Below are 519,698 nucleotides of genomic sequence, written 5' to 3' on the forward strand. Positions count from 1 at the left end.
GGGGTTAGACCTGAGAGAACGGAGTGCCTCAAGTTCAGAGGGGGACAGGTTAGAGTGAGTGAGGGGGGCAGAGAAATTGAGACGACCAATGTCTCGCCGACAGTTTTCAATGAAGTTGAGGGAGTGTTGATGAGTCTGAGTAGGAGGTCAACTGGGTGCCTTGATGGCCACATGGGTGCAATCAATGATCCCCAGAATCTGTGAGAATCCGGCAATGGCGGTGAAACCCACTGCCCTCTATGTCTGCGAGTCTGTGTCTGTTGTGAACTGAATGTACTGTCCAGCTCTGGCATATAAGGCATCAGTAACTCTGCGAGCTGCAGTGATTAGCTGCCACTTGTGAGATGCTGTTTGCAAGGAGCAAGAAGTGAAGAAGTTCAATGCCACAGTGATTTTGACAGCTACTGGCAGGGCAAGGCGACCAGTGCTGTGAGGTGGGAGGTCTTCAGTGCCGAGGGCACAGATGTCTGTGACCATCTGCCTGGAGTCTCCTGTGACACTGGTTCTTGGTTATTTCCAAGTAATGCCGTCTTCGCTAAGATCCTGTGCTGAGGGTATGGCTTCCATGTCTCTCGTGCCCCTCGCCCCTCTCCCCAGGTCTCCTGATATCTGGGGCTCTGTCCTTCCTGTGGAGAGTGTTGCTCCTCATCGCCACTGTGCCCAAAATCTGAGAATTGTGCCCTCATTGCCAGCTTCTGCCTTCCTTGTGCTCACGGTGGTCTCCCAATTGTCCTTGGCAGCCTTTCCCCCTGTTCTTATGCCCTCGTGATGCCAGGATGGTGACGTACCCTACACTGCCTGAGCGCTTACTGCCTACTCTCCCTGGCACCTGCGTGTGTCAAGGGCACCTGTTTGTCAATGTCCGAGTTCCCCTCTGCACTGTTCACCCTTTTATGGGGCCCAGGTCATTCCCTGGGGCAACCATGACTTGCTCCCCACTCTTTACCTGCCTCCCTTCACCTGGTCTGTTCCAGACAGCACATGCAGCCCATGCGGCCCCCACCCCCCCACCTCAAAAATCTCAACATCCCCCATTAGCGAGCTCAGAATGAGCTCCTTAACCAGCTTAATTAGCCTTAATCAGGGATCGGGTGGGATTGTGGAGCTGCTTTCCTCCCACGCTAGTGAACATGGCCGGCGCCGGGAACAATGTCAGAAAATGCTGGCCGCCAATGGTATTTTCAGACCCCTAGCCACCTCCGTTCCCATCCCCGGAGACACCCAAAAATCCAATCCCAAACTGCTCACAGTACTCCAGGTGTGGTCTCACCAAAGTCCTATACATTATAGCAAGACTTCCTTATTCTCGTTCTCCAGCCCCCTTACAATAAAGGCCAACATGCCATTCGCCTTCCTAATTGTTTGCTGCACCTGCATCCTAGCTTTCTGTGTTCCTTGTACAAGTACACTCTGAGCATCAACATTTAAAAGTTTCACACCTTTTAAAAAAATTCCGCTTTCTTCTTACTACCAAGTGAATAACCCCACATTATACTTCATCTGCCACCGTTGCCCACTCGCTTAACCTGTCTATACTTCTTTGCAGCCTCTTTGTCTTTTCACAGCTCACATTTCTGCCTAGCTTTGTATCGTCAGAAAACTTGGATATATTACTGTCATTTTCTTCGTCTGTCATTAACATAGATTTTAAATAGCTGAGGTCTCAGCACTGATTTTTGTGGTACTCCACTAGTTACAGCCCACCAACTTGAAAATGTCCTGTTTATCTCTACTGTCTGCATCCTGTCCATTAAGCAATCCTCCATCCATGCTAATATATTACCCCCAATCCATGAGCCCTGATCTTTCATATTTATTTTTTATGTGGCACCTTATCGAATGCCTTTTGGAAATCCAGGTATACTACATCTACTGGTTCCCCTTTATCTACCCTACTAGTTACGTCCTCTAAAAACTCTAATAAATTTGTCAAACACGATTTTCCTTTAGTAAAACTATGTTGACTTTTGTCTGAACATACTATGATTTTCTAAGTGCATTGTTTATACTTCCTCAATAACATATTTTTTGAGGAGAGGATGCTGATGGCAGATTTGAAATGGAGAGGGACAGTACCTGAGGAGAGGGAACGATTTACAACATCAGCTAGCTATGGGAAAAGAAGTTGGGCAGTCAACAGTTTATTAGGAATCGGGCTGAGAGCCGCAAGTGAGTTTCACTGAGAAAATGAGCTCAAAGCGGGCATGAGGGGAAATAGGAGAGAAAGTAGAGAAAGATGCAAGTTCAGGGCTAAGGAAGGGGAATTTTAACTTCGTGTGTAAGTGAAAGGGAGGGATGCAGCAGTGGCAACTGAATGGATGGTCTCAATCAATGAGCTCCTCACACTTGTTGTTGGAGGTGAGGATGGAGGGGCCGATGGAGAGAGATTTAAATACCCTCCCTGAAGAAATGATATAACTGCTTAAGGGGAGGGGAGTGTAGTGGGGTGGGGGGGGGGGGGGGTTAGAAAGGGGATGATGGTATGCAGAGGTCACACATGCCAAGATGGGATAGGCGTGACAGACCAATAGCTTTTAGCCTGTCCTCTTTTGTATTTTCCATATATTGCTTTTTACTGCTTGTCCTTGGATGAGTGGACAAGCAGTTATGGACCCCTGGTGACCTTGGTTGTAATGGATAGCCATGGCATCCAGCACTCTTGGTCCTTAGTTTAAATATTGTGGGTTCAAGTCTCACTTCAGAGACTTGAGTCTCAACACTCCCTCTGCCACTGAACTCCTTACTAAAGGCCTGAAGCTCCAGAATTGGTTCCAGCCATTTTACTCGAAACCTACCTGGAACAGGATCAAAGGTCACTAATCATGAAGGGGTTTCTTCCCCTTCTATAAGGCTCCATATTCAAGACAATCTCTGTGAGCCACACCCCTCCAGGTCAGTGATTGGTCCACATGTCGACCATTTTAGAACACCTTTCAGTTTGAGTGACCCACAGGTGCGGACAGAGGAAAGTGACTTGGAAAGTCTGGGATCACCCCTCATTTACATATGAGTGCTGGGCTTATGTTGCAGATGCTGACACAGTTTTACCCATCTTGAGGCCTACCCCTGAGATCCCTGCGTACTCTTTTTGGTGCAGAGACCTGAATTTTTTTTGTTCATGAGATGTAAGCGTCGCTGACAAAGCCAGCATGTATTGCCCATCCATAATTGCCCTTGAAAAGGTGGTGGTGGTGAGCCACCTTCTTGAACAACTGCAGTCCATATGGTGTAGGTACACCCATAGTACCATTAGGAAGGGAGTTCCATGATTTTGACCCAGTGACAATTAAGGAACAGGGATATAGTTCCAAGTCAGGATGTTGTGTGACTTGGCGGGGAACTTGCAGGTGGTGGTGTTGCCATGCATCTGCTGTCCTTGTTCTTCCAGGCAGTAGAGGTTGCAGGTTAGGAAGTTTTTTTTTTATTCATTCAGGGATGTGGGCGTCACTGGCTATGCCAGCATTTATTGCCCATCCCTAATTGCCCTTGAGAAGGTGGTGGTGAGCTGCCTTCTTGAACCGCTGCAGTCCATTTGGGGTAGGTAGACCCACAATGCTGTTAGGAAGGGAGTTCGAGGATTTTGACCCAGCGCCAGTGAAGGAGTGGCGATATAGTTCCAAGTCAGGATGGTGTGTGACTTGGAGGGGAACCTGCAGGTGGTGGTGTTCCCATGTATTTGCTGCCCTTGTCCTTATAGTTGGTAGAGGTCGTGGGTTTGGAAGGTGCTGTCTAAGGAGCCTTGGTGCATTGCTGCAGTGCATCTTGTAGATGGTATACACTGCTGCTACTGTGCGTCGGTGGTGGAGGGAGTGAATGTTTGTAGATGGGGTGCCAATCAAGCGGGCTGCTTTGTCCTGGATGGTGTCGAGCTTCTTGAGTGTTGTTGGAGCTGCACCCATCCAGGCAAGTGGAGAGTATTCCATCACACTCCTGACTTGTGCCTTGTAGATGGTGGACAGGCTTTGGGGAGTCAGGAGGTGAGTTACTTGCCTCAGGATTCCTAGCCTCTGACCTGCTCTTGTAGCCACGGTATTTATATGGCTACTCCAGTTCAGTTTCTGGTCAATGGTAGCCCCTAGGATGTTGATAGTGGGGGATTCAGCGATGGTAATGCCGTTGAATGTCAAGGGGAGAAGGTTAGATTCTCTCTTGTTGGAGTTGATCATTGCCTGGCACTTGTGTGGCGTGAATGTTACTTGCCACATCAGCCCAAGCCTGGATATTGTCCAGGTCTTGCTGTATTTCTACACGGACTGCTTCAGTGTCTGAGGAGTCACGAATGGAGCTGAACATTGTGCAATCATCCGCGAACATCCCCACTTCTGACCTTATGATTGAAGGAAGGTCATTGATGAAGCAGCTGAAGATGGTTGGGCCTAGGACACTACCCTGAGGAACTCCTGCAGTGATGTCCTGGAGCTCAGATGATTGACCTCCAACAACCACAACCATCTTCCTTTGTGCTAGGTATGACTCCAGCCAGTGGAGGGTTTTCCCCCTGATTCCCATTGACTTCAGTTTTGCTAGGGCTTCTTGATGCCATACTCGGTCAAATGCTGCCTTGATGTCAAGGGCAGTCACTCTCACCTCACCTCTTGAGTTCAGCTCTTTTGTCCATGTTTGAACCAAGGATGTAATGAGGTCAGGAGCTGAGTGGCCCTGGCAGAACCCAAACTGAGTATCACTGAGCAGGTTATTGCTAAGCAAGTGCCGCTTGATGGCACTGTTGATGACACCTTCCATCACTTTACTGATGATTGAGAGTAGGCTGATGGGGCGGTAATTGGCCGGGTTGGACTTGTCCTGCTTTTTGTGTACAGGACATACCTGGCCAATTTTCCACATTGCAGGGTAGATGCCAGTGTTGTAGCTGTACTGGAACAGCTTGGCTAGGGGCGCGGCAAATTCTGGAGCACAGGTCTTCAGTACTATTGCCGGAATATTGTCAGGGCCCATAGGTTTTGCAGTATCCAGTGCCTTCAGTCGTTTCTTGATATCATGCGGAGTGAACCGAATTGGCTGAAGTCTGGCATCTGTGATGCTGGGGACTTCAGGAGGAGGCCGAGATGGATCATCAACTTGGCACTTCTGGCTGAAGATTGTTGCAAATGCTTCAGCCTTATCTTTCACATTGATGTGCTGGGCTTCCCCATCATTGAGGATGGGGATATTTGTGGAGCCACCTCCTCCAGTTAGTTGTTTAATTGTCCACCACCATTCATGGCTGGATGTGGCAGGACTGCAGAGCTTATATCTGATCCATTGGTTATGGGATCGCTTAGCTCTGTCTATCACATGCTGCTTATGCAGTTTGGAATGCAAGTACTCCTGGGTTGTAGCTTCACCAGGTTGACACCTCATTTTGAGGTATGCCTGGTGCTGCTCCTGGCATGCCCTCCTGCACTCTTCATTGAACCAGGGTTGGTCTCCTGGCTTGATGGTAATGGTAGAGTGGGGGATATGCCGGGCCATGAGGTTACAGGTTGAGTACAATTCTGCTGCTGCTGATGGCCCACAGCGACTCATGGATGCCCAGTTTTGCATTGCTAGATCTGTTCAAAATCTATCCCATTTAGCACTGTGATAGTGCCACACAACACGATGAACGGTATCCTCAATGTGAAGGCGGCACTTCGTCTCCACAAGGACTGTGTGGTGGTCACTCCTACCAATACAGTCATGGACAGAAGCATCTGCGGCAGGCAGATTGGTGAGGACGAGGTCAAGTATATTTTTCCCTCGTGTTGGTTCCCCCACCACCTGCCGCAGACCCAGTCTAGCAGCTATGTCCTTTAGGACTCAGCCAGCTCGGTCAGTAGTGGTGCTACTGAGCCACTCTTGGTGATGGACATTGAAGTCCCCCACCCAGAGTACATTTTGTGCCCTTGTCACCCTCAGTGCTTCCTCCAAGTGGTGTTCAACATGGAGGAGTACTGACTCATCAGCTGAGGGAGGGCGGTAGGTGGTAATCAGTAGGAGGTTACCTTGCCCATGTTTGACCTGATGCCATGAGACTTCTTGGGGTTCAGAGTCGATGTTGATGACTCCCAGGGCAACTCCTTCCCTACTGTATACCACTGTGCCACCACCTCTGGTGGGTCTGTCTTGCCGGTGGAACAGGACATACCCGGGGATGGTGATGGCAGTGTCTGGGACATTGTCTGTAAGGTATGATTCCGTGAGTATGACTATGTCAGGCTGTTGCTTGACTAGTCTGTGGGACAGCTCTCCCAACTTTGGCACAAGCTCCCAGCTGTTTGTAAGGAGGACTTTGCAGGGTCGACAGGGCTGAGTTTTCCGTTGTCGTTTTCGGTGCCTAGGTCGATGCCGGGTGGTCCGTCCAGTTTCATTCCTTTTTATAGACTTTGTGGCGGTTAGATACAACTGAGTGGCTTGCTCGGCCATTTCAGAGGGCATGCAAGAGTTAACCACATTGCTGTGGGTCTGGAGTCACATGTAGGCCAGACCAGGTAAGGACAGCAGATTTCCTTCCCTAAAGGACATGAGTGAACCAGATAGGTTTTTACAACAATCGACAATGGTTTCATGGCCATCATTAGACTAGCTTTTAATTCCAGATTTATTAATTAAATTCAAATTCCACCTTCTGCTGTGGTGGGATTCAAACCCATGTCCCCAGAGAAATACCCTGGGTCTCTGGGTTACTAGTCCAGTGATAATACCACTACGCCACCGCCTACCCTTGTGCTGTCAAAGAAGCCTTGGTGAGTTACTGCATTGCAGCTGGTGGTGGAGGGAGTGAATGTTTGTGGATGGGGTGCCAATCAATTGGGCTGCTTTGTCCTGGATGATGTTGAGCTTCCTGAGTGTTGTTGGAGCGGCACTCATCCAGGCAAGTGGAGAGTATTCCATCACACTCCTGACTTGTGCCTTGTAGATGATGGACAGGCTTGGGGAGTCAGGAGGTAAGTTACTCGCTGCAGAGTTCACAGCCTCTAACCTGCTCTTGTCGTCACAATATTTATGTGGCTGGTCCAGTTAAGTCTCTGGTCAGTCAATGGTGACCCCTAGGATGTTGATATTGGGGGATTCAGTGATGGTAATGCCATTAAATGTCAAAGGGATGTGGTTAGATTCTCTCTTGTTGGAGATGGTCATTGCTTAGCACTTGTGTGTCGCGAATGTTATTGCCATGTATTAGCCCAAGCCTGAATGTTGTTCAGGTCTTGTTGCATGAGGGCACAGACTGCTTCAGTATCTGAGGAGCTGTGAAAGGAACCAAAGACGGTGCAATCATCATTAAACATACCCACTTCTGACATGATGGTGGGTCATTGATGAAGCAGTTGAAGATGGTTCTGCCTAGGCCACTACCCTGAGGAACTCCTGCAGTAAAGCTTTGGGTTGAGATGATTGGCCTCAAACAACCACAACTATTTTCCTTTGTGCTAAGTATGCCAGTGGAGACATTTCCTCCTGATTCCCATTGACATCATTTTTACCGGGGTTTCTTGATGCTACACTCAGTCAAATGCTGCCTTGATGTCACGGTTGTGGGATTATTTATTTATTTATTTATTTTTTATTACCAAAATATACTTTATTCATAAAAATCTGTAAAAATTACATTGCCAAACAGTTTCCAAACAGCACCAAAAAATACAAACATTGCAAGGGAGATCAGTTTCCTTCAATACTGTCATGTGTTTCTTCCCAACCCTTCCGTTTCACAATGGTCATGTCAATTACAGTTTTACATTTACAGCAATTGAGAATATTAACGATACAGTTCGAGGGGTTTCCCATGGATCCAGCCCCTCAGTCCAGCTTGGTGGGGGAACCTTACACTGTGGTCTTTCCCCACTGAGCCTTTGCTGCGGCTGCCCCAAGCTTTAGTGCGTCCCTCAACACGTAGTCCTGGACCTTGGAATGTGCCAGTCTGCAACATTCGGTGGTGGACAACTCTTTGCGCTGGAAGACCAGCAAGTTTCGGGCAGACCAAAGGGCGTCTTTCACCGAATTGATAGCCCTCCAGCAGCAGTTGATGTTTGTCTCGGTGTGCGTCCCTGGGAACAGCCGTAGAGCACAGACTCCTGTGTTACAGAGCTGCTTGGGATGAACCTTGACAAAAACCACTGCATCTCTTTCCACACCTGCTTTGCAAAGGCACATTCCAGGAGGAGGTGGGCGACCGTCTCTTCCCCACCACAGCCAACGCGGGGGCACTGTGCGGAGGGGGCGAGACTTCGGGTGTGCATGAAGGATCTGACGGGGAGGGCCCTTCTCACCACCAGCCAAGCTACATCTTGGTGCTTGTTTGAAAGTTCTGGTGATGAGGCATTCCGCCAAATGACTTTGACGGTCTGCTCGGGGAACCATCCGACAGGATCCACCGTTTCCTTTTCCCGTAGGGCCTTGAGGACATTCCGTGCAGACCACTGCCTGATGGACCGGTGGTCAAAGGTGTTTTTCCGCAGAAACTGCTCCACGAAGGATAGGTGGTACGGCGCCGCCCAACTGCATGGTGCGTTCCGCGGCAATGTGACCAGGCCCATCCTTCGCAACACCGGGGACAGATAGAACCTCAGCACGTAGTGACACTTGGAGTTTGTGTACTGGGGATCTACACATAGCTTGATGCAGCCGCACACGAAGGTGGTCATCAGGATGAGGGCCACGTTGGGTACATTTTTCCCGCCCATGTCCAGAGATTTGAACATCGTGTTCCTCCGGACCCGGTCCATTTTAGATCCCCAGACGAAGCGGAAAATGGCTCGGGTGACTGCCACGGCGCAGGAGTGGGGTATGGGCCAGACCTGCGCTACGTAGAGCAACAACGTGAGCGCCTCGCACCTGATGACCAGGTTCTTACCCACAATGGAGAGAGATCGCTGCCCCCACATGCCCAACTTTTGTCGTACCTTGGCTACTCGCTCCTCCCATGTTTTGGTGCACGCCCCGGCCCTTCCGAACCATATCCCCAGCACCTTCAGGTAATCTGACCTGACGGTGAAGGGGACAAAGGATCGGTCAGCCCAGTTCCCAAAGAACATGGCCTCGCTCTTGCCGTGGTTAACTTTGGCTCCCGAGGCCAGTTCGAACTGGTCGCAGATGCTCATCAGTCTGCGCACGGACAGCGGATCCGAGCAGAAGACGGCGACGTCATCCATGTACAGGGAGGTTTTGACCTGAGTGCCTCCGCTGCCTGGGATTGTCACCCCTCTTATGCTCGCATCCTTCCTAATAGACTCAGCAAAGGGTTCAATACAGCAAACAAACAAGACCGGGGACAGAGGACAGCCCTGTCTGACTCCAGATTATATCGGGAAACTTTCCGATTCCCACCCGTTGATTGACACTGCGCTACTGATGTTTGTGTAGAGCAGTTGGATCCAATTGCAGATTCCCTCCCCAAACCCCATTTTGGAAAGCACGTCCATCATGTAGGTGTGCGATATCCTGTCAAAAGCCTTCTCCTGGTCCAGGCTGATGAGGCAGGTGTCCACCCTCCTGTCCCGTACGTAGGCGATCGTATCCCTGAGTAGCGCGAGACTATCAGAGATCTTCCTGCCGGGTGCAGTACAGGTCTGATCAGGGTGAATCACCAACTCCAGAGCAGACTTGACTCGACTGGCTATGACTTTGGACAGAATCTTGTAATCAACATTAAGCAGTGAGATGGGCCGCCAATTTCTGATTTCTGCCCTCTCCCCCTTCTGCTTGTAAATGAGGGTGATGATGCCTTTTCTCATGGATTCTGACATGCTGCCGGCCAGGAGCATACTCTCGTATACTTCCAGCAGGTCCAGGCCGACCCAGTCCCACAGGGCCGAGTACAACTCGACCGGTAAGCCGTCGCTCCCGGGAGTTTTACTCGTCTCGAAAGACTCGACGGCCTTTGTCAGCTCGTCCAGAGTTAGCAGCTTGTCCAGTCTCTCCCTCCTGCTGTCATCTAAGACCTCTGTGATAGATGACAGGAAGGACTGGGAGGCTCTGCTGTCTGTGGGCTTCGCGTCATACAGCCCAGCATAAAAGGATTTGCTGATCCTTAGTATGTCGGACTGCGAAGACGTTACCGAGCCATCTTCTTCCTTCAGGCTGCTGATAACAGAGCTCTCTCTGTGTACCTTTTGGAAGAAGTAACGCGAGCACGTCTCATCCTGCTCGATGGAGCGGACTCTGGACCGGAAGATGATCTTGGAGGCCTCATTGGCAAAGAGCGAGGCCTGCTGGCTCTTCACCTCTTGGAGGTCCTCCTTGACCTCGACCCCCATTGACTGCAACCGGAGTAGATTTTGCATAATTTTCTGGAGTCGGGACACTTCCCTCTGTCTCTCTCTCGCCTTCTGAACACCTTTGTGGATGAAGAACCTCTTGATTTTCTCTTAATCGCTTCCCACCAGTGAACTGGAGACTCAAAGAGGGGTTTCACGGTCCTCCAACCATTGTAATCCCTTTTGAGTTCCTCAACGTTCTCTGGGGTCAGCAGTGTCGCATTGAGCTTCCACGTCCCTCTGCCAACCCGCTGGTCGTCCTGTAAGTGACAGTCGGCCAGTAAGAGGCAGTGGTCGGAGAAGAACACCGGCTTGACGTCGGTGGATCCGACCGTGACCGCACGGGACACAAACAGGAAGTCAATCTTGGAACGGGCTGACCCGTCCGATCTTGACCATGTGTATCTGCGCTGCGCTCCGTCTGCAGGTTTGCTGAAGACGTCGTGCAGTTTGGCATCCTTAACTGTTTCTATTAGGAATCTGGACGTAGCGTCCAGTTTGCTGTCGTCACTGCCGGATCGTCCAGCCGCATCGATGATGCAGTTGAAGTCACCGCCTAGGATGACCGGCCTGGACGTCGCCACAGCAGTGGGAGCTGCTGGAAGACGGTCAGCCGCTTGCTGCGTTGTACCGGGGCGTACACGTTGATCAACCGGAGCGGAGCGTTGTTGTACATCACGTCTGCTACGAGGAGGCGGCCGCCCACCACCTCCTTAACTTCGGAGATGGTGAAGTTACCTCCCCGCAGCAGAATACCCAGGCCGGAGGAACGGCAGTCATTACCCCCCGACCAGATCGATGGCCCGTGGGACCACCATCGCGACCACTGCCTGTAGGTGCTGAGGTGTGGTATTCCACACTCCTGCAGAAACAGTAGGTCAGCTTTGACCTTGGCAAGGTAATCCAAGGTTGAAACACATCGCGTAGTCGATTTAATGCTACGCACATTAATGGAAGCAATTCTTATACCCATTTTTAACTAAAAATTAGTTGTTGCTTCCCATACCATTTGTCCTCGCTAGTCCCAGTCCTTCCCCTTCGGGATGTTCCTGCATACCCATCGTATGCGCAAGCAGTTTCACGTTGGTTGGGCTCAGAAACCCCTCCTGATTTTTCATGCAGGGTTTGTGCCGCTCGGGTGACATCGGGGGGGTCTTGTAGGCAGAGAGCATTGGGTTGTCCTCAGCTGCTTCCATCTGTTCCTCCTCGAAAACATCACAGCTCCCGGTCTCCCGGAGCTCAGGTGCGCCAGACGTGTCTTTGCTCCCGGTGTCCCGGAGCTGAGATGCGTTGGCCACGTCGTTACGTGTGGGGAATTGGGGTTGGGGCCCGCCGGGCCCATCACAGCTTCCAGTGCCCGGGGGCTGGGATGCTTTATCATCCATCTCGGAGTTCTGCCGCCTCTTTTGAAGGGGCTGTCGTTCCAGCATTTCCCCGTCCAGTGAAGAGGAGTTGTTGCAGTCTGATTCAGAAGAGAGCCTCCTCTTGCCACTGGTTTGGGTGGTGGCTTTGGGATGTTTTTTCTTTGTGGTTTTCCTCTGGACCACTTGCCACTGACCTGTTTGTCCATCTGCTGCCTCCTCCTCCATTGATTCTGTCTGTGGAGGAGGGGTTTCCGGGCGCTGGGTAGGTGCTGGGTCGTTGGTTTCAGCCGCCTCCCCTTCCTTCTCAGGTTGAAGTTCCTCACTGCGGAGAAGGTTGCTGGTCTCCTTTCGAACAGCGGACGCCTTCGTCGAACCTTCGCCCGGCCATTCCTTGGACCTTGCCGCCTGAGCATAGCTGAGACAACGTTTGGGGCAGGTCTTGTAGAGATGGCCTGCCGCACCGCACAAGTTGCAACACTTAGTCTGCTTACAGTCCTTGGTCTGATGGCCTTCCTCCTTGCAGTTCTTGCAAACAACCGTGCTGCAGTTGGCTGCCATGTGACCAGATTTGCCACAGGTGCGGCAAACTCTGGGCTGCCCAGCGTAGACCAAGAAGCCTCGACTTCCCCCGATAGCGAAGCTGGAGGGAGGGTGGATGATGGCTCCACTGGGATCTACCTTCAAGGTCACCTTGACCTGCCGCTTGCTGGTCCAGATCCCAAAGGGGTCCTTGACATCAGTGCTGCTGCCGGCCACCTCGACGTACCTGGCGAGAAAGGTGAGTACATCCATCACCGGAACATGGGGGTTGTAGAGGTGAATCGTCACCACCCGGTCCCGTTGTGACGGAAGCATGAAGAGCGGCTCCGCTGAGAGGATCGACAGTGGCGCCCGGTCCCCTTTCACCTTGAACGCCTTCAGGAACTTGATGCATCCCGCCACGTTCCGGAACGTCACGTCGAAGTATCCACTGCTGGGGAAATCCTGCAGGCAGAAGAGGTCCGTCGCTTGAAATCCGCAGCAATCGAAGAGAATTTTCTTGATGAAGAAGGTGCGATCGACCGGTGCATCTCCTTCCTTGTCCTTCACGACCACCCGAACGGTGTTGCGCACTCCCTGGCCCGAAGCTCGAAAATTGGTTATAGCCATTTTACTCAAAGCTTCCCCAGGATCAAAAGGCAATGATCATGGTCTCTTCTCAATCAAATAAGCACTGATAAGAACAGATACTACACTTGATCTTAGCCAAAAGGCCGAGAAGCCTTTATCTCGGTCTATAGTATGCTGCTTCTGGTTTTTAGCATGCATGCAATCCTGTGTTGTAGCATCACCAAGTTGGCACCACATTTTTGTATACCTGCTTTTACTCCTGGAATGCTCTTCCACACTCCTCATTGGACGGGGCTTGGTCCCCGGCTTGATAGTATAGTAGAGTGATAGATATGTCAGGCCATGAGAGTACAGATTGTGTGGAATACCATTTTCTGCTGCTGATAACCTGCAGTGTCTCATAGATGCCCAGTTTTGAGCTGCTGGATCTGTTCTGAATCTATCCTATTTTGCACAGTGGTAATGCAACACAGCATGATGGAGGATGTCCTCAGTGTGAAGATGGGACTTGGTCTCCACAAGAACTACGCGGTGGTCACTCCTAACAATACTGTCATGGACAGAGGCACCTGCAACTGAGATTGGTGAGGACATGGTGGAGTAGGTTTTTTCCTTATGTTGGTTCTTTGTTCTTCAGGCCAGCTCGGTCAGTAGTGATGCTACCGAGACACTATTGGTAAAGGACATTGAAGATCCCATCCAGAGTGCATTCTGTGTCCTTGCTACCCTCAGTGCTTCTTCCAAGTGGTGTTCAATATGGAGGAGCACTGATTTATCAGCTGATGGAGGGCGGAAGGTGATAATTAGCAGGAGGTTTCCTTGCACGTGTTTGGCCTAATGCCATGAGACTTCATGGGGTCCGGAGTCAATGTGGGTAAGGCCATTCTCTCCCGACTGTTGTTCTAGTGTGCCGTTACCTCTAGTGGCTCTGAACTTCCAGTGGGAGAGGTTATACCAGGGACGGTGATGGAAACACTGGATAAAAGGTATGATTCTGTGAATATGACAATGCCAGGCTGTTGCTTTACTAGTCTGTGGTACCGCTCTTTCAGTTTTGGCACAGGTCCCCAGATGTTAGTGAGGTGGATGTTGCAGGGTTGACTGGGCTGGGTGTGCCTTTGTTTGTGTTCACTGTCTAGGTTGATACTGGGTGGCTGTCCAGTTTTATTCTTATTGTTTATTTTTGTTGTAGTTTGATACAATTGAGTAGTTTTCTGGGCCACTTCAGAGGGCAGTTAAAAGTCAACCGTATCACTGTGACTCTGGAATCCATATACAGGTGAGACCAGGTAAGAAAATAAAATAGAATTTCCCTTCCCTAAAGGGCAATAATGAACCAGGTGGGTTTTTACAATAATCCTGTACTTTACTGCTACTAGCTTTGAAATTCCAGATTTATTTAATTAACCAAATTTAAATTCCCCAGCTTCCATGGTGGGATTCAATCTTGCACCTCCTGGATCTATTAGTCCAGGCCTCTTGTTTACTTGTGATGTAATGGACCTGACCTGATGTAATAGATTTCTCCCTTTATTTGTTGGGATCTGCCTGCTTTTCTCAATTGAACATGAAATATCCAATATCACTATTTCAAAAAAAGCATAGGGGAATTCTCCTCAGTGTCCTGAACAATATTTATTCCTCAATAAATGCCTAAATCAGATTAGGTGGTCATTATCACATTGTTATCTATGGGAACTTGCTGTGTGCAAATTGGCTGCTGTTTTTCCCACATTACAACAGTGACTACAGTTTAAAAGGATTTCACTGATTGTAAAGTACTTTGGGACATCCCAAAGTCGTGAGTGATGTTGTATAATGCTAGTGCTTTTTCCCCAAAGCGCAACAAGAAGTCAAATCTATGCTATTATTTTCATTTGAAAATATAGGGGGAAAGGGTAACAGCTCCTCTGGTTGCATAAAGTCCTTAAAGATCTTTTTGATGTAAAATTGAACATCAGGAGATTTTCTTTGTTTGCAACTTGCTGTTACTACCACTAGGTGTCAGGCTGGAGCTGTGTGGGGCAACATTTACTTCAGCATTCTGCATGTTGTCCCTTTAAAGGCTTACAAAACTTTGCATCAGGGCACAACATTTGTTCTCTACGAATATTTTCAAAATGGGGCCATGCTTTGAATTATAGTCCCTGAAAAGATTTTAAATTCGTTCTTCGCATATGGGTCCTGCTGGCAAGGTCAATATTTATTGCCCATCACTAGTTGTCCTGAGAAGCTGGTAATACAACTGCCAGAAATCACATTGGTGTGGGACTGGATTCACACATAGGCCGGACTAGATAAAGACAGCAGGTTTTCTTCTCTAAAGGACGTGAGTGAACCAGTTGGATTTTTATGACAATCCACTAATTTCATGGTCACTTTTACTGATACGAGCTTTCTCATTTCCAAATTGCTTTTTAAATTGTATACAAATTCATAAATTTCCACAGTGGAATTTGAACACAGGTTCTCCAGGTTATTAGTCCAGGCCTCTGGATTACTAGTCCAGTGACATACGTCACTACACTACTGTACCAAGGGGTTCTCCTGACCCACCCAACACTGGCGAAAGATGGGAGAAAACACTGGAGGAACAGACATATTTAGCTGTTTCTTGTGGGAAGGGAGGTGGTTTTCGAGGATCTTCCGCCATAGGACTCCTGCAGTAATTCCAGGCCATGATATTTTTTTCAGCCAAGCTTACAACAGGCATTGTTGGAACAGTGACACTTATACACTACTCAAGCAAATATTGAGCTGCTCAAACAGTAAGACAGTTGGAGAACTCAACCATTCAGCTGCAGAACGCATAGGTACTGAATGACAGCTTGATTTCAGCTGCAGCTGGCTCCCGAGGAACTGGTCACCACTTAATGGGTTGACGTGAACAGATTTTTAATGGGGGAAGATGTGATGGGAAATGATGGGTAAAAGCCAACATGGTCTTCTCTGGGGTAATTAGAACCTAACTCGCCCAGTGGGAAATTGATGGGATCAGTGGATGCCTATTTTAAACCCCTGCCCAACTTTACTTCCTGTTGAAATCCATAGATGGCAGGTGTGTAAGAAGATACATGATTGAAAAAGAGCACATGACATAGCTGGAAGTGAAAGGAAGTAAGAGTCATATTACTCCAGTATCACTGTACTCAAGTGTAGCCTTCAGGTCAAGCAGGGTTAGAGGGCAGGGGATAATTGGAACGAGCTGCAGAGCTGCCAGCTCCATTCCTATCTAAAAATACATTTCTGCCTTTATATTGACATGCATGTGATAAATTCCTACGGCCGCATGTCACATTTCCAGATTTTTGATGATTCTTTTTCTTCACAGTAAGGATTATAGGATTGTTTAAGAGTTGTGTGTTAAAACAAAATTCATTCACATGGGTTTTAAAAAGGTGAGAGGTTGTAGCAATTGAAAAAAAGTATATTTAAGCTGGACAAGCCAATTTTTTTATTGTTCTTGGGATGTGGGCATCGCTGGCCAGGCCAGCATTTATTGCCCATCCCTAATTGCCTTTCAGAAGGTGGTGGTGAGCTGCCTTCGTGAACCGCTGCAGTCCATGTGGGGTAGGTATACCCACAGTGCTGTTGGGAAGGGAGTTCCAGGATTTTGACCCAGCGACAGTGAAGGAACGGTGATATAGTTCCAAGTCAGGATGGTGTGTGACTTGGAGAGGAACTTGAAGGTGGTGGTGTTCCCATGTATGTGCTGCCCTTGTCCCTCTAGCTGGTAGAGGTCATGAGTTTGGGAGGTGCTGTCAAAGGAGCCTTGGTGCATTGCTGCAGTGCATATTGTAGATCGAACACACTGCTGTCACTGTGCGTTGGTGGTGGAGGGAGTTAATGTTTAAGGTGGTAGATGGCTTGCCAATCAAGCGGGCTGCTTTATCCTGGATGGCGTCGAGCTTTTTGAGTGTTGTTGGGTCTGTACTCATCTAGGCAAATGGAGAGTATTCCATCACACTCCTGACTTGTGCCTTGTAGATGGCTTTGGGGAGTCAGTAAATGAGTTACTCGCCACAGAATTCCTAGCCTCAGTCCTGTTCTTGTAGCCACAGCATTGAAATGACTGATCAAGTTAAGCATCTTGTCAATCGTAATGTCCAGGATGTTGATGGTGGGGGATTCAGTGATCGTAATGTCATTGAACATCAAGGGGAGGTGGTTAGATTCTCTCTTGTTGGAGATGGTCATTGCCTGGTACGTGTGTGACATGAATGTTACTTGCCACTTATTAGCCCAAGCCTGACTGTTGTCCAGATCTTGCTGCATGCAGTCACAGACTGTTTCAGTATTTGAGGAGTCGTGAATGCTGCTGAACATTGTGCAATCATCACCAAATATCCTCACTTCCGACCTTATGATGGAGGGAAGGTCTTTGATGAAGCAGCTGAAGATGGTTGGGCCTAGGACACTACCCTGAGGAACTCCTGCAACGATGTCCTGGGGCTGAGATGTTTGGCCTCCAAGAACCACAACCATTTTCCTTTGTGCTGGATATGACTCCAACCATGGAGAGTTTCCTCCTGATTCCCAATGACTTCAATTTTGCTAGGGCTGTTTGATGCTACACTCGGTCAAATGCTGCCTTGATGCTAAAGGCCTCACCTCTCCTCTGAAATTCAGCTCTTTTGTCCATGTTTGGACCAAGGCTGTAATGAGGTCTGGAGCTGAGTGTCCTGGCAAAGCCAAAACTGAGCATCAATCAGGAAGCACTGTTGAGGACGCTTTCCATTACTTTGCTGGTGATTGAGAGTAAAAGCCTGCTCCCTGACCCGAACCTGACGGGACCCGGCGACATGTGTCGGCTTCGGGTCAGGTCGGGCCCCTCTTCCGGGTCCGGCTTTTAGGCTCGGGTCGGGTCGGGCTGGACACACACGGTAAGTGCTCTGCCAGTAAGCCTGAGCTGGGAGCCTGGGACGAAACTGAGTCTGCGCACTATGACGTCATCACCAACAACACTCAAGAATCTCGACACCATCCAGGACAAAGCAGCCCGCTTGATTGGCACCTCATCTACAAACATTCACTCCCTCCACCACCGACGCACAGTGGCAGCAATGTGTAGCATCTATAAGATGCACTGCAGCAATGCACCAAGGCTCCTTAGACAGCACTTTCCAAACCCGCAACCTCTACCACCTTGACGGACAAGAGCAGCAGATGCATGGGGACATCACCACCTGCAAGTTCCCCTCCACGTCACACACCATCCTGACTTGGAACTATATCGCCGTTCCTTCACTGTCGCTCCCTGGAACTCCCTTCTTAACAGCACTGTGGGTATACCTACCCCACATGGACTGCAGCCGTTCACGAAGGCAGCTCACCACCACCTTCTCAAGGGCAATTAGGGATGGGCAATAAATGCTGGCCTGGCCAGCGACGCCCACATCCCATGAATGAATTAAAAAAAAATGCACTGCAGCTTCCTGCAGGTTGTGTCAGGAAGGTAAGGAAAGGGATGGTCGGGTCGGGCTTGGGTCGGGTTGAGTCGGGATCGGGCTTGGGTCAGGTCGGGTTCAGGGCAAAATCGGAGGGAATCGGGCCAGGTCGGGCTTGGGTCCACTGTGGTTCGGTCGGCCTCGGGTCAGATTCTTTTTCCCCGCCCTGAGCAGGCCTTTAATTGAGAGTAGACTGATGGTATTTGGCTGGATTGGATTTGTCCTGCTTTTTGTGGACAGGACATACCTGGGCAATTTTCCACATTGTCAGATAGGTGCATGTGTTGTAGCTGTGCTGGAACAGCTTGACTTGAGGAACAGCTAGTTTTGGGGCGTAAGTCTTCAGTACTATAGCTGGGATGTTGTCAGGGTCCATAGCCTTTGCTGTTTCCAGTGTGTTCAGCCATTTCTTGATATGATTAGATTAGATTAGATTAGAGATACAGCACTGAAACAGGCCCTTCGGCCCACCGAGTCTGTGCCGAACATCAACCACCCATTTATACTAATCCTACACTAATCCCATATTTCTACCAAACATCCCCACCTGTCCCTATATTTCCCTACCACCTACCTATACTAGTGACAATTTATAATGGCCAATTTACCTGTCAACCTGCAAGTCTTTTGGCTTGTGGGAGGAAACCGGAGCACCCGGAGAAAACCCACGCAGACACAGGGAGAACTTGCAAACTCCACACAGGCAGTACCCGGTATCATGGAGAGTGAATTGAATTGGCTGAAGACTGGCATCTGTGATGCTGGGGACCTCTAGTTGAGGCTGAGATGAATCATGTACTCGGCACTTCTGGCTGAAGATGGATGCAAATGCTTCGGCCTTGTCTTTTGCACTCATGGTCTCAGTCATCATTGAGGATGGAGTGTTTGTGGAGCCTCCTCCTCCTGTTATTTGTTTAATTGTGGTACAGGAAGACCATGAGATTACAGATTGTGGTTGCATACAATTCCGCTGCTGCAGATGGGCCACAGCGCAGTTTTGAGCTGCTAGATCTGTTCTGAATCTATCCCAGGTAGGTCAACACAAAACGATGGAGGGTATCCTCAGTGTGAAGACGGGACTATGGGGTGGTCACTCCTACCAGTGCTATCATGGACCGATACATCTGTGACAGATAAATTGATGAGGATGAGATTCTCTCAGCATCTGCTGCAAGCCTAGCCTGGGCTTCAGGATGGGGCCACCTAGGTCAGTAGTGTTGCTAGCGAGCCAATCTTGGTAATGGACATTGAAATCCCCCCACCCAGAGTATATTCTGTGCCCTTGCCACCCTCAGTGCTTCTTCCAAGTGGTGTTCAACATGGAGGAGCAGTGATTCACCAGCTGAGGGAGAGTGGTGGGTGGAATCAGCAGGAGATTTCCTTGTCCATGTTTGGCCTGATGACATGAGACTTCTTGGGGTTCAGAGTCAATGTTGAGGACTCCCAGGGCAACTCTCTCCTGACTGTATACCACTGGGCTGCCACCTCTGGTGGGCCTGTCCTGCTGGTGGGACAGGACATACCCAGAGATGGTGATGAAGGAGTCCTCTGACTACTCCTCCTCCTTCTCAGAGTTTGACGGCAGACCTCCTGTCGCAGTGGCTGCGCTTGCCTCTGTTGTTCGACCTGCATGACAGAACAATAACATTTGTGAGTTAGGTTGTGCAGATCTCCTCATGCACACCATGTTTGATGGTGGATCTCCAGAAGTGTGATGGAGGTCACATGAACAGAATTCTCACTCTCTTGTGCAGACACTCCAGTCTCACTGACCGCCAACGAATGGCCGCCCCGAGCACCTGCTAGCGCCAGAGCCTCCTTCTCAGCTGACATTAGAGGATGTAGATCAGGGATCCCATCGCCAGTTCTTGAGGTGTCACTGTTGTTATGGGCACATTTGTCCTGCAATTGGAAAGATGGACATAGTAAGACTTTGCAGGAAGAGCAACAGAGCAGTTATGCTAGTGGCAGCCCCTCATCCCCTAATGGGATTTCTCCCCACGTCTGTCCTCAGGGGATGTTTTGGGGGTGAGCTATGAAAGTAGGTGGCCTGTTCATGAGATGCAGCCATGCATCTGCCATGATGTGGTGATTCCTAACCCCCTTGCCACCTCCTTTGTGGTTACTCCCTTCCTATGTCGTGTGCCCTCCTACATAGCCACATGCAAGCCCCAAAAAGGAGAGAGGTATGGAGGATTCACCTTGGCGGAGCGAAAAAGGCCATTGACCCTCTTGCAGCACTGGACCCAGTTCCGGGGGGTGACCCCCTTGGCTGCTGACCTCCTCTGCGATCTCCATCCAGGGTTGCTTGGTCAGGCCGGAGGATCTCTTCGTGTCATCCCTTGGAAAAAGGACCGCTCGCCTTTCCCTTGCGGCCTGGAGGAGAATCTCCAGGAAGGCATTGCTAAACCGTGGGGCCATCCCAGTTTGATCAAGGTCTGATCAGGGTGCAGGGTGGCCAGGCCCATGCTGAGCCCCACGTTGTGGATGAGCCTCTGGTGTCGACGGCACAGGGCATGCTGGAGTTGCAGAGAGAGGTGAGGCAACATCTAGCAGAGCTGCCAGAGGCAATGCTTGGTCATAAGTGGACGGTGGAGGAGTCCATCAATGCCATGAGCGCTGCCATGCTTCAGGCATGTGAGTGAATGGCTTCCTCTATCGAGAGATTGGTGGCACGCAGACCTGCACACCATTGCCTTGGCCAGGAGTTCAGTGGCATGGTGAGAGGAGGACAAGGCAGCAGGGAGGTTCAGGTGAGCCTTGAAAGGGAAGAGGAGAGGCTGACGTCCACATCTGGGCGCTCTCCTCAGAGTTCTCTGAGTGTGGACAGCAGCTCCTCAGCCCTCCGTCAGTGAGTGCAGCTCCAGTAGCCGCGACAACTGAGGAGGGTCCTGCACCTGTGCAGGAACCCCTCAGGCAGCTGGGGCCCTCCAGACCTTAGGCAACCAGAGGATGGCTGCCGAAGTCATCACAGGCCTAGGGGCAGCCTGATCAGCAGCCTGCCTCCAGCCCAGCTGACAGCGAAAGGGTCACACTGCGTAGAAGCCCACGAAAACATATAAAGAAGAACACCTAGATGCACTTGGGGATTCATAGGTGTATTACTTTTGGCCTTCATATTCTTTTCTGCATTTGGTGTCATAAATAGAGTTCACATTCATCGTTGGGAAATGCTCATTTTTTCAAGCCTGAATTGGGAGGTGCTGCCTTCACCCTTGCTCCCTCAATGGGCTGCCAGTGTAGGCACAGACCGTGTTTGGTCAGTGTCTCAGATCTGCCAGAGCATGTGGTGAAGCTGGGCACTCGGCAGGGAGGCGAGATGGAGAGCAGGCGACAGACAGAATACAGTGAGATGAGGCTTTATTGAGTCCACACTGAGAGGCTGTTATGGTGGCAGAAAGCGGGTATCGAATTATAGAAATCATAGAAAGTTTAAGGCACAGAAAGAGACCACTTGGCCCATCGTGTCTGTGCCGGCCAAAAAAACGATCCACCTATTCTAATCCCACATTCCAGCATTTGCTCCGTAGCCCTGCAGATTACGGCACTTGAGGTGCATATTCAGACTCCTTTTGAAGGAGTTGAGGGTCTCTGTCCCAACTACCCTTTCAGGCAGTGAGTTCCAGACCATCACCACCCTCTGGGTGAAAAAGTTTTTCCTCATCTCCCCTCTAATTTTTCTACCAATCACTTTAAATCTCTGCCCCCTCGTCACTGACCTCTCTGCTAAGGTGAATAGACCCTTTGCCTCCACTCTATCCAGGCCCCACAAAATTTTGTACATTTCAATCAGATCTCCCCTCAGCCTTTTCTGTACCAAGAAGAACAACCCCAGCCTATCCAATCTTTCCTCATTGCTGCATTTTTCCAGTCCTGGCAACATCCCCGTAAATCTCCTGTGTAATCTCTCTAGTGCAATTACATCCGTTCTGTAACGAGGTGACCAGAACTGCACACAGTACTCAAGTTGTGGCCTAACCAATGAGCTATACAGTTCCAGCATAACCTCCCTGCTCTTGTATTCTATACCTTGGCTAATAAAGGAAAGGATTCCATATGCCTTCTTAGCCACCTTATTGACCTGTCCTGCTACCTTCAGGGATCTGTGGACATTCAATCCAAGGTCCCTCACTTCCTCTACACTTCTCAGTATTTTCTCATTAATCATGTATTCCTTTGCCTTGTTTGACCTCCCCAAATGCATCACCTCACACTTCTCCAAGTTTGAATTCCATTTGCCACTTTTCTGCCCAACTGACCACAACATCAATATCTTCCTGCAGCCTACAGCTATCCTCCTCACTATCTACCACACGGCTAATTTTTGTGTCGTCTGCAAACTTCTTGATCATGCCCCCTACATTTATGTCCAAATCGTATGTATGAGATTGTCTCTTGCCTCCCTTGTGCGCCTCTCAATGGCCCTGGTCTCTGCTGCAAGGGAATCAATATTGAGTGCTGCCTGCTCATTAGCCTCCTCATCACTGGCAATCAATGGTGTCCTCTTCATGAAAGACCTCCCCTCTCTGCAGTGCTAGATTATGCAGAGCACAATAGACCATCACAATACGCGAAACCCTCTCTGGGGTATACTGCAGGGCTCCACCGGATTGATCGAGGCACCGGAATCTCATCTTCAGCAGCCCAATGGCTTGCTCAATGGTTGCTCGGGTGGAGCAGGGGAAAGTGTTATACCTCTCCTTCACTGCAGTGCCATGTCTTCAATGGGCAGCCCTTGCCCCTGAGAATCCATCCCTAAAGGCAAGCGGGGGACCTGAAAAGCTGTAGCACCTGGGACTGTTGGAAGTATGTAGGCGTCATGGCTGCTTCCCGGGAAGCGGGCACACACCTGCAGGAAACGCTTTCAGTTGTCGCAGACCAGTTGAACATTGATGGAATGGAAACACTTCCTGTTGATGAAGGCGGCTGGCTGGTCCATGGGAGCCTTGAAGGTCACATGTCTGCAATCGATGACACCTTGCACCTGCGGGAATCCAGCTACGGCCCCAAACCTGATGGCCCTCTCTGACTGACTGTTGTGGTCGGTCTGGTAATGCACATAGTCACCAGCCCTCTTGAACAGGGCATTGGTCACCTCCTTAATGCAGTGGTAAGCAGCTGCCTGGTAGACCTCACACATGTCCCCGGTGGATCCTTGGAAAGAGACAGAGGTGCAGAAGTTGAGTACCATGGTGATCTTCAGGGCCACGGGCATTGGGTGTTCACCGAAGCCCATGCGTCCCAGCTCGTCCTGCAGCATTGCAGCCTTCTTGCAGAGCCTCAGTTTCCGCTGACACTGATGCTCAGACATTTTGAGGTAGCTGAGGTGGGTCTGGTACACTCTTTGGAACGGGTACGCCCTTCCTGGCATGGCTGGCTGCTGCTACTCTCCTATTGGAGCTTCATAGGCAGGCACAGCTACATGCTAGCCCTCCCTCCGCGCTGCTGCTGCCTGGCACAGGGGTCCACAAAGATGGGATGTATGAGACCCATGCCAGCTGATCAGTACCTCTCCGGAGTGCTGTCCTTGCAGAGACAAAGTTGCTTGGCATCTTCCCATTGCTACTCCCCTCAGAATATGCGCTAATGCCCCTCAATGCCCACCCTTGCAGATAGCCCAGCACCCGAGATATTTCCACCGGACACTCACACCCAAGATATAGCCCACCAGACCCTTGCACCTGAGAGATTGTCCACTTGTGTGGAGTGCCCAGCACTGCAGGCTGACAATGGCCCCTGCTCCCTCCCTTCCCTTGTCAAATGCTTCCCATTGCTGCCTTCCCTCATCGTCACTGAGGCCTTGCCTTGGTGCCACCACCTTTCAAAGGCCGGGGGTCAGAGGGCACATGATCGCCACATACTGTTGACTAAATTTAAACCCCGCACATAAAATTGTTCTCAATTCCATGCAAATGTATTTAAACAAATTGTTTACCAATTTAAATTGCAGTCCTTGGAGCTTTCCCATCGCTGACAAAATCTGGAACCGACGTTACTATGTTGGGTTTCAGGGCGAGCATGTCTGTTCTAATTTTTCAGCACCCTCCCCAAACCTCCACTCCTGCTCCTTCTGGCCGTGCGAAATTCAGCCCACTGTGTGCAGTTTTGCTCTCCATACTTAAGGAAGGATATACTTCCCTTGGAGGCAGTACAGCAAAGGTTCCCTGGGATGAGAGGTTGTCCTGTGATTAGAATTAGAATTAGAACATTACAGCGCAGTACAGGCCCTTCGGCCCTCGATGTTGCGCCGACCTGTGAAACCATCTGACCTACACTATTCCATTTTCATCCATATGTCTATCCAATGACCACTTAAATGCCCTTAAAGTTGGCGAATCTACTACTGCTGCAGGCAGGGCGTTCCAAGCCCCTACTACTCTCTGCGTAAAGAAACTACCTCTCACATCTGTCCTATATCTATCACCCCTCAACTTGAAGCTATGTCCCCTCGTGTTTGCCATCACCATCCGAGGAAAAAGACGCTCACTATCCACCCTATCTAACCCTCTGATTATCTTATATGTCTCTATTAAGTCACCTCTCCTCCTCCTTCTCTCCAACGAAAACAACCTCAAGTCCCTCAGCCTTTCCTCGTAAGACCTTCCCTCCATACCAGGCAACATCCTAGTAAATCTCCTCTGCACCCTTTCCATAGCTTCCACATCCTTCCTATAATGCGGTGACCAGAACTGCACGCAATACTCCAGGTGCGGTCTCACCAGAGTTTTGTACAGCTGCAGCATGACATCGTGGCTCCGAAACTCGACCCCCCTACTAATAAAATCTAACACACCATATGCCTTCTTAACAGCCCTATTAACCTGGTTAGCAACCTTCAGGGATTTATGCACCTGGACACCAAGATCTCTCTGTTCATCTACACTACCAAGAATCTTCCCATTAGCCCAGTACTCTGCATTCCTGTTACTCCTTCCAAAGTGAATCACCTCACACTTTTCCGCATTAAACTCCATTTGCCATCTCTCAGCCCAGCTCTGCAGCCTATCTATGTCCCTCTGTACCCTACAACATCCTTCGGCACTATCCACAACTCCACCGACCTTAGTGTCATCTGCAAATTTACTAACCCACCCTTCTACACCCTCTTCCAGGTCATTTATAAAAATGACAAACAGCAGTGGCCCCAAAACAGATCCTTGCGGTACACCACTAGTAACTAAACTCCAGGATGAACATTTGCCATCAACCACCACCCTCTGTCTTCTTTCAGCTAGCCAATTTCTGATCCAAAGCTCCAAATCACCTTCAACCCCATACTTCCGTATTTTCTGCAATAGCCTACCGTGGGGAACCTTATCAAATGCCTTACTGAAATCCATATACACCACATCCACTGCTTTACCCTCATCCACCTGTTTGGTCACCTTCTCGAAAAACTCAATAAGGTTTGTGAGGCACGACCTACCCGTCACAAAACCGTGCTGACTATCTCTAATGAACTTATTCTTTTCAAGATGATTATAAATCCTGTCTCTTATAACCTTTTCCAACATTTTACCCACAACCGAAGTAAGGCTCACAGGTCTATAATTACCAGGGCTGTCTCTACTCCCCTTCTTGAACAAGGGGACAACATTTGCTATCCTCCAGTCTTCCGGCACTATTCCTGTCGACAATGACGACATAAAGATCAAGGACAAAGGCTCTGCAATCTCCTCCCTAGCTTCCCAGAGAATCCTAGGATAAATCCCATCTGGCCTAGGGGACTTATCTATTTTCACACTTTCCAAAATTGCTAACACCTCCTCCTTGTGAACCTCAATCCCATCTAGCCTCGTAGCCTGAATCTCAGTATTCTCAACAACATTTTCTTTCTCTACTGTAAATACTGACGCAAAATATTCATTTAACACTTCCCCTACCTCCTCTGATTCCACACACAACTTCCCACTACTATCCTTGATTGGCCCTAATCTAACTCTAGTCATTCTTTTATTCCTGATATACCTATAGAAAGCCTTAGGGTTTTCCCTGATCCGATCCACCAATGACTTCTCGTGTCCTCTCCTTGCTCTTCTTAGCTCTCCCTTTAGATCCTTCCTGGCTAGCTTGTAGCTCTCAAGCGCCCTAACTGAGCCTTCACGTCTCATCCTAACATAAGCCGCCTTCTTCCTCTTGACAAGCGCTTCAACTTCTTTCGTAAACCACGGCTCCCTCGCACGACAACTTCCTCCCTGCCTCACAGGTACATACTTATCAAGGACACACAGTAGCTGCTCCTTGAATAAGCTCCACATTTCGATTGTTCCCATCCCCTGCAGTTTCCTTCCCCATCCTACGCATCCTAAATCTTGCCTAATCGCATCATAATTTCCTTTCCCCCAGCTATAATTCTTGCCCTGCGGTATATACCTGTCCCTGCCCATCGCTAAGGTAAACCTAACCGAATTGTGATGAGAGGCTGAGTAAATTAGGTCTATACTGTCTGGAGTTTAGAAGAATGAGAGATGATCTCATTCAAACTTACAAGGTTCCGAAGGAGTTTGACAGGGTAAACACAGGTTCTTTCCCCGGTCAGGGAATCTAGAACGAGGGGCACAGTCTCAGGATAAGGAGACGATCATTTATGACTGTGATAAGGGGAAATTTCTTCATTCAAAGTGTTGTGAATCTTTGTAATTCTCTACCCCAGAGGGTTATGGATGCACCAACACTGAATATAGTTAAGGGTGAGATAGAGTTTTGGTCTCTTAGGGAATCAAGGGATATGGGGAGCATGCAGGAAAGTGAAGTTGAAGCTGAAGATCAGCCATGATCATATTGAATGGCGGAGCAAGCTCGACGGGCCAAATGGTCTATTTCTGCACCTATTTCAAATTAAAACTAACTAACAAAGTGTTTTGTCAACCTTTGAAAAGTTTGGAGAGGTGTACTTGAGGCTAATTGCCAAAGGGTTCAGATCCCAAGGGGTATTAATGTTGCACTCCTGGTCTTGCATATTAACGCACTGGAGAGGATTAGCATACTCCTAGATGTAAGATGCTCAGACTGCTTGTAGAAGTGACTAGCACCAGTATACTCAAGAGAATAGATAAGACAGATATGAAAGCTCCACATTTATAATGGAAACTACCTATATAAACTTGTCACGTAATTACACCCTTTGGTGGCACTTTCCAGCAATGAGATAATGGGCCAGCAGCAAATGTGGAATAAATTCTTTGGCAGAGCTTGGTGGTTGCATATTTAGGCTGTCTAATTGTGAAATGCTGCTGTTGGATAGTCTTACCTTGACAGCTTTGTTGATGAGCACCATTTTCTTCTGACTCCACTGCTACATCTTGCAGATATTGTATTGCTCCTTCATTTACTCACCAACTTCATTGCCTGCTCCATGTATATTTTGGATGACACTATTATCTAGGTGAACGCCCGCTTATCAAAATAGATCACATGCCACCAGCAGTTATCGGCTCCACAAGAAGCCCCTTACCATTAAGTGCTAGCTATAGCCCTTTAAGAACTGAAAACTCATGGGATAGTTTACTCTCCTGTCCCCTACACTTTGTTGAGCACCCAGTGGGAAATCCAATTCAAGCTGGGAGCTTGCCTTAAACATGGAACAATCTCAGAGATAAATTCAATGTGAAAAAGAAAAATGTAGATTTGCAAAGTCTATTGGTGGGTGCTTTTTGTTCCTATAGTTCTTTAATGAACCAAGAGTACATAATAACGATTAGATCAGTTTAACAGATCCTGTCTTCTGAAGAGACAAGATTGCTCCCGTCACTATGGCTGAGAAATTCGACTTGCGTCCAGATTCAGCTTTGGGCCTCATTTAAATAAAACAGCATGCTGAAAATGCCAAATAATTACCCTGTTTCAGGTCACTGGTTGGGGATGGCAAGAAATTGACTGGCAGGTCATGTCTGGGGGAAACAGAAGGCCATTTGGGTGGGGGCCCTTGAAGGCAGCAGCAGAGAGTATTTTTGTGAACCATGAGGAGCCTTTCAGCTTTTCCTGGCACCACATCACTGAAAGTTTCCTTGGCCTTTTTGTGAGCTGGTTAGGCCACTCAACTAGTACAACTAGGTGGACCATGCACAGTGCAAATAAATGCAAAATCCTTTGTACCAGAGTCTGCATTCGGGATCCTAAATCTGACGTCGGACCTTCATTTGAGTGTTTGAGGAGTTCAATGCCTGTTTCAGGCAGGTGCCTTGACGACTAAAAGTTGGCTGAGTCAAAATGGTGTCCGTTGCAGTTTTGCTACAGTAGATTACAGTGTGAAAGTCAGAGGTCTAACAGTAATTTTAAGCTGGATAAAAGGGCGGGTAAGAGTTGATTTTCTCCTATGTGTGTTGGTGAGATAGCAGACTGAACAGGAGGAGCTGAAAGGACAGGTTTATTAATTTACTAGAAACAGCAATCAGAGGAAATGTTCTTGCTCTGCTTACGCTGGAGCCAGAACAATGCTGCATGCCTGCAATACTGGTGTGCTTCAGGCAGAGTGGTATTATCTGGCACTGAGGCCTGTCCTGCGCTTGTTACCCACAACATCGTGCAATACAGCAAAGTTGTTCCGCTTGGCAGCAGCCTCGGTTCTAACTCCTCTGAGTTGGATGATCGTGAGTTCAAGCCCCATTCCGGAGTCTTGAGCACAAAATCTAGGCTGACTCTTCAGTGCAGTACTGAAGGGGTGCTGCTTCATCTATCTTGCATTGAGGACCAGACTGTCAGGCATGCACTAGGTTCAGTTATGATTAAAAAGCTATATTAAGAGGCTCTTGCTTCATTATGTAGTTCCATGCCTGGACAGTACTGCTGGAGCTCAGCACCCTCATGCAAAAGGAGCTGCATGGTTCGCTCGTTCTGAAATGCACAGTTTGGAAATGAGGGCTTCGAGCATACTGAGCTGCTAATTTCACACAGTAAAGTGGAGGTGCTGCTGCAGGAGAATAGACTGTGGACGTATGGTCTTCTTGGTGTCTGTGGCAGGAGATCAGTGCTTCCAGCTAAGTGGAGGGCGTTGGCTGTGGCCCAATGAAAGAAGCACATGCATCAAGTTGCTTTGAAAACAAATCCAATATCTCCAATTGGTTGTGTCCAAGCATCTTCAGTTGATTCACCAATGATCTTCCCTCCATTTGTAAGGTCAGGAGTAGGGCTCTTCACTGATGATACCACAGTGATCAGCTCTATTTACAACTCCTCCTGCTGCCAGCAGGACATGAATAACATCCAGGCTTGGTCTGACAGTGGCAGGTAAAAATCATGCCACATTAAGTGCCAAGCAATAAACAAAAGATCATCTACCCTTGACCTTCAACAGCTGTCACTGAGTTCGACACAAATATCTTGTGGGAGGTGGGGCAATCACAATTGACCAGAGGCTTAACTTGACCAGCCACAGCAACATCATTATTGTAAAGTAGGGCAAAGGCTGTACACTCTGATAAATGGCTCACCTCATGACTCTTCAAAGCCCTCCAACATTATAAGGCTCATGTCAGAAGGGTGATGGAATACTTATCACTCACTTGGTTGAGCACAGCCACAATGCTCAAGAAGCTCAACAGGATAGGGCAGTTCGTCTGATTGATGACCCTGCCACTGAACTCAATATCCACCTCTGTCCCCACTGACACACAGTAGCTGTGGTGTGTACAATCTGCAAGATACACTTCAACAACTCACCAAGATTATTTCAACAACACCTCCCTTATCTCCACCACAGAGAAGAACAAGAGCAGAGATGTCGTGGGAATACTGTTACCTCTGAGTCACACAACATCCTGATTTGGACATCATCAGTGGGTCAATATCATAAAATTCCCTACCTAACACCATTTGAGCACTATCACCGCAAGGACTGCAGCAGCTCACCCACCACCACTATCTCAGGCCAACCAGAGATGGGCTGTCCTAGCCTGTGCTGTCCACATCTTCAGAATGAATGACAAAAGAGATAGGTTGAGAGTGACGTGGAATTTTAGTACCACACTCTTCATTGCGTCACAGCCGGACAGCAAACCATTGCTGCAGGCAGAAGAGGGGGATGAAGAATGCCAAACTAATGCTCAGGCTTCCAGTTTAAGTTGTTGGTCCATTGTTAGAGGGGTTTCTCACGAGGACCAGCAACTTTCGATGTGGAGGTGCGGCCGGCTCTCCTTAGAGCCATCGAACCAATGTTTCTTCTTCTCCCCTGCCATCATAGACTGGGATGCAATGAGGGCACCATGGCTGCTTCCAGTGCACGAAGATGTCTCTGAGGCCAGGTATCATCTCAATCTTTGAAAGTGTACATAGAATTTACAGCACAGAAACAGGCCATTCAGCCCACAGGGCTATCCTGGTGTTTATGCTCTACACAAGCCTCTTCCCACCTTACTTAATTTCACTTCATCAGCATATCCTTCTACTCCTTTCTCCCTCATATATTTATCTAGCTTCCCCTTAAACGCATCTATGTTTCATGAATGCAAAGAATAAACATGAAGAATAAATTTACTAAATAAAGTTTAATAACACTGTGATTTAGAATTGAAAAAACTCAAGGAATTACCAAGAGAAAGGATATACATGAAAAAAAACCTGCAAATCCAAAACAAAAAAACAAGGATGCAACACACAGCAGGTCAGCCAGCACCTGCAAATGAAAAAGTAAGTAAGAAACTGCACTCGTACAACACCCTTCATGTCCTCAGGATGTCACAAAGCACTTTACAGCCAATGAAGTACTTCTGAAGTGTAGTCACTTCTGTAAGGCAGGAAAAGATAGGTTAATGCTTGGGGTTCTGGTGTGAAGGACAAGCCAGATTATCACCTCTCTTAAGATGCTGACAGACCTGCTGTGCGTTTATGGTATATTTTAGCTTTCAGTTCAAGGAGCAACATATTCTGAACATTAGCAAAGAAATTAGTTAAGAGTTTAGCTGAAAACCAACATGGGATGTTGGAAATAATATTCAGAAATCTGTTAACAACAAAACAAGGACATACAATGAAATGTGTTTAAAAATACAATTTAAAACTTTGGAAATGGTGTGTCGTTTTGCAGTTTTACTTTTTCCTTCCTGCGCTCTTAGACACTTTAGATATAGAGCTCATGCTCTTTCTCTCTTGCTCTGCTCGGAGAGCTGCTTCCATTACTGCAATTTCTTTTTGCTTCACTTCTTCCGCAATAAGTTTATTTCTGTACGACTCTCTAAGTTGGGAGATGTTGTTCCGGGCTTCATCTAAGGCTGCCTGCAGTGTATAAAAACAAGGGTTACACACAAATTGGGGAGTTAATACAGAGGAGAACCGTGACAAAATACAAGAGGATAGTAATAAACTTGCAGAATGAGTATGTAATTGGCAAATAGATTTCAATATATTTAAATGTGAGGTGGTACGTATCGGTAGAAAGAATAAGGAGGCCACATATTCTATGGAAAGTAAGTGTCTGATTTGGTTAGAGGAGCAGAGGGATCTAAGGGTTCAGATGCACAAATCACTAAAAGAAGCAACGTGGATTAGTAAGGTTAATATGGGGAATGATAGCACAGTGGTTATATTACTGGACTAGGAATCCAGAGCTCTGGATAACTAATCTAAAGACATAAGTTCAAATCTCACTAAAGCAGTTTGAGAATTTAAATTCAGTTAAACAAACCAATCTGGAATAAAAAGCTAGTATCAGTAATGGTGATCATGAAACTACCGGATTTTTGTTGTAAAAACCCAAATCGTTCATTACTACCCTTTCAGGAAGGAAATCTGCTCTCCATACCTGGTCCAACCTATAGCAGACTGCAGACCCCCAGCAATGTAATTGATTCTTAACTGCCCTCCAAAATGACCTAGCAAGACACTCAGTTGTATCAAACTCTTAAGACAAGTGTTAAGATTGAGGTGGAAGGAGTGCACTGTCTTTTCTAGTTCCACTTCTCCACAGGTCACAACATCTATGTAAATCTTTTGGGCCTCCTTATCTCGAGAGACAATGGATACGCGCCTGGAGGTGGTCAGTGGTTTGTGAAGCAGCGCCTGGAGTGGCTATAAAGGCCAATTCTGGAGTGACAGGCTCTTCCACAGGTGCTGCAGAGAAATTTGTTTGTTGGGGCTGTTGCACAGTTGGCTCTCCCCTTGCGCCTCTGTCTTTTTTCCTGCCAACTACTAAGTCTCTTCGACTCGCCACAATTTAGCCCTGTCTTTATGGCTGCCCGCCAGCTCTGATCTATGTAAATGTTTACTCGGTAACCGATATAGCCAATCATATACTCTGCATTTTTTTTCTCAGAACAAAATACACCAACCAGGCTTCTTTAATAAACAACAAAATTATCAGTTTATTAGAAAACGTGACTTAACCAGTAATGAAGCAAAGCATTAACATACCAATTAAAATATGAAAGTTTCCTTTTTAAAAATTCCCCAACTACACTCACACACACACTGGAAAAAATACAGAAATTCACTGCAGAGGTCTGTTACCAAAAAAAGATAAAAAAACAAACTACTTTGGTCAAATACTTGCTAATTCTTGATGAAAAAAGAAAGAAGATATGGGGTGGCACAGTGGCGCAGTGGTTAGCACCGCAGCCTCACAGCTCCAGCGACCCGGGTTCAATTCTGGGTACTGCCTGTGCGGAGCTTGCAGCAAGGGAACAGAGTGTATGCTGGGTAGGGAACTTCAACGTCCATCATCAACAGTTGGCTGATTCCTGAAGGAAAAAGCCAGTAGACTGGGCTATTGGCAGGTGGTGAGAGAACCAAAACAAGGAAAATTCCTACTTGGCCTCGTCCTCATCAATCTACCAGTCGCAAATGCATCTGTCCATGACAATATTGATAGGAGTGACCACAGCATAGCCTTTGCGGAGACAAAGTCCTATCTTTGCACTGAGGACAGTCTCCATCATGTTGGGTGGAATTATCAGCCTGCTAAATGGGATAGATTCAAAAGGATCTAGCAACTCAAAACTAGGCTTCCATGAGGCAGCATAAGAACTCAATTCCATTACAATCTGTAACCTCATGGCCTGCCATATCCCTCGCTCTACCATTACTAGCAAGCCAGGTAGCCAAACCTGGTTCAATGAGGAGTGTATGCCAGGATCAGCACCAAGTGCACCTGAAAACGTGGTGCCAACCTGGTGAAACTACAACACAGGATTACATGCATGCTAAACAGCAGAAGCTGCATGCAAAAAACAGAGCGAAGTGATTTCCCAATCAACAGATCAGATCAAAGCTCTGCAGTCCTGCCACATCCTGTCATGTATGATGGTGGACAATTAAACAACTAACAACAGCAGGTGGATCTATGAACATCCCCATCCTCAATGATGGGGGAGCCCAGCATGAGTACAAAAGCCAAGGCTGAAGTATTTGCAACCATCGTCAGCCAGAATTACTGAGTAGATGATCCATCTTGGCCTCCTCCTGAGGTCCCTATCATCTCAGGTCTTCAGCCAATTCAATTCAATACACATGATATCAAGAAAGGGCTGAGTGCATTGGATACAGCAAAGGCTATGGGCTCAGCAACATCCTGGCTGCAGTGCTTCAGAACTACCCGCTCCTCTAGTCACGCTCTTTGAGTACAGCTACCATACTAGCATCTACCCAACAATGTGGAAAATTGCCCAATTATGCACTGTCAATAAAAAGTAGGACAAATACAATTGGACAATTACCGCCTATCAGTCTTTTAAAAAAATTCATTCACGGGATGTGTGCGTTGCTGGTAAGGCTAGCACTTATTGCCTGTCCCTAATTGCCCTTAACTAAATAGCTTGCTAGACTATTTCAGAGGGCAGTTAAGAGTCAACCACATTGCCGTGTGTCTGGAGTCAAAAAAGGCAAGAACAGGAAAGAATGGCAGATTTCCTTCCCTACAGAACATTAGTGAATTAGATGGGTTTTTACAACAATTGAGTAGTTACATGTTCACCATACTGATACTGGCTTTTTAATTCCATATTTTAATTTATTAACTGAATTTAAATTCCCTAGCTGCCATGGTGGGATTTGTACTCATGTCACCAGCTCATTAGTCCAGGTCTTTGGATTACTAGTTCAGTAACATGACCACAGTGCTACTGTTCTTAATCATCAGCAAAGTGATGGAAGGTGGTCGTTGACAGTGCTATCAAGCGGCATTTACTCACCAATAACCTGTTAAATTATGCCTAGTTTGGGCTCCCTCAGGATTATTTGGCTACAGGCCTCATTGCAGCCTTGATCCAAACATGGATAAAAGAGCTGAATTCCAGAGATGAGGTGAGAGTGACTGCCCTTGACATCAAAGCAGCATTTGACCCAAGTGTGGCATCAGGGAGACATAGTAAAATTGAAGCCAATGGGAATCAGAGGTCATATCTAACACAAAGGAAGATAGTTGTGGTAGTTGGAGGCCAATCATTTCAGCCCCAGGATGGCATTGCAGGAATTCCTCAGGACACTATCCATCAATGACCTTCCCGCCATTACAAGGTCAGAATTGGGGATATTTGCTGATGCTTGCACAATGTTCAGTTCCATTCACAATTCCTCAGATGAAGCAGTCAGTGCCCATGTGGAGCAAGACCTGAACAACATCCAGGCTTGGTCTGATAAGTGGTATGTAACATTAGTGCCACATATTTGCTAGGCAATTGCCATATCCAACAAGAAAGAGTCTAATCATCTCCCTTTGATATTCAATGGCATTACCTCCATAGAATCCTCCATCAACATCCTGGGGGTCACCATTGACCAGAAATTTAATTGTATCAGCCACATAAATACTGTGGCTACAAGAGCAGACCAGTGGCTGGATATTCTGCAGTGAGTGACTCACCTCTTCATTCCTCATAGCCTCTCCACCATCTACAAAGCACAAGCCAGTAGTGCAATGGAGTACTCTCCACTTGCTTAGATGAGTGCAGCTCCAACAACAAAATAAAGCTCCACGCCATCCAGGACAAGGTAGCCTGAGTGATCGACACTCACCCACCACCTTAAACATTAACTCCCTCCACCACTGGCATAATGCGACTGCAGTGCAAACCATCTACAAAATGCAGTGCAGCAACTTGCCAAGGCTTCTTTGACAGCATATCCTAAACTGACAACCTCTACCACGTAGGGCAAGGACAGCAGGGGTGTGGGAACACCTCTAAGTTCCCCTCCAAGTCACACACCATCCTGACTTGGAAATATATTACCATTCCTTCGTCGTTGCTGGGTCAAAAGCCTGGAACCCTATGCCCAACAGCACTTTGGTGGCTCACCACCACCTTCTCAAGGGCAGTTAGGGATGGGCAATAAATGCTGGCTTTGCCAGCAATGCCCACATCCCATGAACATATTTTAAAAAAAGGTCCATAAAAAAGCAAACAAAATGTTGAGGTTCATTTCTAGGGGGATAAAATGTGTTACGACCAGTTGAGAGAGAGGTCTAGGGTTCCCTTTCAGCCTTCACCTGGTCTTGCCGTAACAGGGTTTAATTTTAAACATACCTTGTTTTTAGCTCCCCCTTGGTGAATCTTTGTTCACCGCTTTCGAATTATAAGGCAAAGAAACCAGCACAAACAGGCTTTCTTAGGTTTAAAGAAGAAAAGTTGAAATTTATTAAACTTAAACTCTAATTCGGTTAACGTCTACGGATACAAGACGTGCCCATGCGAGCATGCATATGTGATACACACATGTAAATAGAGAGAGAAAAGAGAAGAAAAATTCAGTGGAAAAGTTTGAGGCAATATTTGAAGAGTTTTTGTTATGGTTCTTTGAGCTCACTGTAGAGTCCTTGATAGTAGGTAGTTCTTGCTTTTTGTTGGGGCCCAGTATTCTTCTTAAATCTTATTCGCTGTAAGAGACTTTTCTCTCTTGGGGTTCATGTGTCTTCAGTGGATTCAGAGGCTTGTGAGTGAGAGCAGACAGGAGAGATCTTCTCAATCAAGAAGCAAACAGTCTTTCTCTCTGAGTTCAAACTTTTTGTACAATTTAGAAAAACCCAGGTTGCCAAGCAGGTTATTCGTGTGACTAACTGGTTTGACCACATCTTGGATTACATCACCTTAGCAGTCTCTGGAATGCTCCTCTTACACACAATACCTGGTGATCAAGGTCCATTGTGGGTTGAATGTGTCAGGGAATGCTCCATTGTCCTTCCAATCACTGTTTGTTAATATGCAAATGTCTTTTTCAGCTACGGCTGATCTGTTTAACCTGTCTTTTCTTCACTCCAGTAAAAGTTTAAAATCAATGTTCATGACAAAATTAATGTGCCTCATTCTTGGCAGGTGGGGCCCTAACATGACATGTTAAAAAGCAGAGAAGTTATGTTAAATTGGTATAAAACCATTGTCGGACTATACTTGAAGTACTGTGAACAGTTCTGGTCTCCATATTGTTTCTGTGCTGTAAATTCTATGCAGAATGTTGCACTAGTTGTTCAGTTTTTATACTTCTACCTTTCTTTAAAAAAAAATCATTAAGATGGGCCCCATTTCCAAATTGGATCGCAAATGAGGAGAAACAAAGTAAACATTTGCACTGGCAATCTCCTCAGTGCTTCACCTGCTCCATTGATGTTACATCAGCAGAAGTTTGACAGAAAACCCATTTACACTGAAGTTATGAAGTGGCAGGGTAAAAGCCCTGAAGAAATTTTTGCTGTTGAAGTTATTGTCAAAGCAAAACTTTGAGATGCCATTTAGCAAATAAAAGTGACGCAAAGGTTTAGATACAAATGGAGTTGGAAAATGGGAAAAAAATGAGGACCAGAAGAAAGAAAGATAAAGAAAGAACTTGCATTTTTATAGCATCTTTCATGACCTCAGGACATTCCAAAGCACTTTATCGCCAATGAAGAACTTCTGGGGTGTCGTCACTGTTGTAATGTAGGAAAAGCGGCAGCTAATTTGTGCAAAGTATGGTCCCACAAACTGCAATGAGGTAAATGACCAACTAACTTGTTTTATTGCTGTTGGTCAAGGGATACATATTGGCCAAGGCACCGGGAAGAACTCACTATACTTTCCTCAAACTAGTGATGTGGGATCTTGTGCAACCACCTGAGGGGGCAGACGGAGCCTAATCAAAAACATGGCACCTCCAACAGTGCAGCACTCCCTCTGTATTACATTGTGAATGTCAGCCTAGATGTTGTGCTTAAACTAAGTCTGAAAAGGACTGAAATTCCTTTGGAGTATGTGCTGCAACAAGCCAAGCACTTTCCAGTTTATCAAAGAAGCTCTGCAAGGAAAGTTTCTGGGAACAAATGACCTCACCTGCAAATCCTCGTACATTTGCAGCTGCTCTGCCTTCAGCTGACGGCGAGCCTGCCTTTCTGTCTCTCGCTGTTCAAGGACTACCTCTCGCCTTTGGCGGAACTTGCGAATTTCTTCCACCTTGCTCTTCCCCTGTTCTTCAATAGTTCTTTCATCCCTGAGAAGTGGTTGAGGTCGAGTAGTCCTGTTGATACATAATCAGTTCATTCTATCACCATTCTGAGCATTAACTACTTGAATTATCATTTATTGACAGGAAAAAGTCCTGGTCGGACACACCGGGGAAAAAATTTGATTGCGTTGCGTCACCTCAAGCAGCACTACGCATACTACGTTGATTCCTGGGGTGGGGGATTGTGCAGACAGCACTGCCAGCTGCTACCTGCATGGGTTTCTTCAATGATATCAATGAAGAAACCCGTGTGGACCATACAGGTAATGGCTGGCAGCATTGTCTGCCCACAACCAAGGGACAATAGTCTGCGGCATTACCTGACCAAGTTTTCCCCCACTGGTATGTTTTTAAAAAATCTGCCACAAGTACAACCATAGAAGAAGGCTATTTGACCCATCTTGCCTGTGCCAGTTCTTTGAACAATTAGTTCTGCTTCCCTACTCAACAAGTACTACCACAACAACAAATTGCATTGACATAGTGCCTTTAATGTAGTAAACCAACCCAAGGCACTTCATAGGAGTGTAATCCGACAAAATAGGTATTCACAGAATCACAGAATTATTACAGCACAGAAGGAGGCCATTCAGTCCATCGTGTCTGCAACAGCTCTCCTAATGAGCAATTCACTTAGTGCTATTCTTCCGCCTTCTCTCTGTAACTCTGTGCATTCTTCCTTTTCATATAACAGTCTAATTCCCTTTTGAATGCTTCAATTGCACCTGCCTCCACCACACTCTCAGGCAGCGCATTCCAGACCTTAACCACTGGCAGCATGAAAAAAATTTTCCTCATGTCACTTTTGCTTCTTTTACCACTTACTTTAAATTTGTGCCCTCTCATTCTAGATCCCTACACAAGTGGTAAGTTTCTCTCTACCTACTCTGTCCAGATTTTGAATACCTCCATCAAATCACCTCCCAGCCTTCTCTTCTCCAAGGAAAACAGTCCTAACTTCTCCAATATATCTTCATAACTGAAGTTCCTTGTCCTTGGAACCATTTTTGTGAATCTTTTCGCATTCTCCCCAATACCTTCACATCTTTCCTAAAGTGCGGCGCCCAGAACGGGATGCAATACTTCAGCTGAGACCGAACTAGTGTCTTATACAAGCTCAACATCGATCCACATAGGGCAAGTGACCAAAAGTTTGGTGAAACAGGTATGTATTAACGAGGAGAGAGGAGAAGAGGCAGCGAGGTTTAGGAAGAGAATTTCAGAGTTTAGGGCCTAGAAAACTAAAGGCACAGTGTCAATGATGCAGTGATAAAAATCTGGATGTGCATGTGGCCAGGATTACAGAATACACAGGGTTCTCCTTCCCCATAGCCCTGCAAATTTTTCCCTTTCAAGTATTTATCCAATTCCCTTTTAATGTTCCCAATGAAGCAGCTTTCACCACCCTTTCAGGGAGTGCATTCCAGATCATCAGAACTCGCTACGTAAAAGAATTCTCATCTCCCCTCTGGTCCTTTTGCCAATTACCTTAAATCGGTGCCCTCAGGTTATTGACCCTTCTTCCGGTGGAAACGGTTTTTACCGTGTATGCTAAAATCAGCCGCTGCAGTGCCAACACATGATAAAAACATGGGGGTGAATTGTCGGGTCCTGCCAGGATCTGGTGGGACCTGAAAATACTGGCACCATTCCCGGTGCTGGCCAGTATCACCAGGGTGGTGGTAGGGGGAAGGACAGCCCCAAGATCCCGCCCAATCCATTACAAAAGCCAATTAAGATGGTTAAGGAGCTCATTGAGAGCTTGTTAAGGGGCATGTTGTGATTTTCACAGGGGAGCATGGGTTGCACGCACTGTCTGGGACAGACCAGCTAAATGAAGGTTGAATTAGCTGGCCCCCATACCAGGGTGAATGACTCCCCCATTGGGAGACATGTGCCATCGTCTCAGCGTAGCTGGTGGAGAGAGTGGGCACTCAGCACTCGGGCAGTGCAGAGGGTCATCACCTTCCTGGCATTGTGGGGGCATAAGAGGAGGCGGCAAGGCTGCCAAGCACAATTGTGGGGGGGGGGGGGGGGGATTACCACCTGAGCACAAGGAAGATTGTAGCTGGCAATGGAAGAATGACTCTCAGATTTTCGGCGCACTGGCGATGAGGAGCAACACCCTCCGCAGGATGGGCAAAGCATCAGGGATCTGGAGGGCAGGGGAGAGGGACGAAGGACAGGAAGAACATGGAGGCCATACCCTCAGCATTGGATCTACTGGCAAAGAAGGATCTATGTGGAGATGACTGAGAATCAGTGCCGCAGTATTCTGCAACTCGCCAGGCAGATGGTCACAGGAAACCTCACACCTGACAGCACTGGTTGTCATGCCCTGCCAGTAGCCATCAAAGTCACTGCGGCCTTGAACTTTTATCGCTTCTGGCTCCTTCCAAGGATCAGCTATGGACCTTGGTGGCCACTAGAAAACGGCTGCACACCACTGCATCACACAGGTCACTGATGCCCTATTTGCCAGAGCTGGACAGTACATTCAATTCCAGACAGATGGGGCCTCACTGCCAGAGCTGGACTCCCCCAGGTTCAAGGCATCATTGATTGTACCCTTGTGGCATCAAGACACCCAGTGACTGCCCACTCAAATTCATCAACAGGAGGGGCTTCCACTCCTTCAATGTGAAGCTAATCTGCAATCACAACAAGAGCTTCATGCATGTGTGTGCTCGCTTTCCTGGCAGCTGCAATTACTCCTTCAGCCTCTGGTAGTCTAGCGTGCCGCAGCTCTTCACTCCAACCCCCAACTCCGTGGATGGATTCTAGGTGACAAAATGATATCCCTTGATGGGACGGCTACTCACCCTCTCCGAGAGCCAGTGACAGAGGCAGAGGTGATACAACCAAAGCCATCTGCTCACCAGGACCACCATTGCACAGGCTATCAGGCTTCTCAAGATGCAGTTCTGGCGGCTGGACTGGTTCGGCTGCACCCTGCAATCCACACCTTCAAGGGTTTTGCTCATTGTGATGGTCTGCTGCGCTCTCCGTAATATGGCCCTCCAGAAAGGTGTGAATCTTGAGGACGGTGAGGCCCTGGAAGGACAGAGTTCATCGGAGGAAGAGGAGGAGCATGACATGGTAGAGGAGGAGAAAGAGGAGGCAGAGGGGGAAGATGCAGAATACCAAGATGCCCTGCCTGCACAGGGAGATGACTGGGGCCGGTGTGGGGCTTGAGGGGCTCGTCAGGATAACATGAAAGTCAGGGATTCAGGCATGTTTCAACTGAGCCCCTCTGACCCAGCATACTACGGAACTAACTCTTAGCTGCCTGTGCTAACACTTCCATTGAAGACGCAGCCTGGAACATGTAGACTGTTATGCCAATGAAGGATGCACATCTACCCAGAGGTTTCACCATCATTGTTGATGAAAACTTCTGGTTGGAATTTCCCTCCAGGGGCGGGAAAGAGAAGTCGGGACTGTTTCCGGGTCCTGAACATGCCCCTGGGGAGTAACAGTCACTCATCTGTGATTTTCCCTGAGCTAGCCAATTATGACCAGAGGGCAGGTTCACTGTCCAATTAAGGATGGTGGGCCGGCTCTAGAAGCTGGAGGGCCAGAGATGTAGGTGGGGGGAAATAGGGGACACTGATTGTATGTTTTGGGCAAGAGATCCGGGGGAATATGAGACAGAACTTTTTTATGCAACTGGTGGTAATGACCTGCAACTCGCTGCCCACAAAGGTGGTGGAAGTGGAGACAATTAATGACTTCAAAAAGAAATTGGATGGCTACTTGAAGGAAATAGACTTCCAGGGCTACAGGGATTGAGCATTGGAGTGGGACTGACTGAATTGGAGAGCCGGCATGGATTCAATGGGCTGAATGGCCTCCTTCTGTGCCGTAAATTACTCTATGACACTTTATGACTCTACATCTCTCTACAGGGTGGCCTGTGGCTGCTCCTGCACCCAGGCAGGCAGGGAGGGCTTCTAGACTGGAAAATTCAAGTCAGCCTCTTTTAATTTTTCTCAATTAGGCTCTTAATGAACCTGATTGGCTATCTGACACGTACAGGAGGGCAGCCCTGCTGGCCCCCAATCCTGCCACCGCAAATATGGCCCGGAGGTGCGATGGAGTCGATGGGACTATTTTTAGCTCTCACCCACCTCCGCTCCTGGCCCTGGTGGGTCCGAAAATCTATCCCTTGCTTGCTTCACCACTTCATACCTCTTTTCTTGTCCCACCACTAATAAAAAGAGGCTCACATGTCTGGTGCTGATAAAGAAAAACAGTACACAGTTATAGAAAGAAGACACCTGAGTGACCCACTCAGTGTTCTACGCAACGCAGTGGCCTCCGTGCTCGGCCACTTCTGTGTGGTGCTCCCCATGTGGTCTTGGAGAAGATGGAGGCAGCCTGCCCACTTGTCTTGGCTTGTGGCTGAGATGCACGTGGCGGTTGTCCTCGGGGTGGAGGTGCTAGTGGGGTTATCTCCAGAAGCTGCTGCACTTGCATTAATGCAGGGACAGCCTCCGTCACTGGGCCCTGCTGCATAGATGCTCCCTCTGTCAGAGGGGCCAAGGAGGCTGAAGATGCTGATGGTGCCCTGTGAGGGTTGGCACTCTCATTCTCTTTGTTGACATCCTCAGCCTGTTGTTGGTGCTCCGGATGGCTGGAGGGGAGCACCAGCAGGGACGCAACTGGCATTCCCTCCAGACATCCCTGCTCCATCAGCACCACGGACCAGTCCATGCTAGATAGTGTGGCATGCATCCTGTGAACATCAGTGCACAGTACCTGCAAGCACTCCAAGGTGCCACATATGGCTGTCCGTGAGGTTGACCAAGCTCTCAATGGAGGAGCTCATGCTTTCAAAGTTCTGAGCCCATGGTGGCGCACATGAGGTGGATGGACTTCTCCACTCACTGCTCATGACCCCGCACTGCCTCAGGGAATTCCGACATGTCGGAGCACATCTTCTGCGATTGGTCTAGGTATAACCTCCTTTCCAGTGACTCCTGAGACCCTGCATCTGTTGCCAGCTGAGCAGGATTGTGTCTGTCCTCCCACCTTTGAGGGGAACAGCCCACAGCTGCATCAGCCTCTGGCACCTCCTCCTGCACACTAGTGCTGTACTCCTTCCCCAGTGCCACCCTATCTAACTGCACGCGAGGACCCATCGAGGTTACTGCGTGTTGGTGGATGGTGCGCTTGTAAGGTGTGACAGTGCTTCTTCAGAGCTCTGCTGTTGCGCCTGGCCCTGTGATGGTGACGGAAATGGTCTCCTTGGCTTTGTGTCTGTACCTGTGGGAAACACTAGAGATCACGAGAGGTTGCCTTGGAGAGCATAGGCTTCTGCAGAGCTGAGGCTTCCTGATGCAACTCAGTGTTCGGTGTACTGTCGGACGGTGTGGAATGCAAGGCTCCCTCCTGGTGAGCACATTGCACTCTCTAATCACCATATCCTCCATGAGTGCCCATCTCACCATTGCCAACTTCCTCAAGGTCGGCGATCCTGGCTATTTCCATCTCTGCTTCATCTTTGGCTGAGATCACATGAAGGTAGGAGATCCCTCCACCATTCTGAGCCCCCTCCCTGGTGTGATGAGCCTATTTCTCCTGCATGGACAAAAGAGAGCATGATAAAGGCATTGCTAGCTTATAGGGCCAATGCCAGCAGCTCCAATTCATTAAAAGCTGCATGTATCAGTGGTGACAGGTCCTCAGGAGCACTTTGGCTCTGCGCCTTTCTGAGCAGTCAGTAGGTGACCTGGGCGTACACTCCTCCCATGTTCAGGAGCAGCATTCGGCCTCAGGCAACATCCATCCATTCCTACTTAGTCTGGGAGGGTGGCCACCTCCCACCAACCTCTGGGAAGAGGACCACCCTCTTCTCCCTTATGGCCTCCAGGAGGAGCTCCAGGTCTACATCAGAGAATCGAGGGGTGACCCTGCCCCTGGTTCAAGGCCTCTGGCTCTCCTGAGGTATTCTTGAATTCCAATCTTCTCTGCTCTTCTAGTCTGAAGTAACAGCAGCCATAGCCTCCTTAAATTGGGCCTGCACTTGAGTAGTCCCACCTCTGTTCCCACCCCCCCCCCAGCTCCCCTGCGGCTGCTAATTGGCCATCAAACCCATCTGCCAATTAAGGAGCCGCTCCCATGAAACTTGGGGACGATAACCGTTTCCTCCCTCCCGGGGGCGGGTTCGTGACTTGGAAACGGTCCCAACTTCTATTTCTTGCCACCAGTAGTGAAAATCCAGCCATAAATTCGACAGTGAGGATCTGCAAATTCTATTTAGATGTTCAACACTGGATACACCTGCTATACCTGCTACAATTAGGCATGGTATCACCAGATTCCTCTCCTGTGTTGTTGCCTGTAGCCTATGGCTTATATTATTTCCATTCCCACCCCACCCCCACCCCCACCATCCTCTCATCATCTTACATTTATGTTGCGAACGGTTAAATTGGAGAAAACAAACACTTTTAGCATTTCGATCCCCATTCCAAACTCTGTTCCCTAGCTTCTAACTCCATCCCTCTCCCTGGCAACAGTCTGAGATAAAGCCAGACTGTTCGCAAACTTGGCATCACATTTGACCCTGAGATGAGGTTCCAATCTCATATTCACGCCATCACTAAGTCCGCCTATTTCCACCTCCATAACATTGCCCAACTTCCCCCCTGTCTCAGCACATCTGCTGCTAAAGCCCTCATTCATACCCTCGTTACATCTAGACTTGACTATTCCAAGGCACACCTGGCAGGTCTCCCACATTCTACTCTCTGTAAATTTGAAGTCATACAAAACTTTGCTGCCTGTGTCTTAACTTGCACCAAGTCCTGTTCCCCTATCACCCCTATGCTCGCTGACCTACATTGGCTCCCATTCAAGCAAAGTCTTGATTTTAAAATTCTCATCCTTGCTTTCAAATCCCTCCACGGTCTCGCCCCTCCTGATCTCTGTAATCTCCTCCAGTCCCACAACCCTCCAAGATATCTGCACTCCTCCAGTGCTGGTCTCCTGAGCATCCCTGATTTTAATTGCTCCACCATCGGTGGTTGTGCTCTCAGTTGCCTAGGTCCTCAGCTCTGGAATATCCTCTCCACACCTCTTCACCTCACTTTCCTCCTTTAAGACACTCCTTAAAACCTACCTTTTTGACCAAGCTTTTGGTGATATGACTTAACATCTCTTTATGTGGTTCGGTGTCATACTTGGTTTTATAATGATCCTGAGAAGCCTTGGGATGTTTTATTACGTTAAAGACGCTATATAAATATAAGTTGTTGTTGCTGTTTCCAAGCAAATCCAAATAAATTGTGCTACAAAACCCTAAACTCTATAACTTGAGGCAAAGGCTTGTGCTCACAAGAGTGAAGGCGAGAACAACATTTGGATTGGCAATGTACAGAGGGTGGAGAACCATGTTCCCTCTAAGCTGTGTGATGGCGCAGCAGTCCAGAACTTACTGCACAGGGGATAAACAGGCTGTGCACATCAAAGGAAAATGGGTGGTGAATGTGTGGAACTGACAGTAGTGGTAGATGATGCTGATAAGTTCAAGAGGGAGTTCAAAAAATGATAGATGGGTGTTATAGATAACTGGTAATTACAGGAGTATCCAGGGGCACAGGAAAACCTTGCCCATCACCAACGCACTTTCCAAAATTTCAACAAGCACTTAGGAAAATGCCACTAGTATACAGTATGGGATTTATTGACTCTGGGATTGGCCATGTGGATGGGAATGCTCCCTGCCAGTTCTGTACATTTTCATTTCTACTAGGAATAATTTTGGGATTGAGAAGCACTAATTAATGTGACATCTAGCATCAATAGAAATTTGGTTTCAGCAGGAGGTAAGACTGGAAACTAAACTCTTTGTTCTTCATTAGGTAGGGCTATCTAATTCATGGTCAAACTTTACAAATTGTACAGTCACGGCATTTTAAGAACTGTGAATTTCATGATTTCACATATTTAAATCATAAATTTCATGTTGTTGCAACAAACCATAAAAATGTTCCATTTATAACAAAAAAAAGGCAAGGGGGCTTCTGGTTTCAAATGGCCTTTATTGTATACTCAAAACTGTTGTTAAAAAGCTGACTATAAACAAGTCACATTCTTTACTCACTGAAGTCAGTGGTTGAAATTGAGCATGGAGCAACCTGCAACTGTCTCTTTCTTTCATTCCCTGTCTCTGTGCTGTGAACACCTGCCCGGGTTTAGACACAGCTCTCTCTGCATGCACAGAGTTACTTGGAATTGTCAGACAGCACCGTGTTAGGCTTGCAAGGTGGGGAATCCACAGAATTCCAAAACTGCAGCACAGGCAAAGTACAATCTGCTTCTTTTACTATGCTTTTTATAAGCAGGAATCTCCAGTCTACAGTTCTTGTCAAAGCCAGGAATTGCATCAAATGAGTTCAAATCCACCATCAAAAGGTGCATTTGTGCAGGGTCAAAGATATGGACAGCTTTCAGGAATGCTGCAGAAGGTTGTTGAAACCTCTGAGCCGCTTTCTCTTCACCGCTTGACTCTTCCGTGTAGCAATAATATTGTTTGAGCTTCTTTGCTATGCAAGAAACACCTGTTGAGCACAGGTATTTAATTCAGTGTCATCGGAGTGTTGTTCATTTGACTGTACTTCAGCCCAGAACAGTCCATTACTTTATTGTAAATTTTGTGGATTGCAACTTATCGAGATTCAAACTAAGTAATCTAATCCACCAGTCGTGTAGCATTCTTGGCAACCATCTGAACCTCCTCATTAAGCTGAGCATTGTTTAGAAGGGTTACAATGTCTGTTAAAAACTGTGTTTTCAGTGTTGGTGTGAGCTCTTCTGAGGCGAAGTCTGAGTAGCATCCCAGGTGAGCTGCATAATACTGTACTGCCTGAAACCAAGAATTCCAATGTGTAAATTACTGGCTCTGGAGAAAGGGCAAGTTTTGTTCCTCAATTCTGGCCACATTTGCAATGTGTTGCCTGTATTAAAGCTTGTGGCTAGGGCAGTGTTTGAAGATCTTTTTAATATAGCTGACCTTTTTATGGACTTTACCAAACTTGCTTTTCCACAGCTCACTGACAAGAAATTTAATGCGCATTACATGTATTATGGACAGCATTAGGCATTACACCTTATGGAGCACAGATCGGAAAGATTTTGTCATGTAAGTTGCATTGTCACTAGTGAAAGCAGACACTTTGTTGAAACCTGCATCGTATTTTGAATCTGTTTTGTTTATCGCTTAGGAAACTGTGGTGTAATCAACAGCTTCTATGTGGACACAGTCTGCGAGCATTGTTGTTAGCTTTCCCAACTGTACATCTTCAGCCTTACCAGACATAAAATCAAACAAAACGTGTGGCACATAGTTGTCTTGTTTATCAGTGGACTCATCACAAATAATTACAAAAGACTTATGCGCGTTAATCTGAGACTTCATCTCCTCACAATGTGTAGCAAAAATCTTTGGTAGGTAGTCCTGTCGTAGTTTATTTGCACTTGGCAAGCAACCACCATTATGCACATTACGTTGAATGACCTGCAGCTCTAGGTGGTCAAGTTTTTCCAATGATATGTTGGCGCTTGCATTCACAAGTTACACTGTAACCAACTGACGATTTTCTGAGCTCTCTGTCTACTTCTTAAAAAGAGATTAAATCATTGCTTGTCTTTTTGTGTGTTTGTTTTCCAGCACTGCGGTGTCTGATGCTCTCTTTCTGCTATGATGGCTTTCAGACTCTAAGTGGCGCTGAACCGTTGCCCGCTGTGTGTGGTCCAATGAAACACTGCAGCTTGTACAAAACAGTATTCCAACATTGGCATGCAGAATTTGGCTTCCAAATTCTTTCACTCGATGTGCTGCAGTAATGGCTGTGGCTGTTTTGGATCTGCTCACTCTGGCATTCTCATTCGTCTGCTAATACTTGAGACTGATTCTCTCAAAACTGCACCAGAAGGCCTCCCTCATCTACCAGTCAGCACGTTCAGCCTTGTGTCAATCAGTAAAATGTGTGATGTTCGCAACATGCCCAGCAATCAGCGAGCTGAGCCTTGTGTCAATGAATAAAATGTGCGAAATGGTTGATTTCATGAAGGACCTGAGATTTCACAGTCCGTGATACATTTTTCACGGCCGTGAATTTGGTAGGGCCCTAATCATAGGAGGTGGAGAAGAATAAAAGAGGATTGACATTACTAAGGAAATGATCACCACATCAGAAAGGAAGTACATCACTGAAGATAGTGTTCAGTCTGAGACTGTCCGGACTGAACGGAGAAGTAATGAGTGCTCTGTAATAGTATTGAGCATCCATTATAGCAAGAAAGTAAGAAGTTACATTTACACTGCATCTTTCACACCTCCGAAGAGAATTAGTTACCTTTAAAATGCGTGCATGTTGCTCCCAGAGCAGAAAAGAGAAAGGTACATCCTGCTTTTCTTCAGCCTAGGAGGGTTCTCAGGAACACCCCCCACCCCAAACCCCCTAGTCAGGTTAGCTGGATGTGGTTCAAGTATTGGCCACTGGACTTGTGTGCCCTTGGTGAAATGATGTGCCATCCCAGTCATTTGAAAGACTACCTCCCTAGGATTTGGGATGAGGGTGTGTATCCCCAGCTCCAGGTGGAGGGTCATTCTTCTCACCACACTTAGACTGGCGAAGAAAACCCCTGGAATTTTCATTGCCCTGATATTTAGCAGTACTTGGGAACGGAAATGGAGTTTAGTTGCACTGAACAGGATGTAAAACTGTGTTGAAAATTCATTATAGCCTGCTTTGCGTTACCATCCAAGATCAATTTCACCCCCCCCCCCCAACCTCCCCACCCCACAACTATGTAGTTAAGCATATTTCAGTGCGACATAACTACAGAATATTGGATGCTACAGCTGAGACCCAGAGTCAGCTTGAGATGACTGGCTACACAACTGTACGTAAATACCTTACATAGCGGGTCCATTTCATTTTTTCAACTTGTGAACTTCTGTCAACAGCTGTGGATTGATTTTCTTCAACATCCTGAGAATTATCTACACACAGAGAACAAACACAGACAAGTTGACAATTTACTGATTTCAAAAATATCGGCTCCTTCTGAGGTACTAACACACAAACTGTTTGTCTGAATTTCTCTCTACTTTATTTTAGTTGATAAATACTCTGCAATTGTGATCAGAAAAGATAGGCTTATGTTTTGAGTTGCTCTCCGTCATCAAAAAACTTATTTTAATAGGCAAACAGATATGCTGAATATTTGCAAATTAACATTCCCCCAATAGTATCTCTGGTCTATAACAAGTATGGTTATCAATCATATAAAACTTCTGCATTTGTTATAGCTCAATGAGCCACATTAAAAAAAATAATGTACACATCACACAGAATACTGTGAGACTCAACCTGCAGACAGGAGTAATAAATACCATAACAGTGTGAGAAAATAAAGCTTACGGAAAAGTTTGCCATATTAATGTTAAAATGGAAGACAGAACAAAAATTCCCTCGAATGTTACAACATTCCTATAACCAGCAAATGAGCGCTCACTGATCTATGGAAAACATTGCCACCAAAAGTTAATAAAAAGACAAACAGAAACAAAAACTAGTGGGTAAATATTTTAGAATATATCAATGCACGTTCTGTGACATTAATCACAGAAAGTTGGATGAAAGCATAATTTACAGTGATAGGATTGTTATACCTTGTAAGTTGTTATGTGTTACCTTTCTGCAAAAGAGCAGCCAGTTTCAAACTGGCCTATTCCTTTAATTGCTGTGATTAGCAAGAGCCTGAGGCCAATTAGAGGTTAACTGTTGTTGGAAGTTTGTATATTGATGGGGTCTTATAAATTCCTGGCTCCAGGTCAAAAGAAACCAGAGTGTCATGCATGCTTTTCTCTTTTGTACTTTTGACACTTTGATGTTTGAAGTATGAAGTATAACAGACTCAAAATAATATATTTAATTAACAACTCCTTCCAAGTTTTGGTTAAGCTGGGAACAAAGTGAATTTCCATCACCCCGTGGATATATTTCCGAGCCCCAGGTAGTTTCCATGATGCAGATGAGTGACACTTTCGGCAATACTGAGGCAGTTCCCTCATTGGGATTGGATGGAATTTGCTGTGTCCTTGCCACAGCATAACAGTGACAAAATCTTTTAAAAGTAACTACAATACCAGTCATTCAAAACTGTCACTTTCCCATAAGGCCATTGTCTCTGTGACAGCCAACAGCTGTAGGGAAAGTGGCCTTTTGAATAACACTGGACTCCACTTCATCCAAGATACATTCATGACACTCCAGGACGCAAGTTTCATGTAGGCATACATTATACCGGGGGCAACTGTAATGGAACTGACAGAATTTTGGAAAGGCAATGTCATCCCAATATTTTTGGGTCATCTACTGATGACTGCAGAGAAAGGCACAGACACAAAAACTGCCCACCTCCCATTTCTAGTGGAATTTTCTTAAAAATTGCTTTATTTTTGTAAACCCAGGTTCGGATTTGCTCAGTTTCTATGCTCTTGCTTGGCCCAAATCTCCCCTCACCACCCTGCCCCCCCGCCCAATCTTTGATACCAATATGTTACAATGAGTGATGGAAGTGGAAATGTGTTTCAGGAAAAAGCGCTATATCCCTGGTTTCTGATGATGTCGACATACTGTACGTGTTTTCTTGTTTTGCGTCATGAGGTTACTGAACCCTGTGATGGGTGCTGGAATGGACTTCTGCCTAGGTTGCTCTTTTTTAAGTTCTGTTTTAGTGTGGAACTTTTTGAGTGTTAACATGTGACTGAGTAGTTTCTAGTTTTAGGATGGTACAAAAAAAAGATTTAAAACGTTAATGAAATGTTGGCATTTATATAAAGAGGTCTGGAATACAAAGGAGAAGATAAGTTACAATTATCTTAAGTACTTGGTTTGACCCCATTTAGAGTACTGCTATCAGTTCTGGACACCGCACCTCAGGAAGGATATACTGGCCTTGGTGTGGGTGCAATGCAGATTCATGCGAACATACGAGTTCGGAGCAGGAGTAGGCCACGCGGCCCTTTGAGCCTGCTCCGCCATTCAATAAGTTCATAGCTGAACTGATTACTCCACACTTCCATCTACCCCCCATAACCTTCCACCCATTGCTCATCAAGAATCTATCTACCTCTGTCTTAAAAATATTCAAAGACTCTGCTTCCACCGCCTTTTGAGGAAGAGAATTCCAAAGACACATGACCCTCTGAGAGGAAAAATTTTCCTCATCTCTGTCTTAAATGGGCAACCCCTTATTTTTAAACAGTGACCCCTAGTTCTAGATTATCCCACAAGGGGAAACATTCTTTCCACATCCACCCTGTCTTATACGTTTCAATCAACTCACCTCTTATTCTTCTAAATTCCAGCATATACAACCCTAGCCTGTCTAATGTTACCTCATAAGACAGATTGCCCATTCCAGGTATTAGTCTAGTAAACCTTCTCTGTACTCCCTCCAACGCATTTACATCCTTCCTTAAATAAGGAGACCAGTACTGTACACAGTACTCAGATGTGTTCTCACCAATGCCCTGTACAGCTGAAGCATAACCTCCCTACTTTTGTATTCAGTGAGCGGGAAACAGCGAGAGCGGAGCCGGAGCACAAAGAGACCGGGAGACAGAGCGAGAGTTCATTCAGCGAGCGGGAAACAGCGAGACCGGGAGACAGAGTGAGAGTTCATTCAGAGAGGGAGCAACAGCGAGAGTAGAGCTGGCGCATAAAGAGACCGGGAGACAGAGTGAGAGTTCATTCAGAGAGCGAGAAACAGCAAGAGCGGAGCTGGGGCATAAAGAGACTGGGAGACAGAACGAGAGTTCATTCAGAGAGCGAGAAACAGCAAGAGCGGAGCTGGGGCATAAAGAGACTGGGAGACAGAACGAGAGTTCATTCAGCGAGCGGGAAACAGCGAGACCGGGAGACAGAGTGAGAGTTCATTCAGAGAGCGAGAAACAGTGAGAGTAGAGCTGGAGCATAAAGAGACCGGGAGACAGAGAGAGAGTTCATTCAGCAAGCCGGCTTACCTTCCGGGAGCAGTCCAGGCGCGCTGGAGTTTTGAACAAAAAAGTCAACAGTGACATCACAGGAAAGCTGCAAGGTGATTGGTTGGTGAGTAACTGCTCCTAGGGAATAACTCTAAATAGCTGGTTTTGTAACTAAAGTAAAGAGAAAGGTCTACAATTCTTTTTTAATATAGTAGTAGTGTTTTGGGGGGAATCAAGGTTCCTAGTGTAAATCTAATTTTTGGGTAATTTAAGGGAGGAAAAAAAAAATTGAAAAAAAAACCAAAGAGTGATATCACAGGAAAACCGTAAGTTCATTGGTTGGTAAGTAACTGCTAATTTGAATTACCTATTCTAAGTTGATTTCAGATTAAAGGTGAATAAGAGAAATATTTTACAGATTAAAAACTAAAGACCAGTCAGAAATTTAAAAAACAAATTAAAATCTAATTAAATAAAATAGAGATGCAGGGCCAGGCGATGCGTTGTACCTGCATGATGTGGGAGCTGGTGGACCCCATTGTGGTTCCTAGTGACCACATCTGTAGCAAGTGTTGGCTGCTCGAGGTACTCCGGCTCAGAGTTGATGAGCTGGAGTCTGAGCTTCGGACACTGCGATACATCTGGGAGGGGGAGAGTTACCTAGACGCTGTGTTTCAGGAGGCAGTCGCACCCCTTAGATTAACTACCGTGAATTCGGCCAGTGGTCAGGGACAGGAGGGTGTGACTATGAGTGAGGCAGGTAGAGGGATCCAGGCGGTAATGCTGCAGGAGCCTCAGCCATTGTCCTTGTCCAACAGGTTTGAGATTCTTGCTCCCTGTGTGGACGAGAGCAGGGACTGTAGGGAGGATGAGCAAACTGACCGCAGCACCGTGGTACAGGGAGCCATTCAAGTGGGGGGAGAAAAGAGAAATGTAGTCGTAATCAGGGATAGTATAGTTAGGGGCGTAGACACTGTTCTCTGTGGCCAGGATCGAGTGTCCCGAAGGCTCTGTTGCCTACCTGGTGCCAGGGTTCGGGATATCTCATCTGGGATGCAGAAGAACTTGGAATGGGAGGGGAAAGATCCAGTTGTTGTGGTCCACGTAGGTACCAACGATGTAGGTGGAATGAGGTTAGAGGTTCTGCTGAGGGAATATGAGCAGCTAGGGGTTAAATTAAAAAGCAGAACCAAAAAGGTAATAATCTCCGGATTACTACCTGAGCCAAGAGCAAATTGGCAAAGGGTCAGTCAATAAGATTAAAGAGGTAAATGCGTGGCTCAAAGATTGGTGTGGGAGAAATGGGTTCAAATTCGTGGGACATTGGCACCAGTACTGGGGAATGAGGGAACTGTTCCGATGGGACGGGCTCCACCTGAATCATGCTGGGACCAGAGTCCTGGCGAATCGTATAACTAGGGCTGTAGATAGGGCTTTAAACTAAATATGGGGGGGAGAGGGTTCAGTTGCATGGAAAAACAGGAAGTTATTTATTTTATTTTACTTAGAGATACAGCACTGAAACAGGCCCTTCGGCCCACCAAGTCTGTGCCGACCATCAACCACCCATTTATACTAATCCTACATTAATCCCATCTTCCTACCCCATCCCCACCTTCCCTCAATTCAGGTTAGTGGTGAGGCTGATTGCTACCAAACTGCAAGAAGTATACTGGTTAAACCAGAAGAGAGAAATAATAAACAGGCGAATAAAGCATCATTGCTGAGGGACAGGTTAGGGGGTATAGCCCAAATAAGTGTTCTATATACAAATGCACGGAGTGTAAGGAATAAACTAGATGAACTGCAGGCGCAAATTCAAATGGAAGATTATGATGTGGTGGCCATTGCGGAGATGTGGCTGCAGGATGGTCGGGACTGGGAACTAAATATACCTGGTTATAAAGTTTACAGGAGGGTCAGGGAAAATGGCAGAGGGGGTGGAGTAGCCTTACTGATTAGAAATAATATCACCTCATTGGTGAGGGAGGATATAGTGAGGGGAAAGCATCCAGTGGAGATCTTATGGGTGGAATTGAGGAACAGAAAAGGATTTAAAACTGTAATAGCTGTTGTGTATGGACCCCCTGGTAGCAGTTCTGAGGTGTTAGATTGTATAAATGCACAAATTAGGCAAGTGTGTAACAAAGGCTGAGTAGTATTAATGGGGGATTTTAACTTACACATAGATTAGGAGAGGCAGACTAGCACCTGTCAGAAAGGTAGTGAATTTCTGGAATGTGTCTGGGATAGTTTCCTACAGCAATATGTCCTAGATGTAACAAGGGGACAGGCAATATTAGATTTAGTTATGAGTAATGAGCCAAATTTAATTAGTAGCCTAACTGTGCATGAACATTTATCAAATAGTGATCACAACATGATCGAATTCAAGGTAGCGTTTGAAAGTTAAAAGCACTAATCAGCTACTAGAATTTTAGACTTGGGTAAGGCTGACTTTACCGGGATGAGACAGAGATTGTCCACGGTAAACTGGGTAGATCTCTTAATGGGTCAAACGACTGAAGAACAGTGGAGAATATTTAAAGAAACATTTAACGAAATACAGAGCGAGTATATACCCCTGACAGGAAAAAGCTCCACTTCACAGAAAAAACAGCCATGGACAACTAAAGAGATTAGGGATAGCATAAAACAAAAAGAAATGGCTTACAAAAATGCAAAACGCAGCACAGATCCGGCCGAATGGGATTGATACAAAGACCAGCAAAGGGTCACAAAGCAGCTTATAAGAGCTACTAAAAGAGATTATGAAAGGAAACTTGCAAGGGACATCAAAATCAATAAGAAGAAATTTTATAGTTACATAAAGGGAAAACGGGTGGTCAAGAGCAATGTAGGCCCACTAAAAGCTGAAACTGGAGATATTGTCATTGATAATGGGGAAATGGCAGACATGTTGAACAATTACTTTGCCTCAGTATTTATAGTTGAAAAGGAGGATAACTTGCCGGAAGCCCCGAAAAAATTAATAGCCGTTAGGGGACAGGGACTTAATACAATTAATGTAAGTAAAACATCAGGAACAAGGAAATTAATGGAACTAAAGAGTGAGAAATCCCCAGGACCTGACTGTTTCCGTCCGAGGGTGTTAAAGGAAGTAGGGGAGCACATTGTAGATGCCCTAACTATAATTTTTCCAGAGTTCCTTAGATTCAGGAGTGGTCCCTCTGGATTGGAAAGTTGCACGTGTCACTCCACTTTTTAAGAAGGGTGAAAGGGGGAACTAAGGAAATTACAGACCAGTTAGCCTGACATCTGTGGTGGGCAAGTTGCTGGAGTCCATAATCAAGGATAGGGTGACTGGACACCTGGAAAAATTTCAGTTAATCAGGGACAGCCAGCATGGATTCATAACGGGAAGATCATGCCTGACAAATCTCATTGAATTTTTTGAAGAGGTGACTAAGGCAGTGGACAGAGGAATGTCTATGGATATTATTTATAAGGACTTCCAGAAGGCATTTGATAAAGACCCACATAAAAGACTGTTAACTAAGGTAGAAGCCCATGGAGTTGAGGGCAAATTATTGACATGGTTAGAAAGTTGGTTGAGTGGTAGGCGACAGAGAGTGGGGATAATGGGTAAGTCCGATTGGCAGGATGTAACTAGTGGTGCCCTGCAGGGATCTGTGTTGGGGCCTCAATTATTCACATTATTCATTAACGACTTGGATGATGGCATAGTAAGTCATATATCTAAATTTGCTGACGATACAAAGTTAGGCGGCATTGTAGACAGTCTAGATGATAGCATAAAATTTCAAAGCGATATTGACAGACTAGGTGAGTGGGAAAAACTGTGGCAGATGGATTTCAATGCGGGCAAGTGTGAGGTTATCCATATTGGACCAAAAAAGGATAGAGCAGGGTACTGTCTAAATAGGAAGAGGTTAAGTACAGTGGATGTCCAAAGAGTTCAGGTGCACAGATCTTTAAAATGCCACGAGTAAGTGCAGAAAATAATCAAAAAGGCTAATGGAATGCTAGCCTTTATATCTAGAGGATTGGGGTATAAAGACACAGAGGTTATGCTGCAGCTGTACAAAACCCTGGTTAGACCCCACTTGGAGTACTGTGAGCAGGTCCGGGCACCACACCTTAGGAAGGATATATTGGCCTTGGAGGGAGTGCGACGTAGGTTTACAAGAATGATACCTGGACTACAGGGGTTAAGTTATGAGGAGTGATTACACAAACTAGGCCTGTTTTCGCTAGAATTTAGAAGGTTAAGGGGTGATCTGATTGAAGTCTTCAAGATATTAACAGGAAAAGACAGGCTAGATAAAGATAAACTATTTCCACTGGTTGGAGATTCTAAAACTGGGGGGCATAGTCTAAAAATTAGGACCAGACCATTCAGGAGAGATGTTAGGAAGCACTACTTCACGTAAAGGGTGGTAGAGGTTTGGAACTCTCTCCCACAAACAGCAGTTGAAGCTAGAACAGTTGTTAATTTTACATCTGAGATAGATAGATTTTTGTTAAGCAAAGATACTAAGGGATATGGGCCAAAGGCAGGTATATGGAGTTAGGCCGCAGATCAGCCATGATCTCATTGAATGGTGGGACAGGCTCGAGGGGCTGAATGGCCTACTCCTGTTCCTATCTTCCTATGTTCCTATTCAATTCCCCTCGCGATAAACGATAACATTCTATTAGCTTTCCTAATTAAGTCCTGTACCTGCCTATGAACCTTTTGCGATTGATGTACTAGGACACCCAGATATCTCTGCATCTTAGAGCTCTGCAATCTCTCACCATTTAGATAATATGCTTATTTTTTATTCTTCCTGCCAAAGTGGACAATTTCCCACTTTCCCACATTATACTCCATTTGTCAGGTCTTTGCCCACTCACTTAACCTACCTATATCCCTTTGTAGCCCCCTAATGTCCTCTTCACAAGTTACTTTCCTACCTGTCTGTGTGTCATCAGCAAATTTAGCAACCATATCTTTGGTCCCTTCATCTAAGTCATTTATATTAATGTAAAAAATTGAGGCCCCAGCACAGATCCCTGTGGCACACCACTTGTTACATTTTGACAACCAGAAAATGACCCATTTATGCCTACTCTCTGTTTCTGTTAGCTAGCCAATCTTCTATCCATGCCAAAATGTTACCCCCTACACCATGGGCATTTATTTTTTGCAATAACCTTTGACGTGGCATCTTATCAAATGCCTTCTGGAAATTTAAGTACAATACATCCACCGGTTCCCCTTTATCCACAGCACAAGTAACTCCCTCAAAGAACTCCAATAAATTGGTTAAACATTATTTCCCTTTCACAAAACCATGCTGACTCTGCCTGATTACCTTGACTTTTTCTAAATGCCCTGCTATTGTGGAAGTGAGCAGAAAGGCATGGCACTATGCTTAATGGGAAATATAGCCAAGTTAGGAATAGTAGCTTTGCTGAGCTTTGATTTTAAGTGGCAGAAACCACAATGAAATAGTTAAAAGTAAAGGCAGAGCGTGTGAGACAGTAAAGACTAGCCGACACTGGTAATTGCAAGGACATCTGTTCTTTATGGCCTGATTGTGTGACTCCCTGTGGTTTGGAACAAATGGACTCCTGTGAATCAAATGATGTCCATCCCTGTGTGAGTGATAAGGAGTGCTAGGCCCCTCTTATCTTCGTGAGCTGCCACTACTTGTAGCTGCAGACTGCACGAAACATGCAGGAATGTAAACCTAATAGAGATAGCAGGATGCTCCGCAATTACTTGTCACAAGGTAGAGACAGAACTCATGATCCATGTAAGGAGTGAGACCAGAATGGTTATTGATGATTTCTATGCTCTTGCTAATTAGCTTGCTTGTCCGCTTTGTTTTATCTTGCTGGTACAAAACAATATTTTATTAGTAACAAGTATGTATTGAGAATGGAGTGTATTGTAACCTCAGTAACAGATGTACTGCATGTCACCACATGGGTGAAGTCGAATTGTACCACACTGATTGGTTAAACAAGGGGGTGTAGCATGAATCTTAATGTATAAACAGTAGTACCTGTATCAAAAACTTCACTTACTCTAGTGGACCAGACAGACTCTGGGTGGAGTCAGTGTCAGTGTATTAGAGTAAATCAGCCGGCTAAATGCGCAAATAAAGTAATTGATTTTACCTACACATCCGACTCGGTATATTTACTGAACCAGACTGAAGGCAAAAAGAACTCAGATTTACATTTTGGTGTCAGAAGTGGGGTCTCAACAGACGACCGCCGACCATCAGCGAAATCAGAATCAGACTAGTCTTGGACGGAGAGAGAGGAAATGGGCCCCCGACGTGAGTAGTTGATATATGACCATGTCGGTTTTCCTCTGTCCCGTAGTCCGATAAAAGTTTGATCACTCGCTGATGGTCAGGTAAGATCGTCTGGACGAGATCAATGATCAGTCTGGTGGATTAGAAAAGATAAGGGTCAGTCGAAGTAGGTACGACTGAGGTTAAGGTTAAAGTAGGTCGTATTGACTACGACTGAAGGTTGATTAAAGTCAGTGTCGTTTTAGAACGGCTGACACTCAGGTTCAGTCTGTTTCTTTAGAGGATGGCTGGTGGGACTGAGGTATAATTAAAGGAGGTCGTATTGACTACGACTGAAGGTTAAAGTAGGTCGCGACTGAAGGTAATGCGAGGTTGTTTTAGAACGACTGAGATTAAGGTTTTATTTTTTTTTGTGAGTAACTGTTTAGATAATTTGTAAGTAATAATAGTTTGTAATAATAGTTGTAATTATAGTTTGTGATAATAGCTGTGAATATGGGAAACTGTTTAGATAATACAAGTGATCCATCCTGCCCATTACAAGTACTGTGTGATAAATATCCGGATAAAGGGAAAGACTTCAGACAATTATCGGCAGCCTTAAATAAGAAATTAGGAGGCCAATGGCCCTTAAGGGGGACAAAAGACTTGTAAGTAATTTAAAAAAAACCCCAAGAAAAAAATATGGAAACAAAATAAAGGCAATAGGGCCAAAGAATTAATTGGATTATGGAGACAATATTGTCAGGAGAAATAAAAAATAGAATCCTCCTATCAAGTTGGCAAGAAAACGCCCTTAAATTAGGAATACCGATTAGTGAAGGGGGAAACCAAAAGACTCTAAAAATTCTGTTGATCCCAACATTGACTGCGCCTGTTCGTCTCCTTGTGTGTGGTTCGTCTTTTGTTCGTGTTACTGTGTCTATTCGTTTTCTTGTGTCTTGTTTGTTTTCTTTCGTTTTAATGCTGCTTGATTCATAGAAAAGAACTAGGGTTTGAGAAGGTAGAAGGAAGAATGGGCTCAACGGCTTGTAAGGAAGAAGGGTTGCCCCCGGGGACAAGTAAATCATGTCCTCTGGAGAAAGGCGACCCACGTCCGTTTGCCCACTCGAGAAAGACGCAGAAGCGCCACGGTAAAAATGTGTTTTAAAGATAGGTATGTTTTAGAGTAAAAACAAGTTACTGTGTCTTTGATTTGAATGTGAGAATGTTGGAAGCTTCCGCGAATGAATTGAATGTCTGCAATGTACGGCTTGTGTTCTGTACAACTTGTGTTCTGTAAAACTGACTGTCGTTAACTCTTTGTTGTCTGGCCTTAATGATGAGAGAATGAGTCTGTTACTTTTTCTATTTTTACAAGTGTATATTTTGTGGGAACCTTGAGTCATGTTTTGGTTGTGAATTAGTTGAACCTGTGTGTGTTCCTTGACATCAGGACAGGGAATTTTGAAAGAGATTTGGTATTTTGATTTCGTAACCCATTACAGAAATCAATTTTCGAAGTTGTTTGGAATTGAATGAGTGTGAAAAGTGATTGTTGAGTGTGTTCATTTCGATTTAGTGTTGTACACCCGGGAATGGGATATAAAATTGAATTATATTTTAAGTTAAAATTCTATTTTTATTTTTAATTGGTTTTGCAACTGTGAAAAGGCAATGAACAATTTTCTAAGAGATAAGCTTCAGCCTTGAAGGTCTGAAGATGTTTGGCAGAAATCCAATTTGAAGTTTACCACTCCTGCTTTAATCGGAGTTCCAGTTTAAAATCTGTTCTAATTTTTTTTGGAGTTTAAATTAAAGACATGTTTTACTGACTGTTTTAAGTAGCAAATGTCAGGAATTGGATATTGGTTTAAGGGAGAGAAGGATAAACAAAGGAGATATAGGAAAGATTCTGTCTGTTTAAAGTTTGTTTAAGAAGCTGGTGTTAAATATTTTGTGTTAAGAATGTTAAATAGCTTTTTCTTTAGTTTTTGGTTTTATTACAGTCATTTGAAAAGGCGCCTGAAGAAAGAACAAGAAAATGACGTAATTTACCTATCTTTTAAAATAAGCACGTGCTATTCTGTTCTGTGTGTAGTTAATAAGTAGTATAAGTTAATAAGTCTGAATTGAATTAATACTATTAAGGTTAATTGACCTGTTTAAGTTGAAGAACTGGAAATTTCATTTGTTGCCACAATGAACTTTCAAGTTTATTATGTCATGCTTTGGAGGAGTCTTCGGTTCCGGACAGAGGACTCACTCATATAACATTGGCAGTTTTGATTTTAAATATTATTGCAGTGAATTGGAATTTGGAATCATCTTTGTTAAAAAAAAATAATAATCCTTGGATTAGAAACCTCTTATAAAAGATGAAAAAATTAGTTTGGAAACAATTGGAGTTTAATCTAAAATGCTGTCTTTCCTGATGGAGATGGTTTCCTTTGAAGTTGATAATGTTACTAAAGATTTTGTTGTTTGAAAATCCTAAGGATAAAAAAAACATTTAAAAAGGAGTTTAGTTCTTTTCCATTAAAAAAAAGGGTTACGTAAAGCGGCGCAGTGGAGAATGCTTTGCTCCGCCCCCTTGGAGACAAGCAAGAAATTAACCCTGCTGCAACCATCCTCATCAATGAGACAAAGTGCTTGAGAAGGAGAGATAGTTGCAAGCACTTCTGTCTTTAACGTACAAAAAGTACAACCAAATCTGGGCATGAGAAATTGGAATCAATAAACAAAATTTAATTGATATGAGTGGTTATTTAAAGCATTCAAAGGGAAATTTACTGTTATTTGAATTTGGAATAACCTGAGATGTCAAAAATCCAGTTTAATTTGGCAAGTTATTTAAGGAATTAAAATGTCATCTAAGGTAAAAAAAAACAAATATACACTAATGTCTGGAATCAAATGGAAATGTTTGATTTCTGTTTTAAGGAATTATGAATATTAATTGTAAAGGTTCTCCAGGGCTCAAAATGAAATAGAATTATAATAAATGGGAATTGGCAATCAGATCTGGCTGATGCAAGCGCTAATAAAGGAATTCTGGGGATAAACAAATAGTGAAATAAACAGCTAATTTCCAAGAAGCCTCGAATTTTCCAGTGAATGTCAGGAAAGTGTAGATAAGACTAGCAATTGATAGTTTTCTCTTGGAGATATGAGTTTTTAAGAGAGCTACAGTTGAAAGTCTGGCCATAACCTGAGACATCAGGACCCTGCAGGGGGAGGTAAGCAAAGATCTCAGACAGACACCACCAGCGCCCCCCCCTCCCCCCTTTTCCTCACCGCTGATATTTGATCTTTTGATAAGATCACCTGAGAGTTCAGAATATGTGGCATGACAGTGGAATACCAGTGTAAGTGTGCAGATGTGATTTGTTATTTGGAAAGTAATGGAAGCATTCGTGGCATTTTCAACTTCAAAGGCGAGCAAACCTAAGGATACCAAAAGGATTTAAAAAAAATAGATTAAAATGGAGTGTGGTTTTTTTCCGATCAGAGAAGGAAAAGGTTTTGTAAAGTGACGCAGCTGAGACGATTTTGCTCCGCCCCTTGAAAAAAAAACCCCCGCTGCAGCTGCTGTTTTTTCATTTAATCCACCACACAATTTTGCATTGCTGAGAGTAAAATTTATACATATTGGACATTGTTAAATTTTAAATTTCTAAATTGACAGATAGAATTGGACAAATTAACCCATTGGGCTCAGGGGCAGAGCCACAATGGATTCTTTGTGGGTTGTTTTTAAGCAGGTGACGACAGGCCATGTGAGAATTGATCCAACAGCAAGAGATCCAGCAGCTTTGCGAATTTAAGACCTTAATTGCAGACATCAAATATCACAGCATCTTTATCAATGAGACAATTTTCAGCATCTGCAGCATTTTGCTTTTATTTTAGTGGACAATTTAATCTTCCAGGTGTGTCAGATTTTGACAGCAAAGGCCCTCAAGGGACCTTTTGTGTCAAAATCATTGGGGGGGTGTACAAGGGAAGGAGCCAACAATCAAACCAGCATTCAAAATTTATTAAACGGACAACAAGCTCCAATCACCACGATTACCCCCACATTTTAATTACTAACGAGTAAGGTTACGACCCAACAGCCACAAGTGACTGGTCTCCCTTGCCCGGCCTTGACTGCGGGACCAGAAAATGGACTTGCGATAATAAAAACTAATAAAATTGTATATGATAACATAAAGCTTGAGTTAGTACCGGTAATATTGAATATCTCAGATATCCAGCTACCTGGCTGGTGCCCTAAGAACTGAGAGTTGTACAAGGTATTACTGTAACAATTGCTGAGACAGGAATTTGGTAATGAGGGAATAATAAAGGGAAAGAGACATAAACATAGTTTAGTGAATGACGCAGCCACAGTCCTTAATACGGGAACTTCAATTGTCAATACTATAGATTTGGAAAATGTGGACCAGAATGTGAGAACTCTTAGTCAGCTAGTAAAGGATATTTTGAAAAAGGAACAAAAAGGACAGAGTGGTATAGCTAAAGTAGGAAAGGACTTGATGAATACGGTGACAGGAAGGGTGATGAGACTGCCAAGGTATGTCGTAGCAGGTAGTGAGGAAATAGGACCCGCAAGAGAAAGGGTTAAAGATTTGTGAAGGAGCTGTGCAGATAACTGCACAAGGTGAGGCAGGAGGTTCTATAGAAACATGATAGAGGAACAGACAAAGGTGCCTGTTGTGGGAGACAAAGTAATGGTAAGGGGAAGAGCCGGTGGAAACACTGGTCCCAACTGAAAGAAATACAATCAAGGGAATAATGATAGTATTGATAGGTATTTGGATTATTATTAGATGGGTTACTAACTGGGCAAGGATTGTGGGGAACGAAACCCGAGCACAACGGGACCATATAGATAATTTCAAAAGAGTAGAGATGATAAGAATATAAATTAACTCCTAGATTCCCCAGGACATGTTTGGTCCTCACAGGTAGACATGTATCCCTCATCGGAGGATACTCACAACATGGACAAGTACTAACACCTGGTGACCACCAGGGCAGTGTGTTTAAATTACAGATATAACCACTAGTGGCGAATGGGAAAGAACCGGACTGCAGTGGCTGTGGGGCCTGAAGAACAAAGACCCGGTAATGGATGCACAACGGATTAATGAAAGGAATATTAATATGGGCTATATGAACTACGGGGCATTGCACAACATGTTGGATGGGAAGTGTGTACGGTGTTCCACAGATGACCGTGCTAACTGCGTGACCAGACAGAAAGGGGAAGGGGTGACTGAGAGCTGTGTCTTTGGAATTGTTTGTGCCCCTCCCATTGGGCAACAGATGATAAGGAAAGTTGAAAGGAACATGGATGTGTGTGGGTACATCGAGCCCAGGGGAAGCATTGTATGATAATGTTAAACATGAGATTGTGCCTGTCCTGGTCAATATCTCAGGGATGCAAATGCCGGGATATTGTACGGAACAGGCAAGAAATATGTATAGTGTATTAAGTAAGATTGTAATGCAGCAGGCTGCCAATGCCATGGGTGCCATCAGATTTCGAGGTCAGAATCAACTTTATAGGACAAGGAGAGGGATAGTTAATGACGTTGCTACCGGATTCAATACCGGTGCCTCCATAGTAAAATACAGTTAATACTGGCCATAATATGGGGCATACTAGCTTGCCGTTCATACAGGCGCTATGTGCAGCAAAGGAGGATGAAAACCAGAGCAAAGGCAAGGGAGACAATTTGTCTATCTAGAAATATTATTTTAGTAACCAGTAACATATAATATTAGTGAACAGTGACATTTCAAATAATGAGAGTGTTTGTAGTACATACAGTTCGTGAATGTTAGAACAAATTCGAGGCAAATTGATGCAAGACAGGTGCCAGTTTGGATCAATGACACCCAGTTGGAATACTTAACTAGTCACACAAATGATAAAATTACCAGGTGCCAAATCAGAAAACTTAAAGTATGGAAAGATCAGGAATGTGTAAATACAGGATCTATGAGTATTGGAGTAGTGTTGGGAATACCTGTAATTCTGAGAGATAAGTTAGGGATGCAATTATACAAAGTAGAAAATACAGGAGTGATAAGGGGAAAAGATTACATAAAATACAATGATATTTTACCCTATGTTATGGAAATTGGAAAAGAGGTAATTGGAACAATATTGTCCATTGTCTGAGTGTAGTCTGGAAAACCAGGTGGTCATACGTCCTCATCCTAAATATAAAACGGCAGAATCAAAATGTGGGTTTAATGCCACTGTAAATTACACCATGGAGACTAGGAAAGCATTGTCAGAGCTAACCCATGTGGCCTATATGGGAAAGGGGAGATATTGCTTAACCACCACAGCGAAGGAGTACCAGTATGGACATAAACGGACTTGGCCGGTGAGCAACAGTACATTTTGGTTCAACCCACAAATACCAACCCGAGTAGGGAAGATGGAGTTGGTACAGATACATAAGCAAAAGACAGAAACAATAACTGTGACAGAAAGTATTAAGGAGGATTTGACTATTCAGCCATTGCCCACACGCTTGGGTAAAGAGAGACAGCAGCTAGAAGTCATTGCTGTAGTGTACTACAATTTGGAACAACAGTCGAAGATGCAACAAGATGAGATTGACGAGATAAATGATTCTACCTGGCAGGAGGACTTATGGAACTGGGGGTCAGACGTGCAGATACACCCCTGGTTTAGAATTATCTGCCATGTCCTGATAGTGGTTTTGGGTATCATGGTGTTAGATGTGACATACTTAATTTGGCAACTTTAGAAATTAATTCGGCAATATAAGAGGATGTATGAACACAGGTTGGACAGCTACCCAAAAAGGCAATCAGTATTCGAACTTACTCTATAAATGGATAGGCAATTAGTTATGCCACACAAGGGTAAATGTATAACCTATTCACATATTGCTAAAATGAATTAGTGAATGATCAGTATACTCTAAGAATGAAATTGCGACTGTATTATGTTCGCACAATTGATTGATTATGTAATAGTGATGTTTAAATTGTGCTTTCTTCAATATTACACTGCTTATGCTTTTGCTTTGCAAATGAAATTGTAATTGTACAAGTGTACCACCTTTTATTTTGTAAGCAGATAGTTGAAGCCCCTGCAAAACTTATGCCTTTACAGAGTTCCCGCAGGCCCCTCTTATGGCACAAGCAGGCGACGTATTGAGTGCGACCCCTCTGGGTGTTGAAGGCTGTTTCGAGGCAAATAGAGACCATTAAAGGCACCGAGGTGGGATCAAGGGAATGATTTTTAAAAATGTTTTGAAGAATCAAAGGGGGGACTGTGAGAACATAATTTAGATTTTAGAATTTTTAAGAACAGAATTACATGGGAACATTTAAGATGAAACAATTAATCAATCATGTATTGCTAACAAGCTAGCTTCAGTGCTGCAGGGAGGGACAGCTTATCAGAAATGACTTCATAACTTCAGGGCTGCAGAGGCAACTTGGCCTTGCAGCTGGTACAGAGAGAGAGAGAGAGAGAGAGACATTGTACTTCAACAGCACTCTTCTTATCACCCAGACATGACAATCCTAGGGAACAGTTAGAATGAAAAACATACTGACCAGGCTAATACACGCCCCCTTGTTAGAGGGTGGTTCAGCCTACCCTTCTGATTCAGCAGTTGCTGAGTTTTTTTCTTTTATATTTGATTTTATATTATACTGTTTAAATGTTATTTGAGTAAATAGAGCCATATAATCCTAGTGAATATATATAATCATATATAAGTTGATCAGTAGAGAGAAGGTTATCATAGAATGATAAAAGGGGGGAATGTGGAAGTGAGCAGAAAGGCATGGCACTATGCTTAAATGGAAATATAGCCAAGTTAGGAATAGTAGCTTTGCTGAGCTTTGATTTTAAGTGGCAGAAACCACAATGAAATAGTTAAAAGTAAAGGCAGAGCGTGTGAGACTGTAAAGACTAGCCGACACTGGTAATTGCAAGGACATCTGTTCTTTATGGCCTGATTGTGCGACTCCCTGTGGTTTGGAACAAATGGACTCCTGTGATCAAATGATGTCCATCCCTGTGTGAGTGATAAGGAGTGCTAGGCCCCTCTTATCTTCGTGAGCTGCCACTACTTGTAGCTGCAGACTGCACGAAACACTCAGGAATGTAAACCTAATAGAGATAGTAGGATGCTCCGCAATTACTTGTCACAAGGTAGAGACAGAACTCATGATCCATGTAAGGAGTGAGACCAGAATGGTTATTGATGATTCCTATGCTCTTGCTAATTAGCTTGCTTGTCCGCTTTGTTTTATCTTGCTGGTACAAAACAATATTTTATTAGTAACAAGTATGTATTGAGAATGGAGTGTATTGTAACCTCAGTAACAGATGTACTGCATGTCACCACGTGGGTGAAGTCGAATTGTACCGCACTGATTGGTTAAACAAGGGGGTGTAGCATGAATCTTAATGTATAAACAGTAGTACCTGTATCAAAAACTTCACTTACTCTAGTGGACCAGACAGACTCTGGGTGGAGTCAGTGTCAGTGTATTAGAGTAAGTCAGCCGGCTAAATGCGCAAATAAAGTAATTGATTTTACCTACACATCCGACTCGGTATATTTACTGAACCAGACTGAAGGCAAAAAGAACTCAGATTTACACTATAACATCTTTAATAGCTTCTAACATTTTCCCTAATACAGATGTTAAGCTGACTGGCCTGTAGTTTCCTGCTTTCTGTCTCGTTCCCTTTTTGAATAAAGGAGTTACATTTGCTATTTTCCAATCTAACGGAACCTTCCCAGAATCTAGGGAATTTTGGAAAATTAAAACTAATGCATCAACTATCTCACTAGCCACTTCTCTTAACACCCTAGGATGAAGTCCATCAGGACCCAGGGACTTGTCAGTCCGCAGCTTCAACCATTTGTTCAGTACCTCTTCCCTGGCGATTGCAATTTTCTAGAGTTCCTCCCTCCCATTTTCTTGACTTACAGCTAATACTGGGATGTTACTTGTATCCTCAATAGTGAAGAACGATGCAAAATATCTATTCAATTCATCTGCCATCTCCTTATTATCCATTATTAATTCCCCAGACTCACTTTCTGTCGGACCAACACTCTGTTTGTTAACTCTTTTCTTTTTTAAATAAATATCGAAACTCTTACTATTTGTCTTTATATTTCTAGCTAGCTTTCTCTTGTACTCTAATTTTACCTACCTTATCAATCTTTTAGTCATTCTTTGCTGTTTTTTTATATTCTGTCCAATCTTCTTACCTGCCTCCAATCTTGGCACAAATATAGGCTTTTTCTTTAAGTTTGATACTATCTTTAACTGCTTTAGTTACCAACGGATGGCAGGTCCCACCCTTGGAATTTTTCTTGCTTGTTGAAATGTATCTGTTCTGTGTATTCTGAAATATCCCCTTAAATGTCTGCCACTGCATTTCTATTGACCTATCCCTTAACCTAATTTGCCAGTTCACTTTAGCTAGCTCTGCTTTCATGCCCTCATAATTGCCCTTATTTAAGTTTAAAATACTAGTCTTGGACCCACTCTTCTCTCCCTCAAACTGAATGTAAAATGCAATCATATTATGATCGCTGCTACCTAGGGGCGCCTTAACTATGAGGTCATTAAATAATCCTATCTTGTTGCACGATCGCAGATTTACCAAAATGATACCTGGCTTAAAGGGTTAAATTGAGGACAGATTACATAGATTAGACTTGTATTCCCTTGTCAGTAGATAATTAAGGGGTGATCTAATTGAGGTGTTTAAGATGATTAAAGGAGTTGATAGGGTAGATAGTGGGAAACTGTTTCTTATGGTGGAGCAATCCAAAACAACTGATCTTAAAATTAGAACTAGGCTGTTCAGAGGTGATGTCAGGAAGCACTTCTTCACATACAGGGTAGTGGAAATCTGGAACACTCTCCTCCAAAAGCTGTTGAAACTTAGTCAATTGAAAATTTCAAAACAGAGATTGATAGAATTTTGTTAGGTAAGGGTATAAAGGGTTATAGAACAAAGGCAGATAAATGGAGTTAAGATACAGATCAGCCATGATTTAGCAGAATGGCGGAAGAAGGTTGAGGGGCCCAATGGCCTACTTCTGTTCCCAAACTAAGCAGTACCTGTGGGTGGCACCTCCAATGGTACTGCAACACCATTATCGCCTTCAGCAGCAACGTCATTGACACTTTGGCCTTCCTTCTCACCAGCAGTCAGGAGCGAATCATTTGTTGCTTTGTAATTCAGGATATGTAGACGAAGCTGTGCAGCCTGGGAGACAGTGGGCACAAAAACATTTTGATAGGGATTGTTCCAAATTACATTTTTTTCAGCTCATTTTTGAGGAGCACTAACAAAATGAAAACACATTTGGAAAGTTTTTCACTTGCAATACATGTGGAAAAATGAAGAATACATCAATTAAATAAGGAGAAACCGTTTCCAGTGTCAGGAGGGTCAGTATCCAGAGGACATTGATTTACGATAATTGGCAAAGAAGCAGAGGGAAGATGCGGAAGTTTTTTTTATATACACAGCAGTTTGTTCAGATTTGGAATGCACTGCCTGAAAGGGTGGAGGAAGCAGATTCAGTAGTAACTTTCAAGAGGGAATTGGATGTACACTTGAAAGGAAAAAGCAGGGGAGTGGGACTAATTGGATAACTCTTTCAAAGAGAATGGCCTCCTTCTGTGCTCTAACACTCCAGGCTGGAGATCGGTGGTAAGTCAATCAGTCGATTTTAACTGTATACCCACACCCCCACTCCTATCGTCCCAGTTTTCACTGGGCTGGTTGGGTTAAAACTTATTTTAGCATCTCCAGCAGTGTAGCATTCCTTTAGTATAGCATTGAATTATCAGCTTATGTTACATGAGCAAGTCGATAAAGTGGGACTCACAACTGCTGAACCAACGTCAAGAAAGCCATCACCAAACCAAGCTGGTGCTCAAAGTGGATAAATCCGAAGCTTACTTGTTATAGTAAAAGCTTCACAAATACACTGCCTTTCACCTGAACTTGACCTACTATGATAAAAAACAGAAAGTGCTGGAAATATACAGCAGGTCTGGCAGCACAGACCTGAAATGTTAACTCTGTTTCTCTCTCCACAGATGCTGCCATACCTGCTGCACATTTTCAGCACTTTGTTTTTATTTCAGATTTCTAGCATCCTCAGTATTTTGTTTTTATAACCTACTGTGAATTTGGTAAATAAACCTGGGCAGACAAAAACCTCTGTAAGCACAGTATCAAAGATATTAGCTGAGACAAGAGGCAGAATTTTCCAGACGTACTCCCGACTGAAATGATGGGACCAAATGGGTCAGGAACCTATTTGAATAATTAGCAGCTTTGCCGAGGCTCTTTCACTGAGAACGGCATTATCATCCTGCCTCCAGGTTGTCCGAATGATCAGGGTGGGTGGGTGGGATGATGCACCTAAATCAAGCATGAAGGATTCCTATTTAAAGACAGGGCTTACGACGGCACTGTGAAGCATTGAAGATACTAGTGGAAAGGAAGACACAGCTGCAGTTCTCAGACTAGTCTTTGAAAAGCACTTTGATGCAGTGGTTTTTGTCGAGGTTCATCCCAAGCAGCTCTAACACAGGAGTCTGTGCTCTACGGGCTGTTCCCAGGGACGCACACTGAGATAAACATCAACTGCTGCTGGAGGACCATTAATTCGATGAAAGACACTCTTTGGTCTGCCCTAAACATGCTGGTCTTCCAATGCAAAGAGTTGTCCAGGACCGAGTGTTGCAGACTGGCACATTCCAAAGTCCAGGACTACATGCTGAGGGACACACCAAAGCTTGGGACAGCCGCTGCAAAAGATCAATCGGGAAAGACCACTGTGTAAGGTCCTCCCGCCATAGTGAACTGAGGGGCTGGACCTATGGGAAACCCCCAGCTGTATACACCAAATATGGGTTTGCTGTAAAATGTACATGGCATGTAAAATGGAAAGGAAGGGTTGTGAGGCAACTCACTCCTGTACTGAAGAAAACTGATTTCCTTTGCACTTTTTGGAATGTCAACTAGGGGCTGTTTGGAACTGTGTTGTAATGTATTATTTTTACAGATTTTTATGAATAAAGTATATTTTTGGGGAAAAAAAGTCCTAATGAGCCAGCAAGTTGAGTGTCCTACAACTGTCACCTGGTAGACATCACTTTCTCACCTCCCTAGCATTCTCCTGCACAGCACTCATCTGACTGACACATTTTGCTGCTCCACACATTCCTTTCTCTCCACTATCCTCCTCAAATCTCTGCCTCAGCAGACAACACTCAAACCCACCCTCATCCTATTACCCTCTCGTACCCATTCCTCACAGTTACCCTCCTCAAGAATTCACCTCAGCCCTCATTTCACTTCTTATTCATAATTCTCTGCCTTTTCTCAATGAAGGAAAAGACAGCCCACAACTCCAGGAATAGGCAGAGGACCTGCAGTCACTGAACTCCTGATCGCGATGGAGGAGGAACCCCTTGAGATTGGAAGGATGGCACAAGTTGACGATGGAGAGATGGGGGTGGCCCAAAGACCTGGTGACAGCATTAAATGAAGCACAGCCATATGGTACTTAACTGTCACTCATGTTGAGTTGATATCACTGATACATTAAATGTCATGTCGCACTATACTACCTTTGAACCCTATTTCACCTACTTTCAGTGCTAACTTCATCTCCCATAGGTGCATTGCAGGTCCCAATGGAGGAGATGAGGGAGGATCCTGAGGAGTCTTCAGAGAAGGAACAGCACTCTGAAGACTGACCGTTGTAGGACTCCTGAGCACCCTCCACCAGTGCAGATACACATGCCTTGGTGGGTCCAGCATCACAGATGGATAGTTTAGTTTTAGTTTAGAGATACAGCACTGAAACAGGCCCTTCAGCCTACCGAGTCTGTGCCGACCATCAACCACCCATTTATACTAATCCTACACTAATCCCATATTCCTACCACATCCCCACCTGTCCCTATATTTCCCTGCCACCTACCTATACTCGTGGCAATTTATAATGGCCAATTAACCTATCAACCTGCAAGTCTTTGGCATGTGGGAGGAAACCGGAGCACCCGGAGGAAACCCACACAGACACAGGGAGAACTTGCAAACTCCACACAGGCAGTACCTAGAATTGAACCCGGGTCGCTGGAGCTGTGAGGCTGTGGTGCTAACCACTGTGCCATTGTGCCCCCCTGAGGCACATGGTGAGGTGCACATCATGTGTGAGCAGGAGCAACTGCTGGAGGCAGGGACAGCAGTGCAGAGTCCCCATCGGAGGGTGCAGGACACTCCAAACTCTGCTCAGCTGCACACAGATGCTGAGCCTTGGGGGGTCATGAACAAAAAGGCATTTATGCTGATGACCATCTCTATTGAAAGAGTGGCCAACCTCATGGAGAATCAGAGTGCATGCTGGCTCACACCAATGCCCTGTGCAATCTGGCTGCCAGTTTACAGAGCATTGAACAAAGTACCAAACAAAGCTGAACGCCACACTGACATGCAGCCAAGTCCTCTCCTGCTCTTGGCTAGCAGGGAGGTGGAGGTGAGCTTTGAGAGGGAAGATGGAGAAAGGGCACATGGCATTGGGGGATCTTCTCAAGGTGCCCCACTTCTCCGCTTTTGCCTTCCTTTTCTCAGGCAGAGTCACACAAGCTGCCTCGATGACCCTGCACAGGTGCAGATGGGGAAGTCTTTGGTGGGGCCCTCACAGACTCTAAAATCCAGAGTATAACTGCCATATGTCAGCAGGGAAATGAGCTGCCTGCCTCCAGCTCTGCTGAAGCTACAGATGTCGCACCACGTAGAAGTGATAAAAGCACAAGAGGAAAATGTCGTAATTGTACGAAGGGATTTACCTGGGTACTTATTACAGTGTTACTGTTTCATTAATGCTCCTAATTTCAATGAAAGCATGAGTTTGTGAACTCTTCATTGTCATGGTCTCTACTTTGTTGCATCTGCGATTCACCCTTGTCAGTTTTGATCCATTGAATGGAATGATCAGCCTTGATGAGGTGAAAAGAGTGTGACAGTCAGGGGTTTTGATGGAAAGCATAGAATACTGCAAGCACACATTTCAAGTAAAGTGTGCCTGAATGTGTCTGTTGCAGGCTTCTCTGGCAGTCAGGTGCACGGTTGCAGGCACCAATGGCACATCAAGCTTCTCCTTCTCCTCCAAGGATGTTGCATGCTCTCCACCTTCCTCTTGCACCAGCTGCAGTCCTCTCTACAGTGCCATGTTGAGAAGGGCACAGCAGACCACAATAATCCTGTGGCCAGTGGTTTGCTCTATTGTTGCCCTGGTGGTGACATGGCTCTTGTTATACCTCCCCTGTGACTCTGTGGGACTAGCAGCCAGGTCTTGAGTGAGTAATCCTTATCTCCATGAGCCAGCCGCTGAGGCTGTTTGGTAGACAGAACACCTGTGGTACATTAAAATGCTGAAGGCTGCCTGGATACCTGGTGCAGAATTGCAATCATGTTCTTGTGGTGGTCACAGACCAGCTGCACATTAAGGGAGTGGAAACCCTTCCAATTATAAAAGACACCTGGTGGATTTGATGGCGCCGATTGCCACATGAATGCAATCAATCACCCTCTGGACCTGTGGAAATCCTACGAGTGAAGCAAAGCTGACAGCCCTCTTGGGTTTATAGTCATTAAGGCACAAGAGGAGGCCATTCGGCCCGTTGAGTCCATGGCAGCTGTCTATAGAGCAATCCAATCAGTTCCATTCCCACGCTGTATTCCTGCAGCTCTACAAGTTTATTTCTCTCAAGTGCCGGTCCAATTTCCTTTTAAAATCATTCATCGTCTTTGCTTCCATCAATGTCGTAGACAGCGAGTTCCAAGTGATTAAAACGTGCTGCATAAAAAAGTTCTTCCTCACATCCCCCCAGTATCTCTTGCCTTAAACCTTTAATTTGTGCCCCCTAGTCCTTGTATTATCAACTAATGGGAACAGCTTTACTTTGTCTATCTTATCTAAGCCTGCCATAATCTTGTACACCTCTATCAGATCTCTCCTCAATTTCCTTTGCTCCAGGGATAACATCCCCAGCTTCTCCAACCTAACCTTGTAGCTAAAATCCTTCATCCCTGGAACCATTCTGGTAAATTTAACTTGTCTTATCCGTGTCAAAGTGGATAAAGTTGGAGGCCTTGGCAAACAAGGCATCAGTGACCTGGGTGATGCAGTTGTGGGCTGCAGAATATGAAATCATGCAGATATCAACTGCAGGTCCCTGAAAGGAGCCAGACATGAAGTATTGAGGAATGTCACCTTAACAGCCACAGGCAATGCGTGGCCATATGCTCCTCTTGAGCAGAGGTCTTTTTCCAGGAGGCTGTGGATATCTGCGACTGCTTGTCGTGAGACCCTGATCCTTCTGAAGTTCTATTGTTCAGACATGTCGAGGAAGCTGACGCTTGGCCTACAGACCCTGTGCTGTGGGGGGCATCGCCTCCTTCAAGTGGCAGTTTTCCATCCCTTCTGTCCCCTGAAGCTCCATGTGGCTGTGGAGTAGGCAGCTGCCACTGGAGTCGTTCCTGTTGCTGTGGCTGTTGGGCTGCATCAAACTGCTGCCCCTCGTCAGAGGTCTAAGCAAGAGCAGCATAGGTAGCTCCCGTATAGCAGGGAAGGCTCACAGGTAAGAAGTTGAGATTCAGCTCAGTGGACTCCAAGGCACTTGAAAGTTACTGGACAAAGTTGTATTCCCAAAGAAAGCAGTGAACTCAGGCTGAAACAACTACTGTCAACACAATCCTTTCACTGTGGCTAACCATAAGTTTACTGATTTCAGCCATTATAGTGTTGCTGGCAGGTCAGTTTCAGCCAACAATGATTTCCAGCTGTGCAATTGCCTTCTCCAACTTGACGAGATGGTGTGGAACCTGTGCACTAGCAGGGAAATCCAGAATGCAGGGTTGAATAAGTACTTAATTATCTTAATTGGTTTTCTGACAGATCCGAGGGTGTTCCCAGCTGGCATAGGAACACACTTGGGAAAAGTTGGAAGAGGATGGGATGACATCGGATTCCCAACCCGATGTTCCTTGAGGGGATTTAACTCTCTGCACGCACACAGACCCGCCTCCCTTTTCCTGAGAAAATTCCACATGAGGAATCAGATAGAGAGGTAGATATTATTCCAGGCACTTGTGGATTCAGTGGGTGTTGCATAGCATGACCACAGTGCTCCAATTGGTGCTGAATCTACAGCAACGATCAAAAGCATGATCCAGGTTCTATTCCAACATTCATTTTATTTATGCAATTTATTCATGACCAGCACAATGTCAGCTTCTACAGGCAGATCTCTGCTTTCTATCAATTGAGGCTTAATTTATTTCATGATGTGATAAAGATAACAAGAGTAGAAGTTAACAAATCGACTTTTGTTACACTGGGGCTAACCCCCACAGTAACATGGGATGCCCTCTGTACACTTCTGGCTTCTTTCCTTGGCAAAAAAAACCTGATGGACCATATATTTCAGGCTAAATTATATAGCCTTATTGATGTAAGTCAATATAGCAGGGAAAAAGATAACAGCAGATAAAAAGCAATAGCCTACAATTTAAATTAATTTCTGAAACCAAAATAGCTAAACCATTTGAATCCTTAGTCTTTAACTGTGTCTATTTGATCTATGTGGTGCAAACCTTTCCTCCACTGAATTCTAGCTCATTGTTGTGAAGTAAAAGAAAGATATGTATTTACATAGTGCCTTTCATGATTTCATGGCATCCCAAAGTGTTTTACAGCCAATTGAGTACTTTTGAAGTGTAATGCAGGAAGTGTAGCAGCCAATTTGTACACAGGAAGGTCTCACTGACTTCTTTAAAGTTGCAAAACATCTCAAGGAACTTCGCAGGAGTGTTATCAAACAAAAGTTGACACCGAGTCACTTAAGAAGATATTAGGACAGGTGACCAAAAGCTTGGTCAAAGAGGTAGGTTTTAAGCAGTGTCTTAAAGGACGACAGAGAGGAATGGGGGGTGGGGGGGGCGGGGTGGGGGTGGTGGTGAGCGGGTGTGCTTTAGGAAATGAATTCCAAAGTTTAGAGCCTAGGCAGATGAAGGCATTGCCACCAACGGTGCAGTGATGAAAATCAGGGATGCACAGAGGACAGAATTGGAGGAGTGCAGTGATCTCAGAGAGTTGTAAAGCTTGAGGAGGTTACAGAGATAGGGAGGTGCGAGACCACGAAGGGATCTAAAAACACGGATAAGCATTTTAAAATTGAAGAGTTGCTGGACTGGGAGCCAATGCAGATCAGTGGGCACAGGGGTGATGGCTGAACGGGACTTGGTGCGATTTAGAATATGGGCAGCAGAGTTTCAGATGAGTTCAAATTTACATGGGGTGCAGGGTAGGAGGCCAGCCAGGAAATACCATTTAAAAAGTGGAACATCTTTTAATTTAGTGTCCATCCCAGACAGCAGCTTCAAGACTAAGGAAAATGTTTCACTGAAAACAGTACTTAAATCCAATTATAAGTTCCAGTGCATTCAGTTAGCTACAGTTTTACATTTTTATTTATTTATAGATACAGCACTGAAACAGGCCCTTCGGCCCACCGAGTCTGTGCCGACCAACTACTATCCATTTATACTAATCCTACATTAACCCCATATTCTCTACCACATCCCCACCATTCACTTACCACCTACCTATACTGGGGGCAATTTACAATGGCCAATTTACCTATCAACCCGCAAGTCTTTGGCATGTGGGAGGAAACTGGAGCACCTGGAGGAAACCCACGCAGACACAGGGAGAACTTGCAAACTCCGCACAGGCAGTACCCAGAACTGAACCCGGGTCGCTGGAGCTGTGAGGCTGTGGTGCTAACCACTGCGCCGCCCCAAGAAATTCTGGTTGCTGTTGTAGCTATAGCCCCAGAGGGCCGTAGACTTAGGGTAAAGTGAGGAGGCAGTTCTCTATGAATTATCACAGCCCATATGGGGATCGAACCCACACTGTTGGCATTTATTTTGCATCATACTGTAGCCATCTAACCAACTAAGCTAACCGACCCCCCTTTTTAATGAACAGATATAATGTAGAAATGTAATTGCTTTGCCAGTTGTGTATTATCCAAGGATTTTTTTCCCATAATGGATTCTTTTTGGGCACCTATGCATGAAATGTTTAAAGTAGGGATAACACTGCACAGGTCAATTGACCCTCAACATTTGACTCTCTTGCCTTGGCTCGGAAGAAGACAATTATCAGAGGCAGGTTAGGGTGCAGTGCTTTGCTAGAGCACTATGCACTGTAGTATATAGTTCATAATGCCTCTTGAGATTGTCTTTAAAACCTTGGACAAATCCAGTTGTCTCGTATGTAACTTCTGCTGATGCATTCCTTATACATTCCTTGCACAGGGACTGTCTTCTTGCAACTAAATTTCATCTAACATGGTAAACAAAAGCTTACACTCTAACTCCAAAGCTCTGATAATTCCATCTACAAGATAGCCGATCCATGGAAAGGTCTGTAATTATAAATAGCAAATGGCCAATCATAACTCATCTGTACTGGAATGGATTTTTGTCTTCACTGCTGTGTGGTAATCTGGGAGAGCAGATCATTTGCCCATTGAAAAACCCACCTCATTTTCTCTCCAATGATTTCAAGGCTAAAAGACTCAAGTTAAGAGATAATGATGTAATGCTCATCAATCACCTGGATGGGTGTAGCCCCAACAAGAAAGAAGCTCAACACAGAGCACTTCACTTGATTGGTGTCCCAATATTAGACTCAATATCTACCCCATTCACCAATGGACCACTCTGACTGCAACATGTGCCCTCCACAGGATGCAATGCAGCAACTTGTCAAGCCTACTTCAACAGCAGTTTATTCCCCATGACCTCCACCATCAACAAATACAAGGGCAGTAATTTTGTGGGAACATCAATACCTCCAAGTTCTTCTCCAAGTTACACATACTGCCGATTGCATGTATATTATTGTTCCTTCAGCTTCGCTGGATCAAGATCCTGAAATTCCCTACCTAACCTGCGTGTGGGTGCACCATCACCACAGGAACGGCAGCAGTTCAAAGGAAAGCGCACCACCATCTTCTCAGAGCAAGTAGGGGTGGGCATTAAATGCCGTCTTGCTTGTGTCACCAACATCCTGAGAACAAGAAGCCATAAGTACAGTGGGAGCATTCGCTCATGAATGCTTGTATTCCCTAGATTGTTGTGTCTGCTATTTTCTATTTCCCAATTGCTCTCCTAGTTTCATAACAGTTATTTGCCCCACTTCATATCCCACAATTAAATCAAACAATGTTTCTTTCCTTTTTGGAATATACTTATCTAGGAAGTAGTCCAAACAGCATTCTTCACACTTGTTATGCAAATGCTTCTGTATCTTTTGTTAAGTATATGTTTTTGAGGACTTATATTTAAATTGTAGAGATGGATTCATTGGAAGGCTGAAGATTTCATAGAAGCTGGACTTTGCTTTATTGTTGACAGCTCATTGAAAGGACACTGAGATGTTGTTTAAAAATGCCTTGCTGGAAATCATGTACTTTAAGCAATAAACAGAAAACTTGGTGACCTGGGGAAGGTGTTTACAGAGAAGTGACAGGTCAAGATTTATAGGGGTCAGGAGGCTTGACTCTCAAGATATTGTTTTTTGTTTCGCTTTGGACAGTGTGTTTGGGTGCGAGTTGTTTTGAAGAGTTGGAGAAAACCAGCCAAGACAGCAGCCATCAGGTCACCCTCTTCCATCTCTTTGAAAACTTTGTGAGAGTCATGTGTAAGAAATATAGAGAAACTGATGCTGCCGTTCTCCTGAAAAGCCTGCCAGAAACCCCTGATGCCGCATTTCTCCTAGAAAGCGTGCCAAACTCAACGTCGTCGGAAAAGAACTGTTCTAGAAAGATCCCAGTGACAATTGTCTATGCATATTTGGGACGCTAGACCAAAAAGGAACAACTGACATCTTTCCATATCTTCTCTTTTTTCTTCAAGAATTAGTAAGTGTTTGGCCAAAGTATTTTTTTTAATCTTTTTTTGTAACAGACCTTTGCAGAGAGAATTTCTGTATTTTTCAGTGTGTGTGTGAATTTGTGCGTGGAATTTAAAACGGGGAACTTTCATATTTCAATCTGTGTGTTAATGCTTTGCTTTGTTACTGTTTAAGTCCTGTTTAAGAATAAACTAATAAATTTTGTTGTTTATTAAAGAAACCTGGTTGGTGTATTTTATTCTGGGATAAATAGTAGAGTATATGATTAACTACATTGGTAACTGGGTAAGCATTTAAAAAAATGTATGTTGTGACATGTGGAGAACTAGAAAAGATAGTGCACTGCTCCTGCCTTGGTCATAACATACCACATTCTTTGTCGTTATCCCAGTGTATCTTGAGTTTGGTAAAATTGCCCAATATTATTACCCTGTTCTAACATGTCTCCCTGAACTGTCTGCAGATTCTCCTCTCTATCTCATCTTCACTGTTTGGTCGACACCCTAGAATTTGACCATTTCCCTTTGGGATCTGTTGTCATTGAGTTTAGAGTCAGAATACGTGAACAGTTTACATCAGCTTTAGGTCTTTTGAACCTTAGCATTTGTCTGAAAATAGATCCACAAGCAACAATTATGGGATCTAAATCCTAAACATAAATAATCTGTCAAAGTTTATGGGCTAGACCCAGCACCTCCACTGAAGGAATAAAAATCCTGGGGAGCTCCCAATCTCCTAATATGTGGCTACAGTGGGTGAAACCTCCTGTTCGGGGTGCAACTTGGTACAGTGGTAGCACATGCCTGAGTCAGAGGGTCGTACCAAGCCTCACTCCAGAGGCGTGAACACAAAATCTAGGCTGACAGTCCAATGCAATACTAAGGGAGTATTGGAGGTGTCATATTTTGTCTTTCGGTTAAGACGTTAACCGAGGCCTCGTCTGCCTTCTCAGAATGATGTAAAAGATCCCCAGGCACTATTTCAAAAAAGAGCAGGGTAGTTCTCTTGGTGTTTTGGCCAATATTTATCTCTCAATCAACATCATTAAAATAGATTATCTGATCATTATCTCATTGCTATTTGTGAGACCTTGTAGTAAGAAAATTGGTTGCCTCATTTGCCTATATTAGAATAGTGATTACACTTCAAAATTAAGCATGCCTTTGATTGTAATGCACTTTGATCTCCAAGGCACTATATAAATGAAAATTCTTTCTTTCTTCAAGAGTTTAATATTTTTATATATAGACTGTGGTGTATGCATCATTAACACCACTATAGAGATAAAAATGTTAGTGAATTGCCTTGAAAGCCCTTCCCGGTTCTGCAGCCTCCCAAGCTCGTTTCATAGCATTGATTTCATCCTGTCGTTCGGTGTCTTTCTTGATCTCAACGGAGTCACCTTCACCATAGTCAGTGACGTAGTGAAGTGTAAAGTGAGGTTTTGTTAAATCAATTTGTTGTACCTGAAAAACAACACAAAACAGTATGAATTTCAGTTAATCACTACATCAAATATTTATTGTACTTCATCTTTGTTAAATCTTAGGGAGTAGTCTAAAGGGTGAAACAAGAATAATAAATAGAAGGATGACTACCTCCACAGCCAAAAAAGAATTTTGTACTGTAGTCAATGCAGAGAAACATGGCAGCCAGTTTGAGCACAGCAATGAGATGAGTGACCAGAAAATCTATTTTGCTGGTATTGGGGGGATAAAGAGTGGGGATGAGACAGATAATAGGTGGGAATGATGTGGGAAAGGAATGGGGATGGGATAGATAATACGTAGAGATGGGCTGGGTGTGAGGTAAGGGCGGGTGTCATATTTCAAGATTTTTACCTATTGGCCAAGAAGTGATCTCAGGCTTATTTATATTATGATTATGGTATCATGTTAAATTCAGACCACAAAGTGTTAACTCCGAGACCCATACAATCCTATCTGGAATGTTGATTAGGCCTATTAACTGGGGATCTGACCAAGTAGTTAACACATTTGTGCATACTCCAAAACCAAGAAAAAGGAGGCAACATAGGAACAGGAGTAGGCTAATCAGTCTCTTGAGCCTGTTCTGTCATTCAACTAGGTCATGGCTGATCTGTATCTCAATTCCATTTACCCACTTTATCCCTTGATACCCTTACCCAAAACAAATCTATCAATCTCAGACTTGAAAACTACTATTGTCCTCAGCAGCCACAATCTTTTATGGCAAAAAATTCCAGACTTTTACTACTCTATGAAAAAATATTTCCTAATTTCCCTCCTAAATGGCCTAGTTCTAACTTTAAGATTGTGCCCCCTTGTTCATGATTGCCCCATCAGAAGAAATAGTTTCTCTATTGAATCCTTTTTAAACACCTTTATCAGATCATCCCTCAATCTTCTATACCTAAAAGGATGTCAGGTACACTGGGAAGTGTGATGATACAATAATCACAGATTAACTCTGAAGAGTTTTGAAAAAACAGTCTTTGTCTTTAAAAAATGAACCATTAATTTAAAAACTGAACAATGGTCCAAAATGGCCACTGAAGAAAAAAGGGGATTGGCCTTTTGTGTACTCAAGCAGTCTGGCAAAGGCAGAGGACAAATCTTGAAAGCCAAAAGGTGTTAATGAAATCCATCTTACACCTATCCTAAAAGCATTCCAGAATTAAATGTATTCTTCTGAAACAAAGGTGATGTGAAGTAGCCACGTCTTGGGCCATTGTGCAATCGTCATGGGGAAAATAGAATAGAATGTCTCCTAGCAGGTGAGAGGTGACACATTTTACCTTTAAAAAAGACAGAGAGAGACACAGAGAGAGAGAGAGCGAGTGAGAGACAGAGACACACACACACACACACAGAATGAGTGTGTGTGGATGCAGTTGCGACAATTTCGGGATAAGACATATTGATCAATAAACAATTGATTTTCTGTTTTTTGAACCTACAAGAAAACCTGTTGCTGTCTGTGTATTTGAGAAATAAAACACCAAAGGGCTAAATTCTAATACAAATAAACATTCTGCGGTCAGGTGGGGAGTTGAACAGTGAGAATCACCCACCTCGCACCATGTTGCCATAACAAGGAATACAAGCAAAGTTTATGCAACCTTATAATTTCATCCTGTAAGTCCCGGTATCATTCTGGTAAATCTGTGCTGCATCCCTCCAAGGTCAATATATCTTTCCTGAGGTGTAGTGTCCAGAATTGAATGCAGCAATCTAGCTGGAGCCTAATCAAAGCTTTATACAACTGAGGCATAATGTCCTCCCCTTTGTAATCCAGGCCTCTGAGATAAAGGCCAATATTACATTAGCCTTTTTGATTGTTTTTATACCTGTCTAATAGCTTTAAAAGAGGCAATTATTAGCACATTACAAAGAAGAAAGATAATCCCCACCCCTTTTTCTTTTGTCTACCAGCTCTTCAAACCTCTCTCCCCTCTGCTCCCTCAACTCTGACCTCTAATAAGTACAAAGATCCTATGCCAGGGGAGCTGCATGCAGCTCATTAAGGACTCACGTGCAGCTCCCAACCTTGATCGATCAAACCCATTTTGATGGTAATTAAGTGGCTTGTTTTGTTTCTTTCAAACTTTTATTAACAGTGTACTTGTGAGAAAGTATCATTCAATTAACAATTTTTTTGTAAAAATCATTAAAATGTTGAAATGTGTCTTTGTCTGGCTTTTCATTATTATTGGCTGGTAAGATATTGCGTTTTTGGCTAAATTTTACAAAATGTCTCTTGTTATTAAGGTTGCCGACCCCTGTCCTGGGCTAAGTGTATGGACCTCCATTGCACTGTGACTGCTGAGTTGTAATTACATTCAAATATCCAATTGTCAGCCATAAACTACCAGCAATGAAAAAGAAAATGCGAGAAATACTCAGCAGGTCTGGAGGTCTGTGGAGAAAGAAACAAAGTTAACCATTCAAACCAATGACCCTTCATCAGAACTGATGATGGGTCATTGACCTGTAATATTAACTGTTTCTCTCACCACAGATGCTGCCAGACCTGTTGAATATTTCCAGCATTTTCTGTCTTTATTTCAGATTTCCAGCATCCACAGTATTTTGCTTTTGTCAAAATTATCAGCAGCCACTCAGTATCTGCCATTACATGGCAACCTATAAAGAGATGGCCAAGAAAAGCCCACTAAGACCATTCATGCTGCTGTATCCATTAGACCACAGTTGTCCAACATACGGCTCGCGGGCCAGGATCCGGCTGGCCGATATATTTCAGAGATGAGAAATTTTCCATTGTCTTCTTGCAGACCAGCTTTTTAAAACATGGCACTGTCAGTTTCACAGCTGACATGTGCTGACATCAGGAACAGCAGTTTCTAAACTTTGGACAGAATCAGGGTTTTCCGGTGGGTACTGACTTTTTGTTTTAAAAGCCCGGTGGAAGACCCCAAATCTGTTCGAAGTTCAGAAATTGCTGTTCCCGATGTCAGTAGCTGTCAGGACAGCTGCGAAACTGACAGCGCGATTTTAAAAAAAACTGATCAACCACAAAGTTGCTTTGCTGAGCGCTCCTGCTCCCGGCCGGGTGGGGGTGGGGGTGAGGGGGCAGGGGTGAAATAGAGAGACAGAGAGATAGAGAGAGAGTGATCAAGATCACTCCTGACAGATGGACATCTATCCGTAATACTCCGCATTGGTACAACACTTTTGCAAGCAAAAAAAAAGTCAGGTATCTCACAAAATCAGTGTCCAACATAATGATGAGAAAGCAAATCAATAAATTAGTCTTTTCATTTAAAGCTTCTTCACAAAAATGCACATTTGTTGTTGTTTTGATAAATAGCAAGATAACTTTTTAATGCCCCCTTTGTAAGACAAAAATTATCATATGCCCCCCACCCCACCATGCAAAAAGGTTGGACAACCCTGCATTAGACCGTGCAGTCTTGTGCGTCACCCTCCCTGAACCCTGGTGATGCTAATTCCTAAGAAGGCAAAAAAAAAGGTTTTAAAAAAAGTGGCCATTTCTAGGAAAATTGTGATCGTCTCCTTTGACTTTCTGAATGCACCAGGAGACCATGGTTACCCTTGATACATCACTACACATGATTAACCAGCCAACCTCCTTTTATACTAACGCCGTGAGGAATAGCATCTGAGAAAACCACTATGAGTCCGAAAGTCCACTGACTTTCTACTTCACTTTATCTATCATATCCTTTCATTGCCATGCCTGCCAAAAATGTATCCATCACCCTCTACTCCAGCATAAATCCTAGCCCGTGCCCTTTGGTCTCCCATTGTGGCTTCCTGTGCATACCTTCCATTCCCCATCAATGGAAAAGTCTTGAGGCAGGATTGGCTTTACACTCTGGGACACACCCCAATATTCTACATGGCAACTCTTACCTTACCTTTAAAAGCTTCCTCAAAACCTCTCCCATCAACCTTGCATTTGGGTAATTTTCCTCTTACTACTTATTTTATTAATCCAAAGATATTAAGGGATATGGAGCAAAGGAAGGTATATGGAGTTAGGTCGAGATCAGCCATGAGCTCATTGAATGACGGAAAAGGCTTGAGAGGTTAAATGGCCTAGTTCTGTTCCTATGTTACTGAAATTTCTAATAAGTTTTGTAACCATTGCTTCCCCAGGTAGCCAATCAAAATATTCACTACTTCACTGCTGAAACTTGAGTACCAAAATCTGGGCTGACACTCCAGTGCAGTATTGAGGGGGTTCGAGTACCATATTTCAAATGAGGCCCCACCTGTCCTATCAGGAGGACGTAAAAGATCCTACAGTACTATTTTAAACAACACAGGAGTTCTCCTCAATCTCCTGGCCAATATTTATCCCTCAGCCAACATCTCTAACAAACAGATTAACTGGTCATTATCATATTGCTCTTTGTGGGACATTGCTGTGCACAAATTGGCTGCTGTGTGTCCTACATTACAATAGGGACTACACTTCAAAAATACCTCATTGGCTGTAAATCGCTTTGGGACATCTTGAACTCATGAAAGGCCCTATATAAATACAAATTCTTCATTCTTTACTCTGTAGCAACAGGCTTTTGTTATATAACATATTGATTAGTGCACAAAGAGCCCATATTGTCCATTCCATAAACTAACAGGATGATAAGTAGAAAAAAAATGTACCGGTATCTCTAGCTTGGGTGGTGCATTTTTCTCTTTTCCTCCTTTATCACTCTTATCAGCTCCCTTGTCCCTTCCTTTCCTGCTATGTTTGGATGTTGGTGGGGGTTTTGACTCTCCAGTCTCAACAGCGTCAATACTCCTCTCTAAACAAACAAGATATACATATAAGAACAAGATGATGTTGTTGACGTTTATATTTTCAGCTTATTGCATGGTCAGGCATTATGCATTGGTGGTAGGATTGTCAAACACATATTGGAACAATAAGCTACTGTAATTCATTATTCAGAACAAACATTTTCTATATTTATACACATGCAGTCATCACTTGGAGACTTAAACCACATAAACTGACAGGGTTGCGACCTTGGCAATTATGCTGGATTGAGTCTGCAGTAGAACTTAGTCACTCATCCAGCTGAATTTCATGCTCCCACCTCAAAAAGGATCCTTGAATCCTGGCAGGAGCTGGAGGCAGGGAGGGATACCTGATCTCCCAACCTAAAGAATAATCTGCCCCTAAAAGTTATGACCAAGGCAGGAAGAATGCACTGTCAATTCAGTCCCACTACTGCACAGGTCACAGCATATTAGTAAAGTTTCCCACCTACTGGAAATTAGCCAAATTAAACACCTTATTTATCTCCCATAATAAATCACACCAAACCAGGTTTCTTTAAACAACAAAATTAACTATTTATTAATAAACCAATTTTTAACGATAATGAGATAGATCTATATGTATGAAAAGATTCTATAACTCCTTAATCTTCCTAATCCTCATGCACACACATATACTCAAAAACCAATGGTTAACCGGGGAAAACGGATATATTGATTTTACAATGGTTACAATGGGAAAACGCAAGGCAAGCTGGTCAATTTTGACAGTGCCTTGTCAGAATTAGCAGGGTTTGCAAAACTAATTAAACTGCAAAAGTGCAGGAAAGTGGGAAGAGATCCAAGCCTCGTTAAGAGCTTAAACAAAATGTTGTCTGAAGATTGATAATGGTGCGAGAGTTAATGAAGCAGAAAAACTGTCTTAGTTATCTGAAGCGCTGGGCCTTGAAACTCTTCCATGAGGCCCAAGTCTGTAGCCATATACCTTGTTTTACCAAAAGAACAGTGAAGTAATTGCAGACCAACTGAAGGAGTTAAAAATTGGTTTTACCTTATGAACATAACATAAGAACATAAGAACTAGTAGCAGGAGTAGGCAATTCAGCCCCTCGAGCCTGCTCCACCATTCAATACGATCATGGCTGATCGCATCTCAGCCTCAACTCCACTTTCCTGTCCGTTCTCCATAACCCTTCAACCCATTACTAATTAAAAATCTGTCTATCTCCTCCTTAGATTTACTCAATGTCCTGGCATCCGTCGCACTCTGGGATACTGAATTCCATAGACTCACGAACCTTTGAGAGAAGTAACTTCTCCTCATCTCTGTTTTAAATCTGCTACCCCTTATCCTAAAACTACGACCTCTTGTTCTAGATTACCCCACCAGAGGAAACATCCTCTCTACATCTACTTTGTCAATCCCCTTAATCATCTTATTTACCTCAATTAGATCTCCTCTCATTCTTCTAAACTCTAGAAAGTAAAGGCCTAAACTGCTCAATCTCTCTTCATAAGACAAACCCCTCATCTCTGGACTCAATCTAGTGAACCTCCTCTGAACTGCCTCCAATGCAACTACATCCCTCCTCAAGTAAGGGGACCAAAACTGTACGCAACACTCCAGGTGCAGTCTCACTAATGCCTTGTACAGTTGCAGCAACACTTCCCTACTTTTATACTCTATTCCTTCAGCAATAAATGCCAAAATTCCATTTGTCTTCCTTATTACCTGCTGCACCTGCATACTCGTTTTCTGGGATTCAAGCACGAGGACATCCAGATCCCTCTACACCGAAATACTCTGAAGTTTCTCTCCATTTAGATAATAATTTGCCTTTCTATTCTTCCGACCAAAATGGATAACCTCACACTTATCCACGTTAAATTCCATCTGCCAAATTTTGGCCCACTCACCTAACCTATTCATATCCATTTGTAAATTTCTTATTTCTTTATTGTAACTTACTATCCCACTTATTTTAGTATCATCTGCAAATTTGGCTATAGTACCTTCTATCCTTGCATCCAAGTCATTAATATAGATTGTAAATAGTTGGGGCCCGAGGACCGAACCTTGTGGCACCCCATTAGTTACATCTTGTCAACCAGACAAGGACCCATTTATCCCGATTCTCTGTTTTCTGTTGGTTAGCCAATCCTCTATCCAAGAGAATAAATTGCCCCTAACCCGATGTGATCTTATCTTGTGTATTAACCCTTTGTGTGGCACCTTATCAAATGCCTTCTGGAAGTCCAGGTATACTACATCTACAGGATCCCCATTATCCACTTTACTTGTTCCATCTTCGAAGAACTCTAGCAAATTAGTCAACCATCATTTACCCTTCATAAAACCATGCTGCCTCTGATGGATTGTGTTTGGACTTTCTAAATATCCTGTTATTACTTCCTTAATAATGGATTCTAACAATTTTACAATGACAGATGTTAAACTAACTGGTCTATAGTTTCCTACTTTCTGCCACCCTCCCTTTTTGAATAAGGGTATTATATTAGCATTTTTCCAGTCTACTGGAACCTTTCCCGCATCCAGGGAATTTTGGAATATTATAACCAATGGATCCACTATCTCCACTGCCACTTCCTTTAAGACCCTAGGATGTAGGCCATCAGGCCCTGGGGACTTGTCTGCCTTCAATCCCAATAGTTTGTTCAGTACTTTTTCCCTAGTGATGATGATTGTTCTAAGTTCCTCCCTTTCTATAACCTCTGCATTACGTGTTACTATTGGGATGGTACTAGTGTCCTCCACCGTGAAAACTGAGGCAAAATACTGATTTAGTGTCTCCGCCATTTCTGTGTTCCCCACTATGAACTCCCCAGTCACATCCTCCAAGGGGCCAACATTCACGTTAGCTACTCTCTTTCCTTTTATATACTTATAGAAGCTTTTGCTGTCCGTTTTTTTATTTTGCGCTAGTTTTCTTAATTTACCATTGCTCTTTTTATTACTTTTTTAGTTAACCTTTGTTGATCTTTAAAAGTTTCCCAATCTTCCAGCCTGCCACTGGCCTTTGCAATATGGTATGCCTTAGTTTTTGTCTTTACATTATCCTTAACTTCCTTGCTTAGCCATGGATATTTTCTCCCCCTCTTACAATCTTTCTTCCTCTCAGGAATATATTTTAGTTGGGAGGAATTGAATATCTCCTTAAACATCTGTCACTGCTCATCAACTGTCCTACTTTTTAGTCTTCCTTCCCAGTCCACTAGGGCCAAATCTGTCCTCATGACTATGTAATTACCTTTGTTTAACTCCAGAATGCTAGTGTGGGACTCCAGTTTCTTGCCCTCAAACTGAATTTGAAATTCTAGCATGCTATTATCACTCTTCCCTAGAGGATCCTTAACTATGAGATCATTAATTAATCCCACCTCATTACATAATACCAAATCTAGAATAGCCTGCTCCCTGGTTGGTTCCACAACATATTGCTCCAAAAAAAACAATCGCTAATGCATTCAATGAACTCTCCCTCGAGGCTACCCTTGCCGATTTGATTAATCCAGTCTATATTCATATTAAAATCACCCATGATTATTGCTGTACCTTTCTTACAAGCCCCCAGTATTTTCTGGTTTATACTGTGCCCCACTGCGGAACTACTGTTTGGGGACCTATAGATTACTCCCACCAGGGACTTCTTTCCCTTGCTATTTCTTATTTCTACCCAGACTGATTCTACATCTTGATCTCCAGTGTTTATATCATTTCTCACGACAGCACTGATATCTTCCTTTACTAACAAAGCTACACCACCTCCTTTTCCTTCCTGCCTATCCTTCCGAAATACTGAGTACCCTTGGATATTCAATTCCTAAACTTATGGAGCAGGACCATAGTGCAAAAAAGGTATAAAGAAAGAACCCACAGGAACATCTTTGCTGCAGTGGTTAGGGTGGCGTGGTCGGCTATTCGGAAGTCGTGCATGGAAGATTCGTCAGCGGACTGACCACCGAGACAGACTCCGGCTCGCAGGACTGGTAAGCAATCGGTATGATGATGAGTATCTACTATTACTTAGTGGTTTAATAAAGGTGTACCACATCTAGTGGAACAGTATCCAAGTTATTGTGTGCCATTGTTATCCAGAGTAAAGGCTAGAACCAATTAGACCAGGTCTTACAGAATTTGGCGAGCCAGCCAGGAGCCTTGAAGGTAAAGAAATGGCAGAACATACTAAGGATGGGTTAGTCACGAAGTACGTGGCAGGGAGACTACCTCTCGGGTTGTCCTGGAGGGGGATGATCTGGTGGATGGGGCAAAACAGTGGACAGGGATCCACTTGTAAGAAGGCCTTGATGAAGCAGTATGGCTGATGGCATATCAGTGACAGTGCAGGAGAGATGAGGCTGAGATAATAAAACACAAGCAGGAGCTGGAGGACAGAGATAAGAAGCTTAGTGAACAGGATGCGGTTATTAATGGGTTAATGAAACAGCTAGAGGAAGAGAGAGAGATCAGGAAAAAGGACAGCGAACGATTTGAGCTGGAAAGGGAACGATGGTTAAGCATGACTCAGTATTGGAAAGTCAGTGTGTTAACAATCAGCATCGGTGTGATGAATGGGCTGCACAAATGGCAGAACAGAGTCATAGGGCAGATGGAGCAGAATGGGAGGCAGAGGATTTGAAAGTCGCCAGCGTGTTATGCACCAACGGAGTCAAGTGGAGAAAAGCAGTAAAACAGATCACACTGAGTTTCTGCGCAAGATACAGAGATTGAGAGAGAGGTTGCAAGTGCAGAGAGGGGTGTTGTACGTGCGATGGATGTAGGGAAGGTAATAGTTGTGGAAGTAGAAGAGACGGATCCTAGTACCGATGAGGATGACTCACCGGTACTAGACGGGCAGGACGACGGTTGGCCAGAGGGTCGTCCGCTGCCCCTGGCCCCTCTAAGACAACAGAGGGTATCAACCTCCACCAGGGGGTCAGCAGGGTTTGGGGAGCTGGACCGCGAGTTTCTGGTCCCGTATACAGCTGATGCACTGCGAAAAATGGCAGTGGACCTGCCAAAGTTAGAGTCGGGTAAAGATCCTTATGGACATTTCCTAGAGATAGATCAGATAGCAGGGTTGCACGGCCTAGGGAACAGTGTCCAGTGCATGTGTAGCAAGATGGGCATTGTTGCTAGGGGGCATGGATTTGAAGGTTAAGGCATTGCCTGAGCCTCGGTTAGCTGCTAACCTCCAGTATAAGGGAGAACCTCATACTTGTACAGTAGAAGGGGTGTGGGACACTAGTGGCAGATTTAAAGCAGGGATACACCCAGAGGGAAGAGACATATACATGGATGGGTCCAGTTTTATGAAGAAAGGAGAACAGAAAACAGAATGTGGCATCTATGATCCTGAAAAAGATATAGAAATGGCCATTAGATTGCTAGCCACATTCAGTGCACAGCAGGCTGAACGAGCAGCTGTTAGCTGTGTAGTGACTCATCTTCAGGAATTTCCCACTCTTTACACAATCTGCTCAGATTCCATGTTCACATGTAACTCCTGTATGGAATATTTAGCCACTTGGGCATGGCGAGGCTTCCTCGCAGCAGATCGGTGACTGCTCATTCTAGACCCCATGTTGAGGACTATAGTGCAGACTATAGGGGAAGCACAGGGTAATTATATTCACATGGTGAAGGCCCATTCTAAGATGGGACCTAGGTGGGAGGGTAACAAGAAAGCAGATGAGTTAGCTCAGAAGGGGGCAGAACAGGGCACGCCATGGGACCCCTACCAGTCCCCTGGGAACAACAACATACCCCTCCCTCCGGACCTGAAGGAGGCACAACAGAAGGATGTGGTGTTAAAGGTAGTCTTGCAGGCAAAACAAGTAGGAGCCTCGAAAGAAGGTCTGTTTGGAACACCAGATGTAGAAGTTAAGGAAGGGATGCTTTTTAAAAGGGACAGTGCCTGAAGGATACAGACAGGAAGCGATGCAGTTAGCACATGGAGGTCCAGGGGCAGGAGACCCAGGCCCTGAAACCACAGTGGAACGGATTAATAGGGTAGTATGGTGGCCCCACATGTGGGTAGATTTGGAGGATTACTGTAGAAGCTGTTTAGTCTGCACTGCAGACAATCCAGACCCCCACAGAAGAAAGGTGCCTATTGGACACATTCGGCATGTCGTCGGGCCTTGACAGTGCATTCAGATAGATTTTATAGAGCCACTCCTGACCTCTAAGAAGGACAATAAATTTTGCCTGGTGCTGGCGGATAATTTTACCAAGTGGGTAGAGGCATTCCCATGCAAGTCAGCTGCTGCACTATGGACAACAAAAACTTTAGTGAGAGAAGTGTTCTCCAGATGAGGACTCCCTGAGGTTGTAGAACCAGATTAAGGCAGTCACTTTACAGGACAGGTGATGCAGGCTACTCTGAAGTTGTTGGGAATAGAAGGGAAATGGCAGGTGGCACACTATCCACAACCTTCAGGGATAGTTGAATCAGACTTTAAAGGTAGCCCTTCGAAAAAAGTTAACTGAACAGGAAAGGAAGTGGGATGACATGCTTCCTTTGGGCTGATGGGAATAAGGAGCACCAAATCAAAGGGGATGGGGTATTCACCCCATGGGTCGGTAACTGGGTGACCCATGCGCGCACCTTCACATCTGTTGATCTTCACGCATTCTGAAAGACAAATCCAAGAGATTACCAAACATAAGTTTGTGAAAGGTCTCTGGGAAACTTTGAAAGAACTGAATTTGCAGGCGGCCTGCAATATTGGCCAGTACCATCAGAGAAACTGGCTGCAAGCGGCACCAGACAAGCCACTGGAATGGTACATAGGTGATCAGGTGATGGTGCGGAATTATGCAAGGGTGGGTGTGTTTGAACAAAGGATCCTGCAGCATAGTGGACAAGGCTAGCCCTATGGTATATGCAGTGCAATTACCTAAACGGATGAAGTGGTTCCACATTAACCAGATGAAGCTAGCAATGTCCCAAATCAAAGTACCTCGTCAGCAGGAAACTGTCATGTGCATGGTGGGTCAAATCATGCCAATAGTGTGGGATTGTGTGGAGCCCCTACAAATCCCACAATGGGTTGGGAAGGGGGTGATAGTGATAACGATAATAATGATGATGATGGTGACAGTGATGGGGCAAATGCAAATGCAGTCAGACCCCAACAGATGAGGAGAAGCAGGAGAAGGTAGTGACTCTTCGTTACTTTTGGCGCGGGAGGAACCGGAAGCTGGACGGCAGCAAGGACTCCTGGGTAGGTATTTTCTTTAAAGGTGCGGAGCTCCGTGGACTCGGCCTCATTTCCCGGCGGAGAAGCAGGAGAAGGTAGCGACTCTTCGGTGGGTAAGTGAAGGCAACAGGAGCTGTGTTTTAAAAGTTGTTTTAAAAGTTGTACTTACTGTTTTCCTTGTGTTCAAGTTACTTTTGGCGCGGGAGGAACCGGAAGCTGGACGGCAGCAAGGACTCCTGGGTAGGTATTTTCTTTAAAGGTGCGGAGCAGAGTTAACCCGAGACCCTTTTTACCCTCCTCCTCTAACCAAAAAGGACTGAACAGGTAAGCTATTTCACTGTTTTTGTTAATATCTATATTTGTACTTAATTAAGGGGTAATTGAGTAAAAGAAATGGCAGCCAGGGGAGTGCAGTGCTCCTCCTGCAGTATGTTCGAGGTGAGGGGAACCTCCGGTGACCCTGCCGACTTCACCTGCTGGAAGTGCATCCGTCTCCAGCTCCTATCAGACCGTGTTAGGGAACTGGAGCTGGAGCTGGATGAACTGAGGATCATTCGGGAAGCTGAGGGGGTGATAGATAGAAGCTACAGGGATGTCGTTACTCCACAAAACAAAGGCAGCTGGGTAACAGTTAGAGGTGGGAAGAGGTCAGTGCAGGGATCTCCTGTGGTCGTTCCCCTCAGCAACAAGTATACAGTTTTAGATACTGTTGGGGGGGACGGCCTATCGGGGGCAGGCTGCAGTGAACGGGCCTCTGGCACGGGGTCCTGCACTGTGGCTCAGAAGGGAAGGAGGGAGAATGGGAGAGCACTAGTCATCGGGGACTCGATGGTGAGGAGTACCGACAGGCGGTTCTGTGGGCGCAAGCGAGACGCACGGATGGTTTGTTGCCTACCTGGTGCCAGGGTCCGTGATGTTTGTGATCGCGTCTTCAGGATCCTTAAAGGGGAGGGGGAGCAGCCAGAGGTCGTGGTGCACATTGGCACCAACGACGTAGGAAGGAAGGGTGGCACAGATGTTAGAAGTGAGTTTAGGGAGTTAGGCTGGAAGCTGAAAGCTCGGACGGACAGAGTTGTTATCTCTGGTTTGTTGCCGGCGCCACGTGATAGTGAGGCTAGGAATAGGGAGAGAGCACAGCTGAACACGTGGCTGCAGGAATGGTGTAGAAGAGAGGGCTTCCAGTTCTTGGATAATTGGACTGCATTCTGGGGAAGATGGGACCTGTTCAAACAGGACGGGCTGCATCTGAACCAGAGGGGCACCAATATCCTGGGAGGGAGGTTTGCTAGTACTGTTCGGGAGGGTTTAAACTAGTTTGGGAGGGGGATGGGAACCGGACTTGTAGTCCAGGGACCAGTGGGTCCACTCAGAAAGACAAAGAGTGTAGTGAGGTATTGGGGAAGGTAGCACTGTCGCAGAGGACAGATGGGCACGGAGAAGGGTTAAAGTGCGTATACTTCAACGCAAGAAGCATCAGGAATAAGGTGAGTGAATTGAAGGCGTGGATGGGCACTTGGGACTACGATGTTGTGGCCATCACTGAAACGTGGATAGGTGAGGGGGAGGAATGGTTCTTGGAGGTACCTGGTTATAGATGTTTTCATAAGATTAGGAATGGTGGTAAAAGAGGTGGGGGGGTGGCATTGTTAGTTAGAAATAGTGTAACAACTGCTGAAAGAATTTTCGAGGAGGATCTGCCGACTGAGGCACTGTGGGTTGAGGTCAGGAACAGGAAAGGAGCAGTCACCTTGATGGGAGTTTTCTATCGGCCCCCCAATAGCAGCAGGGAGGTGGAAGAGCAGATTGGGAAACAGATTTTGGAAAGGAGCAGAAGTCACAGGGTAGTAATTATGGGGGATTTCAACTTCCCAAATATTGATTGGCAACTCTTTAGATCGAATAGTTTGGATGGGGTAGTGTTTGTGCAGTATGTCCAGGAAGCTTTTCTGACTCAGTATGTAGACTGCCCGACCAGAGGGGAGGCAATATTGGATTTGGTACTAGGTAATGAACCAGGGCAAGTGATAGAGCTGTTGGTGGGCGAGCACTTTGGAGATAGTGATCACAATTCTGTAGCATTCACTGTGGTAATGGAGAGGGATAGGTATGTGCAACAGGGCAAGGTTTACAATTGGGGGAAGGGTAGATATGATGCTGTCAGGCAGGAACTGAGGAGCATAAGTTGGGAGCATATGCTGGCAGGGAAGGGCACGGTCGAAATGTGGAACTTTTTCAAGGAGCAGATAGTAGGGGCCATTGATAAGCATGTCCCTGTCAGACAGGGAAGGGATGGTCATGTGAGGGAACCGTGGTTGACAAGAGAGGTTGAGAGTCTTGTTAGGAAGAAGAAGGATGCGTATATAAGGTTGAGGAAAAAGGGCACAGGCATAGCTCTGGAGGGATACAAGATGGCCAGGAAGGATCTGAAGAAAGGGATTAGGAGAGCTAAGAGAGGGCATGAAAAATGCTTGGCGGGTAGGATAAAAGAAAACCCCAAGGCCTTTTACGCGTATGTCAGAAATATGAGGATGACTAGGGGGACCGTAGGTCCGGTCAAGGACAATAGCGGGAGACTGTGTGTTGAGCCGGAAGAGATAAGTGAGGTTTTGAATGAGTACTTCTCTTCGGTATTTACGAATGAGAAGGGGTGTATTACTGAAGAGGACGGTGTGAAACAGACTGGTAAGCTCGAGGAAGTGCTCGTTAGGAGGGAAGATGTGTTGGGGTTTTTGAATAACTTGAAGATAGACAAGTCTCCCGGGCCTGACGGGGTATATCCAAGGATGTTATGGGAAGCAAGGGATGAAATTGCAGAGCCGCTGGCAATGATCTTTTCATCTTCTCTGTTGACGGGGGTGGTACCAGGTGATTGGAGGGTGGCAAATGTTGTGCCCCTGTTCAAGAAAGGGAATAGGAACAACCCTGGGAATTACAGGCCAGTTAGTCTTACTTCGGTGGTAGGCAAGTTGATGGAAAAGGTGCTGAGGGATAGGATTTCTGAGCATCTGGAAAGACACTGCTTGATTCGGGACAGTCAGCACGGTTTTGTGAGGGGTAGGTCTTGCCTCACAAGCCTGATTGAATTCTTTGAGCAGGTGACCAAGCAAGTGGATGAGGGTAAACCAGTGGATGTGGTGTACATGGATTTTAGTAAGGCATTTGATAAGGTCCCCCATGGTAGACTTATGGAGAAAGTCAGGAGGCATGGGATAGTGGGGAATGTGGCCAGTTGGATTAAGAATTGGCTAACTGATAGAAGGCAGAGAGTGGTCTTAGATGGTAAATACTCAGCCTGGAGCCCAGTTACCAGTGGCGTGCCACAGGGATCAGTTCTGGGTCCTCTCCTGTTTGTGATTTTTATTAACGACTTGGATGAGGAAGTCGAAGGGTGGGTCAGTAAATTTGCAGATGATACAAAGGTTGGTGGAGTTGTGGATACCGAGGAGGGCTATTGTCGTCTGCAAAGGGACTTGGATAGGTTGCAGTGCTGGGCTGAAAAGTGGCAGATGGAGTTTAACCCTGAAAAGTGTGAGGTCGTCCATTTTGGAAGGACAAACACGAATGCAAAATACTGGGTTAACGGTAGGGTTCTTGGGCATGTGGAGGAGCAGAGAGACCTTGGGGTCTATGTGCATAGATCGTTGAAAGTTGCAACTCAAGTGGATAGGGCTGTGAAGAAGGCATATGGGGTGTTAGCGTTCATTAGCAGAGGGATTGAATTTAAGAGCCGTGAGGTGATGATGCAGCTGTACAGGACCTTGGTAAGGCCTCATTTGGAGTACTGTGTGCAGTTCTGGTCGCCTCATTTTAGGAAGGATGTGGAAGCCTTAGAGAGGGTGCAGAGGAGATTTACCAGGATGTTGCCTGGAATGGAGAATAAGTCTTACGAGGAAAGGCTGAACATTCTAGGCCTCTTCTCATTAGAACGGAGAAGGATGAGGGGTGACATGATAGAGGTTTATAAGATGATCAGGGGAATAGATAGGGTAGACAGTCAGAAACTTTTTCCCCGGGTGGAGCAAAGCGTTACAAGGGGTCATAAATTTAAAGTGAAGGGTGGGAGATATAAGGGGGATGTCAGGGGAAGGTTCTTTACCCAGAGAGTGGTCGGGGCATGGAATGCCTTGCCTGGGGAAGTTGTTGAGTCAGAAACTTTAGGGACTTTCAAACGGCTTTTAGATAGGTATATGGATAAAGGAGAATGATGGGGTATAGATTAAATTGTCCTTGACAGAGGACAAAGGATCGGCACAACATCGTGGGCCGAAGGGCCTGTTCTGTGCTGTATTTTTCTATGTTCTATGTTCTAAAGGAAGAAGAGGAACATTTGGGGGAGTCACAACCTCTGCAACGGAGACAGTCATGGCAACGGCAATCTGAGCCATCCCCTTCCTCTCGTAGGAGGAAAGGGAGCAGGAAAAGACAATTGAGGAGACAGTCAGATTTTGTATATACATAATAACCCTGTGCCTGTGACCAGGTCTGTTCACAGAGCAAGTTTTTTTTTGTGTTTTGTGCTTTACTTTTAAGGTCATGTGGAGGATATCACTAGTGTTTACAACTGTGACCTGGGACGGAGAAGGGGAACCAAGCCTCAGGATCAAGTATCTCGCCTGTTGTAATCCAGAACTGGATCCACCTCTGCCTGGGACCTCGGGACCATGGATTATGGTTGGATGGCTCAAGGAATTACAGTGTTGTAATGACACCAGTCCTAAAAGGCATTGTGTTTTTATGCTCTAAGTGGGTAAACGGACACGATGTTTTGACACCAGGCCACATTGGAAAACAGGCCCGTTATGGTTAAAGATTACCAAAGGAAAGTGGGGAAGTCCATTAGATGAAGAATGCTAGAATACCCAAAGTAAGGGGAAAACAGGAATTAGGGAAACCTCAGCAGCAGGAGGAATCTGGAATGACATGGACAGCAGGCCACACCAAGAGTACAAATCAGGAAGAAGTTGAAATTCATCACTCTGCTAGGTCAGACTTGAACTGTCTGAGTCCAGGACAGAGTAAATTAAGAGCACGCATACACTTAACGGTGGTGGAGTCGAGGCTTTGCGCACGGTTCTGTATCATGTGCCCTCGGCTCAAGCCAATTGTGACTCTGACGTGGGAATACGAGAAGGGAGAACTGAAAGAAACATCTGATTCAGTGCAGTGCAGTGATACTAAGGCCATTACCGTTTTCTGGACCCAAACAAAGGGAGAACAGGGTGTGTACACATGTGCTCCTATCCTGCACTTGGGTGTTATTACTGGGAATAAGGGTGGTATTGCCCGAGGAACTGACCTTGTCACCGCCTCCCAGACGGAAGCAGAAACCTCCTAGCCGCAATGAGAGACAGGCAGTGGAGTGTCCAAAACACATGCCTGGCCCAAAGAATGGTCTAGTGTGAATAACTACTGGGAAAATATTGTGTCAGGATGTATGCCATGAGGCGGTACCAGTGATGTTGAATTTAATGGGGATAGGATTACCAGGCTGATGTGGTAAAAAGACAAGGAGTCTGTATGAGCGACTGTTGGAACAAGTGCTGGACCAAGCCATTGACCGGGAGACGGGTTAGTGAGTTGGAGACAATACTACAAGTCTGCAGGGAATGGGATTAAATCAAGGAAAAAGAGGGAGTTAGTCAATGATGCTGCCACAGTATTTAACACGGGTACATCACCAATGAATAGTTTGGATTTGGCATCTCTGGAGGTAGAGATGCAAAAAGTAAAGGGGAAAATGAAGGACATTTTATCATAGAGTCATACAGCACAGAAACAGGCCCTTCGGCCCACCGCGTCCATGCCAACCATAATGCCTATCTATACTAATCCCATCTGCCTGCATTAATTCCATATCCCTGTATGCCTTGCTCATTCAAGTACCTGTCCAGATGCCTCTTAAATGTCACTACTGTTCCTGCCTCCACCACCTCTTCAGGCAGCTCATTCCAGATACCCACTATTCTTTGTGTGAAAAATTTACCCCTTTGATCCCCTTTAAACCTCCTCCTTCTCACCTTAAATCTATGCCCTCTAGTTTTAGTCACCCCTACGATGGGAAGCTATCTACCCTATCTATGCCTCTCATAATTTTATATACCTTTATCATGTCCCCTCTCAGCCTCCTTCGCTCCAGGGAAAACAGACCCAGCCTATCCAATCTCTCTTTATAACTCAAGCCCTCCAAACCAGGCAAATATCCTTGTGAATCTTTTCTGCACCCTCTCTAGCTTAATCACATCTTTCCTGTAGTGCAGCGACCAGAACTGCACACAGTACTCCAAATGCGGCCTAACCAACGTCATGTGCAACTGCAACATGACGTCCCAACTCTTGTACACAATGCCTCGGCCGATGAAGGCAAGCATGCCATACGCCTTCTTCACCACCCTGTCTACCTGTGTTGCCACTTTCAGGGAACTATGTACTTGCACCCCAAGGTCTCTCTGCTCAACAACACTCTCCAGGGCCCTGCCATTCACTTTATATGTCCTGCCCTGGTTTAACTTCCCAAAATGCATCACTTCACACTTGTCTGCGTTAAATTCCATTTGCCAATCCCTTGCCCACTTTCCCAGTTGATCTATATCCTGCTGTAACCTTAGACAACCTTCTTCACTGTCCACTATACCACCAATTTTGGTGTCATCTGCAAACTTACTAATCATGTCCCTTACATTCACATCCAAGTCATTAATATAAAATAAAAACAAGAAATGCTGGAACCACTCAGCAGGTCTGGCAACATCTGTGGAAAGAGAAGCAGAGTTAACGTTTCGGGTCAGTGACCCTTCTTCGGAACTCAAGTCATTAATATGTATGACAAACATCAGAGGGCTCAGCACTGATCCCTGCGGCACACCACTGGTCACCGGCCTCCAATCTGAAAAACAACCCTCCACTACCACCCTCTGCCTCCTATCACCAAGCCAATTTTGTATCCAATTTGCTAGCTCACCCTGGATCCCATGTGTTTGAACCTTCTGGACCAGCCTACCATGCGGGACCTTGTCAAAGGCCTTGCTAAAGTCCATGTAGACAACGTCCATCGCCCTGCCCTTGTCAATCTCTTTGTCACCTCCTCGAAAAACTCAATCAAATTCGTGAGACATGATTTCCCACGCACAAAGCCATGCTGACTATCCCTAATCAGACCATGCCTTTCCAAATGCATATAAAACCTGTCTCTCAGAATCCCTTCCAATAACTTTCCCGGCCTGTAGTTCCCTGGCTTATCCCTGCTGCCCTTCTTAAATAAAGGCACAACATTAGCTATCCTCCAGTCTTCCGGTACCTCACCCGTGGCTAACAATGATGCAAAAATCTCTGCCAGGGCCCCAGCAATCTCCTCCCTTGCTTCCCATAGCATTCTAGGATACACCTGGTCAGGTCCTGGGGATTTATTTAGATTTTTTTAGATTTAGAGATACAGCACTGAAACAGGCCCTTCGGCCCACCGACTCTGTGCCGACCATCAACCACCCATTTATACTAATCCTGCACTAATCCCATATTCCTACCACATCCTCACCTGTCCCTATATTCCCCTACCACCATACTAGTGGCAATTTATAATGGCCAATTCACCTATCAACCTGCAAGTCTTTTGGCTGTGGGAGGAAACCGGAGCACCCGGAGGAAACCCACGCAGACACAGGGAGAACTTGCAAACTCCACACAGGCAGTACCCAGATTTGAACCCGGGTCGCTGGAGCTGTGAGGCTGCGGTGCTAACCACTGCGCCACTTAATCACCTTAATGCGCTTCAAAACCTCCAACACCTCCTCCTTTGTAATGTTGATATGCTCCAGGATATCGGTGTTCCCTCCCTTGAACTCACTAGCTTCCATGACCTTCTCCACGGCAAATACGGACGAGAAATATTCATTTAAGACCTCGCTCATTTCCTGTGGCTCCACGCATAGATTGCCACACTGATCCTTAAGGGGACCTACTCTCTCCCGAGCTACCTTTTTACTCTTAATATACTTATAGAATCTTTTAGGATTCTCCTTTATCTTATCTGCCAGGGAAATCACATGGCCCCTTTTTGCCCTCCTAATTTCCTTCTTAAGTGTACTCCTACATCCCCTATACTCCTCGAGGGACTCGCTCGATCCCAGCTGCCTATACCTGACATATGCCTCCTTCTTTGTCCTGACCAGACCCTGAATATCCCTTGTCAACCAAGGTTCCCTCAACTTGCCAGCCTTGCCCTTCCATCTAACAGGAACATTTCGGCCCTGAACTCTTCCTTTCTCACTTTTAAAAGCCTCCCACTTGCCAGACGTCCCTTTACCTGTAAACAGCCTCTCCCATTCAACTTTTGAGAGTTCCTGTCTGATGCCATCGAAATTAGCCTTCCCCCAATTTAGGACTTCAACCTGAGGACCAGTCCTATCCTTTTCCATAACTATCTTGAAGCTAATAGAGTTATGTTCACTGGTCCCAAAGTGCTCCCCCACTGACAAATCAACCACCTGCCCATCCTCATTTCCTAAGAGGAGGTCGAGTGTAGCCCTTTCTCTAGTAGGGCTATCCACATACTGCTTCAGGAAACTATCCTGGACACACTTAACAAATTCTTCCCCATCTGATCCCTTAGCACTAAGGCAGTCCCAGTCAATATTAGGGAAGTTAAAATCACCTACTATTACAACCCTATAATTCCTACACCTATTTGTGATTTCCCTACATATATGCGCCTCCACTTCTCTCTGACTATTGGGGGGCCTACAGTATAATCCCATCAAAGTGATCATCCCTTTCTCATTTCTAAGTTCTACCCATATGGCCTCACTGGACACTCCCCCCGGGATATCCTCTCTAAGTACTGCTGTGATGTCCTCCCTAATCAATAGTGCAACTCCCCCTCCTCTCTTACCTCCACCTCTGTCACGCAGGAAAGATCGGTACCCCGGAACATTGAGCTGCCAGTCCTGCCCATCCCTCAACCACGTTTCCGTAATAGCAATAATATCACAATCCCATGTACTGATCCATGCTCTGAGTTCATCTCCCTTACCTGTAAAGCTTCTTGCATTAAAGTAAATGCAGTTTAGCCTACCAGACCCTCCACGCTCCCTGTCCTGGCCCTGCCTGGCCTGCCTACAGGACTTGCTTGCTTTAACCTCTACATTTGCCTCAACTATCTCATCTGAGAGACTACTACTTTGGGTCCCACCCCCCTGCAAGTTTAAACCCTCCCGAGTAGTGCTAGCAAACTTCCCCGCAAGGATATTGGTCCCCCTCCAGTTTAGATGCAACCCGTCCTTCTTGTACAGGTCACCTCTGCACCAGAAGAGATCCCAATGATCCAAGTAGCTGAAGCCCTCCCGCCTACACCAGCTCTTCAGCCACGCATTCATTTGCCTAACTCTCCTATTCCTACCCTCACTAGCACGTGGCACAGGGAGTAATCCTGAGATTACAACCATAGAGGTCCTGCTTTTTAACCTTCTGCCTAACTCCCTATATTCACTTTGCAGGACCTCATCTCTTTTCCTGCCTATGTCGTTAGTACCAATATGGACCATGACCTCTGGCTGCTCACCCTCCCCTTTCAGAATGTCCTGCAGCCGCTCTGAGACATCCTTGACCCTAGCACCAGGGAGGCAACATACCATCCTGGAGTCTCGTTTGCGGTCACAGAAACGCCTATCTGCACCCCTTACAATCGAATCCCCTATCACTATAGCTCTTCAAACCCTTTTCCTCCCCTGCTGTGCAGCAGAGCCCTCCGTGGTGCCATGAACTTGGCTGTTGCTGCTTTCTCCTGGGAGGTCATCCCCTCCAACAGTATCCAAAGTGGCATATCTGTTTGAGAGGGGGATAACCACAGGGGACTCCTGCATTACCTGCCTGCGCCTACTACTCCGTCTGGTGGTCACCCATCTCTTTTCTGCCTGTGCAGCCATTACCTGCGGTGTGACCACCTTACTAAACGTGCTAGCCACGATGTCCTCAGCATCGCGGATGCTCCACAGTGAATCCACCCGCAGCTCCAGCTCCGTAATGCGGGTAGTCAGTAGCTGCAGATGGATACACTTCCTGTACACATGGTCGTTAGGGACACTGGAAGCGTCCCTGATTTCCCACATAGCGCAGGAGGAGCATATCATGGGGCTGAGCTCTCCTGCCATGACTTACCCTTAGATTAATTAGTTACTCCCTGAATTAAAAAATACTAATTATACTAGGGGCCTTGTTCTACCCACTTCAATCTAAAATTCTTTAAAAAAAAACACTTTAGTAGTACTCACATTATCTCACATTATCCGCTGCACTTTTTAAACACCGCTGTTCTCACTCAGTCTCGTTCTTTCCCGCTGCCGCTGCACTTTTTAAACACCGCTGTTCTCACTCAGTCTCTTTTGACTAAAGGGAATACCAACCAGGATTCTGAACTAAAAGAGGCCCAAATTATGACTGTTCACCTGAAAAGGGTGGTGGAACAGTTGGAGAATCATATCAGGACTATCAATAAATTCATCCGGGAGGATAGGAAGGCCTCTGATGAAGCTGCCAGAAATGATGTGTGTGTTATGTATGGCTGCTGGTTGGTAGAGCAAGCCCGTGAAAATATGAGACAAATTTACGAAGGGGAAGTGCCCTCATGGATTACTAATGACCGTTTGGAAATATTAAATAAATATGAAAACAACATCACTGTGTGTCAGCTCAGAGGTCTGATACAGGTATATCCTGTACAGATAGATTGTAAAAGGAGAAATCTTAAGGTGATGGATTGGTACTTTACTTTCCAGTAATACCACATGGAGTGACACCACTGCCAATATATCGGGTTGAGAACATTGGAGATTTACAAGGGGATAACCGTGCACTATCATGATATCCTACCGTATGCAGTGAATTTGGGAGATTATGTGATGGGAACCCGTTTGGAGGGTTGTAACATTCAAAGGGGTAAAGTCGTGTGTCCCTATAGGATGGAAAAGCATGGTCAGTTGACCTGTGGGTTTAACATTACGGAAGTAAATTGTACCATGGCGATAGTGAAGGAGATCTTTAAGCTCACTCAGGTAGCCTATGTAGGGGAGGGAGAGTATTGTGTTACCACAAAGAGGAAACAGTATCGGTATGGGTCGAATTTGAAATGCCCAAAAACCCTACCTACTTCTTGTTTTACTCCTGAAAGGCTTGCGAGTATTGGGGAAAGAGAACTGGTGAATATTTACAGTCATAACTGCACTGAAATTAAAGCCTGGGATACTAATAAAGGGGAATTGCAAGCGTATATGGAAAGATTTGAAACGGAGAGTAGGAATAAACGGGTCTTTTTCCAGGTGGCAGGCAGTGACTAGTGGTGTACTGCAGGGATTAGTGCTTGGGCCCCAGCTAATCACAATGTATATTCATGACTTGGGTGAGGGATCTAAATGTAACATTTCCAAGTTTTCAGACGACATAAAGCTCGGGAGGAATGTGAGCTGTGAGGAGGATGCAAAGAGACTCCAATGTGATTTGGACAAGTTGGGTGAGTGGGAAAATGCATGGGAGATGGAGTATAATGTGGATAAATGTGAGGTCATTCACTTTGGTTGTAAAAACAGAAAAGCAGATTATCTGAATGGTGATAGATTGGGAAAGGGGGAAGTGCAACGAGACCTGGGTGTCTTTGTACATCAGTTGCTGAAAGCAAGCATTCAGGTGCAGCAAGCAGTTAGGAAGGCGAATGGCATGTTGGCCTTCATTGCAAGATGATTTGAGTACAGCAGCAAGGATGTCTTACTGCAGTTATACAGGGCCTTGGTGAGACCACATCTGAAGCATTGTGTGCAGTTTTGGTCTCCTTATCTGAGGAAGGATGTTCTTATTATGGAGGCAGTGCAAAGAAGATTTACTAGGCTGATTCCTGGGATGGCAGGATTGACGTATGAGGAGAGATTGGGTCGACTAGGCCTATATTCACTAGAGTTTAGAAGGAGAGGGGATCTCATAGAAACCTATAAAATTCTAACAGGACTAGACAGGCTAGATGCAGGGAGGATGTTCTTGATGGCTGGGAAGTCCAGAATCAGGGGTCACAGTCTCAGGATACGGGGTATGCCATTTAGAACCGAGATGAGGAGAAATTTCTCACTCAGAGAGTGGTGAACCTGTGGAATTCTCTACCGCAGAAGGCAGTAGAGGCCCAGTCATTAAATATATTCAAGAAGGAGATAGATATATTTCTTAATGCCAAAGGGATCAAGGGATATGAGGAGAAAGCAGGAACAGGGTACTGAATTAGATGATCAGCCATGATCTTTTTTGAATGGCGGAGCAGGCCCAAAGGGCCAAATGGCCTACTCCTGCTCCTATTTGCTATATTTCTATCTATGTTTCTATGATTTGATTATGATATTCCCCCACTATCAAAACATCTAGTTAAGCTGCGGGAAGAGACCGATAAATCCCAGAAAGTATATTATCGGTTGCAGCAAGCGAACCACGAGATCCTGCAGGAAATCCAGACCATTGAACATCAGTCTTGGTGGGATATGTTATGGGACTGGGGAAGTAATATTGAAGTCCACCCTTGGATACGAATTATTTCTCATGTATTGGTTATTATACAGTTGTTTATTGTCTTATATCTATTATATGATTTATGTCACCGATGTAGACGTAGAAAGTTGAAACAATGGTCTGAAAGCCTACGGGCTGAGCAAGAAAAGCTTGTGTAAGTGTAGTAAAATTCTTAAGACGAAATTATACACTTAAATGGTGGCTGCTGTAAGCCAATGTATTACTCTACCTTTTAATGTACACTTTTTAACCATGTAACTGTTCTTTTATTTCTTTTGTGTTCATAAATGTAGACCAGTTGTGGTGGAGTCCTCAGTGTATGGAGTCCGTCTCATGGTGGCAACACATGGAGCATCAGAGTACCCAGACCGAACACATCTAATGAACTGTATTGTGGGCTTGAAAATGCAAGGCAAGCTGGTCAATTCTAACAGTGCCTTATCAGAATTAGCAGGGTCTGCAAAACTAATTAATCTGCAAAAGTGTGGGCATGTGGGAAGAGATCCAGGCCTTGCTCGTTAAGAGCTTAAAAAAAATGTTGGCTGTACCAGTCTGAAGATTGATAATGGTGCTAGAGATAATGAAGCAGAGAAACTGTCTTTGTTATCTTAAGAGCTGGGCCTTGAAACTCCTACATGAGGCCCAAGTCTGTAGACATATTCCTTGTTTTACCAAAAGAACAGTGAGGTAATTGCAGACCAATTGAAGGAGTTAAAAACAGGTTTTACCTTATATGGAACAGGGCAATAGCAAAAAAAGGTATAAAGAGCCCACAGGAGCATCTTTGCTGCAATGGTTAGGGTGTTGTGGTCGGCCATCTGGAAGTTGCGCAAGGAGGATTTATTGGGGGATTGTCCACCGAGACGGACTCTAGCTTGCAGAACTGGTAGTATCGTGTGTCATGCAGACCCCCCACCTGCCAAGAATGAGGCACATTAATTTTGTCATATGAACATTAATTTGAAAACTGTTGCTGAAGTGAAGAAAGGATTTGTTCAAAAAAGAAATCACCAGGCCCTTGGCTGGAAAGATATTTGCATATTGACAGACAGTGCTTGTGGAGACAAAGGGGTTACTTCCCTTATCCAAGTTAACCCACAATGGACTTTAAGCACCAGACATTGAAGGTGAGGGAGATCAAATTTGAGGATGACTGCTGGGATGGCCGAATCCACAAACAGACGTGGTCAGACCAGCTGGCAACCTGATTTTTCTAAATTAAATAACGTGTTTTTAACAGAGAGACTGCTGTATGCTCCTGGACTCAAGAAATCCTCTCCTGTCTGGCTCTCCCGCTGTTTCTCACAAAACTCACAAATCCACTGAAGACACACAAACCCCAAGGGAGAAACGTCTCCTACAGCAAACAAGATTTAAGAAGAATACTGGGCCCCAAAGAGCAAGAACTACCTACAATCAAGGACTCTACAGTGAGCTAGAAGAACCGTAACAAAAACCCTCTTCAGAGATGGCCTCAACTTTTCCACTTTATTTTCTTCTGCTCTTTTCTGTCCCTACCTGCATATGAGTATCACATATGCATGCTAACATGGGCGTGTCGTGTATCCGTAGGCGTTAACCGAATTAGAGTTTAAGTTTCATAAATTTCAACCTTTCTTCTTTAAACCTAAGAAAACCTGTTTGTGCTAGTTTCTTTGCCTTATAATTGGAAAGCAGTGAACAAGGATTCACCAAGCGAGAGCTAAACACATGGTGTGTTTAAAATTAAACCCTGTTACAGTAAGACCAGGTGAAGGCTGAGAGGGAACCTTAGACCCATTTCTCACCTGGTTGTAACATGTGAGTATGTACTATTGCTTAGTGGTTTAATAAAGGTGTACCACATCTAGTGGAACAGTATCCAAGTTGTTGTGTGCCATTGATATTCACAGTAAAGGCTAGAACCTTTAGACCAGGTAGAGGGTCTTACAAGACTAACTGGTTCGACTGGCTCATCCCATCCATACATGCACCATCAACCAATCCCCATCCCTCCCTCAAATCACACAATCTCCTGGGAGAAGTGGCAAAAAAGGAGAAAAACCCTTAGGCCAACCGGGGGGAAAGTTCTGGGAAATTCCCTTCCAATCACTACAGGCAATCAAGTAAGTTCCAGGAGAATATGGCAACCGATAACGCCAGATTCAGTTTACCCGTATGAAATGCTATGTAAGGTCTACCAGTCTTAATTAAAAATAAATACTTCAACAGTGAGCTGTAGTAAGAATGCAGCCAGAATGTTCATTTAGAAACTTGATGGAAATGACAAAATCATACTCTAGATGGCACTAAAGCTTAAATAAAATAAAATAAAACCCACGAGTGAAGTCAAGTTGGAAAAATAAATATTTCCAGCTACACACAGATTCAATATAAAGTGGACTTAATCATAAATCAAAGTATTTTTAAAATCACTGTGTCACTATGAGCAGGAACGATAGATTGCCAACTTTGAAGGGTCTTCATTTCTTTGAAGCATGCGAGTCATTCAAGCAGTAAAGTTTGGGGAAAAAAATGCTGCAAAAACCCTTGAGGCTGCTCCAGTTCCACCAGCGTTACTTCTCCACTAGTAAGGCATGAACCTCTTGGAAAACAAAGGATTGAAGGGTCCTGGATTGAGGAGAACTGGGGAGCATGATCTGGGTGGGAATATCAGTGTAGTCCTGGATCAGGTAACAGGGATTTATTTATTTAGAGATACAGCACTGAAACAGGCCCTTCGGCCCACCGAGTCTGTGCCGACCAAGAACCACCCATTTATACTAATCCTACAGTAATCCCATATTCCCTACTACCTACCTACACTAGGGGCAATTTACAATGGCCAATTTACCTATCACCTGCAAGTCTTTGGCGGTGGGAGGAAACCGGAGCACCCGGCGAAAACCCACACGGTCACAGGGAGAACTTGCAAACTCCGCACAGGCAGTACCCAGAATTGAACCCGGGTCCCTGGAGCTGTGAGGCTGTGGTGCTAACCACTGCGCCACTGTGCCGCCCAATAATGTGGGATTGAGGGGCAGTAGTCAGGTTCTGAAAGTGGAACAGTGGTCTGAAAGCGATAAAATGACAATGTAGGGGGTTGTGAGCACTTAGAGAAGATTGTGGGGGAGAAGAACTGGAGGGTGGTTGTGTTCTAGGAGTATTGGGAGTTATAGGGTTATTGCAGTATTGTGGGAGTGTCGTGGCAATTCTCCGGAGAAGTGGGCTCAAAAAGAACTGCCCTCGGCCTCTTTTGCATCATTATATATGCCACACCTCTAATATGTTCGTGAGCAGATGAAAAAAGACCCCTTACTGCCATAATCTACAGAAATTAAGTTAAATATTTCAATTTTTCAGAACACAGACAAGTAAATTACTCCTGTCTGTCTGTCTCTAGGATGAATTGCTTCAATGTTCCAAGGCTTTTCAGTCAAATTGTTTCAATTGAAAATCACCATAATTAACGGTGGATGGATTTGTGCAGACATGTTCCATTTATATTATTTATTGCGGGTGGTACACTTGTAGACGGGCAGCAAAAATGCAAAGTAGTTGCTTTTCACTCCCAACTCTGCCTCAGTGTAAACATCAGAATATTCAGGAAATATACGGAAACATCCCAAGAAAGTGACTGTCATAGGGGTTTATAACAAAGGCTTGTATTTATATAGCACCTATAATGCAGTAAAGCATCTCAAGGTGCTTCACAGGAGCTTTATCAGAGAAGATTATGTTACCGAGCCACATAAAGAGATATTAGGAAAGGTGACCAAAAGCTTGGTCAAAAAGCTTGGTTTTAAGGAGCGTACTAAATAAGGAGAGAGAGGTCGAGAGGTTTACGAAGGGAATTCCATAGTCTAGGGTGTAGACAGCTAAAGGCATAGCTGCCAATGGTGGGGCGAGGGAAATTGGCGATGCACAAGAGGCCAGAATTGGACAAACGCAGAGTTCTTGGAGGGTTTCAGTGCTGAAGGAGGTTACAGAGATAGGGAGGAGCAAAAGCATGGCAGAATTTAAACACAAGGATGAAAGTTTTAAAATCGAGGCGTTGCTGGGCCGGGATCCAGTGTAGATCAGCAATTACAGTCATGATGGGTGAACGGGACTTGGTGCGAGTTAAAATCCAGGTAGCAGAGTTTTGAATGAACTGATGTTTATTGAGGGTGGAAGATGGAAGGCTGGCCAGGAAAATGCTCCATCACCCCTAATCTTCTTTATCATTCCGTCCTAATCGCTATTTGTCTTCATTAGTCCTAATCTCTCTCACCTCATTGCAAAACCTCTCCCCTCCTAATCCCCCTTTCTCCCATCATCTACCCCACTTCCACTGGTGATAATATGATGTTAAACCAATTATTGAGCTGTAATATATTTTTAGAGTAGTAAGCATTTTAACCAACAAAGTGTCAGCTGCCTGAGACAGGTAAAGAATCAGGAGCAAACTGGGTTTTAGTGTAGGACAAAGGGCTGAGGCACATACACAGCCAAAGACAGAGATGGCGGGGCAAGCACCGAGTGTCAGGCCTAACGTGATAAGCTCAAACCAGCATATGGGAGATAGCAGGGATGCAAGGAGATACCAATAAGTGAACAGTAGGTCATGAATAAGGAAGCCACAGCAGACCCAAGGTGCCCGAACATTGCAGATGGCAGAGGGAACCAGCAGGCTATGAAAAATAAGATGAGACAAGTGTGAAAGATGAGCTCGAGGTTGAGTGGAATATGAAAGGTGAGTAGCTGAAGTGGGCCCAGGAGTGGGGGAAGTATGCCAGGAGTGGATGTCACGTGACCAAGAGGAGTGCCTGGGAGCAGCTGAGAGCTGAAGTGACAGAGAAAAACTGATGGTGGTAGTGAGGGTAGGGCCTTTCAGTGGAAGAGGTGGCTTGGCCATGTGAGCCGCATGGAAGATGGCAGGATCCCCAAAGACACACTGTACAGCGAGCTCGCCACTGGTATCAGACCCACCGGCCGTCCATGTCTCCGCTTTAAAGACGTCTGCAAACGCGACATGAAATCCTGTGACATTGATCACAAGTCGTGGGAGTCAGTTGCCAGCATCTGCCAGAGCTGGCGGGCAGCCATAAAGGCGGGGCTAAAGTGTGGCGAGTCGAAGAGACTTAGTAGTTGGCAGGAAAAAAGACAGAGGCGCAAGGGGAGAGCCAACTGTGTAACAGCCCCCACAAACAAATTTCTCTGCAGAACCTGTGGAAGAGCCTGTCACTCTAGAATTGGCCTTTATAGCCACTCCAGGCGCTGCTTCACAAACCACTGACCACCTCTAGGCGCTTATCCATTGTCTCTCGAGATAAGGAGGCCAAAGAAGGTGGGTGACAAAGTGGAAAGGTGCCATACTACCACCTAGTGGCAGGAAATCTGTAGCTGCAACATGACAGGCAAATAGGAATTTGCCATTTGAAAATATTGACAGAGGATTTTGCTATTATAAAACATTAACATAGAAAGGCATGACTCAAAAAGGATGACACAAGAAGTACAGTTAACGTGGAAAGGGAGTGTGTCCCTTACGTTGAACTTTTCACAAATGAGAGACAGATGGCAGATGGATTTTCTGTTGATTGAAATTTTACCTGTTATTGTGCTGTGAGGATTGCAGTATTTCCTTGTATGGCACACAGTCAAGAGAAATTACACAGAAATCAGGCTTGCTACTGTATGGCACTTTGCAGTACACATCCATTTCTTCAAACGAATAAACAGAATGACAGTATGTTATTTTACCTGCGATTTCATTGCTGTCCATATCCTTCTGTGATTCAGCAAAAATTAATTCGCTTTCAGTTAGTGGCCAGCTTCTGTGAAGAACTAATGCTTGAATGATGTATTTGTGAGGCTGTGGGATACCGGATTATAAACATAACATTAACAATGAGGTAATTGACTGGGGCTTGTGATTCCACATTCTTGCACGTATCCTGTCACTTTTACAAATTAACACATTTTACGAACTGCACTGAAACTGCAATTACTCAATGGGTTAGATGAGATTCAATCACGAGACAAAGCAAAAACTACATTGTTAGACCATTATTTCTTCTTCCACATTAAAAGGTTAAAATTGCAATATGTGGAACATGCAAGGTAATAGATGGGGTGAATTTCCACAGTGAGTTCACCAGCTGTAATTTTGGCTCTGCCAGGCTTTACGTGGCAATTTTGGCAAAGTTACGGAGAATGTTGGAAAGAACCCCTACAGAAATTCATTCCTACATTATTTATACAACATATTTTATCCCTCCAACTGGACTGACACTTCAGTGCAGTACTGAGGAGGTGCCGTTTTTTGCAAGAGATATTAAACCGAGGTCACATCTGTCCTCTCAGGTGGATGTAAAAGATCCGACGACACTTTTTCAAAGAATAGCAGGGGAGCTCTCCCTGGTGTCCTGGAAAACAATAATCACTCAACCAACATCACTAAGAAAACAAATCATCTTGTCATTATCTTATTGCTCTTTGTGGGACCTGGTTGTCTGTAAATTGGCTGCTGCGTTTCCCAATGTTACAAGAATGACATACCCTTTGAAATAACTTAATTAGCTGTAAAGTGCTTTGGGATGTCAAGAGGTTGTGAAAGGTACTAAATAAACACAAATTCTTTTAACTGAAAACCAGCTATTTAAATAGAGGATACCACTTGCGAGGAGGCACTACAAAGACTTCTCTCTCAAGTGGAGTGATAAAATTCATAAACTGCATGATGAATTTAGAGTAAGACCACTAAAATATTTAATACCTCATCTTCATTATGTAGCACTTTGTTTATCATAAGTTACTGATTTATTTTTGTCTAAATGTTTTGTAGTTTTAGGGCGCATCTATGCTACAGTGATAAGATTGGCATGAAGCAGTTTCACTTTGCTCCGCTAGAAGCATGGGGACAATAGTAGGCTATTGAACCCCTCGGGCCTGTTCCGCCATTCAATTAAATCCTGGCTCATCTATAACTTAATTCCATGCGCCCATCTGGGTTCCGTAACCCTTAATACCCTTGCCTAACAAAAATGTATCAAACTCAGATTTGATCGTTGCAACTGACCTAGCCCCAATAGCTTTTTGGGGAGAAAGTTCCAGATTTCTGCTAACCATTGTGTGAAGAAGTCTTTCCTAACATCATCCCCGATGGCCTAGTTCTAATTTTAAGATTATGGCTCTTTGTTCTGGGTTCCCCCACCAGAGGAAATAGTTTCTCTCTATCTGCCCTATCAACTCCTTTGACTATCTGTAACACCTCAATGATATCAGCCCTTAATCTTCTAGATTCAAGAGAATACAAGACCTATGCAACCTGTCTTCATAATTTAACCCCTCTTAGCCCTGGTATCATTCACAAAGCAGTTGTCATGCACCTTCAGAATTGGGGTCCAACGTGACTCTGAAGTGAAGTGGAAGATGACAGTTCCTGCATTTGTGAAACCTTTCTTAACCCTGTGGGCAAGGGACAAGTGGGTGCCAATGATAAGCCCCAAGTGGCATTTGTGCCCATTGGCCTCATGCAAATGACACGCATTCCCAATGACAGCACACTCTGGCGGGTGTCATGATGGGAGGCATCAGCAGATGCAATTATTGTTCATGGAATTTGAGGCACAAAGAGTCCAGCTGGCTTCAGTGCCGGGGGAGGGGAGGGTGTGGTGAGCAGAGGTGGAAATAAGCAATCTTAGTGACAAATAGGATGTGGGGCTTGAAGCTCAGCTCAGGGTTGAACTGGACACCAAGACTTCATGCAGTCTGGCTTTGTCTGAGTGAGTGGCCGACGTAGGGGTTGATGCCAGTGGCAACTGAGGAGATTCTAAGGCAGGGACTGATGGTGATGGCTTTGGTCTTCCCAATTTTCAATAGGAGGAAGTGTTGAACTCATCCATGACTCCTGCTATAGTGCACTTGTGTCCGTAAACATTAAGAGAAGATGAGCTACAAATGTTTATTAATTTAAGGCAATGCTTACCACTTTAGGAAGTGATGCCTGCATTTCGGTAAATGGACTGAGGTTGGAACTACCTTCATCTATGAAAAATGATGATTTTTGTTCACTTGTTTTAGGGGAACTCCTTGCAGTTTTGTTACTCGAAGTACTTCCCATTTTTTTGCCTCCTCCCCCACCAGGAGTATCAGAAGGTTTACGTGAAGGTGCTAGGAGTAAATATAAAGTAATTATCAACATTCCACTGTTTGAAAGAATATGGAAGCATATTCAATAGTAAATTTCAAAAGGTAATTGGACTTATACTTGAAAAGGAAAAAAATTGCAAGGCTATGAGGCAAGAGCAGGGTTAGTTTTCACAGGCATGATGGCCTGAATGCCCTCTTTGTATATATGATTCTGTGACTGCACAATAATAACATGCAAGTCTAAAAATGTGGAGTGGTGATATTGGTGTTTATATTCTTTTGTCTTTTTTCAACAGAGAGTGAAATGGTGAAGTCTGCAGTGTAGGTTTGAAATGATGGTGTTCTGGAAGTCCAGGCGTATATCATAAAAGGCTTTAAAATACCCATTTCTGAAGTAATTTTCTCAAAATAGTTAAAGAGGTTGGAGCAGAGTTGAACTTGTGCTGGCCACCACTTATTGAGCTACTTTCTGATGAGAACATCTCAGCTTTGTTCCCAATGATCAGGCAGAATTTTGTTCTGCCTTGGAGGCGGGCACTGAGTTAGGGGGGAGGGTCAAACAAAATGGCAGGGGGCATCGTTCCCAATGTTTCCTGGTCCCCCTGCCATTTTGTCCTGGGCGGATGGGCCAAGGACAGGCTTACCGCCCCAGGCCAATTGAGGCCCTTAAATGGCCTATTGTATAGAAGGTGGAGGGGTCCAACACCAAGGGGAAACTCCACCAGGTAAAGCCTGGCAGCTGCCTAGAAGGCTCTAAGGGGGTCTCTCCTTTGCGGGGCAATTCAGGGCCCCACCCAACCCGGTGGTTATCGCCACCCCTGCGGAAGTCACCCCTCCACCCTCACCAACTCAGCACCTACCCATCCTGTCGCCGGGGCCTGCCTGACTGGCCCCGGCAACCCCGACCCCAATCATCTATTCTAGGGTCTCATCAATCTTCTCTCTTCGTCTGCAGGGCCTCCTGCAGTACTGGCAGTGGCCACTGCTCCCAGTGGAGCTGCTGGTATGCAGAGCTGCTGGCCTTCAGATTGACTGATGGCTGTGGAGGCGGGAGCTCATTTCTTACAGGAACGGCGTCCCTAATGGCAGGCAGTTAATTGTCTGATCACTGTGAAATTCCACAGGGGGTCCAACAGAGGGCCAAGGCTTGTTCTCCCTCTACAGGAATAAAATCCGGCCCATCGTTTCCATTATTTGGTTGGTTACTGATGTGAGACTGGTGAGTCTGCTGTTACCCAGAATTGTTTTATCATCTTTTTTTAAATATAGGTACCACATTGGCTTATTTCCAATCCAGTGGGGCGTCCCCTGTATTCACTGAAGCCTTGTGATGATCATCAGCACTTTTTATATTTCATCCCTCATCTCATGGTTGATAGCTACCATTTATTATGATCTGGAAGGCTAAAGGGAAAGAGCAGGAGAGTGGTACTAATTGGATAGCTCTTTCAAAGAGCCGACATAGGCATGAAGAGTTGAATGGCCTCCTTCTGGTGTCATAAGATTCTATGACCTTAGGGATTTATTGAATTTGAGCCCTTTCAGCCTTTTTAGGGTTTCCAATCAAGTCCTGCCAGTTGTAGGACCACCTAGAATGAGTGGCATATTACCAGAGTCTAACAGCATTAACAATGCAAATAAAAGTTTATCTGGATTTGGCATATATATATATATATAAAGGCTTGTAATTTAAAAATCAGAAGTAAGAAGTGGCTGATATTAACATTGTTTCAGTAACTCAGGATACTTTAATCTCTCAAAGAATAAATCTTGAAGAGTCACTGAAGATTAGTGAGATGAGGAGAAATCTTTTTATGCAGTGATTTATTATGATTTGGAGTGCACTGCCTGAAACGGTGGTGGAAGCAGATTCAGTAGTAACTTCTAAAAGAGAATTGGATAAATATTTGAAGAGGAGAACATTGCAGGGCTATGGGACAAGAATAGGGGAGTGGGACTAATTGAATAGCTCTTTTAAAGAGCTGGTAGAGGCATGATGTCTTGAATGGCCTCCTTTTGTGCTGCAAGATTCTGTATTTCTAATAGATGAGTCTCGAGAAATTTTGGAGCAGAGAGGTGGGGAGGGAAGAGATTTTTCCTGAGTATAAACTCACCGCCAATCATTTTTCTACACATAACACATAGAGGATAGTTTGCTCCTCTGTTCCTTTAAAACTGTCTCTTGCTATTTGAAAGAAATAGAAAAGATGAGGGAGAAGGAAAGTGGGAGAGAGAGAGAGCGAAAGGCAGTGCAAGTAAACAAAGCGTTCTGGTGTCACACTTACTGTAAGCAAAGGAACGTCCTAAACTTGAGTAAAACAAGAATGAAGGAATTACAGCATGGCCTTTTCCAGTTGCTTTGGCTACTTCTTTCTCTTGATCTAGAATTTGTAACTCGATGTATACATCTGGCTTGGAGGTTTGTATGTGGAGCGTACTAATGTGAGTTGCATTCACATTGATCTGGAACCTGTAACAGGTGTTGTTGAAAATATAATATTAGTAATTTAAAAATAGATATTGAGGCAGATATTGGAGTGTGCAGAGGTGTTATCCTGAACGGTAAGACACAAGCTGCCTCGATATTGGGCCTCAGCCTCACTTCCGTCAAGCTGGCAAGCCAGCCAGCAAGAAGTCAAAAATGATCAGGCTGCTGCAACGTCAGGTAAGTGAAGGTTGGGTTGTGAGTGGGAGATCATACGCCAGGTAGGGTGGAGATTGGAGGTTGAGTCACAGGAAATTGGAGGCCAGGTTGGGAGGATGGAGAGGTGCAAGGAGATCTCAGGAGACAATTTTAGTTTGACATTTAACAATGTATAATTCACTGTCACATACATAAGAGGATAAATTTCATAAGATTCTGCTCCCCACGTGGAGCCTCACCGGACAGGAAGGGAGGACTGTAGAATCCAGCACACCAGATTCTCTGATCCACACTGCCATTGGGTAGGTTCCGTGCCAGGAATCTTGGCTTAAAAATCCAAAATATCAGCAACAAATCACCCAGCAAACATGGCTGAAGGAATCAATGATTTATTTGTTATTGCAACACCCGCCATGTTCAGTCCCTTCCTGCGAGGGACTCTCCAAAAGGATTTCCCAGGCCCCACTGCAGCTCAGTAAAGCTCTGTGAAATTGCAGGAATTCAATAAATACTAGCTGTCATTATCATTTATTTCTCTATAATTATTCTGAATTTATAACCCATCTCCCGACTTGCACCAAAAAGTAATGTCCGTCATATTTGATTTACACCACCTTTTATTTCAGAAAGGATGCAGTACTGTTATAAAGTAGTTGGAGCTACCCTTCAATCATCCCAATGACTGCAAGATCAGCAAGAAGCACAGGAAAATCTGGGACAAGTGTTTAATCTGAACCGGGGAGTCAAAGTATCAGATGTGGCTTAGTGGTAGTACTCTCTGACGCATGCGACAGAATGTCGTGGGTTCAAGTCCTACACCAGCGATCTGAGCACAAAATCTAGGCTGACACTCCCAGTGCAGTACTGAGGGTGTGATACATTGTCAGAGGCGCTGTCTTTCAGGTAAGATATCAAACTGTGGTCCCATCTGCCATCGCAGGTAAACATAAAAGATTCCACGGGACCTTTCAAAGAAGAGCAGGGGAGTTCTCCCCAGTGTCCTGGACAATATTTGTCCCTTAATTAAATCATCTAGTCATTATCACATTGTTGATTGTGGGAGCTTGCTGTGCGTAAATTGGCTGCCACATTTCCCATATTACAACCAGCATTCCCTCTGAGTTGTGTGGGTGCACAGCAATCCAGAACATAACTCGTAGTGCAAACAGACTGAGCTCAACATTTCCTGTAAGATGCACGAGTGTGTGGCTGTACAACAATCTTACAGGAACCCTGCAGTGTGACAAACAGGCTGCACTCAACAAAGAAAAGTTAGAGGGAAAATTGATTACAACAGTATCTACATTTCAAAAGTGCTTCAATGACTGTAAAGTGCTTTGGTATGTTCTGAGGTCATGCGAGGTGCTATATACAACAACTATTTATATTTATATAGATCCTTTAATGTAATGAAACGTCCCAAAGCACTTCACAGGAGTATTATAAAATAAAATGTGACACTGAGCCACCGTAGGAGATATTAGGTTAGATGACCAAAAGCTTGGTCAAAGAGGTAGGCAGGTTTAAGGAGTATCTTAAAAAAGGAAAGCGAGGTTCAGGAAGGAGAGATTTAAGGAAGGAATTCCAGACCTTAGAGCCTAGGCAACTGAAGGCACAGCCGCCAATGGTGGAATGATTAAAATTGTGGATGTTCAAGAGGCCAGGATTAGATGAGCACAAATATCTCAGAGGGTTGTGGGGCTGGAGGAGAGAACAGAAATAGGGAGGGGCCGGCCATCAAGGGATTTGAAAACACGGCTGAGAATTTTAAAATTAAGATGTTGTTTGACTGGTTTTTAACTTTATCTTTGTCTCTTTCTCTCTTAATCCCATCTTTCTTTCCCTCTCTTGATTTCACTTTCTGTGCATGAATTAAAGCGAATTTATAATTCCTTGTTTAGACTCTGCATGCCTCAGTGAGGATTTTTAAATCTGATTGGTTTAAGAGCCATGTTGGTTCTTGTCCTGTTCACACACGCCACAGATCCGACAAGCGCGTTCTTTCACCGCTGACGGCAAAGTCTGCGCCTTTGTCTTTTTTCCTGTTGACTCTAACTGTTGGATGGTGCGATGGAAGTAAACCCATTCAGATCAATGGGAGTGTGAAGAAGATAGATTTTTTTCGGGTCTGTGCTGCACTGTTTTTCAGTGAAAGTTATCTTTATGAGGGCAGTAGCCTCTATATCCCAAGACAGTCAAGTGACAAGTTCTCTGAAAGGTCAGGGCCAGTTCATATACTGTTTTCATTTCAACCATCCATAGGGAATTGCAGTTTCAACTACCATCAGCTATTAAAAAACACCCTATTTGAAATGTCAACATATGTAGTTAGATAGACCATAAAATAAGCAAATTAAGTTTCTATAATTGTTAACTCATTAGAGAGAAAAAGTTGCAAGAAGACAGTAACATTTAGACACTAACACCATTTTGTAACAGGGACTGGAACAGTTCGAGCATACTACATCAGAAGCAGACTATGCCGGGAGCATGAGCGCAGTGCCCACCCATTGGGACTAATCGAAATATATCTGGGACTTACTGGGCACATGTGGAGGAACTCTGTTGGGCATAGGGCCAGAGAGAAGAGGAAATCTGAGCGCTTTTGCCAGTGCCGGGCATGGTTCTGCTGGTAGCACTCTTGCCTCTGAGTCAGAAGATTGTATGAAGTTTCACTCCAGAGATTTGAGCATAAATTCTAGGCAAACGTTCCAGCGCTGTACCCAGTACTCAGGACAGTACTGCACTATTGGAGGTGCTGTCTATTGGATGGGATGTTAAACTGAGACCCCATCTGCCCTCTCAGGTGAATGAAAAAGAAACTATGGTACCATTTCGAAGAAGAGCAGGGGAGCTCTTGCCAATATCTTGGCCAATATTTATCCCTCCTCCAACATCGCTGAAACAGATGATTTGGCCACTATTACATTGCTGTTTGCGAGAACTTGCTGTGTTCAAGTTGCCTGTTGCATTTCCTACATTACATCAGTGACTACATTTCAGAAGTATTTCATTGGCTCTAAAGCGTTTTGGGATGTCCTGAGATTGTGAAACACAGTATTACAACATGAGTCTTTATTTCTTTCTGTAAAAAGCTCGGTGCCAGAAATACATTTAACTGTTCTTTCCTGTTTATTGAAAGTTGATTTTATTACTGACAGCTGCTTTTAAATAATTTAAATGTTTTAATTCAATATTCCATCCAGGAACAAAAATTTAAGATCTCTTCTGTTCCTGATTAATTTAACATGCCAACCCCTGAGAATAATTTTGTGATGTTGTTCCATGCCCTAGATGGCAATAGCTTCCCAAGCAATAATCTGGGCACCCCGGCAGTTTGCCTTGGAGGGAGCTGATAAGAGGGCAGCAATGTGGTGCCAAGCAGTAGGTGAAGGAACAGGGAAAAAAATATGTGGGTTTGAAGAATGATTGTGTGGAAATAAGATGAAAATGCTGGCCTGATTGTGATATTCCCTTTTATTCCTAGTAGGGTAGAGCAGTTCTATGATTATGGGAAGGGAGGATTTTTACTCTGTGATAGGGATTCTCTCTGCTGTGCTCCAAGTGAGAACGGTTTGAAATGAAACAGGACTTAAAAAGTGTTAAATGAACTGAGCTGAATGCTAGTGTCTGAGAGGGGGTTCTTGGCATTATTGTAGCTGATTGTAGTGCTAATTATAATTTCACCGAGTTCTTCAAAATTGTTGGGAAAATGTTTTTACAGTGGTGGTGGAGCAGGAGAAATCCCGAGGATATTCCCGGCTAAAGTTCACATCTGTGGTATAAACACAATGGGGAACAGCAAGAAAGATTGAAGCTGCTTCTAACATCTGATGCTCCTAACAGTGTAGGCTGGATGGCACAAGAGCCCCTCAGAAACAGAAGGATCAGACATGGGGGAAGCATGAGGCAGACTAAGATGGGTTTGGACTGTACATGCATAAATGAACTGAGCACGGTAAATAAGGTTGATATGCTGCAGCCCCATGGGATTATGATATAGTGGCAATAATGGAGACTTAGCTTGAACAAAGAGACGGTTGGGAACTTAATTATTACTGGCTACAAGGTATTTAGAAAGATAGGGAAGGAAGAAAAGGAAGCGTTTGATAGTATTGATCAAAGATACCGTTACAGCACTGGAAAGGAATGATGATCTTGAGGATTGTAAGGTAGAATTTATTTGGTTACAATTAAGAAACAATAGAGGAGCTATTGCACTGCTGGGTGTATACTATAGGCCACTAAAAAGTGGAAAGGTGATATGGAGGAGCAAATTTTCAGGCAACTTGTAGTAAGATGCAAGAACTTTATAGTAGTGATATTGGGGGACTTCAATTATCCGAACATAAGATAGGAAAAATCACAGATTAAAGGGCAAAAATGGGAAGAATTACTGAATTGCGTACAGAGAACTTTCAGCATCAGTATGTTTCCAGCTCAACGAGGAAGAAAGCAGTGCTGGATCTAGTTCTGGGGGACGTAGTAGGTTAAGTGGAGCATGTTTCAGTGGGGGTGTAGTTGGGGAATAATGAACATAAAATCATTAGGTTTAGAGTAGTTGTGCAAAAGGATAAGGAAAAATCAAATGTGAAAATGCTCAACTGGAGAAGAGCTAATTTCAATGAACTGAAAGGATTGTAGTCTAGGTAGATTAGAATCAAAGATTTGTTGTTAAAACAGTAAAGGAGCAATGGGAGGCCTTCAAAGAGTAGATAGTTTGGGTACAGACTGGACACAATCCCACGAGGAGAAAAAGAAGGGCATCCAAAGCTAGAGTTCCTTGGATGACTAAAGATATAGAGGTTAAAATTAAACTGACTAAGGAGGCTTATGATAAATGTCAGGTTCTTAATACAGTGGAGAACCAAGCCCAATACAGAAAATACAGAGGAGAACTGAAAAGGAAGTCAGAGGGGCAAACAGTATGTATGAGAATAGCTTATTGGGTAACATAAAGGGAACACAAGAGCTAGATAAACAAATAAATAGAAAAAGAGTTGTCAAAGGAAGGGTGAGGCAGATTAAGAACCAAAAAAATCTTCTTGTGCAGGCAAAGGCTGAGGTACCAGTTGAGTACAGATTGCAAGCTGAGTATGGAGATTCGAGTTTGGTGAGTGGGGATTTTAAGTGTTCTGATCTTTACAAAAGTCTGGTCTGCAGTTAGCATTTAACTGGGATTTATCTTCTAGATAAAATAGGGTTAAGAAAGTAAAGTAGGGTTAAGAAAGTAAAGTAAGTTTCTTACAGTCTTAGGCAGGGATTAACAGGCTCTACAGCAGAGTAGCTGATTATTTAAGTAGCTGACCAGTCAAATCTGGTTGCTGCAGTTTCAGCTTCAAAAGGTATAGATACAGAGGTCTGGGTGCAGCCTGCAAACAGCGTGCTGATTGCAAGCTGAGTGTGAAGAGTCATAGAGTTATACAGCACAGAAACAGGCCCTTCGGCCCATCATAAAGAGTGGCGCATGCGGTGAAGGGGGGAAGAAGGTGCTCCATTTTTCTACTTTTTTCTCTACTTTTTTAACCCTCCAGTATTTGGTTCTTGCTTCAGTGCAGTGGAAAGAGCTGGTTGGTGAGTAAATGGTAAGCTATTCTACTTATAATAAATAGTCTGTAAAGTTAAGGTATGGCAGGGCAGCTTTGCCGAGTGGAATGGACAGCCTGTGGTATATGGGAAGTCATGGACGCACCATGTGTCCTGGACAAACACATCTGCAGGAAGTGTCATCGGCTGCAGAAGCTTGAGCTCCGGGTTTTGGAACTTTAGCGACGGCTGGAGTCACTGTTGAGCATCTGTGAGGTGGAGGGCTACGTGGATAGCACATTTAGGGAGGTGGGCACACCGCAGGTTAGGAGCATGCAGGCAGCTAGGGAATGGGTGACCACCAGGCAATCTAAGAGAACCAGGCAGGTAGTGCAGGAGTTCCCTGATATAATCTTACTGGCTAATCGGTTTTCCATTTTGGATATTGGTGAGGATGATGGTTCCTCAGAGGAGTGCAGTCAGAGCCAAGTTTGTGGCACCACAGGTGGCTCAGCTACACAGGAGGGGAGGAAGAAGAGTGGAAGAGCAGTACTGATAGGGGATTCGTTAGTTCGGGAAACAGACAGATGTTTCTGCAGCAGTAAACGTGACTCCAGGATGGTGTATTGCCTCCCTGGTGCCAAGGTCAAGGATGTCATGGAGCGGCTGCAGGACATTCTCTTGGGGGAGGGTGAACATTGGTACCAATGACATAGGTAGGAAGGAGGATGAGGTCCTGAACGCAGACTTTAGGCAACTAGGAAGGAGATTAAAAAGCAAGACCTCAAAAGCAGTAATCTCAGGAGTACTCCCAGTCCCACATGCAAGTGAGCATAGGAATAGGAGAATTGAGCGATTGAACATGTGGCTAGAGAACTGGTGTAGGAGGGAGGGCATCAGATTTCTGAGACATTGGGACCGGTTCTGGGGCAGGTGGGACCTGTACAAGATTGACAGATTGCATCTTAGTAGGACTGGGATGAATAGCCTTGCAGGGAGATTTGCTAGTGTTGTTGGGGAGGGTTTAAACCAAATTGTCAGGGGGATGGGAACCTGAGAGGGAGATCAGATTGGAGGGAGGCAAAACTGGTAACTTGTCAGGGGTGTGGGAACCAGGAGCAAATATCAGAGAGGAATACCAAGGTGCATGGAATACTGTGGGAGATAGACAGCACTAGAGTAGGGAATAGTAAGTTATTAGGTAGAGTCAGAGTAAGGGAGAAAGTAATTAAGTCTGAATCAGGGTTAATGTGCATGTATGTGAATGCACGGAGTGTGGTTAATAAGACTGGTGAGGTACAGGTGCAGATTGCCAGGTGGAAATATGATGTTGTGGTTATAACAGAGACCTGGGTCAAAGAAGGGCAGGACTGGGTGTTAAATATTCCTTGATACAAGGTGTTCAGGAAAGGTAGGAAAGGGAAAATAAGGGGGAGAGGTGGCAGTATTGATTAAGGAGAGCGCTGCAGTGCCGGAGAAAAAGGATGTCCCAGAGGGGTCAAGGACAGAATCAATTTGGCTAGAGCTAAGGAACAAAAAAGGTGCAGTTACATTGCTTGTTGTTGTCTATAGGTTACCAGCTAGTGGAAAGGATGTGGAGGAACAAATTTGCAAAGAAATTACAGAGGTGCAAAAATTATAGCGTAGTTATAATGGGGGATTTTAATTATCCAAAAATGGTCTGGGATAACAGTGGTGTAAAGGGCAGTGAGGTGCAAGAGTTCCTAGTGTGTTCAGGAAAATTTTCTACAACAGTATGTTGCTAGTCCAATGAGAAAGGAGGCACTGCTAGACCTGGTTCTTGGGAATGAGGTGGGCCAAGTGGATCAAGTATCAGTAGGAGAGCATTTAGGGGATCATTGTATTATAAGGTTTAGGCTGATTATGAAAAAGGACAAAGAGCAATCCAGGGTAAGAATAATTAACTGGGGGAAGGTCAACCTCAATGGGGTAAGAACGGAGTTGGGGCAAATAAACTGGAGTCAAAAGCTGGCAGGAAAACCAGTAGATGACCAATGGGTTACCTTCAAAGAAGAGATAGTTCGGGCACAGTCAAGGTATGTTCCCTCGAAGAGATAACGTAGGGCAAACAAATCCACAGTTCCTTGGATCAAAAAAGAGCTGGAGATTAAGATAAAGAAGAAAAAAGTGTGCTTATGACAGATGCCAGGTAGAAAATACAATTGAGAACCAGGCTGAATATAGAAGGTCCAGAGGGGAAGTGAAAAAGCAAGTAAGAGAAGCAAAGGAAATCCAAAAGGTTTCTATATGCATAGAAATATTAAAAGTGTGGTAAAAGGAGGAGTTGGGCCGATATGGGACCAGAAATGGGATTTACGCATGGAGGCAGAGGGCATAGCTGAGGTATTAAATGAATATTTTGTATCTGTCTTTACTAAGGGAAGAAGATGCAACCCAGGCAATGTTGAAAGAGGAGGTAAGTCAGACACCAGAGGGGTTTAAAATTGATGAAGAGGAAGTATTTGATAGTCTTTCTGTAGTTAAAGAGGATAAAACACCAGGACCAGATGGGATGCATCCAAGGATACTGAGGGAAGTGAGGATGGAAATCGCAGAAGCACTGGCCATAATTTTTCAGTCTTCCTTAGACTCAGGGGTGATGCCAGAGGACTGGAGATTTGCAAATGTTACACCCTTGTTCAAATAAGTGTGTAAACATAGCCCAACAACTACAGGCCAGTCAATTTAACTTTGGTGGTGGGGAAACTTCTGGAATAAATAATTCGGGACAAAATCAGTAGTCACATGGACAAATGCGAGTTAATTAAGGAAGGCCAGCTTGGATTTCTTAAGGGAAAATCATGTTTAACTAACTTGTTGGGAGTTTATTGAGGAGGTAACAGAGAGGGTTGATGAGGGCAATGCCGTTGATGTGGTGTACATGAACTTTCAAAAGGCGTTTGATACAATGTCACAGAACAGACTTGTGAGCAAACTTGTAGCTTATGGAATAAAAGGGATGGTAGCAACATGGATACGAAATTGGCTGAGTGACAGGAAACAAAGAGTAGTAGTTAATGGATGCTGTTCGGGCTGGAGGAAGGTTTGTAGTGGAGTTCCCTAGGGATCAGTGTTGCTTTTCCTGATATATATTAATGGCCTAGACCTTGGTGTACAAGGCACAATTGCAAAGTTTGCAGATGATACGAAACTTGGAAGCATTGTGAACTGTGAGGAGGATAGTGTAGAACTTCAAAAGGACATAGACAAGTTGGTGGAATGGGCAGACAGGTGGCAGATGAAGTTCAATGCGGAAAAATGTGAAGTGATTAATTTTGGTAGGAAGAACATGGAGAGACAATATAAAATAAAGGGTACAATTCTAAAGGGGGTGCAGGAGTAGAGGGTCCTTCGTGTATATGTGCATAAGGCATTGAAGGTGGCAGGACAAGTTGAGAGAGGGGTTAATAAAGCATACAGTATCCTGGGCTTTATTAATAGGGGCATAGAGTACAGGAGCAAGGAAGTTATGTTGAACTTGTATAAGAGATTAGTTCGGCCTCAGCTGGAGTATTGCTTCCAGTTCTGGGCGCCGCACTTTAGGAAAGACATGAGGACATAGAGAGAGTACAGAAAAGATTCACGGGAATGGTTCCACGGATGAGGAAAGTCAGTTATGAAAATAGATTGGAGAAGTTAGGACTGTTTTCCTTGGAGAAGAGATGGCTGAGAGGTGATTTGATAGAGGTATTCAAAATCATGAGGGGTAAGGACAGAGTAGTGTTACGACCAGGTGAGAAAGGTGTCTAGGGGTCTTTTGCTGTCTTCACCTGGTCTTATTGTAACAGGGTTTTATTTTTAAACACACTGTGTTTTGAATCCTTGTTCACAGCTTTCCAATCATAAGCCAAAGAAATTAGCATAAATGGGCTTTCTTCAGTTTAAAGGAGAAAAGTGAAATTTATTAAACCTTCAACTTGAACTCTAATATGGTTAATGCCTACGGATATACGACACGCCCATGCTTAGCATGCACACGCGATACACACATGCAGAAGGGACAGAAAAGAGGAGAGGAAAATATAAGGTGAAAGGTTTGAGGCAGTCTCTGAAGGGAGTTTCTGTTTAATTTTTCTGTGGTTCCAGCTCATTGTAGAGTATTTGATTGTAGGCAACTCTTACTTTTCGTTGGGACCCAGTATTCTTCTTAAACCTTGTTCAACTTAGCAGACTTTTCTCTCTTTGAGTTTCTCGTGTCTTCAGTGGTTTCTGAAGCTGGTGTGAGCAAGATGAAAACAGATAGGAGAGAGATGTTCTCCAACCAGGAGCTTGCTGATTTCAAATTCCCTGTTGGAATTTCAAATTCAAAAAACTCCAACAGTCAGTCAGTCATGTGACTAAAACTGGTCTGACCACTTCTTCTGTGTTTGTGGATTCTGCTATCTTAGCAGTCAACCTGTAATGCTAGCTCCCCCACCTTCAATGTCTGGTAATTAAATGTCCATTGTTGGTTGAATATGTCAGGGCATGGTCCTTTGTCCCTTGATCCAACACTGTCTGTTACTATGCAAATGCCTTTCCAGTCAGGGGCTTGCAATTTTAAATTTTAATGTTTATGTGGCGAAATAATATGTGCGCCTCAGTCTTGGCAGGTGGCGGTTTGCCTGAAAATAGGGAAAAACTGTTCCCACTCGTGAAAGGGTTGAGAACAAGAGGGCACAGATTTAAAGTATTTGGTAAGAGAAGCAAAAGAAACACAAGGAAAAACTTTTCATGCAGCAAGTGGTTAAGGTCCGGAAAGCGCTGCCTGAGAACGTGGTGGAGGCAGGTTCAACTGAAACATTCAAAAGGGAATTAGACAGTTATATTAAAAGGAAGAATGTGCAGGGTTATGGGGAGAAGACGGGGGAATGGAACTGAGGGAATTGCTCTTTCAGAGAGCAGGTGCAGACACTGAGGGCCAAATGGCCTCCTTCTGCACTATAATGATTCTGTGATCTGTCTTTACTCAAGAAGAGGATGCTGCCAATGTAAAGGAGGAGGCATTAAATATTGGATTGGATAAAAATAGATATGTTGAAGGTACTTAAAAGGTTGGATGTGCTCAAAGTAGAAAAGTCACCTGGTCCAGATGGAATGCACCCTAGGCTGCCAAAGGAAATTAAGGTGGAAATTGCTGAGGCTGTGGCCACAATCTTCCAATCCTTCATAGATGGGAGTGGTGCTAAAGGACTGGAGATTTGTAAATGTTACACCCCTGTTCCAAACTCAGCAATGACAGGCCAGTCAGCCTGACAGAGGTGGTGGGGAAACATTTAGAGACAATAATCTGGGTCAAAATTAATTAGCGCTTGGAAAAATATAAATTAATAAATAAAAGCCAGAACGGATTTATTAAAGGCTAATAGCGTTTGATTAACTTCATTGAGTTCTTTGATGAAATAATAGAGGATTGATGTGTTTAGTGTGGTTGATGATGTGTTTATGGACTTTCAAAAGGTATTTGATAAAGTACCACATAATAAACTAGTTAGCAAAATTAAAACACATGGGATTAAAGGGGCAGTAGTTGCATGGATACAAAATTAGCTAAGGGACAGAAAGCAGCGAGCAGAGGTGAATGGTTATTTTTCAGACTGTTTGGTTGACATCCTTCCATCTGTGAAAGATGATGGACATGCAGCAAACAATCCATTTAAGTGGGGTGGCTTCTCTTGGTGCACCTTTGTTGATGGCTGTGAAGGTCAATCCTTGAGGCAGGTTCTACCACAAGTGCTGCACATGAAGCTGCCAAGTGATGCTGTGAGTTGTTGTTTTTGACATTGGCTGCTGTAGCAACTGGCCATCGTGGTAGTGCACCATTTCCCTCTTTCGCCAGCTAGTGACTCCCAAGTGCGATAGTCGATATTTAGGTCCTTCATGTCACGCTTGTAAGCATCCTTGAAGCGGATCTTTGGGCAACCCACTGGTCATCTAGCCCCAACTACCTCACCATACAGAAGGTCCTTGGGTATGCCACCGTCTTCCATCCTGCGGACATGTCCGATCCACCGAAGCTGCCTCTGTTTGATTAGTGCCAACACTCTTGGGAGCTCTGCCTTTGAGAGGACTGCCACATTTGTGATTTTGTCCTGCCATGTGGATGGAAGTATACAGTGATGTTCCCCAGGGGCTAGTATTAGGATCACTGTTCTTTTTAACATATATTAATGACCTAGACTTGGGTACACAGGGCATAATTTCAAAGTTTGCAGAGGATACGAAATTCAAAAATGAGAAGGGTAGTAACAGACTACAGCAGGACATAGACAAACTGGTGAATTGGGCAGATACGTGGCAAATGAAATCTTAGGCAGAGAAATGTGAAGTGATATTTTTTTAGGATACAAAGAGGAGAGGCAATATCAAGTATATGGTGCAATTTTAAAGGGGGTGCAGGAACAGACAGACCAGTGGGTCTATATGCACAAATGTTTGAAGGTAGCAGAACAAGTTGAGAAGGCTGTTAAAAAAGCACATGGGATCCTTGGTTTTATTAACAGAGACACAGACTTATGCTAAATGTTTATAAAACACGGGTTAGGCTTCAGCTGGAGTAATGTGGTCAATTCTACACTTTAGGAAGATTGCCAAGATCTTGGAGAGGGTGCAGAAAAGATTTAATACAATGGTAGAAAGGATGAGGGACTTCAGTTACGTGGAAAAACTAGAGAAACTGGGATTGGTCTCCTTAGAGCAGAGAAGGTTAAGGGGAAATTTGGTAGAAGTGTTCAAAACCATGAAGGGTTTTGATAGATTAAATAAGGAGAATCTGTTTTCAGTGGCAGAAGGGTTGGTGACCAGAGGACACAGATTTAAGGTAATTGTCAGAAGAATCAGAGGCAACATGAGGAAAATGTTTTTTGCGCAGTGAGTTGTTAGGATGTGGAATGCATGTCCTGAAAGGGTGGGGAAAGCAAATTCAATAGTAAACTTTCAAAAGAGGACTGAATAAATACTTGAAGGTGAAAATTTGCAGGGCTATGGGGAAAGAGCAGGGGAGTGGGACTAATTGGATAGCTGTTCCAAAGAGCCAGCACGAGGACAATAGGCCAAATGGCTTCCTTTTGCACTGTATTATATTCCATGATTGTAATATTATTTTACCTGTCAGGAAAATCTTCATAAATTGTCCATTATTATTTATTATCTATTATTTTTGAAAAATCAATAATCATTCAGCCAGCACAACCTGATTCTGATTCTATTTTTACTTCAAGTTGAGCTGGTAAATTGCATTCCTTAGGGTCTGAATTCATAAACACTATTAAAATGCCTCAGCTGAGTTTCACTCTGATCTTGCACTGAAGTCACATTTCACAAGACTTTCATCTTAGGAAACAGAATCTGCAGCCAGCTTAAGAATTCCTCTTTCATAATTATTTTCAAGGAGCTGTCAGCTCCTACAACGTTGAGCTGTAAAGCAATTTATTTTTATCACTACCTGAAGATAATGTTTTTGTCATTTGGAATGTAGTAGGACTTAATCTCCTTCATTGAAAAATTGCTGTTGACAGTATCGCTTGCCAGAACAGGGAGAGGATGCCTGGAACCGATTAAACGTAATCTCCATTTACCAGGGGGAACTGGGAGACTCCCTGTTTGGGCTTCAGCCATGAATGTATAGCCACTCTATATATAAAAAAAAAGATAATTTACAGTCTTAGGCAGCCATTTATGATTTAGATTTTTGTTAATTCGAATAAAGTATCTGCATAAAGAGCAGGTTTAGAGAAGCGAGAGACAAATTCCACACAAAACAATACATTGGTGACCAAATCTCTGGTAGCTGGCTATACCTACCGAATTTTTAGTGTAGACGTGAGGAGCTACCTTTTGAAAAACCCGAGGACTTTCCTTTCCTGTCTCATTGTTGACCACATGAAGAACACAGGCTGGCAATGCAGAGTAAACCTTTGGCACCATCAGCATGTCCTCAGGCACATGAAACACCTCTCTGCGGATAAAACAAAGTTCAGTCAGGCAGCTAATGCACCCCTAAATGAAAGCAAAGGGAACATAAAGAGTTTGACTGTGGCACTGGGCTCATATATTGGATGCTGAAGTTAAAGCTAAGGATTAAAACAGAATTCAGGGAGCTCTTTTCAACATAAAGAATATGTGGGGCAAGTTAACAGGAAGGCAGACTGAGTTCACGAGACAATTAACTGTGTTTTGGGAGGGAGAAGGGATTGAGAATAAACTACATTGCATCTGCTGATCTTTTATAACATAAATAAACGTCACTCACAGGGGCTCATTGAAATAACAGATCAAAAGAGAATAATATGTCCCATGTAAAATTACATTTAAATATTATATACATCAGAGCTAAATTTAAGATTTGAACTGCATCTTTGATATCAACCAATGATTATAAAAGCAGGCAAACTTTGATCTTTTCTATTATGAAGTTATCTACAGACCACTGTCAGACATGTATAGTTTCACTTTACTCATTAAAACAGAATGGATAAGTTATTTGCCTTTGAATGTAGCAGCCACTATTCCTAGTCTTACGCACTTACCATGCAGTGGAATATTAATAGTGACACTTCCTGACGCCAGGCTGCTGTTTGAGCTACAGACTTTTACCCTGCTAAGCTGTAAGTGATGGCAAAGGAACAATGCAGTGAACAAGCCAAAGTATTATTAATGGTTTGGAAAGTTGCACTCCAGGGATTTGAAACCCCAGAGATATACAACATAGTGGAAACCTGTGAGAGGCAAGGTAGAATACGATTACCTGAGTTAAGTGGAACCCATAGCACTTTTACATTGCCAGGTTGTTGCCAAGGACAGTTTGGCTGTAAATTTGGCTGTAACCTAGCAAATTATTGAGGTACCCTACCTATCAAAAGGCTTATCTTCTAGACACTGCACTGTCCTGCTGTATTCCAGGGGCTCCATCCCAGCCCTTTCTGATTCATAATCTTCATTTCTTCCTGACATTAACTGCAAATTCAGGGTCAAATTTTACATGTAGCCTGATGATACCCATTTTTACACTTTAACCATAGGACTGGATTTTGTGCTGGAGGCGAGGCTTCGGGCCGAAAAGGCGTGGGGAACCCCGCCTCTGCCTTTCCCCCCTTCCCGGAGCAATCATCTGGTCTTTTTAAATCAAAGAATCAGGAGGCGGGTCCCTGCCTCCAAGAGCTGCCAGCCAATCAGAGGGCCGGCAGCTCAGCAATATTGGCTGCGCCACTGGGAGCGGTGGCCACTGCTGATACTGCAGAGGCCTTAGGCCCAGGCCCAGGGCTGGAACCCTGGAACCGAGGTAGGTGAGGCGGGGTTGCCGGGGCCAGTCTTGAAGGCTCTGGCGAGGGGGAGGTGGAGGGTGGCCATTCAGACCAACGGGAGGAGGGTCCCGAGGGGTAAAGTTGTTCCTGGTGGGGGTGCTCTATGGGCCACAAATTGTCCACTAGGAGGCTGTCTCCTGCCTCTCATGCCCGCAGGGAGAGCACTTCGTTTTACAAGGTCCCCTCCCTGCGCAACGGAGGCCCTTCCCACCGCTGGTAAGATCCCAGCAGTGGCAGGAAGCGGTCTTTTATTGGCCCTTAATAGGCCACTTAAGGGTCTCAATTGGCCTCTGGGCAGGTAGGCCATCGTTGGCCTTTCTCCTCCTCCCCACCCAGGAAGATTGCTGGGCGACAGGGAGGCCCCCCTGCCACTTGCTGCAATACTCTGTGCCACTCCTGCCTCAGGGAGGCCCATAAAATCCCGGCCATAGAGTTCAAACTGTCAACATAATAATATGGCTGTGTTTGCTGACAATGCAACCACTAGGTGGTGCAGTACTAGCACATGGACAAATGCAGCCTCTTCTACTGTAACGCCACCGTCTGCGATGTCACAGGCAGCTGCCAGGATTAAAGATGGCGCTACGTGATGACATCAGCCTTACGCAATGACATTTTCCCGCGCATGCGCCAATTAGTCCTGGCAAGATAATACTGCACATGCGCAGCATCTCACTGAGAGCAAGAGACTGTTTGCTCATGTTCGCAGCTTGGAGCGTTCTGATGACGTTGGCGCTCCTCTGTGTTGCCAGGAATCACTTTGTAATAATATAGAAATGTTAGTTGTGGCTCAGTTGATAGTGCTGTCGCCTCTGAATCGTAATGTTGTGGTTTCAAGTCTCACTCCAGAGTCTTGAGCACAAAATCTCAGCTGACACTCCAGGTGCTTTTGGTGATTTCGCCATTTGGATGAAATGTTAAACCAAGGCCCCATATTCCCTTTCACGTGGATGTAAAAGATCCCATGTTGCTATTTGAGGAGCAGAGAAATTCTCCCTGGTGTGCTGTCCAATATTTATCCCTCAACCAACATCACTAAAACAGGTTACCTGATCATTATCATGGTGCTGTTTGTGTGACTTTGCTGTGTGCAAATTGGCTGCCACATTTCCTCTATTACAGAAGTAAGTACATTTCAAAGCCAAGTCCTTAATGGGCTGTAAACTGCTTTGGAAGCTCCTGACATCATGAAAGGTGCTGTATAAATGCAAGTCTTTCTTTTTTGTTTCCTATAATTGACTCTAACATCAAGTTATAATTTCTTCAAATTTAACTATGATGAGACTGAAGTCAACAACAAGTATAATTCTCTGGCATAAAAACAAGAAATGCTGGAACTACTCAGCAGGTCTGGCAGCATCTGTGAAAAGAGAAGCAGAGTTAACGTTTCGGGTCAGTGGCCCTTCTTCGGAACTGACCCGAAACGTTAACTCTGCTTCTCTTTTCACAGATGCTGCCAGACCTGCTGAATGGTTCCAGCATTTCTTGTTTTTATTTCAGATTTCCAGCATCCGCAATATTTTGCTTTTATAATTCTCTGGCACTGCTTCCCAGCTGCCCACTCAGACTCTTATCAGGCAACCTATAATATGGGTGTTTGGTTTGACTAGGAACTGAGATTTACATCTCATGTCCAGTCAGTTTTTTTTACATCAGTGGAATGATGCCGTGGCAATGTTGTAAATATGGAATGAAAAGACATGAAGCAGAGGTGCGTATGTCAGAAGATATATACTGAGAAATTATTGTGCTCTTTTTAAACTGATTTCAGAGTTCATTTCTGTGGATGTTTGCAACATAATGGACTTGGATCATGATGAATATGCTGAGTGATTTTTCATGCTCAAAGGAAACAAGTTTAGCTATAATGGACAGGATCAGTGATCAAATAGCCGTCACTATGGGAATTGCTTTCCCATTGTTATTCTGCTATGTGGAATATGGGGGCAATTTTTAACAGACAGTCGCCCCATCGATGAGCTGTCCAGCAGTTGCAACTTATAAACAGCATAAACTTGATTGCCTAAGGCTGATCTGAAGCCTGTAAATGAATGCCCAGCACTCTTACCTGAAAGACAGGGCAGGATGCTTGTATATGCAAAGTGGGTCTCTGTCGGGGCATCTCATTTGTAGTTTCCAAAGACTAATAGTCAGAGTTCAACTCAGTGTTTGAACAGGACTTTGTGTTTACACAGTCTAAGTCAGTTGGAATGAAAAGGTGGGAAGATAGAACATTTTCTCTCTCCCATCCCAGTCAATCACCCTGGTACACCTCCCATCTTCATTCCATGGAGTACAAGGGACACAGACTTTAACATACAACTGGTTCAGTCATTCATCATTAGATTTGGCTGGACCATAGCAACCACTGTGAGATTCTGGTCTCCTCTTCCAAAACAGTTCATTCCTCCAGGAACTGCACGGCTTTTTTTCTTCACTCCAACTGTCGGCATAAATCCTCTTTCCTTCCCCTTCCACCCTCACCCTCAATCAGTATCCCAGCCCATGGAATAAAAGGGACATTGGCAACATAGGCAGGCTGGAAGAATGGATGGACATGTGGCAGATAAAATTTAATGTAGAAAATTGTGAAGTGTTACATTTTGGGAGGAAGAACATGGGGAGGCAATATAAAATAAAGGAAACAATTCTAAAGGGGGTGCAGGAGAAGAGGGACCTGGGGTATATGTGCACAAATCATTGAAGGTAGCAGGACAGATTGAGAAAGTGGTTAATATTGCATACGGGGTCCTGGGCTTTATAAATAAAGGCATAAAGTACAAAAACAAGGAGGTTATGGTGAACTTTTATAAAACACTTATTTGGCCTCAACTGGAATAGTGAGTCCAATTCTGGGCACCACACTTTAGGAAGAATGTGAAAGCATTTGAGAGGGTGCAGAAAAGATTTACAAGGCTGGTTCCAGGGATGAGAGGCTTCAGTAACAAGGATAGGTTGGAGAAGCTTGGGCTGTTCTCCTTAGAGAAGAGAAGATTGAGAGGAGATTTGATAAAGGTGTTCAAAATCATGAGGGGTCTGGAAAGAGTAGATAGGGCAAAACTGTTCCCTTTGGTGGAAGGGTTGAGAATCAAGGGACACCAATTTAAGGTGAATGGCAAAAGGACAAAAGGTAACATGAGGGAAAACTTTTTTATGCAGCGATTAGTTAGGCTATTGGATAATTATCTGAAGAGAAAATATTTGCCGGGCCACTTGGAAAAGGCAGGGGTGCGGGACTAGTTGAGTTGCTCTTGCATGACGGACATTATGGCCTCCTTCTATGCTGTAACCATTCTATAATTCTATGTGTAAGAAGATCATGGACTTTCTTGTCAATAAGATTGAGACCATCCATTTAGCAGCCTCTACTGCATCCCCCTTCCTCATATCCTCTAAGTCAAACCTCCCCAAAGGGTTCCCCTGCCCTAGCCCTTAGCCTACATTTTTCTGTATTTTGTCTCTTATTTCCCCTCATGACTTCTCTGAGCTCACCTTACCCATGAGACCTGCCTCCAGCTCCATTGATCCCATTCCTTCTCCTTAGATACTGTCCCCTCTCTTTCAAAACCACCAACATCATCTGTTCCTCAAAAAACCCACTCATTTTCTTCAGGTACTCACATTGACGGCTGTGCCTTCAGCTGTCTAGGCCCCAAGTTCTGGAATTCCATCCCTAAACCTCTCTGGCTCTCCACATGTCTTTTCTCCTTAAAATCTACCTTTATAACCAAACATTTGGCCATTCCATCTAATATCTCTTTATTATGCTTGGCATCCATTTTTGTCTTATCATGCTTTCGTGAAGCATGGGAATTTCTTTTACTTTGTAGGTGCTATATAAATACAAGTTGCTATTGTTGAGGGTGATGGAATCAGCGGTAAGGGAATGGAGTTTGTATTGTGCGCCTAAAGTAATTGCTTTTGCATTGATGATGTACAGTTGAAGAAGGTTGTGACTCATTCTTGAATTGATATCGGACAATCAACTTGACAATGTCAAGGTTGTCATGGGATTGAAAGAAATGGTGGAGAGGTGCAGGTAGATTTCATCAGCGTACATATGGAATTTGACCCTTGCAATATTAGTAATCATTCTGAGTCACTCAAGTAACCAGTGTGGCTGAGGATTTCCTCTGAGCTGCAGCTCCTGCTTTGTTGCCGTAAGTGGTGAAAACTCCAATTACTGGCAGAATTTAATGGAGGTGATAGGGTCGCGCCCGTCGGCTCAAGGGCCGGTGAGTGCCCTGTGTCACCTCTTTTCGGGAAGGCTTGCCGCATCACTTGCCAATCAGGGACCTAACTGGGCAGCAGTGCGGCTTCCCCAGGATTAAAGACCCCGGGGTCGGAGGTCCCAACTACTAAGAGCTGCCAGCCAATCAGAGGCTGGCAGCGTTTACTCAGCAGCATCACCATGGAGGTGGTGGCTGCTACCAGTAATGCATGTATCTGAGGCTCAGGATTGGTGATGGACCCAGGCCACAGGTGAGTCATGGCGGGTGGCGTTTCACAGGATGAGGGTTGAGGGGGGACAGCAGCAAGGGCAGGGGGTGGCTGTCAGCGGGCCCCCCCCCCAGCTTCCCGATGCTGGGTCCCTTAATCAGGCACTAAGTGCCTTTGAACAAGGGACACCCCCACCCCCAGGAGCCGCATGCTACCCACACAGATTTACTTGTCGTGCTCCCCCTCATGGGTGACAGGCCTGCCTGCTGCTGAGCTAATACCGGAGACGGCGGCAAGAGGCCCTTAACTGGGCATTAACTGCCCATTTAAGGGCCTCAATTGGTGGTGGTGTGGGAAGGCCATCCATAGGCCTTCCCGCCACAGACTTATTTGGGGTGTAGCTGGGAAGGTGGTGGGGTCCCCACCCGCCACCATCCCACTTGATTAAACGCTTACTCCGCCTTCAAGCTCGCTACAGGGGAGAGCATAAAACCCAGCCCTACATGTGTAAACAACGATGCAGTGGGCGCAGCTCCAAGGATACACCCTCCTATGTTGCTCTTACTGTATACCTTTCATATCTACATTGTTTTTGCTGTTAAAACAAATAGTAAAATCTTCAAATAGATATAAACCCCTTCCCTTGGCAATCTTTGTCTTTGTGGACATTTGAACAAAGTCACATTGAGGAAACTCTAAAAAGAACCATGATATAGGTTGGATTTTATCATTACTGTAGGGAAAAAATTTCCAGATAGAGTAGTGGAGGGATCAAACCCTGGAATCAACAGAGAAACAATTGGGTGCTGTTGGGATCTCGCCGACTGGCTGAACCAAGATAAGCCTAAGAGACTTCCTGATGCAATTATCTTGCAAATTATTTTGTAAAAACAAGACATGAAAATGTCCACACCAGGGCCAGAATGTTGTATGTAACAGTCGCATAGTATTTATTCTCAATGACAATACATTTGTTACATTGCCCAGTGCAACTACATCAATTACAGTACAGCCAAGAGTTGCTTACTGTAATACTGAACCAGGCACAATGTAGCAGCGCACAAGATCATTAGTAATCACTGAATTAAAGGCTAATGAACAGAAAAGAATCATGAGCTAATTATTATGTTAGAAAGTAATTTTATAAAGAGTACACTTGATAAAAACTTCAGGTATGTCATCAAGGAGCACATTTTCAGTTCATACCTGAATACAACAAACCAGAAGTTGGGAGGCTGGTCATTGTATGTGGTTGTGTAATCAGCATATACTGTCTTAGTCCAGTCATCTTCATAAAAAGGATACATTTTTGCCAGTTTAGGACTTGCATTAAACATGTACCTGGAAGATCAAAAAAAGTGTACATGAAACACACGTTTGCACAAAAATAGGGAAGGGCTAGTAACTTTAGTTTTATTATACTGTTTGAGGGAATGAAATCTCAGCAATGCAACAATTCTTTGAGACAGTGGTTTGCTCCAAGGCCTCTGTCAATGCATCAACTCTCGATGAGAGGAGCGTTGGGCACATTATTCCCAAAACGTTTGAAACATGGCCTTTATGCCCTCTCTCACCAACAAATCTGAGGTCAAGAACTCATTGTGTTGTTGGGTATCTACTTAGCCAAATTTTTGCTCACATTAGCTATTGGAGAAAAATGATACAGCCAAGAAGGACAAGAGAAATAAGCCTACATGCCACTATTCTGTTGTGCCTCAGTATGTCTAGTTATTTTTACACTCTAACACTTTAAGAATAACACTGTCTAACTTACACAAACCTTAACTACATCTCAGTTAAAAGTGCACCGCTAATTAGTCAGCTATCTCTCTGATCTGAGCAATTAGAGGTAAATACAATCACCCTTTTCGGTTATTTTGGAACTTTAAGTAAACATAAATCACGGACATGATTTTTATTGCTTCTGTTAAGATACACCATTCATTTGAGAGGAAACAAAATAGCCATCTGGAAAAAAAAGGTCAAATATATTTATAAACCAAGCCCCCAAAATTCCGAGTTCCATAGTCCACCACCAGAAGTGGAGTGGGGCAAGGACTTTCTGATGGAGCAGCTGCAGCATTTAAAACTGGTCTACTCTTAAAGCTCCAAGGTGACAACATGGTTCCAACAGAAACACATAACAGGAGAGCAGCAAACCTCTCTGACAGAATGATAAAATATTTTTCCTACAGGATAGGAGAGATAGAATAGTGGGTGTGGGGATTGCAAGAGACCTGCCAACAAAGCAGCTAGGACCACTTGGAAGGAGGTGAGATTCAATGGCAATTCTTTTACTCTAAGGACAATTCTCCAATTCAGAATGAAGTTGAGGGGGAACAGCAAGCATTGGTTCATTAACTCAGCAGTAGGAGACAGCTGAGATACTGGGATTCCATTCAGAGGCAAAAGGGAAAGGATATGTAGGAGCTCCTGCACTCATAGTTGGTTTGTGCAGAACAGGTACTAATGATCAAAGACCAAAAGAAAATTCAGTTCACTTAGAATTGTACTCTGAGCATATCAGGAAGGAGACAATGGATAGCAGGAAATTAATTGCTTTTCACTGTGTTTTTCTCTCAGCAAGAAGGAAGACTGAGGGAGAGTTAGTGGAAGTGGAGGAGTATGTTTCAGAGCAGAGGCTAAGGAAATGTCTGGCTTTTGTTGAACAGCATTCGGAGAATGCTCTCAGGGGTCTTGCCATGAAAAGAAGATTGCTAACAGAACATCAAACTCTTATGAAGGAAAGTGAGAAGCCCCTCTGATAACGTGTAGATGTCAGTGCTGGTGACTGAGCCCACTCCTTTGTGGCAATATCAGAGAGAATTCGTAACAATGCAGAGCAACCTGGAGCAAGTGGCCACTGCAGGAACTTCTGCTTACAGCCCACAGAACACAAAGATCTGAAGCTAAATCATAACTTCCAATGTACAGGCTTTGACTAGCGGCATTCAGGCTTTGGGTGACAGAATAAAAATAACTATCTACCAGATTTTGAGATAGCAGGATCAACATTTTAGAAGGTTTGCAGGATATTAAGTACATTATTTCCTACGGATAATATGAGTAATATAAGATCTAGTTCCTTCAGATCCGTCGTCACCCCATGCCTAGTTGGTGCTGAGGACTTTATCTTTTCTCAGGACAGCAGCACCAGCGTATTCTTTGCTCAGCAGGTCAAGGCTGTGGGCATTCAAAGCACAGAGTAGCAGTCTGTCATAGATAGATCCCAGGATTCAGCGTCCCTGGGATAAGCTCTAGCTCCATCGCAAGAGGCTTGTAGTCATATACAGCAGCCATCTACATCTCAAAACCCTGGAGGAGCTTCAAACAAATGTTAGGATAGGGATCAGAAAAAAATTGAAAAGTCACAAGGGATATGCACAGTGCTAAGTCTCATTGATTTCTCAGTTATAACATTCTAAACCATCTCACAATTTTGTCAGAAATATTATCATGTATGCTATTGTGATTTTTCAAAGAGTCATCAAAGAACAAAAAAAATTGACAAAAGATGACCCAAAGTAAAATTTGGAGCCTCTATCTAACAACACAATGAAACACAGTAGTTCACCTTTAAGGCCTCAGCTTCAGCCTTCCTCAGATGTTATTCCACCTTACCTAACTTTATAGCAGCATAAGATTGATGGGTAGATTCTTGGATGAAAATGATGGAATTTAGAACCAATGATTTCATCCTGACTGAAACTCACATTTGCATTGCTGTACCTTAACTAGGGCGCTTTCACCTTACTCTCTTTCTTTTCCAGAAGAACTTAGGAGAAATGTTATGTGTTGGAACTGTCAGCAGGGATCAGTTGGAAAATTTGTTTGGACCTTGGCTCTGTGGGAGGGCCAGTTTCAAGCACATCCTCTTCCTGAGGCCGATTACAAATATAGGAACAGAAGTAGGCCATTCAGCCCCTCAAGCCTGTTCTGCGATTCAATTAGATCATGGCTGATCTGTAGCTTAACTTCATGTACCTGCCTGGATTTCATTACCATTAAACCTTGCCTAACAATATCAATCTCAGCTTTGAAATTTTCAATTGACCGAGCCCCAACAGCTTTTTGGGAATGAGAGTTCAAGAATTCCAGTAACCTTTAGGTGAAGAAGTTATTCCTATTACTCCTATCAGCTCCTTTAATCATCTTAAACACCTCACTTATGTCACCCCTTAATCTTCTATGCTCAAGAGAAAGCAGCCTCGTCAATGCAACCTGTCCTCATGATTTAAGCATTTTAGCTGTGGTATCATTCCACGCTACACCCTTTCTAAGGCCAATGTCTCCTTATACTGCCAAGAACTTAATGTACGTAGACACCTTTTTGAATATCATTATTTTACAGCAGTTGGCATAGCCCTATTATTTCATAGGTCTCAGCTGTGGCTCACTCAGTGGTATCACTCTCATCTCCACGTCAGTTTCTTTTTATTCGTTTCATGAGATGTAGGCATCGCTGGTAAGGCCAGCATTTGTTGCCCATCCCTAATTGCCCTTGAGAAGGTGTTGGTGAGCTGCCTTCTTCAACCGCTGCAGTCCATCTGGAGCAGGTACACCCAAAGCGCTGTTAGGGAAGGAGCTCCAGGAATTTGATCCAGCAACAGTGAAGGAATGGCGATATACTTCCAAGCCAGGATGATGTGTGGCTTGGAGGGGAACTTGCAGATGGTGGTGTTCCCATGCATCTGCTGCTCTTGTCCTTTTAGGTGGAAGAGGTCCTGGGTTTGGAAGGTATTGTCGAAGGAGGCGTGGTGAGTTGCTGCAGTGCATCTTGTAGATGGTACACACTGCCGTCACTGCGTGTCAGTGGTGGAGGAAGTGAAAGTTTAAGGTGGTGGATGGGTTGCTGATCAAGCAGCTGCTTTATCTTGGATGGTGTCAAGCTTTCTGAGTGTTGGAGCCACATTCATCCAGGCAAGTGGAGAGTATTCCATCACACTGCTGACTTGTGCCTTGTGGATGGTGGACAGGCTTTGGGGAGAGGGGAGGTGGGTTACTCATGGCAGAATTCACTGACCTGCTCTTATAGTCACAGTTTCTGGTCAATGGTAACCCCAGGATGTTGATAGTGGGGGATTCAATGATGGTAATGCCATTGAATGTTAAGGGGAGATGGTGAGATTCCCTCTTTTTGGACATCATTATTACCGGGCACTTGTGTGGCGCAAATGTTACTTGCCACTTATCAACCCAAGCATGAATGTTGTCCAGATCTTGCTGCACATGGACACGGACTGCTTCAGTATCTGAGTAGTTGTGAATGGTACTGAATATCGTACAACCATCAGTGGACATCCCCACTTATGACCTTATGATGGAGGATAAGTTATTGATGAAGCAGTTGAAGATGGTTGGGCCTAGGACACTACATTGAGGAACTACTGCAGCAATGTCCCGACGCTGAGATGATTGGCCTCCAACAACCACAACCATCTTTCTTTGTGCTAGGTATGACTCCAACCAGTGGAGAGTTTTCCCCCTGATTCCCACTGACTTCAGTTTGGTTAGGGCTCCTTGATGCCACACTCAGCCAAATGCTGTCTTGATATCAAGAGCAATCACTCTCATCTCACCTATTGCGTTCAGCTCCTTTGTCCATGCTTGTGCCAAGACTGTAATGAGGTCGGAAGCCGAGTGGCCCTGGCGGAACCCATATTGAGCATCAGTGAGCAGGTTCTCGTTGTTTAAGTGCCGCTTTATAGCATTGAAGACAACACCTTCCATCACTTTGCTGATGATTAACAGTAGACTGATGGGGAGGTAATTGGCCGGATTGGATTTGTCCTGCTTTTTGTGAACAGGACATACCTGGGCAATTTTTCACATTGGCAGGTAGATGCCAGTGTTGTAGCCGTACAGGAACAGCTTGGTTACGGGCGCGACTAGTTTTGCAGGTCAAGTTTTCAGTACCACAGACAGGATGTTGTCAGGGCCCATAGCCTTTGCAGTATCCAATGTCTTCTGCCATTTCTTGATGTAACGTGCAGTGAATCGAATTGTCAGAAGACTGGCATCTATGATGCTGGGAACCTCAGGAGGCGGCCGAGATCCTAAGACTCTTAAAAAGGGGTTCTCACTTCCCTCTAAGGTCCTGATCCCATAATGAGTATCAATCGCACGAAACAGACTTTGGATACAATTTCCACTTTATGTGGAAACACCTTTATTAACTTGCCAAGTAATAGTATATACTTACAACACCAGTTGCTTAGTAGACCCACGTACAGAAGCTCATTACCGGGTAGTCAGATCCGTTGAACGAATTCTTCCACATGACTTCCTGTGACTGACCAAGTCACCCTTCCCGGCTGCAGCAACAATGTCCTTGTGAGCTGTGGCTTTATACCCCTTTCTGACCCTGGTCCCTCGACATATAAGCTTTTGTCTCGAATTGGGTCATCCGATTGGGTTTCAATGCCTTATAAATCACACCATGGCTAGGCAAGACTACCTGCATGTGGTCATATCCTACTCTCAGCAGCAGAGCCTTAGGTGCATATCACCCATGGATGTGATATCTGCATCTTGATAAGGCAAGAAGGAAACCATTCACACATATTTCAAAAGGCTATTGTCCATGAGAGTGTTTGTAGACAGGCTGTCTGATATTGTAACAGCCCAGGCTACCACATCAGTGGCATGTCCTGACTTGTCCATAAGTGTTTATGTGGGGGTCCTTGTTCAGTTACATTGTCTTTTATTTTTAAAAAGTCCAATATGAACCCCAGTGATGATGTCTTCAGTCAGAATTCTCCTCCCTTTGTCCCAATGTCCTTCGCCTCCACATTTTTACCACCTGGTGAGCCCCACACACTGGTCCACACCACAACTGGTTACATTTTACTTATGAAGAGAAATGCAAGAGATATCCAAATGCCTTACAGCATGGATCATTCACTTGGCACTTCTGGCTGAAGATGGTCACAAATACTTTAGCCTTTTCTTTTGCACTGATGTGCTGGGCTCCTCCATCATTGAGGATGGGGATATTTGTGGAGCTTCCTCCTCCTAAAAGTTGTTTAATTGTTCACCACCATTCACGACTGGATGTGGCACAGCTGCAGAGCTTTGATCTGATCTGTTCGTTGTGGGATTGCTTAGCTCTGTCTACTGCATGCTGCTTCTGCTGTTTGGCATGCAAGTAGTCCTATGTTGTAGCTTCACCAGGTTGACACCTAAATTTTAGGTGCTGTTCATGGCATGCTCTCCTGCACTCTTTATTGAATCAGGGTTGATTCCTTGTCTTGATGGTAATGGTAGAGTGAGGGATATACTGGGTCATGAAGATTGTGGTTGAATACAATTCTGCTGCTGCTGATAGTCCATAGCGCCTCATGGATACCCAGTTTTGAGCTGCCAGATCTGTTCTGAATCTATCCCATTTATCATGGTGGTAGTGTCACGCAACGTGATATCCTCAGTGTGAAGGCAGGACTTCGTTTTCTCAAGGATTGTGTAGTGGTCACTCCTACCAATACCGTTATGGACAGATGCCTCTGCAACAGGTAGATTTGTGAGGACAAGGTCTGCTAGGTTTTTCCCTCTTGTTGGTTCCCTCACCATCTGCCGAAGGCAGTTATGTTCTCCAGGACTCAGCCAGCTCGATCAGTAATGGTGCTATCGAGTTACTCTTGGTGATAGAGAGTGAAGTCCCCCATCCAAAGTACCATTCTGTGCTCCTGTCATCCTCAGTGCTGCTTCCAAGTAGTGTTCAACATGGAGGAGCTGAGGGAGGGTGGTAGGTGTAATCAGCAGGTTTCCTTGCTCATGTTTGACCTGATGCCATGAGACTTCATGGGGTCCAAAGTCAATGTTGAGGACTCCAAAGGTAACTCCCTTCCACTGTATACCATTGTGCTGCTGCCTCTGGTGAATTTGTCTGCTGGTGGGGCAGGACATATCCAGGGATGGTGATGGTGCTGTCTTGGGACATTGGATAGAAAGTATGTTAGACTGTTGCTTGACTAATCTGTGGGACAGCTCTTCCAATTTTGGCACAAACCCCCAGATGGGGGAGGGTGAACAGTCAGAGGTCGTGGTTCACATTGGTACCAACGACATAAGTAGAAAGAGGGATGAGGTCCTGCAGCAAGAATTTAGGGAGCTAGGTAGCAGATTAAAAAGCAGGACCACAAAGGTTGTAATCTCTGAATTACTCCCGGTGCCATGTGCTAATGAGTATAGGAATAGGAGGAGAGAGCAGATGAATGCGTGGCTGAAGAGATGGTGCAGGAGGGAGGGCTTTAGATCCTTGGATCACTGGGTCTGTTTCTGGCGAAGGTGGGACCTGTACAAGTTGGACGGGTTGCATCTGAACCAGAATGGGACCAACATCCTTGCTGGGAGGTTTGCTAGTGCTGTTGAGGGGGGTTTAAACTAATTTGGCAGGGGGATGGGATACAGAGTGGAGGTACAGTAGGGGGTGATGCACAATCAAATATAGAGAGAAACTAAGTCAGTCTGGAAGGCAGAGCAAATATAGACCTGTTAAGGCACAAGTGAATAATGCAAGGCTGAATTGCATCGATTTTAATGCAAGGAGTCTTACTAGTAAGGCAGATAAATTGAAGGCATTGATTAACACATGGGAATATGATATCATTGCTATCACAGAGATATGGTTGAGGGAAGGGCAGGACTGGCAGCTCAATATTCCAGTGTATAGAATCTTCAGGCGTGACAGGGGAAGGTGTAAAAGAGGAAATGGCATTGCACTGTTGATCAAGGAGTCAATTACTGCAGTAAGGAGGGATGATATCTTCGAAGGTTCCTTAAATGAGGCCATATGGGTAGAACTTAAAAATAAAAAGAGGGCAATCATTTGGCTGGGAGTGTACTACAGGCCTCCAAACAGTCAGGGAGAGATAGAGGAGCAGATATGTAGGCAAATCTCAGACAGGTGTAAAAATAATAGGGTATCAATAGTTGGGGATTTCAACTTACTCAATATTAACTGGGATAGTCGTAGTGCAGAAAGCTTAAAGGGGGCAGAATTCTTAAAGTGCATACAGGAGAGATTTTTGAGCCAGCACATAGAAAGTCCTACAAGAGAAGGGGCAGCACTGGACCTAATCCGAGAGAATGAAGCCGGACATGTGGTAGAAGTGTAGGTGGGGGAGCATTTCAGGGATAGTGACCATAACGCTGTAAGATTTAAGGTAGTTATGGAAAAGGACAAAGAGGGACCGGAAATAAAAGTACTGAATTGGGGGAAGGCTGATTTCAATATGATAAAACAGGATCTGGCCAAAGTGGACAGGGAGCAGCTACTTGTAAGAAAGTCTACATCAGACCAGTGGGAGTCATTCAAAAAGGAAATAGTGAGAGCTCAGGGCCAACATGTTCCCATAAAAGTGAAGGGTAGGACCAACAGGTCCAGGGAACCCTGGATGTCAAGGGATATAGAGGATTGGATAAGGAAAAAAAAGGAGGCTTATGGCAGATTCAGAGCGCTGAAAACAGTGGAGGCCCTACAGGAGTATAGAAAGTAATTAGGAGAGCGAAGTGGAGACATAAGAAAAACACTAGGATAACCAGGGAAAGAGTAAGGCCCAGAAGGGACCAAAGTGGCAATCTGTGTGTGGAGCCAGAGGACATAGGTGAGGTTTTAAATGATTACTTTTCATCTGTGTTCACTAGAAGAAGGACGATGTAGGTGTAACGATCAGGAGGGGCATTGTGATATACTTGAACAAATTAACATTGAAAGGGAGAAAGTATTAGCAGTTTTAGCGGGCTTAAAAGTGGATAAATCCCCAGGTCCAGATGAGATATAGCCCAGGCTGTTATGTGAGGCAAGGGAGGAGATTGCAGGGGCTCTGACACAAATTTTCAAATCCTCTCTGGCCACAGGAGAGGTACCAGAGGCCTGGAGGACAGCAATTGTGGTTCCATTATTCCAGAAGGGTAGCAGGGATAAACGAGGTAATTACAGGCCAGTGAGTCTAACATCAGTGGTAGGGAAACTATTGGAAAAAATTCTGAGGGACAGGATTAATCTCCACTTGGAGAGGCAGGGATTAATCAAGGACAGTGAGCATGGCTTTGTCAGGGGGTAGATCATGTCTTACAAACTTGATTGAATTTTTCGAGGAGGTGACTAGATGTGTAGATGAGAGTACAGCAGTTGATGCAGTCTACATGGACTTCAGTAAGGCTTTTGATAAGGTCCTGCATGGGAGATTGGTCAAGAAGGTAAGAGCCCATGGGATTCAAGGCAATTTGGCAAATTGGATCCAAAATTGGCTTACTGGCAGGAGGCAGAGGGTGATGGTCAAGGGTTGTTCTTGCGAGTGGAAGCCTGTGACCAGTGGTGTACCACAGGGATTGGTGCTGGGACCCTTGCTGTTTGCAGTGTACATTAATGATTTAGACGTGAATATAGGAGGTATGATCAGTAAGTTCGCAGATGACACGAAAATTGGTGGTGTCGTAAATAATGAGGAGGAAAGCCTTAGATTACAGGACGATATAGATGGGCTGGTAAGATGTGCGGAGCAGTGGCAAATGGAAAATTAATCCTGAAAAGTGTGAGGTGATGCATTTTGGGAGGACTAACAAGGCAAGGGAATATACAATGGATGGTAGGATCCTAGGAAGTACAGAGCATCAGAGGGACCTTGGTGTACTTGTCCATAGATCACTGAAGGCAGGAGCACAGGTAGATAAGGTGGTTAGGAAGGCATATGGGATACTTGCCTTTATTAGTCGAGGCATAGAATATAAGAGCAGGGAGGTTATGATGGAGCTGCATAAAACGCTAGTTAGGCCACAGCTGGAATACTGTGTACAGTTCTGGTCACCACAGTATAGGAAGGATGTGATTGCACTGGAGAGGGTGCAGAGGAGATTCACCAGGATGTTGCCTAGGCTGAAGCATTTCAGTTATGAAGAGAGAATGGATAGGCTAGGGTTGTTTTCCTTACAATCAGGGGGGACCTGATTGAAGTATACAAAATTATGACGGGCATTGATAGGATAGATAGGAAGCAATGTTTTCCCTTAGAGGAGCGGTCAATAACCAGGGGGCATAGATTTAAGGTAAGGGACAGGAGGTTTAGAGGGGATTTGAGGAAAACTTTTTCACCCAGAGGGTGGTTGGAATCTGGAACACACTGCCTGTAGGAGTGGTAGAGGCAGGAACCCTCAAAACATTTAAGAAGTATTCAGATGAGCACTTGAAACGCCATAGCTTCCAAGGCTACGGGCCAAGTGCTGGTAAATGAGATTAGAATAGATAGGTGCTTGATGGCCGGCACAGACACGAAGGGCCAAAGGGTCTGTTTCTGTGCTGTATAACTCTATGACCCTATGGTAGTAAGGAGGGCTTTGCAGAGTTGACAGGGCTGGATTTGCCATTGTCATTTCTGGTGCCTAGGTTGATGCTGGGTGTTCTGTCCGGTTTTGTTCCTTTTCAACTTTTGTGTAGCAGTTTTGTACAACTGAATGGCTTGCTAGGCCATTTCAGAGGGCAGTTAAGAGTCAACCACATTGCTGAGTGTCTGGAGTCATGTGTAGTCCAGACCTGGTAAGGATGGCAGATTTCCTTCCTGTTACGACCAGGTGAGAGAGGCGTCTAGGGGTTCCCTCTCAGCCTTTGCCTGGTTTAACCGTAACAGGGTTTAATTTTAAAAACACCGTGTTTTAGTTCCCCCTCAGTGATCCTTGTTCACTGCTCTCCAATTGTAAGGCAAAGAAATCAGACAGGTTTTCTTAGATATAAACAAGAAAGGTGGAAGTTTATTAATCTTAAACTCTAATTCGGTTAACAACTACGAATACAAGGCGAGACCGCGCTAGCATGGATATGCGATAAACACACGCAGATAGAGACAGAAAAAGTAGAAAGAATAAAGGGGAATATATTGAGGCAATATCTAGTAGCTACAGTCCTTTGGGTTGATGTTGACTCTTTGGTTGCTGGTAAGTCTTTCTGTTCGTTGGGGCCCAGTGCACGCTTCAATTAGTTTCGATGTAGGATTCTTTTCTCTCTTGAGGTTTAAGTGACTTCAGTGGGTCCAGAGGCTTGTGAGAACGAGCCAGTCAGGAGAGAGGCTGTCTTGTTCCAGGTTCAGTTACACTCTGCAGTCTGAATTCAAACTGTCCTGTGTCTAATTCAAAAAGACTGAACCAGCCAGTTAGTCATGTGACCAGCTGGTTTAACCACATCTGCGTTTGTGGATTCTATCATCTCAGCAGACCCTGGAATGTGAACCTCCTTACACCTTCAATGTCTGGTGATCGAAATCCATTTGAGTTAATTGAACCAGGGAGTAGGTCTTTGTCTCTCCAAGCACTGTCTCTAATTATGCAAATGTCCTTCCAGCCAAGTGTCTGATGCTCTCTTTTAAAACAAGTCATTTCTTCACAGTTTCAAAATTAATGTTCATATGCCAAAATTAATATGCCTCATTCTTGGCAGGTAGGGATCTTCATGACATTTCCTAAAGGACATTAGTGAACCAGATGGGTTTTTATGACAATCAATGGTAGTTTTGTGGTCACCGTTACTGAGACTAGCTTTCAGTTGCAGATTTTTATTAATTAATTGAATTTAAGTTCCACCAACTTCGGATTTGAACCCCTGTCCCCAGAGTATTAGACTGGGACTCTGGATTACTAGTCCAGCGATATTACCAGGTTGTTCAACCTTGCCCGTCTTAGAGCGAAGACCAAAGTATGGAAAGTCCTCATCAGGGAACTCCTCTTTGCTGACGATGCTGCATTAACATCCACAGAGTGTCTGCAGAAACTCATCGACAGGATTGCGGCTGCCTGTAATGAATTTGGCCTAACCATCAGCCTCAAGAAAACAAACATATTGGGACAGGACGTCAGAAATGCTCCATCCATCAATATCGGCAACCACGCTCTGGAAGTGGTTCAAGAGTTCACCTACCTCGGCTCAACTATCACCAGTAACCTGTCTCTCGATGCAGAAATCAACAAGCGCATGGGAAAGGCTTCCACTGCCATGTCCAGACTGGCTAAGAGAGTGTGGGAAAATGGCACACTGACACGGAACACAGAAGTCCAAGTGTATCAAGCCTGTGTCCTCTGTACCTTGCTCTACGGCAGCGAGGCCTGGACAACGTATGTCAACCAAGAGCGACATCTCAACTCATTCCATCTTCGCTGCCTCCGGAGAATCCTTGGCATCAGGTGGCAGGACCATATCTCCAACACAGAAGTCCTCAAGGCAGCCAACATCCCCAGCATATCCACTCTACTGAGCCAGCGGCGCTTGAGATGGCTCGGTCATGTCAGCCGCATGGAAGATGGCAGGATCCCCAAGAACGCGTTGTACAGCGAGCTCGTCACTGGTATCAGACCCACCGGCCGTCCATGTCTCCGCTTTAAAGATGTCTGCAAACACGATATGAAGTCCTGTGACTATAACTATTGCATTCCCACCCTTTTTATTCTTCCCCTGTGCAACAGAGCAAACCGTGGTGCAACGAATTGGGCAGTTGCTGCTTTCTCCTGAGAGGCCATTACCCCCAACAGCATCCAAAGCAGTATATCTGCTTTGCAGGGGAATAGCCACAGGAGATTCCTGAACTGCCTGCCTAGTCCACTTGCTCTGCCTGGTGGTCACCCATTCCCTTAATGTCCACTGTTGTCTAATTAGGCTCCTTTAAAGCACTTTGGGATGTTTTTCTATGTTAAAGACATTATATTAATGCAAGTTGCTGTTCTCATTTGAAGAGTTGCTCTCATGATCAGACATATGTTTGAATATATTTTGTTCCCAACAAAGTGCACCTCGTTGTAGGTCCTTTCTTGAGCGTTGCAGTGGTTCCACAAAAGTGGCTGTCACCAAGATTTGACCAGATAACACAGGTCTCCCAGCAGCCCATCTTGTTCTCTTCTAAACAGTTGTGGTGACTCCGATTCCATCAAAATGTGTGCATTGTGAAAGATGCACAAAAACAAGCAGTTACTTGCATACTTTTTTCTGCCCATAGTCACATATTGGGTTAAAATTTATCCAGCCAGCAGGAGTGAGATTGGAGGCGTGGGAGGCTGAAAAACTGGGAGGGGACGTGCTCGCTTGGAAACCTGACATTGGTTCCAGATTTTGTCAGCAGCAGGAAAGGTCCAAGGTGGCATTGCTGCCACGACGCGGCAGGACTGCAATTTGATGGCTGAGCAGGTACTTAATATGTATTTGCACTGGACCTCACGCTGATTTTATGACGGGTTTTGAATTTAATGAAGGGTGTACGGGGATCACGTACCTTCTGGAAAGCAGTCATGGGGAGCGTTGGATGATGCAGGAAGGGGAGGGGTGGGGGTGTGGCGGCCATTGCTCGACAGCAGTGCAGCCCTCGAGGTAAAGGTGGGCACAGAGGGGTGTTGTGTGTTTGGTTAGTCTGCCACCATTTTATTTATTTGGTTAGTCCAGCTAGGAGAGATTACTGAGTCTTTTGTAATTTTAACATTAACTCATTTATTACATATTAACTATATACAGCTTTAAATAAGTCTGTATGACTTTTCTGAAGCCTTGCTGCTTCTCCTTCTCACGTCTCTCTCACATGTGATCTCTTACATCATCACAGTGGGGGCTATTACTCACACCATCCCAAACATTAACCCTTTCAAACCCTCATACTACAAGGGGTTGCAGCCCTCACGGCAAGAGTGAGCATCGTCTTGAGTGGTGGGCTTCGTCTCGAGTGTTGGTCTCTCTGCAAGGGTGGGCGCTGAGAGGCATTAACCCATGTTCAGAGAAGAGTGACAAAGGGGAAGGTTACAAAGGCGAGGTCCTCTCTCCGGGGATAGTGCACAGGAGCAGGAGTGACCAGCTGGCATGGGTCTCATACACCCAGTCTGTTTAGACCCCTGTGCTGCCATGCAGAGACTCAGAGGGAGGCAGGGCCAGGTGCTGGCTGAGCAAGCTGGTGAATATCAACTCGGGGAGTCACAGCAACTGGTGGCATCAAGAAGGGCCTATCCGCGGCAGAGTGTGTAGTGGACCCTCCTCAGATACCTCCAAATGTCTGAGTGGCAGTGACAGCAAAGACTGCAGCTCTACAGGGAAGCAGTGATCGACGTATGCGCCATGCTGCAGTTTGAGCTGCAACCCATGGGCTTTGGTGGACATCCAACGCCGTGGGTCTGTAGCTCACCGTGGCACTCAACCTTTACACCTCCGGATATTTCCAGGGATCCACTGGGGACATATATGGGGTTTCCCATGCAGCAGCCCACCGCTGCATCAAGGATGTGACCAATTCCTTGTTCAAGAGGGTCGGCGACGATGTGTGGTACCGGAACGACCCCGGATCAGGTGGAGAGGGCCATCAGCTTTGGGACCATTGCTAGATTCTCCCAGGTGTAAGTTGTCATCGATTGCACACGTGTGGCTATAACACGAACATACGAATTCGGAGGAGTAGGAGGCCACTTAGCCCTTCGAGCCCACTCTACCATTCAACAAGATTTAATTGTAACCTCAACTCCACATTTCTGTCTACCCCCAATAACCTTTCACCCCATGCTTATCAAGAACCTATCTACCTCTGCCTTCAAAATATTCAAAGACTCTGCTTCTACCGCCTTTTGAGGAAGAGAGTTCCAAAGACTCACGACCCTTTGAGAGAAAAAATTCTCCTCATCTCTGTCTTAAATTGGCGACCCCTTACTTTTAAACAGTGACCCCTAGTTCTAGATTCTCCCACAAGAGGAAACATCCTTTCCGCACCTACCCTGTCAAGACCCCTCAGGATCTTATATGTTTTAATCAAGGCACCTCTTACTCTTCTAAACTCCAGCAGATACAAGCCTAGCCTGTCAAACCTTTCCTCATAAGACAACGCGCCCATTCCAGGCACTAGTCTAGTAAACCTTCTCTGAACTGCTTCCAACATATTTACATCCTTCCTTAAATAAGGAGACCAATACTGTACACAGTACTGCAGATGTGGTCTCACCAATGCCCTATATAACTGAAACATAACCTCCTTACTTTTGTATTCAATTCCCCTCACAATAAACGATAACATTCTATTAGCTTTCCTAATTGCTTGCTGAACCTGCATACCAACCTTTTGCGATTCATGCAATAGGACACCCAGATCCCTCTGCATCTCAGAGCTCTGCAATCTCTCACCATTTAGATAAAATGTTTCTTTTTTATTCTTCCTGCCACAATGGACAATTTCACATTTTCCCACATTATACTCCATTTGCCAGGTCTTGCTCACTCACTTAACCCATATATATCCCTTTCCGAAGAAGGGTCACTGACCTGAAACATTAACTCTGCTTCTCTCTCCACAGATGCTGCCAGACCTGCTGAGTATTTCCAGCATTTCTTGTTTTTATTTCAGATTTCCAGCATCTGCAATATTTTGCTTTTATATCCCTTTCTAGCCTCCTAATGTCCTCTTCACAATTCAAGGCTCCCATGGAGCAGCCAGCGGCTTTCATCAACAGGAAAGGCATCCATTCCATCATGTACAACTGGTGTGCGACCAGCGAAAGTGGATCCGACAGGTCTGTGCCCGCTTCCCAAGTGCCACTCCTTTTCCACCCCCCAACTCCAAGATTGGATTCTTGGGGACAAGGGCTACCCATTGAAGACATGGCTACTCACACCTGCGAGGAACTGTCACACTGCAGCAGAGGAGAGGTACAACAGCTGCCACAGGTCCACCCGAGTGGCCATCGGGCAGGCCACTGGGCTGCTGAAGATAAGATTCTGGTGTGTGGATCGATCTGGTGGAGCCCTGCAGTATACCCCAGTGAGGGTCTTGTGTATCGTGGTAGCCTGCTGTGCTTTACAACAATCTAGCCTTACACCCAGAGAACATGATTGAACGCCACTCCTCATCTGATGAGGAGGATGTGGAGGAGGATGCTGAGCAGGCAGCGCAGGATGATGAAGCCCTTGTACCAGAGGCAAGGGCCATTGAGAAATGCACAAGGGAGGCTCGGGACAATCTCATACATTCCCGGTTCCTGCCACCATGATTTCCGTTCCAAGTGAACTCAATAAATACTCGCCTCACTGTATTTTGCCAGTCACCTATTTCCTATTGCATTCCCGTGCCTTGTGTCCAGGCTCGCAAGGCCTATGCACAGAGCTGAGAAGGTGACCATATGTGACCTGCCCCTGCACTGGCAGCCCGTTGAGGGAGCAAGGGTGAAGTTGGCATCTGACAGGGCAGCAGGGAAAGCATGACAGATTCTCAGTAATGTAAGTGACCTCTATTTATTTAAACGTTCACAATACCCAATAACAAGACCATGTTGCACACATCTGTGAAGCATGTCAAGTGAAATTGCAGTCAGATCATATCTCAAGTACTTTCCACAAACAGGACTGTCCTGGCAGACCCATTGTGTCAGTCTGCTCCTGCCCCACTCAAGTTATTTCTTCCTATCTTGACTCCGCTGGTCCAGTCTCTTCCCACCTACATCCGTGACTCTTATTACGCCCTCCGTCATTTTGACAATTTCCAGTTTCCTGGCCCCAGCCGCCTCCTCTTCACTATGGACGTCTCTCTACACCGCCATCCCCCACCAGGACGGTTTGAGGGCTCTCCGCTTCTTCCTTGAACCAGTCCCCATCCACCACCACCCTCCTCCGCCTGGCTGTACTTGTTCTCACATTGAACAACTTCTCCTTCAACTCCACTCACTTCCTTCAAGTAAAAGGTGTTGCTATGGGTACTCGCATGGGTCCTAGTTATGCCTGTCTTTTTGTGGGATATGTCAAACATTCCTTGTTCCAGTCCTACTCAGGCCCTTCTCCCCCAACTCCTTTTCCAGTACATTGATGACTGTATCGGTGCCGTTTCATGCTCCCACCCCGAACTGGGAAACTTTATCAACTTTGCTTCTAATTTCCACCCTTCTCTCACCTTTACATGGTCCATCTCCGACACTTCCCTTCCTCGACTTCTCTATCTCCATCTCTGGGGATAGGCTGCCTACTAATATCCATTATAAGCCCACCGACTCCCACAGCTTCGTCCACTACACTTCTTCACACCCTGCCTCCTGTAAGGGCTCCATTCCATTCTCCCAGTTTCTCCATCTCCGACGCATCTGCTCTGATGATGCTACCTTCCATGACAGCGCTTCAGATATGTCTTCCTTTTTCCTCAACCGAGGATTCCCCTCCCACTGTGGTGACAGGGCCCTCAACCATGTCCGGCCCATTTCCCACATCTCTACCCTCACCCCTTCCCCTCCCTCCCAGAACTGCGACAGGGTTCCCCTTGTCCTCACTTTCCACCCCATCAGCCTCCATATCCAAAGGATCATCCTCCGCTATTTCCGCCACCTCCTGCGTGATGCCACTACCAAACGCATCTTCCCCTCCCTTCCCCTGTCAGCATTCCGAAGGGATTGTTCCCTCCGTGACACCCTTGTCCACTCCTCCATTACGCCCACCACCTTGTCCCCTTCCTATAGCACCTTCCCCTGCAATCGCAGGAGGTGTAATACCTGCCCACTTACCTCCTCTCTCCTCACTATCCCAGGCCCCAAACACTCCTTTCAGGTGAAGCAGCAATTTACTTATACTTCTTTCAATGTAGTATACTGTATTCACTGCTCACAATGTGGCATCCTCTACACTGGGGAGACCAAACGCAGACTGGGTGACCGCTTTATGGAACACCTCTGCTCAGTCCGCAAGCAGGACCCCGAGCTTCCGGTTGCTTGCCATTTCAACACTCCCCCCTGCTCTCATGCTCACATCTCTGTCCTGGGATTGCTGCAGCGTTCCAGTGAACATCAACGCAAGCTCGAGGAACAGCATCTCATTTACCGATTAGGCACACTACAGCCTGCCGGACTGAACATTGAGTTCAATAATTTCAGAGCATGACGGGCCTCCCATTTTACTTTTATTTTTAGTTATTTTTTTTTCTTTTTCCTTTTTTTGTGTTTATTTTATTTTATTTCATTTTAGTTTGTTCTGTTTGCTTACCCACTGTTTTTTTCATGTTCGTACTTGCGGCTGTTCAATTTTCAGTACGTTAACACCATATCTGTACTAATGCTTTGTCTTTCAACACACCGTTAACATATTGTTTGCCTTTGCTCCATGATGTTCTGGTCAGCTATTCTGTGACCTTGTCCTATTTACACCTTCTCCTTTGTTATCTTTTGCCCCACCCCCGCTTTACTTGCTTATCACCTTTTACATTTCTAATATTTGCCAGTTCTGAAGAAAGGTCACTGACCTGAAACGTTAACTCTGCTTCTCTCTCCACAGATGCTGCCAGACCTGCTGGGTATTTCCAGCATTTCTTGTTTTTATTTCAGATTTCCAGCATCCGCAGTATTTTGCTTTTATCTCAAGTACTTTCTCCAGTTTGGTCGTTAAGACCCAAAAGACCTTGAGGAGCTGTCGAGAAGATGCCTTACATCATACGAGCCACACATGTGCACAATGTGTAGGGGCTGCTGGATAGCAAGCATGAGTTGGAACCCCCAATTGCAGGCCCAGCTCAGATCCTCAGGGTGGGCTTCAGACTGGCATCCTGCTGCTCCAGCAATGAGCCAAGTCAGCAGGGAGCAGCAGTTTTGCAGAGAAGGTAAAATTCCTTTGAATAAAATGTATACTGCTGATACAACAACAACAACTAGTATTTAGTACCTTTAATGTAGGGCGGCGCAGTGGTTAGCACTGCAGCCTCACAGCTCCAGCGACCTGGGTTCAATTCTGGGTACAGCCTGTGCGGAGTTTGCAAGTTCTCCCTGTCAACCGCGTGGGTTTCCTCCGGGTGCTCCGGTTTCCTCCCACAGCCAAAAGACTTGCAGGTTGATAGGTAAATTGGCCATTATAGATTGCCCCTCGTATACGTAGGTGGTAGGGGAATTGAGGGAAGGTGGGGATGTGGTAGGAATATGGGATTAATGTAGGATTAGTATAAGTGGGTGGTTGATGGTCTGCACAGACTCGGTGGGCCGAAGGGCCTGTTTCAGTGCTGTATCTCTAAATAAATAAATAAATAAAAAATAAATAAATAAATAAATAAATAAAACTGAGTTGTAAGGAAAAATTGGAAAGACACAGACCCTGGAGGTGGGACAGAGAATATCGCTAGAACTGGAGGATTAGGCTATACTGACAAACTAAAGAAAATAGGGTGTGCCAGCCTTGGAAGGATCTGAGCAAGCGGTGACCTCATAGAGGCATATAAGGTGGTCCAATGCGGTAGACCCATAACAGTACTTCAGACTAAACTGTACATGACAGCTTGGAGGCACAGGGCCAAAGCAGCAACACAGAAGATCATTTGAGAATTGTTATCACTTCTTCAAATAATGAATGACTAATTTGTGGAAGGGCATCCAAGTAATGTAGGGGATGCAAGTAGCTTAGAATCATTCAGTGAACAGTTGAATGTGGTGATTGAATTAGTAACAAAAACAAGAAATGCTGGATTCACTCAGCAGGTCTGGCAGCATCTGTGGAAAGAGAAGCAGAGTTAACGTTTCGGGTCAGTGACCCTTCTTCGGAACTGACAAATATTAGAAAAGTCACAGATTATAAACAAGTGAGGTGGGGGTTGGGCAAGAGATAACAAAGGAGAAGGTGCAGATTGGACCAGGCCACATAGCTGACCAAAAGGTCACGGAGCAAAGGCAAACAATATGTTAATGGTGTGTTGAAAGACAAAGCATCAGTACAGATTAGGTGTGAATATACTGAATATTGAACATCAGCAAGTGCAAACCTGAAGAAAAACAACCTGAAAACAACAGTGGGTAAGCAAACTGAACAAACTAAGATGAAATGAAATAAATGCAAAAAAAGATTGTAAAAAATGTAAAAAGGAATGCAAAAAAATAAAGGAAGAAAAAATAACTAAAAATGACTAAGAATGAAAGTAAAGTGGGGGGCTGTCATGCTCTGAAATTATTGAACTCAATGTTCAGTCCGGCAGGCTGTAGTGTGCCTAATCGGTAGATGAGATGCTGTTCCTCGAGCTTGCGTTGATGTTCACTGGAACACTGCAGCAATCCCAGGACAGAGATGTGAGCATGAGAGCAGGGGGGAGTGTTGAAATGGCAAGCAAGCGGAAGCTCAGGGTCCTGCTTGCGGACTGAGCGGAGATGTTCCGCAAAGCGGTCACCCAGTCTGCGCTTGGTCTCCCCAATGTAGAGGAGACCACACTGTGAGCAGCGAATACAGTATACTACATTGAAAGAAGTACAAGTAAATCGCTGCTTCACCTGAAAGGAGTGTTTGGGGCCTGGGATAGTGAGGAGAGAGGAGGTAAATGGGCAGGTATTACACCTCCTGCGATTGCAAGGGAAGGTGCCCTGGGACGGGGACGAGGTGGTGGGGGTAATGGAGGAGTGGACCAGGGTGTCGCGGAGGGAACGATCCCTTCGGAATGCTGACAGGGGAAGGGAGGGGAAGATGCGACTGGTAGTGGCATCACGCTGGAGGTGGCGAAAATGGCGGAGGATGATCCTTTGGATATGGAGGCTGGTGGGATGAAAAGTGAGGACAAGGGGAACCCTGTCACGGTTCTGGGAGGGAGGGGAAGGGGTGAGGGTAGAGGTGCGGGGAATGGGTCGGACACGGTTGAGGGCCCTGTCAACCACAGTGGGGGGAAATCCGGTTTGTTCTGGATAAGTGGCTTTCCTCATCTGTACCTGTACATGCTCCAGCTTTAGACATGGCTAGTTCACTATGCCATTCTCAAACTAGAAGGCTCACACATGCCATTTATGTAGTATAATGTACTGCCTTAACATTTGTCAATAGAAGGATATTGTTCACAAAAAATGCGCACAGTCGGCTGAATTTTATCAGCCTGTTGCGCATTGCTTCACAGTGCTGTTAAAATTATACATACATAGAGGGAACCTGTTATCTCTATGATGCAGAAATGAATTGCATACTGTCTGATCATAGTGATGTTTCCAATGGGTGCCTGTGCAGAACTTCAATGCAGGAGTCACTATTAGTGATAATGCAGATTTGATGCAGGAGCAGACGCAAGTGAGAAATGGTGACTTTGTGAAGTTCAGCCTCCTCATACATTGACTCTTTCTGAGGGCAGGGTAACTAGAAAGTTGTGGGTTCAAGTCCCACTCTACAGACTTGAGCCTATAATCCATCTGAAACTGGATTGCTGAGCAAGTGCTGCGCTGTTGAAAGTGTGTTCTTTTGGATGAGAAGGTAAATCGAGGCCCAATATTCTCTCTTGGGTGGATGTAAAAAATCTCATGGCTCTATTTTTAAGAAGAGAATGGAAGCCCTGGTGCCATGAGCCAGTATTTATCCCTCACCAAAATTTAAAACAGATTTTGTGGTTATCACATTGCTGTTTGTCAGAGCTTGCTGTGTGCAAATTGGCTGCCATGTTTCTCACATTACATCAGTGATTACGCTTCAAAAGTTCTCCATTGGTTGTAGAGTGATTTAGATGTTTTGTTGTTGTGAAACACACTTTAGAACTGCAAGGCTGTCTTCCTTTTCTTATACCTATGTGGTCCTCTCAGCGCCTCAGATATTATTGAGCCATAAAGCTCTCCAGCCTGACCCTTCGTTTGATTATTGGCCAAATTGTTTGCTATTCCTGCTCCTCCTCCTTCTCCATCACGTCCAGAAACAGACTGGGTGATGTATTCATGCTATCTAAATTCTTCAGTGCTAAAAGCCATACAGTGTGTGCAGATTAACACACCACACAAGCTTGATACTTTTATTTCATTGCTGTGCTTTGTTTCGACCAGGTGAGGAAGGGGTCTCTGGATCCCCTTTCGCCCCTTCTCTGGTTTGACTATAACAGGGTTTATTCTTTTAACACAGTGATTTAGCTTACCCCCTCAGTGGGCCCTTGCTCACTGTTACTCTAATTATAATTGTAAATGAACCAATCAGACAGGTTTTCTTGAGTTTAAAGAAGATGTAAGTTTATTAACCTTATCACTCCAAACCAGTTAAAATTACCAAAATATGCGACGCATCCACATCCACATTCAAACGAGAGGCACATACAAACACAAATAGATACAGAGGGGAAAAAATAGTTGGGAGGTTGAAGTAAAGTCCGTAATAAATGGAATTCAAATACTGAGTTTCAAAGTCCTTTGTTGAAGTTAAAGTCTTGAAGTCCTCGCTGGGGCCACGTACACAATTTAGGCTTGCTACTCTGGTTCTGGAAGGCCGAAGAGAGGCTTTATCCGCCTTCTTGGTTGTTGTCTGTAAGGTTCTGTATTCTTGAGGTTAGTAGCTGCCACCGAGGCTTCCTTGGGACTTTGCTGGAGAGATAGAGAGAGAGAGAGAGAGGTGCTTTCTTCTTGGAGTTCAGTTACAGTCTCTTCCTTTCTGAGGCACAATTTACAAAATTCAGTGTTACAGCAGCAGGTATGTCATGTGGCCACCTCTTTGTTTGAAAGCAGAAGTTTCTGGAAGGCTGTTTGAAATTCAAAGTTCTTCAGACATACTTGGTAGCAATGGGGTTTCGTTCATGCAAAGTCGAAGGGAGCTGAGGGCTTTTAATCATCACTATTCAAAACCATTCTCATTAATTGAATCAGGACGCACCCCTATTGTTCTAGCTAGACTGGGTAATTTACCTCTGTCTCTCAGCCGGCCTTTGTCTTCTCGTGTGCAAATGGTGCGGCCATCTTTAGCTGTTCTGTTCTACTTTTTTTTAAAGTCATTTGTAATAGCCAGTAAAACGTTCTCAATCGAAGTTTAATACGACAAAATTAATATTTCCCATTTGGCATGTGGGTTTTTCCGTATCACCGCCGTACCATGCCAAATGAAATGTGACAATGGGAAACATTTCATTATAAATTAAAAAGAAAAAATACAGGAAAACACACATGCATTTCTCTCATACATTCTCATCCATTCAGAAATCCTAAAATTGTTGCAGCCTGTCTTTTCTCTGCAGTAGTGCTGCTTTGAACTGTCCTTTTCCCTTGAGGTGGGTCTGAGATAGTTAGGTGTTGCCCAGTAGGTTTGACGTTTCTTTAGTATCAGCTTGTAATAAGCTGGGAATGGGCATCCCAATAAACATGTGTTTTTTGGGGGAGCTTGGTGCCTGCAAATTTCCATAATTATCTAGGGTGAGTTCTTCTTTGTGCACAAACTTTACCCCCTCAGCTGTTGTTTCTGCAACATGTGACTCATTGGGTTTCAATACCTTGTTAATTTCTCTCCATGGTAGTGGTGAGTGATAAATTGGTTTTAAGCCCCTCTGAGGTATCTGAGATTTCCTCTGGGCCTTTGTTCTAGTTGGGGTCTGCAGGGAGGTTGTTGGATTTAATTAGCTCTGTGCTTGAGCTCTGATCATGGGAGTCTGCAGTGGGTGGATCTACTCTGACCTCACTTCCACTGTTCTGGTGAGTCATGCAAGTGCTGCTCACTTCAGGGCATTTTTGTTTCCCTTTTCTCCTGACTGTGGAGTGGGTCCCTTTGTTAATCTCTCCTATGTCCTCTGGGACATTCCTACTCACACGTATTTGTCCAGATTCCACTGCACTCCTCTGCAGCACTTCGACTATGTGTGACATCAGCCTCGCTGTTTCTCTGCACTTTTGGGGACTTTCTTTGTTCCTGCTCATTTCTGCAAATGCTATTAGCAGCCCTGGTAGGGTGCTCTTTTTGTCGGCATTTACGTAGGAAGATGTGGGGTCTAGTTTTCCCAACATTTCAGGGTTGGCTGACTGGACAGGAGGGGTTTTCATTTGGGAATCCTCCCGGACCTCCTTTAACTTATCCTCTTTGTCCTTTTGTCCCCTTTCTCTCTAACTATCTGCCAGACCTGTGTCTGTCTGTTCCCTTTTGTTCTCGGCAGGGCTCCATCACCAATCATCAGCCCTCTGCTCAAGGGTTTCCCAAAAGCTGGTGCAGGAATTCGGGGTGCAGATTTCACTGCAGGTTCGGGTTTCCCCTCAACCTGGCACATGTGGCAACTCCTACAGAACTCCACCACATCTTTGTGGAGTGTTGGCCAGTCAAACTGCTGTCTTATGCGGGCTTTGGTTTTTCATATACTGACATATACAGTCATTGTAAGCTCACAGGCCATTCTTAATATTTCTCTCTGGTACCTTGGCAGCACCACTAACTGGCGAACTACTGTCCACTCTTTATCCTCAGGTCTGTGAGGAGAACTCCATTTTCTCATCAGCACCTCATTCTTTACATAGTGGCAATCAGGGACTCCCTCTGCTTCAATTTCAGACTGTGATGACTCTCTTAATACTGGGTCAGCTTGCTGAGCCTCAACTAGGGAAGATTCATTTAATCCATTCCCTGGGTCCTCTAACTTTCCAAAGAAAGTTACAGACAACCAGACAGCGTGCTCATCTGTCTGCAGTGCCAATTCAGTCTCCTCTGGGGGAGCTGGGGGAACTGCAGGGGACCATCTCCTGCCCCCCGCTCTGTCTCTCTGACCTCCTTCGGTCTCTCTATCACTACTGAGGAAGCTACCACCTTCGCCCCCGCCAGATCATTACCTAGGAGCAGGTCAACCCCATCCACTGACAAACTAGGGACAATCCCTATGGTCACCAGCCTGAAACTAGATCGCACTCCAAGTGCACCCGATGTAAAGGTACAGGCGCACGCTGCCCTCCTATACCATTTACCACCATTCTGGTATTGACTGCACTCTCTGGGGGAAAGGTCATGCCTGTTCCCAGCAAAAAGGATCTTGTGGCCCCTATAACCCTGAGTATGACGATGGGCTTGCATGCCCCACTTGAGGGGTATGACATTACTTTCCCTTTGTACACAAAATCCTGATAGTCGTCAGGGATCTCAATAAATTTTCCTGTACTCACAGCAGTATGTTTCCTGGGTGGGGTTTGGCTCTTTCAAAGTCAAAGGGTGTCGATGGCTTTTGATCACCACGATTGACAAAACTATTCTTGTTAACTGAATCAGGGAGCACCCCCATTGTTCTAGCTAGACTGGGTAATTTACCTTTTGGGGAGGCGGTGGCGTAGTGGTATTGTCACTGGGCTAGTAACCCGGAGACCCAGGGTATTGCTCTGGGGACATGGGTTCGAATCCCACCAAAGCATAAGGTGGAATTTGAATTCAATTAATAAATCTGGAATTAAAAGATAGTCCAATGAGGGCTTTGAAACCATTGTCGAATGTTGTAAAAACCCATCTGGTTCACTAATGTCCTTTAGGGAAGGAAATCTGCTGTCCTTATCTGGTCTGACCTACATGTGACTCCAGACCCACAGTAATGTGGTTGACTCTTAAATGCCCTCTGAAATGGCCTAACAAGCTACTCAGTTGGATCAAACCGCTACAAAATTAATAAGGAATGAAACTGGACGGACCACCCGGCATCGACCTCGGCACCGGAAACGACAGTGGCAAACCCAGCCATGTTGACCTTGCAAAGCCCTCCTTACGAACATCTGGGGGCTTGTGCCAAAGTTGAGAGAGCTGTCCTACAGACTAGTCAAGCAACAGCCTGACATCGTCATACTCACGGAATCATACCTTACAATGTCCCAGACACAGCCATCACCATCTCCCGGTATGTCCTGTCCCACCGGCAGGACGGACCCAGCAGAGGTGGCGGCACAGCGGTATACAGTCGAGAGGGAGTCCTCAACATTGACTCCGGACCCCATGAAGTCTCTGGCATCAGGTCAAACATGGGCAAGGAAACCTCCTGCTGATTACCACATACCGCACCCCCACCCCACCTCAGCTGATGAATCAGTGGTGCTTCTCTATGTTGATCACCACTTGGAGGAAGCACTAAGGGTGGCAAAGGTGCAGAATGTACTCTGGGTGGGGGACATCAAATGTCCATCACCAAGAGTGGCTCAGTAGCACCACTACTGACCGAGCTGGCTGAGTCCTAGCTAGACCGAGCTAGACTGGGTCTGCAGCAGGTGGTGAGGGAACCAACAAGAGGGAAAAACATACTTGACCAAGTCCTACCAATCTGCCTGCTGCAGATGCATCTATCCAAGACAGTATTGGTAGGAGTGACCACCGCACAGCCCTTGTGGTGACCAAGTCCCATCTTCACATTGAGGATCCCCTCCATCGCATTGTGTGGGACTACCACTGTGCTAAATGGGATAGATTTCGAACATATCTAGCAATGCAAAACTGGGCATCCATGAGGTGCTGTGGACCAACAACAGCAGCATAATTGTACTCAACCACAATCTGTAACTTCGTGGTCTGGTATATCCCCCACTCCAATATTACCATCAAGCTGGGGGATCAACCCTGGTTCAATGAAGAATGCAGTAGGGCATGCCAGGAGCAGCACCAGGCAGACCTTAAAATAAGGTATGAACCTGGTGAAGCTACAACCCAGGACCACTTGCGTGCCAAACAGTGTAAGCAGCATCTGATAGACAGTGCTAAAATATCCCACAACCAAAGGATCAGATCTAAGCTCTGCAGTCCTGCCACACCCAGTCGTGAATGGTGGTGGACAATTAAACAACTAACTGGAGGAGGTGGCTCCAAAAATATCCCTGTCCTCAATGATGGGGGAAGCCCAGCACTTCAGTGCAAAAGACAAGGCGGAATCATTTGCATCCATCTTCAGCCAGAAGTGCTGAGTGGATGATCCATCTCGGCCTCCTCCTGAAGTCCCCAGCATCACAAATGCCAGTCTTCAGCCAACTCGATTCACTCCGTGTGATATCAAGAAATGACTGAAGGCACTGGATACTGCAAAGGCTATGGGCCCTGAAAACATTCCGGCATTAGTACTTAAGACCTATGCTCCAGAACTAGCCACGCCCCTAGATAAGCTGTTCCAGTACAGCTACAACACTGGCATCTACCTGGCAATGTGGAAAATTGCCCAGGTATGTCCGGTACACAAAAATCAGGACACATTCAGCCCGGCCAATTACCGCCCCATCAGTCTACTCTCGATCATCAGTAAAGTGATGGAAGGTGTCATCAACAATGCTATCAAGCGGCACTTGCTGCGCACTAACCTGCTCAGTGGCGCTCAGTTTAGGTTCCATCAGGGCCATTCAGCTCTGACCTCATTACAGCCTTGGTTCAAACATGGACAAAAGAGCTGAACTCCAGAGGTGAGGTGAGAGTGACTCCCTTGACATCAAGGCAACATTTGATCGAGTCTGGCATCAAGGAGCACGAGCAAAACTGGAGTCAATGGGAATCGGGGGAAAACTCTCCGCTGGTTGGAGTCGTTCCTAGCGCAAAGGAAGATGTTGTGGATGTTGGAGGTCAACCATCTGAGCTCCAGGACATCACTGCAGGAGTTCCTCAGGGTAGTGTCCTAGGGCCAACCATCTTCAGCTTCTTCATCAATGACCTTCCTTCAATCATAAGGTCAGAAGTGGGGATGTTCGCTGATGATTGCACAATGTTCAGCACCATTCACGACTCCTCAGATATTGAAGCAGTCCGTGTAGAAATGCAGCAAAACCTGGACAATATCCAGGCTTGGGCTGATAAGTGGCAAGTAACATTCATGCCACAAAAGTGCCAGGCAATGACCATCTCCAACAAGAGAGAATCAAACTATCTCCCCTTGCCATTCAATGGCATTACGATCACTGAATCCCCCACTATCAACATCCTGGGGGTCACCATCGACCAGAAACTGAACTGGAATAGCCATATAAATACCGTGGCTACAAGAACAGGTCAGAGGTTAGGAATCCTGCATCAAGTAACTCACCTCCTGACTCCCAAAGCCTGTCCACCATCTACAAGGCACAAGTCAGGAGTGTGATGGAATACTCTCCACTTGCCTGAATGGGTGCAGCTCCAACAACACTCAAGAAGCTCGACACCAACCAGGACAAAGCAGCCTGCTTGACTTGCATCCTATCCACAAACATTCACTCCCTCCACCACCGACGCACAGTGGCAGCAGTGTGTACATCTGTAAGATGCACTGCAGCAATGCACCAAGGCTCCTTCGACAGCACCTTCCAAACCCGTGACCTCTACCATCTAGAAGGACAAGAGCAGCAGATGCATGGGAACTCCACCACCTGCAAGTTCCCCTCCAAGCCACACACCATCCTGACTTGAAACGATAGCGCTGTTCCTTCACTGTTGCTGGGTCAAAATCCTGGAACTCCCTTCCTTACAGCACTGTGGGTGTACTTACCCTACATGGACTGCAGCAGTTCAAGAAGGCAGCTCACAACCACCTTCTCAAGGTCAATTAGAGATGGGCAATAAATGCTCGCCCAGCCAGTGATGCCCACATCCCTTGAACAAATTTTAAAAACCTCTCTCTTTCAGCCAGCCTTTGTCTTCTCATGCGCAAATGGTGCATGGCCATCTTTAGCTCTTTTGTTCTGCTTTTTAAAAAAGTTATTTGTAATGTCCAGTAAAAAGTTCTTAATCAAAGTTTCATACGATGCAATTAATATTTTCCATTTGGCATGTGAGTTTTTCTGTCACCGCCTCTAAATAGGTTAAACAGTGCAATTTTATTTTTACGAAACTTTTATGTCACCTAACTAAAACCCTTCAAAAATAGTATTATTGAAAGATTTCATCAAGCCTATAATTCAGGAACCATCTTCAATATTGTTTAGTAAACACACTACTGCTGTGGAGAATCTGAGGGCTCTGAGGACAATCTGGTTAAATGACATATTGCTAAAGGAATATTTCCCCAACTACCAATTAATTCCCTGCATTACAGTAATCATTTCAAGTGACTGATTTCTATCTTTTAGGTGGGAATTTTAACTTCCAAAAGTGGGTTAGGTGGGACATAAAAAAAACTCTCAAATCCGAGCCCAACCCGCCCACTTACAGTTTTAACTGAGGTGGGATGGAGGGCCAATGAAATTCTATTCCCAGAAGGCAGATTGACTGTTTCAATATTAAAATGAGGCCTTGGGAAACACAGCAGCTAAAGGGAGATGAGGACTGCTGGATCCAGCATGTAAGTGCCTCTCATGTGCAATTTCACCTACCTGCTAGATCTAGCTTATTTTCTCCCACTTCCCCTGCCTCACCCCCTCCCCCACTGCCACAAATTAAACACTTCTCTGACACCTCTGATCTCTTGCTCACTCCGCCCTCAATGTCTCTGCGCCCCCACCTCCAGCTATTGTGTCCTTGACCCCCCCCCCGGTGGCATCTACACTCACCAGCAACCCACCCAAATGAGCCTCTGGCCCCCTGTTGGCTCCAATCGATCCAAGGCCCCTGATCCATGATCTCTCTCTCCATAATCTCTGCTTCCCAGCTGCAGCCTGGTGCCACAGGACTACCAGCCCAAAGTCAGCCAGCCTCTCAATCTAGCTGGCTGTGGCTGAGAAAACAAAACATCAGGCTCTGCAGTTAAATTTGCCCATGTCTGAGGGTTCCCTGACTGCAAAACAGTCTTGCACTGCTCCCGTGTTAATATCGAGGGCTATTTTCTGGGCTTCTATTTTAATTACAATTGCTCATTTCCTCATCCTGTCCTGTGAAATACAGCGCCTTTAATTAATGCACATTATACTTCCAAGTACATTACCTCAGACATAGTACATAGTAAGTAATAGTTTCAGGGAACATTAACTTTGGAGATCGGAACATCATTCGGTTATGTTCAGTGCATCGTACCTAAGTAAAAACAAGCCATGTTGCTCTGCGTCTGGTTCCAGTATTCCCCAAATTTCCTGTAGGACTTCACTGATATATGCATTTTTTTTTGAACCTGTATTGGTACAGAAGAATATGTGTTACAGACTTAATAAGCTTGCAAATTGGATGTGTAATTGGCAAATTAATTTCAATATGGATATGTGTGATGTGGTACATTTTGGTAGGAAGAATAATAAGGCCATATACTGCTTGGATAATAAGAGTACAAATGGGATAGTGGAGCACAGGAACCTAGGGTTCACATTTACAAATCACTAAAAGTAGCAATAAGACATAACAAGGTATAAACACTGGCATGGACCCATTGAGCCGAATATCCATTTTCTGTGCTGTAAATACAATGTAATACTGTAAAACAGCAAACCAAGCTGGGATTCATTTCTAAAGGGATAGAATTGAAAAGCAGAGAAGTTACGTTAAAGTTGTATCGAACCTCGGTTAGACCACACTTGGAGTACTGTGCACAGTTTGGTCTCCATGTTATAAAGAGGATGTAGAGGCATCAATGAAAGTGCAGTAAGGATTCACAAGGATAATATCGGAACCAGCCCCCATTTCCGGTTTCTGACCCCGATTGAAAATCTAGTCCCGCCTGCAGAGTTCCCTACATCACAACAGTGACTACACTTCAAAAGTACTCCATCAATGTTTCCTGTAAGTTGCGTGGCTGTGTGGCCACGCAGCAACCCATGTACAAGTTGGCCCCTTAAAGTTACTGCACATGAATGGCCACGCAAAAAAATTTAAAGCAGTTGTGCAAGTAACGAAATCACCCGTACACTCATGTGCAGCATAAGCGCCAGTGTAGACCAGTTGGGCTGAATGGCCTGTTTCTATGCTGTAGGCTCGATCAGATGTAACAACTGTTTTTACAGTGTTGTATAAATTGAGAAACCATATTGCCGATCTTTCTCCCAGAGTTACAATGTAAGTGAGGTTGGAGGGTTTTTTTTTGGCCTTCCTGCCTCAATTTTCTACCAATGTGACCAAGTGGCACCCACTTCCAGTGGACCCTAAAGGTAAATATTGTGGACTAGTGATTATGATACATGACTAGCAACCCAGAGGTTGTGTGGCTCAAGTTGTAATAATTAAATTCAATAAAGTCTGGTAATCAGGAGTAGGCTATTCAGCCCTTCAAACCTGTTCCCCCATTCAATTAGATCATGGCTGATCTGTATCTTAACTCCATCTACCTGCCTTGGTTCTATAACCCTTTATATTTTGCCTAACAAAAACCTATCAATTTCAGTTTTGAAATTTTCAATTGAGCTAGCCTCAACAGCTTTTTGGGGGAGCGAGTTCCACATTTCCATTACCCTTTATGTGAAGTAGTGCCTCCTGACTTCATCCTGCACTGCCTAGCTCTAATTTTAAGGTTATGACCCCTGGTTCTAGACTCTCTCACCAGAGGAAATGGTTTCTCAGTATCTATCCTATTCAATCTATACAAATCTCTGGGTTGTCATCTGCTAAAACTGCTCACTGTTCCAGGATCATCTTGGAATACAAAGATAACCCCCAGTTTCTTTTCTCTACTGCAAACCACATTCTTAAACCCTTCTCCCCTGTCACCTCCACCCTCACTTACAATAATAAATGTGAGGAATTCATGGACTCCTCTGTCACTAAGATCAAGACCATCTGATCAGTTGCCTCTGCCGTGTCCCTCCCTTCCACTAGCCCACCTGGCCAAACTTCCTATAATGCGCCCCCCTGCCTTAGCCCTTAACTCACATCCTTTCTAGTTTCTCACCTATCTCCTCTCATGCCTTCTCTGAGCTCATCTTGTCCATGAGACCCACCTCCTGTTCCCTCGATTCTATTCCCACTAAACTGCTGATCACCCAACTCCCTTTCCTGGTCCCCATGTTAGCCGATATTGTAAATGGTCCTCTCTCTTCAGGTGTTGTCCCTCTCACCTTTAAATCTGCCGTCATCAACCCCTCCTCAAAAAAACTAACCCTTGACCCCACCGCCCATGCAAACTATCATCCATCTCCAAACTCCCTTTCCTCTCTAAAGTCCTTGAACATGTTGTTGCCTGCAAATCTGTTTTCACCTTTCCCGGAACTCCAAGTTTTAATCCCTCCAATCAGGTTTACACCCCGCCACAGAACCGAAACAGCTCTATACAAAGTCAGAAATTACATCCTTTGTGACTGTGACAAAGGTAAACGTGCCCTCCTCGTCCTTCTCAACCTGTCTACAGCCTTTGACACAACTGACCATGCCATCCTCCTCCAACACCAGCTCTTGGGACTGCTCTCACCTGCTTCCATTCTTATCTATCGAATAGTAGCCGGAGAATAACTTGCAATGGCTTCTCTTCCTGCTCTTGCACTGCTACTTCTGGTGTCCCCCCAAGGATCTATCCTTGGCCCGCTCCTATTTCTCATTACATGCCGCCCCTTGGTGACATCATCCGAAAGCACAGTGTTTAGTATTCATATGTACGCTGACTACACTCAGTTTTACCTCACCACTACTTCTCTCGACTCCTCCACTGTTGCTCAATTATCAGACTGCTTATTTGACATCCAGTATTGGACGAGCAGAACTTTCCTCCAATTAAATATTGGGAAAATTGAAGTCATTGTTTTTGGTCCTCGCTTCAAACTCCATTCAGTAGCTGCAAACTCCATTCCTCTCCCTGGTCTGAGATTAAGCCAGTCTGTTTGCAAACTTGGTGTCACATTCGACCCTGAGATGAGCTTCCTTTTGGCCTTTCTTCTATTGGCCATGAACTAGCTGCGCTCCAAGCCCCAGTACACAAAGCAACAATTTTTTTTGAGAAGTTGGCTCTGCTTCACGCCAAAGGAGGTAGGGAACATAGAATTATTTATTGGATTGGCATCCTTCCATCTATGAAAGATGTTGGACATGCAGCAAACAATCCATTTAGGTGAGGTGGCTTCTCTTGATGCACCTTTGCTGATGGCTATGAAGGTCAATCCTTAACAGGCAGGTACTGCCACAAGTGCTGCACGTGAAATAGCCACATGACACTGTGAGTTGTTGTTTTTGATGTTGATGTCAGTTGTCAAGCTTCTGTAGTAACTGGTCGTTGTAGATGTGCACATCAGTCCACAGGATGTCACCATTTCCCTCTTTTGCCAGCTAGTGACTCCCAGGTGCGATAGTCAACATTTAGGCCGACATGTCATGCTTGCAAGCATCCTTGAAGTGGAGCTTTGGGCGCCCCACTTGTCATCTGGCCCTGACTACCTCACCATCCTTGGGTATGCGATCATCTTCCATCCTGCAGATGTGTCTGATCCACCGAAGCTGCGTCTGTTTGATTAGTGCCAACACACTTGGGAGCTCTGCCTTTGAGAGGACTGTCACATTTGTGATTTTGTCCTGCCAGCAGGACAATGTGCTGCAGACAGTGAAGATGAAAATTATTGAGCTTCTTTTCCCAGTGGCTGTAAGTCACTCATATTTCACAACCATACAACAAGGCGCTGAGAACACAGGCCTTATAAACCATCAACTTGGTCCTAAGGGTCAGCTTGATGTTATCCCATGCATTTTTCATGAATCGGCCAAAGGTTGCTTTCCCTATGCATGTATTGAGCTCCGCATCAAAGGACCGATTGTCTGTCTCCATGAACCCAAGGTAGCAGAATTTGCTAACCACTTCCAGTGGGGTGTTATTTAGTGTGATCAGGGGCGGAGATGCAACACCTCGTCCCATGACCACAATTTTCTTGATGCTTATAGTCAAGGAGAACAAGTCACAGGCACGAAAGAGATACTCCATGAGTATTTGTAGCAGAGTTTCCGTGTGAGCGACTAGCGCAGCATCATCAGCGTAAAGGAGTTCTCTGTTCAGGCTCAGATGGGTTTTTGTCTTCGCTTTTAGCCTTGATAGATTGTAGAGCTTGCCGTCTGGCCTAGTGTGCAAGTAGGCTCCTTCCATATCTGCAGGGATGGCGAAGGTCAGGAGCATGGAGAAGATGCCAAACAGAGTGGGGGCTAGGACACAACCGTTTCACTCCATTCTTCACTCCGAAACTGTCGTAGGTGGAGCCATCAAACTGTACAGTGTAGTGTGTGTATTTATTATGTACTTACTACGCCTGCTAATTTACTAGCAAGTTCAAATTTACTCCCTCTGCCCTGTATCCAAATCATTGTTTTACATAGTGAACAGTAGCTGTTGCAGAACAGATCCTCATGAGACACCACTAGTCACTTCCAACCACCCTGAGAAAAGGGTATTAACACCTATTCTCTGTTTTAGATTTAACCAGTTTTTAATCCAATTTGCTAATTCCCTGAAATACAAAGCAGTTACAATATGGAAACAGTTCATTCTACCCAGCCAGCTGTTGTCTGCTCTTATCCTCCATGTGAGCAACTAGTTCTAATCTCATTTACCCCTGCCATTCCCATATCCCTTTAACAGTTTTCTTTCAGCCACTTGTCCAATCTAATCTTGAATGTTGATTTAGCTATTGCCTGAATCACTTACACTGGAAGTGAATTCCATAGCCTCACAATTCTGTGTAAAGAGGTTTCACATGCATTCTGCACGATTTTTACATCCATAAAGAAAGTTGATGCATTGCTATCTATGCTCTTACTCTTCCTATGTGCTTCGATGTGTGAAGCTCTGCACCAGGATTACTAATATGTGCAACCTAACTCCATACATCTTGGCCTGGATTTACACAGAGGCAGGGTTGGCCTGCCCACCAGTTGGAAAGTCGGGGCGAGCCTGCCTTCACCAGCCCAGGAAGCCACAACATAATTTTGCATGGCTCAGGCAATTCGTCGCCTGAGGTTATGGCTTCCGCCCCTTGAGGTAGGATGTTCCGCCTCCAAGAGCAACCAGCCAATCAGAGGGCCAGCAGCTCTTTAGTCTCAGCAGCGTCATCAGGAATGATGGCCAGTGCTGAGACTGCACCCAGCTTTGGACCCAGCCAGCAATGGAGGCCCGGAGTTCAGCTAAGTGGGGCAGGTTCGCCTGGGCCAGGCAGGTTAGCCCAACAAAGGTTAGCCCAACAAATGGGTTGGGTGGTGGGGGCAGGGGGTTGGGCAGCAGCTATCGGGTGGCCGGGGAGTAGGAGAAATCAAGCTGGGGCGGCCTTTTTCACTGGAGGGGACCCTCCATGGTGCATAGAGTGCACGAACAGGAGGGACCACCCTCCCCCTGAGCATGCAGTCAGGCTGCCAGGATATACCTGGTGGCCTCGCCACATGGTGTGGGCCCCCCACCACTGGTAAAATACCGAGTGACAGGAAGACCCTTAAGTGGCTGTTAATTAGGCACTTAACGGTCTCAATTGGCCCAAGGGTGGGCGGGCCGCCGACACCTACCCCGCTGCTGGTAAAATACTAGCGGAGGTGCGTAGGCGACATGCACGGCACCCCCCACCCTGATTTTATGCCCCCCATCTCTGCCTGCCAGCCCTCTCCTGGGAGGCTTAAAATTCCTGCCCATGATTGAGAATGTAATGTCTTTGCATCTTAAAGAGGTACTGTTCTGTGATTTGTTTTTACCCCTGACTTGCTGGCTGGATAAATCCTATAATACATGGTGGAAAAAAATAAACCAACTTTACTGTTTGCTGCAAAATAACATATTACAGATTGTTACTCAGTCTCTGAAGCAAACTCAAATTTATTAGTCATCTAAATTCATACCTGCAGTTCTTGCCCTCATGAGTGCCTGCAGGACTAATTTTCTCCACCAAGTTTGTAGTTTAGTGACAGCTGCTTCTTCCTCCTTAGTTGGGTTCCTGTTCTGCCACCCCTCAGGCACTTGAGAAACACCACCTTATTAAAAACATTAAGGGTTTCAAGAAGTTAATGGAATATTAAAACATTATCCTAGAAACTAAACATAACAAAGTAGTGACTAATTTTTATGTTTTAATCCCATCATAGTTGTTGTCATCAAATTTCTATTTGTTTTGGAATACTATCATCTGCCTCAAGAATACAGCTTCAATAAGTGAGGCAATTCTCCAAGCCTGTAGACCCAGTGGGGAGCATGGCTCACAATCCTCATGTCAGGAGATTTCAGATGTGTCGCCATCAGATTTCCAGACAGGAGGTCGGAGGGGAGGGGGTGCACGGGAAATGTGTGTGGGAATCTCTGGCCCTGTCAATCAATGGGGGTAAAGTTGGCCTGCATCATTAGCATGGAAGTGGGATCATAGTGAATTTGCAGTTGGTTTTACACTGTGCCCCGATATTCATTTCCGTTGAAGTTTGGGCACGGTGTTAAATGGGCGCGATTCATTATGAGCTCATTTCACACTAATGCTACCAACCAATTTTACCTCCTATATGTATTAGTTACCTGCTGGATATAGTTGTAGACTGAAGGTTGGGAGCGTACCTGGAAGAAAATAGGTATAAAATGTAGATGCAGCGATAACCTTGGCAGTCACTGACAGGGCCTTCCCTGCACTGGAACTGGGTTTCAAGTCTGACTGCAGGTGTGTGTGGAGCTCGGTGCTGTTTCATTCAGGAGTCCAAGTGTACACCAGCAGATTCCTGGCTGAGGCTTTAATGAGTTTTGCACACAGTTGTGCAGGAACTGCAAGTGCACATACTACATTGCAGTGTATTTGGTATGGAATAGGCCTCAGCCCTCTGTAGCTAATATACCAATGTGAAGACCACCAGCCATTGCATTATTGTCTTCTAAATTTCTCCGCCATCCTCGCCTGAAAAAATTGCAGCAGCGCTATAACCTTCAACTGGCTGTATCAACTGCTCCCTTTCAGTAATGCCAATCCCATCTTCTCATAAAGCAGGACACAAATTTAAAAATCAAGAGATTTGGTACAAACATTAGTTGCTGTTTTTTTCAAATGTAAAGCAAAATAGATTGATAGCTGGTTTACAAACGTCATTGGTAGCTTACTTAATCTCTAACAGGACAGAGCTCATTACAAAAACTATATTTTTGCCCCATTTGAGCCTGTTTTGAGGGACCAAAGTCTTGCGTCCTAAGGATGCCTGAAGAATGCCCGACCGAGACTGAATCCGGCCATTTTTCAGGCATTCAGAGTGGCTGCCTAAGACTGGTGTTTGGCCCCTTGTATAGACTAAATGGGGGCCTAATGCCTGATTTAGGACTCCTCGGGAAAACAGGGATGCCGAGATGTCAGGTCTTCTCCCATTGTTGGCTGTAAAGTACTTTGAGATGTTCTGAAGTTCTGAAAGGCGCTATATATATATACACAAGTTTTTCTTTCTGTTGAACTTGCCTATATCAGTGGTTGAATACAATTCAGCCCTACCATCAGTAAAAAAACACTCCCCCTCCATGCTGCTAACGATTAGGGTAGGCACATATCCTATAGTTTTGGGCAGGGGGAAGTGCTCTTTAAAGCGAATGCCTAATTTTTATATTTAATTATTTCCTTGCCTTTTTTCCCCTGATTTTCAGTGGATGTTCTTCAATCCTAAAGTACAGGTTTTCCATTAAAATGTGGTCAGGGGTTTATTTAAACTGTACCGAGGAGAAGGGTAGGTTGCAAAAGCACACAGGCCTGTAAATGAAGTTCAGCATTTCCAGCAAGGAGAGGCGCAATACTGAAATAAACCAATACACTCCCAATAACAAGGAGTGAGACTATTAGCTCTCATCCCTGTTAGGGGCTGGGACCTTACTCTGTGCCACAGGTCTGTCCAAGCTGCTCGATGACTGAAAGTGCAGATTTGGAAACTAGCCCCATGCTTATAGATGATGTCTCCGACTCCCACTTCCAGCTCTTCTCTCACTGCTCCGTGCTGCTGCATGATGGCCTTATAGGGAAGGACCAGCAACCCAAGTCCTGTCATCGGTCCATGTGATCTGGAGGAGGTGCAGGACATACAGAAAGGCGTGTTTCAAACCTGCCTGTCAAATCTTGAGATCTCAGAATCCTCTTGCAAAATTGCAAGCGAGGCTCAATTTTACTTTGAATTCATGTCTCTCGTGATATACTCTCAAGAGTTGGCATGTTTGCCCTTCTTTGTATGTAAATGGACCCTGAATCAAATTCCTTTTCTGTCCAATGTCACGGTTAAATCACTTGCTAACGTTAACCTTATTGATAGCTTTCACCAGTTTAGAGACCTTGTCCCAGGTATCTCCCATCCCATCCTTGTCCACTATTCACCTGCAAGTGAAATGCACTTTCTTTCAAGTGAAGCAGAACATGTTGCTTCTACCATGGAAACTATCCGTTCTTCTAAAAAAAAAGTAGCTAATGAAAAGTAGTATGTGTTGTAGCAGTACTGAGTGCTGGGAATTGATCTCTGGTGATGATTTCTAAGCCTTTTCAAAACAAAACTATGCTGCAGCCGTGGCTCAGTGGTAGCATTCTCGCCTGAATCAGAACGTTATGGGTTCAGGTCCCACTCTAGAGGCTTAAAGATAAAAATCTAGACTGACAATCCAGTGCAGTACTATTGAGAGTGTGCTGACTGTGGGAGATATTGTTTTTCAGATAAGATGTTAAACTGAGGCCTCATCTGCCATCTTAGGTGGATGTAAAAGATCCCATGACACTATTTCAAGGAACAGCAGAGGCATTCCCCCTAGTATCCTCAATCAGCACCTAAAAACAGGTTGTCTGGTAATCATCACATTACTGTTTGTTGGACCTTGCTATGTGCAAATTTGCTGAAAGGCTTCTCTATGTTACAACAGTGACTACACCTCAAACATACTTAATTGGCTGTAAAGCATTTTGGGATGCCCTAAGGTCATGAACGGCACTATATAAATGCAAGATTTTCTTTTTCTGGAGTTAATGGCAATTGTGGCTACAGAACTTCCTTATAACTGATTTGTGTTCGAGACCAATGCTTTGAAATTAAGATAAAAATTTGCACAAACGTTGTCCAGCTTTTTGGATAGGCAGCATAGATTTTCTGCTAGTGAAAACAGACATACAGGGCTACAGGGAAACAGTCTGCAACCAATTTCACTGGCTTTACTAAAGAATTGTGCTATGCTCATTATAGGCTGCTATAAAATGCACTGGTGCTTAATCTGTAAGAGCTTCATTTTCACAGGAATTGTTCATTGCATGATCAACAGTTTAGCTGCAGTTCTCCATTCTTTCTGATGGAACACCCAATGTCCATGTGATAAAAGGTTCTCACCTTCAAGCAAGTGGTTTCTTCAAGGGGATTTGAGGTATCTTTGTTTGCTACAACAACATTGATGAAAGGTGTATTGCACTTCTCGGTCCTCTCTATTTGAGATATTTGTAGGCAAAAAAAGGATGAACGCAGAGATGCCAGGGACCTTCTCCTGCACAAGTGGCAGTTTGCCTGCACTTAGCAGTGAAAATGTTTTAGCAGATCCAAGAATACTGTCTGGAAATGTCTGACCAAAGGACACCTATAATGAAATGTCTGCTCCAAGTGCATCTATCTGGGAATATCTAAGTAGAACTGCCTTTGCAGGCGTTCACAAATTGGTGATTTGCAAGCCAAGAAGTATTTGTTTCCAACAATTATCAATATCTTTGATGGAACAGTTTCAAGGTTATAGCTTCATGCTAAAACTTTTATAAGGGATCCAATTTGTACAGGATCTTTGGTTAAATTATATATGTTAATCCTAAATGCAGTGAGCATTTTAATAAAAATATCATAGAATTAGGAATTGTGTAGATAATGGATGTTCAGATAAATATTGAACCATATCTCAAGTTTTTCAATGTTCTAAGGTTTCCAAGTACTTTCACAGATTACCAAAGCCGTTGTCCCTTCATCTGCTAAAGTCACATGTCAACTGGTATCAGTGCACTCACTTGAGCAAGATTTGTCATTCACCATCAGCTTCTTTGGTGAGGTATCAAATAGGAGTGTTTTAAGTGCAAAATATTCCTCGGAATTGAGGCAAGCATCAATGGCGTGTGATAGGGTGGCATAAAGGGCATTGTTGAAGACCTAGAGAAAAATTATAAAAGAAAATTTACAGTGAGGGTAGGCACCAAAATAGTATTTTTTAAATTAAATTGTGTAATTTCAGTTTGCTTTATAGGACAATAACAACTTCCATTTTTTTAGTACCTTTAACATGGACAGATATAAAAATAATTAAAAGGGCTGCTGAAATGTTAGCCTTTTTCTGAAGGGGACTGGAACACAAAGGGGTAAAAGTTATGTTACAGTTGAATAAAGCTCTGATTAGACCACATCTGGAATATTACGTTCAGTTTTGGGCACTGCACCTAAGGAAGGATATTGGTGGGGGGTGGTGGGGGGGGGGAGGGCGCAGCACAGATTCACCAGAATTATACCGGGGCTTAAAGGACTAAATAATGAGGACAGCTTGCATAGAATAAGCTTGCATTCTCTTCAGTACAGAAGGTTAAGGGGTGATCTAATTGAGGTGTTTATGATGATAGGGTAGATAGAGAGATATTATTTCTTTTGGTGGAATAGTCTAGAACAACAGGCATGACCTTAAAATTAGATCTATGCCATTCAGGGGTGATATCACAACGCTAATCTTCACACAAAGGGTAGTGGAAATCTGGAACTCAGTCCTCCAAAAAGTTACTGGGGCTAGATCAACTGAAAAATTCAAAACTAAGAACAATGGTTGGTAAGGGTATTAAGGGATTTGGAGCAAAGGTGGGAAAATGGAGTTGAGGTGCAGATCAGCCATGATCTAATTGAATGACGGAACATGCTTGAGGCACTAAGTGGCCTACTCCTGTACCTCCGTTGAAATGTCCCATGGCACTTCACAAAGGTAGGAACAGATGAAGTGGTAGTAGGAGAATTTGGAGAGTTAAATGAGAGTGCAGACTGCAAAAAATCTGTTGGTGAAAGCGAAAAGCAAAGTAGGAAGGTGAAAAGGTTCAGGGAGGGATGTACATAGATGAAAAGTCAGTCACCAAGTGAGGAAAGCTGATGGGTGAGGAGGATATACAGAAAGCCAGAATTTGAATCACAGACCAAGGGCTAGGACTTGTGGCTGGAGGAATTTTCAGAGGTATATGGAATGAGGCAGTGGAATGATTGGAAATGAAGCCAAAGATGTTGAATTTGGTGCTTTGGGCACTAAGGGAGGCTGAAGATAACAGATGTAATGGGAGAGTGGGACTGAGCAACTGCTAAATTGGAGTTGTCAAAGTGCTGACAAGTTGGAGTTTGTGTATTGAAGGGCTTAAAGGGCGGTATGGAGTCAAATCTTGAGGTAACAAGAACATTACCAGCAGTGGTGGTGAGATAGGGGAGAAGTGGGCAATATTGCAGAGTTGGTATTATGTGCCGTTCTTGGAGAGGATGATGACAGAGCACTCCTAGAGTGAAGCAGAGGAAAGCAAATCGAGAAGGTACTAAAGCTTGGGGTGATGGCAGAACAGGTTGTTCCATGATTCACTAAGGTGCTACCAAGAATGGAGGCTTTATTAATGAGATTAGAGAAACTGGGTTCTTTTCACTGCAACAGAAAAAGTTAACAGGGGATGTTCAAAATTATTAAGATTTTTGATGCATTAAATCAGGAGTTTTGCTATATTAAATCAAGAAAAACTATTTCCACTAGTCAATAAGCTGGTAACTACAGGGCATGATTTTAAGCTCATGACCAAAGAACAAAGGGAGAGCTAAGGACATGGAATGCCTGACAGTGGTGGAAGCAGAATCTATAATAGCTTTGGAAAAAAAGTGATAAATAATAGTAAAAAGGAAATTTTCAAAGGGTCTGGAGAATGGGACAAGTGGATAGCGCACTTGATGTATATGATGCAAGCATACTAGATATCACACTTCTTGTTTGGTTAAAAGGACAGCAAAATGAAGTGAAACATATATGCCTAGATTTACAATGGAATTAATTTAACACTTGTGGGAACCCATTTAAAATAAGGAGGAAAATCTAGCTCAGAAGAGATCCAAAAAAGGAAAAAAACAATGTAAAAAGCGGTTAGAAGGAAGAAACCAGTGAGTGTAGATCTCGCCATAGAAGTGTTTGCTTTTAAATTGCTTTTTTGAAGACTCTAAGCAATACTCCTCAATCAGTTCACCTTGGTTTGCTCATCAGCCAGGTTCTTGTCTTGAAATTCGATGGGAAAATAAGAACGCTGCAGTTCCATTGAAGCTTTCTGAAATTCTTTCTCTTTACTGAAGCTATGCATTGCATTTTCTACAGCTTTCATAATTCTGGCAGCGCGCTGACTAAATCGCTGGCTGTCCTGTTGATTTACACAAGTCAAGAGTCAAGTCTTGAGCTACAATATTTCATATCTCATTAGCTTACAATATATTCTATTCACTTTATAATAGTAAGACATATATACTGTTGTGACTAAGGCAGGAGAAATGTACTGCTAATTCAGTCCCACTACTCCACAGGTCATAGCGTATCAAATAAAGTTTCCCACCTACTGAAGAATAGCCAAATTAAACACTTTATTTGTCCATCAGAATAAAGCACACCAAACCAGGTTTCTTTAAACAAAAACAACAACATTAACTACTTGTTGGAAAAGAAATAATAAGTCTTAACTACTAATGAGATAAATCTATATATATCAAAAACTCCTTATTTCCTTAACCCTCGTGCACATCCACATACAATAAAAAAGGTTAACCGGGGAAAGGATTTTTTTTACAGCAGTTTCTTAGGAATAGAAGGAATAATTAAAAAAAAAATTGAGTTTATCACATTCTGGTAGAATGTTTTGGTACAGTGAGGTGTACCAGAATTGAATAGTCGGATGCCACTTGCAGTCTCTCCAGGCGAGGCTGATGTACAGTCTGTGATGGCTAGGTGTTCACGGCAATGGACAAAAGAGCTGAACTCAAGAGGTGAGGTGAGAGTGACTGCCCTTAGCATCAAGGCAGCATTTGACCGAGTATGGCATCAAGGAGCCCGAGCAAAACTGGAGTCAATGGGATTCAGGGGGAAAACTCTCGGCTGGGTGGAGTCATATCTAGCGGAAAGGAAAATGGTTGTCGTTGTTACAGGTGAATCATCTCAGCTCCAGGACATCACTGCAGGAGTTCCTCAGGGTAGTGTCCTAGGCTCAACCATCTTCAGCTGCTTCATCAATGACCTTCCTTGAATCTTAAAGTCAGAAGTGAGGATGTTTGCTAATGATTGCACAATGTTCAGCACCATTTGCGACTCCTCTGATCCTGAAGAAGTCCATGTAGAAATGCAGCAAGACATGGACAATATCCAGGCTTGGGTTGATAAGTGGCAAGTAACATTCACGCCACACAAGTGCCAGGCAATGACCATCTCCAACAAGAGAGAATCCAACCATCTCCCCTTGACATTCAATAGCATTACCATTGCTGAATCCCCCATTATCAACATCCTAGGGGCTACCATTGACCAGAAACTGAACTGGAGCAGCCATATAAATACTGTGGCTACAAGAGCAGATCAGAGGCTAGGAATCCTGCAGCGAGTAACTCACCTCCTGACTCCCCAAAGCTGTCCACCATCAACAAGGCACAAGTCAGGAGTGTGATGGAATACTCTCCATTTGCCTGGATGGGTGCAGCTCCAACAACACTCAAGAAGCTCGACACCATCCAGGACAAAACAGCCCACTTGATTGGCACCCCATCCACAAACATTCACTCCCTCCACCACCAATGCACAGTGGCAGCAGTGTGTACCATCTACAAGATGCACTGCAGCAACGTACCAAGGCTCCTGAGACAGCACCTTCCAAACCCACGACCTCTACTACCTAGAAGGACACAGGCAGCAAATGCATGGGAACACCATCACCTGCAAGTTCCCCTCCAAGCCACACAGCAGCCTGACTTGGAACTATATCGCAGTTCCTTCACTATCGCTGGGTCAAAATCCTGGAACTCCCTTCCTAACAGCACTGTGGGTGTACCTACCCCACATGGACTGCAGCTGTTCAAGATGCCAGCTCACCACCACCTTATCAAGGGCAATTAGGGATGGGCAATAAATGCTGGCCTAGCCAGCGACGCCCACATCCCATGAATGAATTAGAAAAATCTTTCTTAACTATTATGTTTGCTTCATCCCCCGCTTTTGTGAAAACAAATTTAAAGTATTAACGAAGAACCAAGCCCAGACCTTCTGCTTCCACACACAAGTTACCTTTTTGGTCTCTAATCGGTCCTATTCTTAGCTTTGTTATCCTCTTGCTCTATGTATTTATAAAACATTTTTGGGTTTTCATTGATTTTACTTGTAAATATTTTTTCATGACCTCTCTTTGCTTGTCTCTATTTAAATGACAAGATGGCACACAATACAAGGGAGAAGACTCATCAGCTGAAAAATTACAAGCTCTTGACTCTCATGAAGTAGTTCATCGTGGATATCCTTCAATACAAAAACCTGCAGGGAGTTAAGGAAGGTAAATTATATTCCTGCTCTTCGGTCTAGCCCCCACAAAGTTATGCACAGAATATGGGGGATGCTGGCAAGTTCATATTTATTGACTATTCCTAGTGGACTTCATGAAAATATGTAACCATTGTTACAAGATTACTTCTATTTCTTTAAAAAAAAAATGTTATGGACATCGATTCATCTGGAATCTTGAAGAAGCTGAACTTGGTGTTTTTTTTTAAAAAGGAAGGTCACCAGAAGGTTTGACCTGAGCGTAAAGAGTTACTGGAAGGCACCTGTTTTCAAAGAACACAGCAGGGATTCTTTTGGCTGGAGAAATGCTTGAAGAGAGGTGACAAGACAAGATTTATAGATGTCACAGGACTTACTTCCGGAAAAGTTTTAGTTTCATTTTGAATTGTTAAAAAAGCCAGTTGGTGTTTAGCCTAAAACAGAAGAAGTTGGCTTCCTGACTTGCCAGAAGACAGCTCACCTCTTTCTCTTGAAAAGAAGTCCTACATCAAGAGATTCCTGTTTACTCCTGTATTTGAAGAAAGCCTGCTTGATTAAAGAACTTGCATGTCAAATATATGCAACTGAAACTCTTGTTGCTGCCTCTCTGCTATAAGACTTATTTGCAGCCTTCTGTAGCTACAACCTGACTGAAACCTTCTGTAGCTGCTTCTCTTGGAAGCCTACCCAAACTGATCATCAACGTTGCCTGGAAAGAACTGTTATAGGAAGATCCCATTGACAGCCACCATTCGCCTTTGAGATTCCTCACCAAAACAAAGGACTTCCTTCCATACCTTCTTTTCAGCCTAATTGTTTTTTTTTATTCCGTTTATTTCTTTGTAACAGTTGTAAACAAAAATCCTTTTCTCCCCCTGGTTAACCGGTTGTGTTTGTGTGTGCATGCATGAAGGCTAGGATAAATAAGAGGCTTTAGTATTTCAATTCATGTGTATGTTTACTTCCTTATTGGTTAAAACTTGGTTTATAATAAATGGATAATCTTGTTGTTCATTCAAGAAACTTGGTTGGTGTGCTTTATTCTGGGGAAAAATAGAATATCTGATTGACTGTTTCATTAAGTGGGAAAATTTAAATAAATGTTTTGACCTGGAAGCAAAGAACCATAGAAAAATTACGGCACAGAAGCAGGCCATCGTGTCTGTGCCGGCCAAAAAAAAAACTAGCCCCCCCAATCTAATCCCAACTTCTAGCACCTAGCCCATAGCCTTGCAGGTTACAGCACTTCAGGTGTATGTCCAGGTACCTTTTAAATGAGTTCAGGGTTTCTGCCTCCACCACCGTTCCTGGCAGTGAATTTCAGACATCCACCATTCTCTGTGTGGAAAAGTTTTTCCTTATGTCCCCTCTAATCCTTCTACCAATCACCTTAAATCTGATAATTGACCTCTCTGCTAGGGGAAACAGGTCCTTCCTGTCTATTCTATCTAGGCCCCTCATAATTTTGTACACCTCAATTAAGTCACCCCTCAGCCTCCTCTGTTCTGAGGAAAACACTCTAGCCTGTCCAATCTTTCCTCATAGCTGCAACTTTCAAGTCCTGGCACCATTCTTGTGAATCTCCTCTGTACTCTCTCCAAAGCAATTATGTCCTTCCTGTAATGTGGTGACCAGAGCTATATGCAATACTGCAGCTGTGGCCTAACCAGCATTTTATACACTTCTAGCATTACATCCCTGCTTTAGTATTCTATACCTTGGCCAATAAAGGAAAGCATTCCATATGCCTTCTTCACCAGTCTATCTACTTGTCTTGACACCTTCAGGGACTTGTGGACATTCACTCCAAGGTCTCTCACTTCTTCTACCCCTCTCAATATCCTCCCGTTTATTGTGTATTCACATGCTTTATTTGCCCTCCCCGAATGCATTACCTCACATTTCTCTGGATTGAATTCCATCTGCCACTTTTCCAGCCACTCAACCAAACCATTGATATTCTGGAGTCTACAGCTATCCTCTTCACTATCAACTACACGCCACTTTTTGTGTCATCAGCAAATTTCCCAATCATGCCTCCCAAATTTAAGTCCAAATCATTAATATATTCCACAAACAGCAAGGGACCCAACATTGCGCCCTGTGGAATGCCACAAAAACATCTGTCGACTACTACCCTTTGTTTCCTGGCCCTGAGCCAATTCTGGATCCAACCTGCCACATTCCCCTGTATCCCATGAACTTTAATTTTTCTAACCAGTCTGCCATGCAGGACCTTGTCAAATGCCTTACTAAAATTCATGTAGACCACATCCACTGCACTACCCTCATCAATTCTCCTTATTAGTTTCTCAAAAAATTCAATCAAGTTGGTCAGAGATGACCTTCCTTTAACAAATCCATGCTAACTATCCCTGATTAATCCGTGTCATTCTAAGTGGCAGTTTATCCTGTCTCTCAGAATTGATTCTAATAATTTACCCACCACCGAGGTCAGATTGACTGGCCTATAATTATTTGGCCTATCCCTCGCACCCTTTCTAAACAATGGCATAACGTTCACAGACCTCCTATCCTCTGGCACCTCATCCATATCCAGTGAGGATTTGAAGATGATCCTCAGCTCATCCGTTATTTCCTCCCTGGATTCCTTTAACAACCTGGCATGCAATCCATCTGACCCTGGCAATTTATCCACTTTTAAGGATGTCAGACCCTCCAGTACTTCCTCTCTCATTATGTTTATCGTATCTAATAATTCACACTCCTCTTTTATTGCAATGTCTGCACCATCCCTCTCCTTTGTGAAATACAGATTCATTTCCATTTTCAAAGTTATTATTTAATTTGCTTTCATTATGTTTTCGGGTAGCGCATTCCAGATCATAATAACTTGCTGAATAAAAACAAAAGTTCTCCTCATCTCTGCCCGGCTTTTTTGCCAATTAACTTAAATCTTTATTCACTGGTTGCTGACTCTCCTGCCAGTGGAAAAAGTTTCTCCCCAACTACTCTATCAAAACCCCTCACATGCTTCTCCAATCTTTGTGAAGGCAGGTCAAAAAAAATTAGTTAACATGAGGCCAGATAGAAAATGGTTAAGCTCTGTATTTCACAGAAAACGAACATACAGAGTAACAGTTATGTCCAGACTTAATTCATTCATCCGGTACAACTTGTCTTTGGATAATAATATAGAATACTGTAAGTCACTATGCTTCCCTACATCAGTGGGTATTCTTGAGTTAAATAAAATGGGGATAATTTTAACTATTGGTGATGGCATAAAATGAGTGATTGTGAATTGACTGCCCATTATACATCCCAATTAACTTCACAGGAAAGGAAAGGAAAATTGGGCGAGATGTATAATGGGCGGCTAATTCGATATCGCCTGATTTACTCCAAAGTTAAAACTACCCCCAGTAACTTCTAATTACCCCGCTGCATTCTTAACTTCTGAGTCTGGTGGCACTTCGCCCTCTGTTTAAATACCTGACTGCCCCCTCTGCCTCAGTCTTTTTATCCCCTGTCTTCACAAACTGAAAGGAGTGCCTACACCTGACAATCCCTGCTGAACATTCCGGACTAGGGACTTTCCAATATAATGGGTGTGAGGTGTTTATTGATTACTGCCAAACAAATTACTGATTGTTTTCAGTCTTTGGGAAACAGCTTTAAAGTCCAGCTTAATATCATTTTAGTCTAAGCCACTGTCAGATAGTCGTGCTGAGACCTGCAGGTTATGATTGGTAGCATGATAGTGCAAGACTATATACCTGCTAAATACTGTATTGGGCTTTTAAAAAAAAAAAATCCTACAATTTTAAATTGAATTGATATGAGATTCTCCACTTAGATGCCTTTTTTGCTCCAAAGCTACTGTGAAAGTTTATATTGCAAGTACTCTCATTCTTGAGCACTTCTTGCTCTGCTATGTCTTGTCAAGAATTCAATTACTGTCAGTTTTACTGTCATTTTACACATATTTTCCTCCTTTTGTTTCATTATCTTCACATTCTGGAGCAAAAAAACTAAAAATTAATAAGAAAGCTTGAAAGACAGAAAACCCCCCAATAAATACCATCACTAAAAAAGTATTGAAAAATAAAATTATACAAGAAAAAAGTCTGCCCTTTAAGAGCACATTGAACAAGTGGATTCCATTTACACCCACTCCAGTTGTATAGGCATTGTGTACAGCTCAATCCTGACTTAGATGGATGGAAAATAATGTTGTGCCTTATCGACATCTATTTGATTGGATTTTCATATTGAAATTGCAGGGATTCTGCAGGGATTTCAAATTGGTCCAAGAGGGTGGCTAGAAGATCCTATAAAGTACAAATCGGATGAGAGGTGAGAGAGTCCTGCAAATGGGAGACCCCATCCAATTGTCCAACCCCTGTTCATCTAGTAATTTGTCAGTAAATAACAAGTTTCAGGCTGATAGGTTCTGCAATTGTTATTTGTGCTATGTACCTTGCCCAGATTTGCTAAAACTGTATCTTCATCACCAAAGGTAAATGGTACAGTAGCACTTAGGATGATATTGTGTCCAAGAGGAGAACTGGCAGTAAACCGGATCACATGGCGTCTGAAAGAGAGACAACATACATCAAAAAGTGCAAAATGGTTGTCGCACATAATAAACAATACAGTGCACTTGAGTTGCTGTGTTTCAGCAGAAATGATGGAGCTGTACCACAAGCAGATGTTTGGGAAAGATCAGTTAATCAGAGAGAATAGAGAATCTGGTATTGTTCTCCTTACAGCAGAGACGATTAAGTGGAGATTTAATAGAGGTGTTCAAATTTATGAGGGATTTTGACAGAGTAAATAGGGAGAAGCTGTTTCTACCGGCAGGAGATTCGGTAACCTGAGGACACGGATTTAAGGCAATTGGCAAAAGAGCCAGAGGAGAGATGAGGAGAAATGTTTTTATGCAGGGAGTTGTTACTATGGTTATCTGGAATGCACTGACTGAGAGAGTGGTGGAAACAAATTCAATAGTAACTCTCAAAAGGGTATTGAGTAAAAACCTAAAGAGGAAAAACATACAGGGCTACTGGGAAAGGAGCAAGAGAGTGGAACCAATTGGATAGCTCTTTCAAAGAGCTGGAACAGACATGAATGGCCAAATGGCTGCCTGTGCCGGATGATTCCACGATCACATGGTCAATTCTGGACAATCAATAATTCTTCATTATTCTTAAAGGAATAGTTAAGCGAAAGTTCATAAAAGTCCTATGGGAATTGCCATCTTCCATCTGCAATTATTACTTTGGATACTGTTGCTTTAATAAGTTTGTACCCTAGGTGGCCTGATGATTTCCCTAATTCAATTGTAAGGTCTACTTTTGGGGCTTGTCCTCATTTCTTTGCGTATAATCTAACACTGTCCCTATTTGTTTAACCTCCTTATACAAATAAGGATATCAAAATATCCTGGTCACAAGAGTTTAACATCTCATTTGAAAGATGGCACCTCCAACCATGTAGCATTGAAATGGCATCTAAATTATAGGCTCAAATCTTGGAGTGGGTTTGAACCACAAACCTTCTGATTCAGAAGCAAGACTGCTAACCTTCAAGCTGACACTTGGCTCAGTGTAAGGATGCAATGTACAAGTCTGGTAAATGCAAGCTATTTAGTCTAACCTCCATGATGGTGAAAATATTTGAGTATATTCAACACTTAACGACGGATGGACATATAAAAGTATCACAGTGAGCAACCAGAAGTATTAGATGATACCTTACAAATGTGCTAGATTTCTTTGAGGGGGTAACTAAGCTAGTGAATGAGGGAAATGCAGCAGATGTAGTTTACTTGGATTTTCAGACGCTGTTTGACTAAGGTTCTCATGTGAGGTTAGTAGGGAACTTTAAGGCTCACGGAATAATTGACAAATTGGATGCATTGAGAACGGGCAACAGAAGACAGTCTGAAAAATCCGTGGGAGAAGGTCAACTGTGGTTTCCACAGGGATCCGTTCCCTGCTGCCAGTCAGCTGCTGCTATCCTCTGGAAACAGACAAACATTCAAATCAGACCCAGCAGATGAAATCTGCCGAGCTTCCGACGAAGACTACTGGATTGCCATCGACTCCCAGGATTTAAAATTGGCCCCATAAGTCTTAAACTTCCCCACCAGCCTCACATGAGGAATTTTGTCAAATGCCTTCTGATATCTAAGTAGGCTACATCTGCTGGATTATCCTACCTCATGAGCATTTTTCAAGAAACTTAGTGTTACTTTAAATGGGGAAACAATGGCTGAGCAGCAGGAAGCTGCTGCTAGAACAATCAGAAATAGACTCTGGACAATGCAGTCTTGATGGGTCAAATGAGCAATTGAGGAGGTCAGAAGGAACCCAAGAAATGTACAAATCAACAATGTAACACTGAACAAAAGAACAAAAAAAATCACAATGAGTTCGTTGCCTTGAGATCACACAGCCTTATTAGCTGTGACATTAGTGAGACAGTTTTATTCTTTTTGGTTCCACAAACCTTAGCCAATCAAGTGTTAGTTCAGCATTTTATCTCAACCAGAAAAACAGGCTGGGTGCTATCAATGATTTTGTTCCAACTAAAATCAATTCTACGAAACACAAAGTGGGATCACTGACCCTGCACTCTCAGCGCAAAGCTTTGGAGACAGGCTACAACACCATAGTCCCGATTCTCTGAGCTCCCTGGGAGCATGGCTTTGGTGTTAGTCGTTTAAACGACAGATAAGGAAGGCCAATTTTAGTCTCTGCCATGCCTGACAACAGGCACAGATGATGCATAACAGAGTGAGAAATGCAATGTAGCTCAGTTCCAAATGATGTTGGTCCATATTTTGCCCCATAAGTTTTCATTTGAACTTAGGCTGGGCTGAGTTCGGGGGGGGCGGGGAAAGAGGGAAGATGCTCCCATCGTAAACAGACAGTGGCGCACTAAAATATAGTATATAAAAGAGGGCAGAATGTCATGCGTTCGGTTTCCCATGTGAAGGCAGAAACAGAAGTATAACCTGAGTCTGGAAAACAGGGTATCCAGGGTTGCTGGGGGCTTGCAAGCCAGGCAGCAGTTGATGTAAAGGACAAAGAATGCAAAGATGAGCTCAGTTAAGCCACTTCTGGGATACTTTGAATTAAAAAATATTCTCCTGCTGGCTCGAAATTTCCCGTGAGCCTTCCCATGGTGGTTTCTTCAGTGCTACTACTGGTACAAATGGCTCCACCTCCTGGCAACCATATTGCATGGCAGCCTATAGGGAATGTGCTGTAGTGAAGCATTGGGCCAAATCTTAAGGACTTCGTCCCTGCGGAATGGCAGGACCATTTTTGGTAACCTGATTTTCTAATGGGCAGGCTTTGCCGAGGCTCTTTCCCTGAGCAATGGCATTAACATCCCACCTCCAGCTTCCCTGACCAATTAGCAAGGTGGGTGGGATGACGAGTCCATTGTCAAAGGAAGGATTTCTAATTAAAGGGACCATGGCAGAGGTTACAATGGTTCACCAGCACTTGGATTCTTAAGGCTGCAGCAATCACAGCAATGGAGAGGAGACCTAGGAAGGCTGCCCCTCTTCCTCGGGAGATCCGGCGGTGAAATCTGAGGGACTGCAGGGAGGTCAGCTCTCCCAAGGATGAGAGGAAGAAGACAACTTCTCCAATGAAGCAGGCATAGATGGAAGGGGCTGAGGACGTCAGCAGCAGAAGTATGGTCCTTCCAACCTAGAGACAGGACACCAAGAAGATCCAGGACTCAAGAGGGCATGAGAAGTGAATGGCATTACATGTTCAGGTGCCAAGCCCCACACTCTGACTTGACCAGCATTCTCCTGTACAGTACTCCTCAGGTCCACACACCTTGCAGCTCAACTCGTTCCTCTCTCGGCCATATTGCATGGCGGCCTATAGGGAATGTTGTGCAGTGAAGCATTGGGCACCCCACATCCCCATCCGAATAACCCAATGCTCACCCTCAACCTATTGCTCTCCTGCACCCATGCCTCACAGTGACCCTCTACAAATGTTGTCCTTCCCTACTCACCACACAAGCTATTACAAACACTCACACCACCCCTTGCAGGAAGGAGAGCACACACTTGGCAACACTGGGGTTGGGGGAAGCTGATGTAGGGTTGGGGGGATATGGGAGGGAAGAAGGTGATCCTCCAATGACTGACACCTTGTCCACCTGCTCCACTGGGAAAGAGGCCTTTTTCCAGGAGGCTGCAGATGTCAGCAGCAACCTGCCTTCACAGCTTGAGCCTTCTGAGGCACAGGTTCTCAGAAATTTTGAGAGAACTGACCTTTGCCTGTAGACCCTGTGTTCGGGGTGAATCTCGGTGGTCATCCCAACTAGCCTGTGGAGAGGCATGCAACTGAGGAGAAGGCAGCTGGTGTTGCTGGAGCTGGTGGTGGTGTGGCTTCTGCTCTTGCCCCTGAGCAGAGATGGAAGGTGGAGCTGCGTAAGCTGCTCCCATGCCATGGTGAAGGCTGGCAGCAAGAAAGTGCAGCTGAAGGTGAGTGAAGTGCTAGACAGGTGAAGGGCTTTCCAGGAAGTTGGCAATCACCTGACGAGCAGTAATTGCATTCTCTGAGAGAAGTGCTTTGAACAGCAGTCTCTCATCTGGCCATGGCTGGAGCTCTTCAGTGTAACTGATCAAAGCCTTTCTAGCTTGTCAGTTTCACTGAAGAAGCTCTTGCTGTGCACTCGCCTCAGCGACCCTGGTGATGTGCAGACATAGCGTGGAACCCATGCACTGTTGGGAAAGAAGGAATCCAGGGTTAAAAAGGCCCTTAATTGTCTTTTTAATTTACTCAATTGCTTTCTTTTCAGACCCAAGGGGATTTCCTGCTGGACTCAGAGCCTGCCCCAGGAAAAGCCTGAAGAGAGCGGGATGATGTCAGGATCCCGAACTGATATCAATTTCAGGGGATTTACCACCCTGTACGCACTGGAACTTCCCTCCACTTGGCTGGGAAAATTCTGCCTACTGAGAGTAACCCTCTGCACGGGCACCTCATGCAGCATTCAGTATTGCCCACCGCCCTTCCCTTTTCAGCATTGGCAAGGGTGGCTAATGCTTTTTGAGGCTCTCCAAAAACTCACTTTTTATTTTAATCAACAAGTCATGCACTCCCCTTTAATTGGCTCAAACTTTTGTATTTTGCTTGAATGCAGTTTTCCTTTACTGCCACTACAGTGTACTATCTAGACCCATTCCTGCCAGAACATTGAGTGATTTTAGCAGTTTCTCCATTCTGGTGGCATTTTGTATTGGCTCTTAACTATTTATAACTGACCTATACCTGTGGACAAAAATCAGTCTGAAGGCCTCCGTGGTTGACATATAAATGAGCACATACCCACAAGGTAACTCTAAGATGGTCGATTTTGTAGCCACAGTTTTGATGTATAGAATTGGAGAACTTGAAACAAGACTCTTCCAGGAGTACGATTCAGCCATGAGCACGCCTGGCTGAAGGCCTGAAAATTCCTTCAAGTTATCTGGCAATAAATAAAAAAGGCCAAAATGGTCAATGCTTATTGATATAAATCATCCAATATATATATTTACTTTTTTAGGACATTATTTTTCTTATAAATGAAGACACACCACAGCTGCACTCACAGGGTGTGTAGGCCCAGAGTGTAGGAGCTCTATCTGCTCCTAGCTTCCCAGTGGAATCACCCCTGTAAGTTGCAAGTGAAAAAATATACCATTTAAATTTTGGAGGAATAAGCTGCAAATCTGATGGCAAAATGGAAGATTCTACTTCGTATAATCTAACAATTTTACAGCACAGAAGGAGGTCATTTGGCCCAATGTAACTGTGCCAGCTCTTTGAAAGAGCAATTCAATTAGTCCTGTTCCTTGCTCAGGGACCTGCAATTTTTTTCCTTTTCAAGTACATATCCAATTTCCATGTGGATAAAACTTGAACTTCGTTACCTTGTAGTTGGTATTCTAGACTGAGCTAGTCGCAGTTTGTGAAAACGAAGAGATATTTACAGCAGTTTCCAGGTCTTTGGAGAGTCTGGGAGATCAGGGCCTGCAGCAGTATAATTCTCTCATCTCAGACTGATGCTACTCCCCAGCAGAGCCTTGGAAGCCCACCTTCCTGGCCAGGAAATATAGCCACCATTAAGGGACCATCTCAGGGTCATTATTGCCAAAGGATTAAATACAAGTCAGTGTCCAGTGATTAGACTAGCAGATAGCACACTCTGAGGGAATAAAAGCAGAAAGTGCTGGAAATACTCAGCAGGTCTGGCAGCATCAGTGGAGAGAGAAGCAGAGTTAATGTTTCAGGTCTGTGACCTTTCATCAGAACTGGCAAAAGTTAGAAATGTAATAGGCTTTGAGCAAGTGAAATGGGGGAGTGGGGGGGAAGAAGAACAAAAGGGAAGGTATGTGAGAGGGCAGAGGTCAGGAGAGATTAACGGCAGAGATGTCACAGAACAAAAGGCAAAGTGCGTGTTAATATTTGCAGTAAAAGACAGAGCATTAGTCCAGAGAAAGTGTTAATGGCAGAATAATGCATGGCTCTGTCCAAAAGCAAAAGAAAAAGCCGATTTAAGACAGGCACATGGTTAGAAAATAAAATAAAACAAATAAAAACAATTAAAAATAAAAAAATTTAAATGCAAGTCATGCTCTGAAATTGTTGAACTCAATGTTTAGTCCAGAAGGCTGCAGAGTGCCTAATTGGAAGGTAAAGTGCTGTTCTTCAAGCTTACGTTGAACTTCATTGGAACAATGTAGCAGGCCAAGGACAGAAATGTGGGCATGAGAGCAGGGTGGTGAATTAAAATTAGAGGCGACCGGGAGCTCAGGATCATGCTTGCGGACTGAGCGGAAATATTCCGCAGTCACCCAATGTGCATTTGGTGTCCCCAATGTAGAGGATACTGCATTGTGAGCAGCAAATACAGTATACTAAATTGAAAGAAGTACAGTAAATCGCTGCTTCACCTGGAAGGAGTGTTTGGGGCCTTGGATGGTGAGGAGAGTGCTGTCATTCAAAATGTCAGCCCCATGGTGGACTAACAGGAACATGACTCTAGCTTTTCTTTAATGGTAGACACTTCAAAGCAAGCCTTGGATGGGGATATTGGTAATGGTGCTACTAATACTAAAGCAGATGGCCAATTCTACTGAAGAAATTTATTGGATATAAATAGCGAGATCACAAAAACAATAACATTTTGCTTGACGGATGCTAACTGACCTGCTGTGGATTTGCAGCATTTTCAGTTTTCATTTCACATTGCCAGCATTTGCAGATTTTTCTTTGTACGACTCTTGACTTTTCATAAGGAGTTGACATCAACTTCTTCAGCATTTTCATGTGTGTCAGCTCAGTGGGTAGCATTCCTGCCTCTGAGTCGGAAGATTGTGGGTTCATGTCCTACTCCAGCAGCTTGTTAGGTATTGTTTATTAAATGAGGTGATAAACTGAGGCCACATCTGCCCTCTCAGGTAACCATACAAGATCTCATGGGACTAGTATGAAAAAGAACATTGGAGCTCTCCCTGGTGTCCTGGCCAAAATCTATCTCATTGCTGTTTGTAGGACCTCGCTGTACGCAAATTGAATGATGCGTTTTCTATGTTACAACAACGACAACATTTATAAAGTACTTCATTGGCTGTAAAGTGCTTTGGGATGTGCTGAGGTTGTAAAAGACACTATATAAATGCAAGTTTTTCTTTCACTGTAGCTAGAACCAATGTAACAGCTCCACAGATATTAGGTAGATAAACATCTTAATGACTGGCTGTGATAATAATGCATAATAGCTTGGGGGCCTTTGGTGGGTATTTGAGATCATCAATTTTCAATTACGAAGGTATGAGGGGAGAGCTGGCTAAGGGTACTTGGGTAAATAGACTAAAAAGGTATGGCGGTAAATGAACAGTGGGAAATATTTAAAGAAACAATTCAAAGGGTTCAACAAAAGTACATTCCGTTCAAAAACAAAAACTCATCAAGAAAGACCCATCCGTGACTCACTCAGGAAGTTAAGGAGTGTATTAGACTAAAAGAAGAGGCTTACAATAGTACAAAAGTAGCTAAAGTAGATGTTGGCCCCTTTGAGGGCAGAGACAGGAGATATCATCATGGGGAATGAGGAAATGGCAGAGGCATTGAACAAATATTTTGTGTCTGTCTTCACAGTAGAAGTCACAAGTTCCATAGCAGAAATAGGCAGTAACCTAGGGGCTAAAAAGAGTGAGGAAATTAAGGAAATTTATAGCAGCCGAGAAAAAGTATTGGAGAAACCTGAGGGACTAAAATCTGACAAGTCCCCGGGATCAGATGGCCTACACCCTAGGGTTCTAAAAGAGATAGCTGAAGAGATAGTGGATGTGCTGGCTATGAATTTCCAGAATTCCTTTGATTCAAGAATGACTCCATCAGATTGGAAGTTGGGAAATGTTACACCGCTTTTCAAGAAAGGAGGTAGAGAGAAAACAGGGAACTACAGGCTAGTTAGCTTAACACCAGTTGCTGGAAGATGCTGGAAACTATTATTGAAGTCTTAACAATGTACTTGGAAAATTATAACAAGTATAATTACAACAAGTCAGAGTCAGCATGGTTTTACTAAAGGGAAATGCTGTTTGACAAATTTATTAGAATTTTTTGAGGATGTAACTAGTAAGGTAGATAAAGGAGAACCAATAGATGTAGTATACCTGGATTTCCAAAAGGCATTCGATAAGGTGCCACATAAAAAATTAATAGGCAAGATAAGGGCTCATGGTGTTGGGGGTAATATATTAGCATAGAGGACTGGTTAACAGACAGTTCTATAAACTTATGTTCTATAAATGGAATAGTGTAGGTCAGATGGTTTCACAGGTCGGCGCAACATCGAGGGCTGAAGGGCCTGTACTGCGCTGTAATGTTCTATGTTCTATGTAGGAAGCAGAGAGTGGGCATAAATGGGACATTTTCATGTTGACAGACAGTGAATAGTGGGGTGCCGCAAGGATCAGTGCGGGGGCCTCAGCTATTTACAATCTATATTAATGACTTGAATGAAGAGACAGAGAGTAATGTATCTAGGTTTGCTGATGATACAAAGTTCGGTGGAAAGGTAAGCTGCAGGGAGGACATAGAGAGGTTGCAAAGAGATATAGACAGGTTAATTGAGATGGGCAACAAGATGGCAAATGGAGTACAATGTAGGGAAGTGTGAAGTTGTTCACTTTGGTCATAAAAATAGAAAAGCAAAATATTTTTTAAAAGGTGCGAAACTGGTAAGTGTTGATGTTCAGAGAGTCTTGGGTGTACTTGCACAAGGAATGCACAAAGTTAACATGCAGGTGCAGCAGGCTATTAGGAAGGCAAATGGCATGTTGGCCTTTATTGCAAAGGGATTAGAGTACAAGAATAAACAAGTCTTACTAAAATTGTACAGGGCTTTGATGAGGCGCGCGTGCAGGATTTGTCCTGCTGAGCCACCGTGCTAAATAGCGCGGCAGCTCATTTACATGATGGGGGCAGAGCCCCCCGCCCCCAATGACATAGAGGGGACAGGTGCTCCGTCCCTGGCAACAGCGTCTGGCGCCACCACACAGGTGCCGGCACCATCTTTAAAGGACTTCAAGCCCTTCTGGTCAATTTAAATGCTTAAAGGTACAGATCGGAAGAAAATAAAATTAGAACTTTATTATCAGTTTCAATCCCCCCTCCAACTCCCTCAATGACTAATCAATCTATAAATAGCCCTCTCCCCCCAAAAAATAAAAATTTTGATCCTGGCCTCTCCCCCCCCGAGCTTTCTCCACTTTAACCTTCAACCCCTTCCCACGATCCCCTCCATCAATCGCGTTAGTTCTTGCCGTTCTCTCCCCCACTCTGAAAATTTCATTCCTCCCTCCTCTCCACCAGTGTTATGCCTCAGTTCTCCGTATGGAGATACGAAGGCACGGGACTTCTGGCAACCGGCTGAAATATCAGAGCGGGACCAGGTAAGTGATTAATTCTTTTATTAACATAAATTAACATATTTTAATTAGGTCCCCATCATTGAGCGGCAGGGAGGCTGCCCTGAGACCTCGCCATTGCTGGTAATGTGGAGCGGAGCATTCCCAGCACGAGGCCTGTAGTGGGTTTCTCCTGGAGGTATTTTCCGGGCGCCCCCGCCATGACCCCCAATGTCGGGGGGGCTGGTAAAATCCAGCCCCTGTGTGCAGTTTTGGTCTCCACATTTAAGAAAGGATATACTTGTACTAGAGGCGGTGCAGTGAAGATTTACTAAGTTGGTCCCTGGGATGAGGGGGTTGTCCCATGATGAGAGGCTTAGTAAATTGGGTCTATATTCTCTGGAGTTTAGAAAAGTGAGAGGTGATCTAACTGCAACATACAAGATTCTGAAAGGGCTTGAGAGGGTAGAAGCTGAGAGATTGTTTCCGCTGGTCGGGGAATCTAGAATGCGAGGGCACAGTTTCAGGATAAGGGGTCGATCATTTAGGACTGAGATGAGGAGAAATTACTGCACTCAAAGAGTTGTGAATCTTCGGAATTCTCTACCCCAGACGGTTGTGGATGCTCCATCATTGAATACATTTAAGGTTGGGACAGATAGATTTTTGGCATCGCAGGAAATCAAGGGTTATGGGGGACGGGCAGGAAAGTGGAATTGAAACCCAAGATCAGCCATGATCGTATTGAATGGTGGAACAGGCTCCATGGGCAATATGATCTACTTCTGCTCCTATGTCTTGTCTTCTTGTGTGTTCTTGCTGCTATTGCACTAACTGCAGGACCATGGTACATTAACTCCTGGACAGGAAGGAGTTGTACCACTGGGGCAGGCTTCACCCGAACTGGGCTGGGACCAAGGTCCGAGGCGAAAGTATAAACAGGGCTTTAGAAAGGACTTTGCAGGGTGGGGGTGGGGAGTGGTGTTTCATGCAAAAATAAAAATAGCCAAAAGATTAAAGGGAGATGAAAGCAAAGGCCATGTATCAATAATGTTAAAGGTAATATAAATACTTCAGTTTCAGAAACAAATACATGTAATTAGAACATAAGAAATAGGAGTAGGAGTAGGCCATATGGCCCATCAAGCCTGCTGCGGCATTCAATATGATTATGGCTGTTCTTCGACCTCAACTCCATTTTCCCGCCCTATTACCATATCAACAAATAACAACAAAATAACTGATAAAAATACAGCAGAAGTGATAAAAAAGCAAGGCGTATGATAATTTAAAATGTGTGTTAAGGGCATAATTTAAGGGCATCAGTTTAACTTTGGTGGTGGGGAAACTTCTGGAAAAAATAATTTGGGACAAAATAGTCACATGGGCAAATGAAAGTTAATTAAGGAAATCCAGCAGAGATTGCTTATAGGGAAAATCATGTTTAACTAACTTGCTAGAGTTTTTTGACGAGGTAACACAGAGGGTTGGATGAGGGCAATGCTGTTCATGTGGTGTACATGGACTTTCAAAAGGCGTTTGTTACAGTGCCACACAACAGACTTGTGAGCAAACTTGTAGCTATTGGAAGAAAAGGGATGGTATTGGATACGAAAGTGGCTGAGTGACAGAAAACAAAGACTAGTGGTTAATGGATGTTTTTTGGGCTGGAGGAAGGTTTGTAGTGGAATTCCCCAGGTATCTGTGTTGGGACCCTTGCTTTTCCTGATATATATTAATGACCTAGACTTTCATATACAGGGCACATTTTCAAAGTTTGCAGATGATACGAAACTTGGAAGCATTGTGAACCGTGAGGAGGATAGTGTAGAACTTCAAAAAGACATAGACAAGTTGGTGGAATGGGCAGACAGTTGGCAGATGAAGTTCAATGCAGAGAAATGTGACATGATTCAATTTGGTAGGAAGAACATGGAGAGACAATATAAAATAAAGGGTACAATTCTAAAGAGGGTGCAGGAGCAGAAGGACCTAAGTGTATATGTGCATAAGTCATTGAAGGTGGCAGGACAGGTTGAGAGCGCGGTTAATAAAGCATACAGTATCCTGGGCTTTATTAATAGGGGCATAGAGTACCAGAGCAAGGAGGTTATTGAACTTGTATAAGATACTAGTTCGGCCTCAGCTGGAGTACTGCGTCCAGTTCTGGGCACCACACTTTAGGAAAGACGTGAGGGCATTGGCGTACAGAAGAGAATGGTTCCAGGGATGAAGAACTTCAGTTATGAACATAGATTGGAGAAGTTAGGACTGTTTTCCTTGGAGAAGAGAAGGTTGAGAGGTGATTTGATAGAGGTATTCAAAATCATGAGGGGTCTGGACAGAGTAGATAGACAGAAACAGTTCCCACTCGTAAAAGGATTGCAAAGGAGAGGGCACAGATTTAAAGTATTTGGAAAGAAAGGTAAAAGTGATATCAGGGAAAACTTTTTCACGCAGCGAGTGGTTAAGGTCTGGAATGCATTGTCTGAAAACGTGGTGGAGGCAGCTTCAAGTGAAGCATTCAAAAGGCAATTAGACAGTTATATGAAAAGGAAGAATGCGCAGGGTTACGGGGAGAAAGCGGGGGAATGGAACTGAGGGAATTGCTCTTTCAGAGAGTCAATATGGACACGATGGGCTGAATGGCCTCCTTCTGCACTGTAATGATTCTGTGATAAGGGCAGGATAGGATCTATTGCCCAATCAAAGGTTGTATACATCAATGCATGTAGCATAAGAAATAAACTAAATTAATTGTAAGCATCAATTCAGTTTAAAGGGTATGATGTAGTAGCCATCACAGAGACCTGGTTACCAGTTAGGCATGACTGGAAGATAAATACTCCGGGTCTTTAGAATGGACTGGGAAATTGGAAAAGGAGGAGGAGTGGTAATATTGACAAGGCACACTTTTACATCTTTAGAAATAAAAATGGGTGCAATATTTTGATGGCAGATACTTATAGAGCTTTTGTTTGCATTTATAAAGTAGTGGGATACATAAATGTGGGGATCAAATAAGCCTGTTGCAAAAACAGAGTACTCACAATGGAAAACTTTAATTTTCTTATAAACTGGGGGAAGCAGAACAGCTTGAGTCCCAAATGCAGTTAATTTCCTGAGTGCATTCAGAACAGTTTTCAGGAGCAATATGTTCTTGAACCAACAAGAGAACAGACCATCTTAAATTCTGTAATGAGTAACAAGCATGAGTTGTCAATAATTTAATGGTAACAGCGACCGTAGTATGATAGGGCGAGATTTTATCCATCTCGCGCCTTTTCCGACAGCAGAATCAGAAGTTGGTGGCACTTCCACTCCTTCCCTTTGTTCGGTTCCCACGCAATTATTATTTGAAATTAAAGTTCCAGCTGCAGGCATGTGCGATCATGAGGCGGGGAACGCTTTTCATTGATGGAACCTGCCGTCATTCGGTGAAGCATCGTGTACAGCAGGGCTATAAATCATTCTTCAGTGCAATCACGGAGGCTCATCAGCGTGGCCAATTCTCTTCAAGCAGGGAATTCTAGGCTCTTCCCCTTAAATTATTTAAATTTCTTACCCACCCTCATCCATCTTTACACTTCTCCCACACCATCGCCACCTCCCTTTGAGTTTGTCTTGATTTTTCCATCACCACCAACAACACGTCAGCCAGTAGGCAGAGACCAACCCCATGGTTCAGTGATGCCTCCCTGCAGGTGCTCCTCCAGGCTGTCAGGAAAAGGCAGGAGGTCCTCTTTCCTGCGGTTGGCATCAGAACACCCTCCTACCTGATCAAGACGGCCTGGACAGAAGTGGCAGAGGAGGTAACGAACCGTGGGGTTCAACAAAGAACTTAGCTGCAGTGTAGGAAACGGGTCAATGACCTGCTCAAATCAGCGCAGGTAAGTGATGAGTCCGAAGCTTAACAAATGGTATCTCATGGGTCCTTAAAACTAATGTCTGTCAGTGGGCATCCATGCCAGGCGGGTGAATGTGTGATCAGCCTTGGCGCCACATAGCAACTGTGTCCAGAGCATGTGGAAGTCTAGCAGCTGGTTGTACTTGGATACAGTGTGTGACTGACAGGACAGATTGAGTGATGGGGATGCATGTAGAAAAGGGGTGTTAGGTGTCACTTGACATGTCGTTAACTCAGCACTTTCTCGTGCAGGACAAACAAACCCATAAATTGCGGGAGTGGAATAAGACAGGTGATATAGCCGATTTGAGACTCCTGACCCCAGCAGAGAAGGAGGCGGTCCAGATTGCTGGAGAGGAGGGAGGATGAGCCATAGCGGATGGTGAGGCTGGATCATCTAGGCGTAAGAATGAATAGCCAACCTTAATGTTGATGCCATATGGGCACATAGGAGGAAAAAGTGATGAGCTCATGCTGTGATGATGCTTAATGTGCTTCTGTTGGTTCTCCACTGCAGGTGCTCACAATCACATGACTACATGCCAGCAAACTATCAACTCCGCCTCTGGGGACAATGATACCAATGTCCCAGAGGGTGCGCCGTCACCTGCCTCTTCTGCAATCTCCGCCAGCTTAGTTACATCCACAAGGTACACCAAGGGGTTCACGCGTAAAATCAGGATCACAATCCGGTGGGCATGACACAGATACGTCCCAGCAGCTGAGGGAGAATGTTAAAGCTGGGTCTCCTGACATTTGGAGGTCTGCTGAGGACCAGGACCCTGCTGAGCCCCACACTGATGATGGTCATCTGGTCAAAACCACAAGAAGTCTGCTGGAAATGGACATATGAAGAACATATGTCAGAGATGCCAGAGGTCATGTGCAGCTTTGCATGCGCAATGGAGGAGTCCATGCAAGTCATGACATTTGCCATTTTCCAGGCTTCCTCCATGGAGAGGGTGGCGACCGCCATGGAGAGCCAGGTCGAGCACTCAACCCATATGTGCTCTGACCTGCATTCCATAGCTGTAGCCATGGGCTCTGTGCAGCAGTAGCTAAGCGAGACAGAGATGAGGAACTTGGACCTCCCTTCGGGTGCCTCTTCCCCTCAGGGAGAGAGGCAGGTGCCATCGTGCACCCAGATGGAGTAGGAGCACGTGCCAGATTCACCGGGGCTTTCCTCCCAGGACACCCCCAGGGTGTGCGGTGTCTCCTCTTCCCCTTGACATTGACCCCCTTACCTCCAGCAGGCAAGGTGAAGGGGGATGCCCCTGCACCAGTGTAGGAGACCCCCAGTAGGATGGAGCCCTCAAAGCCCCATACCTCCAGAGGACGCCCGCCAGAGTCATGCAGGCCTTGGGGAGCGAAATGAGCAGACTGCTTCCACCTCAGCTGCTAATTTTGAGGTAGCACCAAGAGTTAGTGGTAGGAAAAGAAAAATTAAAGAATTATGGGCATGAAGATGGCACTGGTTTTCAAATTAACAATATTACACGTAAATATTTCACAATACATTTATTTGCTTTATTATGTGATGAGGTGGGGGGAAGACCATTGGAAGGAATCGTAGGGCACAGTATTGGACGACTACATTAAGGTGGAGAACTGAAGGATATAGGGTGAGAGTGGGCATTTCGATGGGGATGGGTGTAAGCATAGGGAGTGAGATGGCATATATACATTGATAATGACACGGTCTAGGGTCATGGGGGGGGGAGGTTCAAGGGTCACCGAGAGAAGGTGCAAGGTACTGTCCTAGGCCCAACCATCTTCAGCTGCTTCATCAATGACCTTCCTTCAATCATAAGGTCAGAAGTGAGGATGTTCACTGATGATTGTACAATATTCAGCAGCATTCGCAACTCCTCAGATACTGAAGCAGCCTGTCTAGAAATGCAGCAAGACCTGGACAATATCCAGGCTTGGTCTGATAAGTGGCAAGTAACATTTGCACCACACATGTGCCAGGCAATGACCATCTCCCCTTGACATTCAACGTCATTACGATCGCTGAATTCCCCACTATCAACATCCTAGGGGATTACCATTGACCAGAAACTGAACTGGAGTAGCCATATAAATACCGTGGCTACAAGAGTAGGTCAGATGCTAGGATTGTTGTGGCGAGTAACTCACCTCCTGACTCCCCAAAGCCGGACCACCATCTACAAGGCGCAAGTTAGGAGTGTGATGGAATACATTCCACTTGCCTGGATGGGTGCAGCTCCAACAACACTCAAGATGCTCGACACCATCTAGGACAAAGCAGCCCGCTTGATTGGCACCCCATCCACAAACATTCACTCCCTCTACCACTGACGCACAGTGGCAGCAATTTCTATCTTCTACAAGGTGCACTGCAGCAACGCACCAAGGCTCCTTAGACAGCACCTTCCAAACCTGCGACCTTTACCACTTAGAAGGACAAGGGCAGCAAATGCATGGGAACACCACTACCTGCAAATTCCCCTCTAAGCCACACACCATCCTGACTTGGAAGTATCTCGTCGTTCCTTCACTGTTGCTGGGTCAAAATCCTGGAACTCCCTTCCTAATAGCACTGTGGGTGTACCGAACCCACATGGACTGCAGTGGTTCAAGAAGGCAACTCACCACCACCTTCTCAAGGGCAATTAGAGGTGGGCAATAAATGCTGGCCTCACTTGCAATGCCTACATCCCCATGAATGAATAATGAATAATAAAATTACAGGCCATACTCAACCAGCCCGTGCTTGCAAAACACAGTGTCCACATTAGATGTGATTCCGCGATTGGACAACATTTACTAAATAATCCGCAGTGTGTTAAGAATTATGCTGACAACCAATTTAAGATGGTCAGTAGGGCTTGCATTTGTGCGTACTGGAAGCTACATATATTAATACACAGGGCTCTGTTCTTTGCAGACAGAAAGAACATGTACACACATTGCGCCTGTTTCAGCTGAACAAAATAAATGACAGTCATTCGCTGGTTCATTCTTCAGGGCAATGCCTTGACCAATCAGAGTCAAGCTGCCTGGTTTAAATTTCAAACAAAGCTTGGCAGTTAACTGTCAGTCACCTTAAACTGGTGCATTCTCCATGGCAGTGCCTCTACCAATCAGAGTTCACTTGTCAACTAATCAGCACTCTCTTCTCATGCAGTATAAGTTGTTGTTTTCCCTTACATTGGTTATTCTTGCGTATTGTCCTGATAAGTGCAAGACGAAAAGCTTCGACAATATGATTCTATTTTCAGCAATTCTCAAGTTCTGTACTACTAAATGGCTATTTATAAATGACTTGGATGAATAGATAGCTTTATATCGAAGGTTGCTCATGACACTAACGAGGTAATACAGTGCAAAAGAGCAGTAAGTTGCAAAGGGATAGATTAGGTGAGTGGGCAAAACTGTGGCAGATGGATTCCAATGTGGGAAAGAGTGAGATCATCTGCTTTTGACCCAAGAAAGATAGTTAGAAGTATTTTTTTAAATGGTGAAAAGCTACAAACTGTGGATGAGCATGGAAATTTAGGGGTACAGGTATAGAAATCACTAAAAGCTAGTGGATAGTTACAAAAATTGAAAAGGCTAATGGAATGCTGGTCTACATCTCAAGGGTTGGAATACAAAAGTATGGAATTTACATTATGGTTGTACAGAACTGTAGTTAAACCCCACCTGGAGTACTGCATTCAGATCTTGGCATCACAGTTCTGGAAGGATATACTAACCTTGGAGGGGGTGCTGTTCATATTCACCAGAATGATACCGGGACTAAAAGGGTTAAATTATGAGGGCAGTTTGCATAGACTAGGTTTGTTTTCCCTTGAGTATAGAAGATTAAGGAGTGATCTAATTGAGCTGTTTAAAATGATTGAAGGATTTGATCACATAGATAGAAAGTTCTTCTTCTGATGGTAGAGTCCAGAACAAGGAGACATACATTAAATTTACAGCTAGGTGATGTCAGAAAACACTTGCTCACACAAAGAGTAGTGGACATCTGGGACTCTATGCCAAAAAGGTGTTGAGCCTATGTCAATTGAAAATTTCACAGCTGAGATTGATTCATTTTTATTAGCTAGGTGTATTAAGTGTTACAGGACCAAGGCAGGTAGATGAAATTAAGAAGCAGATCAGCCATAATCTAACGCACTGGCAGAACAGGCTTACTCCTCTATCTATCCCCTATAACTCTGAACGTAATAGTAAATAAAATGCACCAGGTACTAACCTTTGTCATTATTTCCTTTGTTAAGGTTTTTATCACAGCTGATATCGCCCCAGCGCATCAGGGCAGAGAAGGTAACCAAAATTTCTATGGGTTTGACATCGTCCACATGTAGAAAGTATGGTCCTCGGTCATCTGTGGGCTAAACCATTGTCATGGAGTCCATTTTAATAGAATACCAAACCAGAATCAATAGAAAGTAAATCAATATTTGTTTTTAAGATTTTACAATACACATTCAACCAAGCTGTGAACTTATTAATGCCTAGTACTGTATGCCTTGTAGCTCATCATGCCCTGCAGCTTTCCACATCCAGGAGGCAGGCCAACAACCTGCATTTATATAGTGACTTCAATATAGTAAAGCATCTCAAGGCGCTTCACAGAAACAATATCTAACAAATAAAAGCAAAATACTGTGGATGCTGGAAATCTGAAATAAAAACAGAAAGTGCTAGAAATACTCAGCAGGTCTGCCTAGCATCTGTGGAGAGAGAAACAGAGTGACAGACCTGAAATGTTAACCCTGTTTCTCTCTCCACAGATGCTGCTAGACCTGCTGAGTATTTCCAGCACTTTCTGTTTTTATTTCATATCATCAAACAAAATTGGACACTGAGCCACATCAGGAAATATTAGGACAAGTGACCAAAAGCTTGGTCAAAGCAGTAGGTTTTAAGAAGTGTCTTATAGGAGAAGAGAGGTGGGAAGGAGAGATAGATTTAGAGAAGGAATTTTGGAGCTTAGGCCTGGGTAGCTGAAGGGACGACTGCCAATGGTGTGGATGTATAAGAGGCCAGAATTGGAGAAGTGCAGAGATCTTGAAGAGTTGTAGGGCTGGAGGAGATTATAAAGATAAGGAAGGGTGAGGCCATTGAGGGATTTGAAAACAAGGATCAGAATTTTAAAATTGAGGCGTTGCCAGATCAGCAGCCAACATGGGTCAGGGAGCAGAGGCGTGAACGGGACTTGGTGAGAGTTTGGATATGGGCAGCAGAGTTTGAATGACCAAGACAACTAAAATGCATTTGTACTTGTTGTCTTGATATATATAGGGCAGTGCAAATCTAACAACTTGGATCTAAAAGTACTCAAGGGAATTTAAGGATGGGCAATAAATGCTGGCCTTGCTAGTGATGCTCAAGTCCCATGAATGAATAATTAAAAAATAAAACTCACTGTTGCTTCAGCTTCTAACTCTTAGAACTTTCTTTCCACATCTGCTTGAGTTTCAATTTTGCCCAATTCCATTCATTTGGTCCCCATTAATGGTTCCTTGTTGAAATTCACTTCTCCCTTCCATTTCCTTCTAATTCTGCTGTTACTTTTTCTAATCCACTTTCTGATACAAAGCAAATGAACATTTTCATATTCAATCTGACATCCTATTGCTTGGCCTTAGCTCTCTTGAACCATCTAATTTTGGTCTAAATCTACTTGCCTAAGTTCAACAACTATCACTATTACTCATCTCATTTATTTAAAATGTTTCAACTTTCCATCAAACAAAATGGTTTCTAGCAACTCTAATCTCCCTCTGCTAAAACAACAGCCTTGACTACTTCAACACTGAATTAATTTCTCTTCTACTGATCATATGGAACTATTGTTCAGTTCTTTGCTATCATAAATGTTTTGGATATCACTTCAACCTGCCTTTTACAACCTGCCAATTCCTTGGTTACCACAGTGGGGAGTAAGTGCAGGAATGCAGCGGTAGAGGGAGATTCAATTGAGTATTTAACTGTTTATGTAACATAAGCGTGAATTCAAAGTGTTTTGTCTCCCCAGGCACTGTAGTAAAAACAGAGTGGGTGCAGAAAGGGAAAAAGATCAGCTGGAAGTTGTATTCCATATCAGAACTGGCGAAGTAGCAAAGATTTCTATTCAGCTCCTGTTAAGTCAATTCTAGAAGGAGTAATCAGTTGGTAGAGTAAAATGTAGGATGTTGTCACCATGGGATAATAGTGCCACAAACCCATCACTACAGCAGCAACCAAATTAGAGAGATCAATATGTGACTAGAGAAATTGTGCAGGGGGAAGAAGTTCAGATTCCTGGGACATTGGGAGCAGTTTCTTTTAGCAGCAATCAGCTGTATTGATGGAACAACCAACTCATGAACCAATACCCTTGGTAGAAGTTTAACTACAGCTCCAAGCTAAACTAACATTGCAAAGGACAGGAGAAAAGCAAGAGAGTAGAGTAGGCAGCTAAGAAAGGAAAGTAAGCTCTAGTTTTAAGTTGGAATAAATGAGGGAGTAGAAAGATTGAGAGACCTTAAACATGACAAGATGCAAAAACAACATCTGGGTGGGAAGAAAATAAAATAAAACAAATAAACCAAGAAAATCAAATTGGAAAGTATGAACATTAATTCACAGGCAATTAAATGTACATGGGTATAAAACTTTCAGGAAGAATAGCAGAAAAGGAGTAGCTATATTATTTAGGGACAGCATCAGAATACTTGAGCATTAGGATTTAAATAAAGTAGTCCACACAGAATTATTCTGCATTGCTACGGGGTTGGACATGAGATCAATCATACCGCAGGATTATGTTATAGATAGCTGAACAATGAAAATGAATTTGAGAATGAAATATGTATACCAATTAGAGAAGTGACATTAACAATTGAGTAATGATTGGAGGAGATTTTAACTATTCAAAAATAGACAAGAGTAGGGAGCAAATGTTTGTGATGAGAAGGGGAAGGGTTTTGCAGTGTGGTTGGGGCTGTTTTCTCAGTGAATGGGGGTTATTTTTAACTTTTGCTGGGAATGTAAGCTGGCAATACTGGATTGGGTGCCCATTAAACAGCTCTCCCGATTTGTGTTTCCATTTGGAGATGATAGAATTTCAAAATTTGAAGGTGAGAAACTTGAGTCTGAAACCAGTGTATTAAACTTAAACAAAAGCAATTACAAAGGTATGAAGACAGAGTTGGTTAAAGCAGACTGGGAATATAGGTTAAAAAGTATGATGATAGATAAGCAGTGGCAGACATTTAAGGAGATATATAACTCTCAACACAGATATATTCGTTCAGAAAGAAAGACTCTATGAGAAGGATGAACCATCCATGGCCAACTAAGGAAGTTAAGGGTGGTATCAAATTGAAAGAAAAGGTGTACAATTCTGCTCAGATTAGTAGTAGGCCAGAAAATGGAAAATTTTAGAAACCAGCTAAGGATGCCTAAAAAAAGAGGAAGAAATTAGAATACGAGAGTAAACTAGCAAGAAATATAAAAACAAACAGAAAGGAATTCTACAAATATATAAAAAGGAGGAGTAGCTAAAGTAAATGTTGGTCCCTTAGAGAATGAGACTCGGGAATTAATAATGGGAAACAAGGAAATGGCAGAGACTTTGAACAAATATTTTATATCTATTTTCCTGGTAGGAGACACTAAAAACATCCCAATAAGAGTAGAAAACCATGAGACAGAAGAGAGGGAGGAACTTAAAGCAATCACTATCACTAGAGAAAAAGTACTTGGAAAACTAATGCGACTAAAGGCTGAAAAGTCCCCTGGACCACTATGACCTGCATCCTAGAGTTTTAAAAGAAGTGGCTGAAGAGATAGTGGATGCATTCGTTATAATCTTCCAAAATTCCATGGATTCTGGAAAGGCCCCAGCGAATTAGAAAACCGCATATGTAACACCCCTATTCAAGAAAGGAGGGAGACAGAAAGCAGGAAACCAGAGGCCAGTTAGCCTAATGTCTGTCATTGGAAAAATGCTGGAAACCATCATTAAGGACCTAGTAGCAGGACATTTAGAAAATCATAATACAATGAAGCAGAGTCAACATGGTTTTATGAAAGGGAAATCATATTTGGCAAATTTATTTTAGAGTTCTTTGAGAATGTAACGAGCAGGGTGGATAAAGGGCAACCAGTAGATGTAGTGAATTTGGATTTCCAAGAGGCATTCGATGAGGCGACACATAAAAGGTTACTGCACAAGATAAGAGATCATCGTGTTGGGGGTAATATATTAGCATGGATAGAGGATTGGCTAACAGCAAACAGAGAGTCGGGATAAATGGGTCATTTTCAGGTTGACAAACTCTAACTAGTAGGGATCAGTGCTGGGGCCTCAGCTATTTAAAATCTGTACTAATGACTTGGATGAAGGGACTGAGTGTATTGTAGCCAAATCTGCTGACGATACAAAGATAGTAAAATGTAAAGAGGACACCGAGAGTCTGCAAAGGGATATAGTTAGGTTAAGTGAGGGGCAACATTGTGGCAGATGGAGTATAATGTGGGAAAATGTGAGGTTATCCACTTTGGTAGAAAGAATAGAAAAACAAAATATTAGTTAAGTGGAGAAAGACTGCAGAATTTTGCGGTACAGAGGGATCTGGGTGTCCTCATACATGAATTACAAAGTTAGCATGCAGGTGCAGCAAGTAATTAGGAAGGCAAATGGAATGTTGGCCTTTATTGCAAAGGGGATGGAGTATAAAAGTAGGGAAATCTTGCTACAACCATACAGGTTGTTGCTGAGACCACTCCTAGAGTACTGCTTACAGTTTTGGTCTCCTTGCATGAAGGCAGTTCAGAGATGAAGGGTTTGCCTTATAAGGAAAGGTTGAGCAGGTTGGGACTATACTCATTGGAGTTTAGAAGAATGAGAGGTAATCTTATTGAAACATAAGATTATGAGGGGGCTTGACAGGGTAGATGCTGAGAGGATGTTTCCTCTCATGGGGGAATCTGGAACTAGGAGGCACAGTTTCAGAATTAGGGATCTCCCATTTAAGATGGAAATGAGGAGGAATTTTTTTCTTATAGGGTCATTAATCTTTGGAATTCTCTACCCCAGACAGCAGTGGAGGCTGGGTCATTGAATATATTCAAGGCTGAATTATACAGATTTTTGACCTATAAAGGAGTCGAGGGTTATGGGGGCAGGTGGGAAAGTGGGGTTGAGGTCACGATCACATCAGTCATGATCTTATTGAATGGCAGAGCAGGCCTGAGAGGGCTGTATGGCCTACTCCTGCTCCTATTTCTTATGTTCTTATGTGTATAACTAGGGGCACATGCATTTATAAAAGGAAGGACCTTGACCAACCTTAGAGGGTTCTTTGGGTGAACAATTAATAGTTCTACAAATTACAGTAGATCAACCTTTATCCTTGCTCTGTTCATTAGATTTTTCATATTCTGAACTCCACTAAGAACTTGGGTTCTGATGCTATTCCTCAATGATGTGTCCTCCAAAGTTAACCCTGTCTGATAGTATTCCTTCTGGATATCAGGATATTCTCAATCTGCCTTTCTTTCTTCTTGAAATTTCCGTATTTTTCTTCTTTATATAGGGGCAATTTTTCATTATATACAAAGAAATTAAGGGGTATTTTGATAGGTGTGTTTAAAATTATGAAGGGATTGCGGGGTCTAGAACAAGGGGGAACAGATCTAAGATTAAATCTAAGATTGTGAACAGAAAGCAGGAGAAACCTTTTTCCGGACAGAGGGTCATGAGGAATTTGAATGCATGAGATAGTGATTGAAGCAGAGACCATGTCAATTTTTATGCATTGTAGGTGGTTGAATGAAAGGGGAATAAAGGAATATGGGAACAGGGTGGGCATATGGAGTTTGGACTACTGCTCATTGTAAACACCTTTATAGCCAACAGAAAAAGTATTTTATCTAATTAATCTGTGCTGGTTTTGAACATTGATACCAAAGGCACCTAGGTAACAGGAACTAAGAACTGCTACTTGCCAAATCATGTCACATACTCCTGCACTGCGCATTCAAATGCTTGGGTTATGAAATACAAGATGAGGAAGAGTACACTTTCAAAACATACTACTGAAAGTATTGATCTACAGACAGTAGTTTGTCCTGTGAATAAGATATAATAGCAATTATATTTAATTTTAAATATATATCTGAAATATGAAAAAGGAAAATGCCTGATTATAGCACATTCATTGCCAGATAAGAATTTCAACTTGTACAGCAAGTTATATAACCTGACAAAACAGATGACACAATTTTAAGCCTTTTTCATAATAGCACCACATCTAGATGTTAGAAATTAAATATAAATACTATTGTATCTTATAGACTACAAACTACTGTCTATTCGAATTATAAGAGAAAACACACTAAATTGAAGTCTTTATAAGGGTGAAATGTATTGATTACAAAACCATCAAACAAAATCGGGAGTGCAACTAAAATACATTAAGTACAGCAAATACAAGAATGTTACCTTAAAACATGACTTTTGCAATGAGTGAGTGTATTTACTTGGGTTATGGAAAATTATCAACTTCCTGAAAGTAAACGAAAATTTAATAAGATCAGTTGTTGAAGATGAACTCAAAAGGCCCAACAGACTTGGGCCATACTTTTCATATATAATATATAAAAACTAAAAATGCTGGAGATACTCAGCAGCAATGTTCCCGCTAATTTTTTGCTCGAGTGTGTGGGTGATTTCTTGAAGTGCGTGGCCCCTTTAGATATTTTTGGCACAGCTGCGTACATGCAGTAATTTAAAGGGGCCAACTTGTGCGCGCAGCCTGTGCAGCAACTTCTGTTAGAGGGAACATTGCTCAGCAGATCTGGCAGCATCTGTGGAGATAGAAACTGAGTTAATGTTTCAGGTCAATGACCTTTCAACAAAATGTTATCAGCATTAAACATTAACTCTGTTTCTCTCTCCATAGATGCTGCTAGACCTGCTGAGTTTTTCTAGTATTTTCTGTTTTTATTTCAGATTTAAGCATCCACAGTGGTTTGCTTTTGACCACACCTTTCATGTTGTACTTGGTAGCTTAAATGTAAAAGCTAAGTTCATGATATCACCATTTGGAAGATCAGCATTTTACTGTCAGTGAAGGATGCCACCATTGCGTTGTTGAGAAAAATGTCTCCTATGTTTTTGTGCCTACATCCTTCTTACTCTATATTTTACAGGTTCTTTATTTTAAACTCTTCTCACATGTGAATCCCACCTCTCTACGGCCAAGAGAATATATTTATACCTAGGTAGACTTTGGTAATATCTCTGGTGAATGAACAGCAAACCCTCCCTGCTAAATATTATAACTACTCCCTTCATCGGATTCTTCTCTCATCTTCACAAAGTGGTAGAACATCACACCAGACCTATTAGGTTTAAACTATTAAGCATATTAATAAGGACATGGATGTAAATAACAGCAGTCTAACATATATATTTACAGTAGAAATTATATGTTCTAGCCCTTCAGAAGTACATCAATGATTGGCTGAAATCCCTGTACTAAATTACTATTCTTCTGAATTAACATGTCTACAGAGTCTAACATCGAACATAACTGTAGAAAGTTCCAAGCAGATTCTTTCAACTCAATAACAGAGCTCAACTAAAGACAGATAAATATTTACCAGTTTTGTTTTGGCTCTTTCCTGCAAGCCAACAGTGTGAACTATTCATGCAACATCTATCTCAATCTAGGCAGGGACATTAAATTTTACCACAGTCGGTTTTTAAACTCTTGTCCTTGGACTTTCCATTCAAGCCAACACCAGTCCCCCAATCTGCCCTCCAGCATAACATGAGTGCAGAGAGGCAGAAAATTTGTCAGGAGCTGCTCCACAGGGCTCCTCCTCCCCAATTACTGAAATTACAGGAATTTCCATCTTATGTTACAGGCAATTTATAACACATCTGTCCATATACATGTGGGTTTATTATGTCATGTAAATGAAGGAAATACCATCTGACATATTCGTCCACCGTGGCTCAGTTAGTAGTACTCTCGCCTCTGAGTCAGAAGATTGTGAGTTCAAGTTCCCCTTAAAAGACCTGAGCACAAAGTCCAGGCTGACAGTGCAGTACTGAGGTCATAGAGTTATACTGCACAGAAACAGGTTCTTCGGACCATCGTGTCTGTGCTGGCCATCAAGCACCTAACTATTCTAGTCCCATTTTCCAGCACTTGGTCCATAGCCTTGTGTGCTATGGCGTCTCAAGTGCTCATCTAAATACTTCTTAAATGTTGTGAGGGTTCCTGCCTCTACCACCCCTTCAAACAGTGTATTCCAGATTCCACTCTGGGTGAATAATTTTTTCCACAAATCCCCTCTAAACCTCCTGCTCCTTACCTTAAATCTATGCCCCCTGGTTATTGACCCCTCCGCTGAGGGAAAAAGTCTCTTCCTATCTAACCTATCAATGCCCCTCATAATTTTGTATACCTCAATCATGTCCCCCTTCATCCTTCTCTGTTCTAAGGAAAACAACCCTAGCCTTTTCAGTCTCTCTTCATAGCTGAAATGCTCCAGCCCAGGCAACATCCTGGTGAATCTCCTCTGCACCCTCTCCAGTGCAATCACATCCTTCCTAGAGTGTGGTGCCCAGAACTGTACACAGTATTCCAGCTGTGGCCTAACTAGCGTTTTATGCAGCTCCATCATAACCTCCTTGCTCTTATATTCTATGCTTCGGCTGATAAAGGCAAGTATCCCATATGCCTTCCTAACCACCTTACCTACCTGTGCTGCTGCCTTCAGTGATCTATGGACAAGTACACCAAGGTCCCTCTGACCTTCTGTACTTCCTAGGGTCCTACCATCCATTGTATATTCCCTTGCCTTGTTAGTCCTCCCAAAATGCATCACCTCACACTTCTTAGGATTAAATTACATTTATCACAGCTCCGCCCATCTTACCATCCCATCTATATCATCCTGTAATCTAAGGCTTTCCTCCTCACTATTTACGACACCACCAACTTTCGTGTCATCTACGAACTAACTTATCATACCTCATATATTCACGTCTAAATCATTAATGTACAGTACAAACAGAAAGGGTCCCAGCACCGATCCCTGTGGTACACCACTGGTCACAGGCTTCCACTCGCAAAAACAACCCTCGACCATTAGCTTCTGTTTCGTGCCACTAAGCCAATTTTGGATCCAATTTGCCAAATTGCCCTGGATCCCATGGGCTCTTACCTTCTTAACAAATCTCCCATGCAGGACCTTATCAAAAGCCTTACTGAAGTCTATGTAGACTACATCAACTGCTTTACCCTCAACTACAGATCTAGTCACCTCCTCGAAAAATTCAATCAAGTTAGTTAGACACGATCTCCCCCTGACAAAGCCGTGCTGACTATCGCTGATTAATCCCCACCTCTGCAAGTGGAGAGTAATTCTATCTCTCAGAATTTTTTTCCAATAGTTTCCCAAGCACTGATGTTAGACTCACCGGCCTGTAATTACCTGGTCTATCCCGGCTACCCTTCTTGAATAGAACCACATTCGCTGTCCTCCAGTCCTCTGGCACCTCTCCCGTGGCCAGAGAGGATCTGAAAATTTGTGTTAGAGCCCTTGCTATCACCTCCCTTGCCTCACATAACAGCCTGGGATACATCTCATCTGGGCCTGGGGATTTATCCACTTTTAAGCCCACTAAAACATCTCATACTTCCTCCCCTTCAATGTTAATATGTTCAAGTACATCGCAATCCTCCTGCCTGATCTCTACACCTACATCGTCGTTCTCCACAGTGAAAATAGATGAAAAGTAATCATTTAACACCTATGTCCTCTGGCTCCACACACAGATTGCCACTTTGGTCCCTAATAGGCCCTACTCTTTCCCTGGTTATCCTCTTGCCCTTAATATACTTATAAAATGCCTTAGGATTTTCCTTTATCTTGCCCGCCAATGTTTTTTCATGTCCCTCTTCGCTCTCCTAATTCCTTTTTTAAGTACCCCCCCTACACTTTCTATACTCCTCTAATGCCTCCGCTGTTTTCAGCGCTCCGAATCTGCCACAAGCCTCCTTTTTTTTCCTGATCCAATACTCTATATCCTTTGACATCCAGGGTTCCCTGGACTTGATGGTCCTACCCTTCACATTAACCGGTACATGTTGGCTCTGAACCCTCACTAATTCCTCTTTGAATGACTCCCACTGGTCTGATGTCGACTTTCCTACAAGTAGCTGCTCCCAGTCCACTTTGGCCAGATCCTATTTTATCAAATTGAAATCGGTCTTCCCTCAATTCCTTTATTTCTGGCCCGTCTTTGTCCTTTTCCATAACTACCTTAAATCTTACAGAGTTATGGTCACTATCCCTGAAATGCTCCCCCACTGATACTTCTACCACTTGTCCAACTTCATTCCCTAGGATTAAGTCCAGTACCACCCCTTCTCTTGTAGGACTTTCTACATACTGGCTCAAAAAGCTCTCCTGTATGCATTTTAAGAATTCCTCCCCCTTTAAGCCTTTTGCACTAAGACTATCCCAGTTGATATGAAGTAAGTTGAAATCCCCTACCATTATTACCCTATTATCTTTACACCTCTCTGAGATTTGCCTACATATCTGTTCCTCTATCTCCCCCTGACTGTTTGGAGGTCTGTAGTACAAGCCCAGCCAAGTGATTTCCGCCCTTTTGTTCTTAAGTTCTACCCATATGGCCTCATTTGAGGAACCTTCTAAGATATTATCCCTCCTTACTGCAGTGCAATGCCACCTCCTCTTTTATCCCCTTCCCTATCATGCCTGACGATTCTATACCCTGGAATATTGAGTTGCCAGTCCTGCCCCTCCCTCTGCCATGTCTCTGTGATAGCAATTATATCATAATCCCATGTGCTAATCAAAGCCCTCAATTCATCTGCCTTATTAGTAAGACTTCTTGCATTAAAGTAAATGCAATCCAGCCTTGCATTTTTCACTTGTGGTGCTGTCTTTCAAATGAGATGTGAAACCTAGGCCCTGTCTGCCATCTCAGGTGGACATAAAGGATCCCACCTGTAGGGACAAGAGTTCACAATACCTGAGTCCTGGGCTGTGCATGGGATCAACACATGATCAGTAAAACAGCTTTTTGCTGACCATGAATGAATTGGGCCTAAGGCAAGGATATCTTCTTAAGTTAAAGGGGCTGATGGAATGTGTGAATTTCACTCATCCATGTCTGTAATGGTCTGGAATATGTTAGTTTGGCCACTTGTGTTTATGGGGAATGGGATGAGTTTGAGAGCAATATAACCATGGTAACAGAATGATTAGAAGAGATTGACTAGGACTAGTACATTTTGCTGGTTCCATGTTATTAGTCTGATGTCATTTATATATATCTTTGTTTTACCATGATTTATTAGTGGTATGCATGGAATGTGGAGGTCACAGGTAGAATTAGTATTAGAAGTGTTGGTGAGTCTCTGTTTGCAACTCTCACAATGAAAGTGTGTAGTATAGTGTCTTAAAAACCTGAGCGCTCATACAGGAATCGTATAATATGATGCTTCAATGAAGACCTGACCCAGCATTGTTACAACAGCATGTGTGTACATTCTGGTGTTTAAAGCAACTAAATTAATTAGACCAAGAAAGCGGTCCAACAGCGTGGCACTATTTTGAAAAGAGCAGGGGAGTTCTCCTTCATTTCCTGAACAATAACGATCCCTTAAATTTTAAACATGTATAGAAACTTAGTTAGACCATAAGAGTACTGCACTGTTCTGGTCTCCATATTATAAAAAGAATATAAAGGCATTGGAGAAGGTGCCAAAAAGGTTTAAAAGGATAATACCAGAATTGAGAGGTTTTTCCTATTGAAAGGTTGGACAGGCTGAGCTCTTTCCTCTAGAAAAGAGAAGGCTGAGGGGTGACCTGACAGAGGTCTTTAAGGTTATGAAAAGATTTGATAGGGTAGATTTAGAGAAGATATTACCACTTGTGGACCAAAACTGAGGGCTGTAAATATAAGACAGTCACTAATACATCCTAAAGGGAATTCAGCAGAAACGTCTGTACCCAGACAGCAGACAGAAGTTGGAACTTGCTATCAAATGGAGTGGTTGAGGCAAATCAGTTACATGCTTTTAAGGGGAAGCCAGATAAGCACATGAGGAAGAAAGAAATAAAAGGTTATGCTGATAGGGGTTAGATGAAAAGGGGTAGGAGGAAGCTCGTGTGTAGCGCAAATATCGATATAGATCAGATGGGCCAAATGGACTGTTTTTGTGCTAGAAATTCTAGGTAATGCTATCCAAAGATTGTTGGTTTAAATTCCCATTCCAAAGATTTGAGCACAAAAATCCAGACTGACACTCCAGTGCAGTACTAAGGGAGTGCTGCACTGTTGGGGGTGCCGCTCTTTGGATGGGATGTTAAAACGAGGCTCCGTTTGCCCTCTCAGAGGGACTTAAAAGATCCAATGGCATTATTTTGAATAAGAACAGGGGAGTACTCACCAGTGTCCTGAGCCAATATTTATTCCTCAGTAAACATCAATAACAAACAGATGATCTGGTCATTATTACATTGGTGCTCATGAACCTTGCTGTGCAGAAATTAGCTACCCTATTTCTGACATTACAACAGTGACTACAATTCAAATTACTTAATTGGCTGTAATCTACTTTAGGACATCCTGAGATCATGAAAGGCTCTATATAAATGTAAATCTTTCTCCTCTTTTCCTCTAGATAACTGGTAGGAACTGGAGATTTCCCACCATGAAGCAGTTGAGTGCTTGTGATACGTCCACAGTGATAAAGGCACTCACCGATCCCATGCAAATGACATGCCCTCCCACAGACCTCATAAACTTCAGAGGGGTCGATGTTGGAGAGTTCTAACAGGTGAAATCCCAGTGTAACTACTGGGATCAGGACCCTTTGGATTTTGGTCCCTGATGATTTTTTACTTGAATTACGTTAACACAGATGAATGAATAATTGGGTACAAGAAGCAGTTGGACTTAAATTTGTAACTGCTGAAATGGGATAATAATGGCAGGAGTCTCGCCTTACTGGAAACACTTGAAAAAATCTTCGTAATCGATCCATTTTTCCATACAGAGGATCTTCTGTTCTAACTGGATAGAAAAGTTGGAAGTATGGTCCAAGTTCATTATTGGGCTGGATATCCGTGACCACAGCCGGCTGCCGGTAGGAAAGCTGGCAGTGCTATCTGAAAAACAGGAAAATCTAATCATTACGAAAGGAACTTGTAGAAATACTTGTCCTTATAACTCCTCAAAGTACTTTGCAACCAATGAATTATTTTTGAAATGCAGTCAATTTGCATATGGTAACATCACTGAAGCAGCAAAGGAATTGAATCATGTTGAGGGAGGAATTTTGGCCAGGACATTGGCTGAACTCTTTCCAAATACTGCCATGGGAGGTTTCACATCTATCTGAACTGGTAAACAGGTTTAATATCTCACCCCAGAGACACTACCTCTTGACAGTGCAGGACTCCCTCCATAATGTGCTGGAGTGTCAGCCTACATTATGTGCTGAAGCCTCTGGAGTGGGATTTGAATCCATGACCTTCTGTGTTTGACAAGAATGCTATGAATTGAGCCAAGCTGATATTGTGGGCTGGATTTTATAGCAGTCTTGTTTTGTAGCTTCAACAGGTTGACACCTCATTTTTAGGTATGACTGGTGCTGCTCCTGGCATGCCCTCTTGCCCTCATCATTGAAACAGGGTTGATCCCCCAGCTTGATGGTAATGGTTAGAGTGGGGGATAGGCCAGGCCATGATTTTACTGATTGTGGCTGAATACAATTCTGCTGCTGCTGACGGCCCACAGCGCCTCATTGATGCCCAGTTTTGAGTTGCTACATCTGTTCGAAATCTATCCCATATAGGATGGTGGTAGTGCCACACAACACAATGGTGAGTATCCTCAAGGTGAAGATGGGACTTGGTCTCCACAAGGACTGTGCGGTGGTCATTCCTGCCAATACTGTCACGGACAGATGCATCTGCGGCAGGTAGATTGGTGAGGACAAGGTCAAGTAGGTTTTTCCCTCTTGTTGGTTCCCTCACCACCTGCTGCAGACCAAGTCTAGCAGCTATATCCTTTAAAACTTGGCCAGTTCAGTCAGTGGTGGAGCTACCAAGCCACTCTTGATAATGGACATTGAAGCCCTTCACCCAGGGTACATTCTGTGCCTTTGCTACCCTCATTGCTTCTTCCAATAGGTGTTCAACATGGAGAAGCACTGATTCATCATCCGAGGGGAGTGGGGGGGTGCAGTAGGTGGTAATCAGCAGGCGGTTTCCTCGCCCATGTTTGACCTGATGCCATGAGACTTCATGGGGTCAATAGTCAATATAGATCTGTTCTGAATCTATCCCACTTTGCACAGTGGTAGCGCCACACAATGTATACCACTGTGCTGCCACCACTGGTGGGTCTGTCCTGCTGGTGGGACAGGACATACCCAGGGATGGTGAGGGTGGTGTCTGGGACATTGTCTGTAAGATATGATTCCATTAGTATGACTGTGTCAGACTGTAGGACAGTTCTCCCAAATTTGGCACAAGCCCCTTGATGTTAGTAAGGAGGACTTTACAGGGTTGACAGGGCTGGGTTTGCCTTTGTCATTTCCAGTGCCTAGGTCAATGTCGGGTGGTCCGTCTGATTTTTCATTCCTTTTCTTAGACTTCATAGTGTGGTTTGATATAATGGTGTGGCTTGCTAGAGGGCATTTAAGAGTCATCCATATTGCTGTGGGTCTGGAGTCACATGTAGGCCAGACCAGGTAAGGATGGCAGATTTCCTTCACTAAAAGAAACCAGATGAGGCTTTACAATAATCGACAATGGTTTCATGGTCACCAATAGGCCAGCTTTTAATTCCAGATTTATTATGTGAATTCAAATTTCACCAGCTGCCATTTTGGGATTTGAACCAGTGTACCGAGTATTAGCCTGGGCCTCTGGATTGCCACCGCCTTCCCTCATGAAGTTGGCACCTCAGGTATGCCTGGTTCCACTGTTGAGATGCTCTCCTACTCTCCTCATTGAACCAGGATTGGACGCTTGGCATGACGATAATGGTAGAGTGAAGGATATGCCAGACCATGATGTTGGAGATTGTGGTAGAATACAATTCTGCTGCTGCTAATGGCCTCATGGATGCCCATTTTTGAGCTGTCAGATCTGTTCTGAATCTATCCCACTTAGCTGGTGGTAGTGCCAAACAACACGGTGAAGGGTGTCTTCAGTGTGAAGACAGGACTTGATCTGCACAAGGACTGCCAATACTGTCACGGATAGATGCAGCTGCAATAGGTAGACTGGTGAGGATGAGGTCAAGTAGATTCTTCCCTCATGTTGGTTCTCTCAACATCTGCGCAGGCCCAGTCTGGCAGCAATGTCCTTCAGGAATCGACCATTGTGGTCAGTAGCAGGGCTACTGAGTCACACTTGGTGATAGACATTGAAGTCCCGCACTCAGTATATTCTGTGCCCTTGCTACCCTCAGCACTTCTTGCAAAAGGTGTTCATCATGGAGGAGTACTGATTCATCAGTTAAGGAAGGGTGGTAGGTGGTAATCATCAGGACTTTACCTGATGCCATGAGACTTTGTGGGGTCCAGAGTCGATGTTGAGGTATCCTGGGGTTACTCCCTCCCCGCTGTACATATGGCAGCACCATGCCTCACCTCTGGTGGGTCTATGCTGGTGGTGAGACAGGATATAGCCAGCGATGGTAATGAAGGCATCTGGGACATTGGTTGAAAGGTATGATTCTGTGAGCATGACTATGTCAGACTATTATTTGATTAGTCTGTGGGACAGCTCTTCCAATTTTGGCACCAGTCCCAAAGTTTAGTGAGGAGAACTTTGCAGGCTTGAGTGTGCTGGGTGTGCATTTGTATGTAAGATTTTATTTCTATTTTTCATAGTGGTTTGATACAACTGAGTAGCCTGCTAGGTCAATTCTGAGGGCAGTTAAGAGTCAACCACATTGATGTGGGTCTGGAGTCACATGTTGGCCAGAAAGAGTGGAAATAGGTGGTCTTTTTGATGGAGAGGAAATGGGGTTAAAAGTTCAGCTTGGGGGCTGAATAGGACACCAAAAGTGTAATTTTAAGGGTCTATGGCGACAGGCTGGGAAGCAGGGAGCAGACAAAATGCGTTGGGTGGCGTTGGGCAGCATGCCATTTTGTTCATGGTGGGCATCTTAGCAGATGGCAAGTCCACTGGGAGGCCAATTGAGCCACTTAAGTGGCCCATTAGGGGCTGCCTGCAGCCTCTGCTGGCATTTAGCCAACGTCGGAGGGGCCCACCGCCATTTGGGGACACTGCCAGGTGAAACCTGGTGGCCTCCTAGCAGGCTCGGCATGGGAGGGGCCCTCCTACTCGGCCATTCTGTGATCCACAGAGGGGCCCCCCTGGTGGCAATGGCCAACCCCGAAGTGCAAAACCCCTGCCCTCACCACCGCTCCCCCCACTCCCGATTGTTGGAGCCTGTCTGCCTGATTGGCCCCGGTGAGCCCCGACCCCACTCACCTTGTGTGGTGGTCAGTGTCCATCATTACCATCTGTAGTTTCAGCAGTGGCCAGCACTCCCGGTGGTGCTGATGGCCCTCTGATTGGCTGGCAGCTCTTGGAGGCAGGCAGCTGTCCTTAAATGGGCTGGCAGCCCCAACGGCAGGCAGTTAATTGCTTGCCTGCTATTGAATGTAGTGGAGTGTCTGACAAATGGGCAAGACGGGGTCACCCCTGCTTTCCAGCCCATCACTGGGGCCCCTGCCAGCAGAATAACATCCAGTGCCAAGATTCAGAAAAGTCTAGTTCAACCTGAGAGAGGTCAGTGAGTGAGGTGGAATTGGTGGCAAAGGTACTAAGTTTGGTCTTGCCACTGTTTAGCTGGAGTCAAGTGTAGCTGATCCAAGATTGGATGTTGGACATGCAGCTTGACAGCACAGAGGCAGTGGAGGGATCCAAAAATGTGGTGAAGAAATAGAGCTTGGTGTCATTAGTGTATATGTGGAAGATAATTGCATATCTTTGGATAACGTCTTCAAGGAGCAGCATGTAGATGAATAACAGGAGGAAGCCTAGCATAGATCCATAGAAGACTAAGGAGGAAACGGAGCATTAGTGGGAAGAGAAGCCATTGCTGGAGATGCTCTGGCTATGACTGGATAGGTATGAGTGGAACGAAGCGAGGGCAGTCCCACTGAACTGAAAATGGAGGAGGGGTATTGGGAGGATGGTCTGATTCAGACTATTGCAGAGCTGTAGCATGGCCAGAAACCTGATTGGAGAGATTCAACTATGAGCTTGTGGGAAAGATGGGCACAGATTTGGGAGAAGACAATACGATCAAGAACTTCATCGAGGAACTAGAGATTGGAGATGGGCAACAGTCTGCCAGGACAGAGGACTGGGAGTAGGATTATTCAGAAGAGGGAAATAAGAGACAGAAGATGAGCACTGGTGATGATGTTCCACAATAACAACTTACACCTGCATAGTGCCTTCACAGAAGCAATATTAAACAAAATTTGGCATGAGGAGATATCAGAACACGTGACCAAAAGCTTGGTCAGAGTTAGGTTTTAAGGAGCATTTTAAAGGAGGTCAGAAGTAGAAGCACAAAGGTTTATAGAGGTAATTGCAGAACTTAGGGCCTAAGCACCTGAAGGCAAAGCTGCCAATGATGCAGCAATGAAAATCAGGGTGCACTAGGAAATGGAGTTTGTGTTGGGCATCGAAGACAATGGCTTTGGTCTGGCCGTATATTTAGTTGGAGGAAATTTCTGCTCATTTAATACTGGCTGTTGGACAAGCAACATGATAAATCAGAGGCATGGAGGGGTTGGGAGAGATGGTGGTGAGGCAGAGCTGGAGGTTGTCACATACATATGGAAACTGACGCGTTTTTGGATGATGTTGGCAAATTAAAGCATGTAGATGATGTTAATTTTCCAAAATTCCCTAGATTCTGGAACGGTCCAATCAGATTGGAAAATAGGAAATGTAACTGAGCTATTCAAGAATGGAGGGAGACAGAAAGCAGGAAACTACAGCTAGTTAGCTTAACATCTGTCATAGGGAAAATGCTGGAATCTATTATTAAGGAGGTTATAGAAGGTCATTTAGAAAGTCTCAATGCAATCAGGCAACATGGATAAAAGGGACACAAAAACAAGAAATGCTGGATTCACTCAGCAGGTCTGGCAGCATCTGTGGAAAGAGAAGCAGAGTTAACGTTTCGGGTCAGTGACCCTTCTTCGGAACTGACAAATATTAGAAAAGTCACAGATTATAAACAAGTGAGGTGGGGGTTGGGCAAGAGATAACAAAGGAGAAGGTGCAGATTGGACCAGGCCACATAGCTGACCAAAAGGTCACGGAGCAAAGGCAAACAATATGTTAATGGTGTGTTGAAAGACAAAGCATTAGTACAGATTAGGTGTGAATATACTGAATATTGAACAGCAGCAAGTGCAAACCTGAAGAAACATCTAGAGTATTGTGTACAGTTTTGGTCTCCTTACTTAAGAAAGGATATAATTGCATTGGAATCAGTTCAGAGAAGGTTCACTCGACAGACTCCTGGGATGGGAGGGCTATCTTATGAGGAAAGGTTGGACAGGTTGGGTCTGTATTTATTGGAGTTTAGAAGGATGAGAGGTGATTTTATTGAAATATATAAGATCCTGAGGGGACTTGACAGGGTTGATGTTGAAAGGATGTTTCCCCTTCTGGAAGAGACAAAACTAGGGGCACAGTTTAAAAATAAGGGGTCTCCCATTTAAGACAGAGATGAGGAGAAATCTTTTCTCTCAGAAAGTCGTGAGTCTGTGGAACTCTCTTCCCCAAGGAGCGGTGGAGGCAGGGTCATTGAATGTTTTTAAGGCAGAGGTAGACAGATTCTTGACAAACAAGGGAGTCAAAGGGTATCGTGGGTAGGCAGGAAAGTGGAGTTGAGTCCACAAACAGATCAGCCATGATCTTATGGAATGGCAGAGCAGGCTCGAAGGGCCGAATAGCCTACCCCTGCTCCTTGTTTGTATGTAATGTGAAGGGGAACAAGGATATATATCCTTGGGAGATTCCAGAGGTAATGGTGCAGAAGCAGGAAAAGAAGGCATTGCAGATGATTCTCTAGCAACAACTGGATAGATAGGAATGGAACTAGGTGAGGGCAGTCCCCCCAGCTGGATGACAGGCGAGAGGCATTGGAGGAGGATTGTACGGTCAACCGTGTCAAAGGCTGCAGACAGATCGAGAAGGAGGAGGAGAGATAATTAACCCTCGTCACAGTCACATAGGATGCCATTTGTAACTTTGATAAGAGCTGACTCAGTGCTGCGGCAGGGCGGAAACCTGATCGGAGAGGTTTAAATCTGGAGTGGAGGGTAAGATGGTCACAGATTTGGGAGGCAAAAACTTCTTCAACAACTTTGGAGAGGAAAGGGAGGTTGGAAATCGTAAACAAGAAGACTTGCAGCTTTGAGGAAGCTGTTTAGACATTAAAAGGAAGACCACTGATGATTTGGGGACAGCAAAAGCTAGTGAACAGGCTGAGCTGCTGGTTTGTCACATAATTTTCAAAGTGATATGCTGCCAAGAATTTTTCCCATCATCTAGTGACAGGCAGTGAATGAGCAGCAGCAATTTTCGATAGAGCTGAGCAATGCATTGATTTATAGAACAGGAAAAAGAGCATCCGTGCAATTTCTATGATTCTGCAAATGGGAAAAGAGAATGGAAATGGGATTACAGTAGACAGTTCCAACTCCAGTTGGAAGCTAGCACTAGCACAGAAACAATGAGTCAAATAACTTCTATGCTCTGCATTTCTAGGATTCTATGAGCTCGGCACAAGACAGCACATACTGCACCTACATACTGCATTTTCTCTTTTACAGCAATGAACACAGGTTGCACATAGCTGTTCCCATATCAGGAAGCCAGTCACTCACATCAAGATCTCTGGCCCTCATAATAAAAGGCTCGTGCCTCAAATTGGGAAGACAATTTCTCAAGACAGGAAATTGGATAAATATTTGAGGCAGAGAAAAACACAAGTCTGTAGGGAATAAGCAGAGCTGTGGAATTAGTTTTGGCAAAGAGCCAGCAGAGCTACAATGGACAAAGTGGATAGTCAGAAGCTTTTTCCCAGGGTGGAAGAGTCAGTTACTAGGGGACATAGGTTTAAGGTGCGAGGGGCAAAGTTTAGAGGGGATGTGCGAGGCAAGTTTTTTTACACAGAGGGTGGTGAGTGCTTGGAACTTGCTGCCAGGGGAGGTGGTGGAAGCAGATACGATAGCGACGTTTAAGAGACATCTTGACAAATATATGAATAGGAAGGGAATAGAGGGATATGGGCCCCGGAAGTGCAGAAGGTGTTAGTTGAGGCAGGCATCAAGATCGGCGCAGGCTTGGAGGGCCGAATGGCCTGTTCCTGTGCTGTACTGTTCTTTGTTCTTTGAATTCCAAAGTTCTGAACTTAATAAGTGGAAATGAGTGAGAAACACTGGCTTCTGCCTTCCCTGTTGGTTTGTTTAGTTTGACTGTAGCATTTTTATCCTTGGTTGAAACTATGAAGAAATGGAACCTAAAATCAAAGCTATTAGTAACTGATTCATGAAAAGAACTGCCCAAAGAGCAGCAAAATCCATTACTTTGTTGTCTACTTAAGACATTAACTACGAAGGGTATCAAGCACCTCCTCCTTGATAGTATTACTTATTGTGCTATAAAAATGTTGGCAAGGACAGTAGTTTAATTTTTAGTTGCCTGTTTCAACCTTCACACACACACAAAACTCTATTTAGTATTATAAAGGGTGCAAACTCACCTTCAATTAAACTCTCCAGTTGGGGTCGAACAGCCAAAGAGTCTTCCTGATAAAACAAAAACAGAGTGAAATGCACAGCCAGAAGAATGGCACATGAGAACAGATCTAAAATGCTGGATTTTTATTAAAGGAATGATTTTCAAGCCGGTGATGTCAGTGGGTGACACTGAATCGATTTCTCTAAGCTATCAAGCTTCTGATATTGATAGGTCAGGTGCTCTGGTTTAGGATTGAAATTCCATGAGTCTGGATTTAGGAACTCAAATAGGATATACCAGTTTTTGAGAAATATAAGCACAAATTGAGCTGAGCTGATTGGACTTCATGGACTGGATTGTAAGGTTTTTATGCAGCCCATGAACCATAGTTTGGAGTCCCTCTGGCTTTATATTATGATACACAGTATTGGCTCACCATTTGCTAGCTTGCTAACAAAAAGCAGACCAGATCATTTAGTTTAATCATGTTTTTTTTAAAAAAGGTATCCTAATCTGATTTAGTCGATGTAGTTGTCAACAAATGTTAGACGAATCTCTTTCAGAGATTCAATCTTCCTGTTCTGAAGAGGTGTTGTGTCACTGCATGGAGAAGAGAGTGACAGGCAGTCATCCCATATACCATTCAATACAAAGAATTATTCTGAAGTACATGTCTAATTCTTCATCAAAGGAGATCAAACTGTCACCCTCAGAACCATGAAAGGCACTTGAGACGAATGGTTTCAGAAAGTATGCAGCCAGCTGTAGGAGTTCTTTTAACACAGTGATATCCTGATCTAAGGTACAAATTCTGGCAAAAACAGAGGTATAGGAAGTGTCCTACTCCAGCAATGGACATGATAAATCAGGTAAACCACTATTTGCAGTTCATTAACCCTGGGTGACAAAATAAGGGGAACAGTTTGATCGCTAGATTTTCAGTGGCTCCAAGGAGGTGACCATCTCCCAAGTCAGACCCTTAAGGGTTAAGTCTACACTTCCAGCTTGTAGGGAGCATGGATCATAAGGTTAACATAGTTTTAGCCCCTATTTTCTGGCACACACCTCATCAGTGCGGGGTACAGTATTATCTCTCTAGAATAGCGACAATGGGCACAGCAAATAAACCCAAGACATTGCCAATATTTGAATATACCTTTCTCTGGCATGCAATGCTTAAGTGTACTAAACTCAGGATCACACAGAACAACAGGTTCAAACAGCTCTCAGATCAGTTGGTTCCAAAACAGATTCAGATTCCAGGTACCAGTTAACTAGGTGGAGTAGTAGAGCAAATGGTGTCTTGAAGTCTCAATAAAATGGAAGATGGTTCATCTTTGGGTCCTGGCTCCAATGACTGAACCTGTTCCAATTAGCACTGTAAATTAGACTTTTTTTGAATGAAGAAGTATTGTCACAATAGATGACTGAGCACACTCCTTTGCAAAGAACACACACTAAAGCCATGTTACATCAATTTGGAGCTCTTTTAGTCACTTCCACATCTATCCCACCATCTGAATCAACAGATCCTGTTTATGAGGTGGCTGTTAAAGGAATTACATGGCAGGTGTGATCCTGATTTCACATTAGCATCAGAAACGGCTCGTCAAGAAATGATGAACAAAATGAGTTATGCATATATAATTAGTAGCTTTGACACACGTAGTTTACATAACAACACTTAGTCATAGAGTTATACAGCACAGAAACAGGCCCTTTGGCCCATCGTGTCCGTGCCGGCCATCAAGCACCTAACTATTTTAATACCATTTTCCAGTATTTGGCCCGTAGCCTTGTATGCTATGGCGTTTCAAGTGCTCATCTAAATACTTCTTAAATGTTGTGAGGGTTCCTGCCTCTACCATCTCTTCAGGCAGTGTGTTCCAGATTCCAACCACCCGCTGGGTGAAAAGATTTTTCCTCAAATCCCCTCTAAACCTCCTGCCCCTTACCTTAAATCTATGCCCCCTGGTTATTGACCCCTCAGCTAAGAAAAAAAGTTTCTTCCTATCTATCCTATCAATGCCCCTCATAATTTTATATACCTCAATCATGTCCCCCCTCAGCCTTCTCTGCTCTAAGGAAAACAATCCTAGCCTTTTCAGTCTCCCTTCATTGCTGAAATGCTCCAGCCCAGGCAACATCCTGGTGAATCTCCTCTGTACCCTCTCCAGTGCAATCATATCCTTCCTATAGTGTGATGCCCAGAACTGTACACTGTACGCCAGCTGTGGCCTAACTAGCATTTTATACAGCTCCATCATAACCTCCCTGCTCTTATATTCTATGCCTCGGCTGATAAAGGCAAGTATCCCATATGCCTTCCTAACCACCTTATCTACCTGTGCTGCTGCCTTCAGTGATCTATGGACAAGTACGCCAAGGTCCCTCTGACCTTCTGTACTTCCTAGGGTCCTACCATCCATTGTATATTCCCTTGCCTTGTTAGTCCTCCCAAAATGCATCACTTCACACTTCTCAGGATTAAATTCCATTTGCCACTGCTCTGCCCATCTTACCAGCCCATCCATATTTTCCTGTAATCTAAGGCTTTCCGCCTCACTATTTACGACACCACCAATTTTCGTGTCGTCTGCGAACTTACTTATCATATCTCATATATTTACATCTAAATCATTAATGTACACTACAAGCAGCAAGGGTCCCAGCACCGATTCCTGTGATACACCACTGGTCACAGGCTTCCACTCGCAAAAACAACCCTCGACCATTATCCTCTGTGTCGTGCCACTAAGCCAATTTTGGATCCAATTTGCCAAATTGCCCTGGATCCCATGGGCTCTTACCTTCTTAACCAATCTCCCATGCAGGACCTTATCAAAAGCCTTACTGAAGTCCATATAGGCTACATCAACTGCTTTACTCTCATCTACACATCTAGTCACCGCCTCGAAAAATTCAATCAAGTTAGTTAGGCACGATCTCCCCCTGACAAAGCAAATACTTTGAGAGGGTATTTTAAACTCATGTTGATGTTGAACGAATGAATGAATCATTATAAATTGAATTCGCTGGAAATGATCAAACTGGCCAATTATTTCCAAATGTTTGATGGTTCCTGTCCAATACAACCCATTAGCAACTATGAAAGAAAAATTGATCTTAACTCTCTCTGATCATATATGTAATATATCGCTGCGATGGCTCTACCTTCAGATCGATACCAACCCTAGCCAAGAACCCCGTTTCCTGCACTGTGGTGCCATACCAAAAGCAATCATGGATCTAACATTTTATAAACATATGAAATTGACACTCTCCAGGAATCTCCCATCTAAATACTGTTGTTCCTCACTTGCAATTCAAACAGATGGCCCTGCTCTGTGTGTTTGAAGATAATTAATTACGAATTCACGATAACCTGCACTACCTGTCAAAAACTGAGAATAGGTTATTAAAGCAGAGTTTAGTCCGTGCCACGAAACAGATCTGGGGTAATCTTCCACCTGTTGTTAATTTGATACCAACCTTCTGCTGCAGAAAAATGGAATTCTAGGTGCTAAGTTTGGCCCTTATGCAGATTCAATGTTTTCTGTTAGTAGATTCAAGTGTACATGCTAACTGCCCAGTCTGCACCCCCTGCTATGTGGATATTAGATATAGACTGGAGTTTGTTCAGTTTAAGGGCTTCTGTCAACACTCAATACTGAGGCTTGCACAGACATGAATAACAGCCGCTAGGGTGTGGCACTGGAAAGAAATGGGCACCTATGGAACCTCTACCACAACAGCTTCTTATTCTAGGTCATTTTCTCCAGCCATATAGGATTTTGGGTTATGTTGTCATCTTTACATCTCACACAGAATTATACTTCCAAGGCATTTTTGTAAATTAGGAAGAGGCATCGAGAGAGACCAAGAGCCAGAAATCCAGGAGAAAATGTTTGAAAGAAAAACTCTATCAACAAGGCTTGTAGCAACAGACTGAAGAACGTGAGGTGTTCAAGATTCACTTACAAAGCAGGACTGAGGGCAAGATTTTTGTCCCAATATGAAGGCAGAAATGGAGGCGGGAGGCTATCGTGCTGGTTTGCCACCTCCGTTCTGACAGTAAGCGATTTTGCTAAGGTGGGGGTAAGGTAGGACCTGTAACCCACCTGATTTTGAGCAAATGACCAATTAAGCTTGTTAACAAGCTCATTGTCAACTCGTTAAGGGCTGGTTTGCAATTTTTATGGGAAGGCATGGGTTACATGATAGATCTGGAACAGGCCAAGAAGAAGGAGGCAGCAACATAGTGTGGAGCCTGTCATGGCCATGCTCATAAAATGGTGCATAGCTGAGAGGTGTGCTCATTCATTGGCACACAGTTGCCATCGGATGAGGAGAGTTAGTGGATCAAGTGGTCTGTGCGCGCTCAGTATAGGGGGTCATGACCCTGCAGAGATTGTGAGGCCATGAAGCGGGGAGTGTGGGGAGGCAGTCAGTAAGCACTGTGAGTGCAGTTGACCACAAGCAAGGAAGCATCTGTACTTGGGATTAAACTAATTGGAGATATGGATGAGTAGCGATGAGGATCAACATCCTCAGGAGCAGATGCAGAACCCAGGGCATGAGGACAGCAGAGGAGAGGAACGAGGGGCAGGAAGGCAATGAGTGCTGCTGAAGAAGAAGAAGCTATTTGGACATGTCAGAGAATCAGTGCCACATGAGCTGAATGGACTCCTGACTGCCTTAGGGAACTCTGACAAGTGGTCACACATCTCACTCTGCTGGTGAAAGTAGAACCAAAGAACAAAGAACAAAGATAATTACAGCACAGGAACAGGCCCTTCGGCCCTCCAAGCCTGCGCCGATCCAGATCCTCTCTCTAAACATGTAGCCTATTTTCTAAGGTTCTGTATCTCTTTTCTTCCTGCCCATTCATGTATCTGTCTAGATACATCTTAAAAGACGCCATCGTGCCCGCATCTACCACCTCCGCTGGCAACGCGTTCCAGGCACCCACCACCCTCTGCGTAAAGAACTTTCCACGCATATCCCCCCTAAACTTTTCCCCTTTCACTTTGAACTCGTGTCCTCTAGTAATTGAATCCCCCACTCTGGGAAAAAGCCGCTTGCTATCCACCCTGTCTATACCTCTCATGATTTTGTACACCTCAATGAGGTCCCCCCTCAACCTCCGTCTTTCTAATGAAAATAATCCTAATCTACTCAACCTCTCTTCATAGCTAGCGCCCTCCATACCAGGCAACATCCTGGTGAACCTCCTCTGCACCCTCTCCAAAGCATCCACATCCTTTTGATAATGTGGCGACCAGAACTGTACGCAGTATTCCAAATGTGGCCGTACCAATGTCCTATACAACTGTAACATGACCTGCCAACTCTTGTACTCAATACCCCGTCCGATGAAGGAAAGCATGCCGTATGCCTTCTTGACCACTCTATTTACCTGCGTTGCCACCTTCAGGGAACAGTGGACCTGAACACCCAAATCTCTCTGTACATCAATTTTCCCCAGGACTTTTCCATTTACTGTATAGTTCACTCTTGAATTGGATCTTCCAAAATGCATCACCTCGCATTTGCCCTGATTGAACTCCATCTGCCATTTCTCTGCCCAACTCTCCAATCTATCTATATTCTGCTGTATTCTCTGACAGTCCCCTTCACTATCTGCTACTCCACCAATCTTAGTGTCGTCTGCAAACTTGCTAATCAGTCCACCTATACTTTCCTCCAAATCATTAATGTATATCACAAACAACAGTGGTCCCAGCACGGATCCCTGTGGAACACCACTGGTCACACGTCTCCATTTTGAGAAACTCCCTTCTACTGCTACTCTCTGTCTCCTGTTGCCCAGCCAGTTCTTTATCCATCTAGCTAGTACACCTTGGACCCCAAGCGCCTTCACTTTCTCCATCAGCCTGCCATGGGGAACCTTATCAAACGCCTTACTGAAGTCCATGTATATGACATCGACAGCCCTTCCCTCATCAATCAACTTTGTCACTTCCTCAAAGAATTCTATTAAGTTGGTAAGACATGACCTTCCCTGCACAAAACCATGTTGCCTATCACTGATAAGCCCATTTTCTTCCAAATGGGAATAGATCCTATCCCTCAGTATCTTCTCCAGCAGCTTCCCTACCACAGACGTCAGGCTCACCGGTCTATAATTACCTGGATTATCCCTGCTACCCTTCTTAAACAAGGGGACAACATTAGCAATTCTCCAGTCCTCCGGGACCTCACCCGTGTTTAAGGATGCTGCAAAGATATCTGTTAAGGCCCCAGCTATTTCCTCTCTCGCTTCCCTCAGTAACCTGGGATAGATCCCATCCGGACCTGGGGACTTGTCCACCTTAATGCCATTTAGAATACTCAACACTTCCTCCTTCCTTATGCCGACTTGACCTAGAGTAATCAAGCATTTGTTCCTAACCTCAACATCCGTCATGTCCCTCTCCTCGGTGAATACCGATGCAAAGTACTCGTTTAGAATCTCACCCATTTTCTCTGAGTCCAAGCATAACATTCCTCCTTTGTCCTTTAGTGGGCCAATCCTTTCTCTAGTTACCCTCTTTCTCCTTATATATGAATAAAAGGCTTTGGGATTTTCTTTAACCCTGTTTGCTAAAGATATTTCATGACCCCTTTTAGCCCTCTTAATTCCTCGTTTAAGATTGGTCCTACATTCCCGATATTCTTTCAAAGCTTCGTCTTTCATCAGCCGCCTAGACCTTATGTATGCTTCCTTTTTCCTCTTAGCTAGTCTCACAATTTCACCTGTCATCCATGGTTCCCTAATCTTGCCATTTCTATCCCTCATTTTCACAGGAACATGTCTCTCCTGCACGCTAATCAACCTCTCTTTAAAAGCCTCCCACATATCACATGTGGATTTACCTTCAAACAGCTGCTCCCAATCTACATTCCCCAGCTCCTGCCGAATTTTGGTATAGTTGGCCTTCCCCCAATTTAGCACTCTTCCTTTAGGACCACTCTCGTCTTTGTCCATGAGTATTTTAAAGCTTACGGAATTGTGATCACTATTCCCAAAGTAGTCCCCTACTGAAACTTCAACCACCTGGCCGGGCTCAATCCCCAACACCAGGTCCAGTATGGCCCCTTCCCGAGTTGGACTATTTACATACTGCTCTAGAAAACCCTCCTGGATGCTCCTTACAAATTCTGCTCCATCTAGACCTCTAACACTAAGTGAATCCCAGTCAATGTTGGGAAAATTAAAATCTCCTATCACCACCACCCTGTTGCTCCTACATCTTTCCATAATCTGTTTACATATTTGTACCTCTATCTCACGCTCGCTGTTGGGAGGCCTGTAGTACAGCCCCAACATTGTTACCGCACCCTTCCTATTTCTGAGTTCTGTCCATATTGCCTCACTGCTCGAGTCCTCCATAGTGCCCTCCTTCAGCACAGCTGTGATATCCTCTTTGACCAGTAATGCAACTCCTCCACCCCTTTTACCTCCCTCTCTATCCCGCCTGAAGCATCGATATCCTGGGATATTTAGTTGCCAATCATGCCCTTCCCTCAACCAAGTCTCAGTAATAGCAATAACATCATACTCCCAGGTACTAATCCAAGCCCTAAGTTCATCTGCCTTACCTACTACACTTCTTGCATTAAAACAAATGCACCTCAGACCACCAGTCCCTTTATATTCATCATCTGCTCCCTGCCTGCTCTTCCCCTTAGTCACACTGACTTCATTATCTAGTTCCTTACAGGCTTTTGTTACTACCTCCTTACTGTCAACTGACCTCAATTGGTTCCCATCCCCCTGCCACATTAGTTTAAACCCTCCCCAAAAGCGTTAGCAAAAGCACCCCCAAGGACATTGGTTCCAGTCCGGCCCAGGTGTAGACTGTCCAATTTGTAATAGTCCCACCTCCCCCAGAACCGGTCCCAATGTCCCAAAAATCTGAACCCCTCCTTCCTGCACCATCTCTCAAGCCACGCATTCATCCTGACTATTCTTTGATTTTTACTCTGACTATCACGTGGCACTGGTAGCAATCCTGAGATTACTACCTCTGAGGTCCTGCTTTTTAACTTGGCTCCTAACTCCCTAAACTCTGCTTGTAGGACCTCATCCCGTTTTTTACCGCTTTGCTTGTGGCTCCCGAGGCCCTATATCTGCACCCAGCTGAACATGGCTGTGTCTGTCTTCCATCCTCCAAGAGGGACTTGACCATTGTTACCTCTGCCTCCGTCACCTCCTCTTGCTCACTCGTGGCGTGCTCCTCACCCAGTGGCACCTTTCTAATTGCTTGTGAGGACCCACTGATGCGAGTGTATCTGTGCTGGTGGATGGTATGCTTGAATGACGTTAATTGTGCTGGGTCTGTTGGTTCCATTTTGTCTAAGGCCCCTGGTGATGCTGCAGGATTATGGGAGACTTAAGAAAGAGATCATGAGAGCTCGCCTCTGACAGCAGATGCTTCTGTAGTGCTGAGGCTTCCCAATGCAGCTGAAGTTTTGGCATGCTATTGTATGGGGAGGAATGTACTCCATCCCCTTCATCTACAGAATTCAAGATCTTTTCACCCTCTCCCACAGGTATTCCCAGCTCTCCATCGCCTACTTCTGCATGCGATGCCACCCTCGTGATGTCTAGTGCTGCCTCCTCCATAGCAGTCAGGATGGTGAGCTGGGTCACTCCTCCTTCTGTGTGTCTGCTGGAGGGTACAGACCTGGAGGCCTGTTATCTGGGTGTAGTGTTGCACTTACCTTGTGTAAACCAAGATCATGTAACTTTATGTGGCATTGCATCCTGCCGACGACACTGCGGCTGCTTACATGTTCTCCAGCCAGGCCTGCTTAATTTGGCTAGGCGGACTTCTCCTGCCACCCTCCGGGAACAAGACCCCTTGCCTTTCGTGCACTGCCTCCAGCATCACCTCAAGGGCTGCATCACTAACCTGTGTGTTAGCCCTGCCGCATGTGCCTGGCTTCTGCCTCTCCTCCTTCTGACTTTTGCCTTCCATTGATATACAAGACAACTGCCACATAATGGATGCCATCATGCCTGTAAATTGGGCCTGCACTTTTAGAGTCCCGGCTCCATCCCATGCCCGCTGCTGTTAATTGACCACCAAACCTGCCCTCCAGCCGATTGGGCTGTGACTATACCCTCCCTCAATTCCGGAGTGGGGTTGGGACCTGGAAAGGATTCCAACGTCGGGGTCCTGACCCCAAACGGAAAATTCTGCTCCTAAAATCAACTTACTAATAAACATTAAAGTTCAATAACTGTACATTGCATATAAATTATATAAAATTGTCTTATTTGTTCACCTTCCCTAAAAATATAATTAAAAGAATTGATGCAAGGTCAACATGGCCAAGTGAAAAATCATAAGTGTTGGATGTGGGTCTTTTTCCAAGCCATTCTACCTCAGTCCCACTAAATTTACAACAGGAATCCAGCAGAACTGACCAGAAAAGTTGATCTCTATTTACTTCTTGGCAACCAATTAAAAACACAACTTCACTGTTTCTGAGCCGGTCGCTTACAAAATTCCTTCCTAAAATCCTTTCAGTGGTGATTACAGATGTAAAATTCAACTTTCATACAATGCAAATTAACTGATTAACTTCAGTTTCTGTCATCCAGTTATGCCTCAACAGTAAAACTGAAACGTACATGACAAATTTACATCAGTGTCAGTGGCACTTATATTAGAGTGCACAAGAAAAGCATCGAAATGGATTCAGGTTTCAGATGTTCCCAAGGTGGACTCAGCTGGAAAGACAGAACAGCTTAAAGAATCTCACACATTGCACAGCACAGTAGATATTAGGCAGTGCATTTTGGATATTGTTCCATATAGTATGGAAGTCAGGATGCAGTTTCAGATTCACTCAGTACTTCACTAAAATTGCATTAGAAGGAATTGCACGCTTAATTGACTGTAAGAGCTCTGGCACCTATCAACCCTCTTCAAAAAAGCAACCTTTGACCCCTCCATACTTGCAAACTACCGGCCCATTTCCTAACTTTCTTTCCTTTCCAAAGTCCTTGAATGTGTTATCTCCCAAATCCGTGCTCATCTTTTCTGGAACTCCAAACTTGAATCCCTCCAATCAGGTTTCCGCCCCAGTCACAGTACCAAAACAGCTCTTATCAAAGTCACAAATGATATCCTAAGTAATTGTGACTATGGTAAACAATCCCACCTCATCCTTCTTGATTTGTCTGCAGCCTCTGACATGGTTGACCACACGACCCTCCTCCAATGCCTCTCCACTGTCGTCACCTGGGTGGGACTGCACTTGCCTGGTTCCATTCTTATCTATCTAATCCTAGCTAGAGTATCACTTGCAACGGTTTCTCTTCCTGCTCCTGCACCATTACCTCTGGTGACCCCCAATGATCTATCCTTGGCCCCTCCTATTTCTCATCTACGTGCTACCCCTTGTCAACATCATCTGAAATCACAGCATTACTTTTCACACATACACTAACGACACCCTCATCTACCTCATCACCACCTCTCTCAACTCCTCCATTGTTGCTAAACTATCAGACTCCTTATCTGACATCCAGTACTGGATGGGCAGAAACTTCCTTCAATTATATGTTGGGAAGACCAAAGCCATTATCTTTGATCCCTGCTCCAAACTCTGTTCCCTTGTAAATGACTTCATCCCTCTCCATAGCAACTGTCTGAGACTAATTCAGACCACCACCATGGTGTCATACTTGATCCCAAGATGAGCTTCCGACCACTTATTTGCGCCATCACTAAGACCGGCTATTTTCACCTCCATAACATTGCCCAATTTTGCCCCGCCTCAGCTCATCTGCTGTTGGAACTCTCATTCATGCCTTTGCTACTTCTAGACCTGACTATGCCAATGCACTCACGGCTGGCCTCCCACATTCTTCCCTTTGTAAACTTGAGGTCATCTGAAACTCTGCTGCCCATGTACTTACTGGCACGAAGTCCTGTCCACATATCACTCCTGTGCTCGCTGACCTAAATTGGCTCCCGGTCAAGCAATGCCTTTATTTTAAAATTCTCATTTTTGTTTTCAAATCCCTCACTCCTCCCTATCTCAGTAATCTCCTTTGACCCTCCAAGATATTTATGCTGATCTCATTCTGGCCTCTTAGGCATTCCTGATTTTAATTGCTACATCATTAGTGGCCGTGCCTGCAGATGCCTAGGCCTTAAGCTTTGAAATTCCCTCCCTAAACCTCTTCGACTCTTCCTCTCTTTCTTCCTTTATGATGCTCCTTAAAACCAACCTCTGTGACCAAGCTAATGGCCATTTACCCTAATATTGCTTTATGTGGCTCAGTATCTAATTTTGTTTTATAACGTCCCTGCGAAGCACCTTAGGATATTTTTAAGTTAATTTATATATATTATATAATATATATATATATATATATATATAAATTTATAATTATATATAATAAATATAAGTTATTGTTGTGTAGCAGAACTGCAAAACTGCAAAGTTTTTAACTTGGAATGAAAAGAGATTCTGGAGCATAGGCAGAAAATTTTTGTTGTAAATAGCGACTGAAAGCTGGACTCCTACTGCCCTGTTTCCTCCCCCATTAAAAAGAGGTCCACGGAAGAAAACAGGCTCTGGGCTGAAAGCCAGGCTAGATTTGGTAGCATCACTAATGTTGGCAAATGCCAACAGGGCAGATCTGCTAATGGTTGAGGGCACCAGACAATGAAACAAAAATATAAAAATGGAGAAAAACACATGCATACTTGCTGCTATTGTCGAACTGGGTGAAGCCAACAGGCTTATCTTTTCACCTTCACTAGACAGAATGAATTTGCTGAAATTTACATTGAACTATATTTCTGTCTCATACATTAACATTTCCAAAGCGATGCTCTAGAATGCTCACATTTTTAAGTGAAAAATGTTTTGAACATGACCTAGTTTGCCCCTTTCAGTTCTGCCTTTCTCAGGCTATAGTGCTATAATTAGCTGTGACTCATCAATGAAAGTATAGATGGATTTCTCAGAATCTTAATGCTGCTGATATTCAAATTTGCTGTTGAAATCCATTCTGTTAAATCAGTGCTCACACTGGGCAGAAACTGACCCACTTTAAAAAGAATTGCTGGTCTGGACCATTTCCAGATCCCAGCACCTCACTTGCTGGCAGTGAGGTTGCGGGTGTGATGTTCCGGGAGGCAGCCTCCTAATTGGCCACTTCTGCATCTGCTGTCCAATTAAGGATGGCGGGTGGGTTCATGAGGTTATAGGCCCAATCAGAGGGCCTGCAGCCATGGAACAGATGGGAGCCCCACCAGCAGAGGTGGACGCTGCCGCTGTAGGAGGGGGACCATGATGCGCCTCCATCTAGAGGCGCCCTCTGAAGACATCTCAATTTTGTTAAAATAAACTCTGGCAACAGCTGAAAACCCTCTACAGAATGGCCTGCAGCCACTGATCCCTGTGTTTCTGGGAGGTGTGGGGGATAAGTATAGGTCGCCTCGCGGGCCCCCTCGCCAACCGCCAGTAAGCTGCCTTGAGGCACTTGCCAGGCTTTTTCCTCAGCAGGGGACCTGTCCATTCCTGGCAGCATCCCCAATCTACCCACAATTGGGTACTTACATATGCAAACTCGTTGCCCAACGCTGCCTGGGGTGGGTTCTGGGTAGCCCATGCCACATCTACCCCACTTGCGGCAAAGTTGGCCAGAGGCGGGAACTCATCAGCCCACTGACCCAATGCCCTCCTGTCCAACCTTCCTCCCGGTCCTGCCGTCAAAGCCGCCTCGGCAGGACTGGTAACATTCTGCCCACTGTGCTTGGGGAGAAATCTTAGTTTTGCCAGTCATGGTTAGGTGCAAAGACCATTAAATTGCCTACTGTAGTTTTACTTCTTTCTTCATTGAAAAAAACGAGGGAGAAATTTTCCAGAGCATGCAAACTGGACACTGGGCCCAGGAAATAGTATGATTGCCAATCTCACTTGGCTCCCATTCAGAATTCCTTGCATGCCTTTTATGCCAAAACATAGAACTCTCACATAAAATATGCAGAACTTCATTATACATGTAAAACATGAACTAAGACACAATGTTGACATGAGTTCCTACCTATTACCTTTGAAGTGGAGCTTACACAAATGCAAGGAAAAGCTGAAAAACATACAGTTCCAAATCCCCTACTTGAAAAACTTACCTTATTATCTGTTACGCTACCATGCAGACTTTTAGCACCATGGGACGCTGTTGAAAAGTGAGCACCCGATTTTACGGATTCAGGATGTATTTCCTGCAAAGATACAGCATGGAATTAATGTTATGCTTGTTGGACAGACTTATGTCTTCACTTTCTTGGATCAGAATATCAGCCTTACATTGATAAAGTGGAAATTTAACTTAAAGGAAAGGAAGTCCATTGCATCTATATCAATAATCCTTATATTTTTTGGACTTCCTTCACCCTCTTCTAATCTCAACCAAACCAATCTCTATCTAGTTATCTATAATCTTACATAAGCATACATTTCCTGTACATAACAGTTACTTCATGTAACAGTCTTTTTCTATCACATTGGTCTGGATATTTGTAGGGACGGGTTACCTGGGCGGGGAGTGGGTGGGGCGCAGTATCAGATGGGAAACCCACGTCTTTTGGTCTAATTGACAGACTTGGCTTCCAGTCAGGTTGGGAGCACTCTGCAGAACCAGGTAAGTCCGATCCACAACCTCAAGGGCAGGGAGTGGGAATGGGGGTTGGGAAGGATCCGATCCCTAACCCCGGAGGTCTTTGTATGGGGGGTGATTCTGATCTGGGAAGCTTGGGTGGCCAGGAGAAAACATTCCTGTTCCTCCTGGCCCATATGCAGTGCTCTGAATGCACTTACCTTCTCTCCAAAATTGTTGTCGCCTTGCTTCAGCTACCGGGTTTCACGAGGCCCACAAATCCCGTCCACAAAACAGATAAAATCAAAAGTTTCAAGCTTTAAGAGCATATTTATAATTCAAACCAGCCTCCAGTGAGCAGATTGACTGCCTGCCTTGTCCCACCTCTCTAAAACCCGGAATACGGCAGATTGGAGATGGCTTTCAAAGCTCTGAATTTTTACCAATTTAACCCTAAACATGCACCCAATCCCACATATTCGCTCATGTTAAAATTCTCCGCATTGTTTATGTGACACCTCTCTACCATGATTAAATCATTTGAGTCAATCTCCCTTTGCATTGCTCATAAAGATTCAAAACCAAATATATTCATGAGGTGAGGCATGTTTAGAGCACAGGGGATGTTTAGATGGGCAGGGGAAAACTGATGCTCAGGGGTACAAAAGGCAAGAGTTGGAGTGGTAGAATGGGGTTACAGGGTAGAGAAGGAAAGTAAAGGAATGCTGAAAATCCATGGAAGGGAAAGGAGCAATGTAGAGCACAAGAGGCCATTGAAGAAATAGAGGTCAGGGAGGGTGGGTGGGTGGGTGAGCACTGATGGTCACTGGAAGACATTAAGCTGTGGCTGGAGTCCAAAGGAAGAAGGTTACACTGATGGAAACATGCACAGCTGGGGCAGATCTGTGGGGAAAATTAAAGTAGGGAGGGGAAGGAAGGAGGTATAACAGGGAGAGGAGAATGAGGGATGGGATAAAGTGATGAAGGGAAAAAGGGAAGGGGAATGGGGAAAGAAGGGACAAGAAGGAGAGGGAGAGGACAGGCAGAGGAGAGATGAAGAGGAGAAATAGGGTTACGGTTGATTGGGTTATGGGAAATAAACCCATCCCTAACCCAAATGCAGGGACAGTGGGAGAAGAGGGGAAGGAAGGGAGTGGGAAAGGAGAAGAGGTGGGCTGGGGATAGTAGGGAGAAGAGGATGGGAAGGCGAAAATTTTGAAAATAGCGAATATTCATTATTTACAGATAGCGAGTTAAAATATAAGTAAAATCGAGACATGTTGTCGAAGCTTTTTGTCTTGCACTCATCAGGACAATCCACAAAAATAACCAATGTAAGGGAAAACAATTTATACTGCATGAAAAGAGAATGATGACTGGTTGGTAAGTGAACTCTGATTGGTAGAGGCATTGCCATGGAGAATGCACCAGTTTACAGTGACTGACAGTTAACTGCCAAGCTTTGTTTGAAATTAATTGTATGAAATGAAGCCTATCGCCAAAAGTTTAGAACGTTCAAAAAGCAAGCTAATCAAACTTACCTGGAGTTTGACAGAAGTAAGTAGCTGGCTTTTGACCAGTGGCTGAGGGCTCTTACAGTACAGCTTAGCTGTGAAAATCTCAGAGAGGTAATTTTGCTAGAAGAATTTAAAAACTCTCTCCCACTCTTCATAAAGACACATGTAGAGGAACAGAAGGTTCATAGAGCCCAGCAGGCAGCAGTTCTGGCCGATGAGTTTGCTCTCATTTTAAGTCGGTTTACCAGTGAAAAACCTTTCCTAATCACCCCCACAAATTTGAAAAGGAGAAAGGGTGGGAAGGTGATAGAACCCCAAGCAGTCCTGGGAGGGAAAGAAAAGCAGGAGACAGAGGGGGCCCTCCTCCAGCCAAAAAGGAAGGTGCTGTAAGTAGGAGTGAGATCAGAAACCTGTGTGCTTCCATTGTAATAAAGCAGGGCATCTAAGAGCTGACTGCTGGAAACTAAAAGGAAAACCTGTAGTGTTAATCAGGGCACAACCACTCAATGAAAGAGAAGGAACCCTGATGGAAAGCACAGCAGAACAAGCTGTGGCTTTAACTGCAGTAAGAGTCAGACCCAGGAAGCCTACTGCTACAAGTGCAGGAAAATTTAATAGGATTCCTGAAAATTATCAGGGTTTTGTGTCTGAAGGGAGAGTAACCCCATACCCCTCGAGTGGAGCAAGCAAGCACATAGTAATCCTCAGGGACACAGTGGCCTCTAGATCTCTTTTACTGGGAAAAGGCCTGATCTTTCCCCCAGAGAGTGCAGTATACAGGAGAATGGTGGTGAATGTGCAAACTAGTTTTGGGACCGGTGACTGTAGGGATTGCCCCTAGTTTGCCTGTGGACGGGGTTGACCTGCTCCTAGGTAATGATCTGGTGGGGTCAAAGGTGGCGGCTTCCCCAGCAGTGAAAGAGAGACCGTATAGGTCAGAGAGACAGGGCAGTGACAGGAGACAGTCCCCTGCAGTTTCCCTGAATGTATGGTGAATCAGGCCATGATCAATCCAGCTCCCCCAGAGGAGACTGAATTGGCACTGCAGGCAGATAACCGTGAGGTTTGTCTGTCTGAGACTTTCTTTGGGAATTTAGAAGACCCAGGGAATGAGTTAAATGGATCTGCCCTAGCTGAGGCTCAGCGAGCTAACCCAGTATTGAGAGAGTTAGCACAGGCTGCCCAGTCTGAAATTGAAGCAGAGGGTGTCCCTGATTGCTACTACTTAAAGAATGAGGTACTGATGAGGAAATGGAGTTCTCCTCACAGACCTGACAGCAAGGAGTGGGCAGTGGTTCACCAGTTAATGGTCCCGCAGAGGTACCATAGAGTAACAATAAGAATGGCCCATGATAGGATATGGGATGAAAATGGGAACAGGTTACTAAGCTGGATGATCAGCCATGATCATAATGAATGGCAGAACAGGCTCGAAGGGCTGAATGGCCTATTCCTGCTCCTATTTTCTATGTTTCTATGAGATGACAGTGGCTGTACATGTCGGTATCCGAAAAACCAAAACCCACATAAGACAGCAGTTTGACGGGCCAAAACTCTACAAACATGTACTCCCGAGAACTGCAGGAGTTGCCACATGTGCCAGGTTGGGGGGAAATCCCAATCTGAAGTGAAATCTGCACCCCTAAGTCCTATATCAGTGTTTGGTGGTGGTGAACTGTAAGGGACCCCTGCCGAGAATGAAAGGGGACAGGCAGACACAAGGCTGGCAAAAGGTTGGAAAGGAAAGGGGAAAAAGCGACCAAGAGGACAGGTTAAAGGAAGTTTTGGAGGAATCCCAAATGGAAACCCCTACTGTCCAGTCAGCCAACCCCAAATTATTTGAAAAGTCAGACCCCACATCCTCCTATGTAAATGCAGACACTAGAACCACCCCACCAGAGTTGCTAACAGCATTTACAGGAACCTGCAGAGACAAAGAGAGTCCTCAAGAGGGCAGAGAAACTGTGAGGGTGATGCCTCACCTAGTCGAAGTGCCACAGGGCAGTGCAGCAGAATCTGGATAAATACCTGCAAGCAGGAGTGTCCCAGAGGACAAAGGGAAGATTAGCAAGGAATCCACCCCCATAGTTAGGAGAAAAGGGAACCAACCATCTGCTAAAGTGAAAAGCTCTTGCATGACTCACCAAAGCACTGAAAGAGAGTTCAGACTGCCGATGCCCATGAGCAGAACTTCACTTAGGGCTAATTAAATCTAACCATCCCCCTGCAGATCTCAATAAGAACAAAGACACCCTAGGCAATCATGGAAATGTGCAAACTGAAAAACTTCCCCAAAAATGTTTATTGGGATGCCAAAAAGGGCAGTTTAAAGCAGCACTGCTACCAAGAAAAGATAGACTGTAACAAGCGTTAGGATTAGGAGTGGCACAGTGGTTAGCACCGCAGCCTCACAGCTCCAGCAACCCAGGTTCAGTTCTGGGTACTGCCTGTGCAGAGTTTGCAAGTTGGGCCGAAGGGCCTGTTTCGGTGCTGTATTTCTCGCTTTCTCTTTCTATTTCTGAATGAATGAGAGAGATGCATATGTGTTTTCCTGTACCACTCTTCTCTCTCGTCCCTTTTAATGAAATGCTTTTTAAAAATAAAATCGCATTTCATTCCACTGGGTGTGGAGGCGTCATGAAGACCCCCACTGGCCAATAATGAGGCATATTAATTTCGTCATATGAACATTAATTTTATACTGTTGCTGGAGTGAAGAAATGACTTGTTTAAAGAGCTCACCAGACATTTGGCTGGAGGCCATTTGCATACTAAACGACAGTACTTGGAGAGACAAAGCAACTACTTCCTGGTCCAATTAACCCAAATGGATTTTGATCACCAGACATTGAAGGTGTAAGAAAGCTTGCATTCCAGTTTCTGCTAAGATGGAGAATCCACAAATGCAGCAGTGGTTAAACCAGCTGGCCACATGACTAACCTGCTGGCCCAGTCTTTTTGAACTACACACAGGACAGTTTGAAGACAGACTGCAGATTGCAACTGAACCTGGAGGAAGAGAGCTTCTCTCCTGGCTAGCTCTCTCTCACTTTCTCACAAACCTCTGGACCCAATGAAGTTGCTTAACCCTCAAGAGAGAAAAGACTCCTACATTGAAACAAGTTAAAGCGTGCACTGGGCTCCAACGAATGGCAAGACTTACTGGCAACCAATGACTCCACATCGAACTCAAAGGACTGTAATTACAACCTAGCTACTGCCTCAAACTTTTTCCCTTTATTCTTTCTGCCTTTTCAGTCTCTATCTGCGTGGGCATTTATCGCATATGCATGCTAGCGTGGTCACGTTGCGTACTCATAGTCGTTAACTGAATTAGTGTTTAAGGTTAATAAACTTCTACCTTTCTTGTTTAAATCGAAGAAAACCTGTCTGATTGATTTCTTTGCCTTGCAATTGGAAAGCAGTGAACAAGGATTCACTGAAGAGGGAGCTAAAACACGGTGTTTTTAAAATTAAACCCTGTTACGATTAAACCAGGCAAAGGCTGAGAGGGAACCCCCAGACCCCTTTATCACCTGATCATAACAGCAATTTGGGGGCTAGCATCTGGATTGGACTCACAGACAAACAAGAAATTGGAAGTGGGAAGCCAAATTGATCCTAATCAAAAAAGAGAACAGATTTCAATATAGGTTTTCTTGTAGTTGTGTGTGCTAGAATACTGACATCTCTGCGACTGAAGTCAGTAACTCCCCAAGCCAGAGTGAAGTAACTTGGGATAAGTTAAAAGCACTGCCCATGGAAAAGTTGAGACAAATGGCTGGGCAGTGTGGGATCACTGTCCAGGCCAAGCTTAGAAAGTTTGAACTCTTAAGACAGTGGCCAACCACTTTTCCCTTGAATCTGAAGAAGCAGAAACAGGGTTAGAAGTAGACTCTGACAGGGTATTGATAGCAAAGATACAATTCGAAGAGAGGAAATTTGAATTTGAGGAAAGAGAAAAAGAGAGAGACAGAGAAGGAAAGAATCTTTCTGAAGGAACGTGAAGAAAAAGAGAGGAGAGACAGAAAGCAAGAGAGGAGAGAAAGAGCCTTCCAGAAGGAATGTGAAGAGAGAGAGCTGAGGCAGCTTGAGTTAACTAGGGGCGACAGAGTAACCCCAGTGAAAGCATAGCCAATATGGAGCAGCGTAATTCAGGGCTGGGTACAGAATTGTTAAAACTTCCCCAACTGATCCCAAAATTCGGTGAGGGAGACGTGAAAGCATTTTTAGTGTCTTTTGAAAAACTGGCAAGGCAGTTAAAGTGGCCAGCTGAGGCCTGGACTCTGCTGATACAAAGCAAGTTAACAGGAAAAGCCCATGAGGATTATTCCATGTTTCCAGATGAGAGTTCATCAGATTATGAGCTGACAAAAAATGCTATTTTAGGGGCATATGAGTTAATTTCAGTTCATACAATTAAACCTTGTTACAGTTAAACCAGGCAAAGGCTGAGAGGGAACCCCTAGACCCCTTTCTCACCTGGTTGTAACAATATGTAATCAAAAGTTTGGTCAAAGAGGTAGGTTTTAAGGACCGTCATAAGGAGCAGAGAGTGTTTGAGAGGTATCAAGGTTTAGGGAGGGAATGCCAGAGTTTTGAGCTGAGGAAGTTGAAGGCACAGCCACCAATGGTGTTGGGATGAAAATCAGGGATGTCCAAGTGGTCAAAATTGGTGGAGTGCAGAGATCTGAGAAGATTATAAGCCTGGAGGAGGTTACAGAGATAGGGAGGGGTGAGGCCAATGTGGAATTTGAAAGCAAGGATGAGAATTTTTAAATTGAGGCTGCACTCCCTCCAAGACCAATGTAGGTCAGAAGCACAGTGGTAATGGGTAAACAGGACTTACAGGCCTTGGTCTGGGTTAGGATATAGGCAACTGAGTTTTGGATCAGCTCAAGTTCACAGAGGGAGCATGATGAGAAGCTGGCCAGGAGAACATTGCCATTGTCGAATCTGGAGGTAACAAAGTTATAGATGAAGATTCAATGATAGCACTCCGCTTTTCTTGGTTCCCATTCTATTGTACCTGCACTACCTTTCACCAAACTGGATCATGGAACCCTCACATCAGTGAAAGTGATATGTGATCTCCGCTCCTTATCAACCCATTCTACCTCTCCTTTTCTAGATGAGCTCAAAGAAGCAGCAGTAATGGAAAAAGAGCCAGTCTTCTTTGCATCCATGTCCAAGCATATGCTATCATTTACTCTTCCAAACAAGCACAAATCTGGAGGTATTCGCTTTTGAGGAACAAGGCAGCAGTGCATTGGGTGACAGCGCAAGTAAACTGAGGCAGTGAGGGAGTACAAGACATTACTGACCGAGGGGTCAGGTGATATCACCTCTTGACTAAAGAGCCCTGGGAATCTCGTCGGGTTTGGCTTTGAAAAGGATGTTTGCAGAGGATCAGTCACATATGAGCATGCACCAGAGCCATGTCAATCAGTTGGTTGGAATTGGGATAATCCACTGTCCATTAATAGAGAACCTTGACGAATGGCTTTACAGCATTGCAGCCCAGTCCTGACTGTGTGCCAGCTGTAGGGATATCTACAGTGGGGCATTCATGACCAAGGGTCTAAGGACTGACTGATGCTCCTACCCTCATTATACAGGCCTGGCATGCTAAACTGGAAAGGGTCATCTTTTCCTACCTCAAGAGCAGTAAGGTCATCGGGGACCAGAGGTGATTCTGTCTTGGGTAAGGCCCGTGCTCAAGCTGGGAATCCAGATTTGTGAGGTGGTGAATGACAGCTGGAGGGTTGCCTAGCCAAATGCTACAGGGAGAATCCCCAGGAGATCTCATATCTCAGAAGATAGCTGAGAAATTAAGGAAATCAAAGTGAATTCCTAAGAGCTGTGGTACACTTTGGATTGGTCCCAGGAGAAGTGAACAAACTGCCAAGATCCTATAAAGTACAGGAGAACACTTGGGTTGGATGTGTTATGACCGAGGTAGGAGAAGTGCACTGTTAATTCAGTTCTACTTCTCCAGAGCTCACAACATATTTTTTAAATGTTCTCACTTACTGAGGCAGTCAATCAGATACACCATTTTTCCCAGAATAGAACACACTAACCAGGTTTCTTCATTGAACAACAAAACTATCAATTTATTATAAAGTAAGTCTTAACCAGTAACAAAGTAAAATATAAACACACAAATTAAATATTTTTAAGTTCCAACATTAAATTTTCGAAGTCCCCTTTCTACCTTACCCAAATTTTAAAGTCCCCCTTTACCTTAGTCCCTTCAAACTCTCACACACACACACACACACACACACACATATATAAACAAGTTAACCGAAATTTTTTTTAAAAAAGGTATCTTTGGATCTATTACTGACAAAAAAGACACCCGGGCGGATTACTTGCCCAACCCTTGAAGAAAACAGACGAGACACGCTGCACCAAAATTGGCACACAATCCAACCGCTGAGCACACGTAGACAAGCCACCAGGATCCTCCCTAGAACAGTTCTCTTCAAGCGGCAGTGAAACTTATTTTTAGCAGGTTTTCTTCAAATACGGGAAACAAGATGAATCGACACAGTGTACTTCACAGGGTCTTTTATGGAGTTTCTGGGAAGCGAGCTGGGTTGTGGTCTTCTGTCCTTTTTTTGACACTCAGCAGACTTGACTTTATCTCCTTCCAGAAGGTAAAACATACACACACTGGCACACAATCAGAAAACTTGTCAGTTTTCTGCCCCTCCCAGGTGTTCTGCTGCTACTGGGCTTGTCCAATCAAAGGAGTGCTGGTCACTTCTCTGCCCGTTACCAGGGTTTCTGTTCCAAGCCTAACACGAGCCATGTGACAATCAGCAACACTGTTGCCAATCCAGCTTCCTCAGGGTCCTTTTGATGGCTCTCTTTTAAAAAAAAACCTGGTCCAACAATTATTCAGCTTCACCATATTTTAATAAATATTTTTAACAAAACCAAAAAACAGAATCATTTTCATAATAACTCCACCCTCAGAGTAATGAAACACCATTTTTAAATGCGTTTCATTACAAAATATTGGAAAAATAGAAAAATAGTTTCACACTCATATCCACTCTTTCCTTGTAGTCAATAAAATTCTGCTCTGTACACTCTTTTCATTCAAATAACTTGAACAAAGTCAGATTCTTGATGAAGCATCTGCAATAACATTATTTTTACCAGCATTGTGGATAATTTTTAAGTGATAAGTTTGTAACAGTAAACTCCGTTGGAATAGTCTGGCATCCTGGTTTTTAAATATTTCCACAAAGGTTAGGGGGTTATGATCAGTGGGCTGGATTTTACAGGACCGCCGACATCGGGGGTCAGGGCGGGGGGCCTAGAAAATGCCTCCGGGAGAAGCCCACCACAGGCCTCGACGCTGGGAAGGCCCGGCCCCATATTACTGGCAGTGGCGAGGCTTCGTGGCGGTGTCCCCCCGTCGCTTGGCAACGGGAGCAGCATTTACCTAGGCAAATTTATTAAAATAAACGAAATAAATACTTACCGCTCCTGCCATCCATTCCGCTCCGATATTGTAGCCGGTGGCTGGCACTCCCATGCCTTCGGATCTCCATTCGGACATCCGATGTGGGACACTGGCATGGAGGGGGGAGCAGGTAAGTATTTCAGTGTGGGGGGGGGGGGGGGGAGGAGCAGGCTCGAGCTAATCTGAGTGGTGGAGGGGAGGGTGGGAAGGGTTAAAGATTTAAGTTTCTGAATTTTGGAGGGGGGACCTGAGGATTGGGAGCAGTTTAGAATTCAGCAAAGGAGGGCCAAGGGATTGATTAAGAAGGAGAAAATAGAGTACAAGAGCAAGCTTGCGGGGAATGTAAAAACTGACTGTAAAAGTTTCTATAGGTATGTGAAGAGAAAAAGATTAGTGAAGACAAATGTAGGTCCCTTACAGTCAGAAACAGAGGAATTTATTATGGGGAATAAAGAAATGGCTGACCAACTAAATGCATACTTTGGTTCTGTCCTCACAAAGGAGGACACAAATATCATACCAGAAATGTTGGGGAACACAGGGCTGAGTGAGAGAGAGGAACTGAAAGAAATCAGTATTAGTAGAGAAACGGTGTTGGGGAAATTGATGGGATTGAAGGCCGATAAATCCCCAGGGCCTGATGGTATGCATCCCAGAGTACTTAAGGAAGTGGCCCTAGAAATAGTGGATGCATTGGTAGTCATCTTCCAAGATTCTATAGACTCTGGAACAGTTCCTACAGATTGGAAGGTAGCTAATGTAACCCCACGATTTAAAAAGGGAGGTAGAGAGAAAGCAGGGAATTATAGACCAGTCAGCCTGACGTCGGTAGTGGGGAAAATTCTAGAGTCCCTTATCAAAGATTTTCCAGCAGAGCACTTGGAGAACAGTGGTAGAATCAGACAGAGTCAGCATGGATTTACTAAAGGAAAATCATGCTTGACAAATCTACTAGAATTCTTCGAGGATGTAACTAGTAGAGTTGATGAGGGGGAGCCAGTGAATGTGGTTCATTTGGACTTTCAGAAGGCTTTTAACAAAGTCCCACATAAGAGATTAGCATGTAAAATTAAAGCACATGGGATTGGGGGTAGTGTATTGCGATGGATAGAAAATTGGTTGGCAGACAGGAAACAAAGGGTAGGGATAAATGGGTCTTTTTCCAAATGGCAGGCAGTGACTAGTGGGATACCACAGGGATCGGTGCTAGGACCCCAGCTATTCACAATATACATTAATGATTTAGATGAGGGAACTAAATGTAATATCTCCAAATTTGCAGATGACACAAAACTGGGTGGGAGGCTGAGTTGTGAGGAGGATGCAGAGAGGTTTCAGGGTGATTTGGACAAGTTGAGTGAGTGGGCTAATGCACGGCAGATGCAGTATAATGTGGATAAATGTGAGGTTATCCACTTTGCTAGCAAAAACAGGAAGGCAGATTATTATCTGAACGGCTATAAACTGAGAGAGGGGAATATGCAGTGAGACCTGGGTGTTCTAGTACACCAGTCGCTGAAGGTAAGCATGCAGGTGCAACAGGCAGTAAAAAAGGCAAATGGTATGTTGGCCTTCATAGCGAGAGGATTCGAGTACAGAAGCAGGGATGTCTTGCTGCAATTATACAGGGCCTTGGTGAGGCCACATCTGGAATATTGTGTGCAGTTTTTGTCTCCTTATCTGAGGAAGGATGTTCTTGCTATAGAGGGAATGCAGCGAAGGTTTACCAGACTGATTCCTGGGATGGCAGGACTGACATATGAGGAGAGATTGAGTCAGTTAGGATTATATTCACTGGAGTTCAGAAGAGTGAGGGGGATCTCATAGAAACCTATAAAATTCTAACAGGACTTGACAGGGTAGATGCAGGAAGGATGTTCCCGATGGTGGGGGAGTCCAGAACCAGGGATCATAGTCTAAGGATACGGGGTAAACCTTTCAGGACTGAGATGAGGAGAAATTTCTTCACCAGAGAGTGGTGAGCCTGTGGAATTCGCTACCACAGAAAGCAGTTGAGGCCAAAACACTGAATGTTTTCAAGAAGGAGTTAGATATAGCTCTTGGGTCTAAAGGGATCAAAGGGTATGGGCCGAAAGCCGGAACAGGCTACTGAGTTGGATGATCAGCCATGATCATAATGAATGGCGGAGCAGGCTCGAGGGGCCAAATGGCCTACGCTTGCTCCTATTTTCTATGTTTCTATGGGATGGTTAGGTACTCAGGGCAAGTATTTTGGTGGAGGAGAGGGCAAGGAATGAATATATGGTTATTGGGGGAGGGTGAGAGAGGAACTGCAAACATGTATTTAATATTTCTTAAATAAATTTTAATGCACTATTGCTTTAAAACTTTAAATTCCAAAGTAGGGCTCTAAGCCCTTTAAAAATGGTATTGGCCAGTGACGCCATTGCTGGGGACGAACCACCTGCCCCCTCCACGTTATCAAGTGGGGGGGGGGGGGGGGTGGTTGCAGTCTGCCCCGGCCATGTAAATGAAGCGCTGTGTTTAATATCACCCTGGCTCCGTGGAGTAGGGCTCATACGTGCAGGCTGCCATTTTTACAGCGGCAACATAAAATTCATCCCAGTATAGACCAGTGCCTCTCTGTAGTTGTGGTGGACATAGACTTCAAAATGTTTAAGAGCCAATAATTGACCTAAGGTTTATTTTTCCACTGTGGAAGATCTTTTTTGATGTCGATTTAGCTATTTGGAAAAGTGTCCCACTGGCCTTCCTATCTCTAATTCATCGTCTTGGAACAGGACTGCACCGACCCCCAGGTCACTCGCATCAATTGTTACTTTGAAGGACTTAGTGAAATTTGGGGCAGCCAAAACCGGTTCATTAATCAAAATGGCTTTCAGCCTTTCAAAGGATGCTTGGCACTTCCCTGACCACACTACCTTGGTTTTCTTTTTCTGTAGCAAATCTGTCAATGGAGCAGCTATACTGAAATTTGGTACAAACTTTTGGTAGAAATCACACATCTCCGAAAACTTCATGATTTCTGGCTTAGTCTTAGGGATAGAGAACTCCACCAATGCTTGTACTTTTGCTGTTCTTGGTAGCACTTGCCCTTGCCCTACTACATGCCCGAGGTAGGTCACTCTCACTTTCTCAAATTCGCTTTTGGCCAGGTTTATTACTAAATCGGGCAATTGTAAATTTTTGAACAGAGTTTCTAGCTGTTCCAAGTGGTCCTTCCAAGTGTCACTATAGACCAGCACATCATCAAGGTAAACTACACAGTTAAAAAAACAGGCTACCACTTGGTTCATTAGTCTCTGAAAGGTTGCTCGGGCATTCTTTACCCTGAATAGCATCACTCGGCACTGGAAAAGACCATCCAGTGTGACAAAAGCTGATATTTTGTTAGCTCGGGGTGTTAAAGGAACTTGCCAGTATCGCTTTAACAAATATATTTTTGTAAGAAACATGGCACTGCCCACTCTGTCAATACAGTCTTCCAAGTGAGGGATTGGGTAGGACTCTGCTTTCATTATTGCAATAACTTTTCATAGTCTATGCAAAGTCTGGTTGAACAGTCAGGTTTATGCACTAATACTACTGGTGAACTCCAGCTACTTTGACTGGGTTATATTGTATGGTTCTCCAACATGTATTGGATTTCTGCTGTTACCTGGGCCTATTTCTCTGGACTTAAGCTTAAGGATGTTGTTTATCGGAATGGATTCCCGTATATCCACATCATGGCTAAGATTGTACATTCTGGTTTATCCATACAGACTCTTTTAAATGCTGTGAGTAGCCTTGTTAGTTCTTCTCGTTGGTTTGCATCTAAATTTGAAAGCATAGTGTCCAATCTTCCGAGCAATTCAGTATTAGCTAACTGGATAGTAGGAGGTTGAATTTGAGAATTGTCTAGGCCTCCTTCTGCCTCATCCTCACTATCTTCCTTTCATCCTTCTCTGTCACTACTACCTGACATAACTGTGCTTGCTTATCCTCCTCCTGGCGATAATATTGTTTTAACATATTGATATGACACAGCCGATTCTTTTTCCGGTGTCAATCAAATAATTTACTTCACCAATTCTCTTGACCACTTTATATGGACCACTGAACCGTGCTTTCAATGGTTCACCCTTAAAGGCAACAATACCTGGCCGAAATGCTCAGGTCTTAGCATGGCTTGTCTGCCCATTTTTTCACAGTTGTTTGAGAAGCTTTAAGGTGTTCCTGAACCACTTTGCAGGCTCTCGTGAGCCATTCCCGGAACACAGATACATAATCTAGTACAGAAGATTCACCCCTCTGTTCTAAAAACCTTTCTTTAATTAACTTTAGAGGACTTCTTATCTCATGCCCAAAAACTAATTCAAAAGGACTAAAACCTGTGCATTCTTTAGGTGAATGCTTTGTGGAAAACAAAAGAAATTTTAGCCCTTTAACCCAATCATGGGGATATTCATGACAGTATGCCCTAATCATTGTTTTGAGGGTCTGATGGTACCTTTCTAAAGCTCCCTGTGTCGATCGGTGATATGCTGAAGACTTTAACTGTGTTATACCTAAGTTACCCATAACTTGCTGAAAAATTTTAGACATAAAATTGGAACCTTGATCCGACTGAACCTCAATCGGTACTCTATATCTAGTGAAGAATTGGGTTAACTTCTCTACCACTACCCTAGCAGAAATTGTTTTCAAGGGAATGGCCTCCGGGAACCGAGTAGCCATATCTATGATAGTAAGTGTATATTGGTGTCCCGCTTCTGTTTTCGGTAAAGGTCTTACACAGTCTACCAATACCCTACCAAATGGTTCCCCAATAACTGGCATGGGAATTGGAGGTGCCGGTTTTATGGCAGATTGCAGTTTTCCCACAATCTGGCATGCATGACACGTTTCACAAAACTGCACCATGTCCTTGGAAAGACCTGGCCAGTAAAAGTGTTAACTTGTACGTGCTTTGGTCTTCCAGATCCCCACATATCCCGCTATAGGAATCCCATGCGTTAACATTAATAGTTCCTGGCGATACTTTGGCGGTACCACTATCTATACGAGCAACCGTCCCATCTTAGTCCACAGGTCTGTGAGGAGGTCTCCACTTCCTCATCAGAACCCCATTTTCTATATAATAGTCTTCTGGAACTCTTTTTGCCTCAGCTTCTGTTAGAGCTGATAGTGTTGATTTCCTCAATTCTGGATCAGCTTGCTGAGCAGTAATCAGAGAAGACTTATTAAATATTTCCTTCGGATTATCCAAATCCCCAAAGAAATTTCAGATATTTGGCTATCTATCTGTGTTGCCAATTTTACCTCCGACAATGGAACTTGTTTAGCCACTGCTCGGGTTACTACACAAGAAGGAAAAATTCCTGGAACCTTTTCCTGCAACTGTTCTGTCTCTTTGACTTCACAGTTTCTCCATGACTACTGGCGAAACTACTATTTCGCTCTGGCCAAATCATTCCCTGGGAGTAGGTCAACTCCATCTACTGGTAAGCTAGGGACAACTCCTGCAGTTACTGTTCCAGACACTCTAGGAGCACCTGATACAAAGGTACGGGTATATATTCCCCAATACCATTCACTAAAGCTTTAGCATTCAGTGCGCTCTCTGGTGGAAATGTTATACTTTTCCCCAGCAAAAAAGTCTGCGTGGCTCCTGTATCCCTACTTATAACTATAGGTTTGCCTGCCTCACTTGAGGGATAAGGAGTTACCTTTCCTTTCGACAAAAATTCCCTGTAAATCTCAGGTATCTTATTCACAACTGCTGCACTCACATTGGTATTTGTACTTGGCCTTACAGCTGCAGTCAGAGCTACAGCCTGATCTATTGTACTCTTGGTCAGGGCCCCCTTGCACCACAATAAGTCCCATGGGTTTTCCTTGCAACTTCCAGCATTCTACACGAGGATGTCCCACCTTGTGACAATGGTAACATTTAGGCTTGCGGACCTCACTTCCAGCCTCAGCACCTTCCTTTCTGGCCTGAGGAGGAGACCCCGGGTCGTTCCCAGCTGTCCCTTCTTGTCCTCGGCTACTTGCCTTTCTTTCACTCTCCTACCTTTTATCCTCCTCGGGTTTGTGGGGGTGACGGACAAAGCAATTTCTGCTGCCTGTCTAGCCGTTAAAATCTTCTGGTTCTCTACATAGGTTCTTACTAACAGAGTGAGTGAATTTTTAAATTCTTCTTGGAGAATTAGTTCCCTAAGGTTCTCATACGTGGCTTCCATGTTTAGTGCCTGTATTCAACTGTTGCATTTTCTGGTTGTTTTCTGGCTCCCAGATGTTGGAAATAATCACACTTTAGACTTAGTAAAGCCGGATTCTTTTTCAATCATTCAGCTACCATGCTGCCTGGTGTAGGACTGCTTGAGACTGGTTCCCTATTACATGTTACATGACTCCCCAGTCTAGCCATGAATGTGGCCCCACTGGAACACTTACACAATACAATTAGTCCCTAGCTAATTAGTTCCTAGCACTTAACAAATATTATAACAAAATATAACATCCCTCTTTCTTCAAAACATAATGCCCCTATATCAACATAACTGTCCCAGTTATTAACGTTTCTTTAAACTAAAGAAGATTATCAGATGACTTTTGGAAATAATCTGAACCCCTTTTTAGAGTCTTTTATAGCGTGTATTATTTTCTAAAAAATATTATTCACGATATCACTTGGGTGGTAAGATGCTGCGCATGAATCTTGTAGATTTGGCATTCGTTTCGGTCAGTGGTGGTTGGCACACTGCACAGGCGATGTTGTTAATGTTGTCTCGCTGGATAGTGATATTTCCTGTGTTGTTGATGGTCTTTTCTGTTTTTCCAGTTCAGGTGTAGGTCGAATATGGATTCTGTTCCTTCTCATTTGGTTACCAGTTTCAGTCTCAATGATGTATGACCTTGGGGTCTCAGCTTCACTGACAACTTTTGCTGGGCTCCAGGTTTTCATGATTAGATCCAGTACTTGTACAGTTTGTCCTTTCAACAGCTCAGGTAGGGCATGCCCGTTGAAGTGTTGATCTCTTCTTACCTGTGCTTCAGTAAGTTGTAGTCTCACTTCCTCCTGGTCACTTGAAAGATGTATTTTGCTTGGCAGAGTAGTCTTATATTTTCTTCCATTCAACAGCTCTGCCGGTGATTTCATGTCATAGGAAGGGAATAGAGGGATATAGGCCCCGGAAGTGCAGAAGTTGTTAGTTTAGGCAGGCATCAAGATCGGCGCAGGCTTGAAGGGCCGAATGGCCTGTTCCTGTGCTGTACTGTTCTTTGTGTGGATCAAAGTGACAATAAGGCTAGGTTTGGGTCTTCCTTCGTCTCTTGGCATTTCACAAGGGTTTTTTTGTGTCCCTGTGGGTAGTGTGGTGATGAGGTGATGGTGTCGAACCCATACTGGTCAGCGAATTCCTTAAATTCTCTGGATGTGAATTGGGTGCCATTGTCACGTATTAACCTTGCAAGAATCCCTTACTCAGCAAACAGAACTCGTATTGTTGAGATGATTGTTGTTACTCTCAAGTCTTTCACCTTCCGAATAAAAGGGAACTTTGAGTAGTAGTCGACAACTATGAGATACCACTCTTGATAATATGTGAATAAATTGGCTCCTACAGTATGCCATGTTCTGGGTGGTACTTCAGTAGCTATCATCTCCTCTTTCTGCTGTGTGTTTCTGTACTTCTGGCATACATTGCATGTAGACACTATATTTTTGATGTCTTTGTATTTGCCTATCAAGTACACAGCTGATCTGGCTCTGAGCTTACATTCTCCATTCCCATGTGGCCTTCATGTATCTTTTAGAGAAGTTCTTTCTGTATTGTTTTGGGTATGATTATTCTGGATCCAGCTAGCAGAACACCATCTTCTACTGAGGTGTCATCTCTGATAGACCAGTACTGCCGTATTGCTGGCTGTGTTTATCAGGCCATACCGGGATCACTTGCTGAGACAGCATCTGTAATTCCTCGTCTTTTCTGGTTTCATCTCTAATTTGACTAAGTTTTGGTGGTGTTACATTCACTAGGTGATCTTTATACCTAGATCTTCTATCTCATGTTTCTCCTGTGCCGACAACCGAGATAAGGTATCTGCCAGTACCATTTCTCTTCCTGGCTTGTATTTCAGAGTGAAATCGTAACTCTGAAGCCTCAAGAGTAACCTCTGTAGTCTTGCTTGTGGTTTACATAGATTTTTCTTGTAGATCTGTTCCAGTGGACAATGATCACTCTCCACTATGAACTTTCTACCACAGAGATGTGTGTGGAACTTCTCACATCCATACACAACTGCCAAAAGCTCTCTTTCTATGTTGGCATATCCTGTTTCAGCTGATGTTAGAGCTTTTGATGCAAATGTTATTGGCTTCCCCTCTTGTACCGGGGCTGCTCCCAGTCATTTTGTGGAAGCATCTACTTACTGAGTGACAAGTTTCTTTCTGTCGTAATATGACAGACTTGTCTCCTTGCATAAAACCTTTTTGAGTTTGTTGAAACTCCTGGCATGTGACTCTGATTACTGGTACTCTACATCTTCTTTCATCAGCTCCCGCAGGTTTGCTGTGTGTTCCGACATGTGCGGAATGAAGGAGCTCACGTATTGTGTCAAGCCAAGGAAACTTCTGAACTCTCTCTTAGCTCTTGGGGCTTCCATCCCAAAGAAGGCTGAGATTCTTTCAGGTCTCGGTTTGACTCCATAAGGTGTGTACACCATTCTGAAGAACTGGCATTCTGTCACTTTCACAATGCATTTTTCTGCGTTTAGCTTAATCGCAGCTGTCCTGGTTCCCTCCATGGCTTCATGTGGATGGTTGTTATAATCTTTTCCATCAAACCATACATCTGGATATTATCTGCTATGCCAACAGCAACTTTGCATCCACTGTATGTCTCATCTACTTTCTGTTGGAACACCCATCCTGGCTCATTTTAAGGCCAAAAGGTAGGTGCAGGAATTTGCATCATCCATAGGGTGTGTTGAATGTTGTCAACAATGAAGATTCTGCATCTAGCTTCACATTCCAGTAGCCATTTCTGGCATCAAGCTTGCTGAAAACTTTTGCCCCTCCAGTGCTGGTGTGATTTCTTCCTGTGTTGGAATAGGGTAGTGATCCCTCTTTATTTATTTAGAGATACAGCACTGAAACAGGCCCTTCGGCCCACCGAGTCTGTGCCAACCATCAACCACCCATTTATACTAATCCTACATTAATCCCATTACCCTCTCACATCCCAACCTTCCCTCAATTCCCCGACCACCTACCTATACTAGGGGCAATTTATAATGGCCAATTTACCTATCAACCTGCAAGTCTTTGGCTGTGGGAGGAAACCGGAGCACCCGGCGAAAACTCCGCTGTCAGTTTGGGTAAATTCTATTGTGGTGAGAGAGAAGCCAATCTATAGGCTCTGTGACTCTGACAATCACCTTTTCTTCCATTTCTTGGAACTCTCTTTTAAGCTTTTCTTTTAGTTCTATTGGTACTTTAGGGACTTCTATTGGAGGATGAATCACTGGTTTCATCGCTGGGTCAATAGTGATGTGATACTCAATCTTCAAAGCATCCAACAGTCTGGGTACATTTGTACCAGATCTTCTTTATTTCTGATCAGAGGGTGCTTTTCAATGGGTGTACTGCCTTCAACCCTAGTGTAGCCTCCTTCACCTCATGGTTTACTGAGATAATCTGCAACTCTTCGCAACTACTATACCCCAGGATAGCAGGATCATCTGTTTCAGTGACGTAGAACATACAGTTAACATCTTTTCCTTTGTGTGTCCCTCTGATTTGGGTTGTTCCTAGCTGTCGAATCTCAGTTCCCCCATATGTTGTTAGCATGATGTTGTTCGGTTTCAGAGCACCTTTCCTTGGATAACCATTTTCCTCCAAATTTTCAGGAAAGATCTGCTGGTGTAGTCTGAGCGGGATGATGTTATTCTGCACTCCAATATCAATCTTCACCTTCAGATTTATCGTTGTGGGCTTATTTCTCACCCTCTTCCTGATCTGAATGGTTATGTGAATTTCTTTTCTCTGGGAACTGTCATATCCAGACAACTCGTGCAATTGTATGGTTCCTATGTCTATCATGTTCTCAAACCCTTCAGCATCTTCCAGGGTATGGATGTTTTGGTTTCTTTCACTACTCATTCGCCTTCTTACTCTGGCTCTGGTGACTCATCTACGAGCTTCTGGCCTTGTTCTGTACGTCTTTTCCCAGTGATTGGTCTTTCTGCAAGTTCTGCAGATTGATCCATATGCAGGACATTTCCTTCTGTTTGCAAATTCATGTAGTTGTCCGCATCTCCTGTGTGGTTTCCTCTCTCATGTACTTTCTTTTGTTGTTGTTTTACTGCATCAACCCTGCTGTCTTTCTCTTGCCTTAACTGAAGGCTAGCCATTTGCATAGTCAGTGTCTTCATCTGTCTGCTTGTGGCTTCATATGCTCTGGCAGTGTCTACAGCCTGCAATATTGTGAGCTTGTCCTTTCCAATTCGAGTTTTCTATACTTCAGGATGTGCAGGACCTCAAATAAGCTGATCTAGCAGCCTTTCATCTGTGTCCTTAAATTTACATTTTCTGGCTGCATTTTCCAATCTTGTTACAAAATTCTCAATAGGCTCACCCGGTTCCTGTCTGAGGCCTTGAAATTCATATTGGTATATCCGATGATTTGATTTTGGCTGGAGATGGGTGCTGAATCTTTCAAAACTTTTGTGTAGGTTTCTGCTGTCCTCTTCACTTAGGTCCCAGCTGTTAAGTAAATGTAATTCTTTATCTCCTGCCCACAGGAGGATATAGGTGACCCTCTCCTCTTCACTCGTGCCTTTTTGGAAATTAATGAATGTCAATCTGCACTTTCGTTTAAACTTCTCAAATGCCTCTATGACATCATCAGCTTCCCAATTCATTATGGGCTACAGCTGTGTATTTATTGTTGTCCCAGCTGACATTTCGTTTTTTTTTTCTTTTTCGCACGAGTCACTCAGTTTTTCTTCCTCTCTCTCTGGCACTAATTAGGGTGAATTTTTCCCAATCAAATTCTTTTTAAATGTTCTAAGTTTACTCACAGATACTCGTCGCCGTCTTCTGGTTGTTTTCTGATTCCCAGATGTTGGAAATAATCACACTTTAGACTTGGAAAGGCTGGAGTCTTTGTTTAATCATTCAGCCACCATGCTGCCTGGTGTAGGACTGCTTGAGACTGGTTTCCTGTTACATGTCACATGATTCTCCAGTGCAGCCGTGAATGTGGCCCCACTGGAACACTTACACAATACAATTAGTTCATAGCTAATTAGTTCCTAGCACTTTACAGATAGTATAACAATATATAACCTCAATGATCAAAATTAATTTGGTTTACCCTCTCAAATTCGATATAGGTCTGCCCAGATAAGCTCCAAAGGTTCCGAAATTTCTGTCTGTAAGCTTCAGGGACTAACTCATACACAGCGAGAATAGCTGTTTTTTGCCATCTCATAATCTGCATAAACCTCATGAGCTCTGCCCATCAACCTGCTTTGCATAAGCAGTGTCCAGCTTTCCTTTAGCCATTGCATTTGTTTGGCTACCTTTTCAAAAGAAATATAAAATGCCTCTACGTCCCTTTCCTTAAACTTAGGGACAGCTTGTATAAATTTGAACATCTTTTCATTAGATCCTGGGCTGGACTCTGATTCTTCCTAACCAGAATCTCCACTGGCATCAAGAGCACTCTTATGTCTTAGTTCCATCTTTTTTATTTAGAATTCCTTTCTCTCTCTTTCACTTGCTCTTGTCCTCTCCTTTCCCTGTACCTCAAGTTTTTTTTCATTGTCACTTCTTTTTCGAACTCAAATTCAAGTCTTTCTATTTCTTTTTCCTGTTCAGGTGTTCTTATTGCTATTTCTTTTTCCTCTTGAAGCTTAAGTTTTTTTAATTCCTGTTCCGGCTCAAGTTTTTTCATTTGTAACTGAATTTTAGCTAATTCAACTACACTGCCCTCTGGTTTGCTTTCTTCTTCTTCCAATTCCAAATGTTGGGCTATTACTTCAATTATGTCTGCTTTCTTAGCGCCTGATTTTAACTCTCACACCAACAGTTCCTGCCAACCCCTTTAGTTTAACCTTGGTTAAGTATCTCAATCACTGAGGGATACATCCTCCTTCCCCAGAAAAGTCGCAGCAACTATTAAAGATATTCTGGTGGTGCAAATATTGCACAAGAAACCTGGTTCTTTTTCCTTTTTACAATTACTATTACCCCGCTTACAATTGTACGTCATCAGCATTGGGTTTATCCTAGCAAAAGAGAGTCCCCAATTAAATATGTTACCACCGAGGTGGGAGAAGTGCACTGTTAATTCAGTCCTACTTCTCCACAGCTCACAATATATTTTTTAAATTTTCTCACTTACTGAAAGAGTCAGATATTTTTCCCAGAATAGAATATACTAAACCAGGTTTCTTTACTGAACAACAAAACTATCAGTATAATGTAGAATAAGTCTTAACTAGTAACAAAGTAAAATATAAACACACAAATTAAAATTTTATATTTTCCAACATTAAATTTTAAAAGTCCCTTTTCTACCTTAACCAAATTTTAACGTCCCTTTTTAAACTTAGTTCCTTCAAACTCACGCACACACACACATATACACCGATTAACTGAAAAAAAGGATTTTTGGATCAGAGCTCTATTACTTACAAAAAACACCCAAGCAGATTACTTGCCCACCCCTGAAAAAAAGATGAGACATGCTGGCACACAGTTCAAACTCTGAGCGCATGCAGACAGGTCACCAGGGTCCTCCCTAGAACAGTTCTCTTCAGGCGGCAGTGAGAATTATTTTTAGCATGCTTTCTTCAAATATGGGAAACAAGATGAATCAACACAGTGGACTTCACAGGGTCTTTTATGGAGTTTCTGGGAAGTGAGCTGGGTGTGGTCTTCTGATTTTTTTTGACACTCAGCACACTTGACTCTATCTCCTTCCAGAAGGTAAAGAACACACACACACTGACACACAACCAGAAAGTTTGTCAGTTTTCTGCCCATCCCAGGTGCTCTGCTACTACTGGGCTTGTCCAAGCAAAGGTGTGCTTTCACTTCTCTTAGCAGGGTTTCTGTTCCAAGCCTAACCCGAGCCATGTGACAACCAGCAACACTGTTGCCAATCTGCTTTCTCAGTGTCCTTTCGATGGCTCTCTTTTAAAAAGAAAAACTGGTCCAACATTTATTCAGCTTAACCATAAATTTCTTTCAAAAATATTTTTAACAAAAACAAAAAACAGAATCACTTTCATAACAGAAGTAAAAGTCAAACAGGAGTATTCTGTTGAGATTTAGAGTTTGAAATATGTCTTCATGTTCTGTTAAGATTTTAAGTATAAAGTATAAGTGATTTCAAATTGTAGTGTGAAATTAGTAGGGTTTTGCTTGTTTGACTCTCGTACAGTAAAATTTTTTGTTTGACAAGTGAATTTTTGTGGTGTAATTCTTTCAGTAATAACTGGGAGTTCGAATTTCTTTAAAGAAAAAGTTACTGCTCTCTAATGGAATTGTTACAAAAGCTTTACAAAATAAAAGTCATCCAAAAATACGTGATGGTAGCATAGTGGGAATGTTACTGGACTAGTAATCCAGAGGCCTGGACTAATGCTCTGGAGGCATGAGCACAAATCCCACCACAGCAGCTGTGGAAATTTAATTAATTAATAAATCTAGAATAAAATGCTAGTCTCATTGATAATAATTATGAAACTACCATCTGGTTCACTGATGTCCTTCAGATGAGGAAATTTGCCATCCTTTTCTGGTCTGGCCGATATATATGACTCCAGCCCCAAAGCAATGTGGTTGACACTTGACTGGCCTTACCAGTAATGCTCACATCTCAAGAATGAATAAAAAAAGTTGACAAATGCTAAACTTACAATTCCAAATTCCTTTCTTGAAAAATTCTGGAGTAACTATTAGACACTTACTTTTTTATGATGATCTGATGCACTGCCATGCCGACCTATTATACTGCCACGCTGACTTTTAGTGGCATGGGACACTGTTGATTGCTGACCACCTGATTTTATGGATTCAGATGTTTTTTCCTGCAAAGGTACAAAATGGAATTGTTGAATTAATGGTTTAATAAGGTTCACATAAGAGACTGTTAGCTAAAATTAAAGCTCATGGAACTGAAGGCAAATTATTTACCAGCTTAGGAGATTGTTTAGGTGGTCTAAGACAGAGAGTAGGTACAATGGGTATGCACTTGAATTGGAGGAAATGACAAGGTATCCCATAAAGATCTGTGATGCAGCCTCGATTATTCACTATATTTATTAAAGACTTAGATAACACAATCGTAAGACATATATTCAAGATGTCCCAAAGTACTTCACATAAGAGTGTGTCACAGGATTAGATGGAGATAGAGCAGCAGAGGGATTTAGGGAGAGAATTCCAAAGCATTAGCCCTATGTGGCTGAAACCACAGCCACCAATGGTGTGTGAAAGTGTGTGTCGAGTGCAAAAGAGGCCAGAGTTAAAGTAGTGAAGAGTTTGGAAGGGATAAAGCCCTGCCTTTGAGGTACACTGCATTTTCCTGGTAGCTTGGTAGCTGCATGAGCAGTGGGTTTAATGTCCTGTGGAACAGCCCTCTCAGGGCCGATGACAAGCCAGTGGAAGATGGGTAACAACTATTTCGGAAAGGTTAATTATGCTTTCAATGGCTGAAGGGAATCCATCAGTGGGAAATCCTTAACTGACATCTTTGCTCGACTGCTACAGGAGAAACATTGCTATCAAGGTTTTGGTTCGATATTATCTGTTGCTTGGTGTTGACTTGCATTAACACTATTCCTCAGTCAAGGCAACTGCTTCTGCTAGAGTTGTAGTGAGTGAAACAGTAGATATGGTGTTATAATCCAAGTGGAAGTCTGGGATTAAGATTCTCAGGCGACTCCAAACTAAACCGATAACACCCAATGATGGAGTCAATTGTGAGCAACTCCAAATTTGATTAAGTTGCGACCAGAAATCCCATTATTTCTTTTTATTGGACCATACAAATTAATATTGCCATGATATCTTGCAAAGATTCCCCCTCACTCCTGACTGTTCAGTATAGCTGGGAGTGGAGGGTTATAGTTTTACACTGGAAGACAACAAAGATTAGTGTCTTGGCAGTTCTTTGCTTGAGAGGATCCATGGCACTTAACACAAGCTTACATGAAGGTGCTTGTATTGGCAGATGGCCTTGATTGGGATTGATTTGTTGAGATCAGTTTGATTAGGACAAGCCTCGGTAAGTCAAAGTCAAAATTACCTGGGAGGAATTGAATCAGGAATCTTGTAGATTTAAGTGCTAGGACCCCAGATATTCACAATATATATAATGATATAGATGAGGGAATTAAATGTAATATATCCAAGTTTGTAGATGACACAAAGCTGGGTGGGAGCGTGAGCTGTGAGGAAGATGCAGAGAAGCTCCAGTGTGATTTGGACAGGTTGAGTGAGTGGGCAAATACATGACAGATGCAGTATAATGTGGATAAATGTGAGGTTATCCACTTTGGTGGCAAAAACAGAAAGGCAGATTATTATCTGAACGGTGCTAGATTGGGAAAGGGGAAGGTGCAGCGAGACCTGGGTGTCCTTGTCCTTGTGTCGCTGAAAGTAAGCATGCAGGTGCAGCAGGCAGTTAAGAAGGCAAATGGTATGTTGGCCTTCATAGCGAGAGGGTTCGAGTACAGGAGCAAGGATGTCTTGCTGCAATTATATAAGGCCTTGGTGAGACCAAATCTGGAGTATTGTGTGCAGTTTTGGTCCCCTTATCTGAGGAAGGATGTTCTTGCTATGGAGGGAGTGCAGTGAAGGTTCACCAGACTGATTCCTGGGATGGCAGGATTGACGTATGAAGAGAAATTGGGTCGATTAGGCCCGTATTCACAAGAGTTTAGAAGAATGAGAGGGGATCTCATAGAAACATACAAAATTCTAACAGGACTGGACAGACTAGATGCAGGAAGGATGTTCCCGATGGTGGGGGAGTCTAGGATGAGGGTTCACGATCTAAGGATAAGGGGTAAGCCATTTAGGACTGAAATGAGGAGGGATTTCTTCACCCAGAGAGTGGTGAACCTTTCTCTAACACAGAAAGCAGTTGAGGCCAAATCATGAAATACATTCAAGAAAGATTTAGATATAGCTATTAAGGATAAAGGAATCAAGAGATACGGGGAGAAAGCGGGAACGGGGTACTGAGTTTGGACGATCAGCCATGATCGTATTGAATGGCGGTGCAGGCTCGAAGGGCCAAATGGCCTACTCCTGCTCCTATTCTCTATGTTTCTATGTTAAGTGACAAAAAAACACAATTAACTTCAAAGGAAAACAAAGAAATGCAGGAAAATGAAATACGTATAAGTGGAATTCAACCTCTTCTAACTGGGACCATATGGATCTACCTCTAGTCACGAGAGAAAATGAACTGAGGGTATGTCCCAAAAGAAGCTTATAAACATCTGATTGGTGTGACACCATCTGACTGTCCAGGGTGCAAAGTTCTAAAAGGAACTGAACACGAAGGAATTTTGTTCTCAGGGAATGAGGGGAATTTGTGATTGTATACGGGGATTCAATAAAAAGGAAACGTCCAATTTATGTTAACGTTGTTGAGGCTCTGCACTGTGAGGTGTATTTAGAAATTTCATTTGGGGGAAAGACATTGACAATTAATAAACTCAGTTCTAATTTTATACTTAATTCTATGAACATACCGTCTTGATCTCTAAATTGCTCCCGAGTTGTTTACTAACGTGGGCCTCCACTGTATTGGGAACATCTGACTTTGTCAGTTCCAGTTGGGAATGCTAGAAAAGTACAAAATTACTATTTGTCAACAAATATTTCACAGTATTTGCATAAATGATTATGTCCTTCATGTTTTGTGACTACAGAGGATAAAAAATTCAGCTTCATGGGTCGGGTATGTGCTATTTAGCTGTATATATACATCAGGTGTACAGAAGTGGAGTTACTCCATAGTGTTATGAACACTGGACTTTGTAGTATGGTTATGTTTTAAAATCTGTGATCTTTAATGTACTATAAAATGGATTCAGAGGAGACATGTGGCATCACACCAATTCTGCCCAGAGACAAGCCAGGGTTCTTGATTATCATAACAATAAGGAATCCAGATCAAAGACCCTTTTGAAAGCAGAATGCAAGGTTGTAAAAGCTAACGGACAATGGGTTTTGCTCTCCCAGACTCTCAGATCATTAACAGGGAGCTGGGGCAATTCGTGTTGCGATTGCTAACGCCTGGAAACAAAGGAAGGCCCAGGTGGTTTTTCTATTGGTCAGACTTATAGGGCTGGATTTCATGTTCCTGCCATCGGGAGCGGCGGTGGATGAAAAAGATGGTGGCCTGCATATGCAGGCCGTGCGCCATCATGCTGCTGCGATATAGCATGCAGCAGATCAAAATAATACGCCAGTCGGGCCGCCTCCTCCCCTGACCCAGGGGGGCAAGGTCTGTCACACCAGCAATGGTGTCAGCTGCCTTTGCGCAGTTGCTGGCGCCATTTTAAATGGCAGTCAGACCGGCTGCTGAATTTAAATATTTAAACCACCGCCCCCCTAGTACACTGCAAAAAAAATTATCGCCCCTTCCCCTCACCCCAATAACACTTATGTATAATAGTTGCCCTCTCCCCCCTGCAAAAACACTTGCATGGAAGATTTGACCTCCACACATCCACCCCCCACAACTGTTCAATGTGCAGAGGACACCCCTTCCCCCAGCTCCCCTAACTATACATGCTGATTTGACCCCATCCCACCGCACCCTCCCACGACACTAAAAATCCTAAGTACCCCCTTCCCCACCTCAGTGGCACCAGCTTTCCCTGGAGGGGAAAGTGAAGCCCTGTGAGTGCCAGCCGCTGCACAGAAGGTTCCAGGCAGCCAGTAAGATTGGTGTCAATTTTATTTAAATGTATTCATTTACTTTATTTAAATATTTAAAATCAGGTCCTGTCACACAATGGTGGGAGGGCTGCCACAAAGCCTCGTCGCCACCAGGACGATCAGGCCCAGCACTCCCGGCTACGGGCTCCATGGCAGGCCGTTGCCAGTACGATCTTCCAGCACCCCCCACCATGGATCCCAACATCGGAACCTCAGCAAAATTCAGCCCATTGCCTCTGAATATTGTAAAAGGCAAATGATTGGATAAATTCAACAGGCTTTCCTAGGTTTGGGAGGCTGAAAGGAAGTCACGAAGACCAGCAGTGGCTGCCTCAGAAGAGAGAGAGAGAGATAAAGAACAACTGTCCTCAGATCACAGATACAGCAAAAGGTTGCAAAGACTTGAACCCAATTTGAAAGTTGAGGTTTGAGGAGAAAAGACCAAAGGAGTCACCAGAAATTGCCCTATTAACAGAAGACTAATCAAATGTACTCGAAAGAAGTGAGCGAAGCAGACATTGGTCTTTGAGAAGGACACTGGAAGATCCAACCCATTGCAACTGGGAGGACTTTGGAACTTTTAACTGCAAAGATACCTTTCGATGAGAACACTGTGTAATGTATAAATGTAATGTGGGGGTTTTGAATGTGCTAATTAGTTAATGGGAAATACCTTTCTCTTTAATTTAGCGTATTAGCTACCTGCTAAGTACTGTTTAGTTAATGTTGATTTTTATTTGAGTTATTTTAGCAAATGTTTTCAAAAGTGAAATTGTGTGGTATAATTCTTTAATCAGTCTGAGGAGTTCATATCTCTTGTTTTAAAGTTAATGGTCTCTATTGAGATTGTAATAAAAGGATAACAGTTTATTGATCCAGCAGGGGGTTATGCTCACAGGGATCAGGTCTGAAATGTAGCTCGCTCTGATCCACACTTCCATTGAGTGCAGCTTCCTGTGTGGAACAAGGGATCACTGAATTGCCCTTCATCAGCCTTAGATTGCTAATTTAACTACAGTTACGATGAGGTGAGAAAGGGGTCTAGGGTTCCCTTTCAGCCTTCACCTAGTCTTACCGTAACAGGGTTTAATTTTAAACACACTGTTGTTTTAGCTCCCCCTTACTGAATCCTTGTTCACTGCTTTCCAATTATAAGGCAAAGAAACTAGCCAAACAGGTTTTCTTAGGTTTAAAGAAAAAAGGTTGAACTTTATTAAACTTAAACTCTAATTCGATTAACGCCTACGAATACGCAACGCGCCCAAGCTAGCATTCATACGCGATACATACATGCAGATAGACACAGAAAAGAGAAGAAATAAAGTGGAAAAGTTTGAGGCAATATCTGAAGATGGTTTTGGTTACTGTTCTTCGAACTCGCTGTAAAGTTCTTGATTGTAAGTAGGTCTTGCTTTTCGTTGGGGCCCAGTATTCTTCTTAAACCTTATTTGATGTAGCGGATTTTTGTCTCTTGAAGTTGCTGTGTCATCAGTGGGTCCAGAGGCTTGTGAGAAAGAGATGGCAGCAGACAGGAGAGGTCTTCTCACTCCAGGAGCAAACAGTCTTTTTCAGTTCAAACTCTTTGTACAATTCAGAAAAACCCAGGTTGCTAAGCAGGTTCATCATGTGACTAGCTGGTCTAACCATGTCTGTTTGTGGATTCTCTTGTCTTAGCCAACCCTGGAATGTCTCTTCTTACACACAATACCTCACGCTCAAAGTCCATTGTGGGTTAAATTGGAGCAGGGAATAGCCCCTTTGTTCCTCCAAGCACTATCTGTTAGTATGCAAATGTTTTTTCCAGCCATGGCTGATCTGTTTAACAAGTTATTTCCTCACTCCAGCAACAGTTTAAAATCAATGTTCAGATGAGAAAATTAATATGCCTCTTTCTTGGCAGGTGGGGGGCCTGCATGACACTATAATCAACATGACTTGCTCCATCCAATTCTAAACTCAAACCAATTCTTCCATTTCTTCATACAATCAATGTGTATAAACATTTTTGTGCTTCTGCTGATAAGATCAGATGTTCTCTCTGCCGCTACCATCTGTTAGTACAAACTCCTGCAGGACCCATATATCAGAATTGGTATTTGGTATTAAAGGCCTGCTACCCGACCCGAACCCGACGGGACCCGACAACATATGTCGAGTTCGAGTTGGGTCGGGTAGGACTTCTGGCTCGGGCATTCGGGTTCGGGTCGGGCTGGGTCAGACAGGCTCATAGGTAAGTGGCCCCACTGTTAATTTAATTTTTGGACTAGAAAGGTGGTTTTGTTAGTTATTTTAAGCTTGTGCAGATCAGCAACAGTGAAAAACGGAAGGTAAGTTAACTGATGGTCGGGTCAGGCCGGGCCAGGCCGGGCCGGGCCCGGGAAAAAATGGAAGTACTCGGGCCGGGTCGGATGGGGTTCTGTCGGGTTCGGGTGGGGTTTTTTTTGCAGACCCGAGCAGGCCTTTATTTGGTATTTCCTATCCTCTCAATAGAAATAATGCAAAAAGCCCACACAACTGTTCATGTTTGCAAACTTCTCTGTCCTATCTGTCATGATTAATATTTAAAATATTGATTATACAACAACTTAGATTTATATAGCAACTTTAATGTTGTAAATTTGATACTCACATGTATAAGAGGATATTAGGACAGGTGACCAAATGCTTGGTCTAAGCGGTAGGTTTTAAGAGTGCCTTAAATGTGGAGTCAATGAGCTGGATTTTATGCAGGTAGCCAAGGTACTGACGTTGAGCCAGAGAGGTGAGGGGAAACCTGCCTCAGCAGTTCAGAGGGACCCCGGCCACATTTAATGGTGCTCAAGCAGTTAACTCCCTAGCGCTGGGGTCCCATCCCTTTACAGATGGCTATCCCACCTCCAAGAGCTGCCAGCCAATCAGAGGGCCAGCAGCTCAGCAGTGCCACCGGGAGCAGGGGGCACTGCTGATACTGCAGGAGGCCCAGGACCAGGTGCAACCATGGAGCCCGGTGTGCAGGCAAGTGGGGTAAGGCAGGTCCTGGTGAAGGGTGGGTGGTTGTTGAGGGCAGCTGCATGGGTATTGGCGCAGGGGCAGCCTTTGCTGCCAGAGGACCTCCGTGGGCAACAGATTTCCCACACAGGAGGGTCCCCCCCACCTCACCAGCCACCAGCGAGACAGCCTGGTTTTACTGGGCGTCCTCCCCACGTGGCATGGGCTCCAACCAGCCGCTGGTAAAATACCAGCGGTGGCAGTAAGAGGCCCATTAGTGGCCATTAATTGGCAATTTAAGGGCTTCAATCGGCCTCAGCCTTCCCTGCCCAACAAATTTGAACGGAGTCAGGAAGGCAACGGACACTCCACCACCCCACCCCTATATTCCCTCGCTATTTTATGGACCCCGACGCCACCCTGCCCGTCCCTAAAGGGCTGATAAAATTCCACCCATAGAGTCATAACAACACAGAAGGGGGCCATTTGGACCATTGAGTACATCCTGGCTCTCTGTAGAACAAACTAATCAGTCCAATTCCCCTGCTCTATCGCCGTAGCCCTGTAAGTTTATTTCCCTCAAGTGCCCACCCAATTTTCTTTTGAAATCATTCATTGCTCCCACATTCACCAACCAGATCATTACTAATTGTTGCGTAAAAGAGTTCTTCCTTACATCCCCCCTGCATTTCTTGCCCAAAACCTTAAATCTATGTCCCCTAGTCCTGTAAGATCAGCCAATGAGAACACCTTTTCTTTGTCTACCCTATCTAAACCTGCCATAATATTGTACACCTCTATCAAATCTCCCCTCAACCCCCCTTGCTCCAAGGAGAATGACTCCAACCTAACCCTGTAGCTAAATCCCTCATCCCTGGAACCATTCTGGTAAATCTCCTCTGCCCCTTCACATCCTTCCAAAACTGGACACAATACTCTCATCGTGGCCTAACCAGAGCTTTATAAAGGTTCAGAATAATTTCACTGCTTTTGTGCCTAATACTTCTATTTATGAAGCCCAAGATCCCATATGCTTTGCCACCTTCAAAGATCTATGCACATGAACCCCCAGGTCCCTCTATCCCTGTATACTCTTTAGAACTGTACCATTTAGTCTATTTTGCCTCTCCTTTTCCCTTTTGCCATCACCTCACACTTCTCTGTATTAAATTCCATCTGCCACTTGTCTGCCCATTCTGCTAGCCTGTCTATGTCCTGTTGCAATTGATTGGTATCATCCTCACTGTCTACTACACCTCCAAATTTGGTATCATCGGCAAATTTTGAAAGAAGGAGAGCTAGTGAGGTGGATACCAGAGCTAAAGGTCTAGGCAGTTGAAGGCACATTTGCCAGTGCTAGAGCAAAGAAAATCAGGGATGAACAAGAGGCCAGAACTTTTGGACCACTGCCTGCCTCCTTCGCAGTACCATGACAAAGCATGAAATAATTCAACATTTTGTGGTTAAAACTCGATTACATAAACCATGAACTTTATGACTTACAGACGAAATAAATGAAGTTTACTGGTGGAAAATACTAGAAGTTTTTAAATAAATGATAGAAAGACTGACCATTCAGTCCATATTGCAAGTTGTAGTTTCTATTCCTGGCCACAATTAGGAATACTGCCAGAAGCAAAAATCACTGGAGATAACAGTGACAATCTCAACAACATGAAAGAAGAACACTACATTTAAAATGATGAAGGATTTTGATGGAGTCGATAGGGAGAAGCTGTTTCTACTGGCAGGAAGATCAGTAACCAGGGGACACAAACCTATGATAATTAGCAAATGAATCACAAAGGGGAGGGCGAGGGCAGGAGATGAAGAGATTTTCTTAACGCAATGGTTTTTATGATCTGGAATGCACAATCTGAAAGGGTGGTGAAGTAGATTCAGCTGTAACTTCCAAGAGGGAAATGGATATTTGAAAAGAGGAGATTTCCAGGGCTATAAGGAAAGAGCAGAGGAGCCAGCACAGGTATGATGAGCCAAATAACCTCTTTATGTGCTGTAAGATTCTATGATTCTAGACATCAGTACTCACCAAATACAACAATGTGATACATTTTCATTCACTTCATATTTGTCGTCATTCAAAATAACATTGTAAAAACAGATGCGGTCAGAAATCACAACTGGGAAAATTAGTTGGAAGATAATTCAGATTCTAGGCAATTAGTTTTGTGTGCAGATTGTTTTACCTCAGCAGGGACAGGTGCCTCCTGAATCTTGAGGTCTACATCATTATTTTGATCCAGTGTCTCTTCATTTTCGTTGACAGCTGCCAAGCTGGAGGTTATACCTTTGTTAACCAAGAGCTGTTGGTCGTTTCTACAGTGAAGGAAATAAGATATTTGGAAACTCTGTTATTGATTCTATACATTTGTTTTGGTTTTTAAAAAAGTGTATCGATCGCTCTAGCTACAGTAGATTTGGTTTGTAAATCACAACTCAACAGACCAGACTTTTAGTTTGCAAAATGGTTTTACCATGGTATTATGATGCCATCAGTTTATAACACAATAACTTGCATTTATATAACACCTTTAATGTGATAAAACATTCCAAAATACTTCACAGGAGTGTTATCAAACAATGATAATATTATCTGTATATGCTATTACAATACAAAAAGATGGGCCAGACTTTGCCGGGGAAATAATGGCAAGTGAAATGCACAGCCATTGTTAATGTGTAAATAATGGCAAACGAACAGTGGGAAACCTTTAAAGAAACAATTGAAAATGGCCAACAAAAATACATTCCTTTGAAATCCAAAAACTCAGCCAGAAAGATCCATCTGTGGCTCACTTGTGAAGTTAAGGATAGTACTACATTAAAAAGAAAGGTTTACAACATTGCAAAAAATAGCAAACTGAGGATTGGGAGTGTTTTAGAAACCAGCAAAGGGTCACCAAAAAGTTGATAAAAAAGGAAAAAATAGAGTGAGAGTAAACTATCCACTAACATAAAAACAGATTGTAAGAGCTTTTATAGATTCATCAAAAAGGAAGACAGTAGCTGAAGTAAACATTGGTCCCTTGGAAGCAGAGACAAGAGAAATTATCATGGGGAATGGAGGCATTGAACAAATATTTTGTGTCTGTCTTCACAGTAGAAGACACAAGTTCCATACCAGAAATGGGCAGTAATCTAGCAGCTAAAAAGAGTGAGAAAATCAAGGAAATTCATAACAGCCGAGAAAAAGTATTGGAGAAACTTAAGGGACTAAAATCTGACAAATGTCCAGGACCTCATGGTCTATATCCTAGGGTTCTAAAAGAGATAGCTGCAGATATAGTGGATGCGCTAGCTATGATTTTGCAAAATTCCTTAGATTCGGGAACTGTCACATCAGATTGAAGTTGGCGAATGTTACACCGCTTTTTAAGAAAGGAGGGAGAGAGGAAAGAGGGAACTATAGGCCAGTTAGTCTAGCATCAATTGTTGGGAAAATGCTGGAATATATTATTAAGGAAGTCTTAATGATGCACCTAGAAAAGCACAGTATGATTAGAACAAATCAACATGGCTTTACTCAAGGAAAATCCTGTTTAACAAATTTATTTGAGTTTTTTGAGAATGTAACTAGTAGGGTAGATAAAGGGGAACCAGTAGATGTAGTATATCTGGATTTCCAAAGGGCATTCTATAAGGTGTCACACAAAAGGTTAATTGGTAAGATAAGGGCTTATGGAGTTGTGAACAATATATTAGCATGGATGGATGATTGGTTAACAGACAGGAAACAGAAAGCGGGCATAAATGGAGCATTTTCGAATTGGCAGACAGTGTATAGTGGAGTGCCGCAAGGATCAGTGCTGGGGCCTCAGCTATTTACAATCTATATTAATGACTTAGATGAAGAGATAGAGAGTAATGTATCTATATTTGTTGACAACACAAAGGTAGGTGGAAAGGTAAGCTGTGGGAAGGACAGAGAGAGGTTGCCAAGAGACATGGACAGGTTAAGTGAGTGGGCAACAAGATGGAAGATGGAGTAGAATGTAGGGAAGTGTGAAGTTATGCACTTTGGTTGTAAGAATGGAAAAGCAAAATATTTTTAAAAGATGTGAAACTTGTAAGTGTTGATGTTCAAAGAGACTTGGGTGTGCAAGTACAAGGAACGCAGAAAGTTAACGTGTAGGTACAACAAGCAATTAGGAAGGCAAATGGCATGTTGGCCTTTATTGCAAGGCGATTGGAGTACAGGAATAAGGAAGTATGGCTACTATTGTATAGGATTTCAGTGAGACCACATCTGGAATACTACGTGCAGTTTTGGTCTCCACATTTAAGAAAGGATATACTTACACTGGAGGCATTGCAGCGAAGATTTACTAAATTGGTCCCTGGGATGAGGGGGTTGTCCTATGATAAGAGGCTGAGTAAAGTGGGCCTATATTCACTGGAGTTTAGAAGAATGAGAGGCGATCTAATTGAAACATATAAGATTCTAAAGGGGTAGACATAGAGATTATTTCCACAGGTCGGGGAATTTAAAACACGGGGGCACAGTATCAGGATAATGGACCAATCATTTAGGACTGAGATGAGGAGAAATTGCTTCACTCAAAGGGTTGTGAATCTTTGGAATTCTATACCCTATATGTGGATGCTCCATTGTTGAATACATTTAAGGCCGAGATAGACAGATTTTTGGTCTCTCAGGGAATCAAGGGGTATTGCGATCAGGCAGGAAACTGCAGTTGAATCCTCAGATCAGCCATGATCGTTTTGAATGGCGGAGCAAATTCGAAAAGCCATATGGTCTACTCTGCTTGTGTTCTTGTATAACACAAACAATTTGTGGCAAGGAAGAGACACGGCGTGAGTTGCAAAGTGCCACAAATTGCTGGATGACCTGCTGCTGACCAGCTTGACAAAAACAGAAGCTTGCTGACAACATCTCAATGGGTTTCAAGAAAATGCTCCATTTATACAGTTAAAAGAATTAAACTCACTGCGGAATATTAGAGCTCATAATCAACAACATAAGGATAAGATTTATGTGTCTGCAATGCCACTCAACCTCGCTGACCCAGAAACGGAACAATTGAGCAGGCTCACTCCTGCAGGCAGAAAATTGTTCTTAGAGATTTATTAAACTTAATTTTGTTTTCTTATTGTATCTTTTTTTCTCCCTATCTTAATTCAATCTTTCTTTCCCTCTCTTTGGGCTGGATTTTATAGAGACCTCAACGTCAGGATCTGTGGCTGGGAGGGAGGCAGGGGTGCATGAAGATTGCCCTGGATGAGGCCCGCCACGGACCTCGATGCCAGCAGGGCCTGGCCCGATCACCTGACTTAATTGCAAGCCCACCTCCGCCTCCAATCCCGTTGCGTTCTGCAGCTGATGCCATTGCCAGTGATGGACAGGCCGCCCCTTCCATGTGATTGGGTGGGGGGGGGGGTGGGGGGGGAGGCCTGCCCCAGTTATTTAAATGAGCCCCCCGCTTGGAATTGTGGCGGCTCTTTGGCATGCAGCCCACGCGTGCAGCCGCTATTTTTTCTGCCCGCTGCTTATTTCGGCGGTGGGCCTATAGAATTCAGCCCTTTATTTCTCTTTCTGTATCTAATTTGACTCTAATTCACCCTATTTCCTTCTCTATCATTCAAACTGTTTCTTTCTCCATCCTTAAAGCTCATTGATTAAGATTAGCCTCTGTTGGGGCCTGCTGTTCATCAAGGTCCCAGATCCCCTGTTGCCCTCTCACATTTCCTGCAATTTGAGGCACTATATAGTTATGAGCTGAAGAGTGAGGAAAGTAAAATAACAGATTTGAGCACACCACAAGATGCTCCCCTCCAGCAAATTATGGGCCAATAATTTCTTCCAAGTGTTACAGTGGCTTAGTTGCTAGCACTCTTGCCTCTGAGTCACAAGGCTCTGAACACAAAAATCAAAGTTGACACTCCAGTGCAGTACTGAGGGAGCACTGCACTGTCAGTGGTGCCATCTTTCAGTTGAGGCATTAAACCAAGGGACTCATCTGCTTGCTCAGGTGATGAGCAGGGGAGTGATCCCCGGTTTCCTGGCCAATATTTATTCCTCAATCAACATCACAAAAACAGATTATCTCGTCATTGTCACATTGCTGTTTGTGGGAGTTTGCTCTGTGCAGATTGGCTGCTGTGTTTCCTACAACAGTCAATACAGTTCACAAGTAATTTACCAGCTATAAACACATTGGGATGTCCAGTGGTGGCAAAATAAACTATATAAATGTAATTTAAACAACTTCAGATTATCTGATCGTTATCACTTTGCTGTTTGTTTTGTTTTTTAAATTCTTTCATAGGATTTGGGTCTGGCTGGCAAGGCCTGCATTTGTTGCCCATCTCTAATTGCCCTTGAGAAGGCTGTGATGAAAACTGAGTGGCTTGCTCAACCATTTCAGAGGACAGTGGGACTGGAGTCTCATGTAGGCCAGACCAGATCAGGACAGCATATTTCCTTCCCTGAAGGATATTAGTGAAACAGATAGGTTTTTACAATAACTGATGATAACGTCATAGTCACCATTTTGCAGACTAGCTCTTAATTCCAGATTTTTATTAATTAAATTTAAATTCCACCAGCTGCTATGGTGAGATTTGAACCCATGTACCCAGGGCAGAGCATGGATTACTGTGGGGCAGCACAGTGGCGCAGTGGTTAGCACCGCAGCCTCACAGCTCCAGGGACCCGGGTTCGATTCCGGGTACTGCCTGTGTGGAGTTTGCAAGTTCTCCCTGTGTCTGCGTGGGTTTTCTCCGGGTGCTCCGGTTTCCTCCCACAAGCCAAAAGACTTGCAGGTTGATAGGTAAATTGGCCATTATAAATTGTCACTAGTATAGGTAGGTGGTAGGGAAATATAGGGACAGGTGGGGATGTTTGGTGGGAATATGGGATTAGTGTAGGATTAGTATAAATGGGTGGTTGATGTTCGGCACAGACTCGGTGGGCCGAAGGGCCTGTTTCAGTGCTGTATCTCTAATCTAATCTAACCTACTACTCCAGTGACATTACCACTATGCCACCATCTCTCCTGGCTACTATACTTCCAGCATTAATAGATAGGGTAGATGGCCATAGTCTGTTTCCCATGGTAGGGGTGACTAAAACTAGAAGGCAAAGATTTAAGGTGAGAGGGAGGACGTTTAAAGGGGATCAAAGGGATAAATTTTTCACACAAAGAATAGTGGGTATCTGGAATTAGTTGCCTGAGGAGGTGGTGGAGGCAGGAACAGTAGCAACATTTAAGAGGCATCTGGACAGGTACTTGAATGAAAAAGGCATAGAGGGATATGGAATTAATGCAGGCAGGTGGGATTAGTATAGATAGGCATTATGGTCAGCATGGACGCGGTGGGCAGAAGGGCCTGTTTCTATGCTGTACGACTCTATGACTCTATAACAGTAATGTTGTACATTTCCAGCAACACTTCAAAAAAAGTACTTCATTGGCTATAAAGCACTTTGGGACATCTGGTGGTCATGTGAGGTGCTATATCAATGCAAGTCTTTCTTTTTTCTTTCTTTCAAGTAGGAAAGAAAACAATAGTGAAACAGAGCTGTTCTGCTGAAAGGTCACTGACCTGAAACATTAACTCTGCTTCCCTCTCCACTGATGCTGCCAGGCCTGCTGAGTATTTCCAGCACTTTCTGTTTTTATTTTATATTAGTGAAACAGAGCTGTTTTGACTGCAGTGGTTATACTCACCTCTCTGGCGGCATGACTGTGGTGTCTATCTTGTAGTTCAGAAATGGACTTGCAATTTCAACAAATTGATCAGGCTTCTTTACTTTGGGCTCTGTCAATCAGAAGAAATATGTTAGCATGCTCCTTCTATCAGTTTCCTGAAGAACAGGCATTGACTAGCATGAAAAGAAACAAAAGAAAGCTTGTAAACTATTTCTCATATGGTTGTAGCAATTTGGTATAAACAGGGAAATTTAATTCATGTATTACAATGAAAAGGTCACATTTTTCTTGTATGATAAGCTGCTATTACAACAGTCAAAATGACACTAGAGAAGAAAGTAGGTAACTGCAGTGCAATAGTAAAATTATTTTCAGCTACTGTAAGTACGGGTACAGGTATGGTGGTAGAGTGGTTATGTTATTGGATTAGTACTCCTAGTTCAAATCCCACCATAGCAGTTTCAGAATCTGAATTCAGTTTAAAAATCTGAAATAAAAAAGATATCAGCAAATGTGATCATGAAGCTGTCAGATTGTTAGAAGAACCCAGCTAGTTCACTAATGTTCTTTAGGGAAGAAACTAACATTGACTCTTAACTGCTTTCTTAAGTGGCAAGACCACTTAGTTGTACCAGGGTAACTAGGGATAGGAACTCTGAGATCTCAAGAAGGAAAAAGGGAGTCTTAAATGAATTTCTATCCTTTTTGATTACTTCATTTAATGTCATGTCCACCTTGTTCATCTTCCTGGCAAATAATGAGACAAAATAACTAATCAATATTCTGCAATTTCACTGTCATTATTCGTGAGTTTATCTTGTGCATTCCTCAGTAGCCCAATCCCTATCCTGATTTTTCTTTTATTATTCACGTATCTGTAGAATACTTTATTATTTAATTTTATATTACTTAATAATTTAATTTCATAGTTTCTCTTTGCTTTCCTAATTGTCATTTTGACTTCTTTCCAAAACTCTTTGTATTTCCTTTTGTCATCCTCTCCTTTATTGTCCATGTACATAGTGTATCTTTTCTATTTCACCTCACCCTTTATTCATTCATGAAGTTTCATTTTTGAATAGTTTGTTTAGTGGAACATATTTATCTTGCAATCTATTAATCACCTTTTTAAAAAATTCCCACTGCTATTCTAGCTTTTTGTCAACATCTTCTAGTTTATTTTCTCTCGTTCCTGTCATATCCTCTCAAAAGTAGCTTTTTTCCAATCTATTACTTTGATTTTGGTCTAATCTCTTTCTCAAACATTATTCTAAACCTGATTATGTTGCAATCACTGTTGCCTAGATGTTCCCTTACACTTACTTCCCTTATCTGCTCTGGTTCATTTCCCATTACTGGATCCAGCAGTGATCCCTCTCCTGTTGAATCTCCTACATACTGGATCAGAAAGCAGTTCTGTAAAAACTCCATTCTCTTTCCCACTAGAGTTGTAAGTGTCAAAGTAGTTGTAGATATAATGCTGGAAAGAATAAGATTAGGCTGCTGATCTAGACGGCATTCACCGAAGAGTGCTCAAAGAAATGGGGGCAGTGTTCAGTAAGTCCTCTCTCCTTATGTTTGATTTTCCAAACTCCTGGAATTGTTTCTATGGACTGCAGGGAGCTTGTGTTGTGGCAATATTCAAAAAGCAAAAACTCAGAACTGGGAAGTTATAGGCTCATTTGCTGGTAGTGGAAAAATACAGGAAAATATCCAAAGCTGTGTAATGAGACATAAATTGACAACGGGGCAAAAGAAGGAACAGTTAGAAAGGATGGCAGAAGCTTCATCAAGGAGGGAGATTTTAAGGAGGGGTCCTTAAGGAGGAGAGAGCAATGTGTAGCAGAGAGATTTAAGGAAAGAATTGTAGCGTTTAGGAATTAAAGGTCTGACCACGAGTGATGGGGAGAGGGAGTGGAGGAGAGACCTGATATAGAGGAATTCAGAGCTCGTGGAGCATAGTAGAGCTAGAAGAATAACATAGAATTACATAGAATATACAGCACAGAAATAGACCATTCAGCCCAACTAGTCTGTGCTGGTGTTTATATTCCACATGGGTCTCCTCCCATTCCATCTACCTCATCTCAGCCTTTCAGCGTATCATTTTATTCCTCTTTTGCTTATGTGCTTATCTAGTTTCCTTTTAAAAGCATCTAAGTTATTTGCCTCAGCCACATCCTGCGGTAGCAAGTTCCACATTCTAAATATGCTCGAGTAAAGAAATTTCTCCTTACTTTTCTACTGGATTTATTAACTATCTTGTACTTATGACCCCTATTTTCAAATTCTCTGACAAATGGAAACATTTTTTCCACACCTATCATGACCAAACATTCATAATTTTAAAGCCCTCCATCAGGCCACCACTAAGCCTTTGCTTTTCCAAAGAAAAAGCCCCAACCTGTTCAATTTTTCCAAAAAGCTGTAATTTTCCAGTTTAGGTACCGCCCTTGTAAATCATTTTTGCACTTTCTCTTTTATGGCCTCAAATTTAATTAGGAGATGAGCTGGGAGCAGTGGGGGGAGGGGGTGGGTGGGGGGGAAACGCGAGTGTGCAGGGTTCGATATTGCATGGGAAACTCAGAAGTAAGTTCAGCATGTCTGTCAGTGGCTTCTTCACACAGCCAGCTCATTATCATTTCACTTCTGGGTTTCCTGTATAATTAGGGGCAGCGGGTGCAATGTGGACCCGCATGATGTAAACTCAACTCAAGGTTTTAAAGGGACAACCCAAAGATGGAGGCTGGAGGACTTAGAGTGGCAGGAAGAGAAAACGGAGTTTCACACTGGAGTCCAGATGCTTAAAGGCTGCAACCTGCTTTACTGATGCCTCCCTTGATTATACTGCTGGGGAGCTGAGGAGTAGGAGAAAGATACTTTTCCCTGGCAACAGCCTGCAGCTGAAACCCAGATGATGTGTTTGGAGGTGGTCACCAGAGGGAGCATAGTGGCACACTCCTGTATTGAGTGCAGGAAGTGGTTTAATGACCTAAGCGAGTCAGGAAAGTTGAGTACAATGGCTCATTAACCTACATCCTGCCCACCCCCTCACTCTGCCTTCTCAAGTCTGCTCCATCACATCATTCCTCACATGGGGAGGGGCTGGGGTAATGTCACTAAGCTAGTAATCCAGAGATCTAGGCTAATGCCCTGGAGGGCACAAGTTCAAATCCCACATCAATTGTTCTAAAAATCCATTAATGTCCCCCTTTGGGGAAGGAAATCTGCTGGTCTACTTATGATACTGGATATCATCTGGGATCTCAGCAGCCTGCCTCTACCTCTGTTGAAGCCACAGTGTTTGCACCATGTAGGAATTGCTGGCCTAGGGAGAGAAGTGGCTTTGTCATTGCACAATGTTGTGCTGATAAGTTTCTGTGGTTTATTTATCTCACATAAATGTTATTCTTTTCACCGCTTTCCTGTCTTGTCCATTCTTGGGTGCTGGGTGGTAAGTGGCCTTTCAACTTCTTTGATGACAAATGGGAAGATATGAATTGATGGGGACCAATGGGGCAATGTTCAAGGGGTAGTTTGGTTGGTTGCATTGTGTCAGTGGCATTGAGGAAGGTTGTGGGATGAGTGGTCATTGCATGTTGTCATGCACAAAAGAAGTCTGATGATACAACAATTATGAACAAAGTCTGAAAAGTTATAAAAACTTGACTTTGTCTTTAAAAAAAAATTAAGTTTCTTTTCAAAAGTGAACAATGCTCCAAAATGGCCACCAAAGAAAAAAGACTTGGCCTTTGTGGATTCAAAATGTCTGTAAGGAACAAAGGACAAATCTTCAAATCCAAGAGGTGTCAACTGAACCCATCCTACACCCATCCTAAAACATCCTAGTCTTCTTCTGAAACAAAGAAGGTGTGAATTAGTCACATCCTGGGCCATTGTGTAATCACCATGGGGAACAGACCAGAGCGTCTCCTACCAGGAGATGAGAAGTAACCTTTAACAAAATGCAGCCTAGAGATTCCAGAGAAAGTTAGAGAAGACAAACAACATCCAGCAGCTTGTTTTCCAACAAACCAGAAGGCACGTGCTCTTCTGTAGAATCCTATTCTACACTAGGCAGCAATGATCTAGAAGTGACCCACTGTCTTCAACTGAACTTTCAATCAAGAGAGAAATCTACAATTATTTCAGGCCTGCACCCAACAAGAACTCGATTTCCAAGAGAATGCAACAGCTTTATCGTGACCCTTCTCCCACTAAAGATCACTTTCTCCTTTTCCCCTCTCTATCTGCCTCTTGTGCACGTGCGTGCATGCGAATGTGTGACAGGATGCGGTTGCCATAATTTCAGAATAAGGCATATTGATCAATAAACAATTGATTTTCTGTTTTTAAACCTACATGGAAACCTGTTGTCTGTTTATTTGACAAATAAAACACTAAGGGGGTTAAACCCTAATAACAAAACACACTTGCTGTGGTCAGGTGCGGAGTTGAACAGAGGAAACAACTCATATCTCACCACATGGCCATAACAATGTCCTTGTGACATGGGTCCACTGGTGCAACCTAAGTGAACTTTTCATTAATAAGGGCATCCTGAGCAGCTATGTAAGCTGTTGGGAGTGACTGCCCTCATAACTTTTCTCCGCCTTTTCAAACTACACCCCAAATGTTCCTCATGCAGGTCCTCCCTCTTGTGCAATGTACATTCATCCACAACCATTCTAGAGACTCTGACTGATGCATACTGAACAGCACCTCCAGATCTGTCTGGGAGCCCAAAGTGCATCTTCAGTATGCCAATAGCCTATTCAATCACACATTTGGTGGTGATATGGTATTCATTGTAGCACTGTTGGGCTTCAATGTTTGGGTTTCCGACAGGTTTCATGGGCTAAGTTTGAAATGGGTATCTACTGTAGCCGAGCAACCACCCCATAAGTCTGCCTGTGGGTCCAAAGGCATCAGGGAGGATGCACTGCTGCAGGAACAATGCATCATGATAGTTGCCCGGGAAGCTTGCACACACCTGCATAAACCTCTTTCTGTGGCTGCAGCTAGCCACTGATGGGGTGGAAGCTCTTGTAGGTGGCAAATACTTCTAGCTGTTCTGAGGGTGCCCCAAATGCGTGCAATTCATGATACCCTGCGCCTGTGGGAAGTCAGCCAGAGTTGCAAACCCAAGCACCTGCTCACTCTGACTGGCATCATCACAGGCGAAGTTCACATAATTGCCAGCCCTGGCAAACAGACCATCAGTTGCCTGTCTTATGCATTTTTGGCCCATCCTTCCATTCTGGAGCTAGAGATATTTGCAACATCTCGCAGTCTGCCCTCCACTGTTGTACAAGGGAGGTCACTGAGGCTCTCTATTCAAAGACAGCTAACTACATTTCGTTCTTGCCAGAGATCAGCAGATGGAATGATCATGTGGCTTTTCCAGGGTTGCAGGCTTCTCCATGGTGCGGGGTGCCATTGACCGCATGCTCATCGTTTGCGGGTGCCACATGCCAACTCTGCCATATACCCGAACCAAAAGGGATTCCACTCTCTTAACATCCAGCTGGTATGCAACCATAGACAGCGTATCATGCATGTTATGCCCAGTATTCTGGCAGCAGTCATGATGTCTTCACTGTGCTGTGCCAGCTGCATTTGAGCCACCATGGCAAATCAAAGTTTAGTTTAGAGATACAGCACTGAAACAGGCCCTTCGGCCCACCGAGTCTGTGCCGACCATCAACCACCCATTTATACTAATCCAACACTAATCCCATATTCCTACCACATCCCCACCTGTCCCTATATTTCCCTACCACCTACCTATACTAGGGGCAATTTATAATGGCCAATTAACCTATCAACCTGCAAGTCTTTGGCATGTGGGAGGAAACCGGAGCACCCGGAGGAAACCCACGCAGACACAAGGAGAACTTGCAAACTCCACACAGGCAGTACCCAGAATTGAACCCGGGTCGCTGGAGCTGTGAGGCTGCGGTGCTAACCACTGCGCCACTGTGCCGAGGCAGGTGTGGCTACAGAGGCTAAAGGGTGGCTACTGGCCAACAAAGGTTATCTACTGACGACATGGCTAATGACTCTGGTACATAAACTAATCACCTTGTATATCCCCTTAGTCTTTGTCTTCCATATGCCTTTGTCTGTCCTCATGCTCCTATGCAGTTCTACCCCACTAGCTGTAACACAGCTGGTGAAAGTCTGCTGACTTTTAGTAGAGGAGACTACAGATGGTCTTGGACGACAACCTTGAGCAGTTCTGGACCTAGAAGGTCCATCTTCACACTGCACCATCTTGCCATGGGTAGCAGAAGTGTGGCCAGGCTAGCTGGCTGACAGGCAACAGCAAGGGCACTGGCAGAGTGCAGTGGTGGGAGGACGAATGTTGCCATCCTGAGAGAGGACAGCAGGTTTCCCATGGGGCGACACTTCAGCAATCCTAGTTATCTGTTGGAGGACAGATTGCTGGACTGCTGTGACACCCTTTGAACACTACATTACGCAGCCATGATGCCAGCAGGCTGAGCTTACATGGCAGCAAGCTGATCTTGCATAATAGCAGTCTGAGTTTCCACTGCAGCACTCCGTCATTGGGTGGCTATTGCTTGGGCTGTAATGGAAGTTGCAGCAACTGCCATTGAATGCTCCATCATGCTTGGGCCCACAAGTGCGGGAATGGGTTTGGCCACCACTTGCATGCTGGAATGGATGGACTCCAAGCTCTGAGCAAAGCCCTGTGCCAAATTGGTGCTGAATTCCTCCATGTTCCTTGACACTGACTGCAGGATTTCTGGCAGACTTCCCAATGCACAAAGCATTTTGTTGTGCATACCCATCAGCATTCTTCTGTTGGTTGCCCCATCGAAGTCCCCATCTGTGTCCTGTGCAGCAGAACCCATGTACGACCTTACCCTCTGGTGAGATGGCACCTGCATTATCTTGCCCATGGCCCTAGCTGCAACGCACTCATGCCCAGTGTCTCACCATGTGCATATTCCACCTCTAATCTATCCCTAAGATACACGCAGTATCAGTATTTGAGCTGGCGGTTACAAGTGTGAAATCCAGTGACGGTGCTGTGTCTTCATCACTCTCTTCTTATGTTCCTCCATTAACTGGCTACGTTGCACCTTTTGGATATCTGAAAGGAAAAGGGCACAAGGTAAGGATGTGGTGAGGTGGGGGAGGGTGTCAGGAAAGTAGGAGGTACAGATGCTTACACTATCTGCAGCTTATAAATCTGAAGAGATTGTAGGATGAGGGTTAAGTGGTATTTGAAAAAGAGGATTAGGTATGAGGAAACCTTCACTTTCCATGGTTTCAGCCCCGCCGCTGGCCACGGCCTCAGGAACAGCCATTCAAATAATGGCCAGCACCGTCTCCTCCATGGGGATTAGGACATAAAGATGTGTTGATTCTCCTCTGGTTAGTTCCTACTGCCTCCAGTTGTGCGTACCCTGGTCCTGCAAGAGACAGGAAGAACATCAATGAGAGTTGTGCAATCTGTTTGGGTGATTTGGCTGTCATGGTTGGATAGCTGGCAGTCTGTGCAAACTGTAAGATGCGGGTTTGAAGCTTCCAACAGTGCTAAGTGTGTAACAGTAAATGGAGCATGTGAATGTCAGGTATGAGTTCTGATTTTATTTTATGAGCCCACCATCCCCTACACCCATTTGATCCTGTATCCTCAACCCCAGCACTGATAAATGTACCTCCTCTCCCCTCCCCACCAGTGCCATGCCTCAATTCTGGACGGGGATCTGAACGCATGTGAGCAGTGGCTGCCATGCCAAAGATCGCAGCGGGCCATGGAGCTCACCGCCGCCATGAGGATTGGGACGGGCAGTGCTGGCGTTGAGGTCCGTAGTGGGCCTCATCCAGAGCCATCTTCAGGCACCCCCTGCCAAGTATCACAACGTTGAGGGCTTCTTAAAATCCAGCTCATAGAGTTTGTTGGTAGGTAAATGATGGGTCTGTGCTGAATTGAACAGTGGCTGAGGCTTGTGGAGCAGTTGGTAGGATATGGCATTTGAAGATGCATTCATTGACCTTGATCACTCGTGTGAGGTCACTGAACTTCTTGAGGCATTGCATCCATGTCCTTGGGACTTGGCTCCTGACATTGACCTTCATGGCTATTTGCTCTCACTGCCTTTTGACCGTGTGTCTGGAGGTCCTCCTCCACCAAGACCTCCAGTGCACCGCCTGAAAATCTTGGAGCCCGTGCTCTCCCATGTTATGCCATTCTTCACCATTTCCCAGGACAGGTTTACTTCCTGTGTGAAATCCAACTCCTGCTGCAGCCACAATGCATCTCCCTGTTAAGACGTGCAGTAGTTTTAAGCAGTGCAGGCTAGCTTGAAGTAGTGCTTGGAAGTTACGATTTTACCCCTGCTGATACATGTAGCCAACTAACAACACAGTAGGCTGGCTACGTGCAGAAATCATTATAATGGGTGGGCGACACAAAATTAGCGTGCTGCCTGCATTTCAAATCAATGAGCACAGGTTAGTTCAGCATTGTGATCCCCGTGCCCGTTTTAGGGGGCTATCCAATTTAGCCCCCTTTGCATTTTATTATTATCTAAACATTTTAATAGCCTTAAAATATAGCAAACAATTTTAATTAACTGCTAGCTAACATGGCAGGACAGCTGGGCTCATTGCTTGCACATTCTGTGCCATTGTGGAACTCCAGAACACGTTGTGTGCCCTGGAAAACTACGTATGCAGGAAGTATTCAGCTCAGAGTCCAGAGCTCGAGGGTTGGCTGGCATCATTGCAGTGCATTCGGAAAGCTGAGAGTTTCATGAATAGCACGTTTTAGAAGATGGTCACTCTGTGGCTGCAGAGACAACAGGGGGAGAGGGAGTGGGTGACCACCAGGCAGACTAGGAGTAACAGGCAGGCAGTGTAGGGATCCCCTAAGAGTATGGCACTCACAAACCGGTATTCAGTGTTGAATACTAGTAAGGGTATTCACCTCAGCGGACGAATACAGTCAGAAGCAAATCCATGGTAGATTCGGCTGCATAGAGGGGCACACAAGAATCCTGAGGCGAGTAACTCACCTCCTGACTCCCCAAAGCCTGTCCACCATCTACAAGGCACAAGTCAGGAGTGTGATGGAATACTCTCCACTTGCCTGGATGGGTGCAGCTCCAACAACACTCAAGAAGCTTGACACCATCCAGGACAAAGCAGCCCGCTTAATTGCCACCCCATCTACAAACATTCATGTCTTCCACCACCGACGCACAGTGGCAGCAGTGTGTACCATCTACAAGAGGCACTGCAGTGATGCACCAAGGCTCCTTAGACAGCACCTTCCAAACCCACGACCTCTACCAACTAGAAGGACAAGGGCAGCAAATGCATGGGAACACCACCACCTGCAAGTTCCCCTCCAAGTCACACACCATCCTGACTTGGAAGTATATCACCGTTCCTTCACTATCGCTGGGTCAAAATCCTGGAACTCCCTTCCTAACAGCACTGTGGGTGTACCTACCCCACATGGACTGCAGCGGTTCAAGAAGGCAGCTCACCACCTTCTCAAGGGCAATTAAGTATGGGCAATAAATGCTGGCCTAGCCAGAGACGCCCACATCCCATGAATGAATATAAAAAAACAGTATAGAAATGCAGTGGTGATAGGGGCATAGACAGGCATTTCTGCAACCACAGATGTAAGTTCCAAATGGTGTGCTGCCTATCTGGTACCAGGATAAAAGAAATCACTGAATGGATGCAGGACATTTTGCAAAGACATTTTACACCGAAGAGACCTGGTCAAACCAATCGGTCACGTGACCATCTGCTGGCCAACTAGGGTAGTTTTTAAACTGGAAAAACAGAACTTGAACTCAGAAAGCCGTGTGCTCATGGACAGAGAACATCTCCTCTCCTGCCTGTCTGTCCTCATCTCACTCTCACCAGCTTCGGAAACCACTGAAGACATGTAAACTCAAAGAGAGAAAAATCTCCTACGTGAACAAGGTTTAAGCAGAATATTGGGCCCCAACGAAACGCAAGGCCATATTTTCAATCAAGGACTACAGCGAACTTGAAATACATGAACAAAGATTTTGCCTCAAACTGTTCTACTTATCTTTATTTCTGCTCTTTTCTGTCCCTATTTGTATGTGTGCATCGCGTGTGCATGCTAGCGTAGGCGCATCGTATATCTGTAGCGCTAACCCTATTAGAGTTTAAGTTTAAGGTTTAATATGTTCCATCTTTCTTCTTTAAACCAAAGAAAGCCTGTTTGTGCTTATTTCTTTGCCTTAGAATTGGAAAACTGTGAACAAGGAATCACAAAGGCGGAGCTCAAAACACAGTGTGTTTAAAATAAAACAAGATGAAGACAGCAAAAGACCCCTAGGCACCTTTCTCACCTGGTTGTAACAGGGTACAGAAACAGAAAGTAAGTGCAGGTGAATGCGTAACTGGAGAAGTGGGACAAGAGGCTTTGGGACCAGTTCTGTGGGAGTAAGGACATGTACAAGCCAGATGGGTTGGCCCCTGAACAAGGCTGTGACCAATGTCCTAACAAGGAGGTTAAATAGAGCTGTCTGGGATGGTCTAAACTAATTTGGCTGGGGATGGGCACAGGGACACAGCAGTAGAGAAGAGAGACAAGGTTCATAGAAAACTAGGAAGGAAGGACAGCAGCAAAAGAACAAAGAATAATGTAGACAGAACAGGGAAGTAAATGGAGAAGAAATACAAAGCAGACTAAAATTGTACAAAAGTAAAATACTGTAGGTAAAAACAGAAAATCCTGGATGCACTCAGTAGGTCTGGCAGCATCTGTGGAGGGAGAATCTGTGGCGGTAACTGTGGAGTTAACGTTTCAGGCTGATCACCTTTCATCAGAACAGAAACGTTAACTCTCTTTCTCCTCCCAGACATGCCCGCTGAACAAGTCCAACATTTTCGGTTTTTATTTTAGACCAGAATGGTATTGAAATGCACATGTATTAATGCGAGGAGTTTTACAAGAAGCTTGATGTTAGTTAGTTAGTTATGTTAGTTAGAGATACAGCACTGAAACAGGCCCTTCGGCCCACCGAGTCTGTGCCGACCATCAACCACCCATTTATACTAATCCTACACTAATCCCATATTCCTACCACATCCCCACCTGTCCCTATATTTCCCTACCACCTACCTATACTAGGGGCAATTTATAATGGCCAATTTACCTATCAACCTGCAAGTCTTTTGGCATGCTGAGCTACAGGTGCAAGTTGCACACAGGGTTATGATACAGTGTTTATGACGGAGACCTCGCTTAAACATGGGTAGGCATGGGAACTAAACCTCACCGTAAAGGAGCCTCTAGGCAGCAATGATCTTAACATGATTGAATTTCGCATTCAGTTTGAGGGTGAGAAATGTGGGTCTAAGACTAGTGCTTTAAACTTAAATAAAGGCAATCTCAAGGGTATGATGGCAGAGCTAGCTAAAGTGAACTGGGAAATTAGGTTAAAGGGTAGGACTGTAGAGATGCAGTGGTAGACATTTAAGGAGATATTTCATAACACTCAGCAAAGATAGATTCCAGTGAGAAAGATTCTATGAGGAAGCACCATCCATGGATAACTAAGAAAGTTAAGGATAGTATCAAACTGAAAGAAAAAGCATATAATTCTGCGAAGATTAGTGGTAGATTGGAAGATTGGACAGAATTTAAAAAACAGCAAAAATTGATAAAAAAGATAATAAGCAGGGAGAAATTAGAGTGTGAAAGAAAGCTAACTAGAAATATAAAAACAGATAGTAAGAGTTTCTGCAAGTATTTAAAAAGGAAAAGAGTAACTAAAGTGAGCATTGGTCCTTTAGAGAGTGAGTCTGGGGAATTAATAATGGGAAATAAGGAAATGGCAGAAGCGTTGAAACAGATATTTTGTGCCTGTCTTCACTATTGAAGACACAAGTAACATCCAGAAATACTTGCAAATTGTAAACTGTGGCACGGAGCCAACTCCCCCTTGGCCCCTTTATTCCCTTCACCCACTTGGTCCTGGCCATCACGTGGGACTAAGTCCTCTTAATTCAGGCTCAGGCTGGGTGTTTGGGATATCGGGTTACAGGAGAGCCACCCTCCACCTAATCCACCGGCTACAGTTAATGGCTTAGTACAAAGAGGAGGAAACTCAGTCCTTTCTTTAACTATCACTTTACTTTATTCACGTTGTTGTACAATGTAAGAATAAGGCTTCTACACTTGGTTCAACAAAAGCATGCAACTCAAACTGGGTTATACAGTTAATAACAAAGCGAACTAGAATTGATAAGACACCCACTAGGTTCCTCTGACCTTTCCCTGACCTAGTCACAGAAAACAAAGGATAATACCCGAAAAAGGGGAGAGCTGACACTAGCCAGGCGTTCCGTTCTCTCTTGTACGTTGTCGCCGCCTTGCTCACGCAGGGTCTTCCACTTCCACGATGGTTGGTCTCCGGAGTTTCTCGCTGGCTCTATGCCCGAGAATCTCTATACTTATTCTCTTTCTTATCTCTTCAAAACTGAGCTTTCTCTTTCCGGTCGGTTTAAGCCTGCTCACCTCGTTCGTATCTTCTCCGAATTGGCCCAGGCCCAAAGACCCCGGTATCACACCGTGTCCAAATAAGGCTCTTTTCCTGTGATCTCTCCTTTGCCTTGTCACATAAATTAATTAGTTCAAACTGGTTTTTACCAGCACAGGCCAGTGTCTGAGCTCCAGGTTACTATAGTTCACAAACAATCCAGCAGTTTGTAACAGATTCTGTACTTCTTGCAGCCCCTGGCCAACAAAATCAAGAGGTGAAAGACAGGGAGGAACAAAATAATTATAATCACCAGGGAAAAGATACCGAGAAAACTAAAGGCTGACAAGTCCTCAGGATCTGATGGCCTGCATCCTAGGGTCTTAAAAGAAGGAGCTGCTGCGATATTAGATTCATTGGTTGTAATGTTCCAAAATTGCCTAGATTCTGAAAACGTTCCATCAGATTGGAAAACAGCAAATGTAACTCTTTTCAAGAAAGGAGGAAGACAGAAAGCAGGAAACTACAGGCCAATCAGCCTAACATCTGTCATTGAGAAAATGCTAGAATCTATTATTAAAGAGGTTATAACAGGGCACTTAGAAACTCTTAATGTGACCATGCAGAGTCAACATGTTTTTGTGAAAGGGAAATTAGATTTGACTATTCGAGTTCTTTGAGGAAGTAACAAGCAACATAGATTAAGGGGAATCTGTAGACGTGGTGTACTTGGATCTCCAAAAGGGATTTGATAAGATGCCACATCAAAGGTTACTAAACAAAATAAGAGCTTATGGTGTAGGGTGTAACATATTAGCATAGATAGAGGATTGGTTAGCTAATAGGATACAGAGAGTCGGGATAAATGGGGCATTTCCAGGTTGGCAAGCTGTAACTAGTGGAGTGCCACAGGGATCAGAGCTGGGGCCTCAACTATTGTCAATCTATATCAATGATTTGGATGAAGGGACCGAATGTATGGTTGCTAAATTTGCTGATGACACAAAGATAGATAGGAGAGTAAGTTGTGAAGAGGTTAATTGAGTGGGCAAAAAATTGGCAGATGGTGTATAATGTGGGAAAATGTGAACTTGTCCCGTTTGGCAGGGAAAATAGAAAAGCAGTATATTATTTAAATGGAGAGAGATTGCAGAACTCTGGGGTACAGAGGGATATTGGTGTCCTGGTACATGATTCACAAAAGGTTAGTATGAGGGTACAGCAAGTGATTAGGAAGACAAATGGAATGTTGTAATTTATTGCAAGGGGAAGGAATATAAAAGCAGGGAAGCTTTGCTACAGTTGTACAGGATGTTGGTGAGACCACATCTGGAGTACTGCGTACAGTTTTGGTCTCCTTACTTAAGAAAGGATATAATTGCATTAGAAGCAGTTCAGAGAAGGTTCACTCAACTGATTGCTGGGATGAAGGGGTTATCTTGTGAAGAAAGTTTGGACAGGTTAGACCTGTATCCATTGGAGTTTAGAAGAATGAGAGGTGATCTTATTGAGGTAACATCCACACCACACAATTGCCACGCAATGATCATCTCAAACAAGAGAGAATCTAACCATCTCCCCTTGACGTTCAATGGCATTACCATCACTGAAGCCCTCACTATCAACATATTGGGGTCACCAGTGACCAGAAGCTGAACTGGACCAGCCACATAAATACTGTGGCTACAAAAGAGAGCAGGTCAGAGGCTGGAAAATCTGTGGTGAATAACTCAGCTCCTGCCTCCCCAGTGCCTTCCACCATCTACAAAGCACAAGTCAAGAGTGTGATGGAATACTCTCCACTTGCCTGGATGGGTGCACCTCCAACAAGACTCAAGAAGCTCGACACCATCCAGGACAAAGCAGCCCACTTGATTGGCACCCCATCCACCACCTTCAACATTCACTCCCTCCACCACTGACGCAGCAGTGTGTACCATCTTCAAGATGCACTGCAGCAATACACCAAGGCTCCTTTGACAGCACCTTCCAAACCTTTACCACCTAGAAGGACACGGGCAGCAGATGCATGGGAACACCACGACCTGCAAGTTCCCCTCCAAGCCACACACCATCCTGACTTGGAATTATATCACAGTTCCTTCCTTCACTGTCACTGGGTCAAAATCCTGGAACTCCCATCCTAACAGCACTGTTGGTGTACCTACACCCCAAGGACTGCAGCAGTTCAAGAAGGCAGCTCACCACAACCTTCTCAAGGGCAATTAGGGATGGGCAATAAATGCTGGCATAGTCAGTGACACCCACATCCCCTGAACGAATGAAAAAAGGGGATCTTGAAGGGGACTCGACAGGGTGGATGCTGAGAAGATGCTTCCCCTTATGGGAGAGACTAGAACTAGGGAACACAGTTTAAAAATTAGGGGCCCCCCATTTAAGACAGAGATGTGGAGAAATTTTTTCTCTCAGAGAGTTGTTAGTCTGTAGAATTCTCTTTCCCAGAGAGCAGTGGAGACAGGGTCATTGACTATTTTTAAGGCTGAGTTAGATAGATTCTTGATTGACAAGGGAGTCAAAGATTATAGCAGGTAGACAGGAAAGTAGAGTTGAGGCCGCAATTAGATCAGCCATAAGCAGAGCAGGCTCGAGAGGCTGAATGGCCAACTCCTGCTCCTAATTCATAAGTTCAAATGTAACATTGCTGACTACAATATAATTAAGAGGGATAGAAAGAGAATAATCAAGTGGGGAAGTGGCACTATTGATCAAGGATAATATTACAGTTCTACAGAGGGACAGTATACTAGTTCAAAGACTGATTCTATTTGGTTGGAGAAAGAAGAGGAACTGTGACATTGCTATTTGTTTAATACTATAGACCCCCAAATAGTGAGAAGATAGAGCAGAAAGTTTGTAGGCAAATTTCAGAGATATATAAAAGTAATACAGCAGTAAAGACTTCAAATACCCTAATTTAGACTGGAAAAAGCAGAGTAAGGGGCAAGGAGGGTGAAAAATTTCGAAGATGACCACAGGAGAACTTTCTTAATCGTTATGTTTTTAGCCGAAAAAGGAATGAAGCAGTGCTGGAACTAATTCTGCAGAATGAAGTAGGGTAAGTGGAGTGTATTTCAGTTGGAGAGCATAGGAACATAGCAGCAGGAGTAGGTCATTCAGCGCATCGAGCCTGCCCCACCATTCAATACAATCATGGCTGATCATCCACTTCAATGCTTTTATCTCCACACTATCCCCATATCCCTTTATGTCATTGGTATTTAAAAATCTGTCAATCTTTGCTTTAAACATACTCAATGACTGAGCTTCCACAGCCCTCTGGGGTAGAGAACTCCAAAGATTCACAACCCTCTGAGTAAAGAAATTTCTCTTCATCACTGTCCTAACTGGCTTCCCCCTTATTTTGAAATTGTGTCCCCTGGTTCTAGACTCCCTAACCAGGGGTAACATCTTACCTGCATCTACCCTGTCTATCCCTTTAAGTATTTTGTAGGTTTCAATGAGATCACCTCTCATTCTTTGAAACTCTAGAGAATACAGGCCCAGTTTCCCCAATTTCTCTTCATAGGACAGTCCTGCCAACCCAGGAACAAATCTTTGTTGCACTCCCTCTATGGCAATAATATCCTTTCTAAGGTAAGGGGACCAAAACTGCACACAGTACTTCAGGTGCAGTCTAACCAAGGTTCTATATAATTGAAGCAAGACTTCATTACTCCTGTACTCAACTCCTCTTGCGATAAATAACATACCATTAGCCTTCTTAATTGCTTGCTGCACCTGCATGTTAGCTTTCAGTGACTTATTGACAAGGACACCCAGGTCCCTTTGTACATCTATACTTTCTAATCATCATGGGAAAGGCTTCCACTGCTATGTCCAGACTAGCCAAGAGGGTGTGGGAAAATGGCACACTGACACGGAACACAAAAGTCAGAGTGTATCAAGCCTGTGTCCTCAGTACCTTGCTCTACGGCAGTGAGGCCTGGACAATGTATGTCAGCCAAGAGCGACGTCTCAATTCATTCCATCTTCGCTGCCTCCGGAGAATCCTTGGCATCAGGTGGCAGGACCGTATCTCCAAAACTGAAGTCCTCGAGGCGGCCAACATCCTAGCATATACACCCTACTGAGCCAGCAGTGCTTGAGATGGCTTGGCCATGTGAGCCACATGGAAGATGGCAGGATCCCTAAGGACACATTGTACAGCGAGCTCGTCACTGGTATCAAACCCACCGGCCGTCCATGTCTCCGCTTTAAAGACGTCTGCAAATGCGACATGAAGTCCTGTGACATTGATTACAAATCGTGGGAGTCAGTTGCCAGTGATCGTCAGAGCTGGCAGGCAGCCATAAAGGCGGGGCTAAAGTGTGGCGAGTCGAAGAGACTAAGCAGTTAGCAGGAAAAAAGACAGAAGCGCAAAGAGAGAGCCGACTGTGAAACAGACCCGACAACTAATTTTATCTGCAGCACCTGTGGAAGAGTCTGTCACTCTAGAATTAGCCTTTATAGCCGCTCCAGGCGCTGCTTCACAAACCACTGACCACCTCCAGGTGCTTACCCATTGTCTCTCGAGACAAGGAGGCCAAAGAAGAAGAATTTCTAATCTCTCATCATTTAAGAAATATTCTGCACATCTGTTCCTCCTACCAAAGTGGATAACCTCACATTTTCCCACATTATATTCCATCGGCCACATTCTTGCCCACTCACTAAGTCTGTCTAAATCCCCTTGAAGCCACTTTGATACTTCCTCACAACACACATTCCCACCTAGTTTGGTGTCACTGGAGAACTTGGAAATATTACATTTGATCACAACATCCAAATCATTGATATATATTGTGAACAGCTGGGGCCCAAGTATTGATCCTTGCAGTACCCCACTAGTCACAGCCTGCCAACGCGAAAATGACCTGTTTATGCCTACTCTCTGTTTTCTGCCTGTTCTTTCTTTCTCTTTCTTTCTTTGGCCTCCTTGTCTCGAGAGACAATGGGTAAGCGCCTAGAGGTGGTCAGTGGTGTCAGTCGCTGTGAGGCAACTATGGAGTGACCTCTCCATGGCGCAACTCATCCTTAATCCATGCCAGTATATTACCTCCTATCCATGTGCTTAAATTTTGCTAACCAACCTCCTGTGGAAGACTTTATCAAAAGCCTTCTGAAAATCCAAGTATACCACGTCCACCAACTCCCCTTTATCAATTCTGTTAGTAACATCCTCAAAAAACTCTAACAGGTTCGTCAAACATCTGGATAATATTGATCATAATATAATTAAGTTTAAAGTAGTTATGGAAAGGAACAAAGAAAAATCAAACGTGAAAATACTCAACTGGAAGAGAGAACATTTCAGTGATTCGAGAAAGAATCTAGCACAGGTGGACTGGAAAAAATAGTAACCAGGAAAACAGTAAAGTTGCAATGGCAGGCCTTAAAAGATAGATTGGGTACAAACCAAGCATATTTCCATAAGGAGGAAACAAGGGCGTCCCAAGTTAGAGCTTTCTTTTTTGACAAAGAAAATAGAGGTTAAAATAAAACAGAAAAAGGATGTTTTTGACAAATGTCAGACACAGAATACAAACAGAAACCTGGCAGAATACAGGGAGGTAACACTTGAGCAGGATTTTCCCATGGATCTCGGCACTCCGATCTCAGAAACAAATGCGGGTCCTGAGCCCGCACTTCCCTTGTGCCAGACCAGGGGAGCTATTTTCTCAGAAGTGGCCTCAGATTGTCTTGCTGTCCAATTAAGGGCAGGTGGGCTCCTGATGCTGCTGGCCCATTCACAGGGCTGGGAGCTCTAGAGCCTTTGCAGCCCCACCAAGAGAGGCAGGCACTGCTGAGGCAGGGAGGAGAATTGAGGGCACCTGAAAATAGAAGTGACCTTGGAGGGGTGAAAATAATTAAATTTTTTTTTTGGAGGGGCCAAGCAAGCAGGCCTCTCCGTTCGGAGAGGATAGCCCTTTGGTGGCAGTGTTTGGGCCACAGGTGAGGCCTTTGCTGCTGGTAGCCTGCTCTTTGGGGGATTGAGCCTCTGGTTCTGATAGCCCTCCCAGCCTATTGCAGGGAGGTGGCCTCCATTGAGGTGGCAGCCGCTCTGCTGGTGGGCCCTGTAAATCGGCCCTAATTGGGGCCCTAATCATTTAAATTGGCTGCCCGCCAGAGGCTGACCTCGGGACTCTAAGGTTGTGAACAGACGTCAAGGATGCAATAAAGTCTCAGAAAGTGATTCTGTAGGTGAAGGTCACAGAAAAAAGCACAGAAGACAGCAGAGGATTAGAATTTGGTCCCTGGGGGAAGTAGATTTCCATCCAAGAACCAACACAGCAGCCGAATAAAGTTGAGAGGTAAGCAGTGCATTGAAGTACAGTTCTGAAGCCTAGCAAGTAGTAGGATGGCAGGGTCAGAAGGAACAAGTTAACTTAAGCTTGAAGAGAATGAGTGGTGGACAGTATTATCAACTAAGACACACAGTGGGCTGGAATTTACGCATGCGCGGTACTGCCGCGATATTAAGCAGGCGGCTCATTTAAATAGCTGGGGCGGACTGCCCACCCCAATGACGTGGAGGGGGCAGGTGGTCCATCCCTGGCAATGGAGTCAGCTGTCTTCACGCAGGCACTGACACCATTTTTAAAGGGCTTCGAGTGCTACATGGGCGGCACAGTGGCGCAGTGGTTAGCACTGCAGCCTCACAGCTCCAGGGACCCGGGTTCGATTCCGGGTACTGCCTGTGTGGAGTTTGCAAGTTCTCCCTGTGTGTGCGTGGGTTTTCTCCGGGTGCTCCGGTTTCCTCCCACAAGCCAAAAGACTTGCAGGTTGATAGGTAAATTGGCCATTATAAATTGTCACTAGTATAGGTAGGTGGTAGGGAAATATAGGGACAGGTGGGGATGTGTGGTAGGAATAGGGGATTAGTGCAGGATTAGTATAAATGGGTGGTTGATGTTCGGCACAGACTCGGTGGGCCGTAGGGCCTGTTTCAGTGCTGTATCTGTAATCTAATCTAATGTCAATTTAAATATTTAAAGACAAAGTGAAAAAATTAAATAAAGTGATCTTGCTCCTCTCCAAATTACCATAGATTTAAATACCTGCCCTCTCCCCCCACAAAACACTTACCTTGTGCACCTGACCTTACCACCAAAGTGCATCAAATTTACACTTTACTCCTTCCCACCATCCCCTACACCAATGAGATGACTGTGACCCTGCTTCCCACCACCCCCCCCCCACCCCGCAGAGAGAAACCTACCTGCTCCCCCTCCCCATCAGTGTTTCGCCTTGGATCCCCAAAAGGGGATTCGAAGGCACAGCAGTGCCGGCCACCGGCACCAATATCGCACCAGGACAGACAGCGGGAGCGAGAAGATAATTTATTCATTTATTTAAATTAATTTACATATTTAAATTGGGCTCCCATCACTGAGCGCAAGGGGGGCTGCCACTGCCGGCAATATCAGGCCAGGCCTTTCCAGCGTTGAAATCTGTGGCAGGCCTGTCCTGGAGGCATTTTCTGGCCCCGCCCCCCGCCCCCCGCCATGACCCCTGATGTCGGGGGGTCTGTAAAACTCGTCCCAGTGTAATCCAGCACAACAGTGCACTCCTGATGGCAGAAGAGTTCAGGAATCTGGGAAATCAAGCATAAGCAGAGTCCCAATGGTAGAAAAGAGCACAGGTAAATGACAGTACAAACAGGGTTAGGATGCACAATGTGTTCTGTACAGTCTAGTTTTAAACTTGTAGTTTGAACTAAAATGTACCCACTATTCAGAACATAGGACCTGAAGCAGTGAAAGAGATCTAACACTGCCCCTACCTCAGCTCTTCTGCTGCCAAAACCCTCATCCATGCCTTTGTCACCTCTAAACTTGTGAATTGCCATGCACCCCTGGCTGGCCTCCCATCTTTCACCCTCCATAAACTTAAGCTCTTCCAAAGTTCTGCTACCCATTTGCTACCTCACACCGTCCGAGTCACCCATCACCCATGTGCTCTCTGACCGACATTGGCTTCCAGTTGAGCAACACCTATTTAAAATTCTCATTCATCTTTTCAAATCCCTCCATGGCCTTGCCCCTCTCTATCTCTTGTAACATCCTCCAACCCTACAAGTCTCTGAGTTATCTGCACTCCTCCAATTCTGGCCTCTGTGCATCCTCGAGTTCATCGCTTCACCATTGGTGGCCATGCCTTCAGTTGCTGAGACCCTAAGCTCTGGAATTCCCTCCCTAAACTCCACATCTTTTTTCTCGTTTAAGACACTCCGTTGACCAAGCTTTTGGCCATCTGCCCTATTATCTCCTTATGTGGCTCAGTATCAAATTTTGTTTGATAATGCTCCTATGAAGCACCTTGGGATGTTTTATTGCACTTAAGGTGTCATATAAATGTTGGGGGTAAGATTGGAAGGGCAATGGATGGAATAGCAAAGGATAGGCGTTCAATCAGGATCTACAGTCCTGAAATCATTTTGGCCAACATCTGAAATTAGCTTATTTCCAGTCCATCCTATTACCTTGGGTTCCTTGTTTTATTTGTTTCCAGTGTGTCTCTAATCAGCTCCTGGCCACAAATGTTCTCCCTTCCAATTCCTACTTTCCTTGCTTCATTGGAAGCATGTGCTTCACAAATTCAGTAACTGCTGTTAAATATCTAAGATTACGAGCTTTCAAAACTGTCCCATGTGAAGATACATGAATACAATATGAAGAAATTGAGAATTTAAAGAGTGAACAATTTGAGTTGTTAAACTTAAAATAACAATACCTTTCGGATCAGCTATTGGAATAGCACGATTTCGTGGTCGAATGAGCTTCCATCGTGGAACCGGAATGCTCACGGCTGGGTTTGTGAGGGGACAGGACCTGGTCCTTGTAACCAGTACTGGGTGGCTATGTGTGTGGGAAAGTCCATAGTGTCGCAACTTCTCTGAGGATTCAGCCTACAAGGTGCAGAAGAACCACGTAAAGTCACTGAACAGAAACAAAATATAGGATGAGTATGGTTTTGCAGTGGTTAAAGTCTTTGAGATTTGGAGGTTGTGAACTGCTGTATAAACATATGAAATAGGATCAGGAATAGACCACTCGGCCCCTCGAGCCTGCTTATCTGCCCATTTTTTCATGGTTGATTGGGAAGCTTTAACGTGTTCCTGAGCCACTTTTCAGGCTCTCATGAGCCGTTCCTGGAACACGGATACATAATCTAGCACAGAAGATTCGTCCCTCTGTTCTAAAAACCTTTCTTTAATTAGTTTTAGAGGACCTCTTATCCATAAACTAATTCAAAAGGACTGAAATCAGTAGACTCATTAGGTGAATCCCTGGTGGCAAACAAAAGAAATTCTAGCCCTTTATCCCAATCATGGGGATAGTCATGACAGTATGCCCTGATCATTGTTTTGACGGTTTGCTGGTACCTTTCTAAAGCTCCTTGTGTCTGTGGGTGGTATGCTGAAAACTTTAATTGTGTTATGTGCAAATTACCCATAACTTCCTGAAAAGCCTGTGTGGAGTTTGCAAGTTCTCCCTGTGTCTGCGTGGGTTTCCTCCGGGTGCTCCGGTTTCCTCCCACATGCCAAAGACTTGCAGGTTGATAGGTTAATTGGCCATTATAAATTGCCCCTAGTATAGGTAGGTGGTAGGGAAATATAGGGACAGGTGTGGTAGGGATATGGAATTAGTGTAGAATTAGTATAAATGGGTGGTTGATGGTTGGCACAGACGCGGTGGGCCGAAGGGCCTGTTTCAGTGCTGTGCCTCTAAACTAAACTAAACTAAACTAAACTTTCGACATTAAATTGGAACCTTAATCCGACTGAATCTCAATTGGTAATCCATATCTATTGAAGAACAGGGGTAAATTCTCTACCACCACCTTAGAAGAAATTTCTCTCAAGTGAATGGCCTCTGGGTACCAAGTAGCCATATCCATGATAGTGAGTATATGTTGGTGTCCCGCTTTTGTTTTCAGTAAAGGTCCTACACAGTCAACCAACACCCTACTAAATGGTTCCCCAAAAACTGGTATGGGAATTAGAGGTGCCAGTTTTATGGCAGGTTGCGGTTTTACCACAACCTGGCACGTATGGCATGTTTTACAAAGCTGCACTATGTGCTTGGAAAGACCTGGCCAGTAAAAATGTCAACTTACACATGATTGGGATCCCCACATGTCACACCATAGGAATTTCATGCACCATCCTTAATCGTTCCCGGCAGTACCACTATCTGGTGAACAATCGTTCATTCTTCATTGGCAAGTCTATGAGGAGGTCTCCACTTCCTCATCAGAATCCCATTGTTAATATGGTAGCCTTCTGGAACTCCCTTTGCCTCGGTTTCAAATAGAGCTGATTGTGCCACCTTATTTAACTCTGGATCAGCTTTCTGAGCTGCGATCAGAGAAGGCTTGTTAAATACTTCCTTTGGATTATCCAAATTCCCAAAGAAAGTTTCAGATATTTGACTATCTGACTGAGGTGCCAATTTTACCTCCAACAATAAAACTTGTTTAGCCATTGCTTGGGTCACTACACATGAATGAAAATTTCCTGGAACCTTTTCCTGTAACTGTTCTGAATCTTTACCTTCACTTGGTTTTTCCCTGACTACTGGAGATACTACGTAGAGGGGCATCTGTTGTTCGCGGCATTTCTCCCTGTAGCTGGTCTATCCTGAGGCACAGTGGAACTTTCGAGCAGAGAAATCCACCATTGACATGCTGTTCTCCCTTTGCCAGCTACAGGAGAAATGCTGCGAACAACAGATGCCCCTCTGCATTGCTTTCATAGATCTCACCAAAACCTTTGACCTCGTCAGCAGACGTGGTCTCTTCAGACCACTAACAAAGATCGGATGTCCGCCAAAGCTACGAAGTATTATCACCTCATTCCATGAAAATATGAAAGGCACAATTCAGCATAGCGGTGCCTCATTAGACCCCTTTCCTATCCTGAGTGGCGTGAAACAGAGCTGTGTTCTCGCACCTACAATGTTTGGGATCTTCTTCTCACTGCTGCTCTCACATGCGTTCACGTCTTCAGAAGAAGGAATTTTCCTCCACACAAGATCAGATGGCAGGTTGTTCAATCTTTCCCCTCTTACAGCAAAGACCAAAGTATGGAAAGTCCTCATCAGGGAACTCCTCTTTGCTGATGATGCTGCATTAACATCTCACACAGAAGAGTGTCTGCAGAGACTCATCGACAGGATTGCGGCTGCCTGCAACGGATTTGGCTCAACCATCAGCCTCAATAAAAGAAACATCATGGGACAGGACGTCAGAAATGCTCCATCCATCAATATCGGCGACCACGCTCTGGATGTGGTTCAAGAGTTCACCTGCCTAGGCTCAACTATCACCAGTAACCTGTCTCTCGATGCAGACATCAACAAGCGCATGGGAAAGGCATCCGCTGCTACGTTCAGAATGGCCACGAGGGTGTGGGAAAATGGCGCACTGACATGGAACACAAAAGTCTGAGTGTTTCAAGCCTGTGTCCTCAGTACCTTGCTCTACGGCAGCAAGGCCTGGACAACGTATGTGAGCCAAGAGTGACGTCTCAACTCATTCCATTTTCGCTGCCTCCGGAGAATCCTTGGCATCAGGTGGCAGGACCGTATCTACAACGCAGAAGTCCTCAAGGCGGCCAACATCCCCAGCATGTACACCCTACTGAGCCAGCGGCTTGAGATGGCTTGGCCATGTGAGCCACGTGGAAGATGGCAGGATCCCCAAGGACGCATTGTACAGCGAGATTGTCACTGGTATCAGACCCACCGGCCATCCGTGCCTCCGCTTTAAAGACGTCTGCAAACGAGACATGAAGTCCTGTGACATTGACTACAAGTCGTGGGAGTCAGTTGCCAGTGATCGTCAGAGCTGGCGGACAGCCATAAAGGCGGGGCTAAAGAGTGGCAAGTCGAAGAGACTTAGCAGTTGGCAGGAAAAAAGACAGAAGTGCAAGGAGAGAGCCAACTGTGTAACAGCCCCAACAACCAATTTTATCTGCAGCGCCTGTCGAAGAGTCTGTCACTTTAGAATTGGCCTTTATAGCTACTCCAGGTGCTGCTCCACAAACCACTGACCACCTCTAGGCACTTACCCATTGTCTCTCGAGACAAGGAGGCCAAAGAAAAAGACAGGAAAAGCTACTACCTTAGCTCCGGCCAAATCATTCCCCATGAGTAGGTCAACTTGGTCTACTGGCAAACTATGGACAACTCCTACAGTTACCGTTCCAGACATTAGGTCACACTCAAGGTACACCTGATACAAAGGTACAGGTATATACTCCCCACCAATATCATTCACTAAAGTCTTGCCATTCAGTGCGCTCTCTGATGGACCAATTATGCCTTTCCCTAGTAAAAGAGTTTGAGTGGCTCCTGTATCCCTTAGTATAACTATAGGTTTGCCTGCCTTGAGGGATAAGGAGTTACTTTTCCTTTTGACAAAAATTCCCGATAATGCTTCGGTATCTTATTCACAACCCCTGCACTCACAGCGGTTTTGTACTTAGCCTTACAGCTGCTGTCAGGGCTACAACCTGATCTGTCGTACTCTTGGTCAGAGCCTCTTTCTCTACATTGGCTTTGTGTACCCCAGTAAGTCCCATGGATCCCGCAACTTCCAGCATTCTGCACGGAAGTGTCCCACCTTGTGACAATGGTAAATTAGGCTTGCGGACCTCAATTCCACAATCAGCTTCCACCCTTTCTGGCCTGAGGAAGAGATCCCAGGGTGTTCCCAGCTGTCCCTTCTTGTCCCTGATGTTGAGAATATGTTTCCACTGGTGATGTTGAGAATATATTTCCGCTGGTGGGGGAGTCTCAAACTAGGGGACATAGTTACAGAATAAGGGGTCACACATTTAAAACTGAGATGCGAAGGAATTTCTTCTTTCAGAGGGTGGTGAATCTCTGGAATTCTCTATCTCAGAGACTTGTGGAGGCTAGGTCACTAAATGTATTTAAGGAGGAGGTAGATAGATTCATGAAATCTCAGGGAGTCGAGGGTTATGCGGAGCAGACCCGAAAGAGAAGTTGAGGCCTGGGTCAGATCAGCCATGATCTTACTGAATGGCGGGGAAGGCTTGAGGGGCTGAATGGCCTACTCCTGCTCCTATTTCTTATGTTCTTATGTTCACCCTCTCACATTCTATCCTTCTCGGGTTTGTGGGGGTGACAGATAAAGGGTTTGGGCTTCTAAACAAGCTCATAATCATCAACAATTTCTGCTGCCTATCTGGCCATTGAAACCTTCTGGTTCTCTACATGGGTTCTTCCTAACAGAGGGAGTGAATTATTAAATGCTTCCAGGAGAATTAGTTCCCTAAGGTTCTCATACATGGCCTCTACCGTTAGTGCCCGCATCCAATAATCAAAATTAATTTGCTTTACCCTCTCAAATTATATACAAGTCTGCCCAGACAATCTCCGGAGGCTCTGAAATTTCTGCCTGTATGCTTCAGGGACCAACTCATAAGCAGCGAGAATGGCCTTTTTTGCCATCTCATAATCTGCAGAAGCATCCTCAAAAAGCATGGCGTAAACTTCATGATCTCTGCCCATGAAACTGCTTTGCATAAGCAGTGTCCAGTTTTCCTTCGGCCACTTCACCTGTCTAGTTATCTTTTCAAAAGAAATGAAAAATGCCTCTACGTCCCTTTCCTCAAACTTAGGGAGAGCTTGCACAAATGTAAACAGTTCTCCACTGGGTCCTGGGCTGGAGTCAGATCTTTCCTCACCAGAACTTTCACGTGAGTCAAGACCACCCTGTTATCTTAGTTCCAAACTTTTTAACTTCGAATTTCCTTCCTTCTCTTTCTCTTTGCAATGTTCTTTTTTTCCCTTTCCTCTTTTTCAAATTCAAGCTTCTTCACTGTCAATTCTCTTTTGAGCTCAAATCTTTTCAATTCTATTGTTTTTTCTTTTTTCTGTTGAAGCTTAAGTTTTTCCATTTCATGTTTCTACTCAAGCTGCTTCATCTGTAATTGAATTTTAGCTAATTTAACTGCACTACTTTCTGGTTTTCCACCTTCTTCTTCCAATTTAAAATGGAGTGCCACTACTTTAATTATGTTTGCCTTCTTAGCTCCTGTATTTAACTCCAACATCAACAGGTCTGCCAAATCCTTTAGTTTAACCTTCGTTAAGTTTCTCAAATCACTCAGCGATACATCCTCCTTCCCCAGAAAGGGCACAGCAACTGATAAAGACATTCCGGTACAGTAAATTTTAATCTACTGCACAAGAAACCTTTTTTTTCACTTTTCAATTGTTAATACCCCACTTGCAATTTTACGTCATCGGCGTTGGGTTATCTCGCAAAGAGCCCCCAATTTTATGTTACGACCGAGGTGGGACGAATGCACTGTTTTTCAAGTTCCACTTCTCCACAGGTCACAACATACATTTAAAAATTTTCCCAGTTACCCAAATGTTAATCACAGACTCTATTTTTATCACAGTATAAAATATACCTTAATAAACAACAAAATCATAATTTTTTATTTTAAAAAGTCTTAACCAGTAATGATGCAAAGCATTATCACACAGATTGAAATACAAGTTCCTGATTTACCGTAGACACACACACACAAAAAACATCTTCGGAGTCAAGCCTCCTGACCCCTATAAATCTTGACCTGTCACTTCTCTGTAAACATCTTCCCCAAGTCAAAAAAAAGCCCCCTGCTGGGTATTTATCTAAAAACAGATGCCTTCCAGTAACTGTTTGTTTACAAGCTCAGTCCAAAAGACATTCTGATGACCTCTTCTTTAAACAAAAAACACAAAGTTCCAGCATCTATGGAATGCTTTTCAGTTTTTAAAACCCAAATCCTCAAAAAAAATTTAACAAAAAAATGGCAGCACTCATAATATGTGCCACAGGGATCAGTGCTGGGGCCTCAACTTTTTACAATTTATATAAATGACTTGGATGAAGGAACTAATGATATAGTTGCTAAACTTGCTGATGGCACAAAGATAGGTTGGAAAATAAGTTGTGAAGAGGACATAACGAGGTTACAAAGGGTATAGATGGGTTCAGTGAGTGGGCAAAGATCTGGCAAATGGCGTATAATGTGGGAAAATACGAAATTGTCCATTTTGGCAGGAAGAATAAAAAATGAAGCTTATTATCTAAATAGTGAGATATTGCAGAGCTCTGAGATGCAGAGGGATCTGGGTATCCTAGTGCCTGAATCGCAAAAGATTTGATAGCAGGTACAGTATGCTTGAATGTTATCGTTTATTGCGAGGGGAATTGAATACAAAAGTAGCGAGGTTATGCTTCATTTATAAAGGGCATTGGTGAGACCACATCTGGAATACTGTGCACAATATTGGTCTCCTTATTTAAGGGAGAATGTAAATGCATTAGAAGCAGTTCAGAGAAGGTTTACTCGACCAATACCTGGAATGGGCGGGATGTCTTAGGAGTAAAGGTTGGACAGGCTAGGCTTGTATCCGCTGGGGTTTCAAGAGTAAGAGGCGACCTGATTGAAACATACGACATCCTGAAGGGTCTTGACAGAGTAGATGTGGAAAGGATGTTTCCTTTTGTGGGAGAATCTCGAACAAGGGGTCACTGTTAAGGGGTCCCCCATTTAAGACAGAGATGAGGAGAATTTTTTTCTCTCAGAGGGTCGTGAGCCTTTGGAACTCTCTTCCTCAACAAAGAACAAAGAACAGTACAGCACAGGAACAGGCCATTCGGCCCTCCAAGCCTGCGCCGATCTTGATGCCTGCCTAAACTAACACCTTCTGCACTTCCGGGGCCCATATCCCTCTATTCCCTTCCTATTCATATATTTGTCAAGATGTCTCTTAAACGTCGCTATCGTATCTGCTTCCATCACCTCCCCTGGCAGCAAGTTCCAGGCACTCACCACCCTCTGTGTCAAAAGCCAATGGAAGCAGAGTCTTTGTATATTTTTAAGGCAGAGGTAGATAGATACTTGATAAACAAGGGGGTGAACGATTATCAGGGGTAGGTGAGAATGTGGAGTTGAGGTAACAATCAGATCAGTCATGATCCTGTTGAATGGCGGAGCAGGCTCGAGGGGCCGAGTGGCCTACTCCTGCTCCTAATTCGTATGTTCATATGTATCCACCTAGGCACCGGAAATGACAAAGGCACACCCTGCCAAGTTGACCTATAAAGTCCTTCTCACTAAAGTGGAATAGAATCATAGAAAGTTTACGACACAGAAAGAGGCCACGGCCCATCATATGTACGCTGGCTGAACAATGAGCCACCGAGTTTAATCCCACCTTCCAGCATTTGGTCCGCAGCCCTGCAGGTTATGGCACTTGAGGTGCATATCCAGACACCTTTGAAATGAATTGAGTGTTTCTGCCTCTATTGCCCTTTCAGGCAGTGAATTCCAGACCGCCACCACCTTCCGGGTGAAGAAGGTTTTCCTCATCTCCTCTCTAATCTTTCTACCAATCACTTTAAATCTATGCCCCCTAGTCACTGACTTCTCTGCAAAGGTAAATAGGCCCTTAACATCCACTCTATCCAGGCCCCTTACAATTTTATACATTTCAATCAAATCTCCCCTCAGCCTTCTCTATTGCAAGGAGAACAACCCCGCCTATCCATTCTTTCCTCATAGCTGCATTTTCCCAGTCCCAGCATACTCACTGAATCATATCTTACAGTCAATGCCCCAGACTCCTCCATCCTTGGAAGAAGCAGTGAGGGTAGCAAGGGAACAGAATGTACTCTGGGTGGGGGACAATGTCCAATACCTAGAGTCGCTCAGTAGCATCACTACTGACTCAGCTGGCTGAGTCCTGAAGGACATATCTGCAGGGGGTAATAGAACCAACAAGAAGGAAAATTCTACTTGACTTCAATCTCATCAATCTATCTGTCGCAGACGCATCTGTCCATGGCTGTCTTGGTAGACCAACCACCACATAGTCCTTGTGGAGTCTAAGTTCTGTCTTTACACGCAGGATACATTCCATCATGTTGTGGGCGCAATCACCATGGTAAATGGGATAGACTCAGAAAAGATCTAGCAGGTCAAAACTGGACAACCATGAGGCAGTGTGGGCCATCAGCAGCAAAAGAACTGTATTCAAGCACAATCTGTAACTCCCAGTCTGGCATATTCCTCACTCTAGCATTATCATGAAGCCAAGGGATCAACCTGGCTCAATGGGGAGTGCAGCAGAGTATGGCATAGCTAAAAATGAGGTGTCAGCCTGGTGAAGTTACAACACAGGACTAGGTGTATGCTAAACAGCGGAAGCAGCATGTGATAGACAAGAGCAAAGCGATCCCACAACCAACAGATCAGATCAAAGCTCTGCAGTCCTGCCACATCCAACCATGAATGGTGGTGGATAATTAAACAACTAGCTAGAGGAGGAGGCTCCACATCCCCATGCTCAATGATGGGGAGCCCAGCATGTCAGTGCAAAAGACAAGGCTGAAACATTTGCAACCAACTTCAGCCAGAAGTGCTGAGTGGATGATCGAAATTGGCCTCCTCCTGAAGTTCCCAGCATCACAGATACCAGTCTTCAGCCACTTCAATTCACTCCATGTGATAATAAGAAACAGTTCAAGGCACTGGATACAGCAAAGGCTATGGGTCCTGGCATCATCTTGGCTGTAGTGCTAAAGACAAGCGCCCCTCGCCCAGCTGTTCCAGTATAGCTACAACACTGGCATCTCTAACTGACAATGTAGAAAATTGCCCAAGTATATCCTGTCCACAAAATGCAGGAAAAATCTAATCCAGCCAATTACTGCCCCATCAATCTACTCTCAATCATCAGCAAAGTGATGGAAGGTAGAGGCCTGCTCAGGTCGGGAAAAAAGAACCCTAACGAACCACAGCGGACCCGAGCCCCTCCAATTTTGCCCCAAGCCCGACCCAACCCGACTTGACCCGTCTCAAGCTCGACCATCCCTTTACTTACCTTCCGTCTGGGAAGCTCTACGAAGCTGCAGCGCATGCGCAATGACGTCATAGTGACATCACTGCGCACTCAGTTTCCTCCTGGACTCCCAGCTCAGGTAAGTTTTTTAATTTTAATTCTTACCAGCAGAGCACTTACCGTGTGTGTCCAGCCTGACCCGACCTGACTCGACCTGAACTCGGTTCGACCCGACCCGAGCCCAAAAAGCCGTACCCTGAAGATGGGCCCGACCCGACCCGAACCCGACACGTCGTCGGGTCCCGTCGGGTTCGAGTCAGGTAGCAGGCCTCTAATGGAAGGTGTCATTGACAGTGCGATAAAGCAGCACTTCCTCAGCAATAACCAGTTCACTGACACTGAGTTTGGGTTCCGCCAGGGGCACTCCTTGGTCCAAAAATGCTGAATTCCAGAGGTGAGGTGAGAGTGATTGCCCTCAACATCAAGGCAGCATTTGACCGAATGTGGCATTAAGGAGCCCGAGCAAAATTGAATTTATTTGGGATCAGGGGGACAACTCGCCACTGGTTGGAGTCACACCTAGAACAAGGTGGTTATTGGAGGCCAATCATCTCAGCCCCAGGAAACTGCTGTATGAGTTCCTCAGGGTAGTGTTCTAGGCCTAATCATCTTCTGCTGCTTCATCAATGACCTTCCCTGCATCATAAGGTCACAAAGTGGGTTGTTCGCTGATGATTGCACAGTGTTCAGTACCATTCATGACGCCTCAGATACTGAAGTAGTCTGTGCCTTTATGCATTCAGGCTTGGGCTAATAAGTGGGAAGTAACATTGGAGCTACACAAGAGCCAGGCAATGAACATCTCCAACAAAAGAGAATCTAACCATCTCCCCTTGACGTTCAACAGCAATACCATCGCTGAACCCCCACCTTCAACGTCCTGTGGGTTATCATGGACCAGAACCTGCACCAAAGCAGTCATAAATACTGCAGCTACAAAAGCAAGACAGAGGCTGGGAATTTTGCAGCGAGTTACTCACTTGTTGGCTCCCAAAGCCTGTCCACCATCTACAAGACACAAGTCAGGAGCACGATGGAATACTCTCCACTTGCCTTGATGAGTGCAGCTCCAACAATATGCAAGAAACTTGACACCATCCAAGACAAAACAACCTGCTTGATCTGCACCCATCCACCACTTTAAACGTTCATTCCTTCCACCACCAATGCAGTGGCAGCAGTGTGTTCCATCGACAAGATGCACTGCAGCAACTCGCCAAGCCTTAACTCGCCAAGTCTTCATCGACAGCACCTTCTAAACCCGCGAAGTCTACCACCTAGAAGGAAAACGGTAGCAGGCGCATGAGAACAGCACCATCTGCAAGCTCCCCTCCAAGTCACACACCATCCTAACTTGGATTCCTTCACTGTTGTTGGGTCAAAAACCTGAAACTGCCTTCCTAACAGCACTGTGGATGTACTTATACCACATGGACTGCAGTGATTCAAGAAGGCAGCTCTCCACTATCTTCTTAATTGCAATTAGGGATAGGCAACAAATGCTGGCCTTGCCAGCAATGCTCGTATCCCATGAACAAATAAAAAAGCAGGGCCCAGGTATAGAAAAGAACACAGGTCAATGACAGAACGAACAGGGTTGGGACGCGCAATGTGCTCTGTACAGTCTGGTTCATTTCAAACTTGTAGATGGTGGTGTTCCCACCCATCTGCTACCTTTATCCTTCTAGATGGTAGAGGTGGTGGGTTTGGAAAGTGCTGTTGAAAGAGTCTTGCCAAGTTGCTGCAATGCATCTTGTAGATGGCAGTGTGAGCTGGTGGTGGAGGGAGTGAAGGGGTGCCGATCAAGCAGATTGCTTTGTCCTGGATGGAGTTGAGTTTCTTGAGTGTTGTTGGAGCTGCATTCATTCAGGAAATTGGAGTGTATACCATCACACTCCTGACTTGTGCCCTGTAGCAGATTTCCATCCAGGTACCAAAACGGCAGCAGAGTGAAGCTGAGAGGCAGATGGTGCACCGAAGTACAGTCCTCAAACCTAGCAGGTAACCAGTGGCAGAATGGCAGTGAATACTGGAAGAGGTACCCTAAACTTGAAGAGATTGAATGCTGAACAGTAACATCGACCAAGGCACACCATGCATTCCAGCACTCCCGACGGGAAAGGAGTTCGGGAGTCTGAGAAATCAAACATGAGCGAGTTGCAGTGGTAGAAAAGAGCACAGGTAATTGATAGGTCAAACAGGGTCAGCATGCACAATGTGCTCTGTACAGTGTAGGTTTAGACTTGAAGCTTAAAATATTCTCACTATTAAGAGAACGGACCTGAAGCAGTAAAAGAGATCTAACGTTGCCCAGATCTGCCCCTGCCTCAACTCATCTGCTGTTGAAACCCTCATCCATGCTGTTGTTAGCTCAAGACTTGACAATTACAATGCACTCCTGTCTGGCTTCCAACTTCCACTCTCCGTAAACTTAAGTGCATTCAAAACTCTGCTGCCCATATCCTACCTCGCACCAAGACTCATTCAACCTTCACCCCTGTGCTTTTTGACCTACATTAGCTTTCTGTTGAAGGATGCAGATTTTAAAATTCTGTCTTCTTTCATTATTCAATATGATTGGCCACTCCATCCTCCTTCATAGTTCATCTCTTGAGAGCCACCCTTGTACGGTCACCTCTGAAAAAGCCTAGCTCTCCACATGGGACTCATCCTTTTTGCTCAATTGCATGTTGCTCTCTATAGACTCAAGTCTCTGGAGACTTGAAACCACAATGAGGATATTACCCATTGAGCCATGGCTGATGCTTTACATATTTATTGACATAAAACCTCAAATCTAGAAGACATCCCAAATGTGCTTCATGGAGAAAAATAAAGAGTGAACACTTCTGAGAATGCAGGCTGACACTCCCACTGCAGGGAATTGTGCACTGTCTGAGGTGCCATTTTCGGATGAGATGTTAAATCGAGGCGCCATCTGTCCTCTGAGGTGGACGTAAAAGATCTGATGGGATTGCAAGTAGAACACAGGAGTTCTCTGCGGTGTTCTGTCCAATAATTATCCTTCAAGCAATATTACAACAACAGATTATCTGCTCATTATCACATTGCTATTTTTGGAAGCTTGCTGTGTGTAAATTGGCTGCCATATTTTCTACATTACGAAAGTGAATACACTTCAGAAGTACTTCATTGGCTGTAAAGTGCTTAGGTATGCCCTGAGGTCTTGGAAGGAACTATATGAATGCAAATTCTTTCTTTCTTTTAAATGTAACTTGCTGTTATTCACTTGATCTACAATATTATAACCAGAATAGCAGTCAGGCATAAATTGTAAAACAGTGCATGTAGTCATTACCATTTGTCCAAGTAAAGAAATCCACCTTTCTGACAGCTGCAGTGGGAAGTAGGTAGCATATATCATAATCCGTGGCATCACTAGTGAAGCAAAACCTGCAACACAAAGGTCTCTTTTAAACTACAGTGCAACATTTGGTTAACTTTCATTTCCTACATTACAACAATGCCGACATTTCAAAATTACTTTGAATCATAGAAATCATACACCATGGATGAAGGCCATTTGGCTCATTGTGTCTGTGCTGACTCATTTGAAAGAGGTATCCAATTTGTCCTACTTCCTTGCAGCCATATAAATCTTTCCTTTTTAATGTATACTTCCCTTTTGAAAGTTACTGTTGAATCTGCTGCCACCAGCATTCCAGATAATAGCTTGCCGCATTAAAAAAATCTCCTCTCCTCCCATTGGTTTTAGTTTAGTTTGGTTTAGAGATACAGCACTGAAACAGGCCCTTCGGCCCACCGAGTCGGTGCCGACCATCAACCACCCATTTATACTAAACCGACACTAATCCCAATCTGTTGCCAAATAATCTTAACTCCATGTTCTCTGGTTAGTGACTTTCCTGCTCGTGGAAAGAGTTTTCTTTGGCTTGGGTGGGCATCCTGAGGTTGTAAAAGGCAAGTCTTTTTTTCCATGCATTGTTCCACCCTTTAGCTAACACAGATTGAACAGTAGTTAGGGTTGGAGCAGTGCAATTCCCTGTTTGAATTGTAAAGGTGCTTATTGCAATTTACTATGGCATTCTGTCTGAACAAAATTGGCCAAGAAATTTCACGAAGATAATATTATGTTCAAAGTAATTTTTGAATTGGAACAGGAGGAGCCCGTTCAGTGCCTCGAGCCTGTTCTTCATTCAATTAGATTGCTGATCTCTACCTCAATTACCTACCTTTATTCCATGTGCCTTGATACTCTTACCCAACAGAAATCTATCTATCTCAGTCCTGAAAATATCAATTGACAGCCAAAATCAGCAGTTCAGATTTCCACTACCAGTTTCTAACTGTTCAGTATCAGTTTCTGGCTTTCAGGAGCAAAATATAGAAGTCCCATTATAAGACTCTGTCAGGTCCAAAAGACAAATAGTCTTGTTGCAATGTTGCTTCCACTTCTTCATTGGAAAAAAACAGCAATTCTACTCTAAACATAAAGGGAAAATAAAATGAAAAGACCCTTCAACAAAGACATAATGTGCTTTTCCCATTTAGGAAAAACTTCTGTGGTAAACAAAGTACACTGCACTGGCCTCTAATGCAGAGCTGCTGCTGTAAAGGACAAACAAATAGGGTCACCCCAGGGAACCGGGCTACAATAATTGTCAGCAGCTCCTCCACTCAGTCAAATACAGGGCGTAATGGAGACACCTACAAATATATTTTCTGATTTGCATGTTTCAGGAACAAGAAAGCACCTGGAGGGGGCTTCGTGCCCACTCAAGTCAAGCATGTTCCTGTTCTAATTTCTGGTTGGGGACTAATTACGAATTCAAAGTGAACTCCTGGAATCCAGCCTGCCGTTACCATTGAACCTCCCCTTGCACATTGTCACAATCAATTTATTCATCCCATCCCTCCCTCCTGTTCCCAATGAAATGCCCACTCTGACCCTTGATTCTCTTGAAATCAAACTGAATATTACTGCCAAATCCCCTTCCCCTCCCCATGATGCTGTAGAGTACACAACCCTAAGTCTCGACCTTCCCCCCTACAGAATCCATTTGCCCCCATTGACTGTGACAGTTCCCTCTGCCAGCCAGTATCCTGAATTCGCCCCATTGGTCCCCAAAGTTGACAGCACTCATCCCTCCCTTTAGGTCCTTCATGATCTTCTGTTGACTGTAATACTCAAATCCACCCAACTAACCCACTGCTGCTCACAGCCAGCTTCAGCAGCAAAAAAAGCCACTACACACCCTGGATGCTCCCCATCGCCCTCCCATGCTCCTCCATGGAGAGCCAGTAACCCCACCCTTTGTTCTTCCCTCCTCCCTCCCCTGCTCCTCCGAGTAGACCCAGTAAGCCTACCCTTGGTTGACCCCGAGTAGCCTCCCCTGCTCCTCCATGTAGACCCACCCATGCCTTCGTCATCATCCCCTGAGAAGAATCACCCTTGCTGGTGCAGAGCTTGGAGGCAAACATCCATTCCAATCCTTTTGCCAATGAGTTCAAGAAAGAAAAACACTGACCTCAGACTCAACTGCACAAAGCCGACTATTGCAAGCCACGTTCAAATGAACATGAACCAGGTGGTAAGGGAATAGCATTCACTGTTCACTTAATCTGGTAGGTAGGACTGAAATGTAACTAAGCGTAGGGTAATGAGTATTCATGGCATGTAAATGAATGTAAAGCCTCTTTCTGCCACCATCCTGGTGGGGAAGCCCAGAACGCCGCAGTCACGCTGCCGACTTAATTTCGGTAGAAAAGCCCACCACCGGAAATATGAAAAACACCTCACACCTAATTAAATCACCCCACACACCACAAAATTGCTCTTGCAGAGCCCATAAAATTCCACTCAATGTTTCTGGAGTAAAACCCTGATGCTCTCATGCAATCTTTTATGTTTTTTTTTAAACCCCTTCGCTTGAATTTCACTCAATCAACACATCTATCCTTGACAAAAGATATCATTTATGTCTCATTTATGTCCCTCCAGTTTAGTGAATTTTTGAGTCTGCAAAAGAATGTCTCTCTCTCTCTCTCTCCCCTTTTCCAATATTGTTTTTCTCTCTCCCACTCTCCAACACCACTTCTGTGTCTCTCCATGTTCTATACCTTTCTTGCTGACTTTTTCTTACACTCAGCCTTCATGTTTTTCCCCATTTTCTGCAACAATCACATTGCCATCTTGGGAGACTCTGTTGGTACGAAGAAAGTAGGTCAAGATCACCTCAGCAGCTCAGCAATGGGAAAGCAGATTACGTTGAGTGTATAACACATGAACATGCCATTCAGCCCAACTGGTCTCTGCCTGGATTTATTTTCTACACAAGCCTCCTCCTACTCTACTTCATCTCACCATATCAGCATATTCTTCTATTCCTTTCTCCCATGTGTGCCTATCTATCTTCCCATTAAATGCATCTATGTTCCTTATCTCAACTATTCCTTGTGGTTACATGTTCCATATTCTTATCCCCCTATGGATAAAGAAGTTTCTCCTGAATTCCTTCTTGAATTTATTAATGACTGTCTGATATTTTTCACCTCTAGTTTTGGACTCCCCCTCAAATGGAAACATTTTCGCTACATCTACCCTATCAAATCCTTTCACTATCTTAAAGACCTTGATCAGGTCACCACTCAGTCTTTAATTTTCTAGAGAAAAGAGCCCCTGGCTGTTCAGCCTTTCCAAATAACTTTATCCTCTCAGTTCTGATATCATCCTTGTGAATATTTTTTACACCTTCTCCAATGCCTCTATATCCTTTTTATAACATGGGGACAAAAACTGTGCACAATAGACCAGAACTGTTATTTTGGCTGAGGTACATGTGAGATCTAGATTAACTGTGTAGGATGATGGCCATTTAAGGTTTGTCTCATGCATGGCTGACTACCTTTTGTAGATTTACTACTGGTTACAAGTACGATATCAATGACTCATTGTATTACTGTTGGTTATGAAGGAAATCTGATTGTTACTACTACTAATATATGCAATTTGCAATGTATGCAATTTCAGTGAGTTAGTGGTGAAATCAAAGTTCTTCCCACCTCTGGTTTCTCCTCTGTGCATCCTTCCCCAATCTTTGGTTTCCCTTCTACCCCACCCTTGGCTTTCCCTCTTTGCCAGCTCTTGGGTGGCTTCCTGGTGCTTGGAATTTCTTGCACAACAGCTGCTAGCACAAAACCACAAGCAAAGCTACTCGACTACAAGGAGACCAACCTTTATAAAGTAAATCCAACATCACATAACCAGGTCTCCAGAAATGCTAGCAATGAATTTGCAACTCATTTATTGCCATCCTCCCTTCTGGTTACTAGTACCTATCACGAAAACATGCTATATCAAATGATGCTTTTTAATCCATCAGCTGGAAACCTGAAATAAATTTTTAAAAAGAAACAGATAAAAGGTGACTCTATACCAGCAGCTAAAGATGGCCACCCCAATTTGCATCACTGTACTCCACATTCCAATGCACTGAGTGGAGGGGAATTTGAGTAAACAACCTATCCTGTTCCCATTAGCAAGGCGTCAAAGCCATCACCTGACTATTATACTGGCGGAGACAAACCATTCAAATTTAATCACTTGAACAATGGGATCCTGGTTTTGAGAAGCGAATTCCCAGACATGGACTGATTAAGTTGCAAGCGAGAATACACACTGGTAACCACCATGCTTGAAACACTCGGTGACGGTCATGTGACAGGCCCACCATCTGTGTGCTTAAGCTGGTGCTTACTCTGCAACAACCAGACAAGCAGCTAGACACTGACAAGACCCAAGTGGGATGCCTCCTTTTTTTCTCTCTCTCCAATCCACCTTGCAAGCTTCGAACCCCCTGCTGACTGTAACTGCCCAGGCATATCCCTGCTGCAGACAGAGACTTCTTGAAGTAAGTCATCCGCATCGCTGACTCCAGGAGAACCACTGAATCAGCCGCGCACATCTTCAAACCAGAAGTCTCAGGACCACCAAAGGAAAGTCGCGCGACTACCGAATTCAGCCTGAGGCCAGCTGAGTCACCAACTTCCTCAAACTGCATGCCCCTTTTATTTCTCTGGACTCTAATTCGACCGATCTATCATTCCCCTCTCTGTAACCTATTTGTGTGTGTGTATGTGAAAGTTGGAGCATATTTTATTATTTTACTTAGGTCGGTTTAAGTACAATAAAGTTAACCCCTTTTTTTCTAAACTCAAGAAAACCTGTCCGTTTGGTTCTTTTCATGATCACGGCGCATAAACAATTAAACACTCACTGAATTGGCATGTATATCAACCTCAAAAAGAAATAAACCTCTTGTGGTCAAACAAGGAGAGGGAAACGAGGCGAGCCCTTCAACCCCTCCTTACCTGATTGTAACAACCCCCTCTATTCCAGATCTATTATCTACTCTGTCCCAGTTACTATGAACCACTCCCTCCCAGTTACTATTACTCACTTTCTTCCAGTAGTATTATCCACCCTGCCCTGGTTAGTATTAAACACTCCTTCCCAGTTACAATTATTCCTTCTGGCCCAGCCCCCATCCACCCCCCAACCCAGTGCTATTACTATCCCCCCAGGCTAGTGCTATTAGCCACTCTGGCCCCTACAACTACCCCTTCCGTCCCAGTATTATTACTGTTAGGTTGGAACCAGTTCAGTAGGACTGAGAGCAGGAGGAAGCAAATCAGAGTCACATCAGCAGCACAAGGAATAGGAGAGTGAATCAGAGTCACCTTAGCATTACAGGGATTGGGAGGGCGTGAAAATCAGGGGCACCTCAACAGCAGGAGAGCAAGAAAGAATCAGGGTCACCTTGGCAGTACAGAGATTTGAAGGGAGTGAGTCTGGGTGTCAGTGCAGGTAATGGTAGGCAACAGGTCAAGACCACCTCTGAGGTACCATCTGAAGATGCACTGAGCAGGTAAAAGACAAATAGCACTGACTTCAACTAGATTCATGCAAAGATGAAATATACAATGACAAACATAAGGGCATGCCTAGCTGGATTATTATCTGTTAGTACTATTTTCACTCCAGGAAAATCTAAATTGATAGCTGCAGAAATGCATTTTTATTAACCAGTATAGCTCCTTTGCTGAATTTCTCTCCCATTGCTGCTATGGTGGGGTGCTACTGCTAGGTTAAAAGGGCCAAAGAAAACTCTTGATGGAGTATCTCCCAGTAATCTCAACAAGGAAAATGCAGATCTGACCGAGCAAGAGCAAAAATTACAAACCTCTGTCAATCAGGCCTCTAACTTACTTTCTGTAAGAGATTGAGATGCAGTCCCGGAGACAGATCCAGGCCGTTGAATTACAGATTTGCTTTTGTCTTTACTGTATTCTCCTTCCTTAGTCTTTTTCTTCCCAACATCTTTTAATTCAGTTTTTTCTGAGAAAATAGATTAAAAAGTTACTGAAAGCACATGCAAGCTTTTTTTCTGTTTACCAGGCTGTCTATCTTATTGTAAATCAAGACGGTACATATGGACATATGGAGAGGCTGGGGATAAATTGAAAATGTGCCCTTAATGGTTGGCAGGCAGTGGGGTGGGAAGAGAGGCAATCAATCATTTCAGGAATGACATAGGCCTGGTCCAGTAGCTGGATAGAAAACCTCTTGCTGCTTAAAGAGGCAAGAGCAGCACGAGAGGAAGAAACAAACTTCGGAGAGAAGTATTGGAGCCAGATTGAAGATACAAGCAGCAAATTTCATGGTAACAGCCCTGGATACCCTCTTGACAGAGATACAGGGTAATTTAGATGGGTTATTTGGGGGCAAAAGGAGGCTAGAGAAACACCAAGAATGCATAACACACTATGTGAAGGGAGGTGGTTGTGACAGTGAGTGCCACCTTCTTGAACTTCAGGGTTCCTTTGCAGTGCAGTAGGAGGTTCAACAACCTTATCAGAGCAATAAAGGTACCTACTTCCTCTCACCCTTCTTTCTACATGTGACACTCCTTCTTTCATAGCCATCACTGTCCTCTGGGATATTACTCTGTACCTCTGATCCTTTCTCCTATCCCATGTCACCTGTGACCTACAAATGCACCTCACATCATGCAATACATGAGCAAGCCTCCTCAACTCACCACATTTGTCCTTTCTTGCTTTCAGAACAGGTTATAACTTAAATATTAACAGAAGACTTTGGCCAGTATTCACTGTAATGCTCATGTCTTCTCTCTAGGAGGATGTGGCTATAACTGCTGGGAATTTCAGGCCGTGGATAGTGGTCTCCACCACCTGAGTCCTCATTCAGAAGAAACTAGGGACACCTTGGGGAGCCATGCAGCAAAAAGCTGTTGGAGTGGGGACATGCATGATGGTCAGAGGCAGCTGCAGGCTTGCCTGGACCATCTTTAATCTTATGAGAAACATGATCGGGCATCTTCTAAAGCTATAGAGGGATCATCATGATAGCTGCCAAATATCATATCATCTCTTCATTTTCTTTTCTTCTGGACAAATCTGAACATGAAGCCATGAGGAGGGGGTGGGATGGGAAAAAGAAAAGCAACCTTATACCTCTGCCCTGTCAGCCACGTCCTCACCCATTCACTCTTTCTCTCATCTACCCAGAGAAATCCATCCAAGGGTTTTAGATTGTCTCAATGAAGGATTTTACAGGCTAAGACACAGTGTGCCAGAGCACTGGGGGTGGGGGGAGGGGGGTGGGGGAGTGAGAGTGGGATCTGACAGTGGGCAGTAGAGGCTGCAGGCTCTGATCTCTGTGGGCCTGCTCTGAAGAGAAGGATGCTGGATGCGCATCAGACTCACATGGAGGCACTGAGGACCATCTCAGAGGACTTATGTCCGGTGGCAGGGGTCACACTGAAGTCCAATACCATTCTCACCGCCAACATCTGAGAAGGATTTGACACAATTCAGCACTGTTCAGAGTGAATTGTGGCACCATGAACTCACCACTCTCAACAGAGAGGTCTCCAGACTAGTTGGTGCATCCAATATAGATGCGTTGACCACTGGCCTTTAGGTGCTGTGGGACTGTTTGGCAAGGGTGACACAACCAGCTTCTAAGAGCTTTGGGGCTCCGTCTCCAAAGATCTAACCCATCAGGTATTCCCCCCCCCCACCGATCAGTGTGCAGTCAGATCCAGGACACAGCACAAGTGCTATGGCTACAATCTGCCTTCGTGATCTCATTCTCTGTCCTATTGACAGCTCATGTGTCCTTGCCACCGAACCATGCCAAGTCAAACGTCTGCTCCAGTAAATATCAAGATACTTGCAGCCTCTGTTACAAAAGGATTGTGATACCATAATTTAGTCAAGTGCCACTGATATCACCTCAGTGGAGCAGCAGGATAGATTGAAGGCCAGCACGGAGGCATACACGAGGGTAATCAGCACACTGTAAATATAAATATATACAGTACAAATACTTTGTGATATTAAGTCCAGTGTTTTAAGGTTAGTCTGTTCTTTGCCTTTTTATGTTTAAGAGGATCGTTGGAGGTCAGTTTGCAACTGGAGACAGAGTTCTTGGTTAGCTTTGTGATGCAGGACAGCTTGTGTTTGTTTTTTGAGACAATCCCTGATTTGAAATTGAAACTAAAAATTTCCATGTTTTTGGGAAATCAAAAAAACAGTCCTATGACTGAGGAAGAACACAGTTTTTTTTTAAACCAAGGACATGTAACTGGAGGCTTAGGTTTCAGTTTTGACCAGTAGGCTTTTGGAGAAGTAGAAGCCAGCTAAAAGACTGTGTGTGTTTTGTAAAAAGAAGGCTTTTGAGATTTGAGAAGAACTCTGCTCTGGATGGAAAAATCAGCCAGTGGTTGTTTAAAGTGACTGAAAAGCAGCAGCTTGGAATGGTTGTTTTGGCTGTGTGAGAGAGCTATGTTGAGCAGTAGAATGCCTCTGCTAAGAAATTAACAAGTGAATTAAGAAAAGATTGCCAAACAGTAAAAGTCCTTCTGAATGTACAAGCCACTAAGTTTGGAACTTGTTTTCCGGTCTGCTGTGGGGAATCAAGCTACAGAGTTTTGCACTTCCAGAGCGGCTGCTTGAAATTGAAGCAGCCGGTTGAATCAGTTGTTTTGACTGCAGGCAGAGGAGCCTGGACTGAGGCCTGACTATTGGTGAATGACTTACGGCAGCTGTCTTCGGCGACTGAAAAGTTATCAGCAGAACCATGGCATCAGGACGGTAGTGGGCAAGGCCGAAGCTGTTCGAGAGGTGACTAGACCAAACAATTAAAGGGAAGATTATTATTGATGGGACCTTATTACTTCCGTATCTGCATCCTGGAGGACATAACTTGAAAAACTAACTGAAGATGATTCTGATTTTGTTGTATTGTGGGACTGTTCAGCACCATCTTGCTGATAAGACTATTTTGAAGATCTTAAAGGGCTATCTTTGATGCTTCTGCTAATTAATGTGCAACCTTTAAGATATATCTATATTGAGTTAACTGTTAGTTCATGTTTAATTTGTGTAAGTTTTAGTTTGAGTGCTAAAGTAAACTTTATAAAAATGAAACCTTGTCTGTTTGGTTTTTGGTTTCCTAAATGAGGGTGAGTCGGTGGATTTGATTCTTTTGGTTTTTTGGGATCGTAACGTTTCCTTACTAAACCTTGTTACCTCCCTAAGCAGATGTCCTCTGAGACATCATCAAGGAAATTAAAATGGAAAATGTTAGAAATACTCAGCAGGTCAGGCTGCTTCTGTGGAGAGAGAAACAGAGTTAACATTTCGGGTCGATGAACTTTGGTCAGAACTGTAAAAAAGTCAGTGATGTAACAGGTTTTAAGCAAGCAAGAGGCAGAGGAAAAGGGGAAGGGGGTATAAAGGGATTGGCATCCTGGAAGGGGCCTCCTAACTGGTCATTTTCTCCTTTAGTGTAGCCTTAACCTGCATAACTCCTGCATTTCCTCTTCCCCCTGCTCTGCCTCCATTATAGACTTACAGGGCTTACAACCACAATGGGCCCCAGGGTGAGGGCTCCACAACAGAAGGGTGGGGCTGGAGGATAAACGCCCAGTAATTAAACTGTGTTTTTGTGCCCATTTGAGCACAGACTTCATGCTCATTCAACTTATGCCAGGTATAAAGGAGCTGGAAAATCCCCAGTTAGTTAAAATTTAAATCGCAGTGAGGCCATGAGAATAAGATAAAATTGCAAATTCACCCAACACAATTCTCACCCCACCTCCAGAAAAATAAAAGCCTGAGAAACATTGTTACAGAAATGTGTATGATTACTACAACATTAAAGGTACAAATATTAAAACTATGACTGTGCAACCATAAAATGTATGAAAGTACAAATATTAAAAGTAAGAAATTACAAAGAGTAATGTGAATCCAACAACAATCTACATTTATATAGTGCCTTGAACATAGCAAAAACATTCTAAGACATTTCACATAAGAGTTATCAGGTAAAATTTGACACTGAGTCACGTATAAAAATGAAAGCATGGCCGCTAATGGTGAAGCAATGAAAATCGGGGATGCGGAAGAGGCCAGAGTTGGAGGATCGCAGAGATCTTGTTGGGGGTGGGGAAGTGGGGGTTCTAGGGCTGGAGAAGTTTGTAAAGATACATAAGGGTGAGGGCATGGAGGGATTTGAACACATGGCTGAGAATTTTAAAATCAAGATGTTGTTGCACCAGGAACCAATCTAGGACAGCGAGCACAGGAGTGATGGGTGAACGGCACCTGATGTGGGTTAAGATACAGGAAGCAAAGGTTTAGATAAGCTCAAGTTTACGGAGGATGCAAGCTGGGAGGTCAGCCAGGAGAGAATTGCAACAGTTGAGTCTAGAGATAACAAAGGCATGAATGAGGGTTTCAACTGCAGAGGAGCTGAGGCAGGGGTGGAGACAGGCAACATGACAGAGGTGGACTTAAGCAATCTTGGTGATGGACAGAATATGGGGTAAGCAAATCAATTCAGGTGGCTACTTAATTTTTGAAAATAACTACAATGGCAGTACCTTTGATTACTTTTTCAACTGGTTTGATGATGGCACTCTCCACCGTTGCTTCGATCTCCTTTTCAACTTTTTCCACTGACTCTGTTGAAAGCACTTTTGCTGTATCACGTTCCTCATTTGCCAAATTGAACTCTGGCAATATTGTCTTCATAAAGGACCAGATTCTGTCAGAGTACTCAGATCTAGAAGAAATTTGCCAAAGGTAAATTGTACTCTTTGAGAACACATCACATCTTTCCAATATTTGCAGGTATGTGCTTGTGTTCAAATATAAAGACACAGACATGTTGTCTATATTTTTAAAGTAGCTGCACAGAAGCAAAGAGCTAATTCTGAAGAAAATATGGCACACTCATTTATAGCAAGATATTTTCAGTTACACTGCCAAAAATGTATCTACACAGAGACATCCCAGTAAAATATCAGCACAGTACAGTCACAAAAAGACTATCAGGTTTGACAGCAGTGCTTCATGGTTTATCTTTTTATAATCTTGCCATAATTAATATCTCTAAATCACAGAAGATAATATTCTTTCCACATAGTTTTTTTGGGGGGTCAGCCAGGTGTGTAACACATTGTGGGGGGGGAGATTTAATGTGGGCAGCAGGGGTATTGGCCACTGGCTAAACTGCCGGCGAGAGCCCCATATTGCCTCCTCTGGGGAAGACCCACCGCGACGATGGAAGTCCCACCTGCTGGCCAATCTGAGGCCGAGGGTTCTTTTACTGAGCAGCACCAAGGTGGAGGTAGTGGTTGCTGCCGGTAATGGACCCACCGGACTCGAGGGACTCTGGCCATAGGTGAGTCAGGGCGGGAGGGGTTTCGTGGGGTGGGGGTTGCAGAGGAGGGCTGTATATAGGGGTCGGAAGCATGGGCAGCGGGGGTGTCTCTCAGCGGGCTCCATCCCCGCTTCCCGATGCCGGGACCCTCGATCAGGCCCTGTGCCTTTGAATGAGGGGAAGGTAGCAGCTCCTCCTGCCACCATCCTGCCCGATTAAATTAAACCTCCAAATTCACTGCAGAGGAGAACACATATTTCCCCCCATTGAAACCCATCCTTGTGTTTAAGAGTTTCCAACTTAAGTAACTGAGAAATTCACATGTGTAGAACTTATCTGAAATGGTATTTACAGTGGAACAACAACTTTGCATTTAAATAGAACCTTTAACATAGTCAAATGTCCCAAGACACTACCCAGGAGTGTTATCAAACAAAATTTGGCATTGAGCCACATAATGAGAGATTAGAATGGTGATAAAAAGCTTGGTGGAAGAGGTAGGCTTTCAGGAACGTCTTAGAGGAGAGAAAAGTTGAGGCAGAGAGTATTAGGAAGGGAATTCCAGAGCTTTAGGGCCTAGGTACCTGAAGGCATGGCCACCAAGGTGGAGTGATTAAAATCAGGCCACATTTAGAGTCGTCTAGAAATCCCGGAGGGTTGTAGGACTAGAGGAAGTTACATGGAGCTTACAGAGAGAGGACAGCTGAAATTTAATCAGCTAGTATTACGCAGTGTGAAGCACAGAGTGATCACGGAACTGAGTGTTTGTGAACAGAGTGCTAAAGTCTGGAATTTGGTGCAAATGATAATTTGGTGTACTGGGAGAAGGAGGTGCTTTTTATTGTTTTTATTTTACCTCCAGTAGCCGCTGAGTATTTTTCATTTGTCCCTAAGCAAGGAACCTGAAACATTACGTTATTAAATTAGTAACTAGTTAACTAATGAAATAAATAAATAAGGCTAGACATGGCAGAACAGCTGGTGTGCCATAAATGCAGCATGTGGGGTTTTATCAATGCAATCCTGGACAACCATATCTGCAGACATTGCAGGGCATCAGGGAGGGGGAAGAGTTACCTGGACACTTTGACCAACAGGTATGAGGTTCTTGCTACCTGTGTGATTGAGAACAAAGACTGCAGCGTGGCTGGGAAAACTGACCATAGCATCATGGTGCAGAAAGCCATTCAAGTGGGGGAGTGAAAAGGAATGTGGTAGTGAGAGGGGAAAATATAGTTAGGGGAATAAATAATATTCCCTGCAGCCATGACCAAGAGTTCTGAAGGTTGTGCTGCCTGCCTGGTGTCAGGGTTTAGGACATCTCCACGTGACTGGAGAAGAACTTGGAGTTGGGTGGAGGGAAGTTCCTATTGTCGTGGTCCACTTAGGAACCACTGACATGGGTGGAACTAAGAATGAGGTTCTGCGGAAGGAGTTTGAGGAACGGAGTTCTCATTAATAGGGGTAGATGTTGAGAAGATGTTTCCACTAGTGGGGGAATCTCAAATTAGGGGACATAGTTACAGAATAAGGGAACACTCATTTAAAACTGAGATGCAAAGGAATTTCTTCTCTCAGAGGGTTGTGACTGTCTGGAATTCTCTACCCCAGAGAGTTGTGGAGGCTAGATCACTGAAAGTATTTAAAGAGGAGCTAGATAGATTTTTGAAATATCAGGGAGTTGAGGGCTGGCACAAAAAAGGAGTTGAGGTCTGGGGCAGATCAGCCATAATCATATTGAATGGCGGGGCAGGCTTGAGGGGCCAAATGGCCTACTCCTGCTCCTATTTCTTATGTTCTTATGTTCTAATAAGAACAACCTTAAGGGTAATAACCTCTGGATTACTACCTGAGCCACGTGTAAATATGCATAGGGTCAAGCAGATTAGAGAATTAAATGCATGACCCATGAGTGGTGTGGGAAAAAGAGATTTTGATTTATGGGCCACTAGCACCAGTACTGGGAAAAAGAGGGAGCTGTTCTGTTGGGATGGGCTCCACTTAAACCAGGCTCAGCATCCTGGCGAATCATATAACCTGGGCTGTGGATGGGCTTTAAACTAAAAGTGGGGAGGAGGGCAGGTGAAGGGAAATTAAGACATCTAAAGAGAAAAAGTCAAGGCAATAGAGCAGTGTAGCGATTTGGGTAAAGACAAGCAGATTGGGACAGAGAAGGGACAGAGAGTTTAACAGTAATTGACATAAGCGAATAAGGCCATGCAAAAAATAAGTGGTAAAAAAGAATGAAAGTTTCTTTATCTGAATGCTCGAGATAACACAAATAAATGGGTTTGATCTAATCACCATGATAGAGACATGGTTACAAGGTGACCACGGTTGAGAAAGAGATATTCTAGGGTACTTAACATCTCAAAAAGAGAGGCAGAAAAGGAGGAGGGATAGCCCTAATAATAAAGGATGACATAAAGAAAGCCAGGAGTAAGAAAAGATATTGGCTCAGAAGATCAGGAAATAGGATCAGTACGCGCGGAGTTTAGGACTAACGAGGGTAGAAAATGTTGGTGGCTGTAGCTTATAGGCCTCTAACAGTAGGTATACCATTGGACAGAGCATTAAGTAAGAATTAATTGGAGACTGTAACAAAGATAATGTAATAATTGTGGGGGAATTTAATTTTCATATAGACCGACTAATCAAACTAGCAAACATAGTTTGGAAGATGAGTTTGTAGAATGCTTTTGTGACAGTTTCCTAGAACAATATGTTGTGAGATCAACTAGGAAAACAGCTATTTTAAATCTAGTATTGTGTAATGAGGCAGGGTTAATTGGTAATCTCGTAGTAAAAGATTCTCTAGGAAACGTTGATAATAATACAACTGAATTCCATGTTAAGTTTGAAAGCAACATACTCAAGTACAAAACAAGAAACTTAAACAAAGCCAATAACATATGAATATGGGAGTAAACTAGCCAGGAATATAAAAAGAGATTGAAACAGTTTTTACAAGTATATAAAAAGGAGAGTAGCTAAAGTAAATATTTGTCCCTTAAAGGCAGAGACAGGAGAAATTATCACAGAGAATGAGGAAATGGCAAAGTCAGTGAACAAATATTTTGGCCTGACGTTTTGTTCTGGGGTCGGGAACCCAATGCCTGAATCATTTCCAAGCCCGGGCCCCACTCCACAGCAGTGTTACTACCGTGATGCTATTTTGAAATGCAAAGGGCCTAATTGGCCAAGGGGGCGAGCGTGTGCCCAATTCATGACATCGGGACCAGCATGGAGGTATGACTCAGTAAAGGACGGCCCTTTGAAAAGGCCAGTGACAGCCATGGCTGGGCTTGCCGCTCGCTGAAGAAATGAAGCAGCAGGGGACTTCCACGAAAAAAGGTGGAACAGGCAGGTGCCCATAGTGGCCCCACAATTCATAGACATTTCCTTTGAGGCATTAACAGAGGTTGCCAGTGACAGGACAGACCTCTTTTTTCTATCATCTGGGAGAAGGAACCCGGCAAAGGAGATAAAAAGGCATGGATGGAGTTGGCGAGTGAGGTCAGCGGCAGGGGAGTGACTGGAAGGACATGGGTCCAATGCTGCAAGAGATTCAACAACCTCATAAGGTCTGGAAAGGTGAGGGGGAAGCGACACCCGGGTGACAGGTGACCATCTCTATCTGCAGCAGAATGCAGGCAGACTGGACCCACAGAATGTCCATTGCTCTCCCTAACATTGTCATATCAAGTCGTCTGTTCTATCACTGAGATGACAGCCAATGTCACATATGAGGTGATATTCAGAAGGAGCCATTCATGTGAATGTCATGCTAGACTAGGTGAGGGAGGGCATCCTACTCATGAATCTTTCTCTCCTCATCCTGAAGGAAAAGAGAGCCCACAATGCCCGTGAAATGGCCAAAATGGGTGGTGGAGCCGCCAAGCCACGCAGTCTCACGCCAGTGGAGGGGGCGGCGCTAGATATTGTCAGGGTGCTGACGTGCCAGTCTGCAGGGATGGGGAGATGGGAAGCCGAGAACAACAGGGTCAATTGATAGCTCTATATTGGGGTGAAGTGACTCCTGCTGATGCGCGCTTTGGCTCTTCAACCAATGTCTTTTATGGGGATGCTTGTGCTGGGGAGGTGCACCATGAGTTGTCCGAGTGCTCATAACCACCTTCCGCAGGGCTATTAGCTGAGGGGGAGTGCAGTAATGCAGGACAAACGTTGCCACGCTGCTCGATGGGAGGAGAGCTACTGGAGCCTGCACCATCACATCATTCCTCAGTACGTTCCACCAGTGGAGACACACTCACATCAGTCAGGCACAAACGATCTTAGAACAGAGAGCACTGGGTGAACCTCACATCACACATGAGCAGAAGGAGGAGCATGGCAGAATCAGCAGTGGGCAATCCCCAGTGTATGACAGACACAGCAATGCTCCGCTGGGCAAAGGTGCTGTGCCTTGGGTGTCACAAACAAGGAGATTTTCCCCAAGAATCAGAGGCAGATAAATTCACGTTTCTCGGAGATCCTTGAGGAGCTATGGGCAGGCAATGGAGGAGTCCGAGCAGGGCATGTGTTCTGGCATGACTCAAGGTTTCGAGCGCATGAGCTCCTCCACTGAGAGATTGGGCAAGCTCTTGGAGAGCCATATACAGCACCACTCTGAGTGGAGGCATGAGCAGCATGCTGATATGCACATATGGTTATGGTTAGCAATGGGACTCCTCAGATGTGGGTAATTGCAGCATGATTGTTCTCTATATTGCATGATTAGTTATCGGGTTATCTATCATAAGGGTTCAGAGGAGATCGGACAAAACGCTGCTAAATCAACATGGTTTTTGTGGCCATGCCAGCCTGCCCTTCACCCTGAGGTCTAAGACAACATTGAAGGGCGTCCTCCAAAGCCTGGGTGCCAGCCAGCTCTGAAGCGATCCCTTCCTCCTCCTCTTCTTCCTCTGGCTAGTCCTCCTCCAAGGTGGAATGGTGTTCCAGGTCCTCCTCTTCATCCAGCTCCAGACCTCTTTGCACTGTCATGCTGCACAGGGCATAGCAGGAGACCACTATAAGAGACACTCTGGCTGGCACGTACTGGAAGGCACCACCCAAATGGTCAAGGTAACAGAAACGCATCTTCAACATGCCAATGATTTTTTAAATGCAGGTCTGTGTTTGAAAATAGCTCTGGTTGTAGCGCCTCTCTTCATCAGTGGCTGGGTAGCGGCAGGGTGTCAGAAGCTATCTTTGTAGTGGATAACCTTTTTCTCCCAGCACTCATCCACAGAGTCTGGATGTTTGTCTGGAGACAAATTGCTCTTGGGACTCTGACAGTCTGAAGGAATAATGACAGTTAACCAGCAGCCAAGTGCAGACTTGCAAGATTTACTTCCTGTGGTCACCAGCTGGACATTAACTGAGTGGAAGCCTTTTCTGTTCAGGAATCAAGCTGGCTAGTTTGTTGGTGCCTTGATGGCTACGTGGGTGCAATCAATGACAACCTGGATCTGAGGGAATCCATCGATGGCGGTAAACCCTAATGCCCTCTGTGCCTGTGCAGGCCTATCTGTCTCAAAATGTATGCCGTTCCCTGCCCTCCAGAATATGGCATCTGTGACCTTCCTGATGGTGTTATGAGCTGCCAACCGCAAGATGCCACCCAGGTCTGCAGCTGCTCCCTGGAACGACCCAGTTGCGTAAAAATTCAGGACGACAGTGATCTTGACGGCTGCAAGTAAGGGATTGCCATGGGGGCCTCCAGGCTTCATGTTATTGTGGACCAGAACAAAAATGTCCGAGACCATCTGCCTGGATGGGCACATCCTCCTACGGCAGTGGCGCTCTATCATTAGCAGGAAGCCGAGTCTTGGGCAATACAGCAAATGTCTAGGGTAGCACCTTCCTCCCCATGCAGCCCCCTGCACTATTCCAGTATCCAGGAGATTGCATATGTCGAAGCTCACCCTGGCTGCTCTGTCCTATGTCAGGGTAGCCTGATTTCATCTGAACTCCCTCGGCTGGCACTTGTTTGTTCACCTGCCAACCCCAGCTGCCCAAGTGATGCCAGAGACCTCATGGCCCTCTCCAGATTCCTAGCACTCACGGGTCACAAATGCAAGTCTTTCAGCTCCAGCGATGGCTAGTCTGTGCCACTGTTTGAGCAGCTAAGCTTTATTCTCCACTCCAGAAATATGTTAAGCAGCCCTTCCAACAGCCCACATGGCCTACCATAGTCTTCACGACATCTATACCCTGCCGTGTTCCAGACATCACGTTTTCCCCGTGCCCTTCCATCGAGGGCCGAAGGGCCCGTACTGCGCTGTAATGAATATCGCAAACTGCTACTGATAAGCCTTTCAACGAGCTCCTTACTGAGAATGTAATTGGAGGCATGCGGGTTTCCTTTTCCCACCTTCGCAGCATCCTTTCAAAATCATTTTGTGTTCCAGAGGCAGCAGGACCCAGTGCCACCCTTCGGGAACACAATTTTCAAATAACGCCCACACTAGCACCAGCCCCCAACATTTGAAAATTCAGCCCTTAGTGTCTGTCTTCACTGTAGAAGACACAAACTACATACCAAAAATGAAGGATAACCAAGGGGTTATAAGAGTGAGGAACTTAGAGAAATTAACAACAGCAGAAAAAAAGTATGCGAGAAACTTAAGGGACTAAAAGCTGACAAATCCCCATGATCTCATGGCCTACTTCTCAGGGTTCTAAAAGAGGTAGCTGCAGAAATAGTGGGTACACTGGCTATAATTTTCCAAAATTCTCTAGAGTCTACAATGGTCCCAGTGAATTGAAAGCTAGAAAATATGACACAGTTCGGCGATGACACGAAAATTGGTGGTGTCGTAAATAGTGAGGAGGAAAGCCTGAAATTACAGGACGATATAGAGGGGCTGGTAAAATGGGCAGAGCAGTGGCAAACGGAATTTAATCCCAAGAAGCGTGAGGTGATGCATTTTGGGAGGACTAACAAGACAAGGGAATATACAATGGATGGTAGGGCCCTAGGAAATACAAAGGGTCAGACGGATCTTGGTGTACTTGTCCATAGATCACTGAAGGCAGCAGCACAGGTAGATAATGTGGTTAGGAAGGCATATGGAACACTTCCTTTATTAGCCGAGGCATAGAATATAAGAGCACGGAGATTATGATGGAGCTGTATAAAACGCTAGTTAGGTCACAGCTGGAGTACTGTGTACAGTTCTGGGCACCACACTATAGGAAGGATGTGATTGCACTGGAGAGGGTGGAGAGGAGATTCACCAGGATGTTGCCTTGGCTGGAGCATTTCAGCTATGAAGAGAAACTGGATAGGCTAGGGTTGTTTTCCTTAGAGCAGAGAAGGCTGAGGGGGGACCTGATTGAGGTATACAAAATTATGAGGGGCATTGATAGGATAGATAGGAAGAAACTTTTTTCCTTAGTGGAGGGATCAATAACTAAGGTGCATAGATTTAAGGTAAGGGACAGGAGGTTTAGAGGGGATTTGAGGAAAAATCTTTTCACCCAGAGGGTGGTTGGAATCTGGAACACACTACCTGAAGGGGTGGTAGAGGCAGGAACCCTCACAACATTTAAGAAGTATTTAGATGAGCACTTGAAACGCCATAGCATACAAGGCTATGGGCCAAGAGCTGGAAAATAGGATTAGAATAGTTAGGTGCTTGATGGCCAGCACAGACACGATGAGCCAAAGGGCCTGTTTCTGTGCTGTATAACTCTGTGACTCTATAACACTGCTATCGAAGAAAGGAGGAAGAAAAATAATGGAACTACAGGCCAGTTAGCCTGACATCAGTCGTCAGGAAAATGCTGGAATCTATTAAGTCTTACCAACGCACTTAGAAAATCAAAGTATAATCAGACAGAGTCAATGTGGTCATACAAATGGAATTTGTGTCCGACTGTCATGCAGGCCCCCACCTGCCAAGGATGAATCCACAAACAGACGTGGTCAAACCAGTTAGTCACATGACTAACCTGCTTGGCAGTCTGGCTGGCTCGTCACAGCCTCTCCTGTCTGCTCCCATCTCTTTCTCATGGAACTCCAAAACCCACTGAAGACACATGAACCCCAAGAGAGAAAAATCTCCTACAGTGAACAAGGTTTAAGAAGAACACTGGGCCCCTATGAAAGGCAAAATCTACCTACAATCAAGGACTCTACAGTGAGCTCAAAGAACCATAACAACTTCTCTTCAGATATTGCCTCAAACTTTTTACTTTATTTTTTCTTCTGCTCTTTCCTATCTTTATTTACATGTGTATCGCATATGCATGTTAGCATGGGCGCGTCGTGTATCCGTAGGTATTAACCGAATTAGAGTTAAAGTTCAATAAAATTTCAATCTTTTTTAAACCTAAGACCACCTATTTGTGCTGGTTTCTTTGCCTTATAATTGGAGAGTGGGGAACAAGGATTCACCGAGGGGGAGCTAAAAACATGGTGTGTTTAAAATTAAACCCTGTTACAGGAATACCAGGTGAAGGCTGAAGGAACCCTAGACCTCTTTCTCACCTGGTCATAACACTGACAAATTTATTAGAGGTTCTTAAGGATGGAACTAGTAGCGTAGATAAAGGAGAGCCAGTAAATGTAGTATACTTGGATTTCCAAAAGGCTTTCGATAAGATGCCACACAAAAGGTAAACACAAAAGAGAAGGGCTCAGGGAGTTTGGGATAATATATTAGCATGAATAGAGGATTGGTTAACGGACAGGAGTAGGGAGTAGGGAGAAACAGGGCATTTTCAAGTTAGCAGGCTGTAACTCCTGGAGAGCCACATGCATCAATGCTGGGGCCTCAGCTAGCTACGATCTATATTCATGACTTAGACAAAGAGACCGAGAGTAATATATGCAAGTTAGCTGATAATATAAAACTTGGCAGGAATATAACCTGTGAGGAGAACACAAAGAGGCCGCACAGATATATTGACAAGTTATAAGTGAGTGGGCAAATAGGGGGGCAGGTGGAGTATAAAGTGCAGAAGTGTGAGGTTATTCACTTTGGTAGCAAACATAGAAAAGCAGATTTTTTTTTAAAGGCGTGAAACTTCTAACTGTTGATGTTCAGTATGCAAACACCAAGTGTCACTACATGCTGAGGTTCTACCAGTCCCTAGTGTTGCAAAGGAGGGGTCTGGTCACAATGCCGTGGACCGTGCCGTACCACCTATCCTTCGTGGGAAAGTTTCTGCGGGAAAACACCTTTGACCACCAATCCATCAGGCAGTGGTCTGCACAGAATGTCCTCAAGGCCCTACGGGATAAGGAGTTGATGGATCCTGATGGATGGTTCCCCAAGCAGACTGCCAAAGTCATTTGGCAGAACGCCTCATCATCAGAACTTTCAAACAAGCGCCAAGACGTAGCTTGGCTGGTGGTGAGAAGGGCCCTCCCCATCAGATCCTTCCTGCACGCCCAGAGTCTTACCCCCTCCGCATACTGCCCTCGAGGTGGCTGTGGTGGGGAAGAGACAGTTGCCCACCTCCTTCCGGAATGTGTCTTTGCAAAGCAGGTGTGGAAAGAGATGCAGTGGTTTTTGTCGAGGTTCATCCCAAGCAGCTCTGTAACACAGAAGTCTGTGCTCTACCGGCTGTTCCCAGGGACGCACACCGAGATAAATATCAACTGCTGCTGGAGGACCATCAGTCCGGTGAAAGACACTCTTTGGTCTGCCCAAACCTTGCTGGTCTTCCAGTGCAAAGAGTTGTCTACGACCGAGTGTTGCAGACTGGTACATTCCAAGGTCCAGGACTATATGCTGAGGGATGCACTAAAGCTTAGGGCAGCAGCTGCAAAAGCTCAATGGGGAAAGACCACTGTGTAAGGTCCTCCCGCCATTAGTGAACTGAGGGGCTGGACCCATGGGAAACCCCTCGGGCTGTTTACGCCAAATATGAGTTTGCTGTAAAATGTACATGGCATGTAAAATGGAATGGAAGGGTTGTGAGGCAACTCACTCCTGTATTGCAGAAAATTGATTTCCTTTGCACTTTTTGGAATGTCAACTTGGTACTGTTTTCAACTGTTTTGTGATGTATATTTTACAGATTTTTATGGACAAAGTATATTTTTGAGAAAAAAAGTTGATGTTCAGAGAGACTTGGGTGTACTTGTACAAGGGACACAGTACATTAGCATGTAGATACAGCAAGCAATTAGGAAGGGAAATGGCATGTTGGCCTTTAAGGCAACAGGATTGGAGTACAAGAATAAGGAAGTTTTGCTACAATTATATAGGGCTTTGGTGAGATCACACCTGGAGCACTATGTGCATCTTTGGCCTCCATATCTAAGGAAGGATATACTTGCCTTGGAGGCAGTATAGTGAAGGATCACCAGATTGGTTCCTGGGATGACAGGGTTATCTTAGGATGAGAGGCTGAGTAAATTGACTTGTTGGGTTGAATGGCCTGTTTCTGTGCCTTAACATCCATGTAATCTTAGAGGAGTTAATTAATCACATCCATATCTCCTGAATTCATCCTTAATCCCCACCCTTAATAACCAAAAGCAGCTCGATAATATTCTTGAACCATATTTGTGACCAATGTTACGATCACCTGATTCATGGTTTGTATTAATTTTCTAGAGGTAACTTTTAATTTGGGAATTAATTTTTTTCATGCAAAACAAATGAAAACACATGGTTTCAGAAGCTGACAAACAAACCTAGGGTGGTTACAAATCAAAAGGTGACCCATGTTTATTTAGTAAGGTCATATTGGCAAGTGTAAAGACCCTACACAATGGTAACCCCTCTTAACTTGTTGATGGAGACACTGTGTCTGCAGCTACCTCAGTCAGGGGTTTAAATTATTCATTTGATTTCCAAAGAGAACATTTGGAGTTGGAAATAATTAGTTTAAATTTCTATCTGGGGCATCCCACATTTCTATGGAGGTAGATGATGCAGGGGGTACCTGTTGGTTTTTTGAACTGTGTGTGCTTGCTGTCACTGTCAGTTGGCTTTTAGACAAGGAACTGGCTTTTGGAAAAGCAAGTTGGCTTTTGGAAAGCTGTTGGCTTTGGGAACAGCTGGATTCAGGAGCAAAGAGGCCATCATGAACAATGGTTTTTCTGTTTTGAGGCAGGCCTGTGCTCAAGCTGGGAAGTCCAGATTCGGGAGATCTGATACCTTAGAAGATAGCTAAGGAATTAAGGAAATCAAAGTGAATTCCTAACAGCTGTGGTACACTTTGGATTGGTCCTAGGAGAAGTGAATAAACCGCCAAGATCCTGTAACATATAAGGAAATTCTTGGGTGAAAGTAACAGTCAAATAGGAGTGTTCTGTTGAGAGTAAAGTATGTCTTCATGTTCTGTTAAGATTTTAAGTTTAAAATATAAATGTTTCCAAATTGTAGTGTTAGGTTAGTCGTGTTTTGCTTTGTTTAACTCTTGTACAGTAAGGTTTTTGTTTAAAACGTGAAATCTTGTGGCATAATTCTTCCAGTAATAACTAGGAATTCGACTTTCTCTTTTTCAAAGTCAACGGTCCCCAACGAGATCGTAACACCAAAATATTGTCATTTTTATGAACACAAATTATCTATTGTGATAGGTGATTACAAGTTACAGAATTAAGGTATGCTCCTAGTTCCAATCGAAAGCTCCCAGTTCCGTCTCTAATGCCCAGATGAATACATTACCATGTCTTATCTCAAGATTATACAGAACAGATGGAGGCCATTTGTCCCATCTGGCCTGTGCTGGCTCTTTGAAAGAACTATTTAATTAGTTCCACTCCCCTGTTCTTTCCCCATAGCTCTACATTTCTTTCCTCCTCGAGGTTTTATTCAATTTCCCTTTGAAAGTTACTATTGAATGTGCTTCTGTTATTCTTTCAGGTGTGGATTCCATAGCATAACAACTGAATGGAATTTTATGGGGCGTTTTGTATTTCACAAACAGCACATTGGGATCACGGACCTTCAGATCCTTGACTGGCTAAAGGTGGCGGCAACGTGGTAAGTCCTCAATGCCGCCTCTGGAAGCCAGCCATTTTGAAAGTCTTGATTGGATTGAGGTCTTCTGTTGCCTGCTGCAGCATCATGCTGAGAAAAATGGTGAATAGGGTCGTGGCCAGAACACATCCCTGCTTCACGCCATTGGAGATACGGAAGGGACTTGAGAGGTCACTGTTTTGCTTGATTTGTCTGTACTGATTTTCATGAAACTGCTTCACCGTGGCCAGGAACCTGGGTGGGTATCCAGGTTTTTCAAGGATTTTCCAAAGTCTATCTCTGCTCACAGTGTCGAATGCCTTGGTGAGGTCTACGAAAATGATGTACAGGCTTTTGTTTTGCTCACAACACTTTTCTTGTAATTGTCTGAATGTAAATACCTTGTCTGTGGTGCCTCTGTTTGCTCTGAAACCACACTGGCTCTCTGGGAGGTTTTCTTCTGCAATGGTAGGCACAAGCCCGTTCAGAAGTATTCCAGCCAGGATCTTTTCAGCAATAGAAAGGAGGGTGATCCCACAGTACTTGGAGCAGTCTGATTTTTCTCCTTTGTTTTTGTAGAAGGTGATGATAACGGCATCGCGAAGATCCTGTGGAATGCTGCCCTGCTCCCAGCAGGCAGTGAAAAACTCATGGAGCTTGGTGTATAGGGCAGGGCCACCATACTTCAAGGCTTCGGGTGGAATTCCATTTCATGAAGACCTTAAGGAGGGAGTTTACGTACGCTTCCGCACTGAGGGAGGCCTCTTCAACCTCAGGCATCTTCAGACTTACACAAAGACACAAGAAAAACTCATCCGTGAACTTCCTTTCGCTGATTACTGTGCTCTCCTGGCCCACAGTCAGACCTGCAACATATAACAATACACTTTTCCAAGGCGGCACAACTCTTCGGACTAAAAATCAGTTTAAAGAAAACTGAAGTCCTGCATCAGCCTGTACCCCAAGAAGAATATGAATCACCTAGTAGTGTCATCGAGGGAACCGAGCTGAATGCCGTCAAGCAATTTACTTATTTGGGGAGTTTGATCTCGTTTGATGACACCACAGACAAGGAAGTGGAAGGCTCTCAAAAGCAAACAGTACATTCAGCAGACTCTACAAACGTGTATGGAGCAACCAGAGCACAGACCAAACTCAAAATGTACAAGCCATAGTCCTCACCACCCTTCTGTATGGCACCGAGTCATGGGTCCTACTCCACCATCATGTACGCCTTCTAGAGCGCTTCCATCAGCGCTGCCTCCACAGCATCCTCAAGATCCGCTGGCAGGACTGCATCACAAACATTGAAGTCCTGGAAACAGCCAACATCACCAGCATCGAGGCCACCCTCCTGCAAAGTCAACTGCATTCGGCGGGTCACGTTGCCTGGATGGACGACAGTCGCCTGCTCAAGGTCGTGTTGTATGGAGAGGTGACCATGGGTAAAAGGAACAGAGGGGCCCCATGTAAACATTTCAAGAACTCCCTGAAGAAGTTCCTCTCTGTGTGCCACATCGACCATCGCCAGTGGGAAGCGCAGGCCATAGATCGTGATGCCTGGAGATGCCATATCAGGAGAGCTACAGACACCTTTAAGACTGAGTGAAGAACCAGCATCAAAGAGAAAAGGAGGAGAAGAATAGATCCAATTGCCCCCAACAGCGACTACACCTTCACTTGTACCCACTGTGGGAGAATCTGCCAGTCATGGATAGGCCTGACTAGCCACCTGCGGGCCTGCTACCGATAACTACAACCTTCCCAAAATCTTTGTCCGTGAAGAAATGCCATGGGCTTAAAGAGGAAGACAGGGGAGTGGAGGCCATTGGCGGCTATCGGGAGGATGCCTCTAAGGTGGGAGCTGCTTTGGGTGGTCGTCCTGTAGGGTGGGAGCTGCATCGGGTGATGGTCCTGTAAGGGTGGCTTCAAGAGCAGGGGGTGGGGCAATCTGCAAGCGATGCAGAGGGGCAATGGCACATGTTTAAAAGCGAGTAGCAAGGGGAAGGTTCCAAGGGAGGTTGCCTGCAATGATAGCGCACGAGATGGGTAGTGACCAACTGGCATGGGACCCCCATGACAAGGAGGAACACCGCAGAGGAAGGGTGGACCAGATACTGGCAGCTCCACAGCAGCAACAGCATGAGCAGCAAGGGCCAGCCTCTGGGTGGTCACGTTGAAGAAGCGCACATAGGGTAGTGAAAACAGACTACCGCTCAAGGAAGGGCCTATCCGCAGGGGTGTGTGTACCAGAAATGCCTCAACTATCTGCAGATGTCTGAGCACCAGGGTCAGCGAAGACGTCAGCTCTCAAAAGAGGTCATCTCCACTTTATGCACCATGCTTTAAATGAGCTGAGACCCATGGGATTCAGTGGACACCCAATGCCCTGAACATCACCGTGGCACTCAACTTTTACATAGCTGGATCTTTTCATGGATCCACTAGGGACATATGTGGGATCTCCCAGGCTGCAGCCTTTCACTGCATCAAGGAGGTGACCAATGCCCTGGTCAAGAGAGCTGACGACTATGTGTACTACAGAACCGACCAGGACAGTAAGGCTTCAAAGCCATTGGCTTCAGGGCCATCGCCGGATTCCTGAAGGTGCAAGGTGTCATCGACTGCACACCTGTGGCCATCAAGGCTCCCACAGACCAGCCAGGGGTTTTCATCAACAGGAAGGGCTTCCATTCCGTCAATATATGTGACCACTGAAAGTGGGTCTTTCTGTTGTGTGCCCGCTTCCCAGGAAGCAGACACAACATATACATACTTTGATAGTCCCAGGTGCCACACCTTTTCCGGCTCCTCCCGCACACCTTCAGGGATGGATTCTAGGGGACAAGGGCTATACATTGAAGACATGGCTACTCATACCTGCAGCAGAGGAGAGGGACAACATCTGCCATGAGTCCACCCCAGCGACCAACGAGCAGGCCACCGGTCTGTTGAAGGGCGGCACAGTGGCGCAGTGGTTAGCACCACAGCCTCACAGCTCCAGCGACCTGGGTTCAATTCTGGATACTGCCTGTGTGGAGTTTGCAAGTTCTCCCTGTGACCACGTGGGTTTTCGCCGGGTGCTCCGGTTTCCTCCCACAGCCAAAGACTTGCACGTTGATAGGTAAATTGGCCATTATAAATTGCCCCTAGTATAGGTAGGTGGTAGGGGAATATAGGGAAGGTGGGGTTGTGGTAGGAATATGGGATTAGTGTAGGATTAGTATAAATGGGTGGTTGATGGTCGGCACAGACTCAGTGGGCCGAAGGGCCTGTTTCAGTGCCGTAACTCTAAATAAAAATTAAAAATAAATAAATAAATAAAAGATGAGATTCAGGTGACTCAACTGATCCAGTGGAGCCCTATAGTGTGCCTTAGCATGGGTCTCTCATATTATGGTGGTCTGCTGTGCTCTGCACAATCTAGCTCTACACAGGGGAAAGGCCTTGCATAATGAAGACGCCATTGATCACCACTCCTTATCCAATGAGGATGATATGGAGGAGGCTGCTGAGCAGGTGGCACTGGATGAGGAACACCTTGCAACAGAGGCGAGGAACATTGAAAGATGTGCAAGGGAGGCTCGGGACAATTGCATAAATATCCACTTCATGTGATCCTTATAGCCTTTCAATATCAGTGCAATAAAGACTTACCTTAATGCGGACTGGCTGTCGCCTCAATCATTTTGCACTGCATCGCCCAGCAGCCAAGTTCACCACGTGCACTGACAAAGTTGAGGAACTGACCATATGCGGCCTTTTCCAACACTAGTAGCCCACTGAGGGAGCAAGAGTGTCTTTAACATATGACAAGGCAGCAAGAAATGGATGAGTGACTACCAACAGTCGTGCAGGATCTTTTATTCAGGACATTTATTGAGTTGCATTACCATATCAAGGCTGGACTAGTGCAAAGTCTAAACACCCGTGAACCCTAAGTGCATCTCGATGCTCTTCATAACGTGCTTACGTGTGTTCCTACGAAGTGCGACACCTGTGCTTGCAGATGAGGTGGAGGCTGGCTGCTGATTGTGCTGCTCTTGGCTTTGGATGACCTTGGTGGCCATTCTCTGACTGCCTGAGACCTGGAGGGCCCCGGCATGCTGAGGGGATCCTGCACAGGTACAGGATCCTCATCTGTAATCCCGGGTACTGGAGGCGCTGGGGTCACTGGCAGAGAGGTGAGGAGCCACTGTCCACACTCGGAGCACCCGGAGAGGTGCCCCCAGAAGTGGAAGGCAACCGTTCCTCCTCCTTTGAAAGGCACACTTGCACCTCACTGCTGACCAGAGAAAGAGGAGGACCTGATGGAGACTCCAGGCGCTTTCACCCCCTCTTGCCTTGCTACTACTGCATTGAGCTCATGGACAATGCGATGGTATGCAGGTCTACATGCATCTCCAGCATCCACTGAGTGGTCTGCTGCGTCTGACTCTCCATGAGAGTCGCCAACCTTTTGATGGAGGAAGCTATGTGTGCACACGCTTGAGATATGGCAGCATTCATGGTCTGGATGGACTCTTCCATCATCCATGCATGGCTGCGCATAGCCTCTGACTGTTCAACCAGATGTTCCCTTACCCCTCACTGCAACTCCAGCAGGTTCTGTGTTGCCAACTCCAAAGGCACATCATCAATCTCAGGCTCAGCATGGACCTGGCCTCCACAAAACCTCTGACTGTCAGTGGCCTCGGCCGTCACAGCCTCCATCAGCTGCTCAGGCGTGTCTGTGATGTGCTCACCAGCTTGTGACCCTGAATCTAATCATGACTGCATACCCACCAACATGACAGTGTCTGCACTGATGGAGGGTGTGGGGGAATGAAGTGATGGTACCTCCCTCTGAGTATTCCTCCTCCTCCTCCACAGAGGTGGACTGTTGGCCCCCGGTCTGTGCGGCTGATTGTCCTTTGGAACTGCCAAGACCTGCTTGAGAGAATACAAACATTTAGGGCTGAAGGGCTTCACACCTTCTCATCCCAACCATGCCTGATGTGGAGCTCCATATGTCCAGTGGTGGACACATGAGCACCATGCCTCCTCACTCTCTTGGGTTGACATGCCTGCCTCGCCATATGCAATCACATGGCCCCCCTGCGCACCAGGCAGTTCTAGGGCCACCTCCTCTGCCCAGTATCAGAGCACGGATATCAGGGATGCCTCCACCAGTCTTGGCCTGCTCCTTGTTATTGTGGGCATTTCTCCTGCAAGCAGAAGAAGGAACACTTAGTTTTCCATGGAGACTAGCACAACACTTATGCAGATGGCAGCCCTATGCCCATGATGGGGGCTCCCCAGTGCCTCCTCCATAATTCCGCTCTCAAGGGACATGCTGGATTGAGCAAAGACAGAAGGCTGGCTATCGCTAAGATGCTGCATGCATCGGAAGGGATATGCTGCTACCGCAGCCCCTTGCCACCGCCTGGGTGGTCAATCCCTCCCCATGTAATGTACCATCCCAGGTTGCTACATGCAAACTGCAAAGAGGAGAGCATTGCACTCAGGATCGGGGGTTGGGGGGGGAAATCCCACAGCTGCTGACCTCCTCTGCAATCTCCATCCAGGCTTGCTTGGTCAGTCGGGAGAGATTCTTCGTGCCATCCCTTGGGAAGATGACCTCCCGCCTTTCCCTGGCAGCCTGGAAGAGAACCTGCAGGGAGGCATTGCTAAATCGTGGGGCCACCCGGTGTCTTCCCTCTAGCATGATGGTAGCAGCCTCCCTGTCTGCTCCTTGGGCCCTCAGCTGAGCTTCTGGGGTTCAGGGGTCTTCACTGCAGCCTGAGGGGTGGAGGAGTCTAGATGGGAGGCAAAGGGGTCTTCAGGACTGCTGCTGTGGCAATCTGGATGAACATTAAAGATGGCGCCAGCACTTGCCTCTCTGGCAGGTGACACCCTCTCATCCATTGGACGGGCCCTGCACTTTAAGGTTGTTAATTGGCCCGCTGCCACGTGATCGGCCAGCCACATTTCGATCATGTGGCAACAGTATTCACTTTGGTGCCGTTGCTGAGACCCACGCTGTGTATTTGTCACCGCTGGCTACTTTACCTTAGATATATTCATTGATAATAATAACCTGTATTTGTATAACACTTTTAATTCAATAAAACGTCACAAGCTGCTTCATGGTAGCATTATTGGCACCGAGCCAAAGACAGAGATATTAGATCATCAAAAGCTTTGTCAAAGAGGTAGATTTAAGGAATATCTCCGAGAAGGAGAAAGTAGTGGAAAATCTTTGGGAGGAAACTCCAAAGCTTAGGATCCGGGCAGCTGAATGCATGGCTGCCAATGGTAGGCCAAAGGAAGTGGGAATGCACAATCAGCCAGAGTTAGCAGAACACAGAGTTTTAAGAAGTGTACCAGCTAATATTGCCAACTGCAATTTTTAGTCCACAGTGCCATAAATGTAAATTATTACACAATAGTTCCAAATTAATTTTCCCATGGGTTCTTACCGGAGTGGGATGACCTCAGGATGCCAGCCAGTCAGAGCGTGCAAAACTATGAACTCCCCCAGTTCTTTCCTTCCTGTCATATTCATGCTGTTAAAACACAATTGCAGCCCATGGCATTACCAGAAGTAGCCATCGTTAAGTTTGACATTCAGCAACAAATGGCAGATAAGTCAGGTGAATTCAGAGGCTGCTGCTGTTTAGCCATACAGCCTTGCTGAATGTATCCTGGTGTCAAATTTTGCAAAAATGATAGTGAATAAAATGACATCAATTCCCTTACTGCATTTCAGGTGTGGTTCAGTTGGTAGCAGTCTCACCTCTGAGGAAGAGATTGTGTGGTTCAAGTCCTATTCTAGAACATGAGCACAAAATCTAGAGTGACATTCCAGAGCAACACTTAAGGGACTGCTGCACTGTTGAAAGAGCTGTCCTTTGGAAGAGATGTTAAACTAAGGCCCCGTCTGCCCTCTTAGGTGGACGCAAGAGCAGGTAGCTTTCCCCATTCATCTCATAACGAACATCACTAAAACAGATTTTCCAGTCATTATCACATGGGATCATTTGTGTGATACATACGAACATGTGAATTAGGAGCAGGAGTCGGCCACTCGGCCCTTGGAGCCAGCGCCGCCATTCAATAAGTTCATGGCTGAACTGATTACTCCACATTACCACCTACCCCCGATAACCTTGCACCCCCTTGCTTATTAAGAGTCTGTCCACCGCTGCCTTAAACATATTCAAAGACTCTGCTTCCACCGCCTTTTGAGGAAGAGAGTTCCAAAGACTCACAACCCTCTGAGAGAAAAAAATTCTCCTCATCTGTGTCTCAGAGATCTACAGATGTGATGTGTTTTGGAATGGACTTCTGCCTAGGTTGCTCTTTTTTAAGTTCTGTTTTAGTGTGGAACTTCTTGAGTGTTAACATGTGACTGAGTAGTTTCTAGCTTTAGGATGGTACAAAAATTTTTTTTAAACGTTCATGAAATGTTGGCATTTATATAAAGGGGTCTGGAATACAAAGGAGACGATGTTAAGTTACATTTATTTAAAGTACTTGGTTCAACCCCATTTAGAGTACTGCTATCAGTTCTGGGCACCGCACCTAAGGAAGGATATACTGGCCTTGGTGTGGGTGCAGTGCAGATTCATTCGAACATACGAATTAGGAGCAGGAGTAGGCCACTCAGCCCTCCAAGCCTGCTCCGCCATTCAATAAGTTCATAGTTGTACTGATTACTCCACATTTCCACCTACCCCCGAAAACCTTCCACCCCCTTGCTTATCAAGAATCTATCTACCTCAGCCTTAAAAATATCCAAAGACTCTGCTTCCACCACATTTTGAGGAAGAGAATTCCAAAGACACACAGCCCTCCGATAAAAGAAATTTCCCCTCATCTCTGTCTTAAATGGGCGACCCCTTATTTTTAAACAGTGACCCCTAGTTCTAGATTCTCCCACAAGGGTAAACATCCTTTCCACATCCACCTTGTCAAGACCCCCCAGGATCTTATATGTTTCAATCAATTCACCTCTTATTCCTCTAAATTCCAGCGAATACAAGCCTAGCCTGTCCAATCTTTCCTCATAAGATAGCCCGCCCATTCCAGGTATCAGTCCAGTAAACCTTCTCTGAACTGCTTCCATTGCATTTACATCCTTCCCTAAATAAGGAGACTAATACTATACACAGTACTCCAGATGTGGTCTCACCAATGCCCTGTATAGCTGAAGTGATCTTGCTGTGTGCCAACTGGCTCTCGTGTGTCCTACATTACAAAAGTAACTACACTTTAAAAGTACTTTGTTGGATTTAAAATGCTTTCGGACATCCTGAGGTCATGGAAGGCACCACAGAAATGCAAGTTCTTTCCTTTCCTTTCTTCCTGAAATTTACTTCTATTGATTGTGTTCCACTTCTTTTTCCTTTTAGCTCGAGATATATTTCTGACTTGAGTATTTCAAAGATGAACCCTCATTCCCTAGGTTCTGCTGTTTACACCTGCACTGTTGCACTTGTGAATTTTTTTAGGGGGACAAAAATTACATTTAAGTGTTGTGTTTTAAAGGAGTGTATTCATGGGCTGGATTTTACCAAGCCCACGATGTCGGACTCCATGATGTGGGGGCAGAGGTGGTGGTGGGTGGAAGATTATTCTGGCAGAGGGAGGCAGATGCCGGGAGGGCCCAGCCTGATCCTCTAGGCGGCAGCAAGACTCCGTGGCGGCCCCCCCACTACTGGGCGACGGGAATTGAATTACAATATTTAAATGAACGGGATAAATAAATTTAAATAAACTTACCTTTAATCTTCCGGGCCCACAGCGAGCCTCAGTGCAGCGGCCGGCACTCCCGTGCCGTCAATTCCCCATCTGTGGAAAGCCGCCGTGACTCTGGTGGGGAGGGCGGAGGAGTTAAGATTTTAGTGCCGGGGAGGGGGGAGATGGGGTCAAATAAACATAATGGGTGTAGAGGACGATGGGAAGGGGTGAACTTTAAACTTTTTGCAGTCTTGGTCGGAGGGGGAAGGTCAGATTTAAAAGGGCAAATAGTTGGTTTTGCTGTAAAATGTACATTGTACGTAAAATGGAATGGAAGGGTTGTGAGGCAACTCACTCCTGTATTGAAGAAAACTGATTTCCTTGGCACTTTCTGGAATGTCAACTTGCTGCTGTTTGAACTGTTTTGTAATTTTTTTTTACAGAATTTTATAAATAAAGTATATCTTTGAGAAAAAATTGTTAATCTTATTGTTATTGGGGCTGGGAAAGGGGGCATTAGACATTTATTTGATAAATTTTGGAGTGGGGGGGGGTTCTTTAAAAATTTAAATATGCTGGCAGGGCTGGCTGCCCGCCCTTTAAAATTAGCGGCAGCACCTGCACACAGGCAGCTGACACCATTGCCGGCGATGGACAGCTCGCCTCCTCCATATGATTGGCGGGGTGGCAAGGCGCCCTGGCTATTTAAATAAGCTGCCACGTGCGGGCTGCTTCCCGGCTCCTGGGGTGGGGGAGGGAATCGCTCGTTAAGAGGCACTTAATGCCTGAATGAGGGACCAAGAATCAGGAAAGAGGGAGGGGCATTGAGGACCACCCCCACCCCCCTGCCCTTGCTGCCAACAACCCTCCCCCCTCTCCCATGACCCCCACCCCATGAGACCCCTCCCGCCCTGACCTACCTGAGGCCTGGTTCCAGCGACGCTCCTCAGCCTCCAGTAGGTGCATCTGTGGCAGCAGTCACCGCCTCTGCGGTGGCGCTGCAGCTGCTGACCTCTAATTGGCTGGCAGCTCTGCAAGGGTGGGATTTCTGGTGACGGGGTCCTTGATCCTGTGGAAGGCCTGCCACTGTCCACTTAAATGCCTGATTGGCACTAAATGCACAAGGCTTCCGGAGAAGAGGCGATGTGGGGACCTCGGCGTCAATTTCTTCGGACATTGAGACCCCCGCCACCAGGATAAAATTTCCCCCCCGTGTTTATTTTGTCAAAACTTTTCATAATTAAAGAACTCTATCGGACCACCTCTCAGTTTTCTCTCTTCTAAAGAAAAGAGCCACAGCATGTTCAGTCATTACTGATAGTTGTACCCTCTCAGTTCTGGTATCAACTTGTAAATCTTTTGTTCACTGTCTGCTGTTATATCCTTTTTGTAATATGGAGATCAGAACTGTGCACCATTCTCTAAGCATGACTTAACTGAGGAGAGTTAATTGTGAGTGGCAGGCATATGTATTTTTGGATAATAAAAGCAAAATACTGCAGATGCTGGAAATCTGAAATAAAAACAAAAAGTGCTGGAAAATACTCAGCAGGTCAGGCAGCATCTGTGGAGAGGGAAGCAAAGTTAACGTTTCAGCTCAGTGACCTTTCATCAGATGTTGTGACTGGCTCCTCACTCTTGGCATGACTTTTGCTGAGTGGGGCCACTGAATTGGCATGACTGCCATGGCCATGTGCTGCACATTGTGACTCTGCTGCCCTCCTTGCAGGAAAATCCAACATCTTACTCCAGGGCAATATTCAGATATCATTAAAATGTGGGTGGCGGTATTTGGATTGGCACTTCTAACTGTTGCTGCTACTTCCAAACAAATATTGGTATTTGCATTGTTCGGAGCAAAGCTGTAACATGACATTTCACTGTCCTGTTTTACAATGCTGCCCATCAGCTGGCCTATAAATCAATTCTGGGCACTACACTTAAGTGTAACATATTAAAGCCTTGAAGAGAGTGCAGAAGTTTACTAGAATGTTAAGAGGGAATAAAGACTTCAGTTGTACGATGAGAATAGAGAAGGGCGGCACAGTGGTTAGCACCGCAGCCTCACAGCTCCAGCGACCCGGGTTCAATTCTGGGTATTGCCCGTGTGGAGTTTGCAAGTTCTCCCTGTGTCTGCGTGGGTTTTCGCCTGGTGCTCCGGTTTCCTCCCACAGCCAAAGACTTGTAGGTTGATAGGTAAATTGGCCATTATAAATTGCCCCTAGTATAGGTAGGTGGTAGGGAAATATAGGGACAGGTAGGAATATGGAATTAGTGTAGGATTAGTATAAATGGGTGGTTGATGGTCGGCACAGACTCGGTGGGCCTGTTTCAGTGCTGTATCTCTAAATAAAATAAATAAAAAGTTGGGATTATTCTCCTTAGAGCAGAGAAAGTTAAGGGGAGGTTTAATAGAGGTGTTTAAAATGATGAGAGTGACCTTCCACTGGCAGGAAAGTCAGTAACCAGAGGACACAGATTTAAGGTTATTGGAAAAATAATCAGAGGGGAGTGGTGAAGGTTTTTTTTTAACGCAGCAAACTGTTACGATCTGGAATGCATTGTCTGAAAGGATGGTGGATGCAGATTCAATAATGTCAAAAAGGAATTGGACAAATACTTGACAAAGGAAAATTTTGCGGGGTTACGGGAAAAGAGGATGAGAATGAGACTAATTGGACTTTCAAAGAGCCAGCACAGGCACAATGGGCTGAATGGCCTCTGTATGTTCAGTGTGATTCTAACTGGATTGTATAGATTAGAAAATCCAGCCCCTTATAACCAAAGAATGTATAATACACCGGAGATTTCACTTCAGCACAATATTGGTGGGTGGGAGTGAGGAAACATTTTTTCTGACAGTGCACACAGTTTATGAATTAAAAAGCTGAACATATCCTTAGATGACAGTGTCCTTAAAAAGATGGTTTTAACATACTCAATGTTCGCGAGCTTTAGGAGAGCTTTCGACAGCAACACTGGCCAGAGCTCCCCGTGACAGGTTGTAGATGGAAGCAGCAGGTTACCATTTTTGTCGAAGGGCATCGTGTCGTCCAGTGTGATCTTGCGCCAACACCCCTGGGAGGACAGAGGAAGACCAACAGTCAGCTGAAAAACTACTAAACAGACGAGACCAACAAACCCATGCAATTCGGCACAACATATTGCAGCACCCTCCTGCCGTGCACACAGACACACAGCTAATCAACACCAGGGATTACTTTAATGAATAGGACCAGGCACTGAGACTACAAATCTAATTGAGATATTCAACCTGACAGAACTACTCTGCATCGATATTTAGTGTAAAGAGGATTCATCATTTGACCACATTCATTTTGTTTTTAATTTCTGCCATTTAGTCAATCACATGCAGACACAGAGACAGGCAGTCCAATCTTCCACTACTGCCATGGTGTGCCAGCCATCACAATGCGAGAGAACAATCTGCGATTGACTCTCCCTCCTACTGTCTTTTAATTAAAAAAATTCTCGGACATGGGCATCGCTGGTAAAGCCAGCATTTCATGCCCGTCATGTTGCCCTGAGCAAATGGTGATGGGCCTTCTCCTTGAACCGCTGGTAGTGACTTGGTACAACTGATTGTCTTGCTAGGCCACTTCAGAGGGCATTTAAAAAGCAATCATACATATAAATAAAAGCAAAATACTGCAGCTGCTGGAAATCTGAAATAAAAACAAGAAATGCTGGAAATACTCAGCAGGTCTGGCAGCTTGTGGAGAGAGAAGCAGAGTTAACGTTTCAGGTCAATGAAGTAATCATGTTGGTTTGTGACTGGAGTCACATAAAGGCCAGACCAGGTAAGGCAGGTTTCCTTCCCTAAAAGACGAGTAAACCAATTGAATTTTTACAAAAATCCAACATCTTCATGGTTACTGTTAGAAAGCCAACTTTTCTTTTCAATTTCCAGATTTCTTTTAAACTGCAGTGAAATTCTCAAGCTGTCATGGTAAAATTTGAATGCATATTCTCTTATTCATTAGTCCAGATTGGACAGTTTTGCGGCATAAAGCAGCGTTCGATCAGGTCTGAAGACATTGTTCAGAAAGTATGCACATCCCCCAATGTTCTCTGGCTCCTTATCTAACCATTTTCCAACCTGCACATATAATCTGCAATATACAAAAGTCATCCTGGAACTGGAAGTAAGGATGCTGAGGAACACTCTCTCTTCAGGCTACACATTAGTATTTCTAATCAGAATTATCAGTCTTCTGACCTATTACTGCAATCAAATGCCAACTATAAAGTTCTACATAAAGAATAAGAACACTAGGAGCAGGAGTAGACCATTCAACCCCTTAAGTCTGCTCCACCATTCAGTGAGATCATAGCTCCATTTACGCACCTTTGCTCCATATCCCTTGATATCCTTACCAAACAAAACTCTATTGACTTCAGTCTTGAAAAGTACAATTGTCCCAGCATCCACAGCCTTTCAGGGAAGAGAATTCCAGATTTCTATTATCCTTTTTGTGCGAAAAAGTTGTTCCTGATTTCACCTGGAATGGCCTGGCTCTAATTTCAAGATTATACTCCCGTCATTCTTGATTCTCCCATCAAAGGAAATAGTTTCTCTCTATCTACCATATCTAATCTTTTTAACATATTAAACATCTGATCAATTCACTGCTCAATCTTCTATACTCAAGTGAATAACAATAATAATGTTATTATTACCTGGGTCTTAGATAAACAATGCTGCAAACAGAACAACCAGTTTGGCTGAACGAATTAAAATGAAAACGCTTTACACATTCATTCATTGGATGTGAGCATCATTGGCAAGGCCACCACATATTGCCCAGCCCTAACTGCCCTTGTGAAGGTGGTGGTCGGCCTCCTCCCTGAACTGCTGCAGTCCATGCGGTGAAGGTTAGGGAGTTCCAGGATATTGACAAGTGACAATGAAGTGACGGCCAAAGATGTCCAAGTCAAGATCGTACATGACTTAGAGGGGTTCTTGCAGGTGGTGTTGTTTCCATGCACTTGCTGCCCTAGTTCTTCTAGGGGGCAAGAGTCATCGATTTGGTCGGTACTCTCAAAGAAGCTTTCGCAAGTTGCTGCAGTGCATCTTGTAGATGGTACACACTGCCACACTGCACCAGTGGTGGAAGGTGTAAATGTTTAAGGTGGTGAACGGGGTGCCGATCAAGCAGGCTGCTTTATCCTGGATGGTGTCTAGCTTCTTGAGCATTGATGGAGTTGTACTCATCCAGGCAAGCGGACAGTATTCCATCACATTGCTAACTTGTCCGTGTAGGGGGTGGAGAGGCTTTGAGGAGTCAGGAGGTGAGTCACTTGCCACAAAATACTTGGCCTCTGACTTGCTCGTGTAGTCACAGTATATATGTGGCTAGTTCAGTTAAGTTTCTGATTAATGGTGACCTCCAGGATGTTGATGGTGGGGGATTTGGTGATGGTTTTGCCATTGAATGGCAAGGGGAGGTAGTCCCCTTGGCACTTGTGTGGTGCAAATGTTACTTAACATTTATTAGCCAAGCCTGGATGTTACACAGGTCTTGCTGCATGCAGGCATGGACTGCTTCATTATATGAGGAATTGCAAATGGAACTGAACACTGTGCAATTCATCTTGCCTTGTTCCTCTGGCTGCATTTAGCTGTCATGGTGACTTTTATCACTGATACCCAGAGACATTGCCATGAAGAGCACCATATAAGAATAAAATAGCCATTTAATAAGGATTCAGCTGAAAACTTTATATAATGACTGTGCAGGAGCATAAGCCGAATTAATAAGTCAAGTAGGAAACAGGATAGCCAAAGTAAGCTGGCTCATGCAGTTTCCTTAATCATGACTCATGCTGCTCTGTTTATTTGATTCTCAGTGAGGCTGATAGATGAGAAATGACACAGCCAAACTCCCAGTTGATTGGCAGTGTTTATTCTAAATGCCAAAGGAGCTTTAGCTTACAACAAACACCCAAAGCTGTGGATTGAATCTGGTTGCAAGCTGCAGGTTGACCTGGATTCCAAAATACAGCAACTGCTTAAGTATTTTCTGGTGAGATTCAGTCATTTATATAATTTTAGTTTCAATTATATTTAAAAATCTATTATATTATTGAAATCACATTACCTGTAAACTTTCTATAGATTTGCCCATATTAATTGTGTCCCGATCTATGTAACATTTCCCTGGTGTGAATATGTGGTCTTAAGCTCATCTAGGGGCCAACCAAGGTTGCAAACAGACTGAATTAATCTCAGACTGTTGCCAGAAAGTCCATTTCTGATGTAAGTTAAGAGTCAATCACAGCCCCAGAAAGGCCATTTCTGATGCAAGTTAAGAGTCAATCACGTTGGTGTGGAACGAGAGTCACACATAGGCCAGACTGGATAAGGATTGCATGTTTCCTAGCCTGAAAGACATTATTGCACCTGCTGGGTTCATAGCTGTACTATACTGGTCTGTGTGCTGCTAATATTAAATGAGGATAGTAGACTTTGGGTCAAATTAAAATAAGTTTATTTACAGGGGTCTTATCTCTAAGGCATCTACATTAACATGGAGAAACACGAGGTTCCTGTGTTGATGCTTAAGGTCTACATGCAGAATCTACCCAGCTTATGTACATTATACTACATTTCCCTCCAAGTCTCTGACTTCATTCATCAGGTCTGTAACGCTGTGCAGTTCTCGCGACTCTGCCATAGCGTTTTCCTCTTTCACTTCTTTGGGGTATTGGATCTTTCGGTTCCTCTTCCTCACTTTACTGCGGGTGAGTGGAACTACTGGATGACTCAGGTACTCTGCTTTTGCTGTCGTCTGGGTGATCTGTTGTTGGTTGTATCACCAGTTCATCAGCTCCCGCTGGTAGTTGATTCTCTTGATTTATAACCATATCTTCTGGATGGCATTATCTCTCTGCAAGATTGAGGTGAGCCATCAACTGTCCCCTTCGCATGAAGGAGGCCCACTTCCTCCGATTCCTCCACTTCGCATTGATCTCAAAGGAAGGACCTGTTAGGTGGTGTACATTCCTCTTAAGGTAAACACTGTTCTTTCTCCTGAATCCATTCACCATGCTCACCTTTTTGAAGGGGATCTCTCATTCCTCCTCAAATCCTCCTCAGAGGACCCCGGCTTCTTGGGGACGGAGGTGGTCCATGTTGCCCACTATTTTCCCCACTATTTTCAAATGTTGGTCGAGTAGCTTGCTCTACTTTAATGGGTTTTCCATCCAAAGGCTTCCCATTCATATCCCAGCTGCATCCCTCGCATCTCCTGGACTTCCAAAAGTAAAACACCCCTCAATTTATTTGTTTCACGATCTTTCATCAGAAGACCTTCTACTATTCTTCTATATTTGCCAAACAATGCTTTTTCATTTGTTTCAGTATTCAGACCACCAATGAAGAGTTTTCCAGGATGATCTGCTTCCACCCTGTGTAACAGCTGTGAGGCTAAACAAGCTTTCTTACAGAGTAGTGAACAGGCTTGGTTCTTTATAACCTATAGGGTTTCCGGAACGGTGTTATTTATGTGTGTTAAGGTTGTTTGTATTTCTCCTACAAACTTTAATTGAATCCTCCCAGCCCGTATAATTTTTTGTTGGCTTTCCTAAGCCTTTTCTTCCTCACCCATAGTGTTTTGTCAGATAGGACAGAAACTGTTCCTCCTGTATCTAACTTGAAGGTGGGTTTTTTTTTCCCACTAAGATTTCTGCTTCCCAGCAATCTTTGTTTTTCTCTTGCACTTCCCAAAGGAAGGAAGTTATGATTGTTTCTTTCTCTTTTATTTCATTTTTTTTTTGCTAGTCTGCAGCATTTGTTTCATGCTGCGACAGACCTGCTGAAAGTGCCCCCCTTATACCAGAAACATTCAGTTTCCTGGGCTGGGCAAATTTCCCACCAGTGCCGCTCCCGGCCACACCTACTACAATTCAGTGCTGCTGCCTGTAGATGTCTTTTCTGCTCTCAGGCTTTCTGGCGCCATTATTCATTGCTCCACAGACAAGAATCTTCGAGGTTGGAGTCCCCCCGAATTAACAGTCGCTTAAATTTTCCGGTCTCCGCCTGCCTGCTCAACAGAATGGCTTCTTGCAAAGCCAAATCCTCTTTCGACTGAAGCTGGTCTGACAGCGCTTTGTCTATGATCCCTATTACTATTCTGTCCCAAATCAGTTCTACTCACAAGTTCCCGTAGTTGCAATCCTCAGCTATTTTATATAGATCATAATTAAATTAATCGATTCTTTCACCAACTTTTTGTGTGTGTCTCTTGAATTTCACTCTTTCTACAATAATATTCTTTCTGATCTTAAAGTATCCCTCCAAGGTATTTATTACTTTGTAATACCAGGTTTCCTTTTCATCGATCCCCAGGGTGGTTGAAATGTTGGCCGCACTGTGTCCCATGGCGTAAAGTAAAACACTGACCTGTTCCCTGTCTGGTTGTGCCGCTAGACCTGACGCAGAACAGTAACTGTCGAATCTTTGAATCCATCTCGGCCACAACTCGGCCTGGTCGGGCCCCGCCGCTTGCTCAAAGCTCTCCAGTAAGGGTATTGACTTTTCCATGCTTCTATCCGATATTTTCGATATCTTCTGTCTTGACCCTACAAAAGTCATTTTTACCACTGCTAACATATACTATAATGGTCTGTGTGCTGTTACTATTAAATGAGGTTAAGTAGACTTTGGGTCAAAGCAACGGGGATCTTAGTTCTAAGGCATCTACATTAACACTGAGCAACACGAGGTTCAGACTCATGACATCACATCCTGTGATGATGATTACGGTCTATATAGCTAATCTACCCAGAAACATTATACCACAATGGCCACTTTTATTGATAAAGGCTTTTTATTTCCAGATTTTTAAAAACTGAATTCAAATTCTCAAACTGCCATGGTGGGATTTTAACTCTCATTCCCTGGCTACTAGTCCAATAGCATAACTACGACATTACAATAGCCCATATAGTACATTTGTGCACGTGTTATGTTTTACCTGTCACAAAATCCCTGTGACTGTAATTCTCCTATTGAAAATAATTGGGTTTGTGCATGCAGTTGCAATTCAAGCCATCGGGTGACAATCTAGAGTAAGATTTGGAAAGCCACATTGCTTTGCTGTTTTTGTCTTTTTTCCTCTGAAGGAAGTTCATTTCTAACTCCAATGCTCCAACCAACCATACTTTTTCAAATTGCTCCAACATTTCTATTTAACTATAACTAATAATAGCATTCCCTGAAGCAACTGTCCCCAGCCTCTAACCCCACTTCAAATGAGTGTCACACTGGTCTTGACTGGTCTTTTCCAACATCACGGGACATCAACTGCTGTGTTTTAGCAAGAATGAAGAACTTGTGCTTTATAAAACACCTTTCATGACCACTGGACATCTCAAAACACTTTACAGCCAATGAAGGGCGGCACAGTGGTGCAGTGGTTAGCCTCACAGCTCCAGCGACCTGGGTTCAGTTCTGGGTACTGCCTGTACGGAGTTTGCAAGTTCTTCCTGTGACGGCATGGGTTTCCACCGGGTGCTCTGGTTTCCTCCCACAGCCAAAGACTTGCAGGTTGATAGGTAAATTGGCCATTGTAAATTGCCCCTAGTGTAGGTAGGTGGTAGAAGAATGGTGGGGATGTAGTAGGGAATATGGGATTAATATAGGATTAGTATAAATGGGTGGTTGGGTGTTTGCACAGACTCAGTGGGCCGAATAGCCTGTTTCATTGCTGTATCTCAAAATAAATAAAATAAAAATGTACATTTGAATTGCAGTCACTGTTGTAATGTAGAAATGTGATATCTAAATTGCACACAGCAATGTGATAATGACCAGATAATCTGTTTTTGTGATGTTAGTTGAGGAATATAGGGGCAGGAGTAGGCCATTCAGCCCATCAAACCTGCCCCCCCATTCAATACAATGGCTGATCATCCACTTCAATGCTTTTATTTCCACACTATCCCCATATCCCTTTATGTCATTGGTATTTAGAAATTTGTCAATCTCTGCTTTAAACATACTCAATGACTGAGCTTCCACAGCCCTCTGGGGTAGATAATTCCAAAGATTCACAAACCACTGAGTAAAGAAATTTCTCCTCATCTCTGTCCTAAGTGGCTTCCCCCTTATTTTGAAATTGTGCCCCCTGGTTCATGACTCCCCAACCAGGGGTAACATCTTACCTGCATCTACCCTGTCTATCCCTTTAAGTATTTTGTAGGTTTCAATGAAATCACCTCTCATTCTTTGAAACTCTAGAGAATACAGGCCCAGTTTCCCCAATCTCTCTTCACAGGACAGTCCTGTTATCCCAGGAACAACTCTGGTGAACCTTCGTTGCACTCTCTCTATGGCAATAATATCCTTTCTAAGGTAAGGGGACCAAAACTGCACATAGTACTCCAGGTGAAGTCTAACCAAGGTTTTATATAATTGAAGCAAGACTTCACTACTCCTGTACTCAAATCCTCTTGCGATAAAGGCTAACATACCATTAGCCTTCTTAACTGCTTGCTGCACCTGCATGTTAGCTTTCAGTGATTTATTGACAAGGACATCCAGGTCCCTTTCTACATCTACACTTTCTAATCTCTTACCATTTAAGAAATACGTTGCACATCTATTCCTCCTACCAAAGTGGATAACCTCACATTTTTCCACATTATATTCCATCGGCCACATTCTTGCCCACTCACGAAGTCTGTCCAAATCCCCTTGAAGCTGCTTTACATCTTCCTCACAACACACGTTCCCACCTAGTTTTGTGTCAACCATGAACTTGGAAATACTACATTTGTTCCCCACATCTAAATCATTGATAAATATTGGGAACAGCTGGAGCCCAAGCACTAATCCCTGCGGTACCCCACTAGTCACAGCCTGACAACGCGAGAATGACCTGTTTATTCCTACTCTCTGTTTTCTGCCTGTTAACCAATCCTTAATCCATGCCAGTATATTACCTCCTATCCCATATGACTAAACATTTATAACTGAATAATACATGCAGTAATAACCACTCAACTTTTTGCAGAAAAGCTTTTTGTGAATAATTATTTTGTCAGAGCTGAATTGGAATCAACATTGATAGACTGAGATATAGGCATAAGTGAATTTAAGAGAATTGCTTTATTGGAGGAACGAAAGGGTGCTCTTTTTTATCAATTGTGTTTAATTTTGTCACTAGCTTTGGTGAGCAAATGACATTTTGTCCATGAGAGATTCTGTTGCTTCTGTATGTTAGAATTCAGGACCTAGTTTAACAGCCTGGTAAAATGAATAAATTTGTCTTGGCTACCTACCATTAATCTCTCTGTCCCTTCCTGTCCCACACTGCTTTTCTGTTTCACATTTCTCTTTTGAAGTACTATCTGCTCCATTCTATAAAATTCTTCTGATTTGTAGATCACTGCCCTTTTGGTGGATCCCTGTCTTCAGATATGTTACAAATAGGTGGAGAAGTTGCACAAATTGACCATCACAGGTTAAATTGTCTTGTGACAACAGCAGTGTGAAAAATGGTCTGTCTTCCTATTGCTGATTTTTCTACTGCCTCACCTCAATAATCACAGTAACAATCCTCTCCTTGAGTTTCATGGTTTATTGGATGAATGTGCACTCTTGACAGTGTGAATCCTTGGAGGTCAGCCAATAAGGTCGATCTACCACCCCGTGATATTGTGTAGACTAGCTCTATTCTATCAACAAAAGTAATTTGCATTGGTATTGCATACTGTTTTGCTTGCTAGCCAGCTAATATGTTGTGCTGCTCTCCATTGATATTTGTATGCTTAGCTACTTTATTTATAGGGAGAAATGAGACTGTATTTTGATGGCATTAGATTGGCTATACACTTTATATACAATTAATTAATTGTTCCATGTCCATGGCTGAGTCAATCATTTTGTCAAATGTCAGTGGTATAACATGTTGGTGCCTCTCCCTAACAGGGCTTCAGTTCAAGGTCTCATCTGAAAGGCAGCACTCCAACAGTGCAGCAGTCCCTTAGTACTGCACTGGAGTAATTTTGTGTTCATGTCTTTGGAGTGGGACTTGACTGTACAACCTTCCAAGAGGCGAGACTGCCACCAACTGAGTCACAGCTGATACAAATTATATTTTAATTATATAATCAATGTTATAACATCCATACAAATGCCTAATAAAGAATACACATTGGCCTGCATTTTGCAGCCTCAATAGTAGCGAACGCTGAGACATTCATTGCTACTAAGAGTCGAAACAGCACCACAACTTTCGTCATGCAGACTTGCACTGAAAACCGGACGTTGCGGTGTGTCTCAATGGCCTCCAGGGGAGCCTCCAATGCTGGTCCTGACAGGCCGTTTTGTAAAGTGGCAGGGACTCGTATTGTCATCATTGCCCACAACTCGCGCTGGGTTTAATATTGATGTATTTAGAGCTGGTATCAGCAGGCACAGAGTCTGCTCAGAAGTGCATTCAGATCTGTTAATACCATTAAATTACATGCAAGGTATGTACCACTTCTGTTTAACATTCAGAGGCAACTTTTAAACAATTTTGCTTTCATTTGCACCAACAGTAAATTACTGTAAACACCGAAGTCTCAAACACTGAGCTCTAAACTTGAATCGTCGCGCATTCCCGGTATTCAGAGGTTTATTTTAGAGTCGCATGAACAGCTTTAGAAAACAGTAAAGAGCTGAATGCAGCTACTGACTCACGGCGCTCTGCTGACACTGGCTGGAAGGTGCCCTGGTGTCTGTTATCTGCTGAACTGCAAATCCCCACCACCCCTGCCCGCCACCCCAGTGTCTCTCTGAGCTGAAGAGAGAATAATCAGTGTCTAGCTCTTTGAGAAATGGGTGCAGATTGGAGCATAGCAGTAACATATTCACAGTCACTCAAAGGTGATATTGTACATTATTAAATGAACAAGACTTTGATGAAATGTTCATGTAGAATGTAGAAATTATATTTAATCAGAAAATGGGTGTTAGAAATATGTAATCTCTGTTGGCTCATAACAAAAGGTACTGAGATAAGCTTATTTTTGCAACTGTTCAATCATGTTGGTTTTAAGGGTGAATTCTGATCATGATGGCAAAGTTGTTTGTATCAATATGAACTTCACAACCACAGGCAAATAAAACATTGATACCCAGCATATAGTTATACTTAAGTTGAGATCAGATAAAAATGGAATAGTTCTGAAAAAATAGTGTACTTTCAAGCATGCATGAGTATTTCAACCTCAAAGGTTGGTATTCAGGTGTTAAAGTCATCTTAACTAATGTGGAAATTATATTCATCCTCAGGCAGCAGAGTTGATTCCTCAGGAAACCATTTTACATTTTCAGTCAGGAAAAATATATTAATCGTTAGTGTTGCACTGGAGATATAACTATTGTCAGGCAAACCCCCAACCTGCCAAGACTGAGGCACCCATGATTTCGCCACATGAACATTAAAACTTAAAATTGCAAGCCCCTGGTTGGAAGGACGTTTGCATAGTACCAGACGGTGTTGAGACAAAGGAACCAGACCCCGTCCCAATACACAGAAAAGACTTGGTCAAACCAGTCGGTCACGTGACCACCTGCTGGCCAACTAGGGGAGTTTTAAACTAGAAAAACAAAATTTGAACTCAGAAGGCCATGTGCTCCTGGAACTGAAGCAAGACTTATGTCCTCTCCTGTCTGCCCTCATCTTGCTGTCACCAGCTTCGGAAACCACTGAAGACACGTAAACTCAAAGAGAGAAAAGTCTCCTACGTGAACAAGGTTTGAGAAGAATATTGGGCCCAATGAAATGCAAGACCATATCTTCAATCAAGGACTATAGCGAGCTCGAAGCACAGTAACAAAACATTGCCTCAAACTGTTCCACTTTGTCTTTTCTTCTCTTTTCTGCCCCATCTGCATGTGTATATTGCGTGTGCCTGCTAGCATGGACTTATCATATAGCTGTAGGCGCAAACTGTATTAGAGTTTAAGTAAGTTTAATAAATTTCACTTTTTCTTCTTTAAACCTGAGAAAACCTGGTGTGTTGGTTTCTTTGCCTTATAATTGGAAAACTGTGAACGGGGATTTACAAAGGGGGAGCTCAAAGCACAGTGTGTTTAAAAATAAAATCCTGTTACAATAAGACCAGGTGAAGACCGCAAAAGAACCCTAGACAAATTTCTCACCTGGTCGTAACACTATGGAAACTCCTTGCTTAGCTTAACAAATAACCACGAAGGATACAAAGAGCTACATATACTACATGCAGGGGTTGCATTATGTTAGTCTGAATGGTCACTTGATTCGCTTTATTTGAGAACAAGAGACATTCAGTTTGGACGATGAAGTCTCAGGCAAATTCCAAATTGAAGGATTACAAAGTTTGTTGAAAAGTATTAAACAGTATTCAAAAGTGTTTAAAAAGTTTGTAAAAGTTTTAAAAATCATGATAAAACACTCACCTGCCTTTCAGCTGAAGACTAACCTTAATGGGTGTCTCTTCAGCTCATGATGTCACCATGGGCATGGTCTCACCAGAAATACGCCTTGCTGCAAGGTCTTACATAGTTAAGTACACATTTCCCAGTGCAGTCAGCACAAATGCCACCACTTCACCGCTGACCACAAAATCAGGACCAATATATCCACCACTTTCCGACCCACTCTCACCACTAGCAAAGCTCTGCGCTGAGGGCAGAGTACTGCAAGCTACCCCATAAATAGAAACCCAGTGATATTGACAATAACAGTTCCTAGTTAAACTAATATTGGTTCGATGCTCTAGCACAAGGAACTCTCACTAAACCATTGAGGCTGTTTTAAAAAAAGTAGGAAATTAGGGGCAATCTGTGAGGTGTTTAAAATTATGAAGAGACGAGATGGGCAGAGTAGATAGAAACAAACTTTTTCTAGTGATCGAGGGACCTAGAAGAGGGAACATAACTATGATTAAATGTAAGAGATTCAGGAGAGAAAGCAGGAGAAACTGTTTTACACAAAGGGTTCTGAGTCTATGGAATAGACTCAGAGTTAGTGACTGAAGCATAGACCATGCCAACATTTAAGAATAGGTTAGAAAGGTGGGAAATAGGTGAGAGAAGTGATATGGGAACAGGGATAAATATTAATACAGATTGGTTAGGCCAAATGGCCTGTTAACGTATTGTAGTTACTGTGTAATATTAAACAGTACATACGTAATATGAATGGAAGAAAGTCTGCAAGAGGTGCATACATACTTCTTGATTGTTAATTTTACTTCAACTGAGTTTTCAGCAACATCATACGATGTGCTATTCCCAGTGCCTCTGTTGATTCTCTGAGCACTGCACTTCGAAATGGTGTACCCCAGTCAGACAATAAGATGGGAGTCTACATACATTAGAAAATCATTAAGCAGTGTGCCTGTGATTTCCCAACAAGCATTTGTGCCCTTAAGATTCCTTGTAGCCAGCAGAACTTGGAAAATGTAGACTGATGTGTAATCATTTTAGTACTTCCTGGTTTGTAAGAGAACATTGCAGATAATACAAATGACTTTCAACAAATCAATTCTCCCTGACACACTTCCGAAGAAGGGTCACTGACCCGAAACGTTAACTCTGCTTCTCTTTCCACAGATGCTGCCAGACCTGCTGAGTGATTCCAGCATTTCTTGTTTTTGTCTCCCTGACACACTGCCAGGGCCTATTCAGTAATTAACTCAAACTGTCCCTCTACATCCTTTGGCAAAATCATATCCCTAAGTTGTTGCTTGGCCACCTCATGCTGCACCTCTCCTGCCCAGAGAAGCTTTCCTTTCACTGTGGCACATGTGGCATATATTCATAAATTTCACCTGATCACATGGGCCTATCCTGACCCTATAATAACATTGCAACCTAGCAGGAAAAGGGTTGATAAACTCTCTTTTAATCAGTAATCCTGATTCATTTCACCCCCTCCTCCCTTCTCCTTAGCATCCAAATGTTATATTAACTAACCCAATGTGCCTGGCGCTTATAAATCTGCCATTTTGAAAGAGAAAATGAAGAAAGAACTTGCATTTTTTATAGTGCTTGTCACAGCGTCAGGATGTCCCAAAGCACTTTGCAGTTAATGAAGTACTTTTAAAATGTACTAATTGTCATAATATAGGAAACGCAGCAGCCAATTTGCACACAGCAATATCCCACAACCGCAATGAGATGACCAGATAATCTTTTGTAGTGCTGTTTATTGAGATATTAATATTGGCCAGGACAACGGGTAGAACTCCCCGGCTCTTTCTTGAAATAGTGCCAGGGGATCTGTTACATCCACCCGAGAGAGAAGATGGGGCCTCAGTTTAATGTCTCCTCCTTCAACACTGCACTGAAACATTAGCCAATAATTTTATGCTCCGTTCTCTGGAGAGGGACTTGAACCCATATTCTTTGACTCAGTTGAGAGCACTGTCATGAGCCACGGCTGGCGCATAAAAAATACAAGGGCTTGATCTGTGCAAGTTCTGTAGATCAACCCTGGTATACTGTCAGCCAGCTCTGTCTTCATGACAAAGGATGTGCTACATCTCTCCAATGGGGCAGTGAAATGCCTTTTATTAGCATAGACAGTCAGATGTGGACCCTTGTTTGCCAAGTCACCTTTGACCTTGAAGGTTATAAATATGAGGCTGGTTTTTAATCCCCCAATGGGGCCGGACGCGGAAGCAGGCGGACACCAAAAATAATGCCGCCAGCCAGTGTGCCAAGTCCCTATCCCGCTTCAAGCCATTTTCCCAGAGGCAGGATTGGGGGGTGGGGCAGGGCTACCCACCTGCATGCGGTGGGTAGCGAATTAAACTAATTAACTGCAGCTTAAGGCCAAGTGAAGAAAAACAACTGGGATTTTCAGGTCAGCCTCCAGGAGGGAGCAGGGGATATTTTAACTGCCTGCAGGTAGCCTCCCACTGGTAGATCAGGGGAATCAGTGCTCCAGGCAAATCCTCTCTGCCTCCTTAGGTGCAGCAGCAGCACAGGCTGCCCTTTGGTGGGATTCCTCCACCATAGTGGTGACCCAGCTGCAAAGGCCATTTTTATTTAAAAGTTGAAAATGTTGGAGAGAAGGCACCTCCATTTTAGATAGATATCTGGCCTTCCAGTGTCAGGAACATGCCCTCTGTCCTTAATCGGACAACGAGCCAATCCTCTGGCCATTAATTGGCCACTCCGGGGAAAATCACATTGTGTGACTGTTTCCCACATGGTGCGGGCTTCTGACCTCTATTTGAGCTTGACAGCGGGGTTCAGAGGCCTGCAGGGAAAATTCTGCTCATGAATTCTGATGTTCTGCCCTTAACTGACTTGTGGCAGTTTTGATTTGGCCACTTTACTTGGAAAATTCATCAACGCAGCAATTAGTCTTCACAGTCAGTAACTTCCCCTGGCTGGAATGCACTCTTTCTCTTGGCAAAGAACTTCTTAGCATTTGTGCTGTGACGTGGGCAGGTAGGAGCTGTGAGGTTTAGTGAACAAAAACCAAATCACTTCAGCTTGCCAAAGATACTGCCATATATTAGATACATCCTTCCCAAATCTACTACTGACTTTTCGTACTTGTAGTATCAGTTTAGATATGGCTGTTAAATCTATAGATTTCATGGCAAGCATTCTCACAGTTATTGAGATTTGCCATGAATCTGGAAGGACTGACAAGCTTTTGAATTTTGCCTACCCTAGGGCTTACAAACATGTGCAGTGAGCCTTCAAATCATTGTTTTCTGGGAAGGATTAGGCCATTCCTGCTTTGGTTAAAAATGCCTATTTGGGCAATCCCTTCTATGTCCTATTTCCCCTTGGCAAAGTAGGAACCACTGATGCAGTACCTCTTCCAAATAAGGGATGTGGGAAATGAGCATTGTGTCACTCCCCCTGCCCTTTCTTTATGTGCTGACTGGCTCAATCAGCCAATCAGTTGGAAACTGTGGTCTGATTTGTTTTTTAAATTCATTTACGGGATGTGGGCTTCGCTGGCAAGGCCAACATTCATTGCCCACCCCTAATTGCCCTCGAGACAATGGTAAGCTGAATACAGCTGAGTGGCCATTTCAGAGGGCAATTAAAAGTCTTGAGTCACATATAAGCCCAGACCAGTTAAGCAGATTTCCTTCCCTAAAGGACATTAGTGAACCAGATGGTGGTGTGGTGGTAATGTTACTAGACTAGTAATCTGGGGGCACAGGTTCAAACCCCACCATGGCAGCTGCTGGAATTTAAATTCAATCTTTTAATTTAAAAAAACCGGAATTGGAAGCTAGTCTCAGCATTGGCGTCATGAAACAAAACCATCAATTGCCGTAATAACCCATCTGGTTCACTAGTGCCCGTCAGGGAAAGAAACCTGCCGTCCTTACCTGGTCTGACCTACATGTGACTGCAGACCCACAGCAATGTGTTTGACTCTCACCTGCCCTCTGAAATGGCCTAGCAAGCCACTGAGTTGTCAGGATCAATTAAGGATGGGCAACAAATGTGCATATCCGATGAAAGAATAACAAAAAGTTCTCTGTCTTGTTTGTATTCCAATTCCCTTTCAGCTACTGTTAACAGACAGATGGGAGATGATAGGGATGGCTTCTCTTTTCACCTCTCAACTGACTGAAGACACTGTGTTTTTAAAAAATGTTTTAACCCCTGAGTATTCTAATGGTCAACAAACAGTCAAATGACAGGTTTTCTTGTAAGTTTAAAAGAAAGATAAATGTTTATGAGACAACACCCAAGAATACACATATCATCCACTCTCATATGTGTACATATATATATATATATATGTACACATATGAGAGTGGATGATATGTGTATTCTTGGGTGTTGTCTCATAAACATTTATCTTTCTTTTAAACTTATATATATATATACACACACACACACAAAAAGATAGAGATTAAAAGATAACATGAATTTAGGTCTGATGGTTTTGAAAAGAGTACGCTGTAAACCTTGCTTCTTCCCAGGATGAAGACTTGGCACAGTACAGACCTGTTTTTCCCTTTCCATGGTGCGCTGAAGAAAAAACCTGGAAGGTTCAGGAGGATGGATGCAGTGTTGCAGACTTACTTGCTTATCTCTCAGTCACAGTTCAATGGTGAAGGCCCTGGCAATATTTCTCCAGCATGGAGTTCAAAGACTCTTCCAGTTTCTCTCTGCCTATTTGTAGTTTAAAGATGGTGCTCTTAGGCAGAGTCCTTCCTCTTCATTGGAACAGATTAAATAAATCTCCTTCTTTGGCTTTGGTTGCACAGCATATACCTTTATTAAGCTCCTTATCACTCCAAGCAGGAGGGCCGCCCGCGCATCAACACGAACAGAATTTCTTATCCACAGCTATTACGTAAGTTTCTAAATTCACTTGAAAAAGCCCTTTAAAACACTCCTGCAGGGGATGCAGAGATGAAGTGGGCCCACATCAGAGACACCATCCATGACTCAGCAATGACTACCTTTGGCAAATGTGAGAAGCAGAATATAGAATGGTTTCAATCTCACTTTGAAGAGCTGGAACCTGTCATAGCCACTAAGCACACTGCACTGTTGAACTACAAGAAAGCCCCCAGCGAGCTAACATCCGTAGCACTGAAAGTAGCCAGAAGCGCTGCACAAAGAACAACCAGGCACTGTGCAAATGACTACTGGCAACATATATGCAGTCATATCCAGCTGGCCTCCGACACTGGAAACATCAGAGGAATGTATGATGGCATCGAGAGAGCTTTTGGGCCAACCATCAAGAAGATCGCCGCCCAAGTCTAAATCAGGGGAAACGATCACTGACTAACGCAAGCAAATGGACCGTTGGACGCAGCACTACCTAGAACTGTACTCCAGGGAAAATGTTGTCACTGATACCGCCCTCAATGCAGCAAAGTCTCTGCCAGTCATGGATGAGCTGGACGAACAGCCAACAAAATCGGAACTCAGTGACGCCATCGATTCTCTAGCCAGTTGAAAAGCCCCTGGAAAGGACAGCATTACCCCTGAAATATTCAAGAGTGCCAAGCCTGCTATACTCCCAGCTTTGCCTGTGCTGAGATGAGGGAGCAGTACCACAGGACATGCGTGATGCCAATATCATCACCCTCTATAAGAACAAGGGTGACCACGGTGACTTTTTTTTTTATTCATGAAGGTGGTGGTGAGCTGCCTTCTTGAACTGCTGCAGTCCATGTGAGGTAGGTACACCCACAGTGCTGTTAGGAAGGGAGTTCCAGGATTTTGACCCAGCGACAGAACGGCGATATAGTTCCAAATCAGGATGGTGTGTGACTTGGACGGGAACTTGCAGGTGGTGATGTTCCCATGCATCTGCTTCTCTTGTCCTTCGAGGTGGTAGAGGACGCGGGTTTGGAAGGTGCTGCCTAAGGAGCCTTGGTGCGTTGCTGCAGTGCATCTTGTAGATGGTACACACTGCTGCCACTGTGCGTCGGTGGTGGAGCGAGTGAATGTTTGTAGATGGTGTGCCAATTAAGTGCGCTGCTTTGTTCTGGATGGTGTCGAGCTTCTTGAGTGTTGTTGGAGCTCACTCATCCAGGCAAGTGGAGAGTATTCCATCACACTCCTGACTTGTGCCTTGTAGACAGTGGACAGGCATTGGGGAGTCGGGAGGTGAGTTACTCACCACAGGATTCCTAGCCTCTGATCTGCTCTTGCAGCCACGGTATTTATATGGCTACTCCAGTTCAGTTTCTGGTCAATGGTAGCCCCTAGGATGTTGATAGTGGGGGATTCAGCGATCGTAATGCCATTGAATGTAAAGGGGAGATGGTTAGATTCCCTCTTGTTGGAGATGGTCATTGCCTGGCACTTGTGTGGCGCAAATGTTACTTGCCACTCATCAGCCCAAGCCTGGATACTGTCCTGGTCTTGCTGCATTTCTACATGGACTGCTTCAGTATTTGAGGAGTCGCGAATGGTGCTGAACATTGTGTAATCATCAGCGAACATCCCTTCTGACCTTATGATTGAAGGAAGGTCATTGATGAAGCAGCTGAAAATGGTTGGGCCGAGGACACTACCCTGAGGAACTCCTGGAGCTCAGATGATTGACCTCCAACAACCACAGCCATCTTCCTTTGCGCCAGGTATGACTACAACCATAAGAGTGTTTTCCCCTGATTCCCATTGACTCTAGTTTTGCTAGGGCTCCTTGATGCCATACTCGATCAAATGCTGCCTTGATGTCAAGGGCAGTCACTCTCACTTCACCTCTTTTGTCCATGTTTGAACCTATACTGTAATGAGGTCTGGAGCTGAGTGGCCCTGGCGGAACCCAAACTGAGCATCACTGTGCGGGTTATTGATAAGAAAGTGCTGCTTGATGACACCTTCCATCACTTTACGGATGATTGAGAGTAGACTGATGGGGTGGTAATTTGCCGGGTTGGACTTGTCCTGCTTTTTGTGTACAGGACATACCTGGGCAATTTTTCACATTGCCGGGTAGTTTCCAGTGTTGTAGCTGTACTGAAACAGCTTCACTAGGGGTGCAGCAAGTTCTGGAGCACAGGTCTTCAGCACGATTGCCGGAAAATTGTCAGGACCCATAGCCTTTGCAGTATCCAGTGCCTTCAGTCATTTCTTGATATCACGCGGAGTGAATCGAATTGGTTGAAGTCTGGCATCTATGATGCTGGATCATCAACTCGGCCTTCTGGCTGAAGATTGTTGCAAATGCTTCAGCCTTATCTTTTGCACTGATGTGCTGGGCTCCCCCATCATTGAGGATAGGGATATTTGTGAAGCCACCTCCTCCAGTTAGTTGTTTAATTGTCCACCACCATTCACGACTGGATGTGGCAGGACTGCAGAGCTTAGATCTGATCCATTGGTTATGGGATTGCTTAGCTCTGTCTATTGTATGCTGCTTATGCAGTTTGGCATGCAGGTAGTCCCGGGTTGTCGTTTCACCAGGTTGACATCTCATTTTGAGGTATGCCTGGTGCTGCTCCTGGCATGCCCTCCTGCACTCTTCATTGAACCAGGGTTGGTGGTAATGGTAGAGTGAGGGATATGCCGGGCCATGAGGTTACAGATTGCGGTTGAGTACAATTCTGCTGCTGCTGAGGCACACAGCACCTCATGGATGCCCAGTTTTGCATTGCTAGATCTGTTTGAAATCTATCCCATTTAGCACAGTGATAGTGCCACACAACACGATGGACAGTATCCTCAATGTGAAGATGGGACTTTGTTTCCACAAGGGTTGTGCGGTGGTCACTCCGACCAATACAGTCATGGACAGAAGCATCTGCGGCAGGCAGATTGGTGAGGACAAGGTCAAGTATGTTTTTCCCTCGTGTTGGTTCCCCCACCACCTGCCGCAGACCCAGTCTAGCAGCTATGTCCTTTAGTACTCGGCCAGCTTGGTCACTAGTGGTGCTACTGAGCCACTCTTGGTGATGGACATTGAAGTCCCACACCCAGAGTACATTTTGTGCCCTTGTCACCCTCAGTGTTTCCTCCAAGTGGTGTTCAACATGGAGGAGTACTGACTCATCAGCTGAGGGAGGGCGGTAGGTGGTAATCTGTAGGAGGTTACCTTGCCCATGTTTGACTTGATGCCATGAGACTTCATGGGGTCCGGAGTCGATGTTGAGGACTCCCAGGGCAACTCCCGCACTACTGTAGACCACTGTCCCGCCACCTCTGCTGGGTCTGTCCTGCTCTGGGATAGTGATTGCAGTGTCTGGGACATTGTCTTAAGGTATGATTCCGTGAGTATGACTATGTCAGGCTGTTGCTTGACTAGTCTGTGGGACAGCTCTCCCAACTTTGGCACAAGCTCCCAGATGTTAGTAAGGAGGACTTTGCAGGGTCGACAGACTGAGTTTTCCGTTGTTGTTTCTGGTGCCTAGGTCGATGCCGGGTGGTCCGTCCGATTTAATTCCTTTTTATTGACTTCGTAGTGGTTAGGTACAACTGAATGGCTTGCTTGGCCATTTCAGAGGGCATGTAAGAGTTAACTACATTGCTGTGGGTCTGGAGTCACATTTAGGCCAGATCAGGTAAGGACCGCAGATTTCGTTCCCTAAAAGACATTAGTGAACCAGATGGGTTTTTACAACAATCGACAATGGTTTCATGGCCATCATTAGACTAGCTTTTAATTCCAGGTTTATTAATTAAATTCAAATTCCACCTTCTGCTGTGGTGGGATTCGAACCCATGTCTCCAGATCAATACCCTGGGTCTCTGGGTTACTAGTCCAGTGATAATACCACTACGCCACCGCCTCCCCTGCAACAACTACCGTGGAACCTCCCTGCTCAGCATAGTGCGGAAAGTCTTTGCTCGAGTCATTTTAAACAGACTCCTGAAGCTGGCTGAGCATGTTTACCCTGAGGCACAGTGTGGCTTTCAAGCAGAGAGATCCACCATTGACATGCTGTTCTCCCTTCACCAGCTACAGGAGAATTGCCGCGAACAACAGATGCCCCTCTACGTTGCTTTCATAGATCTCACCAAAGCCTTTGACCTCGTCAGCAGACGTGGTCTCTTCAGACTACTAGAAAAGATCGGATGTCCAAAGCTACTAAGTATCATCACCTCATTCCATGACAATATGAAAAGGCACAATTAAGCACACCAGTGCCTCATCAGACCCCTTTCCTATCCTGAGTGGCGTGAAACAGGGCTGTGTTCTCACACCTACACTGTTTGGGATCTTCTTCTCACTGCTGCTCTTGCATGCGTTCAAGTCTTCAGAAGAAGGAATTTTCCTCCACACAAGATCAGATGGCAGTTTGTTCAACCTTGCCCGTCTTAGAGCGAAGACCAAAGTACGGAAAGTCCTCATCAGGGAATTCCTCTTTGTTGACCGTGCTGCATTAACATTCCACACTGAAGAGTGTCTGCAGAGACTCATCGACAGGATTGTGGCTGCCTGCAACAAATTTGGCCTAACCATCAGCCTCAAGAAAACGAACGTCATGGGACAGGACATCAGAAATGCTCCATCCATCAATATTGACAACCACGCTCTGGAAGTGGCTCAAGAGTTCTCCTGCCTCGGCTCAACCATTACCAGTAACCTGTCTCTCGATGCAGAAATCAACAAGCGCATGGGAAAGGCGTCCGCTGCTATGTCCAGACTGGCCAAGAGGGCGTGGGAAAATGGTGCACTGACACGGAACACAAAAGTCTGAGTGTTTCAAGCCTGTATCCTCAGTACCTTGCTCTACGGCAACGAGGCCTGGACAACGTATGTCAGCCAAGAGCGACATCTCAATTCATTCCATTTTCGCTGCCTCTGGAGAATCCTTGGCTTCAGGTGGCAGGACCGTATCTCTAATGCAGAAGTCCTCGAGGCGGCCAACATCCCCAGCTTATACACACTACTGAGTCAGCGGCACTTGAGATGGCTTGGCCATGTGAGCCACATGGATGATGGCAGGATCCCCAAGGACGCATTGTACAGCGAGATCGTCACTGGTATCAGACCCACCAGCCGTCCATGTCTCCGCTTTAAAGACGTCTGCAAATGCTACATGAAGTCCTGTGACATTGATCACAAGTCGTGGGAGTCAGTTGCCAGTGATCGTCAGAGCTGGCGGACAGCCATAAAGGCGGGGCTAAAGAGTGGTGATTCGAAGAGACTTAGCAGTTGGCAGGAAAAAAGACAGACGTGCAAGGAGAGAGCCAACTGTGTAACAGCCCCGACAACCAATTTTATCTGCAGCACCCGTGGAAGAGTCTGTCACTCTGGAATTGGCCTTTATAGCCACTCCAGGCGCTGCTCCACAAACCGCTGACCACATCTAGGCGCTTACCCATTGTCTCTCGAGACAAGGAGGCCAAAGACTAGACTAGACTATCAGAAACATAGTTTCTGTCATGTGAACAGAATTTCTCTCTCATTGTTCTCCTAAATGGTGTCTGTTGGTGAGTCCATTGTTAGGCAATGGGGTCTGGGTATCACGCATCTTCATTCAATCTCAGTAAAGTGGAGTTTTTTCACACCCGTTCTTTTGAGTGAGAATTTGGAGTCACTAAGTCTGCAATGCCATTGTTAACCCAATTTGTTGGAGAGAGGTAGGGTTAACACGGAATGGGTCATTTACATTTTAATGCCTTCTCCAAGGTTTGTGCAGACATGAAGATTGGCTCAAGGTTCTTGCAGTTTCCATGTGTATTAGCAGTACGGGAAGGTCAGCTGACCTCTTGACTCCATGTTGTTTGCAGGTAAAGTGTCCAATTTGGGTTTGTTTCAGAAGTCCATTATATAGTTCATGAATTCTCCTTGCGTGAGTGTGACACCACTCAGCACAATTCCTATTCCCTCCCTGCTGCGTCAACCACCAGAAAGTGTTCTGAGATTAAATGGTAAACCTTACAATAGCTTGCATTTATATTTAATGCAATAAATTGTACCAAGGCACCTGACAGGAGCGCCGTACAGCAAAATTTGGCACCGAGCCACTAAAGGCGATATTAGGGCAGATGACCAAAAGCTTGCTCAAAGAGGTAGGACTTAAGGAGCATCTTTAAAGGAGGAAAGAGTGGTAGAGAGTCGTAGCAATAAAGGGAGGGAATTCCAGATCTTAGGGTCTAGGCAGCTGAAGGTATGGCCACCAACGATGCAGCTACTGAAATCGGGGATGCTGAAGAGGCCAAAATTAGAGGAGTGCGGATATCTGAGAGTTGTGAGGCTGGAAGAGATTACAGAAATAGGGAGGGGGCGAGGTTGTGGATAAATTTGAAAACAAGGATGAGAATTTTAAAATCAAGGCGTTGCTTAACTGGGAGCCAATGTAGGTCAGCAAACACAGGGTGACGGGAGAACAAGACTTGGTGCGAGTAAGGACGTGGGCAGCAGAGTTTTGGATGACCTCAGATTAACAGAGGGTAGAATGTGGGAAACCAGCCAGCAGTGTATTTGCATTGTCAAGTCTAGAGCTTTCAGATGAAGCTTTCAGCAGTAGATGAGTTGAGGCAGGGGCAAAGTCTGGCAATGGTACAGAAATGGTGTAGATCTTTAAAATGCCACGTGCAAGTGCAGAAAATAATCAAAAAGGCTAATGGAATGCTAGCCTTTATATCTAGAGGATTGGAGTATAAAGACACAGAGGTTATGCTGCAGCTGTACAAAACCCTGGTTCGACCCCACTTGGAGTACTGTGAGCAGTTCTGGGCACCACACCTTAGGAAGGATATATTGGCCTTGGAGGGAGTGCAACGTTGGTTTCCGAGAATGATACCTGAACTACAGGGGTTAAATTATGAGGAGTGATTACACAAATTAGGCCTGTTTTTGCTAGAATTTAGAAGGTTAAGGGGTGATCTGATTGAAGTCTTCAATATATTAGCAGGAAAAGACAGGCTAGATAAAGATAAACTATTTCCACTGGTTGGAGATTCTAAAACTAGGGGGCATAGTCTAAAAATTAGGAGCAGACCGTTCAGGAGAGATGTTAGGAAGCACTTCTTCACGCAAAGGGTGGTAGAGGTTTGGAACTCTCTCCCACAAACAGCAGTTGAAGCTAGAAAAGTTGCGAATTTTAAATCTGAGAGAGATAGATTTTTGTTAAGCAAAGATATTAAGGGATATGGGCCAAAGGCAGGTATATGGAGTAAGGCCGCGGATCAGCCATGATCTCATTGAATGGCAGGACAGGCTCGAGGGGCTGAATGGCCTACTCCTGTTCCTATCTTCCTATGTTCCTAAATGAAAAAAAGCAGTCTTAGTGATGGTGCAGTTATATGGGCGGAAGCTCATTTTGGCACCAAGGTTGGGTCAGCCTCAGACAATTGCCAAGGAGATGGATGAAGTCGGTAGCTAGGAAATGGACAATGGCTTTAGTCCTCGCAATTTTTAATTCAAGGAAATTTCTGCTCATCCAATCTGGATGTCAGACAAGCAGTCTGATAATTTAGCAACAGTGGAGGGGTCAAGAGAGGTGATGTTGAGATAGAGCTGGGTGTCATCAGTGGACATGCAACAATTGATATAATGTTCTTGGAAGATGTCACTGGGGGGCAGCATGTAGATGAGAAATCAGAGACAAAAACCATTAATCACTTGCACGTAACCAATTTCCTCTGCTCCAGCAGTGTGAGTTGGGCCTTCAGCTGTCTAAGCCCCAAGGTCTAGAATTTCCTCCTTAAATCCCTCTGCCTCTCTCTCCTCCTTTCAGGCACTCCTTACAACTTTTTGACTAAGCGTTTGGTCACCTGTCTTTATATCTCATTATGTGGCTCAGTGTCAATTTTCTGTCTGATTACAATTCTGGGTGAGACCATGGAGGGATTTGAGCTAGGAAAGAGAATTTTAAAGATTAAGGCCTTGGGACTTTTTAACGATGTTAAATATGCTATATAAATGCAAGTTATTGTAGTAATAAAAATAAAATCCAGTCTTAACTCTGGTTGGGTGCAACAGACTGAAGCCATTCCCAGAATGATGGTTCAAATTTAAAGCTAAACAACCAGGTCTAAAAACAGTTAGTGAGTTGTGATTACACCCCACTTTCACAAGGTTGCTTGTACGAGATGAATTCGCAAACTGATACACTTATAACTACTAATCTGCAATTGGGTTAACATATTTCTACATCAATTCTCTGCGTCCAAACAATGTTTTATAAACTTTTCAGGAATTTGTCCTTCTCCTGAACAGGAATGTACAAGGATAAATCTACGAAAGCACAACCTTACATTAATCTATTTTACTGTAATATTTATCAAATAGTTCTCTCATTCGACTATTTGTCCATTAAAATGATACACATTTCATATCGGAAAAATATGCCTTTCATATCTCTTCCTTGCCTCCTTCATCCTGTTGACCACTAGGTTCTTACTCAACTGACTACAACAACTTGCATTTATATAGCACATTTAGTTTTGAAAAACGTCCCAAGGTGCATTACAGGAGCAATAACAGACAAAATTTCACAATCACATAAGGAGATATTAGAACAAAAACATGGTCAAAAAGATAGGTCTTAACAAATGTCTTAAAGGAGAAGAGGCAGGTAGGACTTTGGACCTAGACGATTGAACAATTGAAGACATGGCCACCAACAGTCCGGCAATCAAAATTGGGATGCACATGAAGGCAAAATTGAAGGAATGCAGAGTTCTTGGAAGCTTATAAGACTGGGGAGGTTACAAGATTGGAAGGGGTGAGACCATGGAGGGATTTGAGCATAGAGAAGAACTTTAAAGATTAAGGGTGTTCTTGTTCAGGCGTCGACAGCTAAGACCCATACACAGCATCAGACATTAAGGCCTTCAACTGCTTTGAAACAAACTCAGACTTATGAAAAAAGAGTGTGTCTAGTAATAAACACAAAGTGGAAAACACCAGGCATATGTTTAATAATAAAGGGAAACAGGTCAGCAATCTTTTGGGCCTCCTTATCTCGAGAGACAATGGATACGCGCCTGGAGGTGGTCAGTGGTTTGTGAAGCAGCGCCTGGAGTGGCTATAAAGGCCAGCAATACAACAGCACCAAACCTTCATTTCCCCTCTCTTTTTTAAGAAACTATCATGACTCGCCTTCTTCTCCTTCATATTCCCTGGCGTGAGAGAAGTCATGATTCCACCTTCCCACAGCCCAGCCTCACAAAGAACATTACATTATGTACCTTTAACGTAGCACACATTAAAGCACTCTTTTTTAAACAAAAAGGTCTATGAAAGGGGAGGCGGTGGCATTGTGGTAATGTCACTGGACTAGTGATGCAGAAGCCCAGGCTAATGCCCTCGGGACACAGGTTCCAATCCTACCACAGCAGCTGGAGGAATTTAAATTAAATTAATTAATTTAAAAAAATCTGGAACTGAAAGCTCGTCTCAGTAATGGTGCAGTGAAACTATCAATTGTCGTAAAAACCCATCTGGTTCCCTAATGTCCTTCAAGGAAGGAAATCTGCCATCCCTACCTGGCCTGACCTTCATGTGACTCGAGGCCCACAGTATTGTGGCTGACTCTTAACTGCCCTCTGAAATGGCCTAGCAGCCCACTCAGTTGTACCAAACTGCTACAGAAAAGACAAAAAGAAATAAAACCAGACGGATTACCTGGTATCGACTTAGGCACCGGAAACGACAACGGCACACCCAACCCTGCACAGTCCTCCTTACTAACCATCTGGGGGCTTGTGCCAAAATTGCGAAAGCTATCCCACAGACTAGTCAAGCAACAGCCTGACAGTCACACTCACAGAATCATACCTTACAGCCAATATCCTGTGCACCATCACCATCCCTGGATATGTCTTGTCCCACCGGCAGGACAGACCCAGCAGAGGCGATGGCACAGTGGTATACAATCGTGAGGGAGTTGCCCTGGGAGTCCTCACCATTGACTCCAAACCCCATAAAATCTCATGGCATCAGGTCAAACATGAACAAGGGAACCTCTTGCTGATTACCACCTACTGCCCTCCCTCAGCTGATGGATCAGTCCTCCTCTATGTTAAACACCACCTGGAAGAAGCACTGAGGGTGGCAAAGGCACAAAATGTGATCTGGATGGGGGAATTCAATGTCCATCACTAAGAGTGGCTCAGCAGCACTACTACTGACCTAGCTGGCCAAGTCCTGAAGGACATATCTACCAGACTGGGCCGGCGGCAGGTGGTGAGGGAGCTAAAAAGAGGAGAAAAACTTACTAGACCCCATCCTTACTAAGCTACCTGTCCATAACAGTATAGGTAGGAGTGACCACCGCACAGTCCTTGCGAAAATGAAGTCCCCTCCATTGTGTTGTATAGCACTATCGCTGTACTAAATGGGATAGATTCAGAACATATCTAGCAGCTCAAAACTGAGCATTCATGAGACGCTGAGGGCTATCAGCAGCAGAATTTTATTCAACCACAATCTGTAACCTCATGGCCTGGCATATCCCTCACTCTACCATTACCATTAAGCCAAGGGATAAACTCTGGTTCGATGAAGATTGCAGGACAGCATAAAAATGAGGTGCCAACCTGGTGAAGCTACAACACAGGACCACGTGCATGCCAAACAGCAGAAGCAGCATGCAATATACAGGGCTAAGCGATCGACAACCAATGTATCAGATCAAAGTTCTGCAGTCCTGTCACATCCAGTCCTGAAACAATTAACAGGAGGAGGAGGAGGCTCTACAAATATCCTCAACGATGGGGGAGCCCAGCACCTCAGTGCAAAAGACAAGGCTGAAGCATTTGCAAACAGAAGTGCCAAGTGAATGATCCATCTTGGCCTCCTCCTGAGGTCCCCAGCATCACAGATGCCAATCTTTAGCCAATTCGATTCACTTCACATATCAAGAAATGGCCGAAGGAACAGAGGAACATGGGACTTTGGAGCAGGAGGAGCCATTCAGCCCTTCGAGCCTGCTCTGCCATTTAATAAGATCATGGCTGATCTGGTTGTGGTCTCAACTCCACTCTCCATAACCCTCGATTCCCTTATCTATCAGAAATCTATCTAACTCAGCCTTGAATAAATTCAATGACGTAGCCTTCACTGCTTTCTGGGGAAGAGGGTTCCACAGACTAACAACTGTTCGGGAGAAAAAAATTCTCCCCATCTCTGTCTTAAAAGGGAGAGCCCCTTATTCTTAAAGTGTGCCCCCTAATTCTAGTCTCCCCCACAAGAGGAAACATGCTCCTGGTATCCACTCTATCATGACCCCTCAGGATCTTATATGTTTCAATAAGATCATGTCTCATTTTTCTAAACTCCAATGGGTATAGGCCCAACCTGGTCAACCTTTCTTCATAAGATAAGCCCTTCATCCCTGGAATTGGTCGCTTGAACCTTCTCTGAACTGCTGCTAATGCAATTATATCCTTTTTCAAATATGGAGACCAAAACTGTACAAGTACTCCAGATATGTTCTCACCAAGATCCTGTATGGCTGCCGTAAAACTTCCTGCTTTTATACTCGATTCCCCTTGCAAAAAACACGAACATTCCATTTGCCTGCCTAATCGCTTGCTGCACCTGCATACTAACTTTTTATGATTCATGTACCAGGACACCCAGATCCCTCTGTACCACCAGGTTCTGCAATCGCTCTCCAGTTAAATGGTATACAGCTTTTCTATTCTTCCTGCCAAAATGCACAAGGCCACATTTTCCCACATTATATTTCATCTGCCAAAATCTATATCCCTTTGCAGATTCTTTACCTCCTCTTGACAACTTACTTTCCTTCCTATCTTGGCGTCATCGGCAAATTTAGATACCATACATTCAGTTCCTTCATCCAAGTCATTGATCCCCAGCACTGATCCCGGTAGCACTCCACTAGTTACAGCTTTCCAACCTGAAAAGGACCCATTTATCCCTACTCTCTGCTTCCTGTTAGTTAACCAGTCCTATATCCTGGCAAATATGTTGCTCCCTACACCATGTGTTCTGCACTGGATACTGTAAAGGCTATAGGGCCTGACAACATCCTGGCAATCGTAGATTTGTGCTCCAGAAATAGCTGTGCCCCTGGCAAAACTGTTCACGTACAGTTACAATACTGGCATCTACTCAACAAAGTGGAAAATTGCCCAGGTATGTTCTATCCACAAAAGCCAGGACAAATCCAATCCGGCCAATTACCGCCCCATCAGCCTCCTCTCAATAATCAGCAAAGTGATGGAAGGTGTTGTCAACAGTGCTACCAAGCGGCAATCACACTGCAATAATGCTGCTCACCAATGTTCAGTTTGGGGTCTGCCGGGGCCACTCAGCTCCTGACCTCATTACAGCCTTGGTCCAAGCATGGACAAAAGAGCTGAACTCAAAAGGGGAGGTGAGAGTGACTGTCCTTGACATCAAGTCAGCATTTGACTGTGTGTGGCATCAAGGAGCCCTGGCAAAATTGAAGTTAATGGGAATCGGGGTGGAGGGGGGCGGAATTCTCCACTGGTTGGTGACGTACCTAGCACAAAGGAAGATGGTTGTGGTTGTTGGAGGTCAATCACCTCAGTCCCAGGACATCACTGCAGGAGCTCCTCAGGGTAGTGTCCTAGGCCCAAACATCTTCAGCTGTTTCATCAATGACCTTCCTCCATCATAAGGCCAGAAGTGGGGATGTTCACTGTTGATTACACAATGTTCAGTACCATTCACAACTCCTCAAATACTGAAGCAGTCCGTGCCAATCTGCAGTGAGACCTGGACAACATTCAGGCTTGGACTGATAAGTGGCAAGTAACATTCACGCCACACAAGAGATAGAAAATGACCATCTCCAACAAGAGAGAATCTAACCATCTCTCCTTGACATTCAATAGCATTACCATCGCTGAATCCCCCACTATCAACATCCTGTGGGTTACCATTGACCAGAAAGTGAACTAGACCAGCCATACATATACTGTGGCTACAAGAGCAGGTGAGAGACTGGGAATCCTGCGGCGAGTAACTTACCTCCTGACTCTCCAAAGCCTGTCCACCATCTATAAGGCACAAGTCAGGAGTGTGATGCAATACTCTCCACTTGCCTGGATGGGTGCAACTCCAACAACACGCAAGCTTGATACTATCCAAGACAAAGCAGTCTGCTTGATCAGCACCCAATCCACCAACGACACAGAGTGGCAGCAGTGTGTACCATCTACCAGATGCATTGCAGCAACTCACCAAGGCTCTTTCGACAGCACCTTCCAAACCCACGACCTCTACCACCTAGAAGGACAAGGACAGCAAATGCAATGGGACCACCACCACCTGAAAGTTCTCCTCCAAGCCACACACCATTCTGACTTGGAACTATATTGGCACACCTTCACTGTCGCTGGATCAAAATCCTGGAACTGACTTCACAAGAACACAAGAAATAGGAGCAGGAGTAGACCATATGGTCCATTGAGCCTGCTCCGCCATTCAATACAATCATGGCTGATCTTGAGCTTCAACTCCACTTTTCCGCCTGCTCGCCATATCCCTTGATTCCCTGAGAGACCAAGAATTTGTCTATCCCTGCCTTAAATGTATTCAGTGATGGAGCATCCACAACCCTCTGGAGTAGAGAATTCCAAAGATTCACAACTCTTTGAGTGAAGTAATTTCTATCGCAGTCCTAAATTGGCCCCTTATCCTGAGACTGTGCCCCCGTGTTGTCGATTCCTCGACCAGCGAAAACAATCGCTCACTGTCTACCCTATCCAGAATATTGTACGTTTTAATGAGATCACCTCTCATTCTTCTAAACTCCAGAGAATATAGGCCCAATTTACTCAGCCTCTGATCATAGGACAACCCCCTCATCCCAGGGGCCAATTTAGTGAACCTTCGCTGTACCGCCTCCAATGCACGTATATCCTTTCTTAAATGTGGAGACCAAAACTGAACACAGTACTCCGGATGTGCTCTCACCAAAACCCTGTACAATTGTAGCAAGGCTTCTTTATTCCTGTACTCCAATCCCTTTGCAACAAAGAGCAACATGTCATTTGCCTTCCCAATTGTTTGCTGTACCTGCATGCTAATTTTCTATGTTCCTTGTATAAGCATACCCGAGTCTCTCTGAACATCAATACTTACAAGTTTCACACCTTTTAAAAATATTCTGCTTTTCTATTCTTACGACCAAAGTGAATAACTTCACACTTCCCTACATTATACTCCATCTGCCATCTTGTTGCCCACTCACTTAACCTGTCTATATCTCTTCGCAGCCTCTCTGTGTCCTCTTTTCCACCTACCTTTGTATCATCAGCAAACTTAGATACATTACTCTCTGTCTCTTCCATCTCAGTCATTAATATAGATTGTAAACAGCTGAGGCCCCAGCACTGATCCTTGCGGCACTCCACTGTTCACTGCCTGTCAACTTGAAAATGCCCAGTTTATGTCAACTCTTTGCTTTCTGTCCATTAACCAATCCTGTATCCATGCTAATATATTACCCCCAACTCCATGAGTCCTTACCTTACCTATTAACCTTTTGTGTGGCACCTTATCAAATACCTTTTGCAAATCCAGGTATACTACATCTACTGGTTCCCCTTTATCTACCCGACTAGTTACATCCTCAAAAAACTCTAATACATTTGTCAAACAGGATTTCTCTTTAGTAAAACCATGTTGTCTTGTTCTTGTCATACTGTACTTTTCTAAGTGCATTGTTAAGACTTCCTTAATAATAGATTCCAGCATTTTCGCAACCACAGATGTTTGGCTAACTAACCTGTACTTCCCTGTTTTCTCTCTACCTCCTTTCTTGAAAAGCAGTGTAAAATTTGCCGACTTCCAGTAAGATGGGACTGTTCCCAAATCTAAGGAATTTTGGAAAATCATAGCTAGCGTATCCACTATCTCTGCAGACATATCTTGTAGAAACCTAGGATGTAGGCCATCAGGTCCCTGGGATTTGTCAGATTTTCGTCCCTGAAGTTTCTCCAATACTTTTTCTTTGCTGATATTAATTTCCTCATTCTTTTAGCCTCTAGGTTACTGCCTATTTCTGGTATAGAACTTGTGTCTTCTACTGTGAGGATAGACATAAAATATTTCTTCAATGCCTCTGCCATTTCCTCATTTCCTACGATAATTTCTCTTGTCTCTGCTTCTAAAGGACCAAATTTTACTTTACTCTCTTTTTTATATAACTATAAAAGTTCTCACAATTTGTTTTTATACTACTGTCTAGTTTACTCTTGTTTCTATTTTTTCCTTTTTTATCAACTTTTTGGTGGCCCTTTTCTGGTTGTAAACACTCCCAATCCTTAGACTTGCTTCTCTTTTTTGCAACATTGCAAGCGCCTTCTTTTAATCTAATACTATCCTTAACTTCCTAACAGCACTGTTAGATGGACTGCAACGGTTCAAGTTGGCAGCTCACCACAACCTTCTCAAGGGCAATTAGGGATGGGCAACAAACATTGCCTTGCCGGTGACACCCACATTCCATGAAAAATTTTTTAAAAAACAATGTTCCCAAATATTGCATGTCTCATTTCTGTTACCTACTAATAGTTCTTTAATCTGCACATAGTTGGTAATATTGCAAGATTGTAAACTATTGTTAAATGGTAATGATGCATTCATTTGTCACCTTATTCCATAGCTATAATCTAAGTTCTTAAATGTACTGTTCCACTCCTCATTAACTCTTAATTGGATTACAAAATAATGTGCGAATTACTAAACTAGCTTTACAATTACAAGCTTGAAGGTTTATTGTAATTATTTCTTTAATCAAAAAAGGTAGTCCCAAGTTCATAATTTTTCAAATCTTACTCTTACCATCCAGTACAACCTCACGACATACTTTCCATAACTGTTGTAGAGAGGTATGTGGCCCCTTACGGCCTTACAAAGGGCATATATGTGCTCCCAGGGCTTCCAGGGGGGGCCCATTGTCTCCAGCAAGCTCTTCTCATTCAAATTAGTGTCCTGGCAGGTGTTCCAGAGCATAATGATTTCACTGATAATCCATCGCATCACCTGACAAAGATAAGACAGAACAAACTACTACAACGCTTTAAAATAGCAGGGCCATTTTTGGGAGATTTGTACTCCCCTCTGGTAATGCAACCCATTGCTATATTTTCCTTTTAAATTGTAGTAAGCACTGTGTTCACAATATCATAGATTTATAAATCTAGAAGCGGAGTTATTTTCTCTGTAAAGGTGAGGTAGCACACATACCTGTACATGTTACAGTGCGGTCTTTCTGTATTAGCATTAATGGAGTGGCTGCCAACTTTTGTCCAGACACCATAAACTGCTTCTGAGCGTATGAAGGTGTAACAAATATTAACCCACTCCCCCTTGCATGAACGTTAACTCTGCTTCTCTCTCCACAGATGCTGCCAGACCTGCTGAGTATTTCCAGCATTTCTTGTTTTTATTTCAGATTTCCAGCATCCGCAGTATTTTTCTTTTATTACTATGAAAGTGTCTTTGCTTGTGAAAGACTTACAAAGAGCAATTGCAGAGGATTGACTCATTGCAAAAATCATTAATTATTTAAGTGTATTGCAACAGTGAAAGGAACAGGAAAGGTGAAAGAGACAAAAGCAGGATATGGAGCTGAGGGAAGACTGAGGCAGAGGCTGTCCTTAAAAAAGAAAGATTTACATTTATATAGCACCTTTCATGATTCCACAATGTCAGGACTTCCCAAAGGGCTTCACAGCCAATAAAGTACTTCTGAATTATAGTCACTATTACCTGGTTTTTTTCATTCATTTATGGGATATGAGAGTTGCTGACAAGGCCGGCAGTTATTGCCCATCCCTAACTGCCCTTCAGAAGGTGCTAGTGAGCTACCTTCTTGAACCGTTGCAGTCCATGTGGTGTAGGTACACGCACAGTACTGATAGGGAACTCCAGGATTTTGACCAGCAACAGTGAAGGAACAGTAATATAGTTCCATGTCAGGATGGAGTGTGACTTGGAGAGGAACTTGCAGGTAATGGTGTTCCCATGTGTCAGCTGCTCTTGTTCTTCTAGCTGGTCGAGGTTGTGGGTTTGGAAGGTGCTGTCGAAGGAGGTTTGGCGAGTTGCTACAGTGCATCTTGTAGATGGTACACACTGCTGCCATTGTGCACCAGTGGTGGAGGAAGTGAATGTTTAAGGTGGTGGATGGTATGCCGATCAAGCAGACTGCTTTGTCCTGGACAGTGTTGAGCTGCGTAGGTTTTATTGGAGCTGCACTCATCCAGGCAAGTACAGAGTGTTCAATCACACTCCCAATTTGTGCCTTGTAGATGGTGGACAGGATCTGAGGAGTCAGGAAGTGAGTTATTCAATGCAGAATTCCCAGGCTGTGACCCACCCTTTTAGCCAGAGTATTTATATGGCTGGTCCAGTTAAGCTTCTGGTCACTGGTAACTCCCAGGATGTTGCTGGTTGGGGAGGGTGGTAATGTCGTTGAATGTTAAGGGGAGATGGTAAGATTCTGTCTTGTTGGAGATGATCAATGCCTGGCATTTGTGTGGTGCAAATGTTACTTGCCACTCATTAGCCCATGCCAGAACGTTGCCCAGGTCTTGCTGCATGCGGGCACAGACTGCTTCAGTATATGAGGAGTTGCAAATGGTCCCAAACACTGTGCAATCATCAGTGAACGTCCCCATTTCTGACCTTATGATAGAAGGAAGGTCATTAATGAAGCAGATGAAGATGGTTAGGCCGAGGATACTATCCTGTGAAACTCCAGCAGTGCTGTTCTGGAGCTCAGATAATTGGATTGGACCAACCACAACCATCTTCCTTTGTTCTAGGTAAGACTCCAACCAGTCAAGACTTTTCTCCCTGATTTCCATTCACTTCAATTTTGTTAGGGCTCCTTGATGCCACACTCAGTCAAATGCTGCCTTGATATAAAGGGTAGACACTCTCACCTCAAATCTCGAATTCAGCTGTTTTGACCATGTTTCGACCAAGGTTGTAATGAGATCTGGTGCTGAGTAGCCCTGGCAGAACCCAAACTGAGCTTTGGTGAGCTGGTTATTGCTGAGTAAGTGCCTCTTGATAGCACTATCAACAACACTTTCCATCACTTTGTTTATGATTGAGAGTTAACTGATGGGGCAGTAATTGGCCACACTGGATTTGTCCTGCTTTTTGTGAACAAGACATATTTGGGCAAATTTCCACATTGTTGGATAGATGCCATTGTTGCAGCTGTACTGGAACAGCTTGGCTAGGGGTGTGGTTTGTTCTGGAGCACAAGTCTTCAGTGCTACTGCTGGGAATGTTGTCAAGGCTCATAGACTTTGCTGTACCCAGTGCTTTCAGCCATTCCTTGATAACAATGTGGAGAGAATCGAATTGGCTGAAGACTGGCAACCTATGATGCTGGGCACCTCAGGAGGAGGCCAAGATAGATCATCAACTCAGCATTTCTGACTGAAGATAGTTGCAACTGCTTCAGCCTTGTTTCTTTTCACTGATATGCTTGATTTCCCCATCATTGAGGGGATGTTTGTGGAGCCTGCTTCTCTAGTTAGTTGTTTAATTGTCCACCACCATTCATGATTGGATGTGGTAGGACTGCAGAGTTTTTCTCTGATCTATTGGTTGTGGGTTTGCTTAGCTTTGTCTATAGCATACTACTTCCACTGTTTAGCATGCATGTAGTCCTGTTGTGGTTTCATCAGGTTGGCATCCCATTTTTAGGTATGACTGGTGCTGCTCCTGGCATGCTCTCCTACACGCCTCATTGAACCAGAGTGGTTCCCTGGCTTGATGGTACTGGTCGAATGAGGGATATGCCAGACCACGTGTATACACATTGTGGTTGAATACAATTCTGCTGCTACTAGTGGCCCACAGAATGTCATGGATGCCCAGTTTTGAGCTGTTAGATCTGTTCTGAATCTATCCTCTTTAGCACAGTGGTAGTGCCATACAATCCAATGGAGAGTATCCTTAGTGTGAAGACTTGTTTCACTAACTGCCTCTGTCTCACTTCAATGTAGTGTGTTTAACCTGGGATCAGTCTGTGTTCTACATTTTCAGACAGTAGATCCTGTTTCAGCAGTGCCACTCTGTTCACGCTACTGGGTTTGCTCCATTTTTATATTGTCACACTGGAAGCACAGATGGGTAGGAACAATATGACCCTGATTCCACTGCTGTCCACATAACTCAGAATCCATCCAGGGTGACACGTTTGCCTGCAGCTGATGCTGTATGTTTCGATAAAACAAGTCTGGATTTTCCAGATAAATTTAGACTTGCTGCTATAACCCACGTAGAATACAATATAAGCTTGTGACAGGGTGTGTGTCAATCACATTGGCACAGCATCAAATTATACACAGACTGAGGAACCTGTTGCTACATGAGTAAAGAAGTCCTGAAAAATGAACTCATCTGGGAACTGAGATGTTTGGTGTGAGCCAGAGATTTGTGGCTTTATTAGAGCATTAGACAAATTATGCATTTATTTTCTGCACTGTGAAGCAAAGCTTGGATATTTAGTGTGTTATGATAACTCCCATTGCTGTGCAGTTTAATTTGATAGTGCACTTTAAATTGTAAAATTTAGATACACATATTTAATTCAAAAAAATGAGCAAGTTGGGAGCTGTTATCTAATCTCAGGATGACGTTGTACCATTCAAGCTTCCTCACTGGAACCCCCGAGTCTGTTGCCAGCCTTGTAAGTGCATACATGCCAACTGACAGCTTTCAGTCAGACTTCCCACAATGTTATCTTCTTGTCAAAGTGTGTGAATAAAAATCTGCATTTGTATTGCCTCCTGCACCCTGGGAGAAGACTCAATCCAGAATGCCCGGTAAGTTGTTTGTGTACGTGCGAAGTTTCACGCATGCACGATGTTCCAGATACTCATGTGAGTGTTCGGAGATGCCACAACTGTGGTTTGAAGAAGATAGCACTGACACTGGGAGGCTTGATGTAGACTTGAGGGAGAAGGAAATGGAAAGATACAGGAGCAGGGTTGAGGAAGATCTGAGGATGTGGGAGGAGCTCAGGATATCAGGTGGGGTAAAAGCTGAGGATATCAGGGGGTAGGGAAGGAGCTGAGGATATTAGGTGGGGGTGAGGAGGAGCTAAAGGAATTGGACAAGAACATGAATGGAAAAAAAATTGAAGATGTAGGGAAATGGAAGGGGAGTGGGACAGCTAAATTGCTCTTGCAGAGAGCCGACAGGCTCGATGGGCCAAATGACTTCCTTCTATGCTGTAACAATTCTATGATTCTAAGAGGCAAATAAATGAAGTGGGAGGAGGCTCATGTGCAGTACAAACACCAGCATTGACCAGTTGGGACTAATGTCCTGTTTCTGTTCTGGAAAGTCTATGTATTTCTACCTAATGACTGTGTGACCACGTGGGGTTCCCGTATTGACCTAGCATTTGGCATCGCGTATGCCATCAGCTTTATAAACTCATGTGTCAGCTGTGGCTCATTGGTGGCAATCTCACTTCTAAGTCAGTAGATTATGAATTCAAGTCCCACTCCATATACACAAGCACATAATCTAGGCTGACAGTCAAGTGCAGTACTGAGGGAGTGAGAAGTTAAAATGAGGTTCTGTCTGCCCTCTCAGGTGGATGTAAAAGATCACATGACTCTATTTCAAAGACATCCAGTCATGAATGGTGGTGGCTCCACAAGCATCCCATCTTCAACGAAGGGGGAGCAGAGCACATCAGTGAAAAAGACAAGTCTGAAACATGTGCAATCATCTTCAGCCAGAATGATGCATCTCAGCCTCCCCAGCATCACAGATGCCAGTCTTCAGATAACTCGCTTCAGTCCATATGATGTAAAGAAAAAGCTGAACACACTGGATACAGCAAAAGATATGGGCCCAGACAACATCCCGGCTGTCATACTGAAAACTCAGGACTAGCCACACCCCCTTGCCAAGCTATTCCAGCACAGATACAACACTGGAATCTAACTGACAATGTGGAAAATTGCTGAGGTATGTTGTTATGATCAAGGAGGGAGCAATGTATTGTCAATTCAGTCCCATCACTCCACAGGTCGCAGCATATTATTATGGAAAACATAAACCAGAAAACAGCCAAATTAAACACTCTAGTAACCCCCAGAATAAAACAGACCAATCCAGGTATCTATAGACAACAACAAATTAACTATTTATTAAAATTAAATCTTAAACATTATGAAGATAAACCTAAGTCTAAAGACCTTATAACTTCTTATTTTAACCTAACTCCTGCCATTCACACACATACACTCAAAAATCAACAGTTAACCGTTTTAAAAAAAAGTTTTAAAAATTAGCTGTTTCTCAAGAATAAATAAATAAGTGGATTATAAGTCTTTTTGGGTTACGTTCCTGATGGGTGAGGTATCCTAGTGTAAAAAAATAATCAGCTGCCACTAGAAGTCTCCACACGGATTTGATGAAACAGTCTTCTTGATAGGTATTCAAAGCACTTCAGTTGCAGCAGGCGTCAAACAGCTCTTTCAACATGGGGGACAATGACAGGTCTCTGTTTTGATTTTAAAATTGGTAGATTTCAGAAAACACAATCAGTCAAGAGAGATTCAATCTTGAAGCAAAGACTCCTCAGATTGGAAGTAAAGAAAAAGGAATTTTGCTACGGCCAGCAATAAGAATGTTCTCTTCAAAAGGATTTTTTTCTCCTTAGGCAATTAACACAACTTTTGGCTCATTGTAGAATTTCAGCTGAGAGAATTCTCTTCTTTCAAGGCAAGCATGCTTCACTGGTGTCTCAAGACTGGTTTTAGCTGGTTTTTACACACAGTTAAATTGAAACATTACACCATGTGACCTCTCTCTCCTGCTGTTGCCTCGGTAACAGGTGCAGCTGGCACACTGTGCCTCTTAGTTTTTAAAGGCACACTGTTTTTAAAAAGAGTCTTAAAGGCACACTGTTTTAATCAGAGGAGAAAATAAATAATTCCGTGACAATGTCCTGTCCACAAAATGCAGGACAAATCCAATCCAGCCAATTACATTCCTATCAGTCTACTCTCAATCATCCATAAAGTGTTGCAAGATGTCGTCAACAGTGCTATCAAGCGGCACTTACTGAGCAATAACTTGTTCACCAATGCTCAGTTTGGGTTCCTCCAAGGCCACTTGGCTCCTGATCTCATTCCAGCCTTGGCCAAACATGGACAAAAGAGATGAATTCCAGAGATGAGAGGAGAGTGACTGCCCTTGATATCAAAGCAGCATTTGACGTAGTGCGGCATCAACTCTCCAATGATTGGAGTCATACCTAGCACAAAGGAAAACGGTTGCGGTTTTCGGAAGGAAATCATCTCAGCCCCATGACATTACTGCAGGTATTACTGTCCTAGGCCCAACCATCCTCAGCTGCTTCATCAATGACCTTCCCTCCATCAGGTTAGAAGTGACGATATTCGCTGATGATTGCAGTGTTCAGTATCATTCACAACTCCTCTGGTGCTGAAGCAGTCTGTGCCCACATACAGTCAGACCTAGACAACATGGCAAGTAACATTTGCGCCACACAAATGCCATCTTCATCTGACTATCTCCAACAAGAGAGAATCTAACCAACTACCCTTGACGTTCAACGGCATAACGATTGCTGAATTCCCCACTATCGATATCCTGCGGGTTATCATTCACCAGAAACTTAACTGGACTAGCTGTATAAATATTGTAATAAAAGCAAAATACTGTGGATGCTGGAAATCTGAAATAAAAACAAGAAATGCTGGAAAGACTCAGCAGGTCTGGCAGCATCTGTGGAGAGAGAAGCAGAGTTAACGTTTCAGGTCAGTGACCTGAAACGAAGAAGGGTCACTGACCTGAAACGTTAACTCTGCTTCTCTCTCCACGTATAAATATTGTGGCTGCAAGAGCAGGTCAGAGGTTGGGAATTCTGCAATGAGTAACTCACCTCCTGGCTCCCCACAGCCTGTCCACAATTGACAATACACAAGTCAGGAGTGTGACGGAATACTCTCTATCTACCTGGATGAGTGCAGCTCCAACAACACTCAAGAAAATCAACACCATCCAGTAAAACGCAGCCTGCTTGATCAGTACCCCATTCACCACCTTAAACATAGACTTCCTCCACCACTGGTGCACAGTGGAAGCAGTGTGTACCATCGACAAGATGAACTACAGCAACTTGCCAAGGTTCCTTTGACAGTACCTTTCAAACCTGCAGCCTCTATCTTCTAGAAGAACAAGAGCAGCAGGCTCATGGGAATATTACCACCTGCAAGTTCCCCTCCAAGTAACACACTATCCTGACTTGAAACTATAAGTGACGTTTCTTCACTGCCACTGGATCAAAATCTGGAACTCCTTCCCTAACAGTACTGTGGGTGTACCGACATCACATGCACTACAATTGTTCAAGAAGATGGCTCACCACTAGCTTCTAAAGGGCAGTTAGGGATGCGCAATAAATGTTGGCCTTGCCATGTTCTTGCGACATTCACAAACCATGAATGAATAAAAAAAGAGCAGGGGTAGTCTTGCGATGCCCTGGCCAACATTTATGGTCATTATTTACTGCCTTGCTGCTTGTGGGACCTTGTCGTGTGCAAATTGGTTACCATGTTTCCTACATTACTATTGTGACTAACTTCAATTAAGTAAAATGCTTTGGAAAGTCCTGAGATTGTGAAAGGTGTTACATAGAAGCAAGTTATTTCTTTTTCATGGTAAATGCATATTTTTCTGTGTGTGTAGACCAAGTACAATCTGAGCTTGGGATAAAAAAAACATTGAATGTGAAATCTGGTTCTGATTTGAACAAAGATATCCTGTTGGCTTACTGCTTAGGAAAGAAGATCCAAAGCATGCCCAGGATCTATAGAAATTGTTGACAGTCAGGTGAACTGAGACTGGGAAACTATGGGCAACAAGAGGATGCTGTCAGTGGGACTGCACGCAAGGAGCAGAGTATACTGATCATTTAGCCACTCAGTCCCATTTCTTTGCTCTTAACCTGTATCCTTCTAAATTTGTCTTTTTCCGAAGATATTAAATTCACTTCCCTTTTAAAAATTATTATAGACTTTTTTGGTCGAGTATTCCATGTTCTAACAACCCACAGTGTAAAAAAAAATTCTTCCAACCGCTCCCTTTGTTTTATCAGGGTTGACATTAAATTTATGCCCTTGAGTTAGCGACTGACCGTTCAGTGCAAAATAGCTTCCTCCCAATTTAACTTACAGTCATAGAGTTATACAGCACAGAAACAGGCCCTTCAGCCCATCGTGTCCATGCCAGCCATCAAGCATCTATCTATTCTAATCCCATTTCCCAGCACTCGGCCCATAGCCTTGTAGACTATGGTGTTTCAAGTGCTCATCTAAATACTTCTTAAATGTTGTGAGGGTTCCTGCCTCTACCACCCCTTCAGCCAGATTCCAACCACCCTCTCAGTGAAAAAAGTTTTCCTCTAAACCTCCTGCCCCTTACCTTAAATCTATGCCCCCTGGTTATTGACACCTCCACTAAGGAAAAAAGTTTCTTCCTACCTACCCTATCAATGCCCCTCATAATTTTGTATACTTCAATCAGGTCCCCCCTCAGCCTTCTCTGCTGTGAAGAAAACAACCCTAGCCTATCTAGTCTCTCTTCATAGCTGAAATGCTTCAGTCCAAGCAACATCCTGGTGAATCTCCTCTGTGCCCTCTCCAGTGCAATCACATCCTTCCTATAGTGTGGCAACCAGAACTGTACACAGTACGCCAGGTGTGGCCTAACTTGTGTTTTATACAGCTCCATTATAACCTTCCTGTTCTTATATTCTATGCCTCGACTAATAAAGGCAAGTATCCCATATGCCTTCCTAACCACCTTATCTACCTGTGCTCCTGCCTTCAGTGATCTATGGACAAGTACACCAAGGTCCCTCTGACACTCTGTACTTCCCAGGGTCCCACCATCCATTGTATATTCCCTTGCCTTGTTAATCCTCACAAAATGCATCACCTCACATTTCTCAGGATTAAATTCCATTTGCCACTGCTCTGCCCATCTTACCAGCCCATCTATATCATCCTGTAATCTAAGGCTTTCCTTCACACTATTTACGACATCACCAATTTTTGTGTCATCTGCGAATTACTGATCATACCTCCTATAGTCACGTCTAAATCATTAATGTACACTACAAACAGCAAGGGTCCCAGCACTGATCCCTTTGGTACACCACTTATCACAGTCTTCCAATTGCAAAAATAACTCTCGACCATCACCCTCTGCCTCCTGCCACTAAGCCAATTTTGGATCCAATTTGCCAAATTGCCCTGGATCCTATGGGCTCTTATCTTCTTGACCAATCTCCCATGCAGGACCTTATCTAAAGCCTTACTGAAGTCCATGTAGACGACATCAACTGCTTTATCCTCATCTACACACCTAATCACCTCCTCGAAAAATTCAATCAAGTTAGTTAGACACGATCTCCCCCTGATAAAGCCATGCTGACTATCCTTGATTAATCCCTGCCTCTCCAAGTGGAGATTAATCCTGTCCCTCAGAATCTTTTCCAATAGTTTCCCTACAAATGATGGTAGACTCACTGGCCTATAATTACCTAGTTTATCCCTGCTACCCTTCTTGAAAAATTGTACCACATTCGCTGTCCTCTGGCACCTCTTTGTGGCCAGAGAGGATTCAAATATTTGTGTCAGAGCTCCTGTAATCTGCTCCCTTACCTCACATAACAGCCTGGGATACATCTCATCTGGACCTGGGGATTTATTCACTTTTAAGCCTGCTGAAACTGCTAATACCTCCTCCCTTTCAACGCTTATAAACTTATCAAACCCCTCTTAATTTTGATCAGTCCATTATATTTCTCTTAACTGTCTCCATCCGACCGAAAGGAATCTCTTTCTTTAGTCTCTGCTCAAAACTACAGCTGCTCACCCCCGGCACAATCTTTCAGCTAACGTCCTCCAAGATTCTGAAGCTGAGTGCTGAGGGTGGCACAGTGGCGCAGTGGTTAGCACCGCAGCCTCACAGCTCCAGGGACCTGGGTTCGATTCCGGGTACTGCCTGTGTGGAGTTTGCAAGTTCTCCCTGTGTCTGCGTGGGTTTTCTCTGGGTGCTCCGGTTTCCTCCCACAAGCCAAAAGACTTGCAGGTTGATAGGTAAATTGGCCATTATAAATTGTCACTAGTATAAGTAGGTGGTAGGGGAATATAGGGACAGGTGGGGATGCTTGGTAGGAATATGGGATTAGTGCAGGATTAGTATAAATGGGTGGTTGATGTTCGGCACAGACTCGGTGGGCCGAAGGGCCTGTTTCAGTGCTGTATCTCTAATCTAAAAAAATCTAATCTAATGGGAGCTGGGCTTGATTCAGAGTGATGGCCCATTTCACTCCCCTTTTGGTTGCATACCCAGCTTCTTTCAAGTATTTATTACGCTGTGGAGGAGACATATTTTGGAAGTCGATCCACATTAACATTTAAATTAAAAATTACTGCAGTACCTCATCGTAAACAACCAGCGCTATTTACTGATGAATATTTGTTGAAATTCAGTGCTCTATATATGCAGCCAATATGTGTGAATTGTAGTTTAATTGTATTTAATTGTGTGCAGGTGGTGGGCATTAACTAGAGATTCACTTGTGACCCGATAAAAAGGAACAGATTGAACTGTAAATGTTGGGTGAGGAGGTGCATATTTGTAATGTGTACATAATGTGCAAAAGCCCAGGAAAGTGTGCAAAGATTTGCTCTAGTTCTATCCTTCACCATGTGGCTTTCTGGAATATAGCATAGTAGCCTAAAGGTTGCCTAAAGGTGATGATTCAAAATTCAGACAGGAAACCAAACGCTGAGTGGCTATTGTGAAAAATGACAGTAAGTAAGTGTAAATTGCCAGGGTATGATAACCCTCCAATGTTCTCTGAGTCTGAACCATAAGAACAGTGGAAGAATGAAGTGGAAATGTGGACATGGGTTACGTACCCACCAAAGAGAAAACAAGGTATGGCCTTGGCATTGTCACTTCCTACAAGATGTAAAATCAGAATTAAATTCAATTTGGGGATCTCTGGATCAGTACTAGCATTTACATTACTGGATTTTGCTAAGGTGTCTCATATGGACTGCAATCTGTTCTAACTGCTATTCTGTTCTTGGAGCAGGAGACCCTGTTGGATTGGATATCTGCTGCCTTGAAAAAATTCCTGACGAAACATAAGTCATTTCCTTCAGCCTTCATGGAACAAATGGGACATTCTCCAGTGAAAAACAGAAGACTCAATGGTCGCCAGATTTCAAAATAGTCCAGACACTGGACGTAGGTGTCAATACAATGGAAGAATTAAAGACAGGTAGAATGACGTTGAAGGCGCCTTTAGCAGATCTGGCCATTACAGCAGTAGACAAAATAGGAACAGCAATAATAGGTAAATGATTCCCGGGAATTAAGGACGAGGATGGCTCAGTAACATCTTCGCAGTCCAACATACTAAGGATCAGCAAATCCTTTTATGCTGGGCTGTATGACACGAAGCCCACAGACAGCAGAGCCTCCCAGTCCTTCCTGTCATCTATCACAGAGGTCTTAGAAGACAGCACGAGGGAGAGACTGGACAAGCTGCTAACTCTGGACGAGCTGACAAAGGCCGTCGAGTCCTTCGAGACGAGTAAAACTACCAGAAGCGATGGCTTACTGGTTGAGTTGTATTCGGCCCTGTGGGACTGGGTCGGCCCAGAATTGCTGGAAGTATACGAGGGTATGCTCCTGGCCTGCAGCATGTCAGAATCCATGAGGAAAGGCATCATCACCCTCATCTACTAGTGGAAGGGGGAGAGGGCAGAAATCAGAAATTGGAGGCCCATGTTAATGTTGACTACAAGATTCTGTCCAAAGTCATAGCCAGTCAAGTCAAGTCTGAGCTGGAGTTGGTGATCCACCCTGATCAGACCTGTACTGTACCCGGCAGGAAGATCTCGGACAGTCTCGCGCTACTCAGGGATACGATTGCCTATGTACGGGACAGGAGGGTGGACATCTGCCTCATCAGCCTGGACCTGGAGAAGGCTTTTGAGAGGATATCGCACACCTACATGATGGACGTGCTTTCCAAAATGGGGTTTGGGGAGGGAATCTGCAATTGGATCAAACTGCTCTGCACAAATATCAGTAGCGCAGTCTCAATCAATGGGTGGGAATCCGAAAGTTTCCCGATCTAATCTGGAGTCAGACAGGGCTGTCCTCTCTCCCCTGTCTTGTTTGTTTGCTATATTGAACCCTTTGCTGAGTCTATTAGGAAGGATGCGAGCATAAGAGGGGTGGCAATCCCAGGCAGTGGAGGCACTCAGGTTAAAACCTCCCTGTACATGGATGATGTCGCCGTCTTCTGCTCGGACCCGATGTCTGTGCGCAGACTGATGAGCATCTGCGACCAGTTTAAACTGGCCTCGGTAGCCAAAGTTAACCACGGCAAGAGCGAGGCCATGTTCTTTGGGAACTGGGCTGACTGATCCTTTGTCCCCTTCACCGTTAGGTCAGACTACCTGAAGGTGCTGGGGATATGGTTCGGAAGGGCCGGGGCGTGCACCAAAACCTTGGAGGAGCGAGTAGCCAAGGTACAAAACAAGCTGAGCATGTGGGAGCAGCGAGCTCTCTCCATTGTGGGTAAGAACCTGGTCATCAGGTGCAAGACGCTCATGTTGTTGCTGTACGTGGCGCAGGTCTGGCCCATACCCCACTCCTGCACCGCGGCGGTCACCCGAGCCATTTTCCACTTCATCTGGGGATCCAAAATGGCCTGGGTCCGGAGGGACACGATGTTCAAACCTCTGGATAGGGCGGGAAAAATGTACCCAACGTCGCCCTCATCCTGATGACTACCTTCATGTGCAGCTGAATCAAGCTGTGTGTAGATCTCCAGTACGCAAACTTCAAGTATCACTACGTGCTGAGGTTCTATCTGTCCCCGGTGTTGCGAAGGATGGGCATGGTCACATGGCCGCAGAACGCTCCATCCAGTTGGACTGTGCCGTACCACCTATCCTTCGTGGAGCAGTTTCTGCGGAAAAACACCTTTGACCACCGATCCATCAGGCAGTGGTCTGCATGGAATGTCCTCAAGGCCCGACGGGAAAAGGAGACAGTGGATCCTGTCGAATGGCTCCCCGAGAAGACTGCCAAAGTCATTTGGTGGAATGCCTCATCACCAGAACTTTCAAACAAGCACCAAGACGTAGCTTGGCTGGTGGTGAGAAGAGCCCTCCCCGTCAGATCCTTCCTGCACGCCCGAAGTCTCACCCCCTCCGCACAATGCCCTCGCAGTGGCTGTGGTGGGAAAGAGACGGTTGCCCACCTCCTTCCAGAATGTGTCTTTGCAAAGCAGGTGTGGAAAGAGATACAGTAGTTTTTGTCGAGGTTCATCCCAAGCAGCTCTGTAACACAGGAGTCTGTGCTCTACGGGCTGTTCCCAGGGACGCACACCGAGACAAACATCAACTGCTGCTGGAGGACTATCAGTTCGGTGAAAGACGCCCTTTGGTCTGCCCGAAACTTGCTGGTCTTCCAGCGCAAAGAGTTGTCCACAACCGAATGTTGCAGACTGGCACATTCCAAGGACCAGGACTACGTGCTGAGGGACGCACTGAAGCTTGGGGCAGCCACGGCAAAGGCTCCATGGGGAAAGACCACTGTGTAAGGTCCCCCCACCAAGCTGAACGGAGGGGCTGGATCCATGGAAAACCCCTCGAACTGTATCGGGAAAATTTTCTTTTGCTGTAAAATGTATATGGCATGAGAAATGAAATGGAAGGGTTGTGAGGCAACTCATGATTGTATTGAAGGAAACTGACCTCTTTTGCACTGTTTGTAATTTTTGACTTGGTACTGTTTGGAACTGTTTTGTCATGTATTTTTTACAGATTTTTATGAATAAAGTATATTTTGGAAATTAAAAAGAAGCAGTTACAAGATACTTCGGGTGTAAATCAAAGTATCATTTTGCAGTGAATGCAATTTGGCTGCCGAAACACTGGCTCTTGCAGAGGCAGTGGATGTGGAATTCCATTTGTCAAAGATTTTAAGTGAGGCTCTGTACAATGAGCGTACTGAAAATAGTATACCCACTGAATGATATGTAGATAATCGTTCCTTGTGGGATAATGTACACTCTACAAAAAGTGAGAGAAAAGGTTAAGGATTGACCTTGCTGCCCTAAAATAAATGCTCGAGAGAAAAGAAGTCTCTAAAATTAAATGAGTGGACATGAGTCATCAACTCACAAATTGTTTTACAAAAAGAAAATGCATGTATGAAGAAATTGTTCAGGGTCCTCCTGGAGGGGCATCTCACAATGTAATGCTTTGTACAGAATATAGAGGTCTTTGATTTAATTTGTTTGGAAATTTTGGCTGTCCAGACAACTCTCTTTTTTTAAACAGAGAGAAGGGAATCTATTAATTGCATATTAATTGAATGCAGGTGATGCACATTAACAGGGGTTTCACTAGTGCCCCTATAAGGATAGAGGGATAGTGCAGGAAAATGGCGTTGAGGTAGATCAGCCATGATCTATTTGAATGGCAAAACATGCCTGAGGGGCCGAATGGCCTACTCCTGCTCCTATTTCCTACGTTCTATAAAAAGGAACAAACTGAAACTGTGGTTGTTGGGTGAGCACTTGCATGTTTGTAATGTGTATCTCTTGTAAATAAATACTTACAAAAGTGCCTTAATGTGCTCTTATTCTATCCTTCACCACCTGGCTTTCTGGACTATAACAGTATGAACATGGCAAGCATCATTTATTGAAAACATATTAGGACCTTTGTGACAATGAAAAGCAAGTGTGTGCAGTGTTCTGTGGGTGATTGTTTGATAGCACTCACCTCACTCTCCATAAGATGTTCATTAGCAGTCATTAGATCAAACCAGGTTTCTTTCTCAACAACAACAGGGAGCTGAAATTAATGTAAAATACATTATTAAGGTCCACCAGCTAAGTGATTTAATCCATTGAGAAGGAGGGCAGAACTCAGGCCTGATTGGCCCACTATACAATTCCATTATTTTTGTGTATGTAATTCAGGATACTGTATATTGTGTTTATTTTAAATCACTGGGCCACCTGTCATATGTGGGAAGCAAGTGCATTTAGCACAGCAGTAACCTTTTCTGTAGAAGGCCATTGGGTCATCTAACCTACCCTTCCAAATGTCCCATCAGGTCTGTTACTTTGATTCTAGAATTAAAGCCTTTTTAAAGCATTGTTCTAGGTTTTCATTACCACCAACCAGGCTGGTAATCAGCTGCACAATTCGATCACCCACTTAGTAAACAATTGTTGCCTAAATTTCTCATGTTGTTTTGACAACTTGATCTTCAAACCGTGCCCCCTAGTCCTTGAACCCAATACCCAACAGACAAATCTCTATTCCATGAACCCAACATCCAGCAGACAAACTCTGCCCCCTGGTCCTTGAACCTAATACCCAATAGCCTTCCAGTCTTTGGACCCATGTCTAACAGGCAAACCATGCCCTCTGATCCTTGTCCATTGGTCACTAGATTCAAGGACTACAGGCTATGTCTGCCGGTTATTGGAATCAAGGATCAGAGGGCATGGGTCCAAAGACTACAAGGCTATTGGGTATTAGGTTCAATGACTAGGGGTCTGCCAGATGTTGAATTCAAGGAACAGAGGTTTGTCTGTTAGGTACTGGGGACACAATTTGCCTGTTGGGTATTGGGTTCAAGAACTGGGGGCATGGTTTGAAGTTCAAGTTGTCAAAACAACATGACAAATTAAGGCAACAATTATTTAATGACCAATACTTTGTGTAATTTTTTATGTTCTCCTCAAAATTCTCTTGGAAGGATGTTGCTGTACTGTGTAAAAATGTTTGGCTTTTCAGGGGACATTGCTCTAAATCTCCCAATCAAATGATATGGTAACACCATAATATTATACTATATTATACAGTAAGGGGTAATGCATAATATGCTGAGAAGCTCCCTCTGTTTTTGAAGCATGAGCACCTCTTAGAACAAATATGCCTACGAGCAAGGGAATGAAGCCTGAAAGCAGATAAAGTTATAAATGAGAAGTTTGGTAACTGATCTACAGAAAACAGCAATTTAGACTCTGAAAATAACATTCCTAACAGGTACCTGACTGCTAAAAAAGACCTTCACTCTCAAGAATCTACCTTTCAAGGCTCTTCTGTTGACAGAGGGTGGCACTGGCAGAGGGAAGGGGCTGGAAAATGAAACATCCTACCCAATATAATTAGTATGTCTGATTTTCTGACAGCCAATTTAGGGACCAAAAGAAAGCCGACAGGATCTTATTTGAATACTAAAATTTGCTTAAAAACACATCCTATCTTGAATGTTCCAACTACGGGCTAAGCACTTTCCATGGTGTTTATTCTTCCCATTACAAGCTGAGCCCATGGCAGTCCACGGGGGCTTCTTAAAGGGAGTTGGCAACTTTAGTTGCTGGTAAAAGTCTTTGTGCTTTTTGCATGTTTGTTCTCTGCATTAGTTGGTTTTGTTGATTAGATCTCCTTTTTCACATTTTCTTGGAGTTTTTCCACACTTTCCTTCATTACTGCTACTATTTGCATCGCACGATACAAAGTGATACTTGAGGGGTTCTGTCTGTACCTATCATTATTAAAGTTTTTTCAGCGGGCTCCCAGTGGTGGGAAGCTTGCCGCAGGAAGAGTGCCTTGGGTGGGAGCAGAATCTGAACATGTTATACAGTTTAGCTATGGAGGGGGAGTTCATGAGGGGCAACATATGCAGCTGCAATGATACTTGAGGCGTTCTATCTCCACCTATCACTACCACAGGACTGGCATTTACTGCCCCCTTCATACCCACCTGGACATGTCAGAGGAGACCTGCATTTTCTGCTTCAGATTCTCAGCAGCAATTGTCACAGGGCAGTGCTATCTGCTAATCAGATTACCTAAAGACAACATCTGCAACAGAGCAGCACCCTACTTATTTAAAAGAGGTTAAAAGTAGAACAGGGGGAATACAGGAGAAGCATGTTGAGAGCTTGTTTGTCAATTCTACAATTTGAATGTCTACCCAAGAATCAATGAAATAGGCTAGTCAACATAACCTCACCATTCGTTCTCAGACATTACAGAAGGAGTGCATAGCAGACTAACCTTCTCTGTGATGAATTCTTGAGGACGCTTCCAAGTGTGAATTTTCAGAGATGGTGGCAATTCAATCTTCCCCTCCGGGTCCTCAAATAACAGCTATGAAAAGACAAGGCATTCAAGAAAGTAAACAACATCAAGCACACACACATGATTAATATTATAATATGAGCTAGTGAGAGGAAAATTACATCCAAATGCTGAGATCTCTGCTTTCCCAGCATAACTCAGCCTTCTCTTTATTTTAACTACCATGAAAATTCCTCGGCAATTGATTATTTCTCTGATCAGAGAAATCGCTGCCACTTAGCGACATCATTTGGTTTGGCTGTTACTTTTTTTTGGCTAAAGATTGCTGGCAAATGATGTAATCAGATTCACAAGATAAAAATTTCCTTTCAGGAGAATGACACTGAGTAAGTACAGGAGTACACAATACCATTTATAGAGTAATTTACAGCACAGAAGGAAGCCAACCAGCCCATCAAGTCCATATCAGCTCTCCACAGAGCTATGCAGTCAGTCCCACACCCCTTCTCGATCCCTGTAGCCCTGCAAGTCTATTTCTCTCAGGTGGCCATCCAATTTCCTCTTGACGTCCTTGATCGTCTCCACTTCCACCACCCTTGTGGGCAGCGAGTTCCAGGTCATTACCACCCGCTGCGTAAAAAAGTGCTTCCTCAGATTCCTCCTGATTCCTTTGCCCAAAACTTTTAATCGGTGTCCCCTAGTCCTTGTACCATTTGTGAATGGGAACAGTTCTTCCTTGTGTAACTTATCTAAGCATGTCATAATCTTGTACACTTCTATTAAATCTCTCCTCAATCTCCTTTGTTCGAAGGGGAACAACCCCAGTTTTTCCAACTTAACCTTGTAACTAAAATCCCCCATCCCTGGAGTCATTCTGGTAAATCTCCTCTGTACCCTCTCAAGGACCCTCACATCCTTCCTAAAGTGTGGTGACCAGAACTGGATGCAATGTCCGGAGGTTGAGATGTTTGGCCTCCAACAACTACAACCACATTCCTTTGTGCTAGGTATGACGCCAACCAGGGAAGAGCTTTCCCCCAATTCCCACAGACTTCAATTTTACTAGGCCTCCTTGATGCCAGGTACGGTCACCTCTGGAATTCAATGCTTTTGTCCATGTTTGGACCAAGGCTGTAACGAGGTCTGCAGCTGAGTGATCCTGGTGGAACCTAAATTGGGCATCGGTTAGCAGGTTATTGATGAGTAAGTACTGCTTGACAGCACAGTCGACAACACTTTCCACCACTTTTCTGATGATTGAGAGTAGGCTGAGGGGGTAATAATTGGGCCAAATTGGATTTGTCCTGCATTTTGTGAACAGGACATGTCTGGGCAATTTTCCATATGGTCAGGCAGACTCCAGCATTGTGGCTGTACTGGAACACCTTGGCTAGAGGTGCGGTTACTTCTGGAACACAAATCTTCGGTATTGCAGCCTTTGTTGTATACATTGTGATCAGCCAATTCTTGACATCATATGGAATGTATCGAATTGGCTGAAAACTGCATCTGTGACAGTGGGAGGCTGAGATGGATTATTCACTCAGCACTTCCGACTGAAGCTGTTTGTGAATGTGTGAGCCTTGGCTTTTGCATTCGCACACAGGGGTCCGGCATCATTGAGGTTACAGTCATTGACCGTGGAGTCTCCTCCTGCCCTCAGTTGTTTAATTGTTCACCACTCATGACTGGATGTGGCAGACCTGCATAGCTTTGATCTGTCTACTGGGTGTGGAATAGCTTAGCTCTGTCGATAGCACACTGCTTCAGCTGTTGAACATCCATGTAGTCCTGTGTTGTAGCTTCACCAGGTTTGCACCTCATTTTTAAGCATGCCTGGTCTGCTCCTGGTATGCTCTTCTACACTCCTCATTGCTCCAAAGTTGGTTGCCTGGTTTGATGGAAATGGCAGATGTTAGGCTGAGCCACGAATTTACAGATCATGGTGGAATAGAACTCAGCTGCTGATGGCCCACAGCGCCTCATTGATGCCCAGTTTTGAGCTGCTAGATCAGTTCTGAATTTATACCATTTAGCACAGTGATAGTGCCACGCAATATGATGGATGGTGTCATGAGTACAGATGGGATTTCATCTCCGCAAGGACTGCGCGATGAGCGAGGACAAGTAGGTTTTTCCCTTGTGTTGGTTCTTTCATCACCTGCTGTAAGCCCAGCCGAGCACCTAAGTCCCTCAGAACTTGCCCAGCTCAGTCAGCTGTGGTGCTACTGAGCCATTCTTAGTGATGGACATTGAAGTTCCCCACCCAGAGTATATTTTATTGTTACGACCAAGGCGGGAGTAGTGCACTGTCAATTCAGTCTCATTACTCCACAGGTCATTACATATTATTAAAGTTTTCCCACCTACTGGAAAATTAACCAAATTAAACGCTTTATTAACCCCCCAGAATACAACAGACCAAACCAGGTATCTTTAAACAACAAATTAACTATTTATTAATAAACTAAATCTTAAACAATTTTGAGATAAATCTATGTCTAAAGACCTTAACTTCTTATTTCTCCTAACCCTATTGCACACAAACATACATTCAAAAACCAATGGTTAACTGGTTTTAAAAATGATGTTCTAAATTAGCTGTTTCTTAAGAATAATAAAATAACTGGGTTCTAAGTCTTTCTGGGTTACATTCCCGGTTCGGAGAGGTGTCCCAGAGTTGAAAAGTCAGATGCCACTCGAAGTCTCCAGGCAAATTCCAACAGTCTTTAACGTTCAAAGCACTTCGGTTGCAGCAGGCGTCACACAGTTCTTTCAACAAGGAGTATAGCAATAGGTTTATTTGGATTCTTAAAATTGGCAGTCTATCAGTAGAAACTTTACTGAGAATTTCAGAACTCCCAGAAACACAAAAAGGCAACAGAAAGTCACTCCTGAATCAAAGACTTCTTAGAGATTTGAAGTAAAAAGTAATTTGCTACCTCCAACAATACAAAGATTTCCTTTCTGGGGTTTCTTTCCTCCTTAGGCAATACACAGCCTGTAGGTCAATGTAGATTTTTCTGCTAAGGAGAGAGAGATCCTTCCTTCAGTGAGCACACTTCACTAGTCTCTGGATCAAACTGGTTCTAGCCAGTCTTTACAGACAGTTAACTAATACAATACATCAAGTTGCTTCTCTCTCCTGCTGTTGCCTAGGAAACAGGCTTGCTGCTGGCACATTCTGCGCCCAGAGAATCTAAAAGGCTTCTCTCTGCCTTAAAGGCACACAGCCCTCCTTAGTTTTTAAAGAAGAAAAAAAACACTTCCATGACACAATGCCCTTGATGCCCGCAGTGCTTCTTCCAAGTGGTGTTCAACATGGAGGAATACTGATTTATTAGCTGAGGGAGGGCGGTGTTAATAAGCTGGAGATTTCCTTGCCCATGTTTGACCTGATGCTATGAGACTTGATGGGGTTTGGAGTCAATGTTGAGGATTCCCTCCTGACTGTATACCACTGTGCACCGCCTCTGGTGGATCTGTCCTGCCGGTGGACAGGACGATACAGAGTTGGTGATGGAGGAGTCTAGGATGTTGGCTGAAAGGTATGATTCTCAGTATGACTATGTCAGGCTGCTGCTTTACTAGTCTGTGGGATAACTCTCCCAATTTTGGCACAAAACTCCAGGTGTTAGTGAGGAGAACTTTGTGCGGTCCACCGGGCTGAGTGTGCCTTTTGGATTTGATCATACTGGATGGCTCCCTTTCCATTTCTTGGATGCTTTTTCTTCCTGGTAATAACTGTAGGAAGAGAAACACCCGCTTTAAATAAACTGGAGCCCATTAGCCCCCAACTATTGCTGCAGGAAGTAAGATTTCTCTCCCATTTTAAATTACATGGTTAGCTGGGTTGGGCGCGGGCGTGAACTGGAATATTGGAATGATCATTTCGGATTACCGTGTGCAGAATTTTCCCTCCAGGGTCGGGAAACTGACGTTGGGACGGTTTCCAGGTCTCAATCCTACCCTGGGGCAGGAGGGTGCAGTGATAGCCTCTGATTTTCATGGAGTCAGCCTGCTGATTGGCTGGAGGGCTGGTTGTGTGGCCAATTAGCAGCCGCTGGGGTCGGAAAGGAGGCAGGACTTAGCGAGTGAGGGCCCCGATTTAAACAGACCACAGCAGCTATTACTGTGGCTGTCAAGGGACAGGAAAGGCAAAGGGCTGGCACCCAGGGTAGGGCTGCCCCTTGCTTCGCTGATGCTTACCTGGAGACCAGTAGTGCCTTATCTCTGTCTTTGTCCTTGCAGGATGAAAGGGCGCTGACAGGAGGAGGGATGCCCTATTTGCATATTGTCATGCAGGCTGCCATCTGCCAAGAATGAGGCACATATATTTCGCCACATGGACATTAAATATAAAAATTGTTACTGGGAAGAAAAGAAGGCCTATTACAAGGGGTTGCCAAGCCCCTGGATGGAAAGACATTTTTTTCATACGAGCAGTGTTGGAACAAAGGAACCAGTCCCTGCCCCAATACACAGACGAGATCTGGTCAAACCAGTCAATCATGTGACCACCTGCTGGCCAACTAGGGGAGTTTTAAATTGGAGAAACGGTGTTTGAAGACAGAAAGCTGTTTGTTTCTGGACTGACAAGACCTCTCGTGGATGGCTTGCCGCCGCTTCTCCTGTCTGCTCTCATCTCTCTCACCAGCTTCAGAAACCATTGAAGACATATGAACCCCAAGAGAGAAAAGTCTCCTATAGTGAACAAGGTTTAAGAAGAATACTGCGTCCCAACGAAAAGCAAGATCTACCTACAAGCAAGGACTACAGCGAGCTCGAACACCCCTCTTCAGAGACTGCCTCAAACCTCTCTACTTTATTTTACTTCTGTTCTTTTCTGTCTCTATTTGTATGTGCGTATCACGTATGCACGCTAGTGTGGGGCGCGGCGGGTATCCATAGGCGTTAACCAATTAGTTTTTTGTTTAAGTTTTAATAAATTTCACTTTTCTTCTTTAAACCTAAGAAAGCCTGTTTGTGCTCATTTCTTTGCCTTATAGTTGGAAAGCGGTGAACAAGGATTCACCAAGGGGGAGCTAAAACAGTGCGTTTAAAAACAAAACCCTGTTACAGTAAGACCAGGTGAAGGCTGAGAAAGACCCCTAGACATCTTTTTCACCTGGTCGTAACAATATCATAACTACCATGGAGGAGGGAGCTATGGAGATTGCCAGGGTAGCCCCTCAGGAACAAGTCAGGGAAGGTGAGATGGGCATTCCTGGTGGAGAGGATGAAAAGATATTGCAATGCATAAATGAAGGGGGTGGAGTGGACTCCACCCTGTCCGATAGCATGCTAAAGACTCAGGTACATTGGGAAGCCTCAGTACTATGGAGGCTTCTGCTCTCCAAAGCTAGTTCTCATGATCTCTTGTGTCTCCCAGAGGTTCTGGCAAGGAGTGGGGAGTACAGATTCTTGTATCTGAACTAGAGCAAGCACTGGCATCAGAGCAAGCACCCTCGCATCTCACAAGCACACCCTCCACCAGCACAGGCACAGTCACCTCAGTGGGTACTTGCGCATGCTTAGATAGGGCGGCACTGGGTGATAAGCATGTTAAGAGTGAGCAAGGGGGAGGTAAGAGAGGTAGAACCAGCTGTGGGCAGTCCCCCTCGCAGGATGGAGGACAGAAAGAGCCATGCAGGGCACAGATGCAGGGTCTAGGGAGTCACAAGAAAGGAGGGTCCACTCAGACCAGGAGCAACAGGTGTGTTCCAGTATGTTGGAGTTCCCTGAGGCAGTGTGGGGTCACGACCTGAGAATGGATGAGTCCAATCAGCTCATGTGCGTGATCCTGGCTAAGGCCTTTGAACAAATGAGCTCCTCCAATGAAAAAGTGGTCAACCTCATGGGAGAGCTATATGCGGCAGCACCGAGAGTGGATGCAGGACCTGTGCACAGACATGCACAGAATGCATGCCACACTCTGTAGCCTTGACCAGTCAGTGGCGCTGATGGTGCAGAGATATTTGGAGTGGATGCCAGTTGCACCCCAACTGGTTCTCCCCTCCAGCCATCTGGAGTGCCATCCAAGGGCTGAAGCAGTCACCGATGAGGATACCACCTCTTGCAGGGAATCAGCATCACCATCGGCCTCCTTGGCCCCTCTGACTGAAGGACCATCTGTGCAACAGGATCCAGATTACAGAGGCTTCTCCTGAACTGACGCCGGTGCAGCAGCCCACCTCCAAGACAAAGTCAACCGTCACGTGCATCTAAGTCACAGCAGAAATAATCAAGCAGGCTGCCTCCACCTCATCCGAGGACACAACGCACAGAAGTGGCCAAGAGTGTAGGCCACCGCATCAGACAGCACTGAGTGGTTCACTGGGGTTTGCCTCACCTTGAAATGTGCCTTATCCCTTTTCAGCACTATGTAAATACTGACATGTGACTCCATTCTTTAATGATGAGACAGGAAAAGAGGGAAATGTAGTGAAGGGAGGCAAGGGTCCTTGGATGGGCACAATGAAAACTCTGGACAGATGTGCATCCTTCATTGGCAGTAAGAGTGGATCTATTCCAGGCTGCTTCTTCAATGGAAGTGTTGTCTCAGGCAGCTCAAAGCGAGTTCCAGACCATACCGTCCTCCTGGGTTAGAAAGGCTCAGCTGAAACATGCCTGGATCAGATAATCTCTAACATTGATGGCATTCTGACAGGATCCTGAAGTTTTCCGCCGGCCCTGGCCACCTCTCTGCACAGCCAGGGCACTTCTGTGTTCTGCATCTTCCTCTTCCACATCCTGCTCTTCCTATTCCTCCAATCAGTGGTCGTTCCAGGGCCTAATCCTCTTCAGTCCACACCTCTCTGGAAGGCCATGTTATGGAGAGCGAGGCAGACCACCACAGTGCAGGAGACCCTTGCAGGAGTGTACTGCATGGCACCACTTAACTGGTCCAGGCCATGGAACCGCATCTTCAGAAGCCCGATGGCCTGCTCAATGGTGGTCCTTGTGAGCAAATGGCTTCAGTTATAGCGTCTCTGTGCCTCTGTCTCAGGGTCTCGTAAAGGGGTAAGTAGCTGTCGCTTCAAGGGATAACCCTTGACCCCTAGAATCCATCCATGGAGCTTGGGAGGTGAAATGAAGAGCTGCGGCACCCTGGACTGCCAGAGGATGAAGCAGTCATGGCAGCTGCCAGGATAGCAAGTGCGCACATGCAGGAAGCTCTTGTGGATGCAGACTAGCTGAATGCTGAGGGAGTGGAAGCCCTTCCTGTTGCTGAATCTCACTGACTGGTCACTTGGTGCCTTGAAAAAGACCACAGAAAGGGCATTAGTGACGTGGGAGATGCAGTGGTGTGCAACCATTTGCTAGACACCACCAAGATCCACAGCTGATCCTTGGAAGGACCCAGAGGCAAAGAAGTTCAAGGTTATAGTGACTTTAATGGCTACTGACAGGGCACAGCGAACAGTGCTGCGAGTTGTGAGGTTTTCTGCCACGTGGACACAAATCTCTGTGACCATCTGCCTGGACAGTCGCAGTCTCTTGCGGCACTGGTTCTCCAATATTTCACGGTAGCTCCGTCTTCGCCGGTAGATCCTATGCTGGGGGTATGACCTCCGTTGCCTTCCAGCTCCTTATCCCTCTCCACTGCCCTCTTCATACCCAGGGCTCTACCTTTGCTGAGGAATTAGAATTAGAACATTACAGCGCAGTACAGGCCCTTCGGCCCTCGATGTTGCGCCGACCTGTGAAACCATCTGACCTACACTATTCCATTTTCATCCATATGTCTATCCAATGACCACTTAAATGCCCTTAAAGTTGGCGAATCTACTACTGCTGCAGGCAGGGCGTTCGACGCCCTTACTACTCTCTGAGTAAAGAAACTACCTCTGACATCTGTCCTATATCTATCACCCCTCAACTTGAAGCTATGTCCCCTCGTGTTTGCCATCACCATCCGAGGAAAAAGACGCTCACTATCCACCCTATCTAACCCTCTGATTATCTTATATGTCTCAATTAAGTCACCTCTCATCCTCCTTCTCTCCAATGAAAACAACCTCAAGTCCATCAGCCTTTCCTCGTAAGACCTTCCCTCCATACCAGGCAACATCCTAGTAAATCTCCTCTGCACCCTTTCCATAGCTTCCACTTCCTTCTGATAATGCGGTGACCAGAACTGCACGCAATACTCCAGGTGCGGTTTCACCAGAGTTTTGAACAGCTGCAGCATGACCTCGTGGCTCCGAAACTCGATCCCCCTACTAATAAAAGCTAACACACCATATGCCTTCTTAACAGCCCTATTAACCTGGGTAGCAACCTTCAGGGATTTATGCACCTGGACACCAAGATCTCTCTGTTCATCTACACTACCAAGAATCTTCCCATTAGCCCAGTACTCTGCATTCCTGTTACTCCTTCCAAAGTGAATCACCTCGCACTTTTCCGCATTAAACTCCATTTGCCATCTCTCAGCCCAGCTCTGCAGCCTATCTATGTCCCTCTGTACCCTACAACATCCTTCGGCACTATCCACAACTCCACCGACCTTAGTGTCATCTGCAAATTTACTAACCCACCCTTCTACACCCTCTTCCAGGTCATTTATAAAAATGACAAACAGCAGTGGCCCCAAAACAGATCCTTGCAGTACACCACTAGTAACTAAACTCCAGGATGAACATTTGCCATCAACCACCACCCTCTGTCTTCTTTCAGCTAGCCAATTTCTGATCCAAAGCTCCAAATCACCTTCAACCCCATACTTCCGTATTTTCTGCAATAGCCTACCGTGGGGAACCTTATCAAACGCCTTACTGAAATCCATATACACCACATCCACTGCTTTACCCTCATCCACCTGTTTGGTCACCTTCTCGAAAAACTCAATAAGGTTTGTGAGGCACGACCTACCCGTCACAAAACCGTGCTGACTATCGCTAATGAACTTATTCTTTTCAAGATGATTATAAATCCTATCTCTTATAACCTTTTCCAACATTTTACCCACAACCGAAGTAAGGCTCACAGGTCTATAATTACCAGGGCTGTCTCTACTCCCCTTCTTGAACAAGGGGACAACATTTGCTATCCTCCAGTCTTCCGGCACTATTCCTGACGACAATGATGACATAAAGATCAAGGACAAAGGCTCTGCAATCTCCTCCCTAGCTTCCCAGAGAATCCTAGGGTAAATCCCATCTGGCCCAGGGGACTTATCTATTTTCACACTTTCCAAAATTGATAACACCTCCTCCTTGTGAACCTCAATCCCATCTAGCCTAGTAGCCTGAATCTCAGTATTCTCCTCGACAACATTTTCTTTCTCTACTGTAAATACCGACGCAAAATATTCATTTAACACTTCCCCTATCTCCTCTGATTCCACACACAACTTCCCACTACTATCCTTGATTGGCCCTAATCTAACTCTAGTCATTCTTTTATTCCTGATATACCTATAGAAAGCCTTAGGGTTTTCCCTGATCCTATCCGCCAATGACTTCTCGTGTCCTCTCCTTGCTCTTCTTAGCTCTCCCTTTAGATCCTTCCTGGCTAGCTTGTAGCTCTCAAGCGCCCTAAATGAGCCTTCACGTCTCATCCTAACATAAGCCTTCTTCTTCCTCTTGACAAGCACTTCAACTTCTTTAGTAAACCACGGCTCCCTCGCTCGACAACTTCCTCCCTGCCTCACAGGTACATACTTATCAAGGACACGCAGTAGCTGCTCCTTGAATAAGCTCCACATTTCGATTGTTCCCATCCCCTGCAGTTTCCTTCCCCATCCTACGCATCCTAAATCTTGCCTAATCGCATCATCATTACCAGACACAAAATCTGAGAGTCATGCTCCCATTGCCAGCTCTTGCCATCCGTGTGCTCAGATGGACTCCCAATAATGTCTCAAAGCCTTATTCCTTGTTATGCCCCCACGATGCCAGGAGGATGACGACCCCTGCACTGCCCGAGTGCCCACTAACCATTCCCCCTGCAAGGTGTGCACACCCAATGGCACCTCTGCCACAATGGCTGTGCCCCTCTCAGCTGTTCTCCCTTTTATGGGCCCACCTAGTTTCAGGGGTGGCTATGACTGGCTCCCCACTGTGTTGCTGCAGCTGCACACCTGGTCTGCCCCTGCCCCAGCCTGCAACCCGTGCACCCAAACCAAAATGTCAAACTGGCCCTCTACGGCCTCTCAATGAGCTCCTTAACTAGCTTAATTGGCCTTATTCAGAAGCAGAACCTCAAAGGTAATAATCTCTGGATTATTACCTGAGCCACATGCAAATTGGCATAGGGCAAATAAGAATAGAGAAATGAATGCGTGGCTCAAGGTCTGGTGTGGTAGAAGTGGTTCCGGTTCATGGGGCATTGGCACCAGTACTGGGGAAAGTGGGGGCTGTACTGTTGAAACGGTCTACACCTGAACCGTGCTGGGATCCATGTTCTAGTGAGCAGCATAACGAGGGAAATAGAGAGGGTTTTAAACTAAATAGTGGGGGCAAGGGAACAAATTTGAGAAGAGGTGGTAAATCAAAGAGTAGAGACAAGGCAAGAGAGGAAGGTATTAATATGGGAAATGATAAATAGACCATGACAGGAAGGGACAGTGAGTACAAATCTAAGAGTAAATCAGCGGATAAGGCTCGAGGTTACAAAAATAATACAAAGGACAAAACTAAAGGCTTCTCTGTATCTGAATGCACCGAGCATTTAAAACAAAACAGATGAACTGATAGCGCAAATAAAAATAAATGAGTGTGATCTGATAGCGATTAAAGAGACATGGCAGCAGAATGTCATAGATTGGAACCTGAATACTGAAGGATACATGACACTTAGGAAGGACAGGAAGCTAGGAAATGGTGGAGGGGTGGCTCTGTTAATTCATGATAGTATTAGCACAATAGAGAGAGGGATGACCCAAGATCAGGAAACCAGGATGTAGAAGCAGTTTGGGTCAAGATGAGAAATGATAAAGGCAAGAAGTCACTTGTGGAATGGTGTACAGGCCCCCCAACAGTAACTACACAGTAGGACGGGGTATAAAGGAAGAAATAATGGGAGCTTGTCAGAAAGGTATGACAATAATCATGGGGGATTTTAATTTACGTATAGACTGGAAACATCAGTGGGCAAAGGTAGCCTAGACGAGGAGTTCATAGAATGTTTTCAGAATAGTTTCTTGCAACAGCACGTTCTGGAGCCAACAGAGAGCAGGCTATACTAAACCTGGTATTGTGCAACGAGATAGGATTAATTAATGACCTCACAGTGAAGGCGCCCCTAGGCAGCAGCAATCATAATATGATTGCATTTTACATTCAGTTTGAGGGAGAGAAGAGTGGGTCTAAGACTAGTATTTTAAACTTAAATAAGGGCAATTATGAGGGCATGAAAGCAGAGATGGCTAAAGTGAATGAGCAAATTAGGTTAAGGGATAGGTTAATAGAGATACAGTGGCAAACATTTAAGGGGATATTTCAGAATACAGAGAATAGATACATTCCAACGAGAAAGAAAAATTCCAAGGGGAGGACCCACCATCCGTGGTTAACTAAAAAAGTTAAAGATAGTATCAAAATTAAAGAAAAAGCACATAATTGCGCAAAGATGGGTGGCCGGTCAGAAGATTGGACAGAATATTAAAAAAGCAAAGAATGACAAAGATTAATAAGGATGGAAAAATTACAGTACGAAAGAAAGCTGGTTAGCAATATGAAAACAGATAGTAAGAATTTCTATAGATATTTAAAAAAAGAAAAGTTAATAAAGTGAGCGTTGATCCTATAGAAAGTGAGTCAGAGGAATTAATAAGGGAAAATAAGGAGATGACACATGAATTGAACAGGTATTTTGCATCGGTCTTCACTATAGAGGATCCCAGAAACAGCTGTCAATCAGGAAACAGAAGGGAGGGAGGAACTCAAGAAAATTACAATCACCAGGGAAGTGGTACTGAGCAAATTGTTGGAGCGGCGGGCTGACAAGTCCCTGGGTCCAGATGGACCTCATCCTAGGGTCTTAAAAGGAGTGCTAGTGAGATAGTTGATGTGTTAGTTTTAATTTTCCAAAATTCCCTAGATTTGGGGAAGGTTCCATTAGATTGGAAAATAGCGAATGTAACCCCTTCATTCAAAAAGGGAGGGAGACAGAAAGCAGGAAACTACAGGCCAGTTAGCTTAACATCTGTCATAGGGAAAATGTTAGAAGCTATTATTAAAGACGTTATAGCAGGGCACTTAGAAAAATTCAAAGAAATCAGGCAGAGTCAATATGGTTTTGTGAAAGAGAAATCATGTTTAACTAATCTATTGGAGTTCTTTGAAGAAGTAACATGTGCTGAGGATAAAGGGGAACCGGTGGATGTACTGTAATTAGATTTCCAGAAGGCATTTGAAAACACAAAAAATAGGAGCAGAAGTAGACCATATGGCCCATCGAGCCTGCTCTGCCATTCAATACGATCATGGCTGATCTTGGGCTTCAATTTCACTTTCCTGCCCATTCCCGATATCCCTTGATTGCCTGCGAGACCAAAACTCTATCTATCCCAGTATTCAAAGATGGAGCACCCACAACCCTCTGGGGTGGAGAATGCCAAAGATTCACAACCTTTTGAGTGAAGTAATTTCTCTTCATCTCAGTCCTGAATGATTGGCCCCTTATCTTGAGACTGTGTCCCTGTGTTCTAGATTCCCTGACGAGCGGGAACAATCTCTCAGCTTCTACCTAATCAAGCCCTTTCAGTATCTTGTATGTCTCAGTTAGATCGCCTCTCATTCTTCTAAACTCCAAAGAATATAGGCCCAATTTACTCAGCCTCTCATCATAGGACAACCCCCTCATCCCAGGGACCAATTTAGTAAATCTTCGCTGCACTTCCTCCAGTGCAAGTATATCCTTTCTTAACTGTGGAGTCCAAAACTGCACACAGTATTCTACGTGTGGTCTCACCAAAGCCCTGTACAATTTTAGTAAGACCTCTTTATTTCTGTACTCCAATCCCCTTGCAATAAAAGCCATTTGCCTTCCTAATAGCCTGCTGCACCTGCATGTAAACTTTGTGAGTTCCTTGTACAAGTACCAAGTTTCCCTGAATATCACACCTTTTAAAAAATATTCTACTTTTCTATTTTTATGACCAGTGAACAACTTCACACTTCCCTACATTATACTCCATTTGCCATCTTGTTGCCCACACACTTAACCTGTCTATATCTTTTTGCAGCCTCTCTACACCCTCCCCGAAGCTTACCTTTCCACCGAGCTTTGTAAGGTGTCACATCAAATGTTATTGTGGAAAATAAAAGCTCATGGTGTAGGCGGTAACATATTGGCATGGATAGAAGATTGGCTAGCTAACAGGAAACAAAGAGTAGGCATAAAAGGGTTATTTTCTGGTTGGCAAGATGTAACGAGTGGTGTGCCACAGGGATCTGTGCTGGGGCCTCAACCTTTTACAATTTATCTAAATGACTTGGTTGAAGAGACCAAAGGTATGGTTGCTAAATTTGTTGATAACACAAAGATAGTTTAGTTTAGTTTAAAGATACAGCACTGAAACAGGCCCTTCGGCCCACCGAGAGTCTGTGCCGACCATCAACCACCCATTTATACTAATCCTACACTAATCCCATATCCCTATCACATCCCCACCTGTCCCTATATTTCCCTACCACCTACCTATACTAGGGGCAATTTATAATGGCCAATTAACCTATCAACCTGCAAGTCTTTGGCATGTGGGAGGAAACCGGAGCACCCGGAGGAAACCCACGCAGACACAGGGAGAACTTGCAAACTCCACACAGGCAGTACCCAGAATTGAACCCGGGTCGCCGGAGCTGTGAGGCTGCGGTGCTAACCACTGCGCCACTGTGCCGTAAATTGTGACGAGGACGTAAGGAAGCTACAAAGGGATATAGATAGGTTAAGTGAGTGGACAAAGATCTGGCAAATGGAGTATAATATGGGAAAATGTGAAATTGTCCATTTTGGCAGGAAAAATAAAAAAGAAGCACATTATCTAAATGGTGAAATATTGCAGAACTTGGAGGTGCAGAAGGATCTGGGTGTCCTAGTGCATGAATCGCAAAAGGTTAGTATGCAGGGTAGAGCTAGTAATTAGGAAAGCTAATGGAATGTTATTGTTTATTGTGAAGGGAATTGAATAAAAAAAGTAGGGAGGTTATGCTTCAGTTATACAGGGCATTGGTGAGACCACATCTGGAGTACTGTGTACAGTGTTGATCTCCTTATTTAAGGAAGGATATAAATGCGTTGGAAGCAGTTCAAAGAAGGTTTACTAGACTAATACCTGGGATGGGCGGGTTGTCTTATGAGGAAAGCTTGGACAGACTAGGCTTGTATCCGCTGGAGTTTCGAGTAGTAAGAAGCAACTTGATTGAAACATATACAATCCTGAGGGGTCTTGACAGGGTGAATGTGGAAAGGATGTTTCCCCTTGTGAGTGAATCTAGAATTAGGGGTCACTGTTTAAAAATAAGGGGTCACCCATTTAAGACAGAGATGAGGGGAAATGTTTTCTCTCAGAGGGTCACAAGTCTTCAGAACTCTCTTCCTCAAAAGGCGGTGGAAGCAGCATCTTTGAATATTTTTAAGGCAGAGGTATATAGATTCTTGATGAACAAGGGGGTGAAAGGTTATGGGGGGTAGGCAGGAATGTGGAGTCAAGGTTACAATCAGATCAGCCACAATCTTGTTGAATGGCGAAGCAGGCTCAAGAGGCCCAGTGGCTTACTCTTGCTCCGAATTCATATGTTTATATGTATGTTTTTGCCGAATTGGGCAGGTTCCCGGGGCCAGCCTTTCTCCGTCCCGAAAAACCATGCTGGTTGCAGAACAGAAATGGAAACCGGCATGCCATCTGACACTATTTTCAACGCCCAGCCACCTCCATTCCTGCCCTGACAGAACCTAAGAATCCTACCCCATATACAGGTCACTTGTGGGTGGACTGATGACTCAAAAGGCTCATGCTCACCAATCAATATGCCAACATTGCCTATATTCCAAGGATAACTAATGAAGGTATAACTGTGTATACAGTATATGTGGTTAAAAAGCTGATGTTAACTATCAGCATTATCACACTCACAGAGGGAACAGAGATGAAATACGAAATGAACTGTCGGAATTATGAAATAAAAGTAAACTGTTGAACTAAGCTACAGGAAAATGGACACTTCACCACCTGGCAACATGGAGGGAGATATCAGGTGATCCCCTCCTGTACTGCCAATCAACACATTTGTCCACTGAAGACAGGACCATTATTATTGTCTTGAAGAGGCACATTGACATGTAAAACAGCCCATTCCATGCTGACGACTCCTATCTTCAAAAAGTAGGCTAGCAAATGCTTTTGCAGACAGACTGATTCCAAACTCAAGGCCAACATAATAGGTGTGAAGTAACACCTATTTATCAAAATGGACCACATTCACATGACATTATGTAACAATGGTCCCCACATCCTGACACATTGTATGAACACCCCAGTGGAGAGCATCTCGAGTCACCTGACCGAAACCCAGCTTGATAAGGATTTTTCTTTAAAAAGAGATTTCTCAGAGAGAGAGAGAGACAGTAAGCCATTCCAGCCAGAGAATCTGTGAAATCAATCCAGCTAAGCAAGGAGCCCTGCCAGCACCATCTTCAAAATACTGAAGCAGAGATTGCAAGATGACCTTGAAAACTCCTCATCTGAGAAATTGAACCAGGACTTTCACCACCAACTTCAGACTGAGTTTTAACCAAAGGACCCCGCGACACTTCATCAATTCCAAGACAAGGAACATTCAGGCCTGCAACGCTATTAAAAATTCCACCCGGAAACCAAGAAGTTTTCAAAGTGAACTCTCTTTACAACAATCAAACTCTAATTGCATGCTATCCTCTACTCTCTGCCTTTTCTTGTCTGTGTGCATGTGCGCGTGAGTGGGTGAGGTTGCGAACATTTTTGAACATTTTTAATAAATTGTTAACTTTTTTTTTTAAAACCTACGAGGAAACTTGCCTTTTGTCTGTTTATTTGGCCCTTAAATACTCCGGGACTAAAACATTATTTTTAAAACACTACCTGTGGTCAGTTGAAAGGTGAAAACTGGAAGCCAAACACAACATTTCCCACCTGTCCATAACAGCACTAAAAGGAAGAGTATGATTAAAAATAAAACACTCTGGTGTAATTAATGGGATGGGAACATTAATGCATGGGAGCACCACCACCTGCAAGTTCCCCTCCAAGTCACACACCATCCTGACTTGGAACTATAATCGCTGTTCCTTCACTGTCGCTGGGTCAAAATCCTGGAACGCCCTTCCTAACAGCACTGTGGGTATACCTACCCCAAATGGACTGCAGCGGTTCAAGATGGCAGCTCACCACCACCTTCTCAAGGGCAATTAGGGCTGGGCAATAAATGCTGGCCTGCCCAGCGACGCCCACATCCCATGAATGAATAAGAAAAAAAAAAAACTTACCAGACTTGGGCTTTTGGCACTTTTCTCCTTTTCTTTAATTGGTTTAACTAAGTCCCATTTCTCAGCATTCAAATCCATTTCATTCCACTCAGGCCAGAGAGGATATCGACCTTTTCTAGCTTCAGTAATTCCCCCTGAACCTCCACAGCTCAGAACAAATGAAGCAGTACTGAAAAGAAACAAGAGATGACAAAGTATTTATGGATGATGACAAACTCAGCTTCAGAAACACCTCAGGCAAATAAAGCTCAGCAAATGCAGTCAGTCAATAAGAGGAGGAATAAATGCCGTAGACTTAAGCATTCATGAACTAAAAGACTACTCACATTCTTAAAGAACACTGTGAATTCAAATAACAGTCAAAATGTTACGAGAAAGACATGCTAATTGTACTGTAAAAAATGATCTAAATGCAAAACTGTTGGCTTTTTAAGCAAGTCTTTGAGTTGGTAATTTGTGGGTCCCTCTCCTGCTCGTACCTTCCCCATCATTTCCTTCTGCACTCTGAACAGGTTGCAATAGAAACAAGGGCCAAAATCTACAGGTTAGCGAAAGCATAAATTGAGACACGTTGAGTAATGACAAGGCATTGTAAAAATGTGAGCATATGAAACAATGTACCTTTTAGTTTAGTAGCAGCAAGGTCGCCTTGGCCTGAATCTTGTGGTATCTCTGCTGTAGTAAGCTTTCTCTCCCTAAATTACAAACCGAGCATAGGTGCAAAACAGTCCAAGAGTAGAACCTTCCTGAGTGGGCTAGCTCATAAAGGAATCAGATAGATTGAGTCCCATCTCTATATTGAAACCCGCTCCCTTAGAGAAACAAGAACTTATATTTATATAGCGCTTTTAATGTCATGAAACATCCCAAGGAGCTTTACAGGAGCATTATAAAACAAAGTATGACATGAGCCACAAAAGGAGATATTAAGTCAGATGACCGAAAGCTTGGTCAAAGAGGTAGGTTTTAAGGAGTGTCTTAAAGGAGGAAAGCGAGATGGAGAGGCAGAGAGGTGTAGGGAGGGTATTCCAGAAAAAAAGCAATAAACCTGATGTTACTTTGGGACACTGTGACAGGTGAACAGGAAGGATGAACTTTTTCACCAATTCCCAGCTAGCTCTGTTGGTGCGTGCCCCTGTGATACGTCTTGTGTGCTGCATTCCAAATGACTTTCATTGAAAAGCTTCTGAGTTCCTTGAAAATGATCTTGGCAGAGCTGTTTTCCTTTGTAACTTCTTCTTCTAGAGGCAGTACTAAAATCGCAAAGGAGTTGAAACTACTCAGTGCGAAGGGTGTTTGATATTTTGATTTCTTTTCTAAGAACACACACTTGCTCGGCTTTACCTCTCCCTCTCTCTCCACGGAAGAGAGAGTAAGGGATACATCATGGCAAGCTTACACTAGGGTCAACCTTGCTTGATGCCCCTGCCTCAGTCCATCTGTTGTTCAACCCTCATCCACGTTTTGCTAACCCCAGACTCGACTATCTCAATGTACTCTTAGCTAGTATCTCATTTCCACCGAGCTTCAGCTCATCCAAAACTCTTCTGCCCATATCCTAATTCACACCAAATCCTATTCACCTACCATCCACATACTCGCTGATTTACACTGACTCCTGGTCCATTAACACCTCAATTTTAAAATTCTTAACCTTGTGTTCAAGTCCCTCTATGGCCTTGCTCCTCCCTATCTCTGTAGTGTGTTAGGCGTGACTCAGATGATAGTACCCTCACCTCTGAGTTAGAAGAGTTTAGGTTCAAGTCCCAGTCTAGAAACTTGGGCGCAAAAATCTTGGCTGACACTCCAGTGCAGTCCCGAGAAGGTGCTGCACTGTCGCAGGTGCCATCTTTTGGACGAGACATTAAACTGAAGTCCCAGCTTCATTGTTAGGTTGATGGAAAAGATCCCATGGCACTATTTCGAAGAGGAGCAGGGGAATTATCCCCAGTCTCCTGGCCAATATTTGTCCCTCAACCAACATCACTAAAACAGATTACCTGTCATTATCTCATTGCTGTTTGTGGGAGCTTGCTGTGCATAAGTTAACATTATAACAGTGACTACATTTCAAAAGTGCATTGTTGTAAAGTGCTTTGGAACGTCCTGAAATTGTGCAAGAATCTCTCTACATGTAAGTCTATTTTTGGAACCTCCACCAGCCCTGCAACTATCTGAGATTTCTGCGCTCCTCCAATTCTAGCTTCTTGTCCATCTACCACTCCCTTCATGCCACCACTGCTGAATATGTCTTCCACCATCTAGGCTCTAAGATTGGAATTCCTTCCCTAAGCCTCTACATCTCTCTCTCCTCCTTTAAGAGCACACACCTTAAAACCTACCTCTTTGACCGGGCTTTTAGTCACTCCTGCTCACAAGTCTTTCTTTGGCTGAGTGTCAATTTTAGTCTCGTCATGCTTCTGCGAATTGTCATGAGATGTTTTACGACACTAAACAGGCTATACAAATGCAAGTTGTTGCTGAAATAGCTGAGCTGCTGACCAACAGGACTCATTAGAAGCTTGGCAATCAAAAACTGTCAAGGCTTCCAATTCACACACCTGCATGGGATTGCCATCCATTTCCACTGGCTTCCCACCTCGAGTAAATATCACCACTTAAATACTTGATCCTTAAGTTATATTACCTCCTTGAAGTATATCAATATCTTCAACCAGCTGTAATTCAAATTGTGTTTATCCTATGCATAGCTCAAGCTTGCATGAGCAAAATTCCCACAGCAATTCAGCCTGCAGCTCAAGAGCTAAACTAAATAAAGAACAGCAATAGTTGGATGAATCAGACACAAGTCACCATGGAAGCTGGTGACACTGCCCCAATGATACTTGGGGCAATTCACAAGTTGTCATGTAAAGGGAAAGAAACAGCTACAAATCACTCATTTTCCCAATAAGTATATAAGTTAATTGTAATTATCTACTGACGCACATACCAATTAACACAATCACCTCTTCCCACATACGTCCTCCCAACCATCTGCATTCGTTCAGTCAGATGCTGTAGTCGTTACAGAAACTTATGGCTCTCTCTCATGCAATGTATCTACAAATGCTTTGCAATTTCCTGGCAGAAGTGGGGTCTGCTCTTTTTCTTTAATTAAAACTGATTTCCAAATGAGAGAGCGACAAACTTGAAATATTTTAAACTTGTTAAAAATCTCTGGCTAAGATCTATCACACTTGTGCGGTGGCAAAGTGCCACAGGGAAATCCCCTCTAGATGAGACTGGTAAAGTGCTGAAAATGGTGCAGGCAACCAGCTCATATTATTCAAAATGACCCATGACAGTGTCAGGGCACCTCTCTGCGACAGGAAGAACTCCTGATCTTACCTCAGACCGGACCCCATTAGAAAGACCTCCCCAGGAATTTCTTGGTTAACACATTCCTGGTCTAATGTACTGCACTCACTTCCTCTGTCTGCAATATGTAATGCTAACAGTCAATGACCTGAACAACCTTTCTCAGTTCATATTTTGAGTTTATATGTGTCATTGTACTTCTGAAATCAGGAATACATTAGCTAATCCTCTTTCCAGAGATATATCCTAATAAAATAAATGGAAATTAGAGACCCATGTAAAAAGGGTGATTTTTATTTTTTTATTTAGAGATACAGCACTGAAACAGGCCCTTCGGCCCACCGAGTCTGTGCCGACCATCAACCACCTATTTATACTAATCCTACACTAATTCCATATTCCTACCACATCCCCACCTGTCCCTATATTTCCCTACCACCTACCTATACTAGGGGCAATTTATAATGGCCAATTTACCTATCACCTGCAAGTCTTTGGCATATGGGAGGAAACCGGAGCACCCGGAGGAAACCCACGCAGACACAGGGAGAACTTGCAAACTCCACTCAGGCAGTACCCAGAATTGAACCCGGGTCCCTGGAGCTGTGAGGTTGCGGTGCTAACCACTGCGCCACTGTAATACAGTAATCGTGGGGAACTTTAATCTTCAGATAGACTGGACAAACTAAATTTGCAGTTATAGTGTGGAGCACAAGTTCATGGAATGTGTACAAGATAGTTTTCTAGATCAGCACGTCGAGGAACCAACTAGGGAACAGGCTTATTTTGGATCTAGTATTGTGCAATAAGAAAGGGTTAATTAACAGGCTTGCAGTAAAGGGGTCTCAAGAGAATAGCAACTATAATTTGATGGAGTTTTATATTGAGTTTGAAAGTGATTTAGTGAAGTCTGAAATTTTAATTTAAACAAAGCAAACTATATAGGTATGAGGGGCGAGTTGGCTGAAGTAGATTGGGAAACTACATTAAAATATATGACAGTAGACAAGCAATGGCTTATAATGTTACCAAAAAGAGTAGTGAGCCTGAGGATTGGGAGGATTTAGAATTCAGCAAAGGAGGACCAAGAAATTCACAGAATCACAGAATAATACAGTGCAGAAGAGGCCCTTCGGCCCATTGAGTCTGCACCGATGCATTAAAACACCTGACCTGTCTACCTAATCCCATTGCCAGCACTTGGCCCATAGCCTTGAATGTTATAACATGCCGCGTGCTCATCCAGGTACTTTTTAAAGGATGTGAGGCAACCAGCCTCTACCACCCTCCCAGGCAGGGCATTCCAGACCGTCACCACCCTCTGGGTAAAAAAGTTCTTCCTCAAATCCCCCTTAAACCTCCCGCCCCTCACATTAAACTTGTGACCCCTCGTAACTGACCCTTCAACTAAGGGGAACAGCTGCTCCCTATCCACCCTGTCCATGCCCCTCATAATCTTGTGCACCTCGATCAGGTCACCCCTCAGTCATCTCGACTCCAGCGAAAACAACCCAAGCCTACCAACCTCTCTTCATAGTTTAAATGTTCCATCCCAGGCAACATCCTGGTGAATCGCCTCTGCACCCTCTCCAGTGCAATCACATCCTTCCTATAATGTGGCGACCAGAATTGCACACAGTACTCCAGCTGTGGCCTTACCAAAGTTCTGTACAACTCCAACATGACCTCCCTGCTTTTATAATCTATGCCTCGATTGATAAAGGCAAGTGTCCCATATGCCTTTTTCACCACCCTAAGAACCTGCCCTTCTGCCTTCAGAGATCTATCGACAAACACACCAAGGTCCCTTTGTTCCTCGGAACTTCCCAGTGTCAGGCCATTCATTGAATACTTCCGTGTCACATTACTCCTTCCAAAGTGTATCACCTCACACTTTTCAGGGTTAAATTCCATCTGCCACTTTTCTGCCCATTTGACCATCCCGTCTATATCTTCCTGTAACCCAAGACACTCAACCTCACTGTTAACCACTCGGCCAATCTTTGTGTCATCCGCGAACTTATTGATCCTACCCCCCCACATAGTCATCTATGTCGTTTATATAAATGACAAACAATAGAGGACCCAGTACAGATCCCTGTGGTACGCCACTGGACACAGTCACGAAAACAGCCGTCTGTCATCACTCTCTGTCTCCTACAGCTAAGCCAATTTTGAATCCACTTTATCAAGTTACCCTGTATCTCATGTGCATTTGCTTTCTTGATAAGTCTCCCATGTGGGACCTTGTCAAAGGCTTTGATGAAATCCATGTAAACTACATCAACTGCACTACCCTCATCTACACACCTGGTCACATGCTCAAAAAATTCAATCAAATTTGTTAGGCATGACCTCCCTCTGACAAAGCCATGCTGACTATTCCTAATCAAATTTTGCCTCTCCAAGTGGAGATAGATTCTCTCCTTCAGAATTTTCTTGACAAGTTTTTGTTTTTGAACGGAATGTACTTTTGTTGAACCCTTTGAATTGTTTCTTTAAAGGTTTCTCACTGTTCATTTACCGCCATACCTTCCTAGCCCCCACATATGTCGTTTATATAAATGCCAAACAATAGGGGACCCAGCACAGATCCCTGTGGTACGCCACTGGACACTGGCTTCCAGTCACTAAAATAGCCATCTGTCATCACTCTCTGTATCCTACAGCTAAGCCAGTTTTGAATCCACCTTATCAAGTTACCTTGTATCTCATGTGCATTTGCTTTCTTGATAAGTCTCCCATGTGGGACCTTGTCAAAGGCTTTGCTGAAATCCATGTAAACTACATCAACTGCACTACCCTCATCTACACACCTGGTCACATGCTCAAAAAATTCAATCAAATTTGTTAGGCATGACCTCCCTCTGACAAAGCCATGCTGACGATTCCTAATCAAATTTTGCCTCTCCAAGTGGTGATAGTTTCTCTCCTTCAGAATTTTCTCCAATAGTTTCCCTACCACTGACGTGAGACTCACTGGTCTGTAGTTCCCTGGCTTATCTCTACAACCTTTCTTAAATAGTGGGACCACATTAGCTGATAATTAATAAGGAAAGAGAAAAGAGAATGAGAGTAGCTCAGCAAGAGACATAAAACAAATTGTAAACGTTTCTATAGTTATGTTGTTACGATTCCTTTAGGGACCATTAACTTTTTAAAAAAGAGTCAAATTCCCAGTTATTATTGAAAGAATTACACCACAAGATTTCACGTTCTAAACAAACAAAGCAAAACACTACTAACTTAATACTACAATTTGGAAACACATTTTCAACAAAATCTTAACAAAATATGAAGGCATTTACCTAGAGGGATATGGTGTCGTAGTGGTAATGTCACTGAACTAGTAATCCAGAGGTCCCGTCTAATGCCCTTGGGACATTGGTTCCAATCCCAGCACCCCAGCTGGTGGAATTTAAATTCAATTAATTAATAAAAATAAAAATCTGGAATTGAAAGCTAGTAGTAATGGTACCATGAAGCTATCATCAATTGTCAACAAAACTTATCTGGTTCACTAATGTCCTTTAGGGAAGGAAATATCCTTACCTGGTCTGGCCTCCATGTGACTCCAGACCTACAGCAATGTGGTTGACTCTCAACTGCCCTATGAAATGGCCTAGCAAGCCACTCAGTTGTCAAGGGCAATTAGGAATAGGCAACAAATGCTGGCCTTGCCAACGATGCCCAAATCCCATGAATGAATAAAATAAAATTCAACAGAACACTCCGATTTGACTGTTACTTCCACCCCAAGAATTTCCCGATACGTTACAGGATCTTGGCAGTTTGTTCACTTGTCCTGGGACTAATCCAAAGTGTACCTCAGCTTTTAGTGAATCCAGCATTTCTTGTTTTTGTTTTAGGAAGTCAGTTTGATTTCCTTAGTTTCTCAGCTGTCTTCTGAAGTATGAGATCACCTCCCAAATCTGGACTTCCCAGCTTTAGCACGGGCCTGCTTTAAAACAGAAACACCCCTGGATCCTGATGGCCTCTTCGCTCTTAAGTCCAACTGACTTTCAAAAGCCAAACTGCTTTTCCAAAAGCCAACTGACTGTGTCAGCAAGCATACAGATCAAAAAATCAACAGATATCCCCTGCATCATCTATTTCCGTAGCAATGTGGTACATCTGCGATATCCCAGATAAGTACTGAAACTCTTTCTGACTCCAAATCTTCTCTTTAATTCCTGATACCCACATGAATAATTGATATTATGAACAATGACAAAACAAATTACCCTAGACTTTCTGGTTCCAAATGCCCAACAAAACGAGGCCACCTTTGGTTTTATGGCTCTCACCTCTCAAACTCTGTCTCTGTCAGCACTCATGGGGAGCTTTCTGAATGTTAGATTTGGGCGGTCTGCAACCTTTTGCAATTTTTACGACGACACATTTAATTTCCCAAAACGAAAAGTGGCCTCTAAAACATTAATACAAACATGAACCAGGTGGTCATAACAATGTAAATGGGAAGACACTAGTGAAGGGAAACGTGGGCCCATTCGAGGCAGAATTAGGTGAAATTACAATGCAGAATACAGAAATGGCAGAGACGTTAAACAAATACTTTGTATCTGTCTTCATGATAGGACACACAAAAAGCATTCTGGAAATAATCTGCAACTAAGGGTCTAGGGAGAATGAGGAACTTAAAGAAATCAGTATGAAGTAAAGAAGTAGTACTGGAGAAATTAATGGACGAAGTGGCAACAAATCGCCGGACCTGATGTCCTGTATCCTAGGGTTTTAAAAGAGGTTTCTGCAGAACTAGTGGATGAGTTGGTTTTGATCTTCCAGAATTCCTTAGATTCTAGAACAGTTCCCAAGGGTTTGAAGGTAGCAAACATAACCCTGCTATTTAAGAAAGGAAGGAGAGAGAAAATGGTGAACTATAGGCCAGTTAGCCTAACATCAGTAGTAGGAAAAATGCTAGAATCTATTATTAGCGACCTGGTAACAGGGCACTTAGAAAATCACGATACGATTAAGCAGAATCAGCATGGATTTGTGAAAGGGAAATCGTGTTTGGCAAATTTGTTAGAGTTTTTTGAGAATGTATCTAGTGTTACGACCGACACCTCCAGTCAAAGCCCCCAACCAAAATATACGATTCTGATTGTGGTGGGAGAAACGCACTGTTAATTCAATCCCGTCCCTCCACAGATCGTCTAACATATCATTTTAAACTTTCCAAATTAGAGAAAGACTCAACCAAATTGTACCCTCTATTTACCCCCAAATGAGGCTAACCAAGCCAGGTGTCTTGAAATCAACAAATTAACTGTTTAATGAGAAAAACTAAATTCTTAAACACTACTAAGACGTGAACAACATTTAAAACAGAAAAAATTAGAGTCCTTGCAAATTTACACTCCTGCCGCAGATGGAAAAGTCCAAGGTTGCTTGAAGCCCTCACAAACGTCTGATGGGGAAAAAAGGTTCTTCAACAGTAGGTCATTCCAAAGTCTAATTCCAGCAGTAAGTGATGTTTTCCTTCTCCAGCGATGGATTTCAACAATTAACAACTTACAAACATTCAACAGAATCAATCTGGCTTTAAGAGTTTTTGAGGGATGAAAGATTGTTACAGTCTAACTTCCCTTCCTTTAGTTTAAATTATCAGAGATCTCTGTTTTGCCTTGACTTTTTTTTAAATTTTGAGATAATAATTAAACAGACTAAATCCTCTTCCTTCAGTTTAAATGGCTTAGACCTCTTCTTTCAGATGCTAACACACAGCTGTCTGTCTCTGTCTCTGTCACAACAGACTGTCTTCAACTAAAAAACAAGTTCAAATTGAATTGTAACAAATGTATCACTTGATGCTCAGTCCAACTGGCTGCATCCAAGGTAACGAGAATGTACCCTTTGAATCGCAGTCTCTGAATGGCTGTATCCAAGACAACGAGAATGCACCTTCTAGGTAACTCCTGAGGCCTGCTGGTTCTTAAAACAGTACTGCTCTTACAGCCTTAAAGGCACACCACATATTTCCCAGGATCATGACACTAGTAAGATGGATAAGGGGGAAACCAGTGGATGTAATGTATTTGGATTTTCAAAAATCATTTGATAAGGTGCCACATTGTGTGTGTCAACTGTGGCTCAGTTGGTAGCACCTTCGCCTCTAAGTCACAAGGTTGTGGCTTGAGCACAAAAATTAAGGCTGGCACTCCAGTGCAGTACTGAGGGACTGCTGCACAGTTGGAGGTGCCGTCTTTAGGATAAGACGTTAAACTGAGGGCCCATCTGCCCTCTCAAGTGTGCGTAGAAGATCCTATGGCGCTATTTTGAAGAGCAGGGGCATTATCCCCAGTGTCCTGGCCAATAGTTATCCCTCAATCAACATAGAATCTCAGAATCGTTACAGTGCAAAAGGAGGCCATTGAGCCCATCATGTCTGCACTGGCTTTCTGAAAGAGCAACTGCCTCAGTTTCATTCCCCTGCTTTCTCCCCATAAGCCTGCACATTCTTCCTTTTCATATAACAGTCTAATTCCCGTTTGAATGCTTCAATTGAACCTGCCTCCACCACGTTCTCAGGCAGCGCATTCCAGATCTTAACCACTCGCTGCGTGAAAAAGATTTTCATGTCACTTTTGCTTCTCTTACCAAATACTTTAAATCTGTGCCCTATCGTTCATGATCCTTTCATGAGTGGAAACAGTTTCTCTCTATCTACTCTGTCCAGACCCCTCATGATTTTGAATACCTCTATCAAATCACCTCTCAGCCTTCTCTTCTCCAAGGAAAACATTCCTAGCTTCTCCAATCTATCTTCATAACTGAAATTCTTCAGCCCTGGAAACATTCTCATGAATCTTTTCTGTACTCTCTCTAATGTCCTCACATCTTTCCTCAAGCGCGGCACCCCAAACTGGACACAACACTCCAGCTGAGGCCGAACTAGTGTCTTATACAAGTTCTAAATAACTTATTATAAGCAAGTGAGGTGGGGGTGGGGCAAGAGATAACAAAGGAGAAGGTGCAGATTGGACCTGGCCACATAGCTGACCAAAAGGTCACGGAGCAAAGGCAAACAATATGTTAATGGTGTGTTGAAAGACAAAGCATTAGTACAGATTAGGTGTGAATACACTGAATATTGAACAGCAGCAAGTGCAAACCGGAAAAAAAACCTGAAAAAAACAGTGGGTAAGCAAACTGAACAAACTAAGATGAAATGAAATAAATGCAATAAAAGATAGTAAAAAATGTAAAAAAAAGGAAGAAAAAATAACTAAAAATGATAGTAAAATGGGGGGCCGTCAAGCTCTGACCTTCTGCACCTTCTCCTTTGTTATCTCTTGCCCCACCCCCACCTCACTTGCTTATAATCTGTGACTTTTCTAATATTTGTCAGTTCCGAAGAAGGGTCACTGACCCGAAACGTTAACTCTGCTTCTCTTTCCACAGATGCTGCCAGACCTGCTGAGTGATTCCAGCATTTCTTGTTTTTGTTTCAGATTTCCAGCATCCGCAGTATTTTGCTTTTATTCTAAATAACTTATTTGCTCTTGTACTCTATGCCCCTATTAATAAAGCCGAGGATACTGTGTGCTTTATGAACCACTCTCTCAACCTGTTCTGCCACCTTCAGTGACTTATGCACATATACACCTAGGTCCCTCTGCTCCTGCAACTCTTTTAGAATTGCACCCTTTATTCTATATTCTCTCTCCATGTTCTTCCTATCAAAATGAATCACTTCACATTTCTTTGCATTGAACTTCATCTGCCACCTGTCTGCCCATTCCACCAACTTGTCTATATCCTTTTGAAGTTCTACACTATCCTCCTCGCAGTTCACAATGCTTCCAAGTTTCATATTATCTGCAAACTTTGAAATTGTGCCCTGTACACCAAGATCTAGGTCATTAATATATATCAGGAAAAACAAGGATCCCAACACTGATCCCTGGGGAACTCTACTACAAAGCTTCCCCCAGCCCGTAAAACATCCAATAACTACTAATCTTTGTTTCCATGTTGCTACCGTCCCTTTTATTCCAAGAGCTACAAGTTGGCTCACATGTCTGTTGTGTGGGACAGTATCAAACGCCTTTTGAAAGTCCATGTACACCACATCAACAGCATTGACCTCATCAACCCTCTCTGTTACCTCCTCAAAAAACTCCAGCAAGTTAGTTAAACATGATTTTCCTTTAACAAATCCATGCTGGCTTTCCTTAATTAACTCTCATTTGTCCATGTGACTATTGATTTTGTCCCTAGTTATTTTTTTCTAGAAGTTATCCCGCCACCGAAGTTAAACTGACTGGCCTGTAGTTGTTGGGATTATCTTTACACCCTTTTTTGAACAAGGGTGTAATGTTTGCAATTCTCCAGTCCTCTGGCTCCACCCCCAAGTCTAAGGAAGAATGAAAAATTATGGCCAGTGCCTCTGCAATTTCCACCTTAACTTCCCTCTGTATCCGTGGATGCATCTCATCTGGACCTGGTGCTTTATCCACTTTAGGTACAGACAGCTGATCTAATACTTCTTCTTTATCAATTTTAAACCCCTCTAGTGTCTGACTGACCCCCTCTTTCAACATTGCCTGGGTTGCATCTTCTTCCTTGGTAAAGACAGATCCAAAGTATTCATTTAATACCTCAGCTATACCCTCTGCCTCCATGTGTAAATCCCTTTTCTGGTCCTAATTGGCCCCACTCTTCCTTTTACCACCCTTTTACCATTTATATGCCTATAGAAAACTTTGAAAATTCCTTTAATGCTAGCTGCCAGTCTCTCTTCATGCTTTCTCTTTGCTTCTCTTGCTTGCTTTTTCACTTCCCCTCTGGACCTTCTATATTCAGCCTGGTTCTCAATAGTATTTTCGACCTGGCATCTGTCATAAGCACACTTTTTCTTTTTTTATCTTAATCGCGATCTCTTTTGTGATCCAGGGAGCTCTGGAATTGTTTACCTTACTTTTCCCCTTCAAGGGAACATACCTCGACTGTGCCCAAACTATCTCGTCTTTGAAGGTAGCCCATTATTCATCTACCAGATTTCCTGCCAGCTTTTAACTCCAATTTATACGCCCTGGCTCCATTCTTACCCCACTGAAGTCAGCCTTCCCCCAGTTAATTATTCTTACCCTGGATTGCTCTGTGCCCTTTTCCATAGTCAGCCTACACCTTATGATACAATGATCACTATTCCCTAAATGCTCTCCGACTGATACTTGATCCACTTGGCCCCACTTGGACTAGCAACATACTGCTGTAGAAATTTTTCCTGAGCACACTCTTGCACCTCACTGCCCTTTACACTACTATTACCCTAGTCTATGTTTGGATAATTAAAGTCCCCCAATATAACTACTCTATAATTTTTGCATCTTTCTGTAATTTCCTTGCGAATTTGATCCTCCAAGTCCTTCCCACTAGCTGGTGGCCTATAGACAACACCGAGCAATGTAACTGCAGCATTTTTGTTCCTTAGCTCTAGCCAAATTGATTCTGTCCTTGACCCCTCTGGGAATTCCTTTTTCTCCAGCACTGCAGTGCTCTCCTTAATCAATACTGCCATCCCTCCCCCTTATTTTCCCTTTCCCATCTTTCCTGAACACCTTGTATCAAGGAATATTTAACATCCAGTCCTGCTCTTCTTTGAGCCAGGTCTCTGTTATAGCCACAACATCATATTTCCACATGGCAATCTGTGCCTGTACCTCACCAGTCTTATTAACCACACTCTATGCATTCACATACATGCACATTAACCCTGATTCAGACTTTATTACTTTCTCCCTTAATCTGATCCCACCGAATAACATACTATTCCCTATCTTGTGCTATCTATGTCCCCCAGTATTCTGTGCACCTTTGTATTCCTCTTTGATACTTACTCCTGGTTCCCCTGACAGGTTACCAGTTTTGCTTCCCTCCAATCTAAGCTCCCTCTCAGGTTCCCACCTCCCTGACAACTTAGTTTAAACCCTCCCCAACAGCACTCGGAAATCTCCCTGCGAGGATATTCATCCCAGTCCTGCTAAGCTGCAACCCGTCCATTTTGTACAGGTCCCACCTGCCCCAGAACCAGTCCCAATGTCTCAGAAATGTGATGCCCTCCCTCCTACACCAGTTCTCCATCCATGTGTTCAATCACTGAATTCTCCTATTTCTATGCTCACTTGCACGTGGGACTGGGAGTAATCCTGAGATTATGCTTTTGAGGTCTTGCTTTATAATCTCCTTCCTAGCTCCATAAAATCTGCTTTCAGGACCTCATCCCCCTTCTTACCATTGTCACTGGTACCGATGTGGACCACAATCTCTGGCTGTTCACCCTCCCCCAGAAGAATGTCCTGCAGCTGCTCTGTGACATCCTTGACCCTGGCACCAGGGAGGCAACATACCATCCTGGAGTCATGTTTACTGCCGCAGAAACGTCTGTCTGTTTCCTGAACTAACACATCTGCTATCACTACTGCTCTTCCACTCCTCTTCCTCCCCTCTGTGCAGCTGAGCCACCTGTGGTGCCACAAACTTGGCTCTGACTGCACTCCTCTGAGGAACCATCACCCTCACCAGTATCCAAAATGGAAAACAGATCAGTGAGTGAGATCGGCTCAGGGGACTCCTGCACTACCTGCCTGATTCTCGATTCTCTTAGATTACCTGGCGGTCACCCGTTCCCTACTGCCTGCATGCTTCTAACCTGCATATGACCACCTCCCTAGATGTGCTATCCACGTAGTCCTCCGCCTCGCGGATGCACAACAGTGACTCCAGCTGCCGTTCAGCTTTCGAAACCTGCAGCTCAAGCTTCTGCAGCTGGTGACACTTCCTGCAGAAGTGCTTGTCTAGGACATGTGGTGCATCCGTGACTTCCCACATACCACAGGATGTACATTCCACTTGGCAGAGCTGCCCTGCCATACCTTAACTTTACAGACTATTTATTATAAGTAGAATAGCTTACCAGGTACTCACCAAACAGCCCCTTCCACTGCACCGAAGTGGGAATCAAATAATAGAGGGTTAGAAAAGTAGAAAAAAAAAAGTAGAAAAGCGGAGCACCTCCTCTCCCCTTCACCAAACTTGCCACTCACCAAACTCGTCATAACATATTAATTAGGGACTCGCTCGCGATTGAATCATATTTTAATTGGCTGTGTTTGCAGACAACGCAACCACTAGGTGACGCAGTAGTAGCACATGTGCAAATGCAGCCTCTGCCACTGGAATGTCACTGTCTGCAATGTTCAGGCAGCTGCCAGGATTAAAAATGACGCTGCTCAATTTATCACAGATTTATCACCCTACTCTCCAGCGGCTCACTCCCCATCCCGCACCCACTCCACCCCTCTCTCTATGCTTCCTGCAACCCCACCCCACCGCTCTCTGCTCTGGCCACTCGCTCCCTGCTTCCCCCCACCCCCCGCTGTCCAGCTGCTCGCTCCCCGCTTCACCCCGCCCTACTCCAGCCACTAGTTCCAGGCAGCACCACTTATCTCCTCTCGGCCACTCTCTCCCACGTTCGATTGTTCTTCCTGCGCCACCCAAAGAAGTAAGGCAGGCCGGGAGGGGTGACGGGTCGATGTAGGAGCGAGTGGCCGAGAGGAGGGAAGCGGCGCGGCCTATAGCTAGCAGCTGGAGGAGGGTGGGCGGGGGGGGAATGAGGAGCGAGCGGCCAGAGAGCGTGGTGGGTGGGGGGGGTGCGGGGTGTGGGAAGTGAGGAACAATCGGACACTTTACCACATATGCGCAAACAGCAAGTGCATGCGCAGAGACCAACCAAGTTTGTTACACGTTGACATTGGTGCAGCGCGATGCGTTTTCCCACGCATGCGGAGAGCAGGAGCCCATTTGCGCAGCTTGCAGCACTCTGATGACGTTGGCAAAGCGATGCGTTGTCAGGCCGATGCGTTGTCAGCCGTCACTTTGTATTTTAATTAAGCGGCTCGTATCTGGGATTAGAATCAGACTAATTTGGAGGGCTCGCATTTGGAATCATATTAACTACTTGTCTCTGGGATAACATTTAAATTGGCGCCAAATGGAAACTCGATTGATGGGATCTAAATTTAACGCCAATTACAAAGAAATAAAAGAAGGTCTCTAGTCTAATACGGTACAGTCTATACCATTGTAATGGCATTAGTGGTTACAGCAGAGTTTTTGGGAAAGCAGAATGTTTCCCTGAGTGACTTTAACTAAGAACAAATTAAAAGAATTAGCAGTGAAATTGGGGTTGGAATTGAAATTAGCAGAGATAATTGACATAACAGTCAAACATCTGGAATTAGTAGAAAATGATGATGGGCAATACGAGGAACAAGACAGTAGTAGGCCCGAGAGTGATGCAGTGGTATTGGCTAGGATTGGTTAGAAACAAAAAAACCTGAGGCTGAAAAAGAATTAAGAAAATTTGAATTGGAAAAAGAGGAAAGGGAAAAAGAAAAAGCAATAAGAACACTTGAACAACAGTAAGAAACAGCAATAGCATTGGAAAGACTTAAGCTTGAATTCCAGAAAGAGGAGAGGGAGAAAGAGAGGGAATTTGGGCAAAAAGACTTACTAAGACAAAAGGTTCAGGAAGAATTTGAATTTAGATCAGGACCCAGCGAAAAGTTGTTTAAATTTATACAGGCTCTTCCTAAGTTCGAAGGAAAGGGACGTAGAGGCATTTTTCACATCTTTTGAAAAAATAGCCAAACAGATGAAATGGCCGAAAGAAAGCCGGACATTGCTTACACAGGGCATGTTGGTAGGCAGAGCTCATGAGGCTTACGCAATGTTTTCTGAATAGGCTTCTGCAGATTATGAGATGACAAAAAAGGCTACTCTCACTGCGTATGAGTTAGTCCCTGAAGCTTACCATCAGAAGTTTAGGAACTTACGGAGATTGGCTGGGCAGAAATATTAAGAATTTGAGAGGGTGAAGCAAATTACTTTTGACCACTGGATATGGGCATTGAAGATGGAAACCACATATGAGAAACTTTGGGAATTGATTCCCTTAGAAGAGTTTAAAAACTCCATTCCTTCAGTAGTGAGAGCTCATATAGATAACCTAAAAGTTTTGAAAGCTAGGCAAGCAGCGGATATTGCTGATGATTTTGAGCTTGTGAATAAGCCAACCTATTGTGTCCGTCACCCCAATAACCCAAGAAGGATAGAAAGTGGGAGATTGAAAGGAAGGCAAGTAGCTGGGGACAAGAAGGACCAGCTGGGAATGCCCCAGGATTATCTCCTCAGGTCAGAAAGGAAGGTGCTGAGGGTAGAAGTATGGTTCGCAAGCCGAAGTGATATCTTGCCATAAAATGGGTCATCTTCGTTCAAAGTGCTGGAAATTGCAAGGTAAACCCTTAGGACTTGTTGGGGTATGCAAAGCTAGTTCAGAGGAAAAGATGACAATCTGAGTTCTTTTTGCCCTCAGTCTGGTTCAGTAAATATACTGAGTCGGATGTGTAGGTAAAATCAATTACTTTATTTGCGCAGTCGCCGGCGGACTTACTCTGATACAGCGGCACTGACTCCACCGGAGTCTGTCGGGTCCACCAGAGTAAGTGTCCGTTTGTGATACAGATACTACTGTTTATACATTAAGATTCATGCTACACCTCCTTGTTTAACCAATCAGTGCGGTACAGTTCAACTTCAACCACGTGATAACATGCAGTACATCTGTTATTGAGGTTAACAATACACTCCTTTCTTAATACATACTTGTTACTAACATAATATTGTTTTGCACCAGCAAGATAAAAGAAAGCAGACAAGCAAGATAAATTAGCAAAAGGAGAGAAGTCAGCAACAAACATTCTGGTCTCACTCCCCACATTTATCATGAGTTCTGTCTCTACCTTGTGACAATTGATCCTGTTATCTTTATCAAGTTTGCATTCCTAAGTGCTTCGTGCAGTCTGCAGTTACCCAAAGCAGCGGTCGTATACACTGATAAGAGGGGCCTTACATTTCTTATCATCAATCACACAGGGATGGACAGCATGTGTTTTACAAGAGTCCATTGCTCCAAACCACAGGGAGCTACACAATCATGCCATAAAGGAACAGATGTCCTTATAATTACCAGCGTTAGTTAGTCTATACAATTTCACACCTTCAGCCTTTACTTTTAACTATTTCATTGCGGTTTCTGCAACCTTAAATCATACTATCAAAGCTCAGCAAAGCTACTATTCCCAACTTGGCTAAATTTCCCATTAAGCATAGTGCCATGCCTTTCTGCTCACTTCCACAAAGACTCTGACTGAGAGAAAAGCAGAGTAGGCTGTAGCTTTAACGACAGCTGTGAAACCAGATACTAAAACTAAAAGGAGTGTAGAGGTTAAGAATAAAATACCTGAGAGTTATAATGAACTTTTATCAAAGGGGAGAGTAACTCCGTATCCTATAAATGAGGCAGGAAAACCTATAATACTAAGGGACACAGGAGCCATCCAAACACTCTTGCTGGGGAAAGATATAACGTTTCCACCAGAGAGTGCCTTGAATGCTAAAGTTTTAGTTAATGGGATTGTCCGTACCTTTGTATAAAGTACGCCTAGAAAGTGACTTAATATCTGAGATAGTAACTGTAGGTGACGTCCACAGTTTGCCAGTAAAGGGAAATGATTTGGCTGGACCAAAAGTATCAGTTTCTCCTATAGATACAGAGGAACCAAGTGAAATTAAGGAAACAGAGCTATTACAGGAACAAGTTCTGGGAATATTTCCTGCGTGTGTAGTTACCTGAGCAATGGCTAAACAGGATCCATTGTCGGAGGTAAAAGGGGCACCACAAATAGATAGCCAAGTATCTGATATCTTATTTGGGGATCAGACAGTTGAAATCTTCAGCATATCACCCACAGTCACAGGGAACTTTAGAGATATTTCACAGACTCTCAAAACGATGATTAGAACATACGGTCACGAATATCCACATGTCTGGGATAAAGGACTAGACTTTCTTTTATTTGCCACCAAAGACTCACCGAACTCATCTACAGGCTTCAGTCCTTTTGAATTGGTTTACGGACATGAAGTAAGAGGTCCTCTAAAACTTATAAAGGACAGATTCTTAGAACAAAAGAATGAATTGTCACTACTAGACTATGTATCTGTGTTCCGGGAAAGGCTCACAAAAGCTTGTGGTGTGGCTCAGGAACACCTTAAAGCACCCCAAGCCAATATGAAAAGATGGGTAGACAAGAATGCAAAAGCTCATGATTTTCAACCAGGGGATGACGTATTAGTGTTGTTACCATTACAGGGAGAACCATTAAAATCATGGTTCAGTGGCCCATATAGAGTGATCAAAAGAGTGGGTAAGGTAGATTACTTGATTGGCACCACTGATCGCCAGAAGAAGAACCGGTTGTGTCACATTAATATACTCAAACAATATTACCGCAGGGAGGAGGATAAGCCAGTACAGGTATGTCAGGTAATCGGGACAACTCTATGACTCTAAGGAAAAGGATAGTGAGGATGAGGCAGAAACAGGCCTAGAAAATTCTCAGATTGAACCTCCAACTATCAGATTAGCGAATATAGAATGGCTAGGAAAATTAGACAATATGCTTTTGCACTTAGAGGCAATACAGCGTGAAGATTTAACCAGGGTTTTCACAACGTTTAAAAGAGTTTGTAGGGATAAGCCAGGATGTACAACCTTGGCCATGTGAGCCGCACGGAAGATGGCAGGATCCCCAAAGACACATTGTACAGCGAGCTCGCCACTGGTATCAGACCCACCGGCCGTCCATGTCTCCGCTTTAAAGACGTCTGCAAACGCGACATGAAATCCTGTGACATTGATCACAAGTCATGGGAGTCAGTTGCCAGCGTTCGCCAGAGCTGGCGGGCAGCCATAAAGACAGGGCTAAAATGTGGCGAGTCGAAGAGACTTAGTAGTTGGCAGGAAAAAAGACAGAGGCGCAAGGGGAGAGCCAACTGTGCAACAGCTCCGACAAACAAATTTCTCTGCAGCACCTGTGGAAGAGCCTGTCACTCTACAATTGGCCTTTATAGCCACTCCAGGCGCTGCTTCACAAACCACTGACCACCTCCAGGCGCGTATCCATTGTCTCTCGAGATAAGGAGGCCCAAAAGAACAACCTTAGCCACACATGATGTGGATATAGGGGAAGCCGTTCCTTTAAAACACATCCCTACCGCTTGAGTCCAGACAAACAAGCCGTAGTGAAAGCAGAGATCCAGTACATGCTGGAAAACAATTTGATGAACCTAGTCAAAGTAGCTGGAGTTCACCAGTAGTTCTAGTACCTAAACCTGACGGGTCAACCCGCTTTTGTATAGATTATCAAAAAGTTAATACTGTAACAAAGGCAGACTCCTATCCAATTCCGCACTTAGAAGACTGCATCGACAGAGTGGGCGTTTCTTACCAAGATCGATTTGTTAAAGGGATACTGGCAAGTTCCTTTGACTCCTCGAGCCAAAGAGATCTCAGCCCTTGTAACACCCTACGGTCTTTATCAGCGCCAGGTGATTCGGACTAAAAAATGCCCCAGCAACTTTTCAAAGATTAATGAATCAGGTGGTAGCCAGTGTTCCCAACTGTGTAGTATATCTTGATGATGTACTAATATACAGTAACATTTGGCAAGAACTCTTAAACCAGCTGAAAATTGTGTTTAAAAAGTTACAAGCCATGGACTTAGTGGTAAATATGGAAAAAAGTGAATTTGGAAAGGCAAGAGTAACTTAGCTCGGACACACAGTGGGACAAGGTCAGGTATTACCAAAAATGGCAAAGGTGCAAGCCTTGATGGAGTTCCCTATCCCTAAATCTAAATGGGAAATAATGAGATTTTTAGGGATGGGCGGGTTTTACTGGAAATGTGTACGAAACTTTAGTACTGTGGTTGCTCCGTTAACCGACTTGCTACAAAAAAAGAAAAACAAAGTGGGGTATGGTCAGATGAATGGGCGGCACAGTGGCGCAGTGGTTAGCACCGCAGCCTCACAGCTCCAGCAACCCGGATTCGGTTCTGGGTGCTGCCTGTGTGGAGTTTGCAAGTTCTCCCTGTGACCGCGTGGGTTTCCGCCGGATGCTCCAGTTTCCTCCCACCGCCAAAGACTTGCAGGTTGATAGGTAAATTGGCCATTGTAAATTGCCCCTAGTGTAAGTAGGAGAATGGTAGGGAATATGGGATTAATGTAGGAGGGAATGTGGTGAGGAATATGGGATTAATGTAGGATTAGTATAAATGGGTGGTTGATGGTCGCAACAGACTCGGTGGGCCGAAGGGCCTGTTTCAGTGATGTATCGCTCTATGACTCTATGAATGCCAGGCAGCTTTTGAGAAGCTAAAGGCAATCCTAATTAATGAACCAGTGTTGGCTGCTCCAAATTTCGCTAAACCCTTGCTGGCGACCTGGAGGTTGGTACAGTCCTACTGCAAGATGAGGAATCGGGCATACAGAAGACAGTCAGGTATCGATCCAGAAAACTAAATTGTCATCAGAAAAAATATTTCACTGTGGAAAAAGAAACATTGGGACTTTTACTGGCTCTCAAACATTTTGAGGTGTATGTCCACCAGGACAATAAAGAGATATTAATATACATTGACAACAACCCATTAACATTTGTGGAAAAGTTTAAAAACCGAAATGCTAGAATCTTTAGATGGAGTCTGTTGTTACAGCCTTATCATCTAAGGGTTGTACACATTTCGGCGAAAAATAATGTTATCGCAGATTTAACCATGTTAACTTATGTAAATGGCGATGGAATAGAAGAACACTGTAAATTGTTCATCTGTAAGTATGAAAAAATGTTAATGTTTTTCAATTACTATTTTTTGCATTGTAATGAAATGCATTTTTTGAATGGCGTTTCATTCCACCAGAGGCAGAGATGTTATGATCCCGGTGGGTTTGTTTATTCGGGAAATCTGCGATGTGTCTTTAAGTCAGCAAAGGATCAGTACTGTTTTAAGGACAAGCAAGCCTCAGGAGTTATGGAGAAGGTGCATTCTGGTGAATCGGAGGTAACCTTATGATAGGAGTTGATAATTAGTTCAAAGGTAGAAAATAGAGTGTGGGGATAAAGGAAATGTATTCTGATGGGCAGCATGTGATAAGTGGTGCTACTCAGGATCTGTACTGAGTATCTCAGCTCTTCACCAAAAATGGCATTGGATTAGGGAGTTGCAGAGCGGGGTTTGCAGACGATATGTTAGGAGACACTACATTACAAAGGGAGATGAATAGATGAAGTGAGTGGGAAAAACTATGGCAAATAGGGTTCAATGTGGAGCAGTTTGAGGTCATCCACTTTGGATCTGACGAAGACAAATTGGAATATTTACTTAGTGGGGAGAGACAAGGGGCTATAGAGGTGATCTAATCTAGAAATTTAAAATGATTGGTGGGGGTATCCAGAATAAGGGGGCAGTATCAAAATTAGAGCTTGGCCATTTAGGAGTGGAATCGGGAAGAATTTAATCACACAAAAGCAGTTAGAAATCTGGAACTCACTCCCCCAAAAGGCTATGGATGCTGGTCAATTAAAATTTAAGACTGAAATGGATTGATTTCTGTTAGGTAAAGTTATCAAGGGAATATGGAGTAAAGGTGGGTTAATATATCTGAGGTACAGATCAGCCATGAACTAACTGAATGGCCTGAGGAACCGAATGGAATGTTTCTATGTCCCTTGAACCTGTGGCCCCAGGAATGTTTCTACCCAGCAACTTCCAAGGGGCAGCATTCAAAGGACATTCCTCGTACAAGAGAAGCTGAGGGACACAACAGTAGTGCAAACTAAATTTTTACTGGCAGCAGAAACCCTATACTTGCTCATTGGCAAAGCTCTGCCCCCAGGAGGGAGGGAAACAGGGCGTAGGGGCATTACTTGATAGCTGCCATCACCTTCTGAAATGTGTTCTGCTTGTTAGCCAAGGCTATACGCAACAAACATTAGAAGAGGAACAGGATAGGCTAGAGAACAACAGAATATTAAACAATGGCCCTAGGTGCATAATGCCGCAAAAATTACACCAAGAGGAACAGTGCCTTTGTACATGCTCCTTAAATCATCCCATACTGTAGAAGGACACAGAAGCACGTGTGTTTTTCTAAAGATTCCATACCAGTCCCAGACAAAATGTAACAAGAACTTCTTCTACCAGATGTTTTCACTTTGACATTCATCACAAAAAATGAATAAGCCCACTTCTGTAATCTGGTCTCCGATCCCTGTACTTTGAGGGACTACACTATAAAGAACAATTTGTACACGAGGAAAGAAATATTTCATGCTGTGGAAACTAGTTCAGTTATTTTAGGCAGTCCCTTAGCACCAATATAGACAGCAGAGGATGTTCTTCCAGCTGACTGAAAATAATTATCTACTGACCTATTAACATTTTCGAGATTAACAGATGAATAGTAAAATTAAGGAGTTATTATTTTGATAAGATGATAGTCTCTGAAGTGTCATCATGAAATGCACAATCCATCTGCGTGACCTGATAACGTCAAGCTGAAACATATTTGATTTATCATCATTTCTTTATCTGGTGCCGACTCCTTAAGTCATTTTACACCATTGCACAGTGACTTTTTAACAACGGCTTTTTTAGGAAATGTTGCAACTCCCATTAGATATATGCAAAATATGCTGTCCCTCAAGGTTTGGAGAAAGGGGCAAGGGGGGAGCATGTAGGGGGAAGCGAGGGAGTTGGGGGGGGAAGCGAGGGAGTTGGGGGGGGAGAAAGAGTGGGGGGGGGAGAAAGAGTGGGGGGGGGAGAAAGAGTGGGGGGGGGGAGAAAGAGTGGGGGGGGGGGAGAAAGAGTGGGGGGGGGGAGAAAGAGTGGGGGGGGAGAAAGAGTGGGGGGGGGAGAGAAAGAGTGGGGGGGGAGAGAAAGAGTGTGGGGGGGAAAGAAAGAGTGGGGGGGGGAAAGAAAGAGTGGGGGGGGGAAAGAAGAGTGGGGGGGGAGAGAAAGAGTGGGGGGGAGAGAAAGAGTGTGGGGGGGGAAGAGTGTGGGGGGGGGAAGAGTGTGGGGGGGGAAAGAGTGTGGGGGGGGGAAAGAGTGTGTGGGGGGGGAAAGAGTGTGTGGGGGGGGGAAGAGTGTGTGGGGGGGGAAAGAGTGTGTGGGGGGGAAAGAGTGTGTGGGGGGAAAGAGTGTGTGGGGGGGGAAAGAGTGTGTGGGGGGGGGAAAGAGTGTGGGGGGGGGAAGAGTGTGGGGGGGGGGAAAAGAGTGTGGGGGGGGGAAAGAGTGTGGGGGGGGGGGGAAAGAGTGTGGGGGGGGGGAAAGAGTGTGGGGGGGGGGGGAAAGAGTGTGGGGGGGGGGGAAAGAGTGTGGGGGAGGAGGAATGGAGGGGAGTAGGGGGGGAGAATGTTGGGGGGGAGCGGGGGAGAGAGTTGAGGATTGGGGAGGGGAGGCCTACAGGTCGTGAGGTGACCAGGTTTGAGAGACCGCGGTTCAAACCTCTGGGAGCGCCTGGCACTTACTCTTTCACAGACACCTGTACAGGGGACGGGCTCGCTTTCATGTTCGAGTCCACCGCTTTTTGCCGCCTTTCGACATCTTGCCGGCCGCGCTGGTCGCTCCGCTGGACTGTTACCTGGCAACGGGACGCGACCGCACTGATGGTCTGCTCGGTCCTTAGCGCCTGTCCGCAGCAAGCCACAAGTCCCACTGAAAGTTGCAACATTGACATTTTCAGGTCTCTGTCACAGGGCACTGAAAGTTATCGCTTCTAAGCCGACAAAGTCGATGCCTGAAAACAAACAGAATTAGCCACAGATCTACATGCATTTTATATCACCGTAATCAAAGAAAAGTTACTTTTATAACTCACTGGCACAGGACAGATGCTCCATTCACCTTCCACAATCTGCTCTCATCGGAACAGGAGTTGCTGATTAAACCCAGCAGTATGCTGCTTTCGAGCAGACAGATCCACATTTGACATGCTGTTCTCCCTTCCCCAGCGACACGAGAAACGACGGGAACAACAGATGTCCCTCTACGTTGCTTTCATAGATCTCACAAAAGCCTTTGACCTCACCAGCAGACATGATCTCTTCAGACTACTAGCAAAGATCGGATGTCCACCAACGCTACCAAGTGTCATCACCTCATTCCATGACAATATGAAAGGCACAATTCAGCATAGCGGTGCCTCATCAGACCCATTTGCTATCTTGAGTGGTGTGAAACAGGGCTGTGTTCTCGCACCTACACTGTTTGGGATCTTCTTCTCCCTGCTGCTCTCACATGCGTTCAACTATTCAGAAGAAGGAATTTTCCTCCACACAAGATCAGGTGGCAGGTTGTTCAACCTTGCCCGTTTTTAGAGCAAAGACCAAAGTACGGAAAGTCCTCATCAGGGAACTCCTCTTTGATGACGATGCTGCATTAACTTCCAACACAGAAGAGTGTCTGCAGAGACTCATCGACAGGATTGCGGCTGCCTGCAACGAATTTGGCCTAAGCATCAGCTTCAAGAAAACGAACATCATGGGACAGAAATGCTCCATCCATCAATATCGGCGACCACGCTCTGGAAGTGGTTCAAGAGTTCACCTGCCTCGGCTCAACTATCACCAGTAACCTGTCTCTCGATGCAGAAATCAACAAGCGCATGGGAAAGGCGTCCGCTGCTATGTCCAGACTGGCCAAGAGGGTGTGGGAAAATGGCACACTGACACGGAACACAAAAGTCCGAGTGTTTCAAGCCTGTGTCCTCAGTACCTTGCTCTACGGCAGCGAGGCCTGGACAACGTATGTCAGCCAAGAGTGACGTCTCAATTCATTCCATCTTCGCTGCCTCCAGAGAATCCTTGGCATCAGGTGGCAGAACCGTGTCTCCAACACAGAAGTCCTCGAGGCGGCCAACATCCCCAGCATATACACCCTACTGAGCCAGCAGCGCTTGTGATGGTTTGGCCATGTGAGCCACATGGAAGATGGCAGGATCCCCAAGGACACATCGTACAGCGAGCTCGTCACTGGTATCAGACCCACCGGCCGTCCATGTCTCTGCTTTAAAGACATCTGCAAACGAGACGTGAAGTCCTGTGACACAAGTCTTGGGAGTCAGTTGCCAGAGATCGCCAGAGCTGGCGGACAGCCATAAAGGCGGGGCTAAAGAGTGGCGAGTCGAAGAGACTCAGCAGTTGGCAGGAAAAAAGACAGAAGTGCAAGGAGAGAGCCAACTGTGTAACAGCCCCGACAGCCAATTTTATCTGCAGCGCCTGTGGAAGAGTCTGTCACTCTAGAATAGGCCTTTATAGCCACTCCAGGCACTGCTCCACAAACCACTGACCACCTTTAAGCACTTACCCATTGTCCCTCGAAACAAGGAGACAAGGAGGCCAAAGATGCTGGCACACTAACACAGGGAGGAGGAAATAAAAACAAGAAATTTTGGAAATACTGAGCAGTTTTGGCAGCATCTGTGGAGAGAGAAACAGAGTTAACGTTTCAGGTCAGTGACCCTTCATCAGAACACCTCCGCTCAGTCCGCAAGCATGACTCTGAGCTTCCGGTTGCTTGCCATTTCTACACATCCCCCCACCCCCCCCCCCCCCCCCACTCTGCTCTCATGCCCACATATCTGTCCTGGGCTTGCTGCACTGTTCCAATGAACATCAGCTCGAGGAACAGCATCTCATTTACCGATTAAGCACGCTACACCCTGCCGGACTGAACATTGAGTTCAGTCATTTCAGAGTATGACGGGCCCCCCATTTTACTTTTATTTTTAGTTATTTTTTATTTTTGTGTTTATTTTATTTTAGTTTGTTCAGTTTGTTTCTACTGTGCCTACCCACTGTGTTTTTTTCATGTTTGTGCTTGTGGCTATTCAGTTTTCAGTCCATTAACACCCTATCTGTACTAACACTTTGTCTTTCAGAACACCATTAACATATTGTTTGCCTTTGCTCCATGACCTTCTGGTCAGCTATTCTGTGACCTTGTCCAATCAATACCTTCTCTTTTGTTATCTCTTGCCCCACCCCTGCTTTACTTGCTTAAAATCTTTTACATTTCTTATACCTGCCAGTTCTGAAGAAGGGTCACTGACCTGAAACGTTAACTCTGCTTCTCTCTCCACAGATGCTGCCAGACCTGCTGAGTATTTCCAGCATTTCTTGTTTTTATCTGCATGAAGACATGGAGAGAACCAGAAAAGCTGGGATTAAGCTAAATGTGTGTAAGAGGAACATTCCTGAGACTGTTCAGGTGATACAATCTGGGACTGGTTAGACCAGCTGGTCACATGAATCACTGGCAGTTCCAGGGAATTTTGAACTAGCCCCAGAGAGTTTGAACCCAGAAAGACTGTTTGTTCCTGGACTGAGAAGATCTCTCTCCTGTCTGCTCCCATCTCTTTCTCACAAACCTGAATTAGCTGAAGACACATAAACCCCAAAAGAGAAAAGTCTCCCACAACAAACAAGGTTTAAGAAGAATACAGGGCCCCAACCAAAAGCAAGACCTACCTACAATCAAGGACTCTACAGTGAGCATGAAGAACCGTAACAAAAACTCTTCAGATATTGCCTCAAACTTTTCCACTTTATTTTTCTTCTGCTCTTTTCTGTCTCTATTTGCATGTGTGTATCGCATATACATGCTAGCATGGGGCGCGTCATGTATCCGTAGGCGTTAACCGAATTAGAGTTTAAGTTCAAGTTTAATAAATTTCAACTTTTCTTCTTTAAACCTAAGAAAACCTGTTTGTGCTGGTTTCTTTGTCTTATAATTGGAAAACGGTGAACAAGGATTCACCAAGTGGGTGCTAAAAATACCGTGTTTTAAAAATTAAACCCTGTTACGGTAAGACCAGGTGAAGGCTGAGAAGGACCCCTAGACACCTTCCTCACCGGGTCGTAACAACAGCTATGAATGACAAACCACCTCCAGTTCTTCTCCACTCCCTGGCATTGTGAGGATGCTTCTCCTGCAACTACATACATACAGTGTCACACGCATCTCATTTGCCCGCCGCACTTGTCAGCCTATGCCAGCTTCCATGTCCAGCATCGCAATACTGGGAGGCCCTCTGCAAGTGGCCATTCAGTCTTGGTAACGCAGCATGAACATGGGCCTCCTGTGTGAGGCTACTTTGCCTGTCACTGTGGTACCTGGTCATACCTGATACATGCGTTTGCCATGTGGGCTTACATCTCATGGGTGTGATTTATGACCTGCAGGGATGCACACTTGCTATTATGTCAGTTCGCTTGCCAAACCATACCAGGTCATTGAAATGTTTGTGGCACTGCACCCATATTTTTTTGACCACGCCGAGGCTGCTGACTTCCTCGGCCACCTCCAGCCATGCCTTCTAAGTAAGGCTTGCTGGCCTCCTCCTCCAGTCCACTGGGAAGAGCACTTCTCTCCGCTCCCTCAAACCTGCAGCAGCACCTCCAGTGAGACATCACTAAACCTTGGTGCAACCCTTCCTCTAACTCCAGCCATTCCTGCACCTCCCTTGTTCAGCACTCAGTCAAATGCCCTCTTTGTGTGTAGCCTGCTGCTAAGTTCCCTTTAACTATGGTGCCTGCCTTTGACCGGCCGGAACTTCATTCCTCCTGCCACCCATTATTGACTGACTCCCCCTCCTGCCAGCCGTTAATCGACCGCAGATGGCAAAATCCCTGAGGTTGTCCCACCACGTGCCTGTGTGGTCACATGACCTGTTTTGTACCCTGACATCGGACTTCCTCTTTTTTCAGTAAAATTCAACACAATAACTTTAAATTTCTTAACAGATGAGGGCAGAAGACCCTTCTGCCTCAACATCGAAACCTACTAATGCATGTTAGGAAATTCTGCAACTTGTATATTCTCAGAATGCACAGATCTGGTTCAAAGCTGTTATGAGGAAAAACATACCAAGTGCAGGCTTTTCAGACAGGCTGAATCTTTGAAGTAAAAATTTTAATGGAAATATTAAAAGTCTAAACCAGTGGGTAGATCTAAGCATCTTGTGAAGAATGTGACTTTTTGAATTTTTCTGTTGTGAAAAAGTTTCTGAATTTTTTTTTTAAAGCCTTCTGAGTGATTTAATTGAATCATCAACAAACCATGATGGACAAAAAGTTGGCATGTTGAAATAGAACTTAGCCATTCTAAATGAATTGTCTCTATAAATGTCGACAGATAATTTCCATGTTAAATGCTGACATAAAAAATATGACTTAAAGTTATAACATCGGGTGTAAGGTTTGTGAACAAGAAGTTTTTAAAAATATCCTAGTCAATCTCCCATAGTAATACAGGGAGTCCAGATCATGTGCAGTCTTCAACAGAAGTGGGGTTTGAGCTGCAGTGGGGTGGGAAGGGAAATTTATCTGAGTTTAGGCCCATTCCACTGACATGATCTCATAATCCTAACAGACATTTCATTTCTGTACTGGGTGTGCTGCACTGTCAGAGGTGTGTGTGTGTGTGTGTGTGTGTGAAGGGTCCACCATGGGAATTGGACTGCTTGGCCTTTGTGCTCAGTTTGAAGCTTAGGAAAAACATCCAAACATATGAAAGAATCGAACAGGAAAACACCAGCCTGGTCCATCCTGTCCATCCCATATAATTCTGATGTTACATTGAATTACATCAAATCTACAACACAGAATCAGGCCATTTGGCCCAACTGATCTATGCTGCCATTTATGCTCCGTACAAGCCTCTTACCACCCGTCCTTATCTCACCTGATCAGCATGCCCTTCTATCCTTTCTCCCTCATAGAATCATACAACGTTTAAGGCACAGAATGAGGCCACTTGGCCTATTGTATCTGTGCTGGCCGAAAAACAATCCATCTATTGTAATCCCACTTTCCAACGTTTTGTCCATAGCCCTGCAGATTATGGCACTTGAGGTGCATATCCAGGCTCTTTTTGAATGAGTTGAGGGTCTCTGCCTCAACTACCCTTTCAGCCAGTGAGTTCTAGACCCCCACCACCCTCTGGGTGAAAAAGTTTTTCCTCATCTCCCCTCTAATTTTTCTACCAATCACTTTAAATCTATGCCCTCTCATCACTTACCTCTCTGCTAAAGTGAATAGATCCTTCACCTCCACTCTATTCAGGCCCCACAAAATTTTGTACATTTCAATCAAATCTCCCCTCAGCCTCCTCTGTTCCAAGGAGAACAACCCCAGCCTATCCAATCTTTCCTCATAGCTGCATTTTTCCAGTCCTGACAACATCCTCGTAAATCTCCTCTGTACCCTCTCTAGTGCAATTACATCCTTTCTGTAATGAGGTGACCAGAACTGTACACAGTACTCAAGTTGTGGCCTAACTAATGAGTTATACAGTTCCAGCATAACCTCGCTGCTCTTATATTGTTTACCTCAGCTAATAAAGGAAAGGATTCCATATGCCTTCTGAACCACCTTATCGACCCATACTGCTACCTTCAGGGATCTGTGGACATTCACTCCAAGGTTCCTTACTTCCTCTAAACTTTTCAGTATTTTCCCATTTATCGTGTATTCTTTTGCCTTGTTTGACCTCCCCAAATGCATCACCTCACACTTCTCCAGGTTGAATTCCATTTGCCACTTTTCTGCCCATCTGACCAGACCATCACTATCTTCCTGCAGTCTCCAACCATCCTCCTCACTATCTACTGCATGGCTAATCTTTGTGTCGTCTGCAAACTTCTTGATCATGCCCCCTTCACATTTACATCTAAATCGTTAATATATAACCACAAAAAACAGGGGACCCAGTACTGAGCCCTGTGGAACGCCACTGGAAACAACCCTCCAGTCACTAAAACAGCCGTCAACAATTACACTTTGTTTCCTGCCACTGAGCCAATTTTGTATCCACCTTGCTGCATTTCCCTGGATCCCATGGGGTTTTATTTTTTTAACCAGTCTGCCTCGTGGGACCTTGTCAAAAGCCTTACTAAAATCCATTTGGACCACATCAACTGCACTTTCCTCATCTATCTTCCTTGTTACTTCTTCAAAAAATTCGATCAAGTTGGTCAAACAAGATCTTCCCTTAACAAATCCATGCTGACTATCTCTGATTAACCTGTGCATTTCTAAGTGACAGTTTATCTTGTCTCTCAGAATAGATTCCAATAACTTGCCCACTACTGAGGTTAGACTGACCGGCCTGTAATTATTCGGTTTATCCTTCGCTCCCTTTTTAAACAGAGGTACAACGTTCGCAGTTCTCCAGTCCTCCGGCACCACACCTGTATCCAGTGAGGATTGGAAAATGATGGTCAGACCTTCTGCTATTTCCTCTCTTGCTTCTTTTAACAGCATCAAATGCTTATCTAGCTTCTCCTTACAAGTATCTATGTCATTTGCGTCCTACTTTTTGTGGTAGGATGTTCCACATGCTCACCGCTCTTTGGATAAAGAAGTTTCTCCTGAATTCTTTATTGGATTTATTAGTGATTATCATATTTACGAAAATCTAGTTTTGGTCTCCCCCACATTTTCTCCACAACTAGCTTATCAAACTCTTACATTATCTTAAGAATTTCTACTTGATCACACTGCAGCCTTCTCTTCTAGAGACAAGAGCCCCAGCCTATTCAGTCTTTCCTGATAGTTCTAATTTCTCAGTTCTGGTTTCATCCTTGTAAATTTATTTGTACATTCTTCAATGCCTCTATATCATTTTCATAATATGGACACCTGAATAATATTTCAAGTGCAGTCGGACCAAGGTTCCAGACAGCTTTCAGTTGACTTTCCTGCTTTCTAATTATATCCCTCTAGAAATGAACCCCAGTGTCATGAGTTGCTTTTTTAAAATGACCTTATTAACCTGCATCACTTCTTTCAGTGATCTGTATATCTGTATCTCATTTCCTAGGAGAGGCAAAAAACAGAAAGAAAACTAGACCAATCAGGGATAAAAATCTAGAAAATTCCTTTGTGACCCTTAGCTTAAAGGTATATTATCTTATTTAAGTTACAGCAGCAACCTGCATTTAAATGGAACCTTTAATGTAGCAAAACACCAACATAAAAAGGAAAACTCAAGGGGAGGAACTAACCATATTCAATATAAGTATAAAAAAAGTGATGAAGAAACTAATGAGGTTAAAGATAGACAAATCCCCAGGACACAATGGTTTTCATCTTGGGATGTTTAAAGAAGTAAGCGAGGAAATTGTTGATGTCAGGTTCTTCCAAAACACTCTTGATTCAGAAATTGTCTCCTTAGATTGAAAACTGTCAATGTCACTCCAGTTTTAAAAAAATTATTCATTCTCAGGATGCGGGCATTGCTGGAAAGGCCAGATTTTATTATCTATTCCTAATTGCCCTTGAGAAGGTGATAGTGAGCCGCCGCCTTAAATCGCTGCAGTCCGTGTGGTGAATGTACTTCTGCAGTGCTGTTAGCTAGGAAGTTCCAGGATTTTGACCCAGCAACAATGAAGGAATGGAGATATCGTTCCAAGCCAGGATAGCGTGTAACTTGGAGGGGAACTTGAAGGCGGTGGTGTTCCCATGCATCTGCTGCCTTTGTCCTTCTAGGTGGTACAGATCATGGGTTTGGGCAATGCTGTCGAATAAGCCTCTTCAAGGCTTCTTTGAGAAGGGTAAGAGTGATAAACCATGAAATAATAGGTAATTTAGTCTAATACCAGTTGTAGTTACTAGAATCTGTTATTAGGGACAGAGTGACTGATCATTTGGATAAAAATGACCTGATCAGAGACAGCCAACATAGATCGTCAACGTGTAGGTCAAGTCTAACAAATCTAGTTACATTTGTGAGGAAGTAACAAATGTAGTAGATAAAGGAGTATCTTTGGGTGTTATTCATATGGATCTCCATAAGGTATTCGATAAGGTTCCACAGTGAATGGAATTGGAGGCACCTATTAGCTTGGATAGGGAATTGATTAAAATGTAGGAGATAGAGAGTAGGTAAAATGGGTATATACTCAACTTGAGAGAATGTGACTAATAGTACCCCGCAGGACTTTGTACTGGGGCCTCATCTTTTCATTATATTTATAAATTTGGACTTGAATTAAGGAACAGAGAAACGTATATCTAATTTTGCTGACAACATTAAGTTGGGTGCCACAATAAATAGTGTAATGGGAGCAGAAGATTGCAAAGGAACACTGATAAATTGAGTGAGTGAGAAAAACTGTGGCAGATGGAGTTCAATGTGGGAAAGTTTGAGTTCATCCACTTTGGACCTTAGAAAGATAGATCATTTTCCAAATGGTGAGAAGCAAGGAACTGTGGATGAGCAGAGATTTAGGGATCCAAGTAAAGGCCTGCTTGGGTATACAATTGAAACCCGACCCGGGCCTGACCTGAACCCAACCCGGGCCCGAGTCCTTTGTTCTTTTCCTGCTCCAACCCGACTCGGCTACCGGAAATTAATGACGCTTACTCTTACTTCGCTTTCCCTCCCTGACCAAAAGGCAGCACTGTCACTGAGTCTGACCTGGCACGACCCGAGCCGAGCCCAAATGCTGGACCCGGAAGAGCAACCCAACCCGACGTGAAACCTGACACATGTCGGGTTCAGGTCGCATAGCCATGCTCTAGATCCAAGTATAGAAATCATTAAAAGCTAGTGGACGGGTATAAAAAATAATTTGGTCTTTATATCAAGAATGCAATGGCGTAGAAGTTATGTTACAGTTGAACATACCTCTGGTTAGACTCCACATACAGCACTATATTCAGCTCTGGGCACTGCACCTCAAGAAGAATATATTGGCCTTAGAAGGGGTGCGGTGCAAATCCACCAGAATTATATTGGGCTAACAGGTTTAAATTATGAAGACAGGTTGCAAGACTTGCCTTGTATGCCCTTGAATATAGAAGATTAAGAGTTGATCTAATTGAGGTATTTAAGATGATGAAAGGGGCTGATAGCTCTGGTGGGGAGATTTTGCATGTTATGTCAGTGGAAGTAATGCGATGGAAAGGATAGCTCGACTCAGGGTCAATTGGGATGGTGAGATTGCAAACACTCTGGTTCAGCCTGAGAGTGGCTGGGAAGGAGTTTGCAAATGGTGTCCAGGGCATGGAGTTAATGGTGAGGGCCTAAGACAATCACTTCAACCTTTCTAATATTTAATTGTAGGAAATTGCAGCTCATCCAGGACTGATCATCAGACAAGCAGTACAATAACACAAGAGGCAGTGGAGGGGTTGAGAGAGATGGTGGTGTTACGACCGAAGTGGGAGGAATGTACTTTTTATTTGAGTCCCAATTCTCCACAGGTCACAATATATATTTAAATTTTCCATTTACCAATATGGTCAATCCTATACTCCATTTTCCCCAGAATAAAACACACTAACCAGGTTTCTTCAATTAACAACAAAATTATCGGTTTATTATAAAAGAAGTCTTAACCAGTAATGAAGTAAAGCATAAACACACAGATTGAAATTTTGAAGTCCGCTTTTTACCTTAGTCCCTCACACTCACACACATACATACACCAGTTAACTAGAAAAATAAAGGGATTTTGGTTCAGAGCACTGTTACAGACAAAAACAAATGCTCATTTTTGAAGAAAACAGCAGTTGTGATATGTTGTTCCAAAACTGGCAAGTACACATAGACAGGTCACTGAGATCTCTTAGAACAGTTATTTTCAGGCAGCATTGAAAAGTAATTTAGCAGGCTTTCTTCAAAGACAGGAGATGAGATGAATTGATACAGTGGACTTCTCATGATCTTTTGGAGAGGTGCTGGAAAGCAAGCTGAGTTGTGGTCTTCTCTCCTTCCTTGACACTTCAGCAGCAGTCTAACTTTTATCTCCTTCTGGAAGGTAAAACACACTGACACGACAACCAAAAGCTTGTGAGTTTGCTGCCCCCTCAGGTGCGTGCTGCTGCTCCCGGGCTTGTCTTATCGAGGGGCGCCTGTCAATTCTCTGCCTACATCTTCCCCTGTTACCAAGGTTTCTGTTCTATTTTTAACTTGAGTCATCAACCAGTAGACATTGTTGCCAAACTAGTTCTTTCAGTATCCACTTGACTCTTTTGAAAAAAAAAACGGATCAACATTTCTTCAGTTTGACTATTGTCACGGACTTGTATTTATTTTCTCCTCATATTAAAAATAGAGGGCGTCTTTAAGGCTCTGTTTGAAAACAGTGTACCTTTAAGACTGAACACAGGGTGCCAGCTGCACCTGTCCCTAGGCTGCAACAGGAGAGAGAGATCACATGGTATAATTTTTCGATTTGACTGTGTGTAAAACTGGCAGAAACCGGTCTGAACCAGCCAACAGCGAGGCATGCTACTGAAGAAAAGAGCTGTCTATTTCTCAGCAGAAATTCTACAAGGAGCTATGGGCCAAGTTAATTGCCTAAAGAGAAAAAAAAGCCCTTTTTTAAAGAGACCGTTTGTATTGCTGAAGGTAGCAAAACTCCTTTTCTTTACTAAAATAAAAGCAAAATATTGCGGGTGCTGAAAATCTGAAATAAAAACAAGAAATGCTGGAAATACTCAGCAGGTCTGGCAGCATTTGTGGAGAGAGAAGCAGAGTTAACATTTCAGGTCAGTGACCCTTCTTCAGAACTGGCAACGGTTTTAAAACCTAATTCTTTTTGAACATTTGCTAGTTCTGAAGAAGGGTCACTGAGCTGAAACGTTAACTCTGCTTCTCTCTCCACAGATGCTTCCGGACCTACTGAGTATTTCCAGCATTTCTTGTTTTTATTCCTTTTCTTTACTTCCAAGCCAGGAAGTATTTGCTTTAAGATTGAATCTCTCTTGAATGATTGTGTTTTCTGGAATCCAAAGTAAAGTTTCGACTGAGAGACTGTCAGTTTTTAAAATCCGAGTGGACGCATTGCTGCACTCATTGTTTAAAGAACTGTTTGATGCTTGCTGCAGCCAAAGAGTTTGAATGCCTATCAAGAACAGACTTTCATCAAATCCGTGTGAAGACTTTGAGAGGCATTTGATCATTTTCACGCAAGGATACCTTACCCATCGGGAACGTAACCCACAAAGATTTACTTATTTATTTATTCTTAAAGAAACGGCTAATTTTTTTATAACATCACTTTTAAAACTGGTTAACTGTTAGTTTTTGAATGTGTGTGTGTATGGGGGAGTTAGGTTTAAATAAGAAGTTATAAGGTCTATCAACATAGATTTATCTTAATAGCATTTAAGATTTAGTTTTTTTTTCATAAATAGTTAATTTGTTGTTATCTAAAGATACCTGGTTTGGTATGTTTTATTCTGGAGGTTACCAGAATGTTTATATTGGCTGTTTTCCAGTTGAGTAGGAAAACTTTAATAATATGCTGCAATCTGTGGAGTGATGGGACTGAATTGACAGTGCATCGCTCCCACCTCAGTCGTTACATATTAATTGGGCATCTCATCTGGGATCAGGATCAGATTAATTGGGGGGCTCGCATTAGGAATCATATTAATTGCTCGTCTCTGGGATTACACATAAATTGGGGTCTTGCGTCTGGCATCATATTAATTGGGGTGCTCAATTGTCGGGATCCAAATCTAATGCCAATTACAAAAAAAAGGAACCAGGTTTCTTGTTAATAAGGTACAGTCCATACCATCAGAATGGCATTAGCAGTTGCAGCAGAGTTTCTGGGAAAGGAGAATGTTTCCCTCAGTGACTTGATAAATTTAAGAATAAAGTAAAAGAATTGGAAGCAAAATTGGAGTTAGAATTGAAATCAGGTGCTAATAAAGCAGAGATAATTGACAAAAGAGCCCAATATTTAAAATTAGAACAAGAAGAAGAAGACGAGGAACAAGAAGCTAGTACGTCAGAGAGTGATGCAGTGATATTGGCTAGGATTCAGTTAGAAACAAAAAAACTTGAGGCTGTAAAGGAATTAAGAAAACCTGAACTTGAAAAAGAGAAAAGGGAGAAAGAGAGGGTATTTAGGTTAAGAGAGATGTAACTAAGACAAAGGAGTGGTCTTGACTCTAGGGAAAATTCGGGTCAGGAAGAATCTGAATTCAGCTCAAAACTCAGCAAAAAGCTGTTTAAATTTATACAAGCTCTTCCTAAATTTGAAGAAAGGAATGTGGAGGCATTTTTCATATCTTTTGACAAAATAGCCAAACAGATGAAATGGCCAAAGGAAAGCTGGACACTGCTTATGCAAAGTAGGTTGATAGGCAGAGCTCATGAAGAGGCTTCTGCAGATTAGGAGATGGCAACAAAGGCTATTCTCGCTGCATATGAGTTAGTCCCTGAAGCTTACCGTCAGAAGTTTCAGAACTTACGGAGATTGGCTGGGCAGACATATGTAGAATTTGAGAGGGTGAAACAAATTAATTTTGACCGTTGAATGTGGGTATCAAAGATGGAAACCACATATGAGAAACTTCAAGAGTTGATTCTCTTAGAAAAGTTCAAAAATTCCATTCCTTCAGTAGTGAGAACTCATGTAAATAACCTGAAAGTTTTGAAAGCAAAGCAAGCAGTGGAAATTGCTGATGATTTTGAGCTTGTGAATAAGCTAAAACCTGTTGTCTGTCACCCCCATAAACCCAGGAAGGGTAGAAAGTGGGAGAGTGAAAGGAAAGCAAGTAGCCGGGGACAAGAAGGAACAGCTGGGAATGCCCCAGGATCACCTCCTCAGGCCAGAAAGGAAGGTGCTGAGGGTAGAAGTGAGGTTTGCAAGCCAAAATGTTGTCATTGCCACAGAACGGGTCACCTTCGTTTAGAATGCTGGAAATTGTGAGATAAACCCAGAGGAATTGTTGGGGTATGCAAAGCTAACGCAGAGGAAAAGACTCTGACTGAGAGTATAGCAGACCGGGCTATAGCTTTAATGGCAGCTGTAAAACCAGATACAAAAACTAAAGTGAGTGTAGAGGTTAAGAATAAGATACCCGTAAGTTATAATGAATTCTTGTCAAAGGGGAGAATAACTCCATATCCTTTAAGTGAGGCAGGAAAAAATATCATTATACTCTGGGATACAGGAGCAACCCAAACTCTCTTGCTGGGTTTCCACCAGAGAACACCTTGAATGCTAAAGTTTTAGTTAATGGAATTGGCAGGAAGTATATACCCGTACCTTTATATAAAGTCTGCCTAGAGAGTGACTTAATATCTGGGATGGTAACTGTAGGATTTGTCCACAGTTTGCCAGTAGAGGGAATTGATCTGGCCAGTTCAAAAGTATCAGTTTCTCCTATAATTATAGAGGAACCAAGTGAAGTTAGGGAAATGGAACAATTACAGGAACAAGTTCCAGGAATATTTCCTGCATGTGTAGTCACCCAAGCAATGGCGAAACAGGATCAATTGTCGGAGATAAAAGTGGTACCACAAACAGATATCCAAGTACCTGAAACCTTATTTGGGGATTTAGATAATCCAAATGAGATGTTTAACAGATCTTCTATAATTGCAGCATAGCAAGCTGAGCCAAAGTTATACCGAATAGCACAGACGGTTCTGACAGAAGCTGAGGTGAGAGGAGTTCCAGAAGGCTATTATATGGCAAATGTGGTTTTGAGGAAGAAATGGAGACCGCCTCATAGACCTGCAGATGAAGACTGGACAGTTGTTGAACAGATAGTGGTACCATCTAAATATCACCAGGGATTATTAAGGTTAGCACATGATATTCCTTTTGCAGGACATAGGGGAATTCGAAAGACCAAGTCTTACAAAGGATGTGAGACAATGTTGTAGGACATGCCATACATGCCAAATAGTGGTAAAACCGCAACCTACCATAAAAGCGGCACCAATAATTCCCATGCCAGTGATTGAGGAACCATTCAGGTAGACTGTGGTAGACTGTGTAGGACCCTTGCCAAAAACAAAAGTGGGACATCAATACATACTTACTATCATGGGTATGGCTACTCGATTTCCAGAGGCCATTCCTTTGAGGACAATTACTACTCAAATAGTAGTAGAAAAGTTAACACAATTCTTTACGAGATATGGATTACCACTTGAAGTTCAATCGGATCAAGGTTCTAATTTCATGTCTAAAATATGTCAAGAAGTCATGGGTAATTTGGAGATTAGACAATTAAAATCTTTAGCATATCACCCACAGTCACAGGGAGCATTAGAGAGATATCACCGAACTTTCAAAACAATGATTAGAACATACTGTCATGAAGATCTGCATGATTGGGGTAAAGGACTAGACTTTCTTTTATTTGCCACCAGAGACTCACCAAATGAGTCGACAGGCTTCAGTCATTTTGAATTGGTTACAGACATGAAGTAAGTGGTCCTCTAAAACTCATAAAAGACAGATTCTTGGAACAAAAAAATGAATCTTTGATACTAGACTATCACTGATTGTGTTTGATGGAATCCAAAGTAAAGTTTCGACTGAGAGACATTCGGTTTTTAAAATCCAAATAGACCCACTGCTACACTCCTTGTTTAAAGAACTGTTTGATGCCTGCTGCAGCCAAAGAGTTTGAATGCCTATCAAGAACAGACTGTTTCATGAAATCTGTGTGATGACTTCAACAAGCATTTGCTTATTTTCACACCAGGATACCTCACCCATCAGGAACATAACCCACAAAGATTTACTTATTTATTTATTCTTAAGAAACAGTTAGTTTTTAAAAACACCACTTTTAAAATTGGTTAACTGTTAGTTTTTGAATGTATGTGTGTGTATGGGCGAGTTAGGTTAAAATAAGAAGTTATAAGGTCTTTAGACATAGGTTTATCTTAATAGTGTTTCAGATTTAGTTTTTTAATAAATAGATACCTGGTTTGGTCTGTATTATTCCAGGGGTTGCTAGAGTGTTTAATTTGGCTGTTTTACGGTTGGGTGGGAAAACTTTAATAATATGCTGCACCCTGTGGAGTGATGGGACTGACTTGACAGTGCATCATTCCCGCCTCGGACGTAACACTATGAATTTGTCAAAAAATATTTTTAACAAAAAAACAGAAGCACCTTCATAGAGCTGGGTGTTCTCACCATACATGTGGAACCTGACTGCATATCTTCCGATGATGTTGGCAAGGATCCACATCTAGGTCAGGATGAGAAGGTGCAAGAGTAGATCCTTGTGAGGCACCACTAGTAGCAGTTATTAAGCAAACCATTTCACAATTTTGAACATACTTGTAACAATCTGATAAAGGGTATTTCATTTTGCAGAAAATCTATGTCGATAACATTTTACAACTGACATAATATTGTCTTTTAGGATTTTGGTGAGGATGGTGCAAATACTCATTGCAATCCTTTGAAGCAAGAACTATTCCCAGTGGTTTTCATGTAGATTCTGATTCTTTGGCATTTCAAAATGTAAAGTCCAGGCAGCCTAAGGGGTTGTGGTGTAATCATACACATGATGATGCTATCTGATGCACTGTGTGGTTTACTATTGTAAGTGTACTGATCCTTGTAACTTGTTGGTAGAGGGTTATCTGCATTTGACAGTTGATATGTTTAGCAATTGGGCAAGTTGATGAGAGATCAATCTTCTCCTGTCAAATCAGGGTCAACGTCCTTCCAGGGACCTTCTCTAGGAGTTCAAAAAAAAGGCAATGGAATGCTAGCAGATTCATTAGCACCCACCCCCCACCTTGCACATTCCTGCCATTAGGTGCCATCATTTTCAATATCGGAGTCGGACTGCAGAGCAAAGTGTGCAGATGACTGTGAAACTTTGCAGAGGAACATAGATACATAGATACATTGAGTGAGTGGGCAAAGGTCTGACAGATGGAATACAATGTTAATAAATGTGAAGTCATTCATTTCGGTAGGAGTAACAGTAAAAAGGATTATTGCTTGAATGGTAAAAAGTTGCAGCATGCTGCTATGCAGAGGGACCTAGGTGTCCTTGTGCATGAATCGCAGAAGGTTGGTCTGCAGGTACAGCAAATGGAATTTTGTCCTTCATTGCTAAAGGGATTGAGTTTAAAAGCAGAGAGGTTATGTTGCAGCTGTATAAGGTACTGGTGAGGCCGCACCTGGAGTACTGTGTGCAGTTTTGGTCTCCTTACTTGAGAAAGGATGTACTGGCACTGGAGAGGGTGCAGAGGAGGTTCACTAGGTTGATTCTGGAGTTGAGGGGATTGGCTAATGAGGAGAGACTGAGTAGATTGGGATTATATTCATTGGAATTCAGAAGAATGAGGGGGGATCTTATAGAAACATATAAAATCATGAAGGGAATAGATAAGATACAAGTAGAGAGGATGTTTCCACTGGCAGGTGAAGCTAGGACAAGAGGGCATAGCCTCAAGATTAGAGGGTGCAGATTTAGGACTGAATTAAGAAGAAACTTCTTCACCCAGAGGGTTGTTAATCTATGGAATTCCTTGCCCAGTGAAGTAGTTGACGCTTCTTCAGTAGACGTCTTTAAAGCTAAGGTAGATATCTTTTTGAACAATAAAGGAATTAAGGGATATGGTGGGAGCGCGGGTAAGTGGATCTGAGTCCACGAAAAGATCAGCCATGATCTTATTGAATGGCGGAGCAGGCTCGAGGGGCCGGACGGCCTACTCCTGCTCCTAGTTCTTATGATCTTATGATTATGATCTCCCTCTTTTTTTGAAGGAGGAATGTTCTTTCTCCGAGGGTCCAATAGTTTAACGATGATAAAGGAGCAGGAGGATAAGGTGAAACCTACGACTTTGAAGTATCTCTCTCTTTCTAACATCCTCCTGCCTCTTGCACATGCCATCTTTATTGCTTCATTTTTGGTGGCTGTGCTTTCAGCTGCCTAGGCCCCAAGATATTCCCTCCCTAAATTTCCTTTCCCCTCTACCTCGCTCCTCCTTTAAGACACTCCTTAAACCACTACTTTGACCAAGCTTTTGGGTTACCTGTACTAATATCGTCTTATATATGGCTGTGTGCCAAATTTTGTCTAATAATGCTCTTGTGAAATGCCTTGGAATGTTTTACTATGTTAAAGACACTACATAAATACAAGTCATTGTCATTGAAGATACTCCTGCAGTGAAGCAATCCTTCAGATGCTGCATTGGTCTTAAGGTGCTCGTGGCTCAAGCAACTGGTTTGACCCATCTGAGACACTGCCACAAAAGGAGTAGCATTGAATGGAACAGTATCCATTAAACAATACATCTGGGGAAGCACGCCTGAATCCTGAGACCCCTCAGCCAAGGCAGATGTCCCCTGATCCTCCCACCAAATATCTGCCTCATCTTCCACTTCCTACTTCTTGAGGCCCCTTGTGCTCAGTACATCACCCTGTGTACTCCCCTCTGGCTCACACTCATGTCCCTTGGTGGTTTTGGCCTGGATGTTTCTGAACTGGTGCCTTGGCAGGAAGGGTGCCACTTAATAGGATGCAGAGGATTAATTGAGTCCTACCCACTTATCTCAAACCCGTTTATACTGACACATTAATACTAAAGACTTATTGTGTACATTGATGTCGGCATAAACTGTGGCCTACTTAAGTCGACGGATTTTGTTTTATGTCCCCAATAGAAAAAGACTTACGTCACTTACTGCTTATGTTTCTAGGTGTTCCCTGCTTTACCTTTCCACCACCATCAGTGGTTGGATCCGAGAAGTCCCAGTCAAATATACGTTGAAGCTCTGTTTCTTGCTGCCGAAGGCCCTGAAATTGTAAATTCTTCTAATGCCTTGTAGTGCGGGAAGACGGACACCGGAATAGGTAATACCCAGTTCAATGCCCACTGAAAGTGAAAGAAGAACCCACGGACTTCCAGCGCCTTCACTGTGGGGACGGATCAAAAGTATGCTAATCAGCTAACAGACTAACTGGGGAGTTGTGGAGCCAATTTATAAAAAATAACAAGCAGAAGCTAACAGGACAGCTGCAGATAGCTTAATAGCAACCTATTGTTTAATAATCAGCCTAACAGTTCAAGGAGGGGAGATGTGAAACTACTGAAATAAAATGCAAGAGTAAAATGCTGGGACGAATGAACCAATCATGCACTGATAATAGAAGTCTGCAAACCACTCAGGAACAAGGAGGGGTGGGGGGTGGGGGGGGGGGGGGGTTACTAGTTTTGTTTGAATAACTATAAGAAAGGCTTGCTGTAGTGAGCACGTGTTCTTTCTTTTGTTTTGTTCTTTTTGTTTTGCTCTTTTGCATGTTCTTTTGTTTTGCTTTTTGTTCCTTTTGTATCTTTGCAATGTAACAACCATATACTGCAATAAAGTTTCTAAAAGCTACGGTCGGACTTCGTCTCTCTTTGTAACTGATGGGATCCAACAACTTGGCGTAGTCGGCAGGTTCGCTGGAGGATAAAGCCCTGGACATCGGACCTATATCGGCCCCCGGAGGTAAGGACTCCTCTTTACTTTAAAAAGTCCTCAGCCGTTGTCTAGTTTTGGTACTCCACCACGCGATCCCGAACTCTTCCGAGGTTCGAGACCCCCTTTATAGACGTCTAAATCGGCGGTGTTCGATGATAATACACCAGCCCAGCTGAAAAGCTCCACGGCATCTGTATAAGAAGCCCCACGGCTCAAGACCCCCTCCGCCACACAAAATTGGTACAATGACTGACAAAAGAAACCAACAGTTGCCAACCACCGTTAAAGGCAGGCGGGCCCCGCCAGACGTTTCCGAAGATGAAATTCTTCAGCAGTTAAAAGGATATATAGAGCAACAGTTTAATTTGGCTAAAACCTGTACTGAAATTGAACAGAAATACGGTGCCTCCAAGGGACAGTGGTCCCTGGAAGATATAAAGAGAGTTTGGGGAAAAACGACCCGTTTAAAGGATAAGGAACAAACCCAATGGTCCTGAGCTGTAATGGGCCAGATCCGACAGCGTAATGAAATTATCCAACAAGCTCAACTGTCTCAACGCGACCGCGACCTGACTAATGCGAAGGACCAACTGAAGGCGGTCTGCGAACAACTGAGAAAGGAAAAGCTTAAATTAGAAAAATTAGAAACTGAAAATGCGAAGTTGGAAACTGAAAATAAAGAACTTAAAAAACAATTACGAGAAGAACAGGCAACGCAACCGAAGATAACGGGACTGCCCTGCGGACCCCGCTGACCACAACCATCTCGCCTGTACCCGAATCTGGAGTCGTTACTAAAAGAACTACGAAAAACGCAACTGCATGAAGCCGGTATAGAGGAAGCTGAGTCCTCCAGCAAAGAAAGTGATACTGATGATGAGTTTCCTTTTGCGCGGCTCGCCCCCCTTAAACAGAAACGCGTTAAGGTCAAGCAAGGAAAGAAGACTACAGACAGTAATGAGGTGATCACGTCTGAGCACAACACTTATTGGATGCATGTCCCAGCGGATCCTGAGAAAATTGATAAATGGTCCAAAGAATTGCCTGACCCGAAAAAGGGGGGTCAGAAGACGTGGGAACAGTTGGAACGTCTGAAGGGAATTTACCACCTCCACCCATGGGACGGGGTACAGATTTTGACTGTGATGGTGCGTTGGGCGAGCGGGGCGAAGACTGAACAGAGAGGTCCAAACTGCCTTGGGCGAGGAAGAGCAACAACTAGATGCCGGATGGGCTGTGATTAGTCAGTGACTGCGAGTGTTCTGTCCCGCAAAGACAGATTGGAATAAAATTACAGCCTGTCAGCAAAAAGGTACCGAAGAGGTGCGGGAGTATGAAGAGAGGTTTAGATCTGCTTGGCTGGAACGCTCGGGGATAACGGACATTGCTCCAGAGGATCTGGACGATACCCGTTTTGTGCCTTTGAAGTCTGTCTTTATTGCGGGGCTAAAACCAGAATTATCCAACATGCTGAAGGTAACCTTACCAGAGTGGGAAGGCACAGGAGTAAACTACGCGCAGCTGATTGATCGATGCAGTCAGCTGGACAGGGACATGGGAGCAAAGCTCCGAGCTCTGTAGGTGGGTTGGACGCCCAAAGGCCCTTATAGGGCGCAAGATAGGCGACCCAGGGTATGCCACTACTGCGGGAAGGAAGGCCATTGGTCTAAGATATGTAGAGCGAAGGGACGGGGAAGAGGACAGCAAGGATACAATCCGGCGCCAAGACCAGGTCCCTCCCCTGAGGACAATGACCTCGAAAAATTCAAACAGTTGTCACCCCAGCAACGGAAGGAGATACTGGCATTACTTGGTGCGGCAAAAAACTAGCGAAGCCCTCCCTCGCCCCTCCAGTGCCCCTTCTGGCACTAATAGAACAACAAAGAGATGGATTGTATATAACCGCGAGGGTGGGCGATCAAGATATAGACTGCCTATTGGATACCGGGGCCGAATTAATGTGTCTACCTCAACGATACGGGAACTCAATACCAATGGACGGTAAAGTTAAGACCGTCCACGGTGCTGGTGGCCATGGGGTGGTGATCAGGAAAACTCAGCCCATACGCATTGGTCTTCGTCCACACGAATTGATAACTATCCAGTCTGGATAGGTCCGGTGGACCAGGCCCTTCTGGGTATGGACGTTCTTACCCAGCTGAACTCCGTGTTGCATTTTGAAGGTGGCCAGGTAACATGGTCTATCAGAAGTCTGAAGAAGGAGGAGCTGAGGGAGCACCCAATATGGGCTCGGGATAAGAACAATCGTGGGTTACTTCAAATGGAACCGGCAGCGTTTACAGGATCCACTCCGCCCTGTACTAAACAATACCCCATTAGTCCAACATCTATTGCAGGAATCTTACCCGTAATTAGACAATTAGAGGAGCGAGGCGTGCTGGTTAAAACACACAGTACCTGCAACAGCCCTGTGTGGCCAGTACGGAAACCAAATGGTTCCTGGCGGCTTACTGTTGACTATAGAAAGGCTAACCAGTGTATTGATCAAAAGGCTCCTCTGGTAGCTGACCCCTCTACGATATTCAATGCCCTGAGGCCAGAACACGAATGGTTCTCTGTTATCGACATGGCCAATGGATTTTGGTCGGTGCCACTGGCACCCGAGGTCCAACCGTGGCTCGCCTTTACCATTCAACAAGAACAGTACACCTGGACCTGGCTGCCACAGGGTTTCCACAATAGCCCTATGGTATTTCATATGGCCCTACAAAACCATTTGAGGGAGTTACCTCCCATGCACTCCACAGTCATCCAGTACATGGACGACGTCCTGTTAGCCTCTGAAACGGAAGAACAACGCGAACAAGATCTGCGTACCCTGCTGGACCACCTTCATCGGAGAGGACACAAGGCCAGTATCGACAAAGCGCAAATAGCCCAAGAAGAGGTCCTGTACCTGGGACAAAAGATTTCGAAAGGAAAGAGGGAACTTACCCAGGACTGGACCACAGCCATCCGGGCTGCCAAACAACCCACCACTATCCAGGAGCTTAGGTCCTTTTTGGGTTTGTGTAACTTCAACAGAAATTGGATCGACTCCGAACAGAACTACGGGCCTGAGTCCATTTGAAATAATAACAGGGAGACCCATGTCTCTGCCGGGAACAATTGATTTGCGAAAAGCTGATTGTCACCTGATGAGTGACGCTCTACTAGAATATTGTCAGAACCTAACAAATGCTATCAGTTCTGTTTCCTCGCAGGTATCGGCAGCTTGGGGTGACCCACCAGAAGGAGGGCACAACATCGTCCCGGGAGTCTGGGTTTACGTGAAGAAAATACATAAAGAACCATTGGGCGCCAAGTGGGAGGGACCTTTCCAAGTGCTACTGACCACCCAGGCAGCAGTTAAGGTGGAAGGGAAGAAAGCCTGGATACATGCCTCTCACATCAAACGAGCGATCCGTGACCTGCTATCAGGACAATTACCATTTGCCAATATGTTCAGAATTTTTATTATCCTCTTTGCATGCATTTTAAGCATCTGCTTACTTTTGGCTAACCAAACCTTTCCACTTTGGGGAACTAATCGAGTGTCCAGGGAATCGCACGTTAACACTTTCCTTTACATGTTTTATACCTATGCCAAGGCAGCTAACATCTCTAGCTGTTGGGTATGTGCACACGTGCCCATCCATTCCAGAGGAGGCATTCCGATACGGCCCATACCTCTTAATACATCCCAGATGGTACGGTGGCTGACAACCCATACGTTGGGACAGGGGGTTTGCGACCCCCCCTTCGTATAGGTTCAGGATTCGCCAAAACCTGACATCATCCGGGTATAACGATAGCATATGGGCTTGTATACACCTTCCTTTAATGGCTTGAGTACAGCTCTTTATCTTGCATTGACCAATACCTCAGGAGTGGGACGGCCAATGGGAATAGTGTGCATATCCCGTAATTTGACCGATGGCTACCCGTCGGTAATAGCATTTGCAACTATCCAGTGTTCATAGACACCCCACCCCCCCCCCCCCCCCACCCCCACCCCCAAGCGACAACGTCTCCGTTTACCTTTTTAATCACACAGGTCAAAGCCATTGGAATCTCACATTTATGCCCAAGGCACTAAATACGCCCAAATTCACCTCCTATAATGGCACTTACTTTATTTGCGGCCACAAGGTATATCCCTGGTTACCGAAACTTTGGACGGGATCATGTTATTTGGGTTATATTACACCTTATATCCGTCATTTGACCTCCCTGCCTGTGCCATCTCACTGACAAAGGATGAGGCGAGCTATCACAGAGATGGAGAGATTCTTTGCGATCTTGTTTCCCTGGTATGGGACAGCTAAGCTGGCCAGGGAGTCTATTAACATGGCCTCTGTCCTAGAGAAGGTGGCCAACGACACCTCCGAAGCTCTGGTTAAGATAAATGCCGAAATGGTAGCCACTCGAACGGTGGCCCTTCAGAATCGAATGGCCCTAGATTTTATCCTTGCAGAAAAGGGGGGTACATGTGCCTTGATAGGGCCCGAATGCTGCACCTACATTCCGGATAGTTCCGAAGAGATCTCTAATCTGGCGGAGCACATCCAAAAGGTGATAAAATCAAACTACCCCCAACTCCCACCTTATGGGGTTGGGCGACCGGGTGGTTGGGCTCAAAAGGGACCTCAATGGTACAGGGTTTGATCTTTTTTGTTACAATCATAATTTTGTATTTTACGTTTTTGCTTATTAAGTGCTGTTGTAAACAAGTAACTGAAACCCCTGCCAAGCTTATGCCCTTACAGAGCTCCCACCGTCCCCTCTTGTGGCACAAGTGGGCAATGTATTAAGCGCAACCCCTTCGGGTGTTGAAGGCTGTTTCTAGACAAGTAGAGACCATTAAAGGCAGCTAGGTGGGATTGATGGAATGATTCTTAAAGAAGTTTGAAGAATCAAAGTGGGGACTGTGGGGACGGATCAAAAGTAAGCTAATCAGCTAACAAACTAACTGGAGTTGTGGAGCCAATTTATAAAAAACAAGCAGAAGCTAACAGGACAGCTGCAGATAGCTTAATAGTAGCCTATTGTTTAATAATCAGCCTAACAGTTCAAGGTGGGGGGATGTGAAACTACTGAAATAAAATGCAAGAATAAAATGCTGGGACAAATGAACCAATCATGCACTGATAATAGAAGTCTGCAAACCACTCAGGAACAAGGAGGGGTGGGGGGGGGGGGGGGGGGGGTTACTAGTTTTGTTTGAATAACTATAAGAAAGGCTTGCTGTAGTGAGCACATGTTCTTTTGTTTTGTTCTTTTGCATGTTCTTTCGTTTTGCTTTTTGTTCCTTTTGTATCCTTGCAATGTAACAACCACGTACTACAATAAAGTTTCTAAAAGTTACAGTCGGACTTCGTCTCTCTTTGTAACTGATGGGATCCAACAGCTGGGTGCCAACAGTGAAGGGATTACTCAAATGATCCTGGTCAATCAGTGGAGCAGGAGATCAGTAAATACAATGAGGGTCCACCAGAGAGGCAGCTTCACCAAGGAGTCAAGGGTCCAGAACAGAGCAGGGTATCGGGAACTGATAGTTTGTTGTACTTGGATTCAGGATGTCCTGGTCAGTTTCATGTTAATTCCATGGGTACCACTTAAATTGACCAATCAGTTTAAAAAGCTAAACTTCAATCTCAGGATGTGGGCGTCACTGGCTAGACTGGTATTTATTACCCATCCCGTAATTGCCTGTGAAGCTAATGGCGTTTCTGCAGTTTCATACATAGGCCAGACTAGCAGGTTTCCTTCTCTTAAGGACATGACTGAAGCAGTTACATTTTTATGACAATCCAATAGTTTCATAGTCACTTTATTTCAAGATTTTTTAAAAAACGTAATTCAAATGCTCAAACTGCCATGGTGAGATTTGAATCCCTATTCTCTGAATTACTAGTCCAGTTACATAATCACATTACCATACTCATCTTATGTTATGACAAAATTGGAAATGTCCACACGAATGGGTACCACAACTTGCATATATATAGGGCTTTTAACATAGTAAAACAGCCCAAGATGCTTCACAGGAGTGTAAATCATACAAAGATTGACACTAAGCCAAAGGAGGAGTTATTAGAACAGGCAGCCAAAAGTTTGATCAATGAAATAGGTTTTAAGGAGCATCTTAAAAGATAGATGGAGAGGTTTAGGGAGAGTGTTCCAGGGCTTAGGGCCTAACGACCCAGCTACTAATGTGGGATGCAAGAAGTGGGAAATGCCAAGAGGCCAGAATTGCAAGACTGCAGAGATCTCAAATGGTTGTAAGGCTGGAGATGGTTATAGAGATGGGGAGGGGTGAGGCCATGGAGGAATTTGAACACAAGTTGAGAATTTTTTAATCGAGGCATCAGTGGACTAAGAGCCATTGTAAGTTAGCGAGAACACGGGGTAATGGGTGAACAGGAGTTGGTGCGAGTTCAGATATGGGCAGCAGAGTTTTGGCTGAACTGAAGTTTACAGAGGTTGGAAGGTTGGTCAGGAGAGCATTGGACTAGTCGAATCTGGAGGCCACAAAGGCATCAGGGGTTTCAGTAGCAGATGGGCTGAGGCAGGAGCGAAGACAGACAATATTACAGAGGTGGAAGAAGGCAGTCTTTGTGATGGAGAGGATATGGGTGTAGGACTGTGTTTGGTCAGCTTCAGTCTGAGTGAATGGTACCTCTTATCTGTTGACTGTGAGAGGTCAGAACTCAATGGGAGTGACATTTATTGCCCCCTGGACTTTGGGAAAACCAGCAACCCGATAAAACCGGATGGGTCCATGATGCTGCTGCCTTTCTGCGATACCATACTCGGGTCACTGTGTCCGGTCAAATTAGAAAAACTAAACTCAATGGCTCAATTCTCAAAAACCTCACTGACATATGAAATACTTTACCAAATTTACAATGCATACCGATTTCAAGCAATTCACAGATTGACATAGTCGTTGTACCAAAGCCCAAAATGTTTTAATGGACGTTACTCCAATCTGGTTATTGGACAGTAGCTGATGTCTGGTGTCTCAGAATACTGGGGCAAAGATAGACAGTGTACAAAAACTGACAGACCGAACAATTATTTTAATGTTATTTCAAAAAGGTTACAGAAAATTTGGCATGAAAAAGACTTGAAATATTTTTATCATTCCATTCCTAATTAAAACTAAGTGAAAACTTTTGTTTAAATAATAGTTAGCTGAAGGTGTGTTAGTACTGTTTAGTAGTCATCTTCTTTGCTGTAGCGTAGAAAAGTTTGTTGTCTCCAAAGTTCATAAAGTGTTATTGGAAGAGGGGCAGTGTGTTAGCAACACTGTGACTTGCCCTCAGCCTCGTCAGTCTCCTCTGTTAGATTAACTTTATTCGCATCAGTGTTCTCAGATTGATGGATGGAATCAGTGGCCAGAATATTCTCCACTAAAAACCGGGTTGCTTCGTCAATGTTTATGTTCTCCTGCAACCATTAGAAAAAAAAAAGTTTTATTAAACATTAATTCATTACAAGAAAACATCTATATATTATGATTTGCAAGACAACATACAAGAAAAATCAAAGAAATACTTATATTTATATAGCACCTTGCACGACTTCAGGATCCAAAACACCTCATAGCCAATTAAGTACTTTTGAAGTATAGTCACTGTTGTAGTGTAGGAAAAGCAGCAGTCAATTTGTGCACAGCAAGGTCCCACAAACAACAAAGTGATAATGACCAGATAAACCTATTTTATTTTTTAAACTGATGCTGTTTGAGGGATAAATGATGGCTGCGCCACCAGGGGGAACTCATTGTCTGGCTCAGTGGTGACAGTGCGACCCACTGAGCCATGGTTGACAAGGTGACCCATAAGAATCCTTCTTTTCCTCGCCCTTGGTCTTCTTCCTTCAATTTGTCTCTCTAACACCTCTTACAACATCCCACTTTCAATACCCCACTCACCCCACTGACTTGAGCAGGTGCCCAATCTAATTCATTTGTCTTTTCCTGCTAATTTCAATTAAACTAGGTATTTGTATCATTGCCGAAACCTACAATTAGCACAAAAAAATAATTCTGGGAAGGTAACTGCACGTTACCAGGCACAGCTTGAGGTATTAGGAATGATTTTGGAGCTGGGGGGGGGAGGGGGGGGGTTCAATTATGAGGACAGGTTGCATACACTTGGCTTTTATTCCCTTTGAGTTTAGGAGATTTCAGAGCTGATCTGATGAAGATGTTTAAAATGATAAAAGGACACAATAGGGTAGATACAGAGAAACTATTTCCTTTGGTGGGAGAATCTAGAACAAGGCAAAACAACCTTAAAATTAGAGCTAGAACATTCAAGAGTGAAATCAGGAAGCACACAAAAGGTAGTGGAAATCTGGAACTCTCTTCCCCCCCCCCCCCCACCCACTGAAAGGGTTAAGACTGAAATTAATAGCTTTTTGTGTGTAAGGGTACAAGGGATGTGGTACAATGGTGGGTAAATGGAGTTTAGATACAGTTGCAATCTGATTGAATGATTGAACAGGTTTGAAGGTTTGAATCATTACTTCCTGCTCTTATGATAAAACAGATCGGCATCATGCCTGTCATAGACCAAAACAACAACCAGTCTCCCGTATGCCCACTGCAAAACTCCAGAACTCAGTACATTATTAAAAGCCCCTTCACGAGTTGAAAGAGGCAGCTGCTGCTAACCTCCAGCCCATTTCTGGAAACTTCATACATTTAGGATGAAACTGTGAAACTCTACTTGGAAAGATAATTTCCTCTTCTGTTGCGCCTGCTCTTTATCTAACCTCATCACTGCCAATCCCACTGTCTGGACAGAACTCAAATATTCCAGGCACAGCTTCGCATTCTTGATTCTTGCATTACCCACTTTTAAGACATAAAATACGACTTTTGTAAAGACAGACACTCCAGAATGACAATGCACGTATTGCTGGTGGCTCCCTCTGGTCCTCGGACATCCTGTGTGCTCTCTCCCCTCTTTTCTTTCCAGAAATACCAGTAGGGTTTTCAGCCCTACTCTTTGAAACTCCTTTCTCAACCCTTTCTCCTTTAAAAACTGTCTTAAACCCCATCACTTCAACAAAACTTTATTTCACTCTCCAAATCACGTCCCCAACAAAGCTCAGCACCCCTCGGAAACTCTCCCCCATTGCTCAGCACCAGTAACTTCTCCAAATCAATCCATCCCAAAGCTGAGCACCGTCACGTTTCTGGATCCTTATTCTTCTTCTTTGGCCTCCTTGTCTCGAGAGACAATGGATACGCGCCTGGAGGTGGTCAGTGGTTTGTGAAGCAGCGCTTGGAGTGGCTACTAAGGCCAATTCTAGAGTGACAGGCTCTTCCACAGGTGCTGCAGATAAAACTGGTTGTCTGGGCTGTTACACAGTTGGCTCTTTCCTTGCGCTTCTGTCTTTTTTCCTGCCAATTGCTAAGTCTCTTTGACTCGCCACTCTTTAGCCCCGCCTTTATGGCTGTCCGCTAGCTCTGGCGATCGCTGGCAACTGACTCCCACGACTTGTGATCAATGTCACAGGACTTCATGCTGTGTTTGCAGATATCTTTAAAGCGGAGATATGCACGGTCGGTGGGTCTGATACCAGAGACGAGCTCGCTGTACAATGTGTCCTTGGGGATCCTGCCATCTTCCATGCGGCTCACATGGCCAAGCCATCTCCAGCGTCGCTGGCTCAGTAAGGTGTATATGCTGGGGATGTTGGCCGCCTCGAGGACTTCTGCATTGGAGATATGGTCCTGCCACCTGATGCCAAGGATTCTCTGGAGGCAGCGAAGATGGAATAAATAGAGACGTCGCTCTTGGCTGACGTACTTTGTCCAGGCCTCGCTGCCGTAGAGCAAGGTACTGAGGACACAGGCTTGAAACACTTAGGTTTTTGTGTTCCGTGTCAGTGTGCCATTTTCCCACACACTCTCGGCCAGTCTGGACACAGCAGCAGACGCCTTTCCCATGCGCTTGTTGATTTCTGCATCGAGACACGGGTTACTGATGATAGTTGAGCCTAGGTAGGTGAACTCTTGAACAACTTCCAGATAGCGGTCTCCAATATTGATGGATGGAGCATTTCTGACATCCTGTCCGATGATGTTCGTTTTCTTGAGGCTGATGGTTAGGCCAAAATCACTACCCTGCAAAAGTCAGCAGCCAGTCACCCCTCTGAATCTCACCTGCAACGCTCAGCTCCCAGTTGCCTCTCCAAATCACTCTTCTATCTTAGTGACCAGTCATTCCTCCAAATCTCACCCTACATTACCATAGCTTAGTACCTATTTCCTTATTTATTTCCATTATGAATAGGTTTGGAATATTTTTTGTTACATTAAAGGTGCAAAATAATTGCAGTTGCTTTTTTTTCTACATAAGTGGTTTCAAAAATGTAATAAGGCGAACACATTTCAGGCTCATGTAGTGAACTGGAGTAGAGCGGAGGCGAGCAGGGATGGTGATGAGATGAGTAGGGCTGGAGCGGAGGCAAGCAGGAGTGAAGTTGAAGTGAGCAGGATTGAGGAAATGCCTGATTATTTACCTGTAGCCGAGATCAACTTTGCAGCTTAGAAGGGACCATTGTTATAACATTAGGTTAATAGTGACAGGGCAACACCAGCAACAAAAAGATAGACTTGCATTTATATAGCACTTTTGACAACCTCAGGATGTCCCAAAGCACTTTAGAACAAAGAACAAAGAAAATTACAGCACAGGAACAGGCCCTTCGGCCCTCCAAGCCTGCGCCGATCCAGATCCTCTATCTAAATATGTCGCCTATTTTCTAAGGGTCTGTATCTCTTTACTTCCTGCCCATTCATGTATCTGTCTAGATACATCTTAAAAGACGCGATCATGCCCGCGTCTACCACCTCCGCTGGCAACGCGTTCCAGGCACCCACCACCCTCTGCGTAAAGAACTTTCCACGCATATCCCCCCTAAACTTTTCCCCTCTCACTTTGAACTCGTGACCCCTAGTAATTGAATCCCCCACTCTGGGAAAAAGCTTCTTGCTATCCACCCTGTCTATACCTCTCATGATTTTGTACACCTCAATCAGGTCCCCCCCTCAACCTCCGTCTTTCTAATGAAAATAATCCTAATCTACTCAACCTCTCTTCACAGCTAGCGCCCTCCATACCAGGCAACATCCTGGTGAACCTCCTCTGCACCCTCTCCAAAGCATCTACATCCTTTTGGTAATGTGGCGACCAGAACTGTACGCAGTATTCCAAATGTGACCGAACCAAAGTCTTATACAACTGTAACATGACCTGCCAACTCTTGTACTCAATACCCCGTCCGATGAAGGAAAGCATGCCGTATGCCTTCTTGACCACTCTATTGACCTGCGTTGCCACCTTCAGGGAACAATGGACCTGAACACCCAAATCTCTCTGTACATCAATTTTCCCCAGGACTTTTCCATTTATTGTAGAGTTCACTCTTGAATTGGATCTTCCAAAATGCATCACCTCGCATTTGCCCGGATTGAACTCCATCTGCCATTTCTCTGCCCAACTCTCCAATCTATCTATATTCTGCTGTATTCTCTGACAGTCCCCTTCACTATCTGCTACTCCACCAATCTTAGTGTCGTCTGCAAACTTGCTAATCAGACCACCTATACTTTCCTCCAAATCATTTATGTATATCACAAACAGTGGTCCCAGCACGGATCCCTGTGGAACACCACTGGTCACACGTCTCCATTTTGAGAAACTCCCTTCCACTGCTACTCTCTGTCTCCTGTTGCCCAGCCAGTTCTTTATCCATCTAGCTAGTACACCCTGGACCCCATGCAAACTTCACTTTCTCCATCAACCTACCACGGGGAACCTTATCAAACGCCTTACTGAAGTCCATGTATATGACATCTACAGCCCTTCCCTCATCAATCAACTTTGTCACTTCCCCAAAGAATTCTATTAAGTTGGTAAGACATGATCTTCCCTGCACAAAACCATGATGCCTATCACTGATAAGCCCATTTTCTTCCAAATGGAAATAGATCCTATCCCTCAGTATCTTCTCCAGCAGCTTCCCTAACACTGACATCAGGCTCACCAGTCTATAATTACCTGGATTATCCCTGCTACCCTTTTTAAACAAGGGGACAACATTAGCAATTCTCCAGTCCTCCGGGACCTTACCCGTGTTTAAGGATGCTGCAAAGATATCTGTTAAGGCCCCAGCTATTTCCCCTCTCACTTCCCTCAGTAACCTGGGATAGATCCCATCAGGACCTGGGGACTTGTCCACCTTAATGCCTTTTAGAATACCCAACACTTCCTCCCTCCTTATGCCGATTTGACCTAGAGTAATCAAACATCTGTTCCTAACCTCAACATCCGTCATGTCCCTCTCCTTGGTGAATACCGATGCAAAGTACTCGTTTGGAATCTCACCCATTTTCTCTGACTCCACGCATAATTTTCCTCCGTTGTCCTTGAGTGGGCCAATCCTTTCTCTAGTTACCCTCTTGCTCCTTATATATGAATACAGCCAATGAAGTACTTTTGAAGTGTAAACACTGTTGTAATTTAGGAAACACACCAGCCAATTTGAGCACAGCAAGGTCCCATAGTAATAAAATGGAGGGGTAAGCCATGATAGTCATTACGGAGATGTGACTGCAAGACGGTCAGGACTGGGAACTAAATATACCAGGTTATAAGATCTACAGGACAGATAGGGAAAATGGTAGAGGGGGAAGAATTACCTTAATGATTGAGGATGAAATCACTTCAATGACAAGACAGGATAAACAAGCAGTTAAAACTTTATGGGTAGAATTAAATAACAGAAAAAGATTGAAGAATGCAGTGAGAATTGTGTACAGGCTCCCTGGTAATGGCTGTGAAGTGGTAGCTTGTATAAATGCTGAGATTAGACAAGCATGTAGCAAAGGCAGCATGGTTTCAATGGGGGATTTTAACTTTCATATAGATTACGATAAGCAGATCAGCACATATAACAAAGGTTGTGAATTTCTTGTGTGTCCAGGACAGTTTTCTGAAATAGTATATCCTAGAACCAACAGGAAGGCAATGAGTAATGAGCTATATTTAGTTAATAGCTTAGCTGTGCATTAACGTTTATCCTATAGCAATCATAATATGATCAAGTTCAATCTAGTGTTTGAAAGGGCGAAACGTGAACTAGCTACTAAGATTATAGATGTAATTAAGTCCGACTCCAATGGGATGAGCCAGAGTGTCCGCAGTAAACTGGACTAATCTGTTAATGGATAAAATGACAGAAGATCAGTGGGAGGCATTCAAAAAAGAATTTAATGTGATACAGAACCAGTTTATACCCCTGAAGAACCAAAACTCTATTTGCCAAAAAAGACAGCAATGGAAAACTAATAAAGGTGAAAGACAATATAGAACTAAAATAAAAAGCTTTCAAAAATGCAAAAAATAGCACGGATCCTGATGAATGGGACAGAAACAAAAGAGCAGTAAAGGGTGACAAAGTAAATAATGAGCTACAAAAAGTATGAAAAGAAACTTGCAAGGGATATCAAAACCAACACAAAAAATTACAATTATACTAGGGAAAAGAGGGTAATCAGGAGAATGTGGGCCCTTGAAAACTGGTAATGGTGACGTTGTCAATGAAAATCAGGAAATGGTGGATATGCTGAATAATTACGGTAGAGGAAAAGGTCAGCATGCCAGACATCCCAAGGAAACTATTATTGAACGAGGGACAGGAACTCAACAAAATTAATGTAAGCAAGATAACAGTAATGGAGAAATTAGTGAAACTGAAGAGCAACAAAGTTCCCAGAACCATATAGCTTCCATCCTCGGGTTTTAAAAGGAGAGAACGTTGCAGATGCCCCAACTATAATCTTCCAAAATTCTCCCAATTCAGGAACCGTTCCTTTAGATTGGAAAATTGCATGCGTCAGAGGAAACTATGGAATTATTAACCAGTTAGCCCAACATCCGTTATTGGGAGATTGTTAGAGGCTATAATTAAGGATAGGGGGACAGAAAATGTTAAATATGCAAATATTTTCAGCTGATCTCAGAGAGCCAGCATAGATTTGTAAAACAAACGTCATGCCTGACGAATTGAATTTTTTGAAGAGCTGACAAAAGCAGTGGACAGGGGAATACCTACGGATGTTATTTATATGAACTTCCAGAAGGTGTCTAAAAAGCCCCTCATAAGAGGTTGTTAGCTAAAGTTGAAGCTCTTGAAATTGAAGGTAAATTAACCCAAATAGGAAATGATTGAACAGTAGTGTCAGAGAATAGGGATAATGGACAGGGACTCTAACTGGCAGGATTTTACTAGTGGTGTCTTGCAAGGATCAGCGTTGGGGCCTCAACTATTCACTGCATTTATTAATGACTTAGATGATGGCAAACATGCCGATGACACAAAGATAGGCGGTATTGGAAGCAGTGCAGATGGAAGCATAAAATTACAAAAGGATATTGATAGATTAAGTGAATGGGCAAAACTGTGGCAATTGGGTTTCAAAGCAAATGTGAGGTCATCTACTTTGGAGCTAAAAAAAAAAGAACAGGGTGCCTTCTAAATGGTGAAAAGCTAGAAACAGTGAAGTCCAAAGAAACTTGGGGTTCCAGGTACAGAGGTCATTAAAATGTCACAAACAGTACAGGAAATAATCAAAAAAGTTAATGGAACGCTGACCTTTATATCTAGAGCAGTAGAACACAAGGGGTAGAAGTCATGCCCCAGCTACACAAAACCCTGATTAAACCACATGTGGAATACTGTGAGCAGTTCTGAGCACCACACTTTAGGAAGAATATGTTGGTCTGGGCCTTGGAGGGAGTGCAATGTCGATTTATTAGAATGATACCTGGACTTCAAGGGTTAAGCTATGAGGAGAGTTTAAACAAACTAGGGTTGTATTCCCTGGAATTTAGTAGATTAAGGGGTGATTTTCAAGATATTAAGGGGAACAAAATAGGGTACGTAAGAAATAGGAGGAGTAGGCCATTCAGCCCTTCAAGTCCACTCTGCCATCTGATCTTCTACTTCAACACCATTTGCCTGCACTATCCCCATATCCCTTGATGTTTTTAATATGTAGAAATCTATCAATCTGTCTTGAATATACTCAACAACTGAGCCTCCAGAACCCTCTAGGGCAGAGAATTCCAAAGATTCACAACCCGCTGAGTGATGAAATTCCTCCTCATCTCAATCCTAAATGGCCTCCCTTTATTCTGAGACTGTGTCCCCCAGTTCTAGACTCCCCAGCCAGGGGAAACATCCTTCTTGCAACTACCCTGGCGAGCCCTGTAAGAATTTTGTATGTTTGAATGAGATCATCTCTCATTCTTCTAAACTTCAAAGAATAAAGGCCCAGTCTATTTAATCTTTCCTTATAGGACACTACCTCCATCCTAGGAATTAGTTTGGTAAACCTTTGTTGCACTCTCTCTATGGCAAGTATATCTTTCCTTTGGTAAGGAGACCAAAACTGCACACATTACTCCAGGTGCGGTCTCATCAAGGCTCTATATAATTGCAGTGAGACAATCTTTACTCCTATACTCAAATCCTCTTGTAATAAAGGCTAACATACTATTTGCCTTCTTAATTGCTTGCTGTACCTGCACGTTAGCCTTCAATGACTCATGAACAAGGACATGCAAGTCCCTGTGAGGTTCAACACTTCCCAGCCTCTCACCATTTAAGAAATTCTCTGTATTGCCATTTTTCCTACCAAAGTGGATAACCTCACATTTCTCCATATTATATTCCATCTGCCAAATTTTTGCCCACTCGCTTAACTTCTCCAAATACCCTTGAAGCGTCTTTGCATCCTCCTCACAACTCACACTTCCACTTCGTTTTGTGATAGATTGGGAGAAACTATTTCTGTTAGTTGGTGAGTCTAGGACTAGGGGGCATAGGCAAAAAATTAGAGCCAGACCTTCCAGGAGTAAAATTAGGAAACTCTTCATGCAAAGCGAGTAGACGTTTGGAACTCTCTTCCGCAAGCGATAACTGCTGTTAGATCCATTGTTAATTTTAAAACGAGATTGATATATTTTAGTTAGCCAATAGCATTAAGGGATATGGGGCAAAGGCAGATTCATGGAGTTAGGTCACAGATCAACTGTGATCCTGTTGAATAGCGGAACAGGTTCAAGGGCCATACATCTGTTCCTATGTTCCTAAATAACCAGATTATCTGTTTTTAGTGCTAGTTGAGGGATAAATTTTAGCAAAACACCAGGATAATTCTGCTGTGCTTCTTCGAAATCATGCCTTCGGGTCATTCACATCCACCTGAGAGAGATGTTTAATGACTTATTCGAAAGTCGCCACCTCCAATAGTGAAGCATTCCCCTTGTGCTCTAGGAGCATCAAGTCTCCAATCATGAACACACAAGCTTCCATTTCAGAGGAAGGAGTGCTACCTCTGAGCTGTGCCTGACACCTGGTCAGAAAGCAGCCCAACCTGTTGGAATGGTGGCTTTCCTGCTGCAGTGCCCCAGGCAGTTGGCTAATCGTCACTAACCTTAGCGGAGGTTTGAAACCATGCTATGAAACCATTGTCCTCGCAGTAGCGGTCCATCATCGCTGGGCTATTCTCCAAACCATCCCATTGCTGATCACATTTGTTTGCCAAGAGCACAGCAGGGATTGGCTTCCCATTGGGCAGCTTCACTTTACTGTCCAAGTCATTTTTCCATTTCACAACAGCATCAAATGTCGAGTGTCTGGACACATCAAAAACAATGAAAGCTCCGACAGCTTCTTTATAATATACCCTCGTCATGTTGCCAAATCGTTCTTGACCTGCGGCAGCCAAAAAATAGCCAAAAGTAAACATAATAAATTCCACAAATAATGAAAGTTTTGATTTATTTTTTTAGTTAACAGAATGTGCATCATAGAAACAGACCATTTGGCCCAATTGGTTCATGTTGATTTTTATGCTGCACATGAGCCTCCTCCCACCTTACTTCATCTAACCCTATCAACGTATTCTCCTATTAATTTCTCCCTCATGTACTTATTTAGCTTCCCCTTAAATGCATCTATACTATTATTCTTGGGATTTGGGTGACATTGGCAAGGTGCCATTTATTGGTCCTTCCTAGCTGCCCTGAGAAGCTGGTGGTGGGTCTTGAACCGTTGTAGTCAGTGTGGTGTGTTGGACATCCTGGAGAGTTGCATGTTGGACAACTTGAGAGTTAAAGGTTAATAATTGAACGTCCTTGTATCTTGGAACAATAGGCTTTGCAGTGCCATGAGAAAAAAGCATAGTTTAATTTCTGCTCCAAATGTCTGAGTATTACCTCCGAGAAATGCTAGTGCAACAGAATAAGTGACTGGAATGGCATCTAATCTAATAAACAAAGGTAGAGGGATCCATTAACTATAGTATAGAAAGTTAACGGTTAATAAAACTATGACTCAAAGTATTTTCCCACAGTTAAGTCAGGAAGTCCGGTTTGAGAAAAGTAGCTTCAAAGTAAACAACTACGACTATTTACATGAATGGACCGTTTCCAAATGATTCAGGATCAGATACAATGTGAGACCTTGACTATGACAAATACCTTTCATGTCGGCAAAATACAGTGTATAAAGGAACATGGTTTCAACAGATCTACAGAGGGCTTGAAAGACAGAACTAGAGGCTGAAAGCCACTCTGAGTCTAGTTGGGCCAATCACCTACACTAGATATCAATAAAGTCTGTTTCGTATACTCCACCATCAAGTATCGTGTGCTTACTGGAAACATATCATTGTGAATCATAATATTTTTTCCCTTCGAATATTTATCAACTTCTCTTTTCAGTGTTACTCATCAGTCTGCTTCCACCCTCCTTTCAAACAGGGCATTCCAGATCTCAACAACTCACTGTATAAAAAAAATGTTTCCTCATGTTGCCTCTGGTTCTTTTGTCAATCATCTTCTGGTTACAGAATCACAGAACTGTTACAGCGCAGGAGTCCTTTCGGCCCATCGTGTCTGCACTGGCTCTCCGAATGAGTAATTCGCCTCGTGCCACTCTTCCACCTTCTCCCCATAACCCTGCACATTCTTCCTTTTCACATAACAGTCTAATTCCCCTTTGAATGAGTCAATTGAACCTGTCTTCACCACACTCTCAGACAGCGCATTCCAGACCTTAACCACTCGCTGCTTCTCTTACCAAGTACTTTAAATCTGTGCCCTCTCGTTCTCAATCCTTTCACGAGTGGGAACAGTTTCTCTCTCTACTCTGTCCAGAGCCCTCATGATTTTGAATACCTCTATCAAATCTCCTCTCAGCCTTCATTTCTCCACGGAAAACATTCCTAACTTCTCCAATTTGTCTTCATAACTGAAGTTTCTCATCCCTGGAACCATTCCCATGAATCTTTACTGTACTCTCTCCAATGCCCTCACATCTTTCCTAAAGTGAGGCACCCAGAACTGGACACAATACACCAGCTGAGGTCGAACTAGTGTCTTTTACATTTTCAACATAACTTCCTTGCTCTTCTACTCTATGCCCCCATTAATAAAGCTCGGGATACTGTATGCTACAATGTTATATATGTTGCATATCTATGTTATACTATGTTACTGATCCTTCTGCCACTGGAATAGTTTCTCCTAATTTATTCTATTAAAATCCTTCATGATTTTGAACACCTCTGCCAAATCTCCTGTGAACCTTCTCTGTGGTAAGGAGAATAACTCCAACTTCTCCAGTCTCTCCATATAAAATTAAGTCCCTCATCCCTGGTAAATCGCCTCTGCACTCTCTCCAAGGCTTTGACATCCTTCCTAACGTGGTACTCGAAATTGTACACAATGCTCCAACTGAGGCCTAACCAGTGGTTTATAAAAGTTTAGCATAATTTCCTTGCTTTTTCACTCTAGGCTCTAGGAATAAAGCCAAGGATCCCATATGCTTTTTTAACTGCCTTCTCAACTTGTCCTGCCACCATAGACACATACACCCCCAGGTCTCTCTATCCTGGCACTATTTATTTCACACTGCCGCTCATCATTCGTCCTCCCAAAACGTTTCACTTCACATTTCTCGGTGTTAAGTTTCATTTGCCATGTGTCTTCCCATTTCACCAGTCTATGTTCTCCTGCAATTTGTTAATACCCTTCTCATTGTTTACTACATTTTCAAGTTTCATATCATCTGCAAACTCCCATGGCAGGACAGATCCAGCAGAGGCGGCAACACAGTGGTATACAGTCGGGAGGGAGCTGCCCTAGAAGTCCTCAACATCGATTCCAGTCCCCATGAAGTCTCGTGGCATCAGGTCAAACATGGACAAGGAAACCTCCTGCTCCTCCCTCAGCTGATAAATCAGTACTGCTCCATGTTGAACACCACTTGGAGGAAGTACTAATGATGGCAAGGGTAAGGAATGTACTCTTTACGGGGGGGGGGGGCACTTCAATGTGGCTCGGTAGCACCACTACTGACTGAGCTGGCCGAATCCTACATGACATAGCTGCTAGGCTGGGTCTGCAGCAGGTGTTGAGGGAACCAACAACCAACAAGTGGGAAAAATATACTTGACCTCGTCTTTGTCAATCCACCTGCCGCAGATGCATCTCTCCACGACAGTATTGGTAGGAGTGACCACCGCACAGTCCTTGTGGAGACAAAGTCCTGTCTTCACATTGAGGATACCCTCTATCGTGTTGTGTTGCACTATCACCGTGCTAAAAGGAATAGATTTCGAACAGATCTAGCAATGCAAAACTGGGCATCCATGAGGCACTGTGGGCCATCAGCAGCAGCAAAATTGTACTCAACCACAATCTCTAACCTCATGGCCCGGCATATCCCCTACTCTACCATTACCATCAAGCCGGAGGACCAACCCTGGTTCAATGAAGAGTGCAGGAGGGCATGCCAGGAGCAGTACCAGGCATACCTCAAAATGAGGTGTCAACCTGGTGAAACTACAACCCAGGACTACTTGCGTGCCAAACAACGTAAGCAGCATGCGACAGACAGAGCTAAGCGATCCCATAATCAATGGATCAGATCAAAGCTCTGCAGTCCTGCCACATCCAGTCGTGAACGGTGGTGGACAATTAAACAACTAACTGGAGGAGGTAGCTCTACAAATATCCCCATCCTCAATGATGGGGGAAGACCAACACATCACTGCAAAAGATAAGGCTGAAGCATGTGCAACAATCTCCAGCCAGAAGTGCCGAGTTGATGATCCAACTCGGCCTCCTCCTTAAGTCCCCAGCATCACAGATGCCAGACTTCAGCCAATTCAATTCACTCCGCGTGAAATCAAGAAACCACTGAAGGCACTGGATACGGCAAAGGCTATGGGCCCTGACAACATTCCGGCAATAGTACTGAAGACCTGTGCTCCAGAACTTGCCGTGACCCTGGCCAAGCTGTTCCAGTACAGTTACAACACTGGCATCTACCCGGCAATGTGGAAAATTGCCCAGTTATGTCCTGTACACAAAAATCAGGACAAGTCCAACCCGGCCAATTACCACCCACCAGTCTACTCTCAATCATCAGTAAAGTGATGGAAGGCGTCATCAACAGTGCTATCAAGCCGCATTTGCTTAGCAATAACCTGCTCACCGATGCTCTGGGATCTGCCAATGACATCCGGCTCCAGGGCCACTCAGCTCCTGACCTCATTACAGCCTTGGTTCAAACATGGACAAAAGAGCTGAACTCAAGAGGTGAGATGAGAGCGACTGCCCTTGACATCAAGGCAGCATTTTACCGAGTATGGCATCAAGGAGCCCTAGCAAAACTGGAGTCAATGGGAATCAGGGGGAAAACCCTCTGCTGGTTTGAGTCATACCTAGCGCAAAGAAAGATGCTTGTGTTTGTTGGAGGTCAATCATCTCAGCTCCAGAACATCACTGCAGGAGTTCCTCAGGGTAGTGCCATAGGCCTAATCAACTTCAGCTGCTTCAATGACCTTCCTTCAATCATAAGGTCAGAAGTGGGGAATGTTCAGCACCGTTTGTGACTCCTCAGTTACTGAAGCAGCCCATATCCAGATGCAGCAAGACCTGGACAATATCCAGACTTGGGCTGATAAGTAATGAGGAACATTCACGCCCCACAAGTCCCAGGCAATGACCATTTCAAACAAGAGAGAATCTAACCATCTCCCCTTGACATTCAATGGCATTAGGATCACTGAATCCCCCACTATCAACATCCGAGGGGCTACCATTGACCAGAAACTGAACTGGAGTAGCCATATAAATACCATAGCTACAAGAGCAGGTCAGAGGCTGGGAATCCTGCGGCGAGTAACTCACCTCCTGCCTCCCCAAAACCTGTCCACCATCTACAAGGCACAAGTCAGGAGTGTGATGGAATACTCTCCATTTGCCTGGACGGGTGCAACTCCAACACTCAAGAAGCTCAACACCATCCAGGACAAAGCAGCCCACTTGATTGGCACCCCATCCACAACATTCACTCCCACCACCACTGGACGCACAGCGGCAGTTTGTACCATCTACAAGATGCGCTGCAGCGATGCACCAAGGCTCCTTGGACAGCACCTTCCAAACCCGCGACCTCTACCACCTAGAAGGACAAGGGCAGCAGATGGATGGGAACACCACCACCTGCAAGTTCCCCAAACCACACACCATCCTGACGTTCTTTAACTGTCGTTGGGTCAAAATCCTGGAACTCCCTTCCTAACAGCACTGTGGGTGTACCTACCCTACATGGACTGCAGCGGTTCAAGAGGGCAGCTCACCACCACTTATACAATTAGGGATGGGCAATAAATGCTAGCCTAGCCAGTGACGCCCATCTCCCAGGAACAAATTAAAAATGGTCACATAATTGCTCTAAACGCCTTCCAGCCCCACCAGTGGCAGACCTGTATCCTCCAGTACTGTACCCGACATTATACAGTGACAAACCTGTTGTAAGATACCCGAGTTGTGCATATGTATATATGTAGGATTAAGATTGTTTAATCTAATATGATTAAGGTTTTTGCATTCTTTTTAACATATGGGTAGCTTGTGGGTTTGTACTGTAGCTAGAAAAAAAGAAATAGTCCATTCCCATCCTAGGATTGTTTAGGACTTGACATATCCGGATACAATTTGTCTAACTGATTAGCTTGTGCTGAGGTGGAGGATATATGGTTCATGTTGCTGACTTTTTGTTGCAAAAATATGAAATAAAATAAACAAAATAGTTTTGATATAAGGAAACAGACAATAGGAATAAGATGACTAGATACTGCTTAAATGTCAAAAAGATTGACCTTCTACAAGTTTTGTTGGAAGTACCTCATTTCTGGGAATCTTGATCACATTTCCACTTGACATGCCATACTGAATCATCTAGGACAGTGCGCATGACTAGCGGTCTATAAGATCTTGAGCTTTCCTTTACAATTTGTAGAGAGTCAGGATCAAAAGTCAAAGGGAAACCAAGAAATTATAAACCCAGAAGTTAACCTAACATCTATTTTTGGAAATTACTAGAGCCTATAATTAAGGATAGGGTCACCGAACACCTTGAAAATTTTCAGCTGATCGGAGAGAGACAGCATGGATTTGTAAAGGGTAGGTCATACCTGACGAATCTGATTGAACCTTTTGAAGAGGTGACTGAAATAGCAGACAGGGGAATGTCTATGTATGTTATTTATATCGACTTCCAGAAGGCGTCGATAAAGTCTCTTGTAAGAGACCGTTGGCCAAAGTTGGAATTGAAAGCAAATTATTAACCTGTTTAGGAAATTGGCCGAGTGACAGGAGATAGAGAGTACGAATATGGGCGAGTACTCCAATTAGCAGGATGTGACTAGTGATGTCCCACAAGGGTCTGTTTTGGGGACACAACTATCCACCATATTTATTAACGACATGGATATAGATACAGCGCCATGTATCCAAGTTTACTGATGACACCAAAATAAGTAATGGAACAATGGGCCGCCTTTAAAGAGAAGCGAGTTCAAGTACAGTCAAGATACATTCCTATGAGGGGAAAAGAAGAGTAAACAAATGCAGCGCTCCCTGGATGATGAAAGAAAATAAGATGAAGCTGAAAAAGAGTACCTCTGACAGATATAAAAGCAAAATACTGCGGATGCTGGAAATCGGAGATAAAAACAAAGTGCTGGAAATACTCAGCAGGTCTGGCAGCATCTGTGATGAAAGGTCACAAGCCTGAAATGTTAACTCTGTTTCTCTCTCCACAGATGCTGCCAGACCTGCTGAGTATTTCCAGCACTTTCTGTACATATGACAGCTGTCAGGTGGATAATACAATTGAGAACCAGGCTGAATATAGAAGGTTCAGAGAGGAAATGAAAAAAATAAAAAGAAGTCAAGAGAGTATGAGATGAGACTGGCAGCCAACCAAAGATAAAATACAAAAGTCTTCAAGGCATATGAATAGTAAAAAGGTGGCAAAAGGAGGGGTGGGACCAGTTAGGGACCTAAAAGAGGATTCATGCATGGAGGCAGGGGGCATGGCTGAGGTACTAAGTGGCTACTTTGCATCTGTTTTTACCAAGGAGGATGCTACCCATGTCATAGTGAAACAGGAGATAGCTGAGACATTGAATGAGCTAAAATTTGATAAACAGGAAGTATTAGATAGGCTGGTTGTACTTAAAGTTGATAAGTCACCAGGGCTGGATGAGATGTATCCAAGGACATTGAGGGAAAAAGAAAAAAGAGTGGAAATTGCAGAGGCACTGTCCATAATCTTCCAATCCTTCTTAGATACAGGTATGGTACCAGCAGACTGGAGAATTGCAAATGTTACATCCTTGTTCAAAAAGGCCCAGCAACCACAGGCCAGTCAGTTTAACCTTGGTGGTGGGAAAGCTTTCAGAAATCATAAAGCATGACAAAATTAACAGTCACTTAAGAACATAAGAAATAGGAGCAGGAGGTGGTTATTCGGCCCTTCGAGCCTGTTCCACCATTCAATAAGATTGTGGCTGATCTGATGGTGGCATTAACACCACTTCCCTGTCAGCCCCTCCATAATCCTTGACTCAGTCTTGAATATATTCAATGACCCAGCCTCCACTGCTTTCTGGGAAAGAGAATTCCAAAAGATTAAACTGAAAGAAGAAATTCCTCTTCATCTCTATCTTGGAGGGGAGATCCCTTATTTTGATACTGTGCCCCTTAGTTCTAGATTCCCCCACGAGGGGAAACATCCTCTCAGTATCTACCCTGTCAAGCCCCCTCAGAATCTTGTATGTTTCAATAAGATCATCTCTCATTCTTAGAATACAGAATGTTTACGGTACAGAAAGAAGCTGCTTGGCCCATCGTATCTGCGCCGGCCGAACAATGAGCCACCCAGGCTAATCCCACTTTCCAGCATTTAGTCGGTAGCCCTGCAGGTTACAGCACTTGAGGTGCATATCCAAACTCCTTTTGAATGAGTTGAGGGTTTCTGCCTCTACTACCCTTTCAGACAGTGAGTTTCAGATCCCTACATCTGCTGGGTGAAAAAACTTTCCCTCATCTCCCCTCTAATCTTTCTACCAATCACTTTCAATCTACGCCTTGTCACTGACCTCTCTGCTAAGGTAAATAGGCCCTTCACATGCACTCTATCCAGGCCCCCCACAATTTTATACATCTCAATCGTTCTCCCCTCAGCCTCCTCTGTTCCAAAGAGAACCACCCCAGCCTATCCAATCTTTCCTCATAGATGCATTTTTCCAGTCCTGGCAACATTCTCGTAAATCTCCTTTGTACCCTCTCTAGTGCAATTACATCCTTTTTGTAATGAGATGACTAGAACTGAACACAGTACTCTTCTAAACTCAAAGTATAGGCCCAACTAGCTCAACCTTTCTTCATAAGACAACCCCTTCATCCCAGGAATCAGCCTATTGAATGTTCTCTGACTGCTTCCAATGTGATTATATCCCTTAAGCAAGGAGACCAAAACTGTACACAGTACTCTAGATGTGGTCTCACCAATGCCTTGTAACCAGACTTCCCTACTGTTATACTTCATCCCTCTTGCAATAAGTGCCAATATTTGCCTTCCTAATTACTTGCTGTACCTGCATGCTAACGTTTTGTGATTCATGTACAAAGACACCCAGATAACCTATCTATATCTCTTTGCAGACAGTCCGTCCTCCTCAACTTGCTTTTCTACCTATCTTTGTACCAGAAGCAAATTTGGCTACAATACACTTGATTTCTTCATCCAAATCATTAATATAGATTGTAAATAGTTGAGGCACCAGCACTGATCCCGACGGCACTCCACTAGTTACCATTTGCCAACCTGAAATTGCCCATTTCTCTGTTTCCTAGAGTTTCCTAATGTTAGTTAGCCAATCCTCTATCCATGCTAATATATTACCCCCAACACCATGAGTTTTTGTCTTGTGTAGTAACCCTTTATGTGGCACCTCATCAAATGCATTTTGGAAATCCAAATACACTATATCTACTAGCTCCCCTTTATCCACCCCGCTTGTTACATCTTCTTGGACAAATGTGGATTAATTAAGGAAAGCCAGCATGGATTTGTTAAGGACAAATCATGTTTAATTAACTTGCTCGAGCTTTTTTGAGAACAGAGGTTGATAAGGATAATGCGTTTGAAAAGTGGTATACCTGGACTTCCAAAAGGCATTTGATTAAGTGCCACATAACAGGCTTGTCAGCAAAGTCAGGGCACATGGAATAAAAGGCACTGTAGCAGCATGGATACAAAATTGGCTGGGTGATAGGAAACAGAGTAGTTGTGACTGTTGTTTTTAGGACTGGAGGAAGGTATGTAATGGGGTTCCCCAGGGATCACTATTAGACCACTGCTTTTCTTTAATATATATTAATGACCTAGACTTGGGTGTATAAGGCACAATTTCAAAATTTGCAGATGACACAAAACTTGGACTGCAAGGAAAATAGCGATTAACTTCAAGAGGACATAGGAACTTCAAGGTGGAATAGGCAGACAAGTGGCAGATGAAATTTAATGCAGAGAAGTGTGAAGTGATTTATTTTGATAGGAAGAATGAACAGAAGCAATATAAAATAAAGGGTACAATTCTAATGGGGGTATAGAAGCAGAGACATCTGGGAATTTACATGCAGTGAAGGTAACAGGGCAGGTTGAGAAAGTGGTCAATAAACCATATGGAACCCTGAGCTTTACAAATAGGGGCACAGAGTACAAATGCAAGGAAGTTATGATAAACCTGTATAAAACACTGGTTCAGCTTCAACTGGAGTATTGCATCCAGTTCTGGGCACCATACTTTAAGGAGGATGTGAAGGCGTTAATCGAGGGTACAGAAAAGATTCACAAGAATGGTTCTAGAAATGAGGAATTTCAGCTATGTTGATAGACTGGAGAAGCTGGGGCTGTTCTGCTTGAAGAGAAGATTAAGAGAAAATTTGATAAAAGTGTTCAAAATCATGAGAGGTCTGGACAGAGTAGACAGGGAAAAACTGTTCCTGTTGGCGGAAGGATCAAGAACAAGAGGACACCGACTTATGGTGATTGGCAAAAGCAGTGATATAAGGAAAATCTTTTGTTTTTTTTTTAAACACAGAGTGGTTAGGATCTGGAATGTACTGCCTGAGTGTGTGATGGAGGCAGATTCAATCGTGGCTTTCAAAAGGGAATTGGATAATTATCTGAAGAGAAAAAGTTGCAAGGCTACGCGGAAAAAGCGCGTGAGTGGGACTAGGCGAGTTGCATTTCCAGATAACCAGCATGGCCATGACAGGCTAAATGGCCTCTTACTGTGCTGTAACCATTCTATGATAAGTGTCATGGTAATCAGTGTAGATAGAAGCACAAAACTACAAAAGAGATATTAGTAAAGTGAATGGACAAAACTGTGGCAAATAAATTTCAATATAGGTAAGTGTGAGGTCATCCACTTTGGATCTGAAAAAAATAGATCAGAGTATTTTCTAAATGGTGAAAAGCTAGCAGTAGTGGAGGTCTAAAGAGGCTTAGGGGTCCATGTGCATGGATCGTTAAAATGAGATGAACAGGTACAGAAAATAATCAAAAAAGCTCATGGAATGCTGACCTTTTTATATAGAGGACTAAAATACACGGAGATAGAAGTTATGCTACAGCTATAGAAAGCCCTCGTTAGACCACACCTGGAATACTGTGTTCAGCTTAGGCACCGCATCTTAGGAAGGATATACTGGCCCTGGAGGGAGTAGAGTAGATTAACCAGTAGGATACCTGGCTTCCAAGCAATAAATGACACAGACTAGGGTCAAGGGATGATTTGATCGATGTTTTCAAGATATTAAGGGAAACTTTTTATGCTTGTTGAGCTGTCTAGGGTGAGGGGACATAACCTAAAGGTTACAGCCAGGTCTTTTAGAAGTGAAGTCAGATAACACTTCTACACACAAAGGGTGGCAGAAGTTTAGAAGTCTCTCCCTCAAATGCCAGTTGATGCTAGGTCAATGGTTAATTTTAAATCTGAGATTGCTAGATTTTTGTTAACCAAAGGTATTAAGGGATACAGGGCAAAGGTGGGTATATGGAGTTAGGTCACAGATCAACCATGATCTCATTGAGTGATTGGACAGGCTAGAGGGGCTAAATGGCCTACTCCTGTTCCTATGTTCCAATGAAAGGATCAGTGGAAGTTACATCTCTACTCAGAGGGGAAACAGGGTATAATTTTTCTGTAACAAAAACAAGAAATGCTGGATTCACTCAGCAGGTCTGGCAGCATCTGTGGAAAGAGAAGCAGAGTTAACGTTTCGGATCAGTGACCCTTCTTCGGAACTGACAAATATTAGAAAAGTCACAGATTATAAACAAGTGAGGTGGGGGTTGGGCAAGAGATAACAAAGGAGAAGGTGCAGATTGGACCAGGCCACATAGCTGACCAAAAGGTCACGGAGCAAAGGCAAACAATATGTTAATGGTGTGTTGAAAGACAAAGCATTAGTACAGATTAGGTGTGAATATACTGAATATTGAACATCAGCAAGTGCAAACCTGAAGAAAAACAACCTGAAAAAAACAGTGGGTGAGCAAACTGAACAAACTAAGATGAACTGAAATAAATACAAAAAAAGATTGTAAAAAATGTAAAAAGGAATGCCAAAAAAAAAAGGAAGAAAAAATAACTAAAAATGACTAAAAATGAAAGTAAAGTGGGGGGCTGTCATGCTCTGAAATTATTGAACTCAATGTTCAGACCGGCAGGCTGTAGTGTGCCTAATCGGTAGATGAGATGCTGTTCCTCGAGCTTGCGTTGATGTTCACTGGAACACTGCAGCAATCCCAGGACAGAGATGTGAGCATGAGAGCAGGGGGGAGTGTTGAAATGGCAAGCAACCGGAAGCTCAGGGTCCTGCTTGCGGACTGAGCGGAGATGTTCCGCAAAGCGGTCACCCAGTCTGCGCTTGGTCTCCCCAATGTAGAGGAGACCACACTGTGAGCAGCGAATACAGTATACTACATTGAAAGAAGTACAAGTAAATCGCTGCTTCACCTGAAAGGAGTGTTTGGGGCCTGGGATAGTGAGGAGAGAGGAGGTAAAGGGACAGGTATTACACCTCCTGCGATTGCAAGGGAAGGTGCCCTGGGATGGGGACGAGGTGGTGGGGGTAATGGAGGAGTGGACCAGGGTGTCGCGGAGGGAACGATCCCTTCGGAATGCTGACAGGGGAAGGGAGGGGAAGATGCGACTGGTAGTGGCATCACGCTGGAGGTGGCGAAAATGGCGGAGGATGATCCTTTGGATATGGAGGCTGGTGGGATGAAAAGTGAGGACAAGGGGAACCCTGTCACGGTTCTGGGAGGGAGGGGAAGGGGTGAGGGTAGAGGTGCGGGGAATGGGTCGGACACGGTTGAGGGCCCTGTCAACCACAGTGGGGGGAAATCCTCGGTTGAGGAAAAAGGAGGTCATATCAGAAGCACCGTCATGGAAGGTAGCATCATCAGAGCAGATGCGTCGGAGACGGAGAAACTGGGAGAATGGAATGGAGTCCTTACAGGAGGTAGGGTGTGAAGAAGTGTAGTCGAGGTAGCTGTGGGAGTCAGTGGGCTTATAATGGATATTGGTAGACAACCTATCCCCAGAGATGGAGACAGAGAAGTCGAGGAAGGGAAGGGAAGTGTCAGAGATGGACCATGTAAAGGTGAGAGAAGGGTGGAAATTGGAAGCAAAGTTGATAAAGTTTTCTAGTTCGGGGCGGGAGCAGGAAACGGCACCGATACAGTCATCAATGTACCGGAAAAAGAGTTGGGGGAGGGGGCCTGAGTAGGACTGGAACAAAGAATGCTCGACATATCCCACAAAAAGACAGGCATAACTAGGACCCATGCGGGTACCCATAGCGACACCTTTTACTTGAAGGAAATGCATGGAGTTGAAGGAGAAGTTGTTCAATGTGAGAACAAGTTCAGCCAGGCGGAGGAGGGTGTTGGTGGATGGGGACTGGTTGGGCCTCTGTTCCAGGAAGAAGCGGAGAGCCCTCAAACCATCCTGGTGGGGGATGGAGGTGTAGAGCGATTGGACGTCCAACGTATAATTTTTCTGTATATCTACTGCCTAGAGACATAGCGTGCATCAAAGGCTTGATCGAACAAAATAAAGGATTAAGTTGCAACTTATATTTGGTGTCAGATTCAAACTGAAGCAGGTCACTGTAATGACCAAACCAGACAAGACATATGTGACAGTGATAACCCACACAGAAGGTTTAGTGAATGGATAAATGGATGACATTAAATGCAGCAAGGCGTTTATTAGGACATGCAGCTCACTTTCATGCGCAGATGAAGGAAAATAGTTGTGTTAAAAGAGAAAAGTGCAGAATGAGGTGGCATATAGCTAACAAATGGAAAATATATCAGTATTGCTGGTTGAGTCACAACTGGCAGCTATCACTGCTACAGCCCAATGGTTACTGAGGTGGCAGGCAATACAGGAGTGGAAATATTACAATCAGAGAACAGGGGATTGAAACAGCAGTTAAAAAATGTTAAAAGGAGCCTGGCATCAGCTTATGACCCAGCCAATGAACTCAGTGATCACAGGCGATGCAAATTAAAAATTGATGAATTTAAGAGTATTGAAGATCTCTTGCCTCTGACCGTGGAACAGCAGCTGTTTAAAACAGTGAGAGATCATGTGAATGGTCAGGTAGAGAAGATATTGTTCTTTGCATTGCAGAGAAAGGACGGAAGCTAATGTGTTATGCTGCTTCCTTTTGTGTGGGAGAACTACAAATGTTATGGCCAAAGTATGGTCACATATGGAAAAATTCTCCTTGGAGAATAAGGCAGTTTGGAACTCAGTAAAATCTGAAATAAAAAAATATTCAGCATCTGTGGAGAGAACACTAGAGTTTCAGGTCGATGATCTTTCGATGTAACAGGTTTTAATTAAGTACAGAGACAGGGAAAGGGAGAAGGTAGGTGGAAAAAAAACAGAGAAGGCCTGTGATAGGTTGGAAGGCAGGGGTGATTAAATGACAAAAGGGATAATGGTGCAAGGCAAAAAGAGATGGCAATGGGACAAGTAAAGAAATAAGAGATGGATCCAGAGGAAATATAAAATGGGAAAAGCAGAATCATCAACAGCTGACATCCAAAAATAAAATGGGAGCTGAGGTTATGATGTGAAATTGTTCAACCCAATGTTGAGTCCAGAAGGCTGTAAAGTGCCTAAATGAAAGATGAAGAGCTGTTCATCGAGCTTACGTTGAGTTTCATTGGAACAGTAAAGAAGGTCGAGGACAGAGAGGTCAGAAAGGGAGTGGGGCAGAGAATTAAAATGACAGGTTGGGTAAAATCAGTTGGAACGAGGTGGGCCAGCTGTAATCAATGGCTGTTACTGCCTACGAGTGTGATACATTTGGGTGGTACTAACAGACAAGATGGACACCAAGCATGGCCAGTTCACGGAAGTGACGCCATTATGACATCACATCATTAGCATATTATACAAATACATTTAAATGAGGATTTTTTTAAAAAGAGAGAGAGAATGAGTAGGCACAGTAAGAATTAGAGGCACGAGAGAAGAAAATTCAGAGAATGAAAGATAAGACTGTTGACCATTTAAAGTTTCTGTAAAAAGGATCATCTAGAAACTGAGGATGATCAGGGCCAATACTACCTTTTGCAACAAAGGGTGTAAAGCAATTCTATAGAAATTCCTTTTTTAGAAATGCAAAGAGTAAAAACTGTTTGAGGAAGAGAAAGACCACAAAAAATAAAATCAGAGATTGAAATTGTAATGAGAAAACAGGATTGAAGTAAGAGACTATCTTTTGTGTTGCATGTAGTCACAGCTGGGAGCCGGGGAAGAAACTCCACCGGTGAGCTGGATGGCGACCATGAGCACAACGTCAGATTGGAGGACGCCGACATCAAGGAGGCTGTGCAGACTGTGGGCTGGCCCGCTCGCCAGGGTTGCGACCCCCACCAGACGCCTCCCCCCTTCCCCCCCCCCCCCCTCACCTTCACCACCTTCCCAGCTCACCCCCCGCACCCCCTCCCCAGCTCACCCCCCTCGCACCCGCTTCCCCCGGCATCCACCGCACCCCCTTCCCCCCGTCCCCCCTTCCCTTTCCCTCCATGAAATCACACAGCTTACTTGTTAGCTCTTATCCCTGAGCAGGGGTCCTAACAACCCCACTGCCTTGTGGGTGTCTCGGGAGAGGCCAAGGCTAAGGGAGTAAACACTAACAGAAAATCCGGAGCGGAACCCCAAAGGCGGTCATGTGTCACCTTTGGCATGTTTCCGGCAGTTCCTGCAGCCATACCGGTGCCAAACGTCGTACTCTGCACTCCTCTGGACCCCACCAGAAAGGCCGAGAGCGGGGTTTTGACGCTTGGGCAACTCACAACCTCCATACATCTGTCCAGGCATGCGCCATGGAGAGGTCACTCCACAGTCGCCTCACAGCGACCAAAACAACACGGAAGGCAGCAGTTATGGGGAATAAGTCCAGCTCAATTGGCGTAGAGATTGGGCACCACGGGTTGCCTTTGTCGGTGGGAGAGGTCATCGCATCTCACTGGACAGCTACCGCCTCAAAATGGGCAGCCCCCGGTCAGTAAGGTTCTGTCCCGCCACAGTCTACCTGCTTCAATGGGTGCTTGGAGCTCAGAGTCATTGCCCGACAAGTGGACTGTAACACCGCACCAAACAGCATGACAAAAAAAAGGAAAGAAGGTACCAGCCCTTAGTTTTGCAAGCTGGAACGTCAGAACTGTGTGTCTTGGCCCGTCGGAAGACCTTACACAAATCAACGATTCTCGGAAGACCGCCATCATTAACAACGAGCTCAGTAGACTCAATGTGGACATTGCAGCACTTCAGGAGACAAGCCTTCCTGCGAGCGGATCTCTAAGAGAGCAAGACTACACCTTCTTCTGGCAGAGTAGGGATCCTGAAGAACCAAGGCAGCATGGAGTGGGCTTCGCCATCAGAAACTCTTTGCTCAGCATGATAGAGCCACCTTCAAATGGCTCGGAATGCATACCGTCCATCAGACTGCTCACCACCTCTGGTCCAGTACACCTACTGAACATCTATTCTCCAACACTTTGCTCCCCACCTGAAGTTAAAGACCAGTTCTACGAGGAACTCCATAATATTAGTAGCATTCCCAATACTGAATATTTGTTCCTGCTGGGGGACTTTAACGCCAGGATTGGGGCCGACCATGACTCATGGCCCTCCTGCCTTGGGCGCTATGGCATTGGAAGGATGAATGAGAATGCTGGAGTTGTGTACCTATCACAACCTCTGCATCACCAACTCGTTCTTTCATACTAAACCCTGTCACCAGGTTTCATGGAGGCACCCAAGATCACGTCATTGGCACCAGCTGGACCTCATCGACACAAGGTGAGCCTCTATAAACAGTGTCCAAATCACACGCAGCTTCCACAGTGCGGACTGCGACACTGACCACTCCCTGGTGTGTAGCAAGTTTACACTCAAACCAAAGAAGCTGTATCACTCCAAGCAGAAGGGTCGCCCGCGCATCAACACTAACAGAATTTCTTATCCACAGCTGTTACATAAGTTTCAAAATTCACTTGTAAAAGCCCTTCAAAACACTCCCACAGGGGATGCAGAGACCAAGTGGGCCCACATCAGAGACGCCATCTATGAGTCAGCTATGACCACCTGTGGCAAACGTGAGAAGCAGAATGCAGACTGATTTCAATCTCACTTTGAAGAGCTGGAGCCTGTCATAGCCGCCAAGCACATTGCACTGTTGAACTACAAGAAAGCCCCCAGTGAGTTAACATCTGTAGCACTTAAAGCAGCCAGAAGCGCTGCACAAAGAACAGCCAGGCGCTGCGCAAATGACGACTGGCAACACCTATGCAGTCATATTCAGCTGGCCTCCAACACCGGAAACAGAGGAATGTATGATGGCATTAAGAGAGCTTTTGGGCCAACCATCAGGAAGATCGCCCTCCTCAAGTCTAAATCAGGGGACACAATCACTGACCAACACAAGAAAATGGGCCGCTGGGTGGAGCACTACCTAGAACTGTACTCCAGGGAAAATGTTGTCACTGAGACCACCCTCAGTGCAGCCCAGTCTCTGCCAGTCATGGATTAGCTGGACGAACAGCCAACAAAATCAGAACTCAGTGATGCCATTGATTCTTTAGCCAGTGGAAAAGCCCCTGGGAAGGACAGCATTACCCCTGAAATAATCAAGAGTGCCAAGCCTGCTATACTCTCAGCACTCCATGAATTGTTTTGCCTGTGCTGGGATGAGGGAGCAATTCCAAAGGACATGCGCGATGCCAATATCATCACCCTCTGTATGAACAAGGGTGACCGCGGTGACTGCAATAACTACCGTGGAATCTCCCAGCGCAGCATAGTGGGGAAAGTCTTCACTCGAATTGTTTTAAACAGTCTCCAGAAGCTGGCTGAGTGTGTCTACCCTGAGGCACCATGTGGCTTTCGAGCAGAGCGATCCACCATTGACATGCTGTTCTCCCTTCGCCAGCTACAGAAGAAATGCCGCGAACAACAGATGCCCCTCTACATTGCTTTCATAGATCTCACCAAAGCCTTTGACCTCGTCAGCAGATGTGGTCTCTTCAGACTACTAGAAAAGATCGGATGTCCACCAAAGCTACTCAGTATCATCACCTCATTCCACGACAATATGAAAGGCACAATTCAGCATAGCGGCACCTCATCAAACCCCTTTCCTATCCTGAGTGGTGTGAAACAGGGCTGTGTTCTCACCTACACTGTTTGGGATCTTCTTCTCCCTGCTGCTCTCACATGCGTTCAAATCCTAAGAAGAAATTTTCCTCCACACAAGATCAGATGGCAGGTTGTTCAACCTTGCCCGTCTAAGAGCGAAGACCAAAGTACGGAAGGTCCTCATCAGGGCACTTCCCTTTGCTGATGATGCTGCAGTAACATCCCACACAGAAGAGTGTCTGCAGAGACTCATCGACAGGATTGCGGCTGCCTGCAATCAATTTGGCCTAACCATCAGCCTCAAGAAAACGAACATCATGGGACAGGACGTCAGAAATGCCCCATCCATCAATATCGGCGACCACGCTCTGAAAGTGGTTCAAGAGTTCACCTACCTAGTCGCAACTATCACCAGTAACCTGTCTCTTGATGCAGAAATCAACAAATGTATGGGAAAGGCGTCCGCTGCTATTTCCAGACTGGCCAAGAGGGTGTGGGAAAATGGCACACTGACACGGAACACAAAAGTCCGATTGCATCAAGCCTGTGTCCTCAGTACCTTGCTCTACGGCAGCGAGGCCTGGACAATGTATGTCAGCCAAGAGTGACGTCTCAATTCATTCCATCTTCGCTGCCTCCGGAGAATCCTTGGCATCAGGTGGCAGGACCGTATCTCCAACGCAGAAGTCCTCGAGGCGGCCAACATCCCCAGCATATACACCCTACTGAGTCAGCGGCGCTTGAGATGGCTTGGCCATGTGAGCCGCATGGAAGATGGCAGGATCCCCAAGGACACATTGTACAGCGAGCTCACCACTGGTATCAGACCCACCGGCCGTCCACGTCTCCGCTTTAAAGACGTCTGCAAACGCTACATGAAGTCCTGTGACATTGATCACAAGTCCTGGAAGTCAGTTGCCAGTGATCGCCAGAGCTGGCGGACAGCCATAAAGGTGGGGTTGAAGAGTGGCAAGTTGAAGAGACTTAGCAGTTGGCAGGAAAAAAGACAGAAGTGCAAGGAGAGAGCCAACTGTGTAACAGCCCCGACAACCAGTTTTATCTGCAGCACCTGTGGAAGAGTCTGTCACCCTAGAATTGGCCTTTATGGCCACTCCAGGCGCTGCTTCACAAACCACTGACCACTTCCAGGCGCTTACCCATTGTCTCTCGAGCCAAGGAAGCCAAAGAAGAAATAAGAGTCTCTAAACATGTGCCTTCATGTCTGTTGTTTCATTTTGTAGTGTCTCAGAAATACAAGCAGGTAACCCTGATGTTGCTTTTAAAAGTAACAAAGCATTTTGATGAGTGTCTTTTCGATGAGGATATGCTGACTTAGAGGTTTGTTAATTGTTTTCTCTGTATATGGATACAATGCTATTTTTGGGACATTGAGATCTTCTGGTTTTAGGCTTAAAACTGAAATTTACAGGCCGTGTGTCTGACAAAATGACCAAATTATGAATATTGCTTTTCTATAAGTAGCCACTTTCAGCAAACTGGTTTTGTAAATTGTGTGAACCATTTCTAGCTTGTGACTTGGTATTGTTACATAAAAATATGGTACTTTTGAGCAGCAAGACTTTCTTAGCCTTATTGCAAGAGGGTTGTAGTATAAGAGTAACACATGTGCTTTATGAACTGCTTGCTGTACCTATATACTAACTTTCTGTCATTCATGTATGAATCCATCCAAATCCCCCTGAATACTAACATTTACTAGTCTCTCACCTTTAAAAAAATATTCTACTTCCTGTTCTTCCTATTAAAGTGGATAATTTCACATTTTCCACACATTATATTCCATCTGCCACCTTCCTGCCCACTTAACCCATCCATATCCATTTGCAGCCTCTTTGCATCCTCCTCACTGTTTACTTTTTCACCGAGCTCTGTATTATCAGCCAACTTAGATTATTGATACAAGTCATTGATATAGATTGCAAATAGCTGAGACCCAAGCACCGATTTTTGCAGCACCACACGAGTTACTACCTGCCAACTCGGAAGCCACCCATTTATTCCTACTCTGTCTTCTGCACATTAACCAATCCTCAATCCATGCTAGTATACTACCCGAAGCCCATGAACTCTAATCTTATGGAACAACCTCTTGTGTGGCACCTTATCGGATGCCTTTTGAAAATCCAAATACACTACATCCACTGATTCTCCCTTATCTATCCTGTTAGTTACACCCTTAAAAACTAATAGATTTGTAAAACATGATCTTGCTGTCATAAAACAGTGTTGACTGCCTAATCATATAATGATTTTCTAAGTACCCTGTTACAACGTCCCTAATAATAGCTTCTAGCATTTCCCTACGACTGATGTCAGGCTAACTAAACTATCTAAAGCTCCCTGTTTTCATTATCCCTCCTTTCTTGAATAGCAAGGATACATTTGCTACTTTCCATTCAAGGAGACCATTCTAGATTCTAGGGAATTCCGCAAGATCAAAACCAATTAATCCACTATCTCTGCAGCCAGTTATTTTAAAACCTTAGGATTTAGGCTATTAGGTCCAGGAGATTTGTCAGCTTTTAGTCCCATTGATTTCTCTAATGATTTCCTTTTACTAATATTAATTACTAAGTTCTTCACTCTCATTAGACCCTTGGTTCCCCATTGCTTCCTGTATTTTTTGTGCTTTTACTGTGAAGACAGACAAAATATGTAACATCTCTCATTTCCTGATGCTCTGTCGTAATTTTTCACATTTCTGCCCTTAAAGAAACCACATTTATTTTCACTACTCTCTTCCTTTTTACATAACGAACTCTTACAACCTGTTTTCATATTTCTTGTTAGTTACTCTCATATTCTAATTTCTTGGTCATCCTTAATTGATTTCTAAAATGCTCACAATCGTTAGGCTGACTATCCTTTACGGCAACAATATAAGCCTGTTCTTTTAATCTAATACTATTGTTGCAGCCGAAGCTGGAGGAATACAGTTTTTCTAGTTTCATTTCTCCAAGGACACAACACATATTTAAATTTTTTTCCAGTTACCGACATAGTCAGTCAATCATAGACTCTATTTTTATCCCAGAATAAAATAGACCAACCAAGTTTCTTTAATAAACAAAATCATAAATTATAAAACAAGTCTTAACCAGTAACAAAGCAAAGCATTAACACACATATTGAAATATAAAAGTTGCCTTCTACCTTAGCCCCTCACACACATACACAGCTAAACTGAAAAAATAAGAGATTTACTCTTCAGAGCTCTATTACAAAATAAAACAGACAAAAAAAAGAATACTTTGGTCAAATACTTGCTAATTCTCAAAGGAAAAAAAATATGGAAAGACGTCAGAGGTCCTTTGTTTTGGTTTGGCGTCCCAAATATGCGTAGACATCTGCCACTGGGATCTTCCCAGAGCAGTTCTTTTCAGGCGACCTTGAAAATCAGTTTGGGCAGGCTTTCAGGAAAAATGCAGCGACAGAGGTTTCAGGCAGTTTCTTACACTTACTTCTCAGAGATGAAAAAACTGGCAGGCTTTTCAAAGAGCTGGAACAGGCTGAGTTGGGGTTTGTTCTTCGCAGGTTGATTCGTTAACTCCTTTTCAAAACTCTATCCATACCCCAACTGCCTGCCCAAAGCAAAACCAAAAACATCTCAGGAGTCAAGCCTCCTGAATCCTATAAATCTTGACCTATCACCTCTCTGTAAACATCTTTTCCAAGTCAAAAAAGCCCCCTGCTGGGTATTTATCTGAAAACAGGTGCCTTCCAGTAACTGTTGTTTACAAGCCAAGTCCAAAAGACCTTCTGATGACCTCTTTTTAAAACAACACAAATTCCAGCATCTTTGGAATCTTTTTCAGTTTTAAAACACAAATCCTCAATTTAACAAAAAATAAATGGAAGCACTCGTAACACTATAAGAACATAAGAACTAGGAGCAGGAGTAGGCAATTCAGCCCCTCTAGCCTGCTCCGCCATTCAATATGATCATGGCTGATCTCATATTGGCCTCAACTCCACTTTCCTGCCCATTCTCCATAACCCTTCAACCCATTTCTAATTAAAATTCTGTCTATTTCCTCCTTAAATTTACTCAATGTCCCGGCATCCACCGCACTCAGAAGTAATTTCTCCTCAACTCTATTTTATATCTGCTACCCCTTATCCTAAAACTATGATTTCTCATTCTAGATTGCCCCACAAGAGGAAACATCCTCTCTACATCTACTTGGCAATCCATTTAATCATCTTATTTACCTCAATTAGATCTCCTCTCATTCTTCTGAACTCTAGAGAGTAAAGGCCTAAACTGCTCAATCTCTCTTCATAAGACAAACCCCTCATCTCTGGAATCAATCTAGTGAACCTCCTCTGAACTGCCTCCAATGCAACTACATCCCTCCTCAAGTAAGGGGACCAAAACTGTACGCAATACTCCAGGTACAGTCTCACTAATGCCTTGTACAGTTGCAGCAACACTTCCCTACTTTTATACTCTATTCCTTTAGCAATAAATGCCAAAATTCCATTTGCCTTCCTTATTACCTGCTGCACCTGCAAACTAGTTTTCTGCGATTCATTAACAAGGACATTCAGATCCCTCTACACTGAAGCACTCTGAAGTTTCTCTCCATTTAGATAATAATTTGCCTTTCTATTCTTCCGACCAAAATGGATAACCTCACACTTATCCACGTTAAACTCCATCTGCCAAATTTTGGCCCATTCATCTAACCTATCCATATCCATTTGTAAATTTCTTATTTCTTTATTGCAACTTACTACCCCACCTATTTTAGTGTCATCTGCAAATTTGGCTATAGTACCTTCTATCCCTGCATCCAAGTCATTAATATAGATTGTAAACAGTTGGGGCCCGAGGACCGAACCCTGTGGCACCCCACTAGTTGCTTCTTGCCAACCAGAAAAAGGACCCATTTATCCCGATTCTCTGTTTTCTGTTGGTTAGCCAATCCTCTATCCAAGCTAATAAACTGCCCCCAACCCCATGTGATCTTACCTTGTGTATTAACCTTTTGTGCAGCACCTTATATCCACAACTTATCTCATTAGCCATGGTTGGACCACTTTTCTGAGTTCTTATTCCTCAAGGTCTGTATATTTGTTGAGAATTATGAATTATGTATTTAAATGTTTGCCATTGCTTATCCACCCTACCTTGTAATCTAATTTTCCAATCTACCTCAGCCAACTTAACCCTCTTGCCTATGTAATAAGCTTAGTTTAAATTTAAGAACCTAGTTTTATACTTAGCTACATCATCCCAAATCCAACTCTACCTTATTAAGATAACTCTTTCCCAGAGTATCCTTTGTTATATTACTAACTCTATTTCGTTACATACCAAATTGAAAATATCCTGTTCCTTTGTTGGTTCCTTGACATATTATTCTAGAAACTGTCTCAAATGCATTCCATGAATTCATCCTACAAACCACCTTTGCCAATTTGATTTGCCAGTCCATGAGAAGACTAAACTCGCCCATGATTCTTGCATCATGCTCCTCTAATTACTCCATCCAATTTTCTTCTTTGGCCTCCTTGTCTCGAGAGACAACGGGTAAGCGCCTGGAAGTGGTCAGTGGCTTGTGAAGCAGCGCCTGGAGTGGCTATAAAGGCCATTTCTAGAGTGACAGACTCTTCCACAGGTGCTGCAGATAAAATTGGTTGTTGGGGCTGTTACACAGTTGGCTCTCTCCTTGCGCTTCTGTCTTTTTTCCTGCCAACTGCTAAGTCTCTGACTCGCCATTCTTTAACCCCGCCTTTATGGTTGCCCGCCAGCTCTGGCGATCACTGGCAACTGACTCCCATGACTTGTGATCAATGTCACAGGACTTCATGTCGCGTTTGCAGACGTCTTTAAAGCGGAGACATGGACGGCCGGTGGGTCTGGTACCAGTGACGAGCTCACTGTACAATGTGTCCTTGGGGATCCCGCCATCTTCCATGTGGCTCACATGGCCAAGCCATCTCAGGCGCCGCTGGCCTAGTAGGGTGTATATGCTGGGGATGTTGGCCGCCTCGAGGACTTCTGCGTTGGAGATACGGTCCTGCCACCTGATGCCAAGGATTCTCCGGAGGCAGCGAAGATGGAATGAATTGAGACGTCGCTCTTGGCTGACGTACGTTGTCCAGGCCTCACTGCCGTAGAGCAAGGTACTGAGGACACTGTTATAACTACTATTAGTGGACCTATAAACTACTCCCACCAGTGTTTTCTGCTCCAGGTTTCTTAGCTCCACCCAGACTAACTCTACATCCTGATTTTCTAAGCTAAAGTCCTTCCTCACTACGGTTTTCCTTATCTGTTGTTAACAAAGTTACCCCATTTCCTTTTTAATTTTGCAGATCTTTCTAAAAATCAAATACCCTGGAATATTTAGTGCCCAATTCTGGTCACCTGCAACCACATGGCTACCAGATCAAACCCATTTGTCAGTAGTTGCTTTTTGCATTCAAATATAGTTCTCTTAATTTTAACTAATTTCCCTTGATGTGATCTTAGTCACTAATGCCCTGTTACATCTGTTAAACTCTCTGTTCCTTTGAGACACTTTGCTTGTTTTTAGCCAACTCGCTACTCTGCCTTGACTTTTCTCATCAGACATAAATTCACCCTGACTTGAACTCTATCCCCACCTCCCTCAGTAGTTTCAAGCCCTATCTACCGCCCTAGTTAGCCAATTTACCAGGACACTAGCCCAGCCCAATTTAAGTGGAGCCAGTTTCAACAGAACAGCTCCCTTTTTCACCATTACTGGTGCCAATGCCCGAAGAATTGAAACCCCTCCCTCCCACACCACTCTTTTAGCCACACATTTAACCATCTAATCAGTTTACCCCTATGCCAATTTGCATATGACTCAGGTAGCAATCTAGAGTTTATTACCTTTGAGGTCATGCTTTTTAATTTGGACCCTAGCTTCTCAAACTCCCTTAGCAGAATCTCATTCCTCAGTCTACTTGTTCATTGCTTCCTACATGGACCACGACAAGTGGATCCTCCCTCCCCTGCTCCAAGTTCTTCTCCAGCCATGAGGAGATGTCCTTAACTCTTGCACCAGGCAAGCAACAGAGTCTTCAGGACTACTGGTCACAGCTGCAGAGAACAGTATCTATCCCCAACTACTGCCACATTCCTTTTTGCTCCTGCCATTTGAATGGGCTCCATGCTGCCATGATAGATTTGCCCATCCTTCCTGCAGCCTTTGTTCTTCTGCACACAGATAACAACTACCTCGCACCTGTTGGATATAAGCAAAGGCAGGGCCCCTCTACCGCTGCATCTAGGGTCCCCTTACCTACTTGCTGCAGAGTCAAATCCTACTGTCTCTAACCATTAACTAAACATAAACCACGACCTAACCTAAGGGGTGCAACTGCCTCCTGGGTCAAAATGTCCAGGCAACTAGCTCCCTCCCCTCCCTGATACATTGTAATGTCTGCATTTCCAACTCCAGCTCAACAACTCTCAACCCAAGTTGCTCGAGTTAGACACTTACTGCAAATGCAGTTGCCTGGGATCACACTGCTTTCCACCAGCTCTCACATGCTGCAGGCAAGACACACCTCTTGCACTGCCATCTCTGTCTAATCTTGTTTTGTTTACTTAATCAAAATTTATGAGGTTCATTAACTTTGTTTAAAAAGTACTAGTTTAAATTAATTTAATAAAATATTAGTAAGTTATAGGCTCAGAGTTTAAACGACTCCCCTAGCTTACAGAGCAAAAGATTCTATTAATCACCCCATTTACTGTGACATCACTGTAAATAATAAAACAATGCACACATAATTAAAGGTAATTAAAGGCATGTAATTGTTTAAACCAATAGGCAGACAGGGGATATTAAATCAGGATAATAAACACTATGAAGAACAATTCATTGCAAAGGAAATTATGCATAGAAGGTTTTACTCCTTAAATCAGATTTAAAACAAGATTAAATGGGATTATAAACAATTGGATACTAAATGTAACATTAGACAAAGGAATGACATTCTGGGAACAGGCTGGTGTAAAGTGAGATTTGGATTGGTGTGCTATGTTAGGAAACTTTGCAAGCAAGGTGACATTGTTTTGCAACTGTTCCTGGCAATATTATTGCTAACTGCTGATGATAAACTGAGGCAGTATTTAAAAAGTAATGAATATGTGCATAGAAGGGTGATGTTGACAAAGAATTTGTGCACTATCTGAAGATACCAGTTAGAGAAAATGAAGGAGTCTGAAAAGCTGAAATATCTATTGCTGTTCCAGGGTAAGTGGTGCCTGCCTGTGTGGTTGGGATGTGCTGTAGAGCTTCTGTGGCTTCTCTATGGATGAAGAATTTCCTAACTCTACTAGTTGATCAATGGAACTTAAAAGAGGATTAATGTTTGGAGTGAGGAAGATATTGCATTACACACTGTTTGGTTTGGTGGTTAAATTTTGCCTGACACCAACAGAATCAAAAACAAAGAATGACTAATTTGGGGATAAGATATTGGTGCCTATTCCGACTCGAAAGTAGATGTTACCCTGTAGACAGAAGCCTTACGGGTGGTTGTAAATTTAGATTGTAAAAGAATTATGTGTACTTAATGTATTTAAGAAGTGAAAAGAAAGTTGCTCACTTAGAAGTTGCTAAATTAATTACAAATAATAGTAAGAGATCAGAATTCGATTTCTTCATACTCAAAGAAGGGGCTGGAAAATACCCTATTTGTGTATAAATATATATGTAGGATTAGGATTTGGTTTAATCTGAACCGTACCCATCAGTGTTGTACCTCAGTGTTATAGTGACAGACCCATATCCATCAGTGTTGTACCTCAGTGTTATAGTGACAGACCCATATCCATCAGTGCTGTACCCCAGTGTTATCGTGACAGACCCGTACCCATCAGTGTTGTACCTCAGTGTTATAGTGACAGACCCATATCCATCAGTGCTGTACCCCAGTGTTATACTATAAAAGCACTGTACCCATGTTATACCATGACAGATCTGAAGCCATCAGTGCTGTACCCCACTACAACAACAACTTGCATTTACGTTCTGCCTTTAACACATAGGAAAATGTCCCAGATCACTCAAAATTGACACCCTGCCACATCCGGAGATATTAGGACAGATGACCAAAAGCTTGGAGGGTTTAAGGAGTGTTTTAAAAGGAGAGAGGGGTGAAGAAGCAGAAGTTTAGTGAGGGAATTCCAGAGCTTAGGCTCTAGGCAGCTGAAGGCACAGCCATCAGCGGTGGAGCAAAGACAATCAGGGATACGCAAGAGGCCAGAATTGGAGAACCGCTGTTATCTCAGAGATTAAAGGGCTGGAGGAGGTTAGGGAGATAGGGAGGGTGAGGCCATAGAGGGTTTTGAAAACAAGGATGAGAATTTCAAAATTGAGGCTCCACCACTGGAGGCAATGTCAGTATGAGGTGATAGGTAAATGTGACTTAGTGAGAGTTAGGATACAGACAGCAGAGTTTTCAATGAGCTTAAGTTTACAGAAGGTGCAAGATGGGAAGCCAGCCAGGAGAGCATTGGAATAGTTGAGTTTAGAGGTAGCAAAGGCACCTGAATCTCCAGTTGTACAGAGAAAGACCTGTGCCCAGCAGTACTGTACACAATGTTATACAATAACAGACCTGTGCCCACCAGTACTGTACACAATGTTATACAATAACAGACCTGTGCCCACCAGTACTGTACACAATGTTATACAATAACAGACTTGAACCCACCAGTATTATACCCCAGTGTTATACAGTGACAGACCAGGACAGATCCATACTGTGCTCCCATGACATACACAGTGACATACCCTGAACCCACCGCTACTCTAGTGACAGATCTGCATCCACCAGCACTGTAACCCATTGTTATACAGTGACAGACCACAACCCACCTGTACTATATCACTTTATACAGTGGCAAACCTAATCCCACCAGTACCGTAGCCCAGTGTTATAGTAACAGACCCTTGTGCAATAGTGGCAGACCCATACCCAGTGCTATACAGTGACAGATCTAAATGTACCAGTACTGTACTCCAGTTGTATAGTGAGAGACCCCTAACCCAGTGTACTCTAGAATATGTTGGCAGACCATTTCCAGACCAGTGCTAAAGAGCGACAGATGTGTACCCAACAGTACTTTACCCCAGCGCTATAATGACTGTATAAAAACACTAGTTAGGCCACAGCTGGAATACTGTGTACAGTTCTGGGCACCACACTCTAGGAAGGATGTGATTGCACTGGAGAGGATGCAGAGGAGATTCACCAGAATGTTGCCTGGGCTGGAGCATTTCAACTATGAAGAGAGACTGAAAAGGCTAGGGTTGTTTTCCTTCAAGCAGAGAAGGTTGAGGGGAGATATGATTGCGGTATACAAAATTATGAGGGGCATTGATAGGTTAGATAGGAAGAAACATTTTCCCTTAGCGGAAGGGACAATAACCGGGGGCATAGATTTAAGGTAAGGGGCAGGAAGTTTAGAGGGGATGAGGAAAAAAATGTTCACCCAGAGGGTGGTTGGAATCTGGAACGCACTGCCTGAAGAGGTGGTAGAGGCAGGAACCCTCTCAACATTTAGAAGTATTTAGATGAGTACTTGAAATGCCATAGCATACAAGGCTACGGGCCAAGTGCTGGAAAATGGGATTAGAATAGTTAGGTGCTTGATGGCCGGCACAGACATGATGGGCCAAAGGGCCTGTTTCTGTGCTGTATAATTCTATGAATCTATGACAGACCTGAACCCATCAATACTATAACAGAGTTATCTGTACCCCAATAATACAGTAACAGACCTGTATCCAACGGTACCATATCTGTGTTACAGTGATAGATCTCAACCCACCTGTACTGTACCCCAATGTATTACAGTTACAGACCTCAACCCACCTGTACTGTACGCATGTTACAAATTGACATTCCTGAACCCCAATGTTGTACACTGACAGACGTCAATCCACCAGTGCTGTACCCCACAGTAATACAATGACAGACCTGTATCTCATTGTTCCAATGACAGACTTGTACCTACTATTAATGTAATGTTACACATGGACAGACCTCTACCCAACAGTACTGTACCCCAGTCTTACAGTGACAGACTTGTACCCAAGTGCACTGTAACCCAGCATCGTACAGTGACAGACCTGAATCGACATGTACATGTTCTACATTGATAGACCAGTGACATACATTGACAGAATGTGAACCCAACAGTACTGTACCCTAATGTTTTGCAATGACAGACCTGAAACTACCAGTACTGTGCCACCCCCTGTGCTTTACAACACAAAAATAATTTATATTTATATTGCACTTTTTAACATTGTGAAATGTTCCAAGGCGCTTCACAGGAGCAATTAGCAAACAATATTTGGCACTGCGCCATATAAGGAGATATTACAACATGTGACCAAAAGCTTGGTCAAAGAGGTAGGTTTTAAGAAGCCTCTTAAAGTAGGAGACAGAGGTGGAGATATAGTGAGAGAAAGTTCCAGATCTTGGGGCCGATGCAGCAGAGGACGCAGCTGCCGATGGTGAAGCAAAGAAAACTGGGGATGCACTGGATCAGAACTGCAGCGTTGAAGGGTGAGAGGAGATTACAGAGATAAAGGAGGGGCATGGCATGCAGGGATTTGAAAACAAGTATGAGAGGGTTTTAAAGAGAGAGAGACTTTGCTGGCTCAGAAGTCAACGTAGTCAGTGAGCACAAGGTGAACAGAACTTAATGCATGATTTTCCTGCAGGCTTCGGGATCCCGACATCAGGACCAAATGGGGGTCCCGAGCCTGCACTTGCCGGGAGCCAGACTGGCGGAGCTATTTTCCCACAGGTGGCCTCCCAATTGACTGCCTCCGCACTCGCCACCCTTAAGTGGGCTCCCTATGCTGCTGGCTCAGAGAGTTGGCAGCTCTAGAGCCTCGGCAGGTCTGTTGTCCAGTGACAGACTTGTACCCAATGCTGTACCCGTTATATAGTGACAGACTTGTACCTATCAGTAACTGTACTTGTTATTCAATGACAGACCTGTACCCCTCCAGTACTGCAATTCAGTGTTATATGGTGAGTGACAACTGAATGGCTTTCGAGGGCACGACAAGGGGTTGTTAAGAGTCAACCACATTGTTATGGATCTGGAGTCACATATAAACCAGACCAGCTAAAGACAGCAGATGTCCTTAACCTAAAGAGCAGTTTAAAAATATCTGGAAACAAAGAGCCGGTATCAGTAAAAGTGACCATGAAGTTATCGGATTGTCGTAAAAGTCCAAGTGGTACACTAATGTCCTTTAGGGAAGGAAACCTGCCGTCCTTACTCGGTCTGGTAACATCGCATACCTACATGATGGACGTGATTTCCAAAATGGGGTTTGGGAGGGAATCTGCAATTGGATCAAACTGCTCTACACAAACATCAGTAGCGCAGTCTCAATCAATGGGTGGGAATCAGATAGTTTCCCGATCCAGTCTGGAGTCAGACAGGGCTGTCCTCTCTCCCCTGTCTTGTTTGTTTACTGTATTGAACCCTTTGCTGAGTATATTAGGAAGGATGCGAGCATAAGAGGGGTGACAATCCCAGGCAGTAGAGGCACTCAGGTTAAAACCTCCCTGTACATGGATGACGTCACTAACTTCTGCTCGGATCCGCTGTCTGTGCGCAGACTGATGAGCATCTGCCACCAGTTCGAACTGGCCTCGGGAGCCAAAGTTAACCACAGCAAGAGTGAGGCCATGTTCTTTGGGAACTGGGCTGACTGGTCCTTTGACCCCTTCACCGTTAGGTTAGATTACCTGAAGGTGCTGGGGATATGGTTCGGAAGGGCCGGGGCGTGCACCAATACCTGGAAGGAGCAAGTAGCCAAGGTACAACAAAAGTTGAGCATGTGGCAGCAGCGACCTCTCTCCATTATGGGTAAAAGTCTGGTCAGCAGGTGCGAGGCGCTCATGTTGTTGGTGTATGTGGTGCAGGTCTCGCCCAGACCCCACTCCTGATCCAAAATTGACCGGGTCTGGAGGGACACGATGTTCAAACCTCTAGATAAGGGTGGGAAAAATGTACCCAATGTTGCCCTCATCCTGATGACTACCTTCACGTGCGGCTGCATCAAGCTGTGCGTAGATCCCCAGTATGCAAACTCCACGTGTCACTGCATGCTGAGGTTCTATCTGTCCCCGTTGTTGCGAAGGATGGATATGGTCACATTGCCACGGAACGCTCCGTCCAGTTGGACCGTGCCGTACCACCTATCGTTCGTGGAAAAGTTTCTGTGGTAAACACCTTAGACCACAAATCCATCAGGCAGTGGTCTGCAAGGAATGTCAAGGCCCTACGGGAAAAGGAGACGGTGGATCCTGTCAGATGGTTCCCCGAGCAGACTGACAAAGTCATGTGGCAGAATGCCTCACCAGAACTTTCAAACAAGTACCAAGATGTAGCTTGGCTGGTGGTGAGAAGAGCCCGCCTCGTACACCCGGAGTCTCACCCCCTCCGCAGAATGCCCTCGAGGTGGCTGTGGTGGGGAAGAAATGGTTTCCCACCTCCTTCTGGAATGTGTCTTTGCAAAGCAGGTGTGTAAAGAGATGCAGTGGTTTTTGTCGAGGTTCATCCCAAGCAGCTCTGTAACAGGAGTCTGTGCTCTACGGGCTGTTCCCAGGGATGCACACCAAGATGAACATCAACTGCTGCTGGAGGACTATCAATTCGGTGAAAGACGCCCTTTGGTCTGCCCGAAACATGCTGGTCTTCCAGCGCAAAGAGTTGTCCACGACCGAATGTTGCAGACTGGCACATTCCAAGGTCCAGGACTACATACTGAGGGACACACTAAAGCTTGGGGCAGTCAGTGCCAATTCTCAATGGGGAAAGACCACTGTGTAAGGTCCCCCCACCAAGGTGAACTGTGGGGCTGGACCCATGGAAAACCCCTCGAACTGTATCCAGAAAATATTTGTTTGCTGTAAAATGTACATGGCAGGTAAAATGAAATGGAAGGGTTGTGAGGCAATTGACTCCTGTATTGAAGGAAACTGATCTCCTTTGCACACCTTGTATTGTTTGACTTGGTGCTGTTTGGAACTTGTGTCATGCAGGTCCCCACCTGACAAGACTGGGGCACACATTATTTTGCCACATGAACATTAAAACTTAAAATTGCTGCTGGGAAGAAAAGAGGGCCTATTGCAAGGAATTGCCAGGCCCCTCGCCGGAAAGATCTTTTTTGCATACTGGCAGACAGTGTTGGAACAAAGGACCCAGTCCCTGTTTCGCCAATACACAAAAGACCTGGTCAGGCCAGTTCAGTCACATGACTAACTGGCTGTTTGAATTTGAACTTGCCAGAGAGTGTATGAAACTCAGAAAGCTGTTTGCTCCTGGACTGGAAAAGACCTCTCTCCTGTCTGCTCTCATCTCTCTCACCAGCTTCGGAAACCATTGAAGACACATGAACCCCAAGAGAGAAAAGTCTCCTACAGTGAACAAGGTTTAAGAAGAATACTGTGCCCCAACAAAAAGCAAGACCATATCTTCAATCAAGGACTACAGCGAGCTCGAAACACACAAACAAGATATTGCCTCAAACTGTTCTACTTATCGTTTCTTCTGCTCTTTCCTGTCTCTATTTTGCATGTACGTATCACGTATGCATGCTAGCGTGGGGCGCAGTGTGTATCCGTGGGCATTAACCAAATTAGAGTTTGAGTTCAAGTTTGAATAAATTTCACTTTTCTTTAAACCTCAGAAGGCCTGTTTGGGCTCATTTCTTTGTCTCATAATTGGAAAGCAGTGAACAAGGATTCACCTAGGGGGAGCTCAAAACACTGTGTTTAAAAATTAAAACCCTGTTGCAATAAGACCAGGTGAAGGCTGAAAGAGTACCGTAGACACCTTTCTCACCTGGTCGTTACACTTGGTTGACTCTGAACTGCTCCCTGAAGTGACCTAGTAAGCCACTCCCTGTACAAGGGGCAAGTAGGGATGAGCAATAAATTCTTCTCTTAACCACTTCACCAAAAAAAAGTAGCTGGCTATTCCCAACATGGTTATAGATGGATAAAAGCAAAATACTGCAGCTGCTGGATATCTGAAATAAAAACAAAGAAATGCTGGAAATACTCAGCAAGTCTGGCAGCATCTGTGGAGAGAGAAGCAGAGTTAACATTTCAGGTCAGTGACCCTTTATCAGAATTGCTGTTCTGATGAAGGGTCACAGACCTTAAAACATTAACTTTGCTTCTCTCCCCACAGATGCTGCCAGACCTGCTGAGAATTTCCAGCATTTCTTTGTTTTTATTTATGGTTACAGGCGGTATCTTCCTTTGCCCAAATTTGCTGCCCTACTTACCCAACTCAATATCAGTGACTACTCTTTAAAAAGCAGTTGGTTAGCTCTGAAACTCTTTGGGATGAGTTACAGATCCTGTAAAGCAATATTATAATGGCAAGAAGACGGAACCCAGGACTGGGAACAGGGCCAAAAAAGTGGTGAGGAAATTCCTGGGTGAGCAGAGAGTTGGGTGTGGGGGATCCAGGCTCATGGCTGCAGTAATGAAGGAGATGCGGAGCAGCACAGCCGCTGCCCAGGGTCGCCCTGTGTGTGTGTGTGTACCAGGCTGTTCCAGACTCGGTGGGAACGGGGAGGACACTGGGCTCACTCATTAAACCAGCGGCTCTTCACAAACCCAGGGCCCTCGCAATTAACCATTTCACTGCTGATTTCTGAGGTTCCTCCTTTACAGACACAAACAGTGAAGAGAATGCAACCTCCTCTTCCTCTTCCTCACCCATCCCCCTTTTTACCCTCCCCCCCCCCCTCATGTCCTACCCACTCCATCCCTTCCTGATGGCTCCTACCTGCGATGTCCCAGAGCTGGAGCCGGATGACAGTGCTGGGATCCCAGTTCAGGACTTTCAGGGCGAAATCGACGCCGATGGTGGCGCGGTAATTCTGCGAGAAGAGCCGGTGGACGTAGCGCTTGATGAAGCTCGTCTTCCCCACCCCGAGCTCCCCGATCACCAGCACCTTAAAGAGGTGCTCGGTCCCGGTGTCCGGACTGCCCGCCATCTGTCCACCTCACCGCTTCCGCATTCCCGGACACCGCCCTCCGGCCGCCCCCAACTCCTCCTCCTCCTCCACCTCCAGCTCCACATAAGCTGCACGAAGGCGGAGGGAGGAATGTGTTCTGAGGGAAGCCTGGCTAGGGGAGGGGAATGAATGGGCGTGGTGGATAAATAATGTCCGGAAAAAGATGAGCACAGTTGATTGTAGAGTTTCCTGGGATTCATGGTAGTTTGGGATCAGTCTCTGGCTCAGTTTTAACACCATGTTTGCAGAGAGAGGAGTGGGTTGGGTGGAATTGAGGGGGTGGTGGAGAGAAAGAGGAGCAAGGGTTTTTTACAGCCTCACTGGTATAAAGAGGTTATTAATCTGGCCAGTTTGTACACACTGCTAAAATTCAGCTAGTAAAGGCACCCTGTGCCCTTAGAGACCCCATTTCCTGGTTTAGCCCCTTTAATAGTAGCCTACTAATTACTGATGGCAGCGAGGCCTGGACAACGTATGTCAGCCAAGAGAGACGTCTCAATTCATTCCATCTTCGCTGCCTCCGGAGAATACTTGGCATCAGGTGGCAGGACCGTATCTCCAACACAGAAGTCCTCGAGGCGGCCAACATCCCCAGCTTATACACACTACTGAGTCAGCGGCGCCTGAGATGGCTTGGCCATGTGAGCCGCATGGAAGATGGCAGGATCCCCAAAGACACATTGTACAGCGAGCTCGCCACTGGTATCAGACCCACCGGCCGTCCATGTCTCCGCTTTAAAGACGTCTGCAAGCGCAACATGAAATCCTGTGACATTGATCACAAGTCGTGGGAGTCAGTTGCCAGCGTCCGCCAGAGCTGGCGGGCAGCCGTAAAGGCGGGGCTAAAGTGTGGCGAGTCGAAGAGACTTAGTAGTTGGCAGGAAAAAAGACAGAGGCGCAAGGGGAGAGCCAACTGTGTAACAGCCCTGACAAACAAATTTTTCTGCAGCACCTGTGGAAGAGCCTGTCACTCTAGAATTGGCCTTTATAGCCACTCCAGGCGCTGCTTCACAAACCACTGACCACCTCCAGGCGCTTATCCATTGTCTCTCGAGATAAGGAGGCCAAAGAAGAAGAACTAATTACTGACCACACATGGTCACTTAGTTCCACTCACCAATCAGATGTGTAAAGGTTTCTATCTGCTGCTTGACTAAGGAGAGCATCGGAGCTGTACCGACAAATCAGTTTGCGGAAAAAGCCTGAGGCAATGGACCAGCTCACCCATGCCACCAACACACCAACCTAAGGAGCTTTCTGTCCCCAGTGTTGCGAAGGATGGGTCTGGCCACATTGCTGTGGAATGCTCCATTCAGTTGGACTGTGCCGTACTACCTATCCTTCGTGGAAAGGTTTATGCAGGAAAAAGTTTATGCAGGGGCGGCATAGTGGTGCAGTGGTTAGCACCGCAGCCTCACAGCTCCAGTGACCCAGGTTCAGTTCTGGGTACTGCCTGTGCGGAGTTTGCAAGTTCTCCCTGTGACCACGTGGGTTTTCGCCGGCTGCTCCGGTTTCCTCCCACAGCCAAAGACTTGCAGGTTGATAGGTAAATTGGCCATTGTAAATTGCCCCTAGTGTAGGTAGGTGGTAGGAGAATGGTGGGGATGTGGTAGGGAATATGGGATTAATGTAGGATTAATATAAATGGGTGGTTGTTGGTCAGCACAGACTCAGTGGGCCTGTTTCAGTGCTGTATCTCTAAATAAAAATTTTTTTAAAACGCCTTTGACCACAAGGCAGTGGTCTGCACGGAATGTCCTCAAGGGCCTGCAGGAAATGGAGATGGTGGATCCTGTCGGATGGTTCCCCAAGCAGACTGTCAAACTCATTTGACAGAATGCCTCATCACCAGAACTTTCAAACAAGCACCAAGACATAGCAGTGGTGGTGCAAAGGGCCCTCCCCGTCAGATCCTTCCTGCACACCCGGAGTCTCAAGACCTCCGCATGCTGTCCTCGAGGTGGTTGTGATGGGGAAGAGACCATCATCCACCTCCTTCTGGAATGTGCCTTTGCAAAGCAGGTGTGGAAAGAGATGCAGTTGTTTTTGTTGAGGTTCATCCCAAGCAACTCTGTAACACAGGAGTCTGTGCTCTACAGGCTGGAGGACCATCAATTCGGTGAAAGACGCTCTTTGGTCTGCCCGAAACTTGCTGGTCTTCCAGCGCAAAGAGTTGTCCATGACCGAGTGTTGCAGACTGGCACATTCCAAGGTCCAGGACTACGTGCTGAGGGACGCACTAAAGCTTGGGGTAGCCGCTGCAAAGGCTCAATGGGGAAAGGCCACAGTGTAAGGTCCCCCCCACCAAGCTGAACTGAGGGGCTGGAACCGATGTAAAAAAATCCTTCGAGCTGTATGCACCAAAATATGTTTCTGCTGTGTAATGCAAATGTACATTGCATATAAAAAGGAATGGTAAGAGTTGTGAGGCAACTCACGTTCTGTATCGAAGGAATCTGATGGCTATTGTACTTTCCGAAATGTCAATTTGAACTGTTTTGAACTGTTTTGTGATCTTTTTACAAATTTTTATGAATAAAATATATTTTTGGGGGAAAAAACAGCTTAAGGATCTTTTATGATTGGAGCTTCTTTTACTTCAGTGTCCAGGGCAAAGGCTCTCTGTGGCTGTTGAATAAAGATGGAGACCATGTCCTGCAGCACCCCTGTTGCCACCCAACCCCCTCATTTTCTTCTTAGTTTTGTCTCCCCCTCATTCGCCATTAATTCCTTGCTGCAAACAGTTCCACATCTGGTGGGCACTCTGTGACAAACATGGCTGCCCTGGCCACAATGATCATCAATAACCATAGATTTGGTATGACTTCATATCCACATTTTATAAGATTGCTATTATGATCTTTGCCTCTATTCTACATATGTAATAATGTTTACGATTTAACTGGTCCTTGTGCACTGATGTGGCTCCAGTACGCACGCAAGACAAGAAAAAGCCTTTGAAACAGTTTCCTGCCTAGTATGATCTTGTGCCACAGTTGGTGAGGTAATAGCAGAAGAAAACTGAAATATGTAAAACATTTTTCTACCCGGAGCCTGCTTGAATGTGCAATGTGGTTTGGTGTGTGGTAGTAAACAGGGTAGTGGATGGATGGCTGTTTGCCTTTCCCTTAACCAGATGCATTGAAGCCAACTGCGATCCCTATCCCACCTCCCCAGACTCAGAGAAGACCAGAGGTAAATTGTAGGACATTTCCTGTTCTGCGTACCTTGGCTCCTCACCACCTTAGCTAGCTGAGCCACAGGGAGACTGCCCTAAAAGGCATGACAAGAACTGTGGTGCTTCAATACTGATAGAGAACTACACAAGACACGTGTTGCAGGCCTACCTCCAAACCGTGCTCACAGCTAGTGGGGCCTCATTAGGAATATAGGAACGAGAGTAGGCCATTTAGCCCCTCGAGCTTGTTCCGCCATTCAATGCGATTATGGCTGATTTGCAACCTAACTCCATATTCAGTAAAAGCTTTGTTATCTCGCACTTTACCAAATAGTAAGCTCTATTATCCGGAATTTCCAGAATTTCCCGAAACAAGTCTCGATTATCGTAACTGGAATCCACCCGGCACCCCCTGTCATCCCCCAAAGCTGTCCCAGGCCGAGTTTTTCTTGAGTGCGGTCGATAGTTTGTAAGGCTGCCAATAGTCATCTTAGTGGCGTTGCTGGCATCTACCATTATGTTGAGTGTGTCATTGTGTCGCTGTGCTTATATTGTGATTTATCATACCATCCACTCATTATGGCATCCAATAAACCAACAGCATGGACAGCCACAAGATTTCTGTATTGTACATCTTCTTATACTTTGTATGTAATCATTTCTCTTAAAATTAAAACTATTGTATTGCCTTGGTAAGTACAACTCTTGATTAACTGGAATTTTCAATTATCTGGCACCTCTCAGGTTGGGCGCATGCTGTACCCACCTTTGCCCCATATCCCTTAATACCTTAGGTTAGCAAAAATATCAATCTCAGATTTAAAATTAACAATAGATCCAGCATCAATTGATGTTTGCGGAACGGAGTTCCAAATTTCTGCCACCCTAGAAATGTTGCCTAATTTTAAGACTGAACAATCTGGTTCTAATACTTACACTATGCTCCATAGTCCTAAACTCCCCAAACAGCAGAAATAGTTTCTCTTTATTTAATCTGTTCCCCTTAATATCTTTAATGCATAATCTGTAATATCTAATATCAAATCACCCCTTAACCCTCTAAATCCCATGGAATATAGCCCTAGTTTTTGTAATCTCTCCTCTTAATTTAACCTTTGGAGTCCAGGTGTCATTCTGGTAAATCTACGCTGCACTTCCTCAAAGGCAAATATATCCTTCCTAAGGTGTGGTACTCAGAACTGCTCACAGTACTGCAGGTGCTAACCAGGGCTTTGTATAGCTGAAGTACGACTTCTATCCCCTTGTATTCTCGTCCTCTGGATATAAAGGCCAGTATTCCATGAGCCTTTTTGATTATTTTCTGCACCTGTTCATGCCATTTTGATAAACCTATGTACCTGGACCCCCAAATTTGCTTGGACCTCCACTGTTTCTAGTTTTTCACCATTTAGAAAGTACCCTGTTCTGTCCTTTTTATATCCAAAATGGATGAACTCACATTTGCCTACATTGAAATCCATTTGCCATAGTTTTGCCCTGTCTGTGAATATCTGTTTATAAAGTCCATAAAAATAACATCCATAGACATTACGTTGTCAACTACTTTAGTTACCTTTTCAAAAAATTCAATCAGGTTAGTCAGGTACGATCTACTCTTTACAAATCCATGCTGGCTCTCTCTGATCAAAGGAAAATTTTCGAGGTTTTCGGTCACCCTCTCCTTAATTATAGACGCTAGTAATTTCCCGAGAACAGATGTTAGGCCAACTGGGCAAGAATTGCCAGGTTTACCTATGTCACCTTTCTTAAATAATGAGTGATGTACAATTTTCCAGTATAAAGGAATGGTTCCTGAATCGAGTGCACTATTAAATCTGGTGTCCTGCTCAATTTATATCCCTCAATCAACTTCACAAAAATAGATTATCTGGTCATTATCATTTGCTGTTTGAAGGAGGTTGCTGTATACAAATTAGTTGTCATTTTTCCCAAAGTGACTACACTTCAAAAGTACTCCATTGGCTCTAAAGCCCTTTGAGATGTGCTATGGTCATAAAAGGCACTGTATAAATGCAAGTCTTTCTTTTTAGTACTTTGGAAGATTATAGTTAGTGCATCTGCACTGTTCTCACCTATTTCCTTTAAAAACCTGGGATGGAGACATTCTGGTCATAGAGTTAGACAGCACAGAAACAGGCCCTATATTGTCTTGTAATCTAAGGCTTTCCTCCACACTATTTACAACACCACCAATTTTTGTGTCATCTGCGAACTTACTGATCATACCTCCTATATTCACGTCTAAATCATTAATGTACACTACAAACAGCAAGGGTCCCAGCACCGATCCCTGTGGTACACCACTGGTCACAGGCCTCCACTCGCAGAAACAACCCTCGACCATTACCCTCTGTTTCCTGCCACTAAGCCAATTTTGGATCCAATTTGACAAATTGCCCTGAATCCCATGGGCTTTTACCTTCTTAACCTATCTCCCATGCGGGACCTTATCAAAAGCCTTACTGAAGTCCATGTAGACTACATCAACTGCTTTACCCTCATCTACACATCTAGTCACCTCCTCGAAAAATTCAATCAAGTTAGTTAGACGCGATCTCCCCCTGACAAAGCTGTGCTGACTATCCCTGATTAATCCCTGCCTCTCCAAGTGGAGATTAATCCCGTCCCTCAGAATTTTTTCCAATAGTTTCCCAACCACTGATGTTAGACTCACCGGCCTGTAATTACCTGGTTTATCCCTGCTACTTCTTGAATAATGGTACTACATTCGCTGTCCTCCAGTCCTCTGGCACCTCTCCCATGGCCAGAGCAGTTCCGATGAAGGGTCACTGACCCAAAACGTTAACTCTGCTTCTCTTTCCACAGATGCTGCCAGACCTGCTGAGTGGTTCCAGCATTTCTTGTTTTTATATCTAATACTTCCTCCCTTTCAATGTTAATATGTTCAAGTATTTCGCAATCCCCCTCCCTGATCTCTACACCTACATTGTCGTTCTCCACAGTGAAAACAGATGATAAGTAATCATTTAAAATCTCACCTATGTCCTCAGGCTCTACACACAGATTGCCACTTTGGTCCCTAATGGACCTGGGGATTTGTCACTGTTTAGTGCCTTTTTTATTTGTTCTTGGGATGAGAGCATTGCTGGCAAGGCCAACATTTATTGCCCATCCCTAATTGCCCTTGAGACGGTAGTGGTGGGCCGCCTTCTTGAACTGCTGCAGTCCACGTGGTGTAGGTACACCCACAGAGCTGTTAGGAAAGGAATTCCAGGATTTTCACACAGTGACAGTGAAGGAATAGCAATATAGTTCAAAGTCAGGATGGTGTGTGACTTAGAGGGGAACTTATAGGTGGTGGTGTTCCCATGCGTCTGCTGCCCTTGTCCTTCTAGGTGACAGAGGTTGTGGGTTTGGAAGGTGTTTTGAAGGAACCTTATTAAGTTGCTGCAGTGCATCTTGTAGATGGTACACACTGCTGCCACCGTGCGTTGGTGGTGGAGGGAGTGAATGTTTAAGGTGATGGATGGCAGGGCCAGTCAAGCAGGCTGCTTTGACTTGGATGGTGTCGAGCTTTTTGAGTGATGTTGGAGATGCATTCATCTAGGCAAGTGGAGAGTATTCCACCACACTCCAGACTTGTGACTTATAGATGGTGAACAGGCTTTGAGAGTCGGGAGGTGAGTTACTCACTGCAGAATTCCCAACCTCTGACCTGCTCTTGTAGCCACAGTATTGATATGGCTGGTCCAGTTAGGTTTCTGATGAATGGTAACCCCCAGGATGTTGATGGTGGGGCATTCAGTGATGGTAATGCTGTTGAATGTCACGGGGAGATGGTTAGATTCTTTTGTTGAAGATGGTTAATGCCTGGCACTTGTGTGGCGTGAATGTCACTTACCACTTATCTCCCCAAGCCTGAATGTTGTCCAGGTCATGCTTCATGCAGTCACGGATTGTTTCAGTATTTGAGGAGTTGTAAATGATACTGAGCACTATAATTGTCAGTGAACATCCCCACTTCTGAACATATGTTGGAGGGAAGGTCATTGTTGAAGCAGCTGAAGATGGTTGGGCCGAGAACACTACCCTGAGAAACCCCTGCAGCAATGCTCTGGGGCTGAGATGATTGGTCTCCAACAACCACAACCATCTACCTTTGTGCTATGTATGACTCCAACCAGAGGAGAGTTTTCCCCCAATTCCTGTTGTCATCAATTTTACTAGGGCTCCTTGGTGCCACACTCAGTCAAATGTTGCCTTGATGTCAACAGCAGTCACTCTCACCTCACCTCTGGGGTTCAGCTCTTTTGTCCAGGTTTGGACCAATGCTGTGATGAGGTCTGGAGCTTAGTCGCCCTGGTGGACCCAAACTGAGCCTTGGTGAGCAGGTTGCTGCTGCGTAATTGCCTCCTGATAGCACCGTTGACAACAATTCCCATCACTTTGCTGATGATTGAGAGTAGACTGATTGGACGGTAATTGGCTAGAATGGATTTGTCCTGCTTTTTGTGGGAAGGACATGCCTGGGCAATTTTCCATATTGTTGGGTAGATGCCAGTCTTGTAGCTGTACTGGTATGGCTTGGCTAAGGGCATGGCTAGTTCTCTGCACAAGTCTTCAGTACTGCAGCTGGAATGTTGTCAGGGCCCATAGCCTTTATTGTATCAGTGCCTTCAGCCGTTTCTTGATATGATGTGGAGTGAATCGAATTGGCTGAAGATAGGCATGTATGATGGTGGGGACCTGAGGAGGAGACCGAGATGGATTATCCACTTGGCACTTCTGGCTGAAGATGGTTGCAAATGCTTCAGCCTTGTCTTTTGCACTGACGTGCTGGGTGTCCCCATCATTGAGCATGGGGATGTTTGTGGAGCCACCGCCTCCTGTTAGTTAATTGTCCACCAGCATTCATGACTGGATGTGGCAGGACTGCAGATCTTTGATCTGATCCGTTGGTTGTGGGATCGCTTAGCTGTGTCTATAGCATGCTGCTTCCACTGTTTAACATGCATGTAGTTCTATGTTGTAGCTTCAGCAGGTGGGCACCTCATTTTGCCTGGTGCTTCTGCTGGCATGCTCTCCTGCACTCCTGATTGAACCACCGTTCATACCCTGGCTTGATGGTAATGGCAGAGTGAGGGATATACCGGGCCATGAGGTTACAGATTGAGATTGAATACAATTCTGCTGCTGTTGATGGTCCACGGTGCTTCCTGGATCCCAGTTTTGAGCTGCAGTTTTGAGTCTATCCCATTTAGCATGGTGGTAGTGCTGCATTCTTCATTAATGTTATTTTGCTTACGGTAATTTTGGTGAGTCCCTGACCCTGATTCAATATTAGCTTCCTTGGGATGTCTTCACTGTCTAGCTGATTGCTTCCTCTACTATAAATACTGACATAAAGTAATTATTCAGCATGTCCACCATTTCCTTATTTTCACTGACAATATCACTATTATCAACTTTTAAAGGGGCCACATTGCTTCTGGCCACCCTCTTTTTCCTAATGTAATTGCAAACATTTTTGTGGTGGTTTTGATATCCCTTGCAAGTTTCTTTCCATACGCCCTCTTTGCAGCTCTTACTATCTGTTTTTTCATCCTTTGCTGTTCTTTGTATCTTTCCCATTCACCAGAATATGTGCTATTTGTTGCATTTTGTATGCTTTCTCTTTTAGTTTTATGTTCTCTCTTACCTCTTTAGTTGTGCATTGCAAGTAGAATACTTGCCCTTTAGGTGTATAAACTGGTTCTGTATGAAATTCAATTCTTTTTTGAACACCCACCACTGATTTTCTATCATTTTACCCATTAATAGTTTTTCCCAGTTTACTGTGGACAGTCTCTGTTACATCCTATTGAAGTCAGCCTTCCCTAAAACTGGAATCTTAGTAGCTGTTCCACGTATCTTACTTTCAAACACTACATTGAATGCCATCTTATTATGATTGCTATTAGATAAATGTTAACACACCGTTAGGCTGTTAACTAAATCTGGCTGATTGCTAAATCTAATATGGTTCGTCCCCTTATTGGTTCTATGATATATTACTGCAGAAAACTATCCTGGACACTCAAGAAATTCACTATCTTTCTGATATATGCCAGTCTGCTTATCCCAATTTATATGAAAGTATAAATAGTGCATTAAAACCACCCTGCCTTTACTACATAATAAAAACAAGAAATGCTGGAGCCACTCAGCAGATCTGGCAGCATCTGTGGAAAGAGAAGCAGAGTTAACGTTTCGGGTCAGTGACCCTTCTTCGGAACTGACAAATATTAAAAATGTCACAGGTTATAAGCAAGTGAGGTGGGGGTGGGGCAAGAGATAACAAAGGAGGTGTAGATTGGACAAGGCCACATAGCTGACCAAAAGGTCATGGAGCAAAGGCAAACAATATGTTAATGGTGTGTTGAAAGACAAAGCATTAGTACAGATAGGGTGTTAACGGACTGAATATTGAACAGCAGCAACTACATGCTTGTCTAATGTCTGCACTTATACCATCTATGACTTCACAGCTGCTACCAGGGAGCCTATACACAACTCCCACTGCAGTTTTAAATCTTTTTCTATTACTTTTATCCATAAAGTTTTCACTGCCCGCTTGCCTCTTGATATACCTCTGATCATTGAACTGATTTCATCCTTAATCGCTCAGGCTACTCTGCCTCCTCTACCGTTTTCCCCATCTTTCCTGTCGACCTTATAACCCGGTATATTTAGTTCCCAGTCCTAAGTGCCATTTCACGGTAATGACTACCATTTCATCACTTCCAAGTTGAATTTGCACCTGCATTCATTCACTTTGTTCCTAATACTCAATGTATTTGTATAAAGAGCACATATTTAGGACATACATCCTAACCTGTGCTTCTGCTCTTATGTTTTACTCACACATTTCTTATTTCTCTCTCCTTGTTTAATTACTTTACATCTTTTAGTTTTCCCTTTACCTTTAGTGCCTAAAGCACAACTTCTGACTGTTACTTTACTCTCTTCCCTTTCGTTTGTTTTTAAACTATTCTCTATACTACCTTTTCCATCGGAGTCCTCCCCCCACTTACTAATTTAAAGTCCTTGTGACTGCCCTATTTATCCTTTCCGTTAGGACCCTGGTCCCAGTCTGGTTCAGGTGGCGCCTGTCACAATGGTATTGGTCCTTTCTGTCATAAAATTGGTGCCAGTGTCCCATGAATTGGAGCCCCTCTTGCCCACACCACTTCTTCAACCACATGTTCATCACCCTAATCTGCGTATCTCTGCACCAATTTGTACATGGCTTGGGTAATAATCCAGAGATTAGAAACCTTGAGGTCCTGTTCTATAATTTAGCTTCTAGGTCCTGGTACTCTGCAAACAGGCCTCTTGTCTACTTTTCTCTATGTTCTTGGTCCCCCAATAGGGATCACAAAGACTGGATCCTTCCCCTCCCTCTCCAATATCGTTTCAAGCTAGTTCCAAATGTCCCTCACTCTGGCACTGGGAAGGCAACATAACATGTTGGACTCTTGACCCTGCTTGAAAAAGATGCAATCTGTCCCCCTAATTATTGAATCCCCTTCAACAACCACATTACGTGTCCCCTCCTCCTACCCTCTTTTGACAGCCTCCTGTTCCAAGTTACCATGGTCCACATTCTGTTTGTCCTTCCAACAATCTTTATTCTTATCCTTACAGGTGGCAAATGCTTCGTACCTGCTGAATTGGACTAGTTTCTGTGATTCTGCATTCTCTATCTCATCTTGGATCCCCTTACTCTGTACACTATATCTGTCACACTAACTTCATTCTGAACATCCACCTCCCTACAAAATGTGGTTGAAGTCTGGAGCAAACTGTCGAGCTACTGCTCCCCCTCCCATACATGTCATAGTGTCTCCAACTCGCACTCCAGCTCAATGACTTGGAGTTGGAGAGATTCAAGATGGAGAGATGTGCTGCATATGTGTTTGCTCAGGACAGTCTTGCTGCCCATAAAGCCCACATGCTGCAGTCCAGACACATAACCTGCTCTGCCTTATTTTAGTCTAGATTAATTATATTATATATATATATATACTTTTTAGTTTGTTGCAAATCTTTTCTTTTGCTATACACTAACTTGCACTAAGAAAGAAACACTGGACAAAAATAGACTTATTGCCTCAAACTTACACAAACCAATACATGTATAGGAGGCAAAAATGCAGCACCTCCACCCCCTCTACACCAAATTCCCATTCTCACTAAATTTTCGACTTTTGCACTCTCTTTACGCTGCACTCGTTTCACAACCACACTGTGCATTAGCAAATACTGCTTACTTTTTACATGTTTTTGAGCCACAAGTGCTGACTCAGATTCATTGCTGAATATTGTGGACACTGCTTCAGGTGATGACATTTTCTGGGACTGGGATGGGATGGAATACAAGAATTCCCCTTTCTCCCACCATCAAACCCAGAGAAGTGGTTATAAGAGGTGAGCCTGTGATCTCACACTCTCAGTGGGAAGGGCAAACCAAGAAATTGTGGGACTAAAGCCTATAATTTCCTAAATGTGTTGACTGACAGAATCACCCCTATAGAATCATAAAACGATTGAATCTTAGGTTCAGAAGTTTGCTCACCAAAGTTACCTACTCAAATGTTGGTATCCTGTACCATTTAGTATTTCTGTCCTCCAGATGTGCAGAATCATACAAATCTCATGGCTCCAAGTAAAAGGAGTTGTTTAATTCACAGGACAAATAACTTTTTAAAAAAGAGCTGCGCAAATACCTGTTTAAGAATGTGACCAAATGGTCCATGGAAGGTTAATCGCAAATGACTAGATGCTCCAAACTGGTCAGAGTTGTGAGTGTGCACCTCAGGTGAGATAAAGGGCTGATTAGCTGACAAGAAAAAGAAAAACTTACTTTATCTAGCACCTTTCATGACCTCAGGATATCACAAAGTGCTTTATAGCCAATAATGTACTTTCTTGAAGTTTAGCCATTGTTGTAGTGCAGAAAAAGTGACAATCAATTTGCCCACAGCAAAATTCCACAAACAGCAATGTGATAATGACCAGGTCATGGTTGAAGAATATTGGCCAGGACACCAGATAGATCTGCCCTGATTGTCTTCAAAATAACGTTCCGTTCTGTCCACCTGAGAGGGTCCTCGATTAAACAACTCATCTGAAAGACAGCACCTTTGACAGTGCAGCACCCCCTCAGTACTGCACTGGTGTGTCAGCCCAGATTTTGTGCTCAAGGTAAGGGGGGATCTCTGGACAATGCATTTGTGATTTTGCTGACCATAAGAGTCATGAAATTCAGAAGAGAGATGGCAGACACCTAGGATGACAATCACACTGCTGGGAGTGTACTATAGACCCCCCCCCAGTCAGAGGGAGGTAGAAGAGCAGCAATGCAGGCAAATCTCTGAGAAGTGCAAGAACAACAGGGCAGTAATAGTAGGGGATTTTAATTACCCCAATATTAACTGGGATAATTTTAGTGTGAAAGGAGGGAGCAAAATTCTTGAGGTACATTCAGGAGAACTTTTTTTGCCCAGTATGTAGCAAGTCATACAAGAGAGGGTGCAGTTTTAGACTTAGTTTTAGGAAATGAAGATGGGCAGGTGGAACGAGTGGCAGTGGGAGGGCATTTTGGTGGTAGTGATCATAAATCAGTTAGTTTTAACATAATTATGGAAAAGGACAGAGATAAAACAGGAGTTAGAGTTCTCAATTGGGGCAAGGCCAATTTTACTAAACTGAGGAGTGATTTAGCGAAAGTGGACTGGAAACAGCTACTTGAAGGTAAATCAGTATCAGAACAGTGGGAGGCAATCAAAGGGGAGATTCAAGGAGTTCAAGGTTAACATGTTCCCATAAAGAAAAAGGGTGAGGCAGCCAAATTTGGAGCCCCATGGCTGTCAACGAGCCTACAGGGTAAGATAAGGCAGAAAAGGAAAGTTTATGTCTGACGCTGAGAATTCAATACTAACGGAAAACTGAGAGGAGTATAGAAAGTGGAGGGGTGAAATAAAAAAGGAAATTAGGAAAGCAAAGAGAGGGCATGAAAGAATATTGGCAAGCAAAATCAAGGTGCACCCAAAGATGTTTGATCAATACATTAAGAATAAGAGGATAACTAAGGACAGAGTAGGGCCCATAAAAGACCAAAAAGGTAACCTACGTGTAGGAGCGAAAGATATTGGTATGGTTCTTGATGAATATTTTGCGTCTGTCTTCACAAAAGAGGGGGACGATGCAGATATTGTAGTTAAGAAGGAAGAGTGTGAAGTATGGGATGTGATAAACATAGAGGAAATATTAATGGGATTAGCATCCTTGAAAGTTGATAATTCACCAGGGCCAGATGAAATGTATCCTAGCCTGTTAAAAGAAGGAAGAGAGGAAATAGCAGAGGGTCTGACCATCATTTTCCAGTCCTCACTGGATACAGGTGTGGTGCTGGAGGACTGGAAAATTGCTAATGTTGTACCTCTGTTTAAAAAGGGAGCGAAGGATAAACCGAATAATTACAGGCCAGTCAGTCGAACCTCAGTAGTGGGCAAATTATTGGAATCTATTCTGAGAGACAGGATAAACTGTCACTTAGAAAGGCACAGGTTAATCAAGGATAGTCAGCATGGATTTGTTAAGGGAAGATCTTGTTTGACCAATTTGATCAAATTCTTTGAAGAAGGTACAAGGAAGAGAGGTGAGGGTAGTGCAGTTGATGTGGTCTACATGGACTTTAGCAAGGCTTTTGACAAGGTCCCACACGGCAGACTGGTTAAAAAAATAAAATCCCATAGGATCCAGGGAAATGCAGGCAAGGTGGATACAAAATTGGCTCAGTGGCAGGAAACAAAAGGTAATTGTTGACGGCCGTTTTAGTGACTGAAGGGCTGTTTCCAGTGGCGTTCCGCAGGGTTCAGTACTGGGTCCCCTGCTTTTTGTGGTGTATATTAATGATTTGGACGTAAATGTAGGGATCAAGAAATTTGCGGATGACACAAAGATTGGCCGTGTGGTAGCTAGCGCGGAGGATAGCTGTAGGCTGCAGGAAGATATTGATGGTCTGGTTAAATGGGCAGAAAAGTGGCAAATAGAATTCAACCTGGAGATTTGTGAGATGATGCATTTGGGGAGGTCAAACAAGGCAAAGGAATGCACGATTAATGGGAAAATACTGAGAAGTGTAGAGGAAGTAAGGGACCTTGGAGTGAATGTCCACAGATCCCTGAAGGTAGCAGGACAGGTCAATAAGGTGGTTAAGAAGGCATATGGAATCCTTTTCTTTATTAGCTGAGGTATAGAATACAAGAGCAGGGAGGTTATGCTGGAACTGTATAACTCATTGTTTAGGCCACAACTTGAGTACTGTGTGCAGTTCTGGTCACCTCATTACAGAAAGGATATAATTGTACTAGAGAGGGTACAGAGGAGATTTACGAGGATGTTGCCAGGATTGGAAAAGTGCAGATATGAGGAAAGATTGGATAGGCTGGGCTTGTTCTCCTTGGAACAGAGAAGGCTGAGGGGAGGTCTGATTGAAATGTACAAAATTTTGAGGGGGCTGGATAGAGTGGAGGTGGAGGGTCTATTCACCTTAGCAGAGAGGTCAATGATGAGGGGGCATACATTTAAAGTGATTGGTAGAAAAATTAGAGGGAAGTTGAGGGGTTTTCACCCAGAGGGTGGTGATGGTCTGGAACTCACTGTCTGAAAGGGTAGTTGAGGCAGAGACCCTCAACTCATTCAAAAGGAGTCTGGATATGCACCTCAAGTGCCGTACACTGCAGGGCTACGGACCAAATGGTGGAAGGTGAGATTAGAATAGGTGGATCACTTTTCAGCCAGCACAGACACGATGGGCAAAGTGGCCTCATTCTGTGCCTTAAACTTTCTATGATGAAAGGAGGGACTGAAACTTTACCAAGCTTCCTTGGGAAGGGGAGTAAGATGGGCACAGATCATGTCAGGGTGGTGGTGGGGGGGGGGTGGAGAAGGGGGGAAACTGTATATATTTATTGGATGACCTGAATTACATGCTTCCTCAAGTAAGGAAGAAGCATTGTGCAGAACTTCATCCAATGCATTCCGGTGAATGATGTGAAATTAGTAAACAGTCCGTTTTCAGAGTTGATTATAGGAGTGATTCTATAACCAGCTGCTCCAAGCTGGGTGGGTGGGGGGCCGGGGGAGGTGTTACCCAGACTGAGAGCACCTCTGGGAGACAGTGAACTTACTCCCCATAGGTCTGTGCTTAGTATTTCCTGAGATATGCCTGTTATATTCAGACAATATACTGTGGCCTAAAATTAATGTATTGAATGGTATGAGACCAATATTTAACACCTTCTTTATTTAATTACAGACAATAGATCAAAATATAACATTGTGTATGAAGTTGTCAATACAGATTCAGTGATAACTAATAGTCTTTGCCTCCCAGTCCAGCTGCAACCAAATTCTAACATATTGAATCAAAATTAGTAGTTTTGAAGGAACCCTAATAATTGATGGATTACAACAACTTGCATTTATATAGCACCTCTAAAGTAGTAAAACGTCCAAAGTCACTTCACAAGAGTGTTATCAAACAAAGTTTGACACCAAGCCACACATGGAGATACTAGGACAGGTTCCCAAAAGCTTGGTCAAAGAGGTAGGTTTTAAAGAGTGTCTTAAATGAGTAACGTGAGGTTTAGGGAGGGAATTCCAAACCTGGGGCGAGAAAGCTGCCAATGGTGGAATGATGAAAAGTGGGGATGTGCAAGAAGCCAGAATTGGAGAGTTGAAGGGCTGGAGCACGTTACATAGATAGAGGTGGACAAGGTCATGGGAGGTACTTGAAAACAAGGATGAGAATTTTCAAATCGAGGTGTTGTCAGACTGGGAGCCAATGTAGGTCACCAAGCACAGGGGTACAGCACAATGTAAAACATTTAATTTAAAGTTAAACATAAAAAAAATTATTGTACATTGCTACACCAGGCAGAGTTTCAAACAAAGATGGTTGAAAGGAGGCTATTATGCAATAGAAAATATCTTACCATAGTAAACGGAACTTTTATTTATTGCCATCTGCTTTTGAATTACATATTACCTTGGCTAAACATTTTTACATCTGCAGTTTACAAGATCATAAAAGTTGAATAGCAAATTACACTCTCACACAATCCTTTTTTTAAATCTTGACATAAACAGTTAACAGTGCACAACCAATAACTACTATCAATTTAGCTTCTACTTCATTTAAAATATATAATTATCATAAAAGTCAAATCTAAATTGAATTTGGGCACTACCTAACATTGAAAACAACACTTGTTGTGATATTTTAAAAGCTTTTCCAGGTCCAGGAGATGAGATTTGAGGCTGTTTTGGTTCAGTTGTTACAACAGTTCAACTCTACTTACACCTGCAGAAGTATTTTTTAAAAAGTTAATCACACTGAAGTGGAAGGTGAACTGCACCTGCAGAACTGGGAAGATTGGTGACCTAGTTTTTCATTTACGCAGAAATCTTTGCAATTGGCTCTATCCAGCAAGAAACTACAGTCCTGGGAATTGCAATGCAATAGAATTAGTTGTCCTAGATTTCCTAATGCTTCCTTGCAGCATGTGGAAGGCCCCACATGGAGAGTTCAGATAAAGGAGTGCAGTGTTGATTTATGTTGGGACACTTGCAGAACTTTTCATTTTGCGTGCAGGCATTATAGCAGGATGTGTGATTAGGACAGAATTGAACAAGTTTCTCAATTCTCACAGGCTGTTTGATGTTTCACCTGCAACCTCCTTTGACTGCAAGCCTTGTTTTTGTTACATTTCAGGTATTTGATAATTTTGATTTCAAAGATACAGATAATAAATTATAACTGGAAGCCTGTACAGATTACTGATCCTGACATGTTATGAATAGGAGATGGATTTAGATAAACTAAAATTCAACTCAATGTTATTTTCTTACAGGATCAAGCATCTTAACTGTTCTGTTGCTGGTTGTTTCCTGAGCTTCTTCACTCACGAGCTCTTTCAATGTTCAGTTTTTGATACTTTTTTGTTGCTCATTCTCGGGATGCAAGTGTCACTGGCATGAATTTCCCATTTTAGTTGCCCTAGAGAACTTGGTCGTGAACCACCTTCTTGAACTGCTGCAGTCCATGTGGTGAAGCTGCACCCACAATGAAGGAACAGTGATATATGTTCAAGTTGAGCGTGTGACTTGGAGAGAAACTTGGAAATGGTGATGCTCCCGTACGTCTGCCACCCTTGTCCTTCTAGGTGGTGCAGCTCATGGTTTGTCATTGTCAAAGCTAGTGAACAGCACAATGCAGAATCTAACCATCACTGAGGGATTAATCAGGATTATATTGTTGCATACTTTGAAGAAGATACTAAATATTTAAGGGTTAATTTTACAAGGCTCAGTTCTGATAGCAAATGCCTACCAGCTACCAGTATGTCTCTGATAAGTGATAACACATTAAAGGATTTTTGAAAGGTAAGGGAATTGGAGATGGGCAATCATTTGCATATATAGGATCAAGGGTGGGTGTTTTGAGAATGGGGGATTCTGGAAGAATGGAAGGTGGGGGTGGTGGTGGGCGATCTATACCAGAGGAGAAGGAACCATTAACAAGATCAGCTAACATGAGTAGTCAGCAGTGTGGTGGGCATAGGGTCAAGGGAGCAGGAGGTGGATCTCATGAACAAGTTGAGCTCAGAGAGGGCATTCGGAGAGCTAGGAGAGAAACTGGAAAAAGATGCAAGTTTAGGGCTAGGGCAGGGGGAACTTTCGCCTTGTTGGGGCTAACAGAAGGGAGGGAAGTAGCAGAGGAAGCTGAATGGATGGTCTAAATTTTAGCAACAAAGATGAGCACCTTGCATTTGTTGGAGCCATGTCAACTTTTAAGAGTAGGTTAGATAGATGGTTAAAGGAAAGGGGGAAATAGAGATATGGGAAGAGTAAGGTCACATGGGATAAGGACTACAGCTTGTGTGGTAAATAATCTTCAAAGCAGACTGGTTGTGCCAGAGGCCTGTTTCCATGTTTCAGGATAAATTCAATGGTGTTTCAATTCCAATGGGCACTGTGGCCCTTGGGAGCATGGGGTCAGTGGGTTTGTTCCAATTCTAAAAGCCATGGCCAGATATGGAACGTCACGGCCTCAGAACATCTCAACGCACTTTACAGTCAATGAAGTATTTCTGAAGTGTAGTCACTGTTGTAATGTAGGAAACACAACAGGTGATTTGTGCACAGCAAGCTCTCAAATACCAATGATAATGATCAGATTATCTGTTTTAAGCGATGGTGGTATAAATACTGGCCAGGTCACCAAGGAGAACACCCCGGCTTTATTTTGAATCGTGCAGGGATCTTTTAGGTCTGCCTGGGAGGAAAAGAGAACTTCAGTTTATGGATTCATCCAAAAGACTTCCTCGCTACTGAACTGGGATGTCAGTCTAGATTATGCTCTTAAATTTCTGGACCAGGCTTCTGACTCACTAAGCCATAGCTGGCATCTGTAAAAGGTAGAAATTTTACACTGTAGGATCTGAGGGGTGTACCACATTGGGATTGGGATTAGTACCTTGCAAGATCACCCCGATAGTGTTTATTGCAATTGTGCAGAGAAGATGGGATATCAGGAGGGCAACCACAATGGGTTTAATATTGAAGAATGCCACCTCACATTTGAGAAACCAAGTGCTAAGATGCAGAATCTTTTACAATTTATACTTCTAGTTTGACTGAGCAGAATTTTCAAAAACAAAACTATTTCTGGACATGGCAACATAGAAGCAGGAGTAGGCCATTCAGCCCATCGAGCCTGCCCCACCATTCAAATGATCATGGCTGATCATCCAATTCAATGCCTTTTCCCCACACTATCCTCATATCCCCTTATGTCATTTGTATTTAGAAATCTGTCAATCTCTACTTTAAACAGACTCAATGACTGAGCTTCCACAGCCCTCTGGGGTACAGAATTCCAAAGATTCACAACCCCCTGAGTAAAGAAATTTCTCTTCATCCCTGTCCTAAGTGGCTTACCCCTTTATTTTGAAATTGTGTCCCCTGGTTCTAGACTCCCCAACCAGGGGTAACAT

At 44.2% G+C, this 519,698-nt stretch overlaps 2 protein-coding genes and 1 pseudogene across 2 annotated transcripts; all 3 read right to left on the bottom strand.

Moving 5' to 3' along the window:
* Positions 1–12,755: 12,755 nt before the first annotated feature.
* Positions 12,756–12,864, bottom strand: LOC137376832 (U2 spliceosomal RNA; annotated as a pseudogene).
* A 17,881-nt stretch (positions 12,865–30,745) lies between these two features.
* Positions 30,746–431,508, bottom strand: adgb (androglobin). Its single transcript, XM_068044513.1, has 38 exons — positions 431,416–431,508; positions 407,637–407,805; positions 391,140–391,232; positions 388,845–388,916; positions 373,786–373,986; positions 341,526–341,665; positions 336,325–336,411; positions 317,152–317,333; positions 312,444–312,572; positions 306,513–306,607; positions 293,986–294,165; positions 272,740–272,828; positions 267,235–267,364; positions 260,866–260,958; positions 258,070–258,189; positions 234,650–234,742; positions 221,506–221,551; positions 213,695–213,854; positions 207,133–207,196; positions 200,890–201,028; positions 188,184–188,325; positions 183,295–183,409; positions 176,534–176,701; positions 174,305–174,443; positions 170,184–170,315; positions 164,487–164,580; positions 135,134–135,268; positions 127,989–128,142; positions 127,630–127,817; positions 114,301–114,485; positions 111,852–112,036; positions 109,625–109,736; positions 84,026–84,168; positions 79,193–79,354; positions 67,993–68,140; positions 48,481–48,568; positions 37,383–37,566; positions 30,746–31,365 (listed from the first exon to the last, which is right to left on the bottom strand). The coding sequence occupies exons 1-38, from the start codon at positions 431,454–431,456 to the stop codon at positions 31,180–31,182; spliced, it is 4,983 nt and encodes a 1,660-aa protein (XP_067900614.1). The 5' UTR covers positions 431,457–431,508; the 3' UTR covers positions 30,746–31,179.
* A 25,709-nt stretch (positions 431,509–457,217) lies between these two features.
* On the bottom strand, positions 457,218–500,467 carry rab32a (RAB32a, member RAS oncogene family). Its single transcript, XM_068045755.1, has 3 exons — positions 500,201–500,467; positions 466,681–466,961; positions 457,218–457,607 (listed from the first exon to the last, which is right to left on the bottom strand). Exons 1-3 carry the CDS (start codon positions 500,409–500,411, stop codon positions 457,458–457,460), a joined length of 642 nt encoding a protein of 213 aa, XP_067901856.1. The 5' UTR covers positions 500,412–500,467; the 3' UTR covers positions 457,218–457,457.
* Positions 500,468–519,698: the final 19,231 nt, after the last annotated feature.

The sequence above is a fragment of the Heterodontus francisci genome, chromosome 13 (assembly GCF_036365525.1).
Source record: "Heterodontus francisci isolate sHetFra1 chromosome 13, sHetFra1.hap1, whole genome shotgun sequence".
Classification (NCBI taxonomy): domain Eukaryota; kingdom Metazoa; phylum Chordata; class Chondrichthyes; order Heterodontiformes; family Heterodontidae; genus Heterodontus; species Heterodontus francisci.

Excerpts from the sequence above, each read along its gene's own strand:
- adgb (XM_068044513.1), bottom strand. The coding sequence starts at position 431,456 with ATGAAAGCGAGCCCGTCCCCTGTACAGGTGTCTGTGAAAGA. Across the intron at positions 388,917-391,139 it reads AAGAATTCATCACAGAGAAG|CTCCCTGTTGTTGTTGAGAA; the intron begins GTTAGTCTGCTA and ends CATTAATTTCAG. Across the intron at positions 183,410-188,183 it reads ATCTTAGAGTTACCTTGTGG|ACGCCATGTGATCCGGTTTA; the intron begins GTATGTGCTCAT and ends TCTCTCTTTCAG.
- rab32a (XM_068045755.1), bottom strand. The coding sequence starts at position 500,411 with ATGGCGGGCAGTCCGGACACCGGGACCGAGCACCTCTTTAAGGTGCTG. Across the intron at positions 466,962-500,200 it reads CCAGCTCTGGGACATCGCAG|GTCAAGAACGATTTGGCAAC; the intron begins GTAGGAGCCATC and ends TGGCTGCCGCAG. Across the intron at positions 457,608-466,680 it reads GGTTTCAAACCTCCGCTAAG|GAGAACATAAACATTGACGA; the intron begins GTTAGTGACGAT and ends TAATGGTTGCAG.